A 524,459-nucleotide genomic window follows, 5' to 3' on the forward strand; every position below is an offset into this window, starting at 1 on the left:
CTTACGAGAAATAGCAATGGCTACGGATCTTTCAGTAAGTTTGTATGCATTTCGTTTAAATTTTTTGTTAGGTAAAATCTATTTAAACTAATCTATGAAATTTGTCAAAAATCTTCAAAAATTCTCTTTAACTTTCATTTAAAAAAAAAGGTCTGTTTTTATACGGAACCAACTTTTTTTGATATCCCAAAATAAGCTAATAAATTTAATAGATCAAAAACGAAAATTATTATCTCATCGTCCTGGGAATCTATTTAAATAGAAGTGATTTCGAGGGTAATTTATAATTTTTTCATTAAATTTTTTATTTAGAAAAATAGCTGAAAATTACATATCTTAAGTTTAATTTATCGATAGATATGTGAAAAAGTTATAAAACTTACCTACATTTTTTAACAAAGAAAAATATACATGTTATTGGGTCTATCAAAATAAAAAATGTTTTTGTTTAATTTTTAAAGTAAAATCATTTTACATATGATTGATTGTTTTTTTTGAGGTAGTATTTTTTAAATCCAAGCAAACCTTATACAGGGTGAGTTTTTTAAAGTGTTGCAACGCGATATCTTGAAAACATTGAAGTTTTTTCTAAATATTTAAAAAACGAAGGTATAGTTTTTTTTTTAGATAATAAATAAATTTAATGCAGTACCATACCCTAAAAAAAGTATTAATAGGTTTAAAGGTTTCTCAAAAACGGTAGTCGAATGTAGTATAGATTGGCGATATTTTGAATTTTAAATTTAATATCTGACTCACTACTGCACCAGTTGAGGGTTAAGGGGAGTGGCCCTATTAAAAAATGTTTATTAAAATAATATTTAGTCCAAAACGCACCGTGAGCCAATCCACTACCTATTTACCGCATTATTTGTACCCATCTAGTATATTTTTATATCTGTATTATTATTGTATTTATTATTATACCTGTGAATGGGTTTTTTATGCCAAATTTAAGCTTTACCTCGTTAATTATATTTATTCGATTTAGTAATATGATACATATGTATATGCATTTTACGATATTAGACTGAGCATTGTCATAAGTGAGCTTTGACATAGGTAATTTACGAAAAAGAAGAGAAGAATTCTATCGCCTGCTTTTATTATAATTTAAAATAGTTTTGTCACTTCGCGCCGGTTGTTATTTTTAAATATGAAGGTTTTATAAAAGTCATAGCAAACATTTTAATCTGAAATATTTTCACTTTGAAAACTTTGTCAATATTTTCGCTTTATTTGCTTTTCACCATATATTAAAAAAAGTTGTCATAGAAATATATTTTGACGTAACGCTCTGAATGTTTTAAAAAAACACCAACAAATAATATAAAATTATATTATTGTTAAAAGACGCTGTTATTGCTTTTTTAGTACCTACTTTATTAACTTATTCTTAATAATAAAATATTTACTGCTATTTTTTATCTATACCTATACATATAGGCCACCCCTTTGCTAAACTGTTGTCACTAACCTAATAGTATAATAGATATCTATTTAATTAATTAATACTAATTACTGCATTTGCTTTTAAATAGGTCAAACAAGTTAGACGCTGGATCCAACGTCAAGAAGTAGAAGGGCATGTAGAAACCAGACAACATCCTGGAAGGAAACCTGTATTGACCGAAAATATAAGAGAAGCTATTGTTACCCAAGTAAGAAATAACCCTTTCACAAATAGCCGGGTGGTCAAAGAAACCATGAACTTGGATGTTACTATGCAAACAATTAGGAATACTCTTCGTTCAGCTGGAATAAATTGTAGACAACCAGCCAAAAAGGCCAAATTAATGGTCGACAACGCAGAGCGAAGGCTTAGGTTTGCTCAAGAAAATATTGACCGAGACTGGTCAAATGTGGTATTTACCGAAAACACGTTTTCTTCGGACATAAGGTCCCATCAATTAGTGTGGAGACCTACAAGTACCAGATATGATTCCCATTATGTCCAAAAAACTGAAAAAAGCGGAAGAATAACATTGTCATTATCGGGTTGGATGACCCAAAATGGACCCGGAATGCTGGTAACCACGCCACCCCAAATGAATTCCGCGGACTACGTGGACATTTTGGAAAATTCTTTTCTGCCTTCATACAGAATATTATATCCGGCTAGACCAATATCCTTTATGCACGATTATTGTCCAATTCATACCTCCCGTATGGCGAGAACATGGTTTGAGGAACATCCGGAATTTAATTTAATTCCATGGCCATCCAGAAGCCCCGACTTAAACCCCATTGAAAATTTGTGGGCTGAAATGGTGAATTCTTTAAAAAAAAAGGTGTAAGTTTCGAAAAAAACACAATACGTAGGCTATTTAAAAGTTTAAATAAAAAAGTATTTTTATTGTAGATTTAAATTGTAATTATACTTACTAAAGCTTGTTAGGATTAGTTTTGAATGTTATTAATTGTTATTAAGATGTTATACTTAAAGAACTGTAATTTGTCATTAAATGGGAAATAAAATTTTCGCTTTGAAACTGACCTTTGATCCATTACTTATACGTTTTATAAGGTTTAAAAAAAAGTAAATAAAAAAAGATACGGGACTACTACAATTAAAGTTTAGTAATTAAAGTTAACTTCGCTTCAATAAAAAAAATATAAAAAAATAGTTTTTTATTCAAGAAGAAATCACGAGAGTGCCTTATTTACAAACGGAAATATTACTTTATTCATCACTTCAGTAAAAAAGTGTGCTTTACTCATGAGAACCACATAGATTTTTTTCTACCTCTTACCAAAATAAAGACATAAACAATTTAAAATATGGATTTGCCGAACAACATTTTGGGTTAATTGAACAAGTGGGGACAATTTTGAAAAAAACAGTTTTTGTAAAAACAATGTCCACTTAACTAGATAATGATTAAAAAAAATTTCAATAACGCAAACTAACTTTCTTAATATGTAACTTTTACTATACGAGTATAGGCAATTTTTGGTATATCAACCAACTTCTTTTGACGAGTTCTACACCCTGTATTTTTATATAGGTATACTTATAAATAAAATGTGAGGAAAAAGAAACAAAAATCTTAATTTTTTTCCCATATTATGGTAGTACTTAGTACAAGTACTTAGTTTTACAGCGCTAGACAGGATATTCCAAAATAAGTAGTTTTGGTAGTATCTCAGCTCGTATTACGTAATGAATTGAAATGAAACAGAATTTTGAAGAGCGCATTTAGCCAACGTATAAAACACTATAGCGCATTGTCCTAAAAACTTTACATAAGGAAGAAAAACAAACTGATTGATTTTTTTAATATCAGCTTGCACAGCCACAAAAATATTCGAAACGTCCCATTGCAAAAACCCCATCTACTGAAAAATGAGTTCCGTCACCCCTGCCTATTTATATACGACTAAACTCGATCGATACTCTACACCCTAGCGCCCGCCGTACGCTACCCCTTTCAGTCAAAAGCCATGTTGCCAAATTGTAAGGCAACGAAGTCCGAGAGCAGATGCGAGGGACATTTTCAAATTTGCCGACTGTACTTGCCTTTAAACAAAGAAAGCAGTTTTCTGGTCTCTGACTGCACTGCATCACACACAATACAAATTAATTGTTCGTCATTATACCAAAATGTATAGTTTCCCAATTATTACAAAAAAACACAAGTAAATTTCTTGTAAACTAAATCTAGGGTACCTAGTAACTAATAAATTAGCACCTTACCAAACACAATAATTATTGAAAGGCGGCTGTATTTACATAAATAGAAATATCAAAATGATATACTAAATATTAATTTAATCTTAAAAATTTGCTTGAACTCCCTTTGAACGCTCCCAATTGGACGTTCAAGATGAACCGCAGGTTATCGTTTGAACTAACATTGTACAACGGATTAATTCCGCTGAACCGGAGATCTTTATGAAGTTATGAACTGTTGTCGAAGGCCTATTGTACAACCGGGCCTTAGAGAATGAAAAAGATGACATTTGTAATCGAGTAATACTTTTAATAGATCAAATAACTTTACTTATTTTAAAGCAAAAACGTTATTGCCCATCAACTATAGTAATGTTTTTTATGTTATATATTATATCCTCTTGCGCATATGAACTACTTAGAGATTATTTTTATCTACACACCATGAGGTACCTACAATATTTTTCTTCTAGCTTAGGATGGGTGATACATTCTGATTAAAGAAATAAATTCTGATTTAAGAAAAACAAACGACACCACTAATTGTTCAAACGAGGCGTATAGAATCAAACCCCGCTAACTCCACTTTTGTCCAAAAATGATATTTTGATTTAATTTCACAGCTAATTTGCCAATGAATCTGGTCGTGTGAATCTTAACTTTCAAAACACGCTAAAAGAGGTCTAAAATATGGCAAAAACATCGCGTTTATTTTCAAAACCCGCTAACTCCCTGCACATGTTACAATCAAATCCCGCCAACTCCATTTTGACCAATGACGTTGCTCTATTAGATACGAGCACATGTTTATGTATCATTGCATCAGTTGATGTTTAGATTTCTATTGTGCAGGATCTGAGTTATTGCTTTTAGTGATTTTTATAAATAAGTTTTAAATATAAATATGGATGAGTATAATAAACCCGTACAAAAATGTACACCGAACAAAGCCCGAAAATGTTTAGTAAACAAATCCAACCGAAAATCAGAGAAGCAAAAGATTGAGAGGTAAGTCCTATTGTGTAATTTTGGTAAAAATGTGTTTCTAAGTGTATTTTTATATACTCAAGTCAGGATCTTTTTGCAAGTAAGCGTTTTTTTGTCGAAAATCTAAACTAGGACATTTTTTAAAATTGTTAATTGCTACTTTGATAACTACAATTAGGGGCACATTAAAATTTGTTAAAATAAGAATGTATAAGTTTAATTTTGTATAATTTGTAAGTAAAATGAAAAGCCGGTTCGTTGTAATCTCAATAATATGTCACTTTCAACTTATTTTTAGATACAAGCCTAAAAGACCACCGGGTGTCCCAAGCTGTAATCATGCAACGAAGAGCTTCCGATGCAGCACTCTAACCAAATTTGACATATCTGATTTTCACTCAAAGTTTTATGCTACTCCTGCAAAAATTGATCAAGATAATTATATTGTGAAGTATACCAACGTTCAATTGCCAAAGCGGAAGCGCCCAAAGAATAGTTCGAGGCAAGTGAGAAAATTAAGTTACAAATTTTTTGTAAGGAATAGAAGCGGAAAAATAATTCCAGTTTGCAAACCTGCGTTTCTGAGTATACTGGATATTAATAAAGGTAGAGTTTATGGAGTTTTAAAAAGACATTTTGAAAGTGGGCAAATGGCACATGAAAACCGGGGTGGAGATCATAAAAGCAAGAAATATCAATGTAGGCGAGAGACAATTCAGTTCTTTTTGGAATCTTTCAAATGTCAGGATTCACATTATTGCAGGTCAAAGAGTTCTTGTCGTGTATATTTGCCGTCAGAACTAAACATCAGAAAACTGTACCAAATGTATTCAAATTCAGCACTTGACAATGTCAGTGTTAAAGAATCATTTTTTAGACGTGAATTTTGTACAAAATATAACATTGGCTTCGGTTCTCCGAGGACTGATGTATGTTCCACATGCATTCAGATAAGTGAAAAAATAAAGCTGGCGAGAGATGATCCTCCTAGAAAAGCTACACTGATGGCTAAAAAAACAGTGCATAAACTTAAGGCACGAGCTTTTTTTGCATTACTAAAGGAAGAAAAGCCTGAAATGATAACATTATCATTTGACTGCCAAAAGAATTTGCCAGTTCCAAAACTTCCAGACCAACAGGCATATTTTTCAAAGCAATATAACTTCTACAATTTTACTATTGTCTGTGGTAGTTCCAAGACCACGTTAACTTCAGAAAACGTGTTTTGTTATTGTTGGAATGAAACTGTTCGGCCGAAAAGCTCTAATGAAATTGCTAGTGCTGTTTTCCATCGGCTCATAAACATGAATTTGGAGGGTAAAACGCACATTAGACTTTTTGTTGATGGTTGTGGTGGCCAAAACAAAAACACCACCATGATGGGAATGTGTTCAAATTGGCTGGAATGTTATGCGCCACCAAATATTAAGAAACTTGAGATAATTTTTCCTGTAGTTGGACACAGTTTTATACCACCCGACAGGGTGTTTGGAAATATCGAGAAAGCTATAAGAAAAAAAGAGATAATTACGACCCCACAGCAATATATTGAACACATAAGACAATATGCCACAGTATTAAAAATGGGTGACGATGTCCCTGTTTTGGATTGGAAGAAGGAATCCCAAAATATACTAAAGCCACCTGGAGCATGGCACTTTAAATTTAATCCTTCGAAACGGTTTAAAATAACTCTTGACAAAAATCGAATTACGAAAGTTCAAGGTGAAGTAAACTACAGAACTGAATTAGGCAATCCTAGAAGTGTTACGAAGAAAAATAAGCAAATCAAATCAATGAATCCTCAACAACTTCCTGTGAACGTTCCTGTCAAACAAGATAAAATTATAGCAGTAAGTAAATTATTAGAATCACACTATGGCGAAAACTGGAGGCTTAACGAGGATTTTGATTTTTTCGTAAATATTGAACTTCGCCAACCAGATCAAGCTGATGCTAATGAAGAGCTTCCAGATTTGCAGTGCGAACCAGTTGAAGAGCTGGGATCTCTGTCTATTTAAAAAATGTGTTCTAAAAGAATTTGTGTTTTATTCAAAATGTTTCCGTTAAAATTTATAGAATTACAATTTCTGTTAATTAAAATAAACATGATTTAAGACATACTACGTTTTTATTTTTATAGTGAAGTAAGTTAAAAAAGTAACTAAAGAAGCTCTACCTATTTGCTGCGTATTTCGGACCCTGAATCAGAATCAAAACCCGCTATATCCATTTTTCACAATCAAAAGCCGCTAACTCCAAACAAAAACCTAAATATTTAGCCTAAAACTTAGAGCCATGGTGGATTTTTTACCAATACTTAGATATTTTTATATAGAAAATTTAAATTAAAAATATTTGGCAATCAAATATCAAAAAATAATCTAGCTAACGGTTTTTCTCAATTCCTGTAAAATTTTGCATTTTGGAGTTAGCGGGGTTTGATTCTATACGCCTCAAACATTGTATGCACTTCTTTAGTATAGACTGAGAAAGTTGTTAATTTATTAATTGATGTTATTAATGTTGTTAATTTATTAATGGAAATTTATATAACTAAAAGACTAGACTATAGGGGAAAAAGTCTAATATTGCATTTATAAAATTATTAACGGCGCCTATACATATTTGAAACAATAAATCAATCACATAAATTATTCTCATTTCTAAATAAAACAAAATTAAAATTGAACATCCATCTCGGCAGAGCCGCGCTTTCAAAGCGTAAACGGATCCACCAAAACGGATCCGAATCTCCCACGTGTACGACGTTGCCAACTATTATTTCGTGGCTTGAGTAAAGTCGCCTGTGAAACATACCCAGAAAAATCTATCTAATCTAATAACGGTCCGTCTTTTATAACGTTTGCCTCTTGCAATAGATTTCTACTGAGGTGCTCGCGCAGTGTCGGCTAACAGTTGCCTTCCATATCGGGCGTTTCCGTCAAAACAACTCTACAGATTCCAAAAGAAGATAGTCTAGTGTTAAATTTCATCAACAAACAGGAAAATCTCGAGAAAAGCGGTCAAAAAAACAACTCAGAGGCGGAAAATCCCATTTGCGCCATGTTTTCGCGCTACAATATTAATAAATAGTCGGTAAAACTACAGTAAATCGGTGAAAATCTGCTTTTGTTTTACACCTGATTTTTGACGTTTGAACAGGCCAGTGAATCATTTGCCTCAAGCGATTGGAGAATCACTTATAAAATTGGAATTTAGGGCAGAAAAGCCAAAATTTTTGGAAAGTATCCTAAAGGAATTCATAAAGTAGAGCATGGAGGCGATAGCGAAGCACGAGTTTGTAGCTACGGCCGACGACGAGCTTAGTTTTAAAAGGGGCCAAATTCTTAAGGTATGCCTTTTGTTTCATTCTATTTGTTTTTTTTTTACCCAGTGCCATTTGGCATTGAGCAGTTTACCAGTTTATTTTAATTTAATAGGAGCACTGAATAACATCTTAACTGATTTAAATAATTCCTAAATCTTTAGAGAGTAGTATTGGAGTTTGTTCTTGTAGGGAGCAAACCATACAATTGCAAAACAAACAAACTATAGAGTTTTATATTCCATCACTTTATATAGGAAGTTTACAGCGAGTTCCCAGATTGCTAATACTATAAAGATTTTTTTATTTAAATTTAAATTATTATCAATTTCCTGACAAAGCATTTTTAATTGTCAGGTTTCATTAAAATGATAACTTTTTAGTCACAAAAACCAATTTTTGTCCCAATTTTGTTTAAGACATGGATAAACCTTTAGAAAGATTTTATGTAATTTATCTAATATACATTTATTCCTAAGGTTTTAAATATGGAAGATGATATGAACTGGTATAGAGCAGAATTAGATGGCAAAGAGGGACTTATTCCTAGTAATTATATTGAAATGAAGCCACATGAGTAAGTTTTATTGAGTTTTCACACTTTATATCAAGCACTACAGTTTTCTATTCAATTTTTTTTAGCTGGTATTATGGAAGAATAACAAGAAGTGACTCTGAACGACTTCTTCTAAATAAGCATGAAGGTGCATTCCTGATCAGGATAAGTGAAACTAGCCCTGGAGACTTTTCTTTATCAGTAAAGTAAGTAAACTTTTTCTTACTGCTAAATAATAGACATAATTTAATAAAAATACTCTAAATATAGATTTTGTTTTTATTAACCCTGGGTTATTAAAAACAAAATAATTAAAAACAATTAGCTTTTGTTGCTAATAAAGGAATTGTTTTATAAATTTCTCATCATACTTGTTTACTGAACTATAATTTTCATTGTCAATACCATGACTAATGAATAATTGATACATTTTATGAGGATTTTTGTTTCTTTATTATTTCTGATTGGTTTTATAAATATTTATCAATGTCATAAGTAATATTTGGCATTGGAGGTTCATAGGAAGGTTTTTTTAAGATGCATGAACTGGTTGTAGTGATAAAAGTATTAAAATTTAAAACCATGAATTACAAAACAAATTATTACACATTACAACATGTTGACATTGTATATAAAAATAAATTCAATTATCAGGATCCCAAGCACAAATGTGCTTGAAATTATCATATCGATGGTGTGTTTCCATATGTAGCTATCTACAAAATGCTTTATATTTAGAAAACAAAAAATAAAGTTTAATAGGCTGTATCAAATCAAATCTATAAAAAAACACATCTTAATAAAACTCATCTTTTTATTTATATATTTTTTATTTGAATAAAATTTAAAAAAAATTCTTATAATGACACAGATTTTCGAAAAACATAAATAATAACTAATTTAAACAGGAAAAATGCAGATAGCCATATTTGGCACATAATACTTTCTCAAAGTTGTAGTGATGCGAAAAGCTATAAACTTTTTTATTTATTTATTTATAATACGGGAAAACCCCATTAACTGTAAATTTTACAAAGCAATAATATTTACATAAACAACTGTCATAATCTAAACCTACTTAAAAAATTAATACTAAAGTAAAAAACACCTATACTACATATACTAGAAACAACCTTAATAATTTATATACGAGAATGTAAATACAGAATTTTATGCACAATGATGAAGTAAGTGACCTCTTTAGATGCATTAAGGAACTTATGTTAAACACATCAATATTCGAATTGTTTAACAAATTCATATACCTATCCATAGGATTATTAATTCCATAGGATGTTCTGTGGAATGGAATGTTAAAGGTTACATTATGGCGTGATGAGGAACATTAAGAATAGTCATGGTTCTCAATAACAGTTAAAGTTCTATGAGCACAATATCTCAGGAATTTATGTTGAACTTTTTCTAAAGCATCAATATGAATCTGGTGGTATGGAGACCAAACTACAGAGCAGTACTCCAATATAGTTCTTACTAGGGAGCAGTAAACCCTTCTTGTTGAAGAGACTGAGAAATATGAACAGTTTCTCATAACAAACCCTAGCAATTTTGATGCTTTTACAGAAATTGAATTAATATGATCAATAAATGTGAGTTTCTCATCAAAAATAACAGCCAAATCCCTAATAGATCAGTGCTATTAGCAACATAAATCAGTGGCTCATTATTAATGAAGTAATTGGATTGAAACCGGTTGATCCTGAGAGTGAAACTAATAACACAACATTCCTTAACATTTAAATGAAGATTGTTTTGTTCACACCAATTATTTAAGCGATCCATATCTGCTTGTAGTAATTCTTGATCCACAATACTACCAACCACCCTCCAAAATTTTAAGTCGTCTGCAAACATCAAACACTGACTATACAGGAAACAGTTAACTATACTATATCATTAATAAATAAATGAAATAATAAGGGTGATGTATGCCCTCCCTGAGGGAGACCTGATGTTACGCTGATAGGATCAGAAAGATGTCCACCTACCCTGACCCTTTGAATACAGCCAGTTAAAGAATTTTTAATCCAACTCACAAAATCAACATGAAACCCTACGAAGATCAGTTTTGACAGAAGAATTTGATGATCAATACGATCAAACGCCTTACTAAAATCGGTGTATATAGAATCAATTTGTTTATGATCCTCTAATTTACTCATAAGATCAGATTGGTAACAGATCAAGTTAGTGGCAGTAGACTTATTCTTGCAAAACCCATGCTGTGAATCTGATATTAAGCCTTTGCATAACCAAGAAAGTTGATTAGCTATAAGGCTATCAAAAAGTTTAGGTATTGAAGATTGAATGCAAATACTTCTATAAAAATCTATGACATCCCGACGGCCAGCTTTAAACAATGGCACAATAAAACTTTCCCTCCAGGCAATTGGAAATGTGGATGTTTGTAAGGAAGCATTAAATAACAAAGATAAAGGAATAGCAAGAGTACATACACATTGCCTCAAGAGAAAATTCGGAATCCCATCTATGCCTGCAGTAATCTTGTTAGGGAGTGAGCTAATACCTTCAAATATATCATATGTTAAGATCTTAGTAATGTTTAAATTTAAACCATTAGCGGGACCATTTTGCAGCTGATTATTATCAATACCAGGAGAATAAACAGTTTGGAAAAATTCTTTAAACATGTTTGCAATATCCAAACCACTGGACGCTTGCTTGTCACCATAAAAGAGGGTATTGGGAAGGGTATAATTGGACCTCTTATCATTGATATATTTCCAAAATGATTTAGGGTCATTCTGTAAGCCGGAATCTATCCCTTCAATATATTGTCGGAAGCACAAATCAGACATATGTTTGCATTCAGACCTAAGGCGAGAAAATTTTATATAGTTTTCGTCTGTATTATCTCTCATATATAATGAATGAGCACTCCTTTTGTTCCTAGTTAACTTTCTAAGTTCAGGGGAGAACCACTTAGGAAATGAGGAAGTTCTATATTTCTTTAAAGGAATGAAATATGCAATCCCCATAGAGAGATATTCATAAAAAACGGTGATTGATAAGTTAAGATCACTATGAGATAAACACTCGTTCCAATTAATTGAGGATAGAAAGATATTAAGCTCATTGTAGTTACCGTTTCGGAAATCATAAAAAAATTCTTCATAAGCTAGATTTGAAAAAATTGAGTTATTTGTTGTTGAAATATTCAAATGACACTCATATCCAATATGATGAAAATTAGCTTCAAAAAGAGGGTCAGAAGCTTTAAGAATATTTAAATCCTTAACATTAGAAAAAACTAAATCTAAAAATACATTTCTATCATTAGGAATCAAGTTACATTGATAAAATTTTAAATAACCAAATCTTTGTGCAACATCTACAGCTGGGTCACCTCTTGGGCATTGAACCAGGAGACCATACTCGTCATTGCCCCATGCAGCCCTTGGTAGGTTGTAATCTCCAAACAGATATACATTTAGGTTGACATATTAAGTAGTAACACACTCCATGGTTTGACAATGCCAGATATAAGTATCCCGAGGTGATTGTGGAGGTATATAAACACCACCAATAATGAACTTAGTCCCATTACACTGGCATAGAATCAGAATTTGCTCAATACGGTCCTCTTGAATAGAAATGCACTGTGATTGTATACTATCACTGACAAATATCAGAATACCACCTCCACTCAACTTACTGCTAGTTCGATAGCTTCTGTCACATCTGAAGACCCTGAAACCCTTGCACGTCAGTTCAGCATCTACAATACTTAATACTTAATATACTTAATAGTTAAAGAACTAATTCTAAACATGATAAGGAAAGATAAAAATAATTATTAATAACATTATTGTAAGAAAAAGTCTTCGTCATTTACATCTGGAACCACTGTTTCATCCTAATCAATGGTTTCATCACTACTTAGCAAACTTGTAAAAAAGAGCCGGCAGTCATCTGGGACACTTCCAGAATTGCACATTTCTTTTAAATGTTTCAGCCTTAATGCTGAAATTTTCCTCTTTTCCTCGTGTAAGGGTTTGAGACATTTTTCCATGGAAGCAACTGTCACTCATCTTCCTCTGTGTGGAAGAATCATTATTTTGCGAAAATCTTCATCAAAATCTGTATTAATTTTCATTGTAAAAGGGAATGCCTTTTCATACCTAATATACTTAGTATGATGCCAATTAACCACATTCCCGTCTTTATCCTTGTTTCGGTTGATCATAATTAGCTTTGCTAGGGTTTTCCAGTCAACAAAAGTTATGTCTTTTTTTTGAAAAACTTCGTACTTAGGGTCATTTTTTTTTTGCATTCCGAGCGATGGTTACCCATTCATGCGGCAAATAAACTGGGACATTTTTGGATGAAATTTCAATTCTTGCGTGCATTGAATCGCATTCGCATTGGCAACCAATTGATTTTTATTTTGGCCTCCACATGTGTCACTAAAGAGCCTTACATTTTAATTGGATTTAGAAAGACTTTTGAGGTGGTGGAATAAACAAGATGCTATTTCTCATGGGCCATGTGAACCTTCTACTTCAGACCACATGTAGCATTTTCCAGAATTATCTCCACAGTTAAAAATAGTGAAATTTTATGTGGCTAACTTCGTCTTGTAAAAAAGAATGGGGTTAGTTGGATCTGTTGGTACATACAATACTTAATGAGTTACTTATTATATTGGGTATTACGTCACTTATAGCAAAAATCAATTTAGAAATTTTTAACTCACACGCTCAACAATTAAAAAGAAGAAGAAAATAGACTTATTTAAAATAGAGATAAAAAATTCTAAATTGATGTTTGCTATAAGTGACGTAATACCCAATATAATAAGTAACTTATTATGAATTCGTCACAACAATACAGATTTTACATACAATACTTGTTGCAAATCAAAGTTGGCGGAATGTATTTCTTTAGGATTTTCCTTTGCTGCATCCTTCTCCACATTTTTTTCCTGTCTGGCTCTTTCTTTATTTTGAATGTGATCTTCATAGTTTTGCAGCAAATTTACTTTGATTTCCGTGTTAGCAGATTCATACGCTGTACATGTTGGACATTGATCCTTTCGAGGCTTATCGAATGATAGATTAAAATGAGAATTAAAAATATGACGATAGAATGACTCCTTTAAACATTCCATATTTTCTTTGGCACAATCTTCTTGGTATAACCTGTGCATCTGCTTTAGGTTGAATTTTGGATCCAAGTACACTTTTTTTGAGTCTTTTCTGCAGTAATGAGAAGAGACTGTAGGAAATTTCTGAATATGTTGTTTTAAAAAAGGCAGTGGATCGGGTCACGGCAGCCGGGAACATTCGAACAAAATGTAAGGATCCGTGATTTTTCGATTTACTTTATCAGTTCACGGCAGCCGGTTACGCTCGAACAAAATTATGTTCCCGGCAGCCGTGATTTTGCGGTTTTCAATATTAGGATTATTAGGTCCCGGCAATCTGTACGAGACCTAATATTGAACTACCAGTCAAAATAACTTTTTTTGTTCTCGGTAGTGGGTATATGTATCAGCAATACGTTATAGTACGTTATACCGTCAGCCGTGATTATATTTCTGATAAATGAATGAAGGAAAAAGTTGTTTTAGTGCCTGTAATATGCATTAACGTGTGCAATAAATGTTGATTAGTTGGGTTAGTTTAGTTAGTTAGTTTTTTGCACTAATTATTTCGACTATATTTATGTACGCATTTAGAAATATACTTATTCACGTATTTAAAAGAAATATGAACTTAAATCTGTAACGATTCTGAAGTTCAATAAGTTTTAAATACAATAATTTACTTGAGGTATAATAGATTTTTTATATACCTAGGAGCTGAGGTTCAATCTATTAATCTCAGAGATTAGAGAGAACTTAAATTAAATTAAGTATATCGAACGGTATCGTTACAGATTTAAGTTCATATTTCTTTTAAATACGTGAATAAGTCTATTTTCTTCTTCTTTTCAATTGTTGAGCGTGTGAGATAAAAATTTCTAAATTGATTTTTGCTATAAGTGACGTAATACCCAATATAATAAGTAACTCATTATGAATTCGTCACAACAATACAGATTTTACTTAATTTCACTTATGCCTGTAATCGCTGTTGTATCAGAAGAATCATTATTTAGTAGAATCTCATTATTATTTTCACTAAATGTTATTTCTTCGTTATTTTCATTTAATAGATTGATATCTGAAATTTCGTCTTGTATCTCGAGTATTTCTTCTGAACTATCAGTAAATAAATCCCTTTGTTGTTTTGTTGCACTTGAATCTTTTTCCAGTTGTATCCTTGCACTAGTTTCTTCGTTGCAGTCAGAGATAATTTTCACAAAAATTTCTTTATTACTTTTCCAAGAATCCAATATCTCTTTTAGTTGTCTATAGCGAAATTCGAAAACTTCTTGATTTTGTTCGGCACAAACACCAGAAATTTCTCTAGCAACTGTCAAAGTTTTGCGAAATTTCTCCTGCGCAGACATTACTCTTTTATCTACTAAAACCTCAATATTTGTAAACTCGGGACTATTAATAACATCAGAATCGTTGAATAATCTATGGACTGACATGTAGTATTTTTTATGCCACCTCTCTAGACACAAAGATTCGTCTTATAAAAATTCACCTGCAATAATTCGGGTAGCAAACATATGCTGGCAAGGCAAATGCATTGAGCTTCTAAATAAACATTCACAGCCATTAATACTGCAGCGAATTACTCCTTCAAAACTTCGGTAGAGGCAGTTATCCGAAGATATAAACTTAATTTTTGTGGACACAGTTTCCGATTTTTCCAACTGACTTTTTAAAATTCCATATGCAAAGTGGGTTAATAATCTTGCATATTGTAAATAAGCCTCATTTTTGGGATTGTATATTACTGGAATTTTGTGCAATAATTTGGCTGCTTTATGGTCTCGCTCGTTTCTTTGAATAGTTAGTTCTATGAATATATTGGTAATAAATTCTTTCAACGTAGAATATTTTTTTATTAAGGTTTTAATTTTATTATTTAAGGATTCCACTCTATTGTTTGTAGAATTCAAAAAATTACCACTCTGATAAGTAAATCCTATTACCCACTGGTCTTTAATAGGGTGCCAGTTACTATCATAATAATCCATTACAGAAACAGGTAAGTCAGTTTTCATCTGTTCATAAACGGAATTATAGTTCTCAATGCTTTTAGAATAACTGATTTTTTGTATTAATTCTGTTGCTAATACTTCTTCGGAGGGAGTAATTCCTAATTTTTTGGAAGTAATCTCTCTTTTAAATGTTTGATGGGTATGAAAAAAGCATAGAAGCAACCTGGATAATGGAAAATGCTTTTTAATAACTTCCCTTTCATTTTCATCTTTATCAGTCATAACAATTCTTGTTTTGTCGGAGGCAGGATTCCGTTCCTTAAAAGTCTTTACCAGCCAATCAACAGACTCTCTATCTTCGGAAGTTATTATACCTACTCCAACTATTTCAGTACTACCACAAGAATCCTCTACTGCAAATATATACACTGGTGCTCTTATATTTAAAAGTTTATATGTCCCATCTAAAAAGAGTATATCCGAAAAATATTCGAAACTTTTCCTCATAAAGTTATCTTGAAAAAATATGCCCCGAAAATTTTTGTCGCTATATGTCAATAAATCCACTTCGCATCCATATCTGTGTTGAAGAAGTTCCATACACTCTGCTAAATTTCCATCTTTAGTTTCCACATCTTTACTGAGCCTCATTAGATTTGAGACGTCTCGCAAAATGACAACTTGTCCTGAAGACTTCAGTAGAGTAGACAGTACCAATTTTTTATTAGCTCTTAGGGACAAAAGCTTTTTTGCCTCAGTTTTTAAATCATTCGTTAACTTTCTCCCTTGAGGTAAATATCGAAAACTTTGTCTGAAAGCACAAAAAAAGCATAAGTTAATGAGAGGTGAGGCGTATACAGAAAACGAGATAGAAAACAGAATCGTTTTATTAGAATTATTGACCTACTTAGGTTAAGACTTTGCTATCGCATTTTTTGAATTTACGGATAATTCTCAACATATTTTAATAAAGGTACCATAGGTATACAATTAATTATTTTTAATCGCGTGCGCCTAAGTTTTATCGATTTTATTGATCCGAACGTTTTTCACTAAGGTTTAAAGATGTTTTTGTATTAATTTTCTTGCAGAATTCTGCAGAATGGAACTAAATAACTGCTTAATTAATTCTTAATGTAAACTAAATCGTGCTGCTGTTTTTTATTTTGTCATATCAATTAGATTATTAGATGAGCAACAAACATTCATCCATCACGTTGTCACTGGCGAAACATGACAGATTTTCTTCAGAAATAATTTTTGATAGTAAACGAATGAATGTTTTTACCCGCTGGTCGCCATGCAGAACAGCAGAACTACTCGGTGAAACAACTATACATACTATACAGATTTTTTCCAAACAAACAAAAAACAACAATGAGGAGGGCTATCTAAATAAAATCGTTAAAACAAAGTGTCCATATCATCTATCACATTTACTCACTCTGTGTTCAGGGGATGATTATGCTCATCGATTAGACACTTTACTTCTAATGATTGTCCATCGTCAGTTAATTTTAAATATATTTGTGCTTTACAATTTTGTCCAAAAGAGCTAAAACACACAAAAAATACGCATCGTAATTAGGAGTCCCTCAAAAATTATTGTATACTTTTACCTCGTCTTTCTATTACTTTTTTTTCCTTAGTTCTTAAATATTGTCCTCCATGAATACAACAATATTTGATATAATAATACTTTAGTGTAGGATTGGCTTTGTTTATTAGATGCGGGACTCTTTTCTTGGCAGACGAAAAAGTCTTATTATTTCTTATCCAGTATTCTGTAAATGTCTCGGTCTTGTATTTTTCCAACTGCACTTTGAATTCCTCAAAATATTTAAATTTGTCTTCAACTTTCATTTTAAACTCAATTGAAAATCACGGTAGGTACTTTGAGCAAATATTAAAAACAGAATTAAACACCGGTAACTTACTGAGCACATATACCTATTTACAAACTTAAAAAAGTCATACATAACCTAAACTTGTTGAATTCGAACTGCCGATGCCCATAACGATTTGCTGATGCTACGAGTGCCGGGTATGGATTTTCAAACCTAATATTCCCGGCAGCCGTGATGTATTGATATAAAAATAAAAATCACGGCAGCCGGGAACTTAAATTTTGTTAGAGTGTTACCGGCAGCCGGGAACTTAAATTTTGTTAGAGTGTTACCGGCTGCCGTGACCCGATCCACTGCCTTTAAAAAATTTACTGCATCTTTTGATATTTTAGAGGTACCATAACCGCCTCTCTTATCTTTTTCTGTGGTGTTACTATTTGGGACACGTTTTTTAATGGCAAAATTCAGAAATCCCTTTTTAACACCAAGGGTATTAAGTAGCATTGTTCTACTTACATTTATTCTAGAATCCTTAATGCACAGATAAAATTTCATAGATTTGGATCTTCTTAAGTTGTTAGTGCCAGTTGTTCTTCTTCTAAAATCGATAACCTCTACCAAATTATTTAGGAAATCTCGTTGCCTATCAACATTTGCAAGATTCCAAAATGATGTAAAAATATTTATCCTTTCTTCCTGGTTAATACGAGTTTTGCATTTAATCCTAAATTGAAAAAAAAATTATGATCTACGTTTAAAGAAGTGTCAATCTTATTCCTACCTGCAAGAATTGTTGCATGGTTCACCTAAGAACCTGCCTGGAGCGTGATTTCCTTTTGAGTTTATATACGGAAGTCCCGAATTCTTATTGTCTCTGCGAACATTTTTTTTCCAAAAAGTAACCCAAGGATCTTTTCTTTTTATTTTTTGGTTCAACTGACGTATCTTTTGATTCGGGTTGGGTTGGGTTGGGTTGGGTTGGGTTGGGTTGGGTTGGGTTGGGTTGGGCTATCAAAAATTATTTCTGAATCAGAGTGGGCCGAACAAAATGGTGCCTGATTAAGATTTTCTAAAAAGAAATTTTTATAATTAAAACTCTAAAAAACTATATCTTTTAACAAAAATTTTAATTTCTTAGGAAGGAAAAGGTAGTTGTACTCTTGTACCTACGTATTGTAAAAATAATATTATTATGTTAATAATAATTGATATTGACAAACAAAACTCCAAAATTGCTTTAGCACCATCACACACACTCATAAAATAGATAGATATACATTTACAATTGATTTTTACGCAAAAACCATCCACAGTTTTTTTTACACGTTTTGTATTGCTATAAATAATTAATGTAATACTAAATAATTTACAGAAACAGCCATAAGTAGGTACTTCTGAGAATAATTCTTTAAAATAATAATTCTTTGAAAGGGTTATCTATCAAATAGTTATGAATTATTTAACTCACCATCAAATAATAAATAAACACCAATACGGATTCGTTCCCAAAAGATCGACGGAAATGGCCATTTATAGTGCAATACAATATATCATGGAGAATCTTGAGAGAAAGGCCAGTGTAGCTGGACTGTATTTCGATTTGTCTAAGGCGTTTGACACGGTTGACCATTCTTTACTGCTGGACATCCTGGAACGGTATGGCATCAGGGGTGCAGCATCTAAATTACTCAGTTCATATCTAGAGCAAAGAGAACAAGTAGTTTGTGTGACACATTCCGGCTCACCAACGTTTTCCCGCCCCCAAATTATAGGAAGAGGTGTGCCTCAGGGCTCAATCTTGGGACCTGTGCTCTTCCTATTATATGTCAATGGCTTGCCTGAGCTGTTCCCTTCTGATATGACTTGTCAATTCGCCGACGACACATCAGTTATAGTTGCCAGGAAGACAGTGGCAGATCTTTCGGGGGGCTGCTCATCCGCAGTGGAGCGCATGAGGACCTGGTGTCTGGACAGTAAGTTGTCTTTGAACTCTGGTAAAACGGGGTTGATTAATTTTTCGAAGGCCAATATTGTCTCAGAATCTCTACTTGTGTGGTCTGGTGGGCAGTCAATCCCTGTAGCCAATAGTATTAAATTCTTAGGAATACACATTGACCCCAATTTAAATTGGGAGAAACATATTAAAAACCTTTATTCCAGATTAGCTAGCTTGTGCGGATTGATTAGAAGATTAAGGGATGTAGTGTCTGAGGTATCTCTTCGCCTATTTTTATTTCGGACAGGTACAGTCGATCTTACAATATGGTATCTGTTTCTGGGGATCAGCAAGAGGAGCTCTAGATATATTTAGAATGCAAAAGCGTATCATTCGTTGTTTATTGGGCATGACCTACAGAACTTCCTGTAGACCTTACTTCTGCAAACTAAAAATACTTACCCTTCCCTCCTTATACTTTTCTTCCTTGGTGTTATTTGTGAAAAGACACAATCATTTGTTTGTTGAGAATAGGGCAATGTACGCTGAGGATGTGACTATGATTACACGACATAGAAGCGATCTCCGCATTCCATTGCATAATTCAGCTTACTATGAAAGAGGTTCTCATTATATGGCCATCAGGGCTTATAGAATGCTACCTGCTGATATTAGAAGCATTGAATTTACAGTCCAATTTAAAAAAGCTGTTTACCACTGGTTGCAGATTAAATGTTTTTATAATTTTACTTTTGGATAATAATTTTAACTTGTGTTAGAAATTTAGAATATTTATTTTAAATTTTGTTATTTTGTTTATATAAGTATATTGCCTCTATGAATTCTAGATAAGAAAAATTAATGTACCCGATGGGAGCTAGATCCTCCTTTGTATGACGTTGCTTTGTCGTCCTGTATACGATTTTGTTGGCAAATAAAGGATTTTATTATTATAATAACTTTAGATACGAACTTAAGCTATCCTAAAAGTTAATGAATTGTAATTGCAGAATTGGCAAACATAAATAAGTACGGCCTTTTTTTATTTATTCACAACCAAAAATCGGTAAGAACAGTAGACCAATTTACTAAAGACAATAATAAGATATTACAATACAATAAGTTAAAGATAGTAAAAAAACTTACCAGTAGTGTCCAAATTTTCAGCGACGCCGACGTCAGGAATATTTTCTAAAGATGGTTGTTCGGGCAGCATCATTAATATTTTTTTGCCTCGACTCATTTTGCACGAAAAAAGTTTACATACGAACGCAATGCTTATCAAACCACAACTGAACCCTTTTAAAAACGAATTAAAAAACGTAAATGAAGCGTTCCAAATCAGCTGACACGTCCAAACAAGTAGCTAACTGCAAAGCGCGCCAAAATTTTACTTAAAATAATTATTTCCAAAACAGGCTATGTGATTTTGGGGAGATATGGAATTCACAAAAATATATTTTCACAGTTCCAAAAGTAGCTATGTGATTTTAAACATATTTGGACCTCATAAAATAATTTGAAGAGTAGATAGACACTTTTCAAATTGCCAATTTTGGCGCCAAATTTAAATTTATCGATATAGCCTTTTGGAACAATTAGAAATCCTTATTTGCAACAAGGCTATGTAAATAGCTCAAAAATACAATTTTTGAAGATAGCCACATTTGGAACCAAACCATCGATATAGCATGCTATATAACATTATGAAAAAACTTTATTGTTGTTAAACCTGCTCTTGTAAGCATTTATAAATCGTGTTTAAACTCAAAAAGGGCCCATTCTAATAAAATATTTTGTAAATTTGTTTAATAGTTTTATATAAGATTATATCAATTCGAGTCCGTAATAAAGCATTTACAAAATTATTTTATTAATGTTATATTATTGTTTTATTAGTAATTTACAAGACTATATAAATACATTTGCCTGAGATTATTTTAACACACTCATAGAGATTAATAAAATTAATAAATTTTATAAGTTCTATACCTTTTCTTAAAAGAAAAGACGAATGGCGAAATTGAAAACAACACCACATCTATCATGGTGGCTTAGTTGATGATAGCTTAATGATTATTATATGAGACAGAATTATTTTAGGGTTCTCTGGCCAAATATTTTCTTGCGCAACACATTCTACTGGTATTATAGGTGTATATTTGCATCTCATTTATGATGGCCCTTTGAAATATTAAAGATTTTGGATAACGGCCATTTCAAGCATGTGGATGGGACAAATCATAAAATAGGATATGCGAAAAAAAATGTTGCCAATTTTTTAGGTAATATTTCTTCACCAAAATTAGCAAATATATTCTTTATTAATTAGACAGTATTTTAAAAATATAAATGCAAGCAACATGTTTTTATAGTAGAGATAATAGCAATAAACGACGGTTTGGACGGGACCGGAAAATTCCGTATCATTTATGTTACATAAAAAAACAACCAAAATTTCTGAAATAGTTGTTTTAAGAAAAAAAATATCGTTTTTAATTTTCAACAAAATACTAGTAAATCACATTAAATGATTAAGAAAGAATTTTTCTTTAAGAATTCGTAACTAAAAAATGATATTTATTGGTTGTGGACCGGACAAAAAACTTTAATAACTTTAGAATATTTTTTTTATAATTTATTTTAGTATAAATAACAATATACTATGCAATGCAACTAAATTAAAGGGAATGATAACGACGAATTATTTCAACAATAAATAATTAATGATTATAATGTTTTGTTACAGATATCTTTCTTATATTGTTTTGATGGGTCTGACCAATTTCCAATATTTTTTCGCACACAGGCCTAAAAAAGTGGCATGATTGGAGCCCTGCAATGGGCAGGACACTTTCCTATCAAGCAGTTAACATGTTTTTGTTATCCTGAATCTTTTGGCTTGAAACGTAGATAAGATTTATATTGGTTTTACCATTAAGTGCATTAAAAAAGTCTTTGGAATTATTAATAAGTAGTTTTCTACTTTTCACCATTTCCCAGGCTACTCTTTTAAGCTTCCCTCCCACTCCGTCTACAGCCCCCTTCCCGTGAGAAGTGGCAAAGAAATTCCAAAAGCCAGATATATCGAAATCTTCATGAAAATGGCATAAATTCGATAGAGTAAACTTATTTTTAAACTGTGCTGCACAGCCATCAGAAAATATCGATACAGTTCTCAAAGTACTACAGGCATTTCCTAACCAATGAACTATTTCTTTTAGAAATGCCCAGACTGCAAACTTATCATTTGATAACTCATCACTGATGATAGCAAACGAATGATGGGTATTTTTAGTCCAGGCTACTGCCGTAAATATTGTGACCTGTCTGTGGCTCCAGTGCGCACTTTGTATCTCGTCCTGACTTATACATGAGTAATTTTCTGCGAAGTCTACTTGCAGGACAACTTTTTCTTCATTTATATTATTTTTTTCTTTCTCAAAATTGCGGTCTTGTGTGGTTTTTACAAAGCAATGAACTTTAAATTTCTCCATAGATTCTTGCAGTTGATCCAAAGCAGCTTTTAAAGTACCAGATACTTCTAATACTTGGGGTTTATGAAGATTGACTTGCCACCTTTTTCAATTTATTTCAGTCTCCAAATCGGTATTTAAAGGCACCAAAGCAAATTTAATATTGGTATCACAGTTTGGGCATAAATTATTCATACAGTCGAAATTATCTGTATCGCAACATATGGCTGAAAGTAATATCTTGGAAGATTTTGGAAATTCATGTACATTTTTGCAAATAGCCTCAACCAAAAAATTAAAGTTCGCATGGTACTTGCAAACGCAAACGTCGTGAGGCATTTGGGAACTTAGCAAGACATGTTTGGGTCGATATTCGTAAAATTTTGTTAGTTTAACATCTAATTCGGGATTTTCATGTATAAACAACTGATAAGCTTCCTTTACAGTAACAGTCGTGTGCCGCTTTTGCTTTTTTTCTTTGATTCGTGATTCATTTTTTAAAGCGATAACGTCTCTTTTCCCTGGCGCCTGTCTACTTATCATATCCCTGGTGTAAAACCGTTCAACATTTTCCTTAAGTTGGCTTTCCAATTTGTTCCAAGGTGTTACTTTTTCTGCACAGACTAAACTTGTTTCTTTTGGAAATTTGGCATAAAAAATTTCTTTAAAACCTCGTTTTTTTGCTCAGCACACTTCGGTAATACAGACTTAATTTTCTTTACCACCTTTCCCATCGATTGTGGCGTTTTAAATGAGCTGATATTATCTGATGATTGGATATTCTCAACTTGCAACTCTTCCCTTTTTCTCTGACGATACAACCGTTTTCTTAATGTTTCCTGTCTTTTCTTTGCATTTATCATATCTTTCGTAAAAAAACCTTCTTGAATCAATCTCTTCTGCTGTCTCTTTTTCTTTTGGCATCCTTCTCTTTAAAACGCATGTGCTTCTCAACATTCTCTTTGTGCTTTCTTCTAAAATCTATAGATCTTTCTTTATTTGTCTTAGGTGCCATATTTTCTGAAAAAAAATATGGACTCATAAGTTGGGATAAGATTGACCGAGAAAAATTGTCTTAAAATTAAATAATATTAATAAATTTCATTTAAAAATTTTTTTTTGGTTTCGTGGAGTATCAGCCCTCAGCGAATCGGTTGCGATATACATATAGATCACCAAAAATTAAAAAAACTTACTTAAAATTAGTACTTTGCAGCCCGTTTTGCATTAAAAATTAAATATTTTCGATATATATATTAATAGGATCTTATTTTTATATATTATTTAATGTATAGGTTGCGGACGGTACAATTTATTTATAAAATTTTCTTGCAAAATAGTAACATGATACAAAAAAACTCTTTTACTATAATATTGCCCTAAATGCAAGTCAAGAAAAAATAAAATTGAAAGTTCAAACTTTTTATTATTTAGTGGGATATGCCTACTTTTCTAAGAATTTGGTTGTGGACGGGACAAAAAACCCTTATTATTACACTAAATGAAAAAATATATCTACTTACTTTGATTACGAAATTAATATTCACCACAAAAAACTTGAAACCACTGACATTTACTCTGCCATGACAGATATATTTGTAATTTTTTTATTAGAAATCTTGACTTATAGTTTATTTAACCCTTAAGCTCACTACTGGTCTCTATGTTTTTAGACATGTCAGTCAGTTCATTAACCTTATTAGTACTATTTAAAGCTGCCACTTCATCATCATCGATATCTGATACGTCAGCATTCTGACCAATGTCCAATATTTCAGGATGATAAATGTCCTCTGATGAAGACAGGGATCTAATCACCTTACTAATATTTGACTCCAAACGAATGATTTTCAATGATATTCTTACTTTCTTTACTTTCCTTTTAAAATTTCCCTGATTTTTAATGTTTTTCTAAGAAGAAATTCTAGACATTTTGGAAAAAAAACTATAGTTAAATAAATAAGTGTTGGAAAGAAGAAACAAAACAGATTCTAATGTAGCAGATATCATAAATTACTTTAAAGGGTAGTCTTCCTAAAGTTATATAATCTTCTTGAACAACAATTTTGTGGACATGAACAAATATTTATTTTATAAACATTTTATAATTACTATTTGAATAACATTTTAAAAGATTTTTATAAACTTAATCCTTATAACTATAAAGTCACTAAAAGTAATTTGTTTTATAATGAAAGTCTTCTTTCCTTAACACAATATAGTTATATAAGATTGTTTTATAAATTATTTATATCAAATTACTTATTGCAATATAAAAATACTTTATTAAACTGTCACGTAGTTACCTATAAAACTTTCTTATAAAATAGATGGTTCAATATGCTCTTAATATAAATATTATAAAATAATTTTGTTTCATAGTAGATTTTGTGTGCTGCTTGGGAGGAGATAAGTGTTTCACCATTTTAGTATTAACAGATATGGTAAGAGTTATTAGAAATGTGTGATGTCTTAAATAGGAGGTATAGACATCTATATAAAGTCCAAATATCAATGTGATTCTATTTCTTTTATTAATTCTTCTCCAGTGGTTGGAGGGTTTAAATATCTTTAGGTCCGAGTTTGTGGCTGAAGAAGTGATGTATTGAACATGTGATGTATTTGCACATAACATTTGGAATGTATAAATATGTGGAATATTCTGTTACCTGAAATGTTGCCAGTAGATAATTATATTGTGGCCCTAGGCAATCTAAATGTTAACATATTAAGCATTATAAATCTTGTGAGTCAGGTATTTGATGGATATGTCTTTTCTAAAGTGTCCTTTCTCATTTATCCAAATTATGAGAGGTACATTTAATATTCTTTCTAAAATTATCTACAATAGCTTTTTTGTTATTTTGAAAGTTCAATTAGTTGAGAACATTATCTTTGTCGATAGCAGAGGTATATAATGTAATTGCTTCCTCTAAGAATAAATGTGGTGTACATTTTCACAATCTCATCATTTATTTTTAAACAATGCTTGTGTTCAATTACAAAATTAAAATGGATAATTTTTAATCTCTTAGTTCAGATTATTTTCCTGCCCCTAAAAAAAAACTTTTTTAAACATATTTTTAAATCTGGGAATAGAACTGATATAACCTAAAGAAAACTGTTAAAGTAACGAGTCACTAATTAATTAATTAATTTAAGAGAACTCCTAAAACTGCTAAAAGAAACGTGCAAGTCAAGACTATACCTATCGAAAGAACGTTGCATTCTAGTTATAGGATTATGCTGTCCATAAGAACTACTATCAAAATCTACATAGAAGAGTTTTTTCAGTCTAGTCAATTTTTGCGCCTGAAAATTCAGCCTATTCAAAAGATAATCACAGTCATGCCAGATATTAATTAAAAAATAAAACACAAGTCTGAATTATTACGCCTTAACTCAAGTGAGTCTAAAGAGAGAACTGACATGACCGACTTGTAATCAGTATGACCATTAGCTAATGGAACCTTAAGTTTAGACTTTTTTTTTAAGAATTTATTTTGGACTCAATATTTTCAATATGCGATTTATAAAATGGAGACCATACGGAACTAGCATACTCCAAACCAGGACGGACTAACGAACAGTACAGAAGTTTATAGACGGAGAATGAGAAGTCTTGACTGCATCTAGTTATAAATCCTAGATTTCTATACGCTTTCTGAACTAACTTTTCAGCATGAGACAAAAATGTCAACTTAGAATCGAAAATTGCTCCGAGATCCCTAACTTCCGTTACCCTTTTTAAAATAGTGGAACCTATACTAAAATCAAACAATGTAAGATTGCGAATTCTTCCAAAAGTTATTGAATAACACTTCGGAACATTTAAATCTGAACCATTAAGTTTGCACCATTCATAGAGATTATGCAAGTCATCCTGTAACAATTGACATTGAACCTTAGAATCAATAGACAAAAACAATTTTAAATCATCAGCGAATAATAAAAATTCACAATTTCTTACAAATAATCCTATATCATTAACAAAGATTGTAAAAAGCAACGGACCCACATGTGACCCCTGAGGAACGCCAGATGGCACAGAAAAGCTACTAGATAAGAAGTTATTAAGCCGTATACATTGCGATCTACCCAGTAGATAGTCCCTTAGCCAACAAATAACATTTGATCCAAAACCCAAAGCTTGGAGCTTTGCCAGTAGAGGCGCATGATTAACTCTGTCGAACGCCTTCGAAAAATCCGTATAAACAGCATCAACTTGCGAACTCTTACCAAAAGCATTAAACAGATAATCTTCATAACATATTAAGTTAGTAACATTGGAACGACCTTTTCAAAAACCATGTTGACTGTTAATAATAAGGCTTTTACATTGCCATGACAATTGCTTGGTTACAAGTGCATCCAAAAGTTTAGGCAAGGTTGACTGTATACAAACTCCCCGATAATTACTGACATCACTAGTATTATCAGACTTAAATATCGGCGTAATATACGAATTCTTCCAAAAAGAAGGAAATACTCCCGACTTTAAAGACAGATTGAAAGTGCAAATAGGCTTCGACAGAGTACATTCACGAAGTAGCAAGCTGGGAATGCCAACCGGTCCCGCACAAGTCTTGCTCTGTAAGCCAATAATCTCGTCAAAAACCTCTACTAAAGATAATTCTACAAATTTGACATCAAATTGATCCACAAGCCCTGTCATGTAATATTCAGGGATTTGAAATGCTTTATCAGAATATACTATTATTTGCCATATATTTGACAAATATTTGGCAAATAAATTAACAGTATCACCACCCTCATCACTAGTTTCATCATTAAAAAACATATGTTTAGTAATAATATTTGACTTTTTAACATTGCTCACATGTTTACATGTTTCCGGAATAAACTAGGATTTAACAATAGATTATGCTCCGTACGAAAAATATAATCGCGGTAACACTGACCGCTCAACACACTACATGACTGCCGAAGTCCAGAGAAAACCAAGTAATCACTTTGCAATTGAGACTCCTTAAACTTCTTATGAGCAATCCTCTTACGTAAAACTAAGCTTCTTAACTCTCTTGAAAACTATACAGGAAAGCTACCAGTATTATAGGACTTAATGGGCACAAAATAGCTGATTCCTTCATACAAAAGGTCATAAAACTTATTTAGAGAAATCTTTATATCAGAAGTGTTGTTTATAAAGGACCAGTCGATAGATGCAAGGAAATTATTTAGCGATACAAAATCAGCATTTTTGAAGTCAAAAAACTTTACTGAATATTTCAGAGAGCTCGACATATATGGTACTGAAAAGATACATTCATACGGAGTGTGTCGAGAGCCAGTCACCGGCAATAAAAAAAAAGTTATCAAATTTACTAGATTGTTTTGTTAGTATGAGATTAAGATAGCATTTTAGAACTGTTTTTAATTTTGAAGAATTTGGCTTTATATTATCTGCTGATGTCAATTTGGTTTTGTATGTTAATCACAATATACTTTGGAGGCGGATCGCAGGTTGACTCGATCTATACAGATTTCTCTAAATCTTTTGATCAGGTCAATCATGGGATCCTCTTAGGAAAACTAAAGGTATTACAGATTCTCTTCTTCAGTTGATATCATAGTTTGTTGGAGGGAGAACTCAAGTGGCCAATTTTCATCAAAGAATGATGAAATATGTGTGTCATCAGGTACATGTACCACAAGGTTCCCATTGTGGCCTTTGGCCCTTATTTTCTTTTGCCTATTCTTAATTGATTTCATAATAATTTTTAAAAAATCCAGTGTTGTAATGTTTTATGATGATGCTAAACTTACTAGAAGTATTGAGTCTTTCAATGATGTTGCTCTTTTACAAGAGGATTTTCCCTAGAATATTGAAAGGCTAGAATTAGTAAACAACATCTTTTTTTGAGTTCAACATGTGCACAGGGGCAAGGGAGGTGTTTTGTTTACAAACATATTCATTGATTCTCAGTTGTCAAGTTTACACACATTATCAAAAGATGAAATTTTCAGAGATATATCTGAACACATATCATAATGTTAATTTAACTTATTCATGTTAGAATTTGGATTAAAAATAAAAAGTAGTAATGGATATACAGTATCGGACAAAATTAGAGAGACTTCTCTATTTGCCAACTCCAATTTTTTGTACTTGAAATAATATTAATATTTGTTAAGCAGTGTATACCGGAGTTGACAAGAATTCTATTATCAACAATTCATTTTCGTAGCTCATGTTTACATTTATTTAAAGAATGTTTTTAACATTGATAAAAAATTACTGCGACAGAATTAAAGAGACTCATTTTGTATTTAGTTTCGCTGAAGTCGCGATTAGTTTAATTTCTGTTTATTAGTTTGAGAATATCATTAGCAATGCCTCGTGGTAAACATTATTCCATAGACCTAAAAGAAAAAATTATAGAAGCCTATAACTCAGGTCGCTCACAAAAATTAATAAAAGAGCAATTCAACGTCATTAAACAAATGGTTTCCAGAACAATAAAAAATTATCAGCTCCGTGGAAGAGTGACAAACCTTAAAAGAGGTGGCCGCAAGAGAAAAACCTCAGTACTGCTGGACAGGAGAATTAAACGACTAAGTCAGAATAATCCGCGTCTATCTTCAACACAGATTTTGGCTGAATTGGAGGCGCCTAGGGTTTCATCCAGGACTGTGCAGCGGCGATTAGTGGAGGCGGCGCTTCCTGGAAGGAGACCAGCAAAAAAACCCCATCTATCAAAAAAAAATGTAGCTGCTAGAATGTTATTTGCAACACGTCACCGTTACTGGACAGCTACGGACTGGAATAAGGTTTTGTTTAGTGACGAGTCTAAATATAATATTTTTGGAAGTGATGGAGCGCAGTTCGTACATCGCCCAGCAAACAAAAGGCTTGATCCAAAATATGTTTCTGGTACTGTGAAGCACGGAGGTGGCAATTTAATGGTTTGGGGTTGTTTTTCGGGTTATGGAATGGGTCCTATCCACAAAATTGAGGGCACTATGGATAGATTTATGTATCGGACTATACTGGAAGATGTAATGTTGCCTTACGCCGAATGGGAAATGCCGCTAAGATTCACGTTCCAACACGATAACGACCCCAAACATACGGCCAAACTTGTGAAGGAATGGTTTTTGGCTAACAAAATTCAAGTTTTAAAATGGCCACCGCAATCGCCGGACTTGAACCCAATTGAAAATCTTTGGGAGATTATAGAGAAAAAGATTCGCACTAAAAACATCGGGAATCGTGCTCAATTATTTGAAGAAATCGAGAATGCCTGGAAATCAATGGATCCGGCTGTAATTTCGAATCTCATTGGATCGATGCCGAATAGATGTGAAAAAGTTATCCAGAATAAAGGGTACTGGACAAAGTATTAGGTTAGTTTTATTAGTATAGGGTACAAATGTACTTTAAGGATAAGTCTCTCTAATTTTGTCGCACAGAATTTATTGCATTTTTTTATTTTTCCTAATAAATCTTGAGAAATGTTTTTTTTTTTAAATTTATTTTAGTGCCTTTTTAAACTACTTCAAAACATAACATCCTTCAGCACAAAAAGAGGAATTTAATCATTTTTATCTTACATAAAAGACGTAAGTAGTCGAGTCTCTCTAATTTTGTCCGATACTGTATGTCATCGCAAAAATACCATATTCAAAGCAAACAAATTATTAACTAGTTTTTGATTGAAAAAGGAAAAGGTTTAGTCATTTCAGTGTTTTTCTGAATTGTTACGATAGTAAAAACTTGTGCCGTTCGAGCCGCACTATGGGAAAAAAGGCGATTTAAGCCGATCTTTTCACAAGTAAATACCGATATTGTCATAACATCATATCAAGGGACAACCGTCATCATAAACTTAGAATAATAAAAACTTATTAAGAAATCAGTAATAAATATAAAATATTTAATTTCCATAACAAATGCTTTTTATTAGTACTTTTACTCTAATGAAGTACATTAAAAAAACGCATAGAGTTCATAAACGGTAATATTGTTTATAATTTAAAGCATAATCTATTAATAATAATATTTATCATGTAAATGCTTTTTGACGACGTCACTGGTAAAAAATGCTTGTGCCGGTGGAATCAACCATGGGATCGGGACGCGTTGCGATGTTGTTATCTGTTTCTCTAATGTAGGGACGGTATCTAAATTCTTTTAACTTTGAATGTTGACTTCTTTATCGAGTATCTATCATATTTTATGCAAAAAAATGCTTCATATTTTATTGAAGAGGAATAATATTGTTTTGCGCCTGTCAAAATCACTGACAAATTTTTATGATATTATAAAGTGTGTTTTTTTGCCGTTTTTACATAAGCCTTTGCCATCATTGCATCAGAGATGTTGCAAGCAAACAAACTGCCCATAGTTCCATGGCAATGCTAATTCTAGCCTTTCAATGTTCTAAGGGATCTTCAATCTTTTTTTAATTGGTGTGATTTAGATTGGTGTGAACGATATAATTAATAATTAATATTAATGAGATGCCATAAAGTTACTTTTTCAAGGCGGAGAAAATCTATACATTTTATTAACATAATAAATAATCTTCCAATTGGCTCTAAAACATAAGTTTTGGACCTGGAAATCTGGATGGACTCAAAATTATCATTTGAGAGTCTTATCAATCATGTAAAAACTAGGGCACTGAAGCTGCTTGGTGTCCATCAGAACTCAAAGTGTTGACTTGTCTATGTTTACTTTCAGAATGCTTTACTGCTTCCAAGACTAATTTTAGTGTATTGGCCAGTTGTTTGGTTCCATTAGTACATTGACCAGCTCAAAAAAGTCCAGAATAAATTTGTTTAAATTGCTGCTTTTAGAAGAAGATATCACAGAGACAAATATATTAGTGGGTGAGAGATTGTCTAAATTTGCCTTCATTAGAGTCAAGAAGAATTCTACTAGATTATAATTCCTTCTCAAAATGTCAGACAGTCTGAAACTTTTGTAATACCATTTCATCACACTAACTATGGCATGGATAAAATAACTACATGACTGGTTAAAGGCACTAGTGGCGTGCCACGACAAATAATTCTGTTTTACTCTAAATTCATCACCTTTAAGCAAAAAACTAAAACAAATTTTGTAATTTGTTTTTTGAAGTGTGATACTTTTTACTAAACTGAGATGAAACTTGTTATATTTTTATAATCACAATGGATTTCATTGATAAATAAATAAAACAAATTACTAGATGAACCAAAGGGTAACTGACCGATCGGCCAGTCTTTTGCATCCCATTTTTATCTATCCAAAAGAAAATATGTTAACAACATTATGGATGTAGTGTGATCAGTGACCAAATGATATTTATTTATTTCAATATACGGCAGAGCCAATTTACAAACATATTATTAGATAATACAAAATACTTGATAATAAAATAATACAAAAATAATATTAGAATAACAAAAAAATCAAGATAAAACCTCAGAAGCCAAAATCAGCACAGATAATCATTAACAAAGCTAAAAACTTCACAATTTTTTTTTATCTACAAGAAAAGTAGGTTAAAGTCTAAGATAGAAAATGGATGCAAGTTATTTTTATTAATATAATGCAAAGTTCTAGTAGGTAAAAGATGAAAAAAATTCATAGATGACCAATGAAAAAGGTAAATGAAACATAGTCTTCTTTGAGAGGTGTTCAATTACAAATGGATATTATTCAATTACAATAAATATTACAAGGATATAAGGATCTAGTATATGTTCATTTTACAAGGAATTGTGTGAAATGTAGTAGAACAATGCTGCCCTCCATAAGCTAATGGGCGTATCTGCAAAAACAGTGTTTTGAGATAATGAAGGTTTTATATTTTTTAACGTGCCACCTATTACGATAAACTTAACTAAAATGAAAGATATGGAGTTTATAGTAATTTTTTATTAAAAAATCAGTGGCATTAATAAAAATTGCTTGATTTTCCTTAGTATCGTTTTACCATTTGCTGATTAAATTAAAAGATGTCTGAACTATGAAATTTAATACATAGAATAATGTTTGAATATTTTTATCAACTTATAAAAAGTGATTAAGTAATAAAAATACATTCGTTAAAATACAGTTTTATTGCCTCATATTCAAAAAAATCTTGCAAGATTCCAAATGATTCAACAAAAAAACTCATATGTCTTCTTCGTCTTCTTCTACCATTTCAGATTCTTCAGAAAGAACCGGTAACTTTTCCCAAAACGCAAGCCTATTTCTCTGGAAATCCTTTTTTTTGCACTTTGGCGTTTAGAAAATTCATTTTATTTAGGTATGGTCGACTTGGTTTAAATTAAATTTTTAATTTTATATTGAGAGCTGTGGTCTAACCAATTGTAGAAATTATTATGTTGCATATTTATTACCAAAACTTTACCACTGTTTGCATTTTGTACACAGTCTTCAAAATCAGGAAAATCATAAACTTTTCCTTTTTTTTTAAGGGACATCTCAACCTGGTGGTGGAATGAATCCGCCGACATGAAAGTGTGGCCGGGCTCAAAATATTTAATTTCCAGTTTTTCAGGGCTAATTTCATCTGAATTTACTATGCTGACAAAAAATGATAAAAGTGCCCAATTTTTATTTTGTGCTGAGCAATTGTCAAGCCACAGAATTATTATGTTTGTCATCCCTATGTCGTAAAAAAAATGAATAAAATGTGCTAATGATATCACTTTTTGAGCGTCCGGCTGCGCCTTCATGCCAAATAACTGCTATGGGCTTCCTATTCTGTTGTTTAGTCCCCACTGGTACAAAAGATTCATTGAATGCTATGATTCTCCCCGTAAATATTACTTCCTTCAACGATTCATATCTTGGAAGAACCAACTCAATTAACGCCACCAAAATGATTTGACTATAGACAGACTAATGACAGACGTATACAAGAGCCTTACTGACAGCCGTTAATAGTAACACATTTAATACTTTATAGTATCAGAGGCGGAGCATTTATGCCAGATTTAAAGTATTTGCATTTTCGTAACTATAAAAGGCTTGCTAAATGCTATGCTAAAAGGGCGAATGTGACAAAATGCATGTAGATATGCCCTTTTAGCCTAAAAATTGTTGGATACGACCATTTGGCATAGTAGTATGTGTATGTATTGCAGATAGGTAATATTTTATTAGGATTTTTAAGTTAGATGGACAGCAGATACGCCTTTTAGCATTACAAATAAGGTGATATATATTATGGGCTATCCAACAAGCCTTTAACCCAATTTTCGATAAAATGTCAGATACGCCCTTTACGTTAAGCAGGGCAGAATGATATATAAACCATTCAAGATCTTATAAAATATCTGCTTTTAGGGATCTTGTAAGGGATATCAAACTGGATACTGATAGCATTATAGTCCATGTAATAACTATGTAAAAAATATTACTTTAGAATCTCAAGAATCTCTTATTTGTACAGGCTCAATTCATTCAATATGACAATCATAGTAATGAGACCACATTACAGATGCAGACCCAAGCAAGGAATGAACCAAAGAGCAATAAAGTAATTTGAAACAGTAAGGTAAAGGATGTAGACTATTTATTGACAAATCCAAGACTGTGTAGTCACATATACTCCTCTTGATAATAGTTTCTAAAGTGTGCATTCACCTATGTATTGAAAAAAATAAAATAAATAAGAACAAACTGTATCTACTGACCTAAGTTCATTATTGAATGTGCATTCCTAATTAATAATTTTTTTAAGCGGATTGGATCACCAAGAGATTAAAAATCTCTTCAAGAAACATTAGGACTCTACATTATATTAAAAAATGGTGCTATATATAGCTTTATATTTTTTCTAGACTACTTTCATAGAGATTGCTCGGTTTATCACAATACTATCAAAGCTGCTAAACAACTTTTTTATAATAATCGCATTAAGTCAGCCCCAAATCAGCAGAGAGAAATTTGGACGAATGTTAATCGTCGTATATGTATACCCATATGGCATACCATTTTCTTTGAATTAAATTAACTGTTATTACTGCTCAGTTAGTAGTAATCTGATCAATGGCATTTCCATGGCTTCTAATGATTGCTTGACTTAGTAATACTTCTGTACCTGACAACTTATGTGGTGTTTATCTTACAAAAAAGAGTAGTGCGACATATCGACAATACACTACCGCTCAAAAGTATTTGCCCACATATGACTGGTTTAAAGTTATAACTAAAAATAATAAACCCATCAGTTAAATCAGTCTTAATTTGTCCAAAGTTTCCTGAGGTATCTTGTGCCACTCTTCTTGGATGATCCTCCACAAGTCTTCTTTTGATGTGGGGCATGATTTTCGCACTTCTCTATCCAGTTCATCCCACAGTAATTCGATAGGATTGAAGTCCGGTGATTGTGGGGGCCATACCATAACTTTCAGAAGATGTTGCCTTTGTAATTGACCTAAATATTGCTTGCACAATTTCGACGTGTGCTTGGGGTCATTGTCATGTTGAAAGATGAAGTTTTCCCCAATTATTCGACTACCAGAAGGAAGTACATTGTCACTTAAAATTGTTTTATAACCCTCATTTCGAAGAATTCCCTCTATTCTAATTAGATCGCCCACTGCAGATCCTCCGAAAAAACCCCACACCATCACCGAACCACCACCGTGTTTAACTGAGGCCACCGTACAGTTCTCAGCGACCCTTTCATTAGCATAACGGCGAACAAAAACTCGCCTCTTCGTTCCAAAAACCTCGAATTTCGACTCGTCACTCCAGAGAACCTTCTTCCAGTCATCAGCGGTCCATTCTTTGTGTGATTGGGCCCACTCAAGTCTTTTCTTCTTATTAACATCCTTCAGTAGCGGTTTTGATACAGCTAAACGTCCTTTAAGACCAGCATTATAAAGTCGCCGTTTTACTGTCGAAACACTGACCGCTTTTTTACGCTCCTTGTTGATTTTTGCTGTGATTTCAGGGGCGGTAAGGCGTCTATTGCGTTTGCTTGTAATTATAATATTTAAATCCTCCTTTGAACTTGTTGCCTTTGGCCTTCCCGATCGAGGTTTGTTGCTAATAGTCCCTTCTCTGGGGAATTTCCTAACATTATAATCGACAGTCCGCCTTGGAATTCCCAAATCCGTCGAAATTTGACAGTTAGTCTTTCCAGCCTTATGAAGTCCAATGATAATACCTTTTGTTTATACCGATAATTCTTTTGTTTTAGCCATTTTAAAGAATGTTGAAAAACCAGCAAAGAAACGGTGATAATCGTCAATAGGCAAGCGAAATTATTTACCAATGTTAGACAAAATCAATTCTTGAAGACTTAACACCTTCAAATGTTTCAAATTTCATCGGAAACGAGCTGTAAACAGATTAGTTTTTTAGAAGAAGTGCATATTTTTACTACATTGTTTGTTATTTGCAAGACTATTCTTAAATACTCAGTGTTTTTCAACGAACCATAGTTGATAGGTATGCTGTTTAAGCATATATGCAATTTACAAAAGAGATACAATATAAAAATAGGTATAAAGATAAGATTTTTGTATCTAATTTAAAATATTAAAAAGAATACATGGTAGGCAAATACTTTTGTGCGGTAGTGTATGTCTCCCCCAGACAATATGGACAAGGTAAATAGCCATGTAGTTTTATTATGGAATCTGTTTGCTTAATGCATAGAAAATACAGTTCTACGATCTTCTATCCAAACAGAACATATACTCGGTCTTTACACGTGATTGACTTACGAATATTTCACTCCGCCTTGACAAAGAGCTCTGTGATTTATGACAGTAAAAAACTGTTCAATAGGCTGACAAAACCAACATGATACACTGCTCAAAAGGCTTTGGAATTGCTGATCGAATACTTATGGGCCTACAGTTTCTTACATTGTTTCTGTCTCCATTTCTATATATGGGTGTGATGTATGACAGTTTCCAGATATGTTAGCCATGTTGTAGGGACTTGTTAAAATGAGATATGAAGGGTAATAGTAAATAGAAAGTATGGGGGGAGCAGAACTTTAAAAGTCTCTTAGCGATTCGACCAGAGCTTGTTTTTTTATTTAGACCTAGAGAGTTTAATGCCACTTTAGGGGCACTTATATTTATTACATCAAGACTGTTATGCATACTTAATTGATCATTCACATAAGAATCTGGATCAAAATTATGATGATTATTTGAACTATATACTGAAGAAAATAATTTTGCAAGCCAGTTGGCTATATCGAAACCCTGTTCACCTGTATCATCTTCAAAATGCGTATCCTGTAGTACAGTACCAGAATTAGAGTGTACAAAATTCCAAAAGTTTTAAGATAACTGTTTACAGAATTGTTAGTTTTATGTGTAAAAAAATTAAAGAAGTAATGTTTTGATAACTCATGACATTATTTTCTCAGGTTGCTAAAGTGGTTATACGCCGTATAGGTCATATATTCTTTTTTTATGGTTTAGAGTTTATACAGGGTGTAAATAAATAGATGCGAAAAAATTCAGGGGCTGATTCTTAAGTAAATTTTAAGGAAAAAACTTTATATAAACGTATGTCCTAAAAGGCGTAACTTTTGAGATACCGGGTAGTAAGGATTGAAGAAAAATATATGTTTTTTTTATAATACCTGTAAAACCCCTGTAGATATTTTAATAAAATTTGGAATGCATTTTCTATGCATCAAAAGGCATTTTCTAAGGCTAATTTTTTTATTTGTACCAGTGACGTTCGTGTAAGGCTTAAACTAAATATTTTTGATGAAAAATATGGTACGCCACTTTTTTTTCTTTGTTTTTGTAATTCTTATTTATTTCTGAGCAAATTTGATCTCTTGACTTTCTTTTGTCCGAGGTTGCATATTCGATTAAAAACCTAACATCCATCTACCTAAATATATTAGGGTTTATTATTATTAATGTTTAGATGTGATTCTAGTTTTTGTTTTAAACCAAATGAAAGAAAAAGAAATTAAATAATTATAAAAAATGTTGAAACTGACCACCCTCTGCCATTATGCAAGAGTCTATACGTCGCCGCATTTGTCGACGAATCCGATAAAAAAATCCGGGAGAATTTTGAATTACAACACATGAATTAATGATTCCATTTCTCAAGTCATCAATATCCAGTACCGGAATCCTGTACACCAAAGTTTTTAAATGACCCTATGTGGCAAAACCCCAAGTGGATTCATATCTGGTGACCGAGGTGGCCAAAACTGAGGACTGCCTCGGCCTATCCAACGATTTGGATATGTTTCGTCTAAATAACCACGTGCTAATAATCTAAAATAGGCAGGAGCCCCATCGTGCATAAACTACATTACTCTTCTAACAACTAGGGGTACCGCTTCAAGAAGTCCTGGAAGTATGTCTTGGAGAAAACGCGTGTATGTTTCCCCATTCAATCTTTGTGGTAGAAAATGTCGGCCAATAAGGTGGTCTCCAATGATTCCAACCCATACATTTAAAGAAAATTATTGTTGGTGATGAGCTTCAACTGTGGCATGGGGATTTTCATCTACCAATATGTCGTTATTATGGTAGTTAATGATTGCCTCTCTGGAAAATATTAGCGTCGTCGGTAAACAGAATCTGCCTAAAAACTAAGGGTTTTGCTCAATGACTTCTAACATCCAACGAGAAAATTCAAGATGCCTAGGAAAATCTCGTAGTAATAGAGCCTGGATTTGTTATACGTGATATGGATATAATAACTAATCCTTAATAAATATATGTATAATATATAATACGATATAAAATAGTCCATACCGTCATATGATTGACATGTAGCTGCAGACCAATTTTTCTAGTATTGGTGTCAGGTTGTTTATCAATTAAATTAAGTACTGCTTCTTCCAATTCCGGTGTTCTAAGATCGCGTTGGCGACCACAATCATGTTTTCTTGGCTGAAAAGTTCCAGTTTCTTGTAGTCTTTGATGAAGGCGTGCAAATAATGTATGATTGGGTGCCATTTGTTGAGGGTACATTTCTGTATACATTCTAGATGCTTGCAATGAATTTCCATTAGCAAGACCATAAACAAAATGCATATCTGTCATTTCTGCATTTGAATAATTTGCCATTTTGGTGAAATTAATCAAAATTGCACAAAAAACTTTACTTTTACGTTTCTACTTTAAAGGAAGCAAGAACTGACAATCAACCAACACTCATCAGCAGATATTTAACAGGTTAATACAGATTAATACATTATTTGAAAGGTTAAGTAAAAAATAAAAAAGGTTAAAAAATTAAGTAAACTATATTACCATATTTTTCATAAAAAATATTTACTTTAAACCTTGCACGAACGTCACTGATACAAATAAAAAAAATTAATGACCCTCAGAAAATGCCTTTTGATGCATAGAAAATGCATACCAAATATTACTAAAATATTTATAGGGATATCACAGGAATTGTAAAAAAACATATATTTTCAATTCTTCAATTTCTTCAATCTTTACGACCCGGTATCTCCAAAGTTAGGACTTTTAGGACATATGTTCATATAAAGTTCTTTTCTTAAAATTTATCCAAGAATCAGCCCCTAAAATCTATTTATTTACATCCTGTATAATAGGGTTGGTTGTTTTCAGATTGGAATCCTTTCCTAAAAGGAACCTTTTCAGTTCCGAAGTTGTTTTAGTAATAATATTTAGGTATATCATTCTTCAGGGTCTTCACAGTTCAACGATCAAAACTATGAAAATTTTAAAGCTAATATGAAAAAAATGCTAATCAATTATGGATTTTATCATGTCGACGAATAATTTTAATCACCGATTTAAAAAAAAAAACTTTATGATTACCTACTTTAATGCAATTTTCTTTTTGTGGTTGTTGGTTATGTATGCAAACAGTATTATTTTAATTAATTTACATTTAATTACTTTATGTTTTCCTATGACACTTGTGTTAAATTTAAATTGTCCGCCTCACATGCTAATAAAAAGTAGATGCAAATGAAATACGTAAATTACGCATACTTGAAATCCTGAAAGCGAATCCCGATTTGCGACCCCCAAGTTCACACTAGATAAGACTATAGTTTACTTAAAGTTAACCTGATTTTGGTATTCAAGTAGTTGAAATTAAAACAAAACAAAGGTAAAACTCCTAGTCACGGTCTCATTAAATATATATAATTTTATAGACTACACGTGTTTCGTTCGTATCAGAGCATCATCAGGCTAAAAATAAATTAAAACATGTAAAGAAAGAACGGTTATCAAATATGATCAAACTTTTTTACTTAGACCTACACCGACACAGATTTCATTACTACTATCAACAAATCAAAAACTAGTTTAGCTAACAACCTCAAGCGTAGATAAAAATGAACATAAAAAAAGTAAAAACATAAAATGTCTCAAGAAGGGAACGACTCGAACCCAGACCCACACAACTACGTATCTATATATATATATATATATATATATATATATATATATATATATATATATAAGGAGTTTTAAAGATACTAAGTATCTTTAAAACTCCCAAATATCTACTAAACATCTTTTATTTCATACATGTTATATCAAATCACTATTTAAATTAAATTTTCTTTATTAGGTGTTCAGATGGAGTCCAACATTTCAAAGTTTTAAGAGACGCCCAAGGCAAATTCTTCCTTTGGGTGGTAAAATTCAATTCACTAAATGAACTCGTAGAATATCACAGGACTTCGTCAGTGTCCCGGTCCCAGGACGTCAAACTTAGGGATATGGTAGCAGACGAAGTGAGTTGTGTATGATCACCTTTTTTTGATTATTTTTAATGCATGAATTTGGGGAAAACAGAGTTTTTTCAGTTAGAAGAATATATTTTAATTTAACCTTTAATATATCACATATCACATATGCACATTTAGATCAAAGAAATCCAAGTTATGCATACTTAAAGTATTTAATATAAAATGAAATGGACATGGGGTGAAAAATTACCCGATAATTTTAGTATAATAATAATGTTAAGAACTCTAAAATTATTTAAGGGATCTATTTAATATCAGACAATAACATTCAGATGAATTAAAAATGACCTTTAAATGTTTCCTTTTTCCTTTTCAGTATTTAGTTCAAGCCCTTTATGATTTTACCCCACAAGAAGTAGGAGAGCTAGAGTTTAAACGAGGCGATGTTATCACTGTTACAGGTAAGTGTAATTGGGTTAGAACATTTAAAAAAAAAACTTTTTCTAAATCTTGAGTCTTAAATCTTAAGTCAAGTGAATTAACTTAAAATAACAATTACATCAAACAAAAATGCCAAAAATAATAATAATAATAGATTTATTAGAAATAAATAGCATTACAATCGTTTTTAATCATAGTAACATATACCCATAAATTAAATAAACATATTCACAAGTAACCAAATAAATAACTTCTTAGATTCCAATCACAAATCAGAGCACCAATCCCAAAACTCCAACTTAATTGTATTATTTTACTTGTAAATACTCAATCAGTAATTGATCATTTTAATATCAATATCCTGTGTTATTGCTAACGACTCGATGCACAATGGTATTAAAAATACTGTGTGTGCACCTTTAAACATTAAAGTTAATATTTTAATTAATTGAGGTTAGTTAATAATAATAATCTTTAATGAATTAAACAAAATAAAAATAGGCCTCAAAAACAAAACAATAAATAAAACATACTTCTTTCTAGTCATAACTAGATATTATTTTTTATATTAATTAAGATATTGTATAATTATTTATTTCTTTTTTTAATTTAAAGTATTTATTGGTCTTAATATTAATTGGGAGATCATTAAATAATTTTGGCCCAGTTAATAAATATGGTTCTGACAGAGAGCATGCTTGGGATTTTGCAGAGCTACCTTTTGCTGTGCGGCATTTCTTGTGTTTCTGAAATGGCTCAATTTTTTTTTATAGTGATTGGATTTCAGCATAAATCGAAGTATCGCGTTTATGTAAATTTGGTTAATATTTAATAAACTACTTTCTCTAAACAGTAGTTCACATGGATACCTTTTGCTTTTAAAAAGCATTATTTTAATTATCCACTTTTGTACAGCTTGTAATTTGGAAATTACTGTAGGTACTACATTACCCCAAACTACAATCTCACAAGAAATCACAGACGCAACAAACAAGTGCACAGTAAATCATTCTAAGGGTTATCAATGGTAATATATTCCTCAATTCATAAAATTTAAAGATTAATTTTCTGATCCTTTACGTAACATATTTTAAATGCTCTTTCAAGTTTTTATCTAGTATGATTCCCAAGTACTTCAGATTTAATTTTCTTTGGCTGGCTATATGGCTTTGACAATAGCAAGGTAATCTTCTGTCGCACTGAGAATCATGCATTTGACAATCATGAGTGAAAAGGCCATAAATGTTGTTTTTTCTATGTTTAATAAAAGCAGACTACCATCTCACCATTTTTTATACTTTCTAAAGCCAATTCAGACTTTTGCTTTGTTAAGTTTCAGTTCTCTCCACTAACACTGAAGTAACTCAGCATTTTGACCGCCTGTTGGAAAGTTTCGAATTCAGACAAATTGTCGTTAACCCAACTCGTTATGAGCGTCAATCAGCATCTTTGATTGATGTAATATTACTGTCGGGAGATAAACTGTTAAAAGATAATATTGAGCATTTAAATCTTCATGGAACCACGGACCATCACTTAGTTTATTGCAGTTTACACGTTAATATTCCAAAAAGTGAACCTAAATTTATTTGATGTAGAGATTTTAAGCACTTTGATGCTCATAATTTTAACCATGATTTATTAAATACTAACTGGGCAGCCATTTTGAATTGTGCGGGTGTTGATGAAAAAGTTGAGCTATTAGCATTTAATATCTTAGCGCTTTTTGATACACACGCTCCACTTCTGACAGCTCGTGTCACTAAATGCAAGGCCCCTTCGTATACAGAAACATTAAAAATTATGAAAAAAGAAACGCACAAAGAATATTAGTGATTGGGAGGATTTATGATATTTGGGCAATACATTTTTATAATTTTAATCTTTTTAATGCAGCTCATAAATTCTCCTTTAGTGTCTGTTAATACAGACACTAATTATGATTAATAATTTTCTCAAAAACTCGATATTTTATTTTATGTACATATATTATTATATTGGGGCCTTTACTTTTTGTAATTTACACTTCCAATAATTTAATATCCCTTCAAAAAAGCCATGGTATACTTTATGCTAATGACACTTAATTAGACTACAATATATACTAATCTGTTATCGGTCTTACTTGCAATTTGGGTGGTTGTGTTGATTTTTAACTACGATTTAACAAGCATTTAGAACTAAAATTGTTAAACAAACAATGCAAAAGAATGCGAAATATTTTTACCCAGGCTATTCGTAACGAAAAGCAGGCTCATTTGGAATTTGTGTCACGTTCGCAAAATCAAAAAGTTTTTTGGAAAACACTAGATGAAATTAATGTTTACAATAAGAAAAAAGTAAATCATTTGGGTCTACCTTTGCAATTTAAGGATACAGAACAAATTAATAAATATTTTATCGACAATGTTCGTCAAGTTGCCCCGCCGATTAATGATAGTACTTTGAGGTATCACGAAAACAAACAAAAAATGGATAACTTATGTGAGCTAAGACAGGTTACTGGTGACGAGATTGTGATTGTTATTCGTAATATAAAGTCCTATGCATCTGGTGCTGACAGAATTTCGCTCGAAATGAGTGAAATGAATCAGCCATAACTCTGTACTTGCTACATATATTTAAACTTGGAATTTCTTTCCAATTGGAAGAACGCAATTGTTAAACCTCTGACCAAGGTCACACAGCTTGATACGTTTTCTGATTTAAGGCTCATCAACCTGTTATCTACAATGGGCCAAATTTTAGAAAAGTGGGTTTATCAGAAGTGGTTGCGTTCTTGAACGAGCATAGTCTCATTCCAATTCATCAGTCTGGCTTTCGAAAGTCCCATAACACAACTACAGCATTAATTAAAGTGCTGGATGATATTATAGGTGGATCAGATATTGGTAAAACCACGGTTTCAAGCTGTTGAAATTGATAACAACATATCATTTTTGCCGCTGGATAGAGGAGTCCCACAAGGCTCCATTCTTAGTCCTTTATTGTGTATACTAGAGGTATTGGACAAGGAATTAAAACATCTTGTGTACACCAATATGCTGACAACAGTCAATTGTATACCAGTTTTGACAAAGAACTACCTGCATTTATAGAAAAATTTAACGATTTAAATTCCATATATTCTTACTCGGTTAACAATGGACTAAAATTAAATCCTAGTAAATCGGCAATTATGTTTTTTGGGCCTAACAAGGCAAATTGTATATAAATACAAAAATATAGGTATTATTGTTGATGATAGCCTAAAGTTTGAATGTCAGGTTGTGAAAATGGTTCAAAAATCTTTCTGTGCATTGAAAAATTTGTACAAGAGTAGTACAAGTCCAGGCTATCTATTTGATAAGCTTAATAAAAGAAATACTCTTCATAACAAACACGCGCTTTAATGATTTATTTGATGTTCCTAGGCATAGAACAGAACTTTTCCAACGTTCGTTTTCCTATTTGTTACCTAAGTTAGCCAACACTGATATTTTTCGCCAACTGTATGACCTACCATTTTTGACATTTAAGAAAAAATTCAAGCAACATTAACTTAGAAAGTTTAAATTGTTAGTTGGTAAAAGCAATACACTTACGCCATAAAATGTCAAAATTTTTTAGTGATTTTATAAAATGCCATTCCCACGCTTGTGTTACCTTCCGTATACCTTGATAATTACCAAAGTATCATTGCTTAGTTAGTACCTTAAGTTGCCAATACGTAAATTTAATCTTATGTTTTTTGAATGTATGCTTATGTATGCTCGGTTAATAACAGCTATGCTGAACTTTGCCGAGTTAAAAATAAAGGCCTATTATTATTATTAATAATAACCGCCGTTGTCATCGGCAAAACAAAAAAACAAAAAACAGAATCCGCCCTTCTCAGCTGAGTCATTAGTCCATTGATGTAAATAATGAATAGCAATGTTGGCAACGCTGTTCCCTGTGGCACGCCAAACTCACCTCTAGTTCTTCACTTTCTACCCCTGATATTATGGTGATTTGTTTTCTATTGCTGAAGTATGATTTGATAAAGTTGTTAGGCACATCTCTAACTCCGATGTATTTTAGACGTTTTAGCAGAATTTGGTATGCCACAATGTCAAATGCTTTTTTCAGGTCTAGAAAAACCTTTCACCTTTCTGCCCTTGTCTTTTAAAATTTTTTCTGTAATTTGACAGAGAGCATTTTTAGTGCTGGAGTTTTGTCTGAAGCCAACCTGGTTTGTGTTTAGTAACTTATTTTTTTTCCAAGTAATTTAAATTCAAAACATTTTTCTACAATTTTACTAATTGTACTTGTAAGTGTTATTGGTCTGTAGTTGTTAGTGGATTTTTTGTCATCTTGTTTGTATATTGGCATAATTATTGCGTTTTTCAAAATATTTGGAAAAACTCCAGCACTGAAGTTTAAATTGATAATATGTTTTAAAAGTATCAACAAATACTGCTTATACTTTTTAATCAATTCAGAACTGATACCATCCCTTCCCTTAATATGATTTTTTAAACTCTTTATCTCCCTTAGAATATCGCAATCAGAGACCGGCCCCAAAAAAAAGAAGAATTCGCACCACCTTCACTCTCACCCTGGTTTGTTCGGTTGATTTGGTTAATTTTTTCAGCAAACTTTTTTGCTATTGAAGTAAAATAAGAGTTAAATTCGTTGGAAATCTCTTTAGAGTTTGTTATTTCTATATTTTTATTTGTTATTAGAGATTTTACTGTTGTTCTACAAACATACTCAGGTTCTCAAAAGGTTGCTGATGGATTTGCTAATTTTTTCAGGTCAGCGTTTATAATTGATAATGACTTAGATTGTTCACCCACAGAGCCCATGTAATTTTTCTGCGCCCCAATGATTTCCGAAGATGAAATTCTTAAAGCGGTCAGCAGGATTAAAGCTAATAAAGCAATAGACCTTGATGGCATTCCGGCATATATCGTGAAGGGCTGTCGTGATTATTTTTTACAACCATTTAAACATCTTTTTAATTTAATTATCAAAACCCCAACTTTTCCAGATAAGTGGAAGATTAATAAAATTCTCCCTATTCACAAATCCAGCTCTAGGCATGAAAGAAAAAATTATCGCCCTATCGGTATTGTGAGCTCCATATCAAAGGTCTTTGAGTTGATTATCTTTGAGCGTCTATTTCATGACATCTCAGGCCGCATTACCTTATGTCAACAGGGGTTTTTACCAAGAAAATCTACCTTGACAAATCTCACCGCCTTTTGTCAGTATGTTCATGAAGCTATCAACAAAAAATCACAAGTTGACGTTATATATACTGACATGGAAAAGGTTTTTGATAGAGTGAGACACTGCGTGATTTTAAAATCTTTGTCAGACTTAGATTTAGCTACATATAATAGTGGTCATACTTGAGTAAGAGGTTCCAATACGTTGAGATTAAGGGATTTAGGTCATTTATATTTAAGAGCGCCTCTGGAGTTCCTCAGGGTTCCAATCTTGGTCCCCTTTTATTTTTGGCGGCCATTAACGGCTTCATATGAAACATTAAAAAAGCAAAGGGTCTTCTATGTGTTGATGATTTCAAGTGTTTCTTACAGATTGACTGCATTGAAGACTGTTACAACTTACAAAATGATTTATCTAATGTTGCTAACTGGTGTGACATCCATAGTTTTAAACTAAATGTCAGTAAGTGTGCATGTCATTTACCCTTAATAGTAGCCCTAGAGCATTCAGTTATGTATTAAATGATGTGGAACTAGAAAGGGTAACTGAACAAAAGGATTTAGGTTAGTTATTTTTGATAGTAATTTATCTTTTTCTTCCCACATTTTGTCCAAGGTTGGCAGTGCCCAAAAGATTTCCGGCTTTATTGCTAGAACCACCAAGGAGCGTAGCATTGATGTCAGCCTCCATCTTTTTGATAGCTTTGTGTCGCCAATCTTGGAGTATAACTTCATCATATGGTCTCCCCTATATAACGTTTGGATGGCTCTGATTGAAGGGGTGCAAAGGAGGTTTCTGAAGTGTATGTATTACAGGAAATTTGGTGTTTATCCCCCTAGAGCTTGCGACAATGAACACTTATTGTCGGTGTTTGACAGGCTCTCTTTGAGTAAGAGGAGAATTAAGATATTCTTGTTAACTACTTATAAAATATTGAAAAACAACATTGATCTTGTCTACTGCTGTCATAAAATTAATAATCTGACAATTATTATTTGACATTTAAACCAATGTTTTTAAGCAATCTTGAAATAAAATTAAAGAATACCCGTATTATGCATTGTATTTTACAGAACAGTTAAAATATCTCAAAAAGTAGTTGGTTTAGCTATAGGATATATTAAATAAAAAATGAAGGTATTTGAGGGACAAACTTAATTAGATAAAAATATACAGGGTGTTCCATTTGAAAAATTTGAGATATTGCGTATTTAATTTCAGCAAGTTTGAAAGTTCTTTAAAAACACCCTGTATTAAAAAATTACAAATTATCATAGTCAGCCTAGAGGAGGTACCCTAGACTAACTGTGGTACAAGTTTCATAGGCGCAAAATAAATTTTAAGTTAATTATGATTTTTTAAACGAACCCTCTAAAAGGCAAAAAATAATATAATTAATTACGTTGCAACGCCGCACGGAAATTTTAAAAACGTTATACCAAAGTAAAGTACTCTTTTCGCCTCACATTTTAGTACCATAATATACAGGGCGTACTATTTAAAAAAAATCATATTTTATAGTAACTTTTTTGACACCCGGTATACATAAAAATATTTTTAGTTCGTAGGTTTTTGTCAACCCTACAACTTTGCTGTAGAACTTTTTGCTCTACCTCGTATAGTTAAGGCGCTATCTTAGCCGTACACCTTGTTGGCACACCCTGTATAAACTCTGCTATTATTTTCATTTATATGTGACTCGGCTAGCCTCAATCAATTTAGGACACTCATCACTTAACATAACATCCTGTTTCTCTTACGTTTTTTTTTTGTTTTTGTATTAATTTTAAATACTCTTAATCATGCAATTTTAATCATTGTTACCTTATTATTCTAATATGTGTGTTATGTAAATGTCAGATATGACTTTTTGGTACATTTGACTTTAGTGTTTAGTTGTTTTTTTTCTCCGATTAACTTAGTATACTTTATATTACTTAGTATTTAGGTTGGTATCTGTAAGTAGCTTTTGGCTGTTGATACTGTGTTTAAATAAATAAATGAATTAGTTACTAAGCATATTCCTATTTTCTCGGTATCGATTTAATACTACTAAATTATTCCTTTTTACTACGCACTCTTTCTTTAATCGATTCCTGAACCTAATTGACGTTAAAAGGCCACTAGTGATCCAAGGTTTTAATCTGTGTTTCCTATTTGATATAAATTTTACCTCAGAACATTCTTGCATCATACTTTTCATCAAATTAATAAAATTGTTTGAACATGCATTTACATCAGACTCTGTCAAAACACCATCCCATCTCTCTTGAGACATTTTTGTTGACAATTTTTCATAATTAAGCACTCCCTTAACATCTCATGCAACTGTGTATTTATTAGGATGGGGTAGTGGTCCTTCAGTTACAGGAGTTGTTTTGTACCGATGTTTAGAAACACAACGAAAAATGCGCATCAGAAAATATTTGCTTACCTGCCGGAAGAAGCGAAGACTTATGGTTATACTTGGTTCCGCTTACCACGTCGAAGTGACAAACCGTCGATGAAATCGAATTTCTTTTGTTGTGAAGATCATTTTTATTTGGGAAAGCACTTGAACAATTACATACGTTATAAAATGACAGGAGAACACGAAATATTGAGGCCAGACGTAAACCGGAATATTTTAGCTACACCATTATGGTTTTAGAGGGGTGTCTGCCAAGAGGTTTATTTCTTATTTGGGAGGTCGTCGCCAACGTGTTACATATATACAAAATTTTTTACAATTGCATCTGAGAAAACCTTAATCGGAATTTTTAGATGACATTTGCTGCAGTTGGCAAGGGTATTTTCTTGATATTATTACCATTTCCAGCTTTACCACTGTCGAGCAGCCCATTCTCAGTACCTACTCAGTTTATACAAGCTATCATTATTAATTTCAGAAACAATGGCTAACACATTTCTTGTAGTTAGTCAACCTCTGTCAACATCTGGTACTCGAATCAAAACATTTCTTACAATTTCTAAAGTAGCATATTTTTTATTTGACTCACACAGGATTTTCCTTAGCACATTGAAAGACTAGAATCAGTAAACAACTACTTTGTTTAAGTTCAATATATGCTCAGGGGCAAAGGCGTGTTTTGTTAATAAAAATAGTCACCGCTCCTCTTAATCACCACTCGCTATTTACTTAATCCTAAAGGAAAAATTACATATTTTTTTCATAGGCATTACAACGTTTATTTTTACTTCAGAGTTATTAGAGCATACTGGAAGCGTAGAGTACAAAAAACAAACTAAAACTAGAACAGAAACAGTTTTAAATGAAGAAATCAACTTGGAATTTACCAAGTAGGTTGTAGAAAATCCGAAAAAAAGACTTAAAATTAAAATGGGCCATCTGGCCCTGTTTGCAGATCGATCAGGTCAACCTACAATGTAATAATTACAGTTAGTTATTCGTTTTTATTTTTAACCCTTCGTTGGTAAGGTTGGTAATTTTCACAAGATTTGGAAGCTGGGGTATAGCATACCCCAATAAAAAAACAAATATGTTTCGAATATAAACTAAACATTTTTGAAATATTATCAATAAATAATGTTTTTGTATTGGTCTGAAAGTAAATAAAAATAAAACACATGACAAATAACCAACCAAAAAAAAATTAAACGTTTATTTTCAAAAGACCTACATTTTAACAAAAATTTCGAACAAGACGCAACCATTTATTTTGAAAATATTTACTTAAAAATTAATTTTTGATTAAGTATAAACTACAAATAACTAAAGAAAAATATAAACTAATACACTGCTTTATGTTTTATGTACTATCTATAGAGCTACAGTTGTCGCTGCAGTTTGCGCTGCATGACTCAGGCAAACAAATTTATTACAGGCCCTACGAGTGTAAAAAGATTTGCGATCTTTACTTCTTGGACATATATAACACCTTCTGGAAAATCTTTGCCTTTTTGTGTCTTCTCCAACTGTTGTTGGGACAATTTCCCCCTGTATATCGGAAATCTTACGTCGCACTGCTAGACTTATTCGCGGATTTTGCAGCCTGCTCATTTGGAACGGTTTTACTAAACTCAAAGATAAATCTTTTAGAAAAAAGCGCCGTTTTAGATTTTTATTCGTATAGCAATTAAAAATTACAAAAGCGTTTATAGCAGCTGAGTTTAGTAAGGAAAAGAATAGAGTTAGTGGCCACCTGTGGCTATTCATTGATACACTATAAGTAGCAGACAATTGATCTACCGTATCTACTCCTCCTTTTGTCATGTTGTAAAACATTATTATTTCTGGTTTATTTTGGTCCTTAGAATCGAGATCAATTGTGTTGTCATGATGGAGAGTTGATAAAAGGAGAACATTTCTATTTTTTTTGGAATATAAGAGACCAATGTTACGTGTGATTGAAATGCAAATTTGGAACTTCTTTCTTCTCGCTTTGTTGTGAGTAATTCGCCAGGAATTTCTCTTTTATTTTTTCTCATCGTTCCTACTGAAGTAAGTTTATATTCTTTTAGTAACTTTATTACTAAGTCATAACTTGTAAACCAATTATCAAACGTTATGTTTCGCCTTGTTCCCCTAATTGGTTCTACCAATCGCAGAACTATGTCAGCCGGTTTGTTGCTAAGGGCGTACGGACCTTCGGGCTGCTGGCCTACATATGCTTCTAAGTTTAGTACATAAAATGTTTTTGAGTCTACAAGTGCAAATATCTTGAGGCCACATTTAGCTGGCTTGTTGGGTATGTACTGCGAAATCCGCACCTACCGCGGAAAGACTCAAGTTTTTTGTCTATTGTTAAATATTTTGAAGGTACATAAGCTGCTTGAGAGTTTTCCACAAACCGATCAAATATTGCCCGAATTGGAGCTAGTTTATCAATTTTAAGTCTTTCCTCCCGAGAATCTTTATTGTCGAACCTCAGGCAGCTTAGTAGGAACCTAAAACGCTTTAGGGGCATCGTTGCTCTAAACATGTCTATACCGGATCCATTGCTAGTCCAAAGCTCATCCAAATTTAACCTACTAGCCCTAAAACGACCACACATATATAGTAGTCCAATAAGGGCTTTCATTTCTAAAGCTGTTGTTTGTTGTACGATCGATTTGTCATTATAGTTTTCAGATTTCGTTTGAATTCACCGATTAGTACATTCAACTATAGAGTCAATAATAAGTTCGTCTATAAAAATATTCCAACAATCAAAAGGGGTTTTAGCCTCTTTAGCAACACCTTTTGGTCCCGGAAGGATAATAATATTTTCCTGACGTGTACGCACAGCCTTATTTCCTGAATTAGCTACCCATTTAGTTTTTTTGTCAACTCTCCATAAATACCCTGACTTTACTTCAGGCGAAAACTGCTCGACAATGTCATCTTCTAATATTTCTTGCTCAGAATCAGGCTCCTCAGAACGCTGGCTAACGTGGTCGTCAAACTCGCCCTCAGAGCCGGATTCAGTTGGCTCCTCCTCAAGTATTTCGGGTACCTCTGATGAATTATCCGAAATTTCCCAAAGCCTCAACAACTTTTCTTGCTCTTTTTCGTATGACCATCGAGCAGACATAATATCTACAAATGAATTTCAAGGTAAACAAAAAATATCAATAGAGTAATAATAATAATCATTGTTATAGGTTTATAACATATTAATATTATACGTAATTATTATTATATTATATAATAATAATATTAATAATAATAATAATAATTTATATATAATATGTCGTACTTACCTCTAAAAGAATCAAAGAATTAAAGAAAAAAAATTACGAGAATGGTAAGCTGGGTATGATATAACTTACCTTACTAACGGAGGGTTAATGAATATTCAAGTGAATTGAAATTACCTTACATCTACAGTTCATGCATTTGGCTTAGCTTTGACTTAGCTTTACAAAGATACAAGTTTATAATGTTTCGAGTGATGTTTGGGTATTCCAATGTTGTTTGTGTATTCCAACCCAACCCAATACATCATCAACTTTAACAGAATAATAAAATTTGCGTATCATCCGCAAAGCCTCTATCCAAAACCTCAATGATTTTGGAGACTGAAGAAGAATGTTATACTGTACTGCTTTTGGAAGCCAGACTGACTGAATTATGTTATTTGTGATAAAAAAAATTAATTTGTAGTTGAATAAACTTTTGAAATGAATCGAATAATTGATATAGGTCTACAGTCGCTTCCGCAGAAAACTCAACACAACATATTTGTAGACCCATACCGACAGCTTTAACGTTTATGTCTACAATAAATTATTTCACTAGTTGAGAGATCAAATATGCTTTTAAAAAAAAATGCATATAATTTTATTGGCAAAAAATAGCAGTTAGTTACTTTTTTTCCTCAGATTTTTCTTTGGTAGGTTGGATAATGGATTTATCATGGAAAAATGGTGTCTATTGATTATGTATTTTTTGAAATCAATGGGTTTAAGTTCAAATACTGTGTTATTTGCAAATGCTTTGATAGGTTCCATTTTTTTGGTTTAAAATTTATTGGTTTCATCGCTATTGCAGAAAACCACTTTGGATCCAAGACATACATATTATTTAGTACAGTGTTACTCAAACTTTTTTCGTGACGGAACCCTTTTAAAAAACTAAATTTTTAACCGAACCCTAAACTCTTAACTAAAAGCAAAAGCAGTTTTATGTGAATTGTTTATTAATAATCATACAAAAAAAGATAAATACAGTAAGTAGTGAGTTAGTAAGCAAATAATAACACTAAGTTCATTTAAGTAAGTAATTGTTTTTTATTCCTCATTAACTGGGTAATGTTAGGAGAAAGAAAGTTGAATTCTCATGTCTGGTTCGGCATCCAGTCTATTGCGGTATTTTGTTTTTGTAGCTGTATATGCTGAAAATCCCGTTTCACACAAATACGTTATTGGGAACGGCAGAAGAACATTCAAAGCTTCTGTGGCAAGTTGTGGATATTCATCACGAACCCTGCGTCACAAATTATTTAGTGAAATTGTTTTCAAACAATGATTCCATGCTTGTATCCGATGTCATTTCTAGAAATGATTCATAGATCTGATTTGACATATTTTCAGGCTTCTGCAATTTAGATGAAAAAGGGTTTTGAATCCATGAGTTTATTTTCAGTTTTGTATTCTGTTCTTCAGGAAAGTAAGATTCAAAAGTCCCTTGCAGATCATTGAGATATTGCACCAATTCAACATATATTTCATTTTGAAATATTTCTGTATCACTAGGACTATGGTGACTAAGGAACTCACTTAGCAATGAAAAGCTTTCGATTTCTCTCTTACCAAAACAAGTAATCCAAAAATTTAATTTTCTTTTAAAGTCAGTTATTTTGTTGTTAGTATTGAAAACTGTTGTCTGTTTCCCTTGTAGTGACAGGTTTAATTCGTTAAGTTTTCCAAACATGTCTGCTAAAAATTCTAGTCTAAATAACCAGCTTTTATCGGACAAACGGTCTTTTAAATTAAAAGGAACATCTGTAAGAAAAGCTTCTAATTCTGTTCTTAGTTCAAAAAGCCTTGTCAAAGTTTTACCCCGAGACAACCATCTCATTTCAGTATAGAGCAATAGTGTTTTATGATCGCTACTATAATCTTCACATATTATTGAGAACAATCGGGATTGTAGTGGACGTGACTTGACAAAATTAATTATTTTTACTGACTCATCAAGAACCAATTTTAAATTTGGTGGCATTTTCTTAACCGCGAGTAATTGTCTATGCAGGATGCAGTGGCTGAAACTACAATTTGTGATACGTGATATTGCTCCCGCTGTTCTACCTGTCATTGCCTTGGCTCCATCGGTACAAATATCAATGCAATCAGTCCAATCAAGTTGATTTTCTTCAAAAAATATGTTAATCGTGTTAAAAATGTCTTCTCCGGTTGTGTTAGTAGGCAGCGATGAGCACATAAGCAAGTGTTCTTCGAGTAAATGTTCATATGGATATCGCACAATTACTAGCAAGATGGCCAGTCCAACAACATCAGTCGACTCATCCATTTGCAAGACGTATTTGTTATTTTGAAGCCGTGAAACTAGTTCTTGTTTTATGTTCGCTGCGATATCCCCGATTCGGCGCGTAACTGTATCGTTCGAAAGCGGCACTGTAGAAAGATGCTTTACAGATTTTTCGTCAAGCATACATTTTGTTATGTCTACCACGCAGGTTTTATTAGCTTTTCAGCGATAGTGTGCGCTTCTCCTGCTTGGGAAATGCGGTAACTAACCAAATACGATGCCTCCGTGGCCTTTTCACTCACAGTCTGAGTCGCATACGTCATAGTTTTTAGGCTTTTTAATAATTGTTCTTTTTTACGTAGAAAAATTCTTTACTTTTGTTTTTGAAGTCGGGATGTACAGTTTCTAAATGTCGGCGCATCTTAGCAGGTACCATCGAACTATTAGGAAGGAGTTTGCTGCACAACATACAAAAAGGTCAGCCGTTGGAATCAACAAATCCGAGATTAATGTATGATTCGTCATACTTTCGTTTTTTCACCTTCAGTGTGTAATTAGATGTTTTACTACTTGAACTTGAAACGATAAAACTAGAACTTGACTCCGTCATATCACATTTAAAGCATCATCCAAGCGAACCACATTTTTTGCAACGCCTTTAAGCCAGCGCTCCATTCTTCTTTAACACTAATTTGATTTGGTCAATTTTATGACAAATAGTATCTTTTGACGCACGAAATACAAGATTTTACAACCACTACGAACAACAACAAGACAAGCGAACATAAAATACTGAGCGCGGTGTGAGTAAATTTTGCGGTACGTTGCTTGATTAATAAATTCTCCGCGCCAAACAATCCTCCTTTATATTATACCAGCAACCATCGAATCATCTCGAACTCCTCAGAACCTTCGGAGAGCCAGACGATTTTCTCCGAAGTACGCGTCGACGCACAAGCACGAGAAACAGCGCGACGAACCGAGGTCATTCGATTGCTTATAGTCCGGGGGCGAATGGTGCAATAACACCTCTACAAAAGGACAAAGCGCTCCAAAAAATTTTGCTCGTGACGTCACGCGTTTGGGCCGTGCACTTCGGGTTGATTTTCAGGTGAATTCGGCTGTTGACGCTGCCGTTGTTCGTCCGCGGAAGGCTGCCTGCAACGCTGCCAGACTTTGCAGATTGCCGTGAACATTAGGATGCTCTATTACTATCTTAAAATAATTAAATCTATATCTTTAACTGCTCTTACTTTACAATTTAGTTAAAAAAAAGAGTGCATCCTTATTTTCTTTTCATAATTTAAACTTCCATTTTTTCAAATTTTATCATTTATCTAATACCTTGTTACTTGCCAATAGGAGTTCTTTCTATATAAATCTGACAGCGGCGCATCTACTAGTTGTGCCACCTGATGAAACGAGAGGTTAGGTTGTTTATATTTATGTTCTGTGGTTGCCGGTATTTCTGACGAGATCCGCAGTAAACATTAGCTCATTTTTGTATTTTTTTCTAAAATCGGAACTGTTTATTTCCGCGAAACGTGTATGTTATATTTATGTAAACTCTTCGCGTACTTTTAAATCGCAAAATTGTACTTAGGACTAGAAAAATCCTCGGAAAAACCGGGTCTCCGGCGCGCCGCGGTTTTATTTGTTTATATCAGACTTTAATACTTCAGTTCGTGTTTAATTTAATGTTTTTCTCCTAGTTCGGCTTGTAGTTTATACCAGAGTGTAAATATGCCTCAAATGTGTTGTGTTCCGGGTTGTAACGGAAACTAAAAAACGGACCTAAAGTGCATGTCTTCGGTTTTCCTAAGGATATACATAAATCTAAGGGGAAAATGGGTAAAAGCCATACACAGAGATGACTTTGAGCCCACAAACAACACCAAAGTATGTGAAGCTCATTTTCCTGAAGGTAGTATAATAAAGAGTACTTTATTATATGTTTTATTATACATATTAAGTTCAAGATTCCAACACAGGTAAAATTTTTACAATAGAATTACTAAAACCATGACTGAAACTTTTGAAACTTTTTTATATAGCAAGCCAGTTTGTGTTTTAACATCAAAATTTAAAACTCCATATACTTCCCATAGTTTAGATGATTTATATGCAATACTTGAAGCAATAGACCTTACTATTATTACCCTGCCTTTGGAGGAAAATGTTACCAATAATGACAACCCCGACTGTGACTTAAATCTGCCACCTACAAATACTGCTACCAATACCCTTGGCAATACTATTCTCGATCATGCCAAACCATCAAATGACATAAATAAAATGAAATGTGTGTTCCATTTTGTGTCAAACATACTAAAAAGTTTTAAAAACATTGAAGACAACAAAATAGTGCATTCTTTAGATTTTATTTGTGAACAATTAGCTTTGCTTACAGCTGCAAAGGAAAGGTACAGATATTCAAGTAGTACAATAATTTTGACTTCTATAATCTATACTATTAGTCCTCATGCATACAACTATTTAAGAGATTATGGATCCCTAATTTTACCACATCCTCAAACTATAATGGGTATTTGTAACAAACACATGACCAATCCCCACATAGATGAAAAAAATGTTTTTAACTTATGCCCGAAATGTGTTTAGTTTACTAAAGGATCATGAGAGATTTGTGACACGACTTTTTGATGAAATTCATATTGACCCTTGCATGGACTATAAAGCCGGTAATATCACTGGAACATCAGTCAATAATAAGTCTCTAGCTTCAACCGCATTTACTTTTATGATTACAAGTGTGTGTTCCAGCTTTAAGGAAGTAGTTCACATAGCTCCCATCTCCAAAATTACATCAGACATACTTTATAATTTTATTAAGACAATTATTGAAAATTTAGAGGAGATTGGGTACATAGTTTTTTAATAGTGTGATAATAATGCCATTAGTCATTTTTCAACTGCAGACCAACTTAGCATTGTTTATCCTCATCCCATAGATAATCAGAGACCATTATTTTACCTATTTGACACAGTTCACTTACTTAAATGTGTATTTAATAATTGGCTTAACTCTAAACCAGACCAAAAATTTTATTTTCCTGATTTTGACACCTCGAAGAAAAAATGTGCTTCTTTTTCTGCAATTAAAAAATTACATGAACTGGAGTATACCTAAGCTTTTTAAGCTTTTAAAGTCAATATATGTATTTATGTGTATATAATAACATTTTTTACTACTTAATGGTATAAAAAAAATAAAAAAATACCTAAATACGTATGTTGAATTTTGGTGCAGATGTAGGGGAGTTGGGAGTCTGCATTTAATATTACTATACACATATACACCATAATATTTAACCTGACATTCAACCAGAACTAAAACATACCTTTGAATGTTTCCTGAACTCTATTCTATTCCTAGCATTTTTTAAAATAAGCCAAATATTGAGATATTAGCATATGAAATCCCTTGGTTTTTAAAAATCGGTGGCCCACATCGATGACGTCACCCGCCAAGCACTAAGGCCTTGTCTTTGAGTGGGTGTTGAATGGTGGCGTACGAGTAACGCTGTAACATTTCGATGTAATAGGTCGGGCATTTACTTAATAATACATACATATATTAAATTTTCGTATAATATGTACCAGTAACACCTATAAGTAGGCGTTTCGTTTTGGTTGTTTATTTTTATCTTAGGTAACTTTATTCTTATAGGGTCTACTTTAATACATGCATTCATTTATTATCACTGCTGGCGGAGCCCTAGCGGAGGTTTCTCGGAGCGGAGGCTCCGCGGAGCACCGGAGCTCCGCGGAGCACACTTTGAGTAACGCTGATTTAGTATTATTTTCTTCAATAATACTTTTTGGATGTGGCTAGCAAATATACAATTTGTTTTTTATTTGATACTATATGGTTTGTATTTCGATCTTATAGTAAAACATTAAAAAGTAAATAAAATAATATTAACGATGTACTAATGAATGTTCAAATATTTCACTGTTTCATAATAGCACATCTTTCAATTGCTGTATTTATTATTTGACTCCGTTGGCCAGTGTTCATTAGTTTGTCAGGCAGGTATTAGTCAAGCAGTGAAGTGATTAGGACAGCATCAAATTTAGTTAAGGACTTTACGAAAGAAGATTTTTTAATAGTAATGTTAAATGGAATTTGTTCTTCATCTGATGTTTAAAAAAATTTAATTCAAAATCATGTTGATACAAACACTTTAGTGATGACAAGCCCTTATACTTATTTAAACCATAATGTTATCTATAATAGTAATAAGGCCCTTTATCGTACTTTTCATGAGAATAATATTAATCTGTGTGGGATTTTGGAGTCTAATCACGCCAGTAACTTTGGTTCAGACTTGGCATCATTATTACATGCACATATTTTCAAATATTTTAAAATTAATATTTCATCGAATAAATTGTCTTTGAATCATCAAATTAATGAGTCTGAACTGATTACTGATCGTGAATTGAATTCTTCTTTTTTATAGACATGTCCGCGAAGGTTGAATCTCATTCATGTTCATATTCTACTAGTAAGATTGAAGTTAGCTCTTCGAAAAGCTTAACTATCTTTATTCTTAATATACAATCCCTAAGAAACAAGATGGATGAGCTTCATCTTTTGCTGGACACATGTAATTTTCCTGATATTGTACTTCTGACTGAGCACTGGTTGAGGCCTTGTGAATGTTTTTTAATATCTGATTATGTTCCTATATCAAATTTTTGTCATTAACAATCTATACATGGAGGAACCATGATCTTGGCTAGGCAAACAATTGAAACGATTTTTTGTAATATTGATAAGTATGATAATCTTCTGTTAGAGAATGTTTTTGAATTCTCTCTTTCTTTTTGTAAGCGTTTTAATTTATATATTCTTTGTGTTTATAGGCCACCTACAGGAGATATTGCTATGTTTCTGGACAAACTTGATTCTCTTTTATCCCAGTTGTCCCTACAATTTAAGGTTATATTGGCTGGTGACTTTAATATCAACTACACTGATGAAACCTTGCCACGTACTTCTCTTTTAAGTATTTTAAATTCTTACGACTTGAAAATGCACGTTATTTCTGCCACACGAATAACTTCTTCATCTGCAACTACAATTGACTATTTCCGTACAAATTTTGATGACGTTTTATGCACAGTACTCCCATCTGGTATTTCCGACCATGAAGCTATTCTTGCTAAAATGCCATATAATACTGTATTATCTTCATCTCATTATATGGAGGAAGAATTTTCAGCAGGAGAAATTTCAATGCTTTTTCTGCTGCTACAGCTTCGGTAAATTGGAATGCACTTGAAACGGCTTCTGACCCACTTACTTTATTTTTTCAAGTTCTGTGTGATAAGATCAATCAGTGCTTTCCTAAAATGAGGCTTAAAACTAAGAAACGGAAACCATGGGTTACAAGAGGCCTTAGAATTTCAGCTAAAAACGTCCGTTTTTTGACTAAATTGTGCAAATATACCACAAATGAAAATATCCTTGAATATCATCAGAAATACCGTAGTCTGTACAGAAAGACAATTAAAGCAGCAAAATCTAATTATTATTGGGATCGCTTAAATATGTCATCAATAAGGCAAAGAGAGTGTTGGTCGATTATTAATGATTTTAGACATTGCCATAGAAAAGTATCTGGACCGGAGTTAAGACCTGACATTTTAAACGACTATTATTGTAATATACCTAATATCTTGGTCAAGGGCATTCGTAGTAACATTGATCCCTTACACTATCTTCAACAAGTGTCGGTTGAGCATTCATTTTTCTTTCATCCTGTCGATCTTACCGAAGTAAAAAATGAAATCAAACACCTAAAAAAACATAAATCATCTGGAGCTGATGGGATATCTTCGAAGTTGTTACTCTTTTTGCCTGATTCAGCCTTAAATGCTTTAGTTTCTGCCATAAACAATTCTTTATATATTGGCATTTTTCCTTCATGTTTAAAAGAGGCAGTGGTTATCCCTCTTCATAACGGTGGAGATTTTGATCAGCCTTGTAATTTCCGTCCCATTTCTATTTTGTCTACCCTCTCTAAGATAGTTGAAAAACTTGCAATAAGCAGAATCTCGTCCTTTTTACATCATAGTGGCATTTTGTCTGCAAATCAGTTTGGATTTCAAGCCGGTAAAGGGACTCATGATGCTGTTTTTAGCTTTTTGGAGAGCGTCTATGTATCCTTGAATTCTTGAGAATCATCGGCGGCAGTGTTTTGTGATCTATCCAAAGCATTTGACTGTGTGGATCATGGAATACTGTTATCTAAGCTCGATAAATATGGTTTTAGAGGCGTAGCGTTGCGATGGCTTGAGTCCTATCTATCAAATCGTACTCAGAAGGTTACAGTGTCAGGGCGTTTGTCTGCTTCTAGATCCCTGAAATGCGGCGTTCCCCAGGGTTCAGTGTTGGGACCACTGTTATTTTTACTGTATGTGGATGACTTGAGTTCATTGAAACTGCAGGGCAAGGTGGTTCAGTTTGCTGATGATACCACCATACTATGGAGCCATAAAAATTCTGATTATATTAAGACTTGTATCCTTGAAGACCTTCAGATTTTATCAGAGTGGTGTGCTTCCAAAAGGCTTGTGTTTAATGTAAAAAAGGCGTCTATTATGGGGTTTAAGTGCGATGTTCAGGGTCTGATGTTTGACGAAAATTCCCTCTTGCAGAATAAAGAGTGCTGCAATTTCCTAGGAATTACCACTGATGGTCGCCTTCGGTTTGAAGATCATATTTTACATTTAGCTGGGAAATTATCTTCTGGATGTTTTGCAGTAAGAATGGCAAAACAAGAGCTGGGAGGGGTGGTTGCACATTCAGTGTACTTTTCACTTATTGAATCTCATATTCGGTATGGCTTGCCTTTTTGGCGTTTAACCAATAAGGGGCTACTTAACATTGTCTTTGTTATTCAAAAAAAAGCAGTTAGATACCTGTGTTCTGCTAAGTTAAGAGATTCTTGCAAACCCCTCTTCATTTCTGAAAAAATCCTAACTCTTTTTTCACTCTTTATCTTAGAAACAGCTGCTCTTATTCACAAAATTCCCAAACTACCCTTTGACACTGGCCATTTGACTCGTCATGTAAATAAATGATGTTCCACTACCTATTCCTACGTCTTCCCTTACCAAAAACTCATTAATTTACATAAGTAAAAAAATTTACAATCATGTTCCTCTATGTGTTAGACATATATCGGATGTTAAGAAATTTAAAAGAGAATTAAAGACGCTTTTATTGGCTAAGGCATATTATAACCTGGATGACTTTTTTAATGATAGGTTTTAACCTTGGACATGTTGGAAAGTTTTTTTTCTCTAGTTTTGTCAACAAGTTTACCTTTAATTAAGCTTTAAGTAATTAACTTTTAACTTTTTTTAACCTTTAAGTAATTGATTGTTTTATTTAGTAATCTTTAATTCAAGTATGTTCAAAAAGTTTTGTCTTCTTGTGTTTAATTTTATTCAATGTTTTGTCAATTTTTGAAATTGTATTTTTGTTTTGTTTTTTTAGCTTGTAGGATGCCTGTACACAAGATTATTCTTACGTAATATAGCACATTTTCTTTCTTTCTTTCTTTCTTTGATCATAATTTTCGGACCAACAACATGTCTTCTATATTTTTCTAGTAGATTTAGGTTGAATCTTTGCTATATTTAGGCATCAAATATGATAGATTTGATAATTAAATTCTCCATTTTTTTAGATCGTTCAGACCAACACTGGTGGCACGGCGAAATTGGACATCGTAGAGGGCTGTTTCCCGCTACCTACGTCACACCATACCACACGTAAATAATTAAAAAACCAGTCAATCAACACCGACACATACACACGCAGATTGAAAACCAGAAAATTCAGTTTCGCCATAGAATGCCATAAGGTAGCACAAAAAAAAATTAACTTTTTAGCAGTATTTTATATGGTTCTCGGTTTTCTCGTTTTATACCTTTAATTTTAATTGTCGTCCCCCTATCTATATTGGTAAATAGCATTTTTAATATCTGAATTTTCTTAAAAAAAATGACTAAAAAGTGTGATTTTTTTGTAATAGTAACTATTTTTTTGGTGCATACTATGATTTAGAAGATATTTTATTATTATAATTAATATTGTAGGTTTATATTGATTCCTCTCAACTTTTTTCTATATATATTTTATTTCGTGTTATTAGTATGTTTATTGTTTAAATGTATTATCAGGAAAATTTTGCTCACAATTAAAACGTTTAATGAACACATAAAGGATTTAAGCCTTTCATCGAAACCTGCATGCCAGGGCAATATTTTTATATTAAATTTATTTAAAAATTAATAATTACGACTTAAATCTGTATAGGAATGCTTCATTTTTTGTTTTTGTGGCAAATTAAACATACATGCGTCTCAAAAAATCGACATATTAAGCACATTTTGCTTTATGTTTTACTTACGTGGTAATTTACCTACCACGAATAAACAGAAAGGGAAACTTTCTGCTGAAACAAAACTTTCAAACCCATTTGCTCTTTATATGGGGTGGAAGAAACACTTGGGAGGGTTCATAAATACTTTGCTGCCACCCTTTCTAGAAAATCCTGGTAAAAAAGTTATAATTAAAACATTTAAAATACTCTTAAGAAAAACGTTGTTTTTACTGATTTTTTTTTAAATTTACACACTGAAAATCATCATAAGGCATTTTCTCGTGCCCTGTGTAAACCGTATACCAACTTTTACTAAATTATCATATTTTTCTAATAAATTTAATAGGATTTAGGAAAGTCTTACAAGATCATTTAATGTTGTAATGTTTTTCGAAGCTTTGTTGTAAAGAATACTTTTATAATTATTATACCGAGTGGGTTGAAAAAATAGCCCTCTTTTGTATCGGTGATCTTAGTGAATGATAATTTTAGGTCATAATTCGATATCAATGCCATTATTTTCAGAATATGTTAGTTTTTACCCTTGATTACTTTATAAGCATGACATACCTAAAAAATTATATTTTTTAAGGCCATGTTTTTATATTTCTTTACAAATTTCAGAAGAATTCTTCTGAATTTATAAGTGAATTTTTAGAATAAGTAATTGGAAATCCGCTTTTTTTGAGCCCCCTGATTTAGTTTAAGCCTTAATAGTTCAGAATATTACTTAGGTATATTTTTGTTCGCTATTTTGTACATAACTGCTAAACGAATCAAGAACTACCCTCCCAGCAACACCAAGAAATCCAATTATGGACATTCTTAGCCCTACAGTCAAGCTATAAATATTTTCGGCATTATATTATTTTTTTAGTAGAATTTGGCTATTTTTACATTAGAGACTTTGCCATATTTAGGAATTTTTATTTACTGGAAAATTATTATTTTTCTAGTGTAAAAATATCCCTGATAAAGCTTTTTTAGTTTAAAAATTGTATATACTAACGTAGAATATTATGGATTACGCCAATGTCTTAAGTGCAAGGATATTTAGATAAAATATATGTTATACAAGCTGAATTTTTTGTTTCATTTCAGTCTCCTATTATAGGTATACCGGGTGGTGCGTCGCCGAGCGGAACATAGGAAAACCCATGTAAATTTTAAGGGGGTCAACTATTGGCTTCACTGTGCATTTTATAGAAAAAAAGTAAGATAACTTTTTGAAGAGACCAATCTGGCAAACCCTTGTGCAAAGTTTCAAAAAATTTTAATAAGCGAATCTTGAATTATTCAATTAAATGTAATTGCAAAATTAGCAAATTTTCGGCTCAAGTAAAACCAAACGGGCACCAGTAAAATGAATATTGTCACTGACGTGAGAAAAAGTGTCAATAAATCAGTGACAGTCGATATTTGAAAACAAGTATGAATTGAAGAGTCGGCTCGAACAACGTTGTAACTCGCAAATTTTATGAAATCGACTTAATCATGGAATAACGTTGTATGGCACCTAAAGCAACTGTATTATAGAAGAATATCCCTCTCTTTTTAAATATCCCCCCTTAAATCAAATATTTTAGTTTGCCGATTTCCGCGGAACAAAGTTGTAATTAGTAGCGCACGAGATTGTTTGGGCGAATATTGTTACATTTTTGACGTCATGTCTGTGGTAAATTTATCGGATTCGTTGCAGAATACATTAAATCGTGGTAAAAAACGCAAATCTAACATTGCTCAGTGGCAAAACAATAAGTCAAAGTTAGCTAGAGACAAAGGAGAAGAATATCTAAGTAAAAGAAAGAAGATGATACGGGCAATGGTCCCGCCAGAAGAGGTAAGTCGAAAAACGTTCTATTTTGGCGCGGAAATTTAACTGTCATGCGTTCGCAAGATTTCTATAGTTTGCTTGATGAAAAAATGTAACTGTATTGTTTTTACTGTGCAGACTATGTACTTAAGAGTTTATCATTGTGTTGGAAAAGTTAGTATCTACATATTTAGCATTATAATTTTTTTAATGTCCTTATGTCATTCATAGTATTACTAGTACCATATGAATTTTCATCATCGTTTCATTATTGCTTTCATATAGACATATTCTCTTGCTTTTCAGAATGTTGTATGCCGCTGTAAAAGGGGATGTTTTGCTGCAAAGCTAGAAGGCAATAAACGTACGATTTTTTCAGACGTCAAAGTCAAAAAAGTTTATTACCAAAAAAATTGTTATAAATATAATTAGCTACATGAGAAAATAAAATTGACCATTTTTGGTAAAAGGAACTGCTTCGCGATTATATAAAACCGATAGCGCAATTTGCGTGAAACAAGCCTTGAAAACATTATAAATAAATACAAAAAAAAAAATTCCTAATTAACCTAAAAAAGTACAAAACTAAAACTAAAAAGGGCAGAAACAAAAAATGGCAAAGCAATTTGGCTGGCATGCGACGGAAGGTAACAAGAATAGACAAAAAAGAACCACAAAAGAAAGATTGGACAGGCCAGCTTATCTTTGGTCTTAGTTGATTTTGCAGTTTATACTACTAGGTATCTACTACTAGTCATACTACTAGGCATCTCGTTGGGAGTCGAGAAGAATTTGCTTAACCTTGGTGTAAAATTTATTAAATGACAAATCTTTAATATTATTAGAAGTCTTACTTATAATGAACAATCCCAATTTCTCGCATACCAATGTATTAAGATACGTGAACCGATAAGGCCAAAAGTAAAAAATCAACCAAATCCACGCCGGAGGTTTCCTCTTGAGCAAGATAAGATACGAGTCTGCCAAAAAACTGTCACAGATACCCTTAGAGTAACACCCCGAAGAATACAAATGTTAGTAGAAAAATTGAAGAACAATATTGACATTAAAGATTTCCGAGGACGTCATACCAATCGGCCACCTGCTATTCCAGGAAATGTCAAAGAGTTGATCAGGGAATATATTTCGTCTTTTCCTAAACAGGCAAGCCACTACTCACGATCAAAAACTCATACAGAGTTCCTGTCCGAAGATCTCAACTTAAAAATAATTTATAAGCTCTTTTGTGAAAAATATCCAGAGCATAAGAATATATCAATCAGGACATACAATGATACATTTTCGAAACTGAATCCAAAATTTGGATTACCTCGTTCTGATATATGCACATTTTGCGACAAGCATTATATTAACTTATGTGCTGCCAATACTGAGGAAGAAAGATAGAAAATAACACGAGACATGCAAATTCATCAGATGCGTGCTAAAGCAGCGTATGCACAAATCAATGAAGATACACAGCTGGCAAAAAGCAATCCATCTAATATTTTTGTTCTATTCATTGATTTGCAACAGGTCTTATTCTGTCTCACTTTATATCACTCCAGCGTATTTTACCAACGCCAGTTGTCGAATTATAATTTAGATATACATGATGCGACATCTAACGATGCGTTTATGATGCCGTGGAATGAAACAGTAGCAAAACGAGGATCCATAGAAATTTCATCTTGAGGTACGTAAAAGAACATTTCCATCCATTGCAAACAGACGAAAGAAAGCAGCTAATATGATAATATGGTCGGACAGATGTGTGGGGCAGAACAATAACTGGCGAATCATTACAACTTTAAAACTTTTGGTGGATCAAAAATATTTCACAGAAGTGCATCAAAAATTTTTGTCAACTGGACACAGCTTCCTGCCCTGCGATAGGGACTTTTCCTTAGTAGAAAAAAATAAAAAAAACTGCGAAGGTTTTCGTGCCATTTGAGTGGGTGCCAGTCATTGCCAACGCACGGGAAAGCAAGCCTTTTTATGTCTTGTGCATGCAAAGGAAAGATTTCAAAGATTTGGAAAAAGCTCTTTACAAAAATTCCAAATTTAAACTTACGGAATCACTATGGAATAAAATTAGTTCTGAAGACCCAAATACATTGTTTACAAGAGAGACTCATAACGTTCTTCGACCCTGGAAACATATTACCATCGTGAAAAATATTGCAAAATATGAGGCTACTACTTTATCTTTTTCCAGCATGGCAAATTTGCCGTTGGCATATGATAGACCAATCAGTGCCGGTTTAAGGTAGTTTGCCGCCCGGTGCTACAAAAATACAGCGCCACCCCCCCCCCACTCGTTCAAAAAAAAATTTTTTTTTTGAAAAAACTTTTATTTCAAAAAATGTTCAGACAAATTTTACAAAAAAACAAAATAAAAAATACATCAGGTCAACGCCAGTATACAAATAAAAATAAATGATTCTATAGCATAAACTCTCTTACAACTAAAACTCCCAAAAAAAACAAACTCAGCTCTCAAGCTTTCTACAAAAAGTAAAACAGATTCTTTGGTTTTAAAGGAACGTAAAAAATAAATTACACATAAATATACTTATATAATAATGCATATAAATTTAAACTTAAACGATTGTTTTCTTGCTTTTAGTGACGCAAATTTTTCGATTATAGAAGATGTATCTATTTCATCAAGAATATCTTTATTAATTGAAATAATTGCCAAAGAGTTTAAATTTTCTTGCGTTTTCTTGAGTTTCGTAAATAGGTTTTAACTCTCTTTAGAGTAGAAAACGATCGTTCACCGCTTGCATTTGTGACCATTATAGAAAAAAATGCGTAAACAAATATTGATATTGGGAAATGTAGATATTAGTTTATTCTCATATAATGCATGAACTAAATCTAATGGAGTTTCTAATTTAATTTCTGATATAGAATTTAATAGTTTTTTTAGATGAACACATTCTTGAGGAAAATATTCATCTAAATCGGAGCTGTATTTTTCCTTTAGTTTAGTTGCTACAGTGATCATCTACAGTCCAAATTCTCTCTTTGTAGAGTTTTATTAACATCGTTAACCCTTTGCAAAATATCCAACCAAAACGATAAGATTATCCCATTTTCCAAGAAATTAAGTTTTTCGCATAACGAACTTGCTTCGACTCTTACAATATTTTTCTCATTAACATCTGTTGCTATATTATTTAAAAAAGTCTTTATTGAATTGTAACTACTTTGTAGCGCCTTTATGGCATCAAAGCGAGAAGACTAACGAGTTGTATTGACCCTTTTTGGCATGAGCGATTTCTCAGAGCCTGATGAATCTCTTATTGTACTAGACAACAAGTTCCATCTATGTGTAGAAGCCGAAAAAAAATTATAAAAAGCTTGAACTAGCATAAAAAAAGATGTTGCTTCGAAGCAGCAATCCGCAGCATTTTGAACAACTAAATTGAGAGAATGTCCGGCACACGGAACGTAGATTGCTAACTCATTATGTGCCTTAATACGCGCTTGCAATCCAGAAAATCGACCACTCATATTGCTTGCGTTGTCATATGACTGAGCCCTGCAATTTTGAATGTCCAAATTAAATGTCTTTAGCATATCCATGACGCACTGCTCAAGCTCTTGTGCCCCATGCCCAATGTTATCATAGAATCCTATAAACCTTTCAAATGGAAGCCCTTTACTATTGCAATACCTTAAAATTATTGTTAGCTGATCCTGATGTGATATATCGGGTGTTGAGTCCACACTGACTGAAATATATTTATTCGCCTTAATTTGTTTAGCAATTTCCTCAATAACCCGATTCGCCATGATAGTGAGGACTTCATTACAGATATCCTTGGATAGGTATGACGTTTTACCCTTGCCCAAATTTGCCATTCGATTTATATGGTCTTTTAAAAACGGATCATATTCTGCTAATAGTTCCAATAAACCCAAATAATTCCCATTGCGCTTTTCACCAAAACGTTCATCAGTTCCTCTAAATGCCAATTCTCTAGAGGCCAAAAACTTAATCACGCTTATAATTCTTCTTAATACTTCGACCCAATAATTCTTTTTGCAACTTATTTGTTTTTCCAACTCATCGTTAATTTTTCCTCGCTTTAATTGGCGGCTTGTGTAAACATTTAAACTATCTAGATGACCAATGGAACGCTCGTGTTCGTCGAATCTCTCAATGCATTTATTCCACGAGGAAAATCTGGTTTTAAATTGGTTTTGTTTGTTACTAAATAAACAACAATATAAACAAAACACATTTCCAGTACTTTCTGAATAAATTCGAACTTCGAACTACTTCACCGTTAACTAGCTTCTTATAAAAAATTTGATTGGTAGCATACCTATTTTGGTCCCCATGTTTTCTTTTAGACATTGAAAAGTCAATTTTATCAAGAATTTATTCGGTCCAGTTATCCAAAAGAATTTGCACAAAATTTTGACCATCCTTCCAAAGTGCCGGATCCTTATTCGGTCCAATCGTCTGTTTTTGCATCTACAAATAAATACATTTGAATGCATTTCTATACCATTCAAATACAATTAAAATATTTACAAAGGATTTTGTCTTTAAGGTTTTTTTTAAACTGAAATTATGCGTAAAAGCAATATACAATCACCAAAAATACTTACCTATAATACTATCACCAACTGTATTATTTTGCAAAAGACTTTCCTGTGGCTCCATCTCAAGACCGGTCTCTTGGGTATTCATCTCATTTGCAAGGCTAGTGCTTGGTCCAGGTTGAGGTTCGCATATACTTCTGCTCTCGTCTACGTCTGTGTTACCCCGTTTAAAAAAACTTGTGAGTTTAAGAGTATTTTCTAAAGCTTTCTTTTCCTTTTGCTGTTTTTCCAGTTTTCTTTTGCGCCAATACGAGCCAGATAACTTTCGTCCGTCCATTTCCTAGTTTTTTTTGATATTAAGAAAAAAATACAACTAAAATCATAACTTACCGTATTTAATTGCCGTTTAATCTTTTAAAAATCCTTATCCGAATAATATCACCGATTAAACTAAACACCAAACTTACTGTAATTTTAAAGTAAACCTAAAATTCTAAACTTTCTAACATCACCAATTTATACCGCCAATTCTTTTTGTACTGCACCGCCAAATAATTGTTGTTTTGAAATAATTGGCGGCTAAATTTTATCGCTTGTCATAGGCAGTAATGCGGAGCTGTACAAGTAGGAAACTAGGGCTTGGCATTGGCGATTTTAATTACCGTTGGTGACGGTGCTTTAACTCGTAATTTCGTATTCATATTCCACTTAATTGTTGTTAGCAAATAAGGCAATTGAGTTAATAAAATACCTACCTTTTATTTTTTACATTTTTTATAGGTCTGGGTTCTGCGAAGTATAGTAATCTCTGAAATAAGTTGTCGCTTTTTTCGATTGTGGTTTTAAAATTTAATTATTTAATAATTTATTAATAATAAATTATTAAATAATTTCCCGTCTTTTAAGGCGGGAGTAGCTTATTTGGTGGTAAACTTAGCCCTTCTAAGATTTACCGCCCGGTGCTATAGCACCCAAAAGACCCCTGGTTAAACCGGCACTAAGACCAATAGCTATTTCGGCTGCTAAAAAAGGTAATTTAATAGATATGTGTCAGTATATGAATCCAGTTTATCATCCTTTTTACGAAAATTTGTTAACAGAATGAGTATTATTTTACCTTACATGTTTACATTTACAACATAATATACTATCAGCCTACTTTTAGTATTAAGATTATTAATGTATTTTTTGTTCTACTGTCATTTTTTCTATATTATAGATATTGAAGTAGGATACAGTATAGATTTAGTTATTAGTCTTACAGTTAGTTTTGTTGGTTTTTACGTAAGGCAGACTGAAAAATAAAAATATATTAGTTCACCACGTTTTTTATTTTGTATCCCAGACTTTATAGTGTATTGAAAAATGCGCAAGTTATGGAAAAACGTTATAAGTTACAAAGCAGTTACAATGTTATTCTAAATTTTTCTTGTATAAAAGACTCTATAGCCTAAACTATGGATAAATCGTGTAAATTTAAGCCTAACAGCATGAAACAACGTTGTTACTGTCATGATCATGCAACGTTTTTCCATTTTAAAGTTCAAAAAAAAAGGTATATAGAGTTTTGCTCCTCCTGAAAAGTTGAAACAATGTAAGTTACAACGTTGTTCGAGCCGACTCTTCAATTATTCAATCGACGAAAAAATAGCCATAATTAAGTGGCATTATGCGGGAAACAGTTTTAGAGCTGTATCTGAAATGTTTTCAGTTTATTTCCCCACCAAGCCCATTCCGTCCATTTCAACTATTAAACGTATTGTCAATAAGTTCGAGTCCAAAGGTACCGTAATAAATAATTTAAATCTTCAACTCAGGATATCGAAAACAGAGCCGAAGAAATAGAGAACAAAGATCTTAATGTTCTATTGAGTGTGGAGGAAAACAAGATGGTTAGTACGAGGGTTCTGGGGCAAGAGGTAAATAAACATCATACAACGGTATTGCGCACTCTAAAAAAACACAAATAGTATTCGTATAAATTCGAAAAATATCATGATCTGCAGGAAGGAGATGAAGAGCGAAGAATGGCATTTTGTTTTGAAATGATTGAAAGAGCAAATAATGATAGGAATTTTTTAAGAAATATTTATTTTACCGATGAATGTACATTTACCCTCAACAATGAACCAAATGTTCAGAATTGCCGGTATTGGAGCCAAGAAAATGAACATCGCTTTGTTCATACTCGGACACAATATCCCCAAAAAACAAATGTATTCGTGGGAATTATCGGACACCATATCATTGGACCCTTTTTTATGGACTATAACCTAACAGCTGAAACCTATTTGGACTTATTTCAAAATCAAGTTGGACCCGCCTTGGAAGAATTTGTTCAGGAAGATCAAATGATCTGGTACCAAATGGATGGTTGCCCGTATGGTTAGAGAGTGCTTGGAAAATGCTTTTAACGGCAATATTATTGGTTCACGGTACCGGATACTTTGGCCAGCCAGGTCACCTGATCTTTCACCGAATGACTTCTTTTTGTGGGGTCATTTATAAAAGTGTAAAATTTGAGAATCTAAACCAGTTACAAAACGCTATTTCGTTAGAATGTAATAAAAATTTCCCAATATCAACTTAGTAACGTTAGAAATGAATTTTATGATCGGTTAGAATATTGTTTAGCTGTTAATGGGGGGTTGTTTGAACATTTGATTAATTGATGTTTTTATTCTCTATTATTTTTAAAAAAATTATTGTATTTTATTTTATTTTTCCACACTTAGTAAAATATTAAGAGTTCTGTTCTCTCTTTTTTCGGATCTATTTTCGATCTTCGAGTTTTAAACATTTACAATTATTTATTGCAATGTCTTTGGATTCGAATTTACTAACAATAGGTTTAATGGTTGAAATGGACCAGATAGGCTTGATGGGAAAATAAATTGAAAATATATCAGATACTGCTATTAGTTTAATTAAATTCCAAGTATGATAAAATTATTTTTTTAATAATTGATAATAATAATTGTTATTGGTTAACTTCATCGTTATATTAAATAAAAGTTTAGATAAAAAAGTAATGTTAACGTGTCTTACTTTGAATGTATGGTTGTAAGATTGATAAAACGAAAAAAAAACATTCCTTGTATTCGGCTGTACGTCAGATTTGACAAAGCCTTATAACAAATTGTTTGCTGGTGGCTGGTGTCTGGTTTTACCTGAACCGAAAATTTGGTAATTTTGCAATTACATTTAATTGAATAATTTAAGATTCGCTTATTAAAATTTTTTGAAACTTTGCACGAGGGTTTGGATTGGTCTCTTCAAAAAGTTATCTTACATTTTTTCTGTAAAATGTACAGGGAAGCCAATAATTGACCCCTTAAAATTTACATGGGATTTCCTATGTTCCGCTCGCCGACGCACCACCCGGTAGATATAAAATATGGAAAAAAAACATCACAAAGGCTTCAAAGGTACTTTCAATCAATTACATTTATTACTATAACTTACAATATAGTTTCAAAAATTATTAATCATAACTTACAAACTTAGAATGAATAACTTAAGAATATACAGGGCGTATAAAATAAACTCAGCACTAGGCAGGCTTCTAAATAGTTTTAAATTTATTTGAAATGACTACATTGGAGGCTTTTGTGGTTGGTGCAGGCAGGAGAAGAATATTTCCAGAAGGAAAGCCATATGGAACTATGAATTTGTACTGTGAAGAAGTTCTTATAGAATAAGAATAATCATTATGTACATACATAGACATTAATGACAAACATTGAATGTACAGGGTGATACAAAGGAATACTATGGAAATTTTGCTTAAAATGCATGGACGCGCGTTTGGTTAAATAGTTGAATAATTTTGATAATTTTTTTAAAATTTGAAATATATGGAATTATCAACATTTTTTAAAAAAGTCGTTTTTTATTTTTCGCGTCTATTTATTAAATTTAGATCCATCTATTCGTCTTTGAGTGTCATCACACTTACTTCTTAATACTTAAAGTTTTTAAATACGACCTTGCAGTTTTAATTTTTCTTCCAACTTCTAAAATTTTAAAAGCAACGAATTATGTGAAAAAAAAACAATGTCCATTATTGTCTTACACATTCATATTGACATAAGTCTGTCTCTGTCTGATCCATGATTTCTTGTGAAAAATATTTGAAGCTTAAAATTTTACCAGAACAATAATTTAATATCAATAATTTAAATCAGGGTATGGCTGCGCCTTCGCCCTTGCTAGAATCACGGACGATATCTTGAGAGAGTGTGATGGTGAAAAAACTACCATTTTGGTCTTTCCAGATAACTTCAAGGCTTTCGATACCATCAATCATAAGCTTTTACTAGCCATTCTTTTCTGCATAGGATTCTCCGAATAAAGTACGTGTGATAGAAAACCATTTAGATAAAAGGTTTCAGCAACTGCAGCAAGTTTGTTGCAACATCATCAGGGTAATCTCAATAGGGTAAGGTGGGGCAAGTTGACGAACGGGGCAAGATGACGAATTTGATTTTGTTGGAAATCATAAGCAAAAATCTGCAGTATATCAAACCCTGTGATGTCTGGTCGGGACCTAGTACCTAATACCTTAAAAAGATAGGTGGCGCTTAATTCACTACATTCGAATTTATGCTTCAAATTGTGTTTACTAGTTAGTCGTTATAATATTGCCGTACAGTAAAGTAAGTTTATGTGCAAAAAGTGTGGCCAAAACTTTGCCTAATTGATGTTCATTTTGTTGCTAGGGCCTAATAGATTAACAATGTAAGTAGCACAAAGTAATTTTATTTATTGTTTGTTTCATTTATAACAATTTTGTTATAAATTCTCTTGGGGGCAAGTTGGCAAGAGAACTCGTCATCTTGCCCCAAAGAGTTTTTCTTCAAATATTTTTTTTTTACAGATGGAGCGTAACTATAAGAGAAAAAGTCAACGCCGTTCATGGTCAGAAGATAGTTTAATTGCTGCGATTTATGCCGTCGAAAAGGAAAATATGGCAGTTAATAGAGCAAGCGTTGTTTACGAAGTGCCTGAACCAACATCGCGGCGGTATGTTAAGAAGAATAGGGAAAACTAAATGTTACCAGAAAGCGGCGGCAGATTTAAACGTACTTTTACAGAAGCACAAGAAATTGAACTAACTAACTATATCAATGATTTTAACATTAGAGTATTTGGTATTACCTCTTTGCAATGCCGAACACTTGCCTACGAGTTTGCTGAAAGAAACAATACTTCACACCATCAGTTCAACAAAACTCTAAAGCTGGCTGGTAAAGACTGGTTAATTTCTTTCATGAATAGGCGCAAAATCAGCTTAAGGATCCCGAAGTCTACGTCCATCGGACGTCTAATAGGATTTAATCGAGTTAAAGTGATGAGATTTTTTGATTTGATTCGGGAACTTAAAATAAAATACAATTTTACGCCTGATCGAATATATATAATGCAGACGAATCAGGTTTGTCCACCGTTCCAACTAAGTAGCCAAAAATTTTATCTCCAACTGGATGCAAGAGAGTGGCAAAAGTAGCTAGTGGTTACCGTGGCCGGAACACGACTGTTGTTTGTGTCATGAATGCACAAGGATCGTACGTTCCACCCTTTTTTGTTTTTGCCAGAGTGAGAATCCGTTCTGAACTGTTACACGGAAGTCCTCCTAATTCCGGAGGTATAGCTCAACAGAGCGGATGGATGAATACAGATGATTTTGTTCAATACCTTCATCATTTTATTAAATACACCTCTCCTTCTAACAAAGTGCCCGTTTTATTAATTGTTGATAATCATTCATCCCCTACATCTTTAGAAGCAATCAATTTGTGCAGAGAGTTTGGAGTGATTATGGTTGGTTTGCCTCCACACATAACTCACTGATTGCAGGCATTGGATGTGGGCTTTTTTGCTGCTCTTAACATATCTTTTGGTGGATAATCCCGGTAAAACTATTACAGACAAAGACGTAGAACAGCTGTTTGGAAAAGCCTATTTAAAAGCAACAAATTTAGGAACTGCAGTTGAAAGCTTTGCTAAATGTGGAATCGAAACGTTTTTAGTGACGCCGACTTCGCACCAGCTTCAGTTAGTGAGCGCAGACATGTCACCGCAGAAGGAGTGTCTATAGTGATGATGAACCACTTATTAACATAAAAAACAAACTAAAGAATAAAGCTGAAATATCTTCAGAATCAGCTAGTTTATCGGGTTTGCAAACAATTCCTAGCGTTGTTGGACTTCAAAATGATGATGAAGATAATAAAAGGGAGCACGTGGTGCAGGAAGATTTGGCTGTCGCAGGTCCATCGGGTCTTCAAAATTTTAAACCCAATCAGCAAATTAATTTTGTTGAGATTAGGCCTTTGCCTAACATAAATCGACCGGTCCTGAAAACGAAGAGAAAGAAGCAAAAGGCATCGATATTGACTTCTACTCCCAACAAAAAAGACCTTGAAGAGAACGAACGAGAAAAAAATGATAAAGTTCAGGCTAAGAAAAGAAAGTGTGAAGAAAAAGCAAAAAGAAATGTTTTCAAAAAGACTAGAAAAAAACCTATTAAAGAGGCCCAAAAAAAATCTGCTATTTTTTGTCCCAGCTGCTATGACCCGGTTCTTTTTGATGACCCGTTTATCTCCAGTTCATTCATTGAAATGACCCGTTCGCCAAGATTCGTTCATTTGAATGATAAGGTCGTTCAAATTTCAATAAAATTGTAAGGTCTAAACACTATAAAAACAGGCAAGCATAACTCACATCACAAGTCAACAGCTCATCGGTCACCTGCGACCTGCGATCAGTTCGTAGTTTGCCGCTATTTTCCTTCCGGCAGTTCCGGCACTTCGATAATCGATCGTTGAATAGGCCGCGGCCGGGATCTAATTTAGTTTAAGGTCGTTTGAACCACAGATGTAAATAGCTCCGCACGGAGCTATTTACATCTGTGGTTTGAACGATACGATTGGGTCACAGAGCCTGATCAAACGGGTCGCGGGTCGTTGCAAAGATTCGGTGATTTTGACCGAATCATTCAGGAACGACACATCCCTGGCTCTGACAGAGCCATATGGCAACACAGCGGGTCGAATCCAATATGACCACTTGTGGTTGTTTGTGTCAAGGTGTTGTCCAGTGAATTTAAGTTTTAGTGGGATTATTTATAAACGAATAGTCGTAAGTAATATAAAATATGCTATTTTGATGTAATATTTAAGTGAATATACTTAAGAAAACATATCGTGTGAAAACATTTGTTAGAAAATGCATATTAGCAGTTGAATTCAACGTTCATTAGGCTATAGACACACCTAAAAGCATCCTTGTTTTGTCGGTTGCATAACACATTTTTTACAATATTTCCGAATCCTAGAAAGGGGAGCTAAGAGTACGCAAAAGTTAAGTGCGTACTCTTTGCCACAGGTATTTATTTTAATTGCTTAGTAACGATAGACACTTTTAATTAATTTCTGGATATAAATTTCAGGATAACAAGGTGATAATGGGAAAATATAAGAGGAAAACAAATCGTACGCTGAAATTTACACAAGAATTGCTAGATGAGGCGCAACTTAGAATAGACCGGGGGGGAAGCAAGCGTTCAGTTGCTGTTGCCTTGGGTGTTAACGAGTACTCTTTACGGAAACGATTGAGATTAGGGACTAATCCACAATCTTTGGGGCGTTTTAACTCAGTTTTTACTCTCGAACTCATCAGGAAAAAGAATTGGCGAATCATATTAAAGATCTGGATAACCGATTCTATGGATTGCGCATGAAAGACTTGAAGTCGGTTGCATTCCAATACGCCGAGCTAAACCAAATGAGGCACAGATTTAATCCAGAGAAAAAAATGGCGGGTAATCACTGGGTTAAAGATTTTGCTAAACGAAACTCGCTGTCTCTTAGAGCTCCCGAAAAAGTAAGTTTGGCTAGAGCAATTGGCTTTAATAAGATTCAGTGCAACAGATTTCTTGAAAATTTAAGCATTTTTAATATGGATGAAACCGGGATGTCGACGGTCCCTAACAGAATGCCCAAAGTTTTTGCCTCCAGGGGCAAGAAAACAGTTTCAAAAGTGGTTGCAGCAGAACGAGGACAGTTAGTAACAGCTGTGTGTTGTATGGGAGCTTCAGGAGTTTGGGTACTCCCCGCTCTTATCTTCCTACGCAAACGTATGAACGATGAACTTTTTTATGGATGTCCACCTGGAACCTTACAATTAGTGACAGAAACTGGTTATATGAATTCGGAGCTTCTTATAAGGTGGCTTAGACATTTTCAAGACTACGTAAAATCAGCAGAGGATGATCCTGTTGTTTTGATTCTTGACAACCACACATCACATGTACCCTTGAAGCAGTTAATTTTTGTCGGAATAACTGTATAGTTCTTCTATCGTTGCCGCTCCATGGGAGCCACAAAATGCAGTCCCTCGACAAATGGATGATTCAAAACCCTAGTAGACCAGTGACTCTGAAACAAATGTCTAGACTATTTCATGCAGCTTATTCCAAAGTTGCAACAATTCAGATTTGTGAAAAGGCATTTAGTGCTACAGGATTTTATCCTTATAACCCAGATGTGTTTATAGAGGAGGATTTTGCACCTTCAGAGGTAACTGATCGAGGCTTAGACATTGAACTAACAAACGATAGGCGAAATGAAAATGAAAATAATGTTCAAGTGTTAAACAACCACGACTCCGACTCCGACGATGATGACAATTTGCCTATTTCAGTTTTGATAGATAGGATACAGGATAGATACAGGACACAGCGAAGATATCGAAAATGTAAAGTCTAAGCTGTTTTCTTCCCCTAAAAAATGTGATCTTGCTGTACCTGGGACATCTGGAGTCACTCCAAAAATGATCATACCTCTACCAAAGGCAAAACACGAGCAAATTAGAAGTGTTCGCTCCAAAAGGTAATTATAAGAGCAACAACAATAATAATAGAAGCTCTCCTACTTTTAGTATTTAATAAAGATATTTTTACATTTTTTAGGTCGGAAATATTATCATCTACACCTTATAAAGACTCACTGCAAGAATCCACCTCCCAAAACAAGACCAGCAGCATTAAAAGGAAACTTACTGACAGCACTAAGCAGAAGAAGAAGAAAATGCCTTCGAAAGCTTTAAGCATCAGCATCAACAGCAATCAAGAAGATGCTGTCTGGTCTGGATGTGAAGAGAACTACAGCAATTCTTACGGTGGAGGCGATTGGGTCAGGTGCGCAACATGCAAGTCCTGGTGGGATGAAATTTGCACAAGCTATATGGGACAAAAGCAATTTCATTGCGACCTATGCAATTAATCATTTCTTAAACATTATGATGTTGCGTACTCTTAGCCCAACCTTTGCGTACTCTTTGGCATATGTGGCCCTAAGAGTACGCATTTGTATTTTTTAATAAAAGGGTTGTGTAATTTTTAATGTAGAAATAATTTTCTTTAAACTGTGTTTTTTTGTTGGCTAATAGAATGTATGTTTGGTTGCTCACTATTTTTTTTTTATTTTTTTTTCTTTATTGTAGTTTTATGTAGAAAAGAATATTAAGTGCGTGCTCTTAGGCGCGCCTACCCTTTATGGAATAAAAAACCACTAACCTGTTTCGCACAAATTAATATAAAGTAAAAATTCATAAAATATTAAAAACAAGGACTCCTTCATACAAATAGAATCCAGTATAGAACGGATGTATGTACACAGTCTAAATCTCAGATATGGAGAGTTAATAGTTTAACTCTAGTTCCTCAGCAAGAAACGTCTACGTTTGAACGCAGCTTTCTATACAGAGTGGACCAGTTTAAATGTCATTAATTTTAATACGTGACAAAGAATTTAAAAAGAAATAGACTTTTATTATAAAAAATTCTCAGAAATGTTTAATAACAAAGATACAGGGTGTTAAACTTAAGAAAAGTTATTTGTTTATTGATCATAACTTTTAATCTACCAGCTCAAGTTTAATTAAATTTCGCATGCAGGTTATTATAGTGAATTGTCAAATACTGATCAATTGACAAAATTAAAAAAAAAATTGCCAGTGGCGTAACATACGGAGAGACTTGATCCTTTTGCCTCAAATCTGCGAGGCGATAAAATATTTTTTTATAAGAAGTCAACTGTTGGATTGTCCATTTAAATTGGAAAAAAAAGTTACTCTTGCAAAAATATGATTTAAGGTACTGTTTTTAAAATATCTTAATTTAATTGTTCAGAAATACCTGCTAAAATGTTGCAAAAATTTATAAAAAAAAGAAAATCGGGCTTGAATTTGTCAAAAAGTTGAATATAAAAGATAATCAATAGTTACCTCAAGTCATTATTTCATTGGACTGGTTTAATTTAAGATTCAAGCTTAATTTTCTTTTTTTTTGCAGCATTTTAACTGGCGTTTCTATACAATTAAATTAAGATGTTTTAAAAACATTGCCTTAAATCAAAATTTTGCAAGTGTAACTTTTTTTTCAAAATTAAATATAGAATCTAACAGTTGACTTCTTATAAAAAAAATATTTTAGCGCCTCGCAGATTTGAAGCAAAAAAGAACCAAGTCCCTCTTTATGTTACGCCACTAGCAATTTTTTTTAAAATTGGCTTCATTAGTAATTGACAATTTACTATAATAACCTGCATGCAAAATTTAATTAAAAATGAGCTGGTAGTTTAAAAGTTATGATAAATAAACAAATAATTATTCTTAACTATAACACCCTGTATCTTTGTTATTAAGCATTTCTGAGAACAATTTTATAATAAAAGTCTATTTCTTTTCAAATTCTCTAACATATATTAAACTTAATGACGTTTAAACCGGACCATCCAGTATAATGTCTATCGCTTATACAACTATATTTCCAACTTCTTAAGATCACAATTTTTTTAACAAAATTTTAAAAGGAAAATAATACCTTCTTCTTTTAAATCATAACCTTCAATCAATAGTTAGGTATAATACCTTTTAGTGTTAAGTGCGGATATAATGATTAATACAGTATAAATAAATAAACAGGGCTCCATTTTATCTCCTATTCCTTTTTCAAATTATATATGTAATATTACTAGAACCCTATATTGTTGCATCAGTACGCTAATGACACAAAACTCAGAAATCTAACTATATATAACTTATCGTTTAAAAAACAATATTCTTTTTTCCTCAAAATTGGATGCTTGCAAAACAAACCCTTGAAGATGATCTGGAGCTCTAGTGAGAGAAAATCTCTAAATAAATCAATCAAATCACCTTCAATCAATAGTTAGGTATAATACCTTTTAGTGTTAAGTGCGGATATAATGATTAGGTTTTGTATATTTCCATTTTCTCTTAGACATATTATATATATTGTTAGTTACTTTAACTATTGTATAATTTACCTAATGTATATCTTTTTTTTGGGTGCTGTACCTAAACAATTTGATTGCTTTCCAAGTTCTTTTTGCATTTCAGTGAAGAAATTCAGAATGTTGTAGAGGTATATAGATCATACTTTTGTTATTTGTGTAATGATTTTTTCGTTTTTCGTCTTTAATTACTGATGCAAAAACAAGCTATTATTATTATTGTGGTTTAGCCATATGGCACGCACTGCCTTCTCTAAATTCACTCATTCTAAATAGTCATCCTCCACAGAGCTCAATCTTTTTGATAAAGCTCTGTGGAGGTCCTTTCGGCGTTATCAGGCCTGTGACAAACTTGGAATGCTGGAGCATTCCCTATAAATTTCCGGATGCTTTGGGCTGTAGCAAGGAGACCTACTTTTTGTAAAAGCATTTACTCAGCCGAAGTAGCTTGATGAAGCCTTTCGAGATAGCACGTTGTCGAAATAGTAATTGGGACCGTTTGGACGTTTTCCATCTTCCACTGCCTTTTTATCTGTTTCCAAATCTTATGTTCCAGTTTATGATACCGAGCTGCTTCCGATTTGCTGTTAAGATAGGTTTGTCATACCGGTCTCGCCCTTTTAATAAACCTTGTGGTTAGCTCTTTCTTCATTGCTTGATGATTTTTGCACCTGCTTCACATCTAGATATTTGTAAAGTTAATCGGTACCCGTTGCCTCGATGTTCTGTCCGCTTTCAATATATCGTATATTGAAGACACGGTATTTGTTTAGACCAAACTGCATGCCAATGTCGTTCGAGAATTCATGAATGTTCAGCATTTGCTCAAGTTGAGCAAATGCTTTTTATTAATACACACAGATACAAGTCCTCCATATACAAAAGATGATTAAGCCTGGTTAACCCTATACCGTTGTTCCTCAAACCAAAGCCAGAGTTGGTTGAATTCAGCCTGTAAATATAGAGAGTTCGTCGCAAGGCCGAACCAGAATTGGCCTTAATGAGTTGCCTTGGACGATGCCTCTTCTAATTGGGAAACTTTCAGTTTTAATTTTGCTACCATTAGGTATTTGCAGATCGATATTGGCACGCCAGCTTGATATAAGGTGCTCCAAAAATAAAATAATATTAGGGTCGATTGGGTCAATATACAAGGTGACCCGAAAGTAATGGGACATAGAACAACAGTAGATTCCTAATGTCGAAATAATGTGATTGAGGTCAACTTGCCTTATCCTAACTTTAATAGTAACTGAAATACAGGGTGTCAAAGTATTATTTGATTTATCGTTTTTTTCTCATAGGTCCTGAACTAATTGACATACTGACATGAAATTTAAAACATACGAGTGTTTTAAAAAGAAAAATAAAATTTCGTATACAGTTTTCCTGTTTTCGGTAGAGGGTGCTCGTTGCGTTAATTTTTACTTTTTTATAGCCGACTAGGAGAAACTGGATCATTTCAGCCAAAAATGCCTGTTTTCGGCCGCCCAAAAAATATTTCCCAAGAACAGGAAGAAGAAATTTTAGTCCGCGTAGCAGAAAATCCCGGGTTAAGTACTAGGCGAATAGCGGCAGCTATGGGTGTAAGCAAATCATGTGTTGGTAAAGTACCTCAGAAAGAAGGCCTCTATCCATACCACTTTACACCAGTTCAGTGTTTGATCCCACCAGATTTGCCAGCCAGAATACAGTTTTGTCGTCAGTTTCAAATATGCAAAACGCAGATCCAATGGTTATTAGCACAGTGTTATTTACAGACGAGGCTACATTTACTAGACGCGGCTTATTTAACTTTAGAAATGCTCATATGTGAAAACATGAAAACCCCCATTCAGTTGTCAGTCGTTCATTTCCCATGAACTACCACATAATTTAAACGGAGACTCGTACTTAAATTTCTTACAAAATGAACTTGGAGGTCTTTTAGCAGATATAGCATTAAATGTTAGACAGAACATGTATTTTATGCACATTTTTTCTCGACAGGTACGCAATTACCTTGAAGAACAATATCCTGAACGTTGGATTGGCCGTGGAGGACCTTTGCTTTGGCCTGCGCGTAGTCGAGACTTAAACCCCATGGATTTCTGTATTTGGGGATATTTGAAATCAATTGTTTATGATAGTCCTATAAATAATCTAAATGAACTAAATGTAAAAATTGTAAATTCTGTAAATATGTTAAAAAATATTGAGAAAAAAAATAATCTCCTTTTTAAAATACGGCAGTCATTTGTTAAACGTATTTCAAAATGCATTGAAGTTAATGGAGGGAATTTTGAACAGTTGTTATAGTAGCGTTATTTGTATGTTTCTTTGTTTATTATTGTTTTTGGTATATTTGTTTCAAAATAAAATATAAAAAAAATAGATGAATATCATTTACTTATGATATAAGAATTAACAAAAAAGTCGTAATATTTTTTTTTTATTTAGTAACTATTCTAGTTTTACATAAATACCAATAATCTTATGTAGGGTGTTTCAGAACTATGGGGTCAAACTTCTAGGGGTTGTTCAGTGCAACAGTAAAATCCATTTGAGTATAGGAACCCATGTCCGGAAATGTGTCACTACGCCACTACGGCCTTAAGACGCGCTTAAATTTAAAACAAAAAATATAAATTACCTAAATAGGATCTGATGCATTTATTTTTACCTTTTGTATATGATAGCATCACAACAATTGTTCAAAATGTCTTCCTCCAACCTCACCGATTTAAACGCCGCACATGATTTCGGCGGACTACACTATTTTTTATTCTCGTTTTATTTTTACACAAATTTTGATTCTCGTTTTGAATGATTTCAAATGCTGCTGTTATTCGTCCAATTAAGTCTAGCTCTGATTCTACTGGAGTTTCGTAGACTAAAGACTTTACATGTCCCCCATAAGAAAAAATCGAGCGACGTTAATCGGGTGACCTAGGAGGCCAAGAAACTGCTCCACCTCTGGCAATCCAACGGTGCCCAAATCGCTGAGCCAAATACTCGCGTACTTGTACAGCAAAGTGAGCCGGCGCTCCATCATGCTAAAACCAAATTTGCTGTCTAACATTTAGTGGAATACTTTCAAGGAGTTCTGGGAGAACTTCCTCCAAGAAACGCAGATAAATAGGTCCTGTTAACCGTTCCGGTAGAAGGTATGGCCCAATTAAATAATCATCAACAATGCCTGCCCATACGTTGACAGACCAACGATTCTGATGTTTCCTTGGAAAAATTGCATAAGGATTTTCTTCGTCCCAAACATGGCTATTCCTACTATTAAAAATACCGTCTCTTGTGAAAGAGGCCTTATCGGTCCACAAAACATATCGTAAAAAATTTGGTTAAGCAACGATGTGATGCAACGATCCAGAAGCCATCTACAAAATTGAACTCTAGGATGATAATCGGCTGCAGTCATACCTTGAACTTTCTGGAAGTGGTAAGGATGGAGTTGTTGTTCGTGTAGTACCCGCAAGACAGAAGCGTTACTCGTATTCATATTCTTAGCGACGTCACGTATGCTATTCGATGGTTCATCGGCAACTCGCTGAAGCACCTCTTCTTCAAATTCGACCGTTCTTAGGGTTCGAGCAACACCAGTATCATGCATTCAGGATTGAGAATTGACATTCATAAGCGTTGATTTTAAACAATTGTTGTTATGGTATCATGTACAAAAAGTAAAAATAAATGCAGCAGATCCTATTTAGATACTTAATGTTTTTTATAAATTTTAACGCGTCTTAGGGCCGTAGTGGCGTAGTGATGCATTTCCGGACATGGGTTCCTATACTCAAATGGATTCTTCTGTTGCACTGAACAACCCCCAGAAGTTTGATACCATAGTCCTAAAACACCCTGTATTAAATTTTATCTAGGATTGCATTGCTAAAAATCTAGTAAATTTAAGTCATTTACATATTATGAAAACCTAAAAGTGCGATTATTTCGAAAATGGTTGCTCCTATCGACCGATACCTTATTAAAGGTATACATTTTTTATGTAATATTAAAAGAGGAAATTATTTTGTTACTTTTCAAACCAATATACGGAGCTGCAAAAAAGGTAGGGGATTTAAAAAAGTAACGCAACAACCGCCCTCTACCGAAAACGCGAAAACTGTATACGAAATTTGATTTTTCTTTTTAAAAGACTCGTATGTTCTAAATTTCATGTCAGTATGTCACTTGGTTCAGGACCTATGACAAAAAAAACGATAAATCAAATAACTTTGACACCCTGTATTTCAGTTACTATTAAAGTTAGAATAAGGCAAGTTGACCTCGAATCACATTATTTTGACGTAAGGGATCTACTGTTGTTCTATGTCCCATTACTTTCGGGACACCCTCTATATTGAGTATAGCTGAAAGCCATTTGTGTAGTACAGAATCAAAGACTATCTTGTAATTTACATAGGCTGCAAAGAGATTTCTCTTCTTGTTATGTACCTTATACTGTCGTTTGTAGACAGAATGAATTATGAGTTGTTCGTTTCAGCCCATATCAACTTTTCTAATGGGACGCGATAATGTCAGCAACTCGCAGTGTTGATAAATGTGTCTAGTGAGATATGTTGTGATTATTTATAGAGTGTGGAAAGACATGTGATTTGTCTATACTTTGATGAATCTTCGGTATTATTATGATCCTTTGGTATAAGAGATGTTGATCCCTGGGAGGAACCAAGGCATTTTCTGTGTCATTTGTTAACTTTTCGTATGTGTCGCAGTTTTTTTTAACTAGAAATTTTGGACGCCATCTGTTCTCCGGTTATGAAGTTCTTGAATAACTCTGGAGACTTTTTAGGCAGTGAATGGTTTACATTCAATCTAGCTGTATCCTCGAGCAGTAAGCCTTTCTGCGTTCACTAAGCTAGCATTCTCGTTGTTAACTATTGGCATTGAGAGTTGACTTCCCCAAAACTCTTTAATTTACCCTTGGCTTGGGTGTGATTTGATCCCTTGTTTCAACTCTTCAGCATTTGATAGAAAGTCGTTACCGTCTGCTCGGAAAGCTTGTTTTCGTATTTTCGGGCTTTACTTGCTTCTAAGAAGTATCTTAGGCTCGTAGACTCAAACTAACAGGGAAGGAATTAGTTATGCATAGTCAAAATAAATTGTAAGTTAATTTAAATTTTTTTGTAAGTTCAAAGTTAATTTAAAAATTTATGTAAGACAAAGAGGGATATGTTTTGGAAAATGTTTAGCCTATTTTTATCAGAGACACTTTATAGCCATTTCAGGGCCGTATTTAATATTCGAGTTTTAGTGGAAGTGTTATTATTTGAAAATATAACTAAAAAGGTGAAATGTCCTTATGTCCTTGAATTTGTAACACCCTGTATATGTGCCTTTCTTAATAAATTCATATTTAATTATATAATTAATTTACTTACATAAGTATTTAATTAGTATTTCGAAAATATATTTAATAAATAAATTTTAGGAAAATATATATTGATTTAGATATTAAAATTTATTCGTTGAAGGGCTTCTTTACTTAAGACTTTCTTGTGCCAAAAAGGCCTCTTTCATTATCCTTAAAAATATATATATATGTATAGAAGCTGTTAATATCAAAAAAAATCCTTATTTATATATAAAAAAATAAAAAATTGATTGTGAAGCAGACTAAATTCGTTCAATTTTCCATAAAAGGGGTTTTAATACCTGAGACATTGTATATGTTTCATATATGGGACGCAGCAAGACCCACTAAACAGACATGAAAAATGTTAGTGGGTAAAAGTTATAGCTGCCCCAAAACCCGCCCTTTAATGCCTATGCACTACAAGCCTGGAATGATGAACTCTCCTTTCTGGTGAACAATCTTCTCCCCCCACCAAACTGCCTCTCCTCCAACCATTTTCATCTGGAACTAATGATAACTTCCTACCTGCCTCGTTGACTAATATCGACATTCTTCTATTAGAGTTTCGGGATATTACCCCACCTCCCAAGTTGTCATTGGTAGGAAAGGAGGCTGGAAAAGAGCATCTACGGCGTAACGTGTATGGCTTTATACCTAAAATTTTCTTCTATATACGTGTAGATATATAAAGCTTATAAAGTGACCACCTAAAGTTTCGCATAAATTCGATAAAAATTAGAGACATGATTTTTTGAGAAAACGCTCGGACCCGTCGAATTTTATTTTAGGTTGCGCATTATTTCACATACATTTGTGTATACAGGGTGGAACAAAAAAAAGATATGAACAAAAACAAAACTCGTAACACAAACTGACGGTTATTATTGCAAATGCATCATTTGCTCGCAAAACTGGTTTCTTCGATCAGGATCGTCCTCATTAATTGTATTAGTCTAATTTTATAAGGGTGGTATTGATTTGCTTTTAAGATGCGTCTTACTGATGTTCCGGCTATATTATTATCAATTGAAATTTGTGAAGTTGCATTGTTTGGATTTTCTTCCACGGAAAGCAGAACGTTTAATTTTGTTTCATCAGAAATTTTTGGACGATCTTGGCAAATCCCTAACATGACCTGAAGTTATGAATTTGTGCTCTATTCTACTAACTGTTGTTTCAGAAATCAGATGGTTTGGGTATTTGGCATTAAACAGTTCACTTACTTCTTTTTGCGTGCGCACTCGATCCCCGTACCCTAGCATCATCAAAATTTCAATTCGTTGGGTTTCCGTTAAATTAGCCATAATTAATTCTGATAAAAACTATTCATTGAAACCAACTGACAGTGACATTCGAAAATGGAGATTCTTTACAAGTGCAACCATGGAAATAGAAATAATTGGCAGTGTTTATAACATTATTTTTATCTTCGATTTTACCTTAATTTGTAAGTAGACGTACTTATTTGTTTTCTTGTTATTTAAATGTAAATATTTCGGAAACAGTTGAGTTTTGAGATAAGGTGTATTATACGAAACTTGCTTGGAATTTTGCTTATATTTCATAAATGCAATAAAAAATATAGCATTCCATTTAAAAAAATGACCGATGACGTCATATCTTTTTTTTGTTCCACCCTGTATACAAAAATTTATGTGAATATAATAATAATTAATAAAATAAAAATCGACGGGTCCTAGCGTTTTTTCAAAAAATCATGTCTCTAATTTTTATCGAATTTATGCGGAACTTTAGGCGGTCACTGTATATTTATATCCAGGGTGTCAATTTGAAAACTTCCCACCTTTACCACTTCCATATCTTTCTTGCAGTTAAAAATATGAAAAATCGGAAATACACATTAAATTAAATTTTTCAGCCTTCTTGTTTCAATCTCCTAGGAGGAGTAGATGTCATCCTTATAATCCTAAATGAGAATGGGTTCGGGTGGCACATGGTTTTAAAGGGTGTCTAATCCTTTTTTCAGTGGTGTCATATTTTGTGGCTTTTTGTCTAGAGATTTTCGAATATCGTGCTTTAAACTAGCAGAAATAATAAACTTGCCTGCATTGAGATTTTGGTTTTAAGGTCAGTGTTTGTACAAAAACTAGTACATTGAGGCTCTTTGTATTACAAATGCTTAGAAGAATAAGCTCCACTCTAAAAATCGTTGAATAGCAGGAGGAAAATCTAGTTTAAAGAATTGAGTTTCTATGCAGGGTACTACTATAATAGTATACTACTATACTACTATACTACTATAACATTTATAAGGTTTTTATAGTAGTATACACTAAGTATACTACTATAAAAACCGCCAAACTTTAAAAGAGGTGATTATACAAGTCATTTGTAACAAAAAAGTCGTATAACATTTTTTCGAAAAGTTGTTAGTTCTTCTGGTATTTAAATTTTTTTTAATTTTATCAAATTTCTTTGTTTTTTTTTTCATATAAACAAGAATATTTCCGTTGTTCTTACCACCACATAAAATTTAGATATACCATCTGAAAGAGAATTAAATTTTCTATAAGGCGGGTATATTTAGATTTTTGAGTAATTTTTCATACCGGGAGTTATCTTATCAGAAGTTAAATGTAACATTTGGGAAATGTGCAAAATTAGTGGTATCTTCTTCGTTGTCGTTTTTCTAAAATTTGGTAAATAGGGACATGCTTTTTTTTCAGCAAAAACTACTGCATTTAATATGCTTTCCAATGATATACTTACTTTTATGATAGCTATTGGTTTTCACAGCAATATCATGGACAAAAGAACAAAACCACAAAAATTGAAAATTTTCAAATTTTATATTTCTTGATCTTTTGAGCACCAATGCGGTTAGTACTTGTAGATCTATCTTCCCTAACACAACAACTCCACAAATTTCCATTAGAGAAGCCGTAAACAAATAAAATATTATCGCGATATTTTATTTGTTTTTTTATTTGTTTAAAGCATGTTTCTTAAAGAAAACATGCTTTTTTTCTTTAAGAAAAAAAGCATGTTTTCCTTCTTTTGTAAATGGCAATGAATCCGCAAAAGAAGGAAATTTACAAACCATGTATTACTTGATTTTAAAACAAAAGCATAGATATTTACAATTTGACAAGAACTGTCATTAAGTTTTCACTTCAACTTAAAGTAGTTTGATTAATAATTATTAAAGATATATAATTAAAGATAAGTAATTTGATTTAAGGTCGGGGCACACATATCCGTACCGAGACCGCACCGTGCCCGCAGCGTAGCTCGGCCGTGTCTCGGTGCGTTATCTCCCAAAACACACATCTCCGACACACGGCCGCATCCCGCATCGCATTGGACGGTCATGACGCACTTTAAAGTATTCAGTTTGGATCGAAACTTAATTGGGTTGGTACATTAAATTTATTTCAAAGAAAAATGTTCTCGAAATTTGGTAATGATCAACAAATACAGCATTCGCAATACGAGAACAACTAAGAGATTTCTTTAGTTCTGTAGAGGGCAGCGTAGATTGGCAGGAAAATACAGCCCTGACAATTTAAATAATTTAATTAATGGGTCATATTTGCCATTTTTTTTAGATGTTGCATCTTTTTCGCTAAAATGTAGTAAATAAAATCTAAATCGTATCAAATTCATGTTTTTTTACTAGTTATTTGGTTTCTTCGCCGTAAAAAAATAATTTCTAAGACGAAAATCCCAAACAACTAAAGTATAATCTAGTGGTAAAAATATTAGTAATTAACCTTTTCTTATGTAAATTTAAAAACTAAATAAAAACCTAGTATATTAAGTAATTGGAATTTGCGTATACAACTATCGTTATGAGTTATTTAAGTAAAAATCAAATTAAAATTTTTGAATAAAAACTTTAACTTGAAGAAGTTTTATTTTGAAAAATTAATTAATATTTTTTTATGCATATAGAAGTACCAACCTTAGTTAATTTTAGTACTAAATAGTACTATATTTCATTGTCTCCGGAATTACGTATATGTTCCAAATTTCACCAAAATCGGACAACTAGAAGTTGGTCAAATTTGAGTTTCAAGATTTGCACCGAACATACATAGTTAGTTACATATGTACATACATACATACATTGCAAGTTAAATAAAAGCTTTTCAAAAAGCTGCATGTCTCCTATCCTAAAATATGAATTAGAACATTTTCTAGGTCATTTTTTACACCTGATCTTACACACCACTTCAAATATCAACCTCAATCTTCGTTTGGTTTTTGTAAAATGGGCTGTAATGCATTTTAGAAAAAAGAATCAATTTCACGGTGTATAAAATAATTACAACTGGAACAAACTATAATAGCCGCTTACTAAAACAAATTCGCTCATCTAGACAACCGGATGTTGCCAAAATCTACCTAATATACTACAAATTATTTAACAATTTTTCGAATTAAATTTATTAAAAATATGTTTTATAAATTTGGACCCACTTTTTTTGTTCAATTCCAAAGAAATTTTCTTCCACACTCTGTCTTTATAATCTGTATTCCTATATTTTTCATTTTTTTAATCATACAGTGATAGAAACTTCCTTACTTCCTCTATTAACCTTTCAATTTCCATTTTAAATAGCTAAATTTTATTGCTCGTTCGAGACCGTACAACGCACCGTCACCGTTGAAAATTAAACAAAACTATTCTAGCTCGTTGCGGACTCAGTGCGGAGTCGGCGCACGGGCACGGTGCGGTCATGTTAAGACTACTTCATATGATTACGAACGACAATTCACAACCGAGACACGGCCGTGCTACGGTGCGTGCTCGGTGCGGACTCGTTGCGGGCATGTGTATCCGAACCATAAAACGTGCTTAAAAAAATAATGCCTAGTTTCACAAACATTGAATATCGGGACATCTTATTTATTTACAATGTCGCAAATGGAAACTCGCGGGAGGCAGCAAGGGAGTATGCGCTTCGTTTACCTAATAGAGGGCAACCCCATAGAAGTACATTTGCAAAAGCGTTCAGACGCTGTGGGGAAACTGATTCCTTTCTTCGAAGTTTGCGGATTAGAGAAGATGGTTAAAATGGACGCTGGAAACAAGAACCTGCTTTTATGAAAGCTGTTACAGAAGTTAGATCTAGAAGTACTCGCCGCATTGGTGCTGCTTTTAAGGATTCACCATTCCACTGTTCATTCAGTTCACTTGTTCATTCAATTCACTTGTAACTTCATAGAGTTCTTAAAAAAAATAATTTGCATCCGTTTCATTTGAAAAAATCCAGGATTTATTGCCAGTGGATGGTGAGGTGAGGCTTCAATTCTGTAGGTGGTACTTGAATAAGTTGCAAGAGTGGGGAACAGATCAAATATTTTGGACAGATGAAGCAACATTTACAAGAGCCGGAATAATGAATTTAAGAAGTAACCATATATGGCATACAGAAAACCCTCATGCGACTGTTGTTTCCCATTTTCAGCATGAGATAAGGGTCAACGTATGGATAGGATTAATGAGAGGTCGCCTTTTCGGGCCTGTAATACTTCCTGATCGACTCAATTCCAATGAGTTTTCTAATTTATGAAATAATGACCTTGTTGACTTTCTGGAAGAAATCCCCTTAGCCGCTAGACAGGAACTTTGGTTTCAAATGGACGAATGTCCGGTAAGATGGCCGCCCAGAAGCCCTGACCTTATACGCACTTGACTTTTATGTCTAGGGCACATTAAAATCTAATGTTTATAGTATTAACATTAATACTATAATTTGAAAAGTGTGGGTTGCAACGAAATGCGACAAAACGCGTTGAACTTGAACGGGTTGTTGATAGTGTCAGAAGAAGATGCATCAAATGTATTGAACAAGAGGGAAGACATTTTGAACAATTGTTATAATTTTAGGTTTGTTTAATGAAATTCCGATTTTTTAATTTTGATCAATCAATAAAATTTGAAAAATTTCAATTTTTGTGGTTTTCTTTCTTTTGCCCATGATATTGCTGTGAAAACAAATAGCTATTACAAAAGGAAGTTTGTCATTGGAAACCCTATTAAATGCAGTAGTTTTTGCTGGAAAAAAACATCCCTATTTACCAAATTTTAGAAAAACGACAACGAAGAAGATACCATTAATTTTGCACAATTTCCAAATGTTACATTTAACTTCTGATAACACCCGACATAAAAAATTACTCAAAAACTTAAATATACCCATCTAATAGCAACTTTAATTCTCTTTCAGATGGTATATCTAAATTTTATGTGGTGGTGAGAATAACGGAGATATTCTTGTTTATATAAAAAAAAACAAAGAAATTTGATAAAGGTTTTAAAGCATCTGTACGACTGTTTCATCGTATAGAGCTAAGAGGTTTCAAAATCAAACTAGGTAGGTGGCATGATTATATTGCCTAAGGATTCAGGTCAAGGACCAGGATCAAGGAGCAAAAATTGCGCACATATTAAAATTTAATGAATATTTCTAGTCTCCCGATTTAACCTGCCTTGATTTGTATCTCTGGAGAAGAATTAAGGATATAGCCTTTGCATCAAGGCCAACTTCCCGCGAGGAAATGGAGACTGCTGTTCTTTCTACTCATTTTAACACCTGGGTCGCATGAGAATAAATTTGATCCAATTAAAAAACATTGCAACCTATGTACTTATAGTTATATCGATTTTCAATAAAGTCAGTCAAATATCGCTTAAACCCAGAAAAACCCTTATCAATTGTATCATAATGACAATTAAACTCGTTTCCCAGCATATGAAACCTATTAATAGGAAAATATTTACCATAATTCGTATGGTGTTGTTTAATTAAAAATAGTGGCATCTCTCTAAGATATCTGGTATTGCATTTAAAATTTACAAGTCTTAATAATTCAGGACAATTAATACTACCATTAAGAAGTTTATAGAAAAAAGGTAAATCATATCTGGTCCTATAATTCTCAAGTGAAATTAAATTTAGCCTCTACCTAACGTCCGTTATAGATAAATTTGGCAAATTTAGCCTCCAAATATAGGTTCTGAGAAACCTATTTTGAACTCTTTCAAAGCTATTTGAATGTGGTTTAAATATTAGGGGGACCATACTACAGAAGAGAAAGATAAAATACTGCGAACAAGAGTAAAAAATAGAGGACCCCAAATAGAAATATAGGAACTAATATTACATTGTATTTATATACAATTGTAAAGACCTCACGGTTAAAACTTGCAAAAGTTTGTACATATCACTTGTTGTCTGTCAATCATTTGGACTTGTTGGACTGCCAATCATTTGTTGGAGAATGGATCAATGATTTGGTCTCCTCTTTACATGAGTAATTGTATGGCACTGGAGAGAGTTGAAAATAAATTTTTACGATTCTGCTTTTATAAACTTCACATTCCAGTTCGTAATGACCATTGTTATGATGAAGCAAGAACTGGCTGAATATGCGAAGTTTACTTATGAGACGCACTGAGAACGATTTAGTGTTTATTTATAAACTTTTGAATGGCCTTATGATTCGTCCCGAACTACTTAATAAAATTTCATTTAATATTCCACACCGTAATCTGAGGGTAAATCTAATAAAACTATGCCATGCACTCGCCTGTCGAAAGAACCCCAAAGCTAGTAAACTCTACTGGAATTGAAGTTTTGGGAATTTCCTTATTGCATTTTAGGAGTCTTATTAGAAATTTGTAGGATTTTGTTTTTTGAAATAATTTTGATGAATAATAATTTGAAGTACATTTGATCATTGTCATTGATAATAACATATTTTGTTTTTTCTTAGCTAATTAGTAATTTTGCATTGTCAATTAATTAGACTTTGAGAGATTATTATTACTACTTGTAAAATAGTTTAATTATCATTTTTATTAGGATTAAGTCTGATAATTATTTTTAATTAATAATTAGTGCTTAGGTAGTCTAGCTTTTATTTCTTTTTCAGAAATATATATATTTTTTGTAATGGGGTTGATCCCGTGTATTGATTAATTAAATAAATATATTAAAGTGACTTAATAAGTTAGAGGATGCGTTTGATCCTTTTGGAGCAACATGAATGTTATGATGATATACATTTTTTTATGATTTATATGATGAGTTGATGGAGACTACGCGTATTGATTCGTTTTCAACCGGTGCAGTGCACAGGCACCTGCACAGAGGCGTCGCAGAGTGATTGGCGGCAGTTAAAATTAAAAAGAATTAAGAAGTGGGGCTTCCCTATGTATATTTTCTAAAAATAAAGCATTTCACGTAAAGTTACCAGAATCCCAAGGGGCTACGCGACTGCGTTGAAGTAGAGCCAGTCCTTTTCATGCCTGTTCTGCTACTGTCCACAAGAAGTGGATGAGCTGTGCAGCAAATTATCTCAAAACCTCATATTGAGCTCCTTCATCACTCGTAGATTTTTTTTTAAATCTCACCGAACGAGTTTCGGAGAACTTAAAACTATACTAAATCCATCTGTGTTCACGATTGCGATTTCTTTAATTAGAATCCAATGGCGGTTTTCATGCTCACATTCCAACCTCTCTATAAATGAAAATAATTTCAATTCTTTTTTGAAGGGCTTCTCACACTTTATGCACTTAATAAAAGTTATCCAAATGGTGATATGATTATCTATACCGGATGTTACAAAATTCAGTGCAAATATTTTAAGATCGTATTGTTGGAGTCAAAATAAGACTTCTTTTCCCTATAAACATGTGTCCTAAAATGCTCCTTCTCAGAGCTATAGCTGGCGCAAATTGCTTGAAGAAAAACGATTATTTAGAACACTTAGTATAGTATATACGTAAAATATTGTGAAAATTTGCAAGTCGGCTTTTTTTGGTTTTTTTTAGTGCTTTTGATATTTTCTGTCTCAAAAATGGTGTAAACCCAGATTCAGGGGGATTTACTCCTATGATATATAGCCCATACCTTAGGTTTCTGAGAAGAATTTTGAAAATCTAGAACACCATCTAGTTTTTCTAGTAGAAAAAATCAAAAAGTATTGTTTAGCGCGTTTTTCGATAAAATTAATTTGTTTTGACAAAAATTAAAGCAGTCACGGCCCACTTCGTATTTTCTTATTTGATAGTTTAATCGGGCTTAATAATGCTCCTCTTTCGCTTACCAGTGATTTTTTCAAAAACGGCCTAATTGTATCGAAAAAATGCAAGAAACCAAAATTCAATCGAAATTTTTCATGGTTAACTAGACGGTGTTGCTACATTTTCAATTTTCTTATCGGAAACAAAAGATAGGGGCCATCATAAGGGTAAACCCTTCTGAATCCTCTACTAAAATTGTATTTATATTATTTTTGGGACGGAAAATGAAAAGAGCACACAAAAAACTGGGACTTTCAAAATTTCAGGAGATTTGACGCATAACTGTAGTCACAGTTGTAAATAATCGATTTTCATCAATCAATTTGCGCGGGCTGTAGCTCCGAGGAAAAGCATTTTAGAACCCATGTTTATAGGAAAAAAAAGTCTTATTTTGACTCCAATAATACGCTCTGAAAATATGTGCACCGAATTTTATAACACCCTGTACTATGACCTATCACAATAGTTTTTGTGTAAACACTAACCGAAAACTAAAATCTCAATGCAAACAAGTTTAATTATTCCTGCAACTTTGAAACGCGATTATTCGAAAACCTCTAGGCAAAAAGCAACAAGGTAGGATACCACTAAAAAGAATTGAACACTCTTTAAAACGATATGCCACTTCGATCCTATTCCCGTTTAATATACTGAAGGCGAAACCTACCCCTCTTAGGAGGTTGAAACAAGCAGATTTAAGATTCATTTAAGGTCCCCCTTGCAATTAAAATAAACATGTTCTTCTGATTTTTGATACTTTTAACTGATAGCAAAATATATATATAAATTACGAGGGGCAAGTTGTCAGATTAACATCCGATATTTTCCGACAAATATATTCATTACTACACACAGACATACGAACAAACAGGCAAGAATCACCCACTAACCGCGTCCAAACTACCTTATTATTAGTCAAGTCGCAGTTGTGGGCGGGAGGAATTCCGCCTACCCTGCTGGGAGGAACCGTGACTTCCTGGTTCCTCCGGGTGTTGCTCTAAAACGCTTTCTCTTCGTATTAGCTCCTTACGGTGGTGCTTTAGTACTGTTAGATCGGCGAGGGAACATTTCCTGCTAAGGTTTCCCTTGTTGCCCTTTTTGTCATCGGTGCGGGGGACGATTTTGGCGCGGTAGAACTCCAAAAGGGCGGCGCCTAATGAGGTAAGGAGCAGGGCGGCGATTATGAAGTTTACTATTGTGTCTGAAATAGGTGAGAAATTAATCAGAAGGATCTTTTTATTATTGTCACTATAAGCTGAAGTAGATCCAAATTTTTTTTTATTTTACTTTTAAACTGATATTTATTAATATATTTTTAGCTTAGCATTATACCTAAATTCTAAGTCGAGTTCTTAAGTTATAAATAACTAAAAATTTGATTTTTTTCTGAATATATTTTTAGAAGTATTGAAGCAAACTAGAGTCCATAAAATGAGAGAATATGCCGGTGACGTCAGACTTCGCGCATCTAAGCTGGCTATCGTTAAGCGTAGAAGCGTAGAATTCTAGCAGATGTAAAAGAGAGAGATGCATGTATTCACGGTCAAGTAAACCTAATCAGGGAAATATGGGGCCTCCCCTTTATTGATTTTTTGGTTTAAATTTAAGTTTGTGCGCATTTTACGTCACCGGCATATTCTCTCATTTTATGGACTCTATAGCATGACAAATTTGTTTAAATTTCGCTTAGCATCCTTCATTAGGAGGATGGATCGCCTGCTTAGGGAGGCTGGCGAGGGTGGTCAGCGGTGATGACGAGGTTTCAGGGGTTGGTGCAAAGGGACTTTTAGATCTCTGTCACACTGTCCCCCCCAGCATTACTTTTACTACTAGCATCTTAAGATATCATATCCATCCCGCTTTAAATAACGAATTTAAATAAACTAAAGTAGAGGCAATTTTTAAAATTTTATCGGCAAATCCCTATATTGCACTCCCGCTAAAAAAGTGTCACCACTAAAAAACCATAGTAGTAGGAGTAGTAGTAAGGGTGGGGGAGCTAGAGCTCGGCAAGTAGACCTAAGAAGTCCCTTTTCGCAAACCCCAGGATCACCCACCCCTACGCCTCCACTTCCAATGCGCAGCTTCACTGAGTCGTCCCGCCCTTTAAATAAAGGTTTGCACGTTGTCCAAAAAAGTCACATTTCGTTTTGTAGCAGATTTTGAGAGAATTAGTAGATATATCTCAGGATGATTTACAGAATACTGAAATAGCTTCTCTATTCCTTGACGTATGACGTATAGATAACGGTAAGAATTCAAAATTATCACCTCGAGGCTACACGGACTGTCAAGCATTTGATATGTCATATAAATATAAAATGCGGACATTTTTCATACTTATTTACCTTGCAGAACAAAGAAAATGAGAAATGGTTCCTAAGAAGAAGACGCTGTTGTGGATACCAAAAGACACAGATGTCCTGTTTTTTTAACAGGCCCAATATGTTTAACACTTGGGTTTAGGTTCTTAAGCCTTGAACATCTCTATAAGAAGCAAGTCTATTTGAAATTCTATGTATGTGAATATTATTTTGCGTCTGATTTATTCATTTCTAATTCAATTTTTCCCACTAATTATTTGAAGTGCGTGGTATATGTGGAGCGAAATTCAAATTTGGCGCTATAGTCAAATTTTAAATTACTCGCTATTATGACGGCACAAACCAGTGGCGAAGCGTGAACTTTTTTTTCGGGTAGACAAACAATAAAAATCGTTAATTAGAAAAAATTGTGTATTCAATATTATTCACTTTAATGAAATAGAGAATTAAAGCGCATGAAATATTAACTCAAAGAGAAAAACTATGTAGTGATATAAAAACGAAAAAAATAATTTTTACTAGCATTAAAAGATAGATAGATAAAAATAAATACTACTTACAAAAAAACACAACTAAAATACAAAAGCCAATATCGAACAGTCGTTCATAAATAACCACTAAAATATCCACTAGAAAAACCTTTTCTATACACCCAAAAATAAAAATACTAATGATTAAATTACTATAGCACGCGCCCCCACCAAATGCAGATTCATCAAAACGAAACAAAACTGAAGATGTATTGCGGCCGACCAGATCAAGCGTGTCCATAAACAATAATCCTCAACAGCATAATAAAATAGCTGGTCGATTTCGATAGACAAAAGCCCGAATGTCTTTCCCGCGAGTAAATTTTGCATACGTAATAGGCTGAATGCTGATGCAGCGGGACCTCTGTAGCCTGCTTGATGCGTATTTGGTTCGATTATATGCTCCAAATTTCGGAAGACAAACATCAATGTGTCTTCCTGGGGCTCGTATACATTAATTGGGTGTCAGTCCTGTATTTTTATCTTAATCGGTGCGGCAGGCGGGGCGCGCCTTCGGATTAATCATGTTTAGATACTATATAATATTAGTAAAGATAGCGACTACGTTCTGTGTTAATTTTTTTTAAATTTTAATTCAACAATTACATGAAATAATTACGTGATAAATTAATTACAAATAACTGGATAATTTTGGGTAGACAGTGTCTACCTTGTCTACTCGTACGCTTCGCCACTGGCACAAACCCATTTTCACTTCTAGTTAGTACTTCTCCTCGACATTCAGAGGGCATTCAATCGACGTTCAGTGTTCTATTGTATTTTACATGAGTTTCCTATCTAAGAAGTATTAATCTATGGATATATCTGATAATTATAAATAGTAAAATACTGTTATTATTTTTTGTTTTGTGACAGTTTTTTCAAATAGCATTTTAAGTTGTATCGATTTCCTTAAAAACGTAGGAACCTACATTTAATTTAATATGAAAAACCACTGACCATCTTCCACGGACTCTTTGTAACATTGTTTCTTAAAAGTTATTTAGGAGAGAGGTAAGAAAGATGTTATTTGTGAAAGGCTACCATATTGTAGGAATATTTCCTCCGCCATTTTAGTATAACTTTTCTTTCTTGCTCATACGTGCAATTGGTACTAAATAAGTTTAAGTCTTGCATTAATGACATCCAGGTATTACACGAATTTAATTTATGTCTGTAATATTTTTATGTTTTTTTAAATCAATTTGGCCATCTGTAATGTGTGTAAATTTAATATATTAGTAGGTAGTATTACTTTTTATAATCTTGTAAACAATATCTCTAGGTTTAAGCAATAAAGCCTAATGTGACTTTAAAAATTTTGACTATAAAATTTCTTGGAAACAAAATTTCACATAGAACTTTAAAATTTCACGTAGAACTCAAAAATATAACAATTCTGAAGAGGAGACGTCACCTCAGGCCACAGCCAAAAAGAGATCCAAGGATGAAAAATCATCCATCTCGCGAGCTGCAAAATCGCAGAAATTGGTTCAGCAAATGGAAGACAAAAAGTCATGTGTTATTTGACCCGTTCTTCAAACCATAGAAGTGTAAGAGTCTACTTGTATCAATACTATGCATCTGTAATCTATCTTGTCCTATACATGGCTTATGAAAATGTAAACGGGGCATATAAATTCAAGAATTCATTTACACTCGAATCCAAGTGACTTATTTATTACCTACCACAACCAAATAAATATAACACCTTCCTTCCAACTCAGAGGTAACCAAATGCCAAGGCTGCAGCGGCCGAAATTAGCAGAAGGTTTGCTGGTGGCACCGTCAATATAGGGCTTATACAAGATTCATATAACATTATATCTGATTATATTTATAGAACTGTCTACTGCAATTGTACACTTGATCATGAACACGTGGCAGCATCTGGTTTTTTTTGGCAATTGAATGATTGATGGGAACCAAATCCCAGATTATATTGAGTGCTGAATATGATCCGGAAAAAATATTTTTGTGAAAATGAAAAACCCTAATATCTAGATCAAAAGTTTCAGTTAAATAATTGCCTTATTTTTTTACATTAAGTCCTGATCTTAAGTAGTTTCTTTCAGACGTTTAAGAGAAACAGTAATGGATTTTTATGCCTGGAAATTTTTCAATAAAAACTTCAATGTTTTTCGCCTTTTTTTTTTGGTGTTTTTCTTAGGTCATCTCCACGTATTTCTACAGGCATGTTATGTCTTTTATAAGCGTTTCTAATAATAACTGTCTCAATATCTTGTATTTTATACAAGAGCTCTGGATATTAAAATACGCCGTATACAAGGTCTCAATGTACAAAACACCCAAGTAATTTATAACATGAGCGCAGACAAGAGCTGCGCTTATGATTTACACCGGTATTAAATATCTGCCTTTTACAGAATTTAAGAATGGAGACACTTCCGTGGTTCTAGTCGAATTGGACTTAAAGGGAAGCAGGGGAGAGGTTATTATTGCCTCAGCCTAGATTCCATAGGACACAGACGAATCACCACTTCTGAATATTAAGAGACAAGTGGAATAATATAGACGCCATAAAAAGCCCCTAATCATTAGCTGTGATGCGAATGCCTACAATACATTATGAGGAAGCACGAACATAAGTAAAAGAGGTGGGTTGCTTCTAGAATATCTAAATACTCACTCACTAAGTGTGATAATAATCCAATATTTTAAAATGCCATTAGGAAAAAGGTTCTTGATCTGACCCTCATAACTAACAAATATCTTGATATGATTAGTGATTTGAGGGTCTCTAAAAAGGACCACATGTGGAATTATAACTTGAAGTATAAGAGGATCGATAAAGAGCCAATCGCTCGACAGAAGCCAACAGAGAGAGATAAGATAATTACAAGATCTGCAGTTTAAATGATTCTAAGTGATGATTCTAGTGATCTAGAAACAAATTTTTCATTACATTACCTGACTATTGGCTGCATCAGTAGAGAAACTAATTGACATGATAATACACTCATTTTAAGACAACTGCTCTGTCAAAATAAAATTCTTCGCGAAAAGGGGAATTTGGTGGGACAAAAACCTTGAGAAACAAAGCAGCAAAGCAAGATTGGAATTCAATAAAGCCAAAAGAACGGGAATTTGTATAAAGAACCCCTAACAACCCACATATAACAAAGACTTAACACAGTCCAGAAGAAAATTATGAAAGCTATTCTGTGAAGATCTTAAGATGGGAATCCGATAGGCATACTGAAGGAGGCGAATGGCACCTACACAGATACTTTCAATGGAACATCTTAGCTTTTTCTTAGAACTCACTTTCCTGACTGCAGGTTTGGAGCTTTGGATACTGAGACTCAAATAGCATGACCGCATGTTCAAGAAAGGGTGACCAACCAGGTAGTCAGGAGGATAGTAACCTTTGAGAGAGCGGAATGGGCTATGAACTCTTTCAGACCTTACAAGTCACCGCAGCCAGATGGCATTTTTTCGACACTGGTGTCAAGACGACATGTTATTTATTTTCTATCGAGAGATTGTTAACATCTTCCGATCAAGCATACCATTGGAATATGTTCCAAGGACTTGGAGGGCGATAGGGGTCATATTCATATACAAGGGTGGCAACAAACTTTCGGAATCTCCCAAGGCTTACAGGTTAACTAGTCTATCCTCTTTCATGTTGAAGACGATGGAGAAGCTATTGGACCAGTACCTCAGGATGGAAATTCCTACTATGAGACCGTTACTGGGACTCGCTTATCAGATGGAGAAATCTATTACGGAATTGCGCAAAAGAGTTCAGGATCATTGAATATCAAAAAGGCTTGAGAATTCAATGAATTAGCCCTGTGTGCTTTTATGGACATTGTGGGTGTCTTCGATAACGTGCACTTCTTCGCAATGAGAACAGCACTCTCTAATAGAGGAGCTAATACGGTCATAGTAAGATGGGTCAGCGGAATGCTGAATCAAAGGTCGATTAGGACTTCACTTGGTTTCATCGGGTCTTAGTGTTACTACGGTTAAGGAATGCCCATAGGGCGGCATGCTATCTTCCCTTCTAAGATCTGTATTGGTGGATGACCTGATCAGGCTCCTTAAAGGGAGAGGGCACAAGACCATCGGTTATACGGATTATATCTTCGTAATAATGAGGTGAAACCTCCCAGGGATGGTTGCAGAATGTATGCAAGATGCTCGGAATACGAACGTAAATGGTGCACTCTGCAGGAGCTTTCTATAAATCCATCACCCACCGTGATAAACGAAGATCCCCAGTCTTTGGAGGAGCGGTATTAAGGTCGTCTCTAGGGAGAGGGTGAAATATCTGGATAGAAAACTCACCTCGAATCAGTAGTGCAGAAGGCCACGAGGAATCTTTGGACGACAAGATAACTAACTTGGTAAATCCTGGGACCTGAGCTCCAAAATTATGTATTGGATATATACCCAGATGATACCCATGTGGTATGACGGAGGAAAACCGAGCAGAAGACAGCTATATCGGACTGTGCAGGCTATAAAGACTTCTTGAAAGACTTCTGTCTATGTCTATGCATCCCAGGGGCCATGAACCCAACCCCAACGATTAGCATGGAGGCTCTTTTAAACTTAACACCGCTATCGAGCCATAACAGTCATATCGATGGCTATACAAAAGCAGTCAGCTACGAGGATCCATCTTCAGGAGAGAAAACCTTAAGTCGGGCAACAGATAACCAGTAGGTATCTGTCAATCCTGAGGGATATACTTGATATGTCTCAGGAGAGCGACCACATGGTATACTTTTTCGATAAGAATTAGATGATCTATCTTCCTTAGATATATCCTCTTCCCTACAAGGGAAGAATGGTGCGCAAATCCAAGATGGTTACAGGATGGATAGGAAATGTAGTACATGGATTGATCAAAAACGCTTCTAGGAATTGGAGCAGGAATAGTAGGGCCTAGAGCAAAAATTCATAGTACTGAGCAAGGATGCAACAATTTTTTAAACAAAACGATACGCGATATTAGAGACTGTGGGAAGGAAATGTGAGTTAAGATATTCTGGGATAGCCAATCGGTTCTTAGGACCTAAGCGGCTGCACATACAGGTCTAGACTACGACTAGAATGCTACAATAGGCTCAGTGACCTGGTGGCTCGGAATCACTCTAGTCTGGGTACCAAGCTATGAGGGGATTATTAAATCCATCATATCTTTTAGGTTCAACAAAGATTTGCTTAAACAAGAGATCGAGAAATGGACACTGTTGAGGATGAAGCGACATTGGAATGACATTGATGGGTTGGTTCACTCTTCTCATGTGGAGTACTGGGCCACTGGAAATAAAGGATTTTACACACATATACGCTGACTGAAAAGGATATACTGACGCTTAAACTAAAGGAACTGATCCTGTTCCCGAACGTATTGTTAATAGATAGATCAACTAATAATAAAATACAATATCTATAACATTACATAAAATTTAAAAAGTTGATGCAACTTTTTAAATTTTATATGAAAATTCCAATATATAAATACATTTTTAGATTCCCCGAAATTCCAAGATGTTTGAGAGATAACACGCCATACGTTTGAATTCAGGTTTTTGAGATATGAACAATTGAGAATTATATTATTTTTTAATATATCTCAAGAACTGTTGGAGCTATGTTAAGTGGGACCCAAAAATAATAAATATATATAAATATAAATAAATATATAGGGTAAAAAAAATATCCAGCGTAATACGTTTCTACTTACTCTGAGTATCATTATTGGAATTATTCTTCAATGAATTTTGATAATAAAACTTGGGAATCTTGTGTTTCAATGGATTTAAAACGTCTTCCGGCTTGCAGTTGTACTTTTCGAAAATAAATTGGGTACACAGCATGTTCAGTTGAATATGTTTATCTTCTAAAGGGCACGAAGGCTGTGGTGGAAATGTAACTTTTTCCTTAAAAATAAATAAATAAATCACCAACTTAACTTCTATAAAAGTGTTAAACTTACCTTAAAAGAAACATTTTTCTTTTCATTTTCTGTATTTACTTTGCTATTAAGACTCCCGTTAATATCACTGTAAGTTTCATCCAAATATCCATGATTAGCAGTGCCAATTCTGGCATATATAATCGCCGAAAAGATAAGAGCCGCAATCGCCAATAACGAAAAAACCATTTGGTTCTGTTCGCTGTAATTTTCTGGCATTTTGTGTTAATTTTCGATGTTTTACGGTTCACTGTATTTACATTACAAGATTACCAAAATTTAGAGTCTATTATGAGTTGTCACTTACCGAGTAAAACTGACATACTCCGGACAAAACCCGCCTGGAAAATCGATGGCGCGCATAGCCGTTCAGCAGAGTTTTCTGGATTCAAACGTAAAGGGATTTTGGAGTAAATACTTGCTTGAGTTTTGTTTCGAATATGGATTTCAGTACACACGCAATCGTGCAAAAGATAAGAATAAAATGATGATAAAATGATTGTTTAAACAGTGTCTAGTTTAAGGTGAAATATTTTTATAGCATACGTATATGAAACGCGTCTGTAAAATTTATGCTTTTTTAAATGATCTATATGGTTTAATTTAATAAAATAACTTACTACTTGCAATTTATAATTAGAAATCATATATTTTGTTTGATAAAATGTGAAGGCACCATACACATTTCTGTTTATAGAAAATTTATTATTTTCGGACTTTTGCGTAAAATAAAGCAACATGTGTCAGACCATAATTGAACCTAAAAGTTGGTAAAAGATTATTTAATCAATTTTTCATCGTGATGAAATGGTGAAGGCCCTTGACATATTTTTGCTTGCAAAAAATTAATTTTTTTGAATTCAGTTTAAGAAAATTCATTCTTCTTGATGCTGAAGAATTCATCAAATACTAATATTCGAAGATTACACAGATCGTTTGTTTCTTCCCGTTCCTAATCACCACCAACTTTTTACTGTTTTCCTTTCTCATCGCCTCGTCCTGAAGAAGCCAACAAGCAGAAATACGTGTCGGCAAGTACCATCCTTATTTTCAAAACCCGATTTACGGAACATATCGAATAATGTATCTTTTTCATACAGTTTACTTAAACACAGTTGATGTGATGACATGAAGAATGATAATAATAATAATAATAATAATAATAATAAGACGTTTATTAGCCACCAATACAAAAAAAAGCATAATTACAGAAGGTAATATGATTATATACATGGAATTGAATATTAGAATATTAAACAAAGAGAGCATATTAAAAACAATAGGTTATATAAAGAATTTAGTTAACACAAGTAAGGCAACTAATAAGCCATGCATTCAGACTTCCAGAAAAGAAGGAAACAACTTCCTGGATTCTGTTAAGGCTTATAATAGAAGAAGTGAGAGAAAAAAAAACAATTCTTATAGACCAACTAAAAAAAACAAATAGGTAGGCATATACTTATAAGGGGAAAAAGCAGTAGGGGGAAAAATGGATGAAACGGAATGAAAAAAAAATTTTTTTTCTCCTTTGTTTTCTTCCCTTTTTCTTCTTTTTTTTTAAACAGTTAATTTTTAAATAATAAATGTTAATAGAATATTTTACGTTGCATTCAGTTAGTTAGCATGTGCGTAGTATTTTAATAAAGAAAGGCATTCAAGAAAAATTAAGTTTGATTTAAAAGAAGAAGCTTGGTTTTTAATTTAAAAGTTTTTTCAGTGACAGTAAAATTAATTCCTTTGAACTTATTAATCAAATTTGGTACGACATAAGAAAAGGATCGCTTAAAGAGTTCTTTGCTATGGCAAGGAATTGTTAAAAGATGTTTACGTCTTATATTAAGATTATGCACATCAGTACGATAGGTAAGCTTTTCAAGTAAGTAAGGCGGAGTTTTTGATTTAAGAATTTTGTAAGAAAAACATCAAATATGTAATATTCGTCTATTGTGCATATTTAGCCAACCTGCTTCTTTTAATTTATAAGAAATATGTTGCCGTCTTCTTATACCAAATATAAGTCTTAAGCAAGAGTTTTGAAGTTTTTTAATTCTACCTGAGTCGGAGTTATCGAGACATGGTCCATAAATTGTGTCGCAAAAATTTAACGGTGATAGTACTAAAGCATCACAGAGCAGTTTTTTGATACTTGAGCTTAAAAAATGTCTTTGACGATATATTGTTTTTAAGGCGGAATATCCATTTTTTAGTTTAAGGGTAACATGTTTTTTGAATCTAAGTTTATAGTCCATTACTAGTCCAAGATTTTTTGCAGAAATTGTAAAACCTATTATATTGTTATTAAGGTGTACAGGGTGGCCAAATAAGAATGCGAGGTACTGTATCTGGAAAACTATTCATCGTAGAAGCTTGCGATAAAAAAAATTATTACTAAAATGGCCAAGAGAATGACCTGGAAAATATTTTTAAGTTTCTAAAACAGCCGCTAGGGAGCGCAACTGCAATCTTGAATCTAGAAAACTGATGTTTCTGTAAATTTTGCTGAATTAACCTAACAAAAAAATAGCTGATTATTAAAGTAGAGACTAATCCGAACCTTTTTTATTTGAATAGTTTTGCTGTATCTCTAAAAATAAAGTGGTGGGGGGTGTTCAAAAGTTGGCTTAAAACACACCCTGTATACTAAAAACGCCTTAAAATCTGTGAGCCAGGTATGCCTTTTTTTCCGCCCTAATTGAACTAGTTGCAAGATTTCTGTACTGCTTATAATTTTCCCAATCCTCGCGACTTTTGGTGTTTCTAAATTTACGTAAAGCCGAGTTGCGAAATCTTTGTATAAATCTAATATTAGGAGTAATCCAGGGGCAATATGGTTTAGTTTTACCCTTTACGTTTTTTATAGGAGAATGTAAGTTAACTAATTCTAATAAAGATTGAGTAAAAAAAAACTTTATTATTTAAATCAGCCATATTGTACATATTATGCCAGGGAATCGATTCAATATCAGACTGAAATAAACAAGTGTTGATATTTTGTAAATTTCTATAAGTGAAATTATAAAGTTGAGGGTTAGGTATATCAAAGTTTATATTGCAGTAAATTAGCATATGATCCGATATTTCAATATCCCTTATTCCACAATTCTCCACCGACTCTAAATTTGAGAAAAGTAAATCAATTAAAGACTTAGCGGTGTTGGATATTCTGGTAGGGTCAGTTATAAGCTGTTGCAAACCATATAATTCAGTAATTTCGCTTAATGATACCTTAAAATTCAAATCTAAAAAATTTATATTAAAGTCACCCAAAAGTAAAATAGACTCATAGTTAACATAAAAGTCGGTCATAATATTTTCAAGACGGGAATAGAATAGATGTATGTTACTCTTGGAAGGACTATATATATTACCAATTAAAACTTTTTGATTATTTACTTTTAATTCGATCCAGACATGCTCAAGATAATCGCATGTTTCCTTAAGAACTTCACGATAGTCGATACATGATTTTACATAAACAGCTATACCACCTCCCCTGCTTAATCGATCTTGCCGTATGAGACTATAATTTTGCAATTCTATGACTTCGTTGGTAACCCCTGTATGTAACCATGTCTCTGAAACCCCAATCAAATCATATTGATAGCTATCTACATGTACTTGAAAAATATTAAAATTATTTAAGATGGACCTTGCGTTAATGTGTGCACATGAAAACATTATATTAAAGCAAAATAGAAAATTTTTTGTTAAACAATTAAGGTAAGTAAGTACAAGAAAGGGAAAGAAAAAGGGAAAAAGGGTTAGAATAGGGAGTATATGCTTACAAAAAAAAGAAGAAAAAACAAAATTAAACCTAACAACTATCTATAATTATATACACATACATACATATACATATATTTTTCCCTTTTAATGAACACCGAGTTAAGTAAATTAAACACTTATTTACTTTATTTTTGTCGTGTTTGTACTATCCTACTCAATACAAAGAAACTTTAAGCAAAACAGAAAGTTATAGTACCTATAAATACGTTAAAAAATAAATCATTTGCATTTAATTATTTAACATTTTCAATTTTTTGGCTTTATTGTTATTATATGCATATATATTTAGTAATCATTAGCGTAGAAATATCATTAAACAATATTAGTACCTAGCTTTTAATCATGAATAGTATCTACAACTTATTGTTTAGAATTGTTTGCAATTCAGAAAAAAAAAACAAAAAAAAAAGCCTTTAATTTATTTTTATATCAACTAGGCATGCAGAGAAATTTTTATTATAATAATAGTATGCAAAAGCCAGTCGATCTTTATATATAAGTTTAGTTTAGAGTATAAGAACGTCTGTATTTATTTTTTAGGAAGATATAAATAAACATTTTCATTATTACAGTCAAATACATGCACCACCTAATGACCAAAATATTAACGTATTTAATTAGAGAATTAATTAGAGATAAGATAACTAACAATTTTAGGAAATTTTATATTTTCCTAAAGTTATATTTTAATTAAAGCATCATGACTCAGAACATAATTGAAACAAAAAAATTATTAAATAAAAGTCATTTTACCCATTTTGATACGATGAAATGATGATTGAGTTGAAAAATCGGAATTTACCAAAAATTAAGCATTATGATTCAGTTCGTCATTCAAATATTAACGAATATTTGTTTATAAAAAATTAATCATTTTTTGATTGAGTTAAATAACTTTAAGAAAGTAATATGAATAAAATCCACAACTTTTAAAATCAATACATTTTATCCATTCTTAGATATATTAAATTACATAAGACATATTAAATGCAGTAGAAATCGAAAAAATAGTCATATAAATATCTTATTCATGATATACGTATTGAGTATAAATTACAAGTTTTAGATACTATGAGTTGAACATTTCTGCGCACCCGTTCAGCTTCTGAGCTTATATTAATAATGAAAAAAGATGCTCTAGGGTACCTGGTTGCCCGATGATACGGTGGTTAAGGCTCCGCAAGCCATAGTTGACGCATTTTCATCATTCATTGGGAGCACTTTTATAATATCGACTTGTATCCAGCATTCCTTGACTAGTGATAACTTGCCTCTTTTAGACATATCCATGGTTAAAGTTTTTCAGGTAATTTTAGCTAGTAGAAAACTCACAAATAAGTTTAATAAGCTTACTTGTTAAGGATTCTATTTGTGTCCTGGCCCATCTATTGTCTCACATATTTAACTTAATCCTAAGTATAGACCATATTTCAGATATATGGAGAATTGCCAACGTATTATACATATTAAAAAAGAGGGATTCCAACCAGATACTTAACTATAGGCCGATCTTAATCCTCTACCATTTTTCAAAAATATTTAATATTATGTTTAATTTGTCTTACCTTTCCAGTCATATTTGTGAGATCATTGATGCCCAATCTCAGGTTTATGTTAATATACAGTGTGTATAGTATCTTGGAAACTATAAAAGATAGAAAATTAGTTAAATGAAGAAATTTGTAGGGCATTTAGTTACCAATTTAGTGCCGCTTTCAGAACGATTTTATCTTTTTCCGATTTTGAAATAAGATTTGAAAAAAAATCTAAAAGTTGCATTTTTGAAAAAGCGCTGTATTTTATTTATTTCAACGTATTTTTAAAATCTGCAAAAACTTTATTGGGACAACTTTTTAAGGATAACGCATACCTGAATTCAGTTTTTGTTTTCGACGTTTCGGTTCTGAGATTCCATCCTCAACTTCTTTTTTTCTTATGTCGGCCATTTTGTTTTTTTGCTAAATTAAAATGATATTTTTTTCCCTTTAAAATGATGTATAACACTTTATGAAAATATTTTGTTTTCGTCAAAAAATTAAATGAAGGAAGTAGCTGTGTTGCTCGAAGGAAAATACAAATTAATCAAACCAGATGTATTCAGAGCAATTTATTTTTAAAAGCTCAGCAGAGTGCTTTCGGCATATGAGCGATCATCAGTGCTAACTGAAATGAGTTGGGTGTTATATGCGTAAAAAACATTAGTCTTAAAGGTGAACGAATGGAATGTACTCACTTGTCAGTTTTTCGTAGTAAGAACACATTTGATATTTTTAAAATTATATACAACATTTAGACACACTTAAGACTATACAGGACGAACAGTATTTAAAAAGGGGAGAACGTTAGTCTCCTTTGTGTTTTGTTTACATTTTATTGTGGTTTCTTAGATGGCGGGACATACTTACTTATACTAGTAGTGTCTCCTTTGGAATGAGAGACTATGTTAGATTGTGGGCATTAAAGATTCCAAAAATGATTTATTTTTATCCCTTGTGATCCCAATAATCATAATATTGTCAATATGTTGCTTATGTACTATGGTTTTAAAGAGCTAATTTGTCTCGATTTGGTCCTCATTTTCTCATAGATACTATCTTTATTACCCCAGTGACGACAAAAATAAAACAATTAACTACTTGTAATAATAATATTAAATTAAACTATTCAATATGACGGCCATTTTTGTAAAAACATTTTTCACATTTCTTTAAAACATTTCTAGTTACCTTGCGCAGGGTGTTTCTATTTATATTATTTGGGACATTCCGAACCCTGTCCTCTACTTCTTTGAGAGTCGCAGGAGGTTCAAGCTCATAAACTTCATTTTTAACATATCCCCAAAGATAAAAATCCAGGGGTGTAATATATCTGGAGACCTAGCTGGCCAATTTACAGCACCGCGGTTCGCGATGACTTTATTGTTAAATGCTTGCATTAACAAGTTTTGAACGTCCCGAGTATTATGTGTGGGATACCCATCCTGTTGAAACCACACATCACTTCGTATTAAATTTGTTCTTTAGGTATTATAGCTTTCACGGCAGGTAATATCTGCTCTTCCAAAAGATTTAAATATCTTTGACCTGTCAGTGTTTGGTTATAAATAAAAGGCTCAATAAGGTGATTATATAAAAACAATTATAGCATTTTACTTGAAAATAATTTTGTGGAGTGAGTAATTAATTTACCGTCACATATCACACCATACATTAAATCCAAATCTTACTTGTATCCGACGTTCCGCCACCTTATGAGGATTCTCGATAGTCCAAAAATGAAGATTATGCCTGTTGAATACTCCGCAGTTGCTAAAAAACGTCTCGCCGGTCCAAATAATGTCCCTGTCTTGGGTAGTCTGTATCCCTTGAACTTAGGCTTATATGGACAATATTCATTTCTTAAGAAGAACTCTTTGAATGGGTTTTCATTAAAATGGTTGGTATTACAAAGCTTCCATGAGTTCTAAGGTTCACGGCAAGCCTTTTTTATTTTTTCCTATAGCTATGGAAATGCATTTACGCAGACTACGGCCGTTGTTGGTGGCCTAGTACTGTGGGACTCGGTTAGCTCCGCCAGATCAATACCCACTAGAACCACCGCTAGAAGGCAATCTACCAAACATCCCTTCCCCGGAACCGCCAGAAGTCATTACTTCGTGCGGGGGGGGGGGAAGGGGGTAGGGTTCACGGCAAGCCTAGCGAATAGTCTTGGACCTGGCTGTTGTCTCTCAGGATACAGTTCCAAATATCTGACGATTGCAAGATTTGCATTCCTATTACACGTAATATAACAAAATCATTTTTCTTGTCAAATTTTTCTTCACTGGTATATCGCATGGCTCTTTTCGGAAATTAAAAATTAAAACAAAACTCACTAAATAGAAACATGAAAACAACTAAATATGAAAAAGCTATTTAACACTAACAAGAACAAGAACAAAAAATTAACAAGACATAAACTACTAAACAAATAAAAATTTAAATCAAATAAATAGTATTTTGCAGAATGGTCATTAAATGATGCTAAATCATTAAACAATAATAATTGTTTATACGACAAATGGCCTTCATAGTCATGGCCTCCGCATTCATGTAATTCATTCATGTAGTCCGCATTCATTCGTGTAATGTAACTTTGTTACTTTTTGACATAAGAATGAAATATTTTCATAAAGTGTTATACATTATTTTAAAGGGAAAAAAAGATCTTTTTAATTTAGTAAAAAAACAAAATGGCCGCCAAAAGAAAAAAAGAAGCTGAGGATGGAATCTCAGAACCGAAACGTCGAAAACAAAAACTGAATTCAGGTATGTGTTGCCCTTAAAAAGTTGTCCTAATAATGTTTTTACAGATTTTAAAAATACGTTGAACTAAAAAAAATACGGCCCTTTTTCAAAAATTCAACTTTTTGATTTTTTACAAATATTTCAAAATTGGAAAAAGATAAAATCGTTCTAAAAGCAGCACTAAATTTGTAACTAAATGCCCTACAACTTTCCCTATTTAATCAATTTTCCATCTCTTATAGTTTCCAAGATACCCATACATGTACACCCAATTTGGGCCACACTGTATACTGATTTGCGAAAAGCTTTTAATAGGCTTGATTACTATATTTCATTAAATAAATTAAATTGTTATGAATCACCAAACATTCGTCCCTACTTAGTAGATGGCAGTTTGTGAAGTATAAGGGCTTGACGTCCAAGCTTTTTAATGCAACCTCGGGTATACCATAACGTTTAAACCGATACAGCATTGCAGTAGGCCCGTTGTTACTTATTTTGTTTCCATTTATCAACGATTAAGTTACTTCACTCAACTGTCATAGGCTGGCTTTTGCCTTAAAGCTATTCTTTAACATAGGTAGTATTAATGACTGCTTATTTCCTCAGATTGTTTAGACTTTTTAAAGAATTCGTATTCTGAGAACAGGCTGACGCTTAAAACAGTGAAACGTATTGTAGTCGGTTAATCATGATGAAAGATCCCCATTACTTAAAGCTATTCTAACAATAATACCATCTTGAGTAGACTTCTCAAAGACATTAGACATACTAAATTGAGGGGAGACAATTAAGAGCCAAAGCAACAAAGTAACATGAATAAAAACAAAAATTGTCAAAACAATGCACTTTATCCATTCTTAGACGTGATGAAATAGTGCATGCACTAGAAAAATATTTATAATAAATGTTTTATTTTTAGACTGAATTAACGAAAAACACTCATTATAATTTTTTGAGTCGAGAGAAGTAAGTCAAGAAAGTTCAACTTGTAAAATCAATACATTTTATTCAGTCTTAGACGCGATGAAATGGTGAATACGACATAAATCATTATAAGAAATTTATTACTTTATCCAAATTCTTTAATGCAATCTCGCGTGTACCACAACTTTGGTTTATAAACTTTATTTATTTACATAGAATGGCTTTTGTGAAGCTTAGTGTGCTAAAGTTTAATTCGGTGAAATGTAACGTTAATGTAAGAAAATGGCCGTTATTCAAGATCAAAGCTCCCCATTATTTACAACTACTCTAACAACAAGCCTGAGCAGACCTTGTCTGCTTGATCTCTCTTTATACTATATTTTAATAGTATTGTGATGTCAGCCGTGAACCTGGGTTTCGAATTAGAAATTCTTAGAGCTTTACTGCGAAGTCGATGTCTAAACTGGTTTTTAGCCGCTTTGGCAGTTCAAAATTGGACTATGGAATACGAATTTACCAGGGTCACATTGATTTAATTAGGTGTGTCAAGTGCAGTTTTGCTAAGTACTCAGCTTGTAGACTTGAGAGCATATATTCTGTAAGGGGTTTTGGCTACGCACAACTATCAATTTTTATTTTATTGATTGTTGTTCCCTCGTGTAATTTTTGAACCTATGCTTAATACTAGATATCCACAAACCTTATTACCAAGGTCTCACTCCAATATTTATATGTTAAATATTTTATATGTAATGTGCGATATATTTGATAAAGTTTCAGATTTATCCGATATAAATATTTCTCCAATAAATGAACACAAACATAAACATAATTCATTCATGCCATATACACAACGGTGCTCACATTCGTCACAGAGAAAATCTTTACACTTCTTAATATTATTAATAATCAAAGGATTTAAAGCCTACAAGTTTTACATTACAATTATATATCTGAGAAATCATTATTTAGAAATTTCTGTATTGAGTAAAAACATTTTTTCAAAAAATATTGTTTTATAGTAAATTTATATTGCTTGACAGGTAAGAGTTTAATGGCAGCAGGGAGAGCATTGTAGAGTTTAGGACCATAGAAGGAAACCCCACACTTAACCTTGTGTATCCTATGAAAATCTGTATAAATATGTTCTTTAATTCTGGTAAAATGATCATGTACATTGTCGTGTGTGGATTTATCGCTAATATGTTGTTTAACATGTACCAAACTGTGTAATATATAAATACTAGGTACATTTAAAATTTTAAGAGTTATGTACATGTTTTTACAATCTTCTCTGAAATGCAATCGACCCATCACTCTCACAGCTTTTCGTTGTATATTAAAATTTCTTTTCATATGTGGAGAATGCTCCCAGGTTAGTATTGCATATGAGATCCTAGGCCTCACCAGGCCACGTAAAGCATACACACGAGGTCAGCTATCCATAAAGCTTTTCTGTGATTGGTCCAAGTTAGCCTACTATCTAGATGCACTCCAAGAAAACGAACACCTTTAGAATTATTTAGAACTTCCAAATCTCTGATTGAAAAATAAAGTTTTTCTGTTTTAGACTCGTTTAATGTCATTTGGTTACAAATCATTTAGTGACTAATGATTGTGTCTTCTCCATGGCATCCACAATGTGTATTTTTGAGAGAGTCCTCTTTAATACTGTACTGTAATCCGCAAAAATTACAAAAATTTGATCTGGATCAGAGCTACAGTTACAGCTGTCCAGATCGTCTATATAAATTATAAAGAACCACGGTCCCAGCACTGACCCCTGCGGAACACCGATCTCTTTTTCCAATAACTCGCTGGAGCTGTTTTCTACCGTATAAATAAGAAATTATTAAGTTAATACTGGTTTTCTCAAATTTGTACAATTTTAGTTTTTCAATAAGAATATGTGGGGAGACACAATCAAAAGCCTTTGTAAGGTCACAAAAAAGAGCCCCAATGTATTCACCATTATTATAACCTGTATTTATAATTTTTATTAGTTCATTCACGGCTGTTGTTGTTGAGAGAGACTTTCTCAATCTAAATTGACAACAAATTGACAACACAAGAGTTGATTATTTTCAAGATAATTTGTAATTCTAGCCTTACAAAATTTTTCGAATAGTTTAGAGTAAATTGGCACTATTGATATTAGTCTGTAATTGTTTACTGTGTCTGATGGAGCCTTTTGTGTATAGGAACAACTTTAGAAATTTTGAGTACAGATGGAAACACCCCTTCTTTAATAAAATGAATTAGTGGGCTTATCATTAGGTCAATTATATTTTTTAATATTTTAACATTAAGGCTATAATAGTCTTTACTATTTTTATTTTTAAGTCCCTTAATTACATCCACTTGTGATACTAAGGTAAATTCGAAATGTATGTTATTTAATTTATTTTTAATTGAATTGCAATAATGTTTTGTATAATCTAATGGGTTTTTATTTGATTGAGGCAATGTTTCAATAAGTTCTTGGGTATATTGGTAAAAAAAATATTTAGTTCGTTAGATGCGAGCTTATTGTCTACTTTTTTTCCTTTTTTCTCAGATTTGAATTATTTTTAACAATTGTCCAAATGGCGCTAGAAATAAAGTTATTGCTCTTAATATAATTACCATTTGCTTATTTTTTTGCCTTTTTTAATTCACTGCGATAAAACTTTGCATAATTTTTACCTAAAAGTTCTAAACCAAGGGTCTAATAATTTCTAGTTAATTCTTTATAAAAATATAACATATCACGCATTTTTTGAATGTATGGAATTAGGGGAGTATCTGTATAATCTTGATATTATTTCTCTGGAAACGCTAGGTCTACACAATATTTAATAAAGTTAAGAAACATTTAAAATTTTATATGTACCTCGATATTTTTATTGTTTATGAAATCCCAAGAGATACCATATACCTAACATTTAGTCCATTTTTCGTAGTAGGCCTATACATTGTGGTATTATTGATTTTAGGAGTGGATTTATAATTAGCAAAGCTAAATTCAGTAATGCTGCTTACACAGTCACTTACATTTGTAAATATATTATCCAGACAAGCGCTTCCTCGGGTGCATTCTGTTATTAAACTGTTTAGACCATAATAGTTAAATAAGAGAGCATTATTTCTTGTTGTGCTTTATTTTAGAAAATCAATGTTAAGGTCACCTAAAATAAAATTTGAAATTCAAGATTAGTGATGGTTTGTAAAATGTTCGTCATTGCATCCAGAAAGATTTTAAAATTTGCGAGTGGAGGTCTGTAGATAGTAATTGCTATTAATCTTAGTTTCATTGACTGTAGTGAACATACTTCAATTTGTTTTTCTATTGAGAGGGAGTTTATATATTCTCTTGATATGAATTCCTTAATATAATTTTGTCTAACTGCTGCTGCTACTCCGCCATGAACATGGTACCTACGGCACACAGTGGTCAATTCATTCAAATTAGCAAGATAATAATAAAGAATCTCGAATAAATAAGCGACGAGAAAAAATTTGGTAATAGGCTTTGAGATCATAGCTATGGGTATTTCTGATACAAACATGTTAAAACTATTCCTCAGTTTTGAAGTATTTGACTTCAAACCAAAATTTAGACAAACGTTTGTTCAATTATTCATGTTTTATTGCAGATATACAATTTTAATATAGTAAAGTGTAATAAGTTTTTAAATCCTTTTGACAATGGAAGGAGCAGTTATACGTAAGTATATCAAAATATTTACTTTTTGTCTTTGACAGAGTTATCTATTATAAATTATTTTGAAAAATAGAGAAGTCCGAAAAAACTATATATACAATTTTATTTTCTTTTTAATAGCAAAAAAAGTTTTACCAGGTTTTACTGTAAAATATATTTTAGTTGATTAAAACATTATTAGAGAATTTTTCCATATGTAAAAATTTGCTGTCCAGGTTCGTCTTTATGATTTGCATAATTTTTTTAAGGTACAGACTATGTAATAAGTCTAAGAATTCGATTTTAACTAACTTCTACCTTTGACCGATTGCTTTGAAATTTGGTACGTGTCTCGGGTTACGATGATAGTGCAATAATTTTGATGTTTTTGAGTTTCTTCCTCAATTCATTTTAAGGGTAGGGGTGGGGGAGAACTAAGTTTGTTCGATTTTGTTAAAAATTGGTATATAGGGATTTTGAGGATGAGAAATCTGAATTTTTAATTAGATTTAGAAAAGTCAATATGGCGTATTCAAAATGGCTACTCTTTATTCAAATATACAGAGTGAAGTTTAAGTATAAAATCTAGTTGACCGATTGTTTTAGAATTTGATACGTGTTTAGAGTTTTGACGAAATTAGGTTCTTAAGGGTAATTATTAATGTAAGTTTAATAACTTCTACTAATAACTCGATTACTTTAAATTTTAATTAGTTTAATTAAATTTTTAGGTATTTATAGTTGTGACATTACATTTTATATAGCGATATCACAGTTTTTCTCTCCTCTCCCCCCTTCCAAAAACTTTTCTAAGCCTAAAATGTCTTGTATCTAGGTAGGTATAAAATTAATTATCGAGTAAATTAATTGTCGAGTAAGTTAATGTTAGTACAATATTATATAATATTTCAATAGGAAAAGCACGATTTATGAGGGTAGGTATATGTACAGCTACAAGCTCTTTTTTTAAATATTACCAACCTCTATTATTTTGTTTCGAATATACAGGCTGATTCGTTATATTTAATACAATGGCTATCTTTTTTGTTAAAGATAGACCATCAGCTTAAATTTAAAAGATTTTTCTTTTTTTTTATTAAGAATCTCGTAAAAAAACAATTGAACATTGCGATTTCAATATATTAGTATGAAGTATCAAAATGCAAAATAATGACAAAAGAGAAATTTAAACAAGAACAATTGAAGTCGCGTCGTTCAATTGATTTTTTGCTACGGGATTCTTCGTCAGCATAGAAAATTAACAACCTTGAAATGAAATAACGAATCACCCTATAGGGGAAAGGCAGGCAAGATGGGGTAGGCGGGCAAAACGGGGTGTCGTGATTATTTTTAGTACAACCAGCTCGATCTATCCAAAAGTTCGTACAGCTTAGTTTAAGACCATACCCGATCGATGGCAAAAAGCGCTGTCACTTCAGAAGCTGCCTGAATATCGGTCAGTCGAGCGGTGTTTGTTTTAGAGGTGCAGGTATATTTTCGTCAATAATTTAATAAAAGGTAAGTGAACCATAATTGTAATTCATCTTTAATTGTTATTCTTTATGGAAAAGTATACACATTTAGGCATATTTGTGTGTAAAAATGTTTAGTAAAAAAATATACCTAACCTCAAAATGTGCATTTGGGCAATATAAAAACGCCAATATAAAACAATAATAATAATTATTATTTTCAGATGCTGTTTAAGTACAACCGCGATTCTGACCGACACGAATGGTCCACGGACAGTATGCAGAATGCTGTAATAGCAGTATTAAATGGCAAAATGGGGTACTATACTTTACAGAGCATCTACCAGGTTTAATGTGCCTCAATCTAAATTAGAGCGCCACGTTAAAAAAGCTAGAAAAAATCCCGGGTATGTTGTTACTAAATCTTTGGGACGATTTAAGGCAATATTCACTCCTGAACAGGAACAAGACCTTGCAAATTATTTAATGCACATGGAAAAAAGATTGTTTGGATTAACGATGACTGAATGCAGGCGTTTAGCATTTTAATTAGCTTCAATTAGCTCAATGAACTTGATCATCCGTTTAATAAAGGACTTGCCATGGCTGGGAAGGATTGAATGCAGAGTTTTTTGCGTCGACATCCAGAACTTTCAATCAGAACACCAGAAGCAACATCTGGAGCTCGAGCAATAGGGTTTAATAAAGAGGCTGTAGGTAATTTTTTTAACTTACTTATCGAAGCTGTAGATAAATATCAACTGACAGCCGATAAAATCTATAATGTGGACGAAACCGGAGTGTCAGTTAATCTGAAGGGAATATCTAAAATTATTGCCACTAAAGGGAAAAGACAAGTCGGAGCCTTGACGTAAGGGGAGAGGGGTGAGACCGTCACTATTGAAATATGCTTTTCGGCTTCAGGAGCATACATGCCTCCCATGTTTATATTTGGTACAAAAAAAATGCAACAAGCTTTCATGGATGAAATTGTTTCTGGTGGTTGGGTAGAGCTAAATGATAGTGAATGGATGGATAAAAATTTATTCTTTATTGGGTTCAAAAAATTTGTGGAATTTGCCCAGCCCTCAAAAGACCGACCAATTCTACTTCCTTTGGATGGACATTTATCCCACACAAAAAACCTGGAAGTTATTAATTACGCCAGGGAACATGGAGTTATTTTGATCTGCTACCCTCCCCATTGCACCCATCGGCTACAAGCCCTAGATGTAGCTTTAATGAAACCAATAAGTACCTATTACGCTGAAGAAGTACGCAAATGGCTTAGAGCTAATCCTGGTCGTGTAACCTTACAACAAATAACTAAAAAATAGATTTTTAAAAACTGGAGTTTGGCCAGTTAATAAGGATGTTTTCACTGATGCAGACTTTTTGCCTTCCGAAACAACAAATATTGAACAAAATGAAAACTTACCACCTAAAAACAATAATAGTGAAACTATGAATGAAACACAACTATCGGAAATTAATTTAGTTAAAGAAAAAACTCCAGAACCAATTGATATTTTCAAACCAGGTACATCAAAAGATTCAGAGGTAAGCTTTAAGATTGTTAGTCCTGAGGGTATATTTCCAATCCCTAAAATAAAACAAACTGAGAAAAGAGTTTCTCGTAAAAGGGGAAAGACTGCTATTTTATCGTCTTCACCTTACAAAAACGAGCTAGATGAAGCCGAGAAAAAAAAGAATAAAAATTCTAAAGGGAAAACTCTTGTGAAGAAAAACCTTGCACCATCACCAAAAAAGAAAAAAATTACTAAAGCCTCCAATATTCTGTAAAATAATGACTCAAGTGACAGTGAAGTTAGTGATGCGGAGTTAGTGCCTCTACTGTGGAGATTTTTACCCTTCGTTAACGGACCGTAACCGACCGTGCGGGCAAAACAGGGCAATTAGCATTGGTTTGCTAAAATTAATGTAACAAAAAACTTGTATATTTTTTATTTTATTTTAAGCTCTTATAACTTAGGCATGATATGTAGAAATTATTTTTTCGGAAATTAAAGTTTCTGTGTCAATTAATACCAAAGTTATCTTTATTTGGAGACAAACTACCCCATTTTGCCCGCCTTTCTCCTATATACATATAATGTACTTGCGTATATGACTTTAGGTTAATTATTTTAATTATAGGTTTTTCAAAATTTAAAACTAAAAAAATTAATTTTGTAAAAATTAAACACTTTATTTTTTAAAACATCTTGTGGAGGATTTTTTTATTATTCAGATGTTAATTTTTATTATATTTATCGTACAAAACCTGTTACAATCATGTATTATGATTTTATGTCAAATATTTCTCACTAATCTTTTTTTCCTGCTAATTTCCAAAAATTTAATTTGTTCTAACTCAGCGACTGACAACCAGTGTTGACTAAATACTAATATATCATAAGAAAATTTCTTCGCCTCAATTTGAACAATTTTGTTTCTTAAACATTGTGTATTATTATGACATATTCTTAAGAAATTGTGATTTATAAGTTAACCGACACGTTTTTTATTTTTGATCGAATGTCATTGTTGGTGCTATAATTGATATATATATTATCGTGACTTAGGGCTTATTGTGGTTGGTAGTGTTTAAAACTGAAATATTGATTTATATATTGTTGTTGCAGTTTTTTTGTTTTGGTTAAGTTTAATATAGTTATTTTTCCTATTAGTTAACATATAACCAATTTCCTATTATTGGGCAAGTTGTGTGTTAGAAATAAAGATTTAAATAAATTATCTAACATGATCAAAGTGTTTCATACAAACATATTTTTTCAAGCTCTACTGCCTTACAATACTGCCAAAAGAAATAGTTATAATCTTATACAAATCGATGGAGAAGAGAAATTGTAAATCAAATAGTTCAATATCCATTGCAACTGATAGTTCTTATGAAATGGCGAATGCGCCAGACGAGTCAGTCACTGCTTATACGATGTATAGGAATGGCTAAAATGGTTTAAAAATCAATGATTATTAATGACTCTGTTAATTCTTTTATATAATTTATTAAATTTGTACAAATAATTTATAAAAATACAAGTCCTTCGATATGACAAATATATACCAACGATATATTATTTATTTCTTGTAACCTTAAGCTTAATCATATTGCGAATTTCATCATAAGTAGTTAAATAATTTATTATAAAAAATATATTTTATCATAAGAATCTCTCTCTCTTGAACATGGAGGATCAAATATACAGTTGAGCAATATCCTTAAAAAACTATTTATAAGTACATTTACCAGAAGAAAATATATTACGTTTAAGCCTTAATATATACATCTTTACACTTTCCTAAATACTTACATTAGTATTTACAAGAATTAGTATTTATTGTCGCATAACCTAAACGGACATGACATACTCTTTCCTTTTTTAAAGCTTAAGTTTTATATAAATTGTTCGTGTTTTTTTTTCAAGAAGTTCCTCCTGAATCCGAAGTATTACCGCCACCACAAGCATTTTCGGGACTCCCTCCCGTACCGTTATGGCAATGCGAACAATGCAAACAGACATTACAACTTCCAAGTTTCTTCGCTAAAATTGACTTCAGTTTTAAGGCCGGCCCTAATTTCATTCCGATGGTATTGGTGAGGTGCTCTTCGGTGAGGAGTGGGAGACCGCTACCGTCTATACGTTGATCACGAAAATTCTGAAAAAAAACATATGAAAGATTATTGGTTTTAATTAATTAAATGATAGAGAGGGTGATAAGGAAGTAAGTAATAATTTAATTGCCTTTTAAGGTATCAAAATCTCATTATGGCGAGTGTTGAATATCTTAATTACACGCTGATTAAATTGTTTAGTATTTAAAAGTGAAAGTTGAAGAAGTAGTCCATTCTTGCAGTGGAGTTAATAGATGAATGGGTAACTAAGGGTACTTTGGTCATTCTCCACTAAATTTATTTAAAATATTAATCCTACATGTTTCGGACATATAACATGTCGATCATCAGGGATAACAAATTAAGGGGTTCCGTCAATACATCTTACGGATCTAGTGCCTCAGACAAGGTTAAAACGGTTAAAAGGTTAAAATTAAGATACCTGAGAATGGGCCAAACATGGATTTACAAAAACTTTAAAATTACATTATTACGGTAATACGATAATTATTTTGTAAACCTTAGTTACCCATTGATTTAACAGAAAATTTTTTTTTTACTCTTAAGGTCCCGTTTTAGCCTCCACAACTACCAATTAGTGATGTACTAGTAGTATCAACGCAAAAATATTCTAAAAATTTAATATTTTCTTTTTTTGGGTTTAATGTCTCAATTAGTATATTAATATGCTGATTATTTACTAGGGATTTATTTTTTGGATCTTATAGTCTCATTTTGGCCAAGTAATGATGACTTTGTCTACTAATGGGCTGGATGAACTGAGTAGCTCAGTAGTAGCAGATCCCAAGTCCGGATAAAAGAGGAGCATTGGACGCTCAAGTCAATTACTAAAATGAAGACGACGGCAAACAAAAAAGAACATAAGCTTAGGAACGTGGAACGTATGAATACTATACCGGGTGATGCATCGCCAAGCTGGCCATAGAAAATCCCATTCAAATTATGATACTTTCAAATATCAGCTTCCCTGTATATTTTACAGAAAAACTGTATTAGATTTTTTAAAAGGTGCGAGTAAAATTAGCCACCATACTAAATTTCATTACTTTTTATTAACTGATTTTATAAATAAATGCTCAAATAATCCTCCATTTACCCCCAAACAATATCCTAATCGGTTGTAAAATTCAGTTCTTATATTACTAAGCTGATAAGCAGTTATTTGATTACATTCTATTAAAATTGCCATCTTTAACTCTTCTACATTTTGATAAGGCACATCTTTATAAATAATGCTCTAATTATGACCCTAAAGTGTGTTTGAAATTATCTTTACACTCTTACATAATGATGCTCCCTCATATTCTCCTCGAAATTGAGCCCCTAGCTCTCAAGAAAATGTCTATGCAAACTCACAAAGAAATATTAACTAAAATCGCAATAATATCTCACAACGCAACACATCTAGCACTAATTCCCCTTCTCACCCCCCTTCGTCAAGTACAGCCCCGGAACCACCTCATTCACAAGTAGATCAGAGCGCCTATACTCACACAGTACAATCTCTTCACTTAACTTTTAATAATAATGTGCAAAGGCTGCTAGCCACCGCCATAGTAGGCCTTCAGGCTAGCAACGGTGAACAAAAATTTACCAAAGCCCTGCTGGATTGTGGCAGTCAATTCTCATTTGTTACCTTTGATTTAGCAAAAACTTTAGGTTATAAACAATATTTTAGTCCGATTTATATTTCTGGAATAGCGAACCAAAACACTCACACTAATAAAATAATTGATATTTATTTACATGCAAAAGATAATTCTGCTAAAAGGTTTGCTGTTTCCTGTTCCATTCTCGATAATATAACCTGTCCTTTTCCTCAAATGTCTTTGGACCCTCAAAAAATTAAGCTGCCACCTAACATAGAACTAGCAGACCCTCAATATTATAAAACTTTAAATATAGATCTATTGCTTGGCGCTGATATATTTTCCGAGCTGATTACTCCTGGTACCCTTCATTTAGGTCAAGGTTTGCCAACCCTTTTTAACACTTACTTGGGATACGTAATAGGAGGAAAAAATGTTAATTCTCATGTTAGCGCCTCAGACAAAGTATTCTGTTGCTCTCAAGTAATATAATTCTCGGATTCCCACTCTAAGATTGAAAATATGTTAGAAAAATTTTGGGCGATAGAGAAAGTCGAAAATCAAAGAAATTTATCTCCCCTAGATATTCGCGCTGAAAAGGTATTTAAAGCTACAACTAAAAGACTCGAAAATGGTAAATTTCAAATAGATTGGCCCTTTATAGAACCATTGGCGTATCTTCTCTTTCGAAGAAAGACTTTGTCATGATAAAAAACTGTTTTCAGAATATAAAATTTTTATAAATGAATATTTAGACAATGGTTATGCTAAGAAAATTTCCCTTACTTTAACTAATCTTCAGGAAGAAGTAAAATATTTTTTGCCTCACCACTGTGTCATTCGCGAAGACAGCAAGTCTACAAAAATTAGGGTTGTTTTGGACGCAAGTATGAAAACATCCTCAGGATATTCTCCTAATGATATTGTCTTAAAGGGATTTTCAGTGCAACCAGAATTGTTTGACATTTTACACAGATTTCGCACTTATAAATTTGTGTTGGTTAGCAAAAAATGTTTTTGCAGATCGAGGTTAACGATCGAGGTTAAGTTGTTTCAACGCGCTAAACAAAACCAGTGCCTAAAAAACAGAAAACAGAAGGTTTTCTCCCTCCCAAAAAATGATGGGTAGTATTTCAAATTCCCCTTTCAAAGTGGTTTAGTGAAAGGTGCAACTTCCAATGCTGGTCCAATTTGATTTTGTAAAAGTTCCAAAAATGCGTCTCCTCCCAAATATTTCTCTAAAAAGGTCTAAAGGTCCAATAATTTTATGACCAAAAATACCCGCTCAAACATTTATCTTCTGAGGGTACTGGGTCCTTGTAAGAACATATCTATGCTCATTTTCTTTACTCCAGTAATGCAAATTTTGAACACTTGGCTCATGGTAAAGGTGCATTCGTCCGTAAAACAAACATTTCATAAAAAATCCCTGTGGTTATTCGCCCTTTCCATAACTTCAAAACGGAAATCTGCTCTTCGGATTTTATCGTATTCCCTGATGTTTTTGATATTTAAAAGAATGCTATTTTTTAGTGTGCGCAATACTGTACTATGATCTTTTCCTACAACTTCTCCTGCTCTCTAGAGTTCTGCTGCTATTTCCTTTACTTTCTTCAACATTCCAAAATCTGAATTATTCTCTCTAGCTCTGCCATCAATATTGTATTGCTCTGAGCATTTGCTCATTTGCTATTGCTCATGTAGTACCACTTAATCATATTTATTTTCTCTTGGTTACTGTAATAATTATTTATACTGACCACTAAATTAATAGATGACAACACTTTGACATAATATTTTGATAATTTGGCTGGTGGTTTCATATTTAAGTTTTCAGTTTTTTTTAATAAATTCTAAATTGCTTATTAGAAAGTAATAAAATTTGGTATGATGGCTTACCTTACTCGCACCTTCAAAAAAGTCTAATACAGTTTTTCTGTAAAGTATACAGGAAAGCCAATATTTGAATGTATCAGAATTTATATGGGATTGCAATGACCAGTTTGGCAATGCCATCACCCAATATAAACCTGGGACATTATAGGAAGTGGCTCCTGAGACAGTACAATCTTGATGTATGTGCAATACAAGGAGTTCGATGGACATAAGGTGGTTAGATCGATGTAAATTACTAAGGGTATACTACGGTGGACACTCCAGACAGAATAAATATGGAATCGGCTTCGTCCTTAATAAGAACGAAAGATTGGACAAATGACTGAATATGTGTAATCAGAATTAGAAGTATCCCGAAAAACATGCCTATCGTAAACATTTATGAACCCAGAGAAAGCGGTAACCATAATCAAAGATCACTTCCATCGTACGATGACAAAGTTGTGCTAGGTAGTGTAAACGTGAAAATAGGCAAGCATTGCAGTTGGCAACAAAATAATGGTTGTGAGCACATACTTTCCGCGACAAAACATTCATATGTACACGGGAATCTTGACTGACCAATACACTAAGAATCAAATTGACCATATTCTGATAGAAAAACGCCACAAAAGTGATATTAGTGACAGCAGCCATATCTTGGTTGTAGCAAGAATAAGGATGAATATACAAAGACTTATACGAAAAACCAACCCCCTAGGAAGCGGGCTTATAAAGTCAACGTACATAGACTCCAAAACCCTGAAGTTAAAATTATCAGCTTATTAGATAGAAATAGGCAATACATATAACGCTATGAGCACTAGCCCCTAAGAAAGAAAACATGGTTAGAAGAAGATTGCAAACAGAAATTTAAGATCAAAAAGCAATTTAAAGAAAAGTATCTAATTAATAGAATAGGAGCAAATTAACGAGAACATTAAGGAATTTATCAAGATGAAAAAAGATACATGAAAGAAAAAAACATGATATAACGCAACACTATGAACCGTGAAGAATAAGCAACTTTTATGAAACAATAAGGCACGACATAACTTTGAAGAGCTGTTGAATATGGAGGAGCCAGATAACCCGTTAAATAAAGGTATAATAAAGATACAATAGAAAAAAGTGATTATTTTTTCTGTAGATAAAGTCCACAAGAAAAATAAATAATAGGAAGTTACCAGGCCTAGATGCAAGCAGAACTCATAAAGCAGAGAGGGCCAGATAATAAAAACCAAATACACAATCTTATCAGACAAGTCTGGAGGTAAGAGACAATGCGAAACGAATGAAAGGAGGCATTAATACAAACTTGGTATTAATACAACCAATTCATAAGGAATCATCAGAAATTCCCCTAAAAAAGTTTTGTCAAAAATACAAAACATCTTACCACTGCCTGGGGAATAGGTAAGGTATATTGGGGAATATCAGTGTGGATTTTAAAGAAGAAAGGGACAATAGATAGAATATTCAACAAGAGACAAATTCTGCAAAAGCAATGGGAATATGCCGAAGCTACCTTTGCTCTATTTGTAAACTATAAACAAGCTTATGACAGTATTCACCGCAAAAGTCTATGGACAATTATGAAAAACTTTGGTTTCCTAAATAAATTCATTAATCTGATGAAGATGTGCATCCTAGAATCCAAGGCCTGGGTTAAAGTTGAAGGAACAATGTGAGTCCTTTAATTTTCAAAGTGAGCTATGACAGAGTGACGTGCTCTTGCCATTACTTTCTAAGTACTTACGTAGCTCTGGAATAAGTGATAAGAAGGCTTGATAATAAAGATGAGGATCTTCATCATCAAGACCTCTTATCAGTGAAGATTAAAAGATGAGAAAAGATGAGATAGAAAGAATGAGAATGATGTTAGAAAGGAAATACAGTGTCGAATTCATAAAACAAATAGTCAGAGCTGCCCTAAGCAATTTGCTTGGATCACGAAATCTACCAAAAAAGTAATCCCTGTGGTCCTGTATGGGAGCAAGGCATAGATCATGACTATTAGAGATGACATCTTCATCATGGCAATCTTCGAGAATGAAGTATTAAGGAAAATGTGTGGATGCTTATAGGATCCAGTAACAACCCAGTGGAGGAAACACACGTGCGGTAAAGTAAGGGAAATTACTAAACAGCCGTGAATCATAGGTTTATATGGGCAGGACACGTAGCCAGAGTGGAAAATAGGGATATTTTGGAGCCGTTTATAGAGGCAGACCAAGCGCAAGAAGGCCGCCGGGACGACCTAAATAAAGATGGAAAGATAATGTAGAGAGATACGTCAACAGGATAGAAATCTGAAATTGGGAAGAAGTAGCAAGAAATAAGAGATAGATCGATGAGGCTAAAATGCTTAAGGTATTGTTTGGCTGGTCTAAGTAAGTAGGTAAGTAATGATTTTGAGTTCAGTAACATCCTGGAGTAGCAATTAATACACTGGAAAAAATGTTAATATAACAATTTTGATAATTACATTTATAGTACAGATTTAGATATTTAATGTCCATTTTTATGTGACTAAACTATTCAAGAACTTATAAATTATGAAATTTTTTTCAACTTCATGCCTAGATGTGCCCGTGTACTATCGATTAATATAGAAAATAGGGACTTTCTCATATTTCTATGTCAAAAACTAGAAATCCATTTTGTTGTCATAGTCATATAACCTACATACCTAAGTATTCTGTATCTGATGTGTATTCTGATCCACTTACTTTATTTTTTCAAGTTCTGTGTGATAAGATCAATCAGTGCTTTCCTAAAATGAGGCTTAAAACTAAGAAACGAAAACCATGGGTTACAAGAGGCCTTAGAATTTCTGCTAAAAACCTCCGTTTTTTGACTAAATTGTGCAAATATACCGCAAATGAAAATATCCTTGTATATCATCAGAATTACCGTAGTCTGTACAGAAAGACAATTAAAGCAGCAAAATCTAATTATTATAGGGATCGCTTAAATATGTCATCAAATAGGCAAAGAGAGTGTTGGTCGATTATTAATGATTTTAGACATTGCCATAGAAAAGTATCGGAACCGGAGTTAAGACCTGACATTTTAAACGACTATTATTGTGATATACCTAATATCTTGCTCAAGGGCATTCGTAGTAACATTGATCCCCTACACTATCTTCAACAAGTGTCGGTTGAGCATTAATTTTTCTTTCATCCTGTCGAACTTACCGAAGTAAAAAATGAAATCAAACGCCTAAAAAACCATAAATCATCTGGAGCTGATGGGATATCTTCGAGGTTGTTACTCTTTTTGCCTGATTCAGCCTTAAATGCTTTAGTTTCTGCCATAAACAATTCTTTACATAATGGCATTTTTCCTTCATGTTTAAAAGAGGCAGTGGTTATCCCTCTTCATAAGGGTGGAGATTTGGATCAGCCTTGTAATTTCCGTCCCATTTCTATTTTGTCTACCCTCTCTAAGATAATTGAAAAACTTGCAAAAAGCAGAATTTTGTCCTTTTTACATCATAATGGCATTTTGTCTGCAAATCAGTTTGGATTTCAAGCCGGTAAAGGGACTCATGATGCTGTTTTTAGCTTTTTGGAGAGCGTCTATGTGTCCTTGAATTCTGGAGAGTCATCGGCGGCAGTGTTTTGTGATCTATCCAAAGCATTTGACTGTGTGGATCATGGAATACTGTTATCTAAGCTCGATAAATATGGTTTTAGAGGCGTAGCGTTGCGATGGCTTGAGTCCTATCTATCAAATCGTACTCAGAAGGTTTCAGTGTCTGGGCGTTTGTCTGCTTCTAGATCCCTAAAATGCGGCGTTCCCCAGGGTTCAGTGTTGGGACCACTGTTATTTTTACTGTATGTGGATGACTTGAGTTCATTGAAACTGCAGGGCAAGGTGGTTCAGTTTGCTGATGATACCACCATACTATGGAGCCATAAAAATTCTGACTATATTAAGACTTGTATCCTTGAAGACCTTCAGATTTTATCAGGGTGGTGTGCTTCCAACAGGCTCGTGTTTAATGTAAGAAAGACGTCTATTATGGGGTTTAAGTGCGATGTTCAGGGTCTGATGTTTAACGAAAATTCCCTCTTGCAGAATAAAGAGTGCTGCAAGTTCCTAGGAATTACCATTGATGGTCGCCTTCGGTTTGAAGATCATATTTTACATTTAGCTGGGAAATTATCTTCTGGATGTTTCGCAGTAAGAATGGCAAAACAAGAGCTGGGAGGGGTGGTTGCACGTTCAGTGTACTTTTCACTTATTGAATCTCATATTCGGTATGGCTTGCCTTTTTGGGGTTTAACCAATAAGGGGCTACTTAACATTATCTTTGTTATTCAAAAAAAAGCAGTTAGATACCTGTGTTCTGATAAGTTAAGAGATTCTTGCAAACCCCTCTTCATTTCTGAAAAAATCCTAACTCTTTTTTCACTCTTTATTTTAGAAACAGCTGCTCTTATTCACAAAATTCCCAAACTACCCTCTGACACTGGCCATTTGACTCGTCGTGTAAATGATGTTCCCCTACCTATTCCTATGTCTTCCCTTACCAAAAACTCATTAATTTACATAAGTAAAAAAATTTACAATCATGTTCCTCTGTGTGTTAGACATATATCGGATGTTAAAAAATTTAAAAGAGAGTTAAAGTCGCTTTTATTGGCTAAGGCATATTATAACCTGGATGACTTTTTTAATGATAGGTTTTAACCTTGGACATGTTGGAAAGTTTTCTTTTTTTTTCCTTTTTTCTTCTCTAGTTTTGTCAACAAGTTTACCTTTATTTAGTAATTGATTGTTTTATTAAGTTATCTTTAATTTAAGTATGTTCAAAAAGTTTTGTCTTCTTGTGTTTAATTTTGTTCATTGTTTTGTCAATTTTTGAAATTGTATTTGTGTTTTGTTTTCTTAGCTTGTAGGATGCTTGTACACAAGATTATTCTTACGTAATATAGCACATTTTCTTTCTTTCTTTCTTTCTTTCAAGTTACGAATTACAAATATTAAGATAGAAATAGCATTAATGGATCAAAATAGAACATAGAAAAGTGACACCCAAATAAAAAGTTACAACTAATCATATACTTAGTGTCTGGTCAAACAAAATAAAGTAATTACAAATTTAAAATAGGGCGGTAAAAATTGAAATAATAAAAATACTAAAAGATGTGAGGTAAAATCAAATAGGGAACAGCTAAAACTGCTTTTATTAAAAAAGTCCATCTTATTGAAGAAGTTTATTTTGGAAGTGTAGGAAATGGCTAATAAGGAAGATGTTTCCTTAAAAGAAATCTGCACCCCACAAAATAATTGCCAATCTTGTTTTAAGAGTTATGCATTATTGCTCTCGTAAATTGTAGACTTCTTAACCAATGCGGTAAGAGAAATTGGAGGCAGTCCGTAATACATCGAGTATTGTTCGTATTTCGAGACCTAATTTTTTGATGATTTTTTTGAATCTGAGTATCCAGGATAAATAAACTTTAAAGAATTTAATTTTTTTCTTTTAAAAAAATGGTCAGTAATGCACCCTATTCTTTGCGTCACAAATATACAGATTCCATATCTTATGCGTGACTCATTAAGACCAAAACCAACTAATCTGGATAAAGAACATTAATTGAACTGCAAAGAAGCCAGATGAAAATTTATTTGAAAGAGCTAAAATTTGACATTGAATGTTCAGTTTAGAGTCGAAGATTACCCCAAGAAACTTAGTTTCAGGTCGGCATCCAATGAACGCCAGAAAGCCCCAGGTCATCCCTGAGGGAAAAATAGTTATTTTAGTTAGGTTTAGCAAAATGAGATAAGACTTAAGCATTAAAAGATCTATAGAATAGCTTCTTTCAGAGTCGGGTAAAAAATCCTGGTGTCATTAAAAAATAACGTAAATTTGAAAGTACACCTTAGTAACGTAAAACAAACAATTAATAACAAAACAGGACTGACCCTGGGGAACCCCTCCCACAGCTATTTTTCAGAGTGTCAGACTGCGCTGATCATGGAACAAATAGAACTGAAATTATAAAAATACCAAACCTCGAAATCCATAATAGTGAAGCTTCCATGACGGAATTCGGTGATCAATGTAATCGCACATCGTAATTCGGACATATTACAGAAAACTGCTCCAGCTACTTCACCATCATTTATGTGTAAAGTCACCCCAAAAACTAAAAAATTGTATCATTGATACTGTGGTTCTCTGGAAAGTGGTGAGAGCTAAGCACATTGTTGTTGCTCAATGATGAATGATATGATTCTACTTTTGTCAAGTTTTTCCACAATTTTAAAAATTTTGAATAATAGAAATATGGGTCTTTAATTTGAGAATATATGTAGATAGGGATTACTTTTGCCAATTTAAAGCATGTAGAGAAGGTACCAAACTCCCATGATAAGTTGATGGGCTGAGCTAAAACTTATAACACAGATAAATTTTAAAATAATCTAATTCATAGTTAATCAGTACCAAAGCTGTTTTTGTTCTTAACTCAAAATGGTCTGCTTTATTTCTTTAGGAAGGAAAAAATGAAATGAATTACATACGCTTGTATTAGTCGGGAGAAAATTAAGAGGATCCTCCATCTGAAAAATATTTTTGGTCAGTTTTTTAGCTACAGAACAGTAGTATTTATTTACTAAATTGGAGTTCAAAATACTCTCGCTGAATTTTGAAGTAAAATGATCAACTTTCCTTTTGATTTTGCAATGCAAGTTTTTAGTTAACCTTATAAGATTTCTATATTAAGATCTATTTTTATTTAAATAAGAGTGAAAGTGTATTTCTGATGTAATTAAGAACTTTTAGGTTTTTGGTGATTTTACGTGGAATTTACCTAGTACTGTTTGTCTTGACATTAATCACGGAACAGTCAATTATTTCAACATAGATATTTGAAACTAAATAGTCAATTAAAGTACCGGGTCATGTGTTAGGCAATTAACATACATATTTAAATTAAATTAAAAAGTATTAAAATAAATAGATGAGCCTTATAGTGTATCCGAGCCAGAAACATTTATGTTAGATCCCAGTCAGTAGAAGATATGGGAATTTAGAAAAACCAGTTCCAGGAAGTTATTTTCTTCTTCAGCTTTTAAGGCAAAAAAGACATATATTATTAAGTTTTTACCAAGCGATTCTTCTTCATCTTACTGTTGCCAACTTAATCAATTTTTTTTATCGACAAGCATTCAAAGCCATTTTTTCAGATTTATAGTTAAACCTACATTATTTCTTCCTTTAACGGTATCGAGAGCGTTAACGAAATCACAATACATAACTCGCGTGCCTCTTTTCTACGGTCCGTGGGCCCCGCACACGCCAGACACGAGTCCGTTTCACTCTATTTACATACGCGTATTTTATTTTATTCTTATCTTTTGTCTTAAGTGCGGTAGTACCTCACTTTGCCTCGTGTTAGATGCTTTAATGGCCACATTATAAATTTAATTCGATGGTAATAAGATTCATGGGGCTTGTGCATGCTTGGATGAGATGGTCAATGTAAAGGGGTATAAAAGTGGTAATTAGAGGAAGGTCCTATGTAAGCGGTTCAAGTCGGAGAATGATAGAAAAATTATCGATAAATGGACCTGTTTAATAAATGTCAATGTTATAAAGTGCAAAAAGAAGTACTTAAAGACTTTTATACAGGTGAACGAGCATGGGAAAATCAATAAGGTTTTTTTTGTTCTATGAATCTGGTTTAAGTATATGACTGAGAATTATATCAAGTTTATATGAAGGTTTCCTTAAAGATCTGGGCATGGTCTATATACTCGTATTGCAATTAAACTCACTTTTGACCTATAGGTGCCATCTTGAATAATATTACGTAAAAATTTTAAATCGTAAAGAAAATTACTCGGCAATAGCTTTAAACGAAGTATCACAAGATCCACTTAGCATTTATTTTTTTAGTTGTTCAGCAAGTTGGCATGCATCTGCCGTTTTAAATTATCCGATTTTGTCAATTATATAGAACTTTAAAAAAAATATATTTAATTTTGCCCCCTCTTACATAGCAATTTTGAAATACAGGAAATGTATGAAAAAAAGTTCGATTCATAATAAATAAATACAATTTTTTTTTTGGTTTAATTTTACCATCAAAGTGATGTAGCTAAAACTCATAGGAGCATAAGAAAGGGTCGATAGCCATAAAGCGGCAATAAACCATTGGCATTATATTTTTCTGTAAAGACTTGAATGGTTTAATTTGTCCAGTTTATTTGGTAGTGCAAATGTTAAGAAAGCATCATATTATTAGTAACTAATTATTAAATTATTAACAGCCGATTTTACATTGTGATATAATAACTAGGTACATCTAAATAAGGTACTTAAGTAATGAACTATTAAAAACAATGCGGCCACAAAGTAATACAGTCTAAGTAGACATAAATGTAAATAGGCACCTGGATTGTGTAAACCTTAATATAACTAAATAGTTATCATTTGGTATATAATATACAGGGTGGCCCATCGAAACTTACCGCAAGGCATTACAGATTGGAAAAACTTTTTAGCAAAATCCAAAAATATGTCAAGTATGTTTATCAGGGGGACAACTTTTGACATAAAAACCATTTCTAAAAACTCAAGCCCCTAAGCGGGGGTGACATCCCCTAATTTTTTCAAATAAGACGGGAGGTCAAGTAATACCTGTTTAAAAAGGTGTTAGCATACCCTATACAACGCTGCTTAGTTTTTTAAAAATCGAGTCACTCGTTCAAGAAATATGGGCCCTTGAAAGTTGAACAATAATGTGTGACGGTATCATTAAAATTTATTGAGAGAGTGAGACTGAACCCAGAGCGAACATTATACTTCCTTAAATTTAGTATTAATTATGGTGTACTCAATAGCAGAAAGAGTAGAGAGTATTGAGTTTTTTTTTTAAACCATGAGTGTGGAAATTGAGTCGCGAAGTTATTTAATCAATGGCCTCCTGAGAAACATGTCTCTGGGAAAATTGTTCGGGAAATGGTTGCAAAGTTCCGCGAAACAGGTTCAGTTCAGAAAATGCAGGGTTTTATGAAGCTATGGAGATTGAAGTACTGGGGGAAGTTGCAATAAATAGTACGCTAAGTACAACAAGTTTCCAAAGACTACTGAAGAAATACAAGTTCCATCCCTATAAAATCGCTTAGTACAAGAATTGAATAAAGACGACTTTGATCGTCACTGGCAGTTTTGCGAAGTTATGAGTAAGCGAGCGTTTAACAATGATAATTTCATACTTAATGTGTGTTTTTTAAACGAGTGTTCTTTCTTCCTAAATGGTTTAGTGAATCGCCACAATTGCCCTGAATGGGCTGACAGCAATCCAAGGATTTTCGACTAAATATATAGGCTGGTATTTTTGGAAATTCCATTGTGGGCCCTTTGTTCCTCCCTGGAAATTTAACAGGCCTTATGTACTTAGATTTGTTATAAAATGCCATCGACCCAGCTCTAACAAACATCATAGAAGGAAACCGCGCATACAATGAACAGGAATTGGTTTTCCAACAAGACCGAGATGTACGCAACTATTTAAATGACGGATTTCCAGGACGCTGGATAGGACAAAGGGGCACAATTGAGTGGCCACCTCGGTCACCTGACTTAACTCCTTTAGATTTTTTCTTGTATGGACACATAAAATCCGTAGTTTGCAAAACTCCCCCTGCTACATTGGAAGAGTTGCGAAGAATAATTATTAAAGTATGCCGCGAAGTGACACCGCAAATGCTTCTTAACGTTTGGCAACGGTTTGAAGATAATTTGTATTACTGTATGCACGTTGGTGGATAGCACTTCAAGCATTTACTTGATTAACATGGTAAGCATTAAATCACTTTTTGCATTTTTCGTCACACATTATTGTTTAACATTTAAAGGCCCATATTTCTTGAACGAGTGACTCGATTTTTAAAAACTAAGCAGCGTTGTATAGGGAATAGCAAGACCTTTTTAAGGAGGTATAACTTGAGCCCCCGTCCCATTTAAAAAAATTAGGGGATGTCACCCCTGCTTAGGGGATTGAGTTTTTTGAAATGGTTTTTATATCTAAAGTTGTCCTCCTTACAAACATACTTGACGAATTTTTGGATTTTGCCAAAACGTTTTTTTTACACCCTGTAATGCCTTGCGGTACGTTTTCGATGGTCCTCCCTGTATATCCTAAAACTAAAATATATTTTCAGTATTTGTTACACTTTTGTAGCTTGGTATTGTGTTTTAGATTTAAAAGCAAGGACTTTAGTACTAGACGTACTTGTTACACTTGTGCACTAACAAAAGAAAATAGAAATGTACCTAAACTGGAAAGGAAAAAGTACTGGAAAGTTTTACACGAAGTTTTTTCTTAGCAAAAGCATTATTAAAATTATTTAAATACAGAGATAATTTGTTGGAGAAGAAAATATTTGAGGCAAATTAAAAAGTACCGAAGGGAAAAAACACCGTGAACAAATATTGGCAGGACAAAAATGTCGAAAGCTCTGGCCAGGCTTTTCTAGACGACTTTTGGTAAGGGTAGCAGATTAATAATTACACATATTGGTATTGATAAATGGTGAAAATTAGATCCTTTAGCTGCGTAAATTTTGCATCTTGCGTTTAACCTGAGAATTATGTATCTAATTTGATTTAGAAACTCGGTACAATCAATTTTATTATTTAAGAGTTTGTATAAAAAGATAATTCCTAATCTATGGTCTCTGGTGTGCAAGGATACCTATCTAAGAAAAAATCATTATCTAGTCTTCTAGCAGGATAAACACCATCCTCTTTGAAAGCTAAATATTTTAAAAATTTGCGTTGCACAGACTTCATAATATCAACCTGGTAAATTGGATGCCAAATGAGACAACCATACTCCAATTTGGATCTAACAAAACTAAAGTACAGAATTTTTAGTGTGTTAGGGTTTTGAAAATTTTAGCTATTGCGAATAATAAATTCCAAAGTTTAGAGGCAGCTGAAACGACATTATTTGGATGACTTTTGAAGTCAAAGCTACGATCAAAAGTAATCCGTAAGTCCCTAATTCTCCTGACTCTTGTGGAACATGTATTTTCTTTGTGAATTTTTTATTGTTTTTTTTCTTATTGTTTAGTTTGGGTCAGCCGGATAATAGAGTAGCTGCCCTTCAGCCAGACTGCGCCCTACGTTTCTGATAATTACTTTTATAAATGATTAAATTTATACAGTATATTATAAATTTACCAAATATGAGACATTTATTATCATTGTTTAATTTGGTATCCTACCTATAGGTTGGTTTTACGTTGATGCAGAATGTTCAAAGAAACTTCCTAAATCTTAGAGTTTGGTGTCTATCCAGCAGAGAAGGCTTAATATTGGTGTTTTTCTTTCAAAATGTACTATTCAATCACTAAAATTTAAAAGAATCATCATCTCTTTAAATCTGCCTTGTAAAAAATAGTTCATGATATTGTTGATTCTCCATACCTTATATCAGTGATGAATTTTCGAACACCCCGTGGCAGTTCACAATTATAGGAAACTTCTTTTGCTCAAACAATATGAACTAATATTGATAAAAATTCTGAATTTTTACCTACATTTCCTCTTTATGTGATATACACTTCTGCTCTCATAGACAAAGGGTGCAATGAGTAAAAGATGCAAGGGGTTGATACTACAACTGTACTATTTTTTATATTACCATATTATTTTTGCTAAAATTGGGCTTTTTAAAACTAAATTGACTGTACTATAATCGAAATCCCCGAATTTTTTCTAAAAGATCACCCCGATTTGTACTGACCTCTCTATATACGGTACAAATGACTCTAATCATAGTTTCAATGGTCGGGCCAGTAATGATAAAGTGATCGACCTTTAGCTTCTATACGTCGAGCGGGGCCATGCCTCTTATAACCAGAAGAAAATGAGAGGAGAAAAAAAAACAGAACCTGCGTCCGGTCGAACCTTTGCCACGCTCGATTTTTTTTTGCCCCGGGAGTCGAGCGGCTGCCGACCACGGCCTCGCCCAGTATAACACGTAGAGTTTATTCCATAAAAAAACGGTCGAGATTCTTTACGGTTTTTATATGATTTTGTAGCAAAATGGCTTTTCTTAGTTTTTTTTTTGGGTAAGAATTTCATTAAAAATTATATATTTTTTTCTATTCTTAGTAAAAAACTTGCTTGGATATGAGATGGATAATTAGATCAACAGGTTACCTATGGCTTAGTTATTTAATTATATAAAAAAAGAAGCCTTGGAGGTCATTTGTATACCCTTAAATTGAAGCCAGCCAATTTGGATTAAGTTATCTTAAATTCAAATGATTACCTCTTAAATATCTGATGGAAATTCTTCTTTTTCACTAATGGTAAAAATGAAACCAAGTTAAATATTAAAGTTATTTAGTTCCAGATATTTATCTAAGTAAATAAGGTTAAGGGTTGTGATTTAAAAAAAAAAATAAAATTCTTGACCTAGAAGGTCTCGAAGGTGAGTTTGTTACATCCGAAATTTTATCAGTTTATCTCAAGGTAAATTAAACTTGAACGTTTTAAATACTAATGAGCGCCACCGAGTTGTTAGTCAAAAGGCTGTGGGTGTTACTCAAACAAAATCAAGATTCATTTTTTTAAGAGGTCAGTTATTTAATGTTACTTCCGACTATTAAAGAAGGTCCTGTGTAGAATAGGAATCATAATCCAAATTCTTAAAATATCGTTTACCTTTTACGCCATAGTGTCTCACCTAGTACAAGTTCTTCTTATCTATGAAAAAAGAAAAAAAAACAGCTTAATTATTAAATTTTACTTTGTTACACTATCTCAGTAGCAAATTATGATACGTACTTTATGGGTAGTACCTAGAACTGATTCAATTTAAGTACATTAAATAACTCTACAATAGTCAATATTATTAAATTTAAAAGAAAATAGATTATCAGTTAACAAAAGAAAGAAATAAGTAATATAACATATGTCTATTTACTATTAAACTAAAGCTAGAAATGAAATGAAACTAAAAGAAAGTAGAAATCAATCAGCGGCCACTCCTCTTGTAAGTGGTACCAACCACTACAAGGAGAAACATGTTCCAAATTAGTTCGTCATAATCAAGAAAAACAGCTGACAGTGGTGAAAATCCCAAAGGTTCAACTAAAACACGCGTCAAGGCAGATACACTCGGTATTGCAGAATTCCAAGAGACAAAAGATTTACCCGAAGGATAAATCGGGGTCTAGGATAAATCCACAACCAAAACAAACCAAGACAATAAACTAAAAAACAAAACTAAAAACCCTGGCAAATCAATGACGTACCACTAAAGAATGTGAAGCAGTAGGTCTGATTTTAAATAAACCCCTGAAGGTTGTTATAAAATCCTATTACGGTCGAAATTAGTGTTTCCAAACAAGAGTACAACTATACCGAAATTTGAAATGTAATATTAAACTATTTTTATCGCCTATAAAGGGTAAAAAGAAATCCAAAGACAAGGTACCGTCACAACTACAGCTTCCAGCCTTGCGAGGAAGACTGGAGGTTATAGTTAATACAGCTAGAATCGTCTTTCTCCAAAAAAAAACTAACGCAAATTCTACATAGTTGAGCATTCTATGTAGAATTTGCGTTAGTAAATACAAACAACCTAAATAAATAACCTAAATGCCAAAACAAGATTCTCCTAATGGGCATCAGCAGTCACAACCGGCAACAAGCAGCCAGCGGCAAATTATTACTTCGACCGTCAATTGGAGAGTAAATAACAAAAATGGCTGTTAATGCTCTATAGAAAATCCCTTCGCAGAAATACGATTTCGATGAGAAAAATAAGAGGAAACTCACTCTAAATGATTGAGAACCAAAAGAGCCCTGTCCTTAAAATGGTAAGCTCTGTACATGGTAATTCTCCCCATATAAAATAATGTATTTGTAGCCACCTTTCAAGGAATTAAGATAACCAAACATCCATAATTCTTAAGAGAATTTTTAAATACTTTCAGGATTTTTTAGATAGTAAGTATTCAAAAGTCAACAAGCACCAATTCAACTCCGAAAACAAATTTTAAACATCAAGGAAAATAAGGTAAAATAAGGTAGCTTTTAGACTTTGATAATAGCTTAGACTGGTGGAAATACCAATACTCTATTCTACAGGGATACCAAAAAAAATATGTAAAAACCATAATCGGTCCTGAAGAAGTACCAAACAAAGAAAAAGGACACACAAATATCTATCATAAAATCACAGGGCAAGATGCAGCATTTCTGGTCCAGTTCTTAGCTCCGATGAAAAATCACCAATAAAACTATAATATTATTATAAGTTTAATAGATTTATTATCTACCAGGATTACTCATTTTTAAACTAAGCATGATTTTATTCAGGTATATACATTTAATGAACTAAATCTACCAGACCATAACAAATAAACGGATCAAATGTTATATTTTTTAATTTCTAGCATCCTTTGTTTTGCAATGAGGCATTTAAATATTGTGGATTTGGATTTTATTACCATTTATAAAAAAATTTTGATAGAATTTGAAATAAATGGATCACTATGTAAAAAAATGATCTATATACAGGGTCTGGCAAAATGATCTCCCACATTTTGCGCCACCACTGGGCCCGATTCACTAAAGAGGGAGCCAGCTTAGCGTAGTTGGTTGGCTGCGCGCGCCTTGCCATTTCTGTTGTCGCCATGAACTGGACGGGCGAGCATCGTGCCTTCGTTATCGAAACATTTTTCAAAAGTAACGAATCTGTGATTACGACACAAAAAAAATTTTCGTACTCACTTCGCGTTTGGTAGACATGATCCAGTTCCAGATCGCAAAACAATACTGTTGTGGGTTTCAAATTTTAGAGCTACAGGTTCGGCCTTAAAAAGAAAATCAACTGGTAGACCCAAAAGTGTTCGGACACCTGAAAACATTGCAGCTGTAAGAGAAGCAGTTGAACGATCTCCTAGACGTTCAGCTGTTAAACAAGCCTCTGCTTTGCGTTTGTCATATCATTCTGTGAGAAGAATTTTGCACACCGATCTGAAGTTCCACCCATGCAAACTGATGATCGTGCAAGAACTTAGTGAACGGGACTGGGAAAATCGCCGAGAATGTTCCAATGATATTCTTCAAAACGTCCCACAAAATGCGCTTTTAATAACGAGTGACGAGGCTCATTTCCATTTGTCCGGCTTTGTGAACAAGCAGAATTTTCGCTACTGGGCACCAGAAAATCCGCGGCAGCTTCATGAAAGGCCACTTCACAGCCAACGTGTTACCGTTTGGTGTGCTGGTGGTTCTTTTGGTGTTTGGGGTCCCTATATTTTTAAAGAAGAAGGGGTAACGGTTACCGTAACTGCTGATCAATATGTCGACATGCTACGTAATTTTTTGTAACTAAAACTTAGGGAACTTGAACATCCGGATGTGTGGTTTCAACAGGATGGGGCTACAGCTCATACGGCAAGAAGGACAATAGACCTGTTAAGGGAAATATTTCCAGGACGCGTAATCTCGTTAAGTGGAGACGTTGGGTGGCCTGCGCATTCACCCGGTCTTGCCCCATGCGACTTTTTCCTTTGGGGCTACCTGAAAGAGAAGGTTTTTCAACATCATCCCCGAACCATTGACGAATCGAAAGCAGCAATACGCCAAGAAATTACAGGAATATCGCTTCAAATTACTGCTCGAGTAATGGAAACTTTCAGAAATCAGCTTCGAATGTGTGTTGAAAGAAATGGTCGCCACTTGGACTCTTGTAATTTTCAAAACTTAATAAAAACAAAATGGCATACCATATATTTTTAGTTAATAAAAATAAAATATAAATAGCATTTACATTGGCGTTTTTTATTAAAAATCAAAATGTGGGAGATCATTTTGCCGGATCCTGTACTATTTTTTATGTAACTACTGCATTTCATTTTTTTCCGGTATATCTCAGGACTATTTTATTCATTCTATTTATTATTGGTATTTGTTGGGTTATCCGTCATTTGGAATTTTTATTATTTGCAAAGCACCTACTAATATTGTACAAGGTGATAAAATCCGTAATTGGTGCGCAAATTTACAAGTTGATGTTGATACTGTTTTTTATAGTCAGTAATATTAAAAAATGCTTAAGCAGTTCTTTTAGTCGCTCTCTAAGATAAGATGTAAATCATAAAAAAAAATATATATAAATAGCTTAGTTCTTTAATCTGTTACTACATGGGACAATTGGATATGTTACTGAACAGTAAATTGACGTTTGTGCATCATTATAATAAAATTATCAATAAGGTTCTGCGCAATCTTGGTTTTAAACTAAACCTTTCTATCTTTTGTTTCAAGATGTTACTTTTCAATTTTTTATTCTGGGCTTAAATATGCCTTGTCTATATTGTCATTTTTTTTATTCTAACAATATGGAAATAATCAACGCCGTTCAAAAAGCATTTCTTCGTTTTCAAGGGTAACATTGAAAAATTTACTAGAATTTTCATATTAATTATAAGTTAATAAAATATTATTATTATTTTTATTATTAATATTATTATGTATATGTCATATGTCTATACTTTAAATAAATAAAATAATACTCTTCTTTTATAGTTATTCTTTTATAGACGAGAAACTTAATTTTATTGCAATCGTCAATGTAAATTGGGAATTAAATAGGCCACAATGTGGAAAAAAGTTTGAATTTTAATTTTTTGGGATTTTATCCTAAATTTTGTTTTTTTATTAGTTTTTTTTTTCAGTCTAAATCCTCATGCATTAAATAAAATTTAATGCTTGAAAAAAAGAAAAGGGTATAATCGCAAATCTACTCCAGGTAAAAAAAAATACGCTACTTGCCTAGAAGGGTTTTTGGAGAAGTCCACGTTTCTGAATTTTCTGGAAACTCATCTACGAAAAGTACCTTAAGTTTTTTTTGTTTTTTTTTTTAATAATATGGTAAAATTAATATATACCTCAGCTATTTGAAAGAAATTAAATAAAATTTCTGGAAAGGAGTGTGAGGAAGAATAATAATGGCCTACCACTGTAAAAAATTACAAAAAAAGCTTATCAGCATTTTAAATTGCAATAAAAATTAATGATTAGATGTAGAAAATAAATAAATTTAGAAGCATCAGAGCTTTAGAAAAAAATTGTTCATACCGAACACATTAAACATCATTAAAATGAATTAACATGTTTTTTTCCTACCTAGGAATACACTCTATATTTGCTATAAGACCTGAACATTTCTCACTCTATATTGAAATTGTCATGCCAGAGAAAAAAATGTGAAATGGCGGCCTGTCAGTGGCAGCAACTAACCGTATAAGATAATTATGATGCCTATGGGCTCCTCTCTGTTTGATCTCCGATAATATGGGTACCAATGCAGTTTAGAGGCATGGCTTTATACCGTAACCACGTTTATAGATACGATCAAAACGATCAGTTTCCTCTCTTTTTTTTCAGTACAACAATCCGGACAATTTTTACTACCCCATTAATGCGGATGTATAGTCTTCGGAAAAAACTTCTATCATGAAACAATAAATTCAATTTCTTATATGTAAATATTAACCATGCGGCTTATGCCAATAAAAATTTCTTCATTTGTTAAATCATAAACAACTGACACACCTTTTATCATAATAGAGAGCCTACGCGTTTTCTATACGCCCTTGTGGAGGTCGTACCATATACCATAGTGGGTCACATTTTTTATGAGTAAACACGTGGAAAAACTATGAATGGAAAGTCTTTAAAGACCAGTAGTTTTAGCAAGTTCTTTGCATGAAAATCTGTATTTTTTGTAGGTTCTTCCTGATGTCTTAAAATATTATTTTTTTTTAGAACGTAATGAGATTCTTTCATAGTCCTAAATGTAAATTACATAGTATGGTAATGATATAGAAAAATATTTTCTAAGCATATTGATGTGGGTAGGGCTGGTATGTCCTCCGTAGGTTGAGAGAATAACAAATACAAACACACAATATATTTAAATATTTATTTTAGAAGTATATTTCGCCCATAATGATGGGCATTCCTAGGATAACTCAGGGATGTTGCGCGTAAAGGTCTCAATGTTCACTGTAGAAAATATCATCTATACAGCTAGTGAGAATTTTTCGCTAATTCTAACATGGATTGTAAAACATGGTAATAAAGTTTTATCTATGTGCAAATAAAACACGTTAGCTATTTTTTATGGCTGAGCAGACGGCAATTCGACATATGTGAAATATTACAATCAATGAACAAAATGATGATATTCTGATGGTCAACGAGGACAATTTATTGGTTCGTCATCTTAATGTTAGGTCTATTATTTATGGTTTTAAGAAATATAAACATTTTATGTCAAAATATATATTTGATATAGTTGGTTTAAGTGAGACTAGCTAAACCCAGAGACGCCAAGATATCCTTATAGGCTTATAATATCCCTGGATATTAGTTTGTCCGAAAAGATAGGGGGCAAGCAGAACCCCTATATTTGCTTTCTATATTGAGAAAAATATTCATTTTTCAAAAGTTATTCTAGACTATGATTTACTTGAACACATATCTTTAAAATGTACTACCAATAATAAAAGGTATATTGTTGTTAATATTTATAAACCACCTTTTGTAAGCGAACCAGGTATATTATAATTCAAAATATGCATTGTATAAAATTACAAGGAACACTGGCTGTATTTCAAAGCATTACTGACCATAACTTGTTTTTCATAGAATTTAACATTCCGAAAGGTAAATGCCATAAGAGAACTCTCACTTATATGGACTACAGTAATATATACTTAAATACAATTTTACGTTTATTAGCGACGGTAGGATGCTGCCTTTGGAGAAGGTTTTTATGGCTGATAATATTGAGGCAAAAGTACATATGTTAAACTCTAACTTTACTCAAGCAATAAATTAAAATGGCAGAATAAGAACTAAAAATATTAATGAAAAACCACATTTGCCATGTGGTTTTTTTCAGTAACATAAGAAAACTAATTATTAGGTTACGAGATAGGGCTCACCAAAAATGTCTGAAAACAAATTTAGATGCTCATTGATAATATTGTAGAAAGTTAAGGAGTTTTATCAAACATGTAATAATCCGAGAAAAGGTAAAATACTTTTCCATAGAGTAAAGGTAAAGGTTTTTAAAATTCTGGATCAAAACTTAACTTACAACCAAAATCCATAAAATATTAATAATGCTCTTAAAATACCCATGTCAATACACTAAATAATTGCTGTAATTAATTAAACCTTAAATTTATTTATTAAGTTACTTAAATAAACTAATGTTTAAAATAAATTCCAATGTTGTTGGTGAAGATGGATTATCAATAAGAGACTTTAAATTGTGCCTGTCTTTCTGCGCAGGTGCACTAATAAACATCATTGGGACAAGATAGAACAAGATTTTCTCTGTAAAATCTCTGTAAAATGCATATTTTTCAAAGTTTCAAGTTCATTTATCAAAATTTCTTCATACTCAAGACCGTAGATTAATTAAAGTTTTAAGAAAATATTGCTTTTTTTTAAATTTAAACAAACGCTACACCACTATGGGTAACACGATCCCTATGATCATTTAACCACATTTCAAATAAACAAATATTTTTATGAAAAAGAAAACGGTTAGAAAAAACAAAAATACGCAATGATGAAACATATTTTTTACTTAAAACTAGTCACACATTTCCGTAATGTTAAGTTTTTAACTAAGATAGGAATCAACGAAATCAATAGGTAGATGACTTGAAAATTCACAAAAATCAAATAATAATAAACAAAAATAATCAGGACTTCTAACTTAGTGATCAATTTTTACCAGGACATACTTGCTCCAATTTTCCAAATACACAACATTGTATCCATCCATCCTTCATCCTTGGTATCACTTGAAAATTTTTCTGTGCAGCACAAACAGTGTCATACTCTTCAGACTCAGACATAGCATATTAAATTTTCTTTTTTTTATTTAACATTCCTTGACCTACCTATTTGCCTTTCTGTTTTTTTTTAGGTGCAATATATGTCTTATTTTCCGTTTTCAGAAATTTTTTATTTTTTAAATAATTTTTGTAGGGCTAGTTAAAACAGTCATATGGATAGTTCTCCTTTTTCATGAGCTTTTTTTGCTCATAATTTGTGGCAACGGTTTTTATATAGCAGGTGTAATGGTAAAGTTTGTGATATTATTTTAGTCAAGATATGTCTCACTCTAAATCCATCTAACGACTCCTAGATGGATTTGGCGATAGTGAGATGCGAATTGGCACTGATTCATTTATTGATGGCAAAGGAGTTTAATCGGTTCTAAGTAATTCCAAATCTAAGTCAGTACTATTGGTACCGAACAGCTACTGGGCATCTGGACTAGAAGATCTCTCTAACTGACATTAGTCTTCACTTACAACTTCAGTGTCTGAGCTAAGACAACGCATTGGCGATTTCGACCACTCTAGTTCTTTTTCAATCAATTAATTTTCTGTATTTGCAGCTGCAATAAGATCAACCTCAGCGAATACTTTTTTTTGCAATTTAAAAAACAGTTACTGGTCTTTCTGGGTTATTGTTCATCCATTTTTCATCCACTGATTGGTTGTGATAAATACTCAAGGGATAAATCACACTGATATCCAACGCTTTTACCTTCCAACTTTGTGGAAAAAACATTTTTCCATTAGCAAAAACTTCTAAGTCAGAAGAACTTAGGGATTTACGGCGATTCGTATTTTTCCTGATTTGTCAAAAAAATTTTGAGAAACATAATTATCGTCAAATTGGAAACATTTGCACAAGAAAATTAAATAATGTCGGAGTGTCAATCAGGATTAAGAAAAAATTGTATAGTACAACAACTAAATTAGTTAGCATTTTAATTATTACTAAGGAGTTTCACGAAATAAAAAATAGTACTTGCGTAACCCCTCTGGACTATAGTAAAGCATTTGATACTATAAGTTAAGACCTGCTTTTGACCCAGATACATTGTATTGGTTTTCCTCATGAAGCGCTAAGTTTATTTAAGCGTTTTCTCATACTTCGCTATAGCTTTGTTATAACCAAAACTCTGCTAACAGGATCACCAGCCAGATTGAGCCTTTGCAGTTGTTAAGGTCTTTTTAAAGTATAAGAAAAAAAAGAAGACAAATATTTGAATAAATTCAGATTTAACTTAACGTCTTTATCCAAAACTTTATACTATATGCAAACCAAGAGGCAAAAACCGATCATTTCTGACGAGGATAAAATTCAGACTGTAAACATTTTTTTTTGGGACGAGGATAGCAAATCACAACTATTTTCTTATTGACACATCGGAAACTTATATTGGATTTTAACCGTCAGTTTCTGAACTCACTTAGTAAAATCGATTGAAAAATCACAGAAATATCGAAACCCGCCGCTGTACATCATACCCACGTATAAATTCATAGTACAAGCAAAAGGAATTCCGACTCTCGCACTTGTGCTCTGGTTCACGGATCGCGTGGACCTGAGTGGTGACCCTGAGGGGGGACACGGGGGGCACTGAGGTCACCTGCCGGCCGGGGCCGCGCCCCGGTTCTGCTCTGACAAATGGCCTGCTCCCCTTTAGGGAAAACCGCGCCTAAGACCTTTTAAGCTAAAGAAAAAGTTGGTACTGAAGTTGGTTTTCTTGTAAATAAAGTTGATGGTGGACGGCCATTAAGAATAAAATGTTGGTATTTGCCTCGAAATTTTTATTGGAAAATTTAAATTTCAGAAGAATGTACGTCTCTATCCTAACGATCATTCCTTAAATTTTCTCACGCTGGTTTTGACATGTGGTTTTTGCAAAATAGTGTTATGTATTGTGGCCTTCACCATAAGGATTTAAATATAAAAAAGAGAAGGGTTGGGTATCATTGGTACATCGTTAAATTGTAGCAAGCCAATTTGGATCAAGTTGGAAGTTCAAGTTATCTTAACTTGAACCCTCAGTTACAGAGGGAATATGGATGATTATATCCAAATAGAGCTATTCCAGATCGAAAAACTTTCATTAACATTGAAAGGGTATTTAGGCTTTGAAGACACTTTGAAAGGAAAAAACGAATAAGCGTAGTTAATGAAAATAAAGACTTATATTTTTTATTATTTTTTCAAGAAAATTTAAATATACCGTAGTGCAAACAATAAATATTTGGCCACAATAATATCTGCCACTTTTTAGAAAATCCTAGTAGTTTTATTATTGAAGAAAGTACTTTTTTCTTTAATATAACTACTCAGTATGACTAACGAGTCAGTAACTAATGAGTCAAGACACTTAAGAAGTATTTGTATTTTCCACAAAAAAAAAATGCTTGTTGAAGATTAGAAGACGCTCACAAATACGCTCGAATAGTATTTTATGATGCGCAGAAACAGAGAGGATAATTTTTTATTTTTTATTTGTGTTTAATATTTAATTTAATTGTGTACCTATGAGTGCACTTTTACCACTGCGGATGTATTTAATTAAAAAAAATACATCTTTTTGGGCCTCAAAGAACATGGCACCAAGATGAAGGTTTACCACAGCATGTAATACCTGTTGTGATTTTTTTAAATAATAGATATGAAATATGGATAGGTAGACGAGGAATCATAAATAGGCCACCAAATAGTTAAGAACTTTCACATTTGGATAATACATCATACATTTCTGTAGAGGGTTTTAAAGGACAAAGAGTATTCAGAAAGAAGTGCAAATTTCGAAGAACTCAGGGTTAAAATTCTAAATGCTATGAACAAATGCAAGACAATTCAAACTATATTAGTAATGTAATCTACAGTGCGGCTCTAAATTGTTCCCCCCTCCCCCTCTTATCTTTTGAATGCGTTTAGATAAAAATTTGAAATTTGGCACACATCCTAAATACTACTTTCTGGTCCTTAGCTCAGTTTGCAAAACTTCAAGATGGCGGCGGAACGGCATTTCAAAAATAAAATTAAATAGAAATGAGGGTCATGCGATACATCTTTTGAAAGCTGCCACTAAATGTTTTATGGTCCTAGAATATTAAGCCATTACTTCTACCCATAGCAAAATGGCAGCCTTTTAAAATCTTATTTTTCGCATTTTTATTTTCGTTTAAAATAGTTTAGGTAACATAGAAATATAACTATTTCACTACAAAAAATATTGAAAATATGCACCATCAACGTCAAGACAGTAAAATAATCTATTGAAAAAATCTTTACGAAAATTTTGGAAATTGGCAACATCAATATTGCGACATTATTCTTTGACATCAAATATTCTTTGACGTAGATCGAGATTCTGGCTGGGTGACGTAGACTTTTTGTTTCAATTAGCCCCTTAAAAAAAGTCCAGAGGTGTAAGATCGGGTGACCTAGCTGGCCACTCCGTAGGCCCTCGATGACCAATCTACCGATTAGGGTAAGTAATAGTCAAATATTCTGTAACATTTCTGCTAAAGTGAGATTCTAGAAATTCATGAGGATTATCTTTTTAGGATCAGTGGTTCTACTGCATTTTCCAATATGTTTAAGTAAACGTCCCTAATCAATTAGCCCCTTAAAAAGAGTCCAGAGGTGTAAGGTCGGGTGACCTAGCTGGCCACTCCGTAGGCCCTCGATGACCAATCTACCGATTAGGGTAAGTAATAGTCAAATATTCTGTAACATTTCTGCTTAAGTGAGATTCTAGAAATTCATGAGGATTATCTTTTTAGGATCAGTGGTTCTACTGCATTTTCCAATATGTTTAAGTAAACGTCCCCTGTCGAATTTCAATTCAAATTCTACAAACAAATTACACCTGAACGAGTGTAGTAAAGAAAATAAGAATGCGAAATATAAGATTTTGAAAGGCTGCCATTTTGCTATGTAGGATTTGCTATTTTAATTATTACCTTATTTTATATGCAATTTTTAATATTTTTTTATATCAAAACTTATAGCTTTTGAAAATAACGTATCTAACGTTCAAACATAGACAGTGGCTTCCAGTTGCGCAACCAAATCACAAACTTTGAACAACGTCAAAAACGGCTGAACTAAACGTTAATATTGCATATATATTTAAAATAAGCATAAAAGGACCTATATTATTTTAAATCTAAAGAAGCGTACAGGGGCATGTAAAAAGTATTTTTATGTTTTATGAGATATTTTATATATATCAGTTTTTATTATATTATAACTGAATTCCTTAGGTAAGATTTGCATTATTAATCTCTAGCAACGGATGATAAAATTGACAATTAAATTTGTGTTCATAAAATATTTTAACTGCTTGCTTAAAAAATAAAAATTGCCTAAAGGAAATTAGTTGTAATGTTAATTACTATCCCTAATTAATTAATAAAAGTCAGATACCCCAATATAAAATGATTTGAAAAAATTAGTATTAAGATGATTTTTCTGATATACAGGTTGGGGAATCGATCATTAAGCAACTCTTAAAGGCAAAATATAATGCGCACGCATCAATTTCGTGGGCTCTGTTACTCGCCTGCTGGGTGGCTGTTTTGTATGATGTTAGTTTGACTTTGATATGGGCTGATTCACTGTACCTTATTATTACTGTACCGGACCGTAATATAATGAGTGTACTGTAACGAAGTTACAAGATTTTGTTTTCACATTATAGAAATAGCTCAGGCAGTATTTTACATGAAAACTTAGATAGTCTTTCACCGTTAACATTTAATTACGGAATTTATATTTTCCTAGACCTGATAGTACCGAAGATAGGTTAGATCAAAGTCTACAAGGTGTTATAAAATTCGGTGCAAATATTTTAAGAGCATATTGTTGGAGTTAAAATAAGACTTTTTTTCTATAAATATATGTCCTAAAATGCAACCCCTCAGAACTACAGCCTGCGCAAATTGCTTGAAGAAAATTTGATTGGCGATTATTTGGAACTGACTACATTTATACGTTAAATCTTCTGGAAATTTGCAAGTTGTCGTTTTTGCTCCTTTTGACATTTTTCGTCTCAAAAATGGTGTAAACCCAATTTTAGGAAACGACACAGAGGGGTTACCCTTTTGACGACCCATATCTTATATGTTTTCAATAGGAAATTTGAAAATGTAGAATATTATGAAAGTATCACAATAGCCATGAAAAAATCTAAAATTATCGTTTTTTGCATTTTTGGATAAAATGAATTTGATTTGACAAAAAACAAAACAGTCACAGCCCACTTCATTTCTTCTAATTTAATAGATTAATCGGGTTTAATAATGCTTCCCTTTCGTTTAACAGCGATTTTCTCGAAAACGCTTAATTATATCGAAAAAATGCAAGAGACAAAAATTTTATATTTTTTCAAGGCTAACTAGATGGTGTTGCTGGATTTTTAAATTTCTTATAGAAAACATACGATATAGGCCATCAGAAAGGTAAGCTCTCCTGAATCCTCTCCTAAAATTGGATTTACACCATTTTTGGGACGGAAAATAAAAAGAGCACCCAAAAAATGGGAACATGCAAATTTTCAGAAGAATTAATGCATATTTGTAGTCACGATTCCAAAAAATCGATTTTCTTCAAGCAATTTGTGCGGGCTGTAGCTCTGAGGGCGTGCATTTTTGGACACATGTTTATAGGAAAAAAAAGTCTTATTTTAACTGAAACAATACGCTCTTAAAATATTTGCACCAAATTTTGTAACATACTGTATATATTTTAACTATTATTATTTTTCATTTATTTTTATGAGTTGAAATATATAGACTTTGGTTAGATTTTGGCTGTACCCCGGTTTTCATAGACTGTGTCTTTATGACATGTTTTCACCGATAAACTATTTTAGGCATTAATAAATAGTAGTTTACCATCTTATTTCTACACTGTTTAAAAGTTTATCCGAAAGGCAATAAGGCTCCTTTAATTACTTATAGAGTGGCGCCCGAGGCAGGTTTGGTCGATTTTCGTTTTGATGATCGTATTGAAGAGTGGACAGATAGATACTATGGTTCGCCAAAGTTCGAGAGATTGTATGTATTAATTACGTACGAAACTTAGTATTACTGGCAATTAAGTTTCGCGAAAATCCAGGCCTTTCTAAAATATTTTTTTAATGCAAGCTTTATATATATTAACGAAAAACCCACATAGAATCGTAATCTCAAAATGTTTATTATGCTTAATATTGTATGAATAATTAATTAAAATTATCGATATACTAAAATTATAAATAATTATGCATATATGTTATTTTAATAAAAATAAAATTCAAATTGTTAAAAATAAGTGAACAAAAAATTATTCTTTAAACAAAAGGCTCAAAGCCTTCTTCTTTGGCTAGACAATAAGATAACCTATTATAAAAGCTATTTCGTACTTCTAAAGGAGTTTCTGATAAAATGGAATTGACACACTCAACAATTTTCTCTCGCAACTCTTTTAAATTTGTTGACATCCTAAATTCGCATTTGTTAATGGTCCCCACCGTAAGTCTTTTGAGTACAAATCTAAAGAGGCTATTTAATATCGCCAGTTTCACTAATAAGACGATTAGAAAATTTGATACTGTCCTGTCGAATTTCCTTCAAAAAAACAGTTAAAATTCAAGAACATCGTGCAACCATACAGCAAAATAAGGCATGCCGATAATAATATTGTTATTTCGTAAAAAATAAAAACAGCAAATATCTATAAGACGACTAGTAGAGCCCAATCACTGACAAAAGGAAGCGGTGTTGCCATTATTTTAGACAATGCGTTATCTTCAGTTCTCTAACCTGTATACAGAAAGTAACTATATATACGCTTTACGGAGCCTAAAACTTAAAATAAATCTTTAGAAGCATTCGTTTTCAGGCAGTTAAACTCTTTCTTTAATTTCAGAGATGGCATTCAGAACACCACAAATATTAAAAATTAGAGAGAGGTCCAGAAGAAATGCGTATTTGTCGATTTAAAGTCGCCACTGTTTATCATAATCCTACCTTATACAAGGTGTTGTTTAAAGACGTGCTAATATTTAAAAGGGTAAATCCATATAAAAAATATATAAAATGGGTCCAGCAATCACTCCCTTAAATATTAGCGCGTCTTTAAGGAACACCCTGTATAACATTTTTATTGTTATGGGTAAAAATTCAGAAAAATCTGAAAATGCATAGACGACCGTTTGAAAAGTCATTTTTTGACTAAAAAATGCCTGAAAATAAATTGAAAGAAAATAAAAAATTAGTTTAACTGTTTGGTAAAAAAAAAATCATTACAACGTTAATTACTATAGTCCTCTGGTTAAAACTTTGGGTGTGAAACTCAAATCACAAAATAGTTCTACGACTAACAAAACTTCTTATTCTGCTCACAACATTTGTTTCGCATCTTTCGGGAGAAAAATAAAACAATAATTATAGTTATTAAATAAATAAATACATTAAGGTGAAATATTCAGAAATTGACTCTACATACTTTTAAAGGCTCAAAAATTGAGTCAGCGATCCAGAAATGGTTTTTTCTTTAATTTCAGAGACACGAACATGGGAAATTAGGTAGTGCCCCAGATTTTTTGTCAATTTTGACCCCCTTAAACCACAAATCACCACTGTTTATTATATACCTAATATATGTATAACATTTTAAGTTCTAAGTAAATAAATAAAATATATATCCTTCATTCTGTCCTGATTTGAATGAAATACATAAAGCTTGCAACTTATAATTTTGTTTTAATAGAAAAATCGCTTTGAAAGGAAAGATTGCCCGAAACGATTGTGTACGCATGCACCTGGTATTATACAACGAATTTAAAATTGGCACGTTCGGATATGGTCTACTTTCAGCACGTACCGGCACTTCGTATACCGGGGCCACTCAAGAAATTACAAAATATCCCATATAAACGGCAAATAAATTAGTAATATTAAATTAAATAATGGTATAGAGCAAATGAAACAGGACGCAAAAGGTTTTTAGAAAAATAAATTGGGAAAAAATAGTCTTTTTTTTTAATTTCTAAATTAACTGAATATTTCTGGATAACCCCCCGTACATTTCCCGAATAGCATCACGTTCTATTAATTTTCCTTACAATGAGTCTTGATCCAATTTGTTCGATTTTGGAGCATGACATCGGCGCATTCCCTTTAATTTTAACCAATCGCAAAATAGTTTCGGTGACTTTTGATTTACCGCCAAACGTGCGTACAGTATTCTGAGACGGCACGTCGCGGGGCGAAAGAGAATCATTACCATCCCCAATCTCCATAACTCCAAGACATTCCATCAAAACTCGAAAAAAGTAGTTTTCTGAACAAATTGTAAGCCTATCTGTGTTTCGGGCTGATTATGTAAAGCTGTTCAATTAATTGATCAATAAAAAATAAAAGAAGTTATCAAGACCAGACTATAAGAATAGGAACGCTGCTCCAACACACCGAAATAAGAGAGGTGATTCTCTGTTTCAGACGCACAACCTTAGTGATTACTTAATTACCTCAATATGACGTAATAATTTAATGGTACTGATGACGATATGGCAAATCAACAGTAAATGAAAATGCTTGACTTAGCCTAGTAGTAAATAGTTTACAGGATGTGGACACAAGGGAACACCCCAATTAGCCCAAATTGATCAGTAATGCACGTGACGTGCTTCCGTTTTATTTCGCATGAGATAAAGGTACTGCTCAAAGGTTACTTTTGTACTACTGCTACCTTTCCGGTATCGCACACAGGTTCTGTGGTCAATTTTTTGGCGGATGACCTCTGTCAAAATATCTCACTCCTCTCGCCCCGAGGGGTCAAGTAGGATAAAGTAAAGTAGAAGGATAAAAGACCAAGGTTTTATGGAAGGCACATTGGAGTAAGAGAGTAAGGTAATGTAAGATAGGTCGAGTTTAAGTATTGATAATTTACTAAGAAATACATGCGTTATACCAGGTAGACTTTTATATGCAGAACTAAAGTAAATCAATAAAAGTAATACCAAATTAACTATTAAATATTTTAAACGTTAAACCTTATAGTAATTAAAAGCTGAGTAAGATTAGTAAAGAAGCACAAATAAGAACGAAATAATAATAAAAGTCTGTATACTAGTTTGTGTCATCTTAAGGAATACAATAAAAGAAATAGATGAATGGTTCATTTTTTAGGCTTCTACCTCCTTTTTTTATTACGTTCAGAATGATCCTACATTTGTCTTTCATTAGGAAGGTTTACTTAATAAAGCAGATAATCTTAATTTTTTATTACAATCGAGTTTGAGTAAAATCTGTTTTGCTCTGACGAATTCATGATGAGTTACTTATTTTATTGGGTATTTTCCAAAGGAAATTTAAGAGATGGATTTATGTTATTAAGTATATAAGAGAATTAATGAAAACTATTGATCATCCACGTACCTAAACCAGTTTAAAATTTTATTTTTAAATAAGAATATAGAAACGGAAGTTCTCTTTAGATTATCTAGAAATAAGTTAGCCAAGAGTGGTGAAAGTGGATTGTCCATGACGAGGCCTATTGATTGGATATAAAACTTAACCTAAAAATTTTTTTTTACTGGTAAGAAGTTCTAATTTTGTAATTTTGGCGAATCCCCATAACTCAGGCACTCATACGTCCATGTACCTTCTTGGTGCTTAGAGGTCTGTGTTTCGTAAGTAGTTTTTTTATGCTTGTTATAAAACAAATGTTTTTTTTTACAAGATTTTTTGTGTTTTTATTTTAGGATACCCCAATGGCCAAAAAAATAATCCTAGACCTTAAGAGAAAAAAATTGGAGAAACTTTGAAAAAATGGGCAGAAGAGATTCGTTCTGACACAAGTGATTCAGATTCAGAGGACGATTTTGTGTTGGACCATGACATTGAATCAGAAATAGAAGCAGAGGATGAAGAAATCGAAAATGCAGCCAACGATTCACGTTCAAAGCACCAGATATTTATATGGTAAGAACTGGTTAAAATTGTCAGAAGATCCTACGGTACCGAAAATTGCAACATAACATCGTTGTCAAGTGCCCAGGTCTTAGAAGACATACCATGTATAGTGCTGATCCTGAGGAAGTGTGGAAGCAATTCTTTGATAATAATATTATGAATATAATTCTCTATTCAACCAATGCAATAACTATAAAAATAAGACAAAAATATAAAAATGGCGCGAATAACTCCTATCTCCAAGACTTAGATCTCCTAGAACTAAAAGCCTTGTTGGGATTACTCACATTAACTTAAATTTTCAAATCGAACCATGAAAATATTCGATCAATTTTCACTACAGATAGAACGGCTCGAGAAATTTTTAGATAAGAAACAAATTCTAATCGATTTTAAATAGTTCTTGCTTCTTCAAGATTTGATGATGCGGAAACCCGCAACGAACGAATAAAACAAGATCCCTTAGCTCCGATATCAGAAGTAAGGCATTTATTGCAAATTGTCAATCTGTATATAATATTGGTGTAACTGCTTGTGTACATGAGATGCTAGTTGCGGCAGAAGTAAGTTTAAAATGTACCTACCTTTTAAGCCTGCTAAATACTGTCTAAAGATTATGGCGCTAACAGATGCAAGAACAGGGTACCTTCTTAATTCCTATATTTACTGCCGAAAAGGTATAATCTGTCTAATCTGATCTTAATAAGAAGGAAAAATCGTATTCAAAGCCTACACAAGCTGTGCTAACATTTGGACGACTTATTTATAATAAAAAACCGTTAATATTAAGACTGATAATTGGTTTTCATCCATAGAATTAATCAATGTGTTGAAAACCAAAAAGGTAACTTCTGTAGGGACGTTAAAGAAAAATAAAGCCCAAATTCGTCCTTCGGTTTTGCCGACAAGACAAAAACAAATTTTTCTCATTTCTATGAATTTACAAGTTCTATGTACCAAAAAAAAAAAGGTGTATTGAAGGTTTTGTCAATGCATCATAATAAAAATAATAACGTCCAGACTGAAAAGACAGATTTGATTGCAGATTATAATCTAACAAAAGGAGTTTAGACCAGTAGACAGTTTAGACCAAAAATGCTGCATTTATTGCTTTAGTCGCAGAACTCGTCATTAGCCCGTGGCCATTTTCTCTGGACTTATAGATATAGCAGCTGTCAATTCCTTTATCAATACTCACATGAATCATAACGAGGTAATAAAAAATGGGCCGTTATGATTTTGACAAACAATTGGGAACGGCACTGGTAATGCCAGAAATGAAACGCAGATTTTTCCATTCCCCATGACATTAGATTTTCTCTGCAGCGTATATTTCAAACGAAAACTCCATATTATTAAGCCGTTCAAGCTTCGAATGGTAAAGAAACGACCTGCAGAAGGTATACAGCTAAAATAGGGAAAAACATGTTAGTGTTATTTCTGGTCAAAAAGAAACATGTTTTTTATTATACCATTTATAAACATTTATTTATACAATAAATTAAAAAAAGATCTTGTGTTGTTTCATTTAAGTCATCGTTTAACAGCTTTTACCAAACCTAGAAACCCTAAACAAATGTTAAATATAAATAATATACAAACATGTCAGTTACAACATATATATTTCTATACAATTACCATAAAAGGTAAAAAATACCGAAGGTCTGTTGTTTGTATAATCGGACGTCTGTTGTTAAGGGTTACGCAAAAAGAGAGAAAACGTTTTTGAAACGGGTGTGTTTGTGAGACTAACGACAGGACAAATGGGAATGTTAGGTTTGTGGATTTTTGGCAAATCATAAGGTGTAGGCATGCAAGGATTGCTCGGAGTAAGTTTCTTTGCCCTTCAGTACTTTTTATTAATCAATTTACATTTTTTAATTTCTACTTTACTTTTAGTGATAAAAAAGGGAAGTGGATTATTAGATAGTTTGATAAAATTGTTTTCTTTGATTTTCTCTTTTATGCCAACGAGAACTTTTCTGATTTTTGAGAGGTGCAAAAGATTATTATGTTTATTATGCTGTTGCTTGAGAACTTAAAAAAATCTGAGACTAATGTGATTTTTATTTAATTAATACCGGTAATAACACCTATAATCATATCTATTACGACAGAATAATTTTCAATTTGTTTTTTATCAGTTCAAGTTTTTAGAGAAAATTTGAAGCTCTTACTAAGCCGCGACAAATTCATCACTATAAAAAATGATATTAGATAGGTTTTTAATTCTTTCGCAAAAATTATGATCTGTTCAATTATTATTGAGCAGAACCGTTATTCTGTATTTTCTAAGAAAGCGCTTGTTATTTAAATAGGGAGTAATATGATTTCTAAATGATATTTTGAATGCAAAACGCATACAACAGTTTTGGAGTTTTTGTATAGAGTAAGCAGTTGTTTCAGTCAAGGAATCAGAGTACAAAATATCACAGTAATCGAGCAAAAAGAGAACTGGTGAATTACATAAATAATATTTAATATTAGATGGTAAATAGTTTTTTAGACCATATATAGGCGTACATATGCAATTTTAAGTTTATTTTTGATATGATTTTGAAATGTAATACCACTGTCAAAATACACACCCAGATTTTTGACCTCATTGACTACTGGTAGCTAAATATTTTGAATCTGTGCATGAAAATTGGGAAACTTCAACAGCCACAAGCCAGTTTTATTGTATTAGATTTGGAAGCATTCAATTTTAAGTTGTGATCCTGTGAAAAGTTATCAATACTTTTTAAATCCTGATTAAACTGAAATTGAATTATAGGAAGATTTTGGCGTGAAAACGAAAGATATAGTTGGGAATCATCCGCATATTGCTGTAATGTTAAGTGCTTTATACAAGATATCATGTCAGCAACATATAAAGAAAAGAGAAATGGGCTCAAAATGGAACCTTGCGGAACACCCGTAGATACAATGTGATAACTTGATTTTTCAGTTCAAAATTCCTCATTAAGAATTACGCAATGAGCTCTGCCAGCTAAATAAGACTTAAAAATTGACTGCATCACCAGAAAATCCCAAATAATAAAGTTTTGCCAATAGCATTTCGTGACTTATAGTATCGAAGGCTCTACTAAAATCTAACAACCCAAGACATGCTAGTTCTTTTTTTTCTTCATTTTTTCTGATTTCATTAAGAAGGTTAACCAAACAGGTAGAAGTACTAAAGTTCTTTCTAAAATCTGCCTGGCATTCAGGTATTAAAGAATGTGATTCAATATATGCCCATATTTGTTGGTGAATACATTTTTCCAAGATTTTGGATACTAACGGCAGTATACTTATAGGCCTGAGGTCTTTGAATTTCTTTGGATTACTGATCTTTGCTAAGGGTTTTATAGTTGCCTTTTTTCCAGATTGTAGGATAAAAAATTTATAAAATGCAATTGTTCATAATATTAAGTAATGGCTTTAAACAAAAAGGCATACAGAGATGTAATTTTTTTAAAGAAAAAGCGTCTTCACCAATTGCATTAGTGTGAATGGTTTTTACAATTTTAAGTAAAGTTGACTGATCCGTTAAAGTAAATTTTAATTCAGATTCAATCTTATCATGTTTATGTGATTTATAAAATTGTATTTTCCCATTACATGCTGTATTAGCTGTTTTACTCAAATTTGTAAAATAGTTATTAATAGCCGTTGAATCAGAAAACGTATCAGGAAGATCAGAATCCTTGTAACGGCGAGATTTAAATTATTTGCGTCCCTCCAGAATTCTTTGCCGTGTTTTTGAGACATTAAATTAAAGTAAGTAATTTTTTCCCTAGCAATGGCATGTTTTGTGTAATTCCTTATTTGTCTGTAATATTGCAAACGTGCTCAGTTATTTGTTATAAATATTTACGGTGGGCTTTATCCCTTTCCTTCATATATCTGAGATGAGTTTTCGTGACAAAAAAAGTAAATTAGGTACAAATTTTCTAGATTTCTACATTTGTTTCTTCTATTACGAGCCTATTCTTTTGAAAATGTAATTTTTAAAAGTATTTAAGTTCGAGTTTTTATTAAAAAAAGGACCAAAAAGTAACTTTCTGGTTTTTTATCGTATTTAGTTATTTCATTATAATCTGAATTGCGTTAAATTATGACTGTCCTTACGTACTTACGCTTCATAGATATGAAAATCGATCGTTCACCATATTTATATTTGAAAAAGTTTTTAATGGCTAAGCAATTAAATTTCCTGTTCGTCTTTCTCCCATTGTCCTTTCACTCAGTCACTCCTCGATTACTAACAGCTTCTGTTCCTCCCGTAGTCTTTTCTAGCTTTTCGATTCCCTTGCTTTCTCCTACTCTTCTACCAAAACTACCGCTTGCAATCACGGTTGTCTCGTCTTTACTTGCCTCAGCAATTTCTTTTATCAGTTCTTATACAGGGTGATTCAAAAGTAAGCGGCATCCTTTCAGGGGCGTAATCCTTGTATGAAAATAAGGCAAAAAGTTCATATTAATATGGGTCCGAAATTGCTTCCTAAGGGAGCTACGCCCCTTTGAATCGGACCCCTTGAAGACAATTTTTTCTCTATAACTTTAAAACCCTTTAGAATTAAATTTTGAAAATTGATGTACTGCATAAACATTTCATTGTGAATAAGATTTTAAATTCAACTTTTTTTAAATTTTATTTAGGTGCGTCACATGCGGGGGTTGGTAAGGGTAAAAACATCACTTAATAACAACACACACATAAAGGTACTCTTAGTTCAATTCGATAGAGCGTACCATTTACGAGAAAAGCGACTTTGAAAATATTCTGATTGCGTATGTTTATTGATGAAAATTAATTCGCATTACGATCGACAAAAAAATACACTTTTTACTCACATTTTATAGAAAGTGTTCAAAATTATTACCATTCGCGTCACGGCAAGCTCTTAATCTTTTTATTAGATTATGGTGCACACGTGGTAGAATTCTTGGATTATTTTTAATTGTCTGAAATCCTTCCTCTATTCTTTGCCTGAGAACATCAATATTGGGTATAGGGCGGGAATAAACTAGTTGTTTTAGGTGTCCTCATAAATAAAAATCAAAGGGGTTTAGGTCAGGAGACCGTGGTGGCCATGGCACTGGACCCCCACGACCTATCCAGCGGGTTTGATAGGCATTATTTAAATGTTCTCTAGCGAGAATGCTAAAATGTGGGGGAGCACCATCGTGCATAAACCACATTTGTGCTCGTAATTGAAGTGGTAGATTTTCTAATATTTGTGGTAATTCATTCTGTAAAAAAATGGTGTAAATTTGTCCATTAAGTCGTTGCGGCATAAATACAGGTCCTTTTAAATGCCCATCGATTATTCCCGCCCACACATTTAAACTAAACTGCTGCTGATGTACCTTCTGTACCGTAGCATGGGGATTCTCATCCGTCCATAGGTGGTTGTTGTGGAAATTGAAAATTCCGTTTCTTGTGAAGCCGGCCTCGTCAGTAAATAAAATTTTCTTCTCAAAAGTTTCAAAAGCAACGCGGTTTTCTTCTAGCCAATTACAGAAGTATACACGAGGAAGGAAATCTCGCTCTTCCAAAGCCTGAGCCCGTTGAATATGATAAGGGTAGAGTAACATATCGTGCAAAATTCTCCATACGGTTGACTGAGAGGACCCTTCTTGATTTGCGATGATGCGAGTGCTCAAAGATGGATCTTCTTCAATACGATCTAGCACGCGTTCTTCTAATGCTAGGGTTCTGGCATTTCTTGGTCGCCCAACAACTTCCTGTCTTTGAAATGTTCCTTAAGCAAAATTTAAGTAGATATTATGCGATATTACTCACATTTTTGAATTTACCTGTTTCCCTTAAATTACGATCTACTCTTGCGAAAACCGTACGGTGTGGCACTCGTCGATTAGGAAATGCCTCATGATACAATCGTCTTGCTTCAACACAATTACCAAATGCTCTTCCAAACATAATGTGAATATCAGCTTGTTCTTGATACGTAAAATCCATGTTTGCTTTTTAAACTTAGAAACACAAAGAACCAAACTCAACAAAGGCAATGCCCTTCTTATTAATAATAAATAGTAATTTGTAAAACACTCTATGAAACTAATTTTACTTTGACAAAGTAAATTGTATTTTACAATAACATTTATCAGTCATTTAAATGCCAAAAACCAAAAAACAACCGCCAACTTCGTTTTAAATGCGTATCCAGTCATTTTATTATGTATTAAACATACGCAATCAGAAAATTTTCAAAGTCGATTTTCTCGTAAATGGTACGCTCTATCGAATTAAACTAAGAGTACCTTTTTTACGTTTAAGACTCTAAAATTTTATAATTTTCAAACAAAATCACAATAACCTAAAGAGTAAAAGAAAAAGGGATGTTTTACCCTTACCAAACCCCGCATGTGACGCACCTGAATAAAATTTAAAAAATTTGAATTTAGAATCTTATTCACAACGAAATTTAATTCTAAAGGGTTTTAAAGTTATAGAGAAAAAATTGTCTTCAAGGGGTCCTATTCAAAGGGGCGTAGCTCCCTTAGGAAGCAATTTCGAACCCATATTAATATGAACTTTTTGCCTTATTTTCATACAAGGATTACGCCCCTGAAAGGATGCCGCTTACTTTTGAATCACCCTGTATAATAACTCTACTGCCAATTCATTGACATCCCTCCCTTTTTATCTCTAGAGCTTGAGCTGCTTCCCTCCTTTTTTCCCCAAAATAGTCCACCCTGACATTCTTAGATAATTATTGATCATCACCCAAGAAAACCTACGGCATCCCAACAAAATTCCCGCTCGCTCTCTCTTTCTCTCGAGATTACGCTATTAATCTCCAACTACCAGTTACCTGCGGAATAATAAAAATCCTGGCAAACTGACTGCAGTATATAGATAATAACAGCTTAATAATAGGTGAGCGTCGGCTCACACATACCATTTACTTCTTATGCCGTTTAGCTACCAGCGTTTTCTGCAGGGGGGGCACTTAATTCTAAATTGAAGATGAAGACATATCTGGGTATACCATTCAAATAGAAAAGGAAGAATATGTAAGGTATGTTTATAACAATTGATGGTAAGAGAGTGATAAAGCAACACTTTTTTTTGTAGGTAGAGAATATATTCTGATTTTGAATCTTTTAATCCAGAAGAGCTTTCAGCTAAATTTACTTCTAAATAAGTCCCCAATCTATAATCTAACCGAGCTTAAACCATAAATCTGTTAATTTTTAATGTCGCTTAATAACTAGTCAGAGATATCTAAAATGTAAAATCAGAAATCAAACTAACGGCAACTGCATTTACATAAAATTCTCCAAGATATATCTTGAGCTGTACAACTCTGCCTCGGGTCAGATTTATTATATACCTTAAGTAGATCGAGGTTTAATAATAACCATTTTGAATAATGTGTATGCCTGCTACCATATAACTTATGTGGGCAACGCTGATGGTATTTTTCTTTATATAGATTTGAGGCAGAAACGTCATTTTTGTTTTCTCAAATGATATGGTGTTGCTGGCATTACGATAATTTGTTTCTAGAATATGTTTTTAATTAGGTATATCCTAAGAATCATTTACATGTTCATCAATTTTTTTTAAATCGTTCTTTTATTACGAACCTCTAGATATTTTTAAAATTCCCTAGTTTTTTCTTAAAGATAAATAAATGAATTAAATATTTTTCTTTTTGTCATCTTCCTCTTATAGTAAAAAGCATAATTTTTTAATACTTGCATGACCTTTACATAGAAACCCACTAATTAAACCAAACATTAATTAAAATTCTATAAAAACAATTATAAGCATCTAGGCCAAGACGTAAAATATCTAATTAATATTATAAGACTTATATTAGACGTTGCTCCATATTTCTATTGCTCTATTATAAATTTATTTAACAAAAAAACGCCACTTTGACCTTTCGTCGTTTTTTATAATTTATTAATCAAAAGCAAACCACTTTTAAATGCTTATAATACCTTGTAAATGCCAACAGGTAGCACTCCGAGCTACTTGTTAAAGTTAAAAGGTTAAAATTATACGTTGGAAATATTACAAATGTATGGTTTGTTATATTTTCCGTAATAAATCGAGCAATTTGCGTTTGCGTAATCATATTTTTTCTCGTCTTTCGAGCCGGATGTATCAATTAAAAATGTTAATGAATATGAGGTTAATTATTTTTTGTAAAAATTTGACTATGTTACAGAGCTTTTCAATTATTTTTTTGGTCCTTCAAGCTCTCCATGACAAATGACCGTAACTGTTGTGAAAAAATCTAGTTTTAGTGGCAAATATAATGGATATTACAATACATACTTTGTTACACGTTTTCCATAATAAACTTTAAAATTTTCACATTTTATAAAGTTTTTGGTCCTTTGAGCCGTTCTGAACTGTTATGAAAAAATCTCTTTTTTTGTAATAACAAAATTACCGTGATCATCATTTTATAATATTTTTTGATTTCTTCGAGCCTGATACAGCGATCAAAAATGATTGTGACTGTTAAAGAAAAATCTATCTTTTTAATAACAAATTTAGTGATATTAGAATATACAATTTGTTATAAATTTTCCGGAATACCCTTTGCAATTTGCATACGTTATCATATTTTTTTGGTTCTTTAAGCAGGATATAACGATAAAGGGCGACCGTGACATTCAAGAAAATTTTTGAATAACAAATTTGATACATTTTATTACACATTTTGCGTTTGCGTAATCATATTTTTTGTCGCCTTCTTCCTTGAAACGAATAAGTTTTTTTGTAAATAATATGACGATATTACAACATGCAGTTTTTACAAATTTTTTTGGTCCTTTGAGTCGGATAATGTGACCGTGGCTGTTATGAAAAAATCATCATGTTATTATTTTGTCACATTTTTGGATCCTTCGAACCGGATATAGTAATGAAAATCGACCGCAACTTTTTTATTTTAAATTAAACCTTTCCTGATAATATAATATACAGATTGTTACATATTTTCTGTATTAAAATAGACTTTTAGGAAAAAAAATTGTTTTTTAATAAGAAACTTAAGTAATAATGTAATATATAATTCATTACAAATTTTCCGTAGTAAATTATGCAATTCTCATAATTTATCATATATTTTTGGTCCTTCGAGCCGAATATAGCGATAAAAACGACCGTGACTTTTATGAAAAAAATCTATTTTTACCGTTTGTGACACATTTGCCGTATGCAACTTTGATACTTCCTCATCGGAGTCAGATATATCGATATAAAACGACGTAACTTTTAAGAAAAATATTTTTTTTTAAATAAAAATTTGCTAATTTAATATGCTGATAGTTATATATTTTCTATTATAAAGCAGGCAATGTTCAAATATTATCACATTTCTTTGGTCCTTCGAGTCGGATAAAGCAATAAACACATGACTTTTTTAAAAAAATATATAATCAGTTAAATAAAAAATTTGATGGAGTTATGTTAAAGATTTTGCAGTTGCCTAATCATATTTCCTCGGGACCTTCGAACCGGCTATACCGATGCAAAATAGTAATGACTTATATGTAACTAATAATTTTTTTCGTAAAAATTTGGACGATATTAAAATATGCAGTCTTTCGAGCCAGATTAACAAAGAAAGTGGCCATGGAAATAATGTCTATATCCTCTAAAAATAACGATATTTCTTTTTATTACTATAATATATTTTTATATAAACTTTTTTATTAATGAAGTGTCTTTCACACGGTTCTCTAATAGCAGTAGTTGACCACAGAATGTCAGAAAAAGGTTGACCGCAGGACGAGATCGAGTTCATGGCTTCACCGATGCCGTGGAAGACAAGATTTTTTATTATTAAGGGAGTTTTTACGTTCTTCCTGGGACTTTGTGGAGATTTTACCCTGTATAGTAAATAAATTTAAAATTTATATTAAATGGTAATTAAGGAAAGCTACGGTGGATCCATAAAATCTCCAAAAAATTTTAAACTTTGGTGGATATTTTTAGTTCTTTAAAGGAAGTAAGTAAATACATGTAAAAATGTCATCCTATATAGCGAACTCATAACAAAGTCAAGCTACACGCTGCTGCCCTAGATCTACTGGAATTTTTTACAAATCTTTTATATTACTTGACCTTTTTTAGAATATCTTGAGTTTTCAAAGAATATCTGCGACTTATCTACGAGTATAGGCTGGTTTAACACACTGATGGCACCAAAAAAAACATCTTATAAATATTTTCCATAGAAAAACTCCTTTTTGCACGACTAGTACCTCAATAAAGCAGACCTCTCTTCGTACCATCTTACAATATAATTTAATTGTTTTTTTTTCTTATGCTACAAGCTGGAAGGCAAAAATTCTCCAACGAGTATTGGCGTGGGCAGCCTCCGACGCGAAGCACGCCGACTAAAACACGCGATCCTTAGACGAAGGGAATCTGGGGGATGGAGGGGAAGCTTTAATTAAGGCCGCCCGGGGCGCGTGCCGGCTACCTGGGTCTGCGCCCCTGACCCGTGACCCTAAATTGCCCGAAGAAGCATAAAAAAAAGCGGAGTGGTCGGTCCGTGTGTGGTGGTGCTCTTCGAATCTTTTAGAATTTCTTCATAAAAATGAGCGCACGCATTCAATTGAAACATAAACGCAACAAAGGAGCTCCTATATCAGATATTCGATCCACTTAGTAACTGACCTTGTGATTGTTTTTAATTATGCTGCTGCAACGTACCCATCGAGAGTACCACGACTCTCAACCCAATCAATTACTGTCAACCGGTGACAAATATTTACGACTCAGATTGACCATATCGAGGTAAGAGAACCGAGATCTGGTTTTTTTTTTGGTTTGTTAAGTAGTACCAGATCGGGTCTGCGGGTCGGCCGTCACTGACCAAACAACTGGTTTACGTTAACTTATGACCTTTGATTCTGCGGCAAAGATCACATCGAAAAAATGTTCGTTTTATGATTGAGAATGGATGAAATAGAAAAAAAATTCTGGTGCTCGTCAGCTACCATTAACCAAAATAGGACTGAAGGAGAGAGAAAAAAGGAGCATCCGAAGCCGTCTCTAATCGTTTTCGATCGGGCAACCGTCACGGCCTACTGGAGACGAACCACCGCCGAAACAATTGAATCTTGTGACCGCAAAAGGCGTTCCGGTCAACGGCGGCGGTGCGATCCGTTGTCGCGATATCGGCGGCCTTTTTTACCGCCTTTGGTCACTACATTGTTCATCGGCCACTTTGATTGCTCTTTTGTCCGCACATTTTTTTCCATTGAATTCTATTTCATAAGAAAATCGAAAAGTGAGGATTTACTTATGTAAATTGTAGAAACTAACATCTCCGAGGTGTCTAGGATGATGTATTTAGATAGCCCGACTGTGGAGATCTCATCCTTTTCCATTATGTTCTTTGATCTCTGTGTTGGATTTAGATGCCCAAAAATTAGCCCTTTATTTCAAATTTTAAAGTTTTCGTGTTGCAAGTGGTTTTTTTGGTCAGCACTTATATTCTTTTGAGAGAAAAAATCAAGGTTAAACTAGTTTCATATAAACTAAGTTCAGGACTGCTCTTTATTACTACAGAAAAAAACATTATTGAAGATGGGAGAATCTGGGTTTAGGTTGGGTTGGTGACATTTGAATAAAAACTTTTTTTAAATATTTTAAATAATTCTGAAAATATCTTAAAAACTGTAAAATTTTACAAAGAAAAAGTGGATGTCGCTATAATTACTTTGGCTAAGCGAATGTTTCAGTTACGATATCGCGCCATCTCTTGAAATTTTTAGACACCATTTACTAATCACTAGACACCACTAATCAGTTCAGTAAATTTTCATCTTCAGACCATAGATACATTTGTTTTCAAATTACGGGTGTTGATCGGGAAATAATAACTTATCGAAATCCAAAAAGAACCGATTGGGGTAACTTTAAAATAGAACTTGATCGCGAGCTAGTGCGGGTCGATGTAAATACATGGAGAAATTGACTGTTATAATCATTAAGTGCTACGAAAATAACAGCCCTCGAAAATCAAAAGGGTTGCATCCAGAAAAACGATATAATGAAACAAGGACCTTGAAAAGATGAGGGAGATGGGAAACCTATAGGACATCCTTAGCTGACTATGATAAGCAGCTAAGGCAGGCAAATAGGGACTCTTATAGGAAGTTCTGTAACGAACTGGAAAGCGTTCCAGACTGTGCTACACTTTAAAGGTTCTTGCGAAGGAGTAAGGCTGCACGATTAGCTCCCTACGCAGTGGCGATGAAGAGTAAACAAGAACAGAAAAAGAAACCGAATTTTTTCGGGTACATTATCCTAAATGGGCTCTAAAAGACAACATAACCAGCAGTCAGGATATTACAGAACGAAGTCAATATAAAGCACGACGAGAGGACACGGAAGCTACCAAAAAAATTGGACATATGAGAAGATGAAATGAGACATTAACTCATTTGAGCTCTACAAATCTGCTGACCCATATGGAATCATTTCAGCAATGATGCAAGAAGAACCATAAGAATTAGTACAAAAACTGAGTGAGATATGAAGGGGCCAGTTTGGGTTTCATATATACCCAAGCCCGGAAAAACTGACTATTCTTAAGCCAAATATTTCAGACCGATAAGTCTTTTGTCATTTCTTCTGAAGACACTAGAAAAACTGCTCGACAGACACATTGAGACGGCGCATTGGTTGAAAACCCTCTGTTGCAAAACCAATGTGTATACAGCGCAGCAAAATCTACAAAGATAGCGCTGTATAGGCTCGTAACTATAGTAGAGAAGACTCTGGAAACCAAAGAGGTGTTACTAGCTGCCTTCCTGGATGTCGAAGGAGCTTTTGACAATACACAATTCTAGTCTTTACAAAGACCGCAGGAGAACTTCGAATACATGCGAAATCATGCAGGTTGATAAACTGCATGCTCAGAAGCAGAGCCTCTGTAACTCAGGGATGTGCACAGGGAGGTATTCTATCGTCCATCCTGTGGTGGATGGTGATAAACGGGCTGCTACTAAAACTAAGGGAAAAAAGCTTTAGAACTTTATGATACGCAGATGAGTTGGTGATACTAGTCCAAGGAAAATTTAATACAATGGTGAGAGAAAAAGTGCAAACTGCTCTGAATTTAGTGAACAGAGAGGAAAGGTCTTAATATCACTCCCCTTAAATCCGCAGCTGTAACATTACCATTACCAAATGTCGAAAAACTGAGGATCTTGGGCCACTATTCTTGCATGGTAAAGAAATTCCTATGTTGGGAGAGCTAAAATACCTGGGGGTTATCTTGGACTCCAACTTAAGCAAAGTAACCAAGCCATCAAAAATTAATTTTATTGACGACCAAACGCATGCCAGGGCAAACATGGGGTTTTCAGCCCAAAATGGCATTCTGGATCTATACCAAAGTAGTAGTGCTCACTCTAACTTATACTCTACTAACGTGGTGGCCAAAAAAAAGTAGGAGCAAGGCTTAACTTAAGCAAAATACAAAGGATCGCATACCTAGGCATAACAGGAGGCATGAAATTTACACTAACCGCATCCATAAGCACTTCTTAACCTCCCACCATTACACCTGGTCATTCAAGGAGACGCAAAGCTGGGACTGGAGAGAATGTGTACCAACAATCAAGCTAACTTGATAGGATACAAGAATTTGTGAGGCACACAAATCAGAAATGATTTCGGATCACATTATTTTTTTGCTTCTGCACGTCTTTAATTACTTCCGCACACTTTTTAAAGTTGAATATCCAACAAGAAAAGAATATAATGACAGCAACCGCAGACCAGGCGAAAATTTGGTACACAGATGTATTCAAAACCGACAAGGGAACGGGAGCTGCAATTTTTAGAAAAAACCCTAAGTATGAAACGTCTCATCCGCTTGGAAGACATGCTACAGTTTTTCAGGCAGGAATATTTGCGACACTAGAATGTTCTAAAAAAAACATTAGCAGAGCATACACTAATAAGCACATCCTAATAATAACAGATAGCCAAGCCGCCCTATCGAACCTTACACATCAAAGTTTACATCAAAGCTGGTTTGGGAATGCCTCACAAAACTGAAAACCTCAGAAGACCGCAAACCTTAGAAGACCGCAAGTCAGTTAGGCTTATATGGGTTCCGGGATATACAGGTTTTCCAGGAAATGAAAAAGCCGATGAACTAGCAAGAAAAGGTTCTACGACACCCTACATCGGACCGGAACCTGCACTTGGAGTGCCAAGGCGCATCATACGCAGTGAAATCAGAAACTGAATTAAAAGAAAGCATCAAGCTCACTGGATAGAAATGAGACAGCTGAAGAGAGAAAACACGTTTATGAACTTTAAAATAGATGAAAAAATTACTAGAGACCTCTTTACATTTGGGAGAAATAAACTCAGAACACTGATAGGTATCAGAAGGGGTCACATGGCCGTTAAAAGACACCTGAATTGAATTGAAGTGTATCTAGAAACAGTGCGATATATCATTTGTAACTGTGAGGTCTTATGCCGCAAAAGGCAGCAAATATTTAAGAAAGATATACTGGACCCAGAAGGACTAATAGTGCATATTTCAATTACAAATTGGCGCCATATCATAACGTTTCGTATATTTCATTTATTGTCAGGTATTACTATTAAAATGAGTGAAGAAAGTTTATAAATATCTTTAACGGCTGTAGAGCCACAGGGAAATATGTGTGCAAAATCTTCAAATGTTAATGTCTTCCATAAAAGTTCAAAACGTCTAATTTACTAAAATGTTTGTGATTTAAAAAGTTTTAGAAGCACAACAATTTTTAATACCTTAAAATGTGCATCTAGAAACGTCTAGTTTACTAGAATGTTTGTAATTTAAAAAAAAAATGAGGAATAAAAATCGGCAATAACTTAAAATATGCATTTGGAGAGGTTAAATCTTTAAGTGCAAACTGTATGTACAAATCTAAAAAATTAACGAAAATATCTTAAAAATTAAAATTTGGTAAAAAAACCTAGAGGTCTCATGACTCTTTATTATTAAGTGATTCTCTCAGTTACAAATTCAGATCAAATTCATAATGTTTGGTACATTTTTAATCTATTCTCAAATATTGCTTTTAAATTCCGTGAAGACATTTTAAAAATATCTTTAAAGATTGCAGAGATACGGTGAAATATGTGTATCAAATCATAAAATTTAAATGTTTCAAAATAACAGATTTACTAAAATGTTTGTAATTTAAAAAGTTTTTAGGCTCAAAAATCTTTACTCTCTTAAAATATACATAATCTATAAAGAATATGAAATTTGACAAAGAAAAGTTGGATTACGTTAGGTTAAGAAAAAAATCAATAATATCAAAAGCTTATGTCTAGAAAGAAAAATATATGAATACAAGTCGTTGACGATACTTTAACTAATAAAATTAAGTCTTTCTATTAACCGAGGACCTTTTCATTTGAACACAATTTAATCACTTCTGAAAAGCCATTAATATGGGCAATAATTATGTACTCATAATCTAATCTATTTTTATTGTGTATATCTAGTTTGAATACCAGTAATATAATTTAATATCCTAATATGATAATCAATTTTTTTTTGTTGTTGTGTGGTGACATAGGTTGATTCATTTAAAAATAATGAGAAAGAGATCAGGTTGACGATTATTGGAACATTTAAAGGTGAACGGGTTTGAGTGATGGGTGGATGACCTTTTTTTGTTCAAAATCTGGTACAATAAGATTTAGATTTTGATAATTAGACTGAAATATTATTAAATTTCACCGAGCGGTAGCATTTGGAAAGAAGTATGTTTTAGAAACATTCTAAACTAGTTCTAGTCAGAAACTTTTGTGTAAACCTTTAAAGTAGCTTGGTATGAATTTAAGATAGATTATTAATGAAATGAGGCTCGTTAAGAAATTGTAAAAGTTAACGACTTTTACAATTTCTTCCTCTCTTTAACCAAATTAGAATCAAAATAAATTTATCTTTTCTAGAGGGTTAAATGATAAACCTAAAAGATCCCAAGACCACGTACTGCTCCGCATTAAATCAAGAAAACAGAACCGTAACAGTACTAAATCTTTTGTACGGCATGTGTGCAAAATGCAAAACGAACGGCAGACCGTTGCTCGAAAGACCTTAACTAATTAGATTTATATCCCAATCCACTTCTGCGTCTAATTTTATTTATTTTATTTTATTTTTTGAATTCGCGAAACCGTTAGCGGCCAGAACAAATCGATAGAACAGCGGGACCGTTCGTTAACCAGATGATACGTATTCCATTATAAAAGCACTTCAGTAGATTCTATATTTGGCTTAGGCGAGTGTTTATCACATTCCCCTCTTAGATATTTAATTAGAAAAAGACGATGCACCTACCTGAGCATACTCTGCACAAATATCGATCCCAGTAACGAAATTCGCCACGTCATCCACCGTCCAACCGCTGATATCCTCGTGCAAGTTCGGACTTTCGCTTTCGGGTCTTTTCGTAATACTGGGCGGTGTTGCCGTGCTTCTGTTACAAGGACTACTCCTAGAGGGCGTTTTGATACGTGGCCTTTTTGCCGGCGTTGCCGCAGATGACAGGTCTAACGGCGACGACGTGTCTTGACGTTTCACATTTTTTAACAGACCCTAGAAGCCATCTTATTAGTTACCGTCAAGGTCCATTTTTGTGCTGTATAGTTAACACATATTAATATTTAAAGAACAAAATAACTATTAAAAGTCCGAACACACGTTGGCATGAAGTATAAGTATAATGAGATTTACCTGTAATTCGGCTTCCTTGGCTGTCCTGACCATTGCGAGTAACGTTTGCGTGGTGGACATGTCAATCAAAGGGGGAAATATTGAGGTGGCAGCACCAGCAAAAGGACTAAAAACCGACGCAATATCTGACGACTTCTTGCCAGATACACTCGCTTCTTTTGTCGTGGGCGTGGCTGCTAGATTTGGCAACAGCGAGGAGGGAAAAGCCATAGGGGTAGGCGCCGGTTTAAATCTCGGATCCAGAGGTGGAGGGAAACCGTTTCTTGCAGCGTTAAAGTAACTTAAAAGAAAAAAATTATATTAATTTTAGGGGCATTTTATATGCGGCAATTGGGCTTACTCATTCGGGTTGGCATGGTTATATTTGGCGGCAAGGCTTCTCATGAAATCACTATAGTTCCGTCCAGTCACAGGGCCTAATAGTGGGTTTTCGGAGGCGGGAGGTGTATCTGGGTGTGAAGCTGAGCTGGGAGTTACGCTTGGAGATCTGGATGAGGTGTCCGGGGTACTTGGACTAAGCCTACAGTAAAATTCGTTGATTTAATACCCTTTAAATAATTTAAGAGTATTCTGTTTTACCTTTCATTTTTCACATTATTGTTATTATTATTGTTATGTAGAGCAAAATCAACCATAGAAGACGAGAGCATTCCATTGTTTGAAGAACTACGATCCATACGTTTTCTCCTTAATGGAGACTTTGATGCGGCTAGAGAACTGTCCAAGGCACTCTCAGTCGAAGTAGTTGTTTCTCCTGGAAAAAAAATTGGCCATTACCAAATACATAAATGCACTCCTATGAAAGAATCAATGCGGGAATATTCTTTGTCGCACTTGTTTGGGAAAAAGTACATACTCACGTCACTGGATCTGAACAATCTAGAATTTTGCTTATTCCGCTCTTTTTATAGATGGTAAAAGAAATTCTCTCGATTCATTCAGCATCATCTACTAATCTTGACTTCCTCTTTACCTAAGTATAATCTTAAGAATACCGTCACACCATCAGCGATCAGCAATCAAGGGCTTTTTGTTATACGAGAATTACCGAATGATGACTACGCATATTTCTCGTGGAGAAGTGTGCAACATCTTGGAGATTAACGACGACAAGAAAAAGCTTAAGACCATTGTTGCATCTTCAGCAGCGACCCTTTGTGGAAATCGCGTAAGCCAGATGACGTCTCGGCATGTGTTTCACCTATAAGGTCATCATTCAGAATATAGATTTTGATGTTTTTAATATTTGTTTAATTAACCGCATTAAAAGGTGTTTATTAATTGGTTAACAAGAAATCGATTATTATTTTGTTATAAATATTAGCGCGATCCGAAAACTTTCCTTTCGGCTTATTGATACTGCACCAATAAATCATCGGGAATCGTTAACGGATTTGATATGGTCATAAAATTAATAGATGCGTTCAACTGGTGGTACTGATCACGGTGGGTACTCTACGATTTACTGCTCTTTCACTATGGTTTGGCCGGTCGACGCCTCATCCTGTTTAACTTTTAAACGATTAATACAGTTTTATTAACTTTTACTTCCATTCACTTGTTCTTATTTAAGTGGAACTAATTTATTTAAAGATAGCTTATCTATTTTCTGAAAAGTGGAATGGCACCTTGTAATTACTGTATATTTTATAACAAAACTGGGCCTTTTACCAAATTTTTTTAAGATAGATCATATTGAGATGATGATTTAAGTATGAGAAATAAGCGCTCTCAAAATCCCCTCCGGGTGATTTTATTTATCAGGTATAGTAAGCGGGTGACATATTTGTCACGCTATCAGAATAATCATTTAAGAGAGTCTTATACTTTAACGGCCAGAGATACAAATTTGATGCAATTAACAACCAATTTGATGCATTTCAAACCATCATCAAGTATGTTTTTTTAAATACGGCCCTGGATTTTTTATTACGGATTTTAAGAGCCCCTTATGTTCCTAAACCAACACTTATTCAAAAATTTTATCATAATGGCAAAAAATGTAATGGGATTAAAAACACTTTTTTTTTATAATAACGCATTAATAAAAAAAAGCTTAAACACTAGCATAAGGAGAGGTTTAAACATAACACAATTAAAGCAAATATTCAAATATAATTATAGTAATCTATTTATATACTATAATATATCTAAAATCTGTAAATTTTATGAATCGCACGCTGAATAATTCTTGCGGGGATAGCCCTGATCTCCCTTGTTAGGTCTTGGCGTAAGGCTTCAAGATTTTGTGGCGTATTTTGATAAAGACGGTTTTAAAGAAATCCCCAAAGAAAGTAATCTAAAGCGTTTAATTTGGTCGGGGCTACCAGTGGGCCAACGTACGGGTCCTTGGTTTCCAATCCATTTGTTAGGGAACAATTCATTTATTGTTCACGGTGTTGACGGTGCACCGTCCTGTTGCCACCATAGTTGACGTAATACATCTAAAGGTTCTTCCATTAAGGAATCCATTATATTGGCCCTTATTAATTCTGCATATCTTTCGGATGTTAGATTTCTTTAAAAAAAAAGGGCCGAGAATTTTATTGTGCTACATACCGACCCATATATTAAATGATTGTTATCCCTGAGGTCTTACTTCTTGATTCTGCCTTGGGTTTTTTATTGACCAATAGTGTTTGTTATAAAGTTACGAGACAGTTTTACCACTAAGCAAAACTCTTTATTTCTACTCTCGACACGTGTTTCGCTAACGATGTTAGCATCTTCTGGAAAAGATTAAAACTATATATACTAGCACTTAGGTTTAGGAACGTAAGTAAAATCCGTAGTAAAAAATTCAGGTACTTAAAAAAACAAACTTGATGATGACAGCTCAAATACGAAAAGTCGATTTAAAAATCTGACGACACCATTTTATAATATAGAAAAAGTAGCAATGAGAATTTTTTTTATATCTATTCAAATAGAGTGGTAAAAAATAAAAATTAAATCGCCAATATTCAGTTTTTTCCAAATATCATCGGAAGTATTCGGAATTTTTGAAATTACAGAAGGGAGTTTTAATGAGCACCAAATTGCTTAACTTTGCCTCAATTTAACAGACCTCGTATCTCTTCTAGTTATTGAGATCCCAATGGTGAGGCAACTTTTTCATAACTATAAGTAATATAGTAACTGACAATATTAAGACTATTGATATTGACTATTAGGAGGAAAACCGTAGCTTTTAAACATGAAAAATAGGTACTTTTATTATTTTAACATTGGAGATTTAAATTATATATTGATTTTTTGTTATATATTTATTTGATATTTCTTATTATAAAATGGTTTTATTGTATTCGGTATTTGGCCATATTGAATGTATATGTGTGCATTATTTTATGGCTTGAATATAAAGTTTACCGAAAAACCCACCGCGCCCCTAGGGTGAACTTTCCATTGATTGACTTTACTTCAATATTTTTCGAATAATGTAGAGGTTTTTAGTAAGACAATTTTTTGTAAACCCAGTAGATGGTGCTTTCCCTGATTTTTTCAATAGTTTAGTGTGAGTACTGTAAAATTGCTCCTACGGCAAACCGATAACTCTAGATTTTAGCCACTTGTCTGCTTCTTTTGCTGTGATGTTATAATCAGATGCAATAGAAAAGTTTATAATCAAGAATAGTTTCTTTACTTATTCTTTTAGCAGAAGATCTGGTTTTATGGCCTAGACGGTTTTGTATGTATATTCTGGGAATGGGAATATGAGTGTGATCTCATTACCTTTTACTATAGGATTGAGTTTATAGAGCGTTTTCCTTGCTTTTCGTTTGTAAACCATTCCGAGATATTTGTCATGTTATTTTAGCTACAGATATCGTGCTAGTCTTCAAATTTCAAACTCATCATCCATTTCTATATTTGTAAGTCCTCTATCTTTTCTTGGGACATAAAGTATGTCTACATCAAATCTTGTTTCATCGTCAGGTGCTTTCTTATTTTCTTGAATCCATTGTAATATTTCAAAGTTATATTTCAACGCAGGACCTGCTAGTATTGCAATGGCCGACGTCTCACTTATGAGCTCAGTCTTGAGAGTTATTCTGACGCTTTTTAGGTAATCCTGGACTAAGTTTCTTTTTCATCTGATTGTGATTAATATTCTTGTTTTCTTTTATTTCCAGGTAATTATATATTTCGTGTTCTTTAAGAGATCTAATGACTACTTTTTCGCCAACTTGTTTTTTATATCTGACATTATAGGTGACATTATAGCTGAATTCTTTTACTATACTTAGTTGAGTTTGAAACTCGCTTTCATCTTTGGCTTCATGTCATTGACTTACAATAGATGACTGTTTTTGATTCTTTCTCTCTTTCTTTGTTATCCGATATCTGTTGTATGTAATAAAGAGCTTAGCGGAGCCAATGTAAATATAAAGATCATTATTGATGAAATTAACGTCTAATTCGATCTCGCCGGTATAGGTTTCAGAAACAGTAGTCAGATAGAGATTGGTGTAACATTATGTCATCATTTTCTTTAGATAGATTATCATTGTTTCTGATGCTGGGTGCATTTTTAAGCATTAAGCATAAAAATGCCTGCCCATCCAAACATGCCGCCCATAGCCTATGAGGATCAGCCTATTAGATTTTATAATAGTCTACCCAGGCAACGGAGAGGTTTTTGTGACACTCTCGAAATCTTCATTTATCATTTTTCTTACTAAAAGTTGGTCTGTACAACCGTATGTATCTTTTGTGCATTCTTTTTGTTCTGGTGGCAGTAGATAATTTTTACTTAGGTGAGCGTACCGTCTTTTTTATGATACTGGTCATTATTTTGTACATCAGTCATGCCAGTATTTCTTTGCTACGTTTCCTCGCTTTTCGGTATGAGATACGTTTTCTTTTTAAAGGACCAGGAGTTTCCGTCACTTCTCTAATTATTTCTAAATAATAGAATATGAGCTTTTTTCCAGTCGATCTTTTTGGCATTATTGTTACATTAACGTTTTCCTTTAATCCAAGTAATATTTACCTTGTATATTTTCTCCCTCCCCAGATGATTTTTCAATAATTTTGTATGACCTTTGCAGGCGGCTTAGTTCTGTGAAAAAAATTTTTCTACTGTTGTAATTGCTTTCAGTGCTTTTCGTACCTTTTAACTCTGCATGCTTTTGTCATTGTCTATTGTACGATTAGTTAGGTCGTCTTTGTGGTCTTTATCTATTTTTTATGAAGTCTTTCCTTATAGTTCGCATCCGCTCCTGTTTCGGTTCTCCAACTCGCCTTTTTTGGAGAGGCTTGATAGATACCCCATCCATGTAGTATTGTGATAGTTAAAGTCTTCTGTGATGGTTTTAAAGATGTGTTCTAGTGCTGCATTCGCTTGTTTGATTACGAACTTGATCCTATCTACGGTGAGTAGAATATGTACGGTTGCAGAAATATTAAGTTTTGCCAATTATTTTTTCAGATGATCTTCTACACAACCACTAGATGAGATAACTATGGGATGGATCGTAGCAAGCCAGCGGTCTGCATACTTTATTTCATCGTATATCTGTCGTAGTCCTATTGTGAAATCCGCCTTTTCGCGAAGTTCCTAGGATCTTCATGAAAACTTAAAATGATCAACTTAAACAGTTGCCTCTTCATGAAGTGCCGGCTTATAGTGAATAAAGCTGCTTCCGTGTTTAATTTGTTTTGGTTTGTTTACTTAGTGTGTCCAAGTCTCAGTGTAGGTGCCAAAATGGAACCAAATAATGAATTATTATTCTCAAAACACTACGAGGAGTTTTACAAAAAATTTCCTAGGAAAAAGCCGTATAGTAGGGAGCAATTAAAAAAGGTAAATAATAAAATACCGAAATTGGTTTTGTTTAGAGGTTATGTTTCAAAATTAGTTTGCAGGGTTGTCAGATGCATAATATTAGGAAGATTTAAAGTGGATGAAAATAATTATAAAATATTTCATGTAAATAAGTTTAAAGCATATTTTGCACACTTCTTTTAAAAAATCTGTCAACATTTTGGATGGCACACTTAACGTAACTTAAAGAAAAACATTTTTTTTTTAGATGGTAAATACGTTTTTTTTTTTGCAATTTGTACATTATAATTAGGTATACCATCTATAAAACTCACATTGCACAATAATATTGAGTGTCTATGAGCCTCTTTACAGAAAATGTTTATATTAGAATTTATTCTTCCTATTGATTCTTTCATTTCCTACTTATTGTCAAAATTGGAATCCAAAAATTGTCATATACTTAGTATTCGATAAGGGAAAACTAAAAATTTAATTAGTTAAGAACAACATATTATTTATTTTCAAATTGCTGAAGAAATCATCACTGCCAAAAACAAAAGTTTTACAACTAAAACAAAAAGAGAGTATTATTATCTTCTAAATAAATATGATATAGTAACAATGAATGGAGAGACATGTGTGATCAAAAAGGTATGGAATCAGGGTGATCCGTTTATTTATATTATTTCGGAAGAAGACATTTATAAAAGATTAAAAGATATTCAAGTTAATTGTAGCCACGGTTCTAGAGACAAAATGAATAATTTGATACAACAAAATTGTTCCATCCCAAAGCCATACATTGAAATGTTTCTAAAAGCCTGTGACACTTGCCAGCTAAAAAAAAATAAAACTGTAGCTAAAGTTGTGGTGAAGCCAATTCTAACTCATTCTTTTATGACTCGAGGACAAGTAGATTTAATCGATTTACAATCTATTGCTGATGGAGAGTTCAAGTGGATTTTGAATTTTCAAGATCACGCCACTAAGTATATATGCCTAAGACTTCTATGATCAAAATATGCCACTGAAGTTGCTCAAGAACTAATAAAGATTTTTTTACAGTTTGGTGCCCCTTTAATTTTGCAAAGCGATAATGGCCGAGAGTTTGCTTGCAAAATAATAGAAGAGTTGAAATTGCTTTGGCCGCAGTTACATATAATACATGGTAGACCCCGACATCCTCAGAGTCAAGGCAGCGTCGAAAGAGCTAATCAAGATATAGAAAATATGATTAGAGCTTAGATGAGGGATAATAATACTACAGCTTGGTCCGCAGGTTGCTACTTCGTACAGTGGCAGAACAATAATTCTTTACACCGAGTGATAGGTAGAACCCCATTTAAGGCTGTATTTGGAAGTCTTTTTTTTCTTTTAAGATTCCAAATTAGGTCTTCAGTCTACTAACCTTCCACCATATATGGTACCAACTATTTCCATGGAAGAAGAGCTGGAAGAACTTACCAACGAGCTAAGTGCAAATCAGGAAAACCCTGAGTATAAAGCAGATTCAGATGATGGTTTAGAAAAAGCTGAAAATAATACTGCTTTATATGATCAAAATAATGGGAAAAATATAAATGATATTTTATCAGAAAGAGAAAATAATGATACGCCGGCTTTTCGTGAAATACGATTATTTTTCACAATCAGCCGGCTCTTTGTGAAGTGGCGACTATTTAAGTTAGTCTGATTGCAAAACAAGCGAAATTACACTATATGGGGGAAAAGGCCCGGCTGATTGTGTAAAATGATCATTTTTCACTATCAGCCGATACTTATGACCGATCCTATGATCTTCGCGAAAAGGCGGATTTCACAATAGGACTACGACATATTTATGTTTTCTATCTGGTTCCCCTAAACTAACAAAATAACTAGGATAATCAAAGTATCGGAATAGCCAGGTGGCGGTAGAACGGTAAGTTTTTGCTTGCAAAATATTTATGTAGAGTTTTGGGTGTCATTGAGGCAAAGTTGTTTAAGGGACGAAAGTCTCCTTCCTTCTGTTTTTCTATGTAAGTACAATCATTCTATTGCTGAGTTTTGGTGGTGCATTGTACAACTTAATCTAATGCTTGCAGGCCTGTATTTAACCAGTTGATTACTAGTTAATTCATTTTGGTGATTTTTTCTATATGAACAATAGAACGTCTCTTCCTCCTTTTGACCGAGCAATGGAGTTTGAGAGAAGTGTTCTGTATTTTGTAAACGTTGTACGAATCTTACGATCTAGCGCTTGCAGTTCTATCTTGGACCAGGTAAGCACTCCAAATGTGTAAGTAAGTATAGGGGCAGCCCATGTATTAATTGCCATAATTTTGTTTTTAGATTGTAAATTTGTTTTTAGTCCGGTTTTAGTTCGGCGCATGAACTCGTCCGCAATATTCTTTTTATTCCGCCTTCCATCAATGCCTAATCCTCCTGTCAAGTGGTTTTTGGTTGCGTTGTGGGTATTATTGTGTTATTTGGTCCATCAGAATAACGTTTTCCGCCCGAATACCTTTGTCTTTCTTTATGTGAACCACTGCGCATTTGCCTAGGTTCGTATCCAGTTTAATATCTTGGCTAAACTTTTTGACCAATTCAAATGATCCACGCAATTGCTCAGAATTTTTAGCGTCTATATTTAGGTTATTCATGTAAAATAAGTGACTGCGTTTTGTTTGATCACTCTGATTCAGTAAGTTGCTTACAAACAAAACCAAAGCGGGCTCTAACTGTCGTCCTGAAAGATGCCCCTAGTTATTTTTATTTCTTGGGTTTTGTATTTACTTGTTAAAAGTAATGGTTCTCCAAGACTGCATAAATACTTTGAGAAAGTAGATTATTGCTGAATTTACCTTGTAAAGTTCCCGTACCTCCTGTAACCACGACTGGTGAATGGAGTCAAACGGTTTCCTGTAATAAACCCAAGCCATGGAAAGCTTCTTTTTGCGCTATTTTGCTTGTCTGCTCTTTGCATCCTTTGGCTTTTTTCTTACATTCGCTCTATTCCCAAGCTGGGATTTCGTGGTTTTTAAGGTGATGGCCGATCTTTGTTGTCAAAATAGAGATTTAAATTTTGTAGATTGCAAAGATGCATGTTATTGGATGGTAGTTCTTAGCTTCTCTCAGATTTTCAGTTCCGACTGTCTTTGCAACATCTCGAGTTGTGATATTTAGTTGGTTGGTTACTGGGTTGTGGTTTTCTCCTCGTTGACCAAGAATGATTTGGCCTTGTGGCACTTTTTGTTTTATGCTCATAGAAAAAATAATTTTTTTAAATTTTAATATAGGGTGTCGTAAATGGATTGAAAATTTTAATTTTTAATCAAGTAATCACAAAAAAATAATAATTTATATTGTGTTTTATTACTTAAATTAGATTTTCAGAAATACAGTTAGAAAACATTTCAAATATTAGTGAACATTGAAATTCTTTCAAAAACTACGACAAATTTATTTGAATAACAAATAATAATTGAACTTGAGAAGATGTCATACATTATGTAATATAATGTATGACATCTTGATATTATGAAGAATAATGCAGCCTAGTCCAGAAACCAAAGTCTTTTTGCTATTTCTATTAATTAAACGCGTTTATTTATAAGACTTAATCTTTTTCTACTTATGGGCTTATTTATCAACTGATTTAAAAAGTAATCCAAAAAAATAATTTCCAATTATTGAGAAAAAGAAACCGCATTTTAAAAGGCCAAAATTAATGGTTTGGATATTTTCAATAGACGTAAAAGATTTAAATCATAAAATGTGACGAAAACTATTTTTCCATGATTACTTTATTAAAAATTGAACCTTTCAACGCATTCATGGCACCCTATTTTAAAATTCTCAGTTTATTTTTTCTTTCTATTTTAAAATTTTAAATTCTCTTTTTCTAATTTCTCTTTTACCTTTAGCAACGTCTCTTGAACATTTTTACTCTTTTTAAATATCACCATTGTATTTCTGTATTCATCTCTCCATGCTATTTCAACTATTTTTTTCAATTATTAAAATCGCTCACCCAAACCCACTTAAGTTATGCATATTGCCCGAGTCGTAATCAACTTAAAGTAAGTTTAAACGTATTTGCTAAAACTCCCGATATACCTTGGGGAAATAACAACAAAAAATTGTCTCTTCTGATCTGGGGCCGCACGCTCGTGGCACTCCGCCGTTTAATTTCTGATTCGCTGATCTAGTTTCGCCCAGAAGCCAATATAACAGTACCGAGGTGCCTACTTTATTTTGCAGTTAAGCCGTTTCGAAGGTAATTGCAACCCGTGCACAGAATATTATTTATTTATTTATTTGATCCCGCTGTGATAAAGTAGCTGTGTGTAGAGATAGGAAATAGCAAATATGTGGTTAGGTGCCCTTGGGGGGCAATTAGACGTAGACAGAGCAGAACCATTTAGAAAAAAAAATCAATAAATACCATTAATATAATAAGCAAATAGGATCGGTTGAAATTGCTTAATGCTTCTCCGATTGTTGTTTTTTTAACATATGGTCGAATTCTTTTGGCCACGCCCAGTTGCGTGATTACTTCTTTTTTGCCAAAAATGTCCATCTATTGTTCTGGGGGGAAAATAAATAAATAGTAGGCGTAAACAGACAATCGAAAAAAAAAACAACAAAACAATGCAACAAACGAAGAAAGAAAATCGAATGGTGGCCGCGGGTACGGCCACCTGTGACCGCGGCATGATGAATGTTGATTGGCTACCGCGGGGTTTATCATTTCCGTGCGCGGGTCGCGATCCCCTTTTGTCTTTACGCGCGATTCTTTTGTTTTCTCGCTGATGCTCTTTTGTTCAATACGCTTCGAATGGGACCGCGAACATTCTCTCGTTTATTTTATCATTCAGTTATGTACGTACGACGACTTCATCCAGACAGCACACATCCTCCAACGGATCTCCAGTATTGATCCAAACTAAGTCGAAATATCCATGGACCATGGATGGATGGACAACAAACCGATAATAATTTCGGGCAATTCAATGAACTTCAAGATGTATCTAATGGAGTTTCATTGACCTTCCAAAAGATGCTTTGAACAGTAAGTATACTTTACTTGAGTCCAGTGGATAGATTTTCTTGAGAAGCTATTAGATTCTTATTTGAATAGATACATAAGATGTCCATCTCTTACGAATTTCTTAATCTCATGGGCTAAAGAAACAGAGCAGCCTTGTATGTACAGGGTGTCCCATTTTGGGTACTTTTGCGGGATATCTCCGTTACTTTTAGAGATAGAGAGTTGCGGTTTTTCCGATACTGTGCTACTTTTCCGTAAAACTAAAGATGGCGTCAACAAAATTTTCATACCCCTTTTAGTTTTTAAGATACAGGGCATTTTTAAAAATTTTGCATTTTGGGACATCCATCGTATATCCGTTATCTTTAAAGTTTTTGTAAAAGTAAAAACTCATTATTATAGATATTTTTCCGTAGAATCCAGTGGTGTAATAATAATTTATATATATACATAATTTAATAGCCATGGCGGCTATTTATAAGAAACAAAAAAATTACAAATAAATAAATAAATGTATCTACAACTATCTTCGATTTTTGATTGACATTTCTCTGTTTTTGATTGAGTTTATGCTCCAAAACCCATTTATTTTCGTTATTTCTGAATTTTGCCAAAAAAATAGCAGCATTTGAAAATTATGAAAAATATGATATGCTTGTATGTTTTATACAAAGCAATGAAAATGCTGAAGAATCATCGGAACTATATTTCCATAGGTAAGTTAAAAGCCGTTATAGGACCACCTACCAATTTCTAATGCTGTAATTTTATGCTTGTTAAATACCCATAGAGAAGGAAACCGTTTTTTGGTATATTTGCTCGTTTAAAGGACAATTTACTTGAGCACGAATCTTTTGTTCAGCTGCGTCCTAAAGCATACAATAAAGAAACTAGGGATGAAAAAGAAATTGATGTTTAAGGTTATATAGAAGCGACACCCTCAAGCTCATGCAGAAAAATCAAAAAAGAAATTAAAGTGCCAAAAACTGACGTACAACGGATCTTAAAAAAATATAAGTATTATACATACAAATTTAACATACAATTTCTCCCAAAAGTATTTGGACCAGTATTTTCAATAATATTCTTCTTCAATTCAATAATATTCTATTATAATTATAATAAATAAAATCTGCAACCTAATAATAATTATGAATAGTTCTTAATGACTATCGAATAAAATTATGATATATTTAGTTTAAAAAAGATGTACATAGTCAAACAGTATTGCAAGATACAAAATTAATAAAATATGCAATCTCTCAAAACTATTTGGACAGTGTATAAATTCTTTTAATAAAAAGGTGAAATGTAAGAAAAAATCAGTATACATCTTTGTTTAAATTTAAGGCAAGATGTCGAGTAGTACAGAAAAATAAGCAATAACGTGCACACATACAAAAATGAAATCGAAAAAACTACTATTGCTGAGCGTGAAATTAAAATTAATTTGCTTAAAAAGGGCCAAAATCGGAAAATAGCCGAAACTGTAAATAAATCATGCTCTACCATTGGATATATTGTGAAAAAATTTAAAGATATAAATTTAGTGGGAAATAAACATCGATCTGGTCGTCCAAAGAAGCTGACTCTTCGTGATGAACGGTTTATAATGAGAGAGATAAAAAAAGACCCCTTTATTACTGCCCCAAAAATTGTTTCGGAACTACAGAGAAGTTTAGGAAAAGAAGTTGGATCTGAGGCAGTTAGGAGAGTTATATAAAAAACTATTTTCATGGCAGAATATCGAGGAAGAAGCCACAAGTTAGTAAAATCAACAGACAGTAACGTGTAGCTTTCACAAAAAAAATACATAAATGAGCCCCCTGAGTTTTGGAATCGCGTGGTTTTTTCAGATGAAACGAAAATAAACCTTTTTTCATCAGATAACAGAAAAATAGTGTAGCGTAAACCTGGTACCTCCTTGCAATCTTAAAATTTTTGTCCCACCGTGAATCATGGAGGCGGTTCCGTGATGTTTTGGGGATGTTTCCCAGCTAGTGGAGTAGGAAATATCTCCCCAATTGATGGAATTATGGACAAACACAAGTATTTGGATATTTTAAAAACCAATTTACGCCAAAGTGCTTTGAACTTAGGTTTAGAAAATAAATATGCTTTTCTTCAAGACAACGGCCCAAAACATAAATCGGAAGTAGTTAGATTGTTGTTTGTGCAACAGTAGAATCCATTGGAGTATAGGAACCCATGTCCGGAAATGTGTCACTACTCCACTACGTCCCTAAGATGTCATTTATTTTTACCTTTTGTATATGATACTATCACAACAATTGTTCAAAATGTCTTCCTCCAACCTTAATACACCGATTTAAACGCCGCACATGATTTCGGCGGACTACACTAAAAATTTGATCCTCGTTTTGAATGATTTCAAATGCTGCTGTTATTCGTCCAATTAAGTCTAGCTCTGATTCTACTGGAGTTTCGTAGACTAAAGACTTTACATGTCCCTATAAGAAAAAATCGAGCGACGTTAAATCGGGTGACCTAGGAGGCCAAGAAACTGCTCCACCTCTGGCAATCCAACGATGCCCAAACCGCTGAGCCAAATACTCGCGTACTTGGATGGCAAAGTGAGCCGGCGCTCCATCATGCTGAAACCACATTTGCTGTCTAACGTTTAGTGGAACATTTTTAAGGAGTTCTGGGAGAACTTCCTCCAAGAAACGCAGATAAATAGGTCCTGTTAACCGTTCCGGTAAAAGGTATGGCCCAATTAAATAATCATCAACAATGCCTGCCCATACGTTGACAGACCAACGATTCTGATGTTTTCTTGGAAAAATTGCATGAGGATTTTCCTCGTCCCAAACATGGCTATTCTTACTATTAAAAATACCGTCTCTTGTGAAAGAGGCTTCATCGGTCCACAAAACATATCGTAAAAAATTTGGTTCTGCAATGATGTGATCCAGAAGCCATCGACAAAATGGAACTCTAGGATGATAATCGGCTGCAGTCATACCTTGAACTTTTTGGAAGTGGTAAGGATGGAGTTATTGCTCGTGTAGTACCCGCCAGATAGAAGCGTTACTCGTATTCATATTCTTAGCGACGTCACGTGTGCTATTTGATGGTTCATCGGCAATTTATTGAAGCACCTCTTCTTCAAATTCGACCGTTCTTACGGTTCGAGCAACACCAGTATCATGCATCTTGGTCTTAAACATGCCTGTCGCAGCGAGCCGCCGATGAACCGCAATAAACTTTTTGTATCCAGGATGCTGTCGTTCGGGATAACGTTCATGATACAACCGCGATGCTGCTCGTGCATTGAAGTTTGTTGCTCCGTATGCCAAATACATATCCGCCAATTCTTGATTGGTAAAGTTTTCTCCATTAGCAATAAATGTTTAAAAATTGTAAGCTATAAAATTTTTAAACGTGATATGAGAATTGATATTGTTAAGCATTGATTTTAAACAATTGTTGTTATGGTATCATGTACAAAATGTAAAAATAAATGCACAGGTCCTATTTAGGTAATTAATGTTTTTTATAAATTTTAACGCGTCTTAGAGCCGTAGTGGCGTAGTGACGCATTTCCGGACATGGGTTCCTATACTCAAATGGATTCTTCTGTTGCACTGAACAACCCCCAGAAGTTTGATCTTATAGTTCTGAAACACCCTGTATAAAAAATAGGCAAAATCTGATTAACCAAGTTTTAAATGAATGGAATAAACTTAGATGTGTCATAGAATCGAAGGGTTTTCCTACTAAGTATTAATTTATAATTGTGTGGTATTTATTGTTTTGTATATATTTAATTTTCTATTTGTCCAAATAATTTTGAGATATAAAATTCGTTCTAAAAATGATTGTTATTAGTTTTCTGTTTTTATTTAATAAATAATAGTATAGGATTGTTGTAGTCTTTAAGAAATATTCAAGATTATTATCAGGTAGCATATGTTATTCATTATATTATAAAGCGAGATTATTGTTAAAAATAAATTTTGCCCAAATACTTTTGGGGGTAACTGTAGTTCAACATTTACATCCTGGCGATGCCGAGCGCTGGACGCTATTCTGCCAATAGTATTACCAGCAAATTGGTGCCAACAACTTATTTGGCAGAGTCGTTATGTGGTTTGATGAATGCTTTTTTTCTCAAGTACAGGCATTTTTAACGACATAATACTCGAAACTGGCATGCAAAAAATCGGCATTTAATATTTGAAAGGGCACAACAAGGACACTTTGGAATTGGAGTGTCTTGTTTTATTATGGGAAAACCAATAGTATACCGAATTTTTGAAGGGGGTCTTACAGCACGTAGGTATTTAGACATACTTGAGGAAGTTATTCCAGAACTTCTGGAAAATATCCTTCTAGCCTAATGTAACGCTGTCTACCTACAACAAGTTGGTGCCCCAAGTTATAACTCTGGGCTAGTAAGGACATTTCTTGAAAATAACTTTGCTCAAAGATGAATAGGTACCAACGGACCTGTTGGATGGCCTCCACGGTCCCCCGATCTCTCGATTTTAGATTTTTTTAATGGGGATATCTTGAATATACAAGATCAAGGACGCAATTCATTTAGCATTCTGAGAAGGAGACAAATTATTATTTTGAATGCTATTTAAGGGGTAACAAAGATGTGTCACTTTTGTATCAGAGAAGATAGTGGTCATTTTGAACATCTCTTGTAAAAATGTGGTTTTGTTATATGGTTGTTTTCTTATAGTGTTTATTAAATTTATATATTTGTTTTTAATCTTCTTTTATTACAAAAAAATAAGAATGATGCAATTCCCCATTCGTCGTTATTAATTTGTAACTTTTTATTTGTCTATTATTGTGCCATGAATAACAATTACCATTAAATTATGCATTTAATTTAGAAAATTGGTAGTTTATTTGCGTATTTTTGAAGATAAGTCCATACTGTTATATATTTTTCAAAGGGTAAAAAAAAAGCCAATTTTATGGACTATAAATATATAGGGCGTTCCGTTTAAAAAACATAAGTTTGGGTTATAACTCAAAGACTATTAATCAAAAAATATATATATCTACACTACTGGATTCTACGGAAAAAAAATCTATAAGAATGTGTTTTTACTTTTACAAAAACTTTAGAAATAATGGAGATACGAGGAGGGCCCCAAAATGCAAACATTTTAAAATGCCCTGTATCTCAAAAAATAAAAGGGCTATGAAAATTTTGCTAACAGTGTCTTTAGTTTATGTCGCGAAAACCGCAACTCTCTATCTCTAAAAATAACGGAGATATCCCGCAAAAGTACCCAATGGACACCCTGTACATATTTTATTCACAATAAAGATTTCAGGATTTATATAATATTCAGTCTATTCAAATCAGCTTTAATCTTCTCCCGAAGATGCTAACATCGTTAGTGAAACACGTGTCGAGAGTAAAAATAAAGAGTTTTGGTTAGTGGTAAAACTGCCTCATAATTTGAATGTCACACCAAAGGTTCCAACCATAGGACTACTGTGAGCAATTAAGTTCACTTTTTCTGGTGACCCTCACCCTACTTTCTATTGAGACGTATTTTGGTAAACATAAAATAGACATGCCTCCATGATTTATCGTTGGTGTATGTATTGAAAATGACTATCTCTTTCAACTTTACAAGCCGCAAGGTGATGATAAAAGCCGCTGACGGAGTTTTGGTCAGCTTTAATTGATATATTATTGAATGCTATCCTAATTTTCTCTGTTAGTGTGTTAATGTTGCCTGGCTTAGTTTGGTAAACCCTTTGACAAATCTCTAAAGAAAATTATCCAGCGATATTAAATTGGGAGATCTACGTGGCCATTCAATAGCACCTCGCCAACCAATCCAACGATCCGGAAAAACGAGATCAAGCTACCCACAAACATGAACACCAAAAAGTGGGGAATCACTATCCTGCTGAAACCATTTTGGGGCATAGAATACATAGCGGGTGTCTTAGCAAAGTGGTTCGCCTCTATAACTTTTTTATTTTTTTAAATAAAAAAAATGAAATTTGGTACGTGGGTGTAACACGCAAAATGGAATTTGCTGACGTATTCAGTTGTTTTCTCACGTTCGGTTTAACCGGAAATGAGCTTACCTTCCTTATTTTAATTAGGATCCCGATCTCAATTTTTTTGACATATTTTGATAGAAAATGACATTATAAGAAAAATTATAGTCCTAGAAAAATATAATTGACTGTCTTTTGTTTTTCACAGCTTTCCTAGAAACGTCTAAAGTTTGCAAAATCGTATTTTTGGCTCTAACTAATTTTTTTCAAATGAAACCAGAGTGGCTCATTACCATAATTAAAAAGTGTATTTTTTTACAAATAATTTGATAGCAGACAAACCATATTTGAAAATTCTAATAAGTCTGAATTTTCAAAAAATTCAAAAAAAAAAATAGTTTAACGTCGCATACCTACCTAGTTTTTCCCAAATTAAAAACGCAAAGATTGCTGTGAATTAATAAAATATTTGTTTCCGTTTTAAATAGATTTTGTAGCGACTTTTTAGCATTTAGTAGCATTTGCGTAACATCTATTAAACATCTAAGATTAATGATAAATTGGACTTTCGCCCTTACCATCTAATTATTAACGATACATTAAAGAGCTTTTGAAGTGTTTTTTGTCGGTATTTATAATACAATTGTAAGTTGGCTTTGGATTTGACATAATATTATTACGAATTGTCACGGCAACCAGTCAGTTTCTGATATAGTTCGAGTTATTGAGACAATTTTGCCAGCAACAAATGGGTGGGCATTTTGTGCCTTAATAAATTATTTGACATGTCAACTATCAAATAATTTACTTGTTTTTTCATTGGGTAAGTCACTCACGCATCACTACAGTCGATTTTACTGTGACGCGACTGCGGTTCTGCGATCAATCCAATATCAAGAGATAAATAATAACATTTCAATAATGCTGGTTTTTTGAAAGTACCCACTATCGATTGCCTTATACCAAACTATTTGTAAAAAAAATACACACATGGGATGTCATTTTTTTTAGATTGTAATTTCCTATGTAAAAAAAATTGGGAGGTCTCATTTAAAATAAGAAAGTTAGGATCATTTCCGGTTAAACCGGAAGTGACAGAAAACAAATGAATACGGCAGCCAATCCTAATTTGAGAGTTACACCAACGTACCAAATTTCATTTTTTTAACTTAAAAATTAAAAAAGTTGTAGGGACGAACCACTTTCCTAAGACACCCGGTATATCTGGATCGACTAATTTTGGCAAAATAATGGCTAAAGATTGAATTAAATCGAATCACATAAAAGTCACAATCACAAAATTCTATTGCTGATAATGCCAGCCTATACCTTCACTTTTTTAAGATACGAGGTATGTGCTTCAAGTATCCAGTAGTATTGTGCTTCAAATATACAGTAGATTTTGTTTAATAACAAAATCTTGTTTCATCAGAAAAATTAATAATGTGTGAAAAGAATTTCTAATTCCTCTGCTTCATCAGGATCATCTTTTTAAAAAATCTTGTACTTGTGAATAGTAGGTTGTTATTGGAGCATCATTATCTTAGTCCAAATTAACTAGTTGAGATATGTACAGTCCCATGAATAGACTTTTTTTTATTTTCGCTCAAATCAGAATGTCGACCAATTTTTTCCGTTTCTTTAAAATCTCACTGAATCCGTTTCTTTAAAACTGTGTTCTATCCTATTAACAATTGATTATGAATCAATGGATAATATAAATTATCTACGGCGTAGGGGTAATATGAGGTAAACCGACCAGATGGGCAATACCGACCAGGCGATTTTTGATTTAAAAAAACCTTTAAAACAATTTTACTACAGCGCACCGATGACCGCTTGCGTAATCTAGAAGCCAGTATTGTGGCCACCACTTTATCTAATGTTTAGGGTCTGTGGTAAATTAAAGTTGTTTTTCCAGCGTGTTGATGTATTATTTTTGTCCCACAAAATAGGTTAAAACCTATTTTGTTTTAAAATATATTAAAATCATTGTAAAATAGGGCATTTTTTGATACTATATTTTAGATAACACCTTTTGAAGTATAGATTTTATAAATTTTTCCATGTAAATCTTTTTGATTTTATGTAGGTTAGGTTAATGTTATCAGACTATAATGTCGGGTAAAATCGACCATACTGATCGGTTTTACCTGACGTTGGTTGGTTTTACCCGATTATTAACAAAGTTTTTTTTCTCTTAATAGATTTGTTTCAACATGCCTTTTAAATACCACAGGAAAACTAATCGAGCTTCCTGGAATATTGAAGACATAACGTCAGCCATTAATGCCGTTCAAAATAATACTTTAGGCATAAGGAAGGCCGCCAGAACCTATAATGTGCCCTATGGAACTCTACAAGACCGTCTTAGGGGAAAAGTTGATAATGTAAAAAAGCGCCTTGGAAGGCAGACAGTATTAAGTCCTGTTCAAGAGGAAGACCTAGCAAACTATATAATTAAAACGTCTAAAATGTTTTATGGGTTGTCTAGGTTTCAAGTCAAGAAAATTGCGTTTCAATTTGCACAATCTAATAATATACCTAATAACTTCAATAAGGAAAAAAGAGTATGTAGCAATGATTGGTATTATGGTTTCTTGAAACGTCATCCTCAGATCTCCCTTAGAAGACCTGAAAGTACATCGCTAAATCGAGTTAAGGGATTTAACAAGAAAGAAGTTTATTTATTTTTTACGAATCTCTCTCAAGCGTATGAAAAGCCTAAATTCAGAGCTGACCGCATTTACAATGCAGATGAAACTGGAATAACTCCTATTCATATTCCTCCCAAACTTCTAGCTGTCAAAGAACAACGTCAAGTTGGCGCCATGAGTGGGGAGCGTGGCAAACTAGTTACGGTGCTTTGTGCCATGAGTGCTGCGGGAGACTATATTCCCCCTATGTTTATATTTGGCAGAGCAAAAATGAAGTATGAGCTTACGAAAAATGGCCCAGTAAATGCAATTTACAAAATTCTAAAAATGGGTGGATCAATGAAGATCTCTTTTTGGAATGGCTTCAACATTTTGCTACACATACTAAGTGCTCAATTAATGATAGGGTCTTACTTATTATCGACAACCATTGCAGCTATTGCACATTAATAAAACTGAAAAAACTTTTGTAGAGAAAATGGAATAGACATAGTAACCCTACCTCCTCACACACAACCGCGTACAATCGTGAGTGTGATTATTTTTTAAAGGCTCGAAATTATCAAAAAATTGATCAGACAGATATTGCTGAAATATTTAAAAAAGCATACAATAAAACACCTACAATAGAAAAAGGTGTAAAAGGATTTTAGACCACAAGAATATTCCCAATGAATCGAGAGGTAATAAATGAAGAAGAATTTGTTATCATTGAAGAAGAAGAAGGAAACGAAATACAAGAAAAAGTAAAAAACAAAACATAAGGCAAGAAATATAACAATATCGACAAAGAAAAAAAAAACATATGCCCATCAACTACTGATATGAATGAACATCAACCAGGGCCATCTGGATTATGTCAGTTCAAGAAGCCACAGCAAAATAAAAGTGATAGTGATTCCAGCGATTCGGAAGCAAGTCTAATCTCTTTCACCTATGAGGACACCGAGAATGAACCAGACAGGACCATTGGTACAACTATCTTATTTAAAGATATTCAACCAATGCCACGCTTTTTAAGATCGGTAGAAAATAACCGAAAGAAAGCGCACTCTCAATTCTTTAACAATCCCAACAAAGAAGAATTGGAAGTTAAGGACAAAATGAAAGCCAGAAAGAAAGAAGTAGAAGCTAAAGGAACAAAAAGAAAAATGATAAGCAGTGGTAATCAGAAGGAAGAAAAAAGAATACAAAGAAAGTACAAAAACTGGAAGACGCGACTGAACCATGCATCATATGTACGGAATTTGGAAAAAATAAGGAATGGTGGGTGACCTGTCCTTGTGGAAAATCTTCGCATGCTGAATGTGCCGGAGTGGAAATCACACAGGTGTATATATGTCATTTTTGCCAACCCTAAAGTAGTAATTTATCAGTGTTTATTTGAGTATATTATATTTAAGTTTATTTAGTTTATAAGGTAATTTGTTTTCCAGAATTAAGTTTATTTCATACCTATTAAACGTTATAAGCAAACAAAGGCGTTTATACTGTTTTTCTCGTTTTATATTGCACGGTCGATATTACCCGACCAGGTGGTCGATATTACCCAACGCATATGGTTTATATCGACCAGATATGCTAACACTATTTTTTTTTAAATAAAACTCAAACTTTCTTAAAACATGTTTTGCTACTTATGCATTGCCATTGGACCTGCTTTTTTATATACCCCTTTGCATTGATAAATTATTCGCCTAGTGGATTATTTCATTGTCCTATTGCGGTTTACTTTTGTGACATTTGTATCATCCTATAAGCATCCATTGGATTTTTTTAAAGAAATTGCTGGACGTCGTTCGACCTTTATACTTCCAAAAAGAGGAAAACTTTGAATGTCCATAAAAAAAATTATCTGCAAGATGTTGCCCCTGACTTAAAGTTGATGTTTGCTTTGGACAGTCGAGGTTGTATTAGGCGATTTGATAAACAGAGAAAAATAAAATTTACGGAAACTAGTAGAGAAATGAGATGGATATGTTTAAAAACAGTTAATTACATATTGTTTTCATTGCCTTCTGCCCCTGCATCCAAAAAATATAATAATTTTCCATTTGCCAAATATTGTTTAACACAATATTACATGCACCACAGTAGCGCAGAGCGCACCAAAGCCATCACCAAAACAGCAGCAGCGGACAGATGTCGAGCGTCACGATTTCGATTAACCTCTTGGTAGCCGGTCAATAATTAAAAATAAAGAAAAACCCCAACAGAGAAGAAGGTAAAAAGTCCTCCGAAGTAGAGCGTAAACGAAGTCCGGGAGGTAATTACGAAAAATAAGAGTAATAACAGGGGCGAACGGACCACGATCGACCGGTTGGTTCTCTTTCTACGGTGCACCGGTGCTACCTTTACAGTGCGACGACGGTGCTTCGCGTTAATCATACCTTCTGCGGGTACTGCCGTGGCTGACGCAGTACCCCGATGGCCCGCGGATTTTCTGATTTATTTTTAAATGATCGAGGGCGTTTTTCTATATTTGAACGCGAAAAGTGCCCGAAATTGCTTTCTTAAATTAACATATTTGCAGGTCCCTCCGTTTAAGTAACTAATAAATCAGGAAAATTGAAATTCAGCTGACACAGATTATTATTTAAACATCGATAGAATGTTCATTGAAAGTTCCACGTAAGTAAAAACTAGAACTTTTACAAACTGCCTGGAAGCTAACAAATGCCAACAACTTATGGAAGAACCATAATTCTGGGTATTATTATTAATGGTATCATACATGAACATTAACCTGGCCTATGGGAAACCAGAGACTCCTTCTCTACATCTACATAGGCAATTCGTAGCAGGCGCGTCCACGTCGCGGCGTCATGGGCGAAATTGCAGAAACAACGAAAAGGTCAGAAAATTGCGACACAAAAGGCAACTAAATACTACTGTTATTTTTTACCAGGACATTTATTGTGGTTGAAAAACAAAAAGGAGTGGGACTTACTCCCGAGCAGACCCCAAATGGTCGGTCAACCTTAAAAATAGGCACCTGGAATGCCAGAAGCATGTTCGAAGAAGGAAAAGGAGCATCGCATAAAAGATCAGTGAAATGTGAGCGGCAGAAATAGGAGAGAGCAGCATAAGCCAGCAGCAAAGATGATGGAGTGGATATTATAATCAGAAATAGGTTGAAACCCTATGTTATCCGTTGCATTCTGCACTCTGATAGTGTTATCATATTGAAATTAAAAGGAGGATATTTCAACATAAATATAACACAGGTATATGCTCCTACTTGTAACGCCGATAACGATAAGATTGAGGATTTCTTCAACCAGGTAAATGGCCTTCTCCGATATACTAAAAATCACGATATTACTATAATGATTAGGGACTTCGATGTTAAGATTGGAAGAAGGTCTGATAAAAACATCGTTGGATTATTTATTGGTCTTGGTCATAGAAACGAAAGAGGAGACAGCCTGGTACAATTTTGCAGGGAGAAGAAGCCGATGATAATAATCACCTTTTTTAAACTACCTCCACGGCGTCTGTACACGTGGAAATCTCCTGCAGATACCCCTGAGAACGTAATAAGAAATCAAATAGATTTCATACCAATCATCCAAAGATTCAGAAACAGCATCTTCTCAACAAAAACATATCCTTGAACCGATATCTACTCCGACCCAAAAAGCAGATTGTTAGAAACAACCTAGAAAAGCTCAACAAAACAGCTATAAGAACTCAGGCTCAGAATACTCTTAGCACAGGAATGAGTAATATCGAGATTTCAAAGGAAACGGAAGTAGAACATGCTTTGACCTTCTTAAAGAATACAGTCTTTAAGATCAAGGACTTCTAATAAACACCAAACGCCAGGCGAAAAAACCCTGGATGACACAGCATATCCTGAACTTGATGGAGCAACGTAAAGTGGCTAAAATACGAAATTCTGAATTCCATAGAAGTCTTTAAGCAACCATTAGAAACAAAATCATGTGTGCAGAACCCTATTGTCAAGCTATTCAACGATGATCCACCTCACGAACAAAAAGTATTTTTAAATGCAAAACAGTCAGATATAACCGTTTCAGAAGTCCAAAGGGCTGTTAAGGTAGCAAAAAGTGACAAAGCGCTGGGTCAAGACAACATGCCAATGAAAATTCTCAAAGTCATGCAAGAAGATTGTTTCAGAACACTAATACAGTTCTTTAGTAAAATATACAACACCGGAAGTATTCCAGAGGAATGATTAACGTCTACTTTTGTCTCTCTACGTAGAAAGCCCAATGCATAATCATGTGAAGATTTTAGAACAATTAGTTTAATGCGTCATGTTCTGAAAATGTTTTGCAAAATAATCCATGCACGTATCTACAATAAATGTGAGTCGAACATCACTTCGACTAACCCTAATTTAAGGGTCTAGAAAAACGGTTTTTATTCTTTCTAGGCAGTTTGATGTTTCGGATTACAGAAATCATCAGACTGCAATTGAATTACGTGGAAAAACGTTATATTTCTTCCAAGTAATTAAGACCAATTGCCAGAGGTGGACAAGACCACCCAAACTCAATCCAACTCAACTACTTATAAGAAAAAAAAATTCTCCCAGGCAATTAATTGGGTGCATTCTGCTTAAAAATAGCATCAACTGCCTGGGAAAATACTTTTATTTTTTCCAAATAAATAGGAATGCTAGCTCTTATGGCAAAGTTTCAGGGCCAACTCAACTTATTGGAAGAATATTTTTATTTCTTCTGGGGAGTTGAGTGATCGTGGAAGCACCAGGTTCCAGCTCAACTGCATGAAAAAATAATTTTATATTTTTATTTTTCCGGACAATTGCGCGATCATAAAAGAATATTAGATCACTCACTGTTTAATTGCCTTGAAGACTGGTTTCAGCTTATTACTGATAGCAGAGTGTATTTCAGTAACTCGTTTGAAGAGCCCTAGTTCTACTCCTTACAAACGTGGTTATCATTTCTTTTAGGCAATTAAGTGATCCTAGAAGAACATTAGGCTAGAAGTTTAGTTTTTATATCTTCTAGGTAATTACATGATCATAGAAAAATTATTCCGATAGCTCGTGGATATTCTGATTTATTTTTGTGTGTTTGATGTTAATAAAGGCACGGTTTCAGTTTATTTTAGACAGATTTCAGATATGTGCAGAATTACCTGATTTTAACAGTCTAGAAAAATGATTTTTATTTCCTCCAAGCGGTTTGATGTTGCGGATTATAGCCATTAGACTGTAATTGAACTACATGGTAAAACTTTATATTTTTTTCAAATAATTAAGACCAGCTGCCTTAATTTTTAAGTTTTTCAAATAAGTAAGTCTACTAGCTGGTATATAAGCCCTAGAGCATCAGAACCAACTCAATTTATTGGAAAATATTTTAATTTCTTCTAGTTCGTTAAGTGATTGTTGACGAACATTAAATCACGTAAGTCCCTAGAAGAGTAGGCTTGGATTATTTCCTTACCTTAATTTAATTGCCTAGAAAAATGGTTTTTATTTCTTGCAACAGACTGGCTTACAGAGAGCATTAGACACTAATTCAACTACGCGCATATATGTTTTCATCTCTTTTAAATAATTCAGACAAAAATGCCACGGAAGACATAGACCACCGGGTGCCAACTCAACTGCGTGGAAGAATTGTTTTATTAATTCCAGGCAGTTGCGTTCATTGAAAGTTCTACGTAAATAGACGATCCATGTCAACTATGGTAACTAGAAAAATGGTTTTTATGGCTTCCAGGCAGTTTGATGTTTCCGATTACAACTAGTATTAGACTGCAATTGAACTACTTTAAAAAACGTTATATTTCTTTCAAATAATTACAGCTGCCAGGGAGGACTAGAGCACCAGGTTCCAACTCAATTACCTGTAAGAATCATTTTACTTCTTCCAGGCAGTTGGGTGTATTCCGCTTACAAACAGCAACAGATACCAATTCAATTGTCTAGAAAAATATTTTTATTTCCTTTAAATAAATGAGACTGCGCACATATATGTTATCTCTTCTTTTGAATAATTGAGACTTGATGTCATAGAAAACCTAACCAGGTTCCAATTCAATTGCTTAGAAGAATGGTTTTATTCATTTCAAGCCGTTGCGTGATTATAGGATAACATCAGATCATTAAGACTGGTTTATCTCACAGAAAAATTGTAATTATATTCCCTATAAAGGTGGTTTCCAGTTCTTTCAATAATTGAGACTAGTTGCCAGAGACAACCTAAAGCATTAGGTTTCAAATCAACTGCCTTGAAATCACATCTCTAGAAGAATAGATTTGGTTTATTTCAGGCAGTTAAGTGGGTTTCTCAGCTCATTACAAAACCCCAAAACAACTACCTGGAAGAGTGGGTCCATTTCTTTCCAATACTAATTTCTTTAAGTACCAATTTAACTACCTGGTGTAAATAATGTTTTTATTTCTTCCAATTAATTTAGACTGATTTAAAGCACCTAGAGCAACTTAGCTGCTTAAAAAATTGCTGTCTATCTGATTTTGTTATCTATTTTAATATTGCTTAGTCTTATAACTACTCGAATAATTTTAATTAATTTTAAATCAAATAAAAATAAACGTCTTCAACTGACTCATTTACGACACGTAAAACTCCAGCAAAAGGTCACTTAACTGTAAATAAAATAATAAAAATTCAAATATTTAAACTAAAAATCTTGTTTTATTTTGTGTTTTTTTCTTTTTTTTTTGGGACGATTGACCTCCGATTTATCCCTTTTCGTTCTCACCGCGTACAATCACATAAAAACCGATGAATATTAAAACGAGTGGACCGATCGTCAGAAGGTAGAGAGGCATCCTACGGATCATATGCCGTGCACGTACCAGCTGGTGTGTATGTGTGACTTTGTATGGTTTTCGTGACCTTTTAAGCACTTGGCCTTCCGAGAATACCACCAATAATAATAATTATCGACTGGCAAAGTGCGACACGGGTCAACATAACGCTCTGTGTGTATGGTACACACCGTGATTTTTATTTAACGTTGATTTTCTTTTACCTTAGATAACGTATCGATTTATGGAATAAGATTTCTTTTTAGTTTTAGGTTTAAATGGAGAAAATAAGACGTCCACGATTAGAAGGCAAAAATGAGACAGTCCCTAAAATGAGTGACATTAAAGATAATATTAAGATATAATGCTATATTCGGTGGCCTCTAAAAGTGATTTATGTATAACTAACATTTTCCTGGTTACTTACATGATACAGTGTTTTAAAATTGATGATACACCCTTTCATTTTTTTTGTGACCATTATCAACTTTACTTTTAAGAACTATCTATCCATTACTTTCTTTTTCATAAAGGTCTTGCTTATTTATTTAACTTTATTTTCCAATAGGCTAGAGCCCAAATACAGGAAAATCAAAATTAGCAATGGTAAAATATAACACATCGAGTACTAAAAACTATCAAAAAAAACTATTAATTACTACTAACTACGACTAAATTATTCAACAGAGAAAGGAACAGTTGAAATTAAATTATAAAATGTAATGCAAAGTAAAAGAAAATTCTGAGTAATATTTAAAAAAATAGGTACATACAAAACAGAACGAGAAAATGTCGATGGGTTGACTCCAACCAAGCGGTTGCCCAACTCACTGTGTAACAATCCTCAAAATTCCCTATGAAACTCATATACAATGCTTAGCATGGTTTTATGCCTTGCAAATCAACCGTTACTAATTTCGTCGAACTGTACCTAGACATGGCTGTAGATAAACGGGATTAGGTAGATGTAGTGAACATAGATTTTTCAAAAGCGTTCGATAAAATAGATCACCCTATTTTATTAAAAGGCATTGGCATTAGCCAAAATTTATTGAATCTTTCCTTTTTAAAAAAACATAGATCAAATCGTTGGTTATAATGGCTACCACTCTAACTATTACAGATCAACCTACGGTGTACCTCAAGATTTCAACCTAGGCCCTCTATTATTTTCTCTATTATTAATTGCAAAACTTTTATATTTGCAGATGATTTAAAAATTTAAGCTCATATTTTAGGATTTGATAATATATCTAATTTACAAAATAAAATAATCCAATGGTAACAAATAATAATTTATTACTTAACGCATCTAAATGTAAGGTTTGTTCATTTACACGAAAGAAGCATCTCATTTAATTATACTATAAATAACGTGGATCTGCAGAGATATGTGGAAAATAAGGATTTGGGGGTTAAATTTGATGTAAAACTGGTTTTTATTGTGCATATTTATGATCCTATAAAAGCAGCATCAAAAAATTTAAGTTTTATTATACGTAGTTATCAGTGCTTTTCAAGAGAAAATGCCTTGAAAGCACTTTATTGCTCACTGGTTAGATCTAAATTATAATACACTTCTCTGGTATGAAATCCATATTGCAGCCCTTGAGAATATCCAAAGAAAGTTTTGAAAAGTCTTTATACTTAAGTGCTGCTTCAACGTTTTAATGAGGACCCTTTACAACTCCGAACGGTTAATAGTGGTTCGATTTTTGCTCTACAAATTATTAAATAATAAAATTAATTCTCGCGTACTTCTCAAAAAAAAATTTTTCTTGTTCATAATGAAAAGTCACGAAGTAATTCCTTATTTTACACGTGCGCAGCAAGAACCAACCTGCTTTTAAACTCTCCTAAACATTTTATGTGTCAAAGCTATAATAGATTAATAATTGCTAATGATTGGGATATACATGTCAGTTCACTATCAAGTATCATACTCACATCTATTTTAAATTATTTTTATCAAACTAATTTAGATTGTTTGTTTTAATCAATTTTCATTTTCTATCTATATGTGGCTTCACCTGTACAGTGTGTGTATTCCGAGTTGTTGAGGATTAACTTTTAGTACCTCAGAACCTAATACTGTTAGTTAAAATTATTGTATAACTGATTGTCTTATTACTGGATTCTCCTGTTTGGCAATAAAACTTTATTTATTTATTTATTTATCATAAGTGGAAGCAAAATTGTTGAAGTTTTTGTACATGATAAAAATAGGATCTTGATATTTAATGTTAGTTCTGGCACGATCAAGAGCAAAAGTAACATTTGTTCTGAAGGTAAGGCGCGGCACCTGCAAAGAAATATGAACAAGAAGAGATAAAGAATCTGTGTGACCATTGAGAAATTTCCACAAGAATCCCGCAGAGTTAGTCTCTCTTCTCAACAAAAAAACTTCTAAGTTGAACCGGGATAACAAATGATTGTAATTATAAATTCTAATTGGATGAATACCATCCTCTCTAAATATAAGATATTTCAAGCGAGTAATATTTTAATGTGATGGATATCAAACCAGAGACCCTTATTCGACCTTTGATTGAAGCAAAAAGAAATATAGCATAATGATAGAAAATGAATTGCTACCAAGCCTACAGTTTCAAATATTAAACCTCAATAATTTTAAGAAAGCAGCCACTATGTAATCAATATGAGGGACGAATGTAAGTGTTACGTCAAAAATAATTCCTACGTTCTTAAACAATTTCGTTCTGCATAAAGGATTTCGATTTATAGCCTTCAGTTTCGACAAATTATGACGACTAATGAAATAAGATGATAACGTAGCTACAAGCTTTTTGAAAAAATTAAACAGCTTCCTTAACTTTTTCAGTAAGATGTAGTGATCTATTTGGTCAAAGGCTTTACTGATGTCAGTATATATTACATCAACTTGGCTTTTTTCATCGAGGGCAGAGGAGAGAAATTGAAACAAGATACAAAGATTGGTTATACATGATCTTTTGGTAAGGAAACCATGTTGATCTATGCAGTTTCAATTGAATTTTAAATATGGAATTGTAAGTAATAATCTCCAAGATTTTGAAAAAGTTACATAAAATAGATATGGGACGATAATTTTTAAAGTTCTGTAGGTCATCTTTTTGTGTAGGGAAGCAGGCTAGTTTTAAGGATTAGGTTAAAAATATGACATAAGGGGTTACATAAAATAAATGTACAATCTTTAGCTATAAAATTGGGAATCCCATCTGGCCCAGCGGTCATTTCGTTTTTTAAAGTTTTACCTACAGCTGCAATTTTATCAGCAGAAATTTACGAGGAAACTTCAACATAATCCGAGGAACAAGAGAAAGAATAGGTTTCATGTGCTTGGTGAGAATCTATATATGTAGTCTTAAAGAAATGTTCAAATGCTGGGACAATATTAGCAGTACCCTCAAAACTCCTTCCAAAAGAATCGTAAACTATTACTGGTACCAGTAAAGACAGATAGTACTTTTTTACAGTACTTTTTTAATGTTTCCTTGGAATAGAACCGTCTTGGAGTTATTGGGTAGTTTTTTAATGGATTAAAAAAGTCATGATATAGTGAATGCCTTTACAAAAATTTAAGGATTTTAAAAACTGATAAATCAATTTTTTTGATTTTAGTTTCATATAAAAGCCGATGAATTTCTTTCCCAAAAAGATTCCAATATATTTGATTGTAGCCATAAATGTCTTGGAGTTTTGAAGTAGTATTTCATCAAACTACAAAAAATTGATACTATCAAAGGCTTGAGTTGGAACCTTGTGCGGCATGTCAGCTGATTTTAAATGTTTGTACTAAATAAAATTATTCTTCTAGGCATTTAATGTATAATCTGATGTTTGTTTATGAGCTGCTGGAATGCACTCAACTGCCTGGAACAAATAAAATTATTCTGCCAGGCAGTTGGGTTGAGGCCTGCTTCTCTATAAATTCTGTATAAGCTGGCAGAAGATCGTTAACTGTATGGAAGAAATAAAAATATTCTTTCAAGCAATTATTGATTTGGAGCATGCTTGCCTATATACTTTAGAATGGTATTGGAGTATTAGACTATTTCTCAATAAACATTAAAACAACGGAAGAAATAAACATTTTCTTCCCGTAATTCAGTTAATACCTGATGTCTAATGGCAGCTTATCTTAACTCTTTGGAAGCGTTACAATCATTTTTATAAGCAGTTAAATTAAGATTTAATATTCTTTTATGAGCTGCTGGAATGCACTAAATGGCCTGAAAGAAATAAAAAAATATTATTTCAGGCAATTCAGTTGAAAGCTGCTGTCCAATGTTAGCTGGTCTCAACTGTATACAGTGAGAGCCAAAAGTCCGGAATAAATTTATTTAAAATTCAGGGGTTAGTTCAAAAAAAAAAACGCTCGGACACGTCGATTTTTATTTTTAACTGCGGGTTTTCTTACTATAATTTTATGTATACAGGGTGGTCCAAAAATAAGTTACGACCATCAACTTAAAGAATTCTTAAAGAACAGAAAATTCTAGACATATTTCATGTACAATGTCCTATACCTATCTTCATTTGTTTTTGAGTTATTGACAGTTGAAGATCGGCATATTTGCACTTTTGACATGTTATAAAATCCAAACGGTTAGACATAGACAAATGCGGTTTGCACTTTTAATCGAAGCTTTTTTAAAACCATCTGTTGACACTAGCTAGGAAGTGTCAACAGTTACTGAGAAATGTATGGTTGAATTTCTAAAAAAACATTCAAAATATTAACGTATTTAATCAAAAGTATTGTATAAACGTTGAACAAAAAGAAACTATTCTAATCTAGACTGAATTAAATGTTCAAATTGAGCCCCATTAACTTCTTGACAGTAAGCGAGTCTTGATTCGAATTCTCTCAGAACGTTGCGTATCATTTCTTAAGGTATTCGTTGAATCTCATTTCTTATATTATTTCTCAATTCTTCTAAATTGTTGGGTTTATTTACATACACTCTATGCTTTAAATAACCCCACAAAAAGAAGTCCAAAGGAGTCGAGTCGGGGGACCTAGCAGGTCACTCCAATTGACCCCTTCGCCCAATCCATCGACCCGGAAATACCTCACTTAAATATTAGCGCACGGCTCTGCTGAAGTGTGGCGGCGCGCCATCTTGCTGGAACCAAATTGAAGCTTCTGGAATATTGGGATTATTTGCATTTGGACACATCAAACATAAAGCGGGAATCAGTTCGTTCTTTAAGAATTCCAAATAACGTTGACCTGTTAAGGTACCTTCGAAGAAAAATGGACCTATGATTCTGTCATTGATAATGCCGGCCCAAACATTCACAGATTGAGGATATTGGCTATGAGCTTCAATCACCCAATTTAGATTGGAGGAAGACCAGTAACGGCAGTTCTGTCTGTTCACTGTACCATTGAGGCAGAAGGTCGACTCGTCGGAAAAAATTATTCTACGAGTAAAAAGACGATCGTTATGGCCGACATTCATTATAGTTTTGCAAAACTCTCGACGATCTGTATCATCTTCGTTAAGTTCGTGGATTAATTTTAATTTAAAGGGATGATATTTTGCCTTCAAAATCCTTTTTAAAGATGTTTTTCCAACATCGTTATCTAGTGCTGCCTGTCTAGTCGGTGTATGAGGATTTTCTTCAATGGACAAAACAACATTTAACTTTTTTTCCTCGGAAATTAAGGGACGACCCGGTCTGGGTCGATCTCTGACGTGACCTAATTCCCTAAATTTTCTTTCCAGTTTGCTAACGGTAGACTGAGATATTGTCTTATCAGGATACTTGGTATTAAACATTTCACAAACCTGGTGTTGGGTCCTAATGCGATCACCACATCCTATCATAATTAGTATTTCTATTCTCTCAGTTTCACTTAACTTATTCATCTTTTCAGGCAATATTAAATTTAACAATAAACAAGGATAAGACTGCTTGATACTTGTCACTTCAAAAAATGATGACAACATCATTGCAACAATGGATGAAAAAACACAAAAAACAAGGTTACCTTAGTAAGGGTGTTACATAGTTGCACGAATTATTGTATGTTCAGAAATTCAACCGTAAATTTCTCAGTACCCGTTGACACTAACTAGCTAGTGTTAACAGATGGTTTTAAAAAAGCTTCGATAAAAAGTGCAAACCGCATTTGTCTATGTCTAACCGTTTGGATTTTATAACATGTCAAAAGTGCAAATATGCCGATCTTCAACTGTCAATAACTCAAAAACAAATCAAGATAGGTATAGGACATTGTACATGAAAAATGTCTAAAATTTTCTGTTCTTTAAGAATACAGAATAAAAAATAGGTATTTCCATTTCAAAAATTGAAGTTGATGGTCGTAACTTATTTTTGGACCACCCTGTATACATAAAATTATAGTAAGAAAACCCGCAGTTAAAAATAAAAATCGACGTGTCCGAGCGTATTTTTTTTGAACATACCCCTGAATTTTAAATGAATTTGTTCCGGACTTTTGGCTCTCACTGTATATATGACAACACGTTTGTTACGGTTGTGACCGTTTTTTGCATCCTCGTTTCTAGCACTTGTGGTCTTTTCAGTTATAGACCTTCATCTTCCATTGCACAGTTAAATTCTTCTCTTCACGTTATTCTTGGTTCATTTCTTTTACTGCAGTTGATGGAGACCCATTATACCATTTGTCATAATCCCTATTGAACATTCATCCTTTTTACATGGCCATACTATTTCAGCCTTTTGCATTCTATTGTTTTCAGGAAGTTAATGTCTATTCCTTATTCCTTCTTTTCTGGTTAATTGGCAACATCTACGCTAGTGGTTTATTTCCATTACTTTTACTATTTTCTCAATTGCTTGAAAGAAATAAAACCATTCTCCTTGGCAATTGATTTATATTCTTGTGCTCTATGATAGTTCATCTTAACTATTTGCTAGAATAATAAACATTCTTTTAGGCAGTTGAATGGGGATCTGATATGCTTTTATGAGCTGCTGGAATACACAAATTGAGTTTGCTTCCCAATCTGCACTTAATTATCTGGACGAAATAAACATATTCTGCCAAGTACTTAAGTTAGATCCTACTTCTTTATAAAATCTATATCAGCTAAAAGAATATCACTGCATGGATAAAGTTAATCATACTGTTTACCAGAAACAGCACCAATCTTCTGGGCAGTTAAATAAGGATCTATTATTCTTCTATGAGATGCTAGGATGCACTCAACTGCGTCAACGAAATGAAAATAATCTTCGAGGTAATTGACCTAAGACTTGCCCTCTAATGTTTGTTTAAAGAAATAAAATTATTCTTCTAGGCAGTTGAAAGGGAATTTGATATTCTTCTATGAGCTGCTGGAATACACTCAATCATCTTAAAGAAATACTTGTTGAAGAAAATAAAGTTGAAGCTTGCTTCTCTATAAATTCTTTATGGGCTGGTGGAATAAAAATTTTTTTTTAATCATCTCAATTGAAATTTGATATTCTTCTCTGAGCTGCTGCAATCTACTCAACTTGACTTAAAGCCTGTTTCTCAATAAACCGTAAATCACCATTTAGAATCTACTCAGCTACCTAGAAGAAGTGAAAATGGTCTTCCAGGCAATTAACTGTTTAGAAGAAATAAAACTTTTCTTATATATATCTTTTTCTATGAGTTGCTGGAATGTACTTGACTACCTTGAAAAAGAAATATACTGAAATATACTGTCCAGCAGTTGTGATGGTACTTTTGCTTCTTTATAAACGTTATATTAACCAGTAAAATGGCCTTAACTGCTTGGAGGAAATTAAATTATTCTTTCAGGCAGTTGGGTTAAAACTTGGTATTCTTTGTATTGATAAACACATTTATAGATCATTTAGAAACATATATTATTACCTTATAGGATTATGACTAGTCAGGTCTCCAATCATTAGAAAATTACTTTGTTTTAAATATTAAAATAAACGTCCTTTCATTTCACGAAGATGCGCTATATGTTTTGACCTTTACCATTGATTATGTAAACTTAGCACCTCTTGACCTTTTCCTGTTTCATAGATCCATACACTTTACTGAATTAGTTAAGGTTGACATTTTAATATTTTCAATATTCCTCAAGGTTGCCTCCTTAAGATTAAAACGATGCGGCACGTACTGTTATTATTTAATTAAATCCATTTAACATCTGGTTGAAGAACCTTCTTAGATTTTTTTTGAAAATCATATAGTGTTATGCGAATCTCTATATCAGCCAGATGACTTTAGCTAATGATTACTAATTAAATACTGTTAATCCGAATTAAGTTGGGAAAATTAATATTTTTTAATGTTTTAAAGAAATCCCACTTCATCAGTCAATAAACTGCGCATTTTTACATGTTTAAATTTATGATTTGACACGTTTTATTACACAAAATTATGGAGGGCCTTTCGAAATTTTACCGCTCGAAATTATATCTTTTTTTAGTCGTAAATAGTGCTGAACACGTCTTTTAAATTTTTCATTTTTAATTGAACAGCAATAAACTATGATTTTATCCTAAAAGAATTTTAAATGATTCAGTTAATCTCAGAAATAAATAACCATTTAAATTATGCATCGTCCTAAATGTTAATATTATGACAAAAATTATTCCAAAGTAAATGGACTTACAATTAAATATTTCTTTTAAATTATAAGATGTTTATACTGTTAAATGCCTTGCCTTTGTTAGAAAGCAGTTACAATGATGTAAATGGCAGAAGACAACTGCAGCAAGCCGAACAAATTAATCATTTAATAGAATCAGCAGTCTTATGGTACGAAACGCGTTTATTAACTCAAGACAATTTTTGATAAATCGCTTTCTAAAACCCATTTTCTGTATCATTAAACTTTATGATTTGTTATTATTGTATTGCCTTGCCATTATTAACGTAATATTGATCAGAATTAACACATTTTAATTTAATTTTAAATTATATAAGATAAAAATTTTAAGCGAATATAAAATAAACATCGTGACCATTTAAATTATATGAAGATAAACGCAATAAACAGTTAATCTCAAAAAGTAATCGAATAGAGTCAAAGTGCTTTAAAATGTATTTTTGAAATAGAGATACCAACAGTGGATAAAGTCAGTAACATGTACTAATAGGAGTATTGTTATGCAAGTATAATTTTTATAATGATTTTAATAAAAGCGGATCCTACGATGCATAATTTAAATGGATATGAGTCTCACTTTTGTTACTTAATTTAATTAATAAGAGTTTTTTTCTTGTTTTAATAAAAAATTAAGACTGTGATATGATCCCCAGAATAAATGTCTACTACTCAAAAATCTGACAGTCTAATTAAAAGTCCAGCCGCGTTGGAAGTCAAGTCCTATTGAAAAGTTATGAGCTAATGCCCCTTTATTAACATTTTGACATGGTTTTTGATTTTTCAATTGAATGTTGCTTTAAATCTGGTAAAATAATTAAATAATCATCTAAAGTATTTATGTACATTGAGGTAAAAATGTTGACGCTCTTTGTTGGAACACTCAGTATGAAAAACTGCTCAAAATTCATTTAGTATGCAGAAATCAACAGACAATAAAGTCAGTCACCTCCATATAAAAGGTATTTTTAAGAATTGGTAATGGATGCAAAAAGTCGTATTTGTCCATTGTGCGATACATAACCTAAATGGATATAATCGTCAGTTTCTCTATACTAATTAAGGGCTAATATTTTTTTTATTTATTAGGTTACTACGCCATTTTGGAGCGTTTAAATCTATTTGGATTAATCCAAAAAACAAGGTGTCCCAAATAAGAGTGTCAGTAGAGGAAAATTTCGAAGCAAATCATCGACCTGTAAACCAAATAAAAAAATCAGATTTTCTTAGGAGTACTCTATAATAATTAATAACCTTTTTTTGGAGCAGCCGATATAAACTACCAAAACCATTTATTTCATATGCAGAATTTAACAGACAATAAAATAAGTAACCTAAATATAAAATATTCTTGCACTTTGTAGAAATTAACGCAAAGGGTATTTTTGACCCATGTGCGACGCATAACTTAAATAGATGTGACCGTCACTTTCTCTATACTAATTCAGGGCAAACTGCGGTTTAACTTCTTGGAATCCGTGAAATGCGTTTCTAAGAAATAAAAAGTTTTTTTTCGATTAAAACAAAATAATTGAACAATAATTTACAGCATCAGCCAACCGCTAAGTAAAGTAAAAGTAAAAACCAATCAAATCTTCTTCCTGTATAGACACTCCTTGCACTTATTACGATGAAAGTAAGCAATAAACCAATTTTTAAGAACTACAAATAATCGATTTTCCTATAAATAATCATAATGCCTACATCCTGTTTCCAAGGAAATAACTTAAAAAAAATGGTATCCCAGACTATCGATCCCCTGATACGTGTACCACATGTCAACATCGAGTGGCTACTAAATATTCAACTCGGATAGCGGCTACTTGCTGGAATTTATTGTGAACCCTGTCGAACGCCGATGTCAAGTCGACAAACGTATCTACGGAACGTCAAGTCTAAAGGTCGACAGACCTTTAGGAGAGGCTTCGTCTTTTATTATTACACAATTAAGGTTCCTTAAATAATTTATGAAAAAAAGGATTCTGGGAAAATATGCTGGGAAAAGCGTGTGTATTCTATCCGCTTAGATTATAATTAAAATCGAAAGAATATGACACTAGAAATAATACTTTTTGGAGTATTATAAGTGGAAATTGAATTATAAATCTGAATTATAATAGTTTACCATCAGAATTTTAAACTATTGATATTTAATGTAAAATTAAGATCAATATCCGGAAAATTGATTTTTGTCTAAAAAATAAGTTAGCTTTACTCTTTATGCTACGCAAACAAATTAATCAAAATGACTTCTTAATAAAATAATTTTTTGGAATAATGGTATATTATGGCTAAAACATGGTTTAATTTTGCTCGATATATACAGGATGTTATATAATAAGGTTAACACCTTTAAGAATCGGCATCTTATTCTGTAACATCCTGTATATAATTTATGAATTTGGTAATTTGTGGTTTTGTTTGTGGGAAAAAGGAAAATGTTCATCGTATCGAAAATTAATCGTGTCCTTAAATTTAATTTCATATTCTTGATAAAGGAAAAAAGTGTGAATTTCAAAGATAAGACTTCTACAACTTTTTATTGAAGAAAGAACAAATGTCTATATATAATGTAGTTATTTAAATTATGGAAAAATATAATATTAAGCAAACTATTAATAAAATTGACTGATCTTGACAAACATTTTGAATTAAATAGGAAAAGTGATGTAGAATAAAAATAGGATCGATGCAATACCTAAGGAATTCTGGGTTCGATTTTTAATGTAAGACTGTTGTATTTAATTCAAGCGAAGCCGTCTATGAGAAGTCTCATATAATTCCAATTTATTTAAAATAATATTTTACTGAAATGTTTAAATTTACTTAAAGTAAGCAATGATCTATGTTATTAAAAAAGAAGGGAAGTCAAAGATTACTGTAATTGATTTAACAAATTGAGATGCATTTAAAAAGTGGTACTGTAGGAATAAATGTATCATTTATTATAAAGTGCTTTCTTAAATATTTTGAATAGGGAAGGAATGAAGCTAATTGGTCGATAATTCTAAGAAAACTAGCGATGTATTACTTTAGTGAGGATAAACTCTTGTTGAAAGCTATTTCTAATTAGACCGATTCCAAAACAGTAGAAATCGGCTAATGGGGAAATTGTAGGAATCCGTATAGTATCCGTTTAAACTATGCTTAATATTGCAACAAATATTTTTTTAATTTTTAAATTGTGTAAATCTTTGGTAAACAAAAAAGAACTAATTTTAACCAGCAATTCGAATAAATATAGGGTCAGTAGAGAAAAAATCCTTCCTTACCACAGTCCTGTTACCATCCACACTACCTTCCTGTAAAGTTTTAAAGATCTACCAACCGCAGTTTAATGTTCCCAAATCAAAATTTCATACAACAACAAGGCGTGTACAAGTGCAAAATAAGCACCATTGAGAGTCCTCTAAGGCAATAGAGATTCTACTAACACGATATAAGATTCCCACCCTAGTTTTATTTCAAGAGTAACCCCGAGAAATATTGCTTTAACTAGACCACCCCAGTCCTCATGCATTGGGAACCAGAGATCAGTTTTTCTTGCACAGCCTGACACCCTACCCATCATGTGCCAACTCTTAACTATCCATGCAGAGAGAAATGGTTGCGAACAGAATGAATTGTACATTGCCATTACTGGCAGGTAGATCATTGACATAAATAAAAAATAATATTGGGACTAATACTGAACCTTGGAGAACTCCTGTATTTGTACCCTCTCCGACGATGTTACACCTACTCTCACCACCTGACTCATATTAATTAAGCAGGATTTTATTATTTCAATAGTGATTCTGCGGGCACGAAAACTAAGTGTTAACTTAGTTGAAATGACATCCTTTATCCTAAAAACCGATTATTAATTTCAAAAAGATCATATCCATTTAAATTATGCCTAATATTAAAAAAAATTGAATTAGCAAATTACGGGAACCTTTGGCAAAAAAAACTATTATGGTAAGATGGTTAGAAAAAAAATATGAATCGTATCCATTTAAATTATTAATAGAGTTGAGCAATATTTATTTTAAACAGTTTAAAGGTCACCAAACTTTCAATAATTATTTAAATTCTCCTTAAGCAAATTCCACGATTGATTTATACGTTTTTGTCTACGGTGTTAAAAGGGTCTGAAATGGCTACCTGACCCGCATGTTACACTCGTCGCGCCACAAGAAGAAGAATAATGAAAATTGACCTTTTTCAAAGAAACAGGTTGGCTTCGTCCTTTGTCAATATCCGATCTTTAACATGTGGGGGCTTTCGACAGGTAGAATCGTTTTGACCTTATGAGGAGGATGCCTTCGGATCTCAAGTTCTCGGAACGGTCGTCAAAAAAAAACCTTTTAAAATCTGACCCCTCGGCTTTAACCATTTCGGTTGCACCTTAAAGATGCACACAAAGTTGGCCTTTTTAATGTTACCTGTTTCGAATATTTGCTTGATGAATTAGAGGTCGGACAGAGGCGTACACTTTAGTCTTGACTATGTCTATGTATAAAGATTAATTTATATTGTAATACCTGAGTAGCACCAAGATGGCCAGACTACTGGACTTTCTGTATCCATGGTTCCAAATTCTCAGAAGAAAACACTCTTTTAAGTTGCACTAATTTCGTATGTTTTTTCAATTTTTTTTAGAAAAAGTCGTTCAACAATTCGTGGTTCGGTTCAAAATGCTTCTAATTAATGAATCTGGAAAAGAAAATTTTTATTTAAAAATAAGTCTCTATAAGTGAACATACAGGATGGGCGTGACATTTATTATTGATTTTGCACGTTGGTCAAATGGCTAAATATATTTTTATATATATATGGTGTTTATAAAGCCATACTTGAGGTTTTGGTATTTTTATATAAAGTTTATTTTTAATTCCAGGTGTTTAATGTTTCATCACTAATAATTGGAATGTAAAAATCAGTGTGTTATTTTTTAATAATTTTTGTACCATATTTTTTTAAATTGTAGGAATTTTAGTATTGAACTCCAAAAAATTAAATATTTTATAACAATGTCGATAAGAGATAAGAAAAACGACTATGTTTGGGACTGTAATAATTTAATCTTAGGGTCTAAAATTATATACGGTAAAACTTTTTTAAATATTTTTGCCAATCTAAATAAACAAAGATAACATTTAAATGTTATTTTTTAACAAATGCTTCAAATTACAATAATTCATCTTCATATATACATACATTTATTACACTATTTTTTCGAAAAAAAAATTCATGATTTACCAATTAAAGTAGCAAGAAATTAACTTCTTCCTTTAATGAATTATCTTCAATTAAATAAAAGAAATTCAACTATTTTTACTTAAACTGAACAACTAAAGTGCAAATAGTAATAATCTTGGTGAAAAACTACTACTTTTTAAAAAACGTTTTAAATTACATTAATTCGTCTTTAGGGTCTGGAATTATTATTTTCTTTTATAAACATTAATATATTTTCATCAAATACATATATTTTGAATTCGAATTATTCGCTTAAAAAAAGAATTAACGCAATGGTGCGTAAAAAGTAATTTGACGTTTATTTGACTTTTAATTTATAGTTTGTCAACAAATGTTTTGACGTTCTTTTACTGTAAAATCGTTTAAGTGTGTAAAGTAATTTTTTATTTTTTCTTCAGTATTAGAATAAAATTTGTTGTTGTGTTAATGTTACACGTGGAAATTGTCACATTCATGTTTTTATACACTTGCAATTAAATTAGTATATCATGAACTAGGATTTTTTTTAAATTGCTACGATAAAGGTATATACCTTTAAATTCTTTTTTTAAGCGAATAATTCGAATTCAATTTAAAATAATAAAAAAAATTTGGGTTTTTCTGATATCTTTAAGAAATAAAATTATAAAATGTCTGATTTTTATTAGTAGCATGCAGAAAAGATACAAACTTAAAAAAAAATTATATATTTATACCAATGCATTTTTTAATCGAAAAATCTAGACTTAAGGCCGCGTTATGGGCGGCGCTGTTGGTTTTCATTTTCCATAAGACCAAGGCAAATTATTTGGAGATTCCATTCAACAAACTACACAAAAAGTACGCATCAGATTTGGTTGAAGTTCATTTACAACAATCCTAAAAGGGTTATCTACAATCCCAGGTCTGGAATTTCTCATCTTTTGTCTACTTGTTTAGTTAATAAATTCCGAAAAAAAAATCAATATTCGGCAGGCTTAGGTCACCAACAATACATCAATTTTTAAAATAAGATTAAAAATCTATGAGGCAAAAGATCAAAAATCGCACCCCTGAGAGAGATACATTTTTTAGGAATGTTCATGTCAAATTTCAACCAAATCTGATGCGTACTTTTTGCAGGGATGTTGAACGGGATCTCCAAATAATTTGCAATGGTCTTATGGAAAATAAAAACCAACATAGCCGACCAGAACGCGGGCTTAATTTCTTAATGTCATGATTACTTTTCGTCTGTTTCAGACAAAATGCCAACAAACTACAATCGAAAATCGGCATCGACCAGCCTGGAGTGAAAATCATTTAAAGGATGCCATGCAGGCTGTAAGAAGTGAGTCATCGGTTAATGCCGCTGCGCAGAATCATGGTGTACCACGAAAGACTCTGGAAAGAAGGCTGAAAAAAAATAATACCTCTAAGGGACGCATAGGCCCCGAATCGCTTCTGGGTGAAATCAACGAACTTAAGTTAGCAATACATTTGAAAAAAATGCAGAAATCTGGTTTTTCTTTATGTATTGATGATGTTCGCCGTGTAGCATTTTTTTTTTGCTGAACAGAGAGAAAGAAAGAGCAGGTTACGACTGGTTTAGCTATTTTTCACGCCGGCATCTAGATTTATGCTTAAGAAAAGCAGAAGAAGTATCAATTGCATGAATTTTTAATAATTTTTTCGAGACTGAAATCATAAATTATTTATCTTGTATAACTTAAAAATAAATACGAAAGAAGTCAACACCCTATAGATTGATATTAATACTGTTAAAACTATGAATTGATCCAACATCAATATCGTACTTATAGGATTTGAGTTAATTAAGTTGAATAAAACAAATTTGTCTAATAGTACTCATATAACTGTAACCCCTTGTGGTTCTAACATAATTCTTTTTAACACTATTACGCCGTAAAACAATTTATTCTACCATAACTCCAATATTGTCACGGTGGTACTATAATTGTATTTTTTTCCCTAAACTCGCCGTAAAAACGACGTAATTTGAACCGGGGGCTCATTAAAAGACTATTAGGATGAACCGTTGAAAGTGGTGACCTCTTACCGTTTAAGGTCAAATTATTATGGTCACTTGTTTGTACAAATTTTCAAGTAGTGTGGAACTTTGAGAAGTTTTTAATTAATTAAAATGAGTGCTTCATTAATTATTTTTTTCGGATGCTTGCTAGATGAAGGAAAATAGGTTTCAAGTTAAGGTTTATTAATTAAGTCACAGTGTTTTTTGACTTTTATACCGATATTTGTGAAATAGGGAAATGTGTATATAGCATATTCACGATTTATGGAAAACGGAAAATATATGAACAGTTAAAGAGAAATTTATTTTCTTATGGAAATATCTTAACATTTTAGGGAAAATCAAAGCTTGGTGGAGTAGGGAAGGTTTTTATAGAAACCATATAAAAAATGTCTATTTCAAAGCCTAAAAAAGCTTTCATAATTATTTCAATTTATGCAACCAATGCAAATTCGCACTTTAAAATTAAGAAAACCTTTTTTCCTTCAATGCAATACAAAGATATAACCATTTTTAGAAAAAATATAAATTTTACAGAGAAAAGAAATGCCATTCCTTTTCTGAAATTTATAAGGTATAGAGATAAGTATGGGTATAATTTAAAAGATTTTTGTTATTGCTTATGAAAATCTTACTGTTACAATCTTAATATTTAAATTAAAACTCGCAAACCACTTAATTATTAATTTATATTATGCGTGTCGTCAATATAATGATAAAAATAACTAGATTTATGACAATACTTAATTAATTATACCACATCATGATATTATATAAATAATTATGTATATTAAATAGTATAATAGGAGGTGAATCAGAAAGTTCATATCGAGCATTTTTTCTAACTTAAATACTTAATTGTGATTAATTGAAACTATTTAGGATATTATTATATCACTAATATTTTCACTCTTATTATTCCAGGAATATGAAGATATACAGGGTGTCTCGGTTCATGTGGGAAATCTCTCGGCTTCAGGTAGAACATTGAAAAATAATACCGAACGTTCCTATAAAAAAAATTCCTACAGGCCTTCTTTACGAAGATACAGCTTCCTAAAGGACGCTGCTGGAAATTGGTTTTTCATAAATTACTTTTAAACTACCCGGTAGAATTTATTAAAAATTTTAGGTGATGAACACTATTAGGGACCTCTTAAAATGACATCCTTAAAATATATTTACCTTGTTTACTTTACCAGGGGCGGACTAGGTTGTACACTTTAATGCGTATATTTTTAACACCCTGTATGTTAAAGTCTAAAAAAAATAATTTTGGATGCCTTGAACCCTAGGCTAAAAAAAAAGGTATTCTTGTTCATTATCGATAAAATGAACCGTTTTGGAGAAAAAAAAATAAACGAGCCAATGTTTTTTTTTTATTTTTTTTAAATGAGAGAAGTACGCTAGTTATTTAAAGAACAGAGAAATTTCGATGTAAGCCATTTAATTTAAAATAATACATGTTCCTAAAAATACAGTGGTGTCCTAAAAAATACTTTCACAAAATAATTTAAAAAAAACCTATGATGAGTGTATGTTTTTAAATTAGAAAAAACAACTTACAAAAAAATGCCAAAAACCAAATATGTAAACAAAAGTTAAATTCTTCAATACGAGCAATAAACAATTAATTATTAAAAACTTCATAAGTAGGTTCGACGTGGGCTCCGTGAACTCTAACACATTCGCGGGCACGACGAATCGAGGACTGCTGCACTCGCCACAATAACCCAAGATTGTTTTTTATATTATCACAATGAAATGTAATTCTTTGGAGCAGTTCTTCCCGAGTATCGACTGGGGTGGAATACACCAAGGTTTTGAGGTGAAAAATCTAATGGCGTTAGATCGGGAGACCGAGGAGGCCAAGCAACAGGTCCTCCTCTACCTATTCAACGGTTTTCAAAAGTATTATTTAAGTGGTGTCTTACAGCAAGGCTAAAATGAGGTGGGGCTTCATCATGCATAAAATACATATCTCGGCGGGTTGCAAGGGGCAAATCTTCTAATAAATCTGGAAGATTGTTCTGGAGGAACTCCAAATAAAGTTCTCCGTTTAAACGTGCTGTCAGTTCAAATGGCCCAATCACAAAATTGTCAATAATTCCTGCCCAGATATTTATTGATTGGAATCGATGTTGATGATGAGAAATAATAGTACCACGGAGATTTTCATCAGCCCATACATGCGAGTTATGTAAGTTTTCAATTCCATTTTTGGTAAACCCTGCTTCATCTGTAAAAAGAATCGTGTTGATAAAGTTAGGGTTATTTTGCTGCTGATCTAACGGCCAGTTTGCGAAGTGTATTCTAGGAGCAAAATCTCTGGGCAGTTGTTCATGCACTTTTTGTAAGTAATATGGGCACAACAGTTGTTCTTGAAGTACCATATGTACAATTGTTTTGGACGAATGAAGCTGAGCGGCTAATTTTCGAGTACTCGTTGTAGGAGTGTCAGCTACAGCGTCTAAAATATTTTCTTCCAATTGCACTGTACGTGCTGTTCTCCTCCGACCACCATTTTTCTTTTTTTTTTCAAAACATCCTAAAATTGCCTTAAGGAAATTTAATAGTATTACCTCATTAAGTGGAAAACAGAAACCTACCAGTTTCCCTTAGACGTTGATCAACACGTTGAAATGTTTTCTGACCCGGAATAATGCGATTGGGAAATCTTTCTTCGTACAATCTTTTTGCTTCCAATGCATTGCAAGACGCCAGACCATACATAAGATGCATATCTGCATACTCAATAAAAGTAAACTCCATATTTTGACGTAATTTAAATTAAAAGTTACCAAAACATACAAAAATTAAAAAAAAATATTATCAAATTAAGGATGAATATTATGTTGACAAAGATTAGGTTTAAATGATAGGTATTTGCTAAATTTGGAGTATAGCAATATTTGTAACAATAATGCGTTCAAAAATACAAAAATTCCGATAAATAAGTCAGGTACAATACATATGGTTTACATAATTTTTTTAGTTTTTTTTATGTTTAGTTTTTATCTTAAGAATAACAAAAAAGAAATAAACGTATAATAAATAAGAAAAATTTTGTAAAAGTATTTTTTAGGATACCACTGTATATTTAGGAACATGTATTTTTTTAAAATTAAATGACTTACATCGAAATTTTCTGGTCTTTGAATAACTGGCGTACTTATCTCATTAAAAAAAAAAAATAATAAAAAAAGAAAAAACATTGGCTCGTTTACTATTTTTTTCTCCAAAACGGTTCATTTTATCGATAATGAACAAGAGTACCTTTTTTTGCCTAGGGTTCAAAGTATCCAAATTTATTTTTTTTAGACTTTAACATACAGGGTGTTAAAAATATACGCATTAAAGTGTACAACCTAGTCCGCCCCTGGTAAAGTAAACAAGATAAATGTATTTTAAGGATGTCATTTTAAGAGGTCCCTAATAGTGTTCATCACCTAAAATTTTTATTAAATTCTACCGGGTAGTTTAAAAGTAATTTATGAAAAACCAATTTCTAGCAGCGTCCTTTAGGAGGCTGTATCTTCGTAAAGAAGGCCTGTAGGAATTTTTTTATAGGAACGTTCGGTATTATTTTTCGATGTTCTACCTGGATCCGAGAGATTTCCCACATGAATCGGGACACCCTGTATAATTTGCTTAAAACAATTTTTTTTTTATTTTTTTTCAGGATGCCTCAAAAAATGTCTATTTAATATTTAAAATTTCAACTATTTATAGGTTCAGACATTTTAACATTTTAGATTAATTTAGGAAAATTTAGTTTCTGGAGAGAAATAACTCGCAAAAATAGGAAAAATAGTTTCATTGTCTGGTAAAAAATTTTTTTTTGTTCAAAGGCCTATTAAATTGTTTACTTTTAAGAGATTTAAACATAATTTCTCAAAAAAAATCATTAAAATGGCTTTAGTTACTTGGAAAACGATTTAGTCTATGTTTCTGGATTTGAAATTATTTCCGAAAAATATATTATTTCCTGAGAAACAAGTTCCAGAAAGTAAGAAAAATAGTTCGGTTATCTGGGAGAATAATATTTTCTTATTTTTCCATTGATCTAAGGTCTGAAATTGTTTTTTTTAACTAGTAGGAAATATAAAAGTTACTTTAAATGCTTGAAGCAAAAAAAAATTAAAAGGTTGCTAGTTCTTCCCGGCGTTTAAACCATTAATAGAAATTTTTCCACATAAACATAGTTTCTCTAAGAAAGCAACTAAGAAACAAGAAAACTATCTCAAGTACACAGAAAAATTAATTCTCTTTGACGTTTGAGGTATTAATTGATTTTTTTAAACTATTTCTAAGAATTAAAAAAAATAGCTACGTATACCTGTCTGAAGAGAAGGAAAAAATAAAAAACTTATCCTCGATAAGACTTTCATGTTAAAATTTGTAAACTAAATTTTTCCTGGTATCTCAAGTTTTCAAATTATGCTGGAAAAATGTAGCTTTCTTCATGAAGTAACTTACAAGAAATAATAAAAATAGTTCATTTCTTCAAATTATGTTTTTTCAGAGATTAAAGGTACTATTTGTTCAACCGCTAAATTATTATATAATATTATGCGTGTCATAAATATAGTGATAAAAATAACTAATAATACTTAAATATTTACCGCATTTCATTATATTATAATATCAATAAATTATGTGTATTAAAATCGCATAATAGGAGATGAATCAAAAATTTTAAATTTATATTTCTAATTGTATTGATTAATTTTTTTTTAAACATAGTTTAATAATAAAAGAGTTAAAAATAAATATGATATTTAGATAAACATACAGATATTCTAAGATTTTTAAGGCCAATCGGTATATTAGAAATTTTCTAGAGAAATTTAGCTATTTTCTGAAGAAAAAAAATTAAAATTGTTTTTATTTATTTAGCTGAAAAATATAATATATTGTTTACAAAGTAACAACTTCCAAGAAATAAGCAAAATACTTCAATTGCCTGGAAAATAATTTAAAAAATTCCCTTTCAGAGTCTTAGTCCTATGGTTGGAACCTTTGGTGTGACACTCAAATTACGAGACAGCTGCACTAACCAAAACTTTTTATTTGACTCTCGACACGTGTTTCGCTAACCACGTTAGCATCTTCGGGAGAAGATTAAAACTTAGTTATGAAAGAGAGAGAAATAGAGTAAAATTAAGAGTTTTGGTTAGTGGTAAAACTGTCTGGTGATTTACAAAGTCTTATTTGATTTTTTTTAATTACTTTCAAGATTACATCTCTAGAATATAAATTCATTTTAGTTTCTCAAAAAAATTAAAAAACTAGCTTTACTTGCTTGGAAAAACTATTTTTTCCACGCATGTGAATATTTTAAGTTAATCCAGAAAAATGTAATTATTCCAAGGAAGCAAGTTTCAAGAAATAGGAAAAATAGTTCAATTATCTGAAAAAATAATACTTTTTATTTTGCCAGGGATCTAGGATCTAACTACAACAAAGTTTTTCATTGTTCATGCATTTGAGGTCTTATTAATAAATTTTCCAACAAAACTTAGATTTTCCCAAAAAAATTAAAAATGGATATAATGTTTATTGAATATCGTCTCTCTTTTGGCAATAATTTACATTGTTTATAAGAAAAAGCGAGTCCCGCCTCTGTTTATATATTACTGCATGAGTAGGTAAAAATTGACCTTTAAGGTATTTGAAGTTTGGTTTTTGCAAAAAATTTTAATTTTTTTAAACATCTAAAATTATTACAGAAAAATGTTTTCTTCCAAAAAATTAAAAAAAAATGCAGGAAACATATTTTTTTTACTTGCTATAGCCACTTCAATTTTCTTACTTCGAAGGGTTTAAAAAATCTAGAAAAAACTTTTTTTTTTCTTTCAGGAATTTAAAGAAGTTTCCAAAAAATTTCCGAAAAAAGAGAATTAATCTATTTGAACCGGTGTAAGCAGAAACGGCACAAGTCAATATTTTGACAAATTGTCATTATACCTAAAATGTGTTCTCCTATGGTAGACACAACGGATTATGCATCAGGGGCACAAGTCCGCATCCCCGATGTCTTAGAAATGTCAGGTAATAATGCTAGCGTTATGCATAAAAGGCACACGTCAGTGACATGTGCCGTTTATGCGAAATGTTAGTGTTTCAAATGGTGGGGTCAACATGTGTTTGTCGTGCGTTTTACGTCATCAGCAAAAATTCGACTTCAGTTAATCTGTTGGTTGCTTCGGGGACAGTTGCACGTAGTTTTAGTTTCATTTGACATGGATGACAATTCTGAATTAACACCTAATAAAAGACGAAAAGCAGAGCCTTCTAAGTATGCTCGCAACATACAGAAAAAGGCAAGATTGGAAGAAAAGTCTTATAAAAACAGTAAAGGAAGATCCAAAAATCTCATCCATTATTCTCTAAGAGACCAACATACAAAATTCACGAAAAATAAATAAAAACACAAAGTCACGGTCTCACAACATGTAATTAAACGGGCTACACGTGTTTCGCTCTAGTTAGAGCATCATCAGGCCTAAAATAAAAATACTATTTAAACAAAACTAAAGACTTACATAAAATAATAAAAAACCTTTAGAAGCCATTCCCACATTTCACAGTACATAAATAAACAATAATTTTAAGGTTATAATTGTACAAAGCAAAAAATAAAAAATAAAAAGTGGAACGCAACAACATAGACTTAACGAGAATCGAACCCGGTACAACAAGGTTATAAAAGTAAAACCTATCGGCTATACGGACCTAATGCTAAAACAACTTAACACGTTAGCCAATGTAAATTGAAGAAAGTGACTACAAGGAAAATGTTAAACGAGACTTAGGTAAATTAAATTGTTAAAAATCAAATTAGGTTCAAAAGTAAACACGGCATTCACACACACGAGAACAGGACTCTTTTTAGCTTTTGTAATTCCCATTTTCTGCAGAAGGTCAAGCTTCTTACCTTTAGGGCATTCATGAAGCATTTCAGCTCTCACCCCCGGAGAAGAATTATGAGTAGAGGCCAGCAAATGATTCGAAAACGCTGATTTGGTATCGCTGACATTGGTATTTTTAAATTTTTCAAAAAGCGCTACGTGTTCTTTAATGCGTGTAGAGATTTTTCTTCCAGACTGGCCAATGTATACTGCGTTGCAATCGTCACATTTTAAAGAGTAAACTCCCGATTTAGAAAGGATGCTTGTCTTGTCCACTCTACCGACCAACTGGTTCTTTAAATTATTAACTGTCTTAAACACGATTTTTACATTTAGGGATTTAAAGAATCTTACTAAATTTACGGGGAACCAAAAATGGTCAAGGATCTAAAGGAACTTATTGAGTCGTTATTATGAAGAATATTGTAGGTCAATTTATATTTATTTAAAAAATTGTAATAAATTTTGTCTATTAAATGAAGGGGAAATCCGTTGTTGAGAGCAATATGTTTTATAATATTCAATTCTTTAGCGAAAGCTTCTTTTGACAAGGGGATATCAAACAATCTATAAAAAAATGAATTAAAGGAGGCAAATTTATATGAGTAGGGAGAATTTGAATAGTAAAGGAATAGACGTTTGTGAGAAAAAAATTAATAATAGAGTCCTTTGCAGATAGGTTCTTTTATAATATTTTTGGCACATCGGTTAATTTCATTATTTAGTTGTAGAATTAAATGTTCTCTAAAAAAGTTCTCTGATGCAGATAGATTAGCGATTTTTCAACAATTTTATACTTTAAGCTCTAAAAACGAACAAGACATTTTTCTACAGAGTCTTGTGGATATGATGGAAGTAAAGCAGCGGCGTCCTCGACCAGGTGACAAAAATATACCCAAATTAAAAAGTTTCAAGTACTACTCATTTAAAGGAAGTTCCAAAGTAGAGATTTGTGTTACAGCATTTTTGAATTTATATGCTATCACGTACAAACGCATCAGGAGAATTAATACCTTATCCTCACAAGGCAAGTCACCGAATGACTTACGCGGAAAAATGACCGCGTGCTAATACTTTCTCAGAAGAAATTCGGAATTGTGTAAAGGAACACATACAATCATTTCTTACAAAAATCAGCCACTATTCAGGACGTGAAAAACATTATTTGCTAAATTTGACAAAAATGCATCAGCTTTATCTAGAGAAGTATCCAAACCAAAAGGTAAGCTTTTCATTTTATAGATGCTTTTTTCGTGAAAATTTTAATCTCTCTCTCGGAAGACCACAAGTTGATGTTTGTTCGACTTGTGAATTACTAAATAACAAAATAAAAGACCAATATTTGAATGACACGGCCAAGCGTACTGCCGAATTGATAGTTCACAAACGAAGGGCTAAAAAATTGTATTCAAAAATAACCAAAGATATTGAAGAAAAGGAAAATAAAGACCAATTTCTGTCATTGGCCTTCGATTATATGCAAAATGTCCAGTTACCCACAACGCCTGTGGGTGAGGTATTTTACTACCAGCAGCTTACTGTGTCCGTATTTTGTATTCACAATCTTAAGACAAATACATCCTGGATGTACGTTTACCACGAGGGACATGCAAAGAAAACAGCTGACGAAATGTGTACGTTTGTTCTCGAATATCTTAATGAATTCAAGGAAAATCAATCGGAGCTTCATCTTTACAGTGATAATGGCTGGGGCTAAAACAAGAATCATACTATGATCAGGATGCGTTTGGCTCTCACAGATTCTAGTAAATTTAGCATGCTTTGGCACTTTTTCCAGTTAGGGGGCATTCATTTCTCCCGTGTGACAGGGACTTCGCGTTGGCGAAAAAAAAATTACGGAAACATGATACAATATGCACCATTCACGAGATCTCCACGATTATTATTACCAGTACAAAAAATAATACAAAATTTTTAGTCAAAGAGGTTGCAACAAGTGACGTATTAGATTTCAAAAACTGATGGGGAAAATTTTATAAAAAAACCTGTGTATCTGAAGAAACAAAACAATTTTCCTCGTAACGAAAAGGTCAACTTTCAAATAAGCACCTTTGCATGTTTTAAATACACATCCCAACAAAAAGGCACTGTTCAAGCCTATCCTTTGACGGTTTGGTGTCACATACATTTAACTTATCACAACCTGGAATGGCCTGCCCACCTTTGCCAACGAGCCTTGCGCATCCCTTAGGAAAAGTTCCTATTAAGGCCCACAAAATGGAACATATAAGGAAATGCACTGCTTATGTTGCAGAGGAACACAAACCATATTTTGATGCTATTCTTCAGTGGCCTACAATCAAAAATCAATGAGTGATCCGAAGATTAGTTTTTTCAAAACATTGTACTCTTCTATTGAAATTAGCTGTTTATTTTTGACTTGTACTTTACATAACTAAAGCTGTATTAAAAAAAATTAATATTTTTGAAATTTACTAAATAGCATTAAGTGCAAAAAGGGCACATGTCAATTCTTTCAAAGTCTTCTGGGGGAGTTAAAATCAATTTTTAAATTTAAAATATAAGGAGACAAATCCTGCTATTCAAACTACAAATCAATTATAACAATAAATGTAAATAATTTCACTTAATTTGATGAAAAATGTGCCCTTTCTGCTTACATCGATTCATTTAAAATATTTTTGAAAAATAGGATTTTGTTACAAAAAAAACTTTGCTTCTAAAAATTAAGAAATTTCTTCAACCGCCTGGAAAAAAACTCAAGAGTTTTTAGATATTTGAAGCTATATTTAAAATTATTCCAATACCGTAAAAACTATTCCAATTATAATTTTTGTTTGAAAATTTAACTACCTGGACAAAAAAAATACCCTAAATACTTTAATAAATATAAATAAAGCAGCTAAAGCTATAAGTTTGTCATTCATGAAAAGAAACTTCTGCTACATTCTAAAATCACTCCGATATAAAACTATAAACCTATTTTCACCTTCATTTTCAAACACTTCGCTGTTGAACTTTAAAAAACGACTTAAAGAAATTCTGATTTTTGAACGAATAGGCTCTAACTGAATTATAGGGATAAGCTTGTCTAACTGAATCTCTTAAATAGCTGTGATTTCTTGAAAAACGGTTTTTAAATTACGTGTTGAGTTATTGTATTTTTTTTTTATTATTTTTTTTTGATTTCTTGTGTTTTTGTTTGCTGTTTTTGCTTTGTGTTTCTATTTTTATCTCTGTATTTCTGTTTTACATTTTAAACTTATTCTAAGTATTTTATGGTTCTATGATTTTAAATTATATGTTTGCTTTGGCCATTGTGTATTTTTGTATTTTGCATTTATTTTTAATTCTGTTTATTTCAATTTTGTTACTCTACCTTATTTTGTAATGATTACCTTAGATTCTAAATATTTAAAAATGTAGAAGTTTTAATTTATTTGTATTTGGGCTTAAGCAGTGCCTTACAACACTTCTATTGTAAGGTGTCTGAGGAGCCTTTTAGGACATATTGCATTGAGATTTCTGTATTTTTGGTTAATATTGTTGGTCTTAATAAACGAATTATTATTATTATTATTATTATTATTATTATTATTATATTATTTTTTTCTCAAGAATTTGTCTGGAAACTTTTTACTGTTATTCCTGTTGCAAAAGTATTAAACACCACTAAATATAATGAGCACAGTGTTGACTCATTAACACTGTGCCTGTCTACGAAAGGCTCCTTGAAGTTTGTGTAAAAGATGTGATTTTTGCAACGAAAATTGATTTTCAATTCAAATCAATCTGGTTTTCAAAAAAATAACTTACGCGTTTGTGTAAATACAGGGTGTTCGATGATGCAAAATTCGATGCAAATATTTTTAAAGCGTATTGTTGGGGCTAAAATTATTTTTTTTCCTTATAAACATGTATCCTAAAATGCAATGCGCCTAAGATCTACAGCACGCGCAAATTGCTTGAAAAAAATCGAATATTTGGACCACAGACTAGAACTATGCATCAAACCTTTTGAAATTTTCATGTCTCCAATTTTTTGGATCCTTGTGACATTTTTCTTTTCAAATATAGTGTAAACCCAATTTTAGGGATTCAGGGAGGCTTACCCTTTTGATGGTCCATAACTTATGTGTCTAATAAGAAATTTTAAAATCTTATTGAAAAAATTTTAGAACACTAGCTAATTAGCCATGAAAAATTATTAATTTATCTTTTTTCGCATTTTTTCGATAAAATTAATTAATTTGATAAAAATTAAAGCAGTCACAGCCCACTTCGTTTTTTCAAATTTAATAGTTCAATCGGGTTTAATAATGCTCCCCTTTCGTTTATCGACGATTTTCTCGAAAACGCTTAATAATATCGAAAAAATGCACGAAAAAAAGAGCTTGGCCAACTAGATGGTGATGCTAAATTTTTAAATTTCTTATAGGAAACATAAGGTACGGTCCATCAAAAGGGTAAGCTCACTTGGAATCCTCCCCTAAAATTGGCTTTTGGCAAGACGCCATTTTTGAGACGGAAAATAAAAAGAGCATTCAAAAAACGGGGACATGATAATTTTTAGAAAAATTGATGCACAATTGTAGTTACGGTTCCAAATAATCAATTTTCTTCAAACAATTTGCGTGGGCTGTAGCTGTGAGGGAAGACATTTTTGGGATACACTTTTATAAAAAAAAAGTCTTATTTTAACTCCAATAATATGTTCTTAAAATATTTGCACCGAATTTTGCCACACCCTGTCTATGTGATGATTTTTTAAGAGCAATTGATAATAATAATTATGTTCTAGCCGTATTCTTAGCTGCTATATAAATTATAAGGTGTGGTAATTAAGGGAGATGTCTTAAACTGGTTCAAATCCTATTTGTGTAATAAAGTTCAATGTGATAAATTTGTAAATAGTTTGTCGAAAATTCTTTATGTTCTTTGGTGTTCCACAGGATACAGTTTTGGGGCCATTATCGTTTATTTTCTATATAAATGATATGGTAAACGTGCTTGCAAAATGCAAAACTATCTTATTTGCTGATGACACAATGATTTACATAGTAAGTGATAATCTTGACCAAATGCCGATTGATATTAACAACGACCTAAATAATTTATTTAACTGGCTATGTATTAACAAATTTAGCTTACGAGGGCGGGTCAATAAGTCCGTGACTTATTGAATTTCCCGCCCTTTAATGGAAATGGCAACTCTGCTCCTGTCAACAGAGAACTGTCAGTTGACGCCTATCAAAATTTGAACAAGCTGCGTCATTTAGTTTGTGTTTGACAGCTGTTGATAGCAGACTACCACTCGTTTTGAGAAGAAAATGGAAAAAAGTGAATTTCGTGTGCTCATTAAGCATTATTTTTTACGGAAAAAACCATCACTCAAACCAAGGCTAAGCTTGATAAATATTATGGGGACTCTGCACAATCCATTTCCATGGTAAAGAAGTGGTTTACTGTATTTCGATGTGGCCGTACAAGCACGGAAGATGCCGAACGTTCTGGACGCCCAGCCGAGGTCTCTACATCCAGAACAATCGAAAAAATTCACGATATGGTTTTAGCCGATCGGAGATTGAAAGTGAGAGAGATTGTGGAAGCCATAGGCATCTCACATGGTTTAGTAGTTTCAATTTTGAATGATCATTTGGGTATGAGAAAGCTTTCCGCAAGCTGGGTGCCGCGTTTGCTCACAATCGACCACAAACGCAACCGTGTGACAATTTCCCAGCAATGTTTGGCGTTATTCAACCGCAATATGAACGAATTTTTGCGTCGTTTCATCACCCTGGACGAAACGTGGATCCACCACCACACGCCGGAGACCAAGTAGCAGTCAAAACAGTGGATTTCTCGGGGTGAATCGGCGCCCAAGAAGGTAAAGGTGGGTTTGTCAGCCAATAAAGTCATGGCGACCGTTTTTTGGGATGCACGCGGTATAATCCACATTGACTATCTTCAAAAGGGGAAAACAATCAATGGAGAATATTATACCAACTTATTGGATAGATTTAATGAGGAACTGAAAGAAAAAAGACCACATTTGGCCAAAAAAAAAGTTCTTTTCCACCAGGACAATGCAAGGGTCCACACATGTGCAGTTTCCATGGCAAAAATCCATGAATTAGGTTACAAATTACTTCCTCAGCCGCCCTATTCTCCAGATTTAGCCCCCAGTGACTATTTCCTATTCCCAAACTTAAAGAAATGGCTCGGCGGAAAGAGATTTGACTCCAACGACGAAATCATCTCTCAAACAAATGCCTATTTTAATGACCTCGACAAATCATATTTTTCCGAAGAGTTAAAAAAATTTGAGAAACGTTGGACTAAGTGTATAGAACTGAAAGGAGACTATGTTGAAAAATAAAATAACTTTTTATATAAAAACCTGCCTTTTATCCAAAATGTCACGGACTTATTGACCCGCCCTCGTAAATACAAGTAAATCCAAATTTTGTTTCTTCACTAAGAAATCCAAAGAGAGTCAAGTGTTATAATGAATTGGGCGTTACCATTAATGGGAAGAGCATTTTTTATAAAAAAGAAATTAATAATAAATAGATAAAATACTTAAGAACAATTCTAGATGCAAATTTTATATGCAAAATTTTATTGCCCATGCCGAATATATTCTAAGAAAGTTCTTGAAAAAAGTTGGGTTTATAGTGAGGGCTAGTAAGCATTTATCCATGCATGCTGTACAATGTCATTGCTATACGCCACTTACAGTACTGTTCAACATTATTATTTAACTTACCACAATATAAAATAAGACAATTTTAAGTCATTCAAAATAGAGCTATTCTCAAGTATAATCGCTATACTCCTGTCTCATCTGTGTTAAGTATATTAGGGATATACTCTGTGACCCCAAGAATTAGATTTAGTTTGTATGTGTTTATTTTTAAAGTCAAACAATATTTATTACCTTTAGAATATTGGGAGACATTTACAATTATAGTACTAGAAACCGGACAAATTTTGCCTATGATAGATGTTACACTAGTCAAATGTTAACTCTATTCTATGCAGATGATAAATTGTATTTAATAGGTTACCAGCTCATTTTAAGGACTATAATAATTTGAATCGTAAGTGTTGAGAGTGTTAAAAAATTTTGTTTTATGACGTCTATGATTGCTTGCTTTTATTTTTATTTCTAAGGCTTGATTTTCCTTAAGTTTTATTTTTTATCTCTCTCACTTAGTTTTTAGTTTTTATTTTATTTTTAACTCTTGAAGTAAGTGTGTATATTATGTTCTATTGTTTTATTTTTTATTATTTTTAATTTACTGTAAGCAACTTTTAATTTCTTTAGTGTTTATTGTGTAATTAATAATTATATTGTAATAACCTTTGTAGCTTGTGCTAAATAAGGTACATTTTTATTATTAATTTTAAAATTGACCTGATAAAAAAAATACATTTTTATTTTCTAGGGATCGGAGGTCTTTATTTTGATTTCGTTTTCTACTACTCAAAGACTTCAAAATTAAAATTTTTCACCTATAAGGCATCTGAATATTTAAAATTATTCTAGGAAAAATTAGTTTTTCCGAACAAGTAACTTTCAAAAAATAAGAAAAATAGTTCAAATGAATGAAAAGCAAATTTTTTTTACGAAAATTTAAGGTCACATTTTGTGCATTTTTTTAAGTATTTTTTAAGAATAAAAAAATTACTTTAACTGCTTGAAACAAAAAACATATTAAAATTTTTTTTCCCGGTGTTTGAAGCCTCATTAGCAATTTTCCTCTGATGAAATCTGATTTTTTGCAGAAAAATAAAAAACGACCTTAGATGCCTAGGAAAAATTTTTCTTCAGTTTTTCCATTTTTCCAGAAAAATGTAGTCCTCCCAAAGGAACTTTTTTTCGAATTATTTTAAGTTGTAGTGTCTCTTAAAGAGCGTAAAAATAAATGTTTCAACATCCTGTATGTTCTACATAGGGTATCCAAGAACCACCACTAAAAATTCTAAAAAAAAAATACCTTTTTGCAAGAAATTACACAACCACCTCAGTTCATCCGCTCATAAATCCATATAAAAAAAAATCACACAAAGAAAAACCCAATCACGGTCAAATTTTCCGCTTGTATACCAATCGAAATCGCGTGCCCGGCTATTCGCGAAAAACTGCCGTTCATCCCCACCCCTGCTTAAAATCAACTCTCGACTGTTTTTCCACGGAGAGTACCGTGGTCGTACTGAGCGACTTATCAAAAGTTGGCGGCGGCAGGTGCCACGGCGAAGCGAGGTGCCAAGCCAAGGCCTTCTTGGGGTCGCCGCTGTTTGTGCTCTCGATTCGGTGGTGGGGAGGGGTCACCTGGTCGCGGTGGGGCCGAAGGTAGTACCCAATGGTGATCTCGTTCATTCTTAGATTGTTAATTGCACCCAGGTTCGGACTGTTTATTGCTTTTCTTGTTTTATTCAATAATTACCAGCATACGCATATAAAAAATCAATGTAGAAGAAAGAATCTATTCTGATAGAGAGGTGGCGACTTGTATACGCTTAAAGATTTTTTTCGAAAAATGAATGTGACTCTACCGGGTGACACGGAAAAAAGAGATCACTTAATAACTTTTTTACTTTTCAAGATAAAATGAAATTTGGTATATCGATAGAATTGATTAATTGCTTAATGTGTACTTCCGGTTTTGACGTATGGCGCAGAAACACTACCTCTGACTAAACTAAGTATGAGAAAACTACAAATAATACAAGGTAAAATGGAGAGGTCTATGCTTGGTGTGAGGTTGAGAGATAGAGTTAGAAACGAAGAAATACGCAGAAGAACTGGCGTCGACGATATTGTAACACGCATCGCAAAACTTAAGTGGAAATGGGCCAAAAATATTGCGAGACGGCAGATGGACTACCACCACGAGAATTTCGGAATGGAGACCGAGATCGGACAAACGAAGTAGGGGAAGACCACCAACGCGATGGACGGACGACCTTAAAAAACTACCAGTAACTGGGTTGCAACTGCACAAGATAAAAGGAAATGGAGACTTATGGAGGTGGCCTATGTTCAACAATGGACGCGTTTGGCTGGATGATGATGATGATGATGATATCGATCAAATAGTTATAAGAGATCAAAGAGTCAAAAGATGCTCTTATTTTATTGTTTTCCATCATTTCCGGTTTAACAGGAAGTGATACAAACTTTCTTATTTTAAATGGGACACTTGTTATATCATTAAGTATTTCAATAAACAATTATGTTATGAAAACAATTATACTATATTTTCTACTTTTTGTTTTATACTTATAGAAAAAATCACTTTTTTAAATTTTTAAATAGGGTACCATGAATGCGTTGAAAGCTTTAATTTTTAATTAAGTAGTCACGGAAAAATAGTTTTCATTGCTTTTTATGACTTAAACCAGTAATTTTGGCATTTACATTATTTTTTTAAATAGCACATTATTGGGAACAACCACTTTTAAAATGCGGTCTCTTTTTCTCAATAATTTGATATGATTATTTTTTTAAATCGGTTGATAAATAAGCCCATACGAAGAAAAAAAATTAAATCACATAAATAAATGCATTTAATTAATAAAAATACCATAGAAGGCTTTGATTTCTTGAATAAGCTGCGTTTTGAGGTGTTCTTCAGTTATTTTTCAATTGACATAATACATGACATCTTGTTAAGCGCAATTATTATTTGTTATTTAAATAAATTTCCCGATATAATAATAATTCACAATCTCAAAAGTTATCTAACAAATTAGAACAAATAACTATTAATATGATATAATAACCCAATTATAAAAGCTTAACAAGATAATCACATATTCAACAAAATGAAATTAAATTAACTGCAATATACCTACTAACTATAATTTAAACACATGGGTCTTAATCCTAAAAGTAATGATCTACCAAGAAAGATATCGACAATCACATGAACCGGGGAGAAATTTATATCACATATAAGACAGATCCGATTAAATATAGCGCATATTGTATAAAGTGGCGATTTCAACAGGATGTTAGTATGAGGCCTTGCCAGAAAGAATCTTAAGGGATGTCTAGCAGTAAGCCTAGGCACCATGAAACATACAACAGAAAGCAGTACAGGACTATCAATTAATCCATTCAGTAACCCATGCAGGAAATTTACAGAGAAGATCATTCTTCTGAGATGTAATGGATGTAGATTGAAGCATTCCAATAGTTCTGCAGCAGTCGTACGAAGCGGTCGTGTTTCCACTCGTTGGCTCTGCCGGATTGATGTTTTGTTTTGTTTTGTTCTGTTTTGATTTTTTTTTTTTTTTGACGTTTCTGCTGTGCGTGATTCCTGCAAAAAATAATAGTTCCGCTTGACTGTTATTGTTCCTGATCTAAAAGTAGTTCCTGTTTAATACACGTGTTTTGTCAACATAGTTTGTTGAACCATCATAACATTACGACGACGCGGCTAGTGGTTATTGTGCGCGTGCTACCTGTTTATAAATTTGTTCCCGCTTAACTGAACTTGACTTTGGCAATTAGCATTGACCCCTACATAAGTGTTTTTGTCTTTGAACTTTTTAGTCTACAATCTTACATTTTTTATTATTATATATTTCTTTTCTTTCTTCACCTTAATAAAAAAAATGACTGAGTTCAAATGTGATTCGTGTCAAAAAACCGTATCCGATAAGGATAAATATAAACTTCGTTGCAGCGGAGAGTGTCGCCGGAATTTCTGCATGAACTGCACCGGGCTGGACAAGACAATGACAAAAGCGCTTTATCAGCAGAAGTGCCACAATGTAAGATATTTTTGCAATGTCTGTGACTCTCCGACACTCAAATACTTGCACGACAAAGTCTCTCATCTACAAAAAAGTCAGATTCCCCTTGAAATTGTTGAAGCATTGGGAACGTGCCTAAAAAAGAACAACGAACTGTTCCCTGTATTATCTGAGATCTACGACATTCTGAGCTACCATGACTCGAAATGGAAGACCTTATACGATAAAATAGATGAAATTCATTGCCTCCATACAAGAACTCCTGAAAACGGAAAAGAAACCTTATTCCATTCCATCAGGGAAATGAAGCAAGGCATTTTTAATCTCTCGTCTATTCTCCTGGATAATCATGGAGATTCTGTTAAGGTCCAGATACACGACTCATCAAGGGAAGAGCTCGCAAAGGAAATGGGTGATCTCCGAAAAAGTGTTAACCAAATGGCACTTTCCATCGACAATTTAACTTCTAAGGGAAACACGAGTAGTGGAAGTAGCCTCCCGAAACCAAAAAAATCCTGTTCAACGCAGACCGAGCATCTGGAAAAGCCTATAGATGTGAAGACTCCCATAAACAAAACCACTCCTCCACCTTCCAAATCTTTTGTAAAAGAGGAATGGGAATACGTGGTTGTGTCTAGGATCCCCTCATCCTATACAGCAAATCAACTTGCACACTACGTCAAGGAGAAACTTAAAACCACGGACTTTGTTAGATGCTTTCCTATGCTGAAGAACAAGGACTGTCCAGACTCAGACTTCAAAGTTGGCGTGCAAAAAAAGGAGCACCTAAAAACTTTAAAAGACCCAACTATGTGGCCAGCAGGTACAATTGTAGATGGCTACAAATTGAATGCTTCAACCCATCCAGATTCACCAACATCCAATATTCAGCCACCACCAGAAGCCACTGCTACGCCAGAGAGATCTTTAAGAATTGCTTCAGACAAGGAAGCAATCGTTGCGAGTAAGTCCCTTGCACGGAAACCCTCTAAAATAATAATAGAAAAAAAAACGATGAACGAAGACGAGCCCTTTATGGATCCGTTGACTCCGCCAATAGTGAGGCTGTCCCAAAATTCTGATCCTGAGAATAGCCGTTACCTATTGGCCAGACTGAGAGACCCTTCAATTTTAAAATCACTAAGGCTCTACCTGGCATACCTCCACGACCTGCCGGCGAGTACATGCTTTGAAGGGCACACGAAAACTAGCATTAAACTAATGCTTGCCGCAGAAGGACTTCCCACTGACATGGACTCCCTGAGAAAATTATACTGTCGGTTTCATAATGCCTATGGTATTGGTTCGGCTGAAATTGAAGCAGACCTCTCCGCCTTTGGATCCTTCTTCTCTTCAGAAAGACTCCTACGGCTCCAGAAAATTAGAGAAGGTCAAACTAATTATTTTTCTCCAACTAAGTCAAAAAATTTTTAAATAAAACGACGCGAATAGAGGATCAAGCACCCTCTAAAAAAATGGACGTTAGCAAGCTTAATATATTTCTCATTAACATTCAGTCCTTAAGACATAAAACAGACGAATTACATCTTTTATTGGAAGAGCTAAACTTTCCACATATTGTTGCCATAACAGAACATTGGTTAAAGACTGATGAGCCTGTATTTATTAAAAACTATACCACTTTAGCTAGATATAATAGAAGTAATTTATCTCATGGGGGTACTATGATAATGTCCACTAACAACGATTTTTCCGCGGTCACAAAATTTGATAATTTATTATCTGAAAAAGTATTCGAATTTTCCATTGTCTATCATAATACCCTTGACCTTTATATAGTTTGTATTTACAAAACACCTGACGCGGACGTGCAAATTTTCTGCCAAAAATTATTAAGCTTGCTAGAATCCCTGCCCTTAATAAGCAAATTAATCTTGTGTGGCGATCTTAATATTGACTTCTCCAGTGTGTGTGCTGCTAAGGAATCCCTTCAGTCCATATTTGATTCATTTGGGATGGTTATGCATATTAACTCCCCAACCAGAATAACCAAAACTAGCTCTAGTATCATTGACTACGTCGTATCAACCTTTGATCCGGAACTCGTTGATTTAACTATCTTTAACTCAGGTTTCTCCGATCATGAAGCAGTGTTAACTAAATTTTCTCTAAATCACAAAAATAAAAGAGTCCCGCGCAAAATGTGCCGTATCTTTGGGGAAAAAAATTTCCTAAATTTCAAAAATCTATGTCTAAGAACGGACTGGGACTTCCTATCTGATGATGTTAACACTGAGTTTTCTCGATTTATAAAGTCACTGTCTGATTTGGCATCCAACTCATTTCCTCTTAGACCCATCAAAATTAAACAAAAAAAACCATGGTCTACTAAAGGCTTACGCTTGTCTTCTAAAAATATACGCTCCTTATCACACTTAAAAAAATTCTCAGACAGTGTGTTCTTCCACGATTACGTAAGGTTGTACAAAAAAATTTACCATAAAACAATAAAGGCAGCCAAGGACCTCTATTACAATAAAAGGATTTCTAATTCTGCAAATGTTGGTAAGGAAACTTGGTCTATTGTTAATGAATTAAGGGATAAGGCTTCTCCATCTATCACAATCCCCACTTCACCGGATAACTTAAACAACTACTTTATAAATGTAGCCAAAAATCTCATGAATACCGTAACTCCTTCCCACGATCCTCTCTCATATCTCGCTAATGAGAATTTACATAATTTCTTTCTTACACCCATAGCATTAGAAGAACTACGCAGCACAATAAAAGACATTAAAAACAAATCTTCATCTGGGGCTGATGGTCTAACGCTCAAAATGTTTTCAAATCTCCCGGATATCACTTTAAACCATCTTACCAACTTGATTAATATGTCTCTTCAAATTGGAATCTTTCCAAGCTGCCTTAAGACGGCAATTATTATTCCTTTACATAAAGGGGGCGAGAAGGATCAATGTTCGAACTATCGCCCAATTGCACTTCTCCCAACATTATCGAAGATTATTGAAAGACTGGTAAAGAAACGACTTTTATCCTTTTTGTTTAAATATAAAATTATAACCCCGCATCAGTTCGGATTCTTAAGTAACAAGTGCACCAATGATGCTATGTTGTCCCTCTTTAATAATATATACTCCAGCCTAAACAGCCATCTTTCTACAGCAACAATTTTCTGTGATTTCTCTAAAGCTTTCGACTGTGTAAACCATAATATCCTAATTAATAAATTGCAGCACTATGGAATTAGAGGAACACCTCTCGAGTGGTTCATGTCATACCTGAACAACAGGAATCAGTCTGTTAGGGTTGATTCGATGACGTCTTCAAGCAAGCCAATAGAATGCGGGGTACCTCAGGGCTCAGTTCTAGGCCCTATTTTGTTTCTTCTATTTATAAATGATATTGCTAATCTGGACATAAATGGTAAAATTTGTCTCTTTGCGGACGATACTAGTTTTTCTTGGAGCAACTTAAATATGGTGGCTCTTCGTAGAACCATATCTCGTGACCTAGTCACCATTAAATCGTGGTGCGATTCAAATCTCTTGTGCCTTAACGTCTCAAAAACTAGAGTATTATCATTTAGCGGTGCGTTGCAACCTTTTGTAATAAATAACAACAGAATGGAGGTCGTTGATTCCGTAAAGTTCTTGGGACTGATGGTAGACAACTCTTTAAAATGGGATATCCACATCGATTACTTATCCAAAAAATTAAGTTCTGCATGTTTTGCTCTGAGATCAGTATCCAGGGAGCTAAGTTTGGCAACGGCTATAACAGTTTATTATGCCCTGTTTGAGTCGCACCTCCGATATGCCCTTCCGTTTTGGGGTACGTGTGGTGCGACTCAATTTGAACGCATATTTAAGCTACAAAAGAGAGCTATACGCTATTCATTAAGACTAAATTACAGAACTCACTGCCAGGAATATTTTAAAAAATTTAAAATACTAACTCTTCCTTCCTTATTTATATTTGAATCCGTCTGCCTAATCCGCAAGCACTTATCAGATATGTCAGAAAGGCCATCTCACAATTATCCTCTTAGAAACGCAGAGTACGATCTTTATTTACCAACCCCACGATCAGAACTAGTTAAACGATCCATTCTTTATAATGCAAAAAAAATGCACAATCATCTCCCATTTGAAATCAAATCAATAACAACTTTTTCCAAATTTCGGAAAGCTCTGAAATCATACTTGCTGGAGAGAGCCTTATACACAGTAAACGACTTTTTTTAATTTTTTAATAATTAATGTTATGTAATTTTAAGCACGCGCTTCCTAAACACTGGTAAATTTGTTTATGTTGTTATGATAATGTACATAAATAATATTCGTATATTATATAAACAAATTAGTAGTTTGCTAATAATGTTTTTGTAAACAACTGCCTTTTGCCGACTTTGTATACAAGTGAATGTATATATATTTTATAGATTTTAAGGAAATGTGACCTAAACAATTTATAAAATTGTTAAGTTTTTTGTATGTTTTGTTGTATTTTTTATTTTTATATATTTGTATTTTTTGTTTTGTCTTTGTGTATATTTTGTTTGTATGATTTATTTAAATAATAGCTTTGTCAACAAAATTTTAAATTTTATGATAATAAAGCATTGATTGATTGATTGATTGAATAGTTGCCGATGATCAAGCCCTCTAACTGGATATATGCCAGCCTGCCTGAAGGCCAAACACTTAACAAATCTACGCTGAACAGATTCAAGGACCCCAACATGATTCTGATAGAGCGGGTTCCATATAATGCAGGCAAACACCAGTTTTGATCTCACAAAGCGACAAAAAAGCAGTCTTAATGTAGATTCCAAAGTAAAACTCTGAGAACTTCTAATTATGAACCCAAGCCTTCTCTCAGCCAAACATCTCAATATTTGAAATGTTTATCAATGAAGAAAAAGTTGATATGCCATACGCTATGTTCCCATGCATACGTATTTCATTAGACAAGAAGGTGGTCGTTTCGAACAATACATGTAAAAAGTTTTATATTAAAATAATTTATAAACCTCATATTTTTTCTTTACCGTTTTTTTTACCGTTTATGTGTACCTATGTTATGTTAGGTAAATGTTAAATAAAATATGTAGTATTAAGATGGAAAGGCTTCCTGTTCGTTCATTTTTTTAAATTAGTTTCTTCTTATATTTGTTGATTTAAGAAATTGATTGGGTCTTTTCGTATGTAGTTTACTTTTCGAGTATGGAATTAACCTTTACATCCGGAGTACAAAAGCTTGTTGTTCGTAAATTATGAATGTTGGTAATACACAGATTTATTTTGGCCACTTTAATGTTCGTTTTTTTAATAAGAATTTTGATCTTTTCTCGGAGATGATCGTGGAACATTATTTTGATATTTTGGGCCTCTCAGAAACATGGCTAAAGCCTGAGGTAGCTGATCCTAATTCTCAAATTGATGGCTATAACTTTGTAAGAAGAGATAGAGATATAAAAGAGGGTGGTGTGAGATTCTTTACTAAAAATTATATTAAGTTCTCGGTATTGGAGTTCGATAATTCATATTATAATTCCCAAATCGAACATATCTGGATATTTATAAAATATAAATTTGTGCCTTGTATATGCCACCTGGCTCTAATATGACCCGATGTGCGGAGGTGCTCGAGGATATTTTGGTGGATGTTTTGACTAAATTTGATATAGTTTGTTTTGGAGGAGATCTAAATTCTAATTTATTGGATACTTTGGTCTCTAATTCAAATCCAATTTTGAATATTTTTGAAAAATATACTACACTATCACTTCACACACAACTTCTATTGATATAACCTTAGTTAATGAAACCGAAATTCTTGAAATGGATCATATTTCAGATCATAAGTTAGTATCATTTAAAATAAAATGTTTTAAAGGGAAACCTAGGCCGATGTATAAAAGTTTTGGCGATTTAATAAATTTTAATTACACTGATTTTAGAAATGATTTATTTTTAATTAATTACATTTTGTCCTTGATGGTCACTGAATTATCTCATATACATGCGCCCTTTCGAGCAGTTATGGTTACCAAACGACCAGCACCTTGGCTTAATAATAACCTTAAGTTTATGATGAGGCTTAGAAACAAGGCCTTGCCACGCTATAAGAAACTTAAAACTAATGCTAGTTTGAATGAATAAAAGTTGCTACGTAATTATATTAATATTGCAGTTAGGGCTGAAAAAAAGGCGTTTTTCAGACATACTTTTAAAAAAGATCCAAAAGAATTTTGGCGCACCATTAAATTTCTTAATCTAACTCCCAATGAGGATCAATCGACTAAATGCGATATTTCTGCGAATCAATATAGTGATTTCTTTATAAGTTCAGTTTCCCAAACGTTAAAGGATAATACTTCATTTATCAATTATATGAACAAAATATTTGATGATAATGTTTTACTTAATTTTAGTCCTACATCATCCGAAGAGGTGGAAAAAAGTATTTATAATCGATCACATAACTTTTATTATTAACCATTGTCTACTACAGATATATTCCCTGACAATTCGAAAATAGCACATGTAATTCCAGTTCCAAAATTGTCTAATCCTTCCCAACTAAATGTATTCGCCCTATCAGTATATTACCAGTATTTTCGAAAATATTAGAAAAAATTATGGCAAAGCAACTCATTATTTATGTTGATAAAAATAAGATTCTTCCCATGAGCCAGTACGGTTTTCGACAGTACTACAGTTTTACTCCAAGAAACTGATGACATATTTATACTTTGGAATGTAATCTTGATTTTATACTTGGCATAGTAATCTCTGCACATTGAATTGAATTGAATTGACTGTATTTATACTTGGGATAGTAATCTTTGCACAAGCCTCATACTTCTCGATTTTAGTAAGGCTTTTGATACCATAAATCACCAACTCTTATTAACTAAGTTAAAATATTACGGTCTGTCTACGATGGAGATACTGCTTTGCATTTTTTTCAAAATTATCTTGTCAATAGAGAGCAAGTCGTCTTTTACAATTCATTAAGATCGGAAACTAAATCAATAACCCAGGGTGTTCCCTAAGGCAGCGTACTGGGCTCTCTTTTATTTTGTATTTACACGTCGGATTTTTCAAAATTGTTTAGCTATTTCAACTCACATTAATTTGCTGATAATACTCAAGTATATTATTCTTTTAACCCAAGTAATGTTGAAGTAGCATGTAGGAATATAAACACTGATTTGCAAAGTATATATGATATTTCCCAAGTACATGGGCTAGTTGTTAATGAAAGCAAAAGTCAGTTTATTATATTTGGTAAATCAAGAGATTTTATTTTAAATTATAACCGCTTTTTATTAAAGCTTAACAATGTTCCATTAAATCCGATAGTTGTTGACTTGTAAAAATTTAGGTTTGTTTATCGATTCAGACTTAAGATTTTCGAATCATGTATCATCGCTTATCCAAAACAGTTTTGGAAAACTAAGATTATTGTATATACATAGAGAGGCTTTTGATGTTCAAACAAGACTAAGATTATCTGACTCATTAGTATTATACCACCTAAATTATTGTAATGTTGTTTAACTCAGCGTGACCATCTGTGCCTACAAAAGATACAAAACGCGTGTCTAAGGTTTTGCTATGATGTTCGAAAATATGATCACATAACGCCACATTTAAGGAAATCTGGTTGGCTCACTATCAGGGAAAGATATCACTTCCATTTGGCGTGCTTAGTATTTAAAACTAGAGTAACAAAATTACCGATACACTGATTTCAATGCCGATGGGTCGGCTCAGACTCGCCATGGTGAGCTTTTATGTGTGCCAAGGCATATTAATGAATTCTTTAAGCGTGGTTTTAGCTACTCAGCTACACAATTATTTAACTCACTTTTCTCTAATATAGATTAAAGTTCGTCCTGTCAAAAATAAAATATAAAACCTAAATATTTATTTAAAAATAAAAATTATCAATATTTGCCAGCAAATGTTCCACATGGCCTCCATTTGTCTCAAGACATTTAAAATTTAAAATTCTTTTATTAAAAGACCGTCGAATCTTAAAAAATAATTGCTCATTTCAAAATGACTCAGCAGTGGCTTGAATTTCTTCTAATAATTGTTCCCTTGTGTTTATTTGATTTTCGTAAACAATGGATTTCATGTAAATCCATACGCAAAAATCCAATGGGTTGAAATCAGGACTTCGTGCGGGCCAAGGTCTTTGACTTCAATGTCCTATCCAGTTGAAATTTGTATTAAGTTATTCTCTCACAATTCTAGCAAAATGCGCAGGAGCGCCATCTTGCATAAAAATCATATCTCGGCGCAGATTTGAAGGCAACTCTTCTATTATAATTCAATAATGAAAAATTAATGCAAACTTCTATATATATATATATATACTTATATATATATGTATATATATATTATAATAAAAATAATAAAATAGATATTCTTTCAAATTTTTTCGCCTTACGCCTGAGCGTAAATGGCGTAATGGGAAATACGGCACTGAGAATTATATTTAAACTTTTTAGAAACAAAACTCATTGATTATTTAGAAGAGTTGCCTTCAGATCTGCGTATAGATATACAGATATACTGCCTACAGATATATATATATATATATATATATATATATATATATATATATATATATATATATATATATATATATTGCCGTGTGCCCAATTTTCTGTAGGTTTATCGTTTTTTAATTTCTCTTTTGCGCTGTGTGAAGAAAGTTTTGCAAAAATTTAGTTAGCTAAATTTAACTATCATGAGTGACGGACGAAAGCGATTAAGTGGGGCGCAGTACAAAGCCATTGCTGAAGAAAAACGAAGAAAGGTTTAGGTTTTTTTTCTTGTTTTAGACAAAACAAGAAACATTAAAGACCTTTTTTTAAATAAACCTTCAACCTCTAGTGAGCATAATTCCAACCCCGTTGCTTGCTCTCCTGAGATAACTGCCGATTGTGCCGATACTAATTTATCTGCACCACCTGAAAATTTGGATGAAACGATCAAAACTTATGCAGGTAAATATATGCAGGTAAACTTATGATTAGGTAAATAGGTATATTCAATATTCAGTGGCATTTTTACGAATTAATTTTAAGGTGATGGGAACGTAAAAATCTAAAAAAAAATGGGTTATAGCGCAAAATAATAATTTCTAAATTAGTATTTAGTACATATATCTACATAACAGTAAAAATTTAAAAAACCCTTGTGAATATTTGCCAAATTTCCGCCAAAATTTTCTCTCGTCTCTCTTTCTGTCTCTCATATGACTCTTTTTGCTCCGTGGCTTGACAATCACATCACAAGACGCTCTGCATGGTTTTGATAATAAATAGGAATGACTGAATAGACGACCGCATTAAAGGTGCGTACACATTGGTAAATGTAGTTCGTTAAAAAAAAAAGCTTTAAATGTGATATTGGGTAAAAATGATTGCAAAATAACATTTATGTATTTTGTGTCAATTATCAGTTTATAGTAAATATAATCTAAAAAATAAACGATCTAAAGAGAGTCTCACTGCGCCTCGGAGGGAACGGACGTCCCCTTTACATATGATACTGGGTATATTAGCATTACTTAGCTGTTAATAATCCTTTTATATAGGTAGCTTATAGTATGGAAAATGGATATTTATGCTTGATACTCTGATTAGTTTGCAAGAAAATTGGAGCGATTACCTAAAGGCTTTGACAGCAATTGAAGAAACCACTCCCGAGAAACTAACGGTTCGTTCAGAGGTGGCTGAAATTAAACGTCGCTTAAACCGTTTTAAATATGTTTTCATGACTTTTTTTGGGAATCCGTATTAGAACGTATTCATAAAACGAACAAACTCCTTTAAAGCGTCAACATTAATACAGGTGACGTAACTGAACTGTTTCTGTCCCTAATAAATTTTGTTAAGTCTTTGCGAAATACCACCATGTTCGAGACTTACCTTGATAGAAGCCAAAAATATTATGAAGGAAAAATATGATGATGATCTTCAAAGAAATCGAAAACGCAAAGAGATCACTTAAAAATTGAAACATATTTTCCTATTCTGGACAAACTTGCTATGGAACTAAAAAAAAGGTGTAAAGCATACAAAAGTGTTTTTAAAAAATGTTGTTTCTTCTTTCATCTAGAAGAAAGTACCCAAGAAGAGCTAATTGAAAGTGCTAGGTATATACAGCAATGTTATAAGGATGACCTGGAAGACACATTCTCAATGGAATGCTTGCATTTTGCGGAACTAATAAAAGAAGAAGCAAAAAGTGAGAAATATTCGTTGCCTAAAATGCTTTCACACATTCGGGATAACAATTTGGAGGTAGTTTTCCCCAATGTTGACATTGCCTTACGTATTTTCGTCACTATGTCAGTCACAGATTGTTCAGCAGAACGCTCATTTTCTACCCTTAAACGTTTAAAAACGTACCTAAGATCAACTATGGAACAGGAGCGATTGAATGCTCTGATAATTTTAGCACTAGAATCTGAATTAACCAACAGTTTAGATTTTAATACGATTATAAACTCATTTCCTGCTGTTAAATCCACGTAAAAAAAGTGTAGTTTTAATTACAAATAAATAACAAATTACTCTAGTTTTTTATTATATATTTCCCGAATAAACCGGAACAAGGAAAAGGGTCACGCAGATTCCCTTCCACATATCTCATGTTAAATGGATTGTCATCCCAAAAAGTTAAAAAAAAAACAGTCTTAAAATTACTATTAGATATCAAATTTAAACAAAATGTAATTATTACTTCAGATCTCGATTTTTAAACTTAAGTATATTCTGGTATTCTAAGACCGTTTTGACTCAGTTAAGCCTTGATCTGTACTACAAATAATGGTATTTTCAGTGACGTTTTTGGAGTTAAAATAGGGCGTGGCAATGAATTTTTTTCCGTAATTTTTTTCTATTTTTTTTTTCATAATTTTTCATTTAGGGCGACATTTCACACAGGACGTAAGGCGGAATATTTGTAAATCCGGCACTGATAATTTTTTGTTTAGATTTGGAGGTAACTCGTAAGGTTTTAAAAAATTGTCTATAACACCATACCAAATATTAACTTTAAATTCGTGTTGAAAGTGTCTTTCGGTAATGAGGTTTGGATTTGCAATATCCCATGAATGTTTGTTTCTAAAATTAGAAGTTCCCCATCGGGTAAAAGTCGTTTCATCCGTAAACATAATTTTATTTATAAATAGGGGATCTTGATTTTATTGTTCCTAGATATAGCGGGCGAAATTTAATCTCGCTGGAAGATCTGTCTCCAAAAGATTTTGTACTGGCGTAAAATGGTATGGATAAAGACGCTCACTATAAAAAGTTCTTAAAACTGAGGATTTACTAATTCCAGTTCTTGCCGCCATATGCCTTACACTTATTATTGGATTTTCAGGAACCTGGACTAACACTTCTTCTTCTGCTTGGTACGTCTATTTGGACGACCAATATCTCGCTTTGGCCTAAATAAACCCGTTTCCCCAAGTCTCTGGTAAACGTTTTTAAAGAGTTTAAAATCTGGCTGCCTCCTATTTGGATTCAATTGCGCATAACGTCGACAAGGTCTTAGACCGCTGTAATTTGCTTGGGTATAAACACAAACCATATCTCGCATTTCCGATTTAGAAAAATATTGATGTCTGGGCATCTTAACCTAAAGTGATAAATAAAGACTACTGGAACTAACACTAACGCAACAAGTAACAACTAATAACAGAACTATTAATAACTAACAAAAATAACGCAATAAAAGGTAATGAAGTAACTAATCGTGTGAGCTATAACGCGCCACAGTAACTAAAAAAACATAAATCGTGACAGTGACAGTGACTTTGTTTGTTCTCATTTTTTTGTTAGACACAGCCTCCTTAATCTTTTTTTTGAACTTAAAGTAGAAAAATATTAATTTTTTCTTGAGCGCATTGCAAGTTTTAAGTCCAAATATCTCGAGAACGGTAAATCCTAGCGACATTTTTAAGGTTTAATTTTTTTAAAGAAAACACTTGCAGAATAGAAATTTATAATAAAACATGACATTATACAAAGTTTAAAAAAGTTATGGAGTTTAAAAAAGACTAAAATAAGGCTGTTGGCGCCCTCTATGAGATGATTTAAAAAAATTTAAAGTTTAATATTTGGCATATAAAGAAACCCCCACATACCAAATTTCATTAAAAACAAAGAACAAATGCTTAAGTTATGGGCAAAATTAAAAATAAACCTAATGTTTATCACCCTGTATCTTGGTTGCATTTCATTTTCGGACAAGAAAAAATTAACCTAACCTCATTATTTTTATGAGAGGAATCTGCTGTTAAAATATTTACCATTATAAATGGGACACCCTGTAGATATACACTTAAGAACCTCTCAGTGTTCTCGAAGGCCCTCTCGGATGTCAAGGACTAGTCCTCCCTTGTCTGGCGGAGTACCACTGAGCCAATTTAGACCTTTTGCGCACCATGCATGTGACTTTTCATTTTGTTTCTTCTTGTTTCTAAATACAATTGTTTTACCAGATATTTTTTAAGCCTTTCGTTCTGTTAAATTTTAAAAGTTTTAAATTAAACGTTTAGTGTTAGTAATAGTAGTAGGGTTGTATCACTCCTGCCATACTATACTTATCTATACCATCTTTTTGTCTAAAGAAAACTATGTGGTTCTTCTGCAATTAGCTTTTAGTAAGAATTCTTTTTCTTTTTATAGGCAAATAAAGTATTTTGAATTTGATTTTTTCTAATTTTATTAAATATATTTCATGTCTTCGCTGTGGATTACGCCCGATTACATCAAAAGGGTTTATTCACTTAAGATGTTAAAAAAAATGTTTCTTAATGCGCCTCTGTAAATACACACTGGTGAGGCCACAACCTTTTCTGCTTTGAACCCGCGTCTGTCGACCAATGGGCTACTGGTAAATCGCACTCTTCAACTACACAACGACTTAGTCAGGCGCTGCTTCAATTGCCATTCTCTTTTCGATGTCGTTAGTATTAATTTAAGAAGATGGGTTTATATGCACTGATTTTTAAAGAAGAAATTGCGATTATTTAAATGTGACTTTTTTAAATTAATTTGAACCGTATGTCAGGTAGCTCCTATTGGTCTGATTGACTATGGGTCTTAAGGAAGATCTATTGAGATATTATGTTTATTCAATATTGCTTCTTTCTTGGTAAATTTTTCAATTTTTACAAGGAGCGCAGGTAGCATCATTATTCACATAATACTGCATGAGTAGGGAAAAATGTATCTTCAAGGCATTTGAAGGATAGTTTTTCATAAAAAGTAAAAAATAAGGGAAAACATCCAATTCTTTTCGAACAAATTTTAGTTTTTCCAAGCATATCAAATTATTATAGGAATTTTTTTTTGCAAAAAAATCAAAAATTGCTAAAATAAAATTTCTTTTACTTGCTATAGGCAATTAAGAAATTACTTCAACTGCCTAAAAAAAATCTCAAAATTTCTCAGGAATTTAAAGCAATATTCGAATATCTTTTTTTCTGATTTTAAAAATTGAACTGTCTAGACATAAAAATTACTTTAAATACTTAATAATTAAAAAAAAAATTAAGCAATTTTTTTACTAATAAAATCTTCATTTATGAAAATGAACTTCAACTGCTTGTACTAAAAAACAACCTGAAAAGCTGCTTTGTTTAATTTTTCAAAATTCTTTAACTTTTATAAGTTTAAATAACTAGAAACATTATATTTAACGATTTAAAAAATATGAAGTCATTTTTCTAGCTTTAGTTTAAAATTTATGATAAAGAGAGTTAAGCTGCTTAACTGTCTGGTAGAGTAGGAAATGCAATGAAAAGGTAGTCATGTTAACTAATTAACTAACATTGAGAACCTACATACGAAAACCAACACAATTACTGGACCAATTATTTAAAAATCTCCTTTACATGATCAGTTTTTGTTGAACGCATTTTTAAATTTATTCTTACGATGCCAGATGTATACAGTTTAAAAAAGACATCCTTCAAGTGACTTTTCTTGCGCGTAAAATGTTATTTCTCGTTTTTTTTATGTTATAAACTCCAAATACCGACCACAGCAAGTGGACAGCTATAAAAGTGTTCGCACAACCAAATAATAAGCAAGTTATAGCTTAATTACGGTTGCAAGAAAGTCAGTGAGGCGTGAATATGCAAATGGCGATGCCATTCGTTTATTTTATATGTTAAACCGAGATTAGAGTTGGTCTTCCGCGGTTCGCAGCAGCTATAGATAAATTAATTGAAAGATTATGCAAATATCCGTGATTTTCCCATGGACGTGAACTCCGTAGGGGTTTTCTTTTGTTTTGACAAGACTAGTAAAAAACTTGATATATTTGTCTTATTTATGAGTTAGAATATGAAGGGTACTGAAATTTATTAGCCATCAGAGTCATTTTTAGTAAATAAATTTTAGTATGTGCAAAAGAAACTGATGCAAGAAATTTTTCTTCCTTTTTTTCTTCGGTGGCATTCCAAGGTCACTTAATATCATTTAAGTTCTAAGAACAAAAAATTATTTGTAAATTTTTTTTGGACTGCCTTTAAGGGAGTTGATCTCAACCTATGTTCAATCAAGCAGTTCAAGTATTTTTTTAAGTCCAGGTTAAAAAAGAAATTTAAAGAAATTTTTTAAAGAGGACATAAAGACTTTTAAAGAAAAATATGAAAACATTAATAAATTTTTATTCTTCCAAGGATTTGAAAAAACATAAAAGACAAGCTTACCTCCTTTTTTTGGAAATTTTAGTAAATTTCAAGGTTGTATTAAGAAACATTTCACTTGAATTTTTAGTAAAATAAAAAAAAAGGTTTTGAGCATTTATCAATTATTTTCTCTAATTTTAGTAACAAAGATTATATTACTCATTTGTTAGAAATTTTAGTGAAATCTTAAGATTATAGTAAAAAACTAGTAAAAAAAATTAAAAGAACTATAGGAAAAAGCTATACTGCCTAAAATTCACATAGTAATAAATGATTTTCATGTATAAAAAAAAATTTACACAACGAGCGAAATTTAGCTTAGACTACTCTTGCACTTAATTCATAATTTGACGCTGAATTTACATATATTTTTTTACAGTTAATGGTACTATTACATAATTTATATTATGGTAAACTACCCAATGGTTGGCACTTTAGGGAAAGTTCTTCGTCCGATTTTTAAGCCTTTTAACTAACTATTTCTTCTTAATATTGAGGTGAATTTTTTAAATCGCCAAAGATTCTATTTTCGAAAAATAAAATTAGATTTATAATAAAAAAATCATATTTATTATAATTAAATAAAACTAGAAAAAGGACCAATAACCCAAAGATTGGCACCTTTTAACCTAATATTGGCATCCAAATTTGCCCAATTATTGGCCTGCCTGTTTTCGTTAGATTTGTATACTTAACAATAATAATTAGGTATTTACCATAAATAAAAAACCTAATTTTACGCACTCTTTAGGTTATTTTTAAGAAAAGTTAAAGGAACATATTTTAAATTTTAAACACAAACATTTTTATCGTACCAAATATATTTACATTAAAATTTTAAATGATGTGTAACAAAAAAAACTCGAAAAAAGAAACAAAGAAATTAACTTGAAAAAATTGATATAACATTGGTTTTATAAAATAAAAGTTTATAAAATTGGTTTATCAAAATAAAGCATTAAAGAAAATATTTTTTTTAGCCAACGTTTCGAATTATATTTAATTCATCTTCAGGCTCTACGATAGATAGAAAAAAAATGGTGTCTAACATTTTTTTTCTAAATATTTGTTAACAAATAAGAACAAATATAAATTAACATAGCTTTCTTGACTTTTTTTTGGTTTTCTGGTTGCCCAGCTTTGAAATGCCAAAAAGTAGACACTTGGCGGCAGGTACCATATTGACTTGTTCTGCTTCCTGTCTTACAGAATATACCGATAAACCTATGCTTTTGCACTTTAACTCTCCGTGCTAGGTGCTTTTTGAAACTAAATAATTCTATAATCTTCCAGATATTTAAAATTTCATATAAAATATGGAATACTTATATATAACTGCCTGGATTAGAAAAGAAATCAATTAATTACCTGGAAAACAAGTAAAATGAATTTAATGTGTATTGCAAATTCCATTTAAAATAATGAAAACTGATACAACTATCTGGAAGTAACATTAAAATCTATATTTTTCCAGGCAATTAAAATTCCATATAAAATAAGATCTTATAAGACTGCTTGTAAATTACAGAAAAATTAATGCATTCTATGTCAAAATAAAGCAAAACTCGAATAAGCAGCAAAAGTTGCGTAAAACTTCGAATTATACTGAAGATCACTTAATTAGTTACAAAAGTTGGGGTGTTACAGGAGTCAGTTCTAGGAACTTTGCTATTCCTAATTTACATTAATGACTTGCACTTGTATTCCCTTGCTACCCATTTCACCCCCTTCGTTAATGACACCATACTTGTCTGTCCAGCTAGGAGCAGTGCCATGGCAAAGGGGCTGAGAAGTGGTTTTCAGCAAACAGACTTTTCTTGAATACATCAAAGACACAACCCATTGATTTTTAAATGGAAAATAGTCATAAGGGTGGGTTGCGAGTGTTAAATTTTTGGGGGTATATCTAGAGTCTAGACTCAGAATTACGCTGGAATGATCTTGTGGAGGTGTGTATTGCCAAACTAGATAGTTATATTCTTACTGAGAGGCTTAGCCATCTGTGTTTCGGAATTAATGCGTAAACAAACTTACTATTCACTATGTCAATGTCATCTGACATATGCAATTATTGCGCGGGGGGTACAATCCAGGAGTTATGAGCGTTTTAGCAATGCAATCTAGGGCAATTTAAGTTCTTGCTAATCTTACGTATAAAAGTGACTGCAGAGTTTCATTCATTGCTTTGAAAATTCTGACCCTTTCTTTCTTCCACCTGTATGTTAGAAAATTTAATATACAGTAAAACTCATATCTCTCAGTATCAAACCCATGAACAGGTACACTACATAATACTAAAAATAAACTAGATCTTATCCCTAGTTTCCATTATTTGGAGCGGTGCAGGGATGGCATTGGGGATCTGGCGATACGTTTCTTCAATTGACTTACCTCATTTTCTGTCATGTTTTTTAAGATTGAATGTATTAGTGTCATTTTACTTTCCAACCTGTAATATTTATTTATTTATCCTTATTTTTGGAACAGGCCAGTGCCCAATTACAGAAAAATCAAAATTAGCAATGGTAAAAACTCAAAAATACAAAAAGTACTAAAAACTAATAAAAAAAAACTAAACTCTGGCTTAAATTATTTAACAGAGTCAGAGTTGAAATTAAATTACCAAATGTAATATAAAGCAAAATAAAATTCTGAGTAATATTTTTAAGAAAAGTTACTTTCAAAACGGAAGGAGATAAAGTCAACCTATCCGCCAGCGACTGTCCAACGTACTGCGTAATAATCCTTGTGATCACCTGTGAATGTAGGTGCCTCAGAAAGCATTCAAAGATATCACAGGTGGAAGCAGATTTGTTGAACTTTTTGCACATAAAAAATAGGATCTTGATATTTATTGTTAGTTCTGGCACGATTAAGAGCAAAAGTAACATTTCTTCAGGAGGAAGGGTGCGGCACCTGTGAAGAAATGTGACCAAGAAGAGTTGAAGAGTCTATGTGACTATTGAGCAATTTCTACAAAAATGCTATAGAGTAATTATCTCTCCTCAAAACAGGAGCTTCTAAGTTGAACCGGGATAACAGATGATTGTGATTATAACCTCTAACTGGATAGGCACCATCCTCTCTAAAAATAAGATATTTCAAAAAGCTCCTATAAAAAAGATGTATTCAAGGGTGTTTATATGGCACTCATAAGATGGATACCAAACCAGAGACCCTTATTCGAGCTTTATGATATACAGTGCTTTCATGTCAAAACGATTCACCCTTAATAACTTTCTTAAAAAAAAAAAAAAAAAACGTCAAATTAGATATACAGGGGGACGTTTAATTATGCATTTACTGAAGTTCTGTCAATCACCTCCAGCTAACCTCACTTTAATATGTCAAATGGCCACCCCATGGTGCGATACATTATTTTAAAGGGCATTCATTATGCTATTAATGGTTGTAAAAAAAAATAAAATTGATTGACCAAGAAGCAATTAAAGTGTAAATCGGTAGAGTAGAAAAACAAATTTAATTAGTTTAACAAATTTCTTTTATTAAATGTTCAAAATGCGCTAACAAAAGACAATAAAAAAGCCTATTTTTAAACTCCTTACGAACATTGGCAAGGGTCTGCCCGCCAATCCACTCTTCTCGAAAATTTTCATCAATCCACTCTCGAACTACCAAAGTGTAGTGCGCGGGAGCTCCATCCTGCTGAAAATGTATATTATTTTCATTCAATAATATAGCACCATGTTGATCTACTTGATTTTCCATAGATTGGATGATGGAAGGGTATATTGCACTTTCTAAAAGGTTTAAATAAATTTCGCCAGTCAAATTTTCTTCCAAAAAAAATGGCCCGATTATTTCATTCCCATAAATTCCTACCCAAACATTAATTTTTTGGAGATATTGGGTATGGCTTTCCCGAAAAACATGCGGATTTTCATTATCCCAGTATCTACAGTTATGTCTGTTCACCAGGCCATTAAAAAAAAAGGTCGATTCGTCACTGAAGCAAATGTTCTTCAATAAATGGGGATCGTCGTCAATTCACTGGCACATCACTTCACAAAATTAAATTCTCCTATCAAAATCATTTTCTCCGAGTTCATGAAGAATATGAATTTTATAAGGAAAGAACTTTTTTTTTTTTTAAACTTTATGTATGGAACCAGTGGAAATATTTGTTAGTTCTGCGGCCTTTGGTATAGACAAAGTTGAATCCATAGCAAATTGTCCTAGTACTTCAACTTGGCATGCTTCATCAACAACTCTATTTTCATATTTTTTCCTATTGCAAATCGATCCCGTCTCTTCAAATTTTCGTATCAATTCTAATACGTATTTATGGCTCACGTTTTTATCTTGATACCTTTCATTAAATGCTTTATTAAATGCACATACAAAGTTATAAGACTGCAAAGATTTTTGCAAAAAATTTGAACACACTCTTTTTTCTCGCAAATAACGGTACACATTCTTTACTTAAAAAAATAAATAATTTACTTGAACTAAATGTACTGTTTGTTACCACACATTTTAACTTCTAAATTGCTTGTATTTTTTTTTTTTTTTTGATGATCTATTATAAAAAATGTAAGAATTTTAAAATGATGTAGGTACCACACTAAAAGTATTCATTTAAAATACCAAAGTTTGGCGTAAATAAAATATTCATTATTTCTAGACATTTTCGCTAACTATTTGCTTACACATTTACCGATTTCATTTTTTTTGGTACCGTGGAATAGAGAATTTTACGCTGCTTACTATGATGGATCACACGATGGGGGTTCCCATTTGACATATTAAAGTGAGGTTAGCTGGAGGTGAGGAGGTGATTGACAGAACTTCAGTAAATGCATAATTAACCGTCCCCCTGTATATCTAATTTGACGTGTTTTTTTTTTTTTTTTAGTCAGTTATTAAGGGTGGATCGTTTTGAAATGAAAGCACTATATATTTCTGTTTTGACTTTTGGTATTGTAAGCACTAATAAACTATTTGTATTTGTATTTGGAAAAAAATACGTGTAAAGCTGCTATTAACATAAATTCAATTATATGCCTTTTTTATGAAGTTTTCTGAATTCCTGGTAGTTGAAGGCAGTTAAACTACTTAAAAGAAAACTTAAGTAACCAAATCAGACCTCTAACTCCATCCCTGTTGGTTGTGCAACTTTACTCTCAGAAAGTACTTTGTAGGGAATTCGTACTACTTTTTTTCAAATGCCACATATATATATAGGAGAATATAATATTTTATATCCAAAAATTATTAAACCGTAAACGTCACTTATAAGGCCTCTCACGAATCGGTAATGGTATTTTTTTCCTATACGCCGGTACTTTTTCTTCTTCTCGTTACACTTTCAACGCATCTCTGGCCACCAGCGACCTGTGGCAAACGCGAAAAGGTACCGCCCAATTAATCCGCGTAATTGTAGGTAGAACGTACGAGACACCGTAGTACTCGGCCGGTACCCGGGAGCGAAAATTTATTTTCTTATACCATAGCTCGGGCTAATCACCCTGTATATATATTGAGATGGTGAACCCATTCTTTTTTAAGAGTTTTAAATGGTATTGGGTGCAGCTAAAAGACATACATTATCAGCCTACATCCTTTCAAGTGTAGTAGTAGTGAGGCTTAACTGAGAGAGACCGCAGCAGCAGCAGGTTGTGCAAGAGCGTACGCAATAAGACGAGGTCAAAACGATTCACACCTGCTACCAATACAATAAAATTGCATTAAATTAACTTTTGGAAATCGGGATCAAGCCTAAAGGCTTCATCATCATATTACAAAGGTTATTGGGTCGACAACAAGGGCTTAAAACTGTCTTATTTTAGGTTCTGTTTTAGTGCAATTTTGTTTTTGTCTTGTTTTGGTCCAATTGTATAAAAGAACTTATAAATGAACTTTATAAAGATGAAATAATGTACTTCAAAGAAACACGATTGACTATCATAATGAACTCACTAATTAGGCCAATATTGCAACTTCAAATATCTGTCCACCTAAAGTTTATTTTGGTTTAATCATTACTCTGACTGAAACTTGGAAAATAAACTTCTTAGATAATTTGAAACTTGCAAATTATGATGTCTTCTAATTATCGTCGTCTTATTCTATAGTAATAATTAAGATAGGCTAATTAAAACGGTGGAGTGCTTGTCTAAGGCGGAGACGGTATTCAAGTGGACCACTTTTTTAACATTAAATGTTAAAAAAGTTATTATAATAGTTGATTATAATATAATTACTTAATATTTATACTTTTTAATTTTAAATTTGAAAAAGACACGTACCACCGTTAATTGCTTTTTACAGATCACCTATATTTCATATAACTATTTTTTTTTTAAACCATAGCACTATACTATTACAGTACAAAAATAATCATCCTATTTGTATTTGGTGGATATGTAAACCTAAATTTGCTTTGTGAAATACTACACTAAAGAACAACAAAAATATAATTTTTCTTTCACTGTAAAAGTGCAGGTGGTTGGTGCTAATGTTAGAAAGGGAGGTGATAGGAGCGTTTATATATCTATAGACTAGTGAATTAAATCCTCTTTTAAGGAACATCAACTGGGACATTCCTTAAAACTAAATTTGATGAATCAAAATATAATCCTAAGAAAATGTGGAAAATTATAAATGAAGAGCTTGACTGTAATAGAGCAATAGTAAAATATCTTTCAAATATGAAAATAATTCAATTAACTCTAATAAAACAGATGTAGAAAATATTTTTTTTATAAATGTAGGAAATATAGTGTCGAGTAAATTCACAGCTACAAAAAGATCTTTTGCCTAATTGCTCGACCTGTTGTAAGATTCTTAACAAATATTTTTAATTCTGATATTTTAACAGGAGTAATGCCAAATGAATTAAAAAAAGTCTGTTATATAGATTTATAAAGGGAATGAAATATTCTCCAAGCAATTATTACTCCATACCGCTCATTAATAATACAGGAAAATTGAAGCCTGTATAAAGGATAGAATTTCGAAATACCTTGAGAAAAATTATTCTTAAATCAGTCTTGTTTTCGAGGTTTTAGGGTAAATCAACCGGGGATATCTTATTTGAGGTTGCTAATTTTTAGATTTGACTACATTTTTTGACTTGTTATCGTACGATTTACTACTTGATAAAATCAGAAACTATGGAATAAGGAGGTTAAGTTATAATTTTAAAAATTACTTTATTAAAAGAGAGCAATGAGTAAAAAAAGAATGTCAATACATTACTTTAAAAAATATAAATTGTGGTGTTCGACAAGGTATCATGCTGGGATCCCTTCTATTTACACTTTACATACACGAACTTTATTCTCTGGACAGTTCAGGTAAATTTTAATCATACATCAACTATTCTGTTTTATTTGTAGAGAAAGTGAAATTTAGGTTTTCCGAAAATTGGTTCATGCTGAAAGAAAGTAAATTAATAATAAATATTGGTAAGACTAAATTTATGACTTCGATCAAAATATGAAATAGCAAGTCCATATAAAAAAACAAAATTTAAAAATTTGTAAATTAATTTATAAGTTTTATTATATGCCGATCAATATTTTGAAAATGTTTTGAATGTTTTTAGCTAAATCAATTATTATATATCGTATTTCAATATGGAAAGGATCTGTTCCGTGCACGCAAAATGCTTTAAATTATTCACAGATTACTCACAGAGATATGTATATTAAGAGTTATTTTTAAGAAACCGCTCAGATTTTCCACAGACCTCCTCTATCAAGAAGCACAAGTTTTTACATCAGAAAAATTATATTATCAGGACACAATTATGACTGGCATCGAACCATAAAATCTAAAAAGACCATAAATTGAATGCCAAAGACAAATTAGGTGTCTTTGAGTAACAAAATATTAATAAAATTTAAATGAAATTTACAATGCGTGAAAAAATATACAAAACATAAATTTATTTTTTTTTAGATAATTATTTTATTTTATTTATTATTATTTATTTTTTTATTGCAGGCTATTAATTTTTTTATTCTAAATAATTAAAAACTTTATTCGTTCGTTATATTTAAAAAGGGGACTTTTATTTTTTACCCAGTTTTCTGCAGTTTTAAATACCTGGAAGAATAGAGAATTAATTAATTTGAGGCAGTTGGGATCACTATTTTGTTAGGGTTATTATAATGAAAGAAAAATCTAAAGACACCGCTCTGTTTAAAAGCATAAAAATCACATATTTAAACAACTTGGTACAAAGCATTTCGGGAGTTTATTATGACTTGACTAAGACCTTTGATCTTATTTACAGGGACCTAGTTCTAAACTTTAAACTTAAATTTTTTAAATTTGTGGACCTGTGTTAGAGTGGATTATCCCTTATGTACCAGATAGGCGGAAATTTGTTCAGGTTTCATCTAGTCTGGAGACAATTGCTACTAACAAATTTAGGTCGACCACGTAAGTAGTAAGGCACATAGTACGGTTTCTGGCAAGGTGTAATAGAATACTGTAATATCACCGTTTTTTTTTATTATTTTGCAATATCTCAAAAGTTAGTACTTATTAGGTTCTCTGATCCTGGTATGGCCAATAGTAATACTAATTCTTATTTTATAAGAATAAATGAAAACTGCATAATAACTGTCTCTATTCTTTCATTCTACGAAATTCGTGCGAATAAATATAAATTCAGATTTAGGCTGATGTGATCACATCATTTACTTAGCAGGAAGTGGAAAACTAGCTTCATCATGTTTTGTGTTGACTAAGCTGAAAAAAGGGAATCTAGATCAATTCAATTCTTCTGTATATATATGCACACGTGATGAGTTGCCATTTCTATGGGATTAGTGTATAGGGCTCATCCTCTGAGGTTGGTATACTATTTTTGCTGTAGAAGCGCATGCTGCGCACCGTGAATGGTGCTAATTGGAGAGCTCATGCTGCTCAATTATTTCTGAGATACAATATCATATCAATTTTGTTACTATATTATTTTAAGTTAATCCTATTCGCAAGAAAACACGAACACTACTTACAAAGATAACCTTTTTTAGAACAGGAGGATTAGATATGCTTCGTGCCTTAGTATTCCTCAACATGTTAGTGCTATGTTCGAAAGCTTACCGATATATACGGCATTTAAAGCTTATAATGCACTTCAAAAATATGAAATATATAAATTAATTTCAATTCATACAAAAGCTGGTTAAGTCTTTAAGCTTTTCTTTAGACTGAGTCTCTACTTACTATCACTCACCCTATATTATTCTGCTCGAGCTGATCTGCATGTCTTCAATCTTACTCAGTTTGTTTAAATTAAAAAAGTGTTTTTCCCATGTTACCTTATAAGTTTTATTAAACATATTATATCTTATAATTTATAAAAAAATTTAAACTAAAAATCGTTTTATCTAAAATCAAAAATCAGCGGGTGCGAGCGTTTTTGTTTTGTAAATCAAAAATCTCTAAAAACTAGCGCTAAAAGTATTAAAGAATAGTATTGTTTCAAAATCTTTCACAAGCTGTCATCACTTGACTCCCACACATTTATTTAAGATTTTGAGGGCGGTTGAAACCTCCGCCAAGGGGTTGATGTTAAGTGGTTAAAAGTAATAAAAAAATTGTCACCCTAAAATCAAAAATCGACACATTTTTTAAAAAAGGGCTCTAAGTCTCGCTGGACTGTTTTCAATAAGGCAAAACATGGCGAGAATTTCGTGCGAATACAAAATCTTTGAGCAAAATTGACGAATTCTTTCAATTTGTATTTAATAGGAGTTGAATTTTATTATATTAACTTTAATGTAAATAATTTTAGGTTTTTCATGTTTTGCTGTTTTTTCGTTTTTGATGTGTGACCATAATGCATATTTTTTTATTGAAAGGCTTTGAAGAAAAATAAAGTGTTAATGATATTTTTTTTTCCGAGAGTTTTATAAATTTTAAGCTTGATTATATTTTAAAAATGAAAAAAAATTAAGAAAAAATGCTTAAGCTATTTTTTTGTAATTCTTCTTTGATTTTTGTATAATATCTCTTTTGTAAAAAGAAATGGAAGAATAGAGAAATAATAATTTTTTAACTTAAAAGTATTTTTTAGCGGCTATTAAAAGCATATCTTTTTTTTTGAAAAACATTTTCAATTGCGATTTCAAATGCCAGGAAGAATACAGAATTAATTAATTTTTTTATGACTTCAGGACTATTGGGGTGACTATTCTTTTTTCCAGGCAATTGTATAAGCTTCTCTTGTTTTATATAGGATTTCAAAAGGCTGAAAGAGTACAGAATTTATTTCATTTTAAATACTTTCAAGTAGTTGATGTCACTATTTTCATTTTGAAGTAGTTAACACTTTTTTTCTAAAAAAATACAGCTTTTTATTTATTAGAAGTAGTTTTCACCTTGGATATATTTAAAAAAAATTAACCGTTTTCTTTTAAAATTTAAATGCAGTTTAATACCTGGCGTTTAAAAAAATATGATTAAAAGTGAAAAAAAAAGTTAAAAAATATCAAAAGAGTATGCAGTAACCTCTTTTTAGCGCTTAAAATACGCTTTAAATTGATTCCCAGAATACAAAAACCATATACGACATTAAAATAAATAAAATCGCACATTACAGGAATAATTTTAAGTATACAAATACTTTGTTAATGCAATTGTCAATATGTTCTCGAAATCCTAAGTTAACATCCAATAGTTCAGCAAGATTTTTAGCTAAAGTATTACATTTTATTTTTTATTATGTACATCATTTTTACAAGGTTTTTATATTGTTTCTACACTAAATCCTATTAACGAGAAGAGCCTTATATTTAATTGGAAGATCTTGAGAAATACGTTTTTTAGCTTCTTTATTTTATCAAGTAAAACTGACAAGTAAATGCGTGTCTCATCAGCTTATATATGGATCAATGAGTATCTGAGATAAGATAATTGCGTAAAGTAAATAAAGTAAAAAACAAAGGTAAAAAAGTGGACCCTCTTGGCACCCAACAAAATGACAACGTGTTCGCCTGATCAAATACTCCTTGATAAGGTAACACGCATTTCTTTCAAAGCCCAAATAGCTTAAGTTCGCCAATAATTGTTCATAATTTAGTTCGTCAGGCCTTGGAATAATCCAATAATACAAAAGTTGTTAATTGATTATGGTCAGCCGCTTACAAGATGTCATCTATTACCTTTAGGCGGGTAGTGGCTAATAGCTGTAGTCCAATCTGAACCAAGATTAAACTGCAGGAAAAATTACAATTTTATCCACATAAATCCTTATTTTTTCAAACTTTTTCTAATACTTTGGAGATAGATAGAATGCTGCTAGGCCTAGGTTCAGATAATTAACTTGGTGATGCAACTTTGGTTATTAGAAAGAGATATGAAAATGTTCATACCTCTGAAAAAATAGATGATACATACAGCAGTTAATGAGATGCACAATAAATGGAAAACTGTGTAGCAGCATGGCCAAGTTTATCACATCTGTACCAGCGGCTTTAGGTTTTATAGAAAATAAAGTCTCCTTAACTTCCTCGAGAGATGCAAGTTGAAAATCTAAATTTTAAAACCTTTCAAATCCTTTCTATCTTGGAGATAAAATGCCAAAGTTTTTGAATTTGGACCATCCAAGCTCGCAGCATTTACCAAAAAGGTAATTAATTTAAAAAAGTTAATATTGGTTTCGGTATCAGCTAAATGGCTAGGATGCTGTATTACGAGGTTTTGAGTGAATATTAGGGCTGCGCATAACATTCCACTTTATTTTTATTTGGGCACTTCTTCTCTCGGTCAATAGCTTTGTTACTTGATTTCGAAGCTGGCGATAGTTCTATGAACGCGATGAACGTCATGTTATTTTCATAATAAATTCACTATATCCTTGAAAGCAGTGAATCATAGAAAAAATACATTATTTTAAAAGATTTATTTAATAATATGGAAATTTTTCTCATTCATATAAAAAAATTAACAAAATAAGAAATAAATGAAAGGCCTTGGTAGTATCTCCTGCTGTCGAGGCAAGCCACTCGATCAGGTCAAACGGAAGTGGCACATTAGTGGGTACCGGTCACCGCTTCTTGCAGGATGGACAGCGAGAAGCAACAACCGGTGGAAGACCATCGAGTCGTGTCTTCTTTTATTCTTTTCCTTTTATAAGAAAAACTCAGTTAAATAGCTCAGGTTTTTTTTGCTCGCTTTAATAATAAAAGAGTCTAAGTTTATATGCGCGTTAGTATCTTGATTTTTATTGATTGGTAGAGGAGTTATTTAACAATATGTTTAAATGTTTATTATTGATCATGTTTAAATATTCGTAAGAAAACAGCTGAGAAATCAATAAATCTATATAGAAGGAAATGATTTACGAGTATAAGCTCCTGCAGTATAAAAATGCCTATAACCTATTAGTGGTAAATAACTTACTTTGGTATATAACTTGGTACTTGCCCATAGTTAATCGCATAGAACAATCGGTCCCACGTTTTGTCATGATAATATTAATTGGTAGAGACCAATTATCTAATGACTACCGGAGATATAAATCGCTACTAACCGCGAACATAATGGGCCTCCAGAACGCTGAATGTACAGCTTTTTGCACTTTGCATAGGATTTCTGCGTTTTGTTTGGAATCTTAAATTACGGTTTTAGTAAACTTGAGTATTTATCATTAAATTACTGTTTTTAGCGTAAAAATCTAACTTTTTTCAGGTTATACAGTTTTTTTTGTATCTATACTTTCCGATATCTATTATACCCAAGTCAATTATTGTAATTACGAATTCTTGCACTTAAATTGAATTAAATAACGCACGGTCTTGTTCTAAAAACGTCGATAATCGATACAAGAAATGCATTAAATTATGCATAACTTAAATGACTATAACACCCTATTTGCTTAATTATATATTTTTTTTTGGTAAGAACTAGTTGTTTTTTATGGAAAAAAATTAAAACAGAGATAATATTATTTTATTAACTAATAATTGAAAATCCAAGATTTTACTTTTCAGTGAGACTCATGTAACACCTTATACTAAGCTATGGGAGCTGAATTATGATAGATGAAAATTAATGGCTATAGGTTGGAACAAGATACTAGTAACAGCAGTAGAACATGGGGAGTTATGATGTTCATAAGAAGTTATATTAGATATAAAGTTAAAAATTTGCAAGTTGATAGTTTTGTTTGTTTACTATCGGTTGAAATGTCTATGCATGGTGTAAAGTATTTGTACGAAATAATTACACCAGATATATTCGGAGCAAAATATATATTATTAGCTTAGCAGAGTGCTTTGGGCCTATGAGCCATTATCGGTGCTAATAGTCAGTTACCTCAAAAGCGCTTTACTACTAGTAATCTAATAATAAATATTTTGCTTCGAATATATGTCGTACTATCCTGCGAGCAACACAATCACTTCTCTCTTTTAAAGTATTTGTGTTCTATCTTATATCATTCACCTATAAAGAAGATGCAAGATTTATGGATCTTGTAAATGAATAACTGGATATAGGTAGCAGTTTTAACGGCACCAGTATTTAATTTTGATTTGCTTAAAGACACATTTTACGATAAAAAAATAAGTAAGATTTTCACAAAGGGTTTTACACAGCTTCTTAAAACGCCTAACAGGTTCCATATAATCAAATATCAAAGATCATTGATGATGCTGGAAAGGCATATTTTTATACAAAAGACCTGCTCCAGATAAAAGTGAGGCTGCTTGGGATCAACATAGACAAAATAGTTGAAAATATTCTACAAGCAACAATTATAATTCCTCCTCTGAAAAATAATTTTTAAAAATTTGAGAAAATTACAATTATTAAAACTACAGAAATTCTGAAAAACAAAAAAATGTAGGAGCAAGTAAGACAAGTTTTCTGTGATGTATCTTGCGCTATTCCTGATTGTCAGTTGTATGTTAAATACGTCTTTGAGCAATGGTTTGGTTCCGGAGCCTTAAAAAATGTTTACTACTGTTTCTGTTTTAAACACAAAACGTGACAATAAATTTCAACTCACTCACACTATGCCTGTTTATAAGTAGCACCTGAAGTTTGTGTTAAAGATCAACTCTTAAATTTTGTGAGGAAAATTCAATAACCAGTCAGGTTTTTGAGAGTCATTCATGCGACTCTGCTGTTGTTAATATATGTTACAATTTTCTTAGAGCACTTAAATGTAATAAATTTGTATTGGTGGTATTTTGAGAGTTTAAAAGAGCATTTGAAACCATTTAGGGGAAAATTTTATTTACAAAATTGAAGCAAATAAGAGTTTGGTTTACAAGCGGTTTAGGTATATGTTTATTTTTAAGTGGTTTAAGTCTTATATGTCTAATAGAGTTCAACGTGTTAGGTTTATGAATCGTATACCTGATATTGTTAACGTAATCTTTGGTGTGTCCCCAGAGAACAGTTTTGATACCATTACTATTTTTATTATACCGGGTGACACACTTAATAATAAAGATTCAGAGATTGGAGGGACACAAAGTCAACACTTAATAATGGGCTTATTTATTAATTCATTTAAAACATAATCATATCAAACTAGTGGAAAAAAACTGCATTTCAAAAATAGTTGTTCCCAATTATGTGCTATTTAAAAAGATAAAGTAAATGCCAGAATTAATGGTTTGGACATATTAAATAGGCGTGTAAAAGATGTAATTCATAAAATGCAATAAAAACTATTTTTACGTAATTACTTGATAAAAAATTAAAACTTTAAACGCATTCATCGCACCCTATTTTAAAATTTAAAAAAAATCTATGAGTATAAAACAAGAAGTAGCAAAACCCAGTATCATTGTTTTCAGAATATTATTTTTTATCGAAATACGTAATAATATACCATGTGTGCTATTTAAAATAAAAAAGTTAGTGGCACTGCCGGTTAAACTGAAAGTGATGAAAAACAACTGAATATGTCAAAAGATGCTCTTATAACAATTCCTTCGATATACTAAATTTCATTTGTTTATCTTAAAGAATAAAATAGTTATTAAGAGAGCCCTTTTTCCTGTATCACCCGGTATACTAATGATATCGCTAAGGTACTTAAAATACGTCAAATTTTATTATTTGCGGATGACACAATAATATATGTAATAATTGGAAAAAATCTACATGAATTGTTTATTATGATAAACAATGAACTTTACAATTGATCTAACAAGCTCTGTGATAATAAATTAAATTTGAATACGAATAAGTCAAAATTTTCTAGGAAATTAAAAATAAATCAAGAAAAAAAATCAATTTCAATACTCTTTATGTAACTAAAATGCTTACTTAGCTTTAGCTTGTCTTCTAGAGGCACCTTCCGGTACCTCTACTTTGTGAAAAGATATACGTATCACTGTAAACGGGGAAAATATTATTTATGAAAAAGAAATTAAATATCTGGATCTAATATTAGATGCCAATTTAAATTTGCACGCCCATACCAAGTGCATTTTTCAAAAAAAGTTGGATTTTTAACAAGAATTGGCAATAATTTATTAATGCAAACAAAATAATGTTGTATAATACTATTCCATTTCCACATTAACAATTTTGCTCAATATTGTTTAATTTTTGAAAATCAAATCAGAATTAACGGATCGAGAGAAAATTGGAAATTGATGCGTGACTTAGATATTTATGGGTCATCAAAAAATAGTGCGATTCCGGGGCGTTGGTCTGCAGAGGATATTAACAACTATTTTGTTAATATACCACAAGTTAATCCTGATGCGGATTTGTTAAATTTTTACCTTAATAATACATTATCAAAGGCCAATGTTTTTCATTTCAGATTAGCTACGGATCAAGAAGTTAAAGATGCTCTTTTTCAAATTAAATCAAAAGCCATTGGAGATGATGATATTGGTATTGATATGTTGCTCCTTTGCCGTCCTATAATTCTCCCTGTAATAACACATTTAGTAAACTATAGTATAGAAAAATCATCTTTTCCTGATAAATGGAAATGCTCTTTGGTAACACCTCTTCCTAAAGTAAATAATCCTGTAGAATTGAAGGACTTACGCCCGGTTAGTATACTTCCTACTCTTTCTAAGGTCTTAGAAAGAATTCTTAATATCCAGATAAGGGAATATGTACAAAAATATAATTTACTACCGGAAGTACAGTCTGGATTTCGACCAGGATACAGTTACTCGACGGCGCTTTTGAAGGTCACAGATGATATTATTCAAGCTATCGAAAATGACGAACTAACTGTCTTTATTCTTCTAGACTATTCAAAAGCGTTTGACAGGATAAATCACACTCTTCTTTTGGCAATTTTAAAATATCTGGGTTTTAATATACATTCATGCACCTTAATTGCTAGTTATTTACAAGGTAGAAGTCAAAGGTTAAAATTGAATGGTAAATTGTCCAATGCAAAACAGCTTTTATTTGGTGTTCCACAGGGATCCATTTTGGGACCTCTTCTGTTTACATTGTATACTTCACAGATGGCCAAATACATTAGATTTGCACTTCTTCATTTTTACGCAAATGATACACAAATGTATAAATCCTGTAATTTACACCAATTGCTACAAACCATAAATCAATTAAATGAAGATTTTAGTACGCTTCTTTCAATCTCACAGAAACATTGTTTAGAGCCCAATCCTTCTAAATCTCAAGTCATACTTTTTGGTAGAAACAGGGCACAAAATTCACAATTACCTAATATTAAATGAACGTTAAATGACGAAAGTCTTATTGTCATCGATTTTAATAAGAATTTGGGCCTAATTTTAGATAGCAGTTTAAGGTTCACTCAACACATTAATATGTGTATAAAGAAAGCCTTTATCAATTTAAAACTTATATTTAAGCAAAGACACTTATTAACAACTTCAATGAAAAGGATTCTCTGTGACTCTTTAGTGCTTTCCCATTTTAATTTTGCAGATGTAGTATATGGAACATGTTTGCTAGAAAGAGATAAATACCGTATGCAACTAATACAGAATCATTGCGTAAGGTTAATTGGGGGTCTGCGGGGCAGGGAACAGGGAGTATCGGCTAAATTAAGAGAGTTGAACTGGCTTAGAATGGATGAGAGGCGTATTTATCACTCAATAGTTTTAGTTTATAAAATAATAGCAAGGAAATGTCCAGAATATTTATACAAAAAAATTAAGTTTCGCACTGAAATACATAACTTAGATCTTCGCGACAAAGGCTCTATAACCATACCACGTCACTTCACGTCTATCTTTGAGAGATCTTTTATTTATAATATAGCGAAGCTTTACAACAGGATTCCAAATAATTTGAAACATTTGCCGGAAGTGTCTTTTAAAAGAAAAATTAGGTCTTACATTAAATATTTGATGTAGTATATTATGATGTTTTATAGTGGCTAATCTGATTGCAATAATGTTTGGGGTTTAGTACTTATTGATATGAAATACTAAACTCACGAATTTACATATAATTTGCTTTTTTTTATATAAATTAGTTCCTATGTAAATTGTTATGTAGTTAGTTTTACCTTAAGGTATAGGGTTCAGTAGAGTAGCTATAAGCTAGACTGCGCCGTAATAGACCTTAGCAATAAGTTTATATCTTTGTATTATATGGGAAAATAAAAGTCATTATTATTATTATTATTATTATTATTAATTTACCCCAATACAAAATAAATAATTTTAATATCATTAAATGTTATGTGATCTGCTATGCCTGCGTATGCTGTCTGTTAATAAATATGAAGGACTCTGGAACTATGTTTAGTGTATTATATTAACTGTTTATTTTTAAATTAAGAGAGTTTTTGGAGATGTATACAATTATGGCACTAAAAATCATACAGATTTTATAATGACAGAGAGATATAACACAAATCAGTTACTGGACTCTGTGCTTTATAATTGCCAATGAATATTAAAACCTGTAATAATTTAAGACAGTTCGAGATGCTTTTGAGAACATTTATTCAAGAGAGGGTGTAAGATTTTTTATTTGTATTTATTGTTAATTTAATTTTTGTCTAAATCTCTTATTTCATACTTTATCTTTACACTAATTCTTTTGTTTTAGTTTGATTTATATAATTCTATTTAATAATCAATTTTTAATTTTATTCGTATAATTTTAGTTTCGTATTAGATTTTCCTTCCAACAAACGTTCGATACTTATAAATTTAATTATTCTTATATTTAAGTGACCTTTATCCCTATTATGTATTTATAAGTAGCAATAATAAATGAAATAAATGTTATTTTTAATACCCAACATACTGAAAATGGCTAAAAGTTAGCATAACTTAAATGGCTCTGATATTCCTTATGTAATAAGTCTTATTTGTCTAATAGTATCCAAGGTGTTAAGCTTATGAATCACATGCCTGTTATTATTAGTGAATCTTTGGTGTGCTACGGGCAATATTTTATTATATATTAATGATATGGTTAAGGTGCTTAAAATATGTAAAATTTTGTTATTCGCGGATGACAAACAACGATATATATTTAATTGAAAAATTTATCAATTTACACAAAAAATAATGTTGTATATGACTATTGCACTTCCACATTTACAATTCTGATATTGTATTAACAATAATATGAAATAAATCAATTAAAAAAAAACAAAATAAAGCTATGAGACTGATTTTAAGACGTAACGGATATACTCCATATGCTGATGGTAATTAAGGAACTATGTTTAGTGTATATCTGTTTATTTTCTAAATAAAACAATTTTTGCCTGAATACATCCATCAAAAGTTAGGAGTTTTTGAAGATGTACATAATTTTAGCACTAGAAATCGTACAGATTTTATACTGGCAGATAGATTTAACCAAAATCAGTTACTGAACTCTGTGCTGTACAAGGGATTAATTGATTTTAACAAATTGCCTGTGAATATCAAAACCTGTGCTAATGTAAGACAGTTCAAGAGGCTTTTGATGAAGTTTATTTTAGAGATATGTAACATTTTTTAAAATCTTATCTTATATTTTATCTGTACAGCAATTGTTTTGTGCTTATTTCATTTAAACAATTTTATTTAATAGTTTCAGTTTTGTATTATAATTTTCTCTCAACAAACATTCCATAGTGTTAAATTTAGTTATTCTTATATGTAAGAGATTTTTATACCTATTATGTATCTTTAAGTAGCACTAATGGGCAACAAATTAATATCATATCAATACTCAACAAACTAAAACTGACGAAAATTTAGCATAACTTAAATGGCTTTGACATTGTAGTTGGGTAAAGTAGTAAAGCAAAAATTGGTACTTTACTTTTTTCTGGAAAAAAATATTTTAACAAAAAAAATTAAAAAGACATAATCCAACGAAGTTTTAGCGGTCGTAGACGCTCAATATGCCCCTGCGGAGGACAAGTCCGACCAAAAGAAGCCGACTATAATTAGGGGGACATGTCCCCCGGGTCAACCGGCATCGAGAAAGGTGTCCGCCGACCACCAGGTGACCCCGCTGTCTTACCGGAGCCTGAATTTCGAGTTTTTTTCTTTATTTTTTTTTATTGCCGAAAAAGGTCAAACCGAGACCGAAGCGCACCTCTCTTGATCGGTTTTTTTCCCATTTCTTCGGTAACGGCCCCGAGACCTCATGGAAATTTGTTGATTTCGGTGGTCGAGTATGGGAGTGGTGTAGGTACTGTTAAAATATTAACGGCCCATATGCGTGGTAGTGTTAATAAATATACCAGAGACAATATTAAACTAACTTATATGTATTCATTTTTTTTGTGATACTTTTTCATGTTTATTAAGCTATCCGAAAATAATTTCAAACTTCTTGAGTTTATCTCAAATTTGTTTTACTATTACTATTTACAAAAATCTTCAAAACTTAGTTATTTTTTCAAGTAAGTTACTTATTCCGAATACTAAATGCAAAATCGAACCATGATTATCCTGAGAAAGTAATAATCTGAAAGCACACAGGATCAGATCAATCAGACCTTGTATGCTACTACAATCCTGATATCTTGACTAATACGGAGCTTCAGTCTAATGACGTTAACTCCAACACTAAAATTATTGCTTATGATGCCTCTCAGTTAGACAACATATTTACAAATATAAATTCAAGCCTTGACATAGCTTTTGAAGTCTTCGTTTTTAATCGGTCTGATAATTATTCTCAAATTTTTGCCTTTACGAGACAGATTAACGTTATCGATTGCGGAATAGTTGTGGAGCGTTAAAAATTCTCGATACACAACATGAATCCATTTTACAATATGCTGATTTCTGAGGCATAGCAGGAGGTCTAGTCTCCTAAAGAAGTTGAGCGAAAAATTCTACTATTTTAATCGGGCTTTTTGAATGTGTAAAACTAGGATAAAAAGTAACAAGCCAATCTGATTACACCAAAAATAAAAATATATTATAACTACATAAAGGATCCTTATGTTTGATACAAATAAAATAATTCTAGGGAACATTACATTACATACAAATAAGAAAGAAAACATTATCCTAAGTCTATTACTGATCGCAAAATCGAAAATTAGAAAAACGATAAAACCGGCATGATAAATCCTAAAATCTGAGAACCTTAAACTGAAAAAAATATTGTTTTAAGGTAATATGGTCGGACCATCGAGAACCCAGCTTTATCTCCGAATTAGTTGCTTAACATTTTACTCTTGACCATCATTGTTAATGACCTGTAAATTCAATATCCAAGACCTGCATAACGATTATCCAACCACATTTTTTGACCCTGGTAATTCTCAAGATATCGTTAAAATATTGATGTATCTTCCAAATAAATTTTCCTCTAGCTTGGATGAAATTCCGGTATTTGTGTTAAAGCGGGCAAAAGTAGTGCCTGCTTTTAAGAAGAAAAAAAAATTTTGCTACATATCGGCCGCTATTTGTATAATGATCCATATCGAAAGTATTTGAAAGGGTTATCTATAAAATAATTATGAATTATTTAACTCAATATCAAATAATAAATAAACATCAATTCGTTCCCAAACCCATCGATGGAAACGGCTTTTTACAGTGCAATACAATATATCATGACAAATCTTGAGAAAAAGGCTACAATAGCTGTAATTCAATTTATCTAAGGCCTTTGACATGATTGATCATTTTTTACTGCTGGATATCCTGAGACAGTATGGCATGAGGGATGCCGCATTTAAATTACTTAGTTTAAATTTAGATCATAGAGAACATACAGTATGCGTGACACATTCTGGCTCACCAGCATTTTCCCGCACCAAAATTATAGGAAGTGTTGTGCCTCAGGGTTCAATCTTGGGATCCGTGCTCTTCCTGTTATATGGTTTACCTGGTTTGTCAATTCGCCAACGAACATCAATTAAGTGGCCTGTAAGTCAATGGTGGATCTTTTACAAGGCTGCTTAATTATAGTGGAGCACATGGGGACCTGATGTCTGGACAGTAAGTTGACTTTGAATTCTAGTAAAATGGTGTTGATTAATTTTTCAAAGACCACTGCTGCTTCGGAATCTCTACTGTTGTAGTCCGGTGGGCAGTCAATCCCTATAGCCAACTGTATTAAATTCCTTGGAATACACATTGACCACAAATTAAATTAAGAGAATCATATTATAAACCTTTATTTCAGATTAGCTAATTTGTGCGGAATTATTAGAAGATTATTTTATACCAGACAGTTAATGTTGATTTTACAATATGGTATGTTTCTGGGCATCAGCAAGAGGAGCTCTGAGCGCTAGTCTTATCATTGAGAACACAAAAGCGTATCATTGCTTCTTTTTTGGACCTAACCGACCAAATGTTATTATTACGCGACATAGAAATGGTCCTCGCATGCGACTGCATCATTCAACCTACTATAAAAGGAACCTCATTATATGGCTATCAGGGCTTATAGAATGCTAGCTGCTGATATTAGGAGCATTAAATCTAATAATCTAATCTTATTGAAATAAATTCCCTTCCTAATCGTAAAAAATTTAATCAGTTACACCATATTTTATGTTTCTCGGTGAATGAGAATGAAATTATTAAACGAATTGCAGTGATAAAAGAATCTTATACTTCAGGTGCTGACGCTATAGCTTCGAAATTTTACACATTTCATATGTACAGGGTGTCCCAAATTCGAGAGTGACCATTGGGATCTCGTAAACCGTAAGAGTTACGGGGTCGGTTAAATGGAGGCGAAGTTGCGCAATTTAGAGCTTAATGAAATGACGTTTAAAAAATTTCAAAATTCCGGATATTTCCGGAGATATCCAAAAAAAACCGAAATTTGTCAAAATCGTTTTTACCTTCTACCGACTTTATTTAAAGAGATATCGGAAAACTAAAAACAGTTTTTCATTGCCACTTTTTATGCTCTACAACATGACGCAAAAGTTAAAAAAAATTGTAAAAGGCAGCGCATAAATTGGAATGGGTGAGATAAACAACTGGGTGGACACTTTTAAATTATCGCGTAACATAATGAAAATACAATATATTGCATTTTGTTTAACTGAAGCGAACCGCCCCACACTTGATTCCCTTAATATAGAAAACAATACATGACATTCCCTTTACTTAAGTATTTGCGAGTCATAATCAATAAATAGCTAAAATGGAATCACCAGATTTTAAATATTATGCAAAAAATTAGGCAGTCTAGTTTTTTATTAATTCTTTGCTTTAAATCATCAACATTATTTGGTCTATTTACGTAAACTTTTCTTAAACTTGAATTAGCCCCATTAGAAAAAATCTAATGGAGTTATATCCGGTGATTTTGGGGGCCACTCAATTGGTCCTCTTCATCTAATGTGGATCAGGGAATAAAACAACTAAATCAGGGATAAGTACAAGTTGTAAAAAACCCAAGTAACGCTCTTTGTTTAATGTTACTTTGAAAAAAAGGGTCCAAGGATTCGATTTTTCCAATACCTGCCCACACATTATTTTTTGAGGAAGCTGTGTATGGTATTCTTGGATCTAATGACGATTTTCGGTTTTTGCCTGTTAACGTGTTTATTTAACGTAAAGGTGGCCTAGTCACAAAAAAACTGCATTCGGCGGTCAAGATTGCTTTCTAACAGTTCATGTTGTTCCTTTGTAAGGATCATATTTATTTACACAAAGTATTTAAATAATGCGTTAGATCACAGCTAATATGATAATTATACTTACAAACATGCTTATATACTGTGACCGCCTAAAGTTCCGTATAAATTCCATAAAAATTAGAGACATGATTTTTTGAAAAAACGCTCGGACCCGTCGATTTTTATAGCGCATTATTTCACATACATTTTTGTAAACAGGGTGGAACAAAAAAAGATATGACGTCATCGGTCATTTTTTTAAATAGAATGCTATATTTTTATTGCTTACATTTATGAAATATAGGCAAAATTCCAAGCAAGTTTCGTATAACACACCTTATCTCAAAACTCAACTGTTTCCGGAATATTTACATTTAAATAACAAGAAAACAAATAAGTACGTCTATTTACAAATTAAGGTAAAATCGAGAATAAAAATAATGTTATAAGCACTGCCAATTGTTTCTATTTCTATGGTTGCACTTGTAAAGAATCTCCATTTTCGAATGTCATTGTCAGTTCGAAAATTAATAGTTTTTATCAAAATAAATCATGGCTAATTTAACGGAAACCCAACGAATTGAAATTTTGATTATGCTAGGATCGAGTGCGCATGCAAAAAGAAGTAAGTGAACTGTTTAATGCCAAATACCCAAACCATCCTATTTCTCAGTCAACAGTTAGTAGAATAGAGCACAAATTCATAACTTCAGGTCATGAAATTTAAAAGAAACTTAACAGGACAACGCTATTTGAATTTTCATTAAGAAGATCTTATCCCTGCTTTGGCTGCCCTATACCCAGACGAACAAGACCCTGCTGTCCCGGCAGATAACTTGTGGTTTCAGCAAGACGGCGCACCGCCACATTTCTTTCAAGATGTCCGTAATTACTTGGATACATTGTTCCCAGAAAGATGGATAGGACCAAGAGGGTGAATAGAGTGGCCGGCCAGGTCACCAGACCTAAATCCCTGCGACTATTTTCTATGGGGTACCTGAAAAGTCAAGTTTATATTGAGAAGCCAAACAACGTAGAAGATTTGAAAAATAGAATTAGATATGAAATTATAGTCGTATCACCCGAAATAATTGATTGTGTTTTAAAAGAGTTTGTAAACTGTCTTGCTTGTCTAGAAGTAAATGGGGATCAGTTTGAACACTTAATACATTAATCAGAGTTTTCACAGTTTATAACATTTTATCCTCCATTTTATCTTAATTTTTAAATAGACGTACTTACTTGCTTTCTTGTTGGTTAAATGTAAATATTTCTGAAACAGTTGAGTTTTGAGATAAGGTGTGTTATACGAAACTTGCTTGGAATTTCGCCTATATTTCATAAATGCAATAAAAAATATAGCATGCTATTTAAAAAAATTACCGATGACGTCATATCTTTTTTTTGTTCCACCCTGCATACAAAAATTTATGTGAAATAATGCGCAACTTAAAGTAAAAATCGACGGATCCGAACGTTTTCTCAAAAAATGCTGAACTTTATGCGGAACTTAAGGCAGTCACTGTATATGATAAGCCGTTATCAAATACGTTCTAAAATTGGAAACTGTTCGAAAATAATAAGATCTACTTACTTTCTAAGAAATCACATAAAAAATTAATGTTGGCGTCATATTTTCTACTTGAGACAACCTGTAACCAAAACTTTTATTGCAAGAACCCATTGAATCAAATGGACAACACATCAAACATTAGTTAATATTAATCAATAAATCTAGAATAAATTTTTATGTTTTAATTTCATACGTTTAGTAAAGTTCGTTCGTACGTTGTCTATTACGTCATATTAGATAAAGCATTGACTTTAGGCATATGGTTTGCTCTACAAGCAAACCAAGAATACATCATAGAATTGTAAAGCGTCTTAATATAAAGAGAATTCCATAAAAAAAAATTTATGTTGACAGCATAGTTTCTACTTGAGGCACCCTGTATAGAAATTTTAATTTTTTTTTATTATTATTAAATGGAAAAAGTTACAAAAGTCACAATACTAATCGATGTGTCCAAAAAAAAAAAGATGAAAAAAATACCTGAATTTTAAATTAATTTTTTCCTTTTATCGCGATTGCACTGGTTATAGTTTTTAGAAATAAATTTTGAAATACTACTATTTTTTTGACTACGATTGATTTGTTATATGCGTCAATGCGTCATTCGATTCAACAAAGAATAGTTTTGTTAACGGAGATCTATTAATGCCAGTAATGGCATAATTATTATTATTTATATTAAACGTACTTTTAATCATATTAAATTTGTTAATTTGGTTATGTAATTCCAAGCATTCGAGCATTTTTGTATGTAAACAACTACACCACCAACATCAATAAGAAAAGACAAACTTTTATTAAAAAAGACTCAATGTCCCATAATAAAGTGTTTTAGGAAAATATCGTTTATTATCGACGAAAGATTAAAAATTGGGCGAGTTTTATTGTATGTTTAAGAAGGGATTATCATACCAAATTCAGTTTCTGTGAGAACCAGAATAACAGGAAAGCGCATTCTCATTTATTTTTCCTGAATGACCGGACGTTACAAAAGTCGCTTGAATTATGTTTTGACATTATTCATGACGAAATAAAGCAAAACGGTCTATGATTTATAATTATTATCTCTAAATCTCTGGTTAATCGCTTGTATCGGTCGGGTCGTTATAAACTTGTATTTAGAATTAATTATAGTGCTCACGTTTGATATGCATTCAGTTTTTTTTTTAATTAAACTGCGTTTTACTACGGAGTTATGAACTGGTTTGTCATTTAATAAGACTTATGTACATGCGTTATTATCATTTAGGTAGAGGGAGTAAAAAAGAAAAAAAGACTACATGTGAAAAAATGTTATTTACAAATACGTACGCCCCGATATCGGTTCTGCGGAGGCCCAAAAGGCAAAAATGCGCGGTAGTTACAATCGAATGAAAGAAAATCGCAGACTAAAGACAATTATACAGTGGTAGATGGTATCTCTTCGGTCTCCACAGCGGTAAGAATTTAATGTTTTCTGGTCGTAGTAAAATACTTCGAGAACTAAATTCAGAAGCAGTAGCGTCGACGTTTACCAATTCATTTGTCATTAAAAACAATTTTTTCCTTAAATCATAGACTGCTTTGGCTTTGGAAATCTAAATCATCGATTTTAAAAGAACAAACTTTTTTTTAACTATTAAATGCCACTGGCAAATCACGAATAGGATTTAAATTCAACATTGCTGAGTAGCGACATGTACTCTTAACGCATTGTCGATCCAATAATGACAAAATCTTAGAACATTGAAAGTCTAGAATTATCATTGCCATGGAACTATGAACAGTTTGTTAGCTTGCAACATGTCTGATGCAATGATGCCAAATGCTTATGTAGAAATGGCAAAAAAACATACTTTATTAAATATATTATAAAAATTTATCACTTATTTTGACAGGCGTAAAATAATGCGATTCCTCTGTAATAAAATATCAAGCATTTTTTTTCTTAAAATATGATAAGATACTCTGTAAAGTAGTCAACATTGAAAGTTAAATAAATTTAGTTAACGTATATTACAGAAAAAGGCAACAACATCGCAACGCCGCTCGATCGCATTGCTGATTACAACGACACAAGTAATCTTTACCAGTGATCAAAAAATCAAAAAATATTTAAATGATAAATATTTTTTATTAATAGATTATGCTTTAAATTTTAAACAATATTACCATTTATGAACTCTTTATGCGTTTTTTTAACGTATTTCATTAAAGTAAAGGTACTTATCTAATAAAAAGCATTTTTACGAAAATTAAATATTTTATATTTCTTATAGTTCTTAATTATGCTACGTTTGTGATGACGGTTGTTCCTTGATATGATGGTATGACATCGGTATTTACTTGTGAAAAGATCGTCTTTTTCCCATGGTGCGGCACAAACGGCACAAGTTTTTACTATTATAAAAATTCACGAAAATATATTGCAAATAATGAATAATTAAAAGATAGTATAGAAAAAAATATTAAAAACATTTTTTGTAATCACCTTTTTACTTTTTCAACCAAAAATTAAACAAAAAACACAAAATTTCACAATTGCCGAATGTAAACACAAAGCCGTTTGTCAAGATGACATTTCGCAAGATGACATCAGCTTTTGCCTGTGGTGTTGCCATTTTAAAGTTTTTAGAAGCGGTTTTAGGAATAAGAATGTTAATACGTTTAGAATTTATGTTTAGAATAACATATATCTATTTCTACTTTTTATTTGTAATCCAAAATATAATATCAATAAATTAAATTAACATTATGATATGTGCTGATATATAGCTGAGAATTTCCTATTTTGAAAATGCATGTAAACTTGACAACAGAGAATTAATAGATGAATATGTTTGCAAACAAAACACCCCCCTTGCCCCTGTGAACATGTTGATCTCAAACAAAGTTGTTGTTTACTAATTCTAGCCTCTCAATGTTCTAAGGAAAAAATGGTTCACGAATAATCCGTGGGACTGCAAATTACTTTAAAGGTTCTAAGTTGCAGACAAATAAAATATTTCCAACTTCTTAAGATGCCTATGTTTCCGAAATCATTCTTCTATGATTGACAACTTATGAACAGCTTGAATTCAACATTGCTAAGAAGCCAAGAACAAGATCCAATCATAATTTGTAGGCGATGTTGCCAAATGCAAAAATGGTTCACAAACACCTATGGAACTAAAATTTTTTTAAAGGCACTGAGTTGCGAACGCACAAACAGTATCCCTATTATCATGACCCTATTATAATACGTAGACGATCTAATATAACCGAATATAAAAGTGGTTTACGTCATATCCATGGGACTGGAAGTTTCTTTCAGGATAGGCATTAAGGTGCAAATGCAAATGAGGCAGTCAGATGCAAAGGGGTGTAAGTGACTTTTTACAAAAATCGGGTTATGTACACCATTACATTATTAAAGCATAATATTATTTGGTGGCAAAGGGATATATGTGAATTCTTTTCTAGTGGAGACATCTATCTGCAGAAACAAAAAGTACATAGCCATAACATCAATTTACTTGGAGGCAATGAGATATATATGTGCACTTATATCCCTTTGCCTCCAAATGACACAACAAATTACGTTTTTTGTTTACATGCGTGCGTGTGGTACTGCCTATTTGTGACAGCTTTCTAAGCAGTATTATTGTTGTTTTTCGAATAATAACTGTTTACAGAATATATCAGTTAATTACTTGGTGTAAACTAAATATGACGGATTTTGAGTTAGATGGTAAGTACGATAAAATCAAGTTAAAAATACATGTTTAGTATAGTTTTTAGGTTATGGAGTACAGTTTTATTTTTGTTGTAGAATTTTGATGCTGGTGAGAATTTTTATTCTTTGTACATTAAGAGGCCTTTTATTTTTGTTCCAGAACCTGTCGATGATAGTGATCTAGATCGCGATTACCACCCAGAAGAGGCATCTACATCGACTACTGAAGGAAAGTCGAATGAAGGTGACACAGACAACAACCAGTCAACGCGGATCAGAAACGAGTCATCTTGGGCACGGAATAAAGCGAAGAATGCCAGGAATAGTGGTGGTAAATTTATCGGCCATAGAAAATTGCTAAAGCCAGCAAAAGCCGTTCAAAATCTGGCAGATCATCAATGTCGATACGAGTGTAAGAGTTTTTCAAATGAAGATCGCCAACAAATCTTTGATGACTATTATTGGAATTTGGAGTCATGAAATCTACAAACGGCATTCCTTACCGCATGTATGGAAACACATGCACCTTAAAAAGTAACTGTTGAGCCACGTAAACAAGTGGGCGTTAAAATATTATTAAAGGGAAAAAGAGTGTGTAAAATCTTTTTGTTGAAAACTCTAAATATAAGTCAGAAATGATACGATAACGTTTTAAAAAAGAGAAAGCCCACAGGGGTAGCACCAATCGACCAACGTGGTAAACATACTCCAGCAAATAAGATTACGGACAACGATACTGCAGTAATAATGGGCCACATTGGATCATTTCAAAGGTACTCGAGCCATTATTCACGTGTAAAAAATCCAAATACGAAGTATTTATGAGGCGAACTAAGCACTCACAAAATGTATACCCTTTGTTTGCAGTATTGTCGGGACAATAACATTCAAAACCCTGTTAATGAGAGCTTCTATAGATATATTTTTACAACGAAATTTAATCTGCGTTTCAAACGGCCCTATACTGATACATGTACAATATGCGATACACTTGAAAATTAAATCAGTAATGACATTAATCCTGAGGTTGTGAATGATAGTAAAGTTCAGAAAGAGATTCACTTACGAAAAGCTGAAAAGGCTAGATCAGCTAAAAATGATGCTAAGAAACTTGCTAACGATAATCCTAATACTGTAAATGCAATATGTTTTGATCTTGAAAAGACTCTCCCTATGCCTGTATTAACCTGTAGTAAGGTGTACTATCTCAGGCAACTGTAGACTTACAATTTTACGGTACATAATCTTGCAAATGATCAGGCATCAATGTTTATGTGGCACGAGGGTGAAGCGTCTAGGGGATCCCAAGAAATTGGATCGTGTCTATTGAAATATGTTCAGCAACTTCCTAATTCAATAGAACATATCATCGCGTTTAGCGATAATGCAGGGGGTCAAAATAAAAATCACAACATCATAAAATTCTGGAGACATTCAGTGGTTCCGACTGGAAAAGATAAACCCCACATACTTCAATACAAAAACAGTTTGAATGAGGACATGGATTTTGAGTATTTTGACCTTAGAAAACAGAAAAAGGGTCGTCCAAATATCCAATTTGAGCTTAAATTGTTGCATCCCTAGCCACTATCTATAAAAACCGCAAAATACGAGAACCTTCAGCAACTCCTTCAGTTTATTCCCCCTATATACCATAACTTTTATTCATCACTAAAACACCAAGGGAACCGCGAAAAAAACTATAGTCTCAGCAACAAACGAAAATGGAGAAGAAAGAAGCGAGGACACCACTAACCAAAGATTCACAGTTGCAGAAAATTCTGAGAATGTTTCAGCTGAATGGGGATCCGATGATGAATAGAAGGAGCGAGTGTTGTGATCTACATTAAAACTTTTAAAAATGTTTAGTTTTGTAACTTTTGTATTGATTGACTTTTAGTCAATAAACTTTCGATTTCATCAGTCTGTTATTTTACTATTTTATAATAATTTACGATCCCCCTTTACAAAATGGCTTGCATTCATTTTAGCAATCATAGGTAAAGAAATAAAGCAGATTATAATGTAAGTAATATTCAAAAATAAAGTGTTAAATAAAAATAAAATTCCACTCTTAGATGCAAAGGGGTGTAAGTAATACACACCTTTACTTTAAGCCCTGTATTCATCAAATTACCAACTTAAATGCATTAAAATATATGCAAATAATCTTTACATACATTAGAAAGTTAAAAAAAATAGATTGGTTCTATTTAAATCACCGTGATTTTTTTACAGAGCTTAAACTTTGAACAAGTTTTTCTCAAAATGCATAAATGTGTACTTACACCCCTTTGCAACTAACCGCCTCAAATACAATATCCCTAATTTCTAAGGTTATTTTCGCTACGGAAATCATTCTTCTATAATTGGTAACTCGTAAGGGGCTTGCATTTAGCATTGCCAAGTAGCAAGATCCAATCATGACACATAGGCAATTCAATTTTACTATATACAAAAGTAGTTTACATATGCCCATGGGACTGGAAGTTTCTTTAAAGGCAATGAGATGCAAAGACCAATACAATAATCCTAACTTCTTAGGTTGTTTTTGTTTTGGAAATCAATGTTCTATGACTGGCATTTCATACAAAACTTAAATTCAACGTTGTCAAGTAGCAATATCTAATCATGACACGGAGATAATTTAATTTTTACAAATGCAAAAGTGGCTCCCTAAAAAATGAAAATAATTTTTTTATGATTGGCAACTCATGAACGGCTTGGATTTAACATTGACAATTAGTAAGAATCTTTTATGACTCACACACGTTCCAATATTTTCAAATGCAAAAATGGTTCACAAGTGCCAAGTTCCATGTTGCCATGTTCTTGAATATCCATGGAACGGAGAATTTCTTGTAGGCTCGGTAATTAAATATATGAAATTATATATATGCTTTGGAAATCATTTTTGTTTGCTCTCAGCTTTAGATCCAACGTTGACTAGTAGTAAGACTTATTCAATTGATCCAATGTCGTTAAATGCAAAAATATTTACAAATGCTCATGAGACTGGAAGTTTATTTAAAGATACTAAATTGCGAAGACAAAAAAATATCCTGAACCTCTTATATTTCTTGCTTTGAAAATCAATGTTTTATAGTTGGCAACTCATAAACAACTTAAATCGAACCTTATCAAGTAGCAAGACCCAATAATGATATCATAAGTAATTCCCTTTTACCATATGCAAAAATGGTTCACAAATGACCATAGGACTAGAAGTTTCTTTAATGGCACTGAGTTGCAAAGACAAATACAATTTTCATATAAATTTTTGTGTGTTGCTTTGCTATAGAAATCAATGCTTTATAATTGGCAACTTATAATAAACAACTCAAATCTAACGCTGCCAAGTAGCAAAATCATGATATGTTGACGATCGAATTTTGCTAAATGCAAAAATGGTTCACAAATGCCCATGGGACTAAAAGTTGCAAAGACAAATACAATATTCTTAACCACTTAGGCTGTTTTTGCTTTCGCAATTATTCTTCTATAATTGAAAACTCATAAACGGTTTGGATCCAATATTGCCAAGTAAAAAAGATCCAACACTGCTGCATGGCAGGTGCCAGTGTTGCTAAATGCAAAATTAAGTAAGTTCTTAAATATCCGTGGACCTGAGAATTTCTTGTAGGTTCTTTAATAGCTATTTCAAACAGAGTATTTTAAATTTCTTAAAGTTATTTCTACTTTGAAAATCATTTTTCTTTGCACTCAGTATTGGATGCAACATTGCTAAGTAGCAAGAGATCTGTTATTTACGTAGTAACACTTAAAGTTTAGAAGGAATTTCTTGTTTGGATAATATGAGGCTAATTATATGGATATTCTCTTTGTTTTTTTTTGGAATGATTTTCATAACGTGGCATCACGGCAGACAGACAGACCAGCAAATTAATTTCATATCAAAACGACAGCTTCTCAAATCTAACGTTGTAACTCTCGTTGATAATTTATATTAGATATTATTGAAGGGATAATGAAAAAAAGCAACAAACAAAACTGACATCAACTAAGAAACGAAGAATTAAAAATTTAAAATTTAGATAAGTTTCTGGTGTAATTAAGCCCTGATTATGTCCTTTGCTTGAAAATTTATCTTGAATTGGCAGCATAAGAACAAAAATAGAGATCCAACGTTGCCAAGTAACAAGACCCAATTACACAGTAATGACTACAGCTTCTTAATTCCAACTTCAATGATAAGCTATCTGTAGGGTAGTTGAACTAAGAATAAGGAGAATAAGAGAAGACCAAAAAAATTTTAAAAAGGAAGAAGAAAAAGAGAGGAGGGAGCAATACATATCACAAAAAAGCCCTAAAATTTTTAATAAAAATAAATCCCTGGAAAGTTTTTTATACTAATATCCAGGGTAAATTTAAAATAAATTATGTAAAGTATCGTTCGGTTCTTAAGGTAATTTACTGGCTTAGCAGGAGGGCCGCGACAGCAGGCTCTCGGCTTCTGCGGACCTCTGTTGACCTTTTCACTAATTACTGCATTCTTCGGTGCCCCTCCGTTAAAAAAACTACACTTCTTGGTATACGACGTTCGACGGTATGTACCTGTATACAGCAGTAAACGCACAAATGGAGACGGTGATGATTGGTTTCAGAGAGTACTGACGGTACTTACCGGAGTTTTTTTCACTGCTTATGGTAGAAAGATTACGAATTGCCACATGAAGAAGAAAATGTGTAAACCAGTTGGTATTATTGAGTGGATTTTACGGGACACCGTAGTCGGACTAGTGATATGAATGTTAATTGGTCGCTCTATTATGATGATGTTCTTTCGGTCAATTGTTGGTGTGGAATGTTATTGGATGAATGAAAGACTGAATGATATAAAACAAATATAGAAATTTTGAGTTAAAGTAAACAGTAAACTGAAATTGCAAATTACATAGGATGGACGAGGGACTCGTTATTGTAATATACATGATCTACTCGGAGTGTTATCGTAAAGACTTTATATTTAAAATTTTATAGAGCTGACGGAGGAATAAATAGAACTAACATTTGTCTGCAAAAGTTCTTGAACTTTAAAATAAATAACTTTTTAGTTTCAAAAGGATTATATCGAATGTATTTTTATTCTTTAAATTAAAAGAAGTAATTCACTATGCCTACTGTACGACTGCATGAACTGAGTAGCTTAGTGTTGCAGTGGCTGGTCCTAAGCTCGTGTAAATCACTTAAGAGTATATACAGTGGATTACAGTGCACAAAGTATAAAGTCGGCTTCATCTTTAACAAAAGAACAAAAAATACCGTCCTTGGATTTTAGGCCTTTCAATGAAAGAATATGTGAATGAAAGAATATAAGAAAGACTTCTACGATGTGGAGTAAAGGTAAAAGTAATATTCTAATAGTGAGAAGCTTCAGAGGCGCATATTGTGATAGCGACTATATTTTTGTTGTAGCAAAAATAAGGAACAGAATACGAAGACTAAAAAACCAACCCCTCTCATGGGAGCAAGTTTATAAAGTCAACGTAAACAAACTACAACACCCTAAAGTTACAATATTCTGTAATCAGACAAAAATAAGTAATACGTTTGCAGCGCTTTGAGCAGTCAGATAGAAAATAATGATAATACAAGTAAAATCTATATTGTTGTGACGAGTCCATAATGAGTTACTTATTTTATTGGGTATTACGTCACTTATAGCAAAAAACAATTTAGATATTACTATCTCACATGCTAAAAAATTGAAAAAAAGAAGAAAATAGACTTTTTCACGTATTTAAAAGAAATATGAAATCAAATCTATAATGATACCGTTCGATATACTTAATTTAATTTAAGTTGAATAAGTTTTAAATACAATAATTTAATTGAGGTATAATAGATTTTTTTATATACCTAGGAACTGAGGTTTAATATACTAATCTCTGAGCTCGTTTCTTTTTTTCAATATCCTACCTAACTTTGTTATGAATATTAAATTTAAAAAAAAAAAAATAAAGGCAATGAGAAGATCTACTTTTAAGAAAATACCTAATTGAACCAACGTTTCGGTAGTTATATCTACTACCGTTATCAAGGTAATTAAAGTGAAGTTAAATTAAAGTTATTTATTTTATTTTTATTTATTTATCAAAAACAAATAGGATGTTAACAGGCCGAAACCCAAAGGAACATCCACAAATTACAAAGTTTCAGGTGTACTTAACTAATACTTAACTAATACAAAATTTAAAAAATAATACAAGAGCAGAAATACAGTAAAGTTTCTAATTTTGTTGAAGAAGTAGTCCATACTTGCAGTGGAGTTAATAAGTCAATTTTAGTTACCCTTCTAATTTTGTGTTTTTGTTAATTAGAATAAGGATCTCTGATTTTCTTTTTAAACATAGAAAAAGAGCGGCAAAATAACGAGCGACTTAACGGCGAATTCCTTGCTATATTGGTTCTATACAAACAGACTGGAAACAAATAAGAATTTCGAAAATTTCGCTGAGGTATATGGAAAGGTATATGAGATAGAAATTTTTTTTTTCTAACTCGAGTCAATCTGATAGTTAATTATTTTATAGAGAAAGAACATGTCTGTGTGAGAGCGCCGTGTTTGTGTTAATTGATATTTAACTCTAAGTTCTATTAAATTAGCATGTAGATTAAATATACTAGTATTTTTATAGTCCAAAAATCTTAAAAATGTATTTTGTATTGTTTCCAATGTGTTAGCATGCACCGCATATTGCGGAGCCCAGACGATGGAGGCAAAACCCAAACGACTATAAATATAGGAAAAATATAATGCTTTTAGAGAGCTATTAGAGGTTAATAGCCCACTATTTCTTACAATTAATCCCAGCATTCGATTACACTTGATGCTTAAGTAATTAATATGTTCTGCAAGTTAGCTTTTGATCATATATGACACCCATATCCCTCACTTTATCAGTCCTCTTAAGTAGAATTCCATTAAAATTATAGTCGAATTGAAATAGGTTAGTATTACGTGTGAAACTAATGAATGCGTATTTATCATAATTAAGGTAAAGTTTATTTCTCTGACAATACTCATAAAATCTGTCCAAATCATTTTGTCAGAGAAAGCAATCACCGAGATTATTAATGGGAGTAAAAATCTTAATATCGTCTGCATAAAGTAATATTTTGGAGAAGGTAAAACATTTTATAACATGATTTAAATAGATTATATATAGTAAGGGCCCCAAGTGGAACCTTGAGGTACGCCTGAGGCAACTGGATACGTGGACGACTGGTGGCCATGTACAGTGACATATTTGGATCGATTAAAAATGTACGACGCCAACCACCGCAGGAGATCTCCATAAACTCCCACTCCAGTAAGTTTCTGTAATAAAGTGTTATGATCAATTTTGTCAAATGCTTTGCTGAAGTAGGTGTACACAGAGTTTACCTGCGTCTGACAATCCATTGAACAGAGTATATATTCCGAATAAACAACTAAGTTGGAATCAATTGATCGTTTGGGAAAAAAACCGTGCTGCTCATCGATAATTATAGGTTTTAGAAAATGTATCAATTTATTATGAATTAATGATTCAAAAATTTTACCGAAGATATCAAGTTTACTTATTGATCTATAATTTTTCACACTAGATTTGTCACCACTTTTATATATTGCACCACATTAGCCATCTTCCACTTGCAAGGGAACACACATTGCTTAAGAGATAAGTTATAAATAATAGACAATGGTTTATATAGCGACGGTGCACATTTTTTTACAAAAAAAGACGGTATACCATCAGGCCCGCCACCCTTACTCTCGTCCAAGTCGGACAGAGCTCTCCATACTTCCTCTGAATCTAAAAAGAATGCATTAGGAATAATTGCATCAAATATGGGTGAATTATTATGATTTACTGACTGTACATAGGGTTGAAAAGCTTCCCTAAAAAAATCTGAGAATAGTTGGCTGACCTGAGGTCCCCGAGCAGCTTCCTGCTCAAGGTATATAGAATTGGGTATACCACTACTTTTATTGTTAACGGAGATCAATTGCCAGAATTTCTTTTTATTCTTTGAAATATCATTATCAACAGATTTTACATAACTAACATAATCCGAATGTATCATTGTTTTACTTTGTCGACGTAACTCTCTAAATACGCGATAATGAATTTCAGAGTTTGATCTTTTCCATTTTTTATGAGCTCGATTCTTTTGCAAAATTTTATCAATAGTTTTTTTACTAAAATAAAGTGGAAAATTTTTATTAATTTGTTTTAAAGGTACAAAATTATTTATTGCATGGTTTACAATTTCATAGAATTTACTTATACATAAATTTATGTTATGATCTTTAAAAATGTCTTCCCAATCAAAATTATCAAAATGCAAATTTAGACCATCGTAATCACCTTTTTTAAAATTATGGACATTAGTGTTATTCTTGCAATTAAGTTTATCCACAGGTGAAAGGCAAATATCAAATTCCATAGATTTATGATGGGGGTCCTCTTGGACCAAAGGCTGATCAAAAGCTGACCAAAAGCTGACAGTGTTTAATATTTCGACAAAAAACTAAATCGTTGGTTAAAATTAAATCAAGTATTCGGTTATTTTGGTTTTTGAGATTATCCATTTGGAAAAGACCAAAGAAGTTAAGCATGTCATAAAAAGTATTAAATTTAGGGTTATGATTTTCAGCTATATAGTAAGTTTCTCTTGGTATCCAATTAATAGTAGCGAAATTAAAATCACCGCAGATTAAAATTTTATCCCCTCATATAAAATTTGATATGCTATAAAGCTTATCCAAAAAGCAGGTTAGCGCAAGATCATTACCTGGTGGAATATAAACTTAAAAAATTAAAAATATAAACTAAATATACTTCTCTTTCAAATCTCAATCCTTCAAAATATTTTGATACCAAAATATTTTATGGGATTTAGTTGTTTTATTTAGTATGCAAGTATATGTATTCATAATCGAGTATATATCGTAATACATATTCGATATATAGCTGGTGTTGTATAATTCTTCATTTTTTGTTTGATAAAAACGATGTGCGATTTTAAACTTAGTTATAATAAGTTTGAATTGAGTAAGTGTTTAATAGCATTAACTTTTTTGTTTTTTTTGAAAGCATACTTTTGGTACTGATTAATTTCCTTTTTTTCTGTTCCTTTTTCCCTTTCCAAGCTATCCGTCCAAACTTTATATTGTTAATTTTTTTTTTGTTATGTTTTTTTGTGCGCATATCATTGCAAGATCTCTGCCAAATAATTTTCCTATTTTTCAAAATCATATAAATAATTTACATTATGATGTGATTGGTGTTTCGGAGACATGGTTACATACCGATATTAACGACGAAGTTGTACATATACCTAACTATAGTATTGTCAGACAGGATCGATTGGGCAGAGGTGGTGGCGTCGCAGTGTTTATTAAAAATATTTTTGAATTTCGCATAATAATTAGTGAGTCGAATATGTATTTAGAACAAATTTGGATTGAAGTAAAGCTAAATAATAAAAAGATTCTTATTGGTAATATATATCGCCCTCCTAAAGGTGACCTTAATTTGTTTTACTGAAATTTAGATAATATTTTAGAGAACTTTTATGCTGTTTATGATTGTATATTTTTACTGGGAGATTTTAACATTAATGTTTTGGGTCTGAATTCGAACTTACCTTTGCTTGAAATAACTGAGGTTTATGGTTTGAAGCAATTGATCATTGATCCTACAAGAGTGTCAGATATAACGGTGTCTCTGATAGACCTAATTTTCTCTAATCATGAGTCTATCCAAGATTGCGGCGTTAGGGATGTGGGTGTGTCTGATCACATGCTTGTTTATTGTACTGCCAATTTGGAGGTTCCAGAACCGCAGACTTTTAATTTTGTATATAGAAATTTAAATGATACGAATTACGAGCAATTGCAGGCCGATTTAGTCGAATTGATTCCCTGGCATACTATGTATGATATGAGAGATATAGACTCCAAAGTTGACTTTTTCACGGAGTCATTACATAATATTATGGATATGCATGCTCCCTTAATTAAAGTTAAAAATAAAAATAAGCCTTACAGTCCATGGATTACGGCTAATATTAGATTAATGCAAAGACTTCGCAATAGGGCATTAAATAAATTTAGAATCACTAAAGAGCGAGAGGACTGGAACATCTATAAGCAGTATAAAAATATAACAACAAGCGCAATAAGAGCAGAGAAAAAAGCTTACCTTGAATATAAGTTTAGTACTTGTAAAAATAAAGAAGTTTGGCAAAAATTGAAAAAAATTGGTGTTTCACAGAAAAATAAAAAACAACCTCCAATTTTTCTACAGAATGTTGAAGAAATTAATACTTTTTTACGAATGGCAATAATAATAACAATATTGTTGATGCTAATTATGTTAAATATTTTAAAGAACATAGAGTTGTCGCAAATGAATTTAATTTTAACCTAATAACTCAAGACTTAATCGTAAACATTTTAAAAACTATAAAAAGCAAAGCATTTGGGGTCGATAACTTAAACATAACTCTTATCTTACTTTGTTGCCCTGCTATTATTAATCCATTATGTCATTTAATAAATATTTGTTTAGAGGAAAACTACTTTCCAAAAAAATGGAAGCAAGCCAATATTATTCCTATACCAAAAATAAAAAATCCAACTGAATTTGGCAATCTTCGATCAGTCTCCGTTCTTTCTGTTTTTTCTAAAGTAATTGAGAAAATTATGGAGCAACAGATATTGGACTATTTAAAGAATAATAATTTGATTCCTGAATATCAATCTGGCTTCCGTAAAGGGTATAGCTGTGCCACCGCGTTGGCTCAAGTGTCTGATGATATATTAAGCCCTTGATAATAGTCAAGCAACCGTATTAATTTTACTAGATTTTACTAAAGCTTTCGATATGGTTAGTCATCAGATACTTTTATCAATTTTGCATTATGTGGGATTTTGTGAGTCGGCTGTAACTTTAATATCTTCTTTTTTGTCAGATCGTAAACAGCCGGTGATTTTGAATGATAATGAACTGGGGTTTCTAGACGTAGTCAGCGGTGTTCCGCAGGGTAGCATTTTGGGCCCATTACTCTACACACTTTACACATCTCAGATAACAAAGAAGATAACATATTGTAAACATCATAACTACGCGGACGACACCCAGATCTATTTCTCTTTTAAAGATACTGATGTTTGGCAGGCTAATATAAAAATTAATGAAGACCTTAACAATTTATTTATAGAAACGCAAAAGTTACTTTTAAAAGTTAATCCCACTAAGTCCACAGCCATTCTTTTTTGTAGTGATAATAAACGAACAAATATTTTAAATAACTTGCAACTTTACATTAATAATGACAACATAACTTTTAAAAATTCTGCTAAGAATCTTGGACTTTTAATGGATAACAAACTAAGATTTAAGGATCATGTTACTCTTAAAATGAAAAGTGGGTACTCCGCACTAAAAATGATTTTTTCACAAAGATATTACCTAAATTTGCCTATAAGAAAAATGCTTTGTGAAACATTGGTACTATCCCAATTAAATTGTTGTGACACCATCTATGGCCCTTGCCTTGATTCTTCTGACTCATATAGAATACAAAAACTTCAGAATTCCTGTCTTAGGTTTGTATATGGCATAAGAAGGAGAGAACATATTTCACATAAGCTAAAGGTTGCGGGGTAGTTAAATATGTACAATCATAGAGTGTTGCATCTTATTTGCTTCTTTTTCAAAATTCTTAAGTCAAGGATTCCTTCATATTTACATCGAAAAGTTAGATATCGGACTGACGTGCACAACTTGAATATTAGAAGAAAACAATTATTAACTATTCCTTCACACAATAAAGAATTTTTTAAGAGATCGTTTTCCTACTTAATAGCACACTATACTAACAAATATTGTATAAATGATTTTAGCATGTCAGAAAAAACTTTTAAAATGAAAACTAAACTAATTCTAATAAATCAATAACAAATTACTCACCTATAAAAAATTGTTTTTTACTTTTATTTTTAAATTATAAAATCGAATTATTTATATGTGTTAACCTTTTCCTTGTCCAATTCCAGTTCCTTTTCCTATTCTCTCCTTATCCCATCAGTATGCTTTTTATTCGTGTTGTATTAACTTTCTTCTTTTTTTCTTTAACTGGAAAAATGCTTTTGTTTATTATTTATAAGTGTCATTTATAATTTATAATTATTAAATATATATAAGGCCTCAACGGAATTCAGGGAATCTCGCAGGGGTTGTTGTGTGTTCCCTGGAAGTCTGAAAACATGGCCTATTAGTCACCTTCTGGAATTTTATTTGTATTTGTATAAAATGTAAGTTCTATAGATATTTTTTAATTGTTTCAATACACATTAAATGTGCTCTTTGTAAAGAACGAACTATTCAATATGTGATATGCATTTGGTTTATAACAGAATTGTAATTTTTTATTTTTCTGGTGATTAATAAAAGTCTTATTATTATTATTATTATTATTAAAATGTTTAGGATTACAAGAATCATATAAAAATAAAAAAAACACATAAGATCTTAAAAAAAGCAAGTAAAGCATTATTAGGAGAAAGAATTCAATTTCATAAATATAATAAAATTAATTTAAATAAATATATAGAAAAAATAAAGGATAACTTATTTAATTTAGTTAATTAAAATGATTTCAATCATATATGCTTCTGTATAAATAAGAGTTATTTAAATAATTTTCAAAAACAAAAACAAATTCACATAAATAAAATAAATCTACTTTATAATAAAAATATAAATCAAGAATTTTAAATACAAATAATAATGACTTTATAAAGAAAACTGTTATTTATTTGTCAGATAGAGTTTTATCTGATACGGAAAAACTTGTTCTTTCTAAAGGTCTCAATTGTGCCTAAATTAAATATCATTTCAGCTATAAAAAGACCCAATGAAAGACTTACCAAGGGATCAACAAGATGAATTTAGAATTAGGACAACGATAGAAATGGAAAAACCATTTAAAATTAAATAAAATTTAAACTCTTTAGAATTAAAAGCTTTCAAGGCACTTAAATCTGATAAGTATTAAAATATGTCCAGCCGATAAAAGTAATGCTACTGTTCTTATATTATAATTAACACTTATGAAAATAACTTAAATTTATTAATTAATGATGGTAATTATTCTAAATTATCTAAAGATCCTACAGAAAAAATTGAAAGAAAAATTTATAACTTACTTAAAAAGCATAAAAACCAATTTTCTGATATTGATAGATTTAAATTAACTCCACATAATAGCAAAACACCACATTTTTATGATTTACCAAAAATCCATAAAATAAATGTTCCTTGAAGACCTATAGTTAGTAGCATAAATTCACCTACTCAGCCTCTTGCAAAATATTTTTTAAATATCTTAACTCCATACACTAATAATTCTGATTCTTACATTAAAAATTGTCAACATTTTTAGAAAAACTCTCCACAATTTCCTTGAGCCTCATAATCGATTGGTAAGTTTTGATGTTGTAAGTCTTTTTACTAATGTTCCCGTTGAAAAAACTTTAAATATTGTTAAAAATAAATTAGAAAATGATAATAGTTTAGCAGATCGTACAAAACACTAAGCGTTAGTACAATTTTAGAACTTTTAACCTATTGTGTAAAAACTACTTATTCCCAATACAATAATTAATTTCATCAACAAAACTTTGGTATGTCTATGGGTTCTCATCTTTCACCAATTTTAAGTAATATTTTTATGGAAAATTTTGAATCTTAAAATTATTTATATATTTGATTAAAAACCTAAAATATGGTGGCGATATATTGATGATATTTTTCAATATATCACCATAACGAAATAGATCTTATAAATTTTTTAAATTACATTAACTCCAAAGAATCTACTATAAAATTTACTCTTGAAAAGGAGGCTGATAGTCAGCTTTATTTTCTTGATATTTTAATTAAAAAAGATTTACACAATTTTGAAACTAGAATTTACCGTAAACCAACCCATACTAATAGATATCTTAATTTTAATTCCAATCATCAAAAAGTAAATTATCCCATAAAATAATTATCCCACATAATTTTTGGAAAATTGCTTTAAAAAGTTTAATAATCCATCTATAAAATTGAATCAACCAATTTTTACGACAAATCTTATTTTACGATTTATTCCAAGTTTTTCTGAAAAGATAAAAAGAATTGCTAAAAAATGTAATAAAAGAACTATTTTTAAATCACAAAACACATTACGATATTTATTAACAAAAACTAAACCTTTCAATAAAAATGAATTTAATAAAAATGTACTATATAAAATTCCTTGTACTTGTGGTAAATTTTACATAAGTGAAACCTGTAGACTATTACCAAAAATAATTAATGAATATAAATCTTACATAAAAAACATTGATTTTCAAAAATCCAAAATTACACAACATGCATTCGACAGTAACCATAGAATAAACTGGAATGCTTCCTTAATTCCTCTGGAAGTGGATGGTATGGTTTAAAAAAATATATTGACCTCTATTAGGTATGCTGAATGGGCAAGCTTTATAGTTGTTCCTCGGAAAGAAGGTAAACGTATTAGAATTTGTGTTGACTTCAAGGTAATGTTAAATAGATATCTTCAGATGGATCACTATCCTTTACCTTTGGTTGAGGATTTAATAAATTAGGTTTAAAATGGCGAGTATTTTTGTGCAATTGATTTAAGTAATGCCGATTTGCAAATTGAAGAAGATGCAAAAAAAATTCTGGTAATTAATACGCATAAAGAAGTGTTTTGTTTAGTATTTACTATGTTTATTGCAAAGCTTAGGTGAATTCAATATTCGTGTAAATTTAGATAAATGTAATTATTTTTGTAAAAAAATACACTTTCTTGGATTTACCTTGAGTGGAATTAAACTACTTGCATAAATATTTTTTGTATTTATGTTTAAATACGCTTGTTGATACATTTTGAAAGTCTTCAGGAATCTGGTTGTAAATTAAATAAATATTATAAGAAAATGACCGCGAATGCCGTAAATTAATCGCAAGCATGACTTTTGCACTCGCTGAATTCGACCTTTGTCGATAAAGTCTAAGCATGGACCATATACTAAGGTAGATGCAATTTTAAAGACCCCTATTTGAAACGATCTCACTCAATTACGTTCTTCTTTAGGTCTACTTAATTTTTACAGGAAGTTTCTTCTTATGATTTCAGTCTTCCTTCGTTCACTTTTTGATTTGGAAAAGATAAATGCTACATTTGCGTGGTCTACCTAATGTCAAAGTACTTTCAATGAAAGTAAAAAAAAATTAGCCAGTAGCAGTCTTTTAACTCATTATGATCCAAAACTTGTATTGATCTATTGTAATTTCTACTGATGCTTTGCTATAATTATAGAGTAGAAGATGTATTAAGTCACATTATTAATAATGAGGAACAACCCATTCAATTTATTTTAAGCACTTTAAACAGTATTAAGAAGCAAAATTATCCTTATTGGCAGATTTTTATCAGCTTCCATTATCAAGTCTTGAAATTCAACATGTTTATGCTTTGACATTATTGTCTGAGAAATGGTGAACTTAAACGTCTCACCTATGGTTTGCAGTTAGGTTTATTCTAGGCATTCAATGTTCTAAGTCTTTCAAAACCGCAGCGAAGTTTCTTGTCAAGATAGGATCATATGGTATTGCAACGAAAGTTTGCTTATTTTAATGTTTTTAAAATGTGATCTATGTCTTCTAATCAGCTTATCAATATTCTTATCGTTATAACCATTGACCCTAACAATTGTTTTATTGTTGCTTTTTCTCTATTGAATCCATTATTACTTAGAAGAAATGAGACCAAACGCTACGTATTTTTAATGAGTTAAATGTAATGTATTTTTTACATTTAACTCGAAACGATTTATGAAGAGCTCTGCTAGAGAGTTTTTTTTTTAAGTTCTTCATAGGACGAGTGTTATAATGAAAAATTTTATGACATGCAAAATTTTCTTAATTTATTTATATCTTGGGATATTATTGAACCACTATTTTTCAAAAGTTCAATTAGATATTAATAAGTTTCTGGTATAGAAGTCCTTGGCAATAAAGAGGAAAGACGCATCGAGTAAAACAAGAATTTCATTTTCACTTTGAATTAAATTATTGACTTTTGAAATATACTGTTGGCTGGTTTTGACCAAAAAAATATTCATAAGGTAATTTTAAAGTCGCAAATTGCTTTACTACAAACTATGAAATGTTGTAAGTTGGAGATCTTATAGTGGAGAAAATTGGTCACATTTTATCTCCAGGCTTATAAATTTTTGCTAAAAAATATAATTTTTGAGTTGTCGAGTTCGAAAATTGTAACTTACATTTATCTGAAGAGGAAACAAGGTTGTTGCAATCATTTAATGCTGTCTTAACCTACGAGATCATTTTTAATTAAGGGTTAAGATTTTTTTATATGAGTCATTTTCAATAAGATCATCAACTTATTTAAAATATTCTGTTTTGTCTAAAATCACAACCTTGTTTCCCTTGTCAGATTTTAAATAGAAACAATCTTTTTTTCTCAGTCGATTAATAGTATTAGAACTTAATATGTTTTTTGGTACGATAAGACTTCTTCCAAGTTCCGAATCGTTTCTCTAGCAAAACCTTTAAAAGGTTTCGCTCTCTGGCAAGTACTGAATTGATGATTCAACACTTACTAACTACAATCTTCTCCAGGTTGTTTTTGCAGTTTGAAACTGGGGTAAAGTTAAGACTCTTATTAAGAATATCAAGTTCTTTCTCATTAAAAGATTAAGATAACTGATTTTTAACGATATAATTGATTTTTCTCTTTGTGGTTTATCCTTCGAACTCACCAACTTTTTTTTTGTTTGGACTGCACCTTACTTTTCTAATAATTACTTTAATAAATCATTCAATTTGTACAAATTATTGCGAATTATTGAATTAATAATAATAAGATAATAATTATTAATATTATTTTTATTATTATATGTTAATATTTTTAATTAATAATTTTTCCTCAAAGTTTAAAAACATCTCACAAAACTCACCCATACCAAAGGAGAATTCATAACGAGGTTCTTCCTTAATTTTAACCACGATCATTGTTTGTTCACTAACACTTTTCTTAAAAACTTTTAAAAAACTTTTTCCGCCAAAAAAAGTGACAATTTTCAAAAAAAAACTCACAAATATCCAACCAGCACCGTAATAAGCAACAAACTAGCGAGCACAAAAGCGAGTATAAACGTGGGTCGCCGTCTGGCAAGAAAAGGGCCCCCCCGGGTCAGGGCCGGGTCGGGACCCCTGGTGACCCCCTTGACATTTTGACCCCCCATTCTCGTGATCCCGCCCAATATCGCGGCCAACGCGATTGTTCACTTTTACTGCGGATTACTCTGAGAGAGTCTGCCTACGCTCGTTTTACGTTTTTGGGATAAGGCAGATTGCCGCCATTGGTAAATGCATCAAATTATTTATAATATTGTGTTTTTTACTTTGGTTTGTTTACTTTCCATGCTCAGAATTTCCCATAAAATTAAAATAAAAATTATCATAAACATATCAATAATGAGATATTTGCATTCCCCTGTGATTATTGCGAAAAAGTCAATATTGCTGGTACATCACTGGACCAACTGAAATTAGGGCTATAATGTTATCTAAGAGAGCATTTCCCTTCTATTATAAGGAGTTTTTAAATAATGTAAAGCAGATCTTGGATCTTCCGTGTTAGCGGATTGGAAAATGCATAGGAATTCTTGTTCTAATTAATGAATCAGTGGAAGCGGCTATTTCTAGCATGAAAGTTAAGATCTCTAGCTTGCAACAAAGTGAATCTAATCTGTCTAGTAAAAATATGCTACCCTCTTTAGATGTTGAATTTCTTACAGAACTGCAAGATCAACAAAACAAACTCGACAATCTTTTGCTCTTTAATGTTCTTGAGTCCGAAAATGGTGATATGGAAGTCAATTCTGTTCAGAATGTTATTCACTCAGTGAATAATAACTAGGTTATCACTCTTTGGAAAGCCCAAAAGTAGGAATCCTCGCCCTGTCAGAATAGTTTTAAACTCACCATATGAGTGAACTCAAAAGTAAACGTTAATAGTCAATATTTGATTTAAACTCATAACGAAAAGAGGTAGAAAAAATCTATGCGGCAAGAAATAAGAAACGCAAGGATGGTGGAGAGTGTAATTTTATCAAGTATGGTCAAGTGACTATCTCAGATTGTGCAAAAATATTACGTAATAATGGGTCCAATTCCTTCAGAGCATCACTAGCAAAATAAAAATAAAAACTGAATGTGTATGATCAGAATGCTTGTCGTCTCAGAATTAGGCTAATTTCTCTACAACGCATTGTTTTAACCTCCTATGTTATCTAATTGTTCTTCCTAGATGCCTTTAGGATATGCTTGTCTATCACTCAACCCACCATTTAGAAAAAATTTAAAAGTTTCAGTCATAAGCTAGGCGAGATTATTTACCAATCTAAAGATCTGCATTCTGAGTGACATCAATTTTCATAAAGCAACATAGACCATGGATGATATTGGCTATACTACTTATCCAACAGTCAATATCTATGTACCACCATAGCTAAAATTAATAAGATGATGGCCATGTCTAAAGCTTGTTTGTTGTACAGCTTATTTCATCTCAATAATATTCGAAATATGAACAATGTTATCTTTGTCCTGCATCAATCTAGAAGCCATGTCTTAAAAGCAGATGTTGGCGAGTATTTGTTTTACATGGATACCATAACCATTCTCCACTGCAGTTTAAAACTTTGTTGCAAAACTACAACAGTAATAATCCTTATGAAACTGGCTACTATTATGACTTCAAAGCACCAGATTTTACCACCATAAATAAACATTTTAGATCTGTACAATGGGATAAACTCTTTCAACAAAATCATTAAAGAAAGTATACCTTATACCTTTAAAAATATTGCTACTAGGAGATTTTCCAGATGGTTTTTTCACAAGAACTTAAATTACACGATCAAGAAAAATACTTCTCACAAAAAGGTCAAAGAAACTTTTTCTTAAATACCAAAATTTGTTTCCATTTGCACAATGTAAACTGGCGTAATGGCACACAATGTCAAATTTCAACTAGGTTTTGCTATAAGAACTATATTAGATACACTGTATTAAAGAGTCACTATATTAAAATCCTCGGGAATTCTGGTCTTACACTAATTTTTTACAGAGTTCTGGGAAGCTTTCACCTAGTTTTTTTCTTAACGACAGATGCTGTAATGGGATCGCGATCTGCTTAGCTTTTTGATGATTATTTAGGCTCTGTATACACCAGTGAGGCTACAAATAATTTTAAATTTCACAACTTAAGTAATTTTTCTATTTCGATCAATTTTAGATATTTACATAGAGTTACAAAGTCTTGATACTCACAAAGGTCCTGGTCCTGACAACACATCCCATTTCACTTGAAAATTGTTATTTTACCGTTTCTAGATCTTTTCAGTTTATATATGATTAGTCAATAAAAACAGGTTATTTTTCAAATTTTTGGAAAATAAGTTGTATCGTTACCATCCATAAGTCTAGTGATCTTAGATGTGAAAAATTATTGACCACTATGTATTTCAAACACCATCCAAAGTTTTTGAAAATTTTGCTACAAATTTGTTGTTGCTACAAAGTTGACCTACTAGCAGATGTCTTAGAGAGCGATAAGAAGATTTTATTTACATCGACTTCTTCAAGGCATTATAAAGGGCAAATTATAAGATCTTACTCAATAAACTTCTGGGTCTGGATATAACGGGTTCTCTTTTGGACTGGTTGAAAAGATACGTTACTGGTAGAACTCAAATTGTTCGGGTTAATAACCTCACATCCCATTAGCAGTTTCCTCAGTGCCATAGCAATCTGCTGTTCAATTTTTTAATCAATAATATCAAATTCTATTTTGTTGTCAATTCTGTTATTTCTCCTCTTTGCTGATGACCTTAATTTGTTTACGGGAGTGACACGCCCAGATAACTGCCTTGCAGTTCAAAATGACCTCAATAATTTGAAACTTGGTGTCACGTCAATGGCGTAGATTTCAACATCTCCAAATACAGTCATTAAATTTTCGAAGGCAAAACAGTCAAGTAACTTAATTTATCATATAAACAATAATTATTTAGAGTATGTGCAATAAAATGCATATACTCCTGGCTTGTGGATTTAAGGCTGCTACTTGATTCCAACTTAGACTTCATTACACGTATGAATTATATTTATAATAATTCATACGTTGTGAGGATTCATTAAACGAAGCACTAGAAAAATTCAATAATAGTACCTCCATTAAAACACTACTTCGTCTTTGTCAAAACCCACTATGTCTCCTATGCCTAGAGTCCAAACTATACATTTCACATCCACAGGTTGGCAAGAGTTAAACGTCAATTTTGCAGACACCTTGACTACAGGTTTTACTATGATCAAGAATTTCATTATAAAACTCTCTGCTTAATACGCTATCTTGAAACCTTATTAGCTAGAAGAAAGCAGAAAGACTCTATGGGTTAGTCCACTTAACCACAGATTGCCCGTAGCTCATTTAACCACTTACTTTATCTTTTATAAGACCTTTTTACAAAACAAACTATGCCAAAGGATTATTCATTCCTCGAACATTAAAACTAAGCAATGATCTACATAGCCTTGATTTCTTTCAACCTTTGAACCCTTTTCTGGAAGCTTTATCTGATTTTTTCATTTTTCAATAGTAAGCTGAGTTGGTTGTCAATGAATTTTTATATTCCTTTTATTTTTTTTTGTTGCAGCTTATATTTAGTTACTTGCATAATTTTGTACTGTGTGTGACCCGTTAAAAAATAAATAAAATAAATAATAATAGCATTTACACTACTTTTGTCGACTACAAGAAGGCATTTGACAGTGACTCTTAACTTGGCTTGTGGAGATCTTACGAATTACTTACAGAAAACATTCAACAATTTATTTTCTTCCTTGCGACAATAATAAAGCTGTGGCGACAGACTTACACCTGTAACTCAATTGTAAGCCATGGAGAGTGATAAAACTTATAAGTATTTGTGACTTTAGCAAGCCAGTCACTTAGATCAGGGACAACATAAGACTAAAATACAAAAACAATATACAAGGAGAATAAATGAGGTACTGAAATCGGAGCTAGATATAGGTAATCTAATTCAAGCACTAATTCCCTACGCCACGCTCGTGCTAACGTTTTCATAAGGTAAACTCCAAGTGGACTAACACGGAATAAGTAGCTATCGAAAGATTTGTAAGAACTCTTCTAAGAAATTTACCGCGAAAAAAAAAGAATTGAGAGGGTTTTTTTACATCAAAACTATACAAGATGCTACATGGCACCAGAAGCAAACTTTATATCGTATCCAATAACGAAAGAAATGGGCTCCACTGGAACTCCATAGTGAACGTCACACGTGATCTTTATCACCTCAGTTGAAAATCTCTTTTCAGAGACCGAGAGAATTATGAAAGCTATTTATGATCAGCTACAAATATCATGCTAATGGATATTGTGGTGGTCGACAAGAAAGTCAACTCAGTACTTTTGGTGGATGCAGCAGTGCCAAACAACAACGTGTTAGGCAAGCACCAAGAGACGATGGCTAAATGTGCAGACCTAGTGATGAAAATTAAACAGATGTGGCATGTTGATAAGGTTGAAATTATGCCTGTAATCCTACCCCGACCTAATTACTACGACCGGCCTAATTACCAAAAGCCTAGAACTAGTCTCACCAAAATAGCACTGCAAAGAAACAGCTACCTACTTCACGATCCGCCATCCTAAGCACTTGCCATATTGGTCAGAGGTTTTTACATAAATGACTTCAAAGCAACGAGCTTAATCTCTTTGATACTTCATCCAGGTTAGCTGAATTTCCATATTAATATTAAAAATAATGATAATAATTTCAAAATGAGACGGGTGCTAAGTACTGGACTAAATAGCCAAAATCTTTCTAAGGCAATTAACACATATGCCTGTTTAGTTCTAGGCTACTCATTTAGTGTAATTGCATGTAGTAGAACGGATATTGCGAATTTACAAAGAAAAATGAGAACTAAGTATAAATAGCATCATCCCAGAAGTGCGGTTGAGAGAATCACGCAACCACGATGTGAGGGAGGTAAAGAATTTATCGATCTAGAAAAGCAATTGGACCAACAAATCGATAATTTAAGAAATTATTTTTTTAGAAAGTCTGAGGATTCATCTCTTCATGCTGCTATTTGCGAACTAAATAAGTTTACTCCACTTAAACTAAAAAATGAAGAAAATTTAATAAACCATCAAACACCAAATGAAAAAATATAGAACTGGAAACAGAAACCTCTGCACAGAAGACATTAACAAGCTCATGCAAGAACTTGTTGACAAATGTGCGTCAAACTATTGGCTAATCTCAGGACAAATGTTTTCCGAAACAGAGGGTTCACTCTTAGCCATCCAAGTTGTTCAAACGCGTAATTATTTAAAGTTCATAGCAAAATAAATAACTATTGAAGATGACCGATATAGATATGGATGCCAAACATCTGAGACAAACCAGCACGTAACAGAAGGTTGCCAAATATTTGGGCTCACGGAATACAAAGAGAGACACGATGCGGTAGCAAAAATTATACATCAAGAACTCGCTCTAAAACTGAAACTTCCGCAGAATGAAAAGCGTCCTTATTATAAGTATGTTCCAGAAAGGATTTTGGAAAATGTTAAAAAACTTTAGGCTTTATTGGGATCGTACTATTTTAACTGATCAAACTGTAAGTAGTAACAGTAAACCTGACTTAGTTTCAGTGAATAAGCAACATAAGATAACATCTCTTATCGAAGTGGCTATTCCTAATACTAACAATTTAGTTCAAAAGCACGTAGAAAAAATTTTAAAGTACCGCGACCTAGAAGTACGGGTACAGAGGCAATGGCAAATGAATATTTTTAGAACGATACCATCAATAATAATGTCGACTACAAGAGTCATATCAAAGAACCTGGAAAGAAGCATTGAAAAACTAGGTCTCAATTAACATATATACAGAGAGCTACAGAAAGTGATGATATTAAATATACCTCGAAGGAAATTTCTTTTGTAAAGAAATTTCTGGGAACCAACACCATTGATCTTCATTACGGGCCCGATACTTGAGTATCTGGGATGAGTGAATGTTCCCCTCTGAGAGAGTGCAAGCTTTTTGGACTGAATATCATAATAATCATAATAAAAATAATAATAATAATAATAATAATAAAGAGAAATGGTATGGACAGAGACTATTATATGGGTTGGCCAAGTCCAAACAGATCGAGCAATAGCTGCAAATGAACTGGACATAAGTATTAAAAATAACAATATGAAAATTCGTTTAATAATAGATTTGTCGAACCCATCTAATTAAAACATCGTTCAAAAAGAAGCAGAATAACTACTTAAAAACAACGACTTGTATACTGAACAACGACTGTTCAGAGATTATTGCACATGCAGACTACAGTGGTTTCAATTGTAATCGAATCAACAGGATTGACTTCTAAAGATACTTGCTAGGTCATCATCAAGATATCCAACACAACCTTCTTGTACAACATCTTCCCTTGGCAAACACAACCTTCCAGTACTACAAATATTCGTATTAAGCACTGCACATATAGTGCGTAAGGCACTCTGAATGTGCCAAGCATGGAATTGCCCTAGATGCACGGTGTGCACTTGGTGGTTCCAAGCTTTTCTGATTAGCTTGAAAATGTTTTTTTTTGGTAGTATAGCGTGCATAACTATATACATAAAAAACGTCATTTATATAAATTCTTCACGATATCTGAGACTGAACTGGGGATTTAATTAGGAGCATTGAACATTTTTACTTAACTATCACAGATTTTCAACGTGAGTTCCCATGGTTATGTTTATTTTTAAAAGAAATCAATAAAGAATTCCTCGTGGTGATTATGGTTACGCAAGGTTCCCTAACGATTCTCTCTCTTTAACGTCGTCATCGGGTTAAGATCGGCGTGACCTTTAATGTGAAAAACGTGAGGTATCGTCTTCAAAACGGCGAAAGGTTAGGTCAGAATGAGGTGAAGGGAATCGTCTTTACTTACGAGATACCTGAGAAGTTGCGCTGCTGATGGTTCGCTTTTGATGATTTCAGTTTTTTTTTATGTGGTCAATGTTTAATGGGCTATTTTTGTCCTAAAGTGCTATTTAAAAAAAAATAACTTTAAATCTTTACCTAATAGATTTTTTCTTAGATTTAACATCAGAAAACAAAGTTTATCAATATACTAACTAAGGTTAACTAAGTATCTCACCCCAGAAATAATGGGGGTCAAGAATGGCTGATCTTTTGGCCCGCCGTGCACTTTAAAATCATGTTTTTCAAATGAAATTGTGTTTATTGTTTTTAGTTGGATGACGGGGTTTTTGAAACTTGCACAATAAAAATGGGTTTTCTCTCGGATTTCTCTGAGTTGTTAGGTCGTAAAATGACTAAAATTATGGTTTTTTTACCATTTTTTGGTTTATATTTTTCAATTCTGATCTAAATGACTTGTACTTTTCATATGCTTTAAACAAAAAAAGCGATTTTACTGTCAATTAGTAACAGAAATTTGATAGATTATCGAGTCAAAATATTACTAAAATATTTTTTTTCCTTTTTTTGTTGGGTTTCTATCGCATTTTATTTTTCAATTATGATCTTGGTCATACAATTTATTTTTTTTAGATAAAAAAAAAACATAAATTTAACATGTTATCATTTTGAAATAGTGGAGTTGTTATTATTTATACATACAGTGAATCTTAGTAAAATGATTATGGATGTAGTGCATTTGTTAATTTTAAAATTATACAAAAATTATTTTTTTTTCCTATTAAAATTAAGATTGCACTATATTTTAATGTTAATAAAATTTGTAGGCGCTAGGCTTGGTAAACTTGGAGGTCAGCCAATAAAACAATACAAACAAAGCAAAAGTTTCGCATAAATTAAAAAAACATGGCAAAAAATAATAACAAAATCGCCAAGAAATTGCAAAAAATAGTCAAAAGATAAAAATTCGTTAGTATTTTTTTTGGTTAATGTGGTTTCTAATCTTAAATGAGATAAGACAAAGTGATTTTTTTTAAGTTTCTACCACATTTTGTTTTTTCATTTCAGTTGTAATATTTTTTCTTTTAGACGAGAACTATAGGTTATTTTGTCAAAAACGAGGGACTTTTACCAACTTTATTTCTAGTAATGGTTTTATTACTGTTAAAATTACTTAAAAAAGTTTTTCTTGTTAAAAAAAACAATATTTTGTCAATTATAATATTGCATGTCAATCCTCTTTTAATTTCTACAGGATTAAATCCATATGTCCTGGTAATCTTTTAAGCTAGTTATTAAAACAGCTCCAAAGAAAGTCAAAACAATTATTGTCTTGTATAAATTAGAAAATGCGCAGTGAAAAATATTAAAGTGAAAAATTATAATTTATTAAGTTTTCTTAGTAACTTGCCTTTTTTGTTCATATGACTCTTAATTTTATAATCAAATTAATAATGCTAAAAAAATATTTATTGTCGAAAAAAGAAATCAAAATAATTTTACAAAAAATCGTCAATATTATACAACATATAAATAAAATTAAAGTCAGAGAAGTTTAACAAAAAAACGAACAGTGATTTAGAATAAGTCAATAAAATAATAGACAAATAGGATCCCCAACTAATAAAATACAAACAAATTAGTTTTTTTTTAAACAAATAATTTCAAATATTAATCACGATTAATTATAAAATTACAAGTACAATTACAAGCATAATTATAAACTATCTGAAGTGAGAAATATTGACAATTATTAAGTTACATTTACTTTAATATTCAATAACAATAGTTCTGTGCATTTTTCTATGAATTTATTATTTATTAAATTTTTTTGGCAATATAATAAATTGAATTTTTTATGAGTAAAAGTTGAAAAAAGAATGTTAATATTAAATGTGTTGAACGCGTGGTGTTTTTGTTAACAAAGTTAATTATCGAGGCCTTCTTAGTATATCAAGCAACCGTTTAATTAAAAATAGCAAAATAAAAATACATGGTAATGTTAATATTTCTTTCGTTATAAATCAGGGTTTGCCTAATACCTTACTTAAGATTACATACATAAGATTTTGATGGAGGTCTTTGTAATATACAAAAAAGCTCTGCAAATATTCCTCTAAAAGCAGACACCATTTTTTATGTCTCAAATGAGAATTTATCAGTGCACAGTAGGCACTCTTACTAGTAGTTATCGACTTGTCTAGTTCACTCTCAATTAGCAGTTTGATGATAATTCTTATCATAATACCTCCACCTGTTTATCAAATCTTAACCTAACATCTATATACAACCTTAAATATTTATTTTCATTAACAGACATTATATAGTCATTTCCCACACATATATTATTTAACTGACATTTAAAATATTTGTTTTAGTGACATTACAGGACAAACGATTGCAATCACAGCACGCTTTAATATTAACTAGATCGTATCAATTGCAAATCATGTACACTGGCCATTTTTTATTTCTAATAGAAAGTCATTGATATACAGGTTGGCGAATAGAAAACTACACATGGGCATAATAAATGGCAACATGGCTTCTCGCTAGCTTTCTGATTGATAAGTTGATATTTACGACACGGCACACTCAGAGGACATTATTTTGCTGAGTGATTGCATACTGCACTGTTGAGTCTTAAACCGCTATTTTACTTTTTTTAATATTTATCAATATGGCTGTTTATACCCCTTCCGAAAAAATTCAATTGATTAAATGGTTTTATGAAGGCAATTCGGCATTATAATGCAGGGATTTTTGAAACTAAGTGAATTTTGAAAATAGACCGATTCCTTGTACTAAAACTATTTTAAAATGTCGTGTCAAATTTTGAGACATCTTTTTGACTCCAAGGTCAAGAACCACCTATTGAAAGGGACCGGGCGATAGAACGGCGCGATGAAAATGGTTAGCAGTGCTTTAGTTTTGGATTCAACACGATCGAGCAGAAGTATTGAAGAGGAACTGGGTATGCACCATAAAACTCAGGAGGTGTTTGAAGACCAGTGGTGAAGAATGGCATTTTGTAAAAGCACGATGGAAAAGGCAACTGAAAATAGATTTTTTTTAGCAAATATGTTGAGTTGTCTTTTCTATTGCATGGTAAATATAATCATTCCAATATTTGTTATTGGTCTCAGGAAAACCAGCATAGGATTACTAGTAAGTCAAGATCCTGAAGCAGATAAAAGATTGTATCAGCCGTGCCTCTAGAAGCTTGAAAGCCAAATTGGCAGGTGTTTAATATACTGTAAACCTTCAGATAATATACAATTATGGAGGCAGTAATATACGCCAGTAGTTATCATCACCCTATTTATGGAATACACAGACATTTGTGATTATTTTTCCTACAGTTCTGCAAGTTGTAATGTTCGGGAAAGACGTGCTTTAAAAGTTTACTCCACAGATCTAGCAATCCCATAAAAGGGAGCTGCGATATAGCAAAATTCTGGGCGTTTGCATATGGTCTAGATATACATGACTTGCATCTCCCTGTCGAGTAAATCTTGCGTGTGTAGCTCTGGGTGGAATGATATGGGCCAGGTCGGAAGATCATTTACCAGGATGATATTGATAAAACTCTAGCATAGAAAAGCCTTTCTTGGAAAAGTCAGTGGTGTTTTTGTTAGTGGATCCTGTTGGTCTACATAAGTGTTTTATGCGAACATTTGACCAGCAAGTCTGTTTTTTCCATTGCGGGCATTGCATCTTTCCTAGTCAATATCTATTGATCATTATATTTTTCTTCGCATCATTATATTTTTTTAAGTATTCGATCGACTGCTTGCATGTATTTCTCAAAGCAACAAAGTTAACATGATTTGCAGAGTTTGGGCATTGGCGCTCTTTGTGATAAGCATCATTTTTGTTATTGACTGCCTTGGTGCAAGTTTTATTAAAACACCGTTCGCTATCTAAAGAGGCTTTCAAGGTGTTCGGAATATAAGCCATCTTACCTGCTAAAATTACCTTTGAAATCTCGATCGTACACACTGAAGGATCATTGGTCATCACACATATTTTCAAGGAAAGAAAGAAAGAAACTGTTTTAAATGTCTGCCAAACTCTACGCAGCGTGGATGGATTCTGAGTTTTCAATTTGTTTTGAAAAAAAATACACATTACCTGAATAAAAAACCTGCTTGCTTGTTCTTTTTTTTCATATTTCTTATTTCTTGTTTTTTTCTTATTTTGCCTCGTAGAAAAATTGACTATTTTGCTTGTTATTTGCATAAGCCAGCCTATTTTTATAATCATCATCAACTTTTATAAACCTACGACATACATTAAGGTCTTTATTGAAATAACTTAGAAAAACAGACATTCATGAAATATTTTTGTATTGTATAGAGATAACGCATATTCTTAGAAGATTTCTTAATACCTTCAGTAATCCATAGCTTTCCCGTTTCAGGATTTAAATTTAAAATAGGAAATGCGTTATTAAGAATATTTCTTAGCAGTTGGTAGAAAGTCAGCAATGTCCAATTTATTTGTAAGTATAATTTGGTAAAGCTTTTACATTTTTTTTAGTAGAAGGACGGCTACATCTTTTTTTTTTTGCTTGACTCCGCGAACCCTTTAGTTGAAATTGACTTAAAACTGCCTCATGATCCGAGAAATCCACATATAATACTAAGCATAATACTTTATTCTTATCGTCTATCTTTGAACATACATAATTAATTACAGAGGTTTACTCCTTGGCTTACTTTAGTAAAAAAGTTGTATCTTTTTTTATTCCATAAGAGGAAAAAAACTATCCAGCGACCTCACTCCTCTCGATTCATTAGTAACATAATTAATATGTTAACAATCTGCGTAAAGAAAAAGGAATACCAAAATCTATGGAATGCAAAGGGATGACTATAGAGACTCCCGAGGAAGTATCTGAGGCTTTTGCTGACCATTTTGAATCCTGCTATTTAGATTTTTCTAACAAATGCATTACATCTGTTCCAGAAAATCTGGTGTTTGTTCTTGCATATCATATTTTTACCAATGAAGGACAAACTTAACTCATTGGATGCCAATAAAGGATCAGGACCTGATGGAATCTCACCAGTGTTTATGAAAAACTGTTCATCTGTGTTAGTTGAGCCTCTTCGGTTAATTTTTCAGAGGTCATTTGATACATCTTCATGAACGTATTAGAAGCTGTCAGTTCTATTCCCTATTTTTAAAAGTGGACGCAAAACTGAGATTGGAAATTACAGGGGTATTTTTTTGCTTTCACTTTTCTCCAAAATATTTGAATCAATTTTGACTGACGAAATATTTAACACCTTCAAATCCTATTACAAAAGTTTTACAAAAGTAGATCAACGGCGACAAACCTAGCGGATTTTCAGGATTTTTTAAGTGAAAATATCGAAAAAGGCTATCAGATTGATGTTGTTTACACCGATTTACAAAAAGCATTCGACAGTGTATGCCATGGTCTGTTGATAAAGAAACTTGAAGCATTGGGAGTACATGGATCATATCTGAAGTGGATCGATTCAAATTTGAATAGTCGTACTCAACAAGTCAAGGGGAGCAACTTTAAGGGAAGTTCGAGTGACTTCTGGAGTGCCTCAGGGATCACATCTTGGGCCAATTTTGTTCCTTTTATATATAAATGAAGCTGTATCTCTTTTTAAACACTGTTAGTGTCTTTTATATGCTGACGATCTAAAATTTTTTCGAACTATTGACTTTGATGAGGACTATTCCTTAGTGCAACTAGATCTAAATAATTTTAATCAATGGTATGTAGAAAATTTTTTGAACCTTAATGTTAGAAAATGTAAAGTTATATCTTTTCACCGGACACTTTTAATGATTTAGGCGTTATTTTTGACCATCAATTGACTTTTAATGCTCATGTTGATAACATCACGATGAAGGGTTTTAGAATGCTAGGTTTTATTGGGAGACATTATGATCAAATCAGTGATATTAGAACCATAAAATGTTTATACAATAGTTTAGTTCGTAGTGTTTTAGAATACAACTGTATTGTCTGGTCACCATTTTGTACCATACATATTAATCGTGTAGAAAAAGTTCAAAATAAGTTTTGCAAATTTTTACTTTATAAACATAGATATAACATTACATATCAGCTAGTTGGGCTGCAAACTTTGGAAATTAGAAGAAATAATGCCAGAATCTATTTTTTGTTTAAATTACTCAACGGTAAAATAGATAGTTCTTATCTTTTAAATAGAATATAATTAAAAGTCCCAAATAGGGTTACACGTCAAAGGATCCTTTTCTATGAACGATCTCACCGTACCAATTATGGATTTAGAGGGGTAACAGACCAACTAATAAAATTGTATAATACGCACTATAGTTCGTATGATCTATTTACGGGAGAGTCTTGTAATAGTTTTAAAAATAAGGTTATAAGAGGAACAGGGGAATAAGTTAGATAATATATGCAGCTACTTTGTTTTCTTGCTTTTTTGTTTAATTTGTGTATGTTGATTTATAAGCTTATTGCATATTATTTGTATTTTTTTAACATTTAGATGTCATTACCTGAGTTATGTGATGCAACTAGGCCAATAACCTCGATGACCGGACAATCCTGCTTATTCATATAATATTATTTCATTATTATTGTATCGCAAAATAAGCATTTATAAGTAATATTATCTTTATATTATAGTTTTTTACTTATCTTTTAATTTTGAAGTAGTAAAGATCGTAGTTAAATAGATAGTCAACCCTTTTTGTGCAGAATTATTTAATTAAATTTAATTAAAAAAAAAAGTTAGTATTCATACATAGTTCCGTCACTGGCGCAGTCGTTCGTGTATCTGTCTCAGAGGTCCCTGGTTTTGCAAAAACATTGCCGAAGCCCAGTAAATCGTCAGTATTAACTGTTTGCTGAGACAGTAACCAAGGCAAGAAGACCACAGTTGCGAAGACAAAAATTGTAAGTGAGTTTTCCTTTCCATTCCCATTATTTTTATATTTTACCTTATAGAATTGTTGTGTGTATTTAAAAAAAAATATACTAAAAGTGCGAAATAATTCGTTTACACTAGTTAAATTTTTAAATTACATTTCATTATTTTTCATCTTTATTTTAGTAAAGTGACATTAACATTCTGAAATTGACGTTAACACTCTTATAGAAAATCTTTCAAATATTACGTTAAATCCTTTAAATTCAAATATGTGTACTCTTACAGCAGCAAAAGAGATTTCTCGTACCCTCAAAACATTTACAGGCAATAGCGAACATTTAGAGTTTTTTAGTTCAAGCGTAGATGAGTTTTATATTAGATATTATATAGGTACCACCGATGAATCTCTTAAAGAATTTGTTTTTGCTGCAATTCGCTCTAAAATTACCGAAGAAGCAAGCGATTTCTTACTTTGTAGACCAGATTTGACTACCTGGAACAAAATAAAAGACGCTTTAAGACAACGCTTTGGTGATAGAATAAATAGACAAGTTCTTGCTCAACAGCTTAATTTTCTGACTCGATCTAGAAGAGAACCCATTTTAGACTTTATCGAAAGAATAAAACTTTTAAAATCTCGTATTTCTTTAAAAATTGCTGCCGATACTACCCTTACTCAAGGCATAAAGACGCCTTATTAGACAAACCGAACTAACAGCCGTTACAGTTTTAATCTCTAACTCTCCAAGTGAACTTCGAACTATTTTAATGTTGCATAATACTAAAAACATTAATGATGCAGGTGCACATGTTTTAAATCATTCCCTAATTGAACAACAAATTAATGCTCGTTCGTTTACTCCACAATAAGAGAATTTTAATATTTACAAAAATAGAATACATCCCCAAATAAATAACCATCAAAACCTTAATCATATGTATTTTATGCCATCACAAATCCAACAACCTTTAATTAATCATTTACCAGCTCCAAATCATATTTTAAATAACAGTATTCGACTAGTAGAATACTATCTGGAATAAGTAAAAATGGCTCTGATGTTCATATGCGTACAATACAAACCCGAAATCAAAGATCATTTTCCCGAAATCAAAATTTATTTCCCCAAAATCGAAACCCTTTGACTTATCCTATTTTGCGGATAACAAAGCCCACTATCAAGAATGTGAACATTTTGCCCAAGAATCAGAATATGAAAATTGCTTCGAATCTCCTGAGTACAGTGGGGAAATAGAAAATGTTCAAAAAGAAAATTTTCTCTACAGCCCTCCAGACGAAAATTTGTCCTAAATCTAAACAGTTAACGAGTAAATTCCTTGCCCTGCATTCAATTACAAAACCCCCTTAAAAAACTTCTTATTGATACGGGTAGCCACACATCCCTAATCAGACCATCTATAGCAGAAGAATATTTTCCGCATTTAATTTTTCCTTGTAAACACACACTTTTGACTTGCGCTGGCAATACCAACACCCAAAATAAAGCAAAAATTGCTATTTTAAGCGAATTTAGCATAAAAAATTAACTTGAATTAATCCTATATAGTTTTCACGATTATTTTGATGGTATAATAGGTATTACAGATCTACGTAAATTAGGTCTTAATATCGATTTAGGAAATGATAAAATTAAAATTCCTATCTATTACAGAGGTAATTTTGAATAAAAAATATAAACACCGATATACCTGACGAAACCGAATTGTACATTCCTCAATTGCGCACTGTATAAAATATTGAAATTCCAAGCTCCCTTTTAAAAGTACAAAATGTGTTCCCTTAGAATTTCGAAATAATACCAATGAAAATATTGTATTGGAATTTTACCCTGAGTCACTCAGAGAAATAGCCCAATTTTCGACTCCCAAAATTTCGAGATATTTAATATCGAACAAGTAGCATCCAAATTCAACACATATGATAATCTCGATAATTTCCAAGATCTCTCTTTAATCCGCACTGAACATCTTAATAGTGAAGAAAAAGCTGCCTTGAAAAAAGTAATTCTTCAATTTCCAGAAGTTTTACAGAGACCCAACGAAAAATTATCATGTACAGAAGCTGTTAAACATTAAACTAAGACCACAGACAATATCCCAGTATATACAAAATCATATAGATATCCATTTGTCCACAAAAAAGAAGTACAAAAGCAAATCTCAGAAATGTTAGAAAATGGCATTATTCGTTTATCTTCGAGCCATTGGTCTAGCCCTGTCTGGGTCGTTCCCAAAAAGGCCGACGAATACTTTACAACCTTGGACTTAGCCTCTGGCTTTCATCAAATAGCCATGCATCCGAATTCAACCGAAAAAACTGCCTTCAGTGTCGAAAACGGACACTACGAGTTCCTCCGAATGCCCTTTGGCCTTAAGAATGCTTCTGCCACTTTTCAAAGGCTTATGGATAATATACTCAAAGATATCCAGGGTAAAATCTGCCTAGTTTTTATGGATGACATAATAATATTTTCTACCTCTTTGCAAGAGCATATTTCAAATTTAAAAGCTGTTTTCCAAAAACTTAAGGAAAACAACCTTAAAATACAGCTTGATAAATACGAATTTCTCTGCAAATCTGTAGAATTTTTAGAGTATGTCATCACGCCCGAAGGTGTAAAACCCAATCCAAAAAAAGTAGCAGCTATTCAAAAATTTCCATAATTCCATTCATATAATTCCATCACTCCTGTTAAGGTGTTTGTAATGGAATATATATAAATAAAAAAAAATAAAAATATTAAAATCTCTTGACAATCACAGATATCATAAATTAAGAAGGAATCAAGTTTAGGAGAAGTTAAATAACCTAATTAAAAATAGATCATATACGTACAAACTAAATAAGTTTTAAATACTATAAAATATAACATAGGCTTAAACTCATCTCGAAATTAACATCGTCAAAATTTGTCAGATCTCTAAAACCAAGTAGATCTACAGCAGATTCATGTATCAGGATCGTTGTAACTCCATGTAAGGGAGTACCTCTGCAATATTTACTTATACTACATTATTTGCAACATAAATAATTTCATCAAGTTTCAACCAATATTCAGTTAAAAATAAAACTATAGAGTAATTTAAGTGTGCTATGAATATTTCCAATTCATTAAATTTGCTTCCTCTGAATAGCAAACGCGTGGTTAAATGAGACAATTAAAAGTTAATCAGAAATAGATCCTAATTATATAGTAATATTATTTTCTTGATATAATGCCTTTTAAGTTACAAAAGATTGTCCTCCTTTGACATCCGTGTATCCTTCAAGCTTAAGAAATAACAAAAAAGACAAAAAAAAACTATTTAACGTAATTCGAAGATAACTTTGCATAATTTACTAAATTATGCAGTGGCTTACAATTATTAAAAAGAAAAAAAAATCTCTATTGTATTGGCTCAACTATGCTAATGCCACTATTTAAATTGGCATGTGCGAAACTCCGTCGGCATTACAATAAAATACAAAGAGAGGCCTTGGCTCTATTACGAGACAAAACAGAAGCTAAAAATCTTACGAGAGATATATATATACAAATAATTGAGCGCATTACCATATAATGTCCCTTTGGTACGACCATTCGCCGACCATTATATCGGCCTCTTTGTCTTGGTAAACTTTCTTTTTGCCTTATATCTAAACATTATTTATTTTTTTAAATTTTAACTTAATAGTTCTAAAAATTCAACTTAAAAAGAATGTGCCTATTTGAATTACAAATAAGTAGGATAAGGCAAAAGGTAGAATGGCACGAGCGGAACCGTCACGCCCTGTGGATGACCTTTGGACGGGTGTGCACGAGCCACACATCCTCTTTGGACAGTTTTAAGCAGGATTTAATTACTACCGTTCTAAATTATAAGATATCAAGTCCGTTTTTAAATTGTAGAGTAAGTACAAGGGGGATTATAATAATTTGTAGTAAATATAAAGGAGTGTGCTTATTCAGAAGGGTTTTTAATTGTACACACTATATGAAATAATTGACAAATGATCGCAAACATGTGGAAAACTATACTAAGCTAAAACTGTTTTTTTTTTTTGTAGCAGAAGGTTTAAATAAAGGGCCGAAACGTTGGCATTTCGTCTAGAACAAAATCAGTTTTATTTGAGGTACTAAATATGCTGTCCTTTTTCTCTAACCATTTCACATTAAGATATTGATAGGATGATCCAGGTGCTTATATACAATTCAGTTCATACAAGTAAATTTAATTTATTCACAGAAAATATACAGTGCATTAACGATGAAAGGAATAATTTTTTTTAAATTCAGGTGTATTTTTTTTCTTTTATTTTTCGGACCGGTCGATTAGCATTGTCTATTACGCATTTTTTGCAAACATTTTCTATATATGTGACATTTTACAATTCTACGATATATTCTGAATACTTCTTGTATAAAATACCAACGGTATATAATAAGTCAGCGGTTTGTCAAATTTGACGTAATAGGCTCATAAAACATACGACATTAAAAGATAAAAAATTATATAATTTTAATTGCAACTAATGTTCAATTTGTTGTCCATTTACTTCAATGCATTTTTGAAGTTGGCAAATAACTTCCAATTGCACATTTTCACTTACGGATCGATTAGTCTCATTTCTTGTCGAATTGTTTGCTTTAAATCATCAATATTTATTGGTCTATTCACATAAACTTTGGACTTCAAATAACCCCATAAGAAAAAATCTAATGGGGTTATATCTGGTGACCTTGGTGGCCACTTAATCTGTCCTCTTCGTCTAATCCATCTGTTAGAAAAAAATTGCATCAAGAAATTATCGAACGGCGATGGAAAAGTGAAAAGGTAAAAGGTGAGAAGTTGAGAAGGTCTTGTTGAAACCATATCTCTTACTTACTTTCCAAGAAATCACATGAAAATTCATGTTGTCGTCATAGCTTCTCTTTGAGACACCCTGTAATCAAATTTTTCATTGAAAAGGACGCACTGACTTAATCGATAAACAAATTAAACATTAGATGCAATAAAACTAGAATAAATATTTATGTTTTAATTTCATGTTTCGTTAGTCTGTTACGTCATATTTGACAAAGCATGGACTTTAGGCATTATTGGTTTGCTATACAAAAATAATTCAGAAAATATAATATAAATTGTAAAACTCATAATACATAGGATGTTCTAGTTAAAAAAATTAATTTTGACCCCATAGTTTCTACTTGAGGCAGCCTTTATAGAAATTTTTCATTAAAAAAAAACGCGCAAGTGACAAGACGAATCGATGTGTTAATTACCACTTATTAATATCCACCCACACCAAGCGTGGAAATATTATTCAGACAAATAACGGCCATCTTCGAAGCCGTTTTTTTTTTTAAATAAATATTTGGAATTTAATTTGATTCTCTCTCTTTTAAGTTTTATTCTAATAATTTTAAATAATTGAAGGTATATTTCTATTACTTAGGTTTAACTTTGTTGCAATGGTTTAGGCTCATCTAGGTGCATTTTTAAAAGATAATTCGTATGCACAGATACCACTTTAATTGTAAATTTCTGATTTTTGTGCTTTAATATTTTTTTTCACCTTATTAAATTCATTGATGATTTATTAAGTATTTAGTTTTAAAGGATTATTTCTTATTTGGAACCTTTTTTTTCTCTATCCCTCTTTATTTCTCTTCTGCTTATTATTAATTATCTTCCTCACTTTGGATGTAAGCGAAACTCATTGCTATTGTAATTTTGGAAACTGCTGCCTTGAATACATAGATGACCTAATATGAAACTATTTTTTCTCGTTTCCAATATAGTTGGACAATACCATACCTGGGACCTTGACCCATCAGTTATTTATTTTCTCTTTTAATAGGACCTGCACCTTGTTCTCCATTACTGACAGTGTAACAGAAATAAAAAAAACAAAATAAAAAATTAACATTAATTTAATGTACATCCCAGCAATGCATCATTTAAACTCAAAAAGCAAATTTCAGATATACAGGGTGTCAGTAAATAAGTGCGACAAACTTCAGAGGGTGATTCTGCAGGGAAAAATAATGACAGTTTGATCATATACCTGAAAATGCTTCGTTTTCCGAGATACCGATCGAGATCCGAGGGTTAAAGTTTTCCTTAAAACTTGACGATTTATTTATTGCTCTGAAACCGGTCGAGATATGCAAATGAAATTTGGAGGGTTTTAAGAGGTAGTTATCGCGTATTTTTAGACATGCAATTAAGAATTTTATGTTCACCATGGGCGCGCATACGTGTAATGATCTCAATTTTTAATATTTCATTGAAATTTTAAATTGAATTCCTCATTTAATTTGTGATAAAAAACTCACCTTTTTAATGTGGCGCTGTTTTTATGCAAAAAAAATCTTGACGCGTATTTTTCATTTCTTTAATAAAATATCAAGAGCTATATAATACAACAACATTAAACCAAAACAATAATAGAAAATAATACCAAAATTTTAAATAGGCACAAAGCTGCAACAAGTGTTCAAAATGACCTCCCTCAGACGTTACACAAGATTCAACTCTTCGCCCCATTGATTCTCGTATTTGTGCAAATATGCCTAATGTATTTCTTATTATCTCACAGCCGGCTATAATTCGATTCCTTAGGTCATCAACATTTTCGGGAGTGGAATAAACTAGTGGCTTAAGAAATGCAAAAATCTAGAGGATTTGAATCTGGCGATCGAGCAGGCCAATGTTCGGTACCTCCCCTACCTATCCAACGATTTGGAAATTTGGAAATACTGTACCTAAGTGAATACCTACATTGACACTAAAAGGGGCTGGTGCGTTATCATGCATAAACCATAAGTGTTGCTTCAGCTGTAGAGGGATTTCTTCAAAAAGAACAAGTAACTCTTCCTGTAAAAAATGAAGGTAAGATTCTCCTGTTGGGCATTGGAAATATGGGCCGATTAAATGATCGTCAATTAATCCAAGCCATACTAAAAACTGATGCTGAAAATGAGCCTCAAAGATTCCATGTGGATTCTCCTCAGCCCATAAGTGATTACTATGGAAATTTTGTAAGCAATATCTTCAAAAGTAGCCTCGTCATTAAACAAAATACCACTTAAAAAATTAGAAATTTGAGCAATTTGATGAAAAATATATTGACAAAAAAATAGACGCGGAAAAAAGTCTCTAGGTAGTAGAGCTTGCACACGTTGAACATACAATAGATACAAATGATTTTCTTTAAGAATTTTAAATACAGTGAAGAGCAACTTAAATATGTTGGCAATTTTTTGAGTACTTGTTTTAGGTGACTCCGCAATTAACTCTAGAACTGCTTCTTCTAGTTCGTACTTGTCGAGGGCATCCGCAGTCAACCGTTTGTTTCTTAAACATACCATTTTCACGCAAACGTTGGTGAAGACGAGCAAATATTGTATGATGGGGTACTTCTACGTCCTGGATACAACTTAGTTTACAATCTTCGAGCTTGCCGACCATTTCCATTACTTGGGCCATAGATAAAATGAATATCCGACAGTTTCGCATTTACAAAAATTTCCATTTTTTTCGATAAAAGAAAAATTAATTATTGATTAATAATAACTAAAAGCTTAATAGTGAAGGAACGCTAATTTGAAATTTTTTTCTTAAAAAAAAATGAGATCATTACCCTTATGCCCGCCAATGGTGAACACAAAATTCTTAATTGCATGCCAAAAAATGTGCGATAACTACCTCTTAATTCCTCCAAATTTCATTTGCATATCTCGACCGATTTCAGAGCAATAAATAAATCGTCAATTTTTAAGAAAAACTTTAACACCCCGTATCTCGGAAAACGAAGCAATTGCAGATATAGGCTTATATAGCAAACTGTCATTATTTTTCCATGTCAAATCACCTTCTAAAGTTTGTCGCACTTATTTACTAACACCTGTATAAGTAATACAAGTTATATATCTGGCATCGTTCACATAGCCTATATGTATTATATAAATCAGGCTGCCATACAAAACGTAAAGATGAACCAAGAACCCCGTAATTATAAATAATGATTAAGCAAAAAGTGGTAGCCGCAAAGAAGCACACCGTACCGGAGGTCAACTCCGCTACAGAGAATTAAGAGACTCGGATGGCCTTTCGTGCCTTCATCCTTTCATCTCGGTTGTTACAATAATGACCGACACTTCTTCTCTACGGTGATTTATAGTTTCGATTTGATGAATAAAAAAAAATTAATGAAAGTAGCTTATTTGGTATGTGGAGTGGTTGCACCATCACGACTAGAAGGTGACTATTAATAAAAGGAAAAAATTAGTTTTTTAGTATTTATTTTGGGGTACACAGTGTTACTGCTCTTTTAGTTATTCTTTAAACTCTACGAGATATAAGGTTCGCAGGTAATATATGTGCCATAATCCCCAATACCCTTAGGAAGCAGTGGATGCTGGCCCAAAGATGATACATCTGGCAGCCAACGAGGTTAAATGCAACCTAAAAACTTATTCTATATTAAAATGTTATATTTATTTAAAACATGATTGTCTTGAAGAATGTAATCTACTAACGATAGTCCATTTACCTTTTTGTATCAATTTAAATTTAATCTGCACAAACTGATACTAATGATGGTCTTGGATATGATGGTCTCAACAGGGATTCCAGATCAGTTGATTATCGTACTATATGTTATAATGTTATTTTTCTTGAAATATGTTAAATGTTTATTCTGAAATTATTTGTGTGATTAAAAAATTTCTGAAAAAATCCCTTAAAAAATTTCTAAGCCAGAAAGATTATAAGATCGTTCTCCACTTACTACACTAAAGCAATGTAGTATTAAAGAAAGAAAGCTGAAAAAAATACAAACTACTAATTATATGAAGACTAGCGGGAATTTTCTAGGGTTCGACGTTTCGGCACTTGCTTTGCTTTACTGCTTTTATTTGGGAATGTCATTATGTTCATTCCAATATGTTCATTGCGTTGAAATACCTATTCGGTGCAACATAAAAGAAAAATTGTTATTCTTTGTCAATAACAAGCGAAAAACTTGTTTCTTCCCTTTTATTATTTAAATAAGACACATTTAAATAATAAATAATGTTTGCTGATTTATTATTATTTACATATTACTAATCTTAGTTTGAAGTCCTCAGTTTATCCCACAACCTGGCATAAAAGTGAATTAATTGCCCTATTTAAGCAAGGTGCTAAAACGAAACAACAAACTGCTAGCATATTATAATTCTTAATACTCTATTTAAAGTTTTTGAAATAACTTTGTTTAGTAGACACCATCAAGTCAATTATAATATATTTGCATCGCAACACGAACTCTGACCAAATAGGTTCACAATGACATATCTTTTGTAAATTTGTTCATAATGCTTTCAATACAAAAAAAAAATACAAATTGATGTAATTTACACCGACATGGAAAAGACCTTTAAGGCCTGAAAGGGTTAAGCAAAGTTTTGTTTTAATGTGACTTTACCAGAAATATAATGAAGATTATTTAGTTTTTGTTTTTTGTTATTATGTATATCTTATCTGTCAAGCAGGCACCAATATGTTAAGGTCAGATGTGCCACGGCTGATTTTTACACTGGTAGGTCTGGTGTAGTTCAGGGATCTAATTTGGGAATTATTTTTAATAGCTATGAGTGATATTAATTTTTGCAGATTATCTTCATATATACAGATTGGCGAATGGATCACTACACATATAAAGTTTCTAACAGGTAAGATGTTGCAACGTCGCCGCCGCGACAGTACGCTGGTGTTCGAGGTTCGAGCTTAAGTATTTTAAATTTTATTTTAGTAAGAGTCTGATGTCGATGCGGCATCATTAAATAAATATTACGCGGCATTGGTATAATATTTTTCTATGGCAGGAATTACATGTGTAAAGCCCGCATAGATTCATAATGACGAGTGCTGTGCATTGGATATTGAAAATTAAAGCGTTGTTAATAAAAATAAATTAATAAAAATATAATGTTAACATTATTAAAAAAAACAGAAAATAAAACTCTAAATACCAAATTATTCTTCAAATATAACGCTCAAAAAGACCTCCTTCTTTAGCTAAACAAAAGGCTAGCCGATCGTAAAATCTGTTTCTTAATCCCAAAAGAGTTTGAGGTAAAATGGAATTGGCAGATTCTTCAATTTTGTTTCTCAACTCCTCTAAATTCGTTGGTTTACTATTATGATGTTTGTAAATAGTCTTCTTAAGATAACCCCACAAATAAAAGTCTCCATTCATTAGTATATACTAGTATTTGTTAAAAATTCTTTTACTCTAACCGCATTATGAGCAGGACAGCCATCGTGTTAAAAATAAACTAATCCCAGAACTATATCAGGAAGAAGTTGAACTGCAGGAAGAACTTGGTATTGAAGTAATTCGAAGTAATTTTCGTGGTTCAAAGTACCATCAATGAAAAATGGCTCAATAATATGATTGCCCAAAATATCAGCCCAAACATTTAACTTTTGAGGGTACTAAGTACGGAACTTAAAACTTATGGGCTCGTTTTTCTGAGATCAGTAACGAACAATGAAATGATTGTATTTACTTTTTCTCTCCAACACTTCTGCTCGATCGTGTTGAATCTACTGGACTGTTTCAATAGGTAGTTCTTAAGCGTTGGTGTAATGATTTCTTCATTCTTGGAGGCAAAAAGATGTCTCAAGATTTGACACGACATTTAAAATAGTTTTAGCACAAGGAATCGGTTTATTTTTAAAATTTATTAAGAATAAATCCCTGCATTGGACTGCCGAATTGCCCCGATAAAACCATTTAATTAATTGAACTTTTCCAGAAGGGGTTTAAATAGCCATAATAATAAATATTTTAAAAAATTAAAACAAACCGCTTTAACACTCAACAGTATGCAATCAGACAACAAAATAAGGTCTGCTGATTGTGCCGTACCGAAAATAGCAATTTATAATACCTATGTGTAGTCTTATATTCGCCAACCTGTATATGGAAATTTGTTGTCAGGAAGAATGTGTTAATTTACAGGTATAGGCTGTTGCGAAGAAAATGCATTTAACTTTAATAGCAAAAATTTTTTGCTATGTCTAAAATCCTTAATAAAAATGTTATTAATATTTAATTATAACATGCGCAGTGTAATGCTTCGAGAATCTAATAGTGAGAAGGACCTAAGAATTGCCATGTTGTAAGCATCTACAGAGCATATTAAAAATATGGTAAAGGAGGCACGACATAGAATGGGAAATAGGTTTCATTACTATATTACTAACTAAAAGCTATATAATATTGTCTTAAAATATTTAAAGTCCAGTATAGTCTTCCCAATTTGACCTTTAAAGCAAAACAATAGAACGAGTGAAACGATAATTTCTCAAATATATATTTTTTAAAGTTTGAGTATTATCGCGGGAAGGATTGTAACCATCACTTGCTGTTGTGGTTTTGTCAAATAAAATTAATTTCCCAGAAATTTTTTGAATATTTATATTTTTTGTCAACGTTGCTAATACCATACTAAGAAAGACATTTCATTTATGCTTGTCTAGGACTAAGGTGTAGGAAATTCACCTATTTATAAAATGTGCAATTATTTTAATATTTAGGCTAATTACTTGGACATACTTTATTGTGTTCAGACTTAGGGCTCACTATTTTTGTTCATAATGTAAATATTGTTAAGTCCTATACTATATTCATACAAGACTAACTTATTTCAATTGAATATTATTTATTTTTCACCGATGTTCACTTGACTAACGAATGAGACTAAATTCGTCTTTAAAAATCAAAATTTTTAGCAAAGTGCTGATATAATTTAAAATTCAAAAAGTATTTATTTGCCAACAACCTATATACAATAATATAAATATTATAAATAATTTCTTGACAAAAATTACACTTCTCGGAATATAAAAAACCGCTTACACACTACACCAGTAATACGTAAAATGGTGCATATGCGAAATTGCCCTGCGACTATTGTAAAATTAAATAGAAATATGAAATACTAATAATATTGTATACAGTACCTACTTACAATATAAAAAAAACAACAAAAAATTTACTTAAAGGTTTATAAAGATTATCAAAGTCTTAATATTAGTTATCTACGAGGTCTGGCTATTAAATAACGAGACTGCGTGCCTAGAGGGCGCTCTAGATGGGTAGAGAAAAAAACGAGTAGTGCGTTGGGTATCTAGATATCTTGTCTATGCACGTACCAAAACACGTTTATGTCACCATTATAGTATTCGTGCAGTAGCGGTTTCAAACGAACGTGTTTTTTTCTCGTGTCGAAAACCATGTGTGACGAAAAACAAGAGCAACGCATCAATCTTAAATTTCTCATTAAATTGAAAAAAAAAACTCCGACTGAGTGCTATAAATTGTTGCAAGAGGCCTATGGGGAAAATGCTCTCTCTCGTGCACGTGTTTTTGAGTGGTGTAAGCGCTTTAGTGAGGGCCGAGAGAGCACTGAAGATGACCTGCGCTCAGGTCGCCCTGTCACTGTTTCAACTGCGGAAACAGTGATCAAAATCAACCAAATTGTGCGTGCAGATCGTCGAATGAGCACCCGGATGATTGCCGAGGCTGTAAACGCCGATAAAGAAACGGTTAGAAAAATTTTACAGGGAGAATTACACATGAAAAAAGTCTATGCGAAGTTGGTGCCATAAAACCTGGCTCCTGACCAAAAACTCTTGCGTCAACAAGTCTGCTCAGATTTCCTTGAAAGGTTAGAAAAAGATCCCGGATTGATGAAAAACATTATTACTTGCGACGAAACGTGGATTTTTTAATACGATGTTGAAACCAAGCGGCAATCGATGCATTGGAAGACGCCTGAATCGCCCAGAACAAAAAAGGCAAGGATGTCCAAATCAAAATTCAAGGCAATGTTAATCGTTTTTTTCGACATTTACGGTATCGTGACGACTGAATGGGTTCCAGAGGGTCAGACTGTCAACCAGACTTACTATTTGTCAGTTTTGGCAACACTGCAAGAAGGAGTTCGTAAGAAACGGCCCGAGTTGTGGAAAAACAACTCGTGGATTTTGCACCAGGACAACGCACCTGCCCATAACGCACTATCTGTGAAGCAGTATTTAACCGGTAAGCACACTCCAGTGCTCGAACACGCGCCGTATTTGCCAGATTTGGCCCCGTGCGACTATTTTTTGTTTCCGAAGATAAAATCTGCTTTGAAAGGGACCCGATTTGAGTCGATGGAAGCGATAAAGTAAAAAACGGCAGAGCTCCTAAAGGCCCTCACCAAAGAAGACTTTCAGCACTGCTTCTATCAATGGAAAAAACGTATGGAAAGATGTGTGGCGAGGGGAGGGGAGTATACTGAAGTGGAGCATTCGAATGTATAATAACTTTTATGATAAAACCCTTTTTCGTAACCAGTCTCGTTATTTGTTAGCCAGATTTCGTACTTAACTACTACTACTTGTAACGGAACAAAAACTGCAGCAATGAAAGCAATGAGAATCGCGCGGAAACAAAAAAAAATAAGAAGGACAGGAAGCGCGTATTCGTAGAACTTGCAAAGCTAATTCAAATTTGTTCAAATTAGAAACTTATTGCATGCTATGACAAACAAAAAGAATGGCAACACCGGATCGTATATTAGAGACTACACAACATGGCCTAATTAACATTTAAAAATAACTATACTATGTTTGCTGTTCCCATGATAGCTTTAATTTAACATGTTTTAAAAAAAGCCTCCGGAACCCAAGCCTTCACTGTCGAAGGCAAGAAATGCAGAAAATCGCTCAAAAGATTAAGTCCGATGCTGTGGTAAAAGAAAATATTCTGTGATCCTTATATTATGAATATACCTAGAGGTAGTGAAAATGCTTCTTGAATATTTTAAGCAATAAAGTTAAACTATTATTAGTATTTAAATAGGGGATTGCGCGGTCTCTATAAGAAATCTTAAATGAAACTCTAATACAACTATGAATTTTTTAATAATTTCTTTTCTTTGAGACATCAAAGAGATTCCATAGACAAAGTCACCATAGTCAAAAAAGGACAGAACTTTACTTAATCTACAATAGGGATCAAATTATTTGATACATCGGAATGCATCCTTTGCTGGATTTCTTTTTTTATGTAATGGTTACCTCATATGATGATTTGAGATTACATCAAAATCTCAAAGATTTAGCTTGAGATTATGATTTTGAGCTAAAACTTTGATGTTCCTTATGTCAGTGATAAGGCGATCTTAAACAAATTGAATATTAACTTTATTAACAGGTATATGACTGCGAGTCATCAGCATATTGTTGTACTGTAGCATGTTTTACTGGTTTTTACGTATCGGCGACATAAATTGAAAAGGGATAAGAGGAATCCTGTGGTACGCGCAGAAGACTCGTTGATATTCGGAGAATGTTTTAATAAATTCTCCGGAAATATCAACCTTACTAAAACGATTCTCCAAGTAGTTTTGGAAAAAAGTAATGGAACCATTGGATAAACTAAGTTATTTTAACTTTTTCAGCAACATACTATAGTTAACAGTATCAAAGGCCTTTCTAAAATCGACGAGAGTCATGACTCGAGACACAGGTACTATTTTTTTTATCCTCATTTGAACGTATATCGTTAAGTATTTTTACGAGACTTGTGTTCATGCTAAAACCTTTACGAAACTCTGGATTGGCATGCTGGAGTAATATTCGCTTTAATTATATTAAAAATGTAAACAAATATTATATAATAATATAAATATATATATATATATATATAATATTAATTAATAATGTATTTTCGACGATTTTTGATATAGACGGCAAATGGATTTGCTGATTGGTTGATTGGATGGTGATTTGGATTTGCGATTTGTCATCGAGAATGCAGATACTTAGAATATTTAATAATGGATTTACACAAAACCGCATACATCATTTTATATAGATCCCCTATAGAGATTCCACCTGCCTCAATGGAATTAGATGATATAGAAGAAATAATATTTATAAGGCTACTATAAGTAAAAATTGTAAGTTGCAATGTTTTACCAATATATCTGGCTTTTCGTAATAACAAATTAATACCGGAGAAGAGGTATTAGGTAATTTTGAATGCATTTGAAAAAAATCATGAATTTGCATCATGAATTGGTGGTCTAAAATTCTATGTTTTCTGCCTTTCCATGTGATTAAAATACGCCATCTTTACCGTAATAATAGCGTTATATAGTTACATAGTTATCTATAACATTAACCGTGATATTCAATTTTTGATTCTTAAAGTCTTCGTGAATAAAGTGCCTTATTTCGTAAATTGGTGCAAATCGATTCATGTGATCGAGGATAATTTTATTAAAAATATCTATTTTTTTATCTATATAATTAGTGTTATAGAGTTCCTTCCATCTAATTACATTACCCTCTAAGAAGAAATGATTTACATGTAAATTCTGGTAGTCTCTATATTGAACCTTTTTTGTTTAAGTTTCAATATTAGGTTCCTCAGAAATGGAGTATACATGGAGATTATGATAGAAATTGTGAAACTGCCTATACCAGGACCTAATGGGTTCAATGACTCAGTCCTCAAAAAAAAAACTAAAGTCAATTGAAGCCTATTTCTATGAGTTATAGAAGAAAGAAGGTCAACATTAAAAGCTTCTGCGATAAAATATAATTAAATTGTTAGTTATATTAGCTAAAATGTCTTTCAAATTATTGAGAAAAAGAGATACATTTTTCAAAGGCGGACGGTATATATTTAATAATAAGAATAATGTATGCAGGCATATAAATTGAGCCATGTTCCGGTTCGACACAATATATTATAAGGACATTATGATATATAATATGTAAGTTCCATAAAACCGGAATTCAATTCATGGAGGGAACATTTAGATTCTCAAGTACAAAATGATCAGAAGCAAAATTACCAGAAATATCAACTTCGCTACGTCGTAAACTTCAAGGGTCGTTAACATTTCTAGTCATTTAACCACGGTCCACTTTGTCCTCAAGTCCACCTAATTCGTAGCGCACCCCACAACCTGCCCCAAAAAAAGTAACCCTCATCGCCCCAAGTCTCTTATAAGCTGTAGGATAAGTAAAAAATTAATGTACCATTAAGTATTGCAGGCATTCAGATAATGGAGTACCCCTGAACGTTCGAAAAAAACTAAAAAAACGCTTTCTACAGATAAAAACATAAATGAGGAGTGTCTTTTCAAAAGGGGATATTCACATTTTTGGTTTTTTTACACTAAGTCTTGAATTCGTTTATCTGTGCTTAAATTCATATTTTGACTATCATAAACCGAAACAAAATGTGATATATCCTTAGTAAATTACATTGAAAAAATTGTGTTCTTTTCAAAAGGGGATTTACTATTTTGATTTTTCTCAAAAGGTGATAATAGTTAGTGTGATAATGTTTTCATTATTTTTTGGTTAGTTTGCTTATAAAATCAATATTATTGAAGACAAAATATTGATAGAAAATGGAAGATAAAACGCTAGAGGCTTTAAATAGTGGTGGTAGAAAGCAGAGGAGTATAAAGAAACTTCGAAAAAGGAAATTGTAAGTGTATGAAGTAAATCGCGTTTTGATTTGTTTTTTGTCTGTTTTGTTTATAGTACTAGTGATATATTTTTTTGTAGATATGTTAATAAAGATCCTCTGTGTACGGATTTCAAGAAAACTGTTTACATCGTTCTGGTAAAACTAAATTTAAGTGTGCTACTTACTATTCCTTTGTCATTGGTGATGAAAAATTTAAAAAAAAGCTTTACGAACGGAAAACGAAGGTAAAGCAAGATATATTTTTATGCCGATTAATAACGCCTTATGATGCACAAAGAAAGGGAAACTATGCGGCAAAATCAAATGTCAACGGAATATGAGCTGCCAGTATCACTTATTTTCAAAGAAAAAACGTGTGATTGTAGTGTATAAACAATTTTTTATTATTGCTTTTGGAATTAGAAAAAGAAGATTAGAGAACCTGTGTAAAACATTACATAAAGGAAAAACGCCGACAGAAAACCGAGGTGGAAATAGGTATGGTAATCGCAACGAAAACAAAAAACAAACCCTTCGTTTATTTTTAAATAAAATGCCTGCACAAGAAAGTCATTAAGGCTGACAAAAGTCAAAAAGGATTTTTTTAGTAGAATTCAATATCGGATTTGCATCTCCAGCTACGGATGCTTGTCTGCGTGTTATGGCGTAATAAAATAAAAAATGAGAAAGATAAGGCCAAAAAGCAACAGTTAATAACAGAACAGAGGATACATAAACTCCGTGCAAATGCATCTTACGACTATCTGAGAAAAAAAGAGGACAACAGTCATTTTGTATGTTTTGACCTACAACAGGTTCAATGTTTGCCTAGGACCCCCATACAAGATGCCTTTTATTCCAGACAGCTCGGTTTATACAATTTTTGTCTTGTACCTTTAGATTCAAAAGATCCTGTTTCTTACTCATGGGATGAGTCACAATCAGCAAGAGGTTCTACCGAAGTGGAATCTGCTGTGTATGACTATTTAAAGAAATTAACACTAGAAGCTGATGTATTTCACCTAACCTTTGCGATGGTTGCGGAGGGCAAAACAAGAATAGCCACATTATACACATGCTCCTGTTCTACCTTTTGAATGACTCCCCAAGACATCTTAAGGACTAACATTATTTTTTCCAGTACGAGGCCACAGTTTTCTACCAGGAGACCGGGTTTTTGGTCGACTGGAGAAAGAAATTAGAAAGCATGTTGTAATAACCACCAAAGAGGAATATGACATTTTTTAAAAATTTGGCACACTAAGATTATTGGGGCACGATTGGATTCTAAAAGATGTAAAAAGCTTGGAGGAATATTATAAAAAAGTGAATGGTATCCAGAAATTTAAACGAATGATTTTTACTAAAAAAAAAGATTCGAGGTCATTACACCGTTGATTTAAAATGCTATGAGAACTATAGAATTGAGAATCCGTTGGAAAAACCTGTAACAATTCTTAAAAAGGGAAAGAGGTACCCTTTGTCATGGGATAATTTGAATTTGGGGTTACGTTCATTAAGCGAGAACAAAAAAAGGACATAAAAAACTTGCTGAACAAACAGTTTGGTGATGAGTGGTTTAATTTGGAAGAACTACAGTGGTACAAAAAATTAATAATTGATAATCCAAATAGTGCTTCCGAGGTACAATCAAACTCCGAAATAGAAAATATGTAAGATTGTCTTACAGATGATATAGTGAAATAAAAGTTTAATAAATTTTCAACTTCTGATCACTAATATTTTGTTGTTTTCGCCTAAAATTTGTGTTTTGGTAATTTTTGATAGCGTCTAAGATATTTGTAATAAAAAATATTAAAGATCTGCTTCATTTTTTATTATCCTGATAAAATGTAGTTAAAACAAAAACTCATACTTCTTACTAATAATAAATAAAACAAAAGGGGGTATTTACAATTAGTTCAAGACAAAAGGGGATTAATAGAAATGGATTTTTCAAAAGAGGATATTCTAAATTTTTGGAAATTTCTAACATCAAAATTAAAAGGCATGATTTTTTTCTGAACATTGTCTTTTAATTGTAGGTTTATGTACTTTCTAAACAGTAAAACCACTTATCCGCAAATATTTTCGTATTTGTTCTAACAGTTTTTTTGATTTCCTGAAAAAAAAGATAAGATGTAGATATCCCCATTTGAAAAGACACTCCTCAAATCATATTATTGAACACTTCAGTTCTAAATATGAAACGCATATAGATTTAGTAGTCAGATCATCTTCTCATACTAAATAAATACCACACGACAATTCTGGAAAATATTTTTTTGGACTTGTAAAAGGCCTTTGCTGATCTGAAGAATGGTAGCATAAACAAACTTCAATCTTGTCTTTCTTTGTAATCATGAGTTGATATATTTTTAAAAAATTGGCCTTGATCTAATGTCAATAAAGAAAGGGACATTTTGTTTTGTCACAGTTTAGGCTTAAAATGTTAAGATCTAATAATTTTTTTATTATTCTCAAAGCATCCTCATTTTTTTTGTCACCTCATCCCAAGATTTCTTTTACAAACACCCCCATGTCATCGGCAAATGCCACCAATACAAAGTTCGGGGCTATATTCAATAAATTGTTTATATAAATTAAGAATAGAATGGGACCCAAAACTGTTCCTGAACCCCACGTTCTACTAGACTTTCAGAACGCGTGTGTTAAAACAACATATTAATTATTCATTAAATAAAAATAAATAAGCTCAGTACTATAGGTACTATGCAGGAAAAGAAAAAAATAAAGAAAAGTGCAAATGGAAGTTTCATTTTTTGAACCACTTGCATTCTAAGTATCAAACACATATAGACTTAGTAGTCAGATGATCTTCTCATACTCAACAAATATCACAGAACAATTCTGGAAAATATTTGCTTAAACTTGTAAAAGGCCTTTAAATATCTAAAGAATAGTAGTAAAAACTCTTGTTCGTGCTAATTGCTATCCTTGATGAAATTTTAAAAGTTATTATTCTTCGCTAATATTCTTTAAAATCATTAAGGTTAATGTACTCTTTAACATTATTGGTGCAATGTACCTGATCGTCTAATAAAAAGATTCCTTCTATATCGACCACTTCAATCGTAAATATTGACCTTGTAATTCTCTTCAACAGAAAACTATTCTCCTAAAGAGATAATTAAGAATCTGGCGTACGGTGAAAGCAGATCAGCCTTTGTTAACGGGTTTGTCCCGCAATGGTAACTCAGAATCAATTATGTGTGAAGGCATTAAGATTAATTATCCTTCGTATTGTTTGAGAGCTGCGATGGTGTATTTGATGCAATTAGAATAAAATTAATAACCGCTGAAGCGTTTGGAATAGAAAATCATCTCATAAATCTAACTAATCAATGCAAGTTTTAAAAAAATGCCGAAACGGTCATAATTTAAGTCTAAAGTGACAAAAAAAAACGAACGCGGCAAAACCCTCTAAGCTAAAACGAGCGAAACGGCGTACAAGCTCGGTAGGTATAGAATATTTTCTTTCCACAAGTATATATTATCTTTTTTCAGTTCTTGGTGAATGGCATGCATAAATAAAATAACTAGTTTGTAGTACATTATGTGGTAGCCGCTCTATAGTTCATCCGTTTTGCTGTCCCCGCGGTGCTAGAGAAACTGACCCAGCGAAACCCATTGGGTCAACGAGAGAATAACACATGGACTTGGATTATCAAAACAACGCATATTTACTTAAAGAAAAAAAAATATTATATGAATTATTTTTGCAATTTGGTGAGGACGACCTATTTGATATGTCATATGGATTCTAAAAAATTGAATAAAGCACTCACAATAAACCATATAACATTCAAGTAAATTAAAATTAATAAACACCTTTCAAACGCCTTTTCTTTGGGTAAAGAATTTCCATTTAAATGCCTTAACCAATTCTTAAATGAAAAACTGGAATAATTAGTCAAGTGTTCTAGTTAAATCAATTGTTTATCAGTTTACTCAGAATTAAATGTCTAACGTAGAATTCATCTACACACTGATAAAAATGGTAGTAATATTAACTAACAAGTCATGTACATTTAACATAATATCTTAAGTAATAATATTGTTACTTGTTATATTAGGTAAAATTTTAAGAATCTCCGGTTTTACAGTTAATATTGTGTATTTTATATTTTACATATAAAAACTACATCTTAAAGTTAAATTTTCCCGTACTTATTAACTACGTGAATAAATAAATAACTCACATAACAAATAATGTATTAAAATTACAGGTTATATTATGTACTTCTCTTTTTACATGAAATATTATGTCAAAATTGTTCACATATTCTATTATGTAAAATTACAGTACAAAATCTGTAAAATCACCAAATATTACCACTAGCGCCCCCACAATTTTCCAACCTCGTTATTTTTTACCACGAGGCTTCATCTATTCTTATATATATTATGATATTTCTCATCTTGTTGGGTTGATCGCGTCTCTTTGTTTTAAGATTGAGTTTAATTGAAATTGAATCTTTATTTGTATCCTTTAGGGTAAGTAAAAAAATATATTTCTTTAAATTGATAGAATGCAAAATTTGTTCATTTAAGTGTTTTACATTCAAAAAATATGAATTGCACCAGTATCTACACCGTAATTGGAATGACGTCGTTTTTTTTTGTGTATCTTGACTGCAATATGATTTTTAAAACGTACGTTGGTTTTAAACAACATATTTATAGACAACATTCATTAAATACACGTAAAGTGTGTGATAAAATGCTTCATGTTATATATTATCCTGTACACAATTGCGATTATTTTAATAGAATTCAATCATAGGCTTTTCTTATTTAGATAATTTAAACTGTGATTATAAAACTCGTAATAATGATAGCATAAATATATAGAAATCACTTTTTTTGACTCTCATAATTTTAAAATTGGATAACTAAAAACAACATATAGTAAAAAAAAATATTATAAAGAAAATTATAACTTTGTTTGACCTAAAAAAATCTAATAGAAAAAGTGTTAAACAAAGATTCTTTTTTTTATTATATTCCAATTTTAAATACTAAGTGCACTATTAAAAGATAAAAATGTCTTAAATAAGTTTTTTCGTAATCAGGAATTCAACCAGTAAGCAGTATTTTTTAAGACTTTTCTGATGGTTTTAGTTACTGAAACAGCGAGTATTTTAAAAATAATAAAAAATGCTTTAAAATATTTTTTTTTACCAAGATAACTTTGAAATTTGTGATCCTCTAGGATCCGCCAGAATAAAATATAAATTAGTTGGTATATATATGACTCTTGTAAATCTTCCTCCGTGGAATAGATCACAGGTAGGCATTGCTATTGAATAATATTATAATAATAAATTGATAAAAGAGTTAAAAGTATTTCATCTTTAAACGAATTTAAATTTAAAAAGTTTCTGAAAAACATCTTACGACATAGATATTGCGAAAACGCTGATCAAAAAGGTGAACTCAAATTTATCATTTAAAATGCAGCAATATATCTTAAGGGGAATGTAAATGCCTTAACACTTAATTAAATACCAGGTATAGAATAACAAAAAATATTATTTTGTTTTTAAAATAAATATGCAAATTTTTTTAGACTGTCGACGAATTAAACATTAACGAAATCCCACTCACACCCTGTATCATAGAAATTAATGGTAAGTATGTTATTATTAGTATTATTGAGTAAATAAGCTTTTCTTAGATTCAATTGAAGATCCTGCGGCCTCAATATATTTCGTTTAGTGCGAGAAAAAACAATTGAATATTAAACCATTTGACAGCTTTGGAGATTCTTTTACTTGAAATTCTACTGAATATACCATGTAAAAATTACATAACCGATACAGTATATTAACATAGATATTTTACATAGCCTATTATGTATCTATTGAAATTTACATATGCCAAGAAATCTTACATAATATATTATGATAACAAAATTGCCAACGTAATATTATGAAAACTCACAATGTGCTTTTTATCAGTGCAGTGTCTAAATTTACAGCATATAAATTACAAAAACATTTAAAAAAGCTTGAAAATTAGATGCAAAAATATCCAGTGATAATAAAAATATTTAAAATTTGCAATTATTTCATACACCACAGATTTAGAGAGTGTCGGGCCTTGGAGGGCAAAACTGGCTCTACCTTAGAAAGTAGCAGACACACAAATGCTTCATATATGAAGTTTGTTCTCTAAAAAGTGCCTCTTCTTTAGGTAAAAACCATCCATATAGGTATTTCAACAAATGTACAAGAGATCCTTAAAAATTTAAAATATTTAGAGAAAAAATTACACCAAGACCAAAGATAAAAATGTTGTCAAAAATTTAAAAACAACTATACCAATATGAATGAAATAAAAATCAAAATTCTATTCCAACTAACCTATTAAATCCAACCAAAATTCATAAATTTTTTAATAGTATTAATGCCCTTCCGGATACAGTAAGTAGAGAAGCAATAGATTACTATAAAAATAATCTGGCTTGTAATGAAGTCTTAGCATTTCAGCTTCTTGAATATTCTAATTTACTAAAATAATCTCTTCAATAAAATCCAATGCAGTGGGAATTGATGGTATCTCAAATAAGGACATTAAACTTTGCTCTCGATTTTGCTTGAATCCATTATTATATATAATTAATAAGTGCATACTTATGCAAAAATATCCAAATTTATGGAAAAAAGCAATAATGGAACCTATTGCAAAAAATTCAGTACCAAAAAAATACAAGGATTTAAGACCAATCAGTATATTGCCTACAGTGTCCAAAGTGTAAAACATATTTATAACCAGATTTCTAATTTTGCAAAAGCTTATAATTTAATTCCCGATTGCCAGTCAGGATTTAGAAAGAATTTTAAAACGTCAACATGCTTAGTTATAATATTAAATGACGTAAGAGTGAATGAAGAGTAAAATTAAGCGACATGTGTGGTTCTGCTCGACTTTAGTAAAGCTTTCGACACACTTAATAACGAAATGTTGTTGGCTAAACTAAGGTATTCTGGAATCTCTGAATATGGTATTAACTTCTTTAAAGAATATCTATATAATCGAATATCTATATAATATAATTAAAGTTGTATTATGACAGTCCAGCAGTTAGAAAAACAGTGTTCAGAGTTTAGGAAATCAAATCAAGGCGTACCTCAGGGTTCTATACTATAGCCCCTACTTTTTGAACACTACGTTGCAGACATGTATAAAGCAGTAAAACATTCTCCATTATATTAGTATGCTGACGATTCACAGCTGTATATTCCTGTTTCTATTGAAGATATGAATAATAATTCATTTCAACATAAGTTTCAGTTCGATTTAATGAATCTAGAAAACTACGCAAAAAATCACAAACTTAAATGATGAAATATCTCAAATTCTTTTGATGTGTCTGAATAATAATTTAAGGCAAAATTTTAAAAATCGTATAAATATTCATATAAATAACCCTCGAGCTCCAATTGTCCCAGAGGAAAAAATATTGGGTATCATATTTTGACAATGCTCTCTCTTTTGAACCCCATGTAAAAAACAAAATTAAAGCAGCCTATTTATGCCTGAAAAACCTTTTTATTAAACGGAACCTGTTGTTTTAGTTTATTTATCTGGTTATAAAGGAAGGCCAACCGGCAAACTTGCGAGATCAATTTTTGGATTTTGAGCATTGGATTTGAGCAACACATACATGACGCGAAACAATGATATTTTTGTTGTGCCACGCCATAGAACCGCATCATTTCAGCGCTTTTTTAAATTTGCAAGGGTTAAAATGTGGAATAGTATTCCATTCAGCATTAAACATCTATCTTTAAACATATTTTCTAGAAAAATTAAATCACCGTTGCTAGTTGAAGAAAGAATAAGCTAATTAACATCAGATACGAATTAGAGTAAAAAAAATCATTATTAATTGCCATTAGTTGAAAACTGTCTAAACCTCTTGTAAACATCGACAATTTGCATTTTGCTTTTTTTGGGGTCTCGAATATTGGGCGTTACCCTCTTTGGTTCTTTTATCCGCTGCCGCAACTACCGCTCTCCCGTTCTGGATTAATTTTCTTTATTATTATCATTATTATTATTATTATTATTATTATTTTCATTTATTTTATATAAATTAATTATTTTTAAGGGTAATTTCGTCTATACCAACATATTAACGGTTTTTATAATCAAGAATTAATCCTTTTTTGTCAAAATTTTAATTAGAATTATAACTGTATTTTATAATTTTATATATGGGCAAATAAAGCATTTGAATTGAATTGAATTGAATATATTTTTAAATATAACGTAATTACCAATAAATAAAATTCCCTATAACAATATGGTTTTAATTCTAGCGATCTTTAAAGTAATGTTTAAAAACATCTCCATTAACCTCAAAACACATTCTAATTATTATGCGATTGTTGCTGCTTTTCTAAGTGATTCATGTCGTTCTTCGACAAACAGTACCACAATTTTAATGTATCGAATTATAGTCTCTCAAATGTTGAACTTGTACATTTTATTTTTAAAACAGCCCCACAAATAATAGTCCAGTGGTATGATATCTGGAGATCTTGGAGGCCAATTAATAGATCCACCGTGATCAATCCATTTCGCAAAAAAAAACAAGTAGTTCTTTTCTGTGACACAACTTTCTATAATGTGTGGGCCAATTAAAAAACTATCGACCACACCATACTACACGTTTACTGAAATATTGTGCTAAAAATCAGTTTTGACTGTAGCGTGTGGATTTTCGTCTGACCATACATGAGAGTTGTTAGTATTATAGATGCCATTACAGGAAAATATTGCTTCATCGGTAAAAAGTATGCGCGATATACCACGACGATTACTATTTATCCAATCTTCCGGTTATAGTACACGCTGTACATAGAACGGACTAAGTACGGTACCGACAGAATTTGTAATAAGAAACGGTATTCTATAAAACATTTTAATTATTTTTTTAATTTTTTAAATTATTTTCACATGGACAATACTCACCTACAGTTTAGTGCACTCCTTTTGACTCACCCTCTATATTGGTCTTCCTTTTTTGAGTTTAACAAAATTTAACTGAAGAAAAAGCTTTAACATGTATGTATTTCTGTTTAAAACTTAAACTATTTGGCTTCGCCATCATAACATTATCTAAACATGCATCTTTTAAATAAATTAAATTATTGACCTGTAAACCTTAACGCTACATTAAAAACTAACCTATTTAATAATTCACAAAGGCCGCCACATCACGGTGATTATAGAACGCCACGTTCTTTTTGCCAATGCAACTTTTTTGTGTGTGTTTTTTTACTAATTTATTAAAAAAAATGTGCTAAATGCCTAGAACTACTTTAAAATATGATGTTCGATTTTAACTTCATTAACTTAAAGTTTAAGGATTGTTTAATTGTAAGCGTACGTTTAAATGAGGTTGATTAAAAATCAACGCTAAAACAAAAATATCTATGCTGTCAATTTTATTTATAAAACATAATTGAGAAGTTGTTAAACTATATATAAGTTTAACTATAGACTCAACAAATGTATTCCTGATCAAATATTGTGTATTGATTTTAATAACGTAAATTTCTCCGATAATTTAGTGAGAAATATTACAAATTGTCTACTCATAATAAAGCGTTAAAGTTCATAAACACTGTTGTCATGGACCAGCACGTAATTGATAGCGTCATAGATGAATCTTTAAAGATTGTCAATGTAAGTTGCGATGATGATGTGTTTTTTAAGCTCATGCTATCGTATATTTTTTTTTAATAGATGTTCCCACCATAATCGTTTTTCCTGCCACCTTTTAATATTGAGTCTGTGGGTTCAAAAGGAAGTGAAATAGAATTACTCTTAGAATTAGTACATTTTCCAACTGTGTTGACTCTTGTACATACTGCTTGAGGTATGATACACCTACTCTCTGGTTATGTGTTGAGTTTCAAATTCTTACGCAGGAAATTTGCACACGGAGGTACACTTAATATGAATTAATTTTTTAATTATGTTTATAATTTATGCTTCTTGCTAAGTGAGTTGGATCTAGGGACGAATAAAACTCAGGTTTTTGATTTTAATACTGCCGACGTCAATCAAGTAGGTACTTAAAATCAAAAACTTGAGTTTTATTTGACCCCAGATCCAACTCACTTAGCCAGAAGCATAAAATATTTTTGGGTCACAAAAACAAAACAATAAGTTTATAATGATTACTATTGAAAGATTTGATTATACATATATTTATTGAAAAGATTTTTGAGTTTTGTATTTTATTTAGCAGTAAGTTACATTGGTATATTTTAAGGTTATAAAGATCTTATTGTCCTTTAAGAATTGAGTTCCGTGCCATTTAAATGGAATATTAAAAGAATCGTAAATAATAGTTCTAAATTTTTTATACTGAATTAAAATATGTCGCCGTGAAAAAGCTGTGAGAGTACATAATGTCTCCATAATCAAATAAAGAGAGAATTAACATGTTATATAGAAGGCACTTAACTTTAGGTGAAAGGTATTTTTTAAAAGCATAAATATATTTTAATTGCAAATCCCGGTCCAAGTTTCCCTTATTGTCCGATTCAAAAGAAAGCCGAGAATCAAAAATTATATTCAATTTTTTACCTCTGGGACTAGAACCTTAGACAATTAAATGTTTGTTTGTTCCAAATAACACAAGTGAGCATTTGTTACTACTTAACTTAAAATTATGAACGATTGCATAGTCATTTATATTGTTTAAGTCTTTAAAGTTCTGTTGAAATTATCCTAAATTAGACAATGAAAATTACATATAAAGGTGTGAATCATCAGCGTATTACAATAATTCAAAAGTGATGTGTAGCTTTATACCTATCGGGCACACAAAATGAAAATAAAAGGACCCAAGGTAGAACCTTGTGGAACTTCTTTGCTTAGCTGTAAGTAATCAGATTTTTGATTTAAATCGTAATGACGTAACAAGACGCCGATCGAATCAAAGGTAGGAATCAAAAAACTGAACACACGCGGGAGAAAAACCAAAGTGATGTAATTTTGCGAGAAGCATGTTATGATCTAGAGTGTCATCTGCTACTATGATTTTCCTGATTTAATCTAATGTTGTCAATCAGTTTAATAAGACACGTAGGGTTCTAAAATTTACGTAGAAACCAGACTAGCTACTAGAAATTTCAATTTCAATTTATTTATTTATTAAATAATTTAAATACAGAAAAAACATTATTATGAAATTCATGAACTATATACATAAGTCTTATCTGACTAATAAGTGAACATACTTTAAATACAATATATAGTTAAGTATTTAACTTTTTAATAAACGTATTCTAATTTAATAAGTCAGTTTAAATTATAGTCGCGATTGCAAAACTTAAAGAAAGGGCACTGCCTAATTTTCAAAATACTCTTTTGATTACCCCTGACTCTTAATACCCCTTTATTTATAAAAAGTGCATGTGCAAAAGCCCAAAATGTAATACGATTATTTATAATCATATAACGCAAACTTAATTCGATGCCGCAAACTGAATTTATATAAAATAATTTCAAAACAAAGGTATCAAAAAAATAATAATTTAAAAAGATTTTAGGAAGAAAAAAAGAAGTACGAAGATAAAAACACAAAATACAAGAACAATCTGTGTACATGATTTATATTTTACCTTAAAAAAAAAATGGAAAATTTATCCAAGAATGACCGCATTGGTTCACAGATATATTTTTCTGAAGTCTTAGATATTACTTATAAAATACTTACTGTAGATTCTAAAATACTAAAATAGGTCTTAAGTCTTTGAATTCTTGTATGTCATTGACTTTTGGTAGAGGAATGATAATCACTTTTTTTTCAGAGGTCAGAAAAACATCTTGATGAATACACGTATTTATTATATTTAAGAGTTAATTTTTACAGAAAGGCAAACACAATTTTAAATCCCTGATTTTTATATCATCCTTTTAATTTGCTTGACTTTTAATTGAATTTATGTGGTGATACAAACTAGGCTCATCAAGTAGATGAAAAGTCAAGAGCGTAGTTACATTTTTATGGCCGATTATACCTATAACAGGAAAAAGAGTTTATCAACAGCTATTTATTGCATCAGCTGCCTCTGGTGGGATTTTAAAGTTAGGCTTATAAACCAGTTAGTGCAAAATTTTTATCAGTTTTTGCAGAAAAGTTATTACAGAAAAAAAATAGTATGAATGTTGTTGTTTATTATTAATTAATTAAGTTAAATTAAGGGTGGCTTATGGCAAAATGGGGGTATCCGAGGTTTAAAATTGCCTCCAACTAGCCCACGAGAGTGGTGTAGGTAAACTTTATCGAATATGTATAATAATATGAATATGAATAAGCGCCACCTGCTTTGCTACCCTCGTGCAATGATACCCTCAAAATCTCGCCTTAATATTGCCCTGAATGTGGCCCCGAACCGAAAGCAGGAAATATTTCTAGATTATTAACCTAACCTCTAATTATCAAAGTTCAAATGTGAATGTGTCAAAGGCTAAATAAAGAAATGGATATTAATCATACAAAATTTATAAGTTCACTAGAATTAAGCAATTTATAAAAGTTAAATAAAGTGATAAAAACTGGCGGGTTTGGTTAAATAAATACGGTACAATTTATCATATACCTCGCATATACGTATATACTCAGTTCCCAAAAAGATTATGGCAACAAGGTGCCTCAAAAATTAAAGTAAAACTAGTAGGTATATATGCGATAAATTACTCAATGAGTATTAACAATGGCGAAAATAGTCTGTGGCCTTTGTTTTACACTTCTAAATGGTTATATTATTCTGTGATACCTGTGGTCCTTGTTCTTGCCCTGGTTGATAACTAGACGGCCATGGAGCCCACCTGGTGTGTCTCAGGAAGGACAGTGTCTTCTGTGGTGGTTGGGCAAAGTGATCCAGCCAGGACTACGCCCTATGGATTTCAGGATATCCAGAAGAAGCTCAAGTGTGTTCGATGGGGCTCAGACCATCAAATTCTATCTAATCCTTCACAATATCAGTGATGAATTTAACTAATATATAAGGAAGCCCAAGTGGTAGTTAAAAGGAAGCAAATAGGAAAAGGTGAAGATCTTTCTTCTTTTCCCATTTGAAAAAAGGAAAAGAAGGAAGGAGGCCTAAAAACAAAACTACATGTGAGAAACTGAACTGAGGAATTTTTGAGGTGAGCAAAATAATTTTCTATTAAAATTTCGCTTTAAAAAAGTTAAATTAAACTTAAAATAAATGCAAATATTTAATAGGTTATAAGAAAAATTATAAGAATAAGTTGACCATGTGCCATGTGCAACTTACCTAGGTTGGAATGTGGCCTTTCTTTGGAATTTTTATGACAAAATAACACAGGAAACTTAAAAAACTCTTTAGTCTGTTTTTTTAAAACTGCCCTCGGCAAAACTTTAATTTAACTCACAAAAAAGTCAGACCTAGATAAGGTATTTCATTTCTAAATCCGCTCAGAAAAAAACCAGCTGAAGTCGTCAATTCTCAGCTGAAAAATGACCCATTAACCCAAATCTGTCGAAATGGTTCCCTTCCATATTTTACCATGTTTAAGTCATCTGTCAACCTTGGAATCTTACTGAAAATATAAACAATTCCTGCATTAAAAAAGTAGTACTATAAGTATGTACCAGCCACAATAAAACTTAGGTCTTGAGACGAAAATCAATATTTGGATTTGGCAGTTACTTTGTTTACAATTTTATTGAAATGAAGATTTACCACACTTTTCCTACAATTAAATTATGTTAAAAGAAAGAGCAACAAATTTTGCTCAACTGACTGTTGCAGACATCACACATAATAAAGTCTCATTCTAATTTTCAGATCGACATTGACCAAGGCAACCGAAAGAAATCAGACACCTGTACAACCTCACGATGCAAGATCAAGGTACCAACAATATCAACATAGTCAAGATTATGCTTTAATATGAATTTTATTCTTAATAAGTAGTTACTGTTATAAAACAAAATGTCCTATCCATTAAAGTTTATATTCTGTTCTGATATATTTATACATATATTTGCCATTTAAATATATTTGCAATAAATATGGTTATTTTCTAAACTGATCAAAATTTTATAATTATTGAAACCTATACGATTATGGTTGATTTTTCTATGGAGATTACCCTTTTTTATAATTCCAAACCCTGTTTGCTTTCTACTTTTATAACCACTGATCTAAGACTTTGATAAATGAAAAAAGCTTTATTAAATATATTAAAATATTTTAAATCTGAATGCATTGAGTTAAAAAGTTATGCTCACAAAAAAAACTGTAACAAAGTGATTGAAATATGTGATTTTTTTCTTAGCAATAGCATGCTTAGTATAGTTTTTCAAAACAAGATAACATCTTAAACGAGCCCCTGTTTTATTTTTAACATAAACCTAATGGGCTTTATCCCACAATATCACTAAATGTTAAATATTGTAGGTGATCCACGGAACAAATGTCTTCTCCTTGATTATTTTTATAAGGGGCCCATATGTATTAATTATGCATAGCTTTCCAATAAAATCCCTCACATACAATGTTTGAGTAATTCCGAAATTCAGTATATTTTTGACTGATTTTAAAGGCTAGATTAAAACAACTATAGACAAGACAATGATCCGTTAAAAGCGCTGACACAGGTTGTGATCTGATACAGTAGCTGAAGACAGAAGGTTATTACTAGTGATTATTAAATCAATTGTGCTCTCAAAATTATTGTTGATATTTATATGGGTAAGGCTAAAGCTTTCAAGTATTTTAGAGAGACTAACTTTAGAGTTAGATGGGTGTGAAAAATTAATATGAAAGTCACCGTCAAGAATAATAAAATCAGAAAATGCAATAGTAACGATTAACAGATTCTCGAAAATATACGTAAAAACATAATAAGAAAGGAATTTATTAAGCATGCTTTTCTTAGTATTATTCTTTTTATTGCACAAGTGTAGCTCTATTAATTTCTGAGTTATTGGAATTGAAAGTTTCAGTTCTAGAGTACTCGAGTATAATCTGGTGAGATTTAAAGTTCTATAGTTGATATTTTTATTACTTTTTATAATTTACTACTAACATGGAGTAATGGAATTAACATTGAGATCCTTTAAAGTAGCTTAAAGTCATCTAAATATTTAGAAGAAAACTTTACTTCACTTGAATCGAGAATATTAATTACAGAAGGTGTCTGAAGTATTTTGGTATAATCTAGTGATTTCTAGAGGCAATTTTCAGTTCAAATCTATTCAAACTCCTAGAAAAAAATTCTATTTCACTTAAGGAAAACATTTCAACTCCAGGCGGTCTCTAGAGTCTAGAGTGTTCTGCTATAATATTGTTAGAAGAGGGAAGTGGCTGTGTTGCTCGAAGGACAATACAAATCAATCAAACCAGATGTATTCAGAGCAATTTTATTTTAAAAGCTTAGCAGAGCGCTTTCGGCGTATGAGCCATCATCAGTGCTAACTGAAATGAGTGACATTATAGTTAAAGGTGAACGAATGGAATGTACTTGCTTATCAGTTAAGCCCAGAAGCTTACCATAGTGGGAACACATTTGATATTATTAAAATTATACGTAACATTTAGACACACTTAAGACTATACAGAACACTAAACAGGACGAACAGTATTTAAAAAGGGGAGAACGTTGGTCTCCTTTGTGTTTTGTTTACATTTATTGTGGTTTCTTAGATGACGGGAAATACTAAGTCAAATTAGGTTAGCCTACAGTTAACTTTAGTTTAAAATTAATATTTATATTATGCGAACCTGTCAGAGTGGTAGTAGCGACAGATCGGTCTAGATGTCATTATCGTAAATGATGTGCGGTAGTGCGAGTTGGTTATAAATTGGTGGCACAAATTAGACTACAACAGTGAATTTTTGTTCGGATAGAAAGTTGTTATCCTTTGAGGATGTAAAAGCAAACTTTTAAATTAGAAAATTGCCAATGCTTATAAAAAATTTTAATTGTGGAGTTTTCTATGTAATGGAACGTCAAAAACTGGACAATATTATTAGTCATAAGAATTTTCTTCAACATAGGAAAGAACAAAATTCTCACAAATTCTCTGCATTTGTTTTTCATGATAGGGTAAAGAATTTTTCTAACGTCAATTTTGATAGAGCCGAAATGGATCTTCTCAAACTAGGCTTAAAACATTGTTTTAATAAAGAAATTTTCCAAAATGATTTACTTCAATTTTCAGTTGAGCTTGATACAGTTATTGAGCAAATTTCTAACAATATCAATTTAAAAACGTCTCTTCGCAATGACTTATTTAGTATATTGCATAAATTTAAATCTAATTTTAAAAAATCAAAATCTTACTTAAACTCTCCAGACAAAGTCCCAAAAATCCATTAAGAACAAAATAAAAAACTATAATTTGGTGATCTCAAAAGCAGATAAGGAAAATTGCTTAGTGATCATGGAAAAAGCGTTTTATATATCCAAAGTTGAAACTTTTTTAACTGAAAACCACCTTAAACCACTAAAGTCCAGTCCTTTTAACAACTTTGTCAGAGAGACCTCCACTATTATAAAACAATTTGACCGTTTTTTAGAAGAACATAATGCTCCATATACCCTCTTATCCAGCAACCCTACAAGCCCACGTCTTTACAGCTTACCCAAGTTACATAAAATCGGCATTCCAATAAGGCCAGTAGTTTCACCAACACTCGAATTTCCTTTTTATCCAATTTTATCCTTAAATTGCTAAAAAATTTAACATCCTTCTGCACTAAATTTGGTGTTAAAAATTCTACTGATCTTGTAAATAAACTAACAATTGCCTAATAATTGCCTAATAATTATCTATTGGTTTCTTTTGATGTAACTAATCTTTTCACTACAGTGCCTAAATCTGAAAGTGCGAATATAATTAAAAATATCTTGAAGGACAAAATAAATAGCAATAATCTTATTTCCCTAATAACATTACTTAACTACTGCCTTTCTCAAGATTTTTTCCTTCTTAATAATACGTTTTATCAACAGCCAGATAGCCTGGCTATGGGCAGTTGCTTATCTTCATTTTTGGCGGAGATCTTTATGGATCACATGGAATCAAATTTTATAATGACTGATAACAATAAAGAAATTTTCAATTGGTGCAGATATGTTGACGATTGTCTCTGTTTCTTGAATTGTGACACAGTAGGAGCTCAGTTACTCTTAAACAAGCTAAACCAAATACATCCTAAGATTTCTTTCACACTAGAAATAGAAACAAATAATAATTTGAATTTTTTAGACTTAACAATACATAAACAATCAAATAGTTTAGAATTTTCAATATACCGGAAACCCACTCAAACAGACCACGTAATTTCAAATGTTTCCAATCACCCTCACCGACACAAAATGGCTGCCTCTAATTGTTACATTCACCGTATTTTAAGCATTTCTCTATCTCCTTCTAATTTTCAAAACGAAATAAATGTTCTTATATATATGGTATCTATGTTATACAAATTTGTAATTCTGATTGGTGTTTAAGGAAGCTGTTGTTGATTTTTTTATTTAGATGAGAATTAATGAATGGTATATTATGGTATTATAATGAATAAGATATATATATATATATATATATATATATATATATATATATATATATATATATATATATATATATATATTAGAGTATCTTAAATGGTCACCTGGAAAATAAAGGTTGATCCAACTTTTGATGATTGACAAAAAATCGGATATATTAGAAATTATGATTTGGATTGGTTAAGACCTTTAATATTATTATTATTTACTTCATTTATTGAGCATGCTTTTCTTTATATTATATTTTTTTTTTCTTTTTCTAGATCTCCGCCTTATTTCTCTTCTTTTATCTGGATCTTCGGCAATTAGTGATTTTCTTGTATAGTTTGCTCCAACAATTACATAAAAAATAAATAAATACATTACAATAATTCATGAGTTTCCACGCATCATATACCATCAGAACACATATAATGAAACTGCACCGAAGCTTAGCGATGCATCGTCTTTCCGCCGGCTAATCTCCGGTTTAGATCGACGTGTGTGCCGTTAATTAGCGGGCAAAGTGGTAGCAAAATAAAGAGCGGCTAATTAAAAATCAGAGAAAACAATCGCACATCGGCGCCCCTTAATTATCATCCGCCAACCGGCGGCTCGTGCGCCGACCTCTCTACCAATTAGGCACGAGCTTTGAGTTTTACTATAATTACCCTGTTGCCACCTGGTACGGAAACCATGCGTTTCATGTTAATAAACTATTTATATTTATATAAGATGCGATGTATTTACAGATTTCTTCTATATTTGCTCTTGCCTTGTTGACTCACAACGACAGCCAAAAGGTTCTGATAACCCAATTTACTAGCTGTAATGCTGGAAGATATCTTTTTGAACTTGTGAAAGGCCTTTGACGCCTTAATGTGAGAAGCTATCTGAATCAAATGTATTGAAAAAGAAATACGTTGATTCACTACTTGGTTTGCTACCGATAATGTCCATCATTATCATGGTTACCATTATCATCATCATTGTTGTCAACGGTTGCAACGATCCCACATTACTGTGCAGTTCCTATTCGTAACACAATTATTTATTATTAAGCGTCAGTCCATCGTATCGGGGAGGGAAAAATGGGATCGGTCGATGCGGTCAACGGCGCGCGGCAAATCTAAAAAAGCATCCGCGAACCGGCGGACTGAACTGGTTCTGCTCGAGATAGATAACGCATGCATGGGTCAGTTTGCGCACCGGAGACCGCTTCTAGTTGTGACCAATTTCATCGACGAGAGGTGAAAATATGGACCTTTTTTTAGCAATAAGGTTCCTTTTGAAATTAGACTACTTTCCGCAATTCGTGCTATGATTTCAAAAAACTTTTGATTTATCATTTTTGTCTATTTTTACCATACTGCAAATCAATTGATGATTTTCCCTAAAATGGTACTCTGACATTACAGACAAAAAATATAATCTGCTATCAAAAAATTAAATTTTTTTAATTTTTTCGATTTGAAGTAAAATAACTGGAATAGTAAAAAAAATTCATCCATATTCATGACATTTGTCGGCCTTAAGTAATGAATTATATTTGAAAATTTGTAAAAATGACCCATAGATCTCTTGGAATTAAGTGAAATAGAATTTAATGCCAAGTATTTAGAGGTTTATTCTGAAGCTGCTTAATATATGATACAAGTATTGTGTGTAGTCGCACCTTTTACTACTAAATTAATAGAAATTAAAATAGTAATCCATTTTAGATCTTTAGGAATGATTAGACTATACCAGTATAGTCCATTCCAGTAACGCCCTAATATTAAAATTCTTAATTTAAGTGAAGTAGAGTTCTCTTAGGATTTTAGATGGATTTGAATTGCTTAGAAGTAGCTCCGTGTAACACAGGTGCATGGGGAGTGTTTTGTTACAACCATATTCATTGATTCTTTGTTCTCAAGTTTACACTCATTTTCAAAAGAGGAAATTCTCAGCTATTTACAGCTATATAATTTTTAGCTATCTTTTTATCAACACATAAAATAATGTCAATTTAACTCATTGATGTTAGATTTTGGATTAAAAATAAAAAGTAGAAATATATATATATATATATATATATATATATATATATATATATATATATATAGTGTTTTAAGCGCAAAAATTACATCTTCAAAGCAAAAAAAAAGATTACATTACAAACATTCTTATTCCTAAAACCGCTTCTAAAAAAATTTGAAATGGCAATACCGCAGGCAAAAGCTGATGTCATCTTGCGAAATGTCCATTTTATATGGGCACAAAAAGTTCATAAACGGTATTGCTTATAATTTAAAGCATAATCTATTAATAATACATATTTATCATATAAATATTTTTTGACGACGTCACTGGTAAAGATTACTTGTGTCGGTGGAATCAACAATGCGATCGAGCGGCGTTGCGATGTTGTTGCCTTTTTCTCTAATATACGTTACCTACATTCATTTAACTTTGAATGTTGACTTCTTTATAGAGTATCTTATAATATTTTATGGAAAAAAATTCCTTCATATTTTATTAAAGAGGAATAGTATTGTTTTGCGCCTATCAAAATAAGTATAATTGTACATTTTTTATAAAGTGTATTTTTTTGCCATTTGTACAAAAGTATTTGGCATCATTGCATCAGAGATGTTGCAAGCAAACAATCTGCCCATAGTGCCATGGCAATGCTAATTTTAGCCTTTCAATGTTCTAAGACAGTTATTCATTTTAGGCCTTTAGGAAATAGAAATACCAAAGTAAAACAGAAACCTCTTGATATTGAAATAATTGATTCATATGAAGTAGAGTTTTCTTCGAAAAATCTACGGTAAAATAGACGGCTTTAAACTGTTTTCAAGCAGCTCAATATTGATTCTAATACTTCGTGTTACTATTAAATTACGGAACGTAACATAAAGACCTATTTTATAACTTTGAGAGTAACGACATTATAGCAGAACACTCCCGAGACCGCCTGGAATTGAAATGTGTTTACTTAAGTGAAATAGTTTTTTTTTTTCCAAGAGCTTGAATAGATTTAAACTGGAAATTGCCGCTAGAAATCACTAGACTATACCAAAATACTTCAGACACCTTCAGTAATTAAAATTCTCGATTCAAGTGAAGTAAAGTTTTCCGCTATGTATTTAGATGACTGTAAGCTACTTTAACGCATCTCAATGTTAATTCCATTATTTCATGTTAGTAGTAAATTATAAAAATTATTGAATATATCAACTATAGAACTTTAAATCTCACCAGATTATACTCAAGAACTCTAGAAACTTTCTTGAATTAATTTTTTTTTAATTAAGCAAAGCAAATTTTTCTTTAACCCATTAAAGCCGAAGGGGTGGTTAAGAAAAAATTAATCTAATGTGTGTTTTCATTTAGAGCTGGCGATAGCACTTTGTCCTTGTGTAAAAAAAGTGAAAAAATGTTTTCGAATTATGATTGGTAAGTAGCTTAAATTTTAATATTTTTTTGATGAATAGTTTTAAATATTTGCTAGAGATTCTTGTAAATAAAACTATATCAGATATTTATTTGATATAGTTTTAAATTTTGTAGTAATATATAAAAATGGCATGTCATTTTTGTTGCTGAGTCATTAACCACCCCTTGGGCACGTATAATAACATTTTACAATTTTGTTTTTTTGAAAAGTTGGACGAGGATGATGTTCAAATATTATTATATGTATATATCAGCCCCTCCCAGAAAATGATGGCAAAAATACCGATTGCGACTTAAAGGATGAGGAAGATAGGACGATCCAAACCATCTTAGTACTCGGCAACTCATGGCAGACGGCGAGCTTATGTATAGCAAAGAGAATAGGCGGAGTTTATTAAATATGGAGGACTATATACAAGGATAACAAAGTTATATTGACAATCAATCGCAGTCAGTTACTGAAAGCATGCAACCTCCTAAAGAAAGTGTAAGCCGGAAATAAAATTTCAATGGGAGAAGGGCGATTTGAATAGGTCAGATGTCTCTTGGAGTGGTAAAAGTGGTACTTTGGTACCACCATTGACGCTATCTAAGAATAGTCATCCTGTTAAATTTTAATGAGTCAGTCACTTGTCGAATAACTCGTTAATTATACGGTAAGATATGCCACTCAAAAAATTTTTCCTGGATTTGAGCTTTCAAGCAATATTTATTGGAATTCTTCTGGTTAGCGGTTTCGTTCCTCTACCACGCCGAAGAATGTTTTGGGAAGAAGCGGAAGATGTATAGTTCAGTTCAGAGATCTATTAGAATCTTTGATGTGCCGCAAATAGTCCATGTGCCGGTGTTGCTTGTATTGTCACGTGACATTAAATCGCAAAATTTTATGTGAAAAGAGTCATAAAGTAATATTCTAAGCAATATTTAATCATTCCAATAAATAAATAAATGTTTTAAGCATTTTTTCAGAATTTATACATTTGGTTCGTAAAATTTGACTACATGCGCCCACGTACTATTTTGTTAGACGTCTGACCTCAGTCACAGCCACTCAAGCTTGAAAAGTTGCACAGGTCCGGCCTTAAAATGTATTTGTATTTAAAACTTATTATTCGGGATTCTTGGGTTTAGTTTTAATAAGTTTGAAATTGAAGATAGTAGATAGCAAGGTAATATTTAATTTAACTATAAGATTTAAGTACGTAAAATGAGTTTAACCAAAAATTTTAATTTAATAAGTTTAGTTTTTAGTGCCATCAGTGGGTTGTTTATAACAAGTGATGAGAGAATATTGACATTTATTTTTACTTGGTGGTAATTATTAATGGGGATTTTGGCTGCCATAAAGATCTCTTTAAAAACACGACGAAAGTAATACAAAAACAGCCCAAAAATTTATTTGGGTACGGCCCTGTAATCTTCAAAATCAGTGGGATAGAGAAAGATACAAAATCACTTGCACAGCCTGAAGTAGGAATCGCCAGAACGCAGGTGTTTTATCTTTGTTTAATAGACTGGCTAAAAAGAGGTGACTGTCTGTGAGTGCTGGAAGTGTTTAAAATATTTTGTAAGGTGCTTGGATTTTAGTCCGCGGTCAATTTTTTGATATTATTTTCTTGTGATAATATTTTCTTTCTAAAAATGGAAATTTTCGAAAGAAAAATAAAAAATACTATAAAACATGGGGTTTTACATATATTTAAAATGATTTCATAGATAAACAATTTAAAATTTTGCCATTTAAACATGTATATCATGCGGCAATAAATACGACATAGGCGCACGGACTAGTTACTGCGGCATCTGCGACACATCAAAGATTCTAATAGATCTCTGAACTGGACTTTACATAATTCACTAGTAGCTCAGTTAATAAGACAAGCAATCGGTTTGAGAAAATATGCAGATTCTTTCATGCTGCTGATAACAACGCCTTACCTCAAATGGGACAAAATGGCTAAGTTGCGCCCAATTATTGATATGTTGAACACGAAATTTATATAACTTGAAAATAAATTTATATTAAATAATAAATTTATACCCTTGCAGCCAAACATTTTAATAGACGAGTCGATGGTTCCTTACTATAAAGAACATGGCTGCAAGCAATTTATACGCAGTAAGCCAATTCGATTCTGATACAAAGCTTGGGTTTTGAGTACCAAACCAGGGTATTGCTTACAGTTTGTGATTTATCAAGGACGAAAAAACAAAGAAATCGCCAGTGAAAGTCATGGTCTTGGAGAATCTGTTGTACTAAACTTTGCCAAGGTTCTGCAAAGAGAATATTCTGGTTTGCGCTTTTCACTATACTTTGATAATTTTTTTACCTTTGCAAAATTAATATACAAGCTGACTCAGATAAATTTTGGAGCTACAGGGACAGTAAGACAGTAAGACAAAATAGAACAATGAAACGTGAATTAAATGACTCAAAGGTAATGAAGAAGGAAAAAAGGGGAATTCTGGATAAAGAGAAAAGTATCGTAGCTATAGAATGAAAGGACAAGAGTGTTGTTACTGTTCTGGTAAATGAGTATGGTGTTGAGCCATTACAAAAATGCAAACGATTTTCAGTTCAAAAAAAAATTAAAGTTGATCCACAAAGTTGTTCCACAACCTCATGCAATAAAAATGTACAATACATTCATGGAGGGTGTTGATCAAATGGATAATAATATATCTAATTATCGAATTTCCATGAGGGGCAAAAAAAGGTTTACCCCCATACTCTATTGGATGATTGATTTGTGCGTTACTAATGCTAGTCAACTAGCTCGTGCATACGAGTATGAACAAGATAATTTTTATTTTCAAAGAGAAATTTCTCAGTACCTTCTAAACAGATACGGAGTAAGACCAGAAATGCCTGGGCCAAAGAGATCTTCTGTATATTGTACCAGTTCGGAAGGACGATACTTGATAGTTTGTCAACAGCTAAGAAGATGTTCTCTATGTAAAAACAAAACCACAAAATCGCATGAAACTTGTCAAATTCCACTTCACGATAAATGTTTTGATGAGTCCCATAAAATGTAACTAATTTTTCCGTTTGAAATAACCTAGAATAAAAAATATATAATAAGGGTTTCTTTTTTATTCAATAAGCGCCCATGGGGTCGTTAACGACCCATCATCAAAATCAAGAACCACGTTTCTAAAAAAAGTTTTTAACATTTTTTCGTGTCATATTTTGTCGTTTTTTAATTCAAAACAATAATTTTAATTAAAATAAGTTCATAGTTCTGGGCATTAATGGGTTAAGGAATTCAGATAGATTTGGAGAGCATCAATAAAGTAAAACATACTAAAATATAATATTAGTAGTAAATAAAAAAATTAAATAGTGATCTATTTTAAGCCTTCAAAGTTCTACTAGGATACTACCGAAATCGCCTGGTATTGAATTTTAATATTTAAGTAAAGTAGAATTTTCTTCCAGAAATTTGGATGGATTTGAACTGGATGTGAAGTAAATCAATGTAAAATTTTTTTGCACAAGTTATTAATAAGTTATAAAAGCTAATAAAGTGATTCATTTTGGGCCCATACGAATTACCAGTTTATACCAGAATATTCCTGAGACTTTCTGATATAGACTTTTTTGAAGTAGAGTTTTTTTCCAGAAATTTAAATGGATCAAAACGGCTTTCAAACAGTTTTATATTAATTTAGGTGCTTCATGTCACCAGTAAATTATAGAAAGTAATATAGGCATCCAAACTTTTTTAATAAAAATTTCTTTGTGTTGGCGTTGAAAGACCAAAGGATTTCTTATATTGACTGCGTGAGTAACAACCCTGAACTTAACTCTGTCTATTAGGTACAGAGGATATTTATTTTTTATGACTCTATGGCAAAATACAGTGTAATTTAACTCTCTTCTTTAAAACATATTCAGTTAGTGCAAGTCCTTTAATTTAAGTGATACCCCATGTGGTTGTCGTATTCCAAAAATGTATGTCACACATGCATTTTGAACCTTTTGTCCTTATAATCAAGACAAGGACCACAAACAGTACCACAGCGATTCAGATAAGAAAGAAACAGAGAATCGCCGATCTTTTTTGTTTCTATATTTAACACAGATCTTTGGAAATAAGGGGATTTAGGCATTGGATAACCTTTTTGTAACTTTTTTATTACATAGTGAGAATATTTCAAGTCAATATCGGTGTATACACTAAGATTCCTAGTTATGTTCTGAAATATAATTGGTTCATTAATGATATGAAATTAATGCAATTAAGAAGGTTTTGTCTTAAAGTGTATTTAGTAAATAACAAAGCGACAGACTTCTTTGGCATTAGCTGCAAACAATGCCTTAAGGATTCGTCGTACAGCAATTTTAAGTATTCATTTATACAATAGTTGGCATATTCAGAATTAGAAGGATCAAAGGAAAAACTGAATGAATGTCCTCTGCGGAAATATGATTTTTCATGATTATAAAAATTTGGATCTATTATAAAAGAGCTGTTTGCAATGAATCGGTTTGGTTCATTAATTAAATGAGAAAAATTTTAACTCCCTGTCAGATTAATAAGTGCAGCACTTAACCGATTGGATTGATTATTCATATTGATATTAAAATCGTCAGAGCATAAAGTTTTATCATTCGAGGAATAGATATCCAATAAAATATCTTCCAATATGTTACAAATTGCTCTGTGGGGATCGATATACAGTGCATCCCAAAAGTTATGTCTAAATTCATTTAAAATTCAGGGTTGTGTTCGAAAAAAAAACGCTCGGACCCGTCGATTTTTATTTCAAGTTGCGCATTTTTGTACGTGAAGTTTGTATATACAGGGTTGCTGAAAAATAAATTACGACCATTAACTTAATTTTTTCAAATGAAAGCACCTTTTTTTATTTGATTTTTGAATTTCGCGTGGAATTCTACGTATGTTTCATGCATCATGTCCTATACCTAAAGTCAACAGTTATCAAAAAAAGACGACCAAACATTATTATTAAAGTTCACCTTACGAGTCACCTTATCTCTGAGAATTTTTAAACAGAGCAAAATTCAATTCATTTGTGTTTTTTTATTGTTGGCTGGTGACCCTATATTTTCATAGAAACTCTATGACAGTTTTTGAAGGTGGTAGACAATGGTACTGTGAAAACATCTTGTCGAACTTGCATTGTCTTCACTGTGTATTACACACTCATTGTTCCACCTATGTATGAGTCACCGCACTCACATGGGATCCGGTAGACGCAATTTTTGGTATCCAACATGCCATCTGGTTTGGTCTTTGATATCACGCTTCTGATAGTGGTGCTAGATCTAAAGGCAGTTCTAATATTGTACTTGCTGGCAATGCGTCGGATTTGTTCCGATGTACCCCTAATGTAAGGTATGGGTAGAAGTCTGGTTGTCGTAGTGGCCTCGTCTCTGATTTGATTTGGACGCGTCCTTTGGATAGTCCTACTTATTAGCTTCTTTGGATATCCATTCTGTTGTAGGTCTTTGTAGATGGTATCCACTTCAGTCTTGAGATCCTCGTCGTTTCTACAGATGGTTCGAGCTCTATTGTAGAGGAATCTTATGATGCCTACTTTGGTGGTTGCAGGATGGTTGGATTCATAGTGCAGATACTGGCCCGTGTGTGTTGGTTTTCTATAAACTGAAGTTCGTAGATTTCCGTCGACCTTTTTAACGAGGACATCTAAGAAAGGTAGAGCGGAGTCCTTCTCTGTCTCCATCGTGAACTTGATTGTTGGTCTGAAACTGTTGAGGTGAAGCAGAAACTCCTGAAGTGCTTTTTCCTCTTTGTCCCAGATGATGAAGGTGTCGTCCACATATCGAAGCCAGAGCTTGGGTTTGCAATGGGAGGCATCTATTGCATGTTCCTCGAACCATTCCATGAAGATGTTTGCTATTACTGGGGAAAGAGATGAACCCATCGGAAGTCCTTCGTCTTGGGCGTAGAATCTATCCTTGACCTGAAAGTAAGAATTACGAAGACAGATCTCCAAAAGCTCCATCATCCCGTCCAGAGGCAGTGTGGTCCGAGTTGAGAAAGCTGCATCCTTGCTTAGTTTGTCTCGGATGATGTTAAGAGACTCTCCTACGGGTACATTGGTGTAGAGACTTTCGACATCAAAACTCACCAATTTGTCATTGGTCTTGACTTCGATCCCTCCAAGAAGGTCTACAAAGTGGGCAGAGTTTCGCACGAAAGATGCTGCATTTCCCTGGATCGGTCTAATGATCTCCAAAAGGAATTTCGAGAGTTCTGATGTCGGCGAATTTCTAGAGCTCGTGATGGGCCGCAGAGGCATTTGCTCCTTATGAATCTTGGGTAGTCCGTATAGGTGTGGAGGTTTGCTATAATGTGGTGTCAGCCTAAAGCGTACCGCATCCGACAATGTTGAGGAGTACTTTTTAAGTGCTCTGTAAATTCGACCTTCTAAGGTTGTCGTCGGATCCTTAGATAGTAGCCTGTATTCCCCTTTGTTCAAAACTTCCTCAACCTTATTTTCGTAGGTTTCCAGGTCCATAATCACAGTTGCATTGCCCTTATCTGCAGGAAGAATTTTAATGTTCTTTTCACTTCTGAGATTCCTGAGAGCTGTTTCCTCTTCTTTGCTGATGTTCTGCGAAGGTTTCTGTTTTTTAAGTGAGTCTAGAGCAACCCTTACCTCGTGTCGAAATTCATCGGTCTCAGGACGTGGTAGGTGGATTGATTCTACTGAAGACACTATGTCTATAAAGGATGGTTTTGAGGATATGGCGAAGTTTAGTCCTTTGTTTAACACCTTTTGTTCAGCATCGGTAAGGGTTCTTTTTGACACATTAATGATGGTGGCGGGAAGGTTAGAGGTTGGTGCTGGTTGAGTCCTGTTGGTTCGTCTGGATTTAAGGTTTTGGAGTTTGGGATCAGTGTAGGATCTAGAGAGAGGCGTGTCCTCCCCCCCCCTCAACTCTTTTCACGGATGACTTTCCCTTCCACATCGCTACACACATCTAGTATATAAGCCTATAGAATAGTAGTTTCCTGTCAGTTTACACTTGATAACGGTTGGAGATACTTACCAACCGAAACATCGTGTTACATTAAATAAATAAGACAATGCAAGTTCGACAAGATGTTTTTTTTTAACTCTATTACAGTTGTACGCCAAACAGATATTGTCAAGTGTGAGGTGTACGAGCAAAGTTGCGGTTTTCATAATGGTTAAGTTAACGGAACGAGAAAAAAATAGAAATTCTGTGCATGGTTGGGTTTGGTGATAGAACACGTACTCAAAGAGAAGCTGCTCAATTATTCAATGAAATCCATCCTAATCATCCTTCGATATGTCAAAAGGTGGTGAGTAGTATAGAGGCTAAATTTAGAGAATTCGGTCATGTTAGAGATCTGCCGACATCTGGTCATCCTGCTTGAGATGAAAATGAACAACTTGACGTTTTGGTTTCTTTGAAAAAAAATCCATGCACTCCTCTGTCGCAAATTGGGGCAAATTTATACATGGCGAAATCTATAGTTCACCGAATAGTTAAAAAGCACAAATACCAAAGTTATTCCTGTGCAAGAGTTATTTGATGACGATTACGATAGGCGAAATGAGTGTTGTGAACGCTTACAAAACATGTGAAATCTAAATAATAATTTAGTAACAAATATTATTTTTTCCGATGAAGCCACGTTCTGTTTGAATGGTAGTGTGAACAGACAAAATTGTCGATATTGGGCAACAGAAAATCCGCATTGGATGATGGAGATAAACACCCAGTATCCTTAAAAACTAAATGTGTGGTGTGGAATAGTGCGCGGAAGAGTAATAGGTCCCTTTTTCTTTGAACAGACTTTAACGGGACAAGTGTATCTCGATTTTTTCCAATTTGAATTAGTTCCAGCATTACTAGCTTAATTTCCATATCCATTGGACCCAGACTATCCTGACGAAGAACTAATTTTCCAGCAAGATGGCGCTTCTCCGCACTATGCTGCCACTGTGCACGCTCTGCTCTTGGATATTGTCAAGTCGTGAATGGCAACCATTTTGAACATTTAACTTAATTTTTGTTCTCTTCTTATTTCCTACATGAATCGTCTTTTTTTCGATAACTGTTGACTTTAGGTATAGGATATGATGCATGAAACATACGTAGAATTCCACGCGAAATTCAAAGATGAAATAAAAAAAGGTGCTTTCATTTGAAAAAAATAAAGTTGATGGTGGTAATTTATTTTCGAGCAACCCTGTATATACAAACTTCACGTACAAAAATGCGCAACTTGAAATAAAAATCGATGGGCCCGAGCGTTTTTTTTTTCGAACACACCCCTGAATTTTAAATGAATTTAGACATAACTTTTGGGATGCACTGTATATTACCCACTACTAAAAACTGATCAGACAGAGAAATTATCACCTAAACATGCTCTATGAAATGTTTACACTCGTAAATTATAACTTCAAGGTTAAGAGACTCACTCAAGTAAAGCCCAACCCCCTTCTCGATCATTTCATCTAGATCATTCTAGAAATCGCCTGAAATTAACATTTTTAATTAAAGTGAAGTACAGTTTTGTTCTAGGAAATTGGATTTGATTTGTTCTGAAGCAGTTTAATAAAAAATATACTGTTATGCATGCTACTATTAAATTATAAAAATCAATATAGTGATACATTTTAGGCAATTATGGAATCCCTGTACCAGACTACTCTAGAAATCTCCTGATACTAATTTTCTTAATTTAAGAGATTTCTTCAAGCAATTTGGTTGACATAAAACTGCTTTCAAGCAGCTCAATGTTGATTTCATTTCTTTATGTGACTAAAAGAAATCTATTTTAGGCCTTTAGGAATCATTAGACTTGTATTGCAGAATACTTCAGAAACGTTTTGACATCGAATTTTCCGATTCAAGTGACGTAGAGTTTTTTTTCTAGTAATTTAGATGGGTTTGAACTGTTCTGAAGCAGCTCGATATAAAATATGCTGACACATGTTATTAGTCAATTGTAAAATATATTATAGTGATTTATTGTAGGTCTTAGAATCACTGACCTGTAGCAGAATACTTATTACTTAGATTTTTTTTCCAATCAAGTAGAGTTTCTCTCTAGGATTTTGGATGACTTACAAGGTTGGTGGTTACTTACAAGTAACTCATTGTTGAGTTTAGTGGTTTATGATATTGATGAATTAAATAGAGTAGAGATCCATTTTAGGCCTTTAAGAGTCATTAGATTATACCAGAAACCTCTTGAAATGGAAATTTTTGATTTAAACAAAATAGAGAGGTCTTCCAGGATCCATTTTAGGCCTCTAAGGAATCACTAGACTATACCAAAATACTTTAGAATTTCTTGATATTGAAATTCTTAGTTACTTCAAGTGAAGCAGAGTATCCTTCGAAGAATTTGGATGGCACTAAACCAGTTTTAAGCAGCTCAATGTTAATTCCATTGCTTTATGTTACTAGTACATTATAGAAAGTATAATAGAGATCTATTTTAGGCCTTTAGTTATTCCTAAACTACCTATAGCAGACATAATACTTTAGAAAACTCCTAGAATTAAATTATTTAATTTCAATAAAGTAGAGTTTCCGTCTTAGATAGAGGATTTTGGATAGCTTTAAGCTACTTTCAAGCAGCTCAATATTGATTGCATTGCTCTATGTCATGTAAATGAAGTAGAATTTTCTTCGAATAATTTGAATGACTTTAAACTGCTTTCAAGCAGCTCTATGTTAATTCCACTGTTTCATGTTATTAGTATATTATAGAAAGTAATATAGAGATGTGTTTAAGGCCTTGAGAAATCACTAAATAATAGCAAAGTACTCCAAAGAAGTCCTGGCATTGAATTTTCTGATTTAAATAACGTAGAGTTTTCCTTAAGTCATTTGGATGGAATTTAATTTTCTCTGAAATAGCTGAATGTAGGATATATTGGCAAATGTTCCTGGAGAATTATGGAATGTAATATGAAGATCACTTCTAGTAAGTGAAGTAGAATGATAATTGAAGTAAAGAGAACTTTTAAGAATCTGGATTGCTTTGAACAACCACGTAGCTGTATAATGATCATACCGGCCCATGACAATAGCAGATTATTAAAACTTAAATATTTAGCCTCATTTAGGCCTTGTAAGAATTATAAGATAACTTTGGAATGCCCAAATATATCGTCGAAATCCTGAAGCTTCCTAAAATTGTAATTATTTGTTCCAAATAGCTTCAAAATTGATGTTAAAAAGCTTATATGCGGGTTACACAGGCTCAAAAGTTTGATGCCATTTTACAGCTAATCTTTGTCATTTTTAGATCTGAGAAGAATAACTTTATCCAAAAATACCCCAATAAATACTATAACTGCCTAGTTATTAGTTAGACGAAGCATGCAAATATAAATAATATAATTTAATAATAATACCTATAAAAATACTTTTACAGTTAGAAAGGCAAGAGATACCGTTTAAATGGCGAAGAAACGATTGTTTAAGGCAAAACAACAACAAGAAGCGAAAAAAGGCCTCCGTCGGCCTTCCTGTAATTTGTAGTCGAACAGTTGTCGCATAAATCAGGAGCAAGTGGGCGTGTACCTTTGGGGCATCAACGCGAAAACCTTAAACCGCTTCTTCCGTGAAGCTACTTCTATAACAAGTTACGACAAAAGGCTTAAAAATACCCTAAGGATAATATATTACTTACCAATGCCAAGAGATATTAAATATTAAATACAGTGTGGGGCCAAAGAGAACATTTAATTGCAAAAATCAATCTAGAGAAGGAAATTAAAGAGGTCAATTATTGGAGGCCCTCCATCCATTCAGCTATATTCCAAACGGTCGTAACAGTACCTGAAGTTCTTTTAATTAAAAAAAATATATTGACAATAGTACGGTTAGCTATTGATTAAAAGTGGCTGATAAGGCAAATGGTTTGCGGTTCGCACTCAAGAAGGTCAAGCTTTGGCTTTTGTACTGCTCTCTGTATAATTTTTATCCGCCCGAAGTGCGTTGATTTGAAATTAAATTGTCTTGATTTACACTTATTGTTTCGGTATTCAGTATGAATTATGATAATCAGTATGAAAGCATGTTCTATCTTACTCTATCAAATGTATATAGTAAAATATAATATGCATATTTTCTCTATGGGCATCTCATATCAGATAAGTTTCAATGACTTTTCTATAATTCTTGTAAGAATTGTTTTTATACAAGGTTTTTGGACAATAATTTTTCAAAATAGATGCAAAAAATGCCTGAATATTTTAATAATAAAAATAAAGATATATTTAATTTTTAAATTCCATTTACAATATTTCTCTTAGTAGCGATACCTTTTTGATCAAGTGGGCCCTAATATAAAAACAATCAATACTAAGGGTAGATTCCTGTATTTTATTTTTGATTTCATTGATTTCTTTATGCGTTATTCCTAGATGGCTCTACTAAAATTGCATAAAGCCATTCAAAGCTAAGTGAGAATAAAATATACTGTGTGTCAAAAAATTCCTAGACCTCCTTAATAATTCGTGAAGGTGCACTTATCAAAAAATGTCCTAAATAAAAATTATAGATCTCTTTTAGATCTACATTAGGAAGATAACTTTGCATATAAAGGAGGCATTAGTAACAGCAGTAAAGACCAAAGTTACCTTTTTTTAAATTAAAGGGCTAATTTTTTTAGGCTTTTTCCGATCCTTCGCAAAATTTGAACACAACTTTATGTAACATATGATAGTATAAAAAAGTACTTTATCAATAAAAATGTTATTAATTACTCTTAAAACTTAATTTTATAACTTTTTTAAATGTCATATTTCTGATTGCTTATTAAACACTTGAATTAATTTATAAATTAGTTTTAATTATATTTTGATAAGTCTATCACTTTTTAAGGGGGAAAGACAAATATAACCAAGAAACCCAAGATCTTTTCAATACAACATTACAAGACCGCACACCAATTTCAAAATCTACAATGATATGAACAATTGGTGATTAAGCAAATTAAGACCCAACGATTTGTGGATTTGGTATTTTTTGAAAGGGTACCTTAAATCCATATGTTAAAATAAAAAAATTCTTGGATAAACTCCTGTTTATCCAGAAAACCGGAAATGTATGTATATATGTATACAGTGACAGCCTAAAGTTCCGCATAAATTCGATAAAAATTAGAGACATGATTTTTTGAAAAAATGCTCGGACCCGTCGATTTTTATTTTAAGTTGCGCATTATTTCACATAAATTTTTGTATACAGGGTGGAACAAAAAAAGATATGACGTCATCGATAATTTTTTTAACGGAATGCTATATTTTTTATTGCATTTATGAAATATAAGCGAAATTCCAAGCAAGTTTCGCATAACACATCTTATCTCAAAACTCAACTGTTTCCGAAATATTTACCTTTAAATAACAAGAAAACAAATAAGTACGTCTATTTACAAATTAAGGTAAAATCGAGGATAAAAACATTGTTATAAACACTGGCAATTGTTTTTATTTCCATGCTTGCACTTGTAAAGAATCTCCATTTTCAAATGTCACTGTCAGTTCGAAAATTAATAGTTTTTATCAGAATAAATTATGGCTAATTTAACGGAAACCCAACGAATTAAAATTTTGATGATGCTAGGGTACAGAGATCTAGTGCGCACGCAAAAAGAAGTAAGTGAACTGTTTAATGCCAAATACCCAAGCCATCCTATTTCTCACAAATAGAGCACAAATTCATAACTTCAGGTCATGTTAGGGATTTTCCAAGATCGGGTCGTCCAAAAATTTCTAAAGAAACAAAATTAAACGTTCTGCTCTCCGTCGAAGAAAATCTAAACAATGCAACTTCACAAATTTCAGTTGATAATAATATAGCCGGAACGTCAATAAGTAAGACGCATCTTAAAAGCAAATGAATACCACCCTTATAAAATTAGACTAATACACGAATTAAATGAGGACGATCCTGATTGAAGAAACCAATTTTGCGAGCAAATGATAAACATTTGCAATAATAACCGTCAGCTTGTGTTACGAGTTTTGTTTTCGGATGAAGCAACTTTTTGTTTAAATGGTGTCATAAATCGGCAAAATTGTCGGTACTGGTCAGTGTCAAATCTACACTGGGTACTGAGGCTCATACACAGTACCGTAAATCTATTAATGTTTGGGCTGGTATCGTGGAAAATAAAGTAATAGGGCCATACTTTTTCGAAAAAAACTTAATAGGACAACGCTATTTGAATTTTCTTCAAGAAGATCTTATCCCTGCTTTGGCTGCCCTATACCCAGACAAATAACACCCTGCTATCCCGACAGATAATTTATGGTTTCAGCAAGACGGCGCACTGCCACATTTCTTTCGAGATGTCCGTAATTACTCGGATACAGTGTTCCCAGGAAGATGGATAGGATGAAGAGGGCCAATAGAGTGGCCGGCCAGGTCACCAGACCTAAATCCCTACGACTATTTTCTATGAGGGTACCTGAGAAGTAAAGTTTATATTGAGAAGCCAAACAACGTAGAAGATTTGAAAAATAGAATTAGATATGAAATTAGACGTATATCACCCGAAATAATTGATAGCGTTTTACATGAATTTGTAAACCGTCTTGCTTTCTGCCAAGAAGTAAATGGGGATCAGTTTGAACACTTGATACATTAATAAAAGTTTTCACAGTTTACAACATTTTATCCTCCATTTTATCTTAATTTGTAAATAGACGTACTTACTTGCTTTCTTGTTGGTTAAATGTAAATATTTCTGAAACAGTTGAGTTTTGAGATAAGGTGTGTTATACGAAACTTGCTTGGAATTTTGCCTTTATTTCATAAATGCAATAAAAAATATAGCATTCCATTTAAAAAAATTGCCGATGACGTCATATCTTTTTTTGTTCCACCCTGTATACAAAAATTTATGTGAAATAATGCGCAACTTAAAATAAAAATCGACGGGTCCGAGCATTTTTTCAAAAAATCATGTCTCTAATTTTTATCGAATTTATGCGGATCTTTAGGCGGTCACTGTATATAACGACGCCATTCATATGCAATTCACTTATGGAGACAATAATTCAAAATATTGTAAGGTATCGTCACGGACTTAAGTAAATTTATATTGAGATATAGAATAAATAAAGCCCTGCTTTTCTATTACAGTTATTTATTAGTTTGTTCCCCTTAATTTTAAACGCTGAGGTTTTTAATTGACACTGCTGATTAATTTTTTGACATACGTCAATCAAAGAGCTACATAGTTGCCATATTGTGAAGCTAAATTCTAAGATGCTATTTAGTAGATTAATTATTGATAATTAATTTTTTATTATTTTTAATAAGGAGACTTCAAAAAAGTAAACAAATAATTTAAGCCTTTAAAAATAAACTTTTAATTAGATTTAAAATATTTAAACAGGAAAAAAGTAGCAAAAAAGTTAAATGTTAAAACAAAACCGCTTTTCTAAAGATTATTATGGTTTAAAATAAATAAATCATCATTGCATAAAAGAATACCAAAAACAATTAAAAAATGAAGCGGAATTTCTCTGCTAACATTCTTTTCAGATCTGTTTTAAATTGACTAAATTATTTTCTTTCTTTCTCTGAAATTCTTTTCAAGAGATTTAAAAAAGGAGTAATTCTTGAGGTTCTTATTTTAAAAAAAATTATTAAATCCTAAAAATACAGCTAATACAATTAAATATACAGGGTATTCATTTGAAAACTTCCCACCCCTATTACCTTGAAACTAGTTAGATTTTTATAAAATAAAGACACGTCAATTTTATTCTCGAGGAGAAACAATTTTTATATAGAAATCAGTTTGCCTCTTTCAACCTCCTACCCCCCAAAATCTTCCTCTCGAAAATCTTAAATGGCAAAAGATATTCAATGATACACCATTTGAAAGAACTTTTTATTCCCTATATTTTGGCTCCTTATTTTTTAAATTTGAGTGCTGCGTTGCCAAGTTAGGGTTATTTAAACATTACAAATTACTTATTATTAGACATTATTTCTGTAACGTATATTATTACAACTTTAAGTAGGTGTAAGTAGAGCTCTCCAGTTGACACACTGGAAGTCTTCTTCCAGTGTGTCACTGTGTAGCACCCTTTCTAAAAATATGGGGATTGTTACTCCAGTATTGACAACTTTGTTTATTGACATGGCCGCCTAGGAAAAAGGTACATTCATCACTGAAGCAAATTTTGGTTATCAAAATTTCACGAGTATTTATTATCTTGGACATGGTTTCGCAAAACTCTATTCTTCAAAATCATCCTTATAAATTTCCTGTAAAATTTGTGACTTGTAATGATGATGTCTATGTAACTTTAATGCTTATCATACGGTTTGATGTGATATTCCAGTTAGAAGTGTAGGTAGAAAATTAGAGGGTTTTACAACGAATGTTCCAAAAATCTCTACTTGAGCACCTTCCTTGCTCGCCAAAATCATTTTAATTCTTTGCCTAAGGCTGTATATCATAGTTACTAACAATAATACATAAATTATCGCAATAAATTTTAACTGATTTAAGTACCTATTGACATTGACTGGTAGGAAAGTTCACTAAATAATATTTTAAATTAACTGCACATTCCTGTTGCTCAAACAATAGGATGCATCAGTGAAGGTGGATCAGCGGAAAGTTAAGGGGAAACTATAATCAATTTTCAAAAGCTATTCTCTCTTGCCGCAGAGGTAAATTGGGAAAATGTTATAGCTGAGCCTATTCTCGATAATGCCACAGACTGTTTTTTGAAGAATATACAGAACATATTAAAATTATCAGAAAAAAAGATAAATGGTTATAAAAAAAACAAAAAAACTAAAGCTTACGATTACGACCGCAATTATTAATTCTATAAAAAACCGTGACAAACTGAAGAAAGTACTTAAATATAATAATGATCTCGGAAAAATAATTGAATACAAAAAATACAGAAACAAATTAAATAACTTAATCAGGGCCATAAAACATAATTTTTATCACGAGAAAATAACAAATTGCGCAAAAGACATGAGAAAAACCTATAAATTAATTTCGGAGGCTACAAATAAAACTGTAACTAAATCAAGCATTAAGCAAATAAAAGCAAATAGGACTATTATAACAAAAAAAAAAGAAATTTTTGCAATGATTTTTTTGTAAATATTGGTAAAAAGATGGCACAGAATATTCAAAATCCCCATACACCTCATATTAGTAGAAAAAATGTACTGTCCTTTATGTATCTGACTCCTGTTAATTAAAATAAAATTGTTATGTGTATTAACAGTTTAAAGAATAACTGCTCTTCAGGAGCAGATAAGATTTCAATTAAAGTACTTAAAAGTCTGCATATGCATGTTAAAGGACGTCTTGTAAAGTCGAAATTATACCCATTTGTAGTTACGTCATCCAGGTGAGAAAAAACGTATGGCAGAGATATTTTTGCCAATCAATATTAGGTTAGAAACTTTAGCATTTGCTAGAACAAAAAAAGCTTAATCAATCTCGTCAGTATTGTTAGAGTGAGAACTGAAATTAGAGATATTGTCTTCGTCATCGTCGTCTTCGTCAGTCGTAATCACAAGTGGCAAAATGTCATAGGCATCACACACTCGTATTGCCTCCCAAGCCTTTTCAATTACCTTTTCTGTATGAAAAACATATTTTTGCCAATGATCTAGAGAAATTTCGTTTATTACCCTTTCCCATGTAGTCAGAACTTCTGAAGGTGACCGCTTAAAATTGGAAATATATTGATCATATTTTCGTTTACTTTCCGACCATACCATTTCAATTGCATTAAACTGGCAATGATATGGTGGCAGTCGCAAAATTTTGTGTCCTAAAGGTTTAATATATTCATCAAGGAAGTACTTTTTTCACTAGGGCAGTTGCAGCATATTTTATCTTTCATGGCTTTTTTTGGAAAGCCAATATTCTTTTTCTTCAACCATTCGGTGAGTCTCTGCTTTGTCCAAGATTTTCTCGGGATTTCTTCTAATAAACCAGAATGGTAACTTGCATTGTCCATGATTATAAATGACTTTGGTGGAAGATTTGGAACCAGCTGAGTTTTAAACCAGTTTTCGAAGTTTTTCCTGTTCATATTGTCATGATAATCTCCCGTCTTTAATCCACTCTTGAATATTAAATTTGTACCCTTGATGAAGCCATCTTTGGTTCCGACGTGGACCACGATATAACGATGACCTTAAAAATAAAAGATAATTCAATTCTCTTCTTTTAGAAATCATTCTTCCAGAACATAAATTTAATATAATTAATAAGTAATGTTCCGTGCACATACGAGTAGTGTATGGAGTTAAATTCCCTCATATTGTCTTAGAGAGAAATTATATGAAACTATGAAACAGATGAAATTATGAAGTTAGAAATTATGGGCCCTTACAAGGACAATAGTTTTTATTCAAAAAAAAATCTAAAAAGATAACCAGATCATTTTTACCTTCACTGTTTTTGCTTGAATCCGTGTGCTTGGTGTCATCTTGCCAGCTACTACGAAATGATCCCTTGCTAAAAATCCACGTCTCTTCAATGAAAACTGGAGTAAAACCTTCCAGACCTACATTTCTATTTTTGATATACTCCCTTAAAAAATTGATTCTTTTATGAACAATATATGGCAAGTCCATCAAATATTTTCTGTTATTTGATTTTTTCCACTTGAAGCCTATACTATTGATCCATCTTCTTAAGGAGTCAATGGAAAACTCAAAATATTCAATTTCTTCCTTGAACTTTTCTCTTATTGTTGCCAATATTACATATTGTTTTCTGGCGTACATAGAATAAATTGTGTCCCAAATTCTATGTTTCAAATATGTTGTAATTTTGGCTTTTTCTGTCTTTTGCTTGGAAGATATACGGGCTGCGTAATCCTGATCTGATTTTATCCCATTCTTCTTTATATTTGCGATCGTTGTTGTGCTCAATTTTGTTGCATCTGCGGCTCGCTCTATCACATTCTCAATTTGAAGTGCAATGCCGTTTCGGACTTGTTCCTTTTCCAGTTGAAAAAAAGCCAATATATTTAAAATCATCAGCTGCGATTGTTCATTATACCTATTATATCTTTTTAGGCATTATCTAACACTTTTCGAAATAACTTTCAAGAACAAGTTGACAAACCAATATTTTTGATTGACAGTGACGGATATGTCACATAACCTAGTATATAAAAATGAATAATCATCAGACACCAATTTTTTTCAAAAGTTTGTTGTCGCCGCTGCTTGGAATATGCTAAACAAAGATTAACAAAAATGACGTCATTACAAATGGGTATAATTTCGACTTTACATATTATTAATTTAATATTTAAGTCTGGTAGAGTACCTCAAGAATTTAAAGAATCTGTAGTAGCGCCAGTACCTAAGGCAGGTCATAGGGAAATCATAGACCATTATAGATCAATAAGTGTGATTTCTAATATTGCAAAAGTATTTGAGAAATGTCTTAAAGTCCGGTTAATTAGGTTTCTTGAATCAAATAACATTCTATCTTCAAATCAATATGGTTTTAGGCAGAGTCTAAGCACGTCTGACGCTATGTACAAGTTAACGAGCACAGTTGTTGATTTCCTTGATAAAGGCAAAAGTGTATAGCTTTGTTGCTAAACTTGGCTAAGGCATTCGACACTGTCTCCCATCCAGTGCTCCTTCAAATTTTGGAACAGTATGGGATCAGGGGGAAAGTGTTGGATGTCTTTAAGAATTATTTGCTGGACCGTACACAGCGTGCCAGGATAGAAAACACATTAAGTGATCCGCTTGTCGTGAAGTATGGGGTTCCGCAGGGAACTGTTATAGGACCTCGGTTTTTTAATATCTATGTAAATTATTTGTTTGATGCTGAAATTGATGGAACAATTATTGCCTATGCAGACGCCTCCGTGGTAGCCACCGTGTTGGCTACTTTTTCTGGAGAGACATGAGACGCTGCAAAAGAAAAAGTTAAGTTGGGTTTCATAAAGTTAAAGAACATTTTGGATAGTCTTAAACTTACAGATAATAAGAAAAAATCAATGTATGTTCCCTTTTCAATTACTGAAGCAAGCCAGAGTTTCATGAAATAGTTTTCAATAAAGGTAGAGAAATTTTAAAATAAACAAAGTCAATTAAATATTTGGGGGTAATAATTGACTCACATCTTAAATGGGATCTTCATATGCAATATATAACAAAAAAAAAATGCGATATTTAATTTACAAATTTTACATCTTGAAAGAGATATTTAATAAAAAAACTTTTGATAATGGTTTATAAAACTCTGGTTAAGTCCATTTTAAGATATGTTATTTAGGTCTGGAAAGGAATGTATACAAGTAACCTTCAGCCACTTCAAATAGTTCAAAATTATATAGTTAAAATAGTTTTAAAGAAACCTAGATTATATTCCAGTTCCCTACTCTACTTACCAGAGATTTGTGATCTTTATATATAATGGAGGTAAGCAACTTTATATACTCAACTCCAAAATCAAAAAGTAATATTGTAAGACATAACTACCAGCTATTAACGATCCAATTGCTAAACATACCTCTATCAAAGAGAAGTACGAGTATAAACCAAAGATTTATCAGCTATTTAGATCCCAAACTCTTTAATATGATACGTAAAGTCGGGGGACTTTGACTCACGGGGGTGACAAAACAAGGAAAAAGATTAAAATAGTGTTTTTTTTGTAAAAATAAATATAACAAAATTAACTGAAAAAATTATTAAATGTATACATAAACCTACATATATGACGAAGTAACACATTCTTCTTCCATTTCACACAAAAAATATTTTATATGACGAGCAAAATATTTAAATTTTGAAGGTCATATAATTTGTCCTGCAGCGTAAGTTCATAAATGTATTTCGGGTTGCCTATAGACTAAGTCTACTCTTTGCTCTATTTTTATGTTCAAAAAGCATCAAAAAAAGCAATTGAATAACACGCGGGTTTTATTTTAGTCTTTTATTAGACAGCGTGCCGTTTAGTACAATTTTCGGGTCACTTTGGCTAAATTAAAAGAATACCTGTTTATTGTGTTTAATAACCAAGAGGTGAGTTTCTAATATTTTAAACTAAGTTAGTCGTAGGTAAAGCCTATCTAGAGCTTAAATTTTCTTTAAATACCTACCTATCTGATAATAATATTTTACGTTTTATGGCATGGCTTTTTTTTTTAGGTAAATTATGCCTTCGACCTACAAACGCACAGCCGGTGCTAGGAGTTGTAGGAAATGTTAACTACACCAAAGAGACTTTAAATAGAGCAGCAGAAGCAGTAAAAAACGGAGAACATTCTCAGAGAAAGGCTGCCCTACAATTTAAAAAACTTTTTAATTTTAATTAATAAAAAATAAAATTAAAAATAGACATACAAAATCAATAGGTTTGTAGGTTTTTACAAGGTAGTTTTATAGGTTAGCCGGTTTTTACAAAAATTGAAGAAGATGCATTTACTTCACATATTTGCACTCTTTCTCATTATGGGTTCTTCATCGACCAAACCGACCCTAAATATTTAGTTAAAAACTACTTAGACCGCAAGGGCAGAACGGTGAAGCAGTTTCCATAAAACATCCCTGGAAAAGATTGGATTAAATTTTTTCTTCTAAGAAACTCAACACTAACGCAACGGTTTGCGACTAACATAAAAAGATCACGGGCCGAAATAAATGAAGACATCATAACTGAATATTTTAATAATTTGGAGGAAGAACTTAAGGACGTTCCGCCAAATTGTATTTGGAACTATAACGAAACTAAGTGACGATTCGGGTCGTAAAAGAGTTCTGACCAAACGCGAGACCAAATATATAAAGAGGGTCTTAAATACTAGCAAATCTGCGATGTCCGTTATGTTTTGCGGTAACGCTGCTGGCGACGTGCTTCCTCCCTACGTTGTATATAAATCAGGCAAGCTATGGTCAACCTGGATAGAGAATGGTCCAGATGATTCGCGATATAACAGTTTGATTCGTTGTGTTTTGAAGACTGGTTTATTTCTCTAGTTCTGCCCAAATTAAAAAAAGATTCCTGGGAAAAAAGTGATTATAGACGACAACTTATCCTACCATATTTCACCCACAGTTATTCAGAAATGCGAACGAGAAAATATCTCATTTTTGCGTCTTCCTGCCAACTCCACACATTTAACGCAACCCCTAGACGTAGCCTATTTTCATCCCATGAAGGTAGCTTGGCGGAAAATTCTACACAATTTCAAGACCCACAACATCAATACTGGCTCCATCTCCAAAAGCATTTTTCCTCAACTCCTTAAAAAGCTAGGGGAGGCTGTTAGTAAACAGGGTGGAAAAAATATTGAAAACGGCTTCCGAAAATGTAGAATTTTCCCACTCGACAAACAACAAGTGTTAGAGAGAATTCCAAGTTACAACAGAAATCAGCAGAATCCTGTCGAAATAGCAGCGAGGCTAAGTGATGTGGTTATTAATTTTTTGGAAAAAAATAGAGGAATAAGCTCTGAACCAAAACAAAAACGCAGACGGAAAATTGAGGTGACTGCTAGAAAAAGTATCAACTCGGATGATCTTCAAAATCGCAAGATAGCAGAAAGCCTTAATAAAACTGAAAAAACTAAAAAAAAAATGGCCACTAAGAAACAACAATCCAAGAAAGCAGAAACATATCAAAAAGAAAAAATAAACACAAATAACAATAAGAAAAATAACTTATAGACACTGAATTCTATGGAAAATATAGATGAGATGACCTTGGAGGCTGCTGAAGAAGAAATTAATCATTTTCTTGCAGAAATAGATAATATGCCTGAACCAATTGAAGTTGTAAATTCTAATGAGCTTGGAACCAGCGGCTTATCGAAAATCGAAAAAAAGAAGAAAACAAAATATGAATCGGATTCAGACACAAGTATTTCTAGTTCCAGTTTAGTTTACATGGATAATTCGTCAGAAAATGAAGATTTTTTTTCTATCGGTCACTACGTAATTGTTACCGAACCGAATTCTCTAGATTCTTTTCCTGGCAAATTTGATGGGTATGCCAAGGACATTCGGTTTGGCTTGGGTTTAGAAATGGTCCATGTTAAAAAAAATATTTGGAAATGGCCTTAACAGCCCTTACGAAATTCCTACCATGTGGCATATTTTGATGTCTGCGGAGATCCATCTATCATAGACAGGGATAATTTCATGTTTAAAACTTTGTTTAAATAAAGAAATTTGTTGGCTTTCATATTTTTTTATTTTTTGGCCATAATTATATTTTACAAATTAGACAAACTGGGTCAAAGTCACCCGACTTTACGGTACCAATTGACATAAGAAATGTCTCAGCTAGGAAAAAAAATATTTTCTTACTTAAAGACCACTTATTTATTAACAAAACTATGTTTTTGGAAGTTTTTAATTTTTTTTGTTTTTTATACTATTAGTAGATATATGTATAAGAATAGGGTCTTTTAATGTACTTTAATAGTAATTAGTATGGTGTGGGTAAGATAAAAAATATTATAATTGAATTATGTAGGGGAATTATGAATTATGTATTTTGGCTATTTTAATTTTTTTTTGTAAAGAGCTATAGTATGGCTCCATTGTCTTAAAAAGAATTATATTTATTTTTTTAGAGTAAAAAGAATAAAAATATAGGTACTTACATTTATTTGAGTAGATAAGGATTCATTTGCACAAACATGCACAATACAGGTGCGTTGTACCTAGGTGCATTTACAGTTAAAATTGTAGGGATAGTGTTAAAGTATTTATAATTTATATTATATTTTGTTATTATGTACATGTATTAATATTTGTTGAATAAATTAATAATTTCTGTAATTTCTGTAATATTTTCTGGCTCTTACATATAAATAAAAACAACATGTTTAATGTTTTTAGATCATATCGTCAAACTGTATTGAGACGAATTCTATTGTAAACGAAATTAAACAAAAAAATTTCAATGTTTTTCTTTCATAAACAAAAGAATTTATCGGATTAGTAAACACTTTTAGTGATAAATGCACCTGTTCTCTTTATGCTCTTGTCAAAAAAGAGTACGTCAATAGGTTAGTAAAATGATGTATTGATCTTATAAAACAATTTACTAACCTCAAAAAACATATTCCAATACAAATCTTAGCTTTACCGTAATTAAAACACTGACAGGAATAATGTCTAATAATAAATAATTTAAAATGTCTAAATAACCCTAACTTGGTAACGTAGCACGCGAATTTAAAAAATAAGGTGCCAAGATGTAGATAATAAAAAGTTCTTTCAAATGAGGTATCACTCAACCCCTATTGCCATTTGAGATTTTCGAGAGGAAGATTCTGGGGGGTAGAGGGTTGAAAGAGGCAAAAGAGTTTCTACATAAAATCTGTTCCTCCTCGATAATAAAATTGACGTGTCTTAGTTTTTTTAATAAAAACCTAACCCGGTTCGAGAAAATAGGGGTAGGAAGTTTTCAAATTGACACCCTGTATGTTTTAAGATGGGCGTTTAGATAAGAAATCTACATACTTAATACCATTTTAATGGCTTGAAAACTTATGTAGATATTAATAAGTGTTCCCTTTCTCCTCGTTATATCTTTTATTTTGCATGTCCTAATAAGCCTAGAGCAATCTTGGAGTGGGGCGGTAACAATTTGGTCAATTTTAACGCTAAAAAAAACGCAGGCTGCAGTATTTACGATGAAGACTAACCTTGGTGGCTCGGAGCTGGTTATGGCAGGAAAAACATTGCCAATGAAATCATCTTTACATTTTCTAGGAGTCGAGGTCACCAACAGTGTGTCCTGGCATGACCACGTTGCCGAGGTCGCCAAGGCGGCTTCCAAAAAACTCGGAGTGCTTTTCAAAACGAAAAAACTGTAAACACCAGAACAGCTGCTGACTCTTTATAAGGCTCAAATACGCCCTTCCCTCGAGTATTGCTCGCATGTCTGAAGCTCTGCACCCAAGCATAGTTTAAACCTGCTGGATTCTATACAGAAGAGAGCTATTCGTCTTAACGACAAACCAGAACTGACAAAGAGTCTGAAGTACAGGAGAAAGGTGGCTGATCTCTGTTTATTCTACCGTTATTATCACGGTAAGTGCTCCTTTGAGCTGGCAGGCTTGATTCCACCCAGGGCTGTTCCGGCAAGAAGGACGCGTCTAGCAGCTCATCAACATCGAGTCCACCTGCCTACCCCAAGGACGTTGCTGTATCGGAACTCATTCATCTGGAGAACATCTTCTTTGTGAAACCGGCTTCCACCGCACATATTTCCCGACGCATACAACCTACAGCGATTCAAGATAAATGCCCACAAATATCTTCGCGCAAGCACCACTCCAAGAGTGACATAGGACTTTCCTCTTGTGCTTGTGTTTACCATAAAAAAAAATCCACTAATGTGACACCCACTTTACAAAAATATGTAGATTGTTGAACAAATTTAAATAGTTTAATTACCTTTTTTATTTAAAAAAAGTATTATAATGACAATATAGTTTTTAATTTAACTTGTCCATTTCATAAATATATTTTATACAGCTATTTAAAAAAAATTAAAAACCACATTTTGACAAATAACATGTTTTGAATTTTAATTTCAAGCTAGTAGAATATATTTTAAGAACGAAATAGGCTAAAACAAGGCAAGACCAAAGTAAAAATAATTTTAGGTTTTAAATAAGAGGGAAGAATAAATGAGCAAATATATAGAGGTGCATGTTCACAGGCTAATTAAATGTGCGTTAGTTATATTGCCACGAAATTTTTAAATATTCAAATCAAATTTTAAAAAAATTATTAGGCAATTATTGGCTGTACCAATACCTATTATTATCTTTTGATATAGTGTTTTAGCTCTTTGGCTACTTAAGCTTAGTTTCTGATCTAAATGAGAAAAGAAATATAATTCTTGAATAAAACATACATGTTCCATTAACAAAAATATTATGTAGGCTATTTAAAAGTTCTCAGTTATATGTCTAACTACTTTAATACTCAAATTTTTTATTTAATCCTAAGATATACATGTATATAATGAACCCATACTTTTTAAAAATGGGTATGTAATTGTAAATTAATCAGTGACTAAAAGAACAAGATTATAAATAAATCAATAATGTCTATTTAATAGTTTACAAAAATTAATTATACAAAACATATTATTTAAATTTCCTAATTAATTACAAATAGCAAGTTACCCAGAACAATAAGTAACTTCGACTTGTAACACTACTTAATAATACCAAAAATAAAGAAATATACACATAATAATTTTTTTACCCATATACTAGTTTTAGACTTAATTATAGTACACTACACTTGCTTAAAGTAGATACACACAGTATTGTGGTAGGTACAATTTAGGTAGGTAATTATAAGAATCATCAAGCCGAAAAAAATATTTAGAAACACACACTTCCAATAATATACAGGGTGTTTGGCGGAGGGTTAGTCAAACTTGGTGGGCATATAGATAGGCTCAGATAGAAGATATTTTCCTAATAAACTTGTGTTCTAAAAGTCTCGGGTTTTTTTATATCATTGATTTTGTGTTATTTTCAGGATTTTCAATTTCAAAATTATGCCTTTTGACATCTTTAAATTTTTTCAGCATATTTTTCACGTTTTTTTTTACATTTATATTTAGTCTGTAATGTATCCTAAATCTAAAAAAATCAATGTCAAGTACAAATAACACCGAAATAATTCGTTTTGAGCTCAAAAAGTTAATACAAGTAGCAAAAAAAGTTGTGAAAGATAACTTTAACTTGACGCAAAAAAAAAAAAAATCTATCAAGATGTTCAAGTAGTTTTAAAAACATCTCCAGTTAATACTCTTTTCAATGATATACGATGTGTAACATAAAGCCGACTAACTTGCTACAATTCATGACTTTAAAGGACAATAAAGTAAAAAATATAATTTTTTAATTTTATGTATTTATTTCAAAATTACAAATTTTATTAAAACTGCGCTCCCCTGGCTATAATACATACCCTACGTCGCCGTCGCATTTTCACTGTCGTAAGACGAAGCCGCATCTCTTTTCTGATAGTTTGAAAAGCGGCATCGATTCTTTGAATGGTAAAATGAGGAGATCGTGGAACATGCTATGGGATTGTTGTTGTGATAACAACAATATGTGCTACATATTCTTGTTGTCATTTGACATTTGTCATTTGTCGTGGTGTAACTTTTTAGCTTTCTTACGTACCCAAGTCGTTAATTTAGTATTGTATCGTTTCTGTAGTTGTTATTGTTATTGTTAATACTATTTTTATTGTTGCTGTTAATTAAGTTTTTATATTGTTTTTTTGACTTTCCTTATTTTCGTATCATTATCGCCACAAATACACTACCGAAGAATACGCCGATATTGTCTTTGCTTATGGAAGAGCCAATGGTAATACGCGAGAAGCACATAGGATTTATGAGGAGCAATACCCTAATAGGCGTGTGCCCCACCACAACACTTTTCGTCGATTAGGGGAAACAGGCAATCTAAATTTTCAAGAGCCGAGGATCAATCCGAGGCAGTATGATGTTGCTCTAGATGAAAACGTAATTCGCGCATTCGATGAGGATCCCACCACTAGTACAAGGAAAGTAGCTACAGATCTGAACATTTCTACATGGAAAGCATGGTCAGTTGTTAAGGCAGAAGGAAGGTATCCTTTCCATTATACCCCAGTGCAAGGTAATTTCATACTACATCAACAACTTAATTCCGCAATTTTTACTGGCATCGTGATACTCTATTCTAGGTCTTCTACAAGCCGACTATGAGCGACGGGTACAATTTTGCCGCTTTTTGCTTCACGCAGACTTTGAAAATGGACACTTTTTAAGCATCTTATGGACAGATGAATCAACATTTACACGTGCGGGGATATTTAACCAACATAATTTACATTATTGGGAAAACAAAAACGTAAATCCGCATTTGACCAGAGCCAAGTCTTTCCAAACAAGATTCAGTATTAATGTTTGGGCAGGTGTGATTGGGAGACACCTCATCGGTCCACACTACTTGCCGAGAAACCTCAAAACGGGGACAATTACTTACATTTTTTAACAAAATGATCTCGCACAATTATTGGGTTTTCCGAATTCGTGGTTCGAAAGAGCAGGTCCCATCGCATGGCCTCCACGGTCCCCTGATTTAACCCCTCTCGATTTTTACGTATGGGGACGTGCGAAAGAACTCGTGTACGAGGTGGAAATTGACAATCTAGACCACTTAATTCAAAGAATCAATGCCGCTTTTCTAACCGTCAAAGAAGAGATGCGACTTCGCCTTACGACAGTAGAAATGGGACGGCGATATAGGGCATGTATAAGAGCCAGGGGAGTGCAGTTTCAACAAAATTTGTAATTTTGAAATAAATACATAAAATTTAAAAAAGATTTTTTTTTTACTTTATTTTCCTTTAAAGTCATGAATTGTGGCAAGTTAGTCGGCTTTGTGTTACAGATCGTATATCATTGAAAAGAGTATTAACTGGAGATGTTTTTAAAACTACCTGAACATCTTGATAAATTTTAGTTTTTTTTTTGCGTCAAGTTAAAGTTACCTTTCATAACTTTTTTTGCTACTTGCATTAACTTTTTGAGCTCAAAACGAATTATTTCGGTATTATTTGTACTTGATATTGATTTTTTTAGATTCAGGACTAAATATTACAGACATTACAGACTAAATACAAATGTAAAAAAAAACGTGAAAAATATGCTGGAAAAATTGAAAGATGACAAAAGGCATAATTTTGAAATTGAAAATCCTGAAACTAACACAAAATCAATGATATAAAAAAACCCGAGACTTTTAGAATACAAGTTTATTAAGAAAATATCTTCTATCTGACCCTATCTATATGTCCACCAAGTTTGGCTAACCCTCCGCCAAACACCCTGTATAGTAGATTTTGCTGCTTTACACTTGTGGTAATAATACTCTCGGAGACTAACCTTATTATTAACAATAATGTGAACTTCCTGAATAAACATTTTGCTTGGTTTGACATTCTGAAGTCACTATCAATAACATGTTTAAAGTTCACACATATTCGTTTTGTACTTATTTGCTATTATTCCAGATGTTTGGACCTTTTTTACGAATAACAAATATCCAGTTTTAAGTAAACAAGTCTTAATCCATATTTTTGAAAAAAATTCACAATAAGGGTTGCAACCCACAATTTTTGTACAATTGGAATTCTTACAACAATAAAATGACATTTAAATTTTAGTTTGAAAATTTCAAAACGTTAGGAGTTGCAAATTAGATTGGATAAGCTCCAACATAATCAAAGTAAACTTAGTTCAAAAACTGCTTGAACATATCAAATACAGTGTTCTTCGACAAAATCGATAAAGCGGAAAAAAGTATAATGCTAAAAAATCTTACAGTAGATTTGTCTGAATTTTGGCGCACAGATTCTCGCATATATTCCGCTCACACCGCCTATTTTGTTTTTCGATATTCGATCTGGTTAGCCTTAAATTTAATAAACTATGAATAATTACTATCGGTAATATCGGCAATCATGTGAAAATCCCTGACCATCATGAAAGCCGGCCTGAGCAGCTGACGAGGAAAGCCAATAATAACAAACCCCAAAATGTAAATTATAATAGATCGCCAAACAAAATAGGCGATTTGAGCGGAATCGATGAAGAAACACTTTGACCAATTTTCAACTCATTTCAAGATAAGATTTTTTTTTAATACTTTTCTAAGATGCGAAAAGTAACCAATTACGAGAATGGATTAGACGTTAAAAACCGTCAACTAAGCACGACTAAACCACCTCTTAAGAACATGGGATTTAAATAATTGTTATATGTGAAATTTTTATATATTTTTTATATATTGTTATTTTTAAATATAATATTAGGCAGTGGCGGTTGTTAGTTTGGTTACAGGGGGGCGCAAAAATAATATTTGGATATACAACCTAAATATTAAAATTTAAAATAAACCTATTATACCCACATTTTTTTTGTTTGATTTTTAACGTTTTGAGGCTAAGAATTAGTCAATTTTAATATTATTTGATCATTTTAGGTACTACTACTACTCACCTAATAAAATAATATTTTTTTTTCAACTACAAAAATTTATCGTAAATGTTTATGTCAAATTTACGCGTAAAGGCGAGTCTGCATTTACACACTTTTTGTGTTTGGTTTATATTTAATAGCGGCGTAGGCCGTCCATTATTCTTAGTTTCCACTTCACCTTCTAAACTCAAGTTGCTAAAAACAATTTTCTTCAAATCACACGCCCTTATTTTTTATTTTTTTCACAATCACATTACGATTCAAAAGAAAAGTCCGCGTATGAATTATTGTATGCTGTGTGAGGATGCAAAAATTGGGGATATAAATTTGGGGCGGGGGGGGGGGGGGCAGAGTCCCAGAGCCTTCCCTCACGAGCCGCTACTGCTTTCAAGCTATTTAATTATCGTTGAACTCGAATATGTTTGAATGGTATTATTTTATATTCTTGCATATATTAGGTGCAAACATCTTGAATTTGAACCATTTGGGTTTATGAACCTAAACATTTTTTTTTTGTATCTTTTTACTATCTTCGATCTCTGCGATCGCCATCTAGTTATTTAATATTTCTACTATTCAAGAGAAACCTGTTCCTGCAAGTTTTTAAGGAGTGATAAATTATTTTTGTTTGTTAAGTTTAAATTTTATTTTCCGAATTTTAATTTTAATCCAACATGTTTCGGACATATAATATGTCCATCATCAGGGATGACAAATTAAGAGGTTCTGTCAATACATCTTATACAGGGTGAGTTTTTTAAAGTGTTACAATGCGATATGTCAAAAACGGCTGCAGATTTTTTTTTGACATTTTGGTGACATTTCAAGTATACCGGGGGGCACTTTTTGTGATATTTTTGACATTTGTCCCTTCATCCCCCTAAGAGGGGGGCGAGGGTCACTTCCTTATTTTAAATGGAATGACGTGTTTTTTATTCTTAAATACGAATCTACATAAAATATGAAGTCTGTTTACAAAAAATTTTTAAAATTGCTCTGCTGGTTACGGAATTATGATCAAAAATGTTTTGATTAAATTTAAAAATAATTCGAATATTTTACCATAATAACAGCCGGTTGCGATGGAAATCCTACTGTTTATTTTACTAGTATGGATGGAAATGAAAATCCTAGTAACAGTAGGATTTCCATGGCAACATAACAAGCAGTGTCACATAAAAATTTTGACGTGTTATTAACAAGTAAATTGTGTTTAAAAAGAAAAAATGGAAGCGAATTTCAGTGTAGAAGTAGATATGTTGTTAATTTTGGGGGAGTACAGAAAAAATTATAGGGAGGCTGCAGTAGTGTGGGCCGAGAGGTTTCCGGATATTCCAAAATCTCATATGGCCTTTAAGAGACTGGAGACCAGAAGTCGTATGACTGGTAGTCTAAAAAGTAAACGACGAAATCGGATTAAAACGCAAACAGATGAAAATAAGGCAGTTGCTGTATTAGGAGCAGTAGCTATTGATCCTCAAATTAGTACCAGGCGGCTTGCTCTAGATGCTGGAATTAGTCAATCATCAATTATAACAATTCTGCACCGGTACAAGTTTCATCCTTACCACATTACACTTCATCAAGAGCTTTACGGACATGATTTTGAGAATCGCATTAATTTTTGCACTTGGATTTCAACAAAAATGCGTGAAAATAACCATTTTTTGAGAAACGTTATTTTTTCCGATGAGGCTTCTTTTAATAATTGCAGGCAGGTAAGATTTAACTTATTTAAATTAGAACATATTCAAGTTTTGGTTGTTTGTTTTTCTAAAAGGTAAACAGGCACAACATGCATTACTGGGCAGCAAATAATCCTCACTGGATGAGAACTGTACCAAATCAACATCAAGAGGATAGAGTTATTGGTCCGCATTTTTTCCAAGGTCGTTTAAATGGACAGGTCTACACAGATTTTTTAAGAAATCAGTTACCTCGTCTACTAAACCAAAATTTAAATCCTAACGTATGGTTTTAGCAGGACGGAGCTCCACCCCATTATGCCATACAGGCCCGTACTTATTTAAATGAGATTTTTGAAAACAGGTGGATTGGTCGAGGTGGTCCTGTCAACTGGCCTGCTCGTTCGCCAGATTTGACCCCCCTCGACTTTTTTTTATGGGGATTTATAAAAGACAAAGTAATGGCTAGTGCACCTACAACTCCAGAGGACATGAAGAACAGGATTTGTTTTGCTTGTTCATTAGTGACACCAGCAATGTTACAGCGGGTACGAAACTCATGTCAAAAAAGGATAAGAAAGTGTTTGGAAGTCGAAGGCGGTCATTCGAACAGCTCCTTAGGCATAATACATAGACGATAAATAGTTAAAAAGATGGACATAATTTGTTTTTATTGTAGTATAATATTCGAATTATTTTTAAATTTAATCAAAACATTTTTGATCATAATTCCGTAACCAGCAGAGCAATTTTAAAAATTTTTTGTAAACAGACTTCATTTTATGTAGATTCGTTTTTAAGAATAAAAAACACGTCATTCCATTTAAAATAAGGAAGTGACCCTCCCCCCCCTTAGGGGGGTGAAGGGACAAATGTCAAAAATATCACAAAAAGTGCCCCCCGGTATACTTGAAATGTCACCAAAATGTCAAAAAAAGTTTGCAGCCGTTTTTGACATATCGCATTGTAACACTTTAAAAAATTCACCCTGTAGATATAGTGCCTCAGACAAGGTTAGTTTTTTTTATTGGCCACCGATACTGTTTCCCTGAATTCTGTAAATAGTTTTATGAAAAACTTTCTTTGCACGTTTCTGTTTTCTTTACGTTCATTGAAAACAAAAATTGTTAGCAAAAATTAACTCCACTATCTTTATTCTGTGTTGTAAGATATTAACCATTTTGACTATTACTTTGTTTACTACCTAATAAACTAAAAATCAATGATCCAGTTTTACTCTGACCAAGTTGAACTGACCTCTCAGTGAAATTATTATTTATTGTTTATTTATTGTGTATTTGATATTTCTATTTTTTTCCCCCTCCTAAACGTCAATTTGAACAAAATCTGTATTATTTGCATGGAGGTTAACAGTGGCCATTTTCATCATTTGTTGGACTAGTGTTTATGTATGATTGTTTTAAATTAATAGTTTGACAAATTGCGATTTAATACAGTTTTTTCAAAAACCCAACATTTAATAAAGGTTTTCCAAAAAACTGTATTAAATGTTGAAATAGTCAATAGTTTGAGAACCGCTAAAGTAAAATCGTTTAAACTGGGTATAACCGTAAAGAGAATCGAAAGACCTTCCAAGCAAGGTATAACTCGACCCACTATTCCATTTAAAATTTTTGAGATTAGTTCCATCCTGGCTAAGGGATGACAGATGGTGATTAAAATCTCTGAAAATATTTCCCTCTAGTATTCTAAATTGACGTGTCCGAGCGCTCTATTTTTAATATTTTTACGAGCACGAATGGCCGCCGTTTCGTTTTCGTTTAGCCACCCTGTATATTCATAGTACGCAAGAAAATAAGAAATGTATATTTCAATTTTGTTGTAATCCTCTCTTTTAATACCGGCCTTAAAATAAAAATTTGTTATTCGAAAACGAAACAATAAAAAAAACATTCCACGACCCTCGGCCGGTCTTTATATGCCTTTTTAATCTGTCACATATTTTTCTAGCCCGAGATCTGATAAACGGTTTTTTAAGTGACACTCGTATTGTTTATTAGATTTTTATTTTTTTCCTTATTACGGCATTAGAAGCACCACGGAAATCTGTTCTTAGGATAACGTGAGGTGGGTTTTTAAATTGTTCGGAACAACGTTTTCTTGTACCTTCGGACAGCTTTATGGGTTTTAGATATTTGATGGAGTTCTCTGATAAGCGTGTAAAAAGTGTTTAACTTTTTTAAAGAATATTTATGGTATTTTCTTTTCAAGTTTAATAGCTAAAACAATAGAGTGGCGAACTTTTATTGTTCTCATTTTTTTTTGAGAAATTTCAAAAAGTTGTCTACAAGCAAACCGACATTCCAGCTTTTGAAACTGGCGTTGTTATTCCGCCTTTGTACAAAAGGCGCAAACCTGTAAACATCCTCGATGAGAAATAGAATTAGCCATCGAACAACTTCCTACATGAACGCAGATTTAACAGAATGATAGACCGATTTTATTAGAACGGACAGGCTATAGACAGTTTCAAGCCATAAACTTTTTATATATATTATAAGATTATTCGGATTTACCAACGCTTGTCTCTCGGTTTTGATGCTGTTATAAGAATTTTGATCATAATAAAAAGTTATATTACTTTTTCTTGCTATTTGCCTTTTGCTGCAGTAAATAATTTGAGCTTTGTACAGCTTCAAAGCTATAAAAGTAATTTCTTCTTTCTTTTAGGAAGGTGGAGCATTTTTCAATTGCATTCAGGCAATTAGAGTTCTAGAAATATGAAATTTTTTCAGAAAGCGAACGTAAATTTTTAAGGCAATTAAAATTAATTGTTTGAACTATATAAGTTAAAAAAATTCTTTTAATCAATTCCAGGCAAATTATATATAATTATTCCTAGCAATTTGATGGGGTTTATTGGATTATGCATACAACTAAGGTATAATTTTTATAATTATTACTTCCACGCTACTGGAAATATTTAAATTATTTTAACTTAATATTTTCTAAGAATTTGTACTATATGATCTTCGGGTTTCTTCTTCTTATTTCCTTAATTCTTCTACTAATTTACTATTCCTTAAAGTACTGTTTATATATTTAAACAAGTACACAACTTGAGAGCTAATTTTTGACCATTTTCTGGAAATTACATATGGTTTATATTTTTCTAAAAATTTAGAGTAATATCTGATTTTTTATACAATTAACGCCAGTTTTACCAAGCAACTGAACTTGTTTGTCTCTTCCAGGTTCTTGGACCAATTTATTATTTTTGAAAGTTTTTTTTTTAAATTTAATTAATGTATTTTTCACTACTTTTAGGGAACTTAAAAAATTTATTTTTTTTTCAGGCAGTTATATTTTAGTTTTCCAGGCAACTGGATTTTTGGGCAAAAGATATAATTTTTTCATCCAATTAATATGTTTTTATTTTTTTTTCAGGCAACGGGAGCTATTTCTTAATTTATGAAGCAGTAATTTCTTAGTTTTTCCATGTACATAAATGGTTTTTCTGTTATCCTTTAAATCTTTTTTTTTAGAAAATCTTTATGATCTGTTTCTTTAGCAGTTGGATTGATGTTTTATTTTTTCATGCTACTATTTGCCAAGAGTTTGGGACGCATCTTGATTTATTTGTGGAACTATATATCTGTTTTTCCAGGCAACTGGTTTAATTTAATTTTCTTTTATGCAATTAGCCCTATTTTTCTGTTTCCTTTAAATTATTTACTAAGAGAAATAAATTTTAATTTTTTTCCTTGCAATTGGAAAAGGCAATTTTTTAGGCAGTAACTTTTTAGTTTTTTCATTGGTTTACTATTTTCTGAAATATTTTTTTATTTACTTATCCAAGATTTTCTAAGATAATTTTAGGCTAACTTGAAAGCTAATTTTTGACCACTTTTTAGAACTGTTTTACGTTTTTCCAGTAATTCGAAGTTTTATTTGAATTCTTTATATTCTTTTCCCAGATAAAAGTGAATTTTTCCAAGCACCTGCATTTCTTTGTCCCTTCCAAAATCTTGGACCAATTTTATATTTTTTCATTTGATAAGAAAATATTTCTTTTTTCTGAGTATTTTTTCATTTAATTATCGAATATTTTAATTGTTTTCACTGGTCTAATTGGTTTCCTTTCAGGCAAATATATTTTCGTGCTTCCAGGCAATAAAAATAATTTCTTTTTATTTTAATTCCTTTCAGATAACAAAAGTAAATTCGCAACCTCTATCAATTTCCAGGGAACTGGAATCATTTTATTTTCCTTTCATGAGTTCAAACATTTTCTGAGGCATAATTTAAAAAAAAATGGTTTGACTGCAAATAGATTTCGTTTTTTGTTACAAAACAATTAAACCATATTTTTTGTTCAAGCATTTATTTCTAATTAGAGTTTTTATTTTATTAAGTCATATTTTTAAGGCAATCAAAGAGTAACTTCTTATTTTTTTAATATTGTTCGATTCACTTTCCAGACAATAGACAATTCCAGATAATTTCTCTTTAAATAGTTATTTTTTAGGAAATTTTGATTACTTTTGAACATGTTTTAATATCTACTGTTTACTACTAATGCTAAAAAGCCTTTTTTTCTTCTCTTCCTCACTTCAACTTCTTTTTCTACCTTCTTCTGCTCTGACTCTTGCCTTATATAAAATACACCTAAAACTGAAACGTACTACAGCACTCGAGTGGACATTGACAAAAGCGCCCATAAGGTACCATTACCGTGACAGGGATCGGTGCTATGTGACCCCATGGACATTCGACATGTTTTATGGAAGATATAGGAGTAAGAGGTCGGCGCGAGATAAATCGGGAGATATATTTAGAGATATGCGTTGGTGCGTGACATGCCCGGTCTATCGGTCTGTAATAACATTACTCCAGTACTTCCGTAGTACGAAATCTAGTTCAAATTTTATTGGATTGTTTTTATTGGCTAGCATATCAAATCTAGTTGCTATTTTTATAATTTATTTAATTTTTATACTGCACGTTGGACGCCAAAAGAGCAAATTTTATTTACAGCAGATTTAATTAATTAATTTAATTTAAAGCATTACTTGAATGTATTCAAAAGAAAGAAAAATTTTAAGAAAAAATATTTTCTGTTTAGTGGCCCAGTGTCGGTGAGCCTCAGAGATATTTTTTTCAGATTTTGATAAAATTTATTTAATTTTAGTAAGATCTCCAATATATTAAGAGAATAAAGTTTTTTCTTAATTTTGGTACACAGGGTGTTTCAGAACTATGGGATCAAACTTCTAGGGGTTGTTCAGTGCAACAGTAGAATCCATTTGAGTATAGGAACCCATGTCCGGAAATGTGTCACTACGCCACTACGGCCCTAAGACGCGTTTAAATTTAGAAAAAATATTAATTACCTAAATAGGATCTGATGCATTCATTTTTACCTTTTGTATATGATACCATCACAACAATTGTTCAAAATGTCTTCCTCCAACCTCAATACACCGATTTAAATGCCGCACATGATTTCGGCTACACTAAAAATTTTATCCTCGTTTTGAATGATTTCAAATGCTGCTGTTATTCGTCCAATTAAGTCTAGCCCTGATTCTACTGGAGTTTTGTAGACTAAAGACTTTACATGTCCCCACAAGAAAAAATCGAGCGACGTTAAATCGGGTGACCTAGGAGGCCAAGAAACTGCTCCACCTCTGGCAATCCAACGGTGCCCAAACCGCTGAGCCAAATACTCGCGTACTTGTACAGCAAAGTGAGCCGGCGCTCCATCATGCTGAAACCACATTTGCTGTCTAACGTTTAGTGGAACATTTTCAAGGAGTTCTGAGAGAACTGCCTCCAAGAAACGCAGATAAATAGGTCCTGTTAACCGTTCCCGTAGAAGGTATGGCCCAATTAAATAATCATCAACAATGCCTGCCCATACGTTGACAGACCAACGATTCCGATGTTTTCTTGGAAGAATTGCATAAGGATTTTCTTCGTCCCAAACATGGCTATTCCTACTATTAAAAACACCGTCTCTTGTGAAAGAGGCTTCATCGGTCTACAAAACATATCGTAAGAAATTTGGTTGTGCAATGATGTGATCCAGAAGCCATCGACAAAATTGAACTCTAGGATGATAATCGGCTGCAGTCATACCTTGAACTTTCTGGAAGTGTTAAGGATGGACGCTGAAGCACCTCTTCTTCAAATTCGACCGTTCTTACGGTTCGAGCAACACCAGTATCATGCATCTTGGTCTTAAACATGCCTCTCTCAGCGACGAATTCTTGATTGGTAAAGTTTTCCGTTAGCAATAAATGTTTAAAAATTGTAAGCTATAAAATTTTTAAACATGACATTGAGAATTAACATTGATAAGCGTTGATTTTAAACAATTGATTTTAAACAAAAAAGTATCATGTACAAAAGGTAAAAATAAATGCAGCAGATCCTATTTAGGTAATTAATGTTTTTTTATAAATTTTAACGCGTCTTAGGGCCGTAGTGGCGTAGTGACGCATTTCCAGACATGGGTTCCTATACTCAAATGGATTCTTCTGTTGCACTGAACAACCTTCAGAAGTTTGATCCCATAGTTCTGAAACACCGTGTATAATATCGATCATTAAACTTAAAGTTTTTTTTAATTAAATTTAAAATTTGATTTGCTAGACATTAGGGCCCAAACTGGGTATACATGTGTGGGTATCTTGGAAACTGTAAGAGACAGGAAATTGGTTAAATGAAAAAAAATTGTAATGAATTCAATAGTCATTCCAATGCGGCTTTGAAAATGATTTCACTTTGTTTGTTTTTAAAATATTTTGGAACAATTTTATTATTAAGACAACTTTTTAAGAGCAATACAATCCCTACATTAAATTTTTATTTTTAATGTTTCGGTTGTAAGATACGATCATCAATTTTTTGTCTAATGGCGGCTATTTGGATTTTTGTTTAAATAAAATGACATTGTTTTTTATTTTAAATGATATATGACATTTCATTAAAATATTTTATTTTTATATCAAAAAATTACAAATTTAATTTTCCGGTGAATTGGTCATGGCTACGGATGCCTTTTATTCAATCAGTGCTTACATAATTACTATAATCACTAACTTTTCTTTACTATTACATAGGTTATTTCTAAATAATACAACAATTTACTTGTAACTATAATATTAAGTTTAACTATTCAAAATGCATTTTTCACATTTTTTTTTAAAATAATTTTAGTTACTTAGGGGTATAGTTTTAGTTTAGTTTTAGTAACCAGAGATGCTTCTATTTAAATTAATTAATATATCTCTATCTCTGTCTCCTAATTGTTTTAAAGTTACAAGAGGTTTAAAGTCGTACACTTGATTTATAATATAAATGCCTAAAGATAAAAATCGAGAGGTATAATATCTGGGGACCTAGCTGACCAATTTACAGGTTCGCGGTTTAGAATAACTTTGTTATTAGATATTTATTAAATTTTGAAGGTCTCGAGTATTATATGCGTCCTCTTAAAACTACACATCATCCCGTACTTACTCGTAGCCGATCGATAGTTCGAACTATCGATCGAACTATCGATCGGCTACGACTTACTCTCTGGGTACTATAGCTCTCACGGCCGGTAATATCGGCTACTCTAAAAGATTTAAATACCTTTGACCGCTTATTGTATAATTATAAATAACTGGTAGTCTTTACCTACTAAGCCTTGAACAATAATAGGCTTTTATATATTTATTTATATATGGTAGTTCTGATATACGTATATCACTTGAAGCTTTCCTGGTCGATGATCTATGGTTCGCTTTAAAAAAAACAACAACACTGTTATCGCACCACTCTTCACCACTTGACTTATTTCTAAATAATATAGAGAGAATTTTCTTTTCCATTTTGTTGAATTAAAATAACATTTTAAACTGGTTTAGGTACGTGGATTATTGATTCTCAATAGTTTCCATCAATCCTTTAAACATTCTTAATTCTCTTAACAATTTACATTAATATAATAAATTCACTTTGGAATCGAAAATTGATAATTATCTCAATTTATTAGATATCAGAATTATTAAATAGAACTACCTTTCCTGTAAAATATTTCAAAAACCAATCCCAACCGGTCATATTATCCCAATTCAATTCAATCTTCCGCTATCACACAAAATTGCATCGCAAAATTATTTAATATTAATCAAAAATTAGATACACGTGAAAGTTTATCAATACTTAAAAATCAAAAAACCATTTTTAATGGGAATAAAAGTCAAATGCCTTATACATAATTGTACAGTTTGGTTATATTTAATTTTATTCAGCCATGCTTCATTGAATTTTTCGCTCTATTAGATACATCTTTAGTATATAAGGCCACATGCAAATAGTTTTAATCTTCTGCGAAAGATGCTAAAGAACTTAGCAAAATACGTATCGAAAATAAAACAGAGAGTATTGGTTAGTGGTAAAACTGTTAAATAATAATAATTTAAAAACAATTATAAAATTAATTCGATTCCAATAACTCTTGTAAAACCAATTTTTTCAAGTTCCTTTAAATATACAGGGTGGCCCGAAATTACATCGCAATATTTTACCATCTGCTTTTTTGTCTAAAAATAAGACAAAAACTTCATGTATAGGAATCTTGAAAAGTGAATCATTTTCATGTTACAGGGTGTTTTATAATTCCTATTAAAGATGGTTTTTTGTTATTATTTTCGAAACGCCTAGTCGTTATTTTTCGAATTTTTTATCGTATACTACTGTTATTGTTACTAACTGATTATATAACATTTAATGCTAAAATTTATACAGAATGGATTAAAATCATTGGGCAGCAAAGATACAAATGTCATAACTTTACATGGTTACTTTGTGAATAATTGGATAGTAAAATTAAAAAGAACCGACATTTTTACATAAAAAAGGCGCTCTTGTCTTATTTCGATAGGAGCGCCCGTCTTTAAAATAATTAGATATAAATATTTTGCAACCTATGCTCAAAAAGTATTTTTGAACACGTTTAATAAAATTAAAAGGTATGTTACAAATCATCAGGTGTAAACAGGACATAAGACTATTACAAATACTTAATTTTAAGATCAGAAACTGTTTTCTTTATTAAACATTTTATTTCAAAATTGTAACTAATAATTGTAGAATACCAAACAAAACAAATAAGCAAAAAATTTCTTGAAACCAGGAAAGGCTTCTACGGAAATAAGAAAAGAGTACGTAAAAATGTTGGTCCTTTTTAATTTTACTATTTAGATAATTAAAAAGTAACTAGAAAAAAGTTATGACATTTTTATCTCTGCTGACCACTAATTTTAATCGACCCTGTATACATTTAAGCATGAAATGTTATAAAATCAGTTAGTAACAATAACAGTAGTTTACGATAAAAAATTCGAAAAATAACGACCAGGCGTTTCGAAAATATTAACAAAAAACCATCTTCAATAGGAATTATAAAACACCCTGTAATATGAAAACGATTTACTTTTCAAGATTCCTGTATATGAAGTTTTTGTCTTATTTTTAGACAAAGATGCGGCTGGTAAAATATTGCGATGTAATTTCGGGACACCCTGTATACAAACTAATTACAAAATTTAAGGTATTCTTGTATGAATGAGAGCTTGGATTAAATGATGCGATGTGATGGACAGTGTATGAGATTTTAACTGTGCCTGATTTCTTAGTAAGAGCTTTTCATAAAGATATTTAGGAATTTTAGTATTAAAGAAACTATATAAAAAATAGACCTCTAGAATTTAGATAAATTAAGTATTTTAAGCCATTTTAAATCATAAATATTCTAAAATGACACATTATTAATTTTCAAAAAAAAAATTAAAAGTGAAAGGGCAGAAGGTGTTTTGCACACGTTCCAAGCGATATTGTATCTTCTGATTGAAACAAGAGAATAAACTTTTAAACTTATAGATCATAAATTTATAGATCATTTTTGTATATTTTCAAAATCTCTTTGAGCCAAGAGTTCATCACCAAGTCGAATGCCTTACGGTAATTGATCAAGCCTACGGAAAGCTTAAGGTGTTTTGTTTTGACCTACTTTAAGATAATAAAATCAATGACTAACAGTTCTTCACAGCCTTTTGCTCGCTGATTCGATTCCAATGCCAAAATGTTATTTGTCTGTAAGTGGTTGTTGATTTTTGAGCGCTGTTGAGGTTGATAATTGATTTACAAATGGCAGTATATGTATAATTCTTAACGTAAATATCTGTATCCTCTTATTCTAGTGCCTAAAGCCAATATTTTTTCATTTAATTTGTCTTGATGCTTTAGGCTTTGGCGGAATGAATGTTCATGAGGATTTATCTTAGTGAACCTTCGAGTGATTTTGATTTTTTTTTAATTTACTTACTCGGGTCTGAGGCTATGAGATAGCTAATTGCTATGTATCCTCTAAGGTTATTGACTTTTTTCTAGTGTTTTTTCCCAGGAAGGCTTATGTGGATTTATTTTCTCGGTTGTATCTAAGTTTGGTCAGATTTTGGTGAATAAAAAGCCAACGACAGCTGCAGCTTCAGCGCGGTGTATGGTAGGTATATAGTTTTCTAGGTAAGTATTAATTTTGCAAGCTGCAGTTTTAATTCTTTGGGTTAACCTTAAAGTAAGCGAGATTTAGTCTTACCCCGAGGTAAGTACTTTAAAACTTTACTTCTTTTGTTATATATGTTGACTATTTCAACATCTGATTCTAAATGTAGATTCTGTTCAGTTTGAGATACTTGTAAAAACTGCTGGGCAACTTCCTCTCTTATGGCATGCGTGCTTATTCAAATATTACATATTCTTCTTCTTTTAAGCACATGTTATCCAGTTCTATTTATGTTAGTGCTTTTCGGTTTAGAACTGAGTGCATTTAGTCTCATAATCTTTGCCTTCAAGAGAGTGCTGTTTGGAGGCTTTTGTTTCCAGACTTTCTAAAGTCTGTCAAGGAGATAATTATAGTTTGGAGGTTCCTTACCCTGCCATAGATTTTATATAAGCCAGCTTCTAGAGAATATATATGTCATATTTTTTAAAGAATTAAACTTTTTTGCATATTTTTACATTTTGCAGACTTCTTCATCAAATCATTACGAAATTTATTATCATTGGCATTGAAATTTGGAAAAGGTTTTTAGTTTGTATCTGTAGGAATTTTATTGAATTTATAATACCAGCTGTTATCCACATTATATAAAAGAAGCTTTTCTTACTGTTAACAGAACAACCTGTATAGCTTGGTCATCATGACTAAAAAAGCAGCTTACTATTACTAGATAATGGCTAAGAGTTACTGTGATTATGAAGCCAATTCAACTAAATACTTTAATAAAATTTATTTGATTACAATGTCAGCATATCTAGAAATATATTATTACCACTATGATAATTATAGTAACCGTTACTATATGGCTAGTTAGTACTACTAAAGATTTGGTAACCAGTCTGGCGGTCTGCAGGAAGTGGTAGTAATGATTATTAGATAGCTTAATTAGCTCTACTAACAATCAGGTCACCACAACCAGAATCTCAGAAAGGATATATGGCGCTTATTAAAGGTACCAAATATCTTAGTCAGTCTTACTAAATATCAAGTAATCATAAGTAGTAGCCATTAAAGTATATACAATGTGTGTTAATGATTACGAGGACACCAGTAGGTACTACTTTTTATTTTTATATCATTAACTAGATCATCGAAGTTAACGGAACTAAAGTTTAAGTTAGCGCCTATTTTACTTAAGTTCCAAGTTATGACGATCAAGTTTTTATTAATCGTTACTAGAAATTTTTCTCGGTGTAATTTTTGCTAATGAATTATATCTCTCTTTATAATAAAGTTAAGGTTCTGCTTATAATTTTCTTTGTAATCACTAGGTGTACATATTTAACATCCTTCTATTCAGGTGATGTTCAGTTTTATAGGGATTTCTCCGATGACGATTGGTACTGTAAATATTCTCTTTGCTTGCCAAGCCTCCTTGAGATCTTGGGATGAGGGTAAGTATTTCTCTATTTTTCTGCTAGGTTTTTATTTGTGGTAATAGGCTATACGATATCTGTTAGAAAATTTTAATACTATTGTAATTATTATTATTATTATTATTATTATTATTATAATTATTATTATTATTGTAAAACTTTACTAGCATGTAAAACCAGAAAACTGTCATAGCCTTAAAAACCTTAAAAAATCTCTTAGAAGCGGATTCTATCTAAAAATAAATTTAATATATTACCATTCTAGGCATACTACTACCAGAAATAAAATGTAAAAAAAAATCACGGTTTCTGTTCGGTAGCCTAGTCACGGCGCGATGGTCAGTGGTGTGCCACGGAGCATAGTGCACGGTTCCGGTCGCGGAACCCCATTTCCTGTTTAGTTAGAAGACTTGACCGGTCGCGTGTCTTGACTTTTCAAACATAAACATTTTAAATGTTACGGTCTTATGATCGCGCTGCTTTAAGGTAATCATTATAGTAAAAAGCATTATACAGGGTGTTTCATTAAGGGTGACGAGGTACCATAACTCAGCAAAAAGTTCGAAGCTAAAGGGGAAAAATAAGTAGCAAAAAGCAATTTTTTAAGTTATTTGCTCGTGCTTATAAGGATGCATCATTGCTGTAGTCAAGAGAAAAACATCGTACTTCCTTAAATGAAGTACAAACAAAATACAATAAAATAAATTGAAGTGACCCCCAACAGGTTAGTCCTTGTCCCGGACTTATCATTAAAAAATTACGTAAACGGTATATTTGCTATAAGAAAGTAAAATACAGCGTGTTAAAAATGCCAACTTACTTACCCCCAAACGATTTTCCCTTCTTGCACTTTAAAGAGCCAATAATAGAAAAAAGTCCAGTATTTCCACCAATATTATCACTATCACTTAAATCATCACCAGTTAAATGTAATGGTTCCATTTTAATTTCGAGTAGTGGTTCTTCTTCAGCCATCACCGCGCTCATTTAATCGCTAAAAATAATGTAAATATTTCTTATGAAAAAAAAAGTTTATTAAGGTAAAAATGTGATGAGTCAGTAATATTCAGGCGCGATAAAACGCAACTGGGAGCACGTTAGGCACGGGTACATAGGTTAAAGTTAGCCTGCTGTCGTATGTTTAATATGACCTGAGTCGACCTTTCAAATATCTAAAAATGTATGGGTTAAAATAAGCCAAGCCATATAACAGACGGTTATATTAGCGTTTCCGTGAAATACAACACTGGCATTTATGATGTAGGTATGTAGATAAACTCTCGTATAAATCAATTATCAAAATTTAGTAACCTAAAAGCGTGATTATACTGATTTTCTTACATTTTCAGTCAGTACCTTGTAAAACTAGTTTAAAATAATAGGTACCAGTTAGACTAGTGGAATGTGTACTTTTGTTAAAAAAATGACCTTTGAATAAACAATCTAGAGGGCATAATACTTACTACCTTTAATCTCAAGAAATATTTCATTTTCCTAAAGATATTCACTACAACGGTCTTTACAAACTTTCAACTCATAATCTTAAGTATCGTACATTTTTTATTACATGTTTCGCCTATAAGACCAACATCAGGCTAGCAAGGAACTTTATAATGCCAGTGATTAAAGTAACTAAATTTTAAAATCTGCAGTATAAAGCAAAAGTGTATTATGCTTAGGATCTCAAACTTTTGAAACGCTAGAAGTAGCATTGCCCTAGAACTATGGACAGTTTGTTTGTTTGCAACATCTTCGATGTAACGATGCCAAATGCTTATGTAGAAATGGCAAACAAACTACTTTATAAAGCCGGCTACTCACAACGCGATGTTTGAGTATGGTCTACACACTACTCAATAACTTGACAAATGGCAATTCTTGCGGGAACCTCAAGTAAAAGTATATTTTATTGCTAGTGATAATATGGAAGTTGACAGTGAAATTGAAGTAGCAGCAACATTTGTGGTGATGACCAGTAGCTATCTGTTAATGAAAAATAGAAAGCGTAGAAAGCGAAGGTGGTGGGTCTCATTATTTAGCAGACGCAGAGGAAGATAAATAATATTTTGAACGATCACGATTAATATACTTTATATATTTTCTATCTTTTAGGTATTATAGCACGGAAATGATGGTAGATTTTCTGAAAAAACCTACTGGCTCAATTGAAAATTGTTGTCGAATGTCACTGGAAGATTTCGAATATTTGCTTAATAAATTGGAACCACATATTTAAAAAAAATACGCAATTTAGAGAAGATATTTTAGAAAGGGAGCGATTAGAAATAACTCTGCGATTTTTAGCAACAGGTGATAGTTATCAGAGTCTGCATTACCTGTTCAAAGTGTCTCCACAATTAAAATCAAAAATGGTACTTGAAATATGCAGAACTTTAATCGAAGAAATGAAATACTTATTTAAGGTAAATTATACTAATTTATTTATTTATTTAGCAAAAGTAAGTAATATTCAACATGAAAAGTAATAATAAAGAAAAGGTTAATAATTAAGAAACAAATGAACTGAAATGAACTCCAACTTAACAGTTACAAAACGACATGTTATAAATCAAAATATTCTAACAGAAAAAGTTATTTATTCAAAACTGTCATAAAAATATTTTGGACTCTCGGTTGCGTGATTTGACATAGAAGGGACTGATGGTGGGTTGAAATCTGCTTGCGAATATGGGAAGCGCTTGGAATTAGTTTAAGAATGGTGCAAAAGGTTGTATATGAAAACAAGAACAATCTTATTTCTAAGCAGGAAACAAAGTGTAAAAGGAAGAAGCCGAAGACTAAAGATTTAAGTGAATGTGTAAAAATGAAGTAACAAATTTGACTAAAAAAAGAAACTAATTATAAATATCATTATCACTAACATACACACACAGTCGGAAAACTCTTCGTCATTTTCCGAATCTTCTTCAAATGGAGCAATGATCAATGGTTCAACTTGGATATCGAGTACTTTTTCTCTCTTTCATCAGGTTCTAATAATGTTTTCTGTGTGATCCACTGATTTCCTCCAATACTCCTTTGTGATGTGATTCAATGCCTCATTCCAAACAGCTTCAACCTGGTCAGATCTAAGCCCACCACCTACATGCTTCTCATAATAGGATTTTGACCCTGCCCATATAAGCTCAATGGCATTAAACTGACAATGGTATGGTGGCAATCTTAAAACTTAATGGCCATATTCACGTACTATTTCGTCAACAGCATATATTTTTGGTCTTTTCAGCGATTTTACAATTGAAAGAAGTTCGGATTTTAGCATATATGGCAAGGGATTCTGATTTTCTTTTACTAACCATTCATAAATTTCGCTTTTTCTACAACTTCCATTTGGTTGTTTATTCAAAATTCTTGAATGATACGACGCATTGTCTAATATTATTAAGGAAGGTTCTTGCAAGTTTGGTATTAACTGTTCCTTTAACCATTTTTCAAACATTTCGCTATTCATATTGTCATGATAATCCATACTTTTAGACTTAGAAGAAAAAATTAAACTTGCACCTGGAACGAATCCCGTTGAAGACCCGGCATGTAAAATAATAAATCGTTTTCCCTGACCACATCCTTTTTTTCTTTTCACGCTTTTCGCAGATTCATCTTGCCAAGATTTTATTCCACTCCCGTATGAAAATATCCAAGTTTCATCTAAGAATACCACTTTCCTTAACTTTGATTTTTATTTTGTGTATATTGTCTCAAAATCCTATTCGTTGGCTCACAATATTTGGTAGTTCACACAAATATCTTCTATTGCAGTCTTTTTTATAGCGAAAACCTATGCTTTTAATTAATTTTGCTAAAGCAGAAAGTCCAATTTCCAAAGTGCCGCGTTGCTTTAAAACATTCCTCAGAAATGGCAGCGTTATATTTGTTTTTAGCCTATATAGTTCATAAATCCTATCCCTTACTTCCATTTTTATACATTCACTTAAATCTTCAGTCTTCGGCTTCTTCCTTTTACACTTTTTTTCCTTCTTGGGAATAAGATTGTTCTTGTTTTCATATACAACCTTTTGTACCATTCTTAAACTAATTCCAAGCACTTTAGCTACTTCTTCTTGTACATTCTTAGGCAACCCTTTATTTTCTTTTTCGTTCTCGAAGTAATTAATAACATTAAGTACCATTTTTTTGGCTTGAGGATTTAGAAATCCACAAAAAGGCTTTTTCTTTTCCTTGTGACAAATGTCATCCGTCAATCGAAACTAGACAGGCATGTTTGTTATGAAAGTAATTGTTTTAGAACCACTGACATTTATCATTTTATCTTCTTTTGATACATTAACGCTGCATATATCTGTTTCGTTTATCTGACGCGTTGTAGTTAAAAAACGTTGTTGCGCAAATTGAAATGAAACGTAACTACAAAAGTTTGTCGTTGATAATCCGATACACCCGCACGATAAGAGCGATTTTGACTGTATCATATGGTTCTTATTAGTTAGATGCTTCGCCTATAAGCTAAATTAACAACTTGTCTATTTGATATGCCTATATCTATATTACACCCATCAATAATGTAAAAATGCAGAATAATGTATGAAAAATTAAATTTTATTTTGAGATAGAATTACGCATTGGTAAATGGCATTGGCAACTCAAGAAATCTAAAGGAATAAACTTTGTTTTCACTTCTTGACAATTATATTTCTTCCAGGCCCATTATTCTTATTAAAATAGAGCCTATCATCTGAAAGGGGATTACCACGTCAAAAAATGTGGTTTTAAAAAAAAATGTATGTAGTAGAAATCTAAAAGAGTTCGAAAACATAACACGTACATAAGAAAAATTCTCATAAAAGTGGTAAAAAAAATGTTGAGAATCTCGACTTATCGACACACTTCTCCCAATCTCTCCAAATTTTATTAAAGTTCCCGCTATTATGACGTCACAAACTCGTTTTCGTCTCGGATTAGTATTACTCCTCGACATTCAGAGGGCGCAACATTCAATCGACGGTTCAATATTTTATTTTCTCTTATACCTCAAGGGAAATATACTTTGACGCCTTAAACCACAATAAAAGCATTTAATTTGTCGGCAATAATAAACTAATACAAAAAATAGTGAAGAAATAGTCCATACTTGCAGTGAAGTCGTAGATTAAGGTAAAATACAAATCTGCAGTCTTCCTCCACTTAGTTATTAAACATAATTAAGCCGCTCAGGAGCAGAGTGGCCCAAGTGCAAAAAAGGAGTTTCGAGATAATTGACATTAATTTTTTTTATAAAAAGTCAAACGCAAATTTGTATCGTAAAAGATTTATTTATTATAAGTTTACAACTTCAATAATAATAATATGGCACATAACATTATATTGGAACAAAATAATTTAAAAAAACATTGTTTTTATGTAAAAAAAACAGTTGGGCCACTCTACCCTTTAAAATTATTTAAAAAAAAACAAATTATAGCACTTGAGCCTCAACGCCTTGTTCTTGTGTCGCAATATCTTCATCAAGAGCATTCTCACTGGTTGTCAAATTATTATAAAATTCATAGGCGATTGGGGGTATATAGCACAGAAGTCCTTGAAGGTCTTTATACTTCAATTTTTCGATAGGTCGGCCTCTGGGATACAAAACATCTAACTAGGCATCCTATGTCATCTGTTTAAGCTCTGTGCGTTTTTTAGTGACATTCACATTGTAAAAAAGAGCGGCATCATTATTAGAATATTTAAAATAAATATTAAAAGATTCCTCGGATTTAAACTTTAGCCACTGAATTTTTAGCCATTCGACTTCTACATTTTCTTCTCCTTTTTTTCGATTGGTTAAAAGTTTTTCCAAATTCACTAAGCTTCTAAAGTCACCACTTGTCATCTTTACTACTTTAAATTTATTGGTCTTTTTGGCACTTAAAATTACTTTAATCCAATCATCTGGCAAAAAAAATGTTTTGGAAGTAGCGTTTATGCTTTTCAATCAGGCCAAAATCTTGGTCACATGGCAAGTAGGAATGGCCGGACACAAGAAATTTGTGATCGATAACTTTTGGACTAAAGTTATCAGAATAAGTCATGTACCCACAAATTGCAGCCATTTTTATGTTTCTATTCTGGCCTCCGCACTGGTCGCTGTACATAATTAAATTGGGAGTTTGCACATCATTTTTGACATAATACATGATACATGAGCCTATTTCTTGAGGTCCACGTGATACATGTGTGCCTGGTTTGTAGTTAGGTTATGGATACCTAAACAATATGTCCATAACTGCCTCTTGTAGTAGGCTACTGTAGAAATATTAGGCGTAGGTAATGTCTTCATAAGATCAAATGCAATGGTCGTTGTGGAATTTGGATCTTGTTTTGGATCTTCTCGCATTCCATTTCGAGCTGCTTCTGCCTTACGTAAATGAAGTCCTTTTTTTCATTTCCACTTTTCTTTTATCTTCGCCAGTTAAACTATTTATTTTTACCTTCATAGAATCACATTTTTTGCACGTGTCAGTTGCAGGATACCGGAAATGAAGATTAAACTCTTCGTTTGAAAACTCAAATTTTGACACTTTCTGTTCACAATCATCACTTTGTAAATACAAGTTGTATAATTTACTTATGTTTAAATCTGGTGAAAGATATTCCCGGTTTGGATTTTTAACCCTGCTGTAGTGCGATTTATACTTGGCAAATTTGTTGACAAAATGTTTAACATTATCAATATCCACCTGATTAGTTTTGTTTTTGGGGGGATGCTTACCTCTTCTATCTATAGGCGGTGTAGTATGCTTGCCACCCCTCGTTTTATTAATTAGAGCTCTGGTCAAGCGACCATCCGAAACTCTCAAAGCATTTAAAAAAAAGTTTACAGACAATAACTTCATCTCCAGTTTTCTTTGGGCAGTTTATAAATACGTGTCTTACTACGTTTGTTTGGATGTTAGGAATGCGTGAGACGACCCTTATTAGATACTGTTACTTGGCCATTGATATAAGATGTCTGTAAATTGAAGTTTGGTACACTGTAAAAATTCTCGAAGATGCGTTTTCTCTCTTGGATACTTATAACAAGTGACATTGTCTGGAACAATTGCATTCTCCGTTAAAAAAAGTTTTTTCTGCAACTTCGTTTCCCCTTGTAGTTAAGGTAAGATTTTCCGGAGTTTCTTGCAACTTTACTTTTTTGCCTTTTCCAACCTTCATGTTTTGTCTTCCTTTTTTTACCTTTTTTTTCCTCCACGATGGCATTAGGTGCAATGTTCTGAATCGACTCTCCAGAATCACTTTCGGACTCGTCATCCATTGGCGGGTTAAAATCCAAACCAGAGTCTATATCAAATTCACTGGGTTCGGCTATGCTAGAAATATCTGACATTCTCCCCTAAAACAAATGAAAATTATCTTATAACTTTTGGTTATAATTATTATGGTTACGATAAGCCGAAGCCAAGTCACTCCCTGTAATTTGTTTTTATTTTCAGGTTATGTTTTTTTAAAATATTATTCTTAGCTTATTACATGCATGCCATACGTAAACTTAATATTTCTAACTTACCTGTGCTAGCACATCAACAGATTTGCAAAAATTGTTATAATAAAATATTTATTTCCCGTTTACACTCGACAAAATAGAAAAACACTGACAACGAAAACGACAACTTTTGAAAAGGCAAACTGGCCCAACTGTTAGACCAACTGTCACTTAGGCCACTTTTCTGCTACATGTTATGTAAATCGGGTAAATCCAGTGTGCCGGCATAAGTGTACTAAGTGTACTAAGTGTACTAAGAACGCCATCTAGTGAATATTATAGAAAGGTCAATTGGGCCACTTTAAATTTGTAAATAATAATACGGTATCTACGAATACCGGCCTATCTGAAATATGTAATTTTTTCACTTGGGCCACTCTGCTCCTGAGCGACTCAATTCTGAATGGATCAATGGACTCAAACCCTGGTAAGTATAACCGATACCAATTTTAAATTTTTTATTCCCTGATGATGGACACCGCTGTGTCCGAAACATGTCGGGAATTATAAAAACTTAATGATATTTAATAAATAAGTGGAGGAAGACTGTAGGATTTTTATTTAACCTTAATACAAAAACGTAAAAGGATGTCGCTATACCGAAAAATTTTGATTTATAAGTGATGAAGTTCTTCTATAAATGGAGAATAAAAATATATAAATAAGGTGAATTAAAAACCTAAATAAAGAGTCTAAAAATATATACTGTCCCATTAAAAAAAAACAAAGTAGATTCAACTGAAACATTGTATAATTTGAACGTCAATATTTAACATGCTGTATAATTTTCAGATCTAAACTAAATTAAAAAAAAACATTATTAGTTTAATAATTAGTATTAAAATTAGATATTAAAATGATTTCGCTTTAGCACCAAACAATATCAAATGCAAGACCGATTTCAACTTAAAAAGACCGATTAAAAAGACCGATTTCAGTTGAAAAAGTCAAAATACATACAATTTTTTTTCACATCTGTTAATAAAAAATACTTTAAATTGAAAAGTAGAAATCAACACTGATATAATACATAGGTTATTTCTTTTAAAGTAACACATTTTATATCCAGTCCTAACAAATAATTCACTTGTATACAGGGTGTCCCGGTTCATGTAGGAAATCTCTCGAATCCAGGTAGAACATCGAAAAATAATACCGAACGTTCCTATAAAAAAAATTCCTACAGGCCTTCTTTACGAAGATACAACCTCCTAAAGGACGCTGCTGGAAATTGGTTTTTCATAAATTACTTTTAAACTACCCCGTAGAATTTAATAAAAATGCTAGGTGATGAACACTATTAGGGACCTCTTAAAATGACATCCTTAAAATACATTTACCTTGTTTACTTTACCAGGGGCGGACTAGGTTGTAAACTTTAATGCGTATATTTTTAACACCCTGTATATTAAAGTCTAAAAAAAAGAAATTTGGATACCTTGAACCCTAGGCTAAAAAAAAGGTGAACCGTTTTGGATAAAAAAAATATTAAACGAGCCAATGTTTTTTTTTTTATTTTTTTTAAATGAGATAAGTACGCCAGTTATTCAAAGATCAGAAAATTTCGATGTAAGTCATTTAATTTAAAAAAAAAATGCATGTTTCTTAAAATACAGTGGTGTTCTAAAAAATACTTTTACAAAATATTTCTTCTTTATTATACGTTTATTTCTTTTTTGTTATTCTTAAGATAAAAACTAAACATAAAAAAAAACTAAAAAAATAATGTAAACCAATTGTATTGTACCTGACTTATTTATCGGAATTTTTACATTTTTGAACGCATTATTGTTACAAACGTTGCTATACTCCAAATTTAGCAAATACCTATTATTAAAACCTAATCTTTGTCAACATATTCATCCTTTATTCAATAATATTTTTTTAATTTTTGTATTTTTTGGTAACTTTTAATTTAAATTACGTCAAAATACGGAGTTTACTTTTATTGAGTATGCAGATATGCATCTTATGTATAGTCTGGCGTCTTGCAATGCATTGGAAGCAAAAAGATTGTACGAAGAAAGATTTCCCAATCGCATTATTCCGGGCCAGAAAACATTTCAACGTGTTGATCAACGTCTAAGGGAAACTGGTAGGTTTCTGTTTTCCATTTAATGAGGTAATACTATTAAATTTCCTTAATGCAATTTTAGGATGTTTTGAAAAAAAAAGAATAATGGTGGTCGGAGTAGAACAGCACGTACAGTGGAATTGGAAGAAAATATTTAAGATGCTGTAGCTGACACTACTAGTTACGAGTACTCGAAAATTAGCCGCTCAGCTTCATTCGTCCAAAACAATGGTACATATGGTACTTCAAGAACAACTGTTGTACCCATATCACTTACAAAAAGTGCATGAACTACTGCCCAGAGATTTTGCTCCTAGAATACATACATTGTCCCTCGAACTATCTTTGTCTGGTTTGAAGTATTTATGTTCGGTTTTATATCATCCGCCTCAGAAAGATGATGCAAATTTTATAGAATTTTTTAATAATCATTTAGATCAAATTTGTGACTTTAATGGTATAAATGTAATAGTAGGCGATTTTAATTTTGATTTATTGAAAAACTCATTTTATGGCAACGAAATATTTAATGTTATATATACCAATGGATTTTATCAAATAGTACAGACCCCTACTAGAATAGTCCCAAGAAGCCAAACATTAATAGACTATATCGTAACAAATAATAAAAATCTCCAATATAAAGTTCACCTGATACCTAAAATCAGCGACCATTCAATTCTTTCAATAACACTTCCCCAAGAAAAAACTCAAAATGATAAAAAAATTACATTTCAGAGGTCTTTTAAAAATTATGATCCCAATGAGTTACAACAAGAATTATCACATTCTGTTTGGAATAATAATGTTTCTGATGTAAATATTTTGGCTACTTCTTTCATTGGAGATATTGAAAATATTATTAATCGTATGTGTCCCAGGGTCAAGATAGTCCAAAATCAAAAATATCTCGACAAAAAATGAATTACTTCTGAAATAAGAGAAATGATGCGTGAAAGGGATCTATTATACAAAAGAGCTGTTATGAATGGAAGTGAAAATAATTGGCAAGAATACAAAGGGAAAAGAAATATCATTGTAAGTAAAATAAGAACAGAAAAAGAAAAATTTTACGCAGAAACAATAGACTTAATAAAAGTAACCCAAAAGAACTGTGGAAAAACCTTAAAACTCTTTTACCTGGGAAAAAGCAAGAATTGCCAGACGTAATCAGGTTTGAAACAGAAGTAATCAACCAAGAGGCAGACATAGCTAATAGATTTAATAAGTATTTTGTGTATAGCATTGACGGTATAATTGGGGATATACCACTTCCACAAAATGCTGTACCCTTTTATATTGGACCCACAGTGCATAGTGGAATATTTAGTAATTTTGGAAAATTAACAATGGTTAGAATGAAGGAAATGATAAAAAACCTAAAAAATGTGGGTGAGGGTGAGTGTGGCATCTCTAAGCAAGTCCTTTGTGACGTAGTATATGCAGTTGGTAATCGTCTTTTAGATGTTATTAACACATCACTTAGGAATGGTGTTTTTCCAGAATCTTGGAAATTAACAACTATCATTCCTGTTCCTAAGGTAAATAACACGAAATTATATAATGAGTTTCGTCCAATAAATACGATGCCAATATATGAGAAGGTTTTAGAAGTTGTTGTTAAAGAACAGTTGCTAAACTTTTGTGATTCAAATAAAATAATTATTCCTAACCAATCAAGGAATCAAGAATACTGTTTTAGAGTGGTTTAAGTCATACTTGAATAAAAGATCTCAACGTGTGTCTTATAAAAATTGTTTGTCGGAGTCTGTAAATGTTAAATATGGTCAAAGAAAATAATAGTAAACTAAACTTCGTTAGTATAATTATCTTTGATATGGTGTACCACAAGGAACGGTTTTGGGTCCGCTGTTATTTTTAATCTATATTAATGATATGGTTAGAGTAACACTTAAGTGTAAAATTATTCTTTTTGCTGACGACACAATGCTTTATATTATAGGTAAAAATTTACAACAAATGCAGAAAGATTTGAATGATGATTAGGAGCGTATTTTTAATTGGCTGTGTGTTAATAAGCTATGTTTAAATACTGATAAATCCAAATTTTGCATATTTAGAAAGAAATCAAAGCTTAGTGAAGCGGAAATCCAAAATATGCACATAGCTTTAAATGGGAAAAATATTACTTATGATGGGGAAATTAAATATTTAGGCATAATGTTGGATTGCAATCGAAACTTTCAAGCTCATGCTGACTATGTAATGCAAACATTTTCAAAAAAAGTCGGTTTTATAACTCGAATAGGTAAAAACTTAAGGATGCATACAAAACTACAACTCTATAATATTATTGCTCTCCCACACTTACAATTCTGTTCGACTTTGTTATTTAATCTACCTCAGTATAAAATAAACTAAATGGAGAAAATACAAAATAGAGCTATGAGACAAATTTTAAAATGTAGTTGGTATACGCCAACTAAATGTATGTTGAATGTTTTGAATAGGTTGTCTGTGAAGCAAAGGGTTTTATTTAATGTGTATCTGTTTGTTTTTAAACTTAAACATAATGTGTTACCTAATTATTTGTGTGATGCATTGAAGATATTTAGTGATATTCATAGTTATCATACGAGAAATCGTACAGATTTTATTTTATTGGAACGGTGCAATTCGACCCAAATGCAAAACTCGGTTTTATATAAGGGATTATCTGAATTTAACAAATTATTGTGATAATAAAAAGCTGTGAAAATCTAAACCGGTTCAAAAGGCTCCTAAGAAAATTTCTTTTAGATAACTGTTAGTACAGATAGTTATATTTGTTTATTTTAATTTTACAGATTTTAGCCCATTTTTATTTATTTTATTTATACATCTTAGCACTGTAGGTTTATTCTCGTTTCTTTTGTTTCTCGTCCTGTATATAAATATTTAACATGTTTATTTTTAGTTTTACACATTTTAGCCCGTTTTTAATTATTTTATTTATTATTTGTTAATAAGTTAAGTTTTATCTTTGTTTAATTTTATTATTGCCCCCTGGTATTTGTATTTGTATTAATAATGTTTTTGTTAAATTAGGTACTGTAGGTTTATTCTTGTTTCTTTTTGTTTGTGTCCTGTACATACATTACACTTTTTTTTTTATTTTTATTTTTATTTAATTTTCACATATTTACAAATGTTGTTTTTTTTCTATTTCTACTATTGTAATAAGACTAATAAGGAAAACTTGTACTTATATGTAGCTTTTTTATGCTAAATAAATGCTTTATTATTATTATTATTATTATTATTATTATTAATACACTTCGCAAACTGGCTGTTAGATCAGCAGTGAAATAACCTAAACTTTATCAGCACGATTCTTTTTACGGATGAAGCAGGGTTTACCAAAAATGGAATTGAAAACTTACATAACTCGCATATATGGGCTGATGAAAATCCCCGTGATACTATTATTTCTCATCATCAACATCAATTCCAATCAATAAATATTTGGGCAGGAATTATTGGCAATTTTTTGATTGGGCCATTTGAACTGCCACCACGTTTAAACGGAGAACTTTATTTGGAGTTCCTCCAGAACAATCTGCCAGATTTATTAGAAGATTTGCCCCTTGCAACCCGCCGAGATATGTATTTTATGCATGATGGAGCCCAACCCCATTTTAGCCTTGCTGTAAGACACCACATAAATAATACTTTTGAAAACCGTTGGATAGGTAGAGGAGGACCTGTTGCTTGGCCTCCTCGGTCTCCCGATCTAACGCCATTAGATTTTTATCTATGGGGTCATCTCAAAACCTTGGTGTATTCCACCTCAGTCGATACTCGGGAAAAACTGCTCCAAAGAATTACTTTTCATTGTGATAATATAAAAAAACAATCTTGGGTTATTGTGGCGAGTGCAGCAGTCCTCGATTCGTCGTGCCCGCGAATGTGTTAGAGTTTACAAGGCCCACGTCGAACCTACATATGAAGTTTTTAATAATTAATTATTTATTGCTCGTATTGAAGAATTTAACTTTTGTTTACATTTTTGGTTTTTTGCATTTTTTTTGTAAGTTGTTTTTTCTAATTTAAAAACATACACTCATCACAGGTTTTTTTTTATTATTTTGTAAAAGTATTTTTTAGGACACCACTGTATTTTTAGGAACGTGTATTATCTTAAATTAAATGAGTTACATCGAAATTTCTCTGTTTTTTAAATAACTAGCGTACTTATCTCATTTAAAAAAAAAAAACATTGGCTCGTTTATTATTTTTTTTCTCCAAAACGGTTCATTTTATCGATAATGAACAAAAGTACCTTTTTTTAGCCTACACTGGTAAAACGCACATTGTAAATTTACATAACATTACGTTGGCAATTTTGTTACCACAATATATTGTGTAAAATTACATTCCATATGTAAATATTAAATGGGTACACAATAAACAATGTAATTTTTTGATGTGATTTTGACAGAAATTTACAGAGTAGATTATGCACGTTTCTAAAGTAAACTTACGATATAAATTACGTAATAAATTTATGTAAATTTACCTAGCTGGCTAGGTAAAAGTAAATATTAAAATGCGAATTTCTTTATTAAAAATCATTTGTATCCTATGTGAATTTACACAAAGCTTATTTATGTAAATTTACGTAGTTTTCCAGGTAAAATTAAATAGTAAATGTTTTTTTGGAAATTTTTCGTTAAGTAATATAAAATTACATACGAATTATAATAATATGACAATATAAATAAAATACTGTAAAATATTTAACAAAATAATTGTATTTCTAAAAGGCACATTCACATAATATTAGATGTATCAAAAAATTTTCAAAGGTCACTTTTTAACTATGTATACTTCAACAACCGTTATAATATAAAATTTAAACAATAGATATGAAGTGGTCTTTTCTTAATGCGCAGTTCTGTTTGGAGATATGTATATACAAATGAAACAAATAACTTATGTAAGAATTTAAAAAAGCACATTTTAAAATTATTGTCATACATACGTCAGGATTTTCAAAAAGTATTGAAAATGAAAATATATTAATTTTTTCTAATATGTCACTGACTTAAAATATATATAGAGTACTAAAAGTAAAAATTAGATGACTTGTAAATTATATATTTTTATTTGCACAGTTTTCTCGAAACACTTCATGTAATTAAGAACACTACACATACATATAATTATATTAACATATAATAAGAAACAGCATGTACATATATTCTTAATCATAAGAAATAAGAACTAAAAATGCAAATTCTAAAAATGCAAAATTTTCTGACCTAATACTAAATATTTATTCTATAATGAAGAAAAATAGTACATCATACGAAGATGTTACTATTTAGTTATAGAAAATTTTTTAAATTTGTTCATAAAATTAAAAACTTTCCTCTTTGTGGGGTTAATTTTTTTAAATTTTGATCCGGAATCTGGATGAATTTTTAAAAACATTCTTTGTATTAATTCCAACACCGTTTTTATTTCTTTTGGATACTGCAAATTATAAATAAAGTAAATAGCCATGCACACTTTAAAAGAATCTTCAAAGGTCTCATATGGGTCGAGATTCAGCGATTCCTTTTCGCAGTATACAAAATACGTGGATGAAAGCTCTGCATTTGAATCTAAAAAAGATTTATGCACATTAAAACGAAACAAATCAATAAAAAATGCTTACCATTAATTTCAATAATGCAGGGTGTAAGTGGCATATCGTCAAAATTTATTTCCTCTAAAGTCTAAAATAAAAATGTGCAATGTTAAAAAAAATATATAATATGATATATATATATATATATATGGATTTAAAAATTATTTCATTACCTTGTATTTCAATGTTAAAGCATTTACATCCTCCTTAAAGTACAGTGCTACATTTGTAATAACACATCTAAGTACGTCTCTTTCATCAATATTTTGGCAATATTTATCTCGTAGGGTGGTTTCCAAAAACATCAAATCTTTGGCTTGTCATTTCGGTAATTAAATGAATTTCTGAATTCATTAATTTTTCGAAATGCCAAAAAATACCTTTTTTTGAGCAAAGAATCGGCCATTTTTCTTTTATATTTGTAAAAGATGGTAAAGTATTGATAAAACTCCTTTGTTCTGAGTATGTTTTTTCCAATATATTGTAGAAATTTTCAATTGTCTCTTGAATATTTTTATCATCGTCTTTTATAGGAGAGTTATTCCCTTTGTTATTAGGAGGTGCCCAGTTGATACATCCAGCACGCGCAGATACAAGCCTTTTTTTAGATGAAACTGGATTTTCAACAGCAGTGGTTCTTTTATGAGGCCGATTTAAATAGTTATTTCGGTCTTGCAGTTTGCAAACCAAAGAGTGGCTCCCATCTCCCAAAAGTACTCTATCTTCATCCACATCTCGAAAAATATCGGGATATTGATCTATGATTTTTTTAGCTACTATTTTAAAGGCTTTTGTCGGAATACTATGCTTAATGCGTCTCATTTCATTTATAGTAGCGTGAATTAAAGATGCTACTGTATTTTTTGTTTTGATACCATTCCGAAGTTCATCAAGTTGCTCCTCTGATAGTTTGCTCCAAGGAATTTGGACAGATGACCAATGATGTTCAGTGTTACAATTTACTATTTTTGTGATTATTATTGATTCACCTATTGGGTCAATATGCTCTACATCTTGGGCATCATGAGATGGTTGTTACGAATTATTTGTTATTGTGGTGGCCGTTGCCGAGTTAAAACTGGCCTCCTGGGGTACCCATATTTCATCCTTAGATAACAGGATAAGGATTTCAGAAGAAACATGAGGCAGAATTTCCTCGTCAACCGGATATATATACGGACAATAAATTGTTAATCCATTTTTTATATCTTTATATCCATGCATGAAAATTTCTTTTATATTTGTAGTGAAATAGTTGCAAGATTTTAAAGGACAACATATAACTTCTTGCATTTTATTAACTATTTGATTTTGATTTAAAGGATGTTGTCTGTAAATATGCTGCTTAAAGCCAATATATGTTTTAAATATCATATTGCATCCATGATGCACACAATAAAATACAACACCAGTCCAGTTACGGTGTAAGTACTGGTGCAGTTCGTACTTTCTGTGTGTGCAACACTTAAATGCACAAATTTTGCATTGCATCATTATAAGAAAAAATATTTTTCTCACCTTAAACTGCAGGTTTACCTGTCACAGTCGTTACGACGCTTCAATATATATTATGGCACAACATGACACACTAAACTAAAGAAAAATGGGAGAATAAATAAAGTCAGTTAATGGACGAAAGACTGAACGAGAAATAAAGTAAAACAATATGGCGAAGTTGGCAAGTTTATCATGGGGGCGCTAGTAGTTTTGTTGTTAGTGATTTCACATCATCTGTACTGTAATTTTACATATGAAATTATATAAAATGTAGTTACATAATATACCATGTAAAAATATAAATACATAATATATGTTGTAATTTTTATTGCAGTATTTGTTGTGTAAATTATTTTTTCACATTGTTTATCTAGGAAAACTTCATTTTACATTGTAGATTTTATGTGTAAATAAAAAAATACAGAATATCACCTGTAAGTTCTAATGGCGTTGAAATTTCACCCATCACAATATGTAAAAATATTACTACATTAAATGTAACGTAAAATGTACATAATTTATCAGTTATTATTACTGTCATTCCTACCAGTGTAGGGTTCAAGGTATCCAAATTTATTTTTTTTAGACTTTAACATACAGGGTGTTAAAAATATACGCATTAAAGTGTACAACCTAGTCCGCCCCTGGTAAAGTAAACAAGGTAAATGTATTTTAAGGATATCATTTTAAGAGGTCCCTAATAGTGTTCATCACCTAGAATTTTTATTAAATTCTACCGGGTAGTTTAAAAGTAATTTATGAAAAACCAGCAGCGTCCTTTAGGAGGCTGTATCTTCGTAAATAAGGCCTGTAGGAATGTTTTTTATAGGAACGTTCGGGATTATTTTTCGATGTTCTACCTGAATCCGAGAGATTTCCCACATGAACCGGGACACCCTGTATACAAAAATGTCCTTGAAGCGCAGAGACTAAAAATAGGCAGTTTTATATTTATAAGAAAAATAAAACTGCCTATTTTTTATGTTTTTCTTTTTCTTATGATTTAATAAATAAATGAAAACTAAGTGTTTCATTTAATGATTTTATAAGTGTTATTTCTGGCTCTAAAAATATCCAAAATAAATGTGAAAGGTGAAACGGCGTCTGAAACAAAAGCTTTTATTTGAGGTCGGAAAATTGCTATAATTAGTCATGTTTCGATTATAAGAACATAATCAGACCAGCAGAATAACCCTTGTTATAATAATAACGAGTGCTGATGATAAGTAAAATGCCAATATTTATCTAAATTAGTATCTGATTAGATATATAAGAGAAATATTGTTTTCAGGTTTTTTATAGGTATGTTTATTATTATACCAGGCATCTGAATAAGGTAAGAGCAAGGTTATGATTTTTTTTACACCGAACGCATATATCAAATGAAAGAGAATTGAAAACCTAAATATGAAACGTAAAAATATTTAAAATGCCTTATTTGACAAACGGTATTATTTAACATCTTGTATCGTGTTTAAGACTTATACTAAACATAAATAAATAAAGGACTAATAAAACTGGAATAAAATGTTCATTTTTAAACAGGAAAATAAGACCTTAACCCACAAATGGCAAAGAATTTACATACCTATCCTAAATTAATAGACATTTTTAAAACAGCATAGCAGCTTTAGTTCAGATATTAAAAAATAAGAAAAGTATACAAAAAAAGGCTCACAAAAAGTCCATCATAGTAAATATAAATTTGTAAGGGATATCAGATATGTATATATCATACATGTTCATGTACTTCGATATAAGATTAGTGCTATTAGGGTATAAATGGCCCGAAGGGAAAACGCTTATTTGAAAAAAATTTTCAGATATACTTAAAGTAATATGAAAGGCAATCATTTTTAATAAACACCTTGCAGATAAAACTTAAAATATTCAATAAATCTGTACTTACAATGGTAAAAACCGCATTGAATACAAAACATCGCAGCCAGGTAAATTAGTAAACGCACTAAAAGTTTTACACCTTTCTATAGGTTTGTACTCTTATCTCCGAACGGTTCGGGTCACCTCTTATCTCTGAATTTCCTTATCGGGGGCATAAAGGTTACGAGTCCTATTTACAAAATAATTCGCCGTATATTATACATAAAATTTAGACAACAGCTTTTTAGAATTTCAAAATATTTAAAAAAAAAAATTATACAGTCCTAAAATACGTTCTATATAATTAACATATTTTTCACTTGTCTTACGCATATGAATTATGAAAACATATTCTTTAGTAGCCATCTTTTTAAAATCTAATCTATAACATATGTTGGGTAAATATTCAATTTTTAAGTAATCCTTTTTCCCGGAAAATTCTGATTTTTTCTAATGAAAAACCTACAACTTTCACTCCCTCTTCTACTCTCAAACTATATCCTAAAATTTCCATGACCGCAACAAGTATAATTTTATTACTAATAAACTTAAATGAATAAATCAAATGTTGCCCAAAATCAAAAACAAAATGGATGATTGATTTTATTGACATTTGGGACGGAGATGGAACACCGACCGGTTTAATCCGAATGTCCGTTATCCAATGAAACAGTTTTTATTTCTGCCGAATTTTAATTATGCTAAAAGGACCCTCCGATTCGGACATGTCAATTTGTAAAAGGTTTTTATTTCCAACGGAATTTAATTATTGTTTCATTTCTTTTATGCTAAACTAAAACAAAGTATATACATACATTTTCAAATAGGACTTAATTAATGAACTCGATGCAGAAAAACTGTATGGATCATCCCTTTCAATTAATCATATATTATTAGGGATTTTTTTGCATTTTATTCAGTAGCATGTTTTTTAAGCTTTAAAAGTAATACAGAGCATTTTATAGGACTTTTCTATATCTATTCAATTTAGATTCCTCATTATCATTAAGCTTTATAAGAGTGTACTTTTGGAGAATATATTTTTTTTAATTTTATACTATAGTGCTACATATTTTTTTGGATTACGCAACACACGAATTATCGCCCTACAAAATTGGAAATGTTTGAATATAACATTGGCTCTTTTTACTGTATCTTTAATTTTTTCTCTTTTAATAGCGTTAATAGTTCACGTTTAGAAATCAAACTGTTGAGACAGATACACCACTAAAGAAAAGAAAAAGGAGACTTTGTATTTAGTCGTGAGAAGTTGAGATTTAAATGGGTGTATATTTTTTATTCGAGGTATTTATTTGGATTAGTTGTCCGCCTGTTACGTAAGAATAAGCCCATTCAAGTGAAAGCTTGTAAATATCAAATGCTTGTGACTTTGATTTCACAATTTTTCTATCCACAATATCACAATGATGTTGAATTTCAGCCAATCCTTCCTCACTTAATAAACTAATTTTTTTAAATGTAGAAGGTATTAAAATCTACGAAAAATAATATTTTGATCTTAGATCATTTTTCAATAAACACTGGACCGCAAAATTAACCGGACAACGAAAATTTGGTTCAAGTTTAATCCTTAATATTTTTTTCAGTATTGCACCAATCTTCATAATTTTTTGCCGAGTTTTAAGCACTTTTATTGTCAAAATTTTTTTCACATCGAAGCTACTTAACTTTTCAACTAATTTGTTGTTATACAGGGCTTAATAAAAAGTTGAATTTTACTCTAAACTTTTAAACACCCTGTGAAAAAAATTCACAATTGAATAATGATTTTTTTGCCCTATCTTTTTTTAACAACTTTTTTTCTTATTCATTCCGATATCTGTATTATTAAAGAAAAAACACTAACTTAAAGGAAACAATACAGTAACGCTATAGTAGCAAGAATTTGTTTTTAAAAATATTGCCAAATTTGCTGTTATGAAAAAAGAAATAGGTAGAAGTTTCCATGGCACCGTGGCATGTCAAAAAGATTTTGGTCAACGAGTTTTTTCAAGGATTTTTTAAGTTATTTTTGAAAGTGTGTTTCAAAGCTGTTGCGTAAGCGATACGTTTAAAAATTCTACGAGGCGATGGTCGTCCGATTAGGTGTATTGCAGAAAGGTACGGTATCTGATGCGATACAAAGGTTCAGACAAATTGGTTTTTATTCAAGTAGACGTGGACAAGGAAGGCGAAGGGCCACAAATGCAGTTAAGGATCGATTTATTCGTCTTTAAGTTCCTCTTCTACCTCTGCTCCAGCTTTGGTAAGAAGACTGGCAGATAGGTACCTTGGTTTCACCTGTACGAAGAAGGTTAGCGGATTAGAATTTAACATGTCGTGTACCTGCTACATGTCCTCTATTAGATGCGGGTCATCGAAGGCTGCACGCGATATTAAAACACCGGAATTAGTAAAAACAGTACCTAACTTAGTTGATAAACAACCTGACACCAGTACTAGAAAAATTGGACTGCAGCTACATGTCAATCATATGACGGTATGGACTATTTTAAAGGATCAGTTATTATATCCATATCACGTACAACGAGTCCAGGCTCTATTACCACGAGATTTTCTTAGTCGTCTTAAATTTTATCGTTGGATGTTAGAAGTAATTGAGCAAAACCCTCAGTTTTTAAAGCAGATTCTGTTTATCGAAGAAGCTAGTTTTTGAGAGGCAATCATTAACTATCATAATAACCACATTTGGGCAGATGAAGGATTTTCATCTGCCCAAATGTTGCCATAGTTGAAGCTCATCACCAACAACAATTTTCTTTAAATGTATGGGTTGGAAATATTGGAGACCACCTTATTGGCCAACATTTTCTACCACAGAGATTGAATGGAGAAATATACACTCGGTTTCTCCAAGACATACTTCCAGGACTTCTTGAGGCGGTACCCCTAGATGTAAGAAGAGTAATGTGGTTTATGCATTATGGGACTCCTGCCCATCTTAGTTTATTAGCACGTTTCATTTGGTCTCTTAGAGAAAAAAATGGATGATACGTTTCTATACGTCGTTATTTAGACGAAACAAATCCTTGGATAGGCCGAGGCGGTCCTTAGCTTTGGCCACCTCCGTCACCAGATATAAATTCACTAGATTTTACCAAATAGAGTCATTTAACTTTGGTGTACAGGATTCCGGTACTGGATATTCATGACTTGAGAAATCGAATTATTAATTCATGTACCGTAATTCAAAATTCTCCCGGAATTTTTTAACGGATTCGTCGACAAATACGACGTATAGACTCTTGCATAATGGCAAAGGATTGTCATTTTCAATATTTTTTATAATTATTTAATTTCTTTTTCTTTCATTTGGTTTAAAATAAAAATTAGAATCACATCTAAACATTAATAATAAACACGTAATACAGATGTATTTACTTAGATAGGAAGATGGACTTTATTTTTTTAATCGAATACGCAACCTCGGACAAAAGAAAGTCAAGAGATCAAATTTTCAAAACAAAACAAAACAAAAAAAAAGTGGTGTATCATATTTTTTATCAAAAATATTTAGTTTAAACCTTACACGAACATCACTGGTACAAATTAAAAGAATTCGTGAGCCTCAGAAAACGCCTTTTGCTGCATAGAAAATGCATACCAAATTTCACTAAAATATCTACAGAGGTTTTACCGGTATTATAAAAAAAAAATTCTTTAATCTTTACCACCCTGTAACTCAAAAGTTACGCCTCTTAGGACTTATAAAGTTTTTTTTTTTAAATTTACCCAAGAATCAGCCCCTGAGTTCTTTCGCATCTATTTATTTACACCCTGTATATTACTACTTATAAGTAGGTTTAGCTTAATTTTAATGTTTTTTCCGAAGCTAACATCGTTAGCGAAACACGTGTCACAAATGAAATAAAAACCTATACTGTGTTTATTTAACTATAAAATTAAATACGCTCAAATAAAACCGCTTTTAGAACACGCGTTTAATATTTATGTATGCTATGACGTTACTTCTTTTTAAATTAAATAATTAATTAAAAATTATCACGCTACATTCACAACCTTAATTCTATCTCTAGAGAATTTATAATACTTTTTATGATTTGGCGATTGCATCAGGGATATTTTCAATTGACCTGCATAGGAATTTAACGAATTAATAAGAAATATATGCAACTTATTAATCGTAAGCTTGAAATTCATTAAAATTTTGGCATTCGAAAATTGGACTTTTCTCACCGAAAACCAATTTTTGCTAGTGAGGAGATTCTTTAAGAGGCCTTAAAGAATAATTCCAATCACTGTGAAGCACAAACCTGCAGCAAAATGAAAAATTATTTAAAATTTCTGAAATAAAATCTGAAAGACAATAAAAAATATTCTATTTGTAAAAATCAAAAAAGACGTGACCAACTGGACGACAAGAAAAAATAATTAAAATTCTAATTGGTAATTGTTTTCTTACTGTTGTAACAGTAATTTGTTTCTTTTGTATAAATACTTTTAGATACATAACAAGTGACTCTAACCATAATAAGGGATAGTTTTTAAAATAAAATGGCTAGTGTACATTTTTTTGATGCATCGTTTGGTGTCGTTTCCTCTAAATAGGAACAGATTTTGTCGCTGCAACAATTATTTCCCGCGTCTAAAGTTAAATTTTTATATTTATACATTGGCAATACTTGGTTGGTTCCTGGATGCGCAGACGACTTAGCAGTCTTGCGATTGAAGCGCCACCAGTCGTCTCTCTCTCTCCAAGCATATTAAAAAAGTAACTGTCAAAAGGTAGTTCTTCGCTTAAGTAAGTTCTTTTTCGAAAAAATCTACATTGTTTTTAAGAAAATCTAATCTAAGTGAATGCTTTGAAACAAGCAGAACCCAGTCAAGTTCTCCAGAGGAAATCAGGGATCCCTGCGACACACATCCAGAAATTCCAAAGGTAAGGTGCCATTCATCATTTTTATTGCCAAAGTATACCCTTTTCGCGTCGAATCTCAACAAAAAATTTGTCTTTTAATAGGAACCGCCTTTTCGTGACAGATTTAATAAAGAAGAAAAAGAAAAAAATGTTATGGTCAATGGTTATGACGATAGGATTTTTGATATTTTAAATCTTAAAAACTTTACTACATCTCAAAAAGATAAAAATAAGCTAAATTTTTGCCATACCTTATATTCCTACTTTGATAAAAAGCTTTGATAGGGTTTTTAAAGGCCTGGGTCACAGAATGGTCTATCAAAGTTCAATTAAAATAAGAATACAGTTCCCTAGAGAATTCAGAAGATAAAATAAAGATCTGTAAAAATTCTGGGATCTATGAGACTAATTGTAACGATGGTGATTAGAAGCATATAGGGTAAGGAAAAAACTAATTAATGTTAGACTTCAAAAACATATAACTCAAATTTGGCTTGGCAAGTTAAAAGAATTTGTTTATTTCGCTCAAAGAGACCCTAATATGATTTTAAACAAGGCGAAAGTCTGTCTTGATCTCAAAACTCATATAATAAAGTCTTTTAAAATTGAAAACTTAAGCATCATCAGACCTGAACTGGTATTAAGTATCATCCTATTATATCAGTTTTGAGACCGAGACTTTTTTCGTCTTGTTTTAAATACGAGTTTTAGTTACTGGTAACACTGTTTTGTCATTTGGATATCTGTTTCTACTTCTAAACCCAAAAAAATATAATTAAACAAAATCCCTTAAACTGATGGATTAAAAATAAGGCAGTCTGTAATTAAATTATTCACTAATTTTCATACAGATTTTATCATGTTTATTTTATTATAGAATTAAATACGGCACTGAAATTCACATATAACAGTCAAATTGTACACGAAGTTGCGAGTATTGAAATTAAATCATGACAGGCCACATTCCAATTTTAATTCTACTTGTAGTACTATCTAAAATCATTCTTATGATATGGCGACGGTGCCAGGCATATTCAATTCGACCTGAACCCCCATTTAATAATGAATTGGTAAGAAATTTTTCATTTAAGAATAGTGTGCTCAATGGTAAAGGTAATGCTAATAGCAATTTATTTTGATGCTATTATTCATCCTTGGGAATATATATTCTTCTTTCTCGTACATACGTTTATTTTCCTTCAATACATTATCATTAACCCAAATAAAGCTAATGTCCTTTAAAAAGCCATTTTTAAGGTAACTGTAATTTATCGATTTAGCTTAGCTTTTACAACTCATCTGTAGATGGCAGCACTGAAGTCGTTATTAAGAAGGACAAGCGTGTCAGAATTTTGAGGTTAGCTGTCTGTTTTTTGTTTTGCAAGCATAGTTTAGCTGTTATTGTTGTTTAAAATAATTTTAAATGCAAACATGGCGAATTGAAAGTAAGTACATCTAGTGTTAATAAATTTTGTGTAATATAGTATTTAAAATCTTAATATTTATAATCTTTTGTTATGATTTTTTAATTCGAAGTGAAAAATTATCATTTTTGGAAAAAAAATATTTTGAATTTTGGGTTGTTTTTGTTAAAGGACTTTAGCCTAATGTAATGCCCAATTTTTATGTTATTGTTTATATTTACAAATTTATTTATTTGTATCTTTTTAGTGATAGGCGACCATTAAAATTGCACGAGCTGATAACAGAATTGGAAGATATGGATGATATCCTATCTCAGGGGGCTACTATAACAATCTTTCCACCGGAAAATGCTAACGGCGAAGTTACTGATGAGGATTCCGGAGACGAAGACAACATAGTCATCGATAATCTTCCTGGTAGCCAACTCAGAGTTTCTGCAGAGATTAGTTTTGATGGAACACCACCGGCTGAAAGTCTAAATGAAGATGAAAATGAAGATTCTTTCGATGAAGAAGACAATTTGCCACTTGCTCACTTTGTGCCGCTAAAGAAATTACAAAAATTTAATTGGATTGCTGACCGTGATATTCCAGAATCAACATTTGCCTGGAATGCGCCCCATAAAGTTGAAAATCATCAAAGTCCTATTGAGATTTTAAAATTGTTTTTTGACGATTCTCTTATATCCAAAGTATGCCAATTTTCAAACATATATGCCGCACAAAATAATCGGCCGGCAGATATATCGGAGTCTGAAATATGGTATCTTTTGGGCGTGCTGATTTTGAGCGGATATTCTGAACTTTGATCCTTTCTAGCACATGTATTGGGAAAACTCAAGTGACACAAAAAATGAACTTGTGAGGAATGCCATATCACGTGATAGATTTAGGTACGTAAAGCAAAATATCCACCTTTGCGATAACAATGATTTGAATGCCAATGACAAGTTTGCAAAAGTTAGACCCTTCATAAAAACCCTAAATGAGAAATTTATGGAGTTTGCGCCTACTGAAGAAGTCCACAGCTTAGATGAATCGATGGTTCCATACTACGGACGACATGGAACAAAGCAATTCATTAGAGGGAAACCTATACGCTGGGGGTACAAATTTTGGACAGCTACTACCCGACTTGGATATATTGAATGGTTTGACCCTTACCAGGGATCCTCGTGTATGATTCCAGAAAAATATAAATTATTAGGTCTTGGATCTAGCGTCGTATTGCAGTTTGCTGATGAACTTCAAAAGATTTATCCCAACTTGGCATTCCATATCTACTTTGACAACTTTTTTACATCTCTTTCGCTTCTTCATCAACTTAGCCAAAGGCAATTATATGGCACTGGGACGATAAGAGAAAACCGTATTCCTGAGAGTAAGCTGGGACCATCAAAAGACCACAAGACGAAAAATAGAGGCTCTTACGAATATATGTATGATCCTGATAACCATATAGTTGTGTGCAGATGGAATGACAATAGCCTAGTTACTTTGGCATCTAACAGTACCACTGTGAATCCAATTTTACAAGCCAAAAGATATTCTCAAAAGGAAAAGAAACGGATAATGGTAGATCAACCTTATATTGTAAAAAAATATAATGAAAATATGGGCGGGGTCGATAGAGCGGACCAAAACATCAGCCTTTACCGAGTATCCATAAGAGGCAAAAAGTGGTATTTTCCAATTTTTTGTCACTTCTTGGACATGGTAGTTCAGAATTCTTGGCAATTGAACAGAAATAGTGGGGATAAAATGGACCAATTAGCATTTAGAAGAGCAATAGCCCAAAGCATATTGGAGACACACAAGAAACCATCAGCTTATCAAACTGGAAAGACAAGTAAATATTTGCATCAATCATCGCGTTATGACCGCATGGACCATCTTATTTTATATAGTGAAACACAAATCAGATGCAAATATTGCACAAAAAAAGTTAATTTTACATGTAGCAAATGCAAAATTGGGCTCCATCCAAAAGAATGTTTTTATCTTTACCACACTCAGCATTAACTTATATTATCGTTTTTATTTTGATTTAGCACTAAACATGGCAATAAAAAAATTTTCTTGGTACGATATTGATTATATTTTTTTTTTCAATCGTATAGCAATAAAGCTAAAGTCCTTTTAAAAGGACAGTGACTTACCATAAATCTACCACTTACTAATTTTTTCAAATATTTTTTTAGGGCTTCTAGGTACACTAGCATTAAATATTTAGTGGTAAAAATAAACTTTTCAATTATTTTTTTTGTCAGCCTTATTTGGGTTAAAACTTACCTAAAAAGTTATTTAATTGACATTAGTAACGGAAGATTCTGCTATTTAATAATAGTAGCATACCTTAATTCTTTAAAGTTTAATAATTTTAGTACCTTTAGAAAATATTATGTCAGAGTATGTTAAATTATTTGTATATAAAAAAAATAGTTGGTATTTAAACTAATTACGACTTCGTGAAAATTTAATGACTGAAAAAAAAATTAAAATAGGTAATAAATAAATAAAAACGACTTTTATTAACTTAATAAGTCATCACCCAGCATTTCCTTGAATGTTCACACTTGTCTGTCCATTAGGAACTGTCGAGATTTAAATTTAAACTTATTTATATTAAGAATTTGAAAGTTGTTTGGTATGAGATTGTATATTATGATGGCCTTGAAAATAAAAGATCTCCGAAACATGGCTGTTTTATGTTGTGGTACAGTAAAAGCATGGCGTGATCTAACGTTAATATTGTGAATTGCTGTGCGTAGTAAAAATATGGATTTAAGAAGTTGAGATACTTCCGCCTCAGTAAGGAATAAACAAAGTTTAAAAGATGGTGTGTTCTTCAATTTTCCATATTCAGCCAGGATAAACGTAGCGCCAATGTGTAGATTTAATGACTTTTTTACCATGTCTTTTTTAGTTTTACTACCAAAATAATTTTATTATTGTTAAAATGAAAAAAAAAATGGTTATAAAACTTTTTCCAATACTTTAGACAATGTGGCTAATATACTTATAATTAAGTTATATATTATACTTATCTTAAGTCGGAGAAGGTTTAAGGATAATTTATTTTAGGTAAAGGGATGCCAATTGCAGTTTTCCAGAGAGTCAGTATATCGCTCGTTTTAATTATAGAGTTAATTATATGCATAATAATATATTTAAAGAGCTACACATTTTTAATTTAAGCAAAATTGAATGTATTTCCTGAGAAGTTGTTAGTGAAAAGTTAAATCTAGATTTAAAATTATAAACATTATTGTTGTAGTATTCTATCTTATCTCTACATTATTCAGTTACAGTCTGTAAAAAAAAGGTATTTATTTATATTTTCAGCGTTTGATAGATTTGACGGAAGAGTACTGTTATTTTGTGAAGTAATATTTAAGTCTTGTAGGGTTTTCCAAAGCTTAGAAGGATTAATAAGTTTAGAAATAGTTACTATGTGGTTTCTTTTTTCTTTTCTTATACAAATAAGTCTTATAAAAACTGTAATTAGTTTCCGTTTTAGTCTTTTTATATTTTTGCCATGCTTTATCTCTTAATCTCTGCAATTCACAAATATCTCTGGTAAGCCAAGGAACCCTAGGTTTTATTGCTCTTAACCCTCGGAACTGGAGTATGTTTATCAAAAAGTGAGATAATAAGATCATGAAAGATATTAACTTTTTTTTCTATGCTTCTTTCTAAAAAAATTCTATGTCATGGTATATTCTGTAAATCATTTTTAAAAGCATTTAGATTAAAGTCTTCAAAAGTTCTGTATTGAAAAAAAACGCGGAGGAGGCTTTATAAATTTAATAGATATTTTGACAAAAACAAGGTTATGATCACTTATCCCATTAAAGGGTAGTGAGCCGTATTTGTTGACGATATCTTTATTTTAAATAAAAATCGGGCCAATTAAAGTGCTAGAGGTATTAGTAATTCGAGTAGGTTCATTAATAATTTATTCGAGGCCATAGGTGTTAAGAGTATCCAGTACAAGTTTATGCAAATTTAAAAAGTAGACGTTTAAATCTCCTGTCAAAATCATAATATCAAAATAAAGAAAAAGCCTGTTCATTATATGTTTTAAGTCGACCAATACATTATAAATATTTAAGCGTGGAGGATAAAAAAAACCTCCTACAATATAATAAATATGCATGCTGCTTAAAAAATTGAATTTAACTTAAAAACAAAATTACTTAAATAATTAACAAAAAAATCACTTTTGCCTATAATGCACCTAAAAAAAGCCTAAACCAATCATTAAAGCCTTTAAGTTGCCTGAAAAATATATAAAGAAAAATGCCTTCAACTGCATACAAAATTGAAAATAATATTACTTTAAAAATTTTACTAGTTTATCAACTCGAGAAAAATTAGACATGAGCATTAGTGCCTTGAAAAGTGGGATTTAATTCATATATAAACAAAGTAATTTACATACTAAAAAATTTTAACACGAGACATTGCTTAAGCTTTCTGCAAAAAATGTATATAAAAATCTAAAACAAGTTATTGATCACTTGAAATGCATTAAGTAGACCTTCAGCAGTGGAAAACAAAAACGAAGTGTGTGGCAATACGGAATCTGTTGGACTGATGCGCAACCATAATTTGATAGTACTGCATCATGAAATATTTATTAGTGTCAGCTTAAAGCGTCTGCAAAAGCAAACGATTGGTCGTCCATAGAGAAGGCGATTATCCTTACGTTGAGAGGAGATGCTACTGCCAACCTGCAAAGAATGTCTCCTGAAGAACAAGAAGTCTACAACCACCTAATAAGACATTTGGAGATGCGTTTTGACCAAACACTTCTAACATGTCTACAATAATGATGATATAAGCACTCCTGGATAGACCCCGCGATCGTGCAATGAGGCAGCGGAACATTAGATATACGGATCATTAGGGAGACTAATGAAGGACCTAGCCGCTATAACCGGAAGTTAGAGAGTTAGAATAAGACAAAGCAAGGCACATAAGAAGGCGCCAGTTCCACTCCCCCAATCCAAAAAACTAAAGAAGGTGCGATCGTCGACCTGTATTCAGCAAGCACTAGTATATAATATCGCCCATGTCTTCTCGCTGCAGCACCATATCAATAGTGTGTTGTCACAAGTGTAGATATAGTAAAATCGACATGCACATTCATCACGACATTCACAACATTCGACTGTTACGTAATAGTGGCTGAGATTAAGGGAAAGATGATTATCGGGAGAGAAATAATGGATATCAAGGGCTTCGAGTTGCGCTATAACCAGGGATAACCAGTGCGCTCAATAATGCCAAAAAAGTGTTTGTGTAATTTAAAATATTTCAAATTTTTGAGATAAAACCGTAATAAAAAATGTCTTTAGTAAAAAAAAATTATTTTTAAGCTATGAAAATTACTCGCTTTCCTCGAAAATCATTAAGAAAAGTTTGAAAACTAATGATGAATGCATTATTATAACTATGTTTGACAAGTAGCGCGTAAGCGTAAAAAATGTCTATATTGCTTAATTTATAGCTCCATTTAGGTGTTATTGTTAAAAAATTAAACTTCTGTAGAATTGCATTAAATTATGGGGAGTCAGTGAGAAACTCTGCGTCTCTATTAGATTTTTTTTAGATTTTTGTTCAGATTAGAAAAAAAAAGTATTCAGCGTCAAAGTCAATCATTTTTAACCGAAATACACAGCTTTGAATGGGCAGCTTGTTGTTAAATAGCTACATTTCTAGCCTCAACAAGCTAACAATTTGCTTGTTGAGTTATTTAATAAATTAATAATAATAATTTTGAAAAAAATCTTAAATGATAATAATTAAACTTATAATTACTATTCTACAATGAGATGCACAGCTGCAATTCAGTTTTCACGACGCTCAATTTCATACCATTTGGAACAAAATCAATAAAAACTCACTCCCATATTTTTTTGACCACATCCGAATTTGTTGCTTCCTTGCACTTTTTAGAGCTCATTTTGCCGAATTTTATTTATAAATAACAGCTGAGAACTAATATGCGAACAATGAGCGCACTACGTTACTGGTATGCTCGGCCACACGGTGGCACTACAAGAGTTACTGCATTAGCATATTATGTAAACCACGAAGATCTAAGACAAATCCATTTAGACTCGGATTTGACATTCGATTAATTTATAGCCCATCATTCTAATGGACAAAAGAGTTAGTGTGACCTGTGAAGTGGAGTGTAGCAAGACCTGTTTACTTCTATAGCTGGGTATTCTCTGGCATATTATGTGGCTAACATTTACAAATTACTGCAGGAATAACTGATATTTTTAGTGAAAAGTCTTGAAGAAGTCAAAAGCTGCGTCGGTTTAACCCCAAAGTCGGCCAGGCACTCAGGTAAGCCGATGATAAGACTAGTAGAAAGATTTTCTACCTGCTTACCAAAGGGCTAACCTATATGGATGTTAACGACGCTTTGTATTCTAAAGGAAGAGTTGTTTGTCGAGGATCTAAGAAGCCGTGCGATTCCCACACTCGCATGCGGACTCTGTAAGCTGAACTAGAGAAAGACTTGCAGCGTGTTAGAAGGCATATAAGTTCTGGTGTGGTATAATACGTTTTAACGTCGTACTCTGAAGAAAATCATTGATTGGTATTTTTCCAATAGACTCAAGCAAGAGGGTTGCTGATATCGAAATCCATCATCTTTGGAATCATTTCGAGTTGAATTGAGCTTGGGGAGGGGGCAGTCTAACCCAAATTTTGCAGCATAGCCAATTGCTCTAGCTGCTTTTATGCGGTATTTCTTTTGTTAAATGCGGGGAGAATATAAGCCACTGTTCTTTTTTCATTATTGTTAGCATCTTGGTGCCGAAAGTATGGTTTGATTGGGGAGGATTTTTTTTTTTTTGGGATAGGATGGGGAGAGATAGCTGGAGATGTGGTTTTGATAGAGTTTGGACTAGACTCTGTCCCCCAATAAGTGTGCGATGTGTTCTAATCCAGTATATTTTTATTTGGACCTGTTTTTCTTATTTTCGTTAAGAAAGTTTTTATTTTATTGTTTTCAGTGTTTTCTTTGAATTTTATGTTGAACTTGTTGTTAGAAAGGCTTTTAATAAAGGATTTTGATTTGCTTTCTGGATTATTATTTTTGAAATGTTGTCGAGCTTTTTACTTATTTCGTTTTCCTACATTGCTAGGAGTTGAAGAAGGTTTATATTTTCATTTTGGCTTATAGATTGATGATTTATATTGTTATTTGTGTTGCTATTGTTTGCATTTGTTATGGCTTGAGCAAATGATTTATTATTGGTGTTTTGATTTATGACTTTGTTTTTAATTATAAAGTTAGGGTTTTTGGGGCATTTTGACCAGTTGGCTGGGTGGTTTCCTTTGCAGTTGCAACAACTTTCTTCCAAATCTTGTTGGATGTCTTCAAGTTTAAAGTTTTTATCAAAATCTCTGATTAACAGGTTGAGTTTGCGTTCTTCTTCCAGGAAGAAAGAATGATATTCTATATTTTTTTGCTTAAAGAGCCTAGTCAGATTTTTGTGATCATTGTGATCAATAATTGTTTGAGGAAGCAATGCTAACCCTAATTTATCTTTTTTTTCCTCAGTGAGGTTTATTTAATTTTCACAAGTCACTTGATATTTTAAGACCCAGTTTGATGTATCTCTGAGTATAATTTTTTGAATTTTTTCTTTTTTGTTAAGGTTTTCTTTGTTTCCTGGATTGTTTATGAGAGATAATTTTTTTAGTAATGTGTCTAAAGGATTTTTATTTTTTTATGTTGAGTTCTTGGTTATTGTTTTTTTGTTGATTTTTGATTTGGTTAAGTTTTTGGGTGAGATATTTGTTTTTCTGTTTCTACTCTATTATTAATTAATTCGAGATTTTCTTTGATGTTTATAATGCTATCGATTTTTTCGTTAAAAGAATCCATTATTTTAATTTTTTCATTAATAATTTTATCAAGAGTTTCAATTTTATTGTTTAGTTCTAGATTTACTTTTTTTAAGCTATATATTTCTTTTTCGAATTCTGAAGCAATTTGTTTTTGTTTTAAGAATTTTTCTTTATAATCTGGGCTATTAATATTTTTTAGAACATTATCGCGCACCAATTGGGGGTTCTTGTTAATTTTAGGGTGAATCTTAGATATTTCATTAGGTTCTAGTTTGGGGTTTGGGGCATATTTACTTTCGGACTTACCCTGCTTTGTCTCTCCTCTTTTTGTGTCTTTTTGTCCTCATCTTCACTGTGAAAATAGTCAGTATTTTCCGATGATTCCATGTCTATGGTTCTTCTTTGTTCTTCTTTTCTTTTTATTTTTTTCCGTTTTTTGGTCTTTGTCTGGAAATCTGCCTCCGGCTCCGTTCCTTTCATGGGTTGGGTGTTGGTGAAAATGCGGTGGTTGTCGTCACTTGATCGATTTGAAAATCTTTAAGTCGTCTTATAACTTCACCCTGGCACTTTGAAATTGTGAAAATGAGTGTAACGATGTTGGCAACGCTGCGAATATCAATGGTGCTTCATTATTATCACGGTAACACAAGCGGGCGGTGTCGACATCTTTGGAGATGCGTGGTAATGTAAATGTGTAAATAATTCAGTTGTTGTTTTTGTACATCGAGTGCTTAAATTCATACATAACAGACGGGTGAAAAGGCTACCGCCCCAAAAAATGCAAAATAATAGGCGAAGGGTCCTGTTTACCTCACAATCTTTATTTCAAAAATCCCGACGCGTTTTGGTATATGGTAATCTTAAAAAAATGGCTTACGACGTTAATAAACCTAAAAAAAAAATAAAAATTTAAAAAGTCCTTTAACAATACAATTAATTTTCTAAAAAATTAATAAATGAAAATGCATTTAACTATATACAAAAATAAAAGTAATCTTAGAAAAATGATTATATCGTATCTAATTTTTTAAGCTATAAAAGATGGAACTTCTCAGAAAAAAATTAACTTCTTTATATTAACAAAAATATATATATTCGTTTTATTTTGTAAAAACAAAAATCGATGTGAAGTGACACCTGGCAACCTCAAAATTTGATACACATCCAGGAATGGGAATCTTATTAAAAAATATCTTAAGAATTTTACTCTAAAATTCAGTAGATTTGAACTTTAATTAAAAAAAAAATATGAAAGAACTTTAATAAAGCGTTTCAAACTGTACCTATATTCAGTTCGCAACGAAAAAAAAATGCGAAAAATAACAGAAAATTAATACTCGCCTGAACAACCAGAACATATTAAAATTTTCTCTCTCAAATCCCAAAGAGCTCTCGGTGCGCGAAAAAAAATTCAATTTAGCTGAAACACAAACATTGGCTGTAAAAAGAAAGATGATGCCTCTATATATGCTGGTCATATACGATCATGAAAATTTAATTTTTGCTTCTTTTTTTAAACTTTTATAGCTCGAGCCTGGATTTAAAACTAGAAAAACCCTGATGTATAATTTTTTTTTATATAAAAACGCACTTTTTCATATAATACTCTTGGACTTGCCCTCGCTTCTCTCAACGTTTGCCTGGAAATCTCAGTGAAATAAATCTGTCGAATTAAGGAATGGGGAATAAACGAGTGGATTTTCCAGATTCCCTCTTTTCTGTATGTCACTTCCAGAATACGTGCGTAATTCTTAAGGTTAATGCTCCCTTTTCCGTTGTTTAATTACACTTTTTGTTTCTCACGGTTGAACTGAACCCAGTTTTGTGGGTTTTATTCAGCCTAAATACCTATTCATTTCGGATTAGTAATTTTGGATTTTTTCTATTTTTTGGAGATTTTATTTGATAAATGTATAGGGAAGTAAATTGACAATTATATATTTTTAGATTAAATGGGTGATATACGTCGGCGCATCTGTGTTACGGGCAAACTCAAGACTGAATGTTTATACAACTTTTTCCAAAAAATATAGAATATTAATTTGTTGATTATCAAGGGAATATTTAAAATTATTATCTTTGAATATTTTTTATCAATATTAGTTTTATTGTACATTAAAAAGAGTGATTTATGTTAATTAAGCATTGGTATGTTAAAATATCTTAACGAATCACAATGATTTAGCTTGTCAACCATGTTAATTAAATTCTTGAATTATATGAAAAATTAAGTTTTTACCCAAAATGGAAAAGTAAAATTACTTAATTTATTTCTGAAATATTTCACCAGAAATTCCAAATACGTAGAGCAATTCAAATGAACGAAGAATTTTTAGCGAATCCTCGTATAATTTATTAAGAATATTCATAGAGTGGTTTCAATATATTTTAACAAATTAGGATGATTTGCTTTATGAATAATATAAAAAGCCAATAACTTAATTAATTAATATATCAAAGAAAAATGTCTTAATTGATAACAAATTTTTAAAATATTGAAAAAAAAATAAAAACAAGAAACAATTATTAATTTAGACTATTTTCTAAATATTTATTAAGAAATTGCAAATAAATTTGAGCCAAAGGAACATTTCCTTAACCTTCGTCTTCCCACATTAGAAAAGTTACGTAAAGTCCCAAGTGGGGTACATTTGTGATGATACTACTGATACATTTACATGTTTTTAATTATACAAATACATAAAATAAACTTGTAACGAATCAAATTATAAAAAAACATAGTTAATTTTCTTTGCACTTAACACACTTCACTTCTTTTACATGGTGTTCCGCGCATACGAAATTTTGACACTCCTTGCAAAGTTGTCTAGATTTGCGATATCTATTTCGATCACAGAGATAACAACGTCCACTTTTAAGTCTTTCATTTTGGTTTTCAACTGGAGGAGACGCCAAGTCTGGAACAACATCGCGCATATACTGCCTTAGCGTCTTGCTCAAGCATCCTAAGTTATTATATCTTCATACAATATATTCTTTTACCAAAGATTCTCCTAACTGAAGCAAAAAATATCGTCGGTCGTCCTTAGATTTTTTGATTTTTGGATACTTGATGTCCCATAAAATAAAAGAGTTTAGTGCCGCAATATCTAATAATTGGCCAAAAATTGCCATTGGCTATCGATTGCAAATTCTGCGAGCAGAGTATTGCTTTACCATTTTATCTGTGATGTCTACAGCACCCTTTGTATCATTATAATGAAGTATAATATGAGGTTTATTCTTATATTATTCATCTGCAATAGTATGATCATGATGTTCCGTGGACAATAAAATAACTGCTTTGCCTTTGCTAGGTGTATAAGACACAATAGTATGTTCTTTTGTGAATGCAAACATACTAGAAAATTCAGGCCTAAATAATTTGGGTTGCAACTCGTTTGGAATGTATGACTTATTTTTTCTGAGGGTTCCACACAGGGTAAGTTTTTTTTCAGCAAGCTTATCTGTCAGTGGTAGACTTGTAAAAAAATTATCAGTGGTTACTCCATATCCAGTGCCAAGGGATTCAACAAGATCCAGAACCACTCTCTCACCCTGATTTTTTTCTGGTTTGTTATTTATTTTACTAAGATAAACCTGTAAATTTGCACTGTACGAATTTTTACTATCCGCCATTGCCCAAATTTTAAGGCCATATTTATCGGGCTTACTTTTCATGTAAACTCGAAAAGGACATCTCCCTCTGAAGGAAACAAGTTGCTCATCTATAGTAACATGTGACCCAGGTGAATAGGCCATGATACAATGCTGAAAAAACAAATCAAAAACTTCGATTACGTGACATTGTTCGATTACGTGACATACTTGCCGGAATAATAGGCCTGACATATTTCTTATCTGTACACCATAACATTTTTTTAGGCTCCTTGGTTGTTTGAAGCACTCCTTGGATCAGCAGGATTCCTAGGTACGCCTTGATTTCCCTAGAATCGGTAAGCTGCCAAGTTCGTTGCAATTTATGTGGATATTTTTCATTTCATTGTCTTATTACCTATAACAAAATAATTCTTAATAAGTAACAGTAAAATAAAGAAAACTAATAATACTAATAAATAATATCAAATAAAATTTTAAATAAGGTCAATGAAAAAGAAAACTTACCTCTTCAGCTTTTCTATTCGTTTGAACTACTAATATATTCAATATATTATCTGACATGAACAGTAAAAAAGCTTCAATTTCAGTGGTAAAATTTGAACTATACGGAGTAAGACCTTGTTTATTCTTTATTATATCTTTAGCTCCTCTACGTGTCTGAGGATAGGGAACTTTTGACCACTAGGTACCATTTTTAGATTTATAAAATAGATTTCCACTGTCCATAGACTCTTGCTGTTCCTGCTTCACAGATGTGCCTTGACTGTCACTATCGCATTCAATAAAATCCGACTCCTTGTCATTTATTTCCGGTTCCCCGTCACTTTCCTCATTGTCAGACAAAATTACGACAAATTCCCCTATTTCGTCATCGAAGTCTGCATATAATAGCCGTTCTAATTCGGCATCATCAAGGCCTTTCGACATTTTTGATTAAATTTTAAATAGGCGGAATACCACAAAACTCGCAAAACTAACTGCTAAAACAAAACACTCCAATGGCTTTGAAATAAATGAAACAGTAAATAAGTCTGTGCACACTGCAACGATCACTCCAATCAACTAATGGTCTAAACAGAACGGATATCCAAAGAAGCTAATAAGTAGGACCATCCAAAGGACGCGTCCAAATCAAATCAGAGACGTGACCACCACGACAACCGGACTTCTACCCATACCTTACATTAGGAGTACATCGGAACAAATCCGACGCATTGCCAGCAAGTACAATATTAGAACTGCCTTTAGATCTAGCACCACTATCAGAAGCGTGGTATCAAAGACCAAACCAGATGGCCTGTTGGATACCAAAAATTGCATCTACCAGATCCCATGTGAGTGCGGTGACTCATACATAGGTGAAACGAAGCGCCCCCTAGAAGTCAGAGCGAAGGAACATCGCAGCTGGACCCAAAGAGGAGAGGTTTCCAAGTCCGGAATAGCAGAGCACGCGTAGCATAATGGACATAATATCCATTGGTCAGAAGCCAATATTCTGCACAAGGAACAGCACTGGCGAAAGAGGAAGTCCGTAGAGGCAGTTTTCATTTCACAGAATCAGGGGATCTTCAGCCAGCCAAGCCTCGATGTACCCAATATCTGTAAGCCTCTACTCTCAGGACAGTGTAGGATCTAGAGAGAGGCGTCTCCTCCCCCAACTCTTTTCACGGATGACTTTCCTTTCCACATCGCTGCACATATCTAGTATATAAGCCTATAGAATAGTAGTTTGCTGTCAGTTTCACACTTAATAACGGTTGGAGATACTTACCAACCGACGTCGTGTTACATTAAATAAATAAGACAATGCAAGTTCGACAAGATGTTTTCACTGTACCATTGTCTACCACCTTCAAAAACCAACTAATGGTCTATTTTTAGAAGCAGCGCGCGCCGGATCGAAGTACAAAGCACCGCCAAGCCAGTAGGCGTGCATTCCCACGTGGGGTATAAATGTACCCCAGGCTATTCAAACAACTTTATCCTTGAAAAACCGAGAAAAAAATGTGGTTTAAAAGGCAGTAAATATTTACAAAGCTTTTATTAACAGAAAATAAAATTCTTCACAACAAATAAGCTTTTTTTGGGCAAATATGCAAGAAAAGAGATGTATAGCAAGAAAAGAGATGGGGTATATTTGTACCCCACACAGGAAGACAAGGAAGGTTAAAATATTCTTGGACTAACTTAAGTATAAACTGAATAAAATAAATAGCAAAACGTCTTATCTTTTACTCTAACTATTTGCTTAACCGAGCATGCAAAATAAAAATTAAGTACATATTCATCTATATACAAGGTGATTTTAAATTGAGCGCAAAGATTTCAAGGGCGTATTTACCAGCCAAAAATAAGAAGTTTTTATATAAAAACGTATGTCCTAACGTGTTTCGCTTTCTAGATACAGAGTGTAAAAGTTTTTTTTTGTGATGAAAATCTGCTTTGTATGTATCTGTTACTTAGGCTAAGTTAAATTTTGAGAAGAAAAATTAAATGAATCTCAATAATTGATGCGAATTTATTATTTGTTTTAATAGGGCCAGGCACAGGTTTTGATTCAAGGCAAGAAAGGCAAGAAAGTTACAATATTGACGGCTTAATCTAAAAAAAAATAAAATTGTCAAAAAAGCGGTGGCGTACAATAATTTTACCTATACGTATCAACTAGGTAGCCCCCTGAAACGCCACTGGAATTAACAAATATATTTTATTCCCATCAAAGAAGGGCCTTTATGATGACAAATAAGCCTACCACATTTTATTTAAATCGGCTAAAACGATTTTGAATAATTGATAAAAAACCGATTTTATTAGAAAACTTTTACTCTGTATCAAGAAAACGAAGCAATTTGGGACATACCTTTATATGAAAAAAGTTCTTATTTTTAGCTGGTAAATATCCCCTTGAAATCTTTGCACTCAATTTTGAATCACACTGTATAATGTAGCGTTTTTTCCCATTCGTTAAGATGTTAATTAAATGCTTGGTGCATAAAACTAGTCAAAATATATATTTAGACACTTAAACTACTAAATATAATTACTACTATTTATGTCCGATTTAAATATAGCGCCTACATTCCAAACTGAAATGTCAACTGCCCTCCCAGAGGTGACGCGGCTGCTGATATACTCGACAGAACATTTTTCGGAAGATTCGATAACCTTCCATGCGTCTCCAGAGATGTCGTGCTGTATGCCCGCTTGTGTTAAGCTAGTGTCTTGGTATTGACGCCGTTACCAATACCAACTGCCTGGCCTTTCCCTAAGCTTATTTCATCCTAAAATGTTTCTAAAGATGATGAATGCCAACATCAACCGAAGGGTCTTGCAACTCAACGTCTTGTAGAAATAACAATCAAGGCTTTTCTATAGAGAACAAGGTTGGGGAGTACAACAGCACTTCAAAAATTGATTGCCTGTACATGTGAAGAACACTTTTAACATCCTGCGAATGACCCTGCAGTTTAGGCAAGCGAATCCACATCCGACTTTAGGAATTGCTAGGCAAGCAACTCCTCCTTTAAAGAACACAAAGCCTCCCAAAGCTCCTTATAGTTGGCATCTGATGTGACACCTCTGAAAATCTTTCTACCAGTCTCTTCATCGGTTACCTTGAGCGCATATCTGACTCTGGGGTTAGACGACGCAGCTCTTAAATATTCTTGAACTCTTTACGCAAAACCTTCGCATTCACACATTCGTAAATCCTTAGGTACACAATGTGGCAGAGCATAAGTGTCCTTCATCCGATTACTGGCTACAAAGCTCTTCTTCTACAAAGTAACATCAGTTCCTGGCGGGCAACCAAACTTCATATCACATGAGAGAAGGAGTTCTCTTTCCATCACTATTTGAGCAGGAGACTCGCCTGTGATTTTGATGGACGATGGATAATCCAGCACAAATAATTGAAAAAATCTACCCCAGTCATTTTAGTGGCTGGAGACTAGTTTGACCAAAAACTGTTTAATGACATTATTTATTGGTTCCGTCAGGCTATCTGACTACGGGTGTTCTTGATTGCATCTTAAAGATGTTCCGAAACAAGCTCGATTTAAAAATGTTGTCCTTCATCTAAATGTAGCTCCAAAGGTTCTCCAAATCAGTAGATCTATTCTTTTATTAAGGCGTCGGCCTTAGTAGAGGGTTTCTGGATTGGTAAAGAGTCCGCCTCAGCCCATTTACTAAAGAAGTCCATCACGACCACCATGTAATTATTCTCTGCTTCTGATTCAGGAAACGGACCAGCAAGGTCAATAGCTATCCTTTTAAAGGATTTTGCAAGCAACGTGGGACGTTGTACTGATACATCAAAGCCTACTGCTTTTTCTGCGGCCTATTAATTGCAGCATATATAATACATTTCACGCACCAGTTTCTTATATCTGCCTTGCTGTTCACCCAATAAACCCAGTTAAATCTTTCGCTTACTTTTTCTAGTGTCCTTGTTACACTCTTAACATACCGATATAGATTTCCTTACGCATTTTGTTTAGCACGTTTTGTCTTCTTTCCTCTTTGCCGTCGTGGTAAACTATTTTCCGCTACAAAACCATCTTCCAAAATTAGAGAGTTCAATTGTGCTTAATATGTCTTGACATTGGAAGATTATTTGGTGACTTTTTCTCAAGTTGGCTTCTTTCGCTCTATTACTTAGATGAGGCCTCTCTGGATATTGAGATCTTTTTCTTTTGTTCTTGGCAGTTTTGAATTCAAGCCCTAGTCCATTTGCTACCTTAGATAGATGTGCTAGAAGTACTGCCTCATTCCACGATCGTGGAGTCCACCCAAGATTGCTTGAACTGCTAAACTTGATTCTTTCCAGGAAATCTGCATATGCAAATCAAACCAAACATGCAATGTGAGCTTCAAATTTTTATAAAGACTCCCCTGACTTTTGGCACCGATTTTTCAACTACGAATTGTAGACATGTTCCAGGTGTAACTGACCTAATGCATTTCCAAATTTCAAAAGGTGACCAAAATTTACAAGGTCACGCTTCTTGTTCTTCGAAGCACCTTCTTTGTAGGACGGCCGTAGCATCTCCTCTCAAGGCAATGTAAGGACAGTAATCTCCTCCCTCGATGTACAACCATTTGCTTTTGCAGCCGCCTTGAACTGACAAACAAATTGAAGGGGTTTGGGGCATACCAGGGCAAATCTTTTGTATCTACCTGGCATAGTTCTCTCTAACTTTTGCAGATTTTCCAGCAACTTAGCTTGGTTTTTGGAATTTTCATAGTAATTCATTTTCATAGTAATTCATTTTTTAAACCTTGCAATATTATCATTATATTGACAAATATTGCCTGCAACAACAAAACACACCTAACACTAATGTAGCGTTTTGACCCATTCATCAGCTGATTTACTTACATATTTACGTTACTAAACACGATCACTTATGATATATTCCAAATCATCGGCGGCGGCGGTCGTCTCCTGCTAAGGTCTCTCAGTTACAAGACTTGGGGCAAATGCTTTAATGGGAAGAACATCCTTATCATAAGGGCATATCCCCGTTGCTTGAAAGCCGCTTGTAATATTTTCAATAGACATTGCTTTCTGCCATGTAGGTGTAAAAACTTCAGAAAATCTTTTCATGTTTAAATCACGTGTAGGATGTTTATCCCAGTACTTTAATAATTCATCATCCCAATAAGCTTTAAATGCTCGAAATATAGCTTTGTCCATCGGCTGAAGCTCATGGGTGGTGTTACTCGGCAGACAATATAAGTGAATGTCATGAGCTTCTGCTTTCTCAGCAATGCTAATATCCAAATGGCATTTGGCCCCATCAAAAATTAAAATTACTGGCGGAGGCGACATGTATTCAATGAAATGGTCTAGCCACTTATCAAGCGTTTAGTTCTATCGTCATGCTTCCTTTAGGAGTCATCATAACTTTTAAGCCAGCCGGTAAGCCATCTGTGCAGGTTGGCTTCATTCTCTTGCCCTTAAAAAGAATGACAGGTGGTATGGCATTTCCGAGAGCATTAGCGCAAGCAACAATAGTTGCGTTTTCGGCGTGTTCATGAGAAATGAAATGCACTTGTTTTGCTCCTTTGGCTGCTAGAACGTTTTGTTGGTAGTGAAGAGTCAAGCGACAACCCTTCTCGTCCATATTATAAATTTTTGGTTCTTTATTTTTTAACTGAGTGCACTCCAACAAATCTCCTAGTTTTTTGAAATAATCTTCTACGATAAAACCATTTAATTTTTGGGCTCTTGCTAGATTCATGAATTGAGATCGACGTTTTGATATTCTCGGATGATTTTTTAGAAAAGTCCTTATCCATTCCCTACCAGCGAGACGTTTTTCCTGCTTGAATCAATGCTTAATTTTCTTTTGCTCAACATACCTGAACACAGACTTTCTTAATGCTTTTGGTGTAAACGGAAAACCTATATCGGCTAGCCGAATTATTTTATTCTCAAGATCAGTCTCTTCATTATCGGTGGTTAAAATTGTTTTTCTACCTAGTATTCTCTTCACGCTTTGTGATTTAATGTGGTTTCTAAGTGTTCTTCTGGGTATTCCGCATTTTTGTTCCACCCAGCGCTGAGATTTTCCCTCGTTAATATAATTTAACGCCTCTCTCATCATCTCTTCATCCCAATTTGCCCTTATCCCTCTGCCTTTTTTACCCATCTTCTGTAAAAGAATAAATAAATCTAATGAATACGTGTATTCATGGTGGCAGAAAATAAATCCCAAGCCTTTTTTCAATGCTTTGCAGAAAATAAGGCCCGGGCCTTATAACCTGTAGCACAATAAAATTTATTTTGAGGTTATGAAACAACAAACAAACCCAACATAAAATGAAACGCTGCATAAAATGAAACAATCAGATACATTGATTATCATGCATATGTAATGAAAAATCTACGTATTATTAAAACATTTTAATTTGCTAACTTACCGGTCGAAATTCTTATAAAATATAGCACAGCGAAACGTGACATCATAGAACAAGCCTCATAACCATAGAACAGAATTACATTTCTGGCCACAGTAATACCAAATATTATTAACAGATGTCGATATAAATATTTTAGGCGCTTTTCATCGGGCAAACCAGCGTTGGGCCTTATTACCCCCGGTTACCTTACTTAAGAGATAACAGAATTTTTCCATGTTATTTTAAATGTTGAAATACTTAAACATTGGTTAACCGTATGGGTCAAAACGACCTTATAACAGGAATGCGTTACTTGACGAAAATAAAAAGTGCTTAGAAATTGTTAAAAATATTAAAAATATACTGAAATATCAAAACAAGCTTCGGTTGATTTGTTTGACCTAGTCACCTCTTAAGAAATATAAAATATGTGTTCTGCAGGCTCTTCGACCATGGACTCGAATATAGTTAAGTTTGAATTTGTCCTCGCTTAAAAAACCATAAGCTAGCATAACCTAGAAGCAAAATCAACTCTAATTATTTTCAACAAAACGCTGACTTATTTAGATTTTCTTTGTCAAATCAACTCAAGAAGAGCATAATACTTTTAAACAAGCAACAAGAGTCTACCACTTACGCAACAAACCAGAGAATAGGCAGAGAATCATTTGTGATGGACCAATACCAATATGAGACCTAGTCTATAGGTTGCTAATCCATTCATAGGCAATGTTAAAATATCTTACATCTATCTATCGTTACGTTTTCCCGTCCTTTAGCTGTGAATATTAAAACAATCAAAAATGTTCAACTAATTTATTTAGATATGAAAATACGATGAAAATACGCTAATATGAAAATACGATCACTAACGCCTACTACAGATATTTATTTTTACCGTATCTATTTACAACTATTTAAATCTCGCGCCAATATGACGAACTTTACTTCACTGAACTGACAAGCTAACGGCTATCGGCGATGCGGCTCTTTTTATATTAGGCTGAACGCTGTTTCGGACGATTCTCGCCTAGCTTCATGACGTCGTGCAGTGTGCCACACTCGTCATTCTGGAATTTTAAATTAGGTCTTCATGAGAATTGTTAAAATTGTTACCTCAAAAAAAATATATCTAGCCCATTATTATGTAGCCGAATTTAACGCCAAAACTCCAGTTCGCTACGTGTCTTATATAAATAATAGAATTTTTTGGAACCGCATATGTGCATATTTCATGTAACGTAGATAGAAATATGCTTGACAGTAAGTTATTGTTCTCTTAATACCTCTGTAATCTGCATCAATTACAGTAAAGTTAAAAAAATTTGAAGATAAATTGCCCCACATAAAAAAGATATCACTGGTGCTAATTATCTTATGACTTTAACCTAAGGCTATTTGTATTTTTGTCTACATTCCTTTTCTTACCCTAACTACTGATCTTGATTTGATTTGTGACTTTCTGATTTCAAAAGAATCTCTACAAGGTGTATTGCTTCTGGGTAACTTTAATGTGACTGATGGCAATTATCTTGATAAGGTTTCTCTGATAAGTAAAATCTTTTCTATTTTTGACTTTACGTAATACAACGGAATCAGAAATGAAAATAAACGGCCCTCAGATCTTGTCTTGCTTAATGCAGGTCACTGTGATCTAAGATCTATTGACTTGATTAGCACTGAATTCCCACATCACCCACCTCTTAGTGTCTTATTCACGTTTGTTTAGGAAGAAACTTTTTGCTTAAACCCAAAAATACTGAAGCGGGATTTTGTTTTTGGTAGAATGCATCCCTTTTCATTCTACAAATGATGCATTAAGGAGTAAGATATACTCGATATAGCAGCATGCAAGGAATATATTAATTAAAGTGAAGAGCAAACTAGCGATGATCTGAACAAATTCTGGACTAATCTAAACTCTAATCGCCACACTTTTAGTCGAGTCACTGATACCACGGTGCTTTAACAATATTCAGATTAATTTCACAAAAGAAATTGTAAATACTTTTGCAGATTTTTTCAAATGTATCTTTAACGCCAATATTCTTATTGATAAGTCAAAAACAATTTATCGTACTATTGATATATAGTCAATTTTAGTCAGAGCGGTCAGACAACAAGCGGTCCAGATTACCTTTTTTTCTTTTAAGAGATTATGCTGCTGGTCCTTCCAAACCACTTACTTTTCTTTTCAATGTTTGTAGGGTAATTCAATCTATTCACGAGACTTATAATTGAGTGCTTCTAGGTACTAGCTAGAAGCACTCAATTATAAGCCTTATTTACAAAAAATCTGACAAAATGGATGTCACCAGTAAAAATTTGATTGATAAAAACTTGTAGCCACTTTCTATTTAGATTTCTAAAATCAACTGATGTTGAAAGTCTTTAATAACGGCAGCTTATCAGTCTGGAGAGCACTAATTTATGGTGGGTTGGCATCACTTATTTTCGAGGTGCTTACCTTTTAAATTGTGGACGCCATCCAATTTGGTGTGTTGATTTAAAGTGCAGTTGTGTGAACCTTTAACTGGTAAATTGATTGTTATATAAACATAAGGATGTAAAGAAATGTAACACATAGTAAAATACGAAATAATGCTTAATTAACAACACTATATTATAAAAAAATGTGTGAATACTGGTCAGTGTTCGTTGTTTAATCATTCACTTAAATAAAGTTTCTTGCTAAAAAAAGAATAACCCGCCAGTATGTAACTACCCTTTGATCAAACTCAGCAACCTACCGCACAATACACTGTAAAACATGTATATACTATATCAAATAAAATAAATATACCTTTTAGTGTGGTATGTATGAAAATCAGGATAGTGGAATTAGAAGGTATTGAATAAATTATTCTTTAGGTATATATGCAAATTATAAAACATTGTAAGATGCCAAGAAAGAACTTAAATCACTAGATAAAAATTATATATAAATAAAGGAGCCATTAAATAGTATAAATTAACCAATATGACTAGTTGCAAAATCGAAATAACAATAACAAATCAGAAATCGTAACATTGCTTACACATTCCTTTTATCTTCTTTGACCTGCTAAGCCATTGTCCAGATTCAAGGACAGCAGCTGATTAAGGTCCAATCAATAACGTCATAAAGAGGCAAAAAATCCGGATAAAGCTCTAAATTATGATAGAAATGGGAACAGCACCTGAGATAGCTCGGGATAGCCCTTAAGATTTAATACTTTGCTAAAGATTTGACTTAAAACCTGGCTTAAGATCTATAAAGATGGATAAGATCTCGCTTAAAACCTTACCTAAGACTCTGTATAAGATCTTGCATAAGACCCTAAAATTAACACGTGAAATTTCAAATATGGTGGCCTTAAAAACCATAAGAAAACGTTTTACAAAGAATAGGAATCAGGCTTCTCTCAAGATGTTGGAGGGTCTTTTATAAGCTGATTTTTTACATTACATGGCTAGTGTTACCATGAGGTAACCATGAGATCGAATCTCAAGCTCAAAAAATTTAACTTAACCTAAAGACCACACCGTTTGGAAAGAAAACCAAAACGCAATTTCTGGGTACCCTTTCAATTGATAATTTTACGCAGGCTATTAAGAATATAACGTTGCCCCATTTAGATTTAAGTTGCAGCGAGTACGGAAATCAATCTAAGCCCAAGAGTATTTAAATTTCAGGATAACAATGGCAACAACAGCCGGGTAGCGAAATTACCAATATCTAAAAAATTGATCCTTTGAAGCAAGGATCAATTTTTAAGTGACGAATGACCAAAGAAAACCACTTTAGGGCGAAGACAGACACAGCGGTTTTCGCCAAGACGGCCGCCGAGCGTAGCCGATCGATAGTTCTAGCCTGGACACTTATCCCCGCTTCCATCAATACGTCACAACAGAAGCCGAAATCATGCGAGGCGACGAACGCATCGCGATGGTAAAAATTCCGCGCTGGGGCACACATTTTGCGTTGATTCGAAATAATATTTTACTGCAGTTATTATTGTAGTTTATAGTAAGATTACGCATTTAAAATTTTAAACTACCAAACTATTTTGATACTCGCTTTGAGTTTTAAAAAGAATAAAAATTCGGTATTTAAATTAGGTGGGTAAATTAACAACTTTATTTTTAACTTACATTTCACAATCTTAATTTTATTTAGAATAATGCCTACCTCTTGCTGCATTCCTATTTAAGCTCAGAAAAAATAAAAATGGATTTAAAATTTTTTTTTGGTTTTTTTAAATTATCTTTGGAATCATTCAAATTTTCGATTTTTTAAATAAGCAACAAAAATTTGGTGTAGGACCTACCTAATTTTGTTTTCGGCATTAACATTTTTACGAAAAAGTAATACAGCAATGCAAAAACTCTCCCATAGCAACCAAGATAACCCACAAAAGTGTCAAGAATAAGTTTTTGAAAATTTGTTTTTTTTTAATAATCTTTAAAAGCAAATAAAACATAATATCAATATTTTTTCTTATGGCATATTCTTTTACAAGTAAATAATGTGCAACTTTGGGGTAAATTATCCATTTTCGTATTTTGAGGGTAGACCAATTTGAAACACCGTTTATGTATATTTTTCCAATAAAATAAATAATAAAAAATATTTAAAACATTTATCATATACCTAAAAATACGTAATAATAAAGAAATTATTATTATCTTGTAAAATGTAAAATATTAGGTCCCGCGGTATCTCCACTTAGTCTTCCACTGTATGGCGTGCGCCACCAAATCTCGGCTTCAATTTTGACGCCACGAAACCAGTGTCACGGCTAGAACTCTCCATCGGCTACGCGCCGAGTCGTTCGCCGAATCGACAATATTCATCCATGCTTTTAATACTTTTAAGGCCGCTTTCAGACGGATCGGTATGGCAGCGGTACAACAGCCGTGCGGTAGACGTTCGGTACAGAGCAAATGTCGCTTCTATATAACCAAATGTTTGACTTTCGACACACGAGTCGACGCAGCAAGATTTCGGCACGACATGCTTTCTACATGCTGCTTATCTGCAAGTTTTTAGGCGGTATATGGTTTATACCGCATGTATGTTTGATTGTTTACGTTTGTGTTTGGAAGTTGAAAATGTCGAACGAGATAAATTTAGTACAAGAAATAGAAAAATATGAGTGTCTCTATAACTACAAAATCGCAGACTATTCGCGGAAAGATATTACGGATAAAGCATGGGAAAGAGTGGCAAAAAAAAACAAACCTCTCAGGTAATAAACATTTTTTATATTAGTCTTATAAACAATAGTTATACTGGCATGGGATGCTACCATTTGGCTTGATAAAATAATTTGCTGAATAATTACGAACAGTAGCTCCAGAAGATGCAGGGTTTATGCGAATAATCTCTTCTAGCAAATTATAGTTTTGAACTGCGATATTCAGTCGATGTTCGGATGTTGGTGTCGAATACCACGTCCCGTCTTTAATTCGTATAAAATTATGTAAAACACAAACACATTTTATTATATTTATAATATTAGAAATTTTTGTACACCTTATGAGGGTTAGCAACACTTGAAATTTTTGAGTTACCATGCCATAACTACATTCTATGGTTTTTCGTCCCCTGCTCAACCTATAGTTAAATATACGTTTCTTATTATCCAGTGTTTGTATAGGGAATGGTCTCATTAAATATCGTTTTAAGGGAAACGCGGTATCTCCTACGAAGAAATATGGTACTTTTTCCTGGCTCTCATCATGTGGCAAATAAGCAGCGGGTAGATTTAGATCCAATTCCAATTTCTTTCCAACCACTTACCTAAATTTGATGCACGAAAAATTCCTCCATCATTATTTCTGCCTGCGTAGCCGGTTTCGATCATTGTGAATAAGCCATCTGCATCACAAACCGCAAGTAAAACAATTGAATGGTAGTGTTTGTAGTTGTATGTTTGTAGTAGTGTTTGTAGTTGATCCAGAGTTGGGAATTTTTTGTATTCTAACGTGCCATCAATTGCTCCTAAGCAGTTAGGTAAGTTCCATAATTCGTAAAAGCGATTTGCTATTTCCTTCTACTTTTCGTTAGAGGGAATTTTCATATAAACATTGTGAGTGTTTTAAATAGCTAATGTTGTTTCATTTACTATATACGATACTGTCGTAACTCCACTTGCAAAATATAAGGCCAAAGCAGAATAAGTGCATCCCGTGGCAAGATACCTAGAATTAATAAGAAATAATCAAACATATAACTTTTGTATTTCTACAAATTGATTTGTTTTTATTTTATTTCAGTTCAAGAGTGTAAGGAAAAATGGCGCAACATCAGATCTTCATTTCTTCGAAGTATGAAGACCCTTCCAAGTGGTTCTAAACCAAAAAAGCCGTATTACCTCAAGGATTATTTGCAATTTATACTTTCGGAAGTATTTACTGCTTATGTAAAAGCAGTAAATACTTCTGAAAATAATGGCAATGTCCCATAAACTATTCCTGATGAAGACCGTAGTTGTGAAAATCTAGCAACAGAAGACTCACCTTCAAATGAAAATTTTAATGAAAATTCTCGGAATGACGACTTTAATTTAACAGAAGAAACAAATCGACCTACATCATTAGCAAAATAGAAAACAATACAACATTTATCAGCGACGCCAGCATCTACCTCAATGAGTACCGTTCGATGTCGTAAACGTTACAATACAGAAGGTGAGCAAACATTTGTCAACTACTTAAAAGCAAAAACAAGAAAGGTTTAAGATGTGGAGAACTCTGAAAATAAAGAAAAAATCAGCCACATGCATCACTTCTTGCACTAAGCATGCTACCTGACCTGGAAAGTATGACAGAAGAACAACAAAGGAAATTTAAAATCAAACTGATGATCCTTGTTGATGAAATAAAATCGCAAAATGTTCAACCTACATTCAATCCATCCACCTCATCTTCATTCGAAAGACCATCTACCAGCCACTCTGTACTAACACCTTTAGTGTCTCCTGATCGACCGATTCACTCTCCAGAAGAAACTTATTACAATGAAATTCCGACAGCGCAATCAGGGTCAGCCGTAGCACCCAATATTTACTCTTTTTTCTCGAATTTCAATACAGATAATGTAGAGTAGTGTGTTTTGTTTTATTCATAGTACTTACCGCAAAGTTATTAAAATCCTTTCTCCAGATCTTACACATTCTCTCATGTTCGTATTTTGTCTACGAATAATTGGACTAATAAGTTGTTCAAGTTCTTGGAATAAAGCTTTTCTCATTCTGTACATTGACTGAAATTTTCCATCATTTAAAGTTAATTCTTGAGCGGCAACAAATAACCTACAGTTAATGTTTCTTTCAATGTATGGATGCACTCAATATTTCCTTTTTTTCTCTGTTGTAATCTCTTAAAATACATATATAACACAATGTCCTCTTCATCACTAGACGACGACATGTTCACTACACTGATGTGAAATATGTTGCCTCATGTAAATAGATAATGCGGCAGAGCATCGTTACGGTAATTGCTGCGCCGCTACCAGACCGCTGTTACCCCTACCCGTGTGAAAGCGGCCTAAGACACACACTACGGTTTATGTCGACACGTCAAATGAAGTCGACTCGGCGCTTCGTTAAATTGTTGTGCTAAGGCGGTGTTTGCTTAGAGAGTCGGCTTATTATTACTTTGTTTTAAAGCTGAAAAGACAGACACAGTTGTTTGGCGTTCTGTTGTTTTCTGGAATTGCTGCTTTTTTAAATATGGAGGTGGATAAATTTGACGTGGATAAATTGATTTCGGAAATTGAAAAGCGTCCCGCATTATGGGATATGACGAAATCTGAATATAGTGACAGAATAAAACGGAAAGAAAACTGGGAAGACATTAGAAATATTTTTGCTGGTGAACATGCAACTGTAGAAGAAAAGAAAGAAATTGGTAAGATTTTGTTTATTATTTTATTCAAGTGTACATTTAAGGTAAATATACATTTTTAATTATTTTTTTCTGTAAAATAACGACAAAATTTATCTCTAGAAGATACTGCTCTAAAATTTTCTCTATGGTTTGAAACTGGCTGTACAAAATGCAATAAGTTACCCGCAGGTGTAATATCGATTTCATCTACATTAAACTGGTCACGTGTTCCATCCCGTGTTCTTACAAAGTTATGCAAAATACAACAAGCCTTAATTATTGTTTCGGCTAAGTCAATATCAACATCCAAAGCCCGGTGAAATATTCTACATTTATTGGCCAATATTCCAAATGTACACTCAATGTATCTTCTAGCTTTGGATAGTTTCATATTGAATACTTTTTTATTATCAGTAAGTTGCTTTCCTCGAAAAGGTCGAAGTAAATTTTTCAATAAAGGAAATGCCTCATCGCTCACTATCACATAGGAAAACATTTCATTGGAGTCTAAGACAGCGTGGCGAAGGAATTGCCAAAGAATTATGTTATATATATTTTTTGTATAATTACAAAAAATTATGAATGAATTTATTGAAAATGCCGGAAAAGTAGAGACATGTATGTAGTAAATATATTTTTAGTATGTTTTTTTAATTTGCAGGAGAGTTACTACATAAAAAATGAAGAATATACGTGATCGGTTTGCAGGAAAAATTCAAAGCCAAAAAGGAAAATCCGGAGACGGAGCCCGAAAAAAAGCGCCAAATGTCTATTCACAACAACTATTATTCCTTAAAGACACTCTAATACCAAGAAAAACTACAAATACATTAGAAGACTTAAACACCCAAGCAAGTAATGCAGAAAGTGAAGAATCTAGACCTACTTCTTCGTCTTTTTCGATCACAGCAACTGCAAAATGTGTTTCAGGACGACGAGGTAAAAAAAGATCACAATTCGCCCTTGAAGATAACATTTTTAGTTCATTGGAGAGCTATGAAAAGTGGGTCAAAATGGAATCCCCACAAAATTATGATAGCAGCCACTTTTTGTTTTCTTTAGTACCTAGTCTCGCATCTCTGCCAAAGATGTTGAATACAAAGTATAGGATAGAGTTTATGCAAGTGATAAGCAAATATGAATCGTACGCTTCGCAGCAACCACAGCAACAACAACCAGTCTATCTCTGGCAACAAGCTCAACAACACTCTGTTCTCAATCGTACTTCACAACACACACTCCTTCTCCAGCTGGCTCTGTCCAATCGTACCTAAGTAATTTCAGCCCAGAAGAGGAATCCCAGTTTAGCGTTTTCTAATATAATCAAGATTTAGTATTTGTAGAAAAGTTTTTGAATAAAACTACTATTAGTACATCTACATCTAATAATTACTTACCTGAGAGTAATAAGAAGTTTTTCTTCTGCGGGAATACATGTTCTTATGCGGGTGTTTGTTTTAGTTACATTTGGCTTAATAGTATTCAACAACTCATCACAGGAAGTCATTGACATTCTTACATAAATGAAAAACTTGTCTTCATCTTGCCTTATATCGAAAAATAAATTGTAAAAAATACCTTTTCTTTCTCTTTCGCTAGCAATCGGATGTATTTATTATTCTTCTTCTCCTTTTTTCTCTCTTTCTTTTCAAGATTAAATAAAACATGAGATGAAAATAATAAATTTAGAAAGGAAAATCTAAATTTTGCAATAATCAACAACTCACGTAAATTTGAATCATATTATGACTGGACAGCGTCTTGGTTCATACAGTGCCGCTGTATGTATTTTGAATAGTCGGCACGCCGACTCATTTAAGGAGCAGAAATCACACATGTCTACTATTTGTAGACGATTTTTTGCTATTTGGTAATTCCCAAAAGGTTTGCCATAATAATATCATGTCGACTATCAAATTATTACACAACTTGGGTTTTATTGTTAAAAAAAAGTGTATTATGTCCCTCAATTTGTGTTCGATATTTAGGATTTTTATATAATTCTACAACAATGACTGTTTCGCTACCTAAAGAAAAAATTTTAAAAGTTTTAAAATTGGTAAGAAAATTTTCAAATTCTCGAAATTTTTGGACCGAAAGAGAAAAAATTTATCATATAAATTATTTAGAGCTAAAAGCTGTTTATTTGGTTTTAAAACATTTTGCTGAAAATTCTTTTCGAAATTATCGATTTTTATTTTGTACCGTGTTACCGTGTTGTTTATTGTTCATTAAATAAATAGGTTAATATGCCTAAGCACAGCCGTAAACGACAACATTCTCGTAGTCGATCTAGAGAACGGAAAAATCGGCGTTTAGAAAAACGATTGGCCGAAATGCAACGACAATTAGATGAAATTAATAGTCGAGAAAAAAGGCGACGTTTGGAGAGTATGGGGAGCTCTAGAGGCCATGATGCCGGAGAACCCAGTGCATATTCTTCACCGTATGATCGTGATTTGTCGCCTCACCACTCTGTTCGTGAAACAGTTAGGGTGTATGTCCACCAGTTAAACAGTAAGTACCAAATTGTACATTTTTGGTGACGTACATTTTAAATTGTATGTTTTTGGCAACATACATACTTGTTGTTTTTGGTGACAACATAATATTTTGAGTATGTTTTTGGTAACATTATTCCGTAACATATTAGTCCGAGTTGACAATACAACTGCCATGGCTTATATTAATAAGATGGGAAGTGTACAGCACCAATCCCTAAATAAATTAGCTCGTATTATTTGGCAATGGTGCGAGGGTAAAATATCTATTTATATGCCAGTTATATAAAGTCTAAAGACAATTTTGAAGCAGATGCACAATCCAGACTTAAATTATCCAAAGAAACCGAATGGGAAATAAGCAACTTGGTATTTAAAGATATAATATCCACTTTTGGGAAACCAGAAGTTAACCTCTTTGCTTCACAAATGAACGCTAAATGCAAAAAGCTTGTATCATGGTTGGGAGGTTCAGAATGCATAGCAGTGGACGCCTTTACGATAAAATGGAACAAGTTTTTCTTTTATGCTTTTCCACCATTTTCTGTTATTCTTCGTGCCTTGCACAAAATAAAAGAGGAAAAAGCTAGAGGAATTGTCGTTGTGCCCTTCTGGATATCCCAGCCATGGTACCCACTTTTTACATCATTATTAGAATCAACACCTTTAGTTTTCCAGGCTGACGAACGTTTACTTTCTTTTAGGAACGTGCCTCATCCACTTTGGCGAAAAATTTCCTTGGTGGCAGGAGTGTTATCCTCCAAGCCCTGAGAGCTGGTTCAGTACCTGAAGAAGCTTTAGAAATTTGCTTGGCCTCCATTACTACCTCTACAATTCAACAATATAATTCAGGTCTTAAACTGTGGTGGCTATTTAGAAAATCTCGAAATATGAATGTTTATTCAGCCTCTGTCCCAGATATTTTAAAATTTTTTACTACTCAATTTAAAAATGGAGCTAATTATACGTCTTTAAATTCATTTAGAGCAGCTCTTAACTATTATTAACATCGGATTTTAGAATTAAGAGGTTTTTTAAAGGGGTCCATAGTTTAAGACCTACAGCTCCCAGATACAATTACACATGGGATCCCTATATTGTTTTGACATATGTTAAATCTATGTCTAATGAAACATTAAGCCTTCAAGACCTCACATATAAATTAGCAATCCTTATTGCCTTGGCTACTGGTCAAAGAGTCCAGACTTTAGCCAATATAGAAGTTGAAAATATTATTATAGATGAAAACAAAGTTGAGGTTAAATTACCTAAAAAACTTAAAACTTCAGCCAAAGGTCGCATTCGACCTACTCTTCTTTTGCCTTTCTTTAATCAAAATAAGAAAATTTGTCCAGCTAGAACCTTAATTGAGTATTTAAATAAAACCAAGAATTTAAGACAGACGTCAAAAAATATTTTTATTACCGTTAAGAAGCCTCATAGAGATGTCACTTCTCAAACAATTTCTAGATGGTTAAAGGTGATTCTAAAAAAGAGTGGGTTGGATACGAACCAATTCACAGCTCATAGTACTCGCCAGGCTGCGACTTCTGCAGCTGCGCGAAAGGAAGTATCTTATGACTCTATTCGGCTTGCAGCTGGCTGGTCTGAGAAATTCTCTGTTTTTGCCAATCATTATAACAGACCTTTGCTTCAAAAAGACAATTTTGCAACGACTGTTCTTAGTTGTTAGTATTATGTTGAGTTTTTTATCTTTAAGTTTCTTGTTTCTAATGTTAGTATAGGAAAATATTTTCCAGATTTGTTATTTGTCATATTAAGTAGGTACATTTTCATTAAGATATATTCCATATTATGTTGTTTCCATCCTTAGAATTAATGTTTGATGTACATACCAATTCTAAGTGTGTGCCTAATATTCTTTTTTCTCGTTATTCTATTCGTTATGTTGTTTAATTATTATTAATATGACATGTTTCCAATGAAAATTGTTGCAACTTGCTTTAAATAGCTACCTGTTCTACTTATTTACGAGACAAGGCTGAAATATAATTAACAGATCAAACGAACTTACCTAAGTGAAGTTCGATCTGGATTATATGAAGCCTTGTCGAAGTAAATAAGTCCCTTCCCTACCCTATTATTTATTTCCCTTGGTTGCAACAATGTAGCTTTGAAGAAGACTGAAGGTATGCAATGGATTTATGTATGCAGGACCGGAGGGGTTTTTTATTTGCTTTGAATTTGTGTGAGACTCGATGCCATCGGAGATACTACCTGTTCTACTTATTTACTTCGACAAGGCTTCATATAATCCAGATCGAACTTCACTTAGGTAAGTTCGTTTGATCTGTTAATTATATAGTAAATATTAGGAATTCCTGGCATCAACTGGCTTTCTTAAAAGAAGACATTTAAAAACAACGAATTTCGAAATTACATCTCAACTACTGATGGCGGACAGTCCAGGCCGCAGTTTGTATGCTTGCTTAATTTTAATTAATTTTTATTGTATATAGGTAAAAGAAACTACTTCAGACGATCTATTAAAAAAATTGGTCGGCGTTTGAATAACTATGAGATCATCCTCAGGACTACATATCCTAGATTGTCTTCGTTAATATTAATAACTGTAAAACCAAGTTTAAAATTTGTAGGATTATATATTAAACTATCTAAAGCCTTTTAAAACTTTCATTAAAAAAGCCTTATTAAACTATCTAAATTTAATAAATTGTATCATTACATTTTGTGGGTTAAACTCGAGTCATTTGGTTTCTATAATAATCCTAAATTTGTAAAGTCAGGGTTTTTAGGACGATCTCATTGGTATGTGTAAATGTTTTTTTCTCAAGCAACTCTCTCAACTATAGGCATTCTATCAGGATCGCTATATTTGTTCACTATTATGTGACATTTGAATGATGCGAGTGAAAAATTTAATTGAGTGATATTATTGTTTACTAATGATCTCTCTTCTGTACTCATTTTTTCTTACCCTTTAAGAAAATCTAGATACCTTAATTACATGATGCACTACAAACTGAAAACGATAACAAGTACTTTTTTCACATCAAAAACTACCTTAATTATTTTTTTTAGCTACTCTAGCGCTAACTAGATCCGACTCATTTCGAGATTCGGGCATAGGGTAAACTACCCAATTGTTGGCACCTTAAGGAGATAGCTACAAGTTTTTTTCATAAGAAAAAAAATATATGAAATAGAGACACTTTACACAATTTTTGACAAATAAAAATCTCTAAAGAGTTAAACAATAACAAAAAAAACTCGAAATATTTATCAAAAATTAGTTGAAACTGCAAAAATTCTCAAATTTAGCAAATTTCCAATAGTTGGCACCTTAGAGCCAATTGTTGGCACTAGAAAAATTCCAATTGTTGGCACCCTATTTCACCTGAAATAATAAAAGCGAAACAAATTTTAAAAGAAACATTTATTGAGAAATGTACCTATTTATGCCTTGTGTACCCTTATACTGTACTATTTATACCCTATGTGTTAAAAATTTAGACTAACTAAATTAACAGTCATCCAGTTTATAAATTTAGCACAGAACAAAATAAAAAAAAAAACAAAAAATGATTTTAAACTAAAATAGGGCAATAACATACAGTTAGTTTTATTTTTAAAATCAGAACTTTTACATACAAAGTTGTCATGATATATCTCGTGTTTCATTAAACATTTATAATAATAATTTCTGGTGCAAGTTGAACATTTTACACCAAAATTAATGATACTAATATTGTACGTACATATAAAGCATAATCCATTTTTTGTTATGGTATTTTGACTCAAAATGGACTCGTTCAATTTTACAGTGCCTTCTTGTTCTTTACTTTCACTCTCAAATAAATTTCTGACATGGGTTTCTTTCTTTTTTGCAACCTGTATATTATTTATTTGAGAGCTTGGACCCGCTTCTGAAAAAATGTTTGAGTAATTAGACATATTTAATTTTTTTACACCTTTGTCCTATTCTTTTGTTATATTATTTTTTGCTTGTAGTTTTTTCACTCTTTTTTGCTTGTTTTCCTCTTTTTTTAAATCATTTTCTTTCCTCTTTTTTTCTTTTTCCAATGCATTTTCTTCTCTTTTTAATTTATTTTCTTCTTTTTTCTTTTCCTTTTCAATTTTTATTTCTTCCTTTTCTTGACTTTTTTTATAGTCAGAGGAAATTAAAACAAATGATGTTCTTGTAGATGTCCTCTTTCCGCTTCTTTCAGGTGTTTTAGGCTTTTCTAAGTAGTGTGCTATATTTAATTCGTTCGGCACAGGATCCACATTATCATCACTTTTATGTGTTTCAAGCACGGAGTCATTTGCACTTTTTAATATGATATTTTGAGATATAATCAATTTTGGTTTCTTCTTTTCAGGTGTGTAAACATCTTCGTTCGAGATTTTAGATTCTGTTTTTTTAGGACTTTTAATTTTAATATTTTCCAAATTTGTCGATTGTCCATCTTCATCATGATCATCATATTTGTCTTCTAATATTTCATCACTTTCAGGAAATTCATCATTATTATCCATCCGAGCAATTTCAAAAACTACAGGCATGCTAAGTATTTCTTCTTCAAGATATTGAACATTTTCTTCAATTTCTGCAACCCCTATTTCATATTTATTTATTTCCTGCTCAACCTCTATAAGACTATTTTCTACTATAGAGATATTTAAAGCGCTGGATGGTTTAAGCTTGGAGTAAATGTTTCTTAAAATGTCAAAATATTTACAATTTTTATGATTTTCGACAGCTTTTCCGGTTTCAAGCTCTTAAAGAAGATCAGTATTTAGCATTTTGCAAAATAAATCATAGTTGATTTTCTTGTCGGTTTTAATTTCCTCTAGATGTTCAATTTCCCTTTGTTTCTTACCGAGACATTTAGAATAATCAATACTCTCTGGATTCCACGGAAACAAACCAGAACTTTTAAAACCGTTGACTATAGCCTCGCCCTTTAAATTTTTTAGTGCTTTATCCAATATGGGAGCAAAGTGATGTTTTCCTAATTGGCAATATGGATTTTCTCTTCTCCAGCTTAGTACTCCGTACTTCCAGAATGTTTTTAGCGGCTTAAAACAAGAAACGTCTGCCGGTTGCATAATTCTTGTTGAGTTGGGATATAAAGCCACTAAAATTATTTGCAACTGACTGCACACTTTACTAAGCTCATAGGTGAGATGTGTTGCATGTCCATCAACAAATAAAATAACTGGAAATAAAATTTGCTGTTTCACAAGGTTTTTATGAAATATTTCTTTGATATAATCAATAAAAACTTCGGACTTCATCCAGCCATTTTCAGTGGAGGCAATACCCCAGTGATCTGGAACACTGTCTGATAAAGTTTTTGATATTTTCTTATTGGGAAATATTATTAGAGGCGGAGTCACATCCCCTGCGGCCGAAAAACTAAACATTACTGTTAGATTTTGCTTTGCCTGGCCCCTGTCAACTTCATAAACATTTTTCTCAGACTTTGCTGCTAGAACTTTTCCAAGTTTTGGGCAAAACAAAAAACATGTCTCATCACCATTATACACTCGTCGCGGATCTTCCAAAATAGAAAAGTATCCTTTACTTTTTAGGTACGTTTCTATATCCCCAAACCATTTTTTAATATCGTTTTCAGAAACGTTAGATGATGCACTTGTTACTGCTTCTGGTGTGCGATGAGTTAAAATAGGATGTCGATTTAAGAATGACCTATACCAGTGGTCACCTAAAAATAATATGCAGGTTATTATAAATTATAAAATCAACTAAAATAAATGTGTAAAGGAATAAGAAAAAGGATACCTGGCATGTTATTTTTAAATGGATTTGGACGTTTATCATCATCTAAAAACTATTTCACTGATATCTGTAAATCAATTTTCCGTCTTGGAAAGCCTTTTTTCTGACTTTCGAGAATCCAAGCTACGAGCAGCTTTTCCTCATTTTCAGTCAGGTAAGTATTTGGACCAGGTCTAGCTTTGGAAAATTTAGCTCCCAATCGGAATTGGAGAGTAGATCTAGGGATTTGGTACTTCTTGGCTACAGACTTTTTTGTTGCGCCGTTTTTAATTTCGCTCAAAGCTTTCTGAATTAATTATTCACTATATTTTTTAATAGCATTTTTTTTATTTTTCTTTGTAATTTTTCCCATCTAAAAATAATACAAATTTAGGTAGATTAATTTCACTTAAGGGATTTTATAAGGAGGAAAAAATTTGAAAAGTTTACAGAAAAAATGCAAAGTCGGAGTTACAGTAGATATAAAAAAGGTAGGAGTGTAATATTAAAGGTTAGACATAATTTGCCCGTTGATTTATATTCTGGTGATGAATTAGAAAGAACGAAACACGTGTTATTATTAATATTGTACACCCTTATATTAATATTAATTTTCCCTTCTTACAAACATTAATACAATTTTTTTAGCCACCTCAAATAACATTTTAAAATTATAAAAGCAAGTAAATTACTAAATCAAAATAGTGTGATAAAAAGGAGGTGCCAATCATTAGAGTGCTAATTAAAATGCTAAATCCAATAGTTGGCATGGGTGCCAAAGAATTGGAAAATCATCAATTATCATACCCAATAATTGGCACCCTTAAAAAAGAGAAAAAATGTTAGGTTAGAATGGGTTAAACCATTTTTTAGCTTTAATTTACGCTTTATCCAACAAATCAAATATCTACTACAGGCAATTCTTCTGTCCAAAGTACCAAAATATTACATAATTGTCAAACAGATTCTTACCTTGACGCTAATTTTTGATAGAATTCACATCATCTCACTACACTTTTACCGGCTAAAGCCATAAACAATATTACACAACGTGAACAATGAAGTCTGGTTATTGGGCAGGGTTGCCGCTATTTGTCTATTTTCTTAGAATTTAAATTAATTTGAATTCGACTTTTTTATTCAAAGAAAACTACTAAGGGTGCCAATATTTGGTCGAGTGCCAACAATTGGGTGTTTTACCCTAATCTCTCAAATTAATACTTACAGGGCAACAATTGCTGAAACAACTAAAAGACTGGGTTTTATGCCTCGGTTGCCAGACTTGTTTAAGCTATTAAAGAACTAAGTGATTGCCCTACTCTTCTGAATAGTATAAATGTCCTCGTTTCCCACTTATTCTCTTATCATAATTATACATTTGCTTTACCAAGAGTAGGAACAAATAAGTTATGTTTTTCGCCAAATTACGAAATATGCCGAGCATATAATACCCATAAAGATGCATTTTACATTGTTGAGACTCCGAAAATTAAAAAAATTTTAATATAATCTTGCCTTTTCGTACAGATAACTAAAAGTTTTATTCCCATTCTTTCTTTATCTTTTCTTTCACTTTTAATAACTTTTTTGTGATGTGTGGGTAATTTTAAGTAATCTTTTTTATTTTTTTTGTAGCTTCCTTTATTTACATTTTATAGTATGCACGTTTTTTCCTACTATAACGTTTGACTTGTTAGTCGCTATCTGTTTAAAAAAGAAACTGCTAAATGTGGGTTTATTTGTTAGTATTGGCATTCCAATTAGGCAAAGCTCTAATTTCTTGTATTTAGCTAAAAATTATTACAATGTTTTTTTCATAATTTTAAGTGAGTCACGGGGTGTAAGGCTCTCCGAATATCTACAAACTCCAAGACGCAAAAAGAATATTTCACTATCAAGTTTTTAAAATATTTCTTAATTAAATAACAAAATCATATATAAACATATAAGAATATTTTCAAAGTTCTTGTAGTAGAAAAATCCTAAATGCGTGTAAAACTTCCCTAGAATGCATTAAAACAAATTGAGATAATTTACCCGATATAAATGTTACTTTTATAATTATATTATGCATTTTTTAAACTAGTTGAACTGCACTGCAATAACCCACGTCTCTAGGCCATATTCACGTTTTCCGATAAGTAAAAAAAAACGAAAAACGACAAACAGAAAAACTCTCGCATTGGAAAAACCATGGAAAAAACAAAATCCGTTTTTCAGAATACGCACGTAAATCCGAATTTGGAATGCGGGAGAAGGGGTGCATTTGCATCACCGATGTCGAAATTAGAATTTACGGGGCACCATTCTTTCTGTAAAATACATACGTTATAGCCAGACAATTTGACGAAACTGCTATTAAGCTGACTAGGAAATAAATAGAAAAAGTTTTTGTTTATTCATACAGTTGCTTATTTCTTTATTTCAGGTCTACAAAAATTGTTATTATTTTAAAATTTTCTTTACATAAGTTACATAAAATTAGTTGTCTTTAAGGATTTTAATAATTATAGTTTTTTAGTACCTTATATTTATTATTTTTCATCCATATCGTATTCCCGAGATAAGAGTTTGGTTAATTAAAGAAAAGTGAAGCATAGCCATTTAAGTTATGCCAGCAATTAATTGATATTGGGTTACGCATAGCCTTAAAATTCACTCAAATTGTTTGTGTTTGAAAGATTGGACATTTGTCAAAGAAATTTAATGTATTATTCCAAACAGTTTTGCATTTCTAAATTTCTTGGTTTCGTAATTTTCATCTTGCGTTTTGTCGTGCAAAAAAATATAGTACAGACTTGGAAAATTTAAAAAAAAACGTGAAAATAAAACATGGAAGCAAATTAAGTCTCCAAAATAAAAAGTTAGTTCAAATGGCTGTAAAAAACATAGAATAAAAAAGAACTATAAAACATAAAGTTAAATAGTTTTAAATTATTATTAATAATATATTAGCAAGTATTCATCACATACTAATGTGAGAGTTGGCTGAGTTCACAAAACAGAGGGTGTCATATCTGCCGTGTAAGACCATCTATTATATTACGAATTAAAAAGAGTATCTCACTAAAAATAATCGAAGTCCTGCCAATTATAATTTTGGTGTTCAAAAATCGCTGCTAGTTAAAAATCCTAAAAAGTCAGTAATTTTAGGAACCTGTCATCTTGTCCGTCTTTATGTGTTGCACAATTTAAAAAAATTATAATGATAATAAAAATGTATATGTATTAAGCAAATATGTTCTACACAAAAAAATAAAAATACAAAATAATTAAAATATACACAATACAATTAAACTGTTAAACGCGTTTCAGTTCATTTGTTCCAGAGACTAGTGCTCAGGGATAAGCAGTAAGGTGCGTCTTTGCTTCTCCTTAAACTTTTTTGCAGTTTTAAATAAATGAAGGGTCTCGCCTTTAATGTGTTTGAAACAGGATAATATTTAATACGTAATTATGTACTACTATCAGTGTTACAGTAAACTATAATAATGTTGATAAGTTTATATTAAAAAAAAACTATATAATTAGTAAAAAGTTAAGACGACCTGCAGTAAGAAATTGGTGCATGTGTCAAGAAAATGGTTGGTGACTTTAACAACGGCTTGGAAACATTATGCATTACAATATGAGGTGTGGTCTTTCAAAATTCCGATCTGCGACAGAGAATGTCTTGGCCAGAATCGCGCATTACCAAAATTTTATAGTTCTGCGGTATAGGTATAACACAAGATCAAGCGACGGACTTATACGAAATAGTGTAAGTAATATTGTAAATAAGTAATCTTATAACAAACAGAGTATAAATGAAAGTATATTGAATAAGCTTAGAATCACACAATCTTTTTACATTGACAATAACTTCTATTGATCACGGATCTTCATTATTTTATTAATAATATTTTTTGAAGTGCTGCATCAATTGTAGCAAATCGTATTTTATTTCTTTTCGATTATCGTATTGTTATAGTGATGTAATTTTAAAGTTTTTGTAAATCCATGTTTGGTCCCATTCACATTCTCATGTATCTTAATATGCCATTTTCATTAATTTTTACTCGTTTTAACCTTATCTGAGGCACTAGATCTAAAAGATGTATTGACGGAACCCCTTAATTTGTTATCTCTGATGATGGACATGTTTTACGTCCGAAACATATCGGATTAATATTATTTTTAAATAAATTAAGTGAAGATGATCGAAGTATCTTCAGTTATCCATTGACCTATTAATTCCACTGCAATAATGGACTACTTTTTTAACTATATCTTTTAATTTGGCACTTAAACTTTCACATTTGCTGCATACATCTACTTGTCGTCAACCCAATAAATAACCAAATTTTTCAAAAATATAGATAATAAAAATTGTATTTCACAATATGTAATCATGTATATTTTTTTATTTATGTGTAAGTCAGTGTGTGGTTTTTGTATTTCGATAGATATGTCTTTTCTGTTAATTAGCGTTCTGTTCCGTATCATTTAATTTTGATAATTTTATTTAGGTCTGATGATGCCATGATGCGGCGAAACGCGTAACCTTTAATAGACGCTGATTTATGAGATTTGGACTTTGAGTTTACTTTTTTCCCTCTTTTGGTCATATATTTCGTTCGATAACAAATACTTTATTATCAAAAAACAATAAAAACTTCTTAATTCTACCAACTTAAACTCAGTTTTACTATAAACTGGCAAAATATCACCTAGGTACGTATTTTACGGGTCATAGAACGGTTCTACGACGAGCAACGGTGCCAAATAAGCATGAATCTCATTTTACCGCAGAAATCCCATATGTAGTGCGATTTAGGGGGTTTCTGCAGTAAACGGAAATTTTATGGAACATTTTGATATTTTTGGTCGATAGGATTTTGGTTTCTGAAATAATCGATTCAATTAAATTACGACTTGATATAATTCACGAAGTAAATACTGAATTATTTGTATTATACCCTGTCATATTTCTTTTCTTTTCTCTCGTGAGTAATCCTTAAGGAATTAGAAGATGTTTGCCAAATTAATTTTAAGACGTCGCTTTTTATACATTGCTTTTTATAGTGTCGAATTCAATGACGGAATGTAAACAGGCGATAACTGCAATGACAAGACGTAATCAGACTTAAAATAACCCACTTAAAATATATTTATATAAAAATTATGATCACATTGAATAGACTGAGATCTGAACTTTAGATGGATCATAACTTATCACTCTTCTCTGCTGTTCATTTATTTTATCAACATTTCTTTAAGTGCCGAATCCAATGACACAACGCTAAAACGCAGCTTACGCACCTACTAAATTAAGACTTTAAAGCTTCTTATGTGCTAATAAATTAACAACTTGATACAATTGATGAAGTAAATATGTAATTTTTGGTAATGCATCCATTTTTCCTTTCTCTTTTTCTTTCATAACCCTAAAAAAATAATGAAAAAAAAAAGTCTAAACGTTCCGATATTTCTATGACCGAAATGTTAAATAGTGAAAGCTCGGAATTTTTAAAAATACTAGGGGCTTTATAGGCCTAGTCTTATTATGGGAAAGTTCATTCAGTTGGTCAGTGTATTTACCGAATATTAACCGCGAAAAAATTTAATTATACTGAGGATGATTTTGGTTTCTGTGGAAAATTTATTTTATTCTATTATATTGGACGTATAGCATATATGACGTTTATTTGGTAAAAGAGAAGCATTTTGTTTTTATTATTATTTTATATTTTAGCATTTTGGAGCTCCTAATATATTCGTAAATGAGAAAACTTAGAATATAGTTTAATTTACAGGGTGTCAATTTTAAAACTTCCCAGCCCTATTATCTCGAAACGGGTCAGGTTTTAATAAAATCGCTAGAAGACGTCAATTTTATTATCGAGGGGAAACAATTTTTTTGTAAAAATTACTTCTACTTTAATATTGGAAGGCATGGAGCGGTACAACCGTTCAATCTTAAGATAGATAAAGAACTTGAGAACAATAGGCGTCATGAAAAAAAGCAACATAAACCAAAAAGAACGGTAAGAAGTCCTGAAAACGTAGAGCAAGTGAGAAAAGCGGTCCTCACAAGCCTTACATGGTCCTCCCGAAAATATGCCATTGAGCTAAATAATAACTGTGTACCAGGTACCCAACTTGATGGTCACCACCTTGATGACATTATTTTCCATACTTAATTTAAATTATTAATGGCATATTATAAGCTTCATTTTGATGCTAGTAAAATAGTACTTTATTGCAAATTTCGTATATAGATTTATTGCAAAAGTACTATTACTAGTCGTCACTCTTTATATTCCTGCAGCACTTCATGTTTTCATTTAAAAATCAACAAATAGACATTATACTTGTTTTTTTTGACTCGCAGACATACATTACATATACCTAAAACATGTAACATATAGGGTGTTCGTTTGAAAACTTTCCACTACGGATTTATCGAAAACCACTGTTAAAAAAAAACGCCAAAATACGTCAAAAGGTTTGTCAAGGGGGACAACTTTCTTACCTAAAATTACTTCACCCCCTTTTACCCTCGGCTCCCCAGGGTCATCCCCTTAAAAATTTTAAATAACAAGGGGTATCGAGTAATAATATTATTGGGTAGCGGGTGGATACTTCTCTCTCTCGTTCCCAAGGGAGAATAGATCTACTTCAGGGTTTGGCATCCCTGCCCACGCGAAGCACTTGATGTTCTTCACGTCCCGACTTGGAGGCATCACGTCCTACCCATTATCCTTACCTACACCACATATCCTTTCCTATCCCAACCATGAAGAAAGGCAAGGGGAAACCACCTTCATTATTTTTCCTAAGAGAACATCATGACTATGTTCAATATGAAAATTTCCGGAGGTTTAAATAGCTCCCCATTCGGATGGGAACGGTCTTGGACAACGTCATACAAGAAGGAAAACTGTACATCATCGAAAAAAAAGCCCGCGCAAACAAAATAGATCTGCTAGGCATGTCGGAAACACACTGGAAAGGATCCGGGCATTACACCACAGACTTAGGAAACATAGTATACTTTTCAGGAAATGATACAGATGTGTGCGTGACCGCAATGGAGTTGCTTTCTTACTGCCCAGATCAACCGCCAAAGCTGTCTTAGGATACAATGCTGTTAACGATCGCATCAATTTATTGTTATAAAGATCAAATTGCAACCTTTCAACGTCAACGTCATATAAGCCTATGCCCCAACTAGTGACTCCTCGGACGAAGCTATTGAGGCGTTTTATGAGCAGCTGAATGCTACCATAAATGAATATCCTAAAAATGAGATTCTCGTTGTTTTTGAGACATGAATGCTAAAATTGGCAAAACAAACGATATAGATGAACAACTGGAGCTGTTTGTGGTTCAGATCATAATTTATTATTAATGAAGTTCAGGCTCTGTCTAAAAAGAATCTACCATCAACGCAACAGGATCAACATGACGGAAACCGCCAAACGGCAATTTCAAAAAGAAATACAAAACAAATTGGAGGCCGAAAAACATGACATAATGAATAAACATGACCCAGACCAAGAATGGGAAGCATTGAGAAATATTATTAAGATGACAGCAGATCACCTTCAACTAACACATAACCCCATAAATCGGCCAAACAAACCCTGGATCACACAAGCGACCATAGAAACAATTAACAAACGAAAAGAAATGAAAAGGAAGGGCACCCTAACGAGAGAAGACTGCGACCTGTACAAGAGGTTAAATAAAAAGATACAGAGACAATGCAAACAGGATAAAAACAACTACATTAAAAAAATATGCAGGGATATAGAGGAACATCAACTCACCCATGACACTAGAGACTTGTATCAAAAAGTAAGGGAAATAACACGCAAATTCAAACCAAAGACTTTCACAATTGAAGACAAGGATGGAAAGATAGTATGGGAAGATGAAAAAGTGATCGAACGATGGAGACAATATTGTGAGGAATTATATACCGAAGAAACCAAAATAGCGATCGAACAACAGAAAGAAAACACACAATTTCAAATGGAGCCCAATATTCTTATGTCTGAAATTAAAGAAGCTATAAAAAACCTAAAGCTAAACAAGGAACAGACGGAGTTCGTGCTGAGCTCATAAAAGTACTAGGAGACCCGGGAACCAAAATCCTACATGATATATGTAATAAGATCTGGCAAAGTGGTCAATGGCCTAAAGACTGGGCAACGTCTACATTTATACCTATTCATAAAAAGGGATCCACCAAAAAATGCGAAAATTATCGAACGATATCTCTAATCACACATGCCAGCAAAATCCTGCTTAAAATAATAGATAGACGATTGCAAAACTTCTTAGAGAGTCAAATCCCTCCAGAACAAGCAGGCTTTGTTAAGGGAAGAGGGACCAAATATTCAACATCCGCTAATTAATCGAGAAAGCCCGGGAGTTCATTACCCCCATGCTCTTGTGCTTTATAGATTACAAAAAGGCTTTTGACTGTATTCGATGGAGTAGTCTCTGGAACGTATTGAAAGAAATGGAAGTCCATCCGCATTTCATATCTCTAATAACCAACCTATATGAAAATAACAATGCCATACTTAGTCTCGACAATAAAACATCAAACATTTTCAAAGTACATAGAGGCGTCCGTCAAGGATGTATCCTATCACCGAGACTTTTCAATGCCTACGGTGAATTCATAATGAGACGAGCCCTGGAACATTTTGAAGGAGGTGTGTCAATCAATGGTAGAAAGATATGTAATCTCAGATACGCGGACGACACTACCCTAATAACAAGAGATGAAGATGAGATGGTTACACCTATTGATCAGGTCGCTAATGAAAGCCGAGCTCTAGGCCTCGAAATAAATCTAGACAAGACCAAGTTAAAGTCGAGCGACAGGCACCGAATAGATGCTTTTGAAATGTGGTGCTGGCGGAGGATGCTTCGCATACTCTGGACTGCACACCGGACCAATGTGTTGATATTAAACGAATTAGGAATCACCTGAAGATATGACTAAGAAGAAGATCGAGTAATAGCTTGTTTAAAAGGTCTTTCTAAGTATTTTATTTTGACGTTTGATTCTTTTAAATAGGTCGATTCGTTTTCGAGAAAATTAGAAAAATCTTTTATATATCCTAATATTATTGATATTTATCCTAATGTGTTCAGATAGAAAACAAAAAATGAAAATATCAGTTTTTATTTCAATAAGTGTTCAAAATGTTGCCCATTAGGTTTTGCGAAATCTACAATTCGTTTATAATTTAAAACGGAAACTACTAACATAAACAGCAATTCCGAAGATTAGACGTGGAAAAAACTAAATAACAACCTGAATTTTTTTCCGCATTCTTTTCATCAACACAGATATCCTGGGCGAACTGTATTTATTGTTATACCTGCTTAGTTATTTATAGTTGCGAAGGAAAATAAATAATTTATTTTGCCGTCAGTTACATTTGTGACAGTCTTGGAATAATGAAAATTTATTTGTTGAATTGACGATTTTACTTTCAAAATGGTTTACACACTAGCCGAGTGAAGTTTAAAGAGTGGAAATTATTCTAATTTATGGTGCCCAAAATCAATGTGTTCGGCAAACTGCCGTCACATTTAACGCTAGACATCCGGAGAAGATAACTTCGCATAGGTATGTTTTGGACCTTGTTGCTAAGTTTACTGAAACTGGATCTGTTGTAAATAAAAAACGTGATCATCAACGAATTTTGGATGAAGCCGTTCAAGTTGAAGTTCTGGGTCATTTTGGAATAAATCCTAATACTTCATTACGCAAAATTGTTGCTGCCACTGGTATTTTATTAGGCTCTGTTAACACAGTTACCAAACTTCATAAATTTCATCCATTTAAAATGAAAATATTGCAAGAGTTAACCGAAGAAGATTTCGATAGGCGAGTTAAGGTTTGTGAAAAAATGATTGAAGCGATTAATGATGATACTATTCATGTAAAGAATATCTGCTTCAGCGATGAATGTACATTTTATCTAAATGGATTTGTTAATAAGCATGACTGTAGATATTGGAGTAATGAAAATCCTCATGCATTTGTAGAAGGGCATACCCAGTACCTTCAAAAAATTAATGTATGGGCAGAGATTTTAGGAAATAAAGTGATTGGGCCATTATTTATTAACGGAAATTTAAATGGAGACATTTATTTGGATATGTTGGAAAATACCATCAATCCGCTTATCACTGAATCCATTGAAAACCAAATCGATGATGATGGAAACCCTATACTTGATGAGGCTGAAATATATTTCCAGCAAGACGGCGCTCCTCCTCACTATGTTCTTCCCGTTCGGCAATGGCTAGATGACGAGTTTCCAGATAAATGGATAGGGCGAAGGGGCCTATAGAATGGCCTGCTAGATCTCCTGATATAACGCCGTTAGACTTTTTTCTATGGGGTCATTTAAAATCTCCCCAACCTGAAAGTTTGGATGAACTTCGTCAACGCATGATCGACAGCTGCCATGATATCCCACAACATGTTTTTGAAAATGTCCGTCAGGAATGTAAACATCACCTATATCATGGTTTGGCCAAAAACGAGCAACATTTTAAACACTTATTGAAATAAAAACTGATATTTTCATGTTTTTGTTTTCTATCTGAACAAATTAAGATAAACAAAGATTTTTCTAATTTTCTCGAAGACGAATCAACCGATTTAAAAAAATCAATCGTCAAAATAAAAGACTTGGAAAGACCTTTTAAACAAGCTATTACTCGATACCCCTTGCCATTTAAAATTTTTAAGGGGATGACCCTGGGGGACAGAGGGTGAAACGGGGTGAAGTAATTTTAGGTTAGAAAGTTGTCCCCCCTGACAAACCTTTTAACGTATTTCGGCTTTTTTTTTTAAACAGTGGTTTTCGATAATTCCGTGGTGGGAAGTTTTCAAATGAATACCCTGTATATAAAACAGCTGAGTAATGATTACAACTTAAGATTAGTCGATCAATCCTGTATCGTAGTAGATTATATAATAAAGTGAAGCAGTATGGTAGATGGGGAAGAGCAAAAATAAAAACTTTTCACCTGTTTTTGTCACCAAACCAACAAAAAAAATTGTTACATAATCTGCATGTGCATAAAAGTTTAGGGTCGCATCTAAAATTGTTTCCAAGGATTTAATTTTGCTTTTCTCATTTACAGTAATCCGCATATTACCAACATTCATAGAATCTACCTTAATTTGTTAAAAATACCAAATTTTGATTTCTTTGTATTTAAACTCAATTTATTGTCGCAAATTACTGGCGAAAAATGAAGAAATTATTAGGAATAATTTTTTTTTTCTGGAAATCTTAAAAAGAACATTAGTAATTTCTGTCCTTAGATAAATAAATTAAGTTATTTATCTAAGGTCAATGCTTAGAATAAAATTTATAATATCTGTAAGAAGCAAATAGATTTTCATTTTCATTTACAGAAGAATTATGTTATCTAAAAAAATCAAAAAAACATCAACGACTGGATGACAAACAAAAATTATTGAAATCCCTGGAAAATAACAATAAAAAGAATATCCCTTCAAATGCATTAAAAACTATTTTTAATTTCTTGATATAAAAAATGATATCAAATAGTTGGAATAAAAGGTGAGATGAAAAAAAAAATTATTTATTGTTGATATACTTTAAGGCGTTTGTCCTATAGCAATTAATACCTGCCTCTTAAAATCCTTGATAAATTAATTGAAAAAAATACACCTAAAGCCCTTATTTCCTAAAAAACTCTTCTGATCTAATTCATTATTCTCTTAAATTTATTCCAGTGACAACTGGTGTATTTCTCCACTCCAGACATATTCATTACTGTTACCCGCGCTTCGACTTTTAAAGATGGCGCCACACGACAACTGGGTAAAATAGTTTCATTTCCTTAAAATTACTCCCCCAGTAGTACGAAGCTAGGCTAGAACATTATTTGGGTTTTAGACGGCAATAAATGTACTGTTTCTTACAAGATTTGTTAGGGCGGCATGGCCCGAAATATATGGGAACACGAAATTCACATGAAAAAAAATTGTTGATAACATAATGCACGAATATAAATCGACGCTCTTATATCAAATGCAAGAAGAATTTAAATCGGCAAACGTAATTTTTCTCGCAAGGTTGTCGTATAGTGCTTTTTTATGTATATATTTTTCAACTTCCTGTGACCCTAAAAACAAATGATGCTCATCTATTTCCATTCGCAACCCTCGTGTATTTTTTTTGAGACAATTGATGACGTCCTATTGTTTGATTATATTTTATTTTTCGGCATTGCTTTTTGGGTTTTATTATTTTTTTGGTAAAAGAAATTGTTTCGCAAAATGTCAAAAATAGCAAAAAGGGCTCATATACATAAGTTCACAAATTAATCAACCTCACATATAAATTTACAAATTGATTACATATATTTTAAAATGCTTAAACACATTATAAATATTAAATGCTATTAAAAAGGTAATATTTTTTTTGACTTTACACAAAACTAATTGGTTATTGAGTATATATTTTGAGATTTTGCAAAGTAAATTTACCAATTTTACTTTAAAGGAGTGTTCAGTTCTTTTGAGTCCAGTTTACGGGTGATTATATTTTTTTAATAGGCATAATATTAAAACTTTTAATAGTGCTAGCTAAGCGACAAGAAGTATATTTATATTAAAATAATTTCTGAGCCGATAAGCATATCCTTTAGTAGCATAAAAAAATTTAAATTTTTTCGAATATATACTGTAGAAAATAAATAAAAATAACTGTAAGCAGCTTTAGACTTGGAAATGTTGACCACATGATTCCCTTAAGCCTTTAAAAAGTATTTCCTAATTATTTTTTATTATGCAATTAGCACTTTATTTACTCTTATACAATTACCCTAGTGTATAAGGCAAAATTTTACAATAAATAAATATGAGCATATTTATAATAAGAGAAAACATTTTTTTTGTCAAAAACGCTTAGTTTTTAAGTAACAAAGTTATAAGTAGTAAGCTTGCAAGGCACATGATAAATGTAAGTTGATCAACCTAGCATATTATCAATTTTAATTCCCAAAAATATGTTAGATCTCACCTGACTTATATTACCACCATTAATATTTTAGATCACATCAGATACATTAATCCGAGTATTAAACAGCTTTAGCTGAGTTTTTCTCAATACTTTTTATTGATTTATTCATTTATCAACGGACAGTTATCACAATACCTAACAGTAAAATTAAAATAAAAGTAAATTAACCTAACCCAACAGCTAACGTTTTATAATAATAGTAATACAAAGAGTATAAAAGTTAATTTTATTGTTAGTTCCTCATCTAGGAACAAAAATTTTTAAATACCGTGACGTGACCAGAGGATCAAGCACCCTCTGCTAAATCGGATGATAGCAAGCTTAGCGTATTACTTCTTAACATTCAGTCCTTAAGACACAAAACTAATGAATTATTTCTTTTATTAGAAGAGCTAAATTTTCCAGAAATAGTTGCTATAACCGAACACTGGCTGTTCGGCAAGCCATAGGCTTTTTGACTCTAAATTTGAATGTCATAAAATGTTCTGTTGACAGCAGAAACGCACAAATAAATTTAGCCGGCAGGTATGGCAATTTATGACTGATTGAAATTGAATTTCGCCAGGGAAGACACGAAATTTATTTATATTCACGTGAATCGGCCCATATCCCCAATGATGACGATTTGTTACTTTATCTTCTTTCGCTCGGAGTTTTTGCCTAGTGCCATTCAGTTCAAGCAAATACATTTATAAAAGCCATTATAGCAGTTTTACATAAACTCTTATAAAAATTAACTAAACGTAATAATTAATATTTTATAATCTCTAGGAATTTTATAGATCATGTCCATAAAATCGTGAATTAGCAAAAACTAATCAAAAACGTCATGCTTAACACGTCATCGTCCAGTTTGATTTGCTGCCACTGATGGCGTGCATTTGTCATTTCAATCATAAGACGTGATACATGACACTTGAGTTTAAAGCAGAATTATTGATGTTATGATTTGAGACGTATTCTCGTCATGAAGCCCGTTCAAAAAGTTATAAATATTCAGATTTTCGCCTTGCAATAGTGACATACAGGAACCTGTTAACATGGCTTGTGTTAAAGTAGTCAAAATCATATCAAAATATTTGATATGTTTGTTTTGTAGATTTTATGGGCGACACACAAACATAAACAACATAAACGTTTAATGGGCGTTTCACATAAAATAATAAAAAAATCTAATTACTATAATGTTTACCTAAATACCACATTGATATTAACTATTAAGAGTTTCTTTTTGGCTGAGATAGGGTATTCTTCTCTGCGATATTTTCTACTAAGTTTGATGTCAAGGTACCCCAAAAATTTTATATACGATCAAATTTTCCATAAATTCTAAAGGCAAAAACACGTTACGTAAATTAGGCCGTGTTTTTGGCAAAAATAATTTCTGACAATTCAAGAACTTATGCCAAACGGCTGATTGGGATTTTCTTTCTGACAATATAGATAGTGAATTTTCTAGTTTTATAAAGTCTTTATCAAGTGTTTCAGATAAGTCGTTTCCTCTTAGACTTATCAAAATGAAACATCATAAGCCACGGACCACTAAAGGCTTACGTGTTTCTGCAAAAAACATGCGCTCATTATTATACCTGAAAAAATTTACAGACAGCGTATTTTTTCATAACTATGTCAAACTTTATAGAAAAATGTACTATAAGACTATAAAAGCTGCAAAAGATATTTATTATAATAAAAGGATGATCGAATCAAGTAATGTTGCCATGGAAACATAGTCTATTGTAAATGACTTAAGAAATAAGACTTCTTCATCTAGCACTATCCCTACTTCACCTGAGGACCTTAATCACTACTTTGTTAATGTAGCTAAAAATCTAATAGCTACCATAACACCTTCTCACGATCCTCGTTCATATCTCCCAAATGAAAATTTCCATAGCTTTTTTTTTACCCCCATTGTATCAACAGAGCTTTAAACTACAATAAATGAAGTAAAAAACAAATCATCATCTGGTACAGATGGGCTCACTCTCAAAATGTTTTCCAATCTGCCACATTGCACCCTAATCCATCTAACAAACTTAATTAACAAGTCATTCCAAAATGGAGTCTTTCCTACCTGCCTTAAAACTGCAATAATTATTCCTTTGCATAAGGGAGGAGATAAACAACAAGCTTCAAACTATCGCCCAATCGCACTCCTTCCCACTTTATCAAAGATCATTGAACGATTGGTTAAAAAAAGACTCTTATCGTTTCTGTTTAAATATAAAATTCTTACTCCTCACCAATTTGGATTCTTGAGTAACAAGTGCACAAATGATGCTATGTTTTCTCTCTTTAATAGTGTTTACACCAGTATAAATAATAATCATTCAACAGCAACAACTTTTGTGATTTCTCCAAGGCTTTTGATTGTGTAAACCATAACATCTTATTTGACAAATTGAATCACTATGGTTCAAAGGAAAGCCCCCTGAGTGGTTTAAATCGTATCTCAGTTACAGAAATCAGCTTGTAAAGATTGATACGACGAAGTCTTCTTGCAAACCAATAGAATGTGGGGTACCTCAAGGTTCAGTCCTGGGCCCTATTTTGTTTTTGATCTTTATAAATGACATGACCAATCTTAACATCAGTGGCAAAATCTGAGCAATCCGGATGCTAGGGCACTAGACGCTACTATTTCTAATGACTTAATTACCATTAAATCGAGGTGCGATTCTAATCTTCTGTGCCTAAATGTCTCAAAAACTAAAGTCTTATGAGTCACATCTACGTTACGCTCTTCTATTCTGAGGCACATGCGGTATGACTCAATTTGAGCGCATCTTTAAACTCCAAAAGAGAGCAGTTCGGTATCTGCTTGGACTTAATAGCAGAGCTCACTGTCAAGAAATCTTTAAAAAATATAAGATACTTACTCTTCCCTCTTTATTCATATTGGAATCTATTTGCTTAGTGCGCAAACATAAGTCAGAAATGCCAAGTAGGCCGTCTCACAATTATTCACTTCGCAACGCAGTGCATGATGATCTTTATCTGCAAACCCTTCGGTCCGAATTAGTAAAAAGCTCTATTCTATACAGAGCTAAAAAAGGCAAATGATGCATAATCATTTGCCTTTGGAAGTTAAATCAATTACTTCTTTTCCTCGATTTCATAATGCTTTGAAGGCGTACTTTCTGGAAAAAGCCTTGTACGCAATGGAGGATTTTTTGCTAGGATAAATTGCACTTTCATTCTGTATTTAATTAATTTACTTTATTGACTATTGTGTTTATTTTTATTGACATTTTATACATCATGATGTATATTGACCAGGTACATTGTTTTTGTACAATTTTGCATGTATTTATTTTGTTTGTATATTTATTTTAATTTTTTTATTTTGTGTGTTTTGTTTTTATATGTTTTTTTTATTAGCTTTGTCTACAAAATTTTGTAATTTTTCAATTTTAATTAACTAAATTATTTAAGACACTCATAAGTAAATTTAAATAACAATAATTGGCAAAAGAAATTCGTTCAATATAACCTAATAGGTAATCTATACTACAGTACCTAAAAAGCAGTCTAACTGATCTGAGTTACGGTTAGCTAGTTTGCTGAATCTAGTGATAAAAGAATCCTTAATTTATTATGTAAGAGGGCACATGAAAAGAAGCTGCTTGTCTGGTCAATCTACCAAGAACAAAGTTCAATTTTATGTAATAATAATAATAATATTAATAATAATAACGTTTAGTAATCCACATATACATCTGTTCACAAAGCTGTAAGAAAACATCATTGTAACAAGAAATGACAGACAAAATGCGGATTAAAAGGCATAATTTCAGCTTCTCAATGCAGTTGAGGGCTATTGGAGCCTATAAAGTAGAATAATGTATCCAAAAAAGTATAGAGTGCGAACGTAAAGGTTGGAATAAATTCATTTAAAATTCAGGGGTATGTTCAAAAAAAAAACGCTCGGACATGTCGATTTTTATTTTTAACTGCGGGTTTTCTTACTATAATTTTATGTATACAGGGTGGCCCAAAAATAAGTTACGGTCATCAACGTAATTTTTTTAAATGTAAACACCTATTTTTTATTTTAGATTTAGGTTCTACATCAAATTCTAAGTACATTTCATGTACCATGTCCTATACCTAAACTCGACCCTTGACGATTGAACACAATAAAAGGCTATTTTTGGAAGAGTTATTTATATTTATATTAATTTCTCTGTAATTTTTCTCGATCATTAACTTAGAACTAAAAATATGTGCAGAAATATTGTCAAAAATTAGGCACGTTGCAAAGTCATTAGAAGATACACTAGTTTTAATAGTTAAATTCACACTTCCGATAATGCCGAATGTTGTCATAAAACGTCAAAACAATCAGCTTGGCAATGTCGATATGTTGATTGTTTGCTATATTTTGAATGTTTTCAAAATGCCATAATCGCTGAAAGAGGGTCAATATATTTTTTGGTTGTTTTTTGTATTTATTTTGAAAATATCCCTAAAAATTGTAGAACTTTATTAATTATAAAATAGCTAATTAACTATTATCGTTTAATATTGATGTAAATTTGTTTTTCTTTCAGACCACATCCTTATCATGCCATTTTGCATCAAGCATTACCGATTGATGCCGATCCGAATGACGACTAATGCAAATGATGTAATACTGACTGTATATACTAGACAAAAGAACAGTGACTTGTATAGAAATCGTATTCCCAATTACGGAAACTCAGAACGCAAACAACTGTTTTATTGAAATTATAAGGGATAGTGTTCCGAACAGCCTTTATAATGGAATTCGTACTATGAAATTTTTGTTTCAAAGTTAGTAGTATTATTTGTAAATATTTTACTTATTAAAGCAAGTAAATAGAAATGGAAGTGAACTTGTTTGTTACAATCAAGCAAATTTTAACTTGGCTAAACTGCATACTAATTGGTTAAACTTATATATAAATATAATAATTTGAAACAATTGCCTCAATAATTTTTAACCATGACTTAATAAAATAAAATAAATAAGTTCAATTATGCGAAATTCTTCTTCTTGGTAGCATCAAAACCCATGGTGGGTCTTGGCTATGTTAACGATTTACCTATGCGGATACGATTCCATCATGGTTTCCTTCCAGTTATATATCTGCATGGTTTGTACTCTATTGATCAGTCCAGGGCCTTGAAAGCTTGGGCGATTTACGAAACACTAAAAAGCTTCTACTCCTCGAAATTTAGATGGCGCTAAGTGCTTAGATGCAAAACTACTTAAACTACCGCTTTTACCGAGGATGCACCGACTGTCGAGCATCAAATTATATCGCGGCCATTTTTCATAGTCCTTTCCTTTAGCCTGCACAGGCTTTCTTTTTACTTCTGCCGAAAAATTTAATTAATTTAATTGATTCATTCATTTATTAATCACATTTTTCTAAAAATCTTAACATAATTGAACTATTATCATTTATTGCACCTAATTTTTCCAGTTGTTTAGTTCAGTATTATCAAAGATTCTTAAGCCTTGCAGCTATTTAAAATCTCAGTAATATACAATTCTATGCATGTTAAAATTTATTTACTCCACATTCATTCAAGCCCAATTCAAGCAGGGGCCTTAAACCATATGCCATATTTTTGGTTAATCTCCCGGGCTCAATACAAGGTAAGTTAGAATGGACTTCATAACAAGTGACTCCACCAGAGGTGTAAGCTTAATTTAATGATATACTGCTTGAGTTAAACTAAGCTCTTTAATTAATAATTTTCTTTTTTCATAGTAAAAAAATAATATAGTTAATATAGCAATGTGTCTCTTAGATTGACCCCACTGTTGTGTGACCAAATGATATTTTGTATGATATATTTGATATCAATAAAATAATATATTTTTATTTCTTTGAGTTCAAGATGTATAGGATATTCCATTAAAATGTTTTTTTTCTGATCAGGATTATAAAGAATTGACCACTTTTATTCACATAGAGCACCAGTCAATAACAGAATATGCTAATGGATTGAAAGTTAAAAGCTGCACCTAGGTCTTTAATACCATAGGATCCTAGACTAATTATATGGCAAGGTAAAGTAGGATTTTTTTTTTAATTTGTTTTTATTTTGATTAATAAACATATAAATTTAAAAATTAATACTACAAAATATGCTTTCTATTGCTAGATATTGGATTCCAAAATAAATAACCCAGTAGAGCTCAATATGGAGAAGAACTCATCTTGTTCCTACATCATCAAAGTCTACTTCATACACTTTGCTTTCTTCTTTCTGGTGGTATAATTTTTCCTCATTGCCTCTTACATTCGTAATTTGTTGACAGCAATTTTTTTTGTAATATTTACTATTTAAATTACTTCTGAATTGAGTAGGGAGTAATTTCTTGCTGAATTTATTAATATTTTTTTGTCTTTTATACATTTACCACAACCTTTTGATACTCTGTATAAATTATAATATATAGACTTTGTTCTTCATACAACAAAGTTACTAATTACGTTAAAAGCTTATACATTGTAGAATTTGGACGAATTTTATTATAAATATTTAACATTTTTTACTTTATGCTTAAATAATTTTTTATTGTTTAACTTGTGAATTGTTTGCTATAATTTCTTTTTATAATATGGTAATTCATTTGGTTAATTTTTTGTTTAATTTCTGATTCCAGACCTACGTATCTAGTAGGAAATGTATGGGTCTTTCAGAAATTATAGTACGCAGATAAAAAAAGTGATAAACAAAAGACTTTGTTTAATATGGAGGTAAAAAAAGGCCCAATTTGAGATTTTTGCAATATGGCTATTATAGTTTCCGAAAGAACCCCACATTTCCCACTAATTTTAAGTGCACGGTATAAGAGCGCGAAATTCAAATTTGGCGCCATAATCAAATTTTTTCCTGCCATTACGACGTCACAAATTTATTTTCGTTTCTTGTTAGTACTACTCCTCGAAATTCGGAGGGCGCAAAATTCATCGACGTTTCTGTGCTCTATGGGCACTTATGGGAATTTTCTATCTAAGTAGTATTAATCTATAGATAAGTCGGTCATCAGATGCTCTTTGTACATGTTCAACCTCAGTTTTGACATCCTCGATATCGTTCTGGACTGCATAAGGGCTCGCATGAAAAATCAACACCTATTGCCATTATGTATGTATTCGTGCTTTAATTTCTTCGCGGAAGTCATTGTCTGAGCATATCGTGGCTCCAAGGTTCTTTAACCGTCTGACGCATTCTAAGTTGTCAGCATATTGTGCTGAGGTGACTGCACATTGACTGCAATCTATGGGTTTCCATCATTATATTTTGACCGATTCTGTCCCTGGTTAGCTGCCGGATTAGGTTTGTTATAGGTAGGGTACCTTATGACCTCCACTGCAACCCTAGGTCTATTGTGGCTCACTCCTAAGTGTTTATACTTCCCCAGTCAAGTCCGCCCTCTTTAAGAGGGCGAGAATTTCATCATTGCCAAAGATCGCCTGCCTGATTCTCTCTAGTGCCGGACATAGGATGCTCTACAGTCTCGTCCTCCTCCATGCATAGTGCGCATTCGGCGATTTCCGCTAAACCAATCCTATTCATGTAATCACGTAGTCTGCAGTGGTCGGTATACATTCCCTTTAAGGCTTTTAGGTAAGTTCCCTTATGGTATCTATTATCATCCTTGTTGCGTCCAGTAAGAGAGCCTTCTCATGGTTATGTCCTGGTAATCCCTCTAAGTAGCGCTTTACTTTGTTATGCACCAGGGTTGTAATTGTGTGTTTTGCCGTATTCTAGGCAATACCTAATGCTGGTTCTGGACCTATTAGGTTAGATTCTGCCTCTTTTTTGGCTAGTTTGTTAGCTGCCTCATTTCCTGTAAGTCCAGCATGTCCCGGAATCCATGTTAGGGTAATTTTGTTCTATTCCCCAAGTAGTATAAGCTTGTTTTTTCCCTTATTGCATTAGCTCCATATTGCTCTAGATGTGCAGGTAGAGGATTCTAGCACTTTTAGAGCGACTATCACTGTAGATTTTAATAGTTCTGTTTTCATGTTAAATTGAAGTGTTCCTCAAAGCGAATAGATATTTCTATCCTTCCAGCTGCTAGTACAAAATTAGTTTTGGAGCCATCTAAACATACTCGGTTGTCACTTTCTCTAGTTCCACCCACTATATTGCCCGAGTATGAACTTGTGTTTAGTTTTTTCTTGGCATTAGATCTGATGGCATGCTAAGTGTCCTGTGATTGCACACCTTCTCAACCAGTTTAGTTGATTCCATCCATACTTTGTTTGCTGAGATGCCATTTATCACATGGTGCAGCCTGTAAGTAGTTCTTATGGCTTCCCCCTGCAGGTATATCACTAGATCATCTGCATAAGCTTGGACTTCGAACTCCCATAGTCGAATCATGGCCAAGAGATTGTCAAACGTTGGTGCTAGATGTTGTCCACTTGCATCGCCTGGTTCAATACCACCACATAGGACTTAGGGGGCGTGAAGTGGTTCCATGGAACATACGTTTCGCCGCCATGTCGATGTGTCCGGTTTCCAAGGGGGGAAATGGAGAAGAAAAGTAAATGCATGATGGCGCCCTCACGACCAAAACTTTCTGAAGGTAAACTCGCCTCCCATTCGGATCTCCGGGCGGAGGCTGGTCGGGGGGGATCAAAACGCCTAAAAATCAATTTCTGCAACATCAGAGGCCTAAACACCAATATTAATGCAGTACACCAACATCTGCAATCAAATAAGCCTCACATTCTGGCATTGGCAGAAACAAAGGTGAAACCTTCAACAATAAATGTTCACCTCATTTATCCTGGATATGACCTACACACCCGATTTTGACTAAACTTTGGATTGGCAGTATTTGTCAAGAACGATTTGAGTTGCCAGCGGGAGAAAACGCTTGAACCTGCAGACTTTGACGTCATGTGGTTCAAAATAATAGCCAGTAGTGCCACGAAATTTATCTGCTGTATCTACAGACCACCAAGCGACACCCAATATAGACGGCTCTTTTTGAACCTGGTTGATTGCATTAACCATCTGAAAATTGACTACCCAAGCGCAGAAATCATCGTCATGGGTGATTTTAACGTTCACAATATCAACTGGCTGCGCTTCTGCAACAAGATCGACGATGAAGGACGAGAAGCTGAGCTATTTGCCATCATATGCGGGCTTACGCAGCTTGTGGAGGAACCTACCAGAATCCCCGATCGAGAAGGCGAGTTCGCGAGTCTCCTAGATCTGGTCTTAGCTTCAGACCCTGACTCGTACACAGTATCAGTACATGCCCCCCTATGAACATCGGACCACAAATTGATAACAGTCTCTTGCCAGTTGGAGGTTAAAACGCAGGATCCTCCGATGCCGCGGTATGGCACTATAAATCAGCAGAGTGAAACCATCTTCGGGAATTTTATCGCTCATTCCCTTGGAAAGAAGTCTGCTTTAGAACCAATAACATCTTAGAATGTGCAAACCAAATTACAGAGACGATCTTGGAAGGAATGGAAGCTTATATCCCTTTTTCTACTAAATGCGGATCAAACAACAAGCAATGGTTCAACCTGAATTGCAAAAAGGCAGTAAACACTAAAAACGCAGCATATCGCAAATGGCGTCAACATCCTTCCATCGAAAATCGGAGGAACTTTTTAGCCTCCAGAAATAGCTGCAAGCGAATTATTGATGAATGCAAAGAGAGCCACAACAACAGGATCAAAAACAAACTGCTAAACTGGCCAAATGGAACAAGATCTTTCTGGTCGGTATCGAAAGCCGTTAGTCAAGGATTTGCTAAGTCGGCCTTGCCACCCCTAACAGCAGATGATGGTTCTATCGCGGTAACAGCAAGGGAAAAAGCCAACTTACTAGGTAAACTCTTCACGTCCAATTCTACTCGCATACTTTGCATTGCACTCGCAATGCAAAACACCGCCATATTTGCCAAGGGTGAATTCATCGATGGGAGAAATTTCGTTTCCCCAACGAATTAAAAATAAAATTCTTAAAAGCGTAGACACCAACAAAGCTACTGGACCCGATGAACTTCCAGCCCTAATACTAAAACGTTGTGCAGACGAATTGACTCCTCCCTTATGTAGACTGTTGACGGTATCGTATAAGCAGGGCTAATTTCCAACAATCTGGAAAACTGCTCGAGTGCAAGCTGTACCCAAAATGGGTAAGAAGACGATGCCCTCTAATTACCGCCCGATTGCACTAGTTCCAGTAATATCGAAGATTATGAAGAAAGCAGTCAACCAACAACTGCTAAGATATCTGGAATCATCCGGACTAATCAGCGATCATCAATACGGCTTCCGAAAGCTTAGATCCACCGGCGATCTTCTGGCCTACGTCACACACTTGTGGACGGAGGCCATGGAGAAGCAGGGCGAGTCCCGCTCAGTCTCTCTTGAAATTTCCAAGGCATTTGACAGAGTGTGGCATGAGGGACTACTAACCAAGCTCCCCTCAATCGGCATACAAAACTCATTATTGAATTCGATCAAAAGTTTTCTTGAACAACGAACAATCCAAGTAGCCGTCGATGGATACCTCTTCGACAAATTTAACATTAACGCGGGAGTCCCTTAAGGATGCATTCTATCCCCCACCCTTTTCTTGGTATATATCAACGATTTGCTTGGAACCACTGTTAATCCAATCTACAACTTTGCGGACGATAGCACACTTATTTCCACATTAAAGTCCGCCAAACCAACGACAACCGCAAGTTCTCAGAATCTTAGGCAGCAATAAGTAGCTAACAACGATATTAGAGTAATCTTGGAGTGGGGCGATAACAATTTGGTCAATTTTAACGCCAAAAAAACGCAGGCTGCAGTATTTACGATGAAGACTAACCTTGGTGGCCCGGAGCTGGTTATGGCAGGGAAAACCTTGCCAATGAAATCATCTTTACATCTTCTAGGAGTCGAGGTCACCAACAGTGTGTCTTGGTATGACCACGTTGCCGAGGTGGCCAGGGCGGCTTCCAAAAAACTCGGAGTGCTTTTCAAAACGAAAAAACTGTATACACCAGAATAGCTGCTGACTCTTTATAAGGCTTAAATACGCCCTTCCCTCGAGTATTGCTCGCATGTCTGGAGCTCTGCACCCAAGCATAGTTTAAACCTGCTGGATTCTATACAGAAGAGAGCTATTCGTCTTATCGACAAACCAGAACTGACAAAGAGTCTGGATAGTCTGGAGCACAGGAGAAAGGTGGCTGATCTCTGTTGTTTATTCTACCGTTATTATCACGGTAAGTGCTCCTCTGAGCTGGCAGGACGCGCAGGACGCGTCTAGCAGTTGCGGCTCATCAACATCGAGTCCACCTGCCTACCCCAAGGACGTCGCTGTATCGGGACTCATTCATCTAGAGAACATCTTCTTTGTGGAACGGGCTTTCACCTCACATATTTCCCGACGCATACAACCTACAGCGATTCAAGATAAATGCCCACAAATATCTTCGCGCAAGCACCACTCCAAGAGTGACATAGGACTTTCCTCTAGTGCTTGTGTTTACCATAAAAAAAAAAACGAGGAGCGACCACAGGACAGGAGACAGTATCCCTTCCTACAGGCAACCTCGCGTAGCCCCTAAAGTGCAGAGGTTTCTAAGGTGGTCGTTATTCTTCTGTCACTTAGCATGGCTTTCATCCAGTTGCAGATAAAAGGGCTGACTTGCCGCTATCGATTTATAGAGTAAGCATGGCAGTACATTGTTCCAGGCCTCTTCTATGATTAAGAAGGCCGCTACTGCCACTTCCCTTTTATTTCAGCGAGTTACTGATCCTCATTACAAGATTATCGAGAGCTAAGCCTGTTGATTTACGTGCCTGGTAGGCGTATTAGTGGACATTGAGCGGGTGTTTCCCCACTGCCACATTTTTTATGTAACCACCAATGACCTTTTCCAGGGTCTTCAACAGAAAGGATGTCAGGCTTATTGGCCTGAACAAAGATGGCTTAGCAATTGGTCGCCCGGCTTTCAGTATGTATATTATGTTGATAGCTGTCCAGAAGTACATTCAGGTTGAAATATACCCCCATGCTAGACTGGCTCTAAGTAGTGCTAATAGGTGGGGGTAATTTCATCCCGCATTTTATTAAGATTGTTGTTTCAGCAAGGTGTGCCGCAACTATCTCGCTTCACCTTCTATAGATAGTTTTCATGATATAATATAATGATATGATGTTATAATAGCTACAGACAGTTTATCATGGTTCTTTTTAGTTTTGTCACAGGATAGTCAGTTTCTCTGTAAGGTCGATTTAAGTCATGCGTCTGTGATCTGCGTTGAAGTACATAGTTGAAGAAAGACTCACCTCTGTGATTATGCACAAAGATTTGATTATGCACAAGTGCGCAAAGATTTTGCACCATTTGTGGAGGAGGTTTTTCCGCTGCATCGCCCGAGAAAATGGCGCTATGGTGTTCCTGTCGTAGAGATCTGGCTGTCGGGTAATGCGCATGCATTTGGTTTTTTCCTCGTTAATATTGAGGCTCATTTTTCTTAATTTCTTTTCGATTTTCAAGTAGTTTTCCTTGACTGCGACTGTGCTTTTTCCTTTCCGACCGCGTCAATGTCGTCTGCGAATTCCTGGATTATGGAAAACGTGCCCTCGGACCTTGTACTATCCTGGTTAATAAATGCTTCCGTGGTGATGTTCGTCTTCTTAATAGCCATATCTAAAACCCATGGCAAAGAGTAGGAGCGACAGTCCATCTTTCTGTCTCTAAAATTCTCCTACTTTAATACATCGTTGATGCATAACTCCGTGAGAGTGATGATTTTCTATGGTATTATGTATTATTAACTAGTATTATTTAAACCTATATCTGTCATAACAATCCAGAAAATGTCGTGTGTAATGGCTTGTCTGAAGACTATGAACAGCTGGTGCATGTCTTTATTGAATTCAAAGTGCTTCTCCAGTAGTTGTCGGATTGTGAACATATGGTTCACTGTTGGCCTCTTTAGTAATTATGCGAAGTTAAAATTAATCCAAATAAATTACATCAATTTAAATATAATATAACATTTTCTCCCAAATTAATATGGAAATTTAGCTATTTCTGTTTTCAGTATGTCTTTTACTCTTTTTAAAAGATATTGTTTTCCGATCTCGACCTAGAAGCAGAGAAAATATGATTCGCAGAATTCAAAATGAGTTTTATGGCTTGCTTAGAGTAGAAACCAAATATGCCATTTTATATACAAGAAAAAAAATTACCACTTTACGTTAATCATAATACCCATTTTGATCATTTACCTACAATTTATTTACAAAACAATAGAGCAATATATAAGGTCTTTTGTTTAAAATAAATAAGTTGACATATACTTCCAGCATAACTGGAAGTGTTACTATCAAAATACTTCCCCAGTGTGTCTTTTAATGACTTGCCAACGAGCAACTTACAATTTTCCTTGGCATCTTTCCATAATAGATCGATTTGATGGTTCCCGGTAAAAGGCCGTGCATAAATAATTCTATAAAACATCGCTGCTTCGCGGATTTTCAGAAAAGCTAGTATGCTAAGTTTCTCTCTTTAAGCAAATATTCGTTTAAACACGAGTTTTCTCAAGTGCACTGCGGCAATGGGATTTTCGACGATTTTTATAATTTTAATTTTCTAATGGTCAAATATTTTTAATAACTTTGATTTGAGTAGTGATATCCAAATATGGTTTTTACGTTTAGCTTTGATCCCTGCTTTTAATAATGTAAAAATCGTGTCAAATACAGTAAGTCTCAAATTAATAGCCTCTAACGGATTTTTTCTCACTCAAGGTAAACCGCCACTTTAAGTGCTAAGTGACATAAGTTCTTGTTAAAACTCTTGGTGTGAAAATATTGGTAGATTATTATGATAGTATTTTGCGATGCCCATTATTGGAACTTTTTTGGAAAAAATACATTTTTAAGTTTTGAAGTAGCTGTAACGCCCTCTAGCGACTGACCAATAAATATAAAATATTTTTATAAAAACTCTTATAACAATTTTTTTTTGAGGTTCTATAAATATTAGTTTTTGAGTTACAGCCGATTACCTCGCATAAGTTACCCGGTACCAAAGACTTTGTCGATACATTACGCTCTAGATCTTCTGAAGGCAAGTATTTAAGATTTTTATTGTTATTTCAAGAATGACAATATTTAAATTTTTTTTTAATCTTTATACAAAGATTGATTACAAACGGTGATTCTGGGGTTAGCTAAATGGGACTGTTCAGGCCTACTTGCCGAGCTCTAGCTCCTCCACCCTTACTACTACTACTTATACAAGGGTTTCACAGGAAACATAAAGTGCGTTCCAACATCAAAATAGCCTAAACTAAACTATTACTAGTTAACATCGTCAACGTCAAAATTGTAGTTACATTTTGGGAAATTTCTATGAACACTTTTTTTAAATTTTATTTTTCAAACATTGAAAATATTTTATTAGACTTGGTAGTTTTTTAAAGGCTTTTATAGTTATATAAATTTTACGACTTTATAGATTGTTAACACTTATACTAAGTTATAAGTATGCATGTCCATGGCATACAGAAAACCTTCAGGACCACCTTAAAGCCTCAAGGATAGTTCGTTGAGTCGTAGGAGAACTGATGTACCTAGAAGATACCGTCATAGTACTTACCTGAACGCATTATAGACAGCTTTGTAATACATTTATCAGGGCATATCTTATTGGGAAAACAACTATTCGCAATTTGAAATTTTAGAATTGTAGTTTAAAAGAAAAATGAACCGTACTGCAAAAAACTATTTTAAAATCATAAATCAATTATAATAAAAAAAAATATTTTAAAATCTTTTTGCCTCATTCAAAAAATGCTAATAAAGTTGCTGACGCACATACTGGTCATCAAAAAAACAACATAAAAGTAAATGAAGAATTATATTTTACTGAATTATAAAAAGAAATAATTTCCGATAAAGTAACAACATTAATAGTGTATTCTTAATTCCTTGCTCCCCCTTTACAAATCAGGGTAGTATGCAAAAAAACAAAGCAAATGCTGTATACTACAATTTATTTATTATTTTATTAAATTTACGCGAATCCCCATTTTACAAAATAAATGTACAAAATAGATAACTTAATCTAGTGAGTTTATACAATGTAAATAAATATATATAAATATATATATGTATATATATATTTATATTATTTAATGTTATATATATATATATAACATTAAATAATATAAATATATATATATAATAATATAAGAACTAATAATATATATAAGAACTGATGAGTACTGATGATAACTGATACTTGCTATAAGTGACGTAATACCCAGTATAATAAGTAACTCATTATGAATTCGTCACAACAATACAGATTTTATCTAAGAACTGAGTTGACACCATTACAGCCATAGTCTGCTCAGGCTATTCTTAAAAACGGACAGTGAACTACTACATAAATCAATGTTATGAGCGTTTAAAACACTCAGAGATCTATCGATAGGAGAATCACGGCCATATTCAGTTCTGTGCATAGGAACATGATAAAGGTCAAAATTGCGTAAAGTTCTATTTGGAACATTGAGACCCACTTTAGAAAGAAGATCAGGAGCATTAATCATGCCATTAACCAGCTTAAAGACAAAACAAAGATCAGCGTTCACACGCCTTTTGGCCAATCCAGTATCCAGGTTAAGTCTTACTCTCATGTCCTCACGATGGTACTCGTCAAAACTAATGCTCATTCTAAATGCAGCACACAGTAAAAATCGATCTTGCACTCTCTTAATCATATCTATTGAATTCTGATATAGAGGAGACCACACTACTGAAGAGAATTCAAGGTTAGATCTAACCAGTGAGACATAAAGGACTCTGTAGGCTTGAAGAGAGAGATGTGATAAATAAATCTCAGATGCTCTTTGAACCACGCGCCCAAATCCTTGACTACATTCACATACTGCAAGAACTTACCAAGGATACTATATGTAGAATTGAATGTCTTCGAACCTCTATGAAATGATATGTAGCAACACTTAGAAATATTGAGCCTCAATCTGTTCATCACTGACCACTCACACAAAGCATCAAGGTCTTCCTGAAGTTTGGCTATATCATTCACCTGCTTAATCTACATGTAGAGTTTCAGGTCATCAGCAAACATACTTACAGAACTATGATTCATCACATTAACAATATCATTCACAAATAGATTGAAAAGCAGAGGGGCACAGTGAGATCCCTGAGGAACCCCTGAGACTACATTAGTAGGTGCAGAAGTATAGCCATGCACCTTCACACTCTAAGTTCTTCCTATCAGAAAACTCTTTAGCATTTTAAGAGGGAGTCATGAAAACCAGCACTTTCCAACTTGGCCAGCAAGAGACCAAGGTTCACCCTGTCGAAGGCCTTGGAGAAGTCGGTATAGACCGCGTCAGTCTGAACCCCCCTTTCCAAAGCCTCCAACAGATCACACTCGTATTGAACCAAACTGCTAGTTGTGGATTTCCCAGAAGAGAATCCTGACTGTTTTTCACTAATGATTTCTTTGCATTGCCATGTTAGCTGACCGCAAACCAAACTATCAAACAATTTGGCCAATGAGTTTTGAATACATACTCCACGATAATTGGCAATATCCCCCCTATTGTCAGCCATAAATATCGACATGATGAAACTGTGCTTCCAAGCTTCTGGGAAGGTAGAGTTCTGTAAAGACAAATTAAAGATCATCTGAAGAGGCCTAATAATTGTATAAATACAGTTCTTTAAGAAGAAATTAGGTACATTACCTGGCCCACAGATAAGCTTGTTAGGTAATTTCTGGATCTTAGAAAATACCTCCGAGACAGTGAAGTGTCCAACAATAATATTTTGGGAACCAAATTCAAGAGAATCAGGAATGGGATAAATAGAGTTGCCGTAAACTGTAGCAAAAAACTTTGCAAACAAATCAGTAATTGCTTCCCTAGACTCTGCCATTTGCTGGCCCAAAAACATCGAATTTGAAAATGCATTGCTCTCTTTTGTCATTGATAAACCTCCAAAAGTAACGACTATCATCCACCACTGACCCCTCCACTTTACCAATATATTCACTAAAGCAACGATCGTGTTCTACTTTACATCGAGATCTAAGGGTCGAAAAACGAGCATAAGAGTCAGGTGAGAGAGTAGACGTATATTTCCTGTGTGCAGCCTTCTTTTTGCAAATTAAGTCTTTAAGCAAAGGACTAAACCATTTAGATGAAGAAAAGAAAGATGAGAAAAGATGAAGACCTTAGTCTCTTTTTAGGAATATACAAATCAAGGCAATCCTGTAAAATATCATTTAACTTACCCGCAGCACCATCAACATTCAACCCATCAAAATTCATACTCCAATCAATAGCCCCCAAATAAAGTTAATAGCCCCAAAGTCGGCATTCCGAAAATCGAAATAAAATTCATTAAGCATTAGTGAAGATGAGTCAGTTTGAATATTAATATGATAAGAAACGTGGTGCAAACTATTCCTAAAAATGCAGTGAACAGCAGCTGAAATACTAACATTATGCAAATCAGAAAATACTAAATCTAAAAATGTGTTTCTGTTATTTGGTACGTTATTGCATTGAAACATATTACAATAAGAAAACATTTTAGCTAATACTCGGGCTGGATAGTGTTCATTGCAAGCTACACAAACCCCATCAACATCATTTAACAAAACTGCCCCAGGTAGGTTGTAATCACCGAACACCAGCACCGATGATTGTTGGTAGCTTTCACAGATTTCATGAACTGACTTTCCATGTAACTCGTACTTATCGCGTGTAGCATTTGGTGGAATATACACTCCACCAAAAATAAATGACTCTTGCAAATATTTACTTCTACATATACTTGCTTCACTGAGATGTAAGGAGTAGCAATTTTTCTAGAACTAAATTTATTACCAACTGCTATAAGCACCCCACCACCTCTAATCTTTGTACTTGATTCCAGGCTATGGTCAGTGCGTTAGATGGTATACCTAGGCACAAGGATTTCACTGTCAGAGATATCCTTATTCAACCAAGTCTCAACTAGAATTATGACAGAATAGTCAGACAGCTGCACTCCGTGATGAAATTGTACAATTTTAGTGCGCATACCACCAATATTTTGGCAGTAGAGGCTTAGTCGTTTTTTGAGTTGTTATCACCATCTTGAGACCTCACACTTTTCAACGGCACGATCTTGTGCACTCTTTTAATGTACTTGATTCCCAGATAAGAAAATAAAGTAAATTTTAAGAATTTACTTCAAAGTAGATACTTCGTCATGAAGTATCAAATCAGTAGTAGTATTTGCTTTACGTCGAAGGATTTACTATCCTACCTTTAGTATTTACTTTTATTTCGATGTTAATGCTTAAATTATTTAGCATCTCATGTCGACTACTGGGCGAACATTTGTAGGTAACTAAGGTTTAGATTTGTTGTTTTATTTTATTTAAAATATTTACATACTTGGTATTGTACAGCATGCGTGGAAAATGACGTCCAACAAGAAAATTCCAAATTAAGAAAAATCCCAAAATGAAGATTCACAATTAACCTTTGTTGCGATGTTAGGAGACTACAAAATTATTCTGGATAAAAGAACTACACCTCCCATTAACTCTGCCAAAGACAAAGTACTTAAAGAATCAACAGAGTATTATAACAGTAATAAAAGTTAATAATTATGAAAAGCAAAATAAAAAAGTAACCGATATGGTAAGTGAGAATCCAGTGATTCAAAAAGTGCCAAGTAGCCTATTATATTTTTCCTCCATACTTTTCTTCACTTTTACTTTTTCGCAATTAATTTCTTGCTACGGATATTAATGTGCAATAAATTAAAAGTATCATTCTTTAAAAAATACTACACCTCTTGAATTCCACCAAAATCCTCCGCATCCAAGCCACCATATCCATCCACCTCACTTAGATACTCCTGTATCATATAGACAAAAATAAATTAAAAAAGTGATTTAAAAAAAAAAGAAAACAATACAAATCAGTATAGTGCTCATATATAATTAACTAACAAATATTAATTTGAAAAAATCCTCTATAATTATATAAAATTAAAAGCAATATTTTAATGATTTTCTGTGATTTTTTATTTACAGATCCGAGATTTTATTAATCATTTTAATTCTATTTTCGTTTTTAAAAAACGCATTACCAAATCGAGTAAACACCAATCTTCTATCGTGTTTCTTGATGGCTTTTTTATAGAGTTGGAATTTTTTTCGTTGCATATCCTCGGCAATTCCGATTTTCGTGCTCCTTAGCAATTTACAATCTTTAAATACTTAGGCTTTATGGTGGTATCTTTCAAACTATACTATAACTGGCCTAGTTCTTTCCGTCTTTTCTCCAATCCTATAAGCGTTTACCAAATCCTCTTCCTTAATGTTCAATCTCATTTTGGTGTTAAACAAGCTTAATATTTGGTTTGACAATTTTTTACCATTCTTCTCGTCTAAATTGTATATGAATATATTGGCTGATATGAATAACACTTGAGTTGAAATTCCGAGTATGTACTCATGAGCATGGACATGAAGTGCTAGTTTGTTCTCCGTTTTATATAAATAAAAATAATTCGTTGAGAGGAGTATGTGATCCGAATACATGAAGTAGATACTCGATATTTCCAACAAGTCTGCATCTGAAAAAACACCAAATAAAAAACGTGCCGCGTTCAGTATATTCGTGTATTAGTATAAATTCAAGTATCAGTGTGCAATGAGTGAAACTGAAGAAGAAACTGATAAAGTCTGCGAATCCCAAATGGGGTTTGTAAACATGCTACTTGATTTTCCTATACATTTATCTAAATCAGACTTACGCTAGGATGTTTTACTTTCCGACACTGCGACATGCGATAACGACGTGCGTTGAACTGTCGCGACGCAGATTGCGGGTTTGCGACCAACTGTTTTCTTACTATGCGACATTTTAGTTCAGCGAAAATCGTTTGAGACAGTACAGTTTATCAAGATGAACGCTATTTGTCGTAAAATTGCTGCGATTATTTTGCTTTACGACGAAGAAGAAGAAAATTTAGCTCTATTACTTCACGCTCCTGAACCTTTCCAGAAACATTCTGACATATACAAGAATCGTGACAAAGAGGGAACTTACAACATTTTTATTAAACGCTACTTAAGCGATAGTGAGACGCCTTTCAAGGCTTTTTTAGATTATCACGTGATTTGTACTACTATATCTTGAGTGCAATTCAAGAGGATATAATGACAATGCCTTCATATCGCTGTCCTAAACTAATAAGACCTGAAGTAAAGGTTTGCATAACCCTAAGGTAGGTGCCCAAATATTCTTCCTATTTTCATATTGCAATTTTTTTTAAATAAAGAACACTGTCACTGAAAAAAATATATATTAATTTTCGGAGACAAGTAATACAATACATGTAGTAGGTAAGAAAATACTAAACTCGAAATAAATAGTAGGTAACGCTAAACAGAAATATGAAACAAATCTACATAATTTAATTACTTAAGTAATTTAAATGCTGCCTGAATCATACCATCAATATTTTGAGACTCCTCATAGTTATGTTCACAAGAGTTTTCACAAGGTATCACTAAAGTACTACTATATTCAGGTGGCTTAATAATTGAATCATGAGGGCTGGTTATTGCTGAATGAGATGAATATTCACTTGAAGATAAGGCAGAGTTACTTCTCAACATGTTATCAGGTGTGAGCACAGTGTAAGGTGGGAGTTGACGTTCTGGAGGCATTATCGGTTGTGAGAACCTTGCAATGCTTTCTAATTCGAAATCTGTAACAACTTGAGCAACCCTAGCTCTCGTATTAGCAATTAAATCCGGAGGGAACTGTACTACAGTTTCTGCCAAACTTTCAAAAAACTTATAAATAGGATGCCGTTCGTTCTCAACATTTTTACTTTTATTTGAGTTTTGTAGCAAACTTTGAATCACTTTGAATCGTTATGTTTGCTTTTTTTTGAATTTGGTTCCAAATCTGAGTTGTATCTGGTGCAAGATGAGTTTTCCTTCGTTTATTTTTACCATTCAAATTTTCATTTAGTGCGCCTTCTTCTGGCTTCTTTATGGTATTTTCGTCGGAAGTGGTACATTCGCCATAACTTTGTTATGATTTTAACGTAATCATTGCTCGCCTCATTGTCAGATTCCTTCGGAAATACATCGCTTAAGATTTCATTGTCAACCATACCTTCTTTAGATGCACCAATGTGCTGTACACTAGATGAACTACCTGCTTCATTTTCATCAGTTCTTTTAGATTGTTGCGTGGATTCTTCTTCCTCATTTTGTTCAATTGAACAGTGGGATCTACAAAAAAAAATAGATAAAATACGCAACAAATAGCAGGAAAACATGAGAAAAAATAATATGTGACATTAGGTATAACAACTCCCTTTCACCTAAAGAGGCGTCCAGAAACTTAAGGTGGTCATTATCAGTATACTTCGATTTGGTTGCCGCAGAACCAGTTATTGCCCGTTTTTTATTTCTTTTATAGGCATCTCGGATATTTCTCTACCGTTTTTTGCAGTCTTCCTCTAAAATAAGTAGGTTTTACAGTAAAAATAATAAAACCTCAGATGTACGGCTACCAGTAAACTAAGATAACGCATAGTGTCAATGATGACGTGCTTCTAAAGTTTTATTAATTTTACTAATATTTTGTAAGAAATGTATCTTTTTGCAGCTATAGAATTAAACAAGTAAAAAATACCTGATATTGAAAACATAGGCATAATTAAACTTGCTAACTGACAAATCGTATGTTTAATTATGCTGGTATTTGCACCTGTTGGAAGAGTCCTATGTGTTCCACCACGATACACCCAATATTTAAATGGTGTATAAATGAAATGTTTGTTTTTATTCTTTCCAGATTCTTGGCGACTGGAGAGACATACAGATCCCTTGGAAATCAATTTCGTATTCATTACACTTGGATATCACGCAAAATTGTTCCTGAAACCCTCTCAGCCATCTGTAGAAATCTACAAAAGGCAGCATTGCCTGAAATCACGCAAGACTTATTGAGAAAAGTTGCTGCAGGTTACGAGCGGCGTTGGAGCTACCCTTACTGTGTGGGTAGTATAGATATTCGAATTCGCTGTCCTCCAAATACGGGATCTTCGTTTTTCGCCTATAAAGAATTCTTTTCCGTGATTTTGTTTGCGTTTGTTGATCATAATTACAAGTTTTTGGCTGTTGATGTTGGATCTTTAGGAGAAGAAAGTGATGCCGGAATATTTGTCAAATCTCCTATAGGAACGATTATTAATGAAGCTCGAAATTTTCCATCCCCAGATGCTATGCCAGGCGCAAATATCATCTTGCCTTATGTTGTGTTAGGCGACGAAGCATTCAAACTAATCACTAGTCTGATGCGGCCTTATCCACACAACCAAGCAAAAGATAATAAAGCATACAGAATATATAATTACAGACATTGACGTGCACGAAGAACAGTAGAAAATGCTTTTGGGCTACTAAGTCAGGTGTTTCGTATCTTTTATACCCCAATTGCAGTAAAATCAGAAACCGTTGACGATATTATCCTAGTATGTTGTATAATCCATAACTTTATTCGGGAGGAAAATATTTCTAATGTGATGGATGACATGCCAGAGGCAAAGGCAACGTCGTTGACAACCCACAGAAATTTACCGTTGACAGTTGGCCGAATTGGAAATTTTCAGGCATATGGTGTCCCTTACATCATACGTTTATCAATTCAAAAATTACTTCTGCAGTCTCGAAGGCAGCGTCCCTTGGCAAAACGACTATGTTGACCGTACTGAATAGTGGGAAGTACAGATGGAATTAAACTTGAATAAACTTATTTCAGTTTTTTTATATAAATACTTATACCTGGATATTATAAAAATTAATAGAGATTCGAAAACTAATTCTTATTTTAAGAGAAAGCAGTGGCGTACAATTTTTCTCTACAAAAATATTCAAGGCAAAACCCGTACGGACGCCACTGGTAAACATATTAAAATTATGTGTACATCATAAAATGCATATTGATGTATAGAAGATATGTACCAAATTTTATAAAGATATCCAGAATAGTATCACAGTAATTATAAAAAACATATTTATTATTTTTTTAAATTTAACACTATGATCCTTAAAAATTAGGGTGTGCCTATTATGCCCTCGGGTGGGACCTATGTCTATATGGACCTTTAGTCTTCTTTAGAATCATCCAAGGATTATCACCCGGCCTTAAGTATCGGCACTCAATTACTAAACACCCTGTATGTATTTCAATCTTTCTTACTCTAACAACAAAACAATTAATAAGAGATTCCATTCATATTAAAATCAAATAGTAATACTACTGACCTGAATGCCTCAAAATCTCCGAGATGTTTTTCCATGCGTTGTCTTTGGCCACCTTATCCTTATATGACTTTCTTTTCATCTCCCAGAGAACTGGAAATACACGGACACAATCTACTAAACGTTCGTTTGTGACATGACAGAAAAAAAAAACAAATAATTTAACCGCCAAAAATACCAAATAGACCGATGCCGGGGATGCTACAAAAGTACTAGCTGCGCTGTCGCTGTCGTTCAGAAACTATTTTATTTTTCGCGACGACGTCCCGCGACGACATCTACGATGCCGCCGTATCGGTGCCGCAAGTCTATAGGTTAAACCACAGATATAAATAACTCCGCACGGAGCGGCTAGCACCTCCATGCGGAGCTATTTACATCTGTGGATTGCATGAGTGCCAGATTAAATGTACGGCACACCACAGTGTCGCACGTCGTTATCGCATGTCGCAGTGTCGGAAAGTAAAACATCCTACCTTTAAGAAAAAAGTTGACATAAACAGGACTGGAAATAAGGAAATTCTGCTTCAGGATTGGGAAAAGATTTTGTTGGAAATCATGGAAGGCAACACAAATCCAGTACTTGCAAAGGTTGCAGGTAAATTAATTAATATCTTTTTCATAAATAACTTTATTTGAATTTATATAAAATTAATGACCCTTCTAAAGTTTTCTATTATTTATTATTTTGTGAAAATGGAATGATTTATAAAGTTATGTTGTTTATAATAATTAACTACTTATTGTTTAACATTTGATCAAGTATTTTAGACAGACCTTTTTGTATCTTAGAAACAACAAAAAGTTACAATATTATTTACGAAACTTTATCACTTCTCCATTTTTTAATATAGAAACTGTATGAATATTTACTTCATTTTTTATTTTAGGAGCATTATCCGTCTGTCCATATCCTTTATGTATTAGAACAAACAGAGACGAAAATCGGCCATGAAAATACAATCCCTAGGCACCTAACTTCTACTTCTGAAACAAGTGCAGTACAACATGCATCTAAAAAAAAGAAACATAATAGTTTGAATTTCATAAGTTAGTCCTCTCGAAGAATATTAAACAAACTTTACTAAACAACTCTCGAATAATGAACTACAAGGACTAGTTTTGCTGAAACAACTGAAAGTTTTAGAAATGAAAGAGGAAAAACTCAAGAGACAGCCTAACAGAGATGTTAATGAACAATCTAATTTAATATAATAATAATATCACTCAAGTTAGCAATGGACAAGCATATTTCACACATTTTACAATGTTTCAATACTTTTTAGAATCACTTACGAAATAAAGAATTGTAACATGTGATAAAAACATTTTTCTAAAGTGTTAATAATAAAAATGATAAATAATTTTTTTCCATGTTTTACTTACTGCCCGCTTCCTCTAATATTATTATTATCCACCTCCTCTTCTGCCGAATACGCAAGTGGGATATCTTCTAATGAGAGCTCCATAGGATCTAGCTCATCTTTTAAATATTTTGCTACATTGTGTAATATACAACAACATATGACAAATTTTGGAACTTTTTCTATGGATACCCGCACTTTATATTGTAGCATCGGAAATCGTTGTTTTACTTGTCCAAAACATCTTTCAATTATTACACGTTCCTTTGTAAATAAATTATTATAAGCACGTTCTTGTGGTGTATTAGGATTTCTAAAAGGTACCATTACCAACGGTGCTATACCATATCCTTCATCTCCTAAGAGTAGTGCTTGCGACCTCTGAAAATCATTTCTCGCAATATTTGAAATTTCTCAATTGCTCCAAGTCCGTGAATCGTGAAGAGATCCTGTCCATGAAGCGTCTCCACTTGGAAACCACTCATGTGAATTGCATGTGGCTTGGACATTAATGCTGTAATATTCTTTGCGATTAATATCTTCATCGCTATGAATAGGTGCCTTTTTTATTTTTATGTGGGTAGAGTCGATTACGCCCAATGCACAAGGAAAAGAATAATTTCATTGCCATTTTTGTTTCGACTTTATTATGTCGGCAGCAGTGTAAGGAAATGTTATTCACATACCACATTTTTCTATTAGCTTCTCAGTAACTTCCGTCACTACTTTTGAGACAGAACTTTGATGAACACCAACATCTTCTCCTACTCCTAATTGGAAACCCGGTTCACCAACGTATCTCAAAAATATTTTTATTTTATCAATGTTACATTTAGCACTACCTCTTCTTTCTCCAGATTCTGTACCCAAAAAGTGATTTAATATCCACTCTACGTGTTCTTCAGTAAATCGATATAACACTTTAAAATCACGATCACAGGTACGCCTTCTAGGTTTGTAATATTTTTTAGAACTCAAATTAAGAATAAAGTCAGCCATAGCTCTGACGTAGTCAAACTGAAGTCTGCTCTATATCAGACTCCAAAATTATGGAGTACATTCTTCTTCCGAGGAGTATCAACAAATTTTTATTCATAGGAAAACTGAGAATAAACTCACAACAAATTATACATAAGAGTACCTACTCAAGTGAAGCATCTGCTCCCTATTTTTATTGATATGACATGGAGTATTTGCTCCAAATTCCTGAGTAGATACTAAATGCTCATTTTTATTCATACGACCCATTGTTCATTTTACCTGCCTGCTGCATATTCTTGACTCGCTCTTCCAATTGTTCGATGTACGTACCTTGCTCGCTTACAGTTTTTTGTAAGGAATTTATCGTATCCATGATCCTCGATGACAATTTATCTATGAAATCACTAAGGAGGTCTTTAATTGCTTCTTTAATGGTAGTTTTTAGATCACTGGTAACTTTTGGGCCCATGATAATTTTTGCAGCACCTCAGGGATTAAATATGAACTGATATGTGAAAAAATGACGTTTAAAAATCTAGTGTTCACTACTTTAAAACGTTAATTTTACGGAGCGTAGATAGACACGTATAGTCACCGTCTATAGATTACAACAAGTCAGACCACTTCCTATACCGCCCGTGTTAAAGCAAAATTGACCTTGAATCCCGCTGTTTGCTGCGTACGAGCGTTTACCAGGGTTTATCGTAAATATCGATGAAAGCAAATTCTGAGGCGCGCTGATTATTTTTATACGAGGAGTATTCATAAGAAGTATTTTAAGTCATAAAATAAGAACTTTTTTTATAGGACTGGAATAGAATGTGTTTATATGACAGTGTTTCTTAATTATTAACGTTTTTACACATTTTTTTATATTAGCTTCACTTCTTTGCCTTTATGTAGCAATGTTTCTGTAGCAATGTGTATGTATATAACAAATCTAAGAATTCTATTTAAATTATAACTTCTACTTGTCAGATTGTTTTCATATTTTGTAGGTGCTTGGCTTTCGATAACAAGGACAGTTTTTAAAATGTTTTTGAGTTTCCCTTTTCTAAAATTGGTGTATCTAGAAGTTTTGATCAGTTCAATGAATTTGAACTTTTAAATAAATTGGAAGCATTTAATATGGCGGATTCAAAATGGCTGCCTTTTAAGTCAAATATAATATATAAAAAGTGAATTTGAAAAAAACCTTACTTGTTGAATTGTTTAAATTTGCTACATTTTTAGAAGTCTTATCAAAAATTACAAGTTTTTACTTAATATTTGTTGAAATTTTAGAGATGAATATTCAAAAAATAAATCTAAAGTTAAAATAAATAAACAATTAAAAAACACAATTAAACGCACTAAAAAATATAAAATAATTTTAATACGGTATGGGTTATTTTAATTTTTGAATTAGGTCGTTTTAAAAATACAAAAGCGCAAAAGAATAACAAACAATTATCATAATAGGCGCTAAATAAGTAGTTTTGTAAATTATATACTTTGTATTCATTTGTGGATATAGTAAATATATATAAAATATGTTAAAATATCAAAATTTACCGGGTCTTAAACGCCGACATTGGTGGCCGACAAAAAGAAGTGGGGTGCGTTGGTTTGGGATAATAGGTTGTAAAATCGGCTAAAACTATTCCAGTAACATTAGGGGGATAAATTAAATAATAATCTATTTTTTAAGATTGTCATGCTTTTATGTAAAACACAAAATACAGAACAAAATATTTAACATATAGGGATGAAATACATACTACTTTATTATTGGGTAATTATATTTATACAAGTAGTATACTCTGATCATCCATCCGGAGGGATTATAACCTGCTATTTAAGTTTAGCAACGAGCTTTCATTCACTTTTGCTCGTTTTCATTAAATGAGAAATGTATTTTAACCCCGGTTTTTTAAAAATGTATATTGAAAAAAATTATCTGGCATTATATTGTCAACAAACAAACAATTAAGTTGCCCATGGCAATGATAATCAATCTGTCTTATCACGTACGAACAGTTATGACGAATTCAATTTTATTTTATAAAATTTATAAAGAATTTAAAAGAGATGGTTGATCAGAATTTACCCAATAAATCAGTTACCTTACAATTTTTTTAATATTTTTAATTTTTGGTTTTCCTTATTTTGCAATTGACGTTTTATTTCTCTATTTGCAAATTTTAGAGTATAATAGATTCTAACTCTAGTATAAAGAGATATAAAATATTTCTTTGGAAAGCATTCACAAGGATGCAAAAATGGGATTTTCAAAAATTCATGCATAAGCTTATATCCTACATTACTTTCTATAGAAAAACGATTAAAATATAAAAGAAAAATGTCTTTCAAAGACTGTAAATATGTTATGAATGGTTTAGGAGGGACTCTTAGACCACCAAATAAACTTTGCTTACCTTCATAAGCCTTTAGTTCACAAAATACAGTAGAACTATTGCTTTCAGAGGAATTAGAAAATCTTACACAAATATCACATGAATGTTTTAGGAGACATTTTTTTAAAAAATATCCCGCGGCATACACGAAAGCATTACCCTCTACAGTACCTAAATTTTGGTAATCATTACTCTGAATTCCCAACGCCGGTTGATGATTATTTGTTTTTTTTAATATTTTGCAAAAAACTTGCTTTTTTTAATAAAGCGGGTGTTATTGCCATCAATATGTCAGCAGCATCTTCAAGAGTATTGCCACCTTCTGTTGGGTCAAACAATTTTAATGCAAGTGTTTTCTTAAATGCTCTGCAAAACTGAATGGGAGTTGGATTTCTCGCATTTCCACATGCATTTCTGATTTGTCCGAAATAATTTTCAAAACAGTCTTGATTTAATTGTCGAGTAAGTAAAAATGAATAGTTTTTTTCCTTTAAAGTTTTCCATAGCCCTATAATAGATGAAATTGTTAATCTCCACCCAAATATAAATCTAACGGAGCTAGTGACGTCTTTTCCATTTTCATTTAAAAGCCTTAAATTTGCAAAAAGGGATTTCATTTTATTTAAAAATTGTAATTGATTTGAAGTGGCCATAAAAGCATGATTATTTTGTAGGTTACCAGAATTAAGGAGATCAAATAACTGATTCATATTTTCAATAAAATTCGCTGTTATTTTAGCTTCTTCCGGTAACTTTTGAAAATGTATATATGTTTGCATAGCAACTGCAACAGAATGACTAAATATTTGAGCAGCTAATTTCACTTTCATTGCTTGAAATCTTGTGGGATTAAGATGTTCGTTGGTGAGTTTTGGCGCCAATTTATAGTTTTTTGTTTTATCAAGATTATACATGCTGTCTAAAAAATCTTTGTTTGTCAAACCGTTCTCCAAAAGAAAAATATAGGAAAAAAATTATTTCTAGTAGACTTCAATAGATGTGGCACATCAAATAAATAAAATATGGGTGAGTCGTCAACAAAAAATGTTGGATTTTCCAAATTCAATTGAAGATCATTTTTAACCAACTTATAAAAATTTGGTCCCTGATCTGATGTTACAGCTATTGCTAATGCTACAGCTTTAATCTTCGAATCGACTCAAATATTATGTTTTTTAAATTATCTGAACTAGTACTATTTTTGGCAAAAAAATAGGCGATTGGTTGTTTCCAATTATAAGCAATTCCTCTAACCATTACTACTAAAATACTGGTAGCAATATCAGTAGACTTACTATTAGGTAAATCCTGAAATCCAATTATTGTATCTTTAGAATGATTATAAAATAGATTTGACTTAATTGAAATTTCATCAATACATAAAATAGAATCTTTTGCTTTATCGGACATTACAGACACTTTTAATTCTAAAGATTTAAAAATAAAATCATTAAAACCGGTAGAAATGCTCCAACTTTGGGTAATTCTTTTAAGGGTTGTTATAGAAGGCAGCGTTATAATCTTAGATAATTTTTTATAGGCTTTTGGCTTAAACTCTTTAGAATATCTTGCACCTTTTTTGACTTTATCAAGCAATAATAATTGATTCCTAATCAGCATGGTGGAGTGTTCCGGATAGAAACTGCAACATATCTGACGTTGTAATATCAACCTTTAACCGGCTCCTACACTTCAAAGAATGTTGCATTTCTTCTAGTTTTCTCTTCAAGCCTTGTTTTCGCGGTGAATTTTGTGATAAGTGCTGTGGAGTTTGGCAATAAATATCTAAAATAAAAGCTAAATTAATATAATTAATAAACTTATGTGTTTTTTACCTTGAGCAAACTCTTCATAAATTCCAGTTTGGGTAGATGCGTCACATTTAGAAACTGCACTAACATTAACTGTTATGGTTTTGTGAAAAGCAAATTTTTTTTCTTTAATAATTTTTTGAAATATTTTAAACTATATTTAAGAATTGGTAGTAAAAGAGTAAATTAATATACTTAAATGAATACCTGACTGAGAATCCGTTTGAGTTGATTCATCTATTAGATGTGGAAGAGCTGGAGAAACAATATAATCATTTTTTTCATTATACACATTAATCCCAGAAGTTTGACCTAAAACCAAAAATATAATGTTTTTAAAGTTGATTAACTTCTGTACAAATTTTATATACTTAAACCCATAATACGACGGTATTCCCTTGTCAGTTTTGGAATAGCTGTTTTTAATAGTCGTTTTCCTGAGGGAGTAAAACTATTGTCATCAAAATGAAAGCTGCATATTCTTATACAACTAAAAGCTTCCTCAGGAGTTAAATTGGCATATTTATGTTCTCCAATAAATCCCAAACTTTCTTTCCATTTTTGACACCTGCAATAGATATACAAAAATAAAATTTAGTACGTGCAACATATTAACCATATATTACACGGTCACAAAATCAGATCACTTTAATTATTTTAAAAATTAAAATATAACTCTAATCCAACTAAAACATCACACTTTATTTATGTTTTAAGAAAAATAATAGAGACAAAAATAAAAATAATAACGAAAAAAAAACAAATCAGCATCGCTGCCCTTTGCCGAGTATAAAATAAAGGCCTAATTTATTTATTATTTAATTAATATATATTTTTATAAATAGGTAAAAAATTATGTGGAATATATTGAAAAATCCTCAACCGTTAAATTATAATTTCTTTAAAATATATTATTTTATATATTATTAAAAACAACAATATAGAATTAATTAGGAGATGACTATAGTGAGTTATTATAATTTTTAAGATACCTATAATTATTATTCATTCTTATAAATGTAAACCCAATATTATAAATATTAAATATGATTATTTCAAATTTGCAACTTACCTTACTGGATCCTTCGGACATCGAAAAACTACAGTTTTGTTAACACGAACCGTGCAGTTAGGAACGGAACAGTATCCAGCATATGCCATTATAAAACAGTTCAAAAAACAAAACCAAAATAAAAAAAACCTTTTGCCACTTTATGTAAATAACAACTTAAAGCCACCAAAAATTCACAAACCGAACTGTAACCAAATTATTGTCTAAAACGCTACAAGCAAAAACTCTCTCGCAAAAACGGATGCAAGTTACGGGTACCAACCCGCCACCTTATGCCGACCCTGCATACTTTATTTAGAAATAGCTTAGTTTGTATTGTCATCATTTTTAGAACGTATAAATATAATGTAATAGACAAGAGCAATAACAATTAATATAGTAATCGATGTAGTCATTATCTATCAATCAAGTTAGTTGTAAGTTAAGTTAGTCCCTGTTCTCAATAAATTTGTTTTTTAAAAAAGCAAATGCCGGTTGTTGTCCTTTAACTGGCGCAGTCGGTAGTTCGGTCTTTCCAATATTGGACAAAAATCGCCATATTTGGGTCCGTTTCTACGGTTTGAAGACCGCTACAATCCCTGGAAGCTGAAAGAAGACCTGCAGAAACCTTCAAAGAACAAGAATCGTCGGAAGTACCTGCAGCGATCCAATTGAAGCAACCACCCGTTCAACACCGGATTGAGAACAGCTATAGTTTAGGTCCTGGGAATACAAAAATCGATTCCTTTAGGAAATTAGGCTAAGAGACAAATGGAAATTTTGGCAAGAACCTTACTGTAAGTGAACATTTTTCCTTACCATTATTTTTAAATCCTTTGGTGATATATTTTTGCATTTATTTTCGAGTATTTGGTATATTTTAATATTTACCAAGGTGTATTTTATTTTATTTGAGTGCAATTTTAATTGAAGTTTTTACCATTTATTTTTATTTCTTTATAAAAAGACGCTTTACCTTTTTATAACCTTTATTTTTACAATTTTTACAGTTAATAATTGTAAATTTTACTAGATTTTTGAATTTTTTTTATGTCTGAGCATGAAATAAGAGAACTCAACGAGTTCATAAATTTTCTGCAAACCGTTTCTCACGAAGAACTAAGACCTTTACCTTCAATTACTATCGAAAAAAAGAAAATGAGTCAAATAGATATTGGTATGTTAAGATATCAAGCTGACAATATCCCTACTTTTGATGGCAATCCAAGACAACTCAATAGATTTATCACTGCTTGTGAGCATGTACTTCAAAACTTTCAAGATGCCACTAATTTAAATAATCCGATAAATTTAGCTTTAATTGATACAATTTTAATGAAACTGAGAGGTCGTGCAGCCGATCTTATATGCTCTAACTCAGATTTAAACTCATGGTTATTAATTAAAGACGCACTTTTAATAGCTTTTTCAGATCAGCGTAGTATTGAATGTTTGATACAAGATTTAATTTTATTAAAAATACGTAGAAATGAAAATCCTGTTCAATTTGGTATGAGAGTGCAAGATGCTCGTTCACTCTTATTTTCAAAACTCAATACTTCCGTTGCAGATGAAAATGAACGTAGAATTAAGTTAGCACATTACGAAGATTTTGCCCTTAAAACATTTTTAAATGGATTACCTTACCAAATCCAACTTGTTGTTAGGCTAAGAAACCCTGACACTTTGGAAAAAGCAATTTCTTTAGTCGTAGAAGAAGAGAACTTTCTTTATTTTTCTCAAGGCAAGAATTTTCAACAAAACTATTCAAGACCGCTTACTTTACCACCCTTACCACCTCGAAATTTCCCACATTCTTCCAGGCATCAACCCCAACAACGACCATATACGAATATTCCAACCTCTAATTTTCCATATAGAAATGCTCTTCAACCGACCCCATTACCTCAAAATATTTTCAGATCTAATGTACCACAAGGTATTGGATCAATTCCCCAAAATTTGAATCGTTCAAATTTTCCTCAAGGCCCTGTTCATCTAGGCAATAACTTCCAAAATAGATCTCGTACTGACTCTATTTCACAGCCCCACCTTTTTAGAAGTAGTAATAGCTCTACTTTTAGACAACCCTTTCTACCCCCAAGTAGACCAAATAATTTTAATCCCCGAGCAAGCTCTATTATTCGAAGAAATCAACCTGAGCCTATGGATACAAGTTCTGGCAACACTATTATCCATAATAATTTGGAATCCGCTTACCCCGAATATTCAGAAAATAATTACTACGATCCTGATAATTATTCCAATGACCCCTATATTAATTTAAATTACAATTATTCTGATTATGACAGTGAAATTTTGTCGCCACATGCACAATTAACTGGTGCATTCCCAGAAATTCAATACGATGAACCTCATGATAGTTCATTACACCATCAAAGTCATCTACCTCATAGTTCCGATGAACCCTACAATACATCTGAACAGCAAAATTTTCACGAAATCACAAACCACGAACCCGTAACATAATATACCTTAACAATATTAGATCAGATTTACCGTACGTTTACATCCCAGAAATACAAGCTTATTTTTTAATCGACACTGGAAGCTCGAGAAGTTTGATGAGTCCGCAACTAGCATACAAATGTTTCAAGAATCACATTTCAAATGAGATATTTAATATACAGACAGCACACGCGAATTCCTTTCACGATGAAGTTGCTAAAATCCCTATTTTTAAAATATTTAACACCCGTGGCTCACACAAATTTTATTTATTTAGCTTCTCTCAAAAATATGATGGATTGATTGGTACTGATCTATTAAAACAACTAAACGCTAAAATTGACCTAAAAAATAGTAAACTTTCTACACAAAACTCTGACATTCCAATAATTTTCGAAAACTCAAAAGAAATAACCAATAATAATTCCGACAATTTTTTTCAAAACTTTTCTATAATCATTTCACCAAGATCGCAAGAAGTTATTAAACTACCTGTGACTATTGAATCTGGTTTAGGAATTTTTGATTACATAAATTTCGAAAATGGAGTAGAAATTCCAAAAGCATTAGTAAACATTTCTAACTTTTACGCTTATACTATGGTCACTAATTCTAACGAGACCCCCGTCAAAATCAACATAAATAAATCATTTAACGTTGAACCAATAAATTCTTTAGACGTAAATTTTTGTCAAAAAATGGAAAGTGAACAAAATCTTACTATCGAACATGACAATTTATTAAAAGAAAATCTGAAAAATTTACGCTTACAACACTGTAATAAAGAAGAAAAAGAAAAGCTCAGAAAATTATGCTTTAATTTTAGAGACATCTTTTATTGTGACAAAATCCCATTAACTTTTACAAACCAAATTCAACACAAAATAAATTTAACAGACGAAAGCCCCATTTTCACTAAAACTTACCGCTACCCCGAGATTCACAAAAAAGAAGTCAAGGAACAAATTTCTAAAATGCTAGATCAAGGAATTATTCGAAATTCAGTTTCTCCCTGGTCCAGTCCAATATGGATCGTTCCAAAAAAACTTGATTCTTCTGGCAAACGCAAATGGAGAGTCGTTATAGATTTCAGGCGATTAAACGAGCGCACTGTAGGAGATAAATACCCCCTTCCCAATATTGCCGATATTCTGGACAAACTTGGTCGAAGTCAGTATTTTTCCACTTTAGATCTCGCCAATGGTTTCCACCAAATCGAGATGGATCCACATGATATTTCTAAAACCGCTTTTTCTACTGAGTCTGGACATTTTGAGTTTTGTCGAATGCCATTCGGTCTTAAAAACGCACCCTCCACCTTCCAGAGAGTGATGGATAACATCCTTCGTGGCCTCCAAAACGAAATCTGCGTAGTTTATCTCGATGACATAATAATATTTAGCACATCCCTTGAAGAACATCTTTCTCGTCTAAAGCAAGTTTTTTCACGACTTCGTGAATCGAATTTTAAAGTTCAACTGGACAAATGCGAGTTTCTCAGAAAAGAAGTCCAATATCTCGGACATGTCGTTACATCCAATGGAGTCAAACCAAATCCAGATAAAATATCTGCTATCCAGAAATTTCCAATTCCCAAAAGTCCAAAAGAAATTAAAGCCTTTTTGGGTCTTCTAGGCTATTACAGACGTTTTATCAAAGACTTTGCAAAAATAATTAAGCCCATGACAGCTTGCTTAAAAAAAGATTCAAAAGTAGTTCATTCTCCTGAATTTATCCGATCTTTCGAGCATTGTAAACAACTGCTAATTAATGCCCCTATCCTTCAGTACCCCGATTTCGAAAAAACATTCATCCTTACCACCGATGCAAGTAATTTTGCAATAGGAGCCGTTCTTTCACAAGGCAACGTCCCAAATGACAAACCTGTAGCTTATGCCAGCCGCACACTTAATGATAGTGAATCCAGATATTCTACTATTGAAAAAGAACTTTTAGCAATAGTTTGGGCATGTAAATACTTCCGCCCTTATCTCTATGGAAAGAAATTTAAAATTTATAGCGATCATCGTCCTCTTGTTTGGCTTTTTAGTTTAAAAGAACCAAATAGTAAACTTATCAGATGGCGCCTCAAGCTTGAAGAGTTTGATTACGAAATAATCTATAAAAAAGGTACTCAAAACACCAATGCCGATGCCCTTTCCAGAATTCAAATAAACGCTTTAGAAAACGAAAGCATCATTAACAATCCAGGCGAAGTCAACAATGACATTTTAGATTTTTTGCGTAATATGGCTGAAAATCCTCTAGAAAATCATGATACAATTTATTCCCGCCCTTATCTACCTGAATCGCAATACTTTAACCCGCAACCATCTACAAGCACCAACTATAACTCCAACCCGACCATAAATGAAAACGAACAACGAAAGTCGCCAAAAATTAAAATATTGCAAGATATTTTAATAAGACCAGCTAACAATAACACGCATTTAGAAGTCATAGACAATACCCCAACTTTGGCAACACCGCATTCATGCAGTGACCCTGATAATCTTAGTGAAGGAATTAAAATACTAGATGACATAATAAATAACAAACCACACCAAATGATCATCTCTAGACATTCCATAAACAAACTTGATGTTATACACGATAAGTTCGAACATCTAAAACTTCTTTTAGTAAAAATCCCTAAATCAAACGACCAACTAATATTTGATTTACTAAAAACCTACACCACCGGAAATAAAACCTTTTATCTATATTTTTATGACGACTCACTTTATTTAGATTTTAACAGAGTATATTTAAAAAATTTCTATAGCTCTGGACTGAAACTAATTAAGTGTACAAAAATAGTCACTAACATACGAGAATACGACCATAAAATATTGTTAATAAAACACCAACATGAAGGCAAATGTAATCATAGAGGAATTAACGAAACTCTAGAACACCTTAAAAGAAATTACTATTGGCCCTCCATGAAAACAGATGTTACAAACTATATTAATGATTGCGAAACATGTCAACTCACTAAATATTCCAGAACAAAACCTTATGTTCCCCTGGTTCTAACCGAAACAGTAGGCAAACCTTTTGAGTTAATTCACATTGACGTATTTAAATTCGACAATCAAGACTTCCTAACATTAATTGACCCCTTTACAAAATTAGGACAAGCAATTCCAATTTTTGGAAAAACTGCTATCGAAATTTCTAATGCCCTAATAAAATATTTTTCATTTTATGGCATCCCCCAAAAAATTATAATGGACAATGGTTCCGAATTTAAGAATGAAACTGTACAAGAATTACTAAAAGCACACAAAATCAAAATACATTTTACTACACCACTCCATCATGAATCTAATTCACCTGTTGAAAGATTCCACTCGACTCTAATTGAACACCTGCGAATTCTTAGACACAAACATAAATCAGATAATGTAACTTCTTTAATGAATTACGCAATAATTGCCTATAATAATTCTATACACTCAACAACAAAGTTTACTCCCTTTGAACTAACACTTGGACATACTAATTGTAGAGATCCCTGCGATATTATAGAACCCACATTCTATAATGATTACGTTAACAATCACAAGGAAAAAGTCAAACACATTTACCAAAAAGTGACAGAAAACATCGATCAAACAAAAAGAAAAATCGTAGAAAAACATAACACTGCCGGACCAGAACAAACACAATTTAAAATAGGTCAAACTGTTTATATAGTTAACAACACTAGAAACAAAAAAGACAATAAGTTTAAAGGCCCCTATGAAATACTACAACTACTACAACATAATAAAGTTAAAGTAAAAAATAAACAATCTAAAAAGGTAACAACAATTCATGTTAAAGAATTAAGAAAACCCCCTGTTGTTACAGAATCTTCACCCTCGTTGGAAGAGAACTAGCCCTTCCCCAATTTCATAACCTCAACCAGAACCCTGGACTACTACCACTTAAACTTGGCAATGCCCAAAACACAGCAGACTATTGGTCTTTTGTACAAATTTTTGACGTAAGTGACATAATCCAAGAAACCAAATACCTAGAACAGACTTTTATAAAACTAAAAGAATCAATTCATAAATTCTTTGACAATAACTCCTTTTTAAACTCCTATAATCTAGTCAATTCGTTAAGTGCTAAAGTAAACTTACAAATTGAACAACTAAATCCCTTATTTAACAACCGAAACAAACGTGGACTTATTAACGGTTTAGGTTCCATTATAAAAACCATAACTGGTAATCTCGCACAAGAAGATGCTGAAAAATATGACAAAGCTATTTCGGAAATCTCTAATAACCAAAATTCGCAAAAAACGTTTATAAAAGAGCAAATAACCATATCTAAAAAATCTGTCGAACATTTCGAAAGCATAAGCAAAAATTTGTCACATAATCAACGTATTTTAGAAAATCGTGTAAAAAAACTAGAATTGGTGGTTAAACAAATTAATTTGAATAATACAAATACATACTCTTTCTTTTTAAGTGAAATACTTGTCTCTCAAGTGATAAATGCGTATCAAAATATATACGATATCTTGGATAACATCGAAATAGCGATTACATTCTCGAAATTAAATATATTTCACAGCTCTATAATCGACCCAAAAGAACTTCTAAATGAAATAAAATTAATTGGCCCTAACTTAAGTAAAACTAAGTTACCATTTGCAGCAACTTTAGAGAACATTTTACTATTCGAAAAAATTGTCGAAATTAAGGGTTATACAAAGGAAAACAAAATATTCTTTATAATAGAGGTACCTATAGTTGAACTTGAAAATTATGTACTATATCACCTCTACCCTTTGCCCGTACCCTTAAATTCCATTTACCAAATAATTATCCCTCAAAGTCAATACCTTATCCTAAATGAACACTCATATGTACTGTTCAATGCCAAATGTCAAGAGGTAGCTACAGAAATCTACCTTTGCAAAGAAAACAGCCCTCTGAGCGTATCCGAGGATCCGCCATGTGAAGTACAAATGATGTTGTATTCAAAACATCCCTCAAATTGTCGAGCCATTCAAACCGAGGTCAAGTCTTTGAAAATCCAGAAGCTGGAACAAGAAAAATGGATAATTGTTTCACCCCAAAAAACCGTAGCTGTCCAACAATGTGGCCATAATAAAGAAAATATTCCAATCCAAGGCACCCTTGTCCTTGAGTTAAACCCTAGCTGCACCATACAAATTCAGGACTTCCAGATTAGAAGTTTCCACGATACAAACACCCATTTTCACAACATTGAATTACCCAAGCTGACCCTAGACTTAAATGTTCACCCTAATGCTATTGATTTACAGCCCTTTGAACTCAATAGCTTAAACTTCGATGAACTTAAGAACATTCAAACCATGATGGACATCCAAGCCAAGAAAATGGAAGAAACCAGCCAAGGACCTGTCCATATAACAAATGTTAGCGTATGGACCATCATCTTGTATATCCTGATGACTACTGTAGCCGCCTTCCTGTTGCTGAGAAAGACAAGAAAATTAATCCAGACCAAAAGAAAACATCCCAACCAAACCACCACCACGACCAGTGACGACGAAGAAACCCTACAGAATTCGAGCCATATTGTCATATAATTCACCCCTGGGCTCATTTCTTAGGAGGGAGGAGTTACGGGTACCAACCCGCCACCTTATGCCGACCCTGCATACTTTATTTAGAAATAGCTTAGTTTGTATTGTCATCATTTTTAGAACGTATAAATATAATGTAATAGACAAGAGCAATAACAATTAATATAGTAATCGATGTAGTCATTATCTATCAATCAAGTTAGTTGTAAGTTAAGTTAGTCCCTGTTCTCAATAAATTTGTTTTTTAAAAAAGCAAATGCCGGTTGTTGTCCTTTAACTTGCACACAAGTTAACGTACTTGCGAAAACTAAACCTGGGTTCTACCCAGCCGATGCATGGCGAGGTGAGGAACGGGGGGGTGGGGCAATCGATTTCAGGGCCGCTCGAGTCGTCTGACTTGTTGTAATCTATAGACGGTGGTATAGTCGCCTCGCGCCATGTTCTCGTTCTTCGCTATCTAAGTAAACATTCTGAAGTGCTGAAGATGCCGTAGTTATGATAGAAATTGGATTGAATATTAGGCCTAGAGTATAGTAAGAAAAGTTTATAAAGAACCGGCATGCAAAATCCGCGCATCTCGTTATTCTATCTATCGGGTCAGATGACTATGTCGAGGTCTGAAGACAGTGGAGGTGGCACACTTGTTGAAATTATTAATATTTATTTGTGCTAGAGTTTAAATAGCCCTAGATTTTTAGTAGGTATAGCTAGCGATATTATAAGTGGGTTTGATTTAGTTGAAATACCAACTAAGAATGCATATATTTGAATTTAATTGCTCCGAGATTTGTTTAAAAAAATGTAGATAAATTAAAATTAAATTTTTTAGCATTGTGATGTGCCCATAAAAAATCTAATAAAAAATAGTTTTACTTACAGGAGGATGCAGTTCGCTAATTATTTTTAAAACAGGACTTCAAATAGGTAGCTGAAAATTATTCTTTATTTGCATTTTTTTTAAGGATTAGGTATTTTAAACGACTCGTGTAAAGGAACAAATTGGTATAAGCTTAAAGTTTTATTTCATTATTTTACATATTATATATTTTTATTCACTATCAGATAGTGTATTACAACCTAAATCAGATTCATCCGATGAAGATCATTCGATCTCTTCATCAGATGAGCCTGTATGCCTGCTGGAACAGGAAGGTATATTTTCTATATCTTCTGACTCTTGGACTACTCTTCTGTAAGTTGACTGGGATACTCCAGTGGCAGCTAACGTACGTTGTCTAAAATAATTATATACTGTTATTGTAAGTTATCAATACAATAAAAATTAAAATTTGAAAACATCCTACAATAAAATATGAACTTATATTGTTCACTTACCTAACATTTTTCAAAGGGATAGTAATTCCTTGCTCTGCTTCTTTTTTCATAAAAGCTGCCACGTTAGAAATAATCTCTCTGCCTTGGCTGTGAATTATTTGTCCTTGTTTGCCTACTTTCTTAGGTGACATCTAAAAAAAAATTAGAATGTAAAAAAATTAATATACACATGCACACTTTAGGCTGTACATATATACCTACAAGTTAAATACCTATTATTTTGTCACTTAAAATCAAAGTATATTTTAAATAATATAATTTTTAACAGTAATTAATTTTCATTTATTTTTTTAAATTATTAGACAATTGAATAATTTAAACCAATTTTACTTACCTTTTACAATAAAAATCGGATAGTCTAACTAAAAAAACGATAGTCTATTTCACTATTATACTTTAAAAAAAACACACAACATATTTTAAATGCCTTATAACACGATTAACTCACTTCCCGTACGAGACGACACTGAGTAGGCCTTCAGGCTACGTCATAGGCTTTAAATCCCCGCTAGGTACAAAGAAACGAAGTACGGCGGCTGCTGTGTTCTTGCGGTTTCTTTAATAAGAAGCGAGAGAAAATATATTGCGGTCGTCTTTTCTCTCTGCCACTGGATTTTCTATCGATTTTGTGTTGAAAAATGGGTTTGTGCGCATATTGAGCAGCCGGTTCTTTATAAACTTTTCTACCTATATTAATAACGTTGACAACTATCACATTGTTTTACAAAATCTTCAATATTGCGATGCAAATTAGACCAAAAGTAGTATTTTTTTATATTATTATACATTCTGTTTATTCTCGCGTGGCAGGATGTGAAAATCATTGAACATAATTCTTTTACTTTCTATAAGTCGGTTATTTTTTGCTTTTTTATTATGCGCATTTTAAAACCCTTTTCTTTTATTTCTAAAATATTTCTTGTTATATCACTTACTAATTGCGCATTTCCTTTATTTTTAATAATGGCTAATTCCGGAATTTCATATTTCTTGCATATTTTATCTAGATCTCTCAACGATGTACTTTGTACGAGCGCCGATCGAGAATCTAAATCGTTATGCCTTCAAATAAATTACTTTTTCATTTAGAATAAAGTTTCCTAACTTGAAATCAACTTTTCCATGCTTTACTAAATTTTCATAATTTTCTTGTAGAATAGAACTTAATTCATACAGTCTTTTGGACGTTTTAACAATTCCACAACTATTTGTGGTGCAATGTGGTGCAATATGAAAAATGCTTACCTTTAAATTATTTATATAACTTCTTTGAACTTAGTAGGAACCCCATTATCGTTACCTACTTAATTATTGCAAACATTGCTGTGTATGATTTGGTTGATTTGAACGTAATAAAAGTCAGTCGTATAGTAACAAGCATCTCGATTATTTCCAAGCCCTTGGGAAATACGATAGTAATTTTACATGGCGATCCTCCCAGCCGTGACGTACCGAGTCGATGTATAAACGCGAAAAATTGTGATAAAAGTTTCAACAACATGGGAAAAAGTGCGTCAAAAGAAAGTGATGTAACAAGTACGGGCGTAGTTACCTCAAATTTTATAGTGGACGAACAAGGACTTACTAGTTCACCGCTGGACATTTTAAAAAGAAAAGTACCAAAGTCAAAGGACGTCAGAAACCAAGTCAGGGATAATCTACTAACGCATTATAATATTTTCGTATCTGTTGTAAAGGATTGCCATAGAGATATTGATGATAAAAAAGATAATAATTTTATTAAACCTTTATTAAATATTATAAGGGATAGAGTTGTTAGATCATATCAAGTTTTGCAGGTTGATTATAAAATTCCTATACACGTTTTAACAAAAATTGATCCATTGATAAAAGACGAATTAGTTGCTATAGACCTTACCAACAAAGACGACGAGACTGACGGGAAAGAAGACGATACTGATAATAACAAAGTACAAGACATATCTTTCATACCCAACATGCCGCTTACCGCCCCCAAATTTGTTAATTTTGCCAAATGAGTTCGATGGTTCTGATGACAAGCTTATGTCATTTTTGGATACTTTAACTCAGTTAAAAGCAAATGTGGAAACACATGAAGAAAATGCAGTGGCTTGCGTCAAAACAAGACTCACTGGTAGGGCAAGAAATTTGGTAGGCAAAAGTACAACTTTAGATGAAATGAAATGTAAACTTAAAAATGGCATACAGTTAGAAAGCTCAAAATCTGTCACTTTCAAATTGCTTAACCTCAAACAGAAACATATATAAAGACAGACACTAAGTATATTTTCGAAATTAAAAATTTGGCACAAAGGCTTAAGCAAGCATACATTGGTGAAGGAGTACCCGAAATTGTCGCAGAAAATTATACAACAAATACCACAGTAAAAGCCTTATGTTCTAATGCAAGCTCTGAAGAAGCCAAACTAATTATGGAAGCCGGAAGTTTCCAGACAGTACAAGACGCTTTGCAAAAATTCGTGGGTATAAGCGTAGAGAATCCTTTTATGTCTAATGTTTTTTATACAAATAGAGGACAAAGCAGAAAAATGCGAAATAATTTTAGAGGAAGAAGAAATTTTTGTTCTGGAAGTTCCTTATATACACACAGAAATAATAATCATAACTACTCAAATAACAATAACTACATTAATTACCCCAATTTCACAACCAGCAATTACCGCCCAAATCGGTACAGAGGAAACTTTCATATATATGCTCGTTCACAAGAAAATAGGTCTAACAGATATGTAAGAGCCTATGAAGCAGACCCAAATGAGGAAAACCAACAGAAGCCTTAAGAGGGTCCTTTGTGGTGATCCTGAAATTTTTTAATATGAACCTAAAACTTTCAAATTTTGTAGTTGTTGGAACAAATATGACAGGAAGTCAACCAATCACTTTACTTGTTGACACAGGAGCCAACGTATCACTGTTTAAAAGAACTAAAGTTCATCCATCACAAATTGTTAATAGAGCAAATACATGTAGAATTAAGGGCGTGACTTCTGGTTATACAAACTTTATAGATATTACCGATACTTCTATTTTTATACAGGACTATGTTATTTCTTATAATTTCTAAATTGTAGAGCAAGATTTTCCAATTCCTGCTGATTGAATTCTTGGAAGAGACTTTATTTCAAAATATGGCTGTCAACTAGACTATAACAGATGGCTCATGACTTTCAAGACTTTTCATGGGAATGTTAATATGCCAATATATAATAGTCCGGGAGATGACATATTAAGCATTCCACCTAGATGTGAAGTCATAAGAAAAATAAACTGCTTGCGAGAAGTTAAGTCTGACTCAGTAGTGACAAAGGGAGAGATACATATCTGCAGGAGTTTTTATAGCCGGAACAATAGTATCTAGTGAAAGCCCATATGTAAAAATTTTAAACACACATTTTAAAAGTGTCACTATAAAGAATCCACAAATTAAATACACAAGTTTAAATGAATACGATATTTTCTGTATATCAAAGGTTATTACTTCAAACTGGACACTTCGTCAATGCCAGATTTAGCTAGGCAAGAAATGATAAATTTATATCAAGACTTTTCAGACATTTTTGCACTAGAAGATGATCCACTTACAGCTAATAATTTTTATGAGCAAAAATTGCGTTTAGCGGATGCTACACCAGTCTATATAAAGAATTACAAAACGCCGTATTCACAAATAAATGAGATAAACAGACAAGTGGACAAAATGCTAAAAGATCAAATAATAGAGCCAGCAAAATCAGAATACAATAGTCCTATCTTACTGGTTCCAAAAAAGTCTAATAACGAAAAAAAAAATTAGCGTTTGGTCATTAATTTCCCATAGGTTAACAAAAAATTATGCGCATATAAATTTCCAATTACTCGGATCCATCAAATTTTGGATCAACTGGGTAGAGCAAAATGGTTTTCAACTTTAGACTTAAAATCGGGATTTCACCAAATACCTCTAGATAAAAGTTCCAGAGATATTACATCTTTTAGTACAAATTCAGGGTCATACCATTTTACGAGACTTCCGTTTGGACTAAAAGTCAGCCCGAATAGCTTTCAACGGTTGATGACCATCGCTTTTGCAGGAATAACTCCTGAAAAGGCCTTTATATACATAGACGACTTTATTTGCGTTTAATGTTCCACGCAAATTAGGCCGTATTCTCTCGGATAAAAATTTTTTACATTTTAGGCACCCTTGTCAATCAACTGACTGGAATATTCTCTCTGACGACGTTGATTCAGAATTTGTAAAAACGTTATCTAGTCTTTCCCACAAATCCTTTCCTTTGAGACCTCTTAAAAAGAAGCAACATAACCCTTAGTCTACCCAAGGCTTGCGTACATCTGCTAAGAACATGCGTTTATTATCTCATCTTAAGAAATTTTCAGACAGCGCTTTTTTTCATGAATACGTAAAACTTTACAAAAAGATTTATCAGAGAACTTTAAAAGCCGCCAAGGATATTTACTATAATAGGAGAGTGGCTAAATCTAAAAATTTGGCTAGGGAGACATGGTCGATTGTTAATGCTTTGAGAAATAAGCCTTCTTTGTCGAATACTATCTCCACTTCATCTGAGAACTTTAATGATTATTTTGTAAATGTGGCAAATAATTTAATGAGTACCATAACTCCTTCCCATGATCCACTTTCATATCTTCCCATTGAAAATGAGAATTTCCACAGTTATTTTTTTACGCCCGTAGTGTTACCAGAGCTTTGCAGTTCAATTAGGGAAATCAAAAATAAAGGCTCTTCTGAAAATGATTGACTTACTCTCAAAATGTTTTCAAATCTGGCCGAATGTCTTCTTACTCTATCTCGAATCTTATTACTCTAATTAATCAGTCTTTTCAAAAATGTGTTTTTCCTAACTGCCTTAAGATGGCGATAATAATTCCACTACATAAAGGAGGAGACAAAGATCAGTCTTCCGACTATCGCCCTATCGCTCTTCTTCCCACACTTTAAAAAATTATTGAAAGATTGGTTAAAAAAAGACTTCTATCATTTTTGCTAAAATATAAAATACTTACTTCCCATCAATTTGGATTTTTAAATAACAAATGCACAAATGATGCTATGTTTTCTCTTTTTAATAACGTATACTCTAGCTTAAACAACCAACACCCTACAGCAACAATTTTCTGTAATTTTTCTAAAGCCTTTGATTGTGTTAATCATAACATCTTATTAAAAAAGTTGCAATATTACGGGTTCAGAGGAGCGCCTTTTGAATGGTTTAAGTCGTATCTCAGTAACAGAAGTCAAGCTGTAAGATTTGATTCGACTATATCTTCTTGCAAGCCAATACAAAGTGGAGTGCCTCAAGGTTCCGTATTTGGCCCTATTTTGTTTCTTATCTTCATCAATGACATTGCTAATCTAAATATTAACGGTAAAGTCTGTATATTTGCTGATGATACTAGTTTTACCTGGAGTAATCCGGATATTTCTACACTTCATAGAACCGTATCAAGTGATTTAACTACTATCAAATCATGGTGCGACTCTAATCTCCTTTGTCTCAACATTTCCAAAACTAAAATGTTGTCCTATAAAAATACCTCACAATCTTTTGTACTTGGTAACGCAACAATTGACGAAGTTGATTCTGTAAAGTTTTTAGGGCTAACTATTGACAACTCGTTAAAATGGGATACACATATTGACTCTTTATCAAGAAAATTAAGTTCCGCTTGTTTTGCGTTCAATCAATTGCGTCAAGATCAATTTCTAAGGAGTTTAGCCTGTCTACTTCTAGAACAGTTTATTTTGCCCTTTTTGAATGGCATCTTCGATACGTCCTTCCATTCTGGAGTACATGTAGTGCAACTCAATTTGACCGTATTTTTAGACTACAAAAGAGAGCTTTACGTTATACACTGAGACTTAAATACAGAAGTCATTGCCAGCATTTCTTCAAAAAATTTCAAATATTGACTCTTTCATCTTTATTCATATTTGAGTTCGTTTGTCTAATACGCAAACACGGTTCCGCATCTGATAGGCCTTCCCATAGTTATCTACTTAGAAACACGGAACATGATCTATACCTGCCTATCCCACATTCAGAGTTGGTCAAAAGTTCCATATTGTATAATGCAAAAAAAATGCACAATCATCTGCCATTGGAAATTAAATCCATCACATCTTTTTTTGCATTTCGTAAAGCATTAAAAGCATTCTTACTGGAGAGACCTTTTTACACAGTTAACGATTTTCTTTTTGTAATCATTGATTTGAAATTTCGCACTAGCTGATTATGTATTTTTACTATCTGTACATGTTTAGGTATACTGCTTTGTGTAGCTATTTTAGGATTTTTTATAATTTTTTACTTTTTTAAACATTTTTTTTTATCATAGAGACATTTTTTAATGATTTTTTTTTTGACATTGTATACATTACATTGTATATTTTATAATAATATTTTTGACTACTTACAATTTTTAATTTGTATTAATCTGTATATATTGTAGATATCCTATTCTATTTATTTATTTTTTTTTAAATTTTGTTTTGTTTTTCTTTTCTTTAATTGCGTCTTGTTTGTATTTTTGTGTCTTTTTTGTTTTATAGCTTTGTCTACAAGTTGTAACAATTTCTTGACAATAAAACATATAAACAAACACAAAATGGGGTATATTATTACGTATTTCGATACAAAATAATATTCTATATTTGCTACCTTTTACTTTATACTCATAAAAAAAATCATTTTTCTAAATTTTAAAATAGGGTGCCCTGAATGCGTTAAAAGTTTTAATTTTTAATCAAGTAATAACGGAAAAATAGTTTTCATTGCATTTTATGACTTAAATCTTTTACACGCTTATTTAAAATGTCCAAACCACTATTTCTGGCATTTACTAAAATTTTTTTAATAGCACATTATTGAAAACAACCACTTTTCAAATGCGGTTTCTTTTTCTCAATAATTTGATATGATTATTTTTTAAATCGGTTGATAAATAAGTTCATAAGAAGAAAAAAACTAATTTACAAAAATGAGCGAACAGGAAGCATTGTAATGATACGCCTGCGTATTTTTCGCAACTGACATAATACATCATATTTTGTCAAACGTCATATTAGTATTTGAGAATAAAAGAAAAAATTTTTCAATGCAATATTTTTTTCAGTATCTTAATATGATATATTTTATTTAACATTTATGTACACACAAACGGTAAACAAATAAAAAAATATGAGGTACTATATTATTTTAAATATTATAATATAATTATTAATTATTATATATGATATTATTATTTAATATATAATAATATAACAATTTTTTCGTGATTACTTGATTAAAAATTAAAACTTAGAACGCATTCATAGTACCCTATTTTAAAATTTAAAAAAGTGGTTTTTTCTATGAGTATAAAACAAAAAGTAGAAAATACAGTATTATTATTTTTTATCGAAATACTTAAAAATATACCACGAGTCCCATTTAAAATAATAAAGTTAGTGTTACGTCCTGTTAAACCGGAAGTGATGGAAAACAATAGAATATGTCAAAAGATGCTCTTGTTATAAGAGCATCTTTTGACATATTATATCGCCATACCAAATTTCAATTATTTATCTTGAAAAGTAAAAAAGTTATTAAGTGTTCCCTTTTGTCTGTGTCACCCGGTATAACTTAAAGCCTCTATTATTATACTACAATATTTTTGTCATAAAAAAGTAATTTTCATGTAAAAAGCATCAAGGAAAAAATACAAATAAGATACTTTATTAAGCAGGCACTCTATATTAATATATAAATTCAATATTTTTTTATCTCTAAATATAATTAACATAAGTTTCTTACGTACAAATTCTTTTTATCCTTACCAACCTTTGGACATGCTTTGAAATATTTCGTACTTATTGTAAAACTCATTGGAGCCATTTTTAATGTAAAAAAGCTTAATAAAAGCTCTATCGAAAACACAAAATCCCCCTTCAAACCTTAATTAACTGGGGGGCCCTTTGGCATTTTTACACTGAGTCAAAGTTAATTAAAAAAAGCTACGATGGATATTTCAACAACCTGCAGGTTATCAAAATATATTTTTTTTACTTTGTTAAGGGACTTAATAGTAATCATTATTGCCTAGGTAAGTAAGTTTTGGTGAAAATTTAAATTACACTGGTTTAAGCCAAGAAAAAAACAGACACTAAGCTTTATTAGTTATTACCAGATCCAATTATAACCCTAGAATTAGCAACGCACTCCCTCAACCATGGAACTACTAAGTAAAAGGACCGGATCCAATCGATCAGGATAGAAGCATTGTTAACTAACTTTTCAGTTGACTGACCAAACCGAACGTGTTTCTTGGTCCCTATAACTTTGGCAATTAATCACACTTAATAGCAGTTTAATTAGCTATAACCTCACCAAGGTGCATAGGAATAATTTGTGTATGTAACCATTTTCCCTTAAGCCCACTTGAACATTTCCTAAAATATGTTTAGCCGATTATTTCCCCCAGTGGAGCATCCTTTAAACTAGACAAAAAGCGTCAAGATTCTCGTTAAGATAACAAATTGCATCCTCCGTCTCCTGCAATGGATTTATTCAAGTATTTAGGAAAATAACGACTTATTAGCGTTTTCTTTACGTTGATGATTTGAAAAAGCAATTTATTAAATTGAAAAAAGTGTCGTGTTTGCTTAATTTGCTTAAATTATTTAATTGGAAGTTTAAAATTAAATATTTTTAGGCACAGTTGAAAAATATATTTAAATTAAATTATTTAGAGGAGCTGAAACATTTTAAAACCTTATTATTTACAGTGACTATGAAATTAATTTTCCAAACAATCTAATATTAATGTGTAATACTTTTAAATAAATCTTACTTCAACATGATTTTTTTTATTCAATATTCGAAATGATACTCTCAATAAGGCATATGACCTACAGCAATCAGTCGGTCCTATGTAAACACCCTTTTAGTGAAGCTAAAAAAATCCTCTCTCAAAAAAAGGAGGTTTTCACATATATGTGCGTAGTATTGAATAAACCTTTTTACCTTTTCCAAATGGACATTTTTATATCTATAGGAAGGAAGAATGAACGAGTAAGCCGAACTTTATTATTATAAAGGCGACTTGGGGCGGTTTCTAAATGGACGTTTCCGGTCTCACATACATAAAGCCGGTAAGATTTTGCAGCTTAGGAACTCCTACATGCATTATGATTTGATTTTAAATTAACAAAGGCTTAAATAACTTTAGAAAAATCTTTTTTTTTTAAATATATTCAGAGTAATCAGGGAAAAGAATTTTCTTGACACTCTAAAATAGGCTTGTATACAAGAAATCGCAATATAAATATGACTTGTTAGTGATTTATGATATTAATTTTAGGTGAACTAAATGACTGGAATTTAAAACGAACTTACTAGTTTATTTATATTTCTCTTATTTTTCTATACAATTAATAAATTCTTTGATTTGATTTGAAAATTCACATTCTTATGGACAACTAAACTTGGCTAAAGAAATTCAGAAACATTTTTATTCAGGTAATAAACACACGACTGCGCTAATTTATTTATTAGCTCTCTACCTATCCATTCAAACACTACCGCTGGGCAAGGTACCACAACAACCGCGCATGTTTGCTCTCTTTATAAAGTAAAACGGACAGGATTTGTATATTTGCAGAAAGGTGTGGCCTCTGTTAATAACTACAATTCCAGCTCAACCCAATACCAGCATCCCTAGATCACCATGAAGTCTTATTAGAAAAAGCAGCCCGTCAACTATCTAAACGCTCTTCTGATCCACATACTCCAAATAATGGACTTTTAATCCCCTTTTTACGAACTGATGGTTCACGCCTATGATCGGTTCAGTTACATACGAAAAGTATATTTCACAACATATTACAAGGACACATATTACACACATATTACAATATTAACTTTGGTACATTGTGCTTTGGCTTGTTCAACCACTTAGGTCGCGCTCGTGAGCATAGTTCAATATTTTGGTATAGATATTTTTTTTATAATAGGTATTGTGCTTTTCCTTATAGATTTTTTTTTCATAAAAATATAAACAGTCACAGGTCGCCTCTAAAACAAACATTTAGAAATTCATTATTATATTTAAAATAAGCCAAATTTTCGGCAAGTTCATGAGAGAGTTGTAGGGGGGGTTAAACCTTAAGTACTTTTTAAAAAATTACAGCATAGAAATATCAAAAAAAAATTAACGAACCAATCAGAAGTGTTTTTAATTGTCACATCACACTTGTAATGTTAGGGAGAGCGCCCACCAAAGATGTGCGCTTGAAGAGAAAAGCAATGATGTGCACATGAGGGGTGCATTAAAGCGGGGTTTCCACATGCAGGGATTACTGGCGCCAGTATTCACCAGTTTACTGGCGCCACAATTAACTGGCACCATTGAGCGTTTCCACAGGTTTGTTTAAAATTCTATACTGGCATGTCATTTATGTCATCAAAATGGTGACAGCAGCAATTCTGCGTGCTAGTATCAATGTTGTGTTGCAAATTTTGTGTTTAGTTGTGGAAGCAATTGAAAGAAAAGAAAAACCTAAACATGAGTATTGGATCCGTGATTGGATTTCACGAAGAAGTACGCTAGGAGCATCGCATAGGTTAATCTGTGAATTAGCAGATGAAGAACAAGAATCATATCGTAATCACCTAGGAATAACAGAAGAGTTTAACTTTTTGTTAAATCTGATAGCCGACAAAATACTCTTTTCAGATTCAGATTCTTCAGATCAGATTCTTTTGCCTCTCTACAATATATGTACAGGATACCAAAATGCACAATATCAAAATTTATATGTGATGCTCTGGATTCTATTTATACTGTTCTAAAGGTAAGACATTATTTATTTCTAATTTTCTAACTAGGTAGGTGCTACTATCGTAAGAATCAAAAAGTAATAACAAAAATGTATTTAGGTATTGTACAAGCTTAATAAATCAGCGGTTTCATGTTCAGTGATGAAATTTTCCATTTGTGATCTCAATATAGTACTGATTTGGATATGTGTTTGTTCCTGAAAGTTAACACTTGCTGAATTCGAACTGGAACCTGTTGGTTAAGGGTATGGTGGTATTACGGGTGATTGATTTTGCTGATACGTAAACGTGTTTGTGGAAAAAGAAGCATACTTTTCTAACCTTTTTTGTACCAAATATTTCATTATATCTTCTTGACTTTGTAAGGCATCATATAGTGAAAGACGTCTCAAATGTGCAGCAACAGTTTTTCCAAATGCTTCAAACTCATCAGCATTTTCGTGTAAATGTTCAGCTTTGTTTGCAATGTCTTGGAGAGTAGTAACCGCCGGTGTGATAGAATCGCTTTTTGCTTTTTTATAAGGTGCAGATTTGTTCCTCGTTTTTGCTATCTTTTCAAAAGACGCTAAAGGTACCTGAAACGAGCTTTCAGTTATTTCTTTCACAATTTCGCTGTGATCCGAATCAGCAGTATCATCACTATCTATTTTCTCATCTTGGGTGTTCTGTGATTCTTGGGATTCCTGGAATAAAGAAAACATATGTATGCTATAATTTTTTATACCTTAATGTTTTCTTTCTTCACAGTAATAACATAAATATCTACTTTTACTTAGTGACTATGAACATTTGGTTATCTAAAAATTTTCGAATTAAAATATGTTTTGCAAGAAAAATTAACCATATCATATTCGTCACATCATTGCTTTTATATTATATTTTTCCAGATACCTGCTACACAACTGGAGTGGAAAAAAATAGAACATGGTTTTGCAACTCGATGAAATTTTCCTGGATGTGTGGGAGCCATAGAGGACAAGCATGTAAATATAAAATGTCCAAGCAACAGTGCCTCAGCTTTTTATAATTATAAAGGCTATTTTAGTATGATAATGTTAGCATTGGTAGACAGCAATTACTGTTTTATATATTTAGAAGTGGGCGCAGCAGAAAGAGAATCAGATGGAGGGATATTTTTAGGATCTGCCTTAAAAACGGAAATTGAAGGCAAAACTCTCAATATGCCATCGAATTGTGTCATAGTGGCAGATGATGCGTTCCCTTTAAAGACTTATCTTTTGAAGCCACTCACGAGCTACACAACTTTGTTATGAAAAAAAAAATTAATTACCGTCTTAGTAGAGCAAGACGCATAGTAGAGAATGCTTTCGGAACATTAGTTTCCAAATTTAGAGTCTTTGAGAAACCCATTTCACTATCTCCTGAAAAGGTGGACAAATTGGTTCTGTCATGTTGTGCACTACACAACTAGTTACGCAAGACTTCTTCTTATTATTTAACTGCAAGACTAACAGATTCGGAAAATTTAGAGGCAGGGGAAATGGTATCAGGTACATGGCGAGAAATTAGAAGAGATGGATTAAGCAGCATCACGAATATGGGAAGTCATAACTATCCAAGGGAAGCTGAGTCAGTAAGAAATAAATATGATCAATACTTCGTAGGACCAGGAAAAGACCAGCACGGCAAAACGAAAGGATCTAATATTTTACACGTTCCATATTACTTTTAAATATGCTTAATAAATGTTTTACCTACCAAAGTGTTTTTTGTCTCCCTTGATTCAACAATAGCACTTAAAAAACGATCAGCAACTGAAAACCATCCTTAAGTTGGGGTATATAAATCATTTGTAGATGATCGAGTTTCGTAAATCGAGGTTTCATAAAATCCGTACCTCCTTAAATTGAGTTGGCTAAAGAGTTAGTTCATGGTAAAAGGAGAACCAAAGTGTAATTTAAAAAATATCTCTTGAATATTTCCCTATGAAAAGGAATCATATTAGTTCTAATGAACTTACCGTTAGACATCTGTTTGAGTCTTATTGATGATCGCTAGGATACCATAGTGAATTCTAAAATGGAAATTATGTGGTTATCTATTTTATACAATTTAACATTGATAAGCCATGTATGTAAAACTGCATCAAAAGCTTTTCGGTCAATGTATGCTGCGAAAAGGTTTCTCTTGCTCTCAAATGCCTGGTTGTAAATAACGGAGTCGATAATTAGCTGTACTTTACACCCATCCCACCTCTGGCATGTAAATAATGTCTGTTGAGCCTCTATGATGCCAATCTAGTCACAATGTCTGTAAATACGTCGCCTAATGCAAGATGTAATTAGTTTATAGAGTGTGGGTAAGCATGTTATTGGCCGATATTTAGCCAATATATTTTGGAGAAGAGGTAAGTGGTACCTTCTGTTAAAAAATTGGGCCTATTCTGAGGATTCACAAGCACGTCGTTTAGAAGGTCAAATACTTGTTGATGTATTGACTACAATTTCCCACTAATTTTGGTCCTGTTTTGGGTCTGGAGCTTTCCAGTTGTCCAGTCCTTGTAGCTTCTTTATAACGTTCGCCACTTTGTCAACTGAAAAATGCCAATTAATCAAATGTTTGAGACTTTTCTCGTTCTTCATCCTTCATCTATTCACTAGGTGTTGTTAAATGACTGCTCCAGAACTTCTCGATGTTTTCTTTAGTGGGGATAATACTAATTGCAGTAATAGAGCAAGGTTGTTGAGCTTTTGATAAACTTCTTTCTCTAAGCGTTCAAAAAGTATACTATCTGATTTTCTTACATTACTGGATTAATACCTTTTTAAGCAACCAGTAAAAATAGATAACTTCTATTTAAGGGTGTCTAGGCATTGATCCGAATTGGGACCTGCTTTGTACTTTGTTGGGTCTGATGCGTTATTTTCTCTACTCTTTCTTGTACTTTTCCGGTTCTAATACCTCCGATGTATTCCCTTAGCCGGCCAATGTCTTTTCTAAAATCTTCGATCTTTTTTAGTAGTTTCCTTTCCCATGGCGGTGTCGGTCTTTCATTACGTTTAACACATTGCTGGTTATTTATTATTTTTAATCCCACGGTTTTAATAACAGCGGTAGCCGCAAAGTAGATTATTAGATGAAGCTGTTAAGCATCGTAACTGTAAGAATATAATCAGGTATAATTAAGTTGGCAGCATCAAGAAGAATAGCCAATTTGCGGAAAGAGCTAACTCTAGGAAGAGCTGGTCTTGTTAAGAGGTTTGTGCCTTCATACTCTGCCATTGCCTTTCTAGATTCTGTTTATTCAAGTTGAGCATGCACCTCATCATGCTTATGTTTATTGTTCTGGCCTTTATCATCACTTCTGGTAACGGTGCCTGGTGCGATGGGTCTAAGTTTTCTTTCACTTCTGTTTTCTCTTATTCAGAATTATCCTGCAAATTATCCTTTACTTCGTTTGAGGCCTGTTATTTATTTATTTCTGCTACAATTTCCCTTTAAATAGAGTTAATTCGACTTTCTGGGATCAGGTTTTTTCCAAGAATAATGGCAATATTAGTCAGCGACTCTCTGCTCAGTCACGTTCATATCTGGATATTTTCTGCAGAATTCAGCATGTAGCTGGTATCTGTAGCCAATCATCTACTGCCCTAAATTTGGTACCTTAAAGACTGAATAATTGAATAATTGCAGTCATGAATGAATATATAATTGCGCATTATATATTCATTCATGACTGCTGGCCATTTTAAGAGGTGTCTCGGTAACCCTGCTTGAGTGAGCACTGGCTGAGTTTCCTGCGCAACCTCTTCAACAGGTTGAGTCCTAGTTGGTGTAGGAGTTCGGAGAGCTTGCTTAGTGCCAATTGAGGTAATACTAAACGGTATTTGAGCGGCTCCCTTGGGCAGTGACGTATTACACACCAGTCTGTCAAGACTACGGGGTACCCTCTGACAAAGATCGAAGAAATGCAAGCCATGCAAACATCCTTTACGCAATAACCCTGTTAAAACTAAATTCCGCGGCTCTAGACTGAATGTCGACAATCTCCTCGGTGGCGGCCCTTGCGGCTGTCTTACTAAGAACGCACTCTACTTTTACTATGCTTGGGTATTATTCTGCTTTTTCTACTTTCTAATCAATCTGATCTTACAAGTCTAGGTTTCCCTTCTCTAATACTGTGTTTCCTTCTTTTTTTCTTTCTCGGGTTGAGGCTTCTGGAGTATCAGGCTTAAAACAAGGTGGAATCTATCGTGCCGAGGTATTGATGGCACCTGAGCCCTTAAATCAGGTGTTTTGAACGATGTCTACGAAAAACCGGGCGAAATTCCGTAGTATTCAAGCCTTGCTGTGCCATGCTGAGCTCTATCACAATCGACCAACTTTCCCTACCTTCTTATGGGACTTCTTATGGAAAAACGGAGCGAAAAAATTAAGGACCCTAATGTGGCGGGCAATAGTAACGATTTTATTTTAGAGGAATCTTGGCGGGTGACGGATGAATCGCTATCCGCATCACTACCGGTACCCGAAGGTACACTTGCAGAGGGCTTTATCAACTCTGCAATGGAGGTGGATCCGGTGGTAATGGCCGAGAATGAGCCAGTACACTGCAAAAAGAAAAACGTGCAGTTTCTCCTGGGATAGGATGCAAACTCTCAAACTATATACTTGGGGAGGGAATAACAATTAATAATACTGGCCATGAGCACCTTTATCACTAAAAATAGAGAAAAAGTACTAGATTTAACTGTTAGTTCAAACTATATCGGCAGCAAGGAGCAAGGTCATGAATTGGATGGTATCATGGGAGCCATCATGCCCAAATCAGGATCAGTAGCAGACCTAAAGTTAAACGGGAGAAGTACTAACTGGTCCGGATATAAATCGATCCTACAAAGGAACTTACCATCCTGTATCAATCCATATCATATTTATAATATGAAAACTGTCCACTCAAGGTGAAGCGGGATAATCGCGGCACACCTTGATAGAATACTTACCTTAACAAAATGCGGTCTAAAGTATGCAAACTCTTCTCAAACTCAAAACTGGAGGCCATATCATAGGATGTTAACCGACCACAATAAGGCTATACGTACAGCTAATATAGATTCATGGAGAAAGTTCTGCGAGGACGTCAATAAGACGCCTCGCAGTGCAAGGATCTACAAAGTGCTGTCAAGGGCACGTGAACAGAAGCTAAGGTCGATAAAACGCTTGAGGTCCTGGACAAATACACTTTCCCGAATTCGAATTGCATCATTATTTTGAAGAAAACGCTGGTCCAGAACCCCGGCGACCATCCAAAGGAAACAAGTTTCTTTCCAGAAACCTAATGTTGCCTAGTGCGGTTAAAGGTACTATTGAATCGTTTTAGCCCTTCAAATCAAGAGGATGCGACGTTATCTATCCACTTCTTCAAATTGGTCTGTACTTACTTTTACCCCACCTGCTATATTCCACCGTGCTGGAAAGCCACCAACGTAATATACATACCGTCTCTTGAGTTTACTGAAACTCTCTCTTAATATAAAAAACAAACAAGTATGTAGATTTCTTTATCAATTCCGTCAATAGACTAGACAATTAAAATGGGAAGAACACATATTATTTATAACGGAAAAAGTTAGAGCTTCTATTTATAAATTTCGTCATATACGAGAATTTTTAAATAGAAAATTACTGGTGATAATTTATAAATCACTGGTTCAGTCTTTATTAACTTATGGTATCTTGATTTGGGGACGTATGTTCAACAATGCACTGAAGCAACTTTATATTATTCATAAAACAATTTTAAAAATAATATTTAGAAAAAATATACTCTACAGTACTTATCTATTATTATATAGAGATAATATTTACAATATTCGATTACTGTACATAAGGATTTTATGTTATTTTACTGCAAAAATCAGAGAATTATTGCTATTTCCATTAAGCTACCAGAAAATATAAATAAAAAATTTGTTACTTGTCTGGGTTCCAAATATTATAATCTCCTTTCAAATAGTCTAAGAAAAAAAAAATAAGGACATTTTTACAACTCTAATAAAAGATTATGTCTAAGACTTTTTACATCTCTTTGTATCATTGTTTTAATTTAAATTTTTAATTGGGGTATAGACACAGTACTTAAAGATTCTAGTATATATATTAAATAAAGAATATATACACATATTATCGTATTGATATTTTTAATATTTCTTTATGTTACGGTCTTTGTGTATTGGCACATGCGGATAATCACATCTAGGTTCAACGTTATAGTAAAGTAAATGAACGTGTAGAAATGTCAGTATATCTATCAGCATTTGGTTCATCTGGAAATTATATAGTTCGTGAGTAGTTCCTATATCAAAAAATTATTGTTTTTTTACCATTATTGATATTTTCTTAAAGAAGTTTAGAAGAAAAATATTGCGAACTTATGGTCCCTCTCATCATCAAATACAGGCAGGTACACTCTCCTCCAACAAAAAAAAACAAATCGCCAAAAGCATGCCTAATTTCCCCAAAAGTCCCATTTGTCCTGCCGAACTTGACATTTACAACAACACAACAACTCCTATCGACTGCGTGTCGTCATTACTCCTGATAGTCTCTGGGTAAATTTGAAAATTCCAAAACGTCCGAAACTTGTTACGGAGTCCTGCTGCCGCTTGTCCCACTCTCTCCTCTTGACCGTTTCTCGTAGTTATAAATCAGTGGGGAGACAATGACGGACAACATTTCACTGGAGATCGATCACCTTTTCGCCTGACCCCAGATCTGCTTCGGTAACTTCAAGTGTCTTAAGTGACGCGGGAAATTTTAGTTAATTTAGTTCGAGCCGGGCTCAACTTAAGAAGTTTTGTTCGGACAGAGGTTTGCTTTAGGATTAGATTTCGAGGAGGTGAGGGACTTTTGAGTAGTTTACTCTCAAGAGATGGATAGGATAGTATTATGAAATCGATCTTCTTTATTTGCAAAATTTTGTGGCATAACTTTAATGGATGCGGTTGCCTTTTCTTCTTCTCTTACGGCTATTTACGGATAACATGTAATACTCATCTAATTTTTCAAAAAGCTACCGCATAGTTATATCAATAAAGGTCCCCATTCAAATATAATCGCGTATAATAACCGTTAACAAAATGGCGCCATCGCTTACGCTACAATGAGGTTCATTAAGGCGCATTTAACAATTCAAACCAGCGACTCAAATACCAATAACTTCATGTGTGCAGCTGTTATCGCTCCGCCTAAACGGGACCGCGACATGCAACTGCAGCTGATGAAGCTGAAGGTCGCAGTTATGGAAGCTAAGCCCTATCGTGCGACTATTGTGTTAATAGCCGATAGAAGTCATGTAATGTATGTAAGTGCGACCTTTTTATCGAAATATAAGAAGGACAAAATGCTGAGGTATGTTTAATTAGTTGGATTAATAGGGAATTTAATCTTATTGTTAATAATGTTAAAACCTATACTCATATCCCCATTAATTGGCTGTGTATATCGCAAATATATACAGTTAAGAATCCAATTGTTAGCTCCAAGGGTACCTCTTAATGAGTAAAGTTAAACGTTTGTCCCTGGCAAAACCAATATAAAACCGGGTGGGGTAGTTATTTAATAGCATACGGCCGCATATGTGCAGGCAATTTAAAGTTTAGGTTAAGCTTCGTGCACCACCTCGTTTTTTAGTTTTTATTAAAATTTCTTTGGACCGAAACATACACACATATTTGGGTAACATCTTGTGAGCCCGCGGCCGCCAGTGTTTTGCTTAGCCGGGGGATTTTTGGTTTAAATTTACGGGATTTTAGGCTGTTTTTTTTTCTAAATAGTCTAAATAAATTTTAGTAAATTTTTAGTTTAAATGAGGTGGAATTTAAATAGTCGTGTAGCTTTTTTTGCTAGTAAATTAAAATAAGATATGATACATTCATCAATCCATTTATATTTTTACTTACTTTTATCAGCAGACTATGCCGGATATTTTAAAATTTTCTAATTTTCTATATAAAAATTAATTAAAATTTGTAGTGTTTTCACTCACTGCCATTACAAGCACTGCAAGCTCAAATGCTTTTTTTGTTAGCTTTTTAATTTTTTTTTTATATAATCCTACTTCCTAAATAATTCATAAACTTATTTTAATTTTTGATTATTCTCATAAAAAAATTATGGCGAATTTTTAGGCGCTACACATTTTTCTATTATATAATAACTTATATCAAATATCATATTATTTACTATATTAATAAAACTCGTTAAAAGAATTTAATATACTAAAGTACACCTACATAAAAGTTGTATAAGACAAGACTTACCTCACATTATTAAAAATGTTTTTAAAGAATTTTTATTAATATAAATGGTTATCGTTTTTACAAACATTGTTAAAAATTGTCCCAACTTGCTAGATCAACACACAGTCTTATTCGGCAAATCCAAGACTCTTTACAAATTTTAAAAATAAAATCTTTGTGTTCACAATTTAAATCACAGGAATGCCTAACCCTCCATTAGTCTCGTGGATATTTGTAACGCTAAGAGTCGCGCGGATGACAGTTGTCATCCAGTTATTATTTTTCAAAAAATGATTTACAATCAAAAAGTTTAGTGGAAAAATGTTTTATTTTATAATAATGTTGGATAATATAAACTAATGAATTAACCTGATACACTGATTTTGATTTAAATAGAACTAAAATTAATTCTAAATAAGTAACCAAAAGTACTGTACTAAATATAAGTATTTACTGATTCTCAACACAACTGGTACAAATATTTTTAAGGTGGTCTAGACAGGCCCAATTATTACATTTGTGACACAATTTTCTGCTCATTTTGTTACGATGCCTCCCACACTGATAGCACCGTTCTCGTGAACCGGTTTTATCAAGTTGTTGCACTGCCTCCTCCTGGATCCCAACAAGTAACTTAGCTCTTCTGCGAAGCTCCCTTGGGAGGGTTTCGATGCTCGCCCTCCGTTCCATTTATGGTTTTATTAGAGCCCAACTTAGATTTTCTAGAAATTCAGCTCTTTTGGTATTTGTTGTTGAAGCTACACAATGGTGCCTATAGATACAGAACGAATTTATTGCCGCTATGTTCAAAAAATCATAAAACAGTACCATGGGCCATCGTCTTGTACTGCTTTGCACGTTATGATCCAAAAGGTCAACCCCAACTTTTGTCATATTATAAAAAGTGACCATTTCTGGATTTTGTGCTTCGCCTGTTGAAGCATCTATGGCTCCATCAAAATGCATTGTAGATAATATTAGAACTGCTTTACCTTTTTTGGGGCAGTAGGATACCAGACTACAATCTTTCTGAAATCCAAAGATTGACGAATTTATTTGTCGGTTCTTGTTTGGTAAAAAGTCTTTGGGTATTTCCCTCTTATTTTGACGCATAGTACCAACATACGTTTACACTTTGTAGCTTTTTTGCTAAGGAAAGGCTAGAAAACCAGTTATCACCAGAAATGTTCCTATTTGTTCCTCTTACTGGTTCCACTAAACGAAGGACGATATCTTCAGCGGCATTGCTAATGCTATATGGCCCATCTGGCTGCTTGCCAACATATGTTTCTAAGTTTAGCATGTAAGTTGTTTTCGAGTCGACAAGCGCAAAAACCTTCAAACCATATTTGGCAGGTTTACTTGGATATTTTGTCGAACAGTAAGATATTCACTTGGACAAAAATACTTCTGAAAATTTTTATTGAACAGTTCCATTATTTTTCGAACTGGTGCTAGTTTATCAAGGGCCTTTCTTTGTTCCCTATCCCGAATGTCATCAAACCTTAGACATCTCAAAAGAAATCTAAAACGCCTTTTCGACATACATAAATAACATGATTCGAGACCGTTGCCTTTTGAATTGTCCCATAATTTACTGACATTTTTTTAGAACAGCGTAAAGATCCAATAAGGTATAACAAACCGATAAAAGCTCGAGTCTCTAAAGCATTAGTCTCCCTAGCATCTCTTTCCCTTCCAAATTTAGCACGAACTTTCTGGATATAAATGTTTGTTGATTCTACAATGGTCCCAATAATGTCCTCGTCCAAAAATAAATTGTAAATATCAATTTCTGATTTCAACTCGCGAGCTTCTTTTACTGGAGCTGGCAAGTGCGTTATAATATTGCAAGCCCGTGTTCTAATATTGAGAGGAAAATTACCTTTTCTCTACCTCGTCATTCCATCCTTCGCAAGATATGTATCATTATCCAGCATCCCTTCATCTTCATCGTCCAGACTTTCCTCGTCAGCTCCCTGTTTACTATCTGTATCATGTTCGCTCTCATATACAAAATCATTATCCGATTCGCTTTCGTTTTCTTCCGGTTCACTTTCATCTTTCTCCATTTCATTATACCATTGCAACCATTTAATGGGAGTTCGTCTCTTGATCTTTTTAGTTGTGACATTTTCGAAAATCTAAAAAAAACAGATTTTTTACAATTTTTACAGTAAAATATTATACACATTGTGCCAGTTAGAAATTACAATGGCCAATTTTTGGGCCAATGCGTGGAACAGAGACGGGAGACTGTAGAAAGCAAGATAGAACTTTGCTCCGCCATCTATCGTATTTGTTTTCATGCATGCGTTCTCTGTCTGATCTCGATCTGTCTCTGTTTTACACACTGAAACTCAATTGATAGAATCCAACTGGCAAAACGTGTATATAACCCTACATTTTGTCACTGAAAATAATATACATAAAAAAGTATCAATTTCAAAAGAAATTAGACAATTCAAACTGCGATAATAGTAAAAACAAATAATACTTACCAAAATCCAATTTGATAGCACTATTAGTTGCGTGATGACCAATGTCATCCACTGTTAAATATGTGTGAAAACCCAAACAACTGTAACGAGGCGACAACAACTAATAACTGATACACGTACCTCACTTGTAGGAAGGTACATAGAGGCTCGCGTGATAAATCCTAACCAATGAAATGCAGTATTAGACTAATGAGGCGTGGATGACCAGTGTCATCCGCGCGACTAATGAAGGGTTAATGCATTCTTCCGGAGTATTTGCTGCTCTATCATGATAGACTCATTCTTTCAGATGGCCAGATTGTGTCAAAGAATTGAAACGTAATGCGCTGAGAAAGTCATAAAGTGTGTTTTTTATGATTCTTTTTTTTTCAAATGTTTGTTGTTTTATTATCTCTTTTACTATGCAACTTTTATATAGATGTTTTTTGGTATACTAACTCCTTTTGACGCGTCCTGCAAGCAGTTAAAACTTTCATATTTTTCAATAAAAAATTCACGAATTTATTATGATTTTTAAATCACTATTATCGACAAACTGCGCTGCATTTTGTTAAGCGGTTCATATTTTTCCATAAACAAATTATCAGCCTTTTTTTCTAAACATTTTATATATTTTCTATTTTAAATACAAAAGAATATGCGATAATCTGGGAAAAATCACAAACCAAAACATATTTGCAGAGTAACACTAGCGAGAAAATTAAAATAATTAAAAAATTTTCAAAGAAGTTGATGCAAACACTCATGGAGTTTCATTCGAAAAACAAAAATTTGAGCATTGGTTGCAACTGCTATCATGTTTTTATAAATATGGGATAAGAAAATGCTTTATATGCTGCCGATATAGTCATTTACTGAAAAACTATATGGAAAACAATATGTGTATTAAATGTAGTAGAAGCCACGCTTTTAAAGAGTATATTGTAAAGTGTGCAATTTGTATTACTTCACACAAATAAAATTAAATCTTTAGGTTTAATTTTAGATAAAAAAAACTTACTTGTAGTATATAGCATATCTTCTTAATGTGAAAAAAGACTTAATTTGTAAGATATGCTATATAAACTGATGAAAAAAAGATGTAAGGTAATGACAGTTTTATTTTTTAAGTGTTAATAAGAATCATAACTAGGGTTATTATTTGAATGTTGGCGACTTAAACAATCTCCACCTCTTTGTAAAGCCTATCAAGCCGATCAGATGTTAGGGTTCAGTACCCTTTTCATTTTTCATTTCTCTTTCATTACACTATACGGAGGATACTCCCGACTTTAAGAGAGAGTCCGTTTTATCTATAAAACTAACCACATATTTTTTCACGTTATTGGCTGTTTTAAAAGCCATCAAAAGATTAAGGTGTTAAAATTTTGCCAAATTTTAATGTAGTGATGTGGTACCAAAAAATGTCATGCCTCTAAAAATCTATTTAGTACTTTCTTTGTGAATTAGATTGTAAGTCAATTTATATTTACTTAAGAATTTAAGTAAATATAAATTGACTTACTTAAGAGTTGGTTAATGGTTAGATGACTGTAGTTAGTAGTACACAAACATTCAATAATAGTGCTCAATTTTTAACATTTATGATGATTTTTTTAAAACTATTGCCTGTGATAACGTTATTTTAATAGTGTTTCTATTTTAAAAGAGTTATTGAAACTATAGATAAACACATTTTTATTAAAAAACTTGAACTATTGGGGGTTAGGGAGAAGGTATTAACGTGATTTCGGTGTTACTTGTAAGATAGAGCCCAGCATGTTACGTTAAAAAATGGTATGATCGAATCTAATTTTTACAGTAGACGGATACCACAAGGAACTGTTTTGAGATTATAGAGTTACAGTGTTTATAATGTGAAAAATTATATTGTTCGCAGATGATACAATAGTGTATCAGTAGATCAAAACTGAATTTATAACGAGAGTGGGAAAAAATTCTCTCAATGGATATAAAAATGCTTTTTTCAATACCATTGCAGCTCATTAATTACAGTATTGTTTATCTTTATTATAAAGTCTACTCCAATATAATTTGAACTAATCAGAAATAATCTGAACTAGAGCTATGAGACTAATGATTAAAATGTAGTCGTTATACACCTGTGAATTATATGTTAGTGTACTTAATATGATATCTGTAAGTCAACGTATAATGTTTAGTGTTTATTTTATATATTTAAATTACATGTTACTTGTTACCTAACTATATTTAAGAGTCTTCGGAGGTATTCATAATTATAAAACAAAACATCGTAGTAACTTCGTACTAGTATACAGGGTGTTAGTTAAGTATGTAAAATAAATTTGACAGAGAAAATTGAATAAAGACAATTTAATTTTCGAATAAAGGATATTTGTGATAATTTAAACTGACTCAATCGACTTTTGAAAAAATAAATTTTAGTTAGGGCATACTAAGTTTGATTATTTTTGACATTTGTTTTAGTATTTTATTTTTACAATTTTACCCTTAGCTAAAGTTCTAAAGGGTATTTTAATAAGAACGCAAGATTTGAATTGCGCGCCATGTTGGACAGTGACATTATTATAACGTGACAGATCGAAAGTTGACAGATGAGAGTTAATAAATATGAACCATTGCACTGTAGAACAACGCGTCCTAAATATTAAAAATTATTATTAAAATGATGGAACTTTAATTGCAATTATTCGTAAAGTATGCTTTGTAATTCATTAAAATTCTTCGAACTTCCTAATTCATCTACTGTTAAAAGAATAATCAGAACATTCGTTCGAAAGTACTAGTTCGGTAAGTGATGTTAACCGCACGATACAAGCTCGGCGAGATCGTTCACACCAAACATCACGGTAAATCGCAAGAGTTTGACAGAAAGTTTAAGGACGTTAATTCGTCAGCGGGTACCAAAATTTGACATTTCATTAGACACTTTTCAGAAAATTCTCGCTAAAGATTTACAGTTGCGTGCTTACAAAATCTCACTGACTTAACAACTTCTGCCAGCAAATCATGAACAGCGAAGAGAATTCCCAGTTGGATTGTGGGCTTTCTTAATAGGCAAAATTTTCACATTTGGAGTTTGGAAAATCGACGAATAGTTGATCAGAAAGCATTGCATCCACAACATGTAATGTAATAATATAATGTAATAACGGAAAAAAAGGTAATGTAGTAACGGTGATTGGCGAACCTTATCGTGCTATGATAACAGAGTTTTTTGTTCGATATTTGAAAGCTATAGATCTTGAAGACATATGGTTTCAGCAACCATAGGGGTTGGGGAGGTGGTCTGAGCTCTAGTCGGCGTAAGGCTGAACGGTCCCTAGCACACCTCTCGGGTAGTTTGTTAAACCTGCACGGAAACCTTTTTGTTTTTCTTCTTGGCTAGTACCTCCATAGTCATCAAACTACCAAGACTACAGGATACTCCCGTCAATGCTCGGGAGTATGCAGACCTAGCCTGCATCCTACACGCGGTAACCCTGTTGAAACTAAATCCTGTAAATCTAGACTGGACGTCGATAAACTCCCCGGCAATAACACTTGGGATATTCCGAAACCCGGAAAAAGCAATTTTACAGATCCTAAATCGTACCGACGTATCAGCCTTACCAGCTTTATGCTGAAGGCAATGGAGAGGCTGATTGATCGGTACCTTAAGGAAAGCCTCCTCACATGCACATGCAGTGGTCAAAAAACCACTGTATGTGTACCAATAGGCCTATCAGGCGGGCAAATCCACGGATCTGGCCCTACACTACCTTGTGAGGAAGGTGGAGGGTGCTCTGGCTAGTGCCAAGGCCTGTCTGGGTGCGTTTCTAGACATTGAAGAGGCGTTCGACAACACCCCTTTCGCATTAATCTGCCAAGCACTCGAGAGCCGCGGCTCAGAACCCTGCTTGGTTAGCTGGATAGAGGACATGCTCTCGAAACGTCATGTATCTGCCCAGCTCAACAACGAGATTATCGATACTTTGGCGCCTAGGGGCTGCCCGCAGGAAGGAGTATTGTCCCCTACCTTATGGTGCCTTGTGATCTGGTAATCCTTTGCCCGGGAAAAGACGCCGTCTCAATGCGGGGACCTATGATGAGAGCCCTGCGTATGGTGGACATATGGTACCTTTCGGGGGGATCTCAGGATAAACCCCAAAAAAGCAGAGCTCCTACTATTCACGAGGAGACGTAACTTTGGCACGCCCTCTGTTATATCTCTAGGTGGCGTGCAGCTGCATTACTCCAGGACAGTTCAATTTCTGGGAATTAAGTTAGATCCCTAACTCTCCTGGTACGATCATGCAGACACTAGAATGAAGAAGGCCACCTGCGCGCTATGGGCCTGCAGGCGAGCTTTCGGCAATACCTGGGGTCTGTCTCCTAAGATCCTCCACTGGATCTACTCGCGCATTGTGAGACCTCTTCTCACACGGGGCTATCGTTTGGTGGCCATGTACGGAGAA

General features: G+C 32.6%; 6 protein-coding genes and 1 long non-coding RNA gene across 15 annotated transcripts; 2 read left to right on the forward strand and 5 right to left on the reverse strand.

Annotated features, from left to right (window-relative positions):
* The first annotated feature begins 7,591 nt into the window (after nt 1-7,591).
* Nucleotides 7,592-63,643, forward strand: LOC126737119 (growth factor receptor-bound protein 2). 3 transcript variants are annotated; one of them, XM_050441858.1, is made up of 7 exons: nt 7,592-7,759; nt 7,826-8,015; nt 8,468-8,565; nt 8,631-8,750; nt 40,444-40,618; nt 40,941-41,025; nt 61,862-63,643. In XM_050441858.1, the coding sequence occupies exons 2-7, from the start codon at nt 7,938-7,940 to the stop codon at nt 61,948-61,950; spliced, it is 645 nt and encodes a 214-aa protein (XP_050297815.1). In that variant the 5' UTR covers nt 7,592-7,759; nt 7,826-7,937; the 3' UTR covers nt 61,951-63,643. The 3 variants fall into 3 exon arrangements, with proteins under 3 accessions (XP_050297815.1, XP_050297814.1, XP_050297817.1); XM_050441857.1 differs by having other exon boundaries at nt 7,599-8,015; XM_050441860.1 differs by having other exon boundaries at nt 7,603-8,015; nt 40,444-40,609.
* A 3,193-nt stretch (nt 63,644-66,836) lies between these two features.
* LOC126737454 (uncharacterized) lies at nt 66,837-69,562 on the reverse strand. Its single transcript, XR_007661025.1, has 3 exons — nt 69,327-69,562; nt 69,003-69,276; nt 66,837-68,865 (listed from the first exon to the last, which is right to left on the reverse strand). It is a non-coding gene; the product is annotated as an uncharacterized LOC126737454 (long non-coding RNA).
* Nucleotides 69,563-84,524: 14,962 nt separating this feature from the next.
* On the reverse strand, nt 84,525-103,953 carry LOC126737789 (uncharacterized). 3 transcript variants are annotated; one of them, XM_050442836.1, is made up of 5 exons: nt 103,804-103,953; nt 103,518-103,746; nt 103,266-103,461; nt 95,639-95,887; nt 84,525-86,279 (listed from the first exon to the last, which is right to left on the reverse strand). In XM_050442836.1, the coding sequence occupies exons 2-5, from the start codon at nt 103,713-103,715 to the stop codon at nt 86,029-86,031; spliced, it is 894 nt and encodes a 297-aa protein (XP_050298793.1). In that variant the 5' UTR covers nt 103,716-103,746; nt 103,804-103,953; the 3' UTR covers nt 84,525-86,028. The 3 variants fall into 3 exon arrangements, with proteins under 3 accessions (XP_050298793.1, XP_050298794.1, XP_050298795.1); XM_050442837.1 differs by having other exon boundaries at nt 86,132-86,279; nt 95,591-95,887; XM_050442838.1 differs by having other exon boundaries at nt 86,139-86,279; nt 95,577-95,887.
* A 16,709-nt stretch (nt 103,954-120,662) lies between these two features.
* Nucleotides 120,663-404,230, reverse strand: LOC126737677 (putative protein TPRXL). Of its 4 annotated transcripts, none has more exons than XM_050442672.1 (7): nt 404,127-404,230; nt 386,335-386,504; nt 171,976-172,150; nt 171,737-171,916; nt 171,397-171,676; nt 171,001-171,258; nt 120,663-121,330 (listed from the first exon to the last, which is right to left on the reverse strand). In XM_050442672.1, the coding sequence occupies exons 2-7, from the start codon at nt 386,495-386,497 to the stop codon at nt 121,094-121,096; spliced, it is 1,293 nt and encodes a 430-aa protein (XP_050298629.1). In that variant the 5' UTR covers nt 386,498-386,504; nt 404,127-404,230; the 3' UTR covers nt 120,663-121,093. The 4 variants fall into 4 exon arrangements, with proteins under 4 accessions (XP_050298629.1, XP_050298632.1, XP_050298631.1 ...); XM_050442675.1 differs by lacking the exon at nt 404,127-404,230 and adding an exon at nt 210,781-210,952 and having other exon boundaries at nt 386,335-386,483; XM_050442674.1 differs by lacking the exons at nt 386,335-386,504; nt 404,127-404,230 and adding exons at nt 210,781-210,952; nt 228,409-228,671.
* LOC126737683 (uncharacterized) lies at nt 159,372-160,679 on the reverse strand. Its single transcript, XM_050442681.1, has 2 exons — nt 160,451-160,679; nt 159,372-160,395 (listed from the first exon to the last, which is right to left on the reverse strand). The coding sequence occupies exons 1-2, from the start codon at nt 160,611-160,613 to the stop codon at nt 159,677-159,679; spliced, it is 882 nt and encodes a 293-aa protein (XP_050298638.1). The 5' UTR covers nt 160,614-160,679; the 3' UTR covers nt 159,372-159,676.
* On the forward strand, nt 219,486-222,790 carry LOC126737679 (uncharacterized). The gene is given in 3 exon segments (XM_050442676.1): nt 219,486-219,911; nt 221,139-221,482; nt 221,484-222,790. Coding segments are annotated over 3 exon segments (1,158 nt in total). The 5' UTR covers nt 219,486-219,754; the 3' UTR covers nt 222,141-222,790.
* Nucleotides 357,462-360,946, reverse strand: LOC126737680 (uncharacterized). Of its 2 annotated transcripts, XR_007661074.1 has the most exons (3): nt 360,271-360,946; nt 358,160-360,014; nt 357,462-358,102 (listed from the first exon to the last, which is right to left on the reverse strand). XR_007661074.1 is itself a non-coding variant. In XM_050442677.1 (2 exons), exons 1-2 carry the CDS (start codon nt 360,863-360,865, stop codon nt 359,647-359,649), a joined length of 963 nt encoding a protein of 320 aa, XP_050298634.1. In that variant the 5' UTR covers nt 360,866-360,946; the 3' UTR covers nt 357,462-359,646. The 2 variants fall into 2 exon arrangements, 1 of the variants encoding a protein (XP_050298634.1); XM_050442677.1 differs by having other exon boundaries at nt 357,462-360,014.
* Nucleotides 404,231-524,459: the final 120,229 nt, after the last annotated feature.

The sequence above is a fragment of the Anthonomus grandis genome, chromosome 6 (genome assembly GCF_022605725.1).
Source record: "Anthonomus grandis grandis chromosome 6, icAntGran1.3, whole genome shotgun sequence".
In the NCBI taxonomy this organism is placed as follows: domain Eukaryota; kingdom Metazoa; phylum Arthropoda; class Insecta; order Coleoptera; family Curculionidae; genus Anthonomus; species Anthonomus grandis.

What these genes read in the sequence shown, in the direction of transcription:
- LOC126737119 (XM_050441858.1), top strand. Translation starts at nt 7,938, where the DNA reads ATGGAGGCGATAGCGAAGCACGAGTTTGTAGCTACGGCCGACGACGAG. An exon ending in AAAGGGGCCAAATTCTTAAG is followed by an intron (nt 8,016 to 8,467) that starts GTATGCCTTTTG and finishes TTTATTCCTAAG; the next exon opens with GTTTTAAATATGGAAGATGA. An exon ending in ATTGAAATGAAGCCACATGA is followed by an intron (nt 8,566 to 8,630) that starts GTAAGTTTTATT and finishes AATTTTTTTTAG; the next exon opens with CTGGTATTATGGAAGAATAA.
- LOC126737680 (XM_050442677.1), bottom strand. Translation starts at nt 360,865, where the DNA reads ATGATTTTAAATATATTGGCTTTTTTTCAACTGGAAAAGGAACAAGTC. An exon ending in TTCAAGCAAAAACAGTGAAG is followed by an intron (nt 360,015 to 360,270) that starts GTAAAAATGATC and finishes TTTATTTTTAAG; the next exon opens with GTCATCGTTATATCGTGGTC.
- LOC126737789 (XM_050442836.1), bottom strand. Translation starts at nt 103,715, where the DNA reads ATGCCAGAAAATTACAGCGAACAGAACCAAATGGTTTTTTCGTTATTG. An exon ending in AGAAAAATGTTTCTTTTAAG is followed by an intron (nt 103,462 to 103,517) that starts GTAAGTTTAACA and finishes TTTATTTTTAAG; the next exon opens with GAAAAAGTTACATTTCCACC. An exon ending in TCACGGTTCCTCCCAGCAGG is followed by an intron (nt 86,280 to 95,638) that starts GTAGGCGGAATT and finishes AGAAAATTTTAG; the next exon opens with GTATAAAGCCATACACGTTA.
- LOC126737677 (XM_050442672.1), bottom strand. Translation starts at nt 386,497, where the DNA reads ATGAGCGCGGTGATGGCTGAAGAAGAACCACTACTCGAAATTAAAATG. An exon ending in AACCATGCCAACCCGAATGA is followed by an intron (nt 171,677 to 171,736) that starts GTAAGCCCAATT and finishes TTTTCTTTTAAG; the next exon opens with TTACTTTAACGCTGCAAGAA. An exon ending in CCAAGGAAGCCGAATTACAG is followed by an intron (nt 171,259 to 171,396) that starts GTAAATCTCATT and finishes GATGGCTTCTAG; the next exon opens with GGTCTGTTAAAAAATGTGAA.
- LOC126737683 (XM_050442681.1), bottom strand. Translation starts at nt 160,613, where the DNA reads ATGGATTTTACGTATCAAGAACAAGCTGATATTCACATTATGTTTGGA. An exon ending in TCGTAATTTAAGGGAAACAG is followed by an intron (nt 160,396 to 160,450) that starts GTAAATTCAAAA and finishes ATTTTGCTTAAG; the next exon opens with GAACATTTCAAAGACAGGAA.